The following is a 555,029-nucleotide window of genomic DNA, read 5'->3' on the forward strand; positions in this document are numbered from 1 at the left end:
ATTTTCTGTGTATAACATGCACTCTTGTATAATGGACATCTACAGATTCCCTGTGTCGTAACTGCATTAGTGTTTGACACTTACAAACTCAAATCAGAGCAGACAACACGCTGTGTACACTTTGGCACATCGTCTCCAGCGTCAGTCAGCACGAGTGACAGCAATACACGAAGTACAGCTCTATGTACCATGACACCCTCTTGTTCATGATCTACGTCACGTTTTGTCGGGACACAGCCTTATGGTGTAAAATCAATCAATCAGTCAGAATTAAAGACTCAAAGTCAGTTGCATGCCCTCAGTAACGCTGGTGTCACCACACTGTGTGTTATTCGATGTCACTGGCGGTACTATGCGACAATGTATCCATGTATAGCACTCACTCGTAGATAGCACACACAGCCTATTTGTTCAACTGTTTTTCATGTATGACACACATGCTATACGCAGAAAATTACGGTATTTGTGCATTCGGCATGTACGAAACACACCTACGTCGATCCATTTGATACTGCCACCTGCTAAAGTTGTGAGTAAATCTCAGGGATGTCTTTCACTGTGATTAGCTACGCTTGGGACACTTACTAAACTGGAGCCCTTCACTGCAGGTGGCATGTCTCGACCCAATGTTACGATGTTTGTAAGCGGGAATAGCAAGTCGGCTTCTGGAGCCAGGCTAACCTTTCCGCTCTTTCTTTGCTTTTTTTTTTTTTGCAATAAACCTGTATTTTCCCCCCCCCCTTCCCCCCAATGTTACAGACCTGTGTTTTGAGACCACGCTTGTGCAAGGCATGATCTTTGTGTTTGTAGCATTGCATTTGTAAGATGTAGCATTCTTTCCAAATGAGGCCCTTATGCGACGATTTTGTAAAATTCCCGCAGTTAAAGGGTATACTACACGACAGAACAAGGGGTGATTACAGATGTGAAAGCCATATCTGAGATTAAATGTGAGCTTTACCAGAAAGTCACACCTTATGCGGTTGCGGTATGGAAACATTCTCATATCAGCCAAAATCATTTCTTACATGAAACAAAGTAAGCTGCCACTCCAGTCAATAACCTCAGTTCCACTAATCTACAGGGTTCGCCAAGATAAACTTCAGGGTTTGTAACGAAGATAAAACAAATTAGAACAGTGTCGGAAAGCCAAAGTAGATGTTAGAAGACATATTATGCCCCAAAATTTTATGTCGCCAATGTCGCTTTGTCCGTTTCTCTGTGGATAAATCGTGAAATTAAAAAATTGCCGCTGCCTAAACGGCTATACCTATGTTTCAGCTTCTTTCCGTCAGATGGCGAAACGGTCGAACGCGGCGTTGCAGAGTACGATTCTGCATTCAGTTCCACTTGCTCAGATTTCGATGTCGTCTGCAACGCCGCGTTCGACCTTTTCGCCATCTGACGGAAAGGAGCTGAAACACAGGTGTAGCCGACTAGGCAGCGGCGGTTTTCTAATTTTCATGATTTATCCGCAGAGGAATGGACCAAATGGCAGTATCGTCATTTTGGGTCATAATACATCCTCTAACACCTACTTTTGCTTTCCGACACTGTTCTTATTTGTTTTATCTCCGTTACAAACCCCAAAGGTTATCTTGGCGAACCCTGTATATATCCACAGAAAGCATGTAATCTAATACCGCTGTCAGATAGGCACACTTAAGGGCTTAAAACAGGCTTACAATATCAAAGCCGTACACAAAAACTGAGGTTGAAATCATGCCAGACCTCAGCGATAAGGCAATTGGGGAGAAGCGGAAACACAAAAGGAACGGAGTTACCAAGACTCTGTAACGTCGCAACTGCTTACTCTGGAACATACAAAGACATGGGATAGTCTTGACAGCTGACACAATAGCTATGCACGGTTGTGTTGCTTGTGACCCTGAACTTGATTTGCTTCACTATACTTTGCGATCAGTTAAAAATATGCATAATTGGAGCACTAGAACACTCCTTCTTTGCATTGTTTTCATGTATGCACTTTTCTGCATGTTCATGCTCTCGGTAGTATCCTTTAAGTCGATAAATTGTGTTATCAGAACTCTGCAGATTATTCCTTCAAGGAGATACGATTTGCTGCTCCTACAGAATGTATGTGTCTACTTGTATGATGTTAAAATTAATCATCATAGCCCGGTGCTTTGAAATTTCTCTTGTGCTGCTATGATGTTTTACCTCGTTGCACACCTGCAAACTCTTGTCACACACAGAATAGACACATGTCTCATAGGACTTTCAGTGACAGATGGTACTTGGTTGTACATATCAATGTTTATTAATTTGTTTTGTGACATGCCTTGCAGTGATGAAAGTAGTATATTGCAATTTTATTTTTGTATCTTGAAATGTAGTCCTACATTATAATTTTTTAGTTAATGATACTTACCAGTTTTATTGCTCAAGGTGAAGGGATTTGATTGTTATGCCTTGGTACTGTGATGTGTTTGGCCATGTGGCAAACACGAGGGGCGTTCAAGTCAAACCGGGACTTTCTGTCTCCTGAGTGTACAAACGGCTCCCGCTACTTCTTTTTCATCATTTTCACACGTGACAGGCCTCCGCGTTCACCACGTAATGGTCCAAAGTTTGTGCAAAACAGAAGACACGTGCTGGACAAGACGGCCGGCAAAGAGGTGAGCGCGCACATCGAACAGTGAATTGTCATGAAGTTTCTCGTGAATGAAGGTGTAAAGTCATGTGAAATTCACAGAAGACTTCAGGCTCAGTATGGCCATGATACACATAGCCACAGCAAAGCGTTTGAGTGGTGCAAACAGTTCCGAGATGGCCGTACATCAGTGCAGGACGATCCCGGCCGGGGCGGCTCAGAGCCCAGTGTCAGAGTTCCTGAGAACATCCAACTTGTGAAGCGCCTGATCCTCAAGGACCGATGGATAACGTGTCTCGAACTGGCTCGAAAGACAGATTTTTCTGTGGGAACGTTGAACACTATCATTCATGAACACATCCAGTTTCGGAAAGCCGGGCCTCATCACCAAAGGAGTCCTCCTCCTACAAATGCACGCCCGCATACCGCGTATCTCACGACATGCACCTTACAGGAACTTGGCTGGGAGTTGCTGCCACATCCCCCTTACAGTCAAGACCTCGCCCCCAGCGACTTCCATCTCTTCGGGCCACTGAAGGCATTCCTTGGGGGCCGCCACTTCAGCTGCGACGATGAGGTCAAGAATGCGGTCCGATCATGGCTACTACGCGTCGGTAAGGATTTCTACGCTGCTGGCATCCAAGCCCTCGTGAAATGCTGGGACAAGTGCATTAGTGCAGCTGGAGATTACGTTGAAAAATAAAACTAATTTCTCGCTTGTAAGTTCATTTTACTTTTGCGAAAAATGAAAAGTCCCGGTTTGACTTGAACGCCCCTCGTACTATTTTTGTGCAATCATGTAAATGTGGTTTGAATGATATGAGATCTGCCCAAGAGAACAATGTAAGGCGAGATCCCTGATGAAAAGCCAGGTGGCAATTGGTTGATGCTTATCGGTTACTAGCCACATGGGTACGGCATGCCGTCACTGTTGAGACATTAGGAAAAGTCTCTCTATGTGGCGATGATAAAACAATGTGGAAGGATGCATCTGATGATTCGTATAATACTGTTGAAGCTTTGCTATCAGAGCTATAGTTCACAAAATGGCATGAAACCTAGCTAACATGGAGTAATGTGGGTTCAGGGATTTTCCCTGCATCTCTCTGACACACCTCCAAATGTGTTACAACACATCCCCAAAATACCCCGTATTGTATTCCAACGTCCCCCCAGGATGAAAATCCTGCGCAAATGCCCATGTGGGTTGATTAAGGTTTCCGCTAATAAAAGTATTGATTTTAATTAGCACAAAATGCAACATGAAAATGTATCTGCCATTCTCCTAAAGTAGATGCACGGCTGTTACGCTAGTGAGGGCTATCAACATTTTACCACAGGGTAGCCAGTATCTCAGCTGACATTTTCTGCTTTCAAACGAAGTGTTTGCCACAGTGCATAAGGATGATGCACGATTGTGAACCATACTTAACCTTGTGTGCGTGGTGTCAGCTTCTGACCTGGTCATCAAAGTGCTGACGAGCAAAGCTCCCCTTGTACTTCCATGCACTACAAAATAACAAATTCTATGACTGTACATAAACTAATATGCTGTGTAAATGGACCAGATACTAAAGGCGTGACACGTACAAGCACCAGTGTATAAGGGTATCTCATCATGGTATGGATGCGCAATTTTTATACACATTTTTTTACCACTGAATTGATAGTGATAGGTGCAATAAAATGAAAATTTTAAATGTTGTAACCACTGTCCTAAGTGTACGTTTTTGTAAATGTGTATAAAAATGTTTTGTTTCTTTGTTGTTGTTTTTTGAGCAGTTCTTTGTCTACCGTATTTTCCACCGTATAATGTGCATCAATGCGTAATGCACGTCACTACAAAATTGTTGAATTTAAAACTGTCCGGGTGTACAACACACGCTGATGCATAAAACATGCCATGGAGGTGAAGGTATGTCGCCCAGAGTGTGTCCACATTATCGAAGCATATGCGTCGACTATTAGCAATTTTTATTACATCCATCGTGAACGTGACACTAAGTTGACGCAATCAATTCCGATCCGGCAAGGTGGCTGTAGTAGTAAACTTCAGCCTCATCACCACTCTTCGATTTTCCTTTTCACCTGTTCTATTATTCTATCTCCCATTCCATGTCAATAATGAGCCCTCTCATATGAGCTGAGGATCATTGCCACTTTGGAACTGTGTATTTTCCAGAGTTTGAGGTAACTGGTTACTGTCACTAAGTTCGTTTTTTTGGTAACTTGCAACTTAACTCTGTACTTTTGCGTCGTGGTAACTTTCAGAGGAACTTGTTCCTTTTTTTGGGTAACTGTGCCAGAGTAACTTAAATTAAGTTCCAAGTTACTTTTAACTCGCTTTTCACTCACGTCTGCATATTTTCTTGCTTTCTCTCTGGTTCCTTCATGGTATTTTTTTTGCCATAAAACGTGATATTCAATCAATGACCGTATTTTATTCAGGAAGTAAGAACCGCTGCCACTGAAATGAAGCTGAACCACTGTGCACCCACAGGGAGTATAACATGCAAAGCGTTCGAATACACCTCTACCAGAGAAACATCATCATGACATTGGTAGGCAGACTGAAGCAGAAACAAATCTGAAGGAGAAGGCTGGGTTCCACGAACGAGCACTTGTTTGCTGCCTCCCATTGAAAGAAAAGTAGGATCGAGGGTCGCGTAATCCCCTGATGACCGTGGCTTTCGGGTGCAACCTTGTTCACCTCTAGCTTCGAGCGTAGCTCAATTCTACCAAATTTTGGCGCTGTCGAACACTATGACGTCATTTGTTTACAAACAGGGAGAGGTCTATTGTTGGACATGAACGAAAACAATTTAAGCTTGTTGCACACCTTCGCAGGCAACTCAAGGTCTAACTCAACTGTTCACGCGCGCTGCACCTGCGTAATGCTATTTTGGGTCCAAAGTAACTTGGAAGTAACTTTTTTAAGTAACTCAGTAACTGCGAGTTACATTTTAGGCAGAAGAACTTCGTTATTAACTTAGTTAAATTTTGCACACGGTAACTTGACTTGAAACGAGTTCTTTTTGACGGGTAACTTCTCAATCTACGGTATTTTCCCCTCAGTGCGACACCCTAACTGCAACCGGAATCGGGCTTGTTCACTCGTTCAGAGGGATGGAGGAGTGCGCCGGCAACGCCACCAATTCAAACCATGTTTCGAGCACATTCAAGTGTGATACCGAAACTAGAGCTGTGTGTCGCGCAGCGCACTCACTCGCCCCTCTGATCGACTAAACGAGCCCGTTTCCGCTCGGCGGTAGGGTGTCATATCGAGAAGGAAATACACCGTTCGTGTGTTACATAAACTTTTGTCGGGACCTCTACTCGTGCTCGTCGTCTGTCATCCAGTTTTCCCAATTTTCCAGAACAGGGCACTCAAACGAGTGAATAACTTTAGTGCTAGGTGATGGGGTAGTATGTTGCCCCAGGTGATAGAACTCTCCTATCACAAAATGAAGGACAACGCTAGGACTTACTAGGACAAGGCGGGATGTTAGAGGTATCTTCTTGGGAACTGCTCTTTTGGGAAAAACTTTTGTATAACACTCACTTGTAGAACGTGCTATGTCTACTCCGGACACATTTGAAATTATACACCAGAAAATATGGTACGTAGTTCCAACTGATGTGATAAACGCTATCCTGTGATTATTCTTAGGAATAGTCTTAGAAATGTCGGACACTTACGTGTCACATATTTATATACTGTAACTGCAATTAAATGCTCGCATGCAAGCGAGGATTTTAGGGTTGAACCTGGTACAACCCAATACCACTAACAATTTACAATTCATGATATAGGCAGCACCCACACTACATCTCAAGTACCATCGAAAATACTGGTTAAAAGGACACCAGGATGTACAGTCTTTGCACAGCTAAAAGCATCTCTGGCAAGTAAAACTAAACAGATACAGATGGTGTATTCTTGGCAGAAAACAAAGAAATAACACAAAGTACAGTGAGTGATAATTTAGCAAAAATGATACAGAGCCACAACTGAGCAAAAATATAATGCACTCGTCTCCTTTTTAGTAAATTTTTATTCTGTCACGTTCACAATGTTACTTAGATCTGCAAAATATGAACACAATTTTTCTTTCCGGTTTGTACTACAATATACTAATGTAAGGTATCATTTGCGGAACACATGAAAGCATAAAGAGTCATCCTGCATGAATAGCCAGAAAACCGTAAAACCCTTTAACATCGCGGCTCCAATTTTTTATGAATCGCAACGCACGTGTCCATGATCCGTAAATTCCGCAAATTCTTGGTGCTACAATTTGTTGCTCGACTGGTTTGTTTCATTATATGCCAAACATTGTATATACTTAACACATTTAATAAAAGCAGCATTATGCACACTATAGTAACCTGCACAATCAGCTGTCAAAATAATTTACGATTGCAGAGTAGTTCTAGATATGTGTTCTTTCTTTATGAAAATCTTTGCACATTTGCAAAGTTTGTGGAAATTAGGTGGTCCCAAACATTAAGGGCTTTACAGTAATCAAGAATTGGGTACTTGCGATAAAACTTGGCACATGAACACTACAGAACTTTATTGATGCAAACAAAAAAGTACAAAACAACAAAATACAATCAGCAATGCCCAGCATTGAAAGAGTGACCCACAGTTGAGATCCATTCACAAGCTCATTCATTCATCTTGCTAAAGTACTTGAGCTTCCCCTCAGGATTTGGGATAATCTGCAATTGTAAGTAACACAAGTAAGCACTGTTTCACAGAACTTATGCTACACGATTTTAGCTCAAAACCACCTATAACTGGTTAGCATTTCCACTCTTTTGCAATTCCAAACTTTTAACCTTCAATTTCAATACTGGACGCTGTTAAAGTTGAAATTACGATTCTGAGCCCTGTGGTACATATTCGCACAAAAAGTTTGAGCATAGCGCGTAATTCTGGCACGCGAGGGAGCTTTGAATCTCGCGGCAGAAATGGCCCCTCACTTAACTGCCAGCCACTGACATCATGTGGCCACGCAGTCTTTTTCTTTCTTTTTTGCGATTTCACTGGCATCTCAGCGCCGGCAAGCCAACCGAGCAGGAAGTGTTGTTGTCCATCAGACGCCGCGGAAAGGACAGGTGATGAACTGAACACTCTTTAGGCGACACGTCTGCTCTCATCAAGTTGGAGCCCAAGCTCCGCCAGCTTCGGTTTCACTACACGAATGTACCGGAGGCTGGTAAGTGATGCTGCTAAGTGTGAACGAACATTCAGATTGAAATATAGTGCTTCTTCTTGGTTACAAATGCATACTCATGAAGACGCGGCGTGACCAGTGTTTTTATTTGAAGAGGTCGTCGACCATCATGACTTCTCCTTGTTGTGGTCAACGCTATGGGCTCTGAACCGCATGGACATCGGCATCTCCGAGGCGAAAGAGCGGACCAATGAATGCACAGCTGTGTAACATTGTGCTTACCATATCTTACTGATACCAGGAGCGCAACGTATACACAAGCACAACAACATGGATACCAAAATAAAGTCAGTAGAGTTCATCTGCTAGTGATCTGTGGGAAACCCCAAAACACATGGCCAAATAAGCATTTTCTTTTTTGAATGGTCATACGCAGCATACCAACAATGGCACATGGAATAAATCTCCAACTGACAGGAATGTATTTAGTCGTATCATATATATGCTGCACACACAGGCACAGTACTGTTCACTAATTAATGACACCTCAGCGCAATCGGAACAGAAACCACAACCACGTACGATCCACCTCAACCCGGGCCGTCACGGCAACACAGAGGCCTAGCCACACCTTCTATACTGCCCGCAGTCTTGTTTTATGTAATACGTACGAGACAAATCACGCAAGAACGCAAGTGAATGTCAAGCGCAAATAAATAGCAACAGCGCCTCAGTCGGTAAGTCACCATGATTCCAGAGCTAGCAGACGATTCTGGCGGGGAGCAGACACTTCCGGCAGCCAATGAAGTGCTCGGCCGCCTGACGTCACCACACGCCAGACTCGGCTTGGGGGAGACTGTCGCCGCGGAGCGCATTCTTGCAAACAAAGTTTCTCAGGAAATTCGCGCATTTCGAAGGAAATATTTTGTGTGACAGTTTATGAAGGTAGCATGTGGTGAAAAATATGTGTTCCAAATGATTTCCATGCTCCTTTAAAATGTGCTGCAGTCAGGGTCATATGATGCCACCCAAAGCAGAATGCTTCATGGTAGTAATAGATAATGTTGACATTTGCTTGATGATAAAAATGCTAAAAGAGACGAACGGAGATGATACAACATAGAGCACTCACTTTCAACAATTTAATGGACTGTCAAAACATCTTTATCACTGCAGTAAGAACTCCCTTTCACTCTCCGATAGTGTGACACTCTCTGTATGAACACAACAATCACCATACTAACTGATAAGAATGGCACAATAAGATTTCAGACACTGTAGGGGTGGGAGAGGATCAGTTTATGTGGCTCCTAAGAAAACATTTAAGTGCTAGGTTTGGAGAACTTGAAGAACAAGTATACATCCAAAAAAGAGGTATGTGCATAGGTTCAAAAATGTTTTCCTTAGTAATGTGCGCTTAGCCTGAGTTGATAGAACAATCAAAGATAAAATGAGGGATAAGGAGACTGAAGGTACTGATACCACCAGAGGATTAAAAAAAAAACATTTATGCCTTCATCGTCAAATGTGTCGAAAACTGTAAAAGAAGTGTGATACAGGGTGTGATTAAAGCAGCCATCTTCAGGTTGTGTCAACATGAGGTCAAAGAAGGATTTAACAGGCAGATAAGAAGGCAAAAATATTCCAAAAGCCAGGAGCACATGACTAAGAACGAGAAAAAAATCTAAATACTGGCTTGATACAACAAGGTGCTTTGTTTCCCATATGGGAGACATCCTCAGTGAGAAACAGAATGAGAGGCGAACACAACCAACGGATTATTTAAGCTGGTCAGCGAACACCTCAGGGAGAGGGCCACGATTTGCGTTGCACGATAAGGGGTTGCCTTGGATGTGCCACGATTCGAGGAGTTTTCCAGGACCCCATATTTGTTCCCTCGCCAGGGTCACTGCATTGAGGAAATCGAAAGAATGTCCTGTTGTCCAACAATGATCGGTTAGTTAGTCTTGAACTGTGTCGCGTGTGGAATTGCGTACGTCACGTTCGTGCTCCTTTAGTCTTGTAGTGGGTTTACGACCAGTTTCGCCGATGTAAGACGCTTCGCACTCCTGGCATTGCAGTTTGTACACTACCCCGGTCTGGGACCCTCGGGGGACAGGGTCTTTTGACTTAGAGATGAGCGTTCGGAGCTTCAAGCACGCCTTGAAAGCAGTCTTGATTTTTAGCGGCAAAAGAGCCCAGCGAATGGACTCTGACACACCTTTCACGTAGGGGATGGTGACGACTCCTTGTCTGAAAGTTTTTTTTTTTTTTTTTTTTGGGGCCTGGCTTCTTCCATTTGTTTCCGTGTGTTGGCGATAAACTGCTTTGGATGTCCCCGTTTCGTGAGTGACTTGGTGACCGTTGTTCACCTCTCATTCTGTTTCTCACTGAGGATGTCTCCCATATGAGAAACTAAACGTCTGTAGTAAACTGTTACTCTTTGTTGTGTCAAGCCAGTGTTTAGATTTTTTCTCATTCTTAGTCAGATAACAAGGCTCATGGATGCAGGGTATTTGATAGAACTACTTATTGGTCTACTTATTGGTCTATGTGTTTATTTTCGAAGACAGTTCCATTGAGGTGCAAGAGATAACCAAGAGTTGAAAAATAGGGAAAGAGTTATGGTTATTTCATATGTTCATGGTTTATCTCATAGACGGAAAAGAATGGCACAGGGGTTTAAAGTAAATGGTGTTTGTGGACACAACGGGAAATTATCAGGGTTGCCTGCGATCGTAAATAACGAAAAGAAGGCAGAATGCTCGGTTAAGCATCAACATCCACACGTAAAATGTGCGTCAGGAGTAATCTATAAGGTTCCATTGAGCTGTGGAAGAAGCTACATTGGGCAGATGCCTAAACACACATCTAAGGGAGCATCGCAACAACAAAAATAGTAGACAAGGGAATCTCTTTTTCCATTCCAGAGATTGTGGGTGTGATGGAATGTATAGCAGAACAACGGTAAAGGGGGGTTACAAAATGCAAAGGGAGAGAGAGAGATTTGGGAAGTCCTGCTGATTGGTAAAGATGGCACCACACGTGTTAGTACAGAGTATCACACTATCGGAGAGGGAAAGGGAGTTCTTGCTGCAGTGATAAAGATGTTTTGACAATCCTTAAATTGTTGAAAGTGAGTGCTCTATGTTGAGTAGTGTGTGGTCGTCTCTTTTAGCGCTTTTATCGTCGAGGAATTCTACCAACAGCTGCCCGAATGGATGTTTTAGTGACATTTGCCCATCCTACTTGCTTGACTTGAGTTTGTAAATGCACCACATCGTTATTCTGTTGTGTTACGTTCTGTAAGTTAGCACAATGTAAAACTTCTCTGTGACATAAACCTACCTACATCATACTGCCTCATCCAGGAATTTGTTACGTCCATGCCAGTTTGTTTCATTGCTTGTTCATCATAGAAAGCAAAGATGGAGTTCGCGGCTTTAAACGTATCACTCCGTAAGATGATACAAAGAAGTGATATGCCTGGGACCTTCAAACTTGCCAGAACACACTTTCATTAGGTAGCATATACTCAACCTTCGGGGTGAAGACAAGAACGTAAACGGCAGGACACACAGTGGAGGACAGGAGTGGTCAAGTTACTTTCACCTTACCATTGGGTTACTGATTAAGGGGAAAAAATGTCGAACGAAAAAACCGTCTCCAAAAGAAGATTACCGTATCTCCTCCAGGCTTCCACCCGGCAGGGCACACTTCTCCATGCTTGTCTGTGTACTGGAAGGCTTGCACCAGCCTCAACGTTTCATCCACAGATCGACCAACAGGGAGATCATTCATTGTGATCTGCCTAAGCATGCCCTTGTGGTCAATGATAAAAAGTCCCCTGCAAGAGCAGATGTGTGCAAGAAATGTGATGCTGCATTCTATAAAAGGAATACGTGCATACAAACGGGACAAGGAGGGGAGGCACATACACACGAAGCGCAACTTACAACTATACTTCAATGACAGAAACTTCCCACACAATTATGTGCACAAGCGCAATGCCATCCTAGAGTTCTTCGTTTTCGGATTAAACCCGATTATTCACGATAGTTCCCCCCCGGAACAAGTTTTCAAGGATTCAGGTAAAACCCAATATCTACCCGAAATCCTTGCGGTCCTTCAACTTTTCGATCTCGGAAAACCGTAGGGAAAAGTGAATCGTAATATCAGCAAAGTGAGCTAGTTGTGACAACCTATTTGTCCCTCTTTTATAATCCCCTCGAGCAGGAGTCAAAGACGACTTTTTGTGGAGCTCAGGCAAGTGTTTGAATACTGCAGTAATAATACCCGGTGACATATCAAACAGAGATCATAGCGCCCGATTTCTCCCCAAATTCTCGTGCGTAAATAGCACCCGATTTTTCCCTCCCGAATTTGAAAAATCATAAAACCCAAAAACGAAGAACCCTATCCCATCCCACCAACTCAAAAACAACAGGTATGTTAGATAACAACTGCCTGTCACAATCGTATGTCACATAACAACCCTCAAAATGACACTTTCGTGCACGTGATAACACACACTAATAGAAAAGATAAGTGGTGACACAGGCAGAAAAATTCCTATGACTGGAATAAAAATTCAAGTCGCTTGTCCATCAGAAAAATGGAAGCTTCACTAATACAACTGAAGCCATTTCATGCTTCTTATCTCAGCCGCTTCGACTGTCCCTCTTTCCAGCTGACTTTTTGCTTTTCCTATTGCCAGAGTTCTTTCAAAAGCCAGGTTACACTGACAGCTCCTAGAGTGCATAGGACAATAAGCGCATTGCTTCGTTTTAAGAGCACCATTAGAGCCCTGCATCAGCCAAGGCGCTGTCCCAGCCCGCAGGCCTCCGGTGCGTGCCGACAAAATAGGCCAGCACTGCGGGCCGACATACATCTTTCTGAGAGCCTGGCTCGGCTGGGTCACACAGCTAATTCCACACTAATTCATGTGCTTACGTCATTCCTGTGTACATATTTGCAAAAACAAGCCAGAGGGGTAGGGATTGGAAGGAGGAGTGTGTCAACAACGTCCTCTACCTCCACAAAAATTCATAGCGTAACGATAACATGGTTGCCCACATGCGTTCTGGATTAACTTGGTCTCGTGTCAAACCACCAGTTCTTGTATGTTTGCAGCCTTGTGCTCTCTGCTGGTGAATTTACTTATAAATCTGTTTGACAAGCGCTAGAAAGGCATAAAACACTGCAGCAAACGCTAGGCCGAGACCTATTTGCTGAATCACTGAGCCTGTTTGGGCCACATAGAAACAGGAAGGCTCAGGCCAGGCCAATGATACATGAAGGTGCCATTACCACCTTAATGTGTCTCAACTCAGTGCTGTTGTTAAACAGCAAGACCACCCTAGAGGTTGTATACTACGATTATAGACCACTGCATATCAGTACACTGTCTTTGCTGTGAGCAGACTCCAGCCAGTCAGGTTAAAACTATATTTATTTGCATTAAAGTTCCACTTAGAACCAAAAATTGTGTCTACAGAATCCTACCTAGCCTATGCTACCGGAATATGTGTGTCTCATATTGTATTATATCAAGATATTCTCTCTGCAGGGCGTTTTCTTTTAGCCTGTACAGAATTTTTATTAAAACGCTGTGAGAGCAGCATAGAAGAAAGTTTTGCAGTTGAGTTCTACAGCCAGGCAGACATCCTCTCAAAGAGTGTGTGCAACTACAAAGGTGACTAAGGAATTACCTAAATTTCATTATTTACCTTTTTCATTGGGGGATTTTGAACGAAGGTGTGACAGTAGATTGAGAGACTGTCCTAGTTGCAAACCAGTTCACGTTTTAGAAAATCCTGAAACACGCACATGCATTAAAATATCCACCCCCAAATTTTTATATTCAAATGATCTGAAACAAAAAAAACTGCGTCAACCGGCAACGGTGGGAATACAGCACTCATTTCACATCAGAGGGCCATGTGATTTGGAGCGATGGAGATGATTGGAGTAGATGCTGCTCGGCTGACAGATGAAACTGCTTTCTGGACCAGATAAGCTTCCGTCGACGAGGGAGATGAGTTCCACAGGTGCACATTTTCAGTTCCGGCTCATTTGCATGCCGAAATTCACACATTGATATTTCACAGCACGCGCTCCTTTCTTGATTTTTAATAGATAGAACGGATTCCAACAAGGATTGTATCCGGTTCTGTCATCTCGCTTTTGCCCAAAATTCCTCAATGAAACTGTTAATTAATGCATTTTAGGCAACCAGTCATCTTGTATGGTTACATACTTTCTTCTAGAGGGTGTCAACCTGGCCATAGAACTCAACTGCAAAAACGACATCTACGCTGCTCTTATAGCTTTTTTTGATAAAAATTGTGTAAAGGCTCAAAACAACTATATGTGGTATGGCACTTGCAAAAAATTATTTTCTACTTTCGAAGAATACGACATAAATAGGGTTCCTGGTCTTTGGTATGTACCAAAAAGGCATGGACAAACGTACGCCAGTAAATTTTTTCGTGTGTTCGGTGGAGGTAATTATTCACCCATAGTCGTTAAAATGAAGGCTTCAAATGTATCTGTATCATTTGCTGTCCCCTTGGTGCTGACCTGCTTGGCAATGGACAGGGGCTCATATGCCATGTGCACAGCACGCACATCACATCTTGAATGCTAGCACTCCACTGGCAAAGCAATCTTGTACAACCCCGCCAGGAGAATGCAGTTCCACTCAGCTCAGGGCAAAAATTGCTGTCCCAGTGGAATTTCCCCATAGGTTTGGTGTGAAAACACTCAATGTGGCGAGGGTGCATTACATTGCTCGTATAATTTGCAACACAGATGCAGGCCCTATAAAGCATGGAACAAACTAGGCATCCCCTTTAAATACCGTACCGTAGTGTGTGGCCAAGGTGCTCAAGATGCACCCCGTAGTCCTTCGAGATTTGATGAGTCAGATCTGACAGCAGTGGGATCTTGATAGGACCGAGCCCACCTTGGTTTCTTGGAGTTTTTATCCTGGAGGCACAAAATAATGAGCAATTATAATGGCGTATGCGAATTTGTGGCCGAAGTGGGAAGAAAAAAAAAGGAGAAAAAGAAATGAAGCATACCATGCTAAGTGCGTGAATGGCGAATCCACTGAACATGCCACCACTTCAGTATTGAGTGCCTTGAACTCTTTAACACGATCGCTGAAAGCTATGATTTCCGTGGGACATACAAATGTACTGGAAGACAGACAGACAGTTACGATATAGCTAGTAGATAGTACAGTGTTTGCATTATTTAGATGCATGCCTTGCTTCTCGTGTTCTGCTTTAAAAAAAAATGACGATGGACGAAAATATACTCACAAATCAAGGGGGTAAAAGAAGAATACCAGGTACTTTCCCCTGAAGTCTGACAACTTCAATTCCTTAAACTCTCCGTCAACCACAGCTGTGGCAGTGAAATTCGGTGCTGGCTTTGAAACTATTTAGGGACAAGAAAGAATATCCCATGGCAATATCTTAGCCATGAGTGCGACAACATTGACATCATGAAAGGCTACAAAAATGATAATATATTCTGTAGTTGACCTTTTAGTCTGACTAACTGAATAGCAAAGAAATTCAATAAATATAAAACGACAACACAGATTAACAAGTACGAGCCATTTATAGCCGCTAAACAACGCAATTCTTTTCATAAATTACAGATGATATGAAAGACAGAACAAACGAGGAACTCGCCCATACTTTGAGCTTTACTCCAGTGTAGACTGTGTCCAGAAGCTTTTGTGTATTCTTGCGGGTAGACCTGACCACCTCCGAACGACTGGCATGCCTCTTCAGAGCGAACCAGGAGTACGTGACAAAAGACAGCAGCGTATAGGACCGGCAGGCCAAGTGGAAAACAAAACATCGTCTACAGATTGGTAGCTAGCTTGGTACAGCAGACAGCAGTTCCACGTTGCTTTGCAACGTCGACTCGCGGTATCAGTTCTACCGGCCACGAATAGCGTCGGCCGAATAAATGCAGCTCGCGTTGGCTGAACAGAGCTGGATAGGCTTTCGGCTTAGCACGCGTCGGCCGCCATCTTGCTGTACCCAAAACATTCGTCGCATGCGATCATGCCAGCTTGTAGCAGTTACGGCTGCACCAAGCGTACGGGCAAAGGGCAGGGCCTTACTTTCCACAGGTGAGTCATTCGTTATCAAGGAATACATTCTCGCATTTTGTACATTCATTTGTCCATTTAGATTTTTTTTTTCTTTGAACAGAACAAGCACTTGATGCAAGGTGTTTGATGGCTCTTCCTTCTGAGGAGGGTCACACGAAAGCACTTATCGTATGTTTTGCACGGCGTGAAAATATGCAACAGAGAACATGCTACACAGGCAGCGTTCTCCGGGCGTGGGTCCAGACCCGCACTTTTTTTTCTTTTTTTTTTCTTTTTTTTTTTTTGGGGGGGGGGGGGGGGTTATTGTGGAAGCGCGTAATGAAATGCAGCCATCTCTATTTGAATCAGCCTCGCGAGTCTTCTTTTATTTTGTAGTGCACCACCGTTACTCAGTTCCTTTTCAAAGGTAACGCGTTACGTCGGTCGTTACTATTTCGAAGGTAGGCAATGCACAGGCGCGTATCTAGGGGGGTCCAGGGGTCCTGACCCGCCTCAATTCCAGACTTCAACATAGGGTTCAGTGGACCAATCCCAGCAGCATGCATGTGGCACTTGTCCACAGCGCCCCCCTCCCCCCGCGGGAAAATCCTAGATCGCCCCTGGTAATGCGTTACTAACGCTTTTACTTCTGATAAGTAATGTCATTACTTTTGGATTACTTCACCAGTAGTCCTTATAATGTGTAGAAGTTCCGAAAAAAATTTACTGTACACGAGAGCGCAGGGGCGGATCCCCCCCCCCCCCCCCCCCCCGAGACATACCTCTACCCCCCATTCCGGCAGATTTTCCTGCCGCACGGCGAATTTTCCTGCTACATGGCGACCCCCCCCCTCCGCTTTCTCTTTTTTTTTTAGTGCCCCCCCCCCGAGGATCTTCCCTGGATCCGCCCCTGCGAGAGCGGTATATCTTCTCTATGTGACAACCTACTGGCGAGTGGAAAAGGGCTCATTTGCTCATTCAGAGGTGTGAGCGAATGCGCTGATAGCGACACACTGCAGTAGGTCCGGTATGGCTTGAATGTGTTCGAAAGGTGGTTTGAATTCATGTCGCCGCCAGTGCACTCCTCCACCCCTCAAACGAGTGAGCAAGCTCACTTGCCACTAGGATGTCACACCGAAGAAAAAAAATACACTGCTCACGTGTTCCGTACACTTTTGTTGAGGCGCAGAAGGGCATTCCGCAAATCAATACAAGCAATGTTAGGCACAAACAATTGTCACATGAACACAACTTATGGGTAGGATTTATTACATCAGCTTCTTGTAGTGACTGCCATAATATTAATTGATTGTGTGCAGTGTTATTTCTGACAGTACTTAAGACACAAGTGGTCTCTCGATACAGGTTTCCCCACAGCCGCCCTGGCATACTGAAGAAATGGGTGCAGAACCTGCGCAGAAAATACTGGTTGCCGTCGAAGGCCTCGGTGATCTGCAGCAGACATTTTGAGGAGGGCTGCTTTGACCGGACTGGGCAGACGGTGCGCCTTAAGACCGACGCAGTGCCCACAAAGTTTGATTTTCCGCAGCACCTGCAAAAAGTAAAAGCATATGTGTCACATCAAATTTTTAAAGCTATTCTGTATAGTGTAAAATTCCTCTGCGTTAACTGTCATAGATGTGAGCCATATACTGTAAAAGTCGTTGATTTTGTGCAGAATATTTTTTTGTGGTACCTTTGTTGAGAAACAATCTGTGGGAACTAAAATTTGCGGAAAACGCTGTCTCCGTGACGTCGGAGATCAGCCCATTGAAGCTACATTCGTTCAAGGACCATGCCTTTTGCGATAACAGTGCAATTCTTCGGCGAGAAATTCTCTTGCTTAGTCATCGGCACAACTTAGTACAACTTGTATGTGAGGTACATAATAAAAGTTTCACGTAACATAGTCATCGGCTGGGTCAGTGAAAGTGGCTGCTGTTTGCTAGGGTGTCGCTGGAAGAACCCCACATACTACGTACTTAGTCACGTACGAAAAAGCTTTAGGGACCTCACAGAAGGCTATGAACTCTTAATCTGCTACCTGCAGTAGGTCAAACCTGCCACATCACAATGTCCATCCATCACGTTATTTTAAACGTGTCCAGGATGCATTTGCGTAGTCCCAGCTCACAGTTGGACTGCCTAACACGAAAATGTGCTGTACTTCAACTGAGAGAGATGCGGGCGCAAGTTCAGAATCGGTGAGAATCTGGACTTGCACCCTATGAGTAAAGGCCTGTTGCGTTAGGAGATTTCACATGCTGGTGTTGTTACATCATAGTTATTTATGTTACCCCGTGATTTTCATGTTCGCAGTTAGTCGTCTTTGCGCCATAAAAATCCAACACTCACTCACTCACGCAGTCGGCTGATGTATTGTAAACAGTGCATCTACATAGAGATACCTACATTCGTGAATTTTCAGCGCCCGCAAAAAACGGGAAAGATCATTCTGCACAAAATAAAAAAGAACAACACTTTTACAGTATGTACAGTAGATTCCCAGTAATTCAAACTTTGAGGGGGGGAAAGGAACGAGTGATTATTGTGTGGATTATGAGAGATGTGTATCGAAACCTGTGTGAATTAGGCCATGGGAGCGCACTTGTCTGGCACGAACCGCAGTGTTGTGGGTCACTGACATTGCTTACATCTCCTGTTGATTGCATTAATGCCACCACAAGTTTACTTCTGGGGACTTGGAACTCTCTGTAATCGCTTTAGCAGCAGGAGTGTCCTGTCAGCATCTCACTTGGTTGCAAAAGTGTCGACATATTTAAAAAAGTATGAGACAGTTTGGAAGATTTCACATTCTGGAAGTCTGCAATCGCAGTGACTGCCAGAATGAGACCTACTGAAAGATTCCTTGTACAGAAGTGGATTTGCGGTGTCCGTCTCTGCAGGAATAACAGAATTTATAATGGCACGAAAAGATTGACATTATCAAAAGCATTGTTTGCATTAAGCATTTTTAATGCACTGGACAAATAGCTGGCCAGTGAAACATTTCAAACTTGTTCGAACACTGAGGGTTTGGTCCCCTGTTGCACAAACGAACAAACAAACAAACCAAAAATATGAATTATCGGAGCTTATGAAAGCCCACTGTAAAAAAATCAGCATACATGGAAAAATAAAATGAAGGCATTTGCAACTCATTACTCATTCCAACCTCAAATGGGATTCAGTAGTTTTGCGTAATGCCCCCATACATCGACATTTCGGAAATAAAAGTATTGTCTTGTGACCTCCCTGCACGTTCACTGTTTCTTCGAAATGCATAATGGCAATAAATAAATGCAGAACTTGAAAAACGTATATTCTCTTTATTCTTCCAACATAACATCTCACAACTTGTTTACAAAAGCATATTTCGTTACATCTTTTGTCACACAGAATGCACGACCAAGAAAGCCCCCGGCCACGAGACATAATGTACAGCAGGATACCATGGGCAGCATTTCAAAGCCAGGACCATCTTTGGGCACACCAGGGCCGTCGTCACAACTGTCGCAAGCTCCAAGTGGTCCTACTGCAGACCATACGTACGTTGTGCAAGTGAGTCCTCACACGTTAAAACGCAAGGAGGACGTCACAGTTAGGGCACCGCAGAATGTGAAGAAAAAAACGAAGTGCTCCCAGGAGAAGACATCGAGACCAAAGGAAAAGGTGGTAACTCTGGAAAGCGTCATAGAAGACCTCCAGCAAAAGTCACTGGTTTCGAAGCAGTGCGCCGACATGCTCCGTGGCTGCCTTCCGGATGTACCGTTGGATTTGGTACTACGTAAGATACGTAACAAACATGGGAAGATCAGCAGAGAGCAGTACCCCCCGTCCCTACGCAGCTTTGGTCTCACGCTGCAGTTCTACTCAGCAAAAGCGTACGAGTATGTGAGGAGGACATTCAACCTGGCACTGCCGCACCAGAGAACAATCAGGTTGTGGTACAGCGCAATGCATGGTGAGCCAGGATTTACGCAGGAAGCCTTTGATGCCTTGAAAGCCAGAGTAGAAGAGCAAGGGAAGCTATCTAAACGTGTTGTGTGTTCGCTCATGCTCAACGAAATGAGCATCGAGAAACAGATACAGTTCACGGGACAGTCTTTTAATGGCTTCGTAAATGTAGGCACTGGCATTGATGATGACAGTCAGGAGCCAGCTACACAAGCTCTTGTCTTCCTTGTGGTTGCTTTGGACAGCAACTGGAAAGTGCCGTGTGCGTACTTTCTCATCAACAGCCTAAGTAGAGAGGAAAAGGCAAACCTTGTGAGCCTCTGCCTTCAAAAGCTGCATGACATTGGTATTCTAGTAGCTGCAGTTGTGAGCGACGGCCTGGGCTCTAACCTCACCATGTTTCAAGACCTTGGTGCAAACATGAAAAGCCCTGATGTCAGGCCATGGTTTCAGCACCCTTCCGATTCTTCTTGGAAGGTTCACGTAATCCTGGACGCTTGCCACATGTTGATGCTCGTTCGCAATGCCTTGGCAACAATGGAGACTCTGGAAGACAGCAATGGAGGCACAATAAAGTGGACCTACCTCGAATGCCTCAAAAAGCTGCAGCAGTCGGAAGGGCGTCGTGCTGGAAACAAACCCAAGGCTGCTCACATTGACTTGGGAAGTCAGAAAATGAAGGTGAATTTGGCTGCTCAGACACTCAGCTCAAGTGTTGCAGACGCTCTGGAGTTCTGTGATAGGGACATAAACAATCCAGTGTTTCATGGATGTGAGGCAACAGTGGAATTCATAAGAAAGTTTGATCGTCTTTTCGACATCATGAATTCCCGCAATCCCCTGGCAAAGAATTTCAAAGCACCCATCCGGCATTCAACCCGCCACCTGTGGATTCCGTTCTTCACTGAGATGACTGCATATATTGACAATCTGAAAGATGCATCTGGAAAGCCAGTATTAGAATCCTCACGAAAAACAGGCTTCCTTGGTTTCCTCATCAACATGGCAAGCATTCAGAGCCTATGCAGCCATCTTCTTTCAGGTGATAATGCACTCTTGAAGTATGTACTCACATACAGACTCTCTCAGGAACACGTCGAACTCTTCTTTCGTACACTGAGGGGTAAGGAAGGGTGGTGCAACAACCAGACGGCAGGACACTTCATTTCTGCATACAAGAGGCTCCTCGTTCGCCATGAAATCGAGCCAACGGTACGAGGTAATTGCATGGCTCAAAACTCCACATGTATCACGAGTGTGACAGCAACAGCACATGCTACGTCCCTCGACGACCTTGACATTCATGCATCACGCCATTTTGGTACTGTTCAGAGTGAACGCGTAGAAGACCTCGACTATGCAGATGTACCAGATACGGAGCGGCTGTCAGCCTTTGTTGAAGATGTTGTGGGGCATGTTGCAGGGTATGTTGTCAAGATTGTGACAGGAAAAATCACCTGTGCTGATTGCATTGATGCTCTGACAGACAGAGCCCTACACGGCGCTCTGCTTCGTCGAAAGTCCCACGGTGGTCTGGTTAACGCGTCCCAGAGTGTCATCACCATTTGTAAGACAGCTGAAAAACGAGTTCGTCAAATGCTTCACATTTCGGAAGGGACCTTGCAGTACAGTGCTCAGCTTGGGCAGCTTCTCACAAGGGCCGTCTTGCAGGACATCCTGTGCACGTCTGCCAGTCTGGACATTTTTCCTTCTCTGAACCAGCACATGTTTGATTGCAGTCCGGACGAAAACCACGTCATTCGCCTTGCAAAACGCGTTGCAGACTGCTATGGGAAGATAAGACTTTATCATCTTGCCAAACAGTGCACGGAGAAGGTGACTGCAAGGCCTCGGCTACGTAAGAGGTTGTCGAGAATTATCGTTTTTAACAATCAGTGACCATTCACTTCCTAACTGGTTCTAATTTTCATGTTTCATTTTCTTAACATGATTTTTCTATTGAAGTTTTGTTCTTCTGTACGTGCTTCTGTAATTTTGTACTGGTAATGGAGTCTGAAGTGTACCGGCTGTTTCACTAAGGTCCCCCGGCAGGTGATGCTATCAAAAAGCTTTCTTTGGCATAAAGCAATTTGGCAGCTGCATAGCTGAGCGAAAGAAATCGAAACCAATTAACTAAAAATTATTAAAGGAGCACTGAAATGCAAAAACACCTTGCTCTCAAATGAAAGTCCGTGTTTTAATTAGTTTAATGCACGCAAAATTAGTTCACCTAGCGCTACCGTTTAGAAGAAAAAGAGCAATGAAAACGGAGCTGTCTTTGGCGGCAACGATTAGATCCTCGCGATGCAAAGGTTTGTGGTATCCAATCAGACAGCAGGAAAAGCGCGCGCATGCCTATCGTGCGCGGAACGGGTCCTGTCGCACCGTTGTGTACATGCGCAGCATAATACGCGTTGCTGCATTTTTCAATGGCAATTTACTGAATTATAGCCCACGACAGTAATCCCATATGTTCTAGTGACATTAATTATCTTCACGTCCTACGGACAACGACACCGGCATGTTTCGTAAGTCGTGCAATGTTGTTCGTCGGAATGTCGTGGCAGGCGCGTTCACGCGTAGCATGCACTAAAAGCGGAATCAGTGGTTTGAATTACGACGACAAGTGCGAAATTAACACAACATGAAATGTAATTTGAAGTGAACTTGTGGTGGTACTTTAGTGCCTCTTTAAATGTCGGCAGAGGTTTTTTGTGTGGAACATTTTTCCCTGAAGGTTCCTGTCGGTACAACAGAAGTTCCGAAAGCATCCGCAGGAAAAAGTTTGAAAGTTAGGAGCCTCATTTAATCAATGAGGGTATATGCAAATGACCCCCTCACGGCTCAGTTCGTGGTCGATGTCTCAGGGATGATCACTGAAAAAAAAAAACCTTTTTGATTGCGCCGTTCTGTGTATGAATTATACAGCCGGAAAACCTTCCTGAAGCACCTGGTATACACCTGCCTCGTTTTTGTCTTATACCACGTTACCTTCTTGTTCTAATTGCTTTCAAGAGCGACGAGCGTTAATAAACTACTCTGTGTCAACCCTCGTCAGCACTACCACTTCTTTCTGCAAACTAAATAATGGTCACTTTATGTTTCATATGTGCATGCTTTCCAACACTGCACTTGAAATTTTCTGGCGGAAAGAGAGCTCAGATTATATTGCGGGCCGTCTTCCTGTGTGATATCAAAGGCATAGATTGAGAAGTTACCCGTCAAAAGGAACTCGCTACAAGTTAAGTTACCGTGTGCAAAATGTGACTAAGTTAATAACGAAGTTCTTCAGCCTGAAATGTAACTCGCAGTTACTGAATGACTTATAAAAAAAAAGAGAACGAGTTACTTCCAAGTTACTTCGGACACAAAATGCAGCACAAGTGAGCAGTTGAGTTAGACCTTGAGTTGCCTGCGGAGGAGTGCAACACGCTTAGGTCGTTTTCGTTTATGTCTAACAATAGACCTCTCCCTGTTTGTAAAAAAATGACCTCATAGTGTTGGACAGCGCCAAAATTTGGTTAGATAGAACTACGCTCGAAGCTAGAGGTGAACAAGGTCGCGCCCGAAAGCCATAGTCTTGAGGGGATTACGATATGGTCCCTCAAAGAGACGCGACCCTCGGCCCTACTTTCCTTTCAATGGGAGGCAGCGAACGTGCCCGTTCGTGGAACCCAGCCCTCTCCTTCGATTTGTTTCGATTTCAGTCTGTTTACCAATGTCATGATGACGTTTCTCTGGTAGAGGTCTATTCGAACGCTTTGCATCTTACTCCCTGTGGGTGCACAATGGTTCAGCTTCATTTCGATGGCAGCGGTTCTTACTTCCTAAATAAAATACTGTAATTGATTGAAAATCACGTTTTTGTGGCAAAAAAAGAAAGATGCCGTGAAGGAACCAGATAGAAAGCAACAAAATATATGGACGTGAGTGAAAAGCGAGTTAAAAGTAACTTGGAACTTAACTTAAGTTACTTTGGCAAAGTTACCTGAAAAAAGAACGAGTTCCTGGGAAAGTTACCACGGCGCAAAAGTACCGAGCTAAGTTACAAGTTGCAAAAAAAAAAAAAAGAACTTAGTTACTTGTAACGCGTTACCTCGAACTGTGATCAAAGGTTTGGTATTTGTCCCATGCTTATCGATCACTCTGAATTAAAAGTTATCTACTACATCGTCCTTATAATATATGCTTGCTGTTAACGAACGCTAGAACGTTCTTACAAAGTGTCGTTGCCATTATCGTATGTGGCACTGGGCTGGTGCCCACTACAAAAAGTGTACTATCGTCAGCAACGTGTGAGCAACTCGTACTGTAGGGGTGTAAGGAAAAATAGGGTCATTAAATAGGGGTACCGTATTCCTTTTCCGCGCCGGAGCCGCCGTTCGGCGCCCGAGATTAGGCCAATCGTGTCACGTGGTTTCTCCTTCCAAGGACGTGCCGTCCATGCTGAGTCAGCTTCATGTAAAACCGATTCCCTGGGTTGTGAGCTGACTCAACTGCGCGTTGTTCTCCACAGGGAAAGGAGGAGGTTGGCATCCCATTGCTAAGACGACGCAGCCGCGCCTGACTCAAGGTGGCGTACTCGCTCGCCGGCATTAGAGTCACTGTACCCGGGGGAAGAGTATCGCATTCGCTTTCCCCGTGCCGCCGCCTTGCTCATTCGCCGAGGCGCGTCACGTGGTGCGTTTTCCTCCTCTTTGCTTCCAACCTCCCGCCCAGTGTTGCCAAGTTGGAGGATTTCCCTCCAAATCTGGAGGGTTTGTGCCAGAGCCTAGCGGGAAGAATTTCGATTTGGAGGGAGGAGGGAAATCTGGAGGTTTCGGTTGCACTTCGGAGGGATTTCAGAGGAATTTCAACTTTCGTCATGTACCCATAAAAGTTTTGCTAATACGATCCCAAAACACGATCAACGAATGTCAGATGACAAACTCCAGAAGTTTCAGAACGCCTTGTGTTTTAGAAAGTAGCGTGTTGCACGCCTTACGCGGCTTACTCGGGAGTTTCTTCGTGCTTCGTGTGCTGGCGTCTGCTCCGGCCAAGCGTCCGCTCCTCTCCGTGACGGCGGACGCGTGTTGGTTTTTGCATGCTCTGTGAAGCTCTTTGGATTTTTTGCGAGCCTGTTTGCTTCTGGGGCACAATATCCCTCCTCACAATAATGAGGAAGCCTTCCAATCCAGAGAAGTCTCCATACCGACAGAAGTTCTCGAAGGAGTGACTTAAACTTGATGAATTCAAAGACTGGCTTGAAGAGGTATCCCAAAGCATTGCAAAGCAGTGTATTCTGCCAGACTTCTAGACTCGATCCCCACTCTTTAGTTTTATTTTCTCACTACTCTCACGGTCTCACCTCAACTCGAGTCGGGGCGTTGCTCGGTAAAGGATATATATGCATGCGTATAGAAAACCTATGATATCTTGTTCCACGCAAGTGAATATATCAGCATATCATCAATATCTAATCGTTTCACTGAAAATACACGATATTTTTAGAAGCGGAGGTTTTTGTCCAGATTTTAGAGGGTTTTGGAGTTGACTTGGAGGGAGCGCCGAAAAAATGTTGGCAACACTGCTCCCGCCGGGTCTACGGGGAACGCAATAGCTGGGACGCATGTGCGCTACATTCGTGTGTCGCTCTTGGTTTTTTGTACGTGAAATGGATCTCAGAGAGCTGAGGAACTACGAACAACCATGTCTGGATGTTGTGCTGCAACGGGACAGAGTCAGGCAAAGCATTTTTCTGCATTCCGACGGGCAAAAGTGACGAGACGCGTAGATCGGCACAGAACCTGCCGGAAGAACTTCGCGACTACGAATAACACACGTTTGAGCGAGGTAAATTATGTGGCGTGTTTATTTTTCATTGCAGAACCTTTGCACACAGTATTGAATAACAGTTCAACTGTGCGAAGAACACCCGGGCGTATCAAAGTAGTGCTTGTTGGATCTTCCCGTTGCGTTCCCTGTCCTGCGGTGCTAACAAAACGCCACTATCGGGACCACTTCCACGGTGTAAGATATCTTTATCTTACACCGTGACCACTTCACACGCGACGACTTCGAGGACAAGGAGATTCGAAAGAAGTTGAAGTGGACGGCAGTCCCAAGCAGTTTTGCATACCGGACACCTACGAGGCTGAGGAAGGCTCCTATCCTCCGTTCTTCGCACGCAGAGTTCTCCGAGGAGTCACCAAAAGTCTTGCACACTGAAGTTGATGACAACATAGTGTAAGATCAAGGGGCAGTGGAGGATGGTAATGCGTCGAAGTATATGTAGATATGCACTATGAGAACTATTGAAACTTATGAAAACTATTCCTAAATATTGAGCTGTAATTGTGAGTGAATCAACTTTGCAGAGGAAGACAACACCGTCACAAATTTCTGTGACCAGAGCATCGAGGAATATGCACAGGAAAAACCTGCAGACAAGTAATGTGATGGTCCCCTCGACGAGGTCGCAGTCTTAAAAGAAACGAGCAAAGGCTGAGACGGAATGTAGTGACTTGAAGCTCACGGTCTACTCCTCATGGAAGATCAACTGCTTGCGTTGGAGCGGGAGATTGGAAGAACAATCCACAGCACTTTACGTGCGCATGAAAAAACGTTGGCATTCACATAGCCATTGAACGTGTGAAATAGAAATTTAATTGCGAAGAGATGAGAATAAAACTGGTGGAGGTTATTTATGTCAACCTGAAGCTGCACACACGAGCACTATAGTTTTATGTCCACAAAACAAGTGAACTAAAAGAGAAAAAACACTTATCTATAGAGCGCAAACGAGACTCGACGATGCCTTTTAGAGGCGAACACGCGCCAACATAATTCGTCAGTTAGCTACGGAATACAACAAACTATACTGTAGTGACGCTCGTGTCCTGTTTCATTAAGTATTAGCCGAGCCCCACCACAGGAAGTCACAAAATCTTTGGTGCACAGCCGCGAAATCAACGCGATGTAACACTGACTACAGCTATCCTAACACGCGATCCGCGGCGGCTTGGAAGCAATATGGCTGCCCGAGCAGACGACGCGGAGCGGTTGCGGTACTCTTCCCCCAGTACAGTGACTCTAGCCGGCATGGCTCCGAGTCGCTCCCTATTGAGTGCTCCCTATTTAGTGACTCTAGGGGGAAATAGAGCTGAAAAAAATAGTCCCAGCTTCCATGGGTGGAAAAACTGGTCCCATCACTCCCATGCTTTGGGAACCATTATGGTGCATGCTGTTTAGGGTTAAAATATGGGCGGTTTGAAATCGAAAAAAATGAAGAACAGTGAGAGGACAATAAAAAAAAGAAAAACAGGCACAGGGAGGAGTACTTTTCGTTGTCCTTGCATTGGGGTCTTTATCAGTTTCAAAATTGGCGTTCTGTGGCCTAAGTTGCCTTGCGCCGTAGAACTCCCAAACATTCAATCAATCATAATAATAATAATTGGGCGTTTACGTCGCGAGACAACTGAGATCATGAGCGACGCCACAGCAGTCGGTCTGTGGATTGCCCACCTGAGGGTTCTTTAACGTGCGATGAAAGCTCATCACACAGCACCCCGTATTTAACGTCCCTCGCGGAAGACGGCGTGTCTAAGCAACTTGTACACTGCCACCAAGTTGCTGGCGTCCTCGGACGGGTTCGAACACGCGATCAGAATGCGAACACGCTACCGAGTGAGCCACCGAGGCCGGTCATTCAATCAATCAGTTTCAAAAGTCATCCCCTACGTTTCACGGACAAAAGGCTTTACCCATGAACCTCTTAGGAGTATAGGCCATCTTGTTGCAGGAAATCAGCCGTGTGTCAGGAGTCTCTCATCGATGTTCCAGACTACGAAATCCCCACTGTAATTTATCCGTCTGAAAATCAATAAGTTTCTGGCAAGGTCTGAGGCAGGGTCTTCCACTACCAGCACTGGACCCATGGTAAACTGCGCCAATTGGTGTCGCCTAACCTGACCTAACCCAACTAAACTGACACTATAGTGACCTAACCTACCAAGGGGAAACACAGCGTCGGCAAAATGACGGGCCGATGTATGCTTCCGATCTAAAAGTTGTTGGGCCTTCCTTGAAAAAAAGTTGGGCCAAGCTTGGGGATTGGCATTGGCCTTACACGGATCGACTTAATTATACCGCCGAATTTGGGCCAATGACCGACCTATAAGACATGGGACCAACACAGGACCAGTGTAGGACCAAGTCTGGACAGTAGTTGGCCATTAGTAGGCTGCACAGCGACCCATGGACTAACAGCAACGATTGGCCAACTATGCACCGCATGTAGTACGGGGCAGGGCCCAGCATGGTCCCATTGCAGTACGGTACCACACAGCTTCCGATGCTATTCTGTTCCATTCCATCAGAGTCATTCAGGCATAAAATGGTTACACTAAAATAATAATAATAAAAAAACACGCGTTGGCTCTCACGAAACTGATTCTCTATTGTGAATAACTGGAAGTCCCAATTGAAATTGGCCGGCGGCCGACTCTCGGCAGAAAGTCGGGGACCAGTTGGCAGCCAACTAAGTCGGCCAGCCAGTCATGTTCTAAAGTCTGGGCAACGTTAACTGCCAACTACGTCGGCAAGGACCTGGCCAATGACGTTGGGCCAACAGCCCGTGCCGACGGGACCCCACCGTAGTTTGCCGTCAGTCGGTTACCGAACTCATCTCCACGTAGTACCAAGGTAAGTGGCCAATGATGTCTCTTTAGGACGATTTCAGTCAGTTCTCGGGAGTGCACATATATTACCTAAGATTGAGACTGTCATGTAGACTCTGTTGTAGGCGTTGAAACTGTCACAGAAGAGTCATGTACGCCATATGAGAAAGAGAAAGGTCCTCTAACGTCCTCTATATGTTGCATCGTGATAGGCAGAACGAGGTTTGGCAAGCCCTCGGCCAGGACAGATCTGTAGCAAGAAAGCTCTGTACCGAGCTCGTTGGCCAAGCACTTGCCAAGCACGGTTCGGTTGGCCAGCCAAACTCTTGCCAAGCTTGGTTCAATCTCAGTACGTTGCCTCGCGGAGAGGGAAACGCGGAATGGTGTAGCACTGCAAAAGTTCAAATTTCGATTGGCCAAGTGATTGTCTCAAACCAAAAGCAGTAAGAAACAGAGACATTATCTTCATGGTGAGCTAACCCAAGTGAAAAAACGTGCTTGGGCCAAGATCGGCTGAGAGGAGTTGGCCAACTAAGCCAACCTTGGCCCAAGGTAAGACAACATGGTTGGGCGGAGCTTGGGGATTGACAATGGCCTAAGACTGGCCATCCATTGGCCACCAACATAGGGCCAACCTTTCTGGCCAACCTGGCCAACGCTGACCCATATATGGTCCTATCACGGCCCAGTGAGAAATTTTGCATGACAGCGCTACCTCCCAGCGGCGAAAACAATATTGGCGAAACACTGGGCCGACGTCTGCTTCCAACCTAAAAGTTGTCGGGCCAAGCTTGCAAAAAAAGCTTAGGCCAAGGTTGGGGATTGACAATGTCCTCACTCGGGCCGACTTAGCCGGCACAAGCTCGGGGCACAGTAGAGGGCCGACCTGACAGATGTAGGGCCGATGTTTGGCCAATAAGGAAGCAAGAAAGAACTGATGTTCCGATTGGTATGAAGCAAGATAAGGAAGCAAGCTTGGGTACTGATTGGGTAAACGTGGGCCCTAAAATGGCCCATGGAACAACACCTGTGCCACCACGGGCCAACCACGGCCCGTTGCAAAAGAATGCATGACCCAACTCACTCAATTGTCTCGCGGCGTAGGGTAACGGCGTAGGGAGAGAATCGTAAAAGCTCGCAATATGCCTGAGATCACTAGAATCAAACAGGTCAGTATAAAGAAAAGAAATTGCATTTCTTTCCTGCGGAAGAACAGCAGATACTATACATAGGTTTGTCTCCGCGAGCTTCCACAAATTCGAGAGTCCTGCTCGCGTGTGAGTCAAAATGAAGGGTGAGGTGTGTAAGTTTAATTTGATGCGTACACAAACAATACTGAAATGGGTATTGCTTGTCGTATTAGCTCACCATGAAGATAATGTCTCTGTTTCTTACTGCTTTTGGTTTGAGACGATCACATGGCCAATCGAAAGTTGAACTTATGCAGTGCTACACCATTCCGCGTTTCCCTCTCCGCGAGGCAACGTACTGAGATTGAACCAAGGTTGGCTGGCCAACCGAGCCGTGCTTGGCCAACGAGCTCGGTACATAGCTTTCTTGCTACAGATCTGTCCTGGCCGAGGGCTTGCCAAACCTCGCTCTGCCTATCACAATGCAACATATAGAGGACGTTAGAGGACGTTAGACGTTTCTTATGGCGTATATGACTCTTCTGTGACAGTTTCAACGACTGCAACAGAGTCTACATGACTGTCTCAATCTTAGGTAATATGTGCACTCCCGAGAACTGATTGAAATCGTCATAAAGAGACATATCATTGGCACTTACCTTGGTACTACGTGGAGATGAGTTCGGTAACCGACTGACGGCAAGCTACGGGTGGCGTCCTGTTGGCACGGGCTGTTGGCCCAACGTCATTGGCCAGGTCCTTGCCGACGTCGTTGGCAGTTAACTCCTGACTTTAGAACATGATTGGCTGGCCGACTTAGTTGGCTGCCAACTGGTCCCCGACTTTCTGCCGAGAGTCGGCCGTCGGCCAATTTCAATTGGGTGGATACACAAGTAAGGTGGGTTAGTCGACACTTGTGTAGATACATACGGCACGTGCTGGAGGGTAGGACTGCGGCAACCTGGGATTTTTTAACGTGCAACCGAAACCATAGACACAGGGCGTTCCAAGCAAAGGCTCACATTGCTACCATCCTCAACCTGGATGGAACCCGCGATCTTGAGCTCAGCAAGCCAGCACGCGAACGACTGAGCTACTAAGGGCGATCGGAAGTTAATCGTCACAAAATAATTTTGCAAGCTAAAGAAATTGAAGAAACGTTCAATTCGGAGAACTACAACGACGGCGTCTTTTCTTTCTGTTCGTTTTTCTTCTTCTTCCAGTAGCAGCTGCGATGTTTTCGAGTTTGTTTGCAGTGCAAGGCCGACACCGGCCCGCCTTTATTATGCCGAGCTCTCAATAGCACGCCCGCAACACGTGCGCACAACTTCTCGACCCAACGCCGTTTGCCAGCCAGCACCGTGAGCGACATTAGACCGACGTCGGTCTATGGTGCATTGGCCGACGATGTCGTTTGCCGACCAAAAACCCCCAACTGGCCGATGGTCGGCAATTTCCACTTGGGCTCCTAACCTGACCAAACTGACATACCTATCTGTCATGAACAAGTCAGAATGGCGTAACAAGCTGCTGTACTGGAGAAACAGGTAACATTTGCTTGAGTTTGGAAGAGTCTTGTGTTGCCCTCATTGACTTGTGAGTGTTCCCAATCAAGGAAAGGTTACCTGGTTCTATAACCTAACTTATCTAACCTGACCTAACGGACGTAATCTAACTACGTGATTAATTACTTGTGTTGCTCTGGCGTGGCCACTTTGTGAGATTTTATGTCTAATGCACGACGTTCGTTCCCTAAAACGATTCTTTCCGTGGCGATGATTCATAAATCATGCTAAACGCATACACCTCCCTAAAATAAGGGCACAAGGCTGTGATTCTTGGACCACTTTTTCCTCGCATGCCACACGGTACCATCTTTTCCGGGACTGTTATTTCAGACACCATTATTCCCAGAACCCAGCATGAGGGACTATGCATGAGAAAGGTGGAATGAATGGTGACTACCAAGGCCGCTTAATGTGTCAGTTTGAAGTTTATGTAACAGCTTGGTCCTGCTTGTATGTAGCCAGAACGAATAACGGCAGCCTAGGAAAAAAGACTTGATTCTAGCTCGAAAGGCACTCGGCTCCCAGGGCTGTAGCAACAAAGAGCGTGGTCCCCTCCGAACATATGTCCGGGTTCACTTACAATGCAGAAGCTGGAATACGATATTTATATAGGGGACAGCATACATAGGCCTGCAGTGAACATTTGCGCAAAACCCTTCTTTCGAGCCTTGTTCTTCGCAAGTTGGTTAATCAATGCGTCAAAGTCTAGAGATATGATAATCATGTTTTCGGTTGACTACGAACTCAGAAAGCCTGACATCTCTTATGGTTGAGCGCAGGATATTCTTGATCGGTCAGTTTCATGGTGCTGAGGCTTCTTTCAGCATCAGCGACAGTAGCTGGTGTGGTCAGAAAATAGAATCCTGACGCAAATGCAAGGATTCAGATATATCTCCTGGAGGCTTTCTTGTATGCGTCCGTTAAAAATTGTTTGGCGTCTCTTTGTTTGGCGTCCTCTCTTTTTCTCAACGACACAAAACGATATTCCATTATAAGTTCGCTGGCATCGATGGGTACCATTTTTACTTCAAAATTTTTGCTGCGATTCTCCAGTTCAAGTTCCCATTGACATTGCCCCAAGTTGTTAGCGTTTTACAGAAATCCAAACAATTTTTACCACTCCACGAGTTGGTCGACAAAACAGAAGGTATGGCTGATCAATGAGAGTAAGAAAGAACTGAGATTTGAATTTTCGTTCTGCAGAAAGACGACTCTTACTTTTTTTTTTCTTTTTTCACTTTTAGGAGAAGGTAGCAGACATCGTAGAACTGCTTCCTGATCTTGTCGCGTTGTCTGTACTCCGCAAAATAAAGAGAGGAACAGAAAGAACAGACGCAATTTGTACAATACAAGCGGTCAGGGATGGGCATAAATACATTTTTCGAGTATTTAAATATAAATACAAAATACTTTGTTGACAGGGGTATTTAAATACTCTTCATAAATAGTTTTCAACATGAGTATTTAAATACAAATTATAAATACGGTATTTAAATACCCTAACTACCACCATAAATACTGTGAGGAAGATGTCATCTAGAATTACAGAAATAATAATGATCATAAGGACAAATCAGCAAGGAAGAATAGCATTTATTTGTTAGATTATCATGGCGATTTTAATATTAGAAATTTCTCGAAGACTGCTTCTTTTAGGCATCTTCTGTTCGGCCGTACAATCAGATTCGCAAAGGAGAACAGCATCTCCACAGGTGCCGATGAACAAATGTTTGTATTAAATTTGATGAAGATGCTTTGTAGAACAATGTAATCGGGTAGTCACGACCGTTGTCCGCAACAACAGTGAAAAACTCGCCATCTAAAATGGGTTGTCGCATGCGTATGCTAGCGCAAACCCGGCACAATTGCGCCCCAAACTCGCCCTTTCCCGAAAGGTCAAATGCAGGGCAACTTTAAGATATGAGTCAGTATATTATGTATTTAAGAGTATTTATAAAGTATTTACAAGAATAAATACCCGGAAATTGGTATTTAAATATAATTATAAATACATTTTTCAAGTCTCTATTTAAATACGAATATATAAATACATGTATTTAAATACTGCCCATCTCTGCAAGCGGTGCAGCAAATGGAGCCGCTTTTATGTTCCTCATTAAATGGCGTGCAGCATTTATTGTTCATTAAGATTAATGTTAAATAAAAAAGCATGTCTTCCAATTTCGAACAAATGAGGAGTGCCAATGATAGCACTTGATTGGCTATGATCCGGTTTATCAGATGTCCACAACGACGCTCCTGTATTGTTGGGCGCACGGAACCGCGCGGGACCATTTCTACCGCCACGCAACCAGGTACCAATTTTTCCGGGACGAACTTTTCCGGGACTATTTTTCTCCGGAACTCCATCCAACATGCTCTACACATTCTCGCTCCTATAGTTATTCTCTCTTCGGTCTGGAAGATGACTGGCTTGGTTCTTTGAATGATTGGTTTTCAACTCATTTTTGTTTGCCCACCGTTTTAGGCATTCAAGAACAACATTACTTCCTCTTATAAGTAGAAGTCGGAAATTTATGTGCCAAAACCATGAAAATAGACAGGTATTTAGACCAAAAAAAACACCTAAACAGACAAGAACATGCAAAAACAGACACGTTGTAGCACGTGCCAAAACCACTTCTAATGTACGCTTCACGACGCATACTGTAGCGAACTGTAGGAACTGTAGCGAATGCTACAGAACCATTTGATGACGCCAGTGCCTGACTGCGACGCTGTGCAGCGCCAAGCCTCCTTCCTGCACCGCTAGTTCAAGCTCACTGGTTGTTATCGTTGAACCTCTAACATATATTCAGTTTAATGTTATTTCTTCAGTTTATTTTTACTACTCGTTTTCTCTTATGTTTACTCGTTTATGTAGCTTAAGGCGCTATGGAGTAGACGGCGTTCCATGTTGATATCCGTTCATCGGCCACATTTTCTCTTAGACGTTTTGTCAACCACACTCTACCTCAGGTAGGCGAATTTAATTCACTGTGGTGACGAAGAAAGGTCTCTCCGTTGTTGGCCTCACAGAGGTGGGCAACGTCACGACTGACGGCCTGGGGGAATGTGCATCCTGGTCGACTTCTAAAGGAACTGTGCCGACATATGACTTGGTCGAAAGACATTTCATCGAAGATCGAAACGGCAGCGGTCGTTTGATCGATTTTTTATTGGTTCACTTGGAGTGTTAAAAATGAAAAAAGAAAAAAAAAGCCGGAGTTCTAAATGCCGTTATTCTAAGCAACATTTAACTGTGTGTAACCCGCTTGCTCGTAAACACATTCCACATGCTAACCTACTTTTTCGTGTCCAAGAAGCGGTCCAATGGTCCATGTTGTTCACCCTAGCCCGTTCGACGACCTGATAGGCTTTTCCGCTCTGACACATAGTGACTAAACATGCCATACATGTTAATCCCCCAACCCTTTGTCATATAATAATTGATTTCAAGTATTAAACATTTTTGGCAAATAAATAAAAAATAAATTAATGACATTTTTCGATTATTTATTCCTGTTGAATGTGGATAAATTTTAACAATGTATTATTGTTTGTTATGAACTGACCATTGCATAGGAGAAAGAACAGTTTTAGTTTATTTACTTTTCGCCTATGTGCAAATGAATGTAAATTTAGTTCTTGCAACAGACATGTAACGGAAGAAGTCATTCGAAACCTAGACAAGATAAGCAGGGCAGCAGATCATTGTACTTTCTCTATTTTTTCGGGTAGCGTGCATGTGTAGTGACCCCAGATTGCAGATGCATACACTAAACGAGGTTGAACTAAGGTTTTACATGATGTTAATTTAATATCTTTCGTTGTGCCATGGCGAAATTTCCTTCTTAGCATCCACAGACTTCGAGTGGTTTTCGCGCACATACGGCTATCCCGTTTCAGACCGTTCCCTTTAAATGTGTCACCAGCAATGAGAAGGGTGTTCAGAAGAAGCACAGACTATCTTTTGCTACCAACCTGGGGCAACTTTCTTCAATATGCGTCCTACTAGTTTGTAAATGACAAACGTCTGCAAGTAACCAGTGGTCACCCTGCAAAAAAAAAAAAAAAAGTAATAATAATAAAAATTAAAAAAAAAAAGCAGAGTACACTGATTGCCCGCTCCGTATGCTCAAGTCAAAAGTTACAGAAAGAGGTGCGGATGACACAGTGCATGCAGTTTTGAACTCCCTTCGAACAAACGTCTTTCGAACAAACGGCGTCGATCAAACGGTTTTCGACCAAGCGGCGTTCAAACTGCATTCGATCACATGGGTGGACACTACGGCGGACGTGTTTGTCACGTTCAAACACCCATTGACTCACGCATGCAGTTTTGAACTCCCTTCGAACAAACGGCGTCGATCAACCAGCATTCGACCAAATGGGCGAACACTACGGCGGACGTGTTTGTCACGTTGAAACACCCATTGACTGACGATAGCCCCATTGAAACCCACACATTCAGTCAAATTCGAACTTCATAAACTTCGTTTATAAAGATAAAAATAAACGTCCATAAAAGTTCGTTCTGACTACATACAAGCAGGACCAAAGTGTTACATAAACTTCAAACTGACTGTAGTCTCCATTCATTCCACCTTTCTCACCCTATGACCTTGTTCCAAATGCGGGAGAGGAAGACCCGGCCTTTGTGGTCTCCCGCGGAGGAGGAGGAGGAGTGTCGTTGGGAGGAAACCCGAGAGGTCTGCCTGCCTGATTAGGCGGCATGTTTCTCGGGAAGGGAAAGGTGGTGGAGAGGAGGAGAGGAAAGGGTGAAGTGGAAGACCGAGCGGAATCCGCTCGGGGGGAGGATAGCTGCGTCTATGGGCCGACTTCAGGGGAACTGTGCCGGCATACGCCTATTACACATCTGAGGGAAACCCAGGAAAAACCCCAGACGGCACAGCCGGCCCGCGGATTCGAACCGCGGACCTCCCAATCTCCAAGCGCACGCGTTACCGCTGCGCCACCGGAGCTGGTTGGTCTCCCGCCTTTCGGTGCATATGAGCATTTGGATGTTCTGGACGTTCGGTGCTTATGAGCAGGTTCTCCCCCCCCCCTCCTGCTCATTTCAACCCGTGTCTTCCCATTTCGCCTAATGCTTTTTAGCTGATTATCTCGCAATTCCTTAGCACGTTCACCGACTTCGAACCGCAGGGGGTCCCATTTGGCCTAATGTATGCTGCAGACAGTCCCACTTCGCCTACTGATCCGTGTCACGTGAGGAAAGAAGGCGGTCCCCTGTCATGCTGCCAAAAGTCACTTTCGCATCTTCGCAAAACTTTAAAACCCTGTAGGTTTTATTCAAGCATATATATTTTATCAAGCAAAATATCGCGATCTGCACGCCGGTACCGAAATAGAGTATCGATTACTGTAACGGCGTTACGTGCAACACTGCGACGTACCCTTCTTCTCTTTCAACTGAGCAAAAATCTGCACTCTCCCTTTTTTTCTTTTTTCATTCAAAGTCAAGTCCTCTGAGCCTCACGAGAGACCTGTGAGTAGTAGCTGATCCATTTCCGTGTCCAGCATCCAGGATTAGTGGTATCGCGCACGGATCCAGGACATTTGCTCACAGGACATTTGCTCATAGTGCGAACGCTCAAGGCGGACAAATGCTCACCAAGTTTTATATGTGCCTATTTCTTTTTCTTTCTTTCTTTTTCGTAAGTTACCGTAGGCTTCGTGTTTGGTGGGTGGTGGCACAGTATAACAGAGGGGTAGTTTCTCACAGGAGAACATACCTTGTTGTGGCTTGATGAGGAGGGTTCACTAGTGGGACCCGGGAAATTTCTGCGTCATGTTTTCAACCTCGCGCATTACTGTAGCTCCTTAATAGTAAAATAATTCCTAAATGTGCACCAGCATAAAAGCAATGTAGGACTCAAGTGGTAGCGCGCGACGTCGACAAAGGCGGAGCATGAGTGCTTATCGGGGGGGATATGCTTATTGAAAAGAGAACAGAAGGAAAGGTTAGTCAGTTGTAGGCCGACTTGCTCTTCTTTTTTAAAAAAAGAAAAACAAAAACAAAAGCCCACAGACACAACAGGGACCTTAGAGGCTGGTCGAGAGGCTGGTCGAGAGCTGGAGGCAAAATAAAATTGATGTGAAAAATACAACGCTTATTATAATTCACTGTTTCACACAATGGAAAAGATGATGAGAATGAAGATGAAGATAAATTATGAAACTATCAGGGTGGGCCACCGTCGTAAAATAGGTGAGCAAATGAGCAGTCTCAGCTCTGGATTGGTGAGCAGATGTCCGGCTCTGCATCGCGCACACCTTCATTTGCAAATGTAAAGGGTCCTTGTTTCGGACGACGTAAGGTTGTTGTCGGACGAGCGCATTCATTTCTTGCAGACGTCACCGTCGAGGCGGGGCGTGTAAGTAACGCCCACTTGTCGACAGTCTCGTTTCGCCTATTGACATTGCACGGCAGTCTCATTTCGCCTAACGCCTGTCACCCCTCCTGCCTCTCTAATCCGATAATCCGGATTAGGCGAAGTGGGAATAGGCGAAATGGGATGTAACCTTTCAACCAAACGCTCAAAACCACCAACTTTTTTTTGGTGCATATGGGCGTTTGGAGGTTTTGAGCGTTTGGAGGTTATGAGCATTTGGTGCTTATGAGCTACTACCTGACAGGAAGATGCCATATGGTGTCAGGAAATCGTTTGCAGGGAACAATGGGAAGCACCTTATCCGCACTGCTTCTCTTGAGAAGGCGTAAATTGCGCTTTTCATCGACGGCAGATTCATACTGTTACTTTTGTATTGCTGTTATTTCGCGAAAAGAAATGTTTGCACTTTGTTAATAAAGCACAAGTGCATACATATTTCGCGACTTCTTTTATGCATATTTTTACTAGTTAGTTCTAAGAATAAATACCTGCCCAGGGGCAGGTGTATACATAGGGCCCTGTGATTTAGGGTAAAACCCGAAAACGAACTTTGCAAAGTGCCAATTTGGCCACCCAATATGGGCACTGGAGAACACTAAGCACTGGATATTCAGCACAGCTGTTCCGCATTTTACGTCAATGTACAATGCGAGAAGCGCTTTTATTTTCTACTCAAAAATTTACTTTTCCACCCGATATCACTCAATTTTACGTCTTCTGAGATAAAACCACAGTTTTATACCCAGACTTTCAAAAAACATAAAACCCCAAAACACAGGGACCTATGTATACAGCACCTAAGTTGAAAAAAAAGAAAAAAAAAATGAAAATGGTGTTTGCATCTGTTGGATTTTGCTGAAGCATCTATGCAAACAATTTCTTTCATTTCTAAGGGGCGTTCACACGGGCCGATTTTCAGCACCAACTCAGACCAACTCGAAGCAACGTCTTTGGACCAACTTCAAGACGGTACCGTCCCCACGTTCACACGTACCAACTCGTTAGCTCCGCCCACAACCAGCCTTACGGCAATCGGGGTGTATGGGTTCAAGTACAACCGCTGATGACTTGTTTTGAACTGTCATTCATCAAAGCGAAGTCATTTTATTTCGCCAGAAGATCGCCAGTATCTCCAAAAAATGCCTATTGATATGTTTATATGGCGCTAGTAACAAAAAAAAAAAAAAAAGAAAAACGAAAAATAAAAACATTCTCAAGTACCCCTGTAGGATTTAAACATTTGAACCCATGCCAGGCAGTGCAACAGGAACGAAATCTCTTGACGCCCTCGAGGGTCACGTGGCAATGCTCCTCGCGTTGATTGGTTAGACCACCACCAACTCTCCGAAGTTTTCGCTCGGCGGCCGATTCCCAGCAACTCGGGTTGGTCATGGTTGGTGATGTGAGCCGACTGCCACCAACTCCAAAGTTGGTCAGAGTTGGTGGAAGTTGGCCCGTGTGAATGCCCGCTTATGTGTCTGTATACAGGGTGTCCCAGAAAACGTGTCATTGAATTATACTAAAAAAACTACGTCACCTAGAATCATGCGGTCAACAGCATTTGTTCTTATTAGGTTTTTGCCACTTCCTAATGTGAATGTCATGTACTCCAAGTTTAATTATGTAAATATTTGCGAACTGAACTCGGAAATTTGCCAAGTAAAGGTGCAAAGGTCACTTTTTTACCCCACCAATATGAAGAGCGTGCCGAATTTACTCAAATCCATGATAATTCACAGTGATATTCACGAGCTATCCCATCGGAAAAAATAGCCGAATATCATGCTTTTCGGGGCACCGGACCATAGTGCGCGATGACGTTTTGAGCGCAATCGCTCTCAGTGCGACGAAAGGAGGTTCCGAAGCCAGCCCACAGAGTGATAGTAGAAAAAGTAACTGTTCCTAAAATTGGGAGAGGGAAAGCGTTATCCCAGCGAAAGTCGAACGTGATAAGCCGTGCCTGTTTTATCTCTTTCCGCGACATCGGGGAGGGCTGGGTTTCCAACCTCCTTTTGTCGGACTGACAAAGATTGCGCTGAAAAATTCATCGTGCGCTATTCTGTGCGACCTCCGTAGGGCATGATGTTCGGCTATTTTTTCCGTTGGGATAGCTCCTGAATATCCCTGTCAATTATCATTAATTTCACTAAATTAGACACGCTCTTCACATTGGTGGGGTAAAAAAGTGACCTTTACTAGGCAAATTTCCGACTTAAGCTCGCAAAAATTTACATAATTAAACATACGTTACAGGACATTGACATGAGGAGGTGGCAAAAACCCAGTAAGAACAAATGCCATTGACCGCATGACTCTAGGTGGTGTAGTTTTTTTTTATTATCATTCAATGACACGTTTTCTGGGACACCCTGTATGTGTTTCACATAGCAGAGATACAAATATGGTTTTGATAGTAAGTGAGCTTTGAAGGGTCTTACTCAAGGGTCTCAACTTGGAAGGGTGGAGTTCAAAAGGGATGTTATACTCTGCAGCCTGCAGAAGTGCATTTCGATAGCTTTGTTAATATTTGATGCATAAGATGTTAAAAAAAATGTTAGGAAATGTCATTGACCACCACAGCCTAACCCTGAACACGTTCAATTTAGAGCAAAATTTTCTTGTTACTGATTTTGTTATATCATTTGGCATAATCTGACCAGTGATTTAACCAGACCCCCCCTCCCAAATGTTTTGCAACACCCCCCTAATTTTTCCCTGTGTACTACTGTTACAATGTAACTGTGCCCCCCCCCCCCCCCAAGCTTGCGATTCTGGATAAATCACTGTATCTCGCCAACAGAAAATATCCAACATTTCTCTCCAAATACACACCATATCTCCCTGCACACATACAATATTCAAACTGTTATTCTCAAACTTACTGAGTGTGGCAAATAGCCAGTCCAGGTAAAAAAAGTTGATGCAGTATCAAAGGCACGTTTGTAATAACCCAAAGCATCTGTACAGAAGCATCGGATTCAACAGGAAAGGCCGTGTAATGAGAGTCTCATATTTACGCAATATTTTTAGGAATAAAAAACAAAACAAAAAAAAAACTCAAAACGAGCATCATTTACATCAGCGTAAAATCAAAGGGGTTAAATTCCTCGCGGAACCGCGCTACAACCTCAGATTCTTCGTCTTTTGTCATCTTGCAGTGCCTCCAGTCGACCCTGTCAGGAATGTCCAACAGTTCTTCGCACGCAAGCACTTCCCTCCCGAACTGCAAAGGAAAGCTTTTTCGTATCCGGTGCAGCAGCTTTGTGCCTTCGACCTCGACGTAGAAGTATGGCCTGCCAGCACCAACAATTTGCCGCAGATCTGAATTCTGGGGAATCTCATCGAGATCCAAGCCAAGGGACTGGCCGTAGTCAACGAAGACAGACCTTGCGCGGGGAACGAGAGAAGCCGGCAGTGGAACGACTTGGATCTGAAGGTGCGAACTGCGATAGTTGCGTTCGAAAAACACTGCTTTCTTCTTCTTTGCCCCGTAACACTTTTGCAGCGCCTCTTTAAACTTCCCGAGTTCTTCCAAAGCGTCTTGATCCATTTCTACTGTCGACTGATGATGTCCGATGGGTAGAATCAGAACGTGATCGTGCGTGAGCGCCCCTTTTGCTAATGCGACGTAGAAGGAATCACCGATACTAATCACGAGATGCTTCTCGACCTCGGGGCTCGCTAGGCAGAACCAACACGGCCCTTGTGGTACGGGATGTTTCTTTTTGTTGTGTTGCCTGTCCCCGTCGTTGTGTTTGCGCTTCTTTTCGGGAACCGGTGTGAGGTCGTAGAAGAACTGGGAATTTTTGTCTTGTTCTTCCGCCTTCAAGTCGTCTTGCGTAAAAGTAAAAGGACACTCTGTGACGTCCGGGGGCTGCTTGACCAGCTCGGCATTTGACAGGGCAACCATGGGCACTATTGTGAATGCATACAACCACTTCGACTTGGCAGCATTATTTACGGAGGCAACTGAAATGAAACGTGACGCGTGTCGTGCTGGTTCACGAAGAACCTGGTGATTTCTGTATGGCAACCGGTCGTAGTAACAGCTACTGGACGAGCTGAAGTGATACCTGGGACGAGTGAAATAGGCAAGCATCGCCGTGGCATTTGATGCGTCGTACTGGGATTCTTCGACGCCCTGTCCGTACTTTGTCACCCCCTTCGGCCACTGTGACGTCAGAAGAATGTCCACACCACGAAAACCAGGCTCGTCGATGAAGGGTGATATGAACTGCAGAGCCTCAGTCTTCGAAAATGTGTGAGCTCCAGACTGTCCGTCTGGGTTCTCGACTCCCGAAAAGTAGGCTAACTTCAAGCCAGAGCTCCCTGTGAGAACACCCTTCTTGCCTAAGTACATTACGTTGGGGCAAAGGTCGAATCCGTCACTCGTTTCAAATTCGGCCACAGACGATTCCCGCTTCGGACCCAAAATGTACGTTTGAACAGGAACTTTTCGGATTTCTGATTTGTATTCCTCCCATTCAGAAAGGTCATCTCCAAAAAAGTCACCAACACAGAGGAGCATGTCAAATGGACCGTTCTTTTTGTTTACGTTTGAAACCCTATCGAAAAGTTTGTGAAACTGCCCGTTCACATCGCCGCACACCAATATCTTTAAAGGCGTACCCATGATTGCAGCGACGTAGTTGGTTTCTTCTACGTCTCACCGAATTCACACCAACAACATGATCAGATCGCTTACATAATTGTGATCCTAAACACAACGTTGAGTCGTCGACGTTCGTACACTGCAAGCGCCATTTTCTGAGGTGGATTGTTTTGTTGTCTCGATATCGGATGCAGAGGCAGCTACCGAATTGGATTAGATTGGCTTGGCCAAGCATGTGGCGGGGCAAGATTGTGGCCAGACCAGTTGGACAGCAGCAGACAAGAACGTTACTTTCGTATTAAAAAAAAGAAGAAAAAACGCTCCAAATAAACTTTAATATTGGTGTTGCATTGCAAATGCATGGTTCACAAACACAGTTCGAAAGAAGCATTCTCAGAAATATTCATAGACGAAGCCCCATTTGTCTTGATGTGCCCACCTGTGTCATGCGACTCTTGTGGTTACCATGGAGACAGCATTCTGTTTATTCGTCCGGTATGCTGTCAAGGGTCCATGTGATACAATGGGAGTACCGCTTTGTACGCAGCAACATCGAAAGTATGTGATTTGTGTGACATCTTGGTGGACTATACATGCATGTGCGCCTGTTTTCCACTGACACTTGATCAAAATTGACATATGTATTGTACTTGTTATCGCGGAATGGCACTGAAATGCCTTGTACATTATCACAACACCGAAAACTTTGTGAAGCCACCGTATATGTGACAACCATCACGGGAACATACGTTTTACTTTCTTATGCACGATCAAAAATGGAAATAATAGTATATCTAACAGCGTAAGGTAATGACCACATATACAGGAAGTTCATTGGCAAGCGAAATTCAGTTCCTGCGACTGCTAATAAATTTCGCGTCTCCACGAAAACGTGCGGCAAGTAGTTACGCTGGAAAACAGTCACTCATGCAACACATTTTTAGAGCGTGTGCTTTATATATTTAACATGCAGCGGAGTATATCCATGGTAGATGGTCTATTTGCAACGTGTTCTGCCATCACACCGTAAGTTGAAGCACACAATGAGTAGCTTGACATCGAAGGCGGCGTGCGTGTGATGTTGTAGCCAAGAGCACAGGGTTTGCATTCGCTAACTGTTACATCGAGGTGACAATACAATATACACGAGATAACCACACCGTAGCGAGGAAAACTGCGATACGTAATTGATTTTTTTATCTCGGTGAAACTAATCTACGGCGCTTTTCTTTCTTCTGTCTTAATGAAAGTGAATGAACGGGACACACATTATCTCCAGCCGTGATCTAACCTTTGTGCGTTTTTGAACTTTGCAGCTTTAAAGGGACACTGAATCGCAAACATTGTGGAACGAAAGGTGCCGTTACCTTGACAAGAAAACAAAAGGAAAGGGATATGGGTTGTTTGCAACTGCCTGCTAAAATGACGTAACGGAAGGTGCAGTGTCACGCGAATTTACGCTCCCGGTTCTGCTGAAGTAGCATGGCGTCAGCGTGTTAAAATGGGCGTATGTTCTGCGCTTACCTGCACTAATTCTTGCGGAAAAAGGACATAAAAAATGTACCGCGTACCGTGGGATCCTTCGCCTTTGGAAAAATATCACCAGCGCAAAAGAAAATTGAAGTAAGGGCTGGGTGTTGGCACTGCCGTGCCAAATGTCGTCACCAAATGCCGTGCTGTGTACTTACCATGTTGAATTGTGCGTGGCTGTGATAACATATTATAAACTCATAACGTGAAAATAATTTAATTAAAGTCACAACTTCGTCCAAAACTAGATGGAAACGACTTTTGAAGACTAAACAGCACAGAGCATAAACAACAGAAGTTTAATGGCTGCAAACATGGAAAACAGAATGAGAACTGTGAACGTGAGAAACTGATTCGTCATCCTTCATCGTTCTTATCACACGTGATATATCTAACAACGACTACGTACGCGTATGATCCCCGGAGTGCAGAAGACTGCTGCGTCAAAAAACTGCCTGTATACATCTTTTGTGCCGTATCTGAAATGTTGCTTGTTATCTTTGTTATCTGAAACGTCAAATTGACCGCGTTGTAACGGAATATTTCGCACTGCAAAAGTTCACGATTTCAAACCGCGCGCAAGCGGAACCGAAACATGCACGAAGTGTCACCAAATCTAAAATTTGCCACGAGAAAAGTGCGCGCAAACTATTTGTTAAAGTAACTTACTCGCCTTTTTTTTTTTGGGGGGGGGGGGGCAGGTTTCCCAGGCGAAACCATCTTGGTTGTCGTTTATGCCAGGGTTTGTAACCTTTTGCTTTGTTCCGATCGAGCGAAACTAAAATGTCGGACCGGAAGTTCAAAGTCCCAGTGTGCGTATAGCGCCACCTCTCAACTTGAAAGCCACTTTTCCTCACCTTCTCGGGAAGGTCGACAATGCGGAGAAGCCTCGGATTGGTCCCCTCGAACGATTTGTCCAATCATGGTGGGAGAGCGTTTGAGGAGACCTATCAGGTGGTATCTCGGCACTGTCGCGCTTCTTGAGAAGGGGAGGGAGAGAAAAAAGGCGTAGATTGCGTTTTTTTTTTCTCTCTCTCTATCGATCATAAACTACGAAAGACGTATCCCGTTCCTTCTGTGTTGGTGTAAACGTAAATGAGTTTTGTGTTGTCCTCTTCGTATTGTGTATCCCTCAAACTCAAGTAAATGTTACCTCTTACAACGGCACCCTCTATTCCACGAGAAGATATTTTTTCCCAAAGAAGGTGGGAAGATAATGGTCGAAAGGGGGGGGGGAAGAAACACGTCTTGTACTGTCCGTGTTCAGCATGACATGTATTTATTTATTCTTTTTTAAATTTATTTTTTCAGGGAGATAACACTCTTAATAATCGGACTGGATAATGCAGGGAAGACGACGACAACCAAGCACCTCTTGAGAGGTAAGAGACTGAGCAGGATATTGTCGAAACCAGATATCGTGACTGGTTTTAAACGAATGATTGACACGCTGCATCCAGAATAAGTTCTTTGAAGTAAAATGTTTGATTAATTCGTTTATTAAACTCCGCATGGCTCCGCTAGAGGTCAGCATAATTCTTTGATGCAAGCTACGGACATATCTTAGGAAAGATATAAAGCACGTGTCCTTTCTGTGTGTCTGCGGACAAGAAATGTATTGGCAATTGATGTTCTGAGGCTGGAACACACACGGAAAGGACAGATACATACAAAGCCTCAATTGCATAAGAAATTAATGATGAAAGAAGATGTGGGGTCGAGTCCTACAGCTAACTGACCCTTTCAGTGACTTTCTTCTTTCATCATGAAGAAATGTGTGTGTCTGAGAGAAAGAGAGGGAGTGTGTGTGTGTGTGTGAGAGAGGGAGTGTGTGTGTATGTGTTGGGAGGCGTACGCCATTTTGTGACATTTGGCATTTATGTTTGTTAATGTCACAAAAAGGCGTACGTCGCGCTCTGTCACTCTTACAACAGAACTTTACCGCGTAGCACGCTGAAGGCCATCCACTGCGCAGACTGACACCGTTAATTACAACTCGTGATTTGCGGAAAGTGCGGGGCTTACGCTTTTTGTGACAATTAACATAACTGCATAAGTGTCACAGAAATAAGTACGCCTTCCCCTCTCAACAAATCAGGGGAAAGTGCAATCTTTCCTCTTAGTTTGGAACAATGAAATCATCCTTCATTTAATGGGCTCGTCTTGCTTTCAGAGGACCCGGATGACGTCGTGCCGACTGTAGGGTTCTCCAGAGGGGAGTTTCAGCATTCGTGTTGCAACGTGACTGTGTACGACTTAGGGGGTGGCAGCAGAATACGTTCCATCTGGAAGAACTATTACAGTCAAGTGCACGGTGTTGTGTTTTGTGTGGACGCTTCTGCGCCAGAAAGGGTTCAGGAATGCGGAGACGTTTTAGCTCAAGTGCTACAGGATCCCTACATCAGCGGAAAGCCACTACTCGTGTAAGTCACCTTTCGTACTTTTTTTTATATGTGTGTGTGTGCGCGTGCATGTTTCATGCCTATAGCCTTTCGTAACCGTAATGAGACGTATAGACGTGGAACGACGTCTTAGGAAAAAAAAAAGAAAAAGAGAGAAACTTACGATGAAATAAATAATTATTCAGTCTTGTGTGCTTTGTAGAACTGCACTTTAACATGAGCAAGCTCCCGGTTCGATTCTGCATGGCAGCTAATCCTTCTTTCCTACAAATAGGACAATGAAAATTATATAATAACGCTGCTGGTAACGTTCTTTCGAGGTAAATAACCCACTCCGCCTTTGGGTAGCTTGAAAAACTTCCACGCCACTTTCTGAATTTTACCGCAATGCCAACTTCTCAGTGGTAAGGATCCTCGATAAATGCGATTCACAACCTGCATTAAGTAGGAACGGGAACTCGCGCGTAAAAAGTCGAGTGAAGTAACAATACTAACTGCTTATCATTATTGTGGGTATAATCCAAGTCCCTGGAAGCTATCGAAATAACCATTCGATACTCCCTGTTCCTTTTGTGTGCGTGTGTCACGTGCACAACCAGGTAGAGAAGCTGCACAGGAGCCAAAAGTGTCACGACTCTATATACACTATACGCGTCCAAACCAAAAACGGTTTCACTGAGTGAGAGCGACCGAAACGGAAGTGGATTGACTTCTTTCACGCGTTTTGGCGGCATTCAAGTAACGTGGAGTGCTCGCCGACGTAGAGGAAGACGGGGCTAGTTGCAACACTTTTCACATCTTATTTTTCAAATGGAATATTTGCAGAAACGTACAAAATGAATTTCTTTAGAGCACTTCCAGTGAACTCACATTTTGTAAGATGGTTTGAACAGAACCAAGCTCTCTCCTCGTGTATACACATCCACGCACACTAGGCAGAACGTGTCATCGTCTGAGCTGTCACCTCCACAGGCAATGCCCACAGAGCTTTCCTCGACTGCCGCTGTTCCCCTGGCATTATCTCATCCCTTTCCTTTTCTTCCTCCTCGCTAACGATTCCCGCTCCAACTACTCCAACTATGTACTCCAACTCCAGCAAACCTTTCTTCTTCATCTTCAAACATCTTTTTTGTCCGCTGACTTTGAACTAGATTTTCGGGGTTTTGCTCTGCCTTGGCTGGCCTGGCGTCCTCAAGCGAGAAGCTCATCGCAGTCCCAGTGCCACAGTGTGCCATGTCACTGACGCCACCGCTTAGAGTGCTATCCTTTTTGGAAGGCGACAGCGCGGCAGTCGATGAAGTCGGCTCAGATTCGCCGTATAGGCGACCTGCGGTTCGCTAGAGGCGCCACTAGCTATTGTGGTACAGCGCCCCTCACGGAAAGCGCGCGCATAGTCATGCTGTAGAGCGACCAGTCGAGTGTGTTGTGTTTGTGCTTACGTATGGCTGAAATTTTCTACGCTGATTTTTTATTGACTTGCATGTGTTAACACACTAAATAATAATTGGGAAACGTACACGTAAGGGAGGTCTGCAGTATGGCTAGCCATATGTTGCACGTGCAGCCACGTATAGGACTGCGGACAATTTTGAGCACCTCGGGTGCTCAGCAAAAGCCTACACGCTACTACCTGAGCTACCGAGACCAGCAGTGCACGAAATGGCAATCCATTCATAGTAACAACTCCCAGTCCCTACACTAAGAGACTAAACAAAAACATGGCTTTAGCACAGGGCTAATCAAATTCATCAGCACAGAACATATGTGGAATACGTCGCTCATGTAGGGCACAAGTGTGACCAGAATTCGAGTATATTACGTATATTTACGTGTACTTACTTATTTTTATTTATATACCAATTATTACTTGTGATATATTGTACGGCAGGTCCACTAAATTGATGTCTCCCACTAAGAAGGGTGGCATGACTAACACGGCGTTCATTGACTCCACGTCTGCACGTATCCCCGGAAATCCTTGTCACTGAACCACATCGCCATTTTGCACATGCTTCAGGAAGCCAGCGTTCACAATGATGTAGAAATATGTAGCCCGGCCACTGTACGTTTTCTAAATGAATGGTAACATGCCTCCTGTCCTTCGATGCCTCTTGTCGGCCGCGTTCATATCGTGACGTGCTAGGAGGTATGCATCAGGAAAGGCCGTGGAAATATAAAAAGGGCTCCATAACTAAAAACCCGAGACTAGGGGACAAAAAAAGAAAAACGACAACACAGACGGAGGAGGTTGTTGAATTTTCCAGGTTCTAAAACGAGGTAAAAAAACAGAGCAGAAACGGATTCGTGGAAACTCCTCCCGCGCAGGGTCCAACCGTCCAAGTGACCGTCTCGTGTTACACGAGAGAGAAGCGTCCCCGCACGGGATCATATTACCGAGTGTGTGTGTGTTTCTCCGTGTAACGCACGTTTTTTGGAGAGTCTGTCTTGATCCATGCAACCAGTGTCCCTTGTCTAACAGAATATTCTACACCTTGTCTGTGTTGTCGTTTTTTTTTTGTCCCCTAGTCTCGGGTTTTTAAGTTATGGATCTATACCACCAGCTCGCTTCCTACCTCTCTATCCTCTCGTTAAAAAGGGCTGTTTGCAAAATCGCTTGTTTTGTTACTGACGAAATGTACGACGCACTGCATACGACAGTTCTCTACGTTGGTACCCACTTTTCACTGGGCTGCAACACGCGTTTGAAGGATTGTACTCACCTCACCGTGAAATAAAATGTGCCGCACATTGCCGCGCATTTCTAGCCGTAGATAAACTTCGTCAATTCAGTGAACTCTTCTAATCCAACGTTCTCTCCTATCCTTCCCGTTTGGATTTCCGAGAAACGGTTCACACGAGGCGTGGATATCATCGCGTTGTGCGGCAATAGTTGCCCCTCGACGACCACCGATTTTCGTTTTCCATGGCACAACATACGAAGAATTCGACAAACAGAGAATGTGATAGCTAACGAGCCAGCGAAACAGAAGAGAGCTATCGCCACCGCGACAGTGGATATATGCGCTCCCGCCACAGCGTGGCGCAGGCCTATAGGTGCATCCAGAGCCGTATATTAAAAGGGAGTCTGGCCATTAATGGGCCATGCCTATACTTGAAGCTCCAATCCCTTTTTCAGCTTTCTGACCAATGGAGTGTTGAAATATGGGACGCTATCAATCAACCTATCCTCACTATTTGTCCCCCTATCCAACATGGGCAGCGTTATTTTGGGTGGCAAGTGGGTTGGATGGGATTGAAATGGATACCACTCGCTATCTGCAAGACTAGTGGATTTTTTGTGCAAATTTGATGAACACCACCTAGAGTGCGTGGGGCACGTCGGGAACTGTCGACTGCTTCGTCGGCGGTGTACCGCTGCCGGCAAAACCACCTGCTGGGGTCACATTCTGTCGTGGGTACGATTTTGAAACAAATCTACATGAATAGTTGGAATATAAAAGGCAAGAATGATTATATCCATGAAGTCCAGCAGTTAAATACAAGATTGTACAGTATAGTGCCGTTTTTTGTTATGATTTCGTTGTGATCGGCGCGATCGCCGTGTTCACTAGGCCTAACACCGGCGACAAAACGTATTATTTTCGGTTAGATATCGATGGGTGAGCATCGGTCGAAACTGACTTCCAAGAAACGTATATGAGGATATACATTTGCAGCGTAAAATCGGAGTAGTATGTGAAAAATTTTTGTCACGAAATCCCTGCTTCACTGTGTTTGTTCTCGTCGCCATTTTGGATGGCAGTGAGGTGTCATGGCGACCCCCTTGATAAAGAGCAAACCAATCAGTGGGGCGAAACTGTGATTAACATGTCGAGCCTCTCTTTGTGACTCCTCCCAATGGCCAGACTCCCTTTTAATATACGGCTCTGGGTGCATCCAGAGCCGTTTATGATGTGAGTTTGGCCACTCTGTGATCTTTTGCCGCTCGGAGATGGGGAGCCTCCGTGACGTCAGAGCCATCATCGCTCCACCCACTTGACCGGGATGAAAGGCCATAGGGGCGACACAAACCCGCCATTGTTGTAACTACCCTCAAGCGGGTGCTTTTGGCAAAACTGCCATCTTGTCCTAGTCGCACGTCATAGAAAACGTCATTTTGAGGTCATGTGACTTTGTTTACATGTCGTTTTGCCGCTTACCGACATATTTCCGTCGTCATAACGCCAAGAGATGAACGTATTTTGCCAGCGTAAGCTATGCGGCGCTTCTTCCGCAACGTGGTAGCCCATTTCTCCTTAGTTTGAGTACATCGCATCGGCTCAGTGACTCAACGCGCGGTCGTCATCACATCTTTGGAAGTCGTCAACAGTACGATGCCTTATATGTGCGAAACTGCACGTTCTACTGTGAGATTATCGGATAAAAATAATTACCGCGATCGAAAGACATCCAAAACGTCGCGCAGAAACAACAACCGTATTGTTTACAAACGGTTTGGCCGCCGATCACGGGCGCCGCCATCTTTAAGATCACGTGAGCCTTGACGTTTGCTGTGACGTGCGACCAGGACCTGTCCAGGATGCATTGCGTTCGCCCAGCACGCTTTCGTCTGCAGAGCAATACATTGGATGCCACATAGAGTTAATATAGGAAGAGTCTAGAGAACGTACTTGGCGCGCCGTCAATGGGATTCTCCTATCCCCGAGCGTGACTGCCCGGGCGCAGCCATCCGTTGGTCATGGACAGTGTTAGTGGACGAATTTCAGCTCCCTAACTACAGCGGAGTTGCTCCGTTTGTTGCCAACATTGTGCAGTCACGTGGGATGACAAACTCGGGAACGAGCCGATGGAGGCAACGGCGTCCACCGTAGGAAGCGAGGTCAGCCGTGTAATTGCGTTGAGAACGCATGGATCTTCGGGATACGTGCAGAATTGAGTAGTGCTATCGGAATCACAAGGTAAACGTTGCCATATCAAACGTGAATCATATCTTATCTATGAGATTACCTGCGACACCGCCAACCCTTTGCTTCCCACCGACATGACCTTCCATGACCAACGGATGGCAGCTCCCGTATGGTCACGCTCTTTTGAGCGAGTCCGACCCTCCTGGGATGCCACCCCTGTGTGAAAGGCGAGCCGCGGCGGCATTTCAAGGCGATAGCTCTGATCCAAAATGGCGCGACTGGCCTTGGCGACTCCCATCGTGTGACGTCAAATGGCGCGTTTTGAGACAGGTTCCTCCCAATGGCCAAACTCTCCTAATAAAAGGCTCTGGATGCATCCCAGAGCCTTTTAGAGCCAACTGGGGGTGGTTCGTCAAGTACGGCGGCAAAACGACATTGCATGGGGACAACACTGTGTCTGAAGCAAAAAACGTTGGCTACGGCTTTGCTACGCAGCCATCAGGAGCAGCAAGTTAGTTGGGAACATAAATAAATTTTGCCGTGTATTCTCACGAGCGACATCCTCACGGAATATTCTAGTGGAAGAAAAAAACAAAAACAAAAAAGAATGCTCACGGAGCTCAAGGAGTTCCGTCCAGTATTATGTTGAGCATTCACACGGTGAAAGAACATCGGGAGTGCCGTATTGCGCACTTTGCAGACGACACTTGGCAAATGACACCGTCACGGTCTTTTCCTGTCGTCTGCCACGGAATATATTGGGCTGTGTCGCAGGATATTCCCCATGATTAGCAGTGTACGTGAAGACACGACGTTGAGCGCTCGCGCACACGTGACAGCAGAAAGCTATAACGTTTTTCACATTTTCTGCTGGGGTATTCTAGGGAATGTCGCTCGGGTGAATACACGGTTTCCTGACGAATGGGGCATTATATCGCACAGAGCCGTCGCAGTGCTGTGTATACCAAAGGGAGTCTGGCCATTAGACGGGGCCTAAAAAAGAGCCTGGACCTGTCAATAAAATTGAACGTTTTTCATTGGCTGATGTTTCCTATGCGGGCCGCAATGACACCAAAATTTTCCCGAAAATGGCGGCGTAGCTTGGAACGCCGAAGCGAGTATTTTATGACAATTTTTTTAAAAATAAAAATTACTTAAATTCTATACCGTTAGTGTACATTCTGTTGCAGTTATCTCGCAAATCACCTTTAAATTACGCTCCAGTCGATGTTTACGCGAAAAGAATACGTTTCGTCGTCCTGGTTAGGCCTAGCAAAGACAACGATCGTTAGGCAAATAGCAAGAAAAGCGGAACGAATGACAATAAATTTGCATTTTATGTCAGACTTTTATTCATATACAATTCTTTGCCCGTTCACGATTCAATCTTGAAGGAGCCAGAAGAAGAAATATCGACGGCTCTCGTCCTGAGGCAATTCCCTTCATACTTCCCTACGGGTTCGCTGGATTTCCACCCATCGATGATTCAATCTTGTTACGTTTTATAGTTAAAATGCGTATAAATACGGGCAGTCTGTTCCAACAATCGGTTCTGCCACGGCCAACCACTTCTGCTAGCAAGCACTTCTGCTGTTCTGCGTCTTCCCGACATGTCCCTCTCCATCCAGATCACGCCGATAAAAGTGGACGCAAAATGCATTATATTGGTAGGTCGTCACGGAATATGCTGTTCAATCTAGTTCAATCCAGTTTCCCGAAAATTTCGGCACAAGTGGTACATAGCTTGGATAGCCTCGGATTAATAGCGAACTGTAGCGTGTGATTGGCAAGGTAGTTCAAAAAGTGGGCCAGACTCCGTTTGGCACTCACAGCGCTGTTTTATCGCAGTTTTGCTTGGAAGTAAAAAAATATCAAGTGTCATATGCATATTTCTTGTTGTGCTGTGTCAACATGCAGCAAGCTGTTAATCTACGCCATCAACATAAACTGCCTTACGGTGCGTTTAAGCAGAGGCTCCCTCTGGAGCGCGAAAGGCGCTACTGAGCGCACCCGTTTATAACACAATACGTGTCGGGCGGCGCAGCAACTTCTTTTCCTGGTGTCATTGTGGTGCTCATGACGTCAATCACAATGCTAATCGTCGAGATATCGACAGCGAACGTCCTCCCTTCTTGTATAGCTCTGGATGACCCCAAGGCAAGAACCACGTCTGGAACCTCGATGAGCATATGTTCAGGGTGTTGAATGCGACTGATTTTGTTTTCCTTTCATAATGAATCAGTACTCTTGTCCAATTATGAAAGATATCCTAGCAGGAATATCGCATTCATATATAGTGTTGCGAGTTCAATCTACGTGGCTTTTGACGTGAATACGTCTGATAAATTGGCACATTAAAATTATATACTGTTCAGTGAAACTACTATCTTTATTTGAACTCTCTCCATTCATGCCACGTATTCACGTTAAAAACTTGCGGCTGTGTCCCGACACAGCCTACCCCCATTTTTTATTATCTTTCCTGGAGTGCTTCTTGAAGCGCCGTGAGCGTCATTTGAACGCAATTAATTGATAAGTATATTCGTACTCGTTACAGGGATAAATGAGCGAAGTACCGGTTTCAGTTCATTCGCGCAAGATTTGTACTCTAGATCCTCCACAAAGGAGGGAGACCCATCATCTTCTGGCTCAAACGGAATGCCGCGTTTCAGTGTGGCGTCGATATTGCTAAACGTTCGGAACCGGAACCGGAGAGCCCGGTTGTAGGTAGAACATCTTCAAGTGCCCTCAGCGCCTTGTCGGACGACGGAGGGCCGAACAGTTTCGCCATGTCGAAGGCTCGGGAGTCCACACGAGAGAGGCTCGCCACGAAAACCCTTCGAGCATCAACGTATTTCCGACACCTGAGAAGGATGTGTTGTGCACAAAGTCATCAAAACGAATTTCGGACATTTTCCTGGTCAGACCACTCTCGCTTTAAAAAGTGAACCCGATTCGAAGCTTGCGCCTTTGAAGGTCAGCCAAAGGCATTTCTTCCGCCGTAGCCTTCAGGTTTGCAAATGTGTACGTCCGATGGAGGAGGAGAAGAGGAAGTAATGACGCTGTTTGCGGGCAGTATGGCATTATTCGAGGAAATGCACAGTGATATTTCTACACTTTTTTGTGTGTGTAAATGGGGGGGGGGGGATATATTTATTACGAAAAAAAAGAGGCAGGTAAAAAGGAAAGGTCAGCCAGGCAGAAGCCGACTTGCTATTCTTTGAAAAAAAAAAAAAAAGGAAAAAAACAGAAACAGCCTGCAACGAGTCAAAGATACCTAAATTCCTAACATCCTGCCCTGTCAAATACTGTTTTTAACTCAGGTTATCAGGTTATCGTCTATAATGTAATTACTTGCTGAGCGGAGCTGTGAAACCAGCATATTTTTTCTTTCACAAATTAAAACGCCACTATAACATATATTCCCACTTCAAATGGGGTGTAAAAATCGTGTCTTCCCACTTCGCCTATTGCCATTTCGCCTAATGCTTTTTAGCGGATTATCTCGCCATCCCTTAGGAAGTTCACCAACTTACAACTCAAGGGGGTCCCGTTTGGCCTAATGTATGCTGCAGACAGTCCCACTTCGCCTACTGATCCCTGTCACGTGAGGAAAGAAGGCGGTCCACTGGCGTGCTGCCAAAAGTCACTTTCACATCTTCACATAACTTTACAACCTCGTTGGTTTTATTCAAGCATAGCAATGCGTTAGATGCATTTTTTAATACTTTCTGAAAAGTAAATGCGAGAAATTTGTTCGGGAAGTCAAAGTGAACTACGCATCTCCACGTAACAACTTTATCCCTTTGCTAGTTCTATTCAAACGTGCCGCCAGAAGTCACCTTACCTGTTATATATTTCGTATCTCTGTGCTAAACTAATGAGGTCTGTCACAGGTCACGTGCACAGGGATCACGTCACGACCATCTGGTTGGTCACGGCGTACCCTTCGCCATGCCTTCGTGTTCCCTCCGCTCTTTTCACGAGTGGAGTTTTTTTGTTTTTTTTGAAGTGAGCAAAAATAAAAAAAACTGCCTTTTTTTTCATTCCAAGTCCAATTCCCTGAGCCGCACGAAAGACCTGTGTCCCTGCTAGTGATTTGCAAAGTGGTAGCAGGTAGTGGTATACCCAGAATTTCGTCCTTGCGGGGGTGTTGGGTCGTGCAAGGGAGTGCATTTACATGCTTTTCACTCAATATCGCGCAATCTCACAAGATTTTAGTGGGTCTCCTCCAAGGGGGGGATGTTAGGGGGTGTAGGGGGGGTCTGGATAAATCACAGGTAGCAGGTCCATTTCCGTGTCCAGTCTGTATGGAAACTTATCCCTTTTTTACGTCAAACATTCATCTATCTATCCATTCATGAATCAACGAAAACGTTTTACTCTATAACAATCGATTCATTTTTTTATTAGTGGTATCGCACACACCTTCGTTTGCAAATGTAAAGGTCCTTGTTTCAGACGACGTAAGGTTGTCGTCGGACGAGCGCATTCATTTCTTGCAAACGTCACAATCGGGGCGGGGCATGTAAGTAACGCCCACTTGTCGACAGTCCCGTTTTGCCCTAATGAGATCGCACATCAGTCCCATTTCGCCTAACGCCAGTTACCCCTCCCGCCTCTTTAATCCGATAATCCGGATTAGGCGAGATGGGAATAGGCGAAATGGGATGTAACCGTAAAAATACCAGCTAAATTTCTAACTTCCTGCCCTGTTAAACACTGTGTTTTTAGCTCAGGTTATCGTCTTACTTGCTGAGCGGAGCTATGAAACCAGTATATTTTTTCTTTCACAAATTAAAACACCATTATGACATATATTCCCATTTCAAATGGGGTGTAAAAACGGTGTATTGGACGTAACACTTCTTTCAACACCTCACTTTTAACCCTTGATGATCGACGTTGTATAAAATGTGGTATATGTCGACATCACACATTTAGTAATGCTCTTCTTGCACCCTTTGCTTCAGTCTGCGGGATAGAAATGGGTGTTTTTATAAGAACACTCCTGTTTTAAGCGGATAAGGGTGAAAAATGATTTACTGTGTGTTTACGCCAACAGATCCATAGGTACGGAGCGTGTCGAACTGCTGCTGACAAGAAATTAGTTAGCACGCCAATCTGTGCTTTGTTTCGGGACTATTGAACGACATGACACGGTTTATTCTGTTGTTTGCACGACACTGATGCAGCATAATCCATTGAAAGTAATATTGCGCAGGTGTAATCTGGCAACGATTCCCCCCTCTCTCTCTTTGTGGAGCTCTGCGAAATTAATCACTCCGTTGAGAAGATAACCGCCACCCACCCCTTCCAACACCTCCTATATAGATAGCAGAAGGCCTGCGCAGACGTGACACAACGTCACACAGGAAAGCCTGCTGTGGATGCTGCTATGACGTCAATGAAAGAGCGAACAAGGTGCTCGAAGCAGCTCTCAAAGCCAGGGTGGCCGCCATGTTTAGTTTTGGAATGCGTTCAGTGTCAGAGGGGAAGTGATGCTATAGGCACTATAGGTAGGAACGCCTCTGCCAGGGGGCGTGCAGCACCGGCGAACGAACGCGGTATCAGTAACGCTAGGGCAAAACGATAGGCCCTGGTATCGTTCCTCCAACCTATAGGCGCGCTACTCTATACTACAATAAATAGATACATGCCAAGTAACATATTCTTCTCAACTGGAAACGCTAGAGCTCTCACACACAGAGCTTTGTGTCGTATTTGTTTCGTCGATTTGCGTGGTCGGCTCACATTGTTTCGCTACGTCAAGTCCGCACCAACTAGCCTACATTTCCGTTTAGTCCAAAAGGGCTATCTCAAAAAGCGCAGACTCAACGGCTTGTAGACGAAAGGCGCTCCATCTCCTTGCTTCATTACGTACACGCATAATGTAGGCGTGTCGTCTGCTTCAACCACTTGCCTCAGTAGATTTCTCTCTCTCTCTCTCTGACACACACACACTAAGGGTCGATTCACACGATGCAACTTTAGTTGCGCGCAACCAGGTTGCCCCACCAAGTTGCACCGTGTGAACGCGAAGCTGGTTGCGCAACTCGAGTTGCAGGAGTTGCAGAGCCGATCGCTTCACGAGCGATTTCTCCTGCAACTCTAGCTGCAACCTGTCAATCACACGGCTCCGCCTTGCAAGCGCGACCAATCAGGAAGACTTCCATTTGTCAGTTATTGCAGCGGCAGTACGCGAGACGATGAAATTATCACTAACCAGTGGAAACTATGCAAAATTATCAAACTCGCAACGGATTGAACTCGTAACGAGCAGAAGTCGCAGTGCGATTGGACGAAAATGATGACAATGATGTTACCGCGCCATCTGGCGAGCTCGGTGACAACTACGGCATTCCGAGTTGCTCGCCGTATGAAAGGGACCTTTTTGGGGCAACTTCGGTTGCGTGCAACTATAGCGGAAACAGAGTTGCAGCAAAAAGTTGCATCGTGTGAATCGACCCTAACACTAACACAAGAAAAAGCATACGCTTCCTCTTTCAACGAATCAGGAACGACAACAATATCTTGTTTAACGGCTTGTTCTGAGCGTGTCATGCTGTGAAGTTATGTCCCTGTGCAGCGTTTGGAGAAACCATGTGACGAAGTGTCTGTCGAATCACAATCACGTGGTATCATATACCGGCATGAGTCCACAAGTCCACGTCCTCACCTTGGAATGTTGCCCCTTTATTCGGGAGAGGGACCAATGAGGTGGCTCCACGGGCAATAGGGGCAAGACGGAAATAAGAGAGCTGCGCAGACAGCTGGCCAAATTGCATAGCGTATATTGATGGGAGCGCGCTGAAAGCATGGCATGATTTGAATGCGTCACGTCGAATACCGATCAGACCCTGTTTATTCTCGGTGGCCGATTCCCCTTACTGTTCGTAACGTCACGTGAGGACCGAAGCCACGTAATAGTTCGTCGTCTCACTCGCGTCCTCGCGAAACGCGGCGAACAGTCTACGCCTCTTTAACTCCGACACAACCCAGTTGTTTCTCACTTCTCCTCCGCAGAGCACCTTCACCAGTTTTCAAGTCGGCTCTCGTTTTCCGATAAGCGCGAGCGTAAAACTTGACGAACAAGACGAAAAAGAAGGCCACTTGCGGTAAGGTGAATAATATATGCGACAGAGGATACCCGCAGTCTACGAAAACGGGCACCACAGTGTGAACAAACATCGCCACAAACTGCGCGATCTGAAAACCGGTCAAATAGCGCTTCCACCCTAAGAACTTTTGCATATTGGGTCCCATTAGCGACAAAGTGTAATAAAAATACATGACGACGTGCACGAAGCTATTGACAATGACAAGCAGCAAAGACTGGCCGTCTGCACCGTAAGAGACGCCGAACCACCCGCTCAACACCACCAGGACATGATGTACAACGTGAAGGAAGGAGACGTGGCTATCCTTCTTGCGCAACACAAAAAATATCGTGTCCAAGAGATCCGCAATTCGTACCATAACATACCACCAAACGAGGTTCACGATCTCGAGGCTGTTGCGATCCTCGCTGTAAGAGATGCCCTGGCATATCCAGTTGAAAGTTCCGCCGATGTAAGACCTGCTTGCGAACTGGTACACAAAGTAAGTGTTCAGCAGCACCATTGACCCGTTGTATACAAGGATGAGCGGCTTGAGGTGGTCGTACGGCTTGCGGTCTTTCATGTACCGGGGTCCGGCGATTTTGATGACGTAAATGTAGCTGACAAGAATGGCTGTTATGAAAGTGAAGTTCCCGCACAGCGGCCAGTGCTGAGTCCGTGGGTCGGGCCTGAGAAGCGGTTGACCAGATAAGATGGGGCTAATGAGATGAGACATCTTCCGTTGCGGATGGGAACGGCGACAATGTAAATAGCGCCGAGTTTGTGCTTTTATATATAGGCTGAGAAGGCGGGAAGGACGTGGTTGGTGATGCGTGTGGTCAGGTAGATGTATGGGAAATCACACGCAGTTTGAGGTTCCTTCCTTATGGACGGATTCTTGTTGCTGCTTTGCAGTTTCGCCGTGTATTGTTGATTGATTGCTATTGTTATTCATACTGATAGACATATTTTTGTACGCGTTGGGCAACGTGACTTTTCTACCCATTATCATGGACTAATTAAGGACGTTTGATTGGTGGATGGAATCTTGAGAGAGAGAGAGCGAGAAGAAAACAAAGCATCTGAAAGGCATTAATTCACATTCTAATAGATGTGACCAGAGGTGCGTCAAATGTTTAAACTACAGGTGTTTCCGCCCATTTAAATCCGAGTGTCATCTAAATTATTTCACGTAACATCTGCAATAATCCAGGTGCCATTTCATTTAATGCGGGTGCCATTTGATTAATCTAGCACTCTAAGTGTAATCTATACCTCATACTTAAGTCTACCGACTGATAAGGTGTTGTTGATGAGGATTCATGCAGGTGCTGGGCTCACAAAAATAAAAAAATATGGAAGAAACGCCGTCATAAAAAACGTCTGAGCAAGGCTGGATAGTTTGCAGGGATACTTGATGGATACTTTTACATTAGCGATACCTATCCAATCATTAGTTATTTCTGATAATAACTATCTTACTTATAGTGGTAGTGATTGATAACGGGCGAATTGTGCTGAAGTCCATGTGGATCGGGGTTGACTAGCTGATAGGGATTGACCGGTTGATTATGCCTGTTGATATGGAACTATCGACTGCTAAGGATAGATAATTATTAATTATTAGGGATACCAGTAAGATCATTATGACATGGTTGACCGATAACAATTGACAAGGTTATAAGACAGTCGGGACGCATGGACTGTTGAGGAGTCGCTGATACAAGCTCGTAGCCCAAGACGAACGCACAAAGTGATGATGAAAAAAGAAAAGTCACTGCAAACATTAGCCAGCTGTAGGACTCGAATCCACATCTTCTGGATTACCAATTGGGCTTACCAATTGGGCTAAGCTAACCCGCCTCTCCAGTGACTTCCTTCTTTCATCATTAATTTCTTAGGCACTTGAGGCATTGTATGTATTTGTCCTTTCTATGTGTTCCAGCCTCAGAACATCTATTCCCCTCATGCACAAAGGTGACTTTATAGCACTGCAGCAAAGTTTCGCTGAGTGATAACAACTCATATTGGCGCCGAGAAGTTTGGGAGACGCCCCCTGGTGTTCACTGAACGAACCTTGTCGTGGGGATGTCCCCGGGCAGTATTCTCACATTGCATTGCGTATAAAGGCATTGCACGTGTTAGGGGCTGTCCAGCATTGATATTTCCTGGTGATTCATGAAGAAAACGACATATGTGTTCCAAGTAAATCGCATTTTTATTCCAATATGACAGTTTTTACTGTAAGTAACAGAAACGAAACCGAAACGGGGATCCCCACCAAGAGACGGCACAGTGGCGCCCCTAGTGAGGGTCTCGCCGCCAATAGGCTGGCAGGCTGATAACTTGCTGATAAGAAAATAATGAACAAGGTCTCGTGCTCTCATTTGGAAAAACTACGAAAGCCTCTAATAAGCACCTACCGATAAGGAACTGGGGACTGACGAGGGATATCTAATATGCATAACTGCCGACCTGTGGAAATGAGCTGCTGGGTAAGCTACAGCGATGATTGCTTTTTGTTTGGTGTGATCAGAATATGAGACATTCTTTATCGTTTCCTTATCGGATAGTGACGTTATCGGTCCACCAGCTTTTGATAGTTGCTATCACTATGTGAACCTTTGTGCCCAGTTCGAGTGGACAGCAGCTCATTTTAAACTGTATCAGCTAAGTCTTTGTCTACGAGCGCTTATCAGTAACCCCCTCAGCCGATGCGTTCCCATCGTTTCATCAGTGACACCAACAATCTTGTCAGTCGTTATCTGTCAACACAGCCAGTATTGCCTTTATTGCTTCTCTTTATCGCGCATTATCAATCCTTATCAGTCGATACCTTCTTATCAGTTGAGCCCAGGAGTCAATTCAAAATGCATATTTTTAGAATGCGTCCTAATGAATATCGTAACGTTTCTCCACACATTACCAAACTACGATGAAAGATGAAAGTCACTGAAAAGGTTAGCCAGCTGTAGGACTCGAACCCACATCTTCTGGATTACCGGTCCAGGGCTCTACCAATTGAGCTAAGCTAGCACGCCTTCTCAGCGACTTCCAGGTTGCGTCATCTGAATGGACAAACCAGTCACTCTCTCTCACTCATCCTCCTTTCACTCTTACATTTTTGCACACTCATACACACATTCATACGACAGAGATCGACGCAAGCGGCAAATGTTGAACATGGAGAACTGATGTTCTGAGGCTGGAACAACATAGAAGGGACAATCACATACAAGGCCTCAGGTTCCCTAAGAAATTAACGATGAAAGATGAAAGTCACTGAAAAGGTTAGCCAGCTGTAGGTAGCGGTAATCCAGGAGATGTGGGTTCGAGTCCTACAGCTGGCTAACCTTTTCAGTGACTTTCATCTTTCATCGTTAATTTCTTAGGCAACTTGAGGCCTTGTATGTGATTGTCCCTTCTATGTTGTTCCAGCCTCAGAACATCAGTTCTCCATGTTCAACATTTGCCGCTTGCGTCGATCCCTGTCGTATGAATGTGTGTATGAGTGTGCAAAAATGTAAGAGTGAAAGGAGGATGAGTGAGAGAGAGTGACTGGTTTGTCCCTTCAGATGACGCACCCTGGAAGTCGCTGAGAAGGCGTGTTAGCTTAGCTCAATTGGTAGAGGCCTGGACCGGTAATCCAGAAGATGTGGATTCGAGTCCTACAGCTAGCTAACCTTTTCAGTGACTTTCATCTTTCATCGTTAATTTCTTAGGCAACTTGAGGCCTTGTATGTGATTGTCCCTTCTATGTTGTTCCAGTCTCAGAACCAGGTCTCCATATTACCAATCAAAGCGACACAAATCTATTATGTTTCGTGTGTCATATTTCGGCATATTTATTCGGCATATTAGAGAGTTTTAGCAGACCGTTGATAACGTGGCTTGCGTCGAACCGTATCAACCGGAACCAATCAGTGGATAAGATTCTGAGCCACGCACCACTGCGATTGGTTCCGATAAGCAACGACAACTAAACTATCAACGGTATACTAAAACTCACTAATATATCATATTTCACTATTATTCATATTCGCTATTATTCACTATTATATCATATATCCCTTCAGATGGCGCGTCCTTGGAAGTCGCTGGGGAGGTGTGTTAGCTTAGCTCAATTGGTAGAGCCCTGGATCGGTAATTCAGAAGATGTGGGTTCGAGTCCGACAGCTGGCAACCTTTTCAGTAACTTTCATCTTTCATCGTTTATCAGGCTGTCAGCCTTTGTTAGTTGTGGTCACTTAGCGAACCCTTTTGCCAGTTCACGAGACCGCAGCAGCTGAAGTTACTTTGTCATACAGTTTTTGTCTTTTGTTAAAAGCCCTAATCAGCGACACCTCAACACTCTCAAAACAGAACATCACTGCATAGCACGCCGTGCGCCAACCATTGCGACGGCTGATAGGGTTATAGCTCATGATTCGAACAAAGAGGGGGTGTGCGCTCTTCTGCGGTGATTTAGTTAACATGATAATTATTGGTGTGGATGTGGGGTGGAGGGCACAAACCAGAGGATGCGGGCTTGAAACCCACTGCTGGAGCCTCTTCTGCAACGGGCATCATTGATTTGTAAAAGAAAAAAAATGGAGATGTTAGTCTCGAGCCACTCGGGACTGGCTACTCCAGGATGCGTTATTCAGAAAAGAAAGGGAAACTACACAAACCTACACTACACTACACTTTCAAACGCAATGGATGAAAACATCACCACAAAACTTGGCAAAGCAACAGTGTAGGAGAGTCCACTTGCGAAATCTCAGCACAAAAACAAAGAGCGTCACAAAGTGTCAAAGAGGTCCGTCGAGGAGAAATTGTACAAGGGCGCTCATGGCAGGTATGAACTGATTTGCGGGGCAGCACCCAAGAACCAAGAACTGGCATCATTAAATTGAGACGTTTTGTTTGTCCGTCTATCTGCCTCATCCACCACGACCCCCGGCGAAGTCTGCCCAGGATGTACGCTCACCTCCAAGCCTAAAGGTGCCCGACAGGCAGGCAAACCGTTCCGTAATGGCGGCGTCACCCCCACCACCAGCTGTTGTTCTCTGCGATTGTATTTTGTCGTTCGGTGAACTTTACAAATTGTTCATAATCTATTGTGTGCGCATAAAATGCCTCTTCGACCTTGAGCCATCTAAATAGACGGCAGCGTGTGCTTGTGTACATTACCTTGTGTACGCATGATGGGACGTAATGCATGGCCCCTTTTGTACACCGTGAAGGTTTTCCAGTTGGGTGAGTGATCGCTGACGTCATGATTAAGGGCTTTCCTGGTGCACAGAACGCACATATTCAGCCGTCATTATTCCACACGTTACGTCGTGCGTACAAAATGGTGCTTTGTTTGCTTAGATGGAGACACGAACGCTCAAGCGAGGTTATCCACATAATTTACCTTTTAAGAAGCGGAGAACGGAATCAGGATGTAGGAATCGGTCATGCTTTACAGACTTTACTTTTACAGGTATATTAGGTATTAGATGGATCTGTTGTCATCTTATGTATCTCGTTCACCATGCAGTTAGATCTACGAGATCTATTAGACTTATGCAAATCCAACAACAACGATAAATGAATGAAGGAAAAGTGATGATGATGCTTCTGCGCGGTGGACGCAGGACCCCAGCCCACTTCAGGGATGTTCATATGAGAAGATAAATTCACGGTGAGCGCGAAGGATATGACAGGTCGGAGTTCTGTTTTCAGCTCTTCCAGGGGGCCGGTAGCTTGAACGTAAGTAAAGAGGGAGTGAAGAGCCCGCGCGGCACTGATGCGTAGGGCTGTTCCATGGGTCAAGGACAAGAAGCAAAAATGGTCTGCGGTCCAGGAGTTCAAGTTGGAAGCAAGCGGTCAGGAAGCACCCATCGTTCGCACGTGTATCGGTAGCAGTCGAATCGTATAGTTGGGGTATGGTAAATTGAGCACAGCACCGTGTTACGTGGTGAAGTTCTGTTTTAACAGTGTGAGTCGTAAACGACGCAGAAGCGATGTAAAAATGCGAGGGAAGCCACCTGGCATGTTGAATGATAATGACGGGTTCACGGGTTAATTGGGGAGTGGCTATTGAGTGATGTCATGGCACCACTGCTGGCGGGCCAAGGGTTACACTAACGTAGACAAGTGGGAGAGCCTATCTTCGTTGGAGAGAATGATGGGCACGGCTGTGCGGTTACGGTGGGTCGCACACTCTAAAAACAGATTTTCACTGCATAGCACGCTGGGCGCCAATCATTGTCACGAATGATACGGTTATCACTTTTTCACACCTTTTTGTTTCAATTTCGACATATGATAATTCACACAAAAGGTGTATGCCTCCCTCTCTCTTCGATATGACAACCCTATCATTCGTGGATATATACTCTTAAAAATGAACTTCACCGCATAACACGCTCCTAGCCAACCATCATCTCGAATGATATCGTAATCTGCCTTTATTTGTTGAAAACGGTAGGCGTACGCCCTGTTCTGTGACACTTATGCTATTCATAATTTTCACAAAACAAGTCAGGGCAGATAACGATATCATTCGAGATGATGGTTGGCTAGGAGCGTGCTATGCGGTGAAGTTCATTTTTAAGTGGTGAATAACTATAGACCAGTTTCATTGCTGTGTGCCTTTTCAAAAGTTTTTGAGATCATAGTTCACGATAGATTATACACGCATTTTTGTACACGAATCTGTCCTGAGCAGTGTGGCTTCATGAAAAGCAGATCTGTCGAAACTAACTTATGCTCTTTCTTGAATTACACATCTCCACTTCTTTGTAATCGTTATCAAGTTGACACGGTATATTTTGATTTCAAGAAAGCGTTCGATTGAGTTAACCATAAGCTTTTACTTTCAAAGGTTGTATTGTTGACTGATTAGATGAGTCACAAAAGTTTCAAAGGTTTGTCAGTTTGGATTGTGTAATAGATATTGTCAATGGTTGAAAAATTACTTGTTCGGAAGGAGGAACGTGGTACGAGTTGCCGGAACTTTTTCCGTTCCGTTCGAGACTGTATCTGGAGTACCGCAAGGAAGTAACCTAGGTCCTCTCTTATTTTTGGTCTTTGTAAATGATCTTGCCGGTGTCGTGAAACATTGCCAGTTGTTAATGTTTGCTGATGACGTTAACATTTTTCGTTCCATATCTTGCTACGGCGATCACCTGTCCATTCAGGAAGACATAAATGCAATCAGCGACTGGAGTTACTTAAACGGCATGTCTCTAAATGTGAAAAAAACCAAAGTTGTATCTTATACAAGGAAAAAATCGACATTACTGTTTGATTATGACATTAAAGGCGTCCAAATAGAGAGAGTGGAAACCATTCGTGACCTTGGGGTCATTTTCGATTCGGCACTGAATTTCAACAACCATGTGTCATTCCTGTATTGCTCCGCAATGAGAATGATGGGCTTCATTTGTCGCATATCCAAGAATTTTAGAGACTTTCATACTGTTGTCTGCTTGTTCTATTGTCTAGTACGAAGCAAGTTGGAGTTCGCATCCGTCGTTTGGAACTGTCTCTCTAACACACTCTCAGATCGCATCGAAAATGTGCAAAAGAAGTTTGTGCGAATTATTTACGATAGGTATTCACAAAGAAAATGGTTTTATGAATACAATCACCTCCTTGCGAAGCTTAAGATGACATCACTGAAGCAACGTCGTTATATTCGGGATATGACTTTCTTGTTCAATGTCGTGCATGGTAAAATAGATGCTCCTTTATTGTTAGCCAGTGTCGATTTTCATGCGCCATCTAGACATTGTAGAGTTCATCGTACTTTTTATCCACGTTTTTGTCACCCGTCTTCTCCTTTGGCGCGCATGCAGTGTTGCTTTAATGACATTGAGAACACTAGTGTGGACATTTTTGCTAATTTTACTTTATTTTTATCCTCTTTGTAACTTTTTTATCGTTTTGTAAGTTAATCTTCTTTCCGTGCACCTCTATGTAGGCTCACGCTGTTGGCGGGCACGTGAAACTAATAAATAAAATAAATAAATAAATAAGAGTATATATCCACAAATGATAGGGTTATCATGTCGAAGCCCTCTCACCATCACCACCACCGCCACCATTATTTCTAAGTGTGTACGTTACAAATAAATAAGGTATATAAACATCCGCGCAAAAACAAAGGGAAAAGCGGGCAATGCACCGGAACAAAACTGGTAAGCTCGTAGCAAACCAGTCTTTAGCGACTGCGGAAGGCCTACCTGTTGATTTATAGCGATAAAAGCGCGCATAATCACACGCACAAATACGCTCACTTTTCAGTGGATGGCTAGGCCAGAAAAAAACGCTGATACGGATGATATGAAAGACGCACGGTTTCCTTGAGTTCGAGGAAACACAATATGAGACTGGTAAACATAAACGCAAACGCAGTGGGAAAGATAGATACGCTACAGATCTGATAAGAAGTTTCCTTGATCAGCTTGGGGAGAAGTTATATAAAGAATTGTTCGTACTAATGAACACCAGTTGGAAATTCAGCGTATAGTCCATGCACTGCCTCTTTCTGTCCCACTGTTAAGTTGCGCAGATTATATCATGATCATGTGTACCAGTTACCAACTACCTCGTTTTTCGTCTCACTTCCGTTTATACCGAACTTTCTTCGAGTCCCGTTGATTTCGTTACAGCCAGCGCGTTTTGAGTGCGCGTGTGATCTGGGCAGGGTCTCGCAACGAATAAGTACAGGGTGGGTGCTATAAAATGTCAGTCACATTTCGCGTGACGCTATATCTACTTGAGAGAAAGGCTTCCGCTACCACACAGTAAATAATTTGTGCAGGAGAAACGTAAAAAAAAAAAAAAATCGTGGTTGCCATGCACTGCGTAAAAATATAAGTACGACCGCACAAACTTTCGCCTTCGTGCATTTCCTATACGCTATACCGATGAATTGAGACGAAAGTTTGCGGGATCTATTTATTTTGTTCCACAGTGCTTGGTAACCACAATAGGAACAATCCGGGTTAGTTGGTGTAGGTTCATGATGACGAATAGCAGCAAGAAGACAAGGGCAGTGTAGAAGTAGACAGGGCAACTGCACTTGGTAACCACAATTTTTTCCTAGGTTTCTCTTGCATAAATTCTTCGTTGTGAGGCAGTCAACGAGGTCTCGGTCAGTCAAATATCACGTCATGCACGAAAATGTGACTGGCCTTTTAGAGCACCCACCCTGTACCCTAGGACGATTGTTATCCTTTATGTCCCTCAGGATTTAAAAAAAGTTCGCAAGGAAGTTCGAGAACTTTTCAGAGGGTGGAGAAAAGCTTTTTTTTTTCGCAGCTATTGTCAACTCCCAGACGGTAGGCAGCATCAACAAGTGCAATATCAAGCTTAAAGGGGCACTAAAATGCCACCCCAAGTTGTCTTTAGATTACGTTACCCGCTGTGTTAATTTCGCACTTGTCGTCGTTATTCAATACTTCCATTCCGTTACAAAGCTACAGTCAGAATTATACCGGATTCTTTCTTGCTTCGGCACTATACACACTCTTAAAAATGAGTTTCACCACATGGGACGCTCCAAGCCAGCCATCATCCCGAATGATATCGTTATCTGCCCTGGGGGCTTAATCGCTTCATCGTCGTTACGGTCGTTACAAGCTAACGAGTGGCGGGAAATTTAAAAAGGTGGGCACGTGATAAAACACGTGCACGGCTCTTCGCGCGATCCGTGAAGGCCGTGGTACACGTCACGCGCAATGTGTCACGTGCCCACCTTTTTGAATTTCCCACCACTCGTTAGCTTGTAACGACCGTAACGACGATGAAGCGATTAAGCCCCCTGATTTGTTGAAAACAGGAGGTGCACGCCTTTTTTGTGACACTTATGCTGTTCATAATTGTCACAAAAAGGCGTACGCCTCCCTTTTACAACAAACCAGTGCAGATAACGATGTAATTCGAGATGGTGGTTGATTGGGAACGTGCTATGGTGGTGAAGTTCATTTTTAAGAGTGCACAGTAAACGTCGCTTCAGCCAACGTCACCTATAGATACAGAAAGCCTGCTTATTGCCTCTTCTCCTTTGTTCGCTACGTCGAGATATAAAGTCAGTATTCGTCTGTTACTGCGATTCGCTACTCTACGAAACTCGCATATGATTGCAGCTGATTTAGCAAATTTGAACCTGTAGACTAAAAGTGCGACACGCTTTCCAGAAAAGCAGTCTTAGAAAAGTATGGGACCATGTTGCGCTTTATTTTGTTTTCCCATTTAGTACGGGGGACGTTTACTACTCGAAGACGACAGTTGCTGTCCATGAAGCTGACGGTGGCCGGTCTTCATGGTTACGAGCGCTGAAAGCACGTTCGTGATTGGCTATACAGCCGTTGAAAACACGATCCTAATTGGCTGACTCTTAGTTGTTACGTCACGTCGACGAGTGAGCAGGCTTTCTGTATGTGGGTGGTGTTGCTTCAGCTCGTGCGTCGGGTATACATCTGGCGCTTTTTGTCCATGCTCCGCGTGCACGCGTGTGCCACGGCACGGACCAGTTCCGGCGGAAAACATAATGGGATTTACGAAGCGCACCGATGTCGCTATCCGAAGGACGTGAAGATAATTGTTGTTTTGTGAACATTTGTGGTTACTGTTGTGGGCTACAATTCAGTAGATCGGTACTGAAAAATGCAGCAATGCGCATCATGCCGCGCATGTACACAACTCTGTGACAGGACCCGTTCCAAATCAACACGCACACAATAAGCATGTGGCGGCCCGTGGACGACGATGGCAACGACGTGCCTCTGCTGGAGCGCGCCGCTGCGCCTGCCAGCCAGTTCTACCGGCACCGTCCTAGCTTGAGGCCACGTCCACCTGCCCGCTGGGACATTCCATCATCGCCGGTCAGGACTCATGTAGGGGAACACCACCTCCTCTACATTTGGTGACCCGAACAACGAACACCATGTTCGGCGTAATTCGGCCATGCAACATCCTAAATTTTTCGGCAAACCAGCAGCGAACCACCCTCTAGCAGGCAAGGCGCATCGGGACCATGTTCCACCGGGGACCCGCAGGAAGATCACAGTAAGCTGAGTTTCCGGCCTCCACCTGCTTCACGATGGTCCTCCCCGGCACTTCTCTGGCGGTAACCGGCATTCACGCTGTCGTACCGGTCGCGGTACTGTCGCCCACTCAGCAACGCACTCACCTAGCAACAATCAGCACTCAGCAACTCACTCACTCAGCAACAATCAACGCTCGGCAGCAATCACTCAGCAAGCACTCAGCGCACTCAACAAGGGCTCAACGCACTCAGCAGACACTCAACACAATCAGCAACCACTCAAGCACCCAACCACTCAACCAATCGGCATTCACATCCCATCACTGGAACCCGCCCGGATAGCGGCGCTCTTGTTCCCGCCATCCCGCTGCTGCTGCATCAACAGCCACAAGCACAAGCCGTGTGCCCAGTCGTCTACCATCTACGAGCTGTCATCATTCTCCTCTTCATGGTATCGACGCGAACCTCAACCGCATGCACCGCTCCGCGTCTGAGGGGGGGGGGAGTGATGTGGCGGCCCGTGGACGACGATGGCAACGACGCCACTGCGCCTGCCAGCCAGTTCTACCGGCACCGTCCTAGCTTGAGGCCACGTTCATCTGCCCGCTGGGACATTCCATCATCGCCGGTCAGGACTCATGTAGGGGAACACCATCTCCTCTACAAGCATTTCCGCGCTTCCCCTGCTATCTGATTAGACGCCACCAATCTTTGCTTCCTGAGAATGCCATTCGTTGCCACCAAAGACCGCTATGTTTTCATTGCGTTTTGATTCTGAACAGTAGCGCTGTGTGAACTAATTTTCCTTGCATTACAGTTACTGAAACACGGACTTTCATTTGAGAATAAGTCATGTTTGCATTTTATTGCCCCTTTGGAAACACATTTCTGCAGTAGTAGGTGTGTGCATGAAATTCCGCTGGTATGTGGGAGGTCTTACATTGTTAAAAGTTTCGCCACATACACACTTAAAACTGAACTTCACCGCATAGCACGCTCCTAGCCAACCATAATCTCAGATGATATCGTTATCTGCGCTGATTTGTTAAAAACCGGAGGTGTACGCCTTTTTTGTGACAATTATGAACAGCATAAGTGTCACAGGAAAGAATAGTAATGATGATATGTGGCATCAAACTGCGTAGGAAGCGCAATGGCCGAAATGCCCACATCTGAATGATAATTCATAAAAAAATAACCACCAATTATTTTCAACTACTTTCAGCGCCAATATGCCTTCTAGGGACAAGGCTTTAATATATGTTTGAAAGAAAAAAAATTGGAGAGATCGACCGGACCACCCTGCCTGATCCGGCGTGAAATCACCCTCCATCATCATCTCTCATTACGTACAAGTGGCACTGGGGCAGCGCTAGCCTGCAGGCCGGCATCAGCCCCACCTCATCATCGTATCTTTACGTGTGTGTGTGTGCGTGCGTGTGCGTGCGTTTGAAAACGGAACTTCACCACATAGCACGGTGAAGACCAACCTATGAACAGGGGGGGGGGGAGCGTTATATGTTCATTCTGAAAAAGAATAGAAAAAAGAGGGATACATTAGGCCTGCACTCTAAAAACAGAGGAGGGGGGGGGAGTAATGGCAGGATAGGCTCGCCGTTGTTGGTCACACAGAAGCGGGCGTCGTCACGACTATAGCAAAAAGAAGAAAAAAAAAGAAAAAGAAAGAAAACACAAACACAAAGAAAGGACGGACGGATGGAGGATAGAGGAGGATGAAGGATGGGGATGCGGTGAGGGTCACGAGTTCGTCGAGGAGAGCAAAGTATTAGATGGGTCGTTGAGCAAGGCAAACAGAACAGAGGGGGGGGGGGGTGAGGTAGCTTGCCGTTGTTAAAACAGAACAGAACTTCGCCACATAAAACGGTGAAGGCCAACCACTGCACGGAATGGTACCTTTATCACTTCTCACCTTTATCACCGATTTGTGAAAAACGCGGGGCGTACACCGTTTATAGAACTGCATAAGTGTTCCAAAAAGGCGCACGCCTCCCATTTTAACCAATCAAGGGGCAGAATGATGTCATTCGGGATGCTGATTGGCAAAGGGCGTGCAATGTGGTAAAGTTCTGTGGCGAGCCCTTTCACCGCCACCACCACCATCTGTTTTCAGAGTTCCTCAGAGGCTTCCAGACATATATGTCGGCACAGTTCCCTTAGAAGTCGGCCCAGGACGCACATTCCCCCAGGAGGTTAGTCGTGGCGTTGCCCACCTCTGTGAGGCCGACAACGGTGAGCCCTATCACCGCCACCACCACTATCTGTTCTTTGTGTGTACGCTACGGCGGCTTGCTATTTGTAGTGAAGAAAACCAGTTGGCTACAGGTCAATCAGAAGACCACAGACCCGCAGAAACCGAAGAGCCTTGATCACCTCACTACGGTGTGTGTGTGTGTGTGCGTGTGGGGATATGTTTATTAAGAAAAAAAGAAAGGAAAGGCTAGCCAGGCAAAGAGCTGGCTTGCTATTCCGAAAAAAAAAGGAAAAAGGGGGAAGGGGAAAACGAAAAAGAAAAGGAAGGAGAAAGAAAAAACAAAAAGGGGAATCAAAAAGAAAAGGAAGGAAAAAGAAAAAGGGGGAATCTGTGGGGCCTAGCAGGGTTGCTAGGGAAAAGTCTGAGATCCCGAGGCGAGCGGTGCGCGACCGCAGGAGAAGACGGTGTTGGCGGTAACGAGTGCAGTGGAGCAGCAGTTGTGGAATGTCTCCCTTAACATGACAGGTGAGGCAGATAGGTGAAGGAAGGTGGCCCACCTTAAAGAGCAGTGGTGGAGTCCAGTTCAGACGTTCAGTCGAAGCCTTTCGAGCAAGGACTCCCTCCCAGGGGCAGCGGACTACCAGAGTGTGGGCCATCGTCGGGTCAATCGAGCGAAGAAAATAGTTTCGTCCTGACGGCGCCTTGGAAAAAGGCCCGAGAGCTATTCGTGCAACATCGACGAATGGCTAGCCGAGTAGTAACAGATGGGTGGGCGTAAGCGGGGGTGAGAGTTAGCAACCTGGACCCCTGGGCCCTGCCCTGAGTCCTTCGCGTATTTTTTCCCGCGCGGCGCGTGTGCGGAGGGTTATCCGCGCGCTTATAACTTGCATAGACATGCAAAGAAGGGTCAAACACAAAAAGTACAACTTGAAACCAAGTCAACACACATGGTTGCCAGAATGTAAAATCCATGTTGAATATCGTTGAACAATGTGAAACGTGAATTGAAAACATGAATTTCACGCAGATTTTACGTAAAATTTCAACGTGCGAATTGTAATGCAGGAATTCAACGTTGATTCAACACTCATATACCAGCAGTTGAATGGAGCACGATATGACGGCGTTGATACTTACGCTGGAATTTAACGTAACCGAAAACGTAGAACGAACAATGTTGTTTCTGCACAAGTTTAACTTGAGGATTTCACATGCAAAGTGCACACGTAGAAATCACGTTGGTTTATCATACGTAAAGCAACTGCATTATCCACTCCAATCCCATCCAGGATCCAATTAAAGTCAGTTCCTTTCAAAGCGGAATCGGGGAAGCCGCACCAGACGCCATTCTCCTCAGATCGTAATCGCCATTAACTGATGCTGGCGTTTCAAGTTTATTTCGCTTTTGCGGCTTCTTCTTCTTTGTTTCGTGACTTGTTTTGGTTTCGAACCGGGTTGTGCTGGTGACTGTGATATCGGTAAGCACAGGTTTCACTGCTGGGATATACGAATCGGTTATGACGGTTACAACGGGCTCTCTACTATCAGGAAGCTGGCTCAGAGATTATCGCCGCTGCTAGCAAGTACAGTGTGTGCGGTTTATGAGTGATTCGTAGAAAGCGCAGGTATGTGCACGGATTTGAGATCATTATTGTGTTTACATTTGTAGAGTGTGCAAATAGGGTCACTATTACATGGTGGGCTCCCGAATTGTTTTTCAGCGTTGTTGGCCGTTTCAAATTCGTGTGATAATTATCGTGACTTATATTTCAGCACAGAGAGCGATGCGTGAAAGAAAGGCAGATGTTGAGCAAAGGGCGAGCCTGTACACAGATGTAACGTAAGTTTTCTCTTAGGTGTTCGAATTGATCTTTTGCTCTGTTTGTGTCCACTTTTACGCAGGCGTAGTCGCAAAGAAAGAAGACAGCCTGGATACCGAAACGACGTGGCTTCCCGCGAGGTTCTAGTGCATTTCAACAATTAGAACGGTCAGTTAACTGCCTTTATTGTTCACAAGAGAGAGTATGGAAATGTGTAGCTGTGCTAATCAAATGTAAGGAGAATAAAACCTTACGGCAAGCATATTCTTGTGTCATTATTTACGACTATTATCAGGACGTTACGCCTATTTGTGAAATAAAAGCATCGAGAAATAACATGTATTCAATAATAATTAAAAATGTAGTTACGTGTAAATTGCATTTTCATCGCATGTTAATTATATGTTGTCAGTTTGCTGTTGATTATTCTACTTTTTCAACATTGGTATACGTTGAATTCACGCGTAAACTACGTTTCAGTTACGTGGAATATGCGTTCTGGTCGCTGTTAATTTAACCCGTTTCTGGCTGTGACATAAGCCAGGTTGAATCAACGTTAATTGTTAACGTCGACCCTGCATTCACATGGTTGATTTTGAACGTGTTTTCAGCGTTGAATTTGCAATGTTGTGTTGACTGGGAATATATTTATTAAAGCCAATAGTGCTGGGAATTGTGCCAGTTGTGATGCCAATCAGGTGAAGGAGCAAAACCCAGCCGAAAAACCTTCACCACCTGTAACAGAAGAAATAAAAACGCAAGACAGTACATGTAAAGAATATATATAATTTATTAACTATATCCAGTCCTTAGATTCTGAAAGAAAACATAAAATAAACATTCATCACATTAATTTGTTCACTTACGGAGCCCCGCACCAATGACCTGAAATATGACTTATTATTATATGAAACTACATTCGCATTCAATAATACATACGACACTGCGGCCACACTGGATAATCTGAAAAAGACATTTTAATATCCACAATCATACTTCCATTATAGCAACAATAATCTGAAAGAGAATCTCATTTAATATTCTACTTTCAATAATACATACAATACTGAGGCCACATTGGATAATCTGAAAAAGGTACATTTCAATATCAACAACCATACATGAACCCATGGAAGACCATGGACATGAACGACAAGGACGACACGAGCACAAGAGGAAATAAAATCTATAACACTACACTTAATCAAAGGAGATATTCTTAACCAATATAATAACAATCAAAATTACAAGTTGTATTATAGAAAGTCTGAGACGTGACCACCATCATTGCAATTGCGGGATTTTAATTACAAGTGCCGATAGATGTATGTAATTAAGTGTGAACAGCAGAGACCCTGGAAGACCATGCGACACGAACGACCAGAGGAAATAGAATCTATAACACCACATTTAATCAAAGAAGATATTCTTAATCAAAACAACACAGGAGGAGAATAATCTATCATTTTAACTATCATAAAATCATCGTCGTGACTTAATCTAATCGAACACCATACAATTTTCATTCTAAGAGACACTACAAACCTTACTTTGATTTGTGAACCCAACACAGAAAATAGATATGTTAAAAAATGAACTCCACCGCATAACACGCTCCTAGCCAACAACCAGCTCTAATAATATCTGCCCTGGTTTGTCGAAGACGGGAGGCGTACGCCTGTTTTGTGACAGTTATGAACATTTCGAGCGCAATAGGGAAGATAAGTTGATTATTCCAACATTACACAACTTTTAGTTAATCAATTTCTTATTCAGTGAATAGCATAGACATAAGGAAATAATGAGAAACAACACAATCAACAGCTAGCATTAATAGAGAGCCGAACCTGCACGTAAACAACAGATACATGCAGGAATATAATAGCGAAACAATCTATCAAAACAAGAAACACTACCACCTAATACTGTGAATAGCACAGACCTAACGCTGAAGAACAGAGGAACACTCTAAGCGGAGCCATGCAAACAACAACAGAGGAAAATAATCTATCATTGAGCCATCATAAAATCATATTCGTGACAATCTAATCGAACACAATACAATTTTCATTCTAACGAACGCTACAAACCTTGATGGAGGTATCCAAGACATAGAAAATATGCACTCTTTTCATCTCGGTTTTCACTCTTTTCGCTCAAAGCCGGGGGGACTTTATGTCTCTATTTATTTGACCAAAACGAAGCAACTCCCATGCTCTATCACTCAAAGGGTTGGGGGCTATATTCCTTCATCCAGCAAACAGAGCGCTTTCGAGGTCAGATAAGATAGTTCAAAGGCGATATATTTCATTGTGCAGCGCAGATAGATGACGATATTATTCGCGGGGATCACTATCTTCTCGTATCCGTTCCTTGAAACGGAAGTCTTTCGTCATAGTGGATGACAAGTCGGCTAAGTTTGTACAGATGCGATATTTTTATTGAACATGTAGAGAAAGTCCAAATTATTAAATGATAGCAACAATACTCAATCAAAAACGAGAAACCAATTTAATTACATCAATTTTTGTAATATCTTGCAACAGAAAGTTCTATATAGATGAACCACACAGAAATATCAAATGTGAAATGCAACTCAGAGCTATGAGGCATTCCCATCTTAGAGATTATTTTTACTTATGTCAATCGAGTGAACAATTGAAACAAATACAAGACAATAATTATTTCAGGTAGTAACTTCACAACTCATAGGATATCAGTCGAGTGAATACTGTAACAAAGTCAAAACAATAATTAATTCAGACATATCATTTCTAAGCAAGCAGCGTGAATACAGAATCACTGAAGGCACACGGTTTTTCTTGCTCATCATGTCGTTTGTTTGTGTTGTTTTTCTTGTTTTGATAGATTGTTTCGCTATTATATTTCTGCATGTATCTGTCGTTTACGTGTTGGCTAGGAGCTGCAGGTTTGGCTCTCTATTAATGCTAGCTGCTGATTGTGTTGTTTCTCATTATTTCTTTATGTCTATGCCATTCACTTAATAAGAAATTGATTAACTAAAACTTGTGTAATGTTGGAATAATCAACTTATCTTCCCTATTGCGCAAGAAATGTTCATAACTGTCACAAAACAGCCGTACACCTCCCGTCTTCAACAAATAAGGGCAGATATTATTAGAGCTGCTTGTTGTTGGCTAGGAGCGTGCTATGCGGTGAAGTTGATTTTTTAACATATCTATTTTCTGTGTTGGGTTCATAAAACAAAGTAAGGTTTGTAGTGTCTCTTAGAATGAAAATTGTATGGTGTTCGATTAGATTAAGTCACGACGATGATTTTATGATAGTTAAAATGATAGATTATCCTCCTCCTCTGTTGTTTTGATTAAAAATATTTTCTCTGATTAAATGTGGTGTTATAGATTTTATTTCTTCTTGTGTTCGTGTCGTTCTTGTCGTTCGTGTCCCATAGTCTTCCAGGGTCTCTGCTGTTCACGATTAATTACATACATCTATCGGCACTTGTAATTAAAATCCCGCTATTGCAATGATTGTAGTCACGTCTCAGACTTTCTATAATACAACTTGTAATTTTGATTGTAATTATATTGGTTAAGAATATCTCCTTTGATTAAATGTAGTGTTATAGATGTTATTTCCTCTTGTGTTCGTGTCGTTCTTGTCGTTCATGTCCATGGTCTTCCATGGATTCATGTATGGTTGTTGATATTAAAATGTACCTTTTTCAGATTATCCAATGTGACCTCAGTATTGTATGTATTATTGAAAGTAGAATTTGATAATAAAGAAGATTTTCTTTGTTATTGGGGTCCATCGCCGCTGCCGCTGCCGCATTGTATGTATTATTCAAAGTAGAATATTAAATGAGATTCTCTTTCAGATTATTGTTGCTATAATGGAAGTATGATTGTGGATATTAAAATGTGTCTTTTTCAGATTATCCAGTGTGGCCGCAGTATTGCATGTATTATTGAATGCGAATGTAGTTTCATATAATAATAAGTCATCTTTCAGGTCATTGGTGCGGGGCTCCATAAGTGAACAATTGGTAAGCAATGTGATGAATGTTGATTTTATGTTTCCTTTCAGAATCTAAGGACTGGATATAGTTAATAAATTATGTATATTCTTTACATGTACTGTATTGTGTTTTTATTTCTTCTGTTACAGGAGGTGAAGGTTTTTCAGCTGGGTTTTTCTCTTTCACCTGATTGGCATCACAATTGGTACAATTCCCAGCACTATTGGCTTTAATAAATATATTGCAACTTGATTGGCATTACAATTGGCATTAATAAATATATTTCAACTTATACTTAGAACATAAATGGGACAAACCCATTTGTGGCCCATTTCAAACTTTCCATTTCTGAACTCCTTGTCCGCGTCTATTGCTGCAGTAAGCCGATATGAACTTGTACCATCTACTCCGCTTTGTCTCTCTTGCGTCTCCAAGGCTGACTGAATAGTCCACGCTCTTGATGTGGAAGAAGAGATGTACCGCAGAGCGGTAATATAGCAAAGGCTGCTGCTTCGGTTGATAACAGCTAGGGCAGGGGCTTGAAACCGCGCTTGGATGCCTCCTCAGGAGCACCAAACATGCACATTACACAGAATGATACCGTTACCACTCCTGATGTGTGGAAAGCACGTACGCCTTTTTGTGATAACTAACATGAAAACGTAAGTGTCAGAAGAAGGCGTACGCCACTCGTTTGTGAACGATCAGGGGGCAGAACGATGTGTCGGGATGGTGGTTGTCTATAAAAGCATGCTATGTGGTGAGGTTGTGTTTTAACAGTGTAGTGTTAAGGGGGGGGGGGAGAGAGACGGTATTGTCGGCGCAGGGTGGTACGACATGTGATTTCCAGTCTATTAACGCGTGCATGAGAACCTCTTCAAGGTCTATGAAATATTCTGTGATGCATGGCCTTGTGTGATCGAAGGAAAGACAAGCTTCCCCTAATTGTTCGCGAGCGCTGTCATAAAGTTGGAACACTCTCTGCCCTTCATTCATCAGCGCACTTCCTTCCTTCTATTGGAGACGTCACCAAATACGTCGAGAGGGGCACGTGCCGGGAGATTTCAGCGCACGTTAAAAGTACTCTCTTGTGGGCCATGGCCTCTCCCATGACCACGATTGTCTGCGCGATGTGAATCGTGGAATTATCAATTCCTTCCCGTATGTCTCGCTTAGAATAACCAGTGGGACGACTTCCTTCCCGCATTACCTTATATAAAGACGCCCGCCATACTCAGAGCCGGCGCATTCATTTTCCTCATGGCTGCATCGCTGATACCGCTGGTCGCTCGCGACCCACGGACCCGTGACTGGTGGTTCGTCGGAGGCAACGTGCCATTGTTGGTCGCAATTCTTTCGACGTACGTGTACTTCGTGAAAGTCGTTGGGCCGCGATTTATGCGAGACAGGAAGCCCATGGATCACCTCAAACCGCTCATTGTGTTCTACAATGGGGCCATGACGGTGACCAACATATACTTCTGCTACCACTTCTTCCGACGGTCTTACTTCGGTGGTGGATACAGTTTCCTGTGTCAGGGCATCGATTTCGAAGCTCGCGACGAGACGACGATGGAGTTGTTGGAACTGTGTTGGTGGTACCTGTGGGTTCGCGTTGCAGACTTCTTGGACACGGTGTTCTTTGTTCTTCGCAAGAAAGATGCGCACGTCTCGTTCTTTCACGTCGTCCATCATTGCTTGGTCGTTTTCAACGGGTGGTACGGTGCTGGGTACGGCCCGGACGGACAGGTCATGCTGGTGATTTGCTTGAACAGTTTCGTTCACGTCTTCATGTACTCTTACTATCTGTTGTCGCTTCTGGGACCCTCGGTGAAAAAGTACCTCTGGTGGAAGAGGTACCTGACTCAACTTCAGATAGTGCAGTTCTTGATCCTTTGCCCGCACGGTATTGTCCCGCTCTTTAAAGACTGTGGTTATCCGAAGATGCACGTGTATTTAGCGATTCCTCAGGGAATCTTCTTTCTCGGAAACCTCGTCAACTTTTATAGGGAAGCGTACAACAGAAAGCGAAGCGAGCGGATTTCTCAGAAGGCGGAATAATGAAAGGCAATTGCTTAAATTAAATCGAGTAGAAAATGCTGTAAAACAATTAAAGTTTGCGATCTCCCATTTTCGTGATTTTCGCGATTGAAAGAGTTCGCAAAATTTCAATCAGAAATTGACGCTTCAGTGCTGCGGAGCACAATCTTGTTTTCGTTTCCACTTTCTCTAGCTAGGTGTCATGGTAGAAGTAAGAATTTGAACTACGTTCCGGCACAGTGCCGCTGTCACCGAATGCCGTACGGGCATTCTTGGGGAGGGAAATATATTTATTACAAAAAGAAGAAGAGAAAAAAAAGAGAAAGTAGGAAATGTGATGACCAAACGGAGTGTCGGCTTGCTATTCCACAAATAAGCGATAAACAAAATAAGTGTCAAAATAAAACAAAAAGAGAGGCGAGAGGAGGATGACAGAGAGGAAAAAAGACATTCGAGGTTTTATCGCTAAGTCACAGATTGTCGCATCCCAGAGTTCGTGAAATGTAGTGGCCGCGAATGTGTGTCATGCGTCCCCGTTTCGCCGAACAAAATTGGGGCTGCGAAAATGAAGAGTTTTTTACAGTACCGAAGAAACAAAATAGCACGAGCGATCTCCTGCGTGATTTCTTCATTCATTTCTCAAAAGGTATCTAGTCGCTTTACACGTGCACCCTGTTGTGAACGTTGCTTGTTTTTGTGTTCTTGTTTTGACCTAGAGTCACTAAATAAGCTATGCTTATTTAGTGACTCTATTATGACCCTCCTGCATGACCTATAAATGGGGGTGTAGTGTGGAGTAATAAATAAATATATAAACATGGCAACAGTTTTCTGTCATTAACGTAAGATAAACTACACGAGTACAGAGCCCAATGATAACGCCACGACCGCCCATGCAGCTTGGGCCGAATATGTTTTTTTAATTTTTTGCTGAGCGGCCACGCGGTCCGCATGCGGCCCGCTGGACACCACTTCGGCACCCCTGCGTCTACACATCTCCACTCTTCATCCTCCATCCGTCTTTTGTTTTTCTCTCTTTTTTTTTGCCACTGTCGTGACGACGCCCACTTCTGTGTGGCCAACAACGGCGAGCCGATCCTGCCATTACCCCCCCCCCCCCCCCCCAGGCCTATTTCCGCCGCGGTATTCGCTAAAACTTGCGACAGCAGAGGTTCCGCTACAATTTTGGTCGATAGAGGAAAAAAGTACTCTCGAGAGAAAGGTGATGTTAATCTTCTACGTATGTTCAATATTTCCAGAAATAAGGTAACGTTTCCAGAAATAGGAACTTTTTAAAATGCCGTGTTAGCGCCGCGAACGCCTTAGACGAAGTCCTCACAAGAAGCACAATCATCAGGATAACATTACACTGAGAGAACAGGGTGGTCTAGTATCTGATGCCCGCAGGGTGAGCAATTTATTTGCTGCCCATTTCAGCTCTTGTTTTTCTTCTTCAACTGTATGTGTGTAGCCCTCAGTTATACAGTGTAATGACTTCCTTCCTTTGAAGGCTTCTCCCGCACCTGTTTTTTTTTTTTTTTCTTTCCGTCCAGTTTCTTTACTTTGTGAGTTCTCGAAAGTTTTCGAGATTATTCTCTGTGAACGTTTCTATAACTACTTTTGTAGAAAAATTTGCCCTGAGCAATGTGGATTTATGAGAAATCGATCTGTCGAATCGAATCTGTGTACATTTATGCGCTATACCATAGCCTCTTATAGACTAACTATGTCCGTCAGCTCGCGCCGCGCACAACGAGGAGGAGCCGTCGCGAGACGATGCGGGGAGGCGCCGCCAGGGGCGCCACACAAGCTGGGTGACTCGCGCAGCAGGTACGAGGGGGGTTCAAGTCAAACCGGGACTTTGTGTCTCCTGAGTGTACAAGTGACTCACGCTACTTCTTTTTTCGTCGTTTTCTACACGCGACATGCCTCCGCGTTCACCACGTGGTGGTCCAAAGTTTGTGCAAAACAGAAGACACGTACTAGACAAGATGGCCGACAACGAGGTTAGCGCGCACGTCAAACAGCGAATTGTCATGAAGTTTCCCGCGAATGAATACGTAAAGCCATCTGAAATTCGCAGAAGACTTCAGGCTCAGTATGGCCACGATACACTTAGCCGCAGCAAAGCGTTTGAGTGGTGGAAACGGTTCCAAGACGGCCGTACATCAGTGCAGGATGATCCCGGCCGGGAGGCTCAGAGCCAAGTGTCAGAGTTCCTGAGAACATCCAGCTTGTGGAGCGCCTGATCCTCAAGGACCGGCGGATAACATGTCTCGATATCAATAGTGTCTAGAGTGCGATCAATAGTGCATGTTACTGCCAGGTTCTCAGGGATGTGCATAAGGCGCTGAAGCAAAAGCGGCCGGGCCTCATCACCAAAGGTGTACTCCTCCTACAGGACAATGCACGCCCGCATACCGCGCATCTCACGACACGCACCTTACAGGAACTTGTCTAGGAGTTGCTGCCACATCCCCCTTATAGTCCAGACGTCGCCCCCTGCGATTTCCATATCTTCGGGCCACTGAAGGCGTTCCTTGGAGGCCTCCACTTCAGCTGCACCGACGAGGTCAATAATGCGGTCCGATCATGGCTGCTATGCGCCGGTAAGGATTTCTACGCTGCTTGCATCCAAGCCCTCGTGAAACGCTGGGACAAGTGCATTACTGCAGTTGGAGATTCCGTTGAAAAATAAAACAAATTTCTCGTCTGTAAGTTCATTTTACTTTTGTGAAAAAAGAAAAGCCCCGCTTTGACTTGAACACCCCTCGTATATACGGAAAACGCGCGGTGGAGTCGCGTATGCACAGAATTCCTTGGTCAAAGGTGATTATTTCCTGTGGGCACAAGCAGGGCAGGTCCTTTATGGTGTGTGTGCAGGATGCTGTGTTTGCAATTCCAAGAGCACTGCAGCCCTGTAATAACAGCATGCGCTACCGTGCTATGAAAAAAATGCATAACTTATTCATGTCAGATGAGTAATGTGTCATCTTTGTTCATTTCGTATGTTCCCTGTCTTCACCATGTTTCCTAACGTATCCCACCTTCCACAATCTAAAGTGCTGACAGACTGATATCGTAATGCAGCACAGCTGTGTCCTTTCCATAAAATCACTATATGTTGCAGAGTGAATTACGTGCTTGGTCTACATGCATATCATAGTAACTGAACATTTGTTTTGGTACTGAAACCTTTTCATTTATTGCACACACCCTCCAACGCTTGAACAGCCTTCACCCTATCTTGCCACTGCAGTAGCTTTTTATTATCTGAGTCTGATGGGCAGAACACGGCACATTAATGATGGTAGTATCGTATGACTAGGGATACGGCTTTGGTTTTGTCCGATAAGCTCTGCAAACACCCACCAGTAATTTTTAAAATGAAATTTTGTACAAAATATTGAGACTATTGTGATCCACAAGGCCAAACTTGTCATGCCAAAAGTCATGTATTGGCTTGTTGAAAAGGGCCACAAATGGACCGTGATGAGCATTATGGCTTTCAGCAAATTGTCCTGCCAGGGAGCTTCAGGACATCTAATGAGAGTAGGCCATTGTTGCACGAGCACGCCTGAATATAAAAGGTTGTCCAGTGTCCGATGCTAATATTAGGCATTTACCAAGTTGAGATAATCAATTAGAAGTACAGGTCTTTGATTATCAACACTAACTTCTAACTTGACTAGTATATGCTTCACTTCTGTATAACTGAGTATTTTACATTTTGTGCTGCCAACGCGTAATGTCAATGTGCAAACAAAAAAGTTGCACGCTGCATTACAAAAGTGTGGTGCACATGCTCATCTTGTTGTTTAATATTTGCTTCTGATTTATATGAACTTCAGCAATTGTGACCATTTGCCCCGCTTCCTGGAACCCCTGAACAAGTGGATTTTCTAACGTCAGCCACTGTCATGTCACGAAATTATTGTGTTTTGTGTATCAGGGCACTATAGGTAACATGCAGGCTGTTCGAAACGTATCCGTACACACTTAACTGTTGTGTTTACGTCTCCACGTACACACTTCAGTACATGCACTACGTCTTGCTGTTTTTGCAGCTACGCCATGACCACGTCATAATTGAACGACGGTTTATTTCCTTAATAATTGAATTTTAACGTTCCTCATCAACAGCTCCACAGAGACTGGTCACTATGAATAACTGCAGTAAAGAACGTTACGACGCGATTGACAAGGGTTATTTCTCTTACTGCTACACAGTCCATCGAAGGTACCTAAATTCGTTTTTTCACTGATCGCGTTATGTTTCTCAAAATAATTTGAACGACAATGGGCGTTCGTGCCATCGCAAACCGGAGACACGAAGCAGCAGCACGTCGTCACTTTCACTGAAAACGTTGACTATCCGTGGTCCCACGTTCTCAAAAGCAAGGCACATAAATGTTCGAAGGACTTGTACATTGATTAACCTAATCCAAAGACACAAACACATCTATCATTTACTTCTCACTCATTAGCCGTCCAGTAATACGCTCCGAACCTCCGAACACAAATTTAGCGGCCGCCATGACATTTCAGGGTTTTCTGCCGCCGCCGGAATACGCAGTATACTGCCGCCGGCACGCTAACTGGAGGCGGCGGCAATCTGTTGTACAGGAGCGGGTTTGGAAATACGCTTCCCGGTCGCCGCGGTCTCGCTTTCGGCTCATTTGCATATCAAAATCCGGGGCTGGATATTTGAAGGCACGTGTTGTGGTTCAGGATTTTTTAAACGTGAAGTGGCTTGCATCTGGAATAGTCTCTCAATCTGCTATGTCTCTATTGCACGAAATCCCCTAATTAGAATGTTAATTAATGAATTTTAGGTAATTAGTCATCTTCTAGTTGCATACTTTCTCGAGAGGATGTCTCCTGGCCGTATAACCCAACTGCAAAAACAAAATCTATGCTGCTCTAATAGCTTTTTCATAAAAATTCTGTAAAGCTAAAAAAATAAAAAATAAAAACACCCTGCATAGCTTCCGTCGCACAATCAGTTGCAGAGCTCTATAGTGTAGTTAGTTAGTTAGTTAATAAATTAGTAAAATAAAGTAAACCTGTAGCACATGTCAAACTCTGTTTTGCAACTTCATTGCTCCGAGCAGATAAACAAATCGTCGTGTCTTTTGGAACAGGTATACGAAAATATATCGGAGACGCTGCGAGATACCGCCATAGTTATTGCACCCCAAACGTACCACAGGTGAAGCATAGCGAGCAAGATAGAATTTTCTTAACTTGCACAGGTTGCCGAACGCCATCTAATTTTTTGCTCACATTAACTATGTTACACTGTAGGTATGTGAGCCAAACAAATGAAGAAATAATGTATGTATTTATCTGAGTGTTTCGCTGTAGTTCTTCGCGGCACAGAGTTGATGATGATGATGATGAGTTAGATACCCTGAACTGTACTAATTGTCCTATTCACACTTGTATGCATTGCCACGTTATATTAAATTTTCCTCAAACACATAATAACAATATTCGGGAGTTGGTGTATGCCAACACGGTTTATTAGTGCTCTTTGCCCATTTGCACTTCATCATCAGAATATATCTATTGTTGTTGTTGCGTGGTGGCAGTAAGCAAGCGATTAACAATAAAGTTAATGATTGTTTACCGCGTTTGACATGTTTAGGGAAAAGTCACACAGGATTTTTTTTTTCTGCAAATATACTTCATTACGTGGGTAATTTCACACGGGTAGACTCTTCCTGCGGAACTCATCCCACCGGAAAAAGCGTATTAAACGAAGTTTTTCGTACAATCAAATGCTTTGTAAGAGAAGCCGTCCGATGAGTGAAAAAATGGAAGCAGGGTGTAGGCAACAACAGTAACTCCGAATTCCTGTGAGAGACCTAAGCTTTGGAGCAGAAGGCCAACAGCACTCATTCAGAAGGCTGTCTATTCTTCCTGGAGTCGTTGGCCCTGCGGAGAGACCATGAGCAAACATCATGTCTTCAATTAATAAATGAGAATGTTGGGTACATAATCCTTTGCTTGCGGCGAACAGACTAGGACGAGGACAGTGTGGTCCTCGTGTCGTCCTCTTCCTAGTGTGTTCGCATGGCGCAAGCAAAGAAAAAGAAACATTATGCAATTCGTTTGATCTCTTTAGCACCTGGTAGCTACTTTTTGATTACTCGGTTAGTGGTCGCTTATGATGGCCGTTGCGCCACTTAATTGACCACGGGGAAAACTGATCAATCCACCGACAGTAAGCATATGGAAAAGTTTGAGGTTGGGATGCGCGGATATCTCTATAATATTGTAATTGCAGAAAAACTGTGGAAAAATCGTTGAATGCATATATGCGCTATGTGCATTAAATTATGCTTTAAATGCCTATCACCTGAAGGCAACGATGAATGTGATCTAGGCAGAAAGTAGTGGCACACGCTTATGCTGCATGCTGGCCATGTGAGGGAACATGCATATTTATGATGGTGATAGCAGAGTTCCTGGAGGCATGATGGAATCAAGGATTAATGACAGCTCGTGTTGAACAATCACCGCCAAGTGTCAGATCTGACGTACCGAGTCCTTTATTTTTTTCTAACGCAGAAATAGAGAAGAAATACAATGAGCACACCTGTGAAATGGTATCTGAGCGTGTACAATTAACAGATGGTTGTACAATACTGGCTGGCCTCTCAACACTTAAAGGAGTACAGAGGGCCGTCCAAAATTTTTTTAGATTAAGACGTCTGATGAAAGTTTGTGTGTCATTTTACCGGATGGCGCTAAAGGTTTTGATGTGTGCAATTTGTTTCCCAGAAAAAAAAAGAAAGAAAAGCTCACGTAAACATGGGTCCGCCCCTTCACCCTTAGCTCGCAACTCCGGGTACTACGAGGAGGAGAAGGTATGATGACACGTCTCCGATGATATAAGGAGATCTCGTTCTGGTTCGCCGATCATTGTGGGTCAGCGCCTTGTCACTTTGCCGCCGTAAACCAGTTTTGCCATGAAAGATGGAAGTCACTGAAAAGGTTAGCCAGCTGTAGGACTCGAACCCACATCTTCTGGATTGCCGGTCCAGGGCTCTACCAATTGAGCTAAGCTAACAAACTTCACCAGCGACTTCCAAGGGTGTGTCATCTGAAGTCACAAACCAACCACTCTCTCACTCATCCCCCTTTCACTCTTACATTTTTCTCACTCATACACACAATCATACGACGGGATCGACGCAAGCGGCAACTGTTGAACATGAGAGAACTGATGTTCTGAGGCTGGAACACATAAAAAGGACAAATACATGCCCGTTTTGCCAGTTCTCCCGGAGAATTGGGGATATAATGAGCGGCCGAATCATTACCGAGCGAGGAGAAAGGCTATTTCAAAATTCCGAACAGCCGAGTAGCAGACGACAGAGGAGTAGCAGACAACATTGCTCTAGACCAATCAGCGAGCGTTCTCCTTATAGCGTCAGCGCGAGGTTCCAGGCAGATCACAGGCTGGTTCTGCTGTTCACCACCGTTGAACACGGTCGAACAGTTGGTCGAACGGTTGAACACGGTTTTTGCGGCGTACTTTAAATTCAACTTCTGCGATAATTATGACCCTGTGGTGTGAATGACTTCGCATGGTGCATCCTTCTGGCCTACTTAACAGTTTTATAGGAAGAAAACTGGGTGTTAAAAATGACTTCTGTGCTACTTTAAAAACAACAACAGATGGTTGTTCATAAACTGCTTGATGAATGACAGAAATGTTTCGAGCAATGCTAAATATTCACTTGCGGGTCCGTTTTTAAGGCACGTGTAACGGTTTGCTCTATACTGCCCCTTTGTTTTCTTGTTCACATCACTATCAACATTATTATCATCACACTTGTCCGACATTTCCGGTAACCGATGAATGAGAAAGAAAGCAAAGTGATTTATGTACCCCACGTATAGACTTTCCCGTCTTTTTTGTTTGTCTTCTAATAAATACCCCCTCCCCCCCAACGTATAGCACGTATGTCGCTCATTAACGATGCTACAAAGTTTCCTTCTTGGAACGTTTCAATGCCACGAGCAGTTACGACCTCATTTATCGTGAAGGAAAGTCTAGAATCACACGCTGGAGCTCGATTTTCCGCTAGAGATCGAGCCCTGCTTTCCAAGCAGTTTATTGTCACGTCATTGACGCCTGAATACGAGTACAGACGTATATTACGTGATTTCATCTCAATCACGACGCCTGCCCGAAGGAACCGAGAAACTTATTAATACGCTGTCCACGAAATTTCCTCTCTATCCTCGTCGCCATTAAAATGCTAAGCCCGGAGAATCACAAAATAACGTAGTTGACGTAATCCTGCATTTTAGTTTTTGCAGGAACCACATTGACTCGCCGCTCATGAAGTGGACCTTCATTTTGACTTACAAAGCAGCATTTCCCAGTTTTGTATAAAAATCGCAGTCGAGTCTTCAACTGTCACACAGGTCTTTATTTCGTCTCTCAGATATGTCGGCGTTATACGAGGCGTTACCTTTACTTGCGCTAGATCCGCGAACTAAAGAATGGTTCGCGGCAGGCAACGTTCCGTTGCTCCTTACCCTTCTTGTGAGTTACGTATACTTCGTCAAAATTAGAGGACCACGCATAATGAAGAACAGGAAACCTATGGATCACGTTAAGCCACTTATCATTGTCTACAATGCGGCCATGGTTTTGACTAACGTCTACTTTTGTTATAACTTCCTCCGACGAACTTACTTCGGTGGAGGATACAGTTTCGCCTGTCAGGGCATCGACTACGGAGCAAGGGACCGAGCAACGATGGAACTATTGGAGCTCTGTTGGTGGTACTTCTGGGTTCGAGTTGCTGACTTCCTGGACACGGTGTTCTTTGTGCTTCGCAAGAAAGATGCCCATATATCATTCCTTCATGTTGCTCATCACTGTTTAGTTGTATTCAACGGATGGTATGGGCTTAGCTATGGCCCTGATGGGCAGATCATGATGGTGATTTGCGTCAACAGTTTCGTGCATATCGTTATGTACTCGTACTATTTCTTGTCTCTTCTGGGTCCTGCCATGAAGAGGTATTTGTGGTGGAAGAAATATTTGACCCAACTTCAGATCTTACAGTTCGTCATGCTCCTCCCGCATGGAGTAACTCCGCTGTTTAAAGACTGTGGTTATCCACGGATGCACATTTTTATCGGCATCCCACAAGGCATCTTTTTCATCACCATGTTTGTGAAGTTTTATGTAGGAGCGTATCACAAGAGGCATAGCGTATAGCACAAGGAAAGCTAATCAAGTGAATGAGTGGGTGTTCCGTCTACATAGAGTGCCCGGTTTTTGCTGAAGTTGTCGTCGTAAGAAACGTTGTCATCGACCTCATACGCAACCCTTTGCAACGTGCGACGTGCATCGAATAAACTACCCCTGGAATTTCGGCGGATATGTGAAAGAGGAGGGGGTGGAGCGTTCACACTTGGACCAGCCATAACGTCACTTGTACATTTATTGAAGTGCTAAACAGCAAGACTCACAACATATAAACTTCAGTTCTGCAACTTAGATGGAGAAGATTTGAGCTGGGCTGCGAATGTGTGTGACGGAGTGTCAGCAATTATACTTAGCCCATAACATCGCATGTGTCAGGCTCAGTGGACAGAGCTCAACAGGCACACCTAAACAGGTAAAAGTGAAGCGAAAATATTGAACTTTGAAATATTGAACAGGAAGCTCCTGAAGTTGTCGACGTGGTTGCTACTGGGCGATTCCACGCGAAATGATCCAGCGGCCCTGTTCGATCCTCACAAAAGTATCGCAAATTTTTACGAACTTTTTTTAGCTCTCCCTAATAGCGCAAAACAACATACCACGAAACGTTTCTTCCCAATGTTGCGGGTGCTAGACACGAGCGAAGCTCGCGGCGCTGGCGAAAACCATGCCTGGCATGAACGGCAGCTGCGGCTTATAGAAAGGACCTAGAAGTGTGCGGTTTCCTTTTGCTTATAGAGGAAGCCATGCTATACACAGCGTCGGAAATCGCAGTTGTCACGCTGTAATCGGTGCTGGTACACACAGGCCGGAAGTTTTTTTATGTGGAGAATCAAACCATTAAATTTTAATGAATATTTTTTTCCAAGGTCTCATGGAGTACTTCTACAGGAAAAATCGCAAGACACGTAACTTTCGTAGTCATTGCAGGAAAAATAGGGGAAGTATGCGCTTTTTCCAAAATTCGCTACAATCGAGCGTAAAACACGTAATGAAGAGGTCAGAAGAGACGTGTCTGAAACCAATGCGGTTTTATTGGACGAGCCTTCCTCTACAACACATTAAAAATCTCGAGGGTGTTTTCTGGTATACAAGAGATTTTCTTCTTCTTTTCTTTTTTTTTTTGTAGTAGAGGGCATTAGGGCCACAGTGACCCACAATGCATGTATTTGGTGGGGTGCCCTATATTTGTTTCTTGGGCTCCTGTTTTAATTTTAGTTATTTCCAATTTTTTCTGCTTGGTAGAGAATGGTTTCCTCTATACGTAAAAGAAAACCGCACGCTTCTAGGTGTTTTCTACGAGCCGCAGCTGCCGTACACGCCACGCACGGTTTTCGCCAGCGTGTGGAGCTTCCCTCGTGTCTAACAACCGCCACATTGAGATCTGGGAAGAAACGTTTCGTGGTATGTCATTCGACACTATTAGGGACTGCTAAAAAAAAAAAAAAAATGCGTAAAATTTCGCGATAATTTTGTGAGGGCCGAGCAGGGCCGCTGGATTGTTTCGCGTGGAATCGCCCTACTGTGTTTCTAATCTGCTCCTAATACAGGCATCTCGAGGTATAACAATGCTTTCACGTTCATCAGGGAAAGGGATTATGACTAGATCAGCAATACATTTCTCTCTATACATGTAAGTGCATACTACTGCAGCCCCGTCGTTGCACGTGTAGTTGCATGGTAAATGCACTACGACCGCTCAAGAAGTAATGATGTATAGAGTGATAGGGAAAAGAAAAAAAAGGGAGAAAGGTAGAACGAGATATTATGATGGACTTGAGAGACTATACCATATAGAAAGTGTGGAATATATTTGCCATATATGAGCCATGCTTCCTTCTTTCGTCGACAACAGGCACGTGTTGAATGGGTGCAGCCACGTGTAACAGAGGAAATGTTCTAAACCGGTACTTGATTGGTTTACAGACGCAGTTTCCAAGGCTCGTGTAAAGTAATTAAACGAGGTTGCCACAAGAGAGACTGAAAGCTCCGCGGATGGCTATTAAGGAAATATGTGCTAGCATTAAAATTACAAATTGTAAGGAAGGTCTCCGGAATGATTAAAGTAGGTGTCCTCGAAAAGACATGTTTTGGTGACTTGGTGTGATATTGACTTCGGGAAGTCTTCCATAAAAATAAACCAGCCAAATCTTCGCAAAGTACATTCGTGTTTTGGTCCTAAAAACACGAAAAACGATTGTTCTGAATGCAGACTTCTTCTTCCGGCTTAGACTGAGCGGTTAATGGAACATAGAAATAATACAAAGGGCACAGTAAATGGCTCCTTAGCCCTTCATGTTAGTCGATTTGGATGTAAACCATAGCTAGAACAAACACTGATAAAAGGTAGATTCAGGCGAATAGATGAACGGGAAATTTTTGAAGCATTCTTAATGTGGAAAGGGGGAGAAAAATGTATCAGTGAACCCTCAATCACACTTAGTCAAGGTGAACTGATGTACTTAGATGGTAAGCACGGTAAATAATGGAGGTATGTGATCTGTTCTGTGTTGTTCCCATGCGTGTTTATATGTTCCACTCTGGTCACATGACAAACCTGAATAAAAGCAGAGGCACTGACAAATCTTGTTGTAGTAGAGCAGCCTGTCCCGTGTACTCGTGTTATTTCGGGATCACTCTAAAAAAAAATAAATAACTCCCTTTCCTTGCCACATATATCACTCCCGTTTTTAGAGTAATTGTACTCCAAAAGGGAGTGATATACAGGGTGTGTGCAGAAAAACATGACCCGCATTTTTACATGTAACTCGTTGTCTACTTAGCCGAGGAACTTCCGGTGGCGCACGACGGCGTATTTATGCGTGCGAAAGCTACAAAAAAATCCTGGAAGCCATACTCAATGTAAAAAAATAAACAAAGCGCGAAAACATGGGCTTCCATGCATTAGAATAGGGCGGTCATGACACTGCATGGTAGTGTATTTCGGTCTCATAAGAGTTATGTGCAGGCACCGCTAGGGGCACTGCCGATGAGCATCCATGTGGGACATCGTTTCGATTTATGCACCGATAGCTCCCCTAGCGGTACTTGAACACAACTCTCCTACGTGCACCATGTTGCCCTTTCACATACACCCTGTTGCCCACCATGTTGCCCTATTCTGATGCACGGAAGCCGACGTTTTCGTTGTTCCGTTTATTTTTTAAGCTGGGTATGGTTTCCACAATTTTTCTACAGATTTCGCTCATAAATGCGCCATCGTGCGCCACCGGAAGTTCGTTAGTTAGGTAGGCAACAAGCTATGTGCCTAAATGCGGGTCATGTTTTTCTGCACACACCCTGTATATGTGGCAAGGAGAAGGAGTTAAAGTAGATCCCCTTTTTTCAAGAGTGTGCTCTTGTCCTTACAGTTCCACGTTCTTCGTCTAGCTATGCGCCAACAGGCCCACTCAGACATCCTGATAAACTGCCCTTTCCCTCTTCGCTTTGCTGGTGCCTTCCGTTGAAGTTTACCGGCGTTTCCCCTGAAGTGGGTGTGATTCGCATCGAGCCGTATCCGAAAGCATCTCGAACCATGCCTGTTCGCCTCTCAAACTACCTATAGAGGTACTCGCGTAGCCTTCAAGATGTCGGAGAAAATAATGATTGCCCATGAATAAGCGAACCTGCTTTACGCGTTCTTCCACGAGACACGCTTCAAAAATTGAGCAGACAACACAACCCCCGCATCGTTTCCTGCTGTCTTCGTTGTTTTCGTTCACACCGCTCCCGTGATAATAACTTTTGCCTCTTCCCCTTCTCAACATTAAATATTCGTCTCCGCACTGTGGAAGTGAGCAGGGTTATTGCTGTTTGAGTTCTGTATGCCGGGAAAATCCATCGCACACGAATGGAAGTTGCGACAGTTTCCGGTCAGCGCGAAAGATGCCTGTCGTCTGCTGTTACTATTATTCAGTGAGTGCTTCTGCTGGGGTCCGCTTGGTGGCGAGCAGCCAGTTGGAGAGTTTTCTGCAGGCTACAAGCGTTCGGCAGCTCATTGCGAGCTTGCTTGATTAGAAAATTGCCATATTCGACGGGCAGTCTGATATGACTTTCCGTGCTTTCCGTAACTCCGACTCTCTCGGAGAGCAAAAAATAAATAAATAAATAAATAATAAAAAATCCCGGAGCATCGGATACTTATTTCACTGATGTCCTCTTCCAGTCGTCTGAAGCACAAGTCATGCCACTCATGATGCATATATAAGCCTGGTGGCAACGGATAATACACGATAGCTGCAGGGACACGCTAACGTCGAAAATCAACAGAAAACAAGCGCCGACATTCCTCTGTTGTTCACGATCACGTGACCGAAATCGAAACTCCTGTGACGTTGTTCGGCACATTATTCACTGAATTCGTGATGCTGCACGGAGCGGACAGCGAGGTCCTATTGAATTAAAGGGGTTGCGACAGGTCATTCCAGGTCAACCCAGATAAACGTAAAAGACGGTTCTTTGCACCGATGTGAACCTGCATTAAAAGGCTCACAGCGAGGAAGGCAATAGAAAGGAGAAAATGGGCAGCGCGTATACCGAAACTCATGTGGCGCTGACGTCAGAGCTCTCGCCGCCGCCGGTGAGGCGGTGCAGGAGCAGTCACGTGCCTTCGGCTGCCAATTGGAATGGACGCAGCTCTGAGCTCTGTGACGTATACATGCGCTTCGCTCGGGGGTGTGTTCGGGGGCGTGCACCTCGCTAAGTACGACACGTGGAAGAATATTTTTTCCTTAGTATGCTGGCGTGTAGTACAATGCGTCCATGATGTAGTGAACCACATCTATGGAAATGTCCCAACCTCTTTTAAGTTTCCAAATGCTTTTCAATATTTCCGGAAAAAAAAAACCATTTCAGATATGCAGGGTGTTTCACCTAACGTAAAAAACAACAACAACAAAAACAAAAAAGAAATAGGAAAATATCATATTAAAAATTAAGCATGTGCCAATCGAATCCTCGAATCCTCGAATCCTAGGCAGGGATTCGAGATTCGCGAATCCGAACCCCAGTGCCTAAAACTGCGAATCGAATCTTTCAAATCCACTAACCGCGTTTGTACGTTTCTTTTTAAAGTCGGCGCCTCCAAGCCTGCTTGGCCGGCGGTCCCCGGGGCGCGACAACAACAACAACAACATATATATTGTGATGATGAAGTGGGGAGGTTTTCCACTCTAGGAGTGGAACGCTACCCCATAGCTAGGGGTCTAATATGAGTGGTGCGCGGCGCGGGGCGCGACAAAACCACAACATAAAGCTCCGATATTAGAAGTTTAAAAGTAACACGGTTTTGATTTGATTGTTTCCTTGTCTTATGGAGGGAACTCAGACTCCTGAGTTTGTCTTTCCTGTAATCGATGACCAACATGTTAAATAAGTTACACTTAAGAAGAAGTACGAGTATGCCCAGACAGCACAAGATGTTGCAAATGTGTTACATCGGTGATCAGTGTAACCTCAACGTTGAACTGTCGAAGTGATGTAGTAGCAGTATACGTGCTTCAATGTTCGTGCTATGTCTCAAAGATTGCGTAAAGCTAACATTGAGATGATGTTACTGAAGCAATGTTGAATATGTTACGCTCAAGTAATGTGGCGTTTACATTATTGATGCAGTGTTTTCCAAGCAATGCCAATGCTATGTTGCTCTTGCATTTACAGTCAACCCTCGATTTATGAACACCCTTCGTTTCTCGAAAAATCGTTCATAAGTCGAGGGATTCATAAATCGAGGTGCAAGGTGCGCGGAAGAGAAATGGGCTGAAATGGGACGGGAAGTGCACTAGATTACGTCTATTTGTGAAAATACTCCGTAATTGTGCTCTGCGCCATACATTCGGCTGTATTTGTCTTCTTCGGAAGAGACGATCGAAGTCTGGCACTTGACTCGCCTGGTCCTCGATTCACTGTAACGTACTGTGAATGTGATTCCAAGCTGAGCGAGCTGTCACAGCTTCGGAACGGTCCTGCTACTTCACTGTCACTATGGTCACCCTGGCCACCATCATTTGACAACTACACTAAAGCACCATCATCAAGCAGCTCACATATGTGTTCACCGTCAGCAGAGGTAGTGCACTCCTGTGTTCTCACTCTGTGTTATTCTTTATTTATTTATTTATTTTTTTGCTGCGGGACATTGCCCGGGTGCTTGACCTTTATGCTTTGTTCATCTGTATTGACGCGATCCTAGTACTTCCCTGTGCGTCAACAACCCCGTTCATAAATCAAGGTCAGAACACACATGTTTTTGGGGTTCGTTTCCTGAAAATTTGTTCACAGTTCGGATATCGAGCGTTCATAAACCGTGGGAGAAATACACGGAAAAAAGTTTGGTTGATTGTGACGCCGTTCATAAACCGAGGGAATTCGTAAGTCGAGTGTTCATAAAACGAGGGTTGACTGTATTCTAAAACGCTTAATAAGCAACGTAAATTCAACGTTTGTGCAATAGGTTTATTTCAATGGTTTTGCCGTATTTCAAAAGATGCGTAGAGCTAACAGTGTGAATGTGTTCCCGAAGCAATGTGCGTGTGCTGCACTGAAGAAATCTCGCAGTTACATTGCTGATACATTGCTGGTGTTTGGCAATCGATTTTAACGCAATGTTGCAATAGCATTGCTCACAAAACAGTGCATCAGCGACTTAATCTTAGCGTTGCAGCACTATGATTATATCAATGTGTCTAATGTATTTCGAAGAATGCGTAGCCCTAACAGCGCGATTCTCTTGCGTTAGCAATGTTGCACCTGGTAGATTGAGGAAACGTCGCAGGCTAAGAAATGTGACCTCTAGGCAACGTCTGAAACATTGCAGCAACATCGAAACAAACATATTTCTGCAATGTTGCACGTTTTGCATGCATCATTTCTGAGGCACTTGCTCCGAGTGCGCCAGTAGCACAACGTCTGCATGATCTTGTTCGATCTGTAATTCCCGCCAATAAACAGAGAATGAAATATTCGTAACTTCCCTTGACGTTCACCCGTAATCAGTGGCGTATCTAGAGCTACCTGCGCCCATGGCAACGTGGTTAACATGATGTCCTTGGGGATGCGTTTTCGTGTGGTCCGCACTAGGTTTCACACTACAACCTCCCTAATGGCGGGTGCCTTAGATCATTTATGAATGTGCCAAGTTGAGTGCCCGACCTGACACATTCACACCCGACCACATAATGGCGCCCCTGTTCACCTGGCGCCCATGAAACCTGTCCACACCTACCACACCCTAGATACGCCACTGCCCGTAATTTATCAATTTGTTTTTGACGACGTGTTCAAATGTTGCGGCAATGTTTCATGCACAAATGGAATGTTACCACAATGCCTCTACACTCTCAGGGAAAAGGGTGGAGCAGTTATACCTTTCAGGATGTATTTTGTACGCAATGTTGTGCCTAAAAGGTTGCAAAGTTCAACCTGCTACCTCACTCTCTCCCACTAATGATAGGGTTACTGATTCGGGTTGGGTCACTTTTTTCGGGCCACCCCCTTTTCGTCGCGCCACCGGGTGCGAACAGCACCCCAGCACCCTCCTCCTAGTGACGCGATGGGGTAAATTCGCCTATAATCCTGGTGGGTACGTTCTTAGAAAAAAGGTTGGAGCAGTAACACCTTTTAGGAAGTAATAGTTGTCGCATATGTTGCGCCCAAAAGGTTGCAAAGTTCTACCTGCTACTTCACTCTCTGCCACGAATGATAGAGTTACGACTTCTGACTCGTTGAGCGAGGAGGGCGTACGCCTTTTGTAGCAATTTTGATATATGATAATTGCTTTTACCACCCTTTTACACCCTTTATCAGACGCTATGTTGACATATGTTGTAACTATCGAAGTTACTACCTTTTCACACCCTTTTTTCTGAGAGTAGTGCAATGTTGGTGCAGCATTTTGAGACGATGCATTTTAGAAACATTACGAATATGTTGCTCAGGCAATGTTTCACGTGTTGCAGTGGGGTAATATTACAATTAGTGTGACCATTATGGGGTGAATTGATTCAGACCTTGAGAGAGACATTCTGGGACGACACTGCGGACGCACTATGGGAGATGATTATGGACAAAAGGATCGAGACGAGGACAACATAATCTCAAAGAAAATTAATCCGACCGAGAACTTGAAATTAATTACAATCCATTTTTACGCACATGTGAATGCCCGCTGACCCTCGATATGGCGTTCTTCCATAGCATCAGTGCGACCACAGTCCTTGAGCCCTCGCGTGGCATAGTGGTTAGAATGACCGTCTTCCGCACAAAGACTGAGAGGTAACACGGGTTTGAATCGTGACTGTTCTGTCTGCGGTTTTCCCAATGCTTCCCGGTAGACATTCCAGACGAATGTCGGTACCATTCCCCTGAAGTCTGCCCAAGAGCAATACGATTACTGAAAATGTGAGCATATTGTATTCACTTGCACACCAAGCACCCCCCATTTCAAGCATCTGATCGGCCGCTCTGACTCGATGCTCTGCTCTCGTTGTGCTGTTTTGGCGGACACCAAGCATGTGCTCCTCGACTGCCATCTATACACCTCCCAAAGAGCAGCTCTACAGTGTCTCCTGCAGTCGATCACGGCCGCACCACTCACATTGGCAACCATTCTCGGCCCTGGGTCTAACCAGACTGACCATCGTCAAGTTCTTGAGTATTTCAAGATTTTTCTGCGGGACACTGGTCTCCTGTCTACCCTATGATCTGCCTGCGTACCTGTGTGCTGTGTGTGTAGTATTTTTGTGTGCTGTGGTTTTGCCTACCGTTCTGATGTCATACTGACTCCACTGACTATCCCCATTTTGCATCGTTCATCACCTCATCATCAGGACACATCACATCCTGCCCCATTGTGCCTTGGGGTAGTGGGCCGCACCTCAAGTGGCGAATTTCCCCATTCATTGTCATTAACTTATTTGTTGTTGTTGTTGTTGCACACCAAGACTGTAGTGCTCCTGCGGTGTTGCTTTTGTAACGTTGCTATACTGTAAAATAACTGGTGATTGGCAGTGTTGCATCAACATTGCACATTTTGCACATGCACACAACTTACATTTTTTGCAATGTTGTTTCTGCAATGTTGTTGCAAAATAATGAAGCTGGTCATTAGCAATGTCGCACCAGCACTGCAATGTCACATTTTCCAATGTTGTTTCAATAACATCGTTGCAGCATAACGAAAGCGGCCATTAGAAATATTGCAACAATATTGCGTGGCAATATTGGTGCAATGTCACTGCAACAATTTGTGCTAACTGGGTGGCTACACTCTTAAACCCGTACCTTTTATTGTAACTTTTAGAAACACGTAACTTCTATATAGACGTAGATTTCGAGATTTCTTATAGGTTACACCACTGTAACGTATATTTAGAGGTTAAAAGCGACCAAGGTCATGTCTTTACAACACGAATAGAAGTTACATCTCGGAAAAAACAAAAACAGCTTGTTGTAACTTATAAATGTACCCTCTACTCCGGCACTGTAACTTCTAAGCGAAATCTCCAACGATAATTTCTTTGTTAGTTTCTTATCGTTCATGTTCTTATCGTTTGTTTTCCTTCTATTTTTCAGCATAATGCCGCGTTTCAGCCTCCCATTCGAGACGACAGTTGAGAATCTACGCTGTTATTTTTTATCTGTTTCAGCGTCATCTATACGTCGACTACATGTTATCAGTGCTGTCTGCTGAACACAGATTATAAGCTCGCAGTCTGGAATACTGATAGTATGTTTCTTTCTAAAGGGTGGAAAACCATTGTCAATGCCGCAACCACCAAGATTTCCGATTTCGCTGCGTAGCCGAGCCTGGTCTATGTCTATCCACACCGAGAGCGGTTGCCTTGAAACGCTTAACGCTCGTCGTCCGTCCGTTAACAAGTGTAATCTGTTTTAATCTGTGGTTTTCCTCGCGTTTATCATAGTATCGTCAGGAACAACGGAAATGCTAGATGTCTCTAGCAAACAAGGATATTTTCGGTGTTCTCAGGGGAAAGTGTAGTGAGTGCGAAGATTGCAAAGAATATATAACCGAAAACGAACGTCACCACCGCAGCCCTAATTCACACACTTCATACACTGGGTAAGTGTACGTTTTGTGCTAGGTACGTGCGTTATTTTGATAGCAAGAGCTCTTAGCGCATGTTTGTTGTGATTATGGCAAGCGTTTTGCGGTCCTGCATATGAACGCCACTTACGCTTGCTACTTTTCTGCTCTTACTTGGTCGCCAAGTCAATAAACCGGCGTGCATTTTGCGAGCTGCGGATATATGCATCAAGATATATAATTCGCAGCTTCCTACTCGTTGTATTCTTACGATATTCTATAGACTCAATCGCGGAGTGAACGCCTTCCTGCATTTATGCTGCTTTGTACCGATTTGAATGGTTCCGTAATTGTTACTCTCATTGCCCAAACTTTTGTTCCCAGGATCCCACATGCACGTTCACATATACCGTCACCAGCGCAATGCAGTACCTCACAAACTCGTCCCAGAGCGCCTCCAACGCTGATAACGCAGTAATGTAGTGTCTCCTGTGTTACTGTACACTCATATTCCTCAAGGTTGTGTGCGTTTTATGTAATACTGTATTGCCATTTGCGCTCGCCTCTGCAACACGAATGTGGAATAATTTTTTTTCTGCTGCAATTCTCCATTTCGTTGGGTCTGTTCAGCTTAGCAAACATAGGTCAGTTGTTTTGACTCACTGGCTTCCTCGCACTTTTATGCATTGCTTCTCACTTAGAAGATAGTTCTTTTTTCCACATACCTATGGTAAAGCGATCATGGTTCCTCCTCACATCAGAATCGCACTTGTGCACAATGTGTCACCTCTAGCCATACTTCTGTTTCTGTAATATACATATGTTCAAGATCTCCTTTTCTGCGGGTTCATTTTGGTACCTTGGTGTATTCTGTAAATGTCTGTCCATATCCCACGCACGGGGTGTTTGTTTTTATTCGCATCACACCAGCGCTCATTTGACAGGTGGGTTACGTTAATTTTCGCAAATTAACCCATCCGTAGTTACAAACATTTCCGACATTTCCTGACGCATGTGTCTGTAACTACGGACCGATTAATTAGCAAAAATTCACATAACCCACCTGCCAAATGAGCGCTACTCTGTTGCGAATAAAAATGAACATCCTGTATAAAAAGCCGCACGTTGGCGTAACCTTTACGGGCAGGTGCTGGATTGAAGGCCGTAACCTCTAATTAGTGGGTTTCCTTGTAACTTTTATAAAAGGGGTCGCTCAGAGGGTACCTGGTAGCTTCTGAAATAGAGGGTAAAATATTGCGATTTTTTACCCTTTACTAAAGGGTACGGAGTTAAGAGTGTATGTCTTGTCCCGAAATTTGTTTTTTGTTAAACAAAGATATCAAATTCTGCTTCAAAACACTTTTCAGTCGAAGCAATTTTTTCCCTGGCTTTTTGGACTCTTTTTGAAGAAATGATTCGAAAGATTCGAGATTCGTAAGATTCGTGGATTCGCAGAACCTTCGTTGGATTCGGATTCGAGAAATTCTGGATTCACCCCATCTCTATTAAAAATCTACTTGTCTGAGCACTATGGGATCAACGCAATTTATCTTGTGGGAGATTTTGTCATTACTTCTGGGAACGTTTATAAAAATCTAACTCGCGAGAAATTGAATTTTCCCAATGCTGCACCCATTATATGTCGGTGTCGGCGCGTCCAGCCTCTGTTCCACGTGTGGTGTGCGCGGTGACCTCCATCACGTCATCCTGGTCTGCGGACAGTACGACCGCGAGCGCGCCCTCATGGAAACTGCTCTCTGCCAACGCGTCGACCAACGCCAGTTCGACTTACCCAAAATTCTCGGGTCATGGTCGGACCCCTCACATGTGATGCAAGGTCTACGAGCTGTTGCCGAGTTCCTCTCCAGCACTGGACTAATGGACGAACTCTATAATCGGACAATTTTCCGTCATCATCACTTTCTCATCCCTCCCACAAGCGCAATGGGGAAGTGTACCGCCATAACGGCAGAGAATGACCCACCACATCATCATCTCATTTATGTGTGTGTGACTCATGTCGTGTCTCTCTACGGTAGATGACGCTGATGTGCGTAACGCTGCATCCTGCGTCGCAACTATAGGATAGTCTCCCAATCTGCTATCTCGATTTTGCACGAATTAAAATTTAATTAATCAACTAACGCCTAGGTAATTAGTCACTGTGTAGTCGACGGCCAGTATGGTATGACGTTTCCTGCTTTCCGTAATTCCGGCTCTCTCGGAAAGCAACGCCGAGTGTGTGCTGTCTTGCTGAAATTTTCGTTGTAAGAAACGTTGTCATGATGTTATGGCTGGTCAAGGTGTGAAGGCCCCACCCTCTTCTCTTCCACATATCCGAAGATCGGTTGCCTTATCAGATTTCTGAAAGCGTCTTCCTGAACACGAAATCGTGTACGGGAAGTAGTCAGGCATGGCGATATTCTTCGCGTCGTGCTATTCTGTACAGGCAGATCTGACAAGTCGCTACTAGGACTCCTCTTTCCGCAAGCGATCCATCAGCGATAAACGCAATTATTTAATTTTATCATATTTGCCGGCAACATTTCACTGCGCCATGTGCTTTATACACTGCCTTCCTTGTCCTACACCATTTCTTGTGTCACCTACACCATTTTGTACGTCATCATTGACTGGTAAACGGCCTCTACGCACGAAGAAGGCGACGCCACATAGAATCCAAGAATGCGATATGTAAAGGCCAATACACGGAGTGATTACCATATTCAATATTTGTTCCTGGGGTTACCCCAGTACCCGAGGTCTGAAACAGGAACGGAATCGAAAACCGATTGGAACCCAAATTCCTTCAAGAACCATTACCGGAACGTAACCGCAATTTACCATCGACAATTAACCGAAACCGCAACCTGTACCGAAAATTGTGATTTCGGTTACCGGTTTATATGAATCGCTCAAGCGTGATTGCGAACAACTTTGGATGCTATAATTGCATCGCTTTACAACTCTGATTAGTGGTGTAGCACATACATGTTTTTGTTAATGTAGATCTCTTAGTCATGTGTTTTGATTCAGAAGTTGGTAGACAACATACCATCTTATGCACCTGGACCCATAATCCGATGACATACGCATCGTATGTCATCGGCATGTATTGCGTATGCCCCTTATGAGTTATGACCTGTATTATTGTAATCATTTAAGATAGTTAACATCGTTATGCACTGCACAAGATATGCATCCCAAAGGGCTATATTGAAGGTTGCTCTAGACCGCTTGGACAATAGAACATTCGATATAGTCAAGGTGCTGGGTGTATGGGAACCCGGGAAGAGAGATGCGGCGTTGTCAGCGCTTGTCAACTTCATAGTGAGCAGTGAGATGGTATCTGTATTTTAGGACCGCATTCTAGGCATGTGTCATCGAGTTCCCCGTTCCTGTTAGTTTCTTGCACTTCAGCTCACTTCTAGGGGATGTAGCTACGCATATGCACGTACAGTTCGGTGACTGGGAGGGATGATGTCTTTCTATTTGTACCTTTTCATCTTTTCAGTTTTCTTTCTCCTTTCATTTCCTTTGAGGGAGTAGCAGAATTCGTCAGTGACGAATTGAATATCTTCCGTTTTTTTTCTATAATCAAACTCAACTCAAACTCATTTAAGATACCAAGCGTTGCACGTTGTTTGTTTTCATATCTGTTTGCGTAACCGGTGAGCGAGCGCAGTTACAGCACGAGTGAAATGAATATTCACGAGATAATAGCGACCGCAACAAATTATTTTACGGGAAATGTCGAAAACGTCAAAAGTGCGTCGAAGAAGGACTCTTCACTCTTTCTTCGACCTAGCAGGTGGCACTGCACCACCTTTTCAGAGCGCAACACTAAAATATGTTCATTTTTACCCGTTTGTATACTTCGTAGCTCATTTTGTGACGTCCACGCAGCCTGCAGGTACACCCTATGGAGATATACACCCTACACCCGAAAATACCGGTTCATATGTTTGGTTACCGGTAACCGAAAATATTTAAACGGCGAATCCCGTAACCGTAACCGCTTTCAGAGTCCTGACACTGAACCGTAACCATAAGAGAACCGATATTCGTTTCCGTTGCAGTCCCTGTACTTAGGTTACCTCAGGGCCTCTACTTACCCCGTGGCCAAGGTACCCCAAACGTCCCGTAATACCTTAAGACCTCAGGCTCTGGGGACAACCCCAGAAACAAATTTTCAATGGGGTAGTCGCAGATATAAGTACTTGCTGCACCGTATTATTTGTGCCTTGCTGCAGGGGGAAAGTATAAGGTACATACGGTGCTGCAACTTCCGTACCGGCACACGAGTCTTTCTGCAGGGTGCTGTTAGGACAGCTCTTTGCGACCCATTAACCCTATGATGGTCCATGTCCTACGTGGACGTACATCGCGGAGGGAAGAATCGATGTTCCACCGGCTGCGCTTGAATATTGCGCGAACTCCGCTGCAATGCAGAAGCGGCTTACGCTCCACTTCCTCGTCAACTGCCAGCGCTATGGGAGACACCGCATTCCGGCACCGTCTCGTTCACCTGGGATATCATGTTTGGCGGCTGCTGCGGCCCACACGGTATCTTCAGGGCCGTGCCCATTATCCTCTCCAACGGAGATAGGCGCTTCTACTTGTCTGCGTTGGTGTCACCCTTGGCCCGCCAGCAATGGCTCCCATGACATCACTCAATGTTCGCTCCTCCAGGCAGTGGACCCGCCATTATCATTTAGGATGGCAGGTGGCTTCCCTCGCAGCTTTACGACACTCCTGCGGCGTCTACGACTCAACGTCGCCTTCACCCCTGTGTTCCGTGTTAAGCTGGGTTACAGTAACACGGCGCTGTGCTTAACTTGCCACATCCCAGTTACGATCCTCCATATTATCGAGGCCTGTGACCGGTACACGTGTCAACGCCGGTACTTCGACGTCAATTTGAACTCCTTGACCATAGACCATTCATCTTGTCCAAAGTACTTGGCCCATGGAGCTCCCCTGCGCACCAGTGCCGGGCTCTTCGCTCCCTTTTTGCTTTCATGCAAGTCACTGGACTCCTCGAAGCGCTCTAAACAGAACTCCGACCTGTCATCGCTTCACTTTCACCATAATTCATTCTCTCATATTAACCACTGTGAAGTGGGGTAGGGTCCTGTGGCTACCACGAGGAAACATCCCATGTCATCATCACTACTTCATTTATTGTTGTTGTTGTTGTTGTTGGGATATCATGGACTCACTCTATTGACATTGCTTGGCCGTATCCAACACGGAGACGTGACTGCACCGGTATTCATGTTCCATAATAAAAAAAAAAAAAGCCTTCCTTGTTTTAACCTTGGTCCCTTCTGTTTGCTGCAGTTTTTCATTATGCAATGTTATTATTAACTACACCGCTTCAGCCCACTAGTTACCTATTCATATTCCTCAGCGAAATTGATCTTCCTGGCAGGCTATGATGGATCGATCAACCATGTGAGGAAACAGTGATAATCATGTTTACGCATCAGAATTATTTTTAATGGAACAGGAAGCCGACTCATGTATGGCTAACCTTCATTTCGTTGTTCCGCACAATAGCGACCTTTAGTACAAGTAGTAGTAGAAGGTATACACAATAACAGTTCCGAAAACTTGACAAGCCAAGAGGTCTATTTCTTTGAAGCGGTGACATCACATTACTGCAAGCTTGGATTTCATATCTTCTTTTGTCGTATCGTTTTCGTATATCTCATCCGATGTACTAAGACTCTCTAATAAACATACCTCCCATACGATCCACGTGTCCTTCAATCGAACTGAGTCTGGCCTAAAGGCTGATTCACATTACTACGTTTACGGCTGCCGTACAGCGTCTTACGTGTACTTTCATTCCATCTGGAAGGATGTACATATACCTTTGCAATGGTTTCGCTGTCAGCGAACGTAACACACAAGCGCAACCGCAAACGCAGCACTGTTAATCAACCTTAATGCTACAAAGGAAGAAAAGTTAGGGAAGTTACGGGTATCAGGTTTTGCTTATTAAAAGAACGAATAACCGAGGGACACTGGGCACGTAGACAAACACGAGGAAGATCAGGTTTTGCACTGAGTGACGCCCACATTTACATATTGCTACTACCGTCAGAATGATCAAAACAACCAGGTAGCCTTGGCAGGCATGCAACTTTGATATCTACCTCATTAGTCCGTCATGCACGCGTACAAGTGCAATCGAGTGTAGCTTCATTTTTGAACGGGGTGTCTTGATACTTGTCTCAATCAATGTTCAGCAGGATACCTCCACACAACCATCAAGGAAGAGCTAAGAACGAATTCCGAAATAAATCTCAAAAGCCAATCTCAACATCCGCAGACTACTTAAATTTACTCAAGCCTGACATCGTTTGCATAAATAAGAATGTCTGCCACACAGCTCCTCACAAAAACGAAGCAGCTAGCATAGACAATGTAATGTTGGTTTCCTCGAGATACGCGGACATTATGACCGTAGTTGTCAATGCGCCAAGAAACCCGAATCATCAAGAGAATCAAGAGGTCACGATGGACCTCTGGAACTGTACTGGTGGTACCTCTGGGTTCGTGTCGCTGACTTCTTGGACACGGTGTTTTTTTGTGCTTCGCAAGAAGCATGCTCATATATCATTCCTCCATGTCGCTCGTGACTGGGGGGGAGGGGATATATATTTATTCAAAGGAAAGGTCTGCCAGACCAAGGTCGGCATGCTATTCCATTAAAAACATGCGAAAAATAAATAAAAAGAAAAGAAAAAAAGAGGAAAAAAGGTGAAGCTCCACTAAAAATAAATAAATAAAAATGACTGTTTAATTGTATTCAACGGGTGGTACGAGATTGGCCATGGCCCTGATGGACAGGACTTGATGGCAATCTGCATCAACGGTTTCTTGCACATCATTATGTACTCATACTACTTGTTGTCTCTTTTGGGTCCTCCAGCGAAGAGGTATTTATGGTGAAAGAAACATCTCACCCAAATTCAGATCTCGCAGTTTGTCGTGCTCTTCTTGCATGGAGCGATTCAGTTGATTCATGATACCCTCAGGGCCGTGAGGCATTATAGAGGGGAGAGGCAAAAATATACAGGGTAAAAGTCAACTTAGAGAAAGAAAATGAAGACAAAACGAACTAGAATTTGAATAATACAAGACAGAATGCAAGAAACGCCTACAACAATACTGGAAACATTCTGAGTATTTACAGGTCACTGTGATGGTGAAGCGAGTAGGACATCTTTGTATGTGGACAGATCGGTAAGAGCGATAATGTCGCGAGGAAGACGATTCCAATCACTAGCGGTGCGTGGGAAGCAGGAGTCAGAAAATTAGCTTGTCTTGCCAGGATGTATCTAAACTTTCCAAAGATGATCGATGCGGTGAGAAATGTTGTTAGGTGACGACAAATATGATGCGAGAACTGGCTTGTCGTGATGAGTTATTTTATGGAAAAGAAGAAGCCGATCGACTTTCCGTCGATGTGAGAGTGGAGATAAGTCAGGGTATACTGTCAGGAACACGGTTAGTTATAATCGCCTGTCTGTACTTCGCCGTCCCATATTACCCCTGTTGCGCGTGAAAGTGTTGTGCCAATATTGCTTTTGAAGGTGGACCACGTGCTGCACGTGTTTATTACTCGGAAGAAATAGTCTTGCAACACCTGGGGATTTGAGCTGAGATAAACCACGTAGTGCTTATTTTAGACTACCGTGTCCCCTACAGTACTTTTTCATGTGGCTAACACTGGATATACTGTATAAGTAGTAATTTTCGCGACGACCTATTTTTCGCGAAATTCGCGAACGCCCTTTTTTCGCGAATTTAAAGTCCCGCGAAATATTCGAACCAATGACAGAAAAATACGTGAAAGAAATATGTAAGAAATTTGACCCAGGACGCTGAGGCAACTTATGTATACGGAGTTTCTTACGCTGTTACACGTATACTGCATTGCCTCGCAAAGTGTTCAGTTCGCCGCTGCAACTGGAGACTGTAGTCCTGCCTTCACGTACGAATCCCCCGCGGATGTAAGCCTCCCGTGATTCCGGTTCCTTGTAAGCCTGGATCATCCAGAAAGCGCGTATGCACTCTGTCACGCGTATAGACCTTTGGAAAAGTTGTCGCATCACTACCAAGTGCCAATCGCGCCTGCTCGATGCGATGACAGGAATGACGGGAGACAGGGTAATTGGGCAATGGCACAGATACGAGCCGAGTAGGACCCCCTAATCGCATCCCTTGCAGTCAGAAGTGCTCAAAAGGAAGACAAATTGAACGAGTTACCCAGTTGGGATACCCCTTATTAGCTTTTTCCAAGAAGTTCAAGGTGGATGGCCCCTAAGATGCAGGGTGGACGCAGCGCGGTACCGCGAATTTAAGGTTCCGCGAATAATTGCCTGATCCTGGCTTCTCACAAATTCGCGAATTATTGAGCCCGCGAATTTAAGCACTTATACAGTAACGAATATAATGCTGCGAAGAAAGGAGGTTACATTGACACGCCACGCGAGGGGGGAAAGGGTTACAAGCCTTACCCACGGAACAAACACGCGCGGTGAGTGCCGGAATCAGAGCTATCTTATCAAAAATGAGGTCGCACGACGGCTAGTAACCCTTTCCCCCCTCGTGTGGCGGGTCAATGTAACCTCCTTTCTTCGCAGCATTGCGCTCACACTACGAGCCGTCAAAAAAGAGGCGGAGCCAAGGGCTCATTTCCACGGATTTTCGGCGAATTTATTTCTGCAATTGCCATTGCATTACGTTTGGGATTGTGCTATACTGAGAAAGATGACCACGGGGAACCCATTTCGGCAAAGAAAACGTTCGGTTGCGTTGGGAAATTTCGGAGTTAAATTCAAGAAGTTAACTTTCCATCAATTGAAAGGAAATAAAAATGTTACCAGTATGTGGCAAAAGTTATTGGCTGGAAAAAATCCCTTGACCGCATATTTCTCAGGGGCCTACGTTTTTTTAGTATGAATTTCTATCATGGTTGGTGGACCACCCTGTATACGACTACTACTACCTCCTAAAAGGTGTAACTACTCCACCCTTTTTTCTAGGAGTGCATGTGTCATCCCCCCCCCCGATTGTTAAAGGGACACGTTATGTTGGGGGGGGGGAGGCGCAAAGAGCTCCCGCACTGGGTGACGCGTACAGTAGTGACGCCACTGCGTACACATGATCATCGTACGTACGTACCACAACCGTACGACATGTAGGCTACGTTCTGAACGTATATGAATGACGTTCAGTTCTACGTTGAGTTCAGCAGAGCTGTAACAGGGCAGCACGACGATACCAGAGCTTGTAAAGAGAAATACGCGAGCTGAACCTGCTGTGTTCGTCCACGCGTCAGAAAAACCAGGGTTGGTTACCGAAAATATTTCCGAAAATGTTTTCCGTTCCGTTCCGGTAACTGAAAAACTCAGCTTTTCGCTTCCGTTTCTGGACGATTTTCGGAAGCAGTTTCTGTTTCCGTTTCCTTTTAAGAATTTCGTTTCGGCTTCCGTATCCGAAGTAATTTCGGTACTGGTTTGTGTTTCTCATCCGGAACTCGTACTGTCTGGTTTTTGCTTTTTCATGTCAGGTATTCTAGTTACATAATGGATGCAAAAGGTCAGCCACACCAAACACAAACACTAAAGACTTTAATGCAGAGTTCGTCACGAATCTTATACACCGCAAGTAGATGCCTCTCTAGGTTGCGAAAATACATGCCTCTAAGTTCAAAAAGTCTCCACTCGTGCCCAAAAATTACACGTCATCCAAAACTTTCGCGTCCATCTTGCTGCGCAGTGGGCTCAACACGAAAGAAAGTCCCGAAAACAAACGAATGAAATAATGATGACCTGAAGAATAGTGCGGATATATATATATAAACACTGAGGGAAATTTCCTGCGAATTTGGTTTCTGTTAACGTTGCCACTTTTGAATTTCGTTTCCGGCCGTTTCGGTTTCTGGTAGTGTAAACTAAAACAATTTTGTTTCTGTTTCTCGTTTCCTTTTCAGTAGCCAACCCCCGTAAAAACTCATATTTCTTTCTGTGTGTCTTTATACGCAAAAATTACTTGTTGAAACTGTCGTGTCCTATTTATCGTTTATTTTAAAAATGTCTACGGTAGAGGTCGTGTGCCTGAACAACAACAACAATAAATGCATGAATGGTGATGATGACATGGAATGTCGCAGGACCCTATCCCACTTCAAAGGTGTCAATATAAGAGAATGAACTAGAGAGCAGCACAGAGAGATGACATGTCGGATGTTCAGAGTTCTGAGGGAGGCCGGTAGCTTGAAAGAAGCCGAAGCTGAACCTTGTGTGAGAGGAAAGTATTCGCATGCGGACTGGCACAACTATTCACGTTGTACCGACATGACATGCAAACTTAGCCACTGCCCTGCGACAGTTCTGCCAGAAGAGAAATACGAGCACACTTGTTCCTTTTAATTACACTTTAACGTATAATTCTTTTTCCTCCCTTTTTTGCAAGGGATTTGTTGGGTCTAAAGCTACCGCACCGCGCCCTCCGCTTTCCCATAATTCAAATTCTGCTCTCCTTCTCACCCACTTCAGCTCCTCCCGCTTAAACACATGATACTCTATACGCATATACTTGTTGTATCGCCAAGTGGTGCCGTATAGCCGGGTGATTTAATAATAGATGCCCAGTAGTTGTCAAATTCACGATTCACATTTCTAGATCGTTATACACACATTCCGTTATACTAACAGAATAATATAGTTCGATGAACCTTTTTCACACTCGCGTCGTCTCCTAGCGGCTGTCCTACGAAACACGATCGGGGCGCTCCAAAGCACAGCTGGCCATAGGGTACCTCGATACTTGCGTCCCCTGACTTCTCGCCAATGGACTGCTGACATTCTACCATGGAGGAAGGAAACACAAGGTGCGGCTCTTCGCTCCAGACTAGCGTAGCCACCCTCTAGCGGTCGCTCGAGTCAAAATCGCCATTGCATCCTGTCCACCACGTGATCCCCTCTAAACTTTCGGTTTTGCAAGGCTTTGTTTCTCACGCTGCTCTCCGTGTGATTTAGCTTTTTGAAAGTAATTTATTGTGAAAACGTGAGCACCATCGTAGAAACGACGTATGGTAATGTGTTCCTGTCCAGGCTGCGGCTTTCGTTGAGCTGAAAGCAGCTCTGTCACGGGAATGGGTTTTGTTCGTAAGTAGTCGCCCGTGTGTGTTCGAGTCATCTTGAATTGTTCATTTGGGACCTCAAGCTGTGCCGCAGATTCATTTCATATCTTCTGTTGTTGTACAAATCTGATTAATGGTATTTTGAGTACGGCATTCTTTACCACTTAATCAAAGAACGTACATACGTTGGAAGTAACCGTTGCCACACTTGATGTTTCCGGTCCCGCGTACTTCTTTTGCGTTCTGCACACTGTTGCTGGTCTTCTAATATAGAACAGTAATAATAAGTAATAGAACAGTAAACATTCGAACACACATAAATAAAGTGCAAGTACGCATTAAACGTAATACTGCCATCTGAACTGTGACACAACTACAGCTCGCGTTGTCTGCTCTGCTGGCGCCATGCTGTCTGGAGGGTCACGCGAGCGGTCACGTGGTAGACAGGAGCATCCCAGAATGCAATGCGATGCCGGCTACGCCCGTCCCGAAAACTGTCGGAGGGGCCGCTCCTTGTGTTTCCTTCCTTCATGCATTCTACCCCAGCCATGCTGAGCAGAGCTGATCCAGCGCTCGCTTTCCGCATGCCTCGACATACCTCTCGTCAGGCCCTTATGAAAATAGGTTACGAACATTTTATACATGTGTATAAAAGCCTACTATGTACACTGTATACATTTTGCGTATACAATTGGAACACCTTTTTTGGACATTCTGTATATAAAGTGTATAAGGCGTTTGCTATACAAAGTGTAGAGAAAACATTGCATACAAAAGGCTTTTCACGATGAGTTTATTATGTGAATACGCAGTATAAATAAAGTACAAAGCACAGTAGTTTTGTGCACACTGTTGCCCGGCAGGTCTTACAATCGTTGGAGGAATGTCCGGACGCTGTGCTTGATTTTCGAGAACTCTGCACCGGGACACGCTATACGCAGCACTAATCTGTAATCGCAACAGTAAGGTATGTCTATGCAAAACACAATAGTGAAATTAGTGCTTACCAAGAATTGCTCACATGCGGACCGGGTCTTTCTTTTCTTTTGGAGGCGCATCTTTGTGTGCGTTGCTTGGGTTTCCAGAGACGGGCTTGCCCACAAACTCCTCTTGAGTGAAAAGGAGGCGCAACAAATCTCGAGCTAATCTTGTCCGGTTGCCACCACTCATGGTCTTGTAGTTTGTGAACCGGGTGCACATCCCACATCTGCACCCCACACCACTTGACAAGGATATAACCCGATCACTCTGACGGCCCCCGACATCACCGTGTCCAGTTGAACCATTGAAACTCCGAAACGTCTCATTTCAAGCGCGGCGTCCTTTTCGCTCACAACCGTGACTCACACTGGCCCAACCGCCGGGGCAAAAGTTAAAAAGCGAAAGAGGCGTCCGACTCGCTACTACGTCGTGCAGTTAGAAAGCATGACGTAATCACAATTGAAATTCAAACACAGTATAGGACTTTTATTAATGATATTTTCGAAATTTAAAACACTCAGTCACTCTTGTATTTGCTTGTATTTTGTCTTTGTATGTTTCAAACTCTTTGAAAACTAATCTTATTAGTGCTGCTGTTTCTGCTTTTTATCTTATTTTTATTATCCTGTGGAGTAGCAATCCGACACACGGTTTGGTTGGCCTTTCTTCCCTTTTCCCCTTTCTGCTCTAATAAATATATCCCCCTCCCCTTAGCGGGTATGTGTGGTCTACACTGATTCAGGGGCTGCTCTAGATTGCATGGAAAATACGGGGATTCGTGGGTCGTTAGTGCCAGTCGTCGTAGACATTCTTCGCAAAGTTCAGCGTCTACATGACGAAGGTCACAGTGGCTGCATGGCATGACACCTACTCTCCGCTCCCCGCAGTGAATCCGTCCCAGGCGAAAATTTTTTGAACTGGTACCAGTTGAACTGTGTTATCGAACAGGGACCAGTTCAACCGGTCCCAGATCAACTGGTACCAGTTGGGACAACTGGTCCCTGTTCGATAACACAGTTCACCCAGTCCCAGTTGCAACTAGTCCCAGTTGAGACTGGGACCGGTTAGAAACCAGTTGGGCCAACTGGTACCAGTTCATCGAACTGGTCCCTGTTCGATAACACAGCTCACCCAGTCCCAGTTGAACTGGTCCAGTTGCAACTGGGACTGGGCGAACTGTGTTATCGAACAGGGACTAGTTCGATCAACTGGTACCAGTTGGCCCAACTGGTTTCTAACCGGTCGACTGGAACTGGTTGCAAATCTCATTGTTGGACCTGGGATCGGTTGAAGTGGCTTCACTTAGAGCGGCCTGTTCGGACAGAGGTTAGCTTGTATGTAACCGGTGCCCCTTTGCAGGATCGCTGTTCCCAGCAACGGCAGATCCAAAGAACTGCAATGCAAAATTGTGTTTTATTTGTAGTCAAACATTACACATATTCTAATGTACATGTAGCATAACTATAACGTAATTAAATTATAGCAGTAGATGAACTACAGAGTTACATGGAATAGATAATACTTCATGGTTGATTGGTCCCTTGCTTGACTGCCTTGTGGACATCTTGAATCATTCAACAAAGTATTTGAGATGTTCTTAATGGCACACGATGGATCGATATTTTCCTTTGAGCCCCAGCAGCTTAAGGCTTCTGGAAAGTTGAAAAGGCACAAGTGAATATGCATTCAATTAGAACATGTAATTGTAGTGTGTGCCTGGACAGTCACTCAATTTGAGCAGTCGTGGCCCTGGAAAGTACGCGAATCTCTCAACATTTCTGTTGTGCAGTAATTGGACCTTTCAACTAAGAGATTGGCCGCCTTTGGGGGGCAATGAGTACTACTCTGGCGCGCTACGTAGTTCGACAACGTCCGTGGTGTGAAGGGTCTAAAACACGAGAATGAACGACAAAAAAAAAGCAAAAACAAGAACATGAATGAAAAAGTTGCTGGTAACATTAACATAAACCGGATGTTACTCGTAAAACGGCATGCACTTGCAGATGCCACGAATGTGACGTGGAACAGAGAGAAGAGGTTCTAGTGGAAGTAATATTTCTAAATGGTGCACAAGGGAAAAGCATTTAAGCACAGTACTCACGATAAAGCGGTCTCCACAGTTGTAGTCAAGCTGTAATCCTATAATACCCACCCGCCCGGCCGCTGGCGCTCATTGTACTGTCGCACTGTCGTAACTTGCAGACAACTCCTGTAGATTACAAAATCAACGCCTATGTCACACATCACGCTAAGAACATAACGGGCAAAAATCGCTGTACAAGGACGCTGCTAAGCTGCTAAGCAAGCGTATGGCGGGCATAGCAAGCGACCGTTGTACAGTAAACGCATCGTTCATCGCGGGAGCAGGAACGCACAAAATACAAATATAAGAGTTCCAAAATAACTTCCGTTAACAGGAACTTTACCAAAAATCGAAATATGATTATTACTACTAATAAAGTCACTTTCTGATCGTTTTATAACTTCGTCTTGCAATCTTCATATTAACCAGTCCTGGCACTGAAACCGAAACTTCCCCCCAAATATGTAAACTGGTCCAGTTCGAACTGGCACCACCTCACTTCCAGTTGCTACCAGTCCAGCTTGAACTGGTACCAGTTCACTTTCCAGTTGCCACCAGCCCAGCTTGAACTGGTTGCACACAGTGCCCACTTGCCACCAGACCAGCTTGAACTGGTACCAGTTCACTTTCCAGTTACCTCCAACCCAGCTTGAACTGGTACCTGTTCACTTCCCAGTTGCTGCCAGTCCAGCTCGAACTGGTACCACAAAGTGCTCAGTTCCACCAGCCCAGCTTGAACTGGTACCAGTTTACTTTCCAGTTGCCACCAGTTTGGTACCAGTTGGTTCCAGTTGACCACCAGTTGGTGCGAACTGGGAACGAGCTGGTACCAGTTGACTTCCCAGCTCAAATTTTCGCCTGGAGTCTCTCTCTCTCTCTCGCTTCCTCATCGCCTTCCGCGACACAACGCATCTCTTCTTCACCGTATGCGGCAGGATGTTGCATGTACCCCATTTATGAGGCAGCGCCTTTGCCGTGCGCCACCGGACCTTCGTGCATCATGGAATGTGCGCGCTGACCTGCACCACCTACTTATGGACTGCCCTGACTCCCAGCGGGAGCGCGAGATCTTGCAGCACGGAATGCATGCAATCGACCACCGCCCCCATTACCATAGGCAAGGTACTGGGCCCATGGTCCAGTTTTTTTCCTTTTTTCTTTCACTATTAAACATATCCTCCCCCCCATGGTACAGTAGCGTTCATATATTCATATACACCAAGGTCTCCGTCACCTTTGGAATTCCCTGTCATCAACAGGCCTCTCCACCCTGCTTTGATGACCTGAATCCTCATCTCCATCATCATCTCTCACTATCTACAAATGGCACAGGGGCAGAGCCCAGCTAGCCGGCATCAGCACCATCACATCGTCGTCTCTTTTATGTGTGTGTTTGTCATCATATATCTATGCAGTGAATTCTGGGTCACTGCGGCTTAAAAATGGTTGAGGAGGTCTACAAAGTGACAACGGCTGCCCACGAGTCCCCGACAGCCGTGCCCGTTGCGCTGTCAAGGGGCGACGTGAGGCGCGGTTTCAGTCACTGGTCTTGCAGCGGTGTAGCTGGGACATCACATCACGGCGCGCCCTTTCACCACCAACCAACCTCTCATGTATTCGATGTTTTGTCGTCCTCCTTCACCCCCCCCCCCTTTTTATCGAGGCATTTTACCTTGTGTCGACACTGCCTCAATGTGGCTTTCACCCCAAATTCAAATGTATGATCTGATGATGTGACAAAAGCCTCTGCTTCACTTGCTGTGTCATGGCGAACACTGAGCACATCGTGGAATAAAGAACTCTACGGCACGGAAATGCGCACACTGCGTGATGAGCTGGCTCGTATCAGGAGAGGACCACGGCCTCATTGCCCCCCTCTCGGTATGCCCATGGCTAGGGACTATTCAGGTTAGCTGTACTAATTGGCTCTTATGAGGATCCTGCGGCCCATCATCGGGCTCTTCCCCTGCTCATATTCCTCGATAATTAAACTTACTTATGCGCATTTCCTGACGAATGTCGGCATAGTTCACCTGAAGTCGGGTCAGTCGGCTATCACCCGTCCCTCACTCTTTCCTGCTGTCCTCTCTCCATCTGTCAACGTCTGTACGACGCAATAGCTACAATTGCTTTGTGGCGCTAACAGGACATAGGAAAAAAAAGATACTGATGTGCACATGTTGTGCTTCCCCATGTACAGCTGCGACGCTTTTTGGGCATAACGGTAAATGAATAATAGTACATCGAAGACAAAAACATGATTATGTTACACTTGGAAATGTACACCTTGGTCGCATCAGCGCGACCTACGTTTCCGTTTTTTTCTTTCTATTTCTATTTCGAGGTATACGCCTCGTGCATCGCGATCGTTGCGCCGCTCTCAGCGCGTAGCGACTCCGGGCGGAACCTCTTCCGGGAGTCGCTCTCACGTCTTGGTTTTGACGCTGTGCTGTAGCTGTGTATCGAAAAGGGTTAAAACTGGGCAGTTCCGGAGTTCATATCTTAAAGTAGCACATTTTTAACACCCTGTTTTCTTCCTCTAAAACTGTTAGGTAGGCCAGTAAGATGCACCATACGAAGTAATTCACACCACGGAGTCATAATTATCGAAGAAATTGAATTTAAAGTACGCCGCAAAAAGCGACCGTGCGCAATGGTGGTGGATAGCAGTACCAGCCTGTGATCTGCCTGGGACCTCGCGCTGACGCGACAAGGATCACGCTCGCTGATTGGTCCAGTGAAATGTTGTCTGCTACTCGGCTGTTCGGGGTTCTGAAAGAGTATTGTTATTGGCTCGGTCATGATTCGGCCGCTCCTTCTATCCCCAATTCTCCGGGAGAACTGGCAAAACTGGTTTACGGCGGCAAAGGGACAAGGCGCTGACCCCCACTGACCGTCGAACCAGAACGAGTTCTCCTTATAACGTCATCAGTGACGTGGCATCATACCTTCTCCTCCTCGTTATACCCGGAGTGGCGAGTTAAGGGTGAACGCGCGGACCCATGTTTATGTGAGTCTTTTCTCTGGGAAACCAATAGGAGATATGCGAAATGAAGCGCCCTCTCTTGCCCGTTAGCGGAAACGCGCTCGCGCCATTTTCGTCGAGGCGATGCTTGGAAAGCATGGCCGTTCCGTGTACACGGTTTGCGTTGCCCCTGAGTAAGTTTGACTGAATAGTGGCAGCTGAAAAGGGCTTCTGTTGTCATCCTATGTGTAAGCGCCTAATGTATCACTGCGTTAGTAAAAGTTTGTTGTGCAGCAAGGCAGCAGCCGGCAGCATAGTGTAAACGACACTGCAAGCTTTTCGTTCTGCTTAGTAAAGAATCGTCTGATTACCACAACTTTTTGTCGTGAAAAGGACTGCGTATGTCGAAACTCCGAAGAACAAAACACAATGTTATTTAGTAATGATGAAGGTGTCACCGCACAGCTGCACGAAGCTGTACTAGCAGAGAGGAATAAAACGCCAAAGGGTGCGTATTCATGAATCGCTGTAACTGAGCACTAGGAAGAAAATGACATGAAGAAAAAACCTGAAATAGTATCCTGTAGTTGAGGCTACTATCGGACCAGACTAAAGCTTAACGAGTAAAGCCTAACATTCTCGATCATTCAGAATTAATACGAGTATGCAGTCACTTTAGAATCAGGCATTTGCAGCTCGTTTATGCACCACTGATGCAGAACCTGAGGGGCAGACCCATAATGTGATATGAGTGATCCTAATTTGACTCTTTTTGTAAAATCACTGAACTTATGGTGAATTATATCATAACCCGCAGGTGAATTGTCAAATGTGATAGATTGGAATATTGTTATGCATATGTACCTAGTGCGCTCTCTTGACGTACATCCTAACTCCAAATAAGCATGTGCACAATAATTTGCGGTCTCTACATGTGTTCTCTACTGTGTTCCAGTTTCTCGTGCACAACGGAAAGTAAGAAAAGAAATCAGTCGAACCACTAAATAGGCCAGAACGCGAGAATAGGACGTCATCTATAAATATTTGCTTTTAAATCTTCTTTGTGTGTGTGTGTGCGTTAAGGAAGATCACTTCTTGTAGTTGAACTACGTAGGATAAAACCACTCTTATTACAGGTTCAGAATCATGGCATTTATGTTGATCAAATATTTATTTATTAAATAACAAATAAATGTTGGTCATGAAGTCACATGCTCGACAAACGGGTCAAGTCGTGGCTTAAGGAGAGCAAGCAGCAATGATAGAACCAGATACCTTCCAACATCTAAATCTGAAACTTAGTACTATATCGTCTAATTATATATCACAACTACCAAATGCAGCAGCAGTACAACCGTGGCGTGGTTACCAGAATCTCAAAACATTAAGGAAGAAATTGCTCGGCACAGTGCGGCAACTGGTATGAAAAACTCCTGCATCAAAATATTCCCTTTTATAAGACCAGTATCTCATTTAATCACAACCATCACCATCACCATATCAGCTTTTACCATTATCAGATTTTACCATCACAATATCAGCTAAAACTAAAAAGCGAAGTATTGCAGAAAACAAAGTAAATGCAAATGCCGAACGTCGATGATAAATGCCGTGTGAGATCTCGCTGAAAATGGAATCGATCGCAAAACTGTAGGACTATTTCTGCTGCTGAGACTAGAGTTCTGAACAGTTTGTCATTCGTACATTCCGCCGAAATGTTCTGTACTCCACCGAGAAGTCGTGCTTCAAAAATTGCGGCCGTGGACTTCTCTTTAGCGGAATCCCCTCAAGCCGCGCTGCAGCTCGTGAGAGATCTGCCTTAGCCATGGCGGTCGGGAGCGGCGCACTCGACAGATGGCGTTATTTCGCATATCTCCTATTGCACACATCAAAACCTTTCGCGCTATTCGGTAAAATGACACATGCACTTTCATCAGAGGTCTTAACCTGATTTCTTTTATTTTTTTTTTGATGGCCCTCTGCACTCCTTTAAAAGAGCTAAAATCCGTTTGTTGTAAAGGAAATAAGGTTGGCGCGTTATTATTAGATCATGAAGCGATAGAAATTAAGAAAGCAGGAAAGATTAGATTAGATTAGAAGTACAAAAAAAAAAAAAAAAGAAGCACAGGAAAGAAGTGCATAAGTAGGCCATGAATTCAGTTATGAGATCGGATAGCGGTGTTTCTAGAAGCTAAAGGAAAAACCGGTGCTAAGGATAGCTGGGACGATAAGGCACGGGGACAAAAAAGACAGGCTGGGGAGTGCCAACTTTGAGAAGAAACCGGAACTTCAACATGCCATCAACAGGATATAGAACTTAAGTACAATAAAATTTCTTTGTTCGTCAGTCAGTGCTGTGTGTTGTGTTGTCCTTTTTAGCTCCCCGACAGTGGGGGATACTAGGATTTTAGCTGTGCTTTTTTGAAGTGATTTGGTCGTATTTCCTTCATTATTTGGACAATACCTTGTTGAATAGTGCGTATCCGATACAGACAATGCCCTCGCACTATAAATGTTGCGTTTATGAGTGCTCAAACACGTATACGAGCCTCGTTCTAGATAACTGAATTTTAGCGTAGATGTATCCGTTTATCATGCTACATTTTAGTCAGGAACGAATTTATAGACGAATTAAGCGAATTACGCTTCATAGACGTTTTAGAGAATGCCGTTCTTTGACTTAAGTTCTGGTCTTAGTAGCACGCGCCTCGGACGAACTAGAAGCCGTTTAGTTAACTATATAGTTAACCAATGTCAACTAACCAATAAGATCACACAAAATTAAGAAAGAAAAGAATAGTGGCTACAATTTTCCAGTGCGCCTTTGAAGAGAATACCTATAAAACAAAGTACATTATGTATGTGTGTCTCACACATATAAATTCTACATGCGCGTGTCCACTGCCTCGTATGCAGGGCATTTCACCTAACGTGCAAAAAAAAGAAAAGAAGAAATTGTGTAATCAATATGGGGTCAACGCGGGAGTTTTTTATCCGTGGAGTTTTTGCATTACTTCTGAGCGCTTTTATCAAATTTAATTCGCGCGAAACTAGATTTTCACAATATATCTCGGGAATTTCCAAAGTCATCCAGACGTTTCTTTTGAGAAAAACGGAAAGCCCACGTCGGATTCACACCACCATTGTAAAATACATTCCCACTGCTTTGGGAATAGCTAAAAAGAAAGAAAGCGTGAGAAACGTCGCTTCGAAGGCATTTCCATCGTGTACGCCATGTGCCCTTCCACTGTTTTGTCACGTCGCTCATGTGTTAACTTTTATTAAGGTTGAAGTCCTTTACACTGCTGTTTCTGCAAATAAACTTGCATTTAAATTTGACGCGCGCAATGTCAACGACCGCTACGCTCAGCATGGCAGTGACACATACATAATCGTCTGCTACGATTCCAGGAAGAAATACGCGCCTCTCTCTCTATAGGGGATTCGCTTGTGGCGCCCGTATAAGCGCTGCACGGGGCGTATACACCATCACGCAAGATCAAACAAAGCACTGGGGAGCATCAACGTTTTTCCAGAATCTTTGTTTCAAGTGTTTCCCTTTTGTGTATGTGTGCTTCTTCCATTGGTGTTTTATTTGCCGTCACTGAGTTGGTTCCAAGAGGCAGAGCGGGAGAACCACCAACTCCCGTGGCATAGTGTTTAGGGTGATCGTTTTCCACGCCGAGACTGGGAGGTGACACGGGTTCGAATCCTGTCACCGGCTGTGCTGTCTGAGGTTTTCCCTGGGTTTTCCGAAAACTTTCCGGACGAATGCCTGGAAAGCTTTCGACAGTTCCCCCTGAAGTCGGCCCAGGACGCATACTAACCCCCCCCCCCACTCCTTCATGCTGTCCTCTCTCCATACCTGCCCACGTCTGTACGCCGCTCATAGCCACAGTTGCTTCGCGGCGCTAACACAGAATTAAAAAAAAAAGAGCGGGAGAACCTCGATGGGTGTCACTCATCTCCAATTATTTATTCTGCTAAACGTATTTCCTCCTCCTCCATTCACACGAAGAGAGCTTTCCCTTTGCCTTGCAGCCTCATAACCGGAATCGCAGCGGACACAATTTTCAAATGTCTGATTACTATCTAAGAGCTCGCCAACGCTTTTTTATTTTTTTATCATATCGAACGTCATCGGTATTTAGCAGGGACTATTTAACGACGCGGCTAGGGTCATCAAATTGTCACGCTCACTTCACTAACCACTTAATACGATCAATGCTCACCAACAGTGCAATGCAAACTGTTAAAATTACGTGTAGCAGAAAGGCGCCTCGCTGGTCCCTCGTTGCGTGCGATCGCGCATGCAATCTACGTTTCAATGTGTGCGCGCATGCGCGTGTGCGTTGCTTGGAATTGTTGGAAACGTACCAGAGATTATATCATCAGTCCTGATGAGGTACATTCCACCGATCGCCGCGGAGCTATAAGAGCAACACCTCGTAGATGCATTCATACTTTGGACAGAACGCAGCTGAGACCATGTCGCAACGATTTGACTCGTCACCGCCTTTGTTCATGCGTGACCCGCGGACCAAGGACTGGTTCATCGCTGGAAACGTACCATTGTTGCTAACCCTACTGGTCGGCTACGTCTATTTCGTCAAAGTCAGCGGACCACGCTTCATGAAGAGCAGGAAGCCCATGGAACATCTTAAACCAGTCATCATAGTCTATAACGGGGCCATGGTGTTGGCCAATGTGTACTTCTGCTACAAGTTTCTGCGGAGAACCTACTTCGGTGGGGGATATAATCCGGTTTGTCAGGGCATCGACTTTCAAGCGAAGGACAAGAACACAATCGGCCTGCTGGAGCTGTGCTGGTGGTACCTGTGGGTTCGGGTGGCTGACTTTCTGGACACTGTGTTCTTTGTACTCCGCAAGAAGGACGCCCACATATCGCTCCTGCATGTTGTGCATCATTGTTTGGTGGTGTTTAACGGGTGGTACGGCATTGCTTACGGCGCTGATGGGCAGATTATGTCTGGTGTGTGCCTCAACAGCTTCGTTCACGTTGTCATGTACTCGTACTACTTTTTATCGCTTCTTGGGCCTGCCATGAAGAAGTATTTGTGGTGGAAGCGACACCTGACGCAGTTGCAGATAGCACAGTTTGTCATAATTTTCTGTCATGGTACCATCCCTTTAGCCAAGGACTGTGGGTATCCGCGCACGCATATCTTCATAGGAATTCCACAAGGCGTTTTCTTCCTTACCATGTTCATTAAGTTTTACATGGAGGCTTATGGTAAACAGCGCATGCAGCGGGCTGCTAAGGTTCAATGATAGCAAACGATTCTAAGTGTAGTGTAGGAGCGACAACGCTGTGCACGTAACCACGTGTCGTGGGTTGTGCGATGAACTTTCTCATGCTCACCTACAACGGTACGCAACGGTGTAGTTGCAGACTCGTACAAGGGATCACCCGCGCTGTCAACGCATAGCCGTGTGTGAGGGACGTTTCTGAGTGTGAGTCCCAAACCGTCCGTTTGACTACTTGACCGGTTTCCTATAGAACAACGAACTGCATGCGATCGATCATCGCCCCTTTACCATAGGCAAGGTGCTGGGCCCATGGTCCAGTCCAGCTCATACACGCCAAGGTCTGCGTCACCTCTGGGACTTCTTGTCATCAACAGGCCTCTCCACCCTGCTTTGATTACCGGACCCCTTATCATATCCATCATCATCTCTCATCACGTACAAGTGGCACTGGGGCAGCGCCCAGCCTGCTGGCCGGCATCGGCCCCATCTCATCATCGTATCTCTATTTGTGTGTGTGTGTGTTGCCAAGAGGCCTCAGCCTTGCCGCAATCTTGGGTCCTTGTTCTAACCCTGTGCAGCACCGTCAATGCCTGCACTCATTCTACCTGTTCTTGACGTCTACTAGCCTGCTTGAACTCCTCTGACCTCCGAGCGTTTGCCATGTGAGCTTTAGCACTATACATCTCCGGTGGCCGACCTAATGAACTGCTACCCCCATCAGTTACGACACACCCGCGTGTGTGATATCTCATTTGCGAGTGTGTACGCCTAATCTTTTTCATCGTCATCCCACTCATATAGCAACCCACATGCACTGAGGTATGGTACCGCAATCGTTGCAGTGAACCACCTCATCCCATCGTCATTTATGTAGCTGTGCTGTGACGAATTCAACCTCTGTCTAGTATTTTTTCTTAATCTACATCAACATGAACATCACGTAGCTGTTATTGTTGCCAAGAGGACATGGAATCGTCTTTTGTCACCTATTGGTGTCCGCTTCATAATTAGTTGCACACGTTTTATCAGTGCTGCGATCTCGTTCGTTTGATCGTCTCCTATCGTTTATCGTTTAGACTTGTGGCAGCTCGGAAGCACGTAACGAGAACGGTACCGTACCTGTTAGCTATATCACATGCAGGCTCAAGAATGTGATGTTATCCACACCAAGGGACAAAGGCGCTATTGGCTTATCGCGTTTTCGGAACCTTTATCATGAGCATACCTTCACTAAAATTTCGTGTCACCATAGATAAGCCAGGATAAATATCATTCTGAACGACTCTGATTTAGCAAGTCTCTCCCTCCTCGTCCCCTCATTGTAATTTTACATCTAATGCAGTCCCGTCGGCATTGGGGTAGTGGGTCACAATCGTGGCGAATTTCCCCATTCATCATCATCAGTGTGCTTGTTGTTGTTGTTGCTTTAGCAGTGTGGAGTATATCTCAGAGCATTTGAGCCGGGACAGCATTTTACTTTGTGTAGGGACACTTTCCACACCAACTCAAGAAGTAACTTTGCCCTACATCTGCTGTTTGAACAAAAAAAAAAAAAAAAAAAAAACGTCAGGCGTCGTTCATCCGCCGGCTGAAGTGCACAACACTCACTTTGTGAGTACCTCGCAAAACTACACAACAAGAAATAAATGATGATGACGACATGGCTGTACCTCGTAATGGAATAAACTCTGGCTGGGCGGAAACCCATCGTGAGACACGCTTCCTCTAGAAAATACATTATATTTATATTTGCGAAACGTAAACTTCTTCAAGCTTTGACGTTGACAGACGTACACGTTGCGGCGATGGCGATAACCGTGGTGCAATTATGCTATCTTCTGTTTTCGGAACATCTTTCGTACTTTTCGGCTTGATTCATTATGCACTGGTTGAAACGCCAACTAATAAACGAAACTCTACCGTTAGCAGCCGTCTATTTGAAAGGCGGTTAGGTCTATAGCTTTCGGACGTGCGTAAAAGTTATACCAACGCGGTTAATGATTCGACTACCACAGTTAATTTTCATTTTTTTCTGGGAGTGTCCTGACGACGAGCCTTCGCAAACAACACCGGAAACACGAAAACAGCACCAGGCGAACTCGGGACGTTTTCATGTTTTGTGTGTGTGTATCTGTGTGTGTGTGTTTTGTTTATGTGCTTCATGTTTCTTTCCGTTCAATATGTACGGTAGCCAACAGCTGCCAGTGTCCTCGCAACAGCTTCTGTTGACATTCGTTGTGGGTACAGGATGAAACACATGGATGAGAACACGTTCTCCCCACGTTGTAGCACAGACACTTATTGTTTACATAACTTGTTGTTTACGTTACGCATGAACGATATCGGCGAGACTTGTTCGATTTAATCGTGCACTTGTTTGGACCGGCGCGAGGGCCTCAGGGGATGATCTACCTTGAAACTGGCGATAAGAAACAGCAGAGAGGTGCGGGTTTCGCGGAGACGTCAAGGACACTCTGGCGATGAGGTCATTTACGCGCTTCTGCATTGGAAACAGGGACGTCGTCGGTGTGTGGATTGTTTTCAAGGCCCCTACCCTTCATCCAGGAGGGCACTCGTTGTGCTTGCGGAGGATGGCATTTGATGTATTTTTTTTTTTTGTCTTAATAAACACAGACACCAAGAAGCATAGAGGAAGGAAGAAAAGGATGCGCCCTGAAGCATTTTCGAGCAAGGGGAGGAGCGTAGTGGAAGTGACGTAAAGATAGGGGAGCAGTTTTAACTTTGCAGCTATCACGTGACGTCGAACAACCAATGAGAAGGCTTTACACACGACACTTTGGGGGCCACTTTGGTAATCATAGGTACATGCATCCAAGAATTCCGAAACAACATTGGAAACAACGATGTTCTGCTCCCAGAAGCGTAGATTGTAACAACCTGCACCTATTAGCATGACATCGTTTCGAGGGTGATTTGGAGCCGCGCCTAAATATATACTAACAGTCCGATTAGGATGCAAGTCCTGCAAACAATCCGAAATCGATCGCATAGAAAGAAGGGCAGGGACCCATCGTTTCTGGAAGGTAATCATTCATTAGTGCGCTGCTATCCTGATGGTGCACCACATTGGGTATGTGCCCCTTCAATGTACATAGGTATTGATGTGACACATGGTGACATGTGACACAGAAGCATTACAAAACATAGCTAACGACCTTACCCGGAGAAATGGCCCATGAATGGTTTGCCTCTCTGACCTCTCTGTGAAGAATAGCGCTTCATATATTAGCTGTCATTCAAGAGAAAAGAACACATTTTTCAAACAAATTTTTAGTTCAGATTGGAGAAATTGCACAAATATAAACATAGAGAAGAAATCCAACACGTTCATTAGTCTCCACGTATTGCTCATTCTAATGGATTTTGTTATTTGTACGTTGGATGATATACATATACATACATTGCATATACTCTACTGCGGTATGCGTTGTCCGAGCTCTATGCTGCTAAGCAAATGAGAATAAAACACTTCTTACTGTCCTTTGAACTGGGTGAGCTTTGTAAATTTTTGACGAACTCTGTTGATGTGAAGTTTTTCGTTTATCTCTCAGGATGCGTGGTGCAACCACGTCTTCAAGTACTTGTTTGCAATGGCTTTTACTAGATGAATATAATGATTTTCCAAGGGGCTGTTGTCAAACATGCGATCATTTGCACTTTCGAATAGTCTGTGATGAAGGCATTCATGGAGTATCTCGTTTACCATGCGCTGCAGCACATTCTTCACGGAAAGCCTATTCAAGAAAGATGCTGCACGAAAGACCTTCTCACACTAATGTGCTATTTGTATGACACTTTCTGACCGGTGCAGTAGCCCACCCATGCTTTTCCCGTTGATGAGAGAATAGGTCGGTTGCTGATTTGAAGATGTAGTAAGCTGAGACACGCAGGTTTCACACAGGAGTGATGCCTTCAATGAACGTACGACATAACCTGCAATGTAGGTTACAATTTGTTCTCCGAATTCCGAGATGTGCTGGGGGCCAGGGCAGTAGTCGTGATCCCCACCTGAGGATATTTCCACATCACCAAGTATTCTGCGCCTTTCCGCTATACTATTTATGATTTGTTCAGGATCTGCAACTCTAGCGCTGCATACGTGAAGGATAGCTACAGAGTCTAAAGGTAGGCAGTTTCCAGTGCTCACATCGCGAACTTCATTAAGGGTGATTATAATTATATTATTATAATTATATTATTATATGTATATGGGTTTTTTGTTTTCTAGTTTCTACTAATTTCCTTCCATGTGTGTAATTTACCTTTGCCTCTTTGCTTGTCGAAGGCAGCGACACAGTATCTTGAATTGCACTGGTGACCTGTGCATTAATGCTTGTATCATTAATACCTGTGTTCAAATGCATATTTGTAAGACATTTATAAACTAACTTACGTTTCCACTAACTCCGCTGGACTCCCTATCATTCGAAATAAAGGGCATGACGGTTGTGTGGCACAAGAGTTATGTTATTACAGGAAAAACTACCAATATGACGAAAATTCTCTGAATTCGGTCTCATCCTCAATGGTTGAATTCTGCATTCATCAGTCCAACGCATGACTTTTGGCGTTATTTTTTGTGCACCTTGTTTTCTTCATATGACACTTTAGATTATTTTGCTCTTATGTTGTTATTGGCTATTGTAGGAAGTACATGGTTACCTCCTCCTCATCATCCATGCTCACCAGGGGGTGGTAGGAAAGATCACTATCATCCTGCACAAAAGTAAACATTTTAAAAACTGTTAAAGATATTAGTAATACAAGTATTCAGAAAAAAGCTGATAGCCAGCACAGGTCAATGTGAGCATGACTATCAAAAACCTGCTGTAATAATATCTTTCTGATGAGGTCTGTAAAGATGGGGGCTATGTAAGATGACCGAGAGAGGCCGTTATGAGTAGAGGAATGTTGGTTGGGAAGACATGGCATCTCAGAGAGCTTGTAATGCACGCTCCAAGCTGGAGCATCATGTAGCCGTGTAATGTAAGGTGAACTGGAGCGTAATAAACAGTTTAGCAACTAAACGAAACTTAAAAAAATGCCTGAATGACTCTTTTATATGCATGAAAATGGCACGTCACACCTGATAATGTGAAGTGAGGGATCCAGCACCGGAAACAGGTTCGTCTGCATCGCACATTAACATCTGTACCATATGGTTTAAGAGTCTTGTAAAACACAATTAGTGAAAGAAAAGAAAAAGTCTCACCATGCACGACTCTCCGGGTAAACTACCGTCTTCTGCCAGGTCTTGTGGACCCACAATTGGTTCTGCTTGCTATGGAACAATAAGTTGAGTTAGGCATCTCAGTTGACTCAAGCTCCCACACAATAATAGCGCAGTATACACATACCGTTTCCTGGCCCACGCAAAGCTCTGGAGGCTGCACATACTTGGTACCAGACCCCTGCTGCCATGCCTGCTGCATTACCTGCATTGTCCCAGAAAAAAGCTGAGGCTACTTGGTACTGCTCACTGCTGTACAAAATTTACTTTGAAGGTACAGCAAGGAATTAAAGATGCGGTGATGAAACAATGATCAAAATATCAACAGGAGGATCTTAATATTCAGCTATCCAAAAAAGATACTACTACTTGATGAATGATGTTGGGATGAGGTGTTTCACTGCAATAATTGTGATCCCAGTCCTCAGTGCATGTGGGTTAATACATATGAGCGGACTGGGCAATGAGAAAGATGAGACACACACACGACAACACACATCGCTAATGGGGTACTACACATGCAGAGCCATTGATTGAGTAAAGTGGCTCTGGAGGCGCTGGCCTCTTACTCTGCCGCAGTCATCAGTGACACCTATACCACGATCATCGCCCTGCACTCTGAACTTGTATCACTGGGACACGAAGTGGTGTTCCAATGGATCCCGAGCCATGTCGGAATTTCAGGCAATGATCGTGCTGACGCTCTTGCTCGGCAAGCCCACGACGCTGAGCAACCAACTGTCTTTCCCCTTGCGCACTCTATGTGCCAGCTGAAAATCCGCCGCTTCACTGCCAACCGCACACAGCTCTTTCAGCACCCATCACCTCTTTGCCCAACGTGCAACGTAGAAGCCGATGTGCCACACATTCTCATTGCCTGCCAGCGGTACGAAGCCCACCGATCGAGTCTCCGGCGCCGCCTTGCTCATCTAGGCTACCGAGAGCTTTCCCTCGCGGTGCTACTTGGCCCTACCCAGCACGCTGAAGTCACGTCTGCGCTGACACGATTCCTTCGGGAATCTAAACTCCTGGGCATTCTCTGATGCGCAACGATTAGTGAAGGAGCTGTTACTTCTGTATTTTTTGATAATTTTCTGTACCCCAGCTGTTTTCTTCTGTTTGCTTGAAAGCATTAGGGAATAGCAAGCCCACACCGTGGCTAACCTTTCCCTTTCCTTCTTACTTTGCATTAAACATATCCCCCCCCCCCCATTGATAACTATGCATGACATCAGCAAGTTTGACTAGATCATATGTTGCCCATGATAATAGTTGGGCAAACATGATCAATCAATCGAATTGTATTAGTTTTATGTGGCTGACAGCAAGCGCAAACTATAAAACAAAAAACATACTGCATCCTGGGTATCGTAGACCTCCTCGGGTTGAGATACGCATACTTCTAGTGATGGAAAAGTGAGAATTGGGGTCATGGATGGTTCAGCCACCTGCATGATGAAACGACTATTTGATGCATTCCATTATCTACAATATAAATGCTAACCGGGCCGTCGGTTTAAGTCATTGCCACAAATATTACACATATAATAGACAGTAAACTCCGATAAGGCATAATTGGAAAGTTTCTGTTGCTAACCAGATCGTCATCACATAGGCTTGCTCCGGTTTCTGCTATCACAAGGTCTTCCTGCAAGGAATAATCAGAACTATACTGCGGTGTACAAAATAGCATTCTTAGCAGTAAGGGCGGGCTTGGCAATCTGTGCACCAATGAAATCGCAGGTCGTAGTACCAGACAAAACATCACACAATGTTGTTTTCATTGCTGCTTGGCGATACATTCATAACATGACTATCATGTGTGGTAGTTTGTCAGGGGGGGACGTCCAACAATGCCTTGACCAAATACGTTTTGTCCTGTCTCCACATTCCACACTCACGGTTGTTTCTGTGATAGAAGAGCCTGATTCTTGGATTTGATGCCAGGAATCTTCAGCCCTGAAAGTGTAACCCTGAAATGATCCTGCTGCAATGACGATTGATTATTTCACTGTTTTTACAGCTCTACAAGTTCTAAAACAAACGCTATACCTCCATGTCACCTTCACTTCTCAGCTGTGGTATAGTTGCACATATGCATGCACATCTGGAATATCCACTACAGCAGGGATTTCCTAAAGAACGCACAGGTGGCTACATCGCTACAGATAGCACGTTGCACTTCGTAGCAAACATCTACCGGGTGTTTCAGTTAAATCCCCGGGCTCAATAATTCGCGAACGGGTGCACCAATCCACGAACTTTCTTTTTTACAAGTATCTGTCCGATACCACGTACAAGCTGCACACCGTGTGAATGAGGGGGAGGCACTCATTATTAAAATAAAAATGCAAATGAGTTTCGTAAAAAAAGCGTAACTTCTAAAGCAGGGCGCTGTCGGCATTAAAATGGGTACTACCCCTTTTGGAGCGTTCAGTGGACACCTTTTAGAGAAAAAACTGCCACCGAAGCGAGTCATTTGTTGCAGTAATTGATTGCTTTCGGTTTACGTATTTTTGTCGCGGCTGGTCGCGGCGAAGCGCAAAAGGACGCTCTTTCACTCCCTTGTCCATCAATGAATTACGTCCTTACACCACTGAATTACACAAATGAAATACGCCCTTTTGCGCTTCGCCGCGACCAGCCACGACAAAAATACGTAAACCGAGACCAATTAATTACTGCAACAAATGACCCGCTTCGGTGTCAGATTTTTCTCTAAAGTTGTCCACTGAAGGTCCCAAGACGGGTAGTACCCATTTTAATGCCGACAGCGCCCTGCTTTAGAAGTTACGCTTTTTTACGAAACTCATTTGCATTTTTATTAATGAGCGCCTCCCACTCATTCACACGGTGTGCAGCTTGTAGGTGGTATCGGACAGATACTTGTAAAAAAGGAAGTTCGTGGATTGGTGCACCCGTTCGCGAATTATTTAGCCCGGGGATTTAACTGAAACACCCGGTATAATCCACCAATCTACAAGGAATGCGCATCTTTATACTGTGTTTATCACTTTATATATATATGTGTGTGCATATACAGGGTGTTTCAAAAAACGTGTCATTCAGACTTTATAAAAAAACGGGGCGACGGAAAAATACGGGGTAAACGGCATTTGTGTGGCAACTGAATTTGCCACCTTGAAAAAATATTTTCATTTGATTTTAATTAAAATAAATTGAATTTCTTTAATTGAACTTCAAAATTTCCCAAGTCAATCTCACGTTTTTTTTACAGAATTTGAGAGCCCGTAGCGAACTTAGTTAGATCCACCAAGAAATCCGCTCGATATTGTAAATGGAACTGCCCAAAAAAATTCCCGAAATTGAGGCTTCAAAGTTTCGGGTATTCAACGGCGCAGCAAATCAGTCGGAAAAATGCGCGGAGGGCAGGACATGCTCCTGCCCCCATGAAGCTAGAACAGTTTATCGCCGGACCGGCGTGCAGCACAAGACGCGCAGATAACAAGGCAGGTGACATTCCACCATACGTTGATAAGCGGCAAACAAAAATGATTCCGCCTCTTTTTTCCCTCCCTGTGTTTTTTCGACCTTCTATCTTTCATGGGGGGAGGAGCATGTCCTCCTCTCCACGAATCTTTGCGTCTGATTTGGTGAGCCGTTGAATACCCGAAACTTTGAAGCCTCAATTTCGGGACTTTTTTTGGGCAGTTCCATTTGCAATATCGAGCGGATTTCTTAGTGGATCTGACTAAGTTTGCTACGGGCTCTCTAATTCTGTAAAAAAAACGTTAGGTTCACTTGGGAAATTTTGGAGTTCAATTAAAGAAATGCAATTTATTTCAATTAAAATCAAATGAAAATATTTTTTCAAGGTGGCAAATTCAGTTGCCACACAAATGCCGTTTACCCCGTATTTTTCCGTCGCCCCGTTTTTTCATAAAGTCCGAATGACACGTTTTTTGAAACACCCTGTATATGTCAGTGCTATGTACCTGTATGTTATCTGCCGTGGGCACAGCGTCGAGCTCCAAGCGAGCTTGCTCAGGCAGCTGCCTGATATCCCGCTTGCGAAAGTGTTTGGAACATACACGAGCATCTGTAGACGGGCATGTCCACCGCATGCGCAATAAGTACACATCACACAGACAACGGAAGTTTTGCTGGCATCTTCCTCACCAAAAAAAGTGGACTCCTTCTTCTTTCAGTCGTGATCGGCTCTTGCAGCCTCTGACACTGTAGCTTGGCATCGTTCAACGACAACAAATACCGAAGCCGAAGAAATTCACACTCTCGATCAACTCCCGATACGCAAGCGGACACAGCGGCGAAATTGCAACAGAGGTATCCCCTCCAAACGCTGTCCGACTGAACGACCATCTCCGGTCTATCGACCCGTCGATGGATTTCGTTGCCACACACCACTGCTCGCGTCAAGAAACGTCTATCCTACACCGACTACGCCTTAATGCCGCCAGGACACCTCTACTCATCTGTAAAATGGGTCTTCTCCAGTCGCCCAAATGCCCCACTTGCGCTGTTGTAGCTGATGTGCCACACCTTCTTCTCGACTGTCACAGATTCGACACCCCTCGAGCCACGTTGAGACGACGCCTACTCGAGCTGCGGTGCACGGACTTTTCTCTGGCCACTCTGCTCGGCCCAGTACGAGATCACAGACAGCGGTCTGTGACCAAAGCAGTTCTGACTTTCTTGAGAGATTCAGGTCTGATGAACAGCCTGTGAACTCAGTCGTGACATCTCATTCTTCTTCTGTGATTCATCTCATCATTCCTTCACCGTTTGTTAGTCATCTTTTTTTTTTGTCATCTTTGTCATTAATCTACCTCATCCTTCTTTGATCATCTGTTAGTTTTTCGTTATTTCCAAATTATTTTTCTTTATTTCTTATTTCTTAATTTTCTTCCTTTAATTCTTTCTTATTCCTTCTTATTTCTTTCTTTCTTTAATTCTTATCTTTTCTTTTTATTTATTTATTATTATTTCTTATTTCTGGAATAGCAAGCCGACGTCCCGTTTGGCTGACCTTTCCCCGTTTTTTTTTTTCCTTTTCGTCTAATAAATATATCCCCCCCTCCAAACCGAAACCGGAAGCTTATCGTGACGTCACACGGGTGGCCCCCAGTTTCGGCTTCACTTTTCTGAGCACAGGGCTTCTCCTCTCTTTCCTTCCTCCATGCCAAGAAGTGTTGTCATTTGTTTGTTTTATTGATTACTATGCCATATTGGCAGACATCGAGTATGTATCATAGACTGCGATCTGTATTGTAACGCAAGGGAGGCGGTATGAGACCCGATGGATAATGACCATTTTATTTTTTCTTAAAACCAACCAACCAACATTACCCAGTGCATCGTTCACGCTATGGACGACCCTCTGTCTACAAACATGTGGCGTCACGAGAAGACTGGTTCGAGATTATATTTTGCTGTGGTGGGCAGGAAGTGGGAAAAAGCGTAGTCTGATAGACTGATAAAGCTGCCAACCAGCATGCTTTACGCGGCGGCGTTACGTAATCAATACATCATCGACTACGTTTAGCCGCCGCGCAAAGCATGCTGGTGGGCACCTATCAACCTTATCAGCCTTTTCGGCCTATCAGCAGTTTTTCCCGCTTCTTGCCCACCACAACAAAATATAACCTCGAACCAGTCTTATCGTGACGTCACATGTTTGTAAGCAGAGGGTCGTCTATAGCACCGGCCCCTAGCCCAATATAACGCAGCTGAGTCACGTAGTGACTCTCTTGACCCGGTTTCTCCAACGCTATTTAACAGTGGAAACCGAGATCAACGGTCCATTAACTTGAATTTAACGCTTAACCGTGCTTCAGCAAAGGCAGTTATTAATACTGAAACATTCATCACGCCACCAACTAGCGTTTACAAAAAAGAATTGAGCGTTAACTTCAAGTTTTGGCAACGGCCACCCGGAGCGCGCCAATGGGAGGACGCGTGGGCGGAGTCGGCTGAGTACCATCTGGGGGCAGGGGTTCGAACGTAGGCGGAGACGTGCTTTTCGCGATGCTACATCCACTGGGTCGTTCCATCCACCACGGCCCTGAATTGGCCTAGAGATGGCGCTGCTCGATCTGTGAACCCAGAGCTGAACCTACACTCTTAGAAATGAACTTCACCACATAGCACGCTCCTAGCCAGCCAATGGCAACGTTCTCGCCTTAGATTTGTTGAAAACGGGAGGAGGAGCCTATTTTATGCCGTGCATAATGGCCACAAAATAGGCTCCTCCTCCCGTTTTCAGCAAATCAGGGGGCTTAATCGCTTCATCGTCGTTACGGTCGTTACAAGCTAACGAGTGGCGGGAAATTCAAAAAGGCGGGCGGGAAATTTAAAAAGGTGGGCACGTGATAAAACACGTGCACAGCGCTCTTCGCGCGATACGTGAAGGCCGTGGTACACGTCACGCGCAATGTGTCACGTGGCCACCTTTTTGAATTTCCCGCCACTCGTTAGCTTGTAACGACCGTAACGACGATGAAGCGATTAAGCCCCCAGGGGCGAGAACCTTGTCGTTCGGGGTGATGGTTGGCTAGGAGCGTGCTATATGGTGAAGTTCATTTTTAAGAGTGTAGGGACGCGCGTTCCTTGGGACCGCGAAAATGGTCGGCGATAAGGTATTGAGTCATGATCCCATGTCTGTCTCTCTTTTTTTTTCTATTTTCGTGGAATGAATTGACGGATCTTGACGGCTCGTGTGTTCGCTTGTTTTTGCTTTTAATAAACGTTTTATGATCGGCGTCCTTGAGCGATGCCAGCGTTTATTTGTTTGCTTTTGCTTTTAATGAACGTTTTATGATGGCTTCATTGTCTATTGTTACGCGCGGAGTATGAACATATCCGTGGCGCGTTTTCGGCGTCCTTGAGCGATGACCGCGTTTGTTTGTTTTATTAAACATATGGAACACGCGTTCCCAAGCAGCACAATGTACTGAAAGTCGAGTGCAATAGGGGTGGACGGTATGTGTCTTATCGATGTTCCTTAGTTTCACGAGTCTGTTCAAGGCCTTCCACCTACCCGTCCACCCCTATTGCACCTGACTTTCAGTACATTTTGCTGCTTGGGTTGTCAGAGTAATCTTGATAAGACGTCCGCGGAATCGTTGCGCCCGTCTTTGGGTGATAGTACACTCTTAAAAATGAACTTCACCGCATAGCACGCTCCTAGCCAACCATCCTCTCGAATGATATCGTTGTCTGCCCTGATTTGTTGAAAACGGGGGGCGTACGCCTTTTTTGTGACAATTATGAACAGCATAAGTGTCACAAAAAAGGCGTACGCCTCCCGTTTTCAACAAATCAGGGCAGATAAGGATATCATTCGAGGGGATTGTTGGCTAGGAACGTGCTATGCAGTGAAGTTCATTTTTAACAGTGTAGGGCGTTCTTTGGCGTGTGTGTGTGCCTTCCCTTTTATTGAGCATGTCATGCGATTCGTGTGCGATGCGCTGTGGACTGGGACCCGGGCGGTGAGAGGTATACCCTGTTTTTGTTTCTTTGTCGTTTCGCGGGACAATGCGTCATTATGGACTGTTTCCCTCCGCGTGTTTTCTTTTTTTTCTGTTTCATACCCCCTATTTGTCTTCACTGCGTCATGCGACACGTGTTGTTACGAAATGAATTTGATGAGATGCCATGCCCGTGCCGTTTTTGCGCGTATGTTTTGATGATGCCGACAGAAGACTCTGGTCCTTTTCCCCCTTTTACTGAACATGATGCCACACATGTTGTTACAGAAGTACTTTGACGAGACGCCCAAGCCGTTTTTGTGCGTATGTTTGGTAATGCTGGCTAATGACGAAAGAAGACTACTTTTTTGGTGGTTTCTTTCATTAAACTTTTGGCAGCACCGTACCGCTGTCAATCGACTGTGCGCGCATCATCTTTCTATGTGAAACCAGGAGACGCATGCAACTGACCACAGCAGGCGGCGAAATTAATGCACATGACATTTATTGCAAGGAACTGCATGGGCAGGCTTTTGTTTGCGATGACAACAGTATATGTGGTCAAGCGCGTTCCTCTGAAACCCGTGCCGCAACGCCTCGGTAGAGGAGTCCACGTGCCTGAAAAAAGAAAGGAAGCGAAAAGCAAAGGAAATCCGTACTTCTGCAGCCTAACCACCATGAAAGCGCCTGTTGGTCCGCTGGCAGAATTATTGCCTTTCTTCATGGACGAAGAACTATCGAAAAGCACGACCCCCCCCCCCCCCCCCCCCCCCCTATAGGATAGTTCTTCTCACCTATACGCGCGGCATGATGGGCACTGCAGCATTTTTCATTTGCGATTCACCGAATTGTAGCCCACAACAGTTCTCGAGCATGTTCCACTGACAACATTTATCTTCACGTCCTTCAGACAGCGACACCAGCCCGCTTCTCAACGCGCACTATGTTTTTCACCGGGACTGCTCCATGACGTGGCACGCGCGTGGACGCGCGTATCAGGAATAACTCTTAACTGCTGACTCTAGACAGAGCGTCAACGTTCAACTCAAGCATTAAGTAAATTCCATTACGCGTCACATCACATGTTCATTATTCCTCCACTAAATACATTAGCATTACTCATATGCGTTACTCATTTGCAATGCATTATCATTACTCATTAGCATCACTCATTAATAATAACTCATAATGCATTAGCATTACCCACTACGGAGACAGAGAGAGAGAAATACATGATGACGATGATATGGGGATGACTTCCGCTCATTGAGCAGAATGCTACCCCATTGCTATTGGGGAAAAATTAGATGTAATACATTCCTCCCCCATCTCTGATGTCATCATCCCTTTGTGTTTTCATCATCTCATCATCTGTTTGAACTTTCTGTATTAAGTGTACTGGGGTAGCCAGTATAACTTCCTCGAAACTCCCCATTTTTTTCTTTATTCACATCACATCACATCTGATGTCAAATCATAGCATTTTTAGGGCAGCCAAGGGAGAAAAGAGTCCGAATTCTAAGTGACCTAATCTCTTCCTCTAATCTCTCTCGTTTGCTTATTCCGAATTTCAAACTCGATTACTTTTTGTTTGTTACGCGGAGTGTGGTTACTACGATTTTCCATCACATAAATGACGTTGTCGTGCGCCATCAGAAGTTCATACGATGCGCGGGGAACGCGGTACGTAAGTTATTTGGCGCTATACTTTTTCAGCACCCACGCTGTACATACGCCTTTCAAGAAAAAAATAAAAATAAAAAATAAATAAATAATGAAATAAATAAAAGAAAAAGAAACTAAATGAAAAGTCAAGCTTCCTTCATGGTACTCTCACATTACTTTTTATCTCCTCATTCATCATCATCCCAATTTCGTCCTTCGAAAGTCCAAGTACTGCTTTGTTGTTTCACTTTACTCGGCTATCATGTTACCTTTTATGTCAATCTGTAACACCAATTTCTGTGGCGCGAGTCGAGAACATGATATGCATTGGCAAAAGAGTGACTGCCGAGAAGGTGGTCTTTCTTTCTTTCTTTGCCATGCAAAAGGAAGACGACATTCTGCATTAATGGCAAAATGCTGACGTCAGTCGCTGTACAAAATAGCTGCCGATACGGATCTTCGAGCATCCTGCAAGGTCTCTCCGTGACGCTGCGCGCTGACCGGAGGGGAACCTGTTTACGACTAGGCGAACGGAATGCATGTATTATCTTCTCATTTTGTAATTGCTCAGCCAGTTCTCACTGCGTGCTTTGGTGGCGTGTCCGCTATACCTTATAAACAGATCTTCACCGCATAGCACGCTGTGCGCCAACTATTGCCACGAATGATAGGGTTGCGCTTGTGATTGGAAGACAGATGGGGGCGTACGCCTTTTTGTGGCAATTTAGATATAGGAAAATTGCCACAAAAAGGCGTACGCCCCCCTCTGTCTTCCAATCTCAAGCGATAAGGTCGATAGTTGCGACAAGGTAGAACTAGTTACAATCAGCATCCCTATGCCAGATTAGATAAACTGAAGAAAACTAATAAAAAGAAATATTAGAAGCGGCACGTATTTAATGGAGGCCCTGTATATTCCCGGTTGCGAAGTTACCGATTTCACGGTCTCGCAAGGCAACAAAGAAAATGCTCGACTGCTTGCCGTGTGTAAAAATGCGACATCACTATTTAACCACTGAAATTCAGGGGTCTTCGATGTCTGTCCAAGTCGTTTTGGCGAACGAAAGCCACATTTTAGCAGGCTTAGCAGGGCGGACACGACGGAACAACCCGTTGGTTTTTATTATGAGGTTAGTCTGTGTTCGGTGTTTGCGTTTTTATGTTCAGGTTATAGCCTAAGTTTGCTGTTGGCATTTTCCCGCGCGCGACTGTGCATTTTATAGCCAGATTACATTTCCAGTAGTTCATTTTGCAACGAAGTGCGACCACCTCCGACCTGTATTCGCTTCGCTTTCGCATTTATTCATCCTCTCCTATTAATCTATTTGAAGTTGGGTAGGATCCTATGGCTATCGCGGGGAAACATCACATGCCATTATCACTTTCCATCATTCATTCTTGTTCTTGTTGGGGGGCTTCGATCGCATTATTTCGAAGTACACCCGTGTGTAATGCCCAGCGCTATGGGCATCAAGTTCTGTCTTTGATACACGGAACTTGGCGTTAAGCACAATAGCACTGTCACTTACAATACGATGGAACGTAACACACATACACCGTCTTTAGGGACACTGGGGAGCGAGGCGGCCCAATGACATATGGTAGGGTTCGGAAATAGGACTTGACCACCCGAGAGTCGGAAGAGTTAACTCTAGGTGTTAAAAATGCAGAGGTACGACCATCGTGACGTTACGACCCCGTTCTAAAATTGAAGCGTTCATCGCTGGAGCTGCTCGAGCGTCGATTCTCAGCGACTCTCCCCTTGATGAGGATCGTTGGAGTCTGTGACGTCATATGTCGTCTGCTTCACAACACCGCGCGAAAGCAGACGACAGCTTCCAGCGCTTGCGCTGAAGCAGTATCATTTTTCCGTCATGGAAAATCAAGTATATATGTGTGTATATTGCGACAAGGTGTTTCGTTCGATGACAGATGGGACACTACACGTTACGGAGATACATGTGAAGTTAACGAGGTGCAATAACCGGTATGCGTCGTGAGCAATCCGCGGCCCATTCGATTTCCAACAAAAATGCAAATGTTGCTTTCGTTAGGCGAAAATGAGTCTCGAAAGTTTCTCCGGTCATACGAGGAACACTAACTTCCGAGTACTCCCGGACTCTTGGAATCCGTGTAGGGCTGCACAAAAAGACAAAAACAAAAAGTTAGTCATACGTCTGTTTACAGCTTCACAGTTGGTGACTTTGCGTTCATGCAGTAGACCCGTTAATGTTTACATACATTGTGACCCTTCGCAACATTCGTCATTTCCATGTCGCCGTAATGGTCGTTTCAGATCTCGGCGGCCATTCAGGCGGGAGCCGAATGTCACAAAAGCTGTCTGCCTCCATGACATCCATATTGCGATAGCTGCGCTGCACTAGCCGTACGGTACCGACTCCCGCCGTTCGCGTATTCAAGGGTAGAGTCGAGAATTTTAGGGTTGAACGTCATTGACTCTCCCCCGTCATGATTCCCACCCTCAGGTCGGTCGAGTCGTATTTCTGAAGGTACCCTGAGGTGCGGTAGCAGAAAGGACAAAGTCCCTATTTAGTGACTCTAGGCTCTCCCAGGGGGCAGGGCGAAGAGGGCAAAGGCCGAAAAAAAAAAAACGGTCACGTGCTCGTGGAATTTCCTGTGAAGCGCGTTTTCATTGGCGCAACATCGTTCCTTCCAGTGGCGTCACTTCCTCTCCTCAGACAAAATAACTATTCTTGGCAGAAACCGGCGCATCGTAGCCCACCGGTCGGTCGTCTATTGTTCGCTTAGTAGGTCATCGTTCTTTTAGGTTCCGCTGCTATTCAGTTGGCAAAAGTGCTCCCTGCGGTTGGCCCCTTAGGATTCTATCCGCCATGGGCTTGCCCGAAGTACTTGAAGGTCACCATACCGAAGGTACAGGCGGTTCTCCGGTGACTGGCTCCCTCCTTACCGCCTACGCCCCCAAGGAAACGAAAAAGTATCCACTTCCTTTCTCCACGATAAAACATCACTCCAAAAATGGGCGAGCAGGTAAAGAGTTGAGAGAAACCAAGCAGCGCGTCCCGCACGTGGCCTTCAGAGTGCAATAGCTTCGTAACGCAGAATCACACAACCATCGCGTTTGATGTGCATGCATAGTACAGAAAAATCAATGTTTACAACATTATTTCCTTATTTCCACGAAGCGCTTGTTCGTGGCTCAGTAGCATACAGCCTTCCTGCGTTGCACGGACTATCACAACTAGACGAAAAAGTAGAGAACTCCGACAAAATAACAAAGCTTACGCAGACGTTTCGTCTTTCATGCGACGGACGAAACGTCTGTGTAAACTTTGTTATTTTGTTATGTTAAGTCGGAGTTCTCTACTTTTTTGTCTAGTTATGTCGTCTCCCGGCTTTTGGAGTATTTTTGCACGGCCTATCACGTACGTCCGAACACAAGCTCCGTTGTGTCTTGGCGTGCATCTTGCGGACCTGTCTTGGCGTTCCGCGTTGCGCTGAGACGAGGATGGTGGTTGCCGAAGCCAGGGAACTCCCGATTGACGTCCTCCGTCAGAGAGAAACTTTCCGCCACTATTTGCGATTGCCACCATCGCCGTCACCCACTGGTACAGAAGCTTCGTAAGCGTAAACACAGCAAAACCGCGCTGTGTGCGCAAGACGTAACGGGCCACATACCTGCCGTCACTGTTGTCCCAACCGTTTCTTCAGTAATACCATGTACATTGCCGTAACCATCCATCTCGACTCATGTCCCGGGGGTCAAGGGACCGAAGAGCAAAATCCCTGCTCCAGTCCTCAAGAAGGCTACTCTGGAGTTGATGGACGCTGGAAACGGAAACCAAACCGCCGTATATACGGACGGTCCTTCCACTGCTGGCGGCTGATCTGCTGCCTTTGTAATTCCAGAGGAATCAATTTCACGTGGGTTCCGCCTATCACACCGCACCTTGGCCACCTCTGCGGAGTTGTATGCCAACCTGTTATTCCTCAAATCTATTTTGGATCACCACCCCCGCCTCTGGGTGGTTTACACAGATTCGCGGGCAGCGCTGCAGTGCATAGACAACATGGGCATCCGCGGCTCCTTGGCTCCGTGGTAGTGAACATCTTGACGACGCTCAAGGTTTTAGAAGACAGGGCCTACTGACTGACCCTCCAATGGGTCCATAGCCACATTGGATTAAGAGGCAATGAGGTAGCGGATCGGGCAGCTGCTGAGGCCCACCATAGCCGCTCAGCAGTCTCCATCATACTTTCGAACGGGGATAGACGCTCCCTCTTGTCCGCGTTGACGTCGCCCTGGGCCCATCAGGAATGGTGTCATGACATCACCCGGTGGTCGCTTCTGTATGCTTTTGACACAACTTTATTATCTGAAATGCCATGCGGTTTCCCTCGCCTCTTTACGTCACTTGTGCGTCGTTTAATACTTAGCGTTGCATTCACCCCTGTACTCCGGTATAGGCTGGGCCACAGCAACACGGCGCTGTGTACAACTTGGGGTTTCCCGGCAACAATCCGACGCATTATAGAAGACTATAGCCAGTACGTACGCGAGCGACGTGCCTTTAAATGTTAACTTGAACTGCTGGATCAGAGGCTATTCAACATCTGCAACGTTCTGGGCCCATGGAGTAACCCTGCACATCAGTGTCGTGCACTTCGCGCTTTTCTTTGCTTTCTGAGGGCCACCGGCATCCTTCAAGAACTGTAGGGATCTCTTTTGTTTTCTTTCCCTCTTCATCCTTTCATGTGAACCTTTTTGGAGTGGGGTAGGGTCTTGCACTCAACGCAGGGAAACATCCCACATCATCATCATCATCCATTCATCTATGTTGTTGTTGTCGTTGTTCATTAAAAGTTTGTAAATGTTTTCATAACCCCTTTAAAGGAGCATGGAAGGCACTTGGAGATACTGGATGTCTCAGTTAAATCCCCGCGGGCTAAATAATTCGCGAACGGGTGCACCAATCGAAGAACTTTCTTTTTTACAAGTATCTGTCCGATACCACCTACAAGTCGCGCACCGTGTGAATGAGTGCGAGGGGCTCATTATTTACATAAAAATTCAAATGAGTTTTGTGAAAAACATGACTTCTAAAGCAGGGCGCCGTCGGCATTAAAATGGGTACTACCTCTTTTGGGACTTTCGATGGATACCTTTTAAAGAAAAATCTGCCACCGAAACGGGTCATTTGTTCCAGTAACTAATTGGTTTCGGTTTACAAGTTTTTGTAGTGGCTGGACGCGGTGAAGCGCAAAAGGACGCTCTTCCACTCCCTTATCCACCAATGAATTGCGTGCTCTTGAGCTTACTTCGCTGTGGGGAGTGCTGAATAAAAAATGGAAAGCATGTGATATCAAGGCACTATGTGATTAACTGTGTTTCGTCGGTGCGATCATAACAGAGAAAGGGCTTATATCGGTCAGATAAGCCGGGTGGGGACTGGCGTTGCCTGTCTGACGCTGTTACTTTTTCTTCAGCACTCCCCGTTGCGAAGTAAGCTCAAGAACACGTAATTCATTGGTGGATAAGGGAGTGGAAGAGCGTCCTTTGTGTTTCACCGCTACCAGTCGCGACAAAAATATGTAAATCGAAACGAATTAATTACTGCAACAAATGACCTGCTTCGATGGCAGATTTTTCTCTAAAAGGTGTCCACTGAAGGTCCTAAAAGGGGTAGTACCCATTTTAATGCCGACGGCGCCCTGCTTTAGAAGTTATGTTTTTCACGACACTCATTTGAATTCTTATTTAAATAATGAGCGCCTCCGACACGTTCACACAGTGCGTCGCTTGTAGGTGGTATCGGACAGATTCTTGTAAAAAAGAAAGTTATTCGATGGGTGCACCCGTTCCCGAAGTATTTAGCCCGGGGATTTAACTGAGACACCCTGTATAGTTTTACTGCGTCATGTGAGCGTACTACCTTCAGGAAATGCCACGCAAAATATTTCCTTTGGGTAGTGCGAATTTACTGAGAAAATTTCTTCGCAAGAGTGCGCGCAGCGGCGACGTTCTCGCCCAGCGGCTCCTCGCGTCTCGTGACGTCAGGTGACAGAGCGTTTTTCATTGACCACTGAGAATAGTCTGCTAGCGGGAGCGACCAGTCCAGACACGGGACAAGCGGCACTGCAAAAAGAAAAACAGAAAAAAGAAGGCGCTCGCCTGAGAATTGGCAAGCGAGACTGAGCGAAGAGCCCAGCACTGATGCGCAGGAACTTTGGGCCAAGGGCTTTGGACAAGCTGAATGGTCTGTGGCCCAGGAGGTCAGGTTGGCGTCTAAGCCACTATACCTACTATAGATACACATTACAGTCACAAATTACGTTGCCTTAGGATTATGAAGACATTAATACCACAAAGTGGAGAAGACATCAACAAGGACAAGACGACGCATACGAAGACACTACTGCGGTCCATCAGTCCTCAGTACGTGTAAGAGCTGTCCAACAATGTGGGCAAATGCGATGTCTACAAAGAACTTGCAACGTTTTTATTATAGCAATCGTTCTTTCGCGTCCATAAAGAGAGCAGTTATGGTCATGGCGCGTAGAGGAGGGGGGGAGGGGGTTCAAACTTCCGACATCGAACCCTTGGTAGTAATTTTGGGAGACGGAATCGCGGGTGACATCGTCATTCCCCAAGTGAAGTTTCCACGAAACTCATCCTGAAATATTTTTCTGGCTGCGCCACTGGTTATGGTTCTTCATGACACTGGCACATACAACGATAACCATTAAAGTACTATACCCCAAATACAGTGACGCGGCTGTCAGCATTGAGTCGTTGCATCTTGACACCTTGAGGGGAGGTATACAGGAAAGCTGCACAAACTCACCAACTATAAAATACAGCCAAGACACATTTGCCTAGCCTAGATGTACATCCAGCAACCTTATACGCTTAAAATGACATGCACACCAGTATAATGATGACGTTCCATTGTTTCCAGATGAGACCACCATACAGGTCAGAAGCTAACCATGCAGCACTGCGCGCTCAATCAACCCCAGAAGCAAATACAGCTGATATGTACATTATTATAGCGAAGGGAAAACAACCAAAAACTGTTTTCACACCCCTGTCCGATCTGCTCTTCGCCGTCACGAATAACACGTGGGCCAACTTATTTTCGATCTTTCAGGCCAAGCGTCCGTTTCGGCTCGCACTTCTTCTTGGCGTAAGCCTTACAATAAAAATCCACGAACATACCGGTAAAGAAAACACACTGAGGAAAAGCGATGTAGATATGCATTCGCGGATAACCACATTCTTTAAACAGAGGGATCACTCCATGCACAGAAACAATCACGAACTGAGCAATCTGGATCTGCGTCAGGTGCCGTTTCCACCAGAGGTACCTTCTTGCCGAAGGGCCGAGAAGTGACAAGAAGTAGTAGGAGTACATAATGATGTGAACGAAGCTGTTGACGCAAATTGCCATAACCACCTGTCCGTCAGCACCATAGCCGACCCCGTACCAGCCACTGAACACGACCAAACAATGATGAGCGACATGGAGGAATGATATATGAGCATCCTTCTTGCGAAGCACAAAGAACACTGTGTCCAGGAAGTCCGCAACACGGACCCAGAAGTACCACCAACACAGTTCCAGGAGATCCATCGTCGTGCGGTCCTTTGCTGCATAGTCGATGCCTTGGCAGAAGAAACTGTAACGTCTGCCAAAGTATGTTAGACGAAGAAAAGTATAACAGAAGTGGACGTTAGCAAAAACCATAGCCGCATTGTAGACAATGATCAGTGGCTTGAGGTGCTCCATAGGTTTTCGATTCGTCATGAAACGCGGTCCACTGACTTTGACGAAGTACACGTAACTTACGAGAAGGGTTAGAAGTAACGTAATATTTCCCGAAACAAACCATTCTGCGGTCCGCGGATCACGAACAAGTAACGATGACGTCTGTCCCGGCAGATCCATTGCTGCGAATGACTATGCGCATGCCTTTGTATGTGCTGCTAAGCCTGAGTAGCTTCGTCATTTGCGTGTATTGAGATCAGGTTGTCGATTAGGTTTTCGTGCATCCGTTGCGCGTGCGTGTTTCCTTGATGGTTGTGTGGGAATACCTCTGCGTGAAGAAGGGATACCGGATCAAAAATGAAGGTACGCTAGATTGGACAAGCATTCATGCCAAACGGATTAATAAGGTAGATATATTCATGTTCTCCGTTTGTGTTGCGTGCGTCATGACAGTTATCGTAGAGTGAAACATGTGTTGTGTGTAGGAAAGGAACTTTGGTTAAAATGATGGATAGATGGGTCTCCATATTTTTTAAATTTACTTATCAACTTATCTGTGAGTCCACAATGCTATGCAACGTTTTTCAACGAGTGGGACCGAGCGTACTGTCAAAGCGACGGGCAGCTTGTCCCAAATGATATGCAAAAAGATTTTATGAAAGACCGACCGTATACGCAACTGAAACCAACCGAATTCTGTTAGCAGTTGTGTAATCGAATTCCGAGAGGGTGTTGCAGTAACAAGAATCCTTATGGTGTCTTCGACTGGTTGCTTCCGATCGCTCTCCCCGGAGCGACGTCTCATCTTCGACTGGTCGAAACAGAGCACCCTCACTGCATTCGACTGGTTCATCTGGAGCTCTTTCCTCCAACTCAAAGCGCTCTAGAGTGCTCTCACCTACGCCGTCAGAGCGGTTGCGAAATGTGCTTGGGTTCCGGTCACGTGACTGGGCCAGGTTTCGCTGAGTAGTGTTTCTGTTGCGCCATGCCTGTCATGTTCTGCATTTTGCGTCGTCGTCTTCTTGGCTACCAGGGAATCGACGAAAGTCACGTGAGTGACTTCCGTCTCCACTCTCCACTTCCGTCTCCGTCTCCACTCCTCTGCTCGAACTGCCGCGTTCGGCTTTCGCACGATTCCTCAGGCTCGGAGCACGACCATCTCTATAATACACGACCATAACACTCGCCCGTTCGCCTATGGGACTTCCGTCCGCGCCTCGAGGAGCGGAAGTGCCGTATCTACGAGCGGAGCGCCCGCCAGGGGCGCCACTTGCGGGACCCAGAAGAGCGCCTGTTGTAGCTCAGCTGTGTGCAATATGAGTGGTCCTTGTGGTTAATTATAGGCTGTGCTCTGAAGCGTAGGTGGCATGTAAAACTGTGAAACTCGCGCACTATGTGCCGTACATCGTACACATAAACTTGACAGCAGCACCTTGTGTGTTGGGCCAGTTATCATGCGTTTATGACTGTCAGACGCAAGCGCGTTCAGACTTTATGTTTCACGTGAGAGGCGTTCCGTGTTAACATTCAGGGCAGTTACAGAGAATGGGTGAATGCGACCGTAAGAAGAAACTGTTCCTGGCAAAGAGATGACTGACACCTGTTACGACGTCCAACAGAATTTGTTGTACAAGCAAACATTTCAGTTTTAAATCAGCAGTTACTTGTATTCTTTTCTTTTCTTTGTTGTATTGGTCCCTTTTTATTTTACTTTTACACTTTTTTTCTTCTTCTTTTGCGGTTTGCCATTACAATGCTCTGCTAACCTTTATTATGCTGTTCGGATAGAAGCCACTCTGAGAATTTTTCTTGATGGTGGCTTTTCTGCGACGCTACCTTTTGGTGCCTTTTTTTGTGTTCGTTTTGTACTCCTGGGAGATGCAAGGCTGTGTAAACTTCGTTAAAAAACGATAACGTTAAAACGATTTTAGATGGAGAGTTTTTCGCTGTTGTTGCAGACAATGGTCGCGGCTGATTACTTTGTTGTACGAAGCATCTTCATCAAATTTAATGCAAGCCTTTGCTCATCGGCAGCAGTGAAGATGCTGTTCTCCTTTGCGAATCTGATTGTACGGCTGAACGCAAGAATCCTAAGTGACGCAGTCAAAAATTTCTAATATTAAAATTACCGTGATAATCTAACAAATAAATGCTATTTTTCCTTGCTGACTTGTTGTTACGTTCATCGTTATTTCTGTAATTCCAGATGACATCTTCATCACAGTATTTATGGTACTAGTTAGGGCATTTAAATACTGTATATTTTATATTTAAATACTCCTATCAAAAAGTATTTATGAAAAGTATTTAAACACCCCTTTCAACAAAGTATTTTGTATTTATATTTAAATACTCAAAAAATGCATTTATGTCCACCCCTGGTCGGAGGCCACGGTTCATTATTCGTTTTTTTTTTTTTTTTTTCAGAGAGAGATGCGTAAAAGGTACTTAGCTATATTAGATAAAACTATTTATGGTACACACTGCCATCAAAAAAGTGCACCCTATATGAAATGAAACAATCGCAATGCGCAATGAAGTTACTTGTGTCAAGACGCCGCGATATATTTCGAGCCACTTCTCCCGTAAGACAGCATTTGAGCGCGGAACTCGTGGAATGAAATACTTGTGTTCGACACTGCTTTCTTCGGCTTGCAAAGCGGGACGGTGCAGTACACCATCACGTCTGCACCATGCACAAACCATGCACTGGAGACAAACACTGTCCACCGCGTGAAAAATAGCAAAAACCAAACGCGAATGACGGCAGCAACGGTATCAGCAGAGCATGCGTCGTCTGCCGAGGGTCCCGTATTCAGCGCCACGAACGTGCAGCGGCCGCTTGGCGAAACTACATCAGTGGCGCTGGGGCTAGGTGCGAGTGTGATGGTCGTGTATTATAGAGTTGGTCGTAACTCGAAGCTGGAGTGAGATGCGGTCTGACCCGCTCCAGCTCAGAGTATCGGGACGATCAGTCGAAGACACCATTAATCCCACAGCGTTTGGGCACTTCACCACCCGTGGAATGCGAGCGTTAGGTTTTGGGTTTGTCGGCGGCGGAACCTGACCACCGCATCGATATGGCGTATTCCATTGGGAGAGCAGATTTTGCCCCGCGCTGGGTGGGGTTTGAGTGCATGCTCCCGGCGGGGTCACACGGGTTTGCTTCGTCAATGGAATGCTAACAATCGTTCGAGGTACGAAGCACGCGCTGCGCATAGCACGTGATCCCGTGCTTTCCCGGGTTAGCTTTGGACTCGTGGGTCAAAAACTATTGCTCTTTCGAGCAAACATTTTGCCCTTGCTCCGCCAATGAAACATTCAGCGTCTGACACGATTCTGCCAATGGAACAGTTTTGGCCCCTTCGCTGGGCAAAAATTTGACCCAGCTCCGCCAATGGAATGCGCCATAAAGACAGTTTGTCTCTGCGCATAGGAAAGGGTGAAGTCTTGGAAGATCACGCCACGAAGGGTCTGTCCACTCACAAGGCTGCAATAGGGAAGTATTCGTGTGTGTGTGTGTGGAGGGGGGGGGGGGTGCCGAAATAGCTTGCCGTCGTTGGCCACATAAGAGCAGGCACCGTCACGACAGGAAAAAAAAAAGAAAAAAAGAATCTACCTGACCTACCTGCAGATAGCGTATGGTCATGTCGTTCTCGTTCTCTCGTTTCTACGACCACATGTACACCGCTCGGGGTTCAGTGGTACGCGCTAGAAATTAATATGAGGGCTGTCGCACCCCGACCAAAGCGCTCCATAAGCGCCATATGTTGGTAACGAAAGCGAAGACGCCCCCGGTACATACATCCATATGCCCCCCCCCCCCCCCGACAGGGTCGATACGCTGAGGCGTTGGCGTAACCGTGGTCCGCCGTTCATTCTAAACAGTATAGTCTTTACGAAGGGAGGGGGGGGGGGCGTGACGTTTGGGATTTCGAGCGGTCTGCCTGCCTACATTGGCGGCATGTTGCTCGGGGAAAGGGGATGGGGGAAGTGGGTAGGCGAAGAGGAAGGCTCACCACGTCTGGTTCTACAGTTCCCTGCACTACAACCGACAATGAGGGTCCACTGCCTTCAGAAAGTTCAGCAGGGCTTTCTGTACGGATTTGCGGCGCTAGAGGTTGCCGCGCGGATGGACGATCTCCTCAATTTGGAGCTCTGATGTTCCAGGGTGCTGCACTGCTTTTTGGAGTTCCCGTCTGGCGTCGAAAGTAGCCGGACAAACCATTATAATGTGTTCCTCCGTTTCTGGCTCACCGCATTGGTGACAATTTGGACTGGAAGTGCGGCCGAGTTTGAAAGTGTGGGCGCACGTGTACTGGCACTACGAGATCGGATGCGAAGCAGGAGTGAACCTCAGCCTTGGAGAGACCACTCGCTGCACGGGGTAGGGGTGCAGACCCGTCTCTCGTCCGCGTATCGGGAGGTAGCCTTCATACATGTCTTTTGATAGCTCTGCAGCAGGCGAAACTAGTTGAATGGGCCTTGCCTTTCGGTTCGATTTTTGTAGCTGCTTTGGCCAGCTCATCAGCTTTGTCATTCCCTGAAATTCACTTATGAGAGGGCATCCACTGCAGCGATACCGCAGTACCGCGGGATGTAAGTCTTGTCAGCTGTGCGGGGCCTCTCCTGCGAAACAGCATGTCTCAGAGTGGCGATCGATGCGTGAGATAGCGCCTCGTGAATCCGTGATTACGACGATGTCTGACAACTTCGTGGTCTCTGCAGCCCTAAGCGCTTGAGTTATTGCCATCAGTTCTGCGTTGGTAGATGTTAGCTCTCCTTCCAAGCTTTGTGCCCACACTAGCTTCAATGATGGTATGCAGTACGCCCTGTTGCATTTGCCCATTTTGTCGTCAACGCTGGCGTCAGTGTAAATGTGGGTGGCAGCACCGTACGTCGTCAATACACTCGGCGGCAAGATACTGAACAACGGCGTCAGAGAGCTCATTTTTCTTCCGAAGTCCAGCTAAGTAGAGCTCGCTGTGAATATGGGAAATTGTCCAAGGTGGCTTCTTACGAGGCATTGCAGGTGACGCGGGCACTACCTCGGTGAAAGTGCGGATGGTGGCTGCGAAGCGAGATTCTGTGCGGTTTTCCAGTCTCCCGATGAGGGCCTTGCCAGCGGTGGTTCTGTGTAAGCGCGTAAGTTGCTGGAGGAGTTGCTGAGTGACGAGCAGAAGAAGAGGTAGCGCTGGTGCCTCCGCATACACGGCCTCGTTACGCGCAAAACCAGGAAGGCCGAGGGCGTTTCGTAGGCCTTTCCTATGCATCTGCTCCAGGCTCTGAAGCGCAGGTGGACTTGGGCGAGCTAATGGGAGGCCATATAGGATCTTGGCAACGAAGGTCTCTTTACGAAGGTCAGTCGAAAATCGCCGATCAAATAAACTCACCGCAGCGATAGTCGCTCCAAGAACATTCATGAACTACCTAATCAGTGACTCCAGAATAAACACCGAAACCACCCATACAAGCCCAGTGACTCAGTGAAGTCTACAACGCAGTTTCTTCATAGCACAGTAGTACGCTCTTAAAACGGATGATGAAAGGGCTCACCGTTTCGGCCTCACAGAGGTGGGCAATGTCATGACTGACGCCCTGAGGAATGTGCGTCCTGGGCCGACTTCTGTGGGAACTTCGCCACATAGCACGATGAAGGCCAACCATTGCAGATAATCATACCTCTGTGTCATTCTGTTCACACATCAAACGTCATGGAACAGCTGGTCGTACCAGTGCGACCTACGTTTTAATTTTTTTCTTTCTGCTTCTATTGTATTCTATTGTGTAGAAGGCGCCAGGCGTACGCCGTGCGCCTCTTGTTTTCAACAGATCAGGGGAGGGAACTGGAACAGGGAAGGGAACTCAGACGAGAGCTCAAAGTTTTCTTGTGAGCTCTCGAGTGTGTGTTTAATTTCTACTGATCATGAATATGATCTACCAGCTTGCCTGCGTCTACGCCATCTTGTCTGGAACGATGCCGTTCGAGATGATGTTTGGTTAGTAGCGTGTTAGACTGTGAAGCGCTGTGATTCATTGATTTGAAGGGAAAATAAAATGAAGATTTCGGTTTCACTAGTGTGGTGCTAGCAAGTCAGGTGCAGCGCTGTGTTAAGCATGCGGCGGCTGTCTTCTTAGCGTGACCAATATAACAAGTGACCGAATCATTAATGCCTTTGATGAGTTTTCCTCCTCTTTGCTTTTTTTTTTATTTGTCACCGACACGAACTTGTGGGCGACCTACCTACAGGAAGAATTAGCCACATTTTGAAGAGGCCACACGTGCGTCAAGCGATCGCAGACGAGACATACTAATTTCTTATTGACGTCATTCAGTTGCTGTCGAAAAGCATATACGTATCTGCTTCCGACGTAGGAATATTTAGGTATGCAGTTTATTCGCAATGTATACGCAATGTCTTCAGTGCAGTGCTTCGTGCACTCCATTGTTATGAAGAAAGTGAAGATCCTGCACTCTGAAACAAAAGGGTCTGCAGGAATACGGGAGCTTCACGCTGAATGTCGAGGCTTTGCCAACGTGGATTCTGCGGTATATTAGCAAACCTAAATTCGACTCACGGAAACGCTGGTGTGTTACCATAGTTTTTCAGAGAACGACGTTAGGGAAGCTAAGTCATCACCATTGGTCCAACAAACGAAGTCGTCATGTGATTGATTGACGGACTTGTTTACCTTTCCAGAGGTCAATAAGGACACACGAGTTCCTAGCAATGATCTATCATTGCACACATCTTATGACCGGAACAGCTACTCATTTTAACGTTAATTTATTTATTTATTTTACGTCAGGTGTGTAATCGAGATCCATATTTGTACCTCTCTGCGGGAGTGCAATTCCAATAATCCGAACCATCACTGTGGCCTACGAGACAGTAACGCGTAAGACTAAATGATATTTTTCTTCTTCTATCACATTGCATCACGCCACTAAGTGATGAGGGGGGGGGGGTATGTTTATTAAGGAAACAACAAAGGAAAGTGATAGGGAGCAATATGAGCCTGGTGTTCAGCTGTACAAGCAGATGCAAAGTTGCAACAACAACGACTTTATTTGATGACTATTATTGGGGTGTTTCGTCGTGCAAAGTTACTGTGTACGCGTTGATGATATATTTCAGTCATTTAGTTTAATCGTATTTTTCGCAGCGGGAAAACAGTATGTTGGTTCGTTCGGGATATGAACACAAAGATATATTGGAAACACGACAAAATATCTCCATGGTCATTTCACAGGAAACCAGCGGCTGTATCATATAAAGGTTTCCAATACTATGACAATGTCATCATATTTGAGGCTCCACAGAATGTTATTACGGAGTACGTGTCTTGTGTTGACATACACACACATACACACACACATAAAGAGACGATCATGAGATGGGGCTGATACCGGCTAGCAGGATGTGCGCTGCCCCAATGCCATTTGTAGATAGTGCGAGATGATGATGGAGATGAGGGTTCAAGTGATCAAAGCATGGTGGAGAGGCCTGTTGATGACAGGAAATCCCAAAGGTGACGGAGACCTTGGTGCATATGAACGGTGCCTATGGTAAAAGGGCGGTGGTCGATTGCATGCATTCCGTGCTGCAAGATCTCGCGCTCTCGCTGGTGGTCAGTGCAGTCCATAAGTAGGTAGTGCAGGTCAGCGCGCACATCACACGATGCGTCTTGTGTCCAAATCTACATTCTGTACATTTGGAAATCATTTTGCGCTACTCTTGTATACGATATCATGAAGCTGAAAAAAAATAAAGAAAAACGAACAAACAGTGGCATGGCCGATTGAGTAAAAGTATCCGGTCGTTGGTGGTAGCCAAGGTCGTGCTGAAGACTGGAAGATGGTGGGTTCGAGTCCTTATTGTACCCTATACCAAACTTCTGCCTATTGCTAATGTCGGAAACGGCATCAGTTACCTTGGTTGTAACTTGTGGTTTGTTTTATGCTGCATGTTGGCTAATTGGAATTAATTTAAATGGCCCTCCAGCGCTAGATATATTGGATAACGGTGTGACTGAAAGCCGAGAGTAAGTAGGGGAAACGTATCTGCGTTACTTTTATTTGGTAGCGGTATTCCGTTACATTTTTGGATTTGGACGCTAGTATTGTGCTAAAATTTTGAGTCAAGTAGCGGGTAGCGGTATTCCGTTACTTAGTTTTGCAGTTGCGGTTTCCGTTACTATAGCAGGCACAACACTGCTACAGACTAAGAGATGATATGTATTATGTAAAAATTATAAATGTATGTATTCATTTTTAAGCAAACATTATATGTCAGTGAACATCACAAGGTCCCACTAATTTTGGAAATAATCTGCAAAACTTCATACTTTCGAACACTCCAAGAGCAGGTTACGTCACCGAGAGCTCCGTCGTCTGTATTTGTGAAAAAAAGAATTAATCTGCGTGATGCTCCCGCGTAACGTTAGACAACATATTTTGGGAGAATACCGTGTCAGGCATGTGAAATGCATATTAATAATAAAATTCTATAATTCTGAGGGCACTTTATGCTGGATGAGTATGTTCAGCTGTTGAAAGAGGTGTGTCGGTAGATCCGTACAGATTGCAGCTTCCTTCATCATTCGTCGTGGGTATGCTTCACATGTGTGAACTACATTCAGTATTCAGACTCGTATGTACAGGGGGTTTCGTGACTGACTTTAACTTCATAGTGCGGGAAGCTGAACCAGAAGCTCCCCATTACGTGTAACGTGCGAGACCTGGCTGAAAACCACCGCCGCCCACAACATTACCACAGCACGGGTTTATTTGTGCCATGGGAAATGAAGCCTCGCCATCCTTACAGATAAGTTGCACTATATAGCCAACAGTAGCGTGTTGGGTACGTTGTGACCAGAAAAGTCAGCGCATCATCATCATTTGAGCCTGTACCCCATGGAAGAAGCCTTGTACCCACGTCATCCTGCATATTAACTGACAAGAATACAGGCTGTCGCTCAGCCGAGCGCACTTTCTTTCTGTTCACTTAACGCGCGTGCAAAACGATGGTGATACATTCACAAGTTACATCGAGAGACGTTCCCGTTCTAAAGGCGACACGATATCGTGTCAGAGGGATATGACGCGAAAAAGACCCGTGATTGAGGTTGTCGACAACGATTAATTAGTGAAGCATGAAGCACAGCCCTCTCCACCAGAAAAATTTATTCACGCTTCAACACGATCCTGCTGTTCTGTTTGAGACACCGATATTCGTAATTATTTTACTCAGCAACAAAGGACAATAACATATGTATACACTAAGCAGCAGCAGCTTAGGAAGCTCGCAATAAAAGTGTCGTGAAGTCTTAGGGTCTTCTTGTGGCGCTTTAAAGATATGTATTCTTGAACTGCTTCAAACGTTCTCTTTGTGTTGCTGTTCGCTGAATGTTTTACTAAGTCTCTCAAAACCAAGTGTATTCACTGCACTTTGTTCACTCTGTTCTGGTACGCATGCAAATAGAACCTCGTAAACATTACAATAAAAAAGACACCCTGAGGGAAGGCAATGATGATATGCATAGGTGGATAGCCACAATCTACAAAAAGAGGTATAACCGCATGTAGAATACCGACAATAAACTGTCCAAGCTGGAGTTGCGTCAGTTGTTTCTTCCACCATAAATACTTGCGCACAGAAGGCCCTAGAAGCGATAGGAAATAGTACGAGTACATGACCACGTGAACGAAACTATTCACACATATGCCGAACAAGGACTGTCCATCAGCTCCATACGACAAGCCGTACCAGCACCCGAAGACAACTATGCAGTGATGCGCCACGTGCAAGAGCGAGACGTGAGCGTCTTTCTTGCGAAGCACGAAGAAGACCGTATCCAGGAAGTCCGCAAGCCTCACCCACGTGTAGAACCACACCAGACTCAAAAGCTGCAATGTCGCTTCATCCTTGGCGTTGAAATCGATTCCTTGACAGAATAAGTTGTACCCGCCACCGATGTACGATGCCCTGAGGAATTTGTGGCAGAAGAAGGCGTTGGTGGCAACCATGGTTCCGTTGTAGGCCAGGATGACAGGCTTGAGGAAGTCCAGGGGCTTGCGGTTCTTCATGAACCGAGGTCCAAAGTACTTGACGACGTAGACATAGCTGACTAGGGTGAATAGCAGGAAGGGCAAATTGCCAGCGATCCACCAATCAATAGTCCGTGGATCACGAAAGAACAACGGCTGACCAGGAGGTATACGAGCAAGTTGCCGGAGCATATCTGTTGAAAGGAAAGATCCCGCGGCAACACAGTGCTACGTTGTTCTGCAGGATGGCTGCCAGCTTGTCGTGGATGCTCGTACTATCTTTTCATCACATTACGTAGGTATACAGGAGAATCTATGTGCGTTCAAGACACTCTCCCCCGAAAAAGATGTTTTCCTCATATTCTTCAAATGAATTTACGGGATTCGTGGTTACCCCTCCCCGATGCATGTTTTCCTGGTCGCTTTCGAATCAGTGCATGTACAAGGATACATACTTTCTCTCTAAGGCGTCTTCACCAATGGGAACGCCTCGAACTGACATCTGTCGCATCAATTTTGATGAGTTATAGAGTGAAATTGTTTTATCGTTTATGAGTGTCGACTTCGATTGGGAACTTGGCCATTCCAGCCGAAACAGCCAGAGGTGTAGTTCCAACCTCTTAGATTTTGCTGAAAAAAGTTGTGTGCATTCCCGTAGGAGAGCATATGTAGGATACAAACTTTTTTTCTTAAGATGTTCTTGAATATTGGGGGAGCCTCGAACTTCCCAAAGATGAAACGCGTTGTCCCTTCCGCGCGTACTTCTGACACATAGAGACGGCAATTCTGCGCTTTCTTTGCCTGGTGTTAGAGGGGAAGGGTGGATCTACCTTCCTGAAGTGCATATGGAACGAGAACAAATCTGGTGAAGTGGTGAGAGTTTAAGAACGGAGCGCGTTTTGGGTCAAGTTTACGATTAATCTTCGGCATGTTAGCAGTCTCACACGATCCCGAGATTATGTATGCTCATAAACTACTGCATGGAGGTTAGCTTATGTAAAAACATGAATCTGATCTACAGGGTGTCCCAGAAAACGTGTCATTGAATTATAACAAAAAAAGTACGCCACCTAGAATCATGCGGTCAACAGCATTTGTTCTTATTAGGTTTTTGCCACCTCCTAATGTGAATGTCATGTACTCCAACTTTAATTATGTAAATATTTGCGAACTTAACTCGGAAATTTGCCAAATAAAGGTCACTTTTTTACCCCACCAATATGAAGAGCGTGCCGAATTCACTCAAGTTCATGATAATTCACAGTGACATTCACGAGCTATCCCATTGGAAAAAATAGCCGAATATCATGCTTTTCGGAGCACCGGATCATAGCGCGCGATGACTTTTTGAGCGCAATCGCTCTCAGTGCGACGAAAGGAGGTTCCGAAGCCAGGCCACAGAGTGATAGTAGAAAAAGTAACAGTTCCTAAAATTGGGAGAGGGGAAGCATTATCCCATGGAAAGTCGGACGTGATAAGCCGTGCCTGTTTTATCTCCTTCCGCGATGTCGGGGAGGGCTGGGTTTCCAACCTCCTTTCGTCGGACTCACAAAGATTGCGCTGAAAAATTCATCGTGCGCTATTCTGTGCGACCATGATGTTCGGCTATTTTTTCCGATGGGATAGCCCCTGAATATCCCTGTCAATTATCATTAATTTGACTAAATTAGACACGCTCTTTACATTGGTGGGGTAAAAAAGTGACCTTTACTAGGCTAATTTCCGACTTAAGCTCGCAAAAATTTACATAATTTAACTTACGTTACACGACTTTCACATGAGGAGATGGCAAAAATCCAGTAAGAACAAATGCCATTGACCGCATGACTCTGGGTGGTGTAGTTTTTTTATTATAATTCAGTGACACGTTTTCTGGGACACCCTGTATATTCATTGTTTAATTAAGCGACCAAGAATATCGACAATTCGCAAAAAAAAAAGTGACACTTTTCAGGTAGTATTTTCACATACCTGAAGTCGTGCCCATTTGTAGAAAAGATCCTCTCGTATAACATAATGAAAATCTACAGTTTTTCCCTTAAACGATAAATTTTCTTTCCTCACCATACACCGCTGCAAGTAATTCGTTATTTGATCTGATGCTACATTATGAAATCTTCACTCGGCATTTGGAATATATTTTCAAATAAAGCTGCTGTTTTACAAAGCTCATTACATTGTTTCGGGGACACCATACTTGCAGTCACATGGAGCACTGAAGGGCCAATTTCGAAAGTAAAGGCAATCTGATTTATGTTTTTGCCGACATGACACAGCGTATGCACGAGGTAGCTCCATTTCAGGAGCCTGAGAACAGAGAGAGAGAGAGAGATTATGGGTTTAATGGCACAAATGCAACAAAGGCCATAGAGCGCCGAAACTACGGTGAGTATGTGAGAGATGATGATGATGTGAGAGAGGGAGTGTGTGGTAGTTAAAAGCTATCTACAGGTATGAGCGATGAGATGGAACAAGATAAGAGAGAGAGGAGGATGACGATAACAAGTGAGTATGGCAGTTAAAGCTATCTACAATGTGAGCGATCAGGTGATCCAGGATGAGATATTTACATGAGGGGTTCGGTGATATTGGATAAAAGCGGAGCAATACTTAACATCTATATCTGACTAACTAACCCACACATGGTCAAAAATTTGATGACATTTTTAAACGTCACAAGAGGAGTGTCACCCAGTAGAAGGGCTGGGTGGAGTGGGACATGGTATCTGTAGAATGCGGCGAAATGCTGTTGGCGTTGGTGTTCGAAGTGAGGGCAGGATGCCAGTACGTGCAAGACAGTCAAGCTGTCACCGCAGTGCGCACAAGCTGGCGGATCCTGACCTCTGAGTAGGTGGTGATGCGTGAGCCATGTGTGCCCAATCCTCAGTCTCGCGTAAAGAACTTCGGAGGATCTGTTGATGTGTTCAGTCCGATGCGGGGGCGAAACATGTGGCTGTGTGAGGTGTAGCTTGTTATTTTCTTCCATGAGAACACGCAAAGCAATTAGTGTGCTAGCATTAGATATTGTCTGCAGCATTACATATTTGCTTTTGCTAGGGCAACTAAGAAGGGTGTTTAGAAACACAGAAGGTATCGACGTCACTCAGATTCATTAACACCTGCAAGAGAGCTAAGGCTTTTCCAGATTACTAGAACATGGGTACCTGATTGTAGATAACAAGAACTCATGCACGAGAGGTCAGTGTTACACACACCCTGCTTTCCATCAAAACTGTTAAAAGGCGTGACCCCCTAAACCTGCACAAAATTCCTGGAGTGTCTTCACTGGGCACTGTCGCTGTTCCTCTCATATGGTGCTCTCTATGAACCTGACTCCCAGTTCTGGATGCACTGCCTGAGGTAACTCCAGCATGCTTTCCCAACATGAACAGTCGCAACTTCTATGAGCAGTGTTGTACTTACTGAAAGCAATATGAAATGCTATGCCTTGACAGGTTATGTTGATATCCTTCTTAAGACCGTAGAGAGATGTTCCTTGTTCCCTTTATTCCAAACCGCACTATCAGACACAAGCCCACTTGCCACCAAGCCGATGACTATTGCCTCACAGTCAGGGCAATCAAGGGAATCAATCACTGAGGCTCAGAAAAGCTGTTTTCTATGGGGATCTCATCCAGGACTGAGTCCTGAGTAGCCCCGAGAAAGCACCAGGGTTTCTTTGAATTTAGATGTGTCAGCTTTTAATTTCCTCCTTCCCCCCTTTTTTATGTAGTACCTGATTACTTTGGCCTTGTACAGCTTTGGAGATTGAGGATGTGGAGATGATGTAAGAGGTGGAATTAGGCTTTAGGCACAATGAGGTGTGTGACAACATACCTTCTGAGAATGTTTATATCTCATTCACACAAAGGGAGGATAGGTATTACAATAGATGTTACATCTTTTTCTGATTTTGATATTTATTTATTCATGAATATACCTCAAAGGCCCTTGCGGGCATTACATGAGGGGGGACAACAGCATGGGTCACTTAACAAATACGGAAGTTACAAGGAACATGCATAGTTGAAAGACAGACTCTGCTTTTCATTTGTTCATCAGTCTTGCGAAAGAAATTGTTCAGTGTAGCAACGGTACACAATGGAAACGAAAGGAGTGCTCATCCATCGTTCCGCAAGATTCATTAAAAAGGACTAGTGTTGTGTTTCAACACAACGTATTGAACTCATGGACTATGCATCATCCTGAGAGCTAATGCTAAATACAGATGCCGAATTAGTTTAAATGCGATAGACGAGCTGTGCGAATAGGTGCCTCCAGTTAGGATGTTGGGTACTTGAAGCCTGTGGCAATTTCTGTGTGGAAGGCTCGCCAGATCCTGTTCACTGCACAGGCTGTGATGACCATGTTCTTTTTTTTCCCAAGCTTGTAGTAAAAACACGTTGCAAGCTGGCGATACGCAGTATATCCATATCGTCTACGCAGATGTATACATAAAACATAGTTTAGGCAAATAGGTAGCCGGTCACAGTACAGGGGGTGTGTCGTGGCATTTCCACGTGTACTTGAGAGCGACTGCAATTTATCTGCATACGCCTTGTATATTACTACACATGCTGTATTCTGTTAGAAACCAACATTTTGTTTACTTTTCAGTGAATTGAAAGAACACTAAATATCGCTAAAAGCCTACGCTAAAAACCTTCGCATAGGGCAATACATAAAAAGGTGACTTAAGACACAGCACACTGACAATTACAGAGTTGCCTATATATTGCTTTTCTCCAGTTCACAGTTCTATATTGTGTCGTCTTTTATGTGGTGCGCCCTATACTGGAGTTTTTAGCGACCTTAATGCAGGACCAAACAAAAATGTGACTTACTTGTGAATATGGTCGCTCATATAGGTTCGCGCTGCCCACGGAATTCAATATATGCCACCTTCGGGACAGTCGTATTGAGGCAAAGAAATTGGAAATCTTCGTGGGTTGTAATGCACTCACATTGCTGTCATTCGGCTGCGCTTTCGGTCTCCTTCGGCATTATGACACACCAGCCGCACCGGCACCTTAAACAGCAAGTACGCATTAAATATGAGGACACGAAATTTCAGAGAACGCGTTTACATATTCGATCACAGTTTGCGTTAAAAAAACTCATCGCTTACCTGTCTGTCGAAGACAGGTGACTGATCCTGTTTGCTTCATCTGTGATCGATGTTCGTAGAGCTTTGACTTCGGCTCGCATTTGCGGCATCGGCGACGTTTTGAAATGAGGCTTCGGAACTGTTCAGCACACAGCATTTCCTGCTCGATCGCAGAAAGGACAGAAAAAAGTTCTGGGCTCGAAGTCTCCGCATTTCTTGCTTCGACGTCCATATTGAAGATCGCTTTCCGGATGCCGCCGCTCTCACAAACTCACTAACAGAACTTCCGGTCCGGGCGCCCAATGAAACATGAACCTCATGTTTTCGTCACGCACACGGAAATTGGCGGATATCCACTACAAAGAGGATAGATTTCGGCGCCGATTGCGCGAGTTGAGGGAGAAGAGCCAAGCTGGTTTTCAGCTGCCCGTTTGGCAAACTTTGCCGCCGCGCAGAGCCAAAATATTTCGCGTGTGGCTTGGAGGCATATCATACCTTCGTAATGGATGCAAATGAAAGATCCAGGGGTGCACGAGATCTGTATACTGTTAGCGCATTTCATGTTTCCAGGGTTCTTTAAGTGGTGTTCTTCTTTGGTTGACGATGACATCTTAAATTTTTTATTCAGTTTCGCCGTTAATTGGCATAAACGCAATTTTCCACTGCAAGGCCGCCTTCCTGCAGAGCAGCTGAGCAGAGCAGCGGAGCGCGCCGGCGAATTCTGCGGCCGCGAATTCTGCGAACGATTCTTCAGCGAAAAATATGAGTATAGTGAACCCTCGTTAATATGACTTCCACCGTTCCCGCAGATTTTGCTCATAAAGCGAATTGTCATTCTAACGAGAAACGCACAATCCGCTGACCTCAGAGACCGCTTCGTTCCGGCCATTCGCAGGTGCACAAGAGCAGCAGCACAGTGTGATCTGGTCTCGTGGTCACTGCCATTTTAAGCACTACAGTGCTTTGGCAGTCCGAAAAGCGCTATGAGTAATTCCGATGTCAACAACATCAGGAGTCATCCCAAACCTTGGCGCCCTACTTCGACACGTGTCACTCTCTGCCTGAGGTATGTGTGTAGACTCTCCCTGGGGCTACTCTGCGGGTTATGTGACGTGGTCATAATAACGAGAATATGATACCTGTGTTTGACCTTACTTGTGACAAGAACCTCAGTCATAGTCGGATAAGCGGATTGTCATACTAACGAGACGGATTTAGATGGCGGCGGAACGGTTCCCAAGAAAAACGGTCATAAAGTGAGCATGTCATATTACCGGTGGTCATATTAACGAGGGTTCACTGTACTTTCTTCGTTGCTTTCGCGTCCTCGATGGAGTTGGCAGCGTGTCCACCTACAGACCGACCACTGTGGCGTGGTTTACGACCATGGTTGACTGACGACGTAAAGCCAAGAATTATCAATATCTGTGTTGTTTTTATTGAGCTGTAGATTTCATTTCCTATAGAGCAACGGCAGCAATGAGTTTGTCGTACGTTGCCGTCAGTGATATGAAGTGCCATAGCTCATTGCTGGAGAACCCATTTGTTGCAGATAAGTGGTACATGTTCGCGTCCCTGAATCTCATGCTTATGGTGAGAGAATAGATATAATAGAATAGAAGTAGAAAGAAAAGAAAATGGAAACGTAGGTCGCACTGGTGCGACCAGCTGTTCCATGACGCTTGATGTGTGAAAGAACTGAAAAGATTATTTCAGCACGTATGTCCATGAGGTAGTTCGCCAGTGCACACAGCGCAGGGTGTTGGTGCTGCTTTGGCCAGCTCCTCACTACATTCTTAACACTTAAAGGTCGCTTGTCAGGCTTAGCAAGGGCGTTCTTAGTGTTCGCCAACTAGAGTCGAAGCGTCGGCAGGTGACGAGCTCGTGCTCCATGTTCTCCACGGTTCCGCAACAGTTCGGCGATCCAACAACACCTATTTTATATTTTAGTGTTCGCCAACTAGAGTCGAAGCGTCGGCAGGTGACGAGCTCGTGCTCCATGTTCTCCACGGTTCCGCAACAGTTCGGCGATCCAACAACACCTATTTTATGAAGGAATGCTGCTGCGAACGGGACGTTGCGTCGCAGGCGACGGATGACGGACTCTAATGGCCTTGGCATCTTCGATGGGATGCAGTAAGTGCAGTTGGAGTCGATTCGACAGAGAAACGAGTGATTCATGATGTGGCCTGTCCACATAGTTTTACAGAGGCGATTACGTATGGAGGCGAGCAACACATTTGCGTCAGGTTGCGTGAAGTAGATTTTATGAGCGGTTGTTTTATGGTGAGCAATTCGAGCAGCCGGATCCGTCTTCTCATTTCCACTGATATCACGGAGCTCTGGGATCCACTGGACGATGATGTTTCTTTGTTTGTTTGACTTTTGCTTCTTTGAATCCAGGGCGGCCTTACGTCACGTAGTTGACTTCTTTGAGGCGACAAGCCTAAAGGACTCATTATGACCCCAGCGGCGCCCTCGGACATTCCCACCATCACGATCACGTTCAGCATGGCCATCGCCACTTCGATCATTCCCGTCATCTCTCATCGTCATTACTCATCATTGTCACCACTTATATTAGGCCCCCTGGCTATGGGGTAGCGTTCCACTCCTAGAGTGGAAAACCTCCCCACTTCATCATCACAATATACATATATGTTGTTGTTGTTGTTTATGGTGAGAGGTTGGTCTACTCTACGCCCATTATACTTTCGAGAGCAGACAAAGATCCCTCCTCAGACATTTGTCTGATTCCTAGTCTGCCCTACAGTGATAACGCGACATTCCAACCAGGTCCCCTTTCCGAAGTGTAGACCCAACGCTGTCATACCAGCTGCCCGCAAACCTTCCTCGTCCCCTGAAGTCACTCATCCACAGGCTACGTTTATTCCGTTCTATCGCTACCAGCTGGGCTTTGAGGCAAGCCCTATTTGCAACGAGTGTGGTATCCTTGCCAACGTAGGGCACACACTCCTCCGCCGTCGGACATATATCAACGAGAGGCGTACACTTGCCACCCTTGGCAGCCGCTCCTTCAACTTGTCGTGCATCCTCGGCCCTTGGGACACCGCGGCCCACTCCAGGGAGGCCTTACGTCATGTGGTTGTTTTTTAGGAGATTGGACCAGGGACTAGCCTAAAGGACTCATTGTGACCCCAACAGCGCCCTTGGACATTCCCACCATCACGATCAGGATCGCCATTTCCACTCCGATCATCACCATCATTTCACATCATCGTCATCGCTCATCGTTGTCATGACTCATATTAGACGCCCTCCGCGCCGCGCTTTCTCCGTGCAACCGGTCTCTCGACCAGCCTCTAAGGCCCTTTTGTGTATCTGTCTGTGTGTATGTGTGTGTGTATTCCGTTTTCTTTCCTTTTTTTCGTTTCTTTCTTTTTTTCGTTTCTTTCCTTTTTTTTCCTTTTTTCGTTTTCTTTCCTCTTTTACGTTTCTTTCCCTTTTCTTTCCGTTTCTTTCTTTTTTTTCTTTTCTTTCTTTTTTTCGTTTTCTCTCTATTTTTTCGTTTTCTTTCCTCTATTTCGTTTTCTCCCTTTTTTTTCGCTTTCTTTCTTTCGTTTTTTTTCGTTTTCTTTCTTGCCGCCTTTTTTCCTTTTTTCGCTTTCTTCCTATCTTTTCGTCCCCTTTCCTTTTCCGTTCCTCTTTACGAAAGGAATAGCAAGTCGGCCTTTGCCTGACTAACCTTTCCTTGTTTTTTTTTTCTCAATAAACATATCCCCCCCCCCTAGCTAATAGAGTAGCGTTCCACTCCTAGAGTGGAAAGCCTCCCCACTTCATCGTCAGAATATAATTGTTGTTCTTGTTTGGCCCACACTTGTGCAAATGGGTGACGATAATGCCATGTTCAGGCGACCATGATGTCGGGGGAGTCTTCAGAACGAAGTACCACAGGTGAATCATGTCTAGCTTCAGGCCTATTCGACCTAGTCAGGACCCACTTTATATTCACGACCTTTTGGTAGAATGACCTGGAGGGGGAGGGCAGGTTCGCGCTGGCCAGGACAGTCTTTTTTCTTTTTTTGCGTGTTAGCGCCGCGAAGCAACTGTGGCTATGAGCCACATATGAGCCACAGTATGCGTCCTGGGCCGACTTCAGGGGGAACTGTGCCGACATTCGTCTGGAAAGTCTTCGGAAAACCCAGGGAAAACCTCAGACAGCACAGCCGGCGGTAGGATTCGAACCCACCACCTCCCAGTCTACAGCACGACCTTGGTTACCACGAACGCGCGGACGCCTTAGCCCACTTAGCCCAGGACAATCGCGTGGTAGACTACGTCATGTGTTCAGCAGGTGAACAAGGGCTGCTGCTGTGTCGTTGAGCGGCAGAACATGTTCCAGCGGGACACAGCCAGCTTAGCTGACCTCAGCACTCCGGCAGCGGCCAATGGGGGGGGGGGGGATATGTTTAATGCAAAGTAAGAGGGAAAGGGAAAGGTTAGCCACGGTGTGGGCTTGCTATTCCCTAATGCTTTCAAGCAAACAGAAGAAAACAGCTATGCTCTTCTCCCTCACTAATCTCTCTGTACGTAAATCAAGTAACTTTTTTTTTGTCTCTGTGGGAACGGATAATCAGTGATCACAGCTACCACGCTTGTATCAGCCGATGCCATGTAGCATGCAGCATACATGCACGAGGAGGAGACGCTTTATCTGATAAGCAACCTTCTGGTGTACGATGACGAGTGTAATATATGTTTGTGAAAAAGCCACCGGAAGGTGGCTCACAGCTTATGCTTTTAGTCAGGCCTTTATTATAATAAACGTGTAAAAGCGTCCGGTCGTTGATGGTAGCCAAGGTCGTGCTGAAGACTGGAAAGATGTTTGGCTCGAGTCCTATCGTACCGCATTTCAAACCTGCCTAATGTCAATGTCGGAAACGGCATCAATTATCCTGGTTGTAACTTGTGGTTTGTTTTATGTCATGTTGGCTAATTGGAAGAATATAAATGGCCCTGTATCCCTGTATGGCCCTGTGCACTCCCGTGCAGAAGAAGAAGTAGTCGAACTAGAAGGACGTATTCTCTCTCTGCTCTCTGATTTTCCTTCGTTTTTCACTGACCGAAGGCAAGCTCCTCTCCCAAACTACAGGAGAGAACCCATGACAGGAGGCGGACGGGGTCGCAGGACCCCAGGGGTCCGCGACGCCGAGGAAGCACCTGACCCTGGGCGATCAGACCAGACTAGCGCTGGCGACAGGAGCCGCTCCCCGGTAGGGAGACGCTCCAATGGGGAACTTACGCCAGCATCAGGGACATCACAAACGGAACTCCTGAACGCCTTCGATGATGAGGAGGTGACGCCCCCACTGGCAGACGGAGACGTGCCCACGTCCATGGATGTTCCGCACGACCCTCCTTCCCCCCCTAGCTCACCATTCCAAATAGTCACATACAAGAAAAGCCGCCCAAGTGGAATCCCAGTTGTCTTCAAATGTGTGGGGGAGTTGTATTCTTTCTGGAATGTCAACCCCAACTCAATAGCCCATGATGTACTCACCACGACGCAAGAGAAGGTTCTCCACCACCGAATCAACAAACATGGCACCCTCATAGTTCACGTCTTGTCGGAGCACTCAGCGCAAGGCCTTCTGAGCCTTAGGTCCGTCGCAGGGATCTCAGTCAAAGCCTCTATCCCACAGTCCTACCTGCGCACTACCGGAAGAATCACTGGCGTCCCTCGACGTTACAGCGAGGAACAGCTACTCGAATACTTCTGTTCCAGCGGTGTCACTGAGGTAAAACGGGAACTTGCCTACTCTCGAGAGAATGACGGGTCCGCACACACCATCGTCAAGAGTAGCGTACTCCTGACCTTCAAACCTGGCCAGGCGCTACCAGCGGAGATTCCCCTCGGCTTCACGTACTTCCCCGTGTCGGAATACGTAGACCCGCCAACGCAGTGTTTCAACTGCCAGAAGTTTGGCCACTATGCTCGTGACTGCCGCAGCTCGAAAAGATGCAAAGTGTGTTCTGGCCCACATGATCATAAGCAATGTACCTCACGATGTGAGCCCACATGCGCAAACTGTGGCGGCCACCACGCTGCAACGTACCGTGCCTGTACGGTTGCAAGGGCAGCAACAGCTGCACACCGACGGCGCATGCTCAGTGGAAAGTCGCATGCCCCTCCACCCCGTCGCTCCACTAATCTCCACACTGCTCACTTTCCGCGCCTATCTGGCTGTTCCGCGACACCCGCACACGCTGATCACGGCCCTTCCAAGTCTTTTGCTTCTGCCGTCAAGCAAGTGCCACATATCGCGCGCATCGCGGCCCAGGCCAGTGGACAGCGGACACCAGACCCTAAAATTCCGAAGCCCCGTCTGTTGGAGGGACAAAGCAATACATCTCACACTGTAGTCGCAATGCTCTTCGCCGCCTTACGCGCCATCGTCCAGCAGCTCCCAACGGCGGCAGACTTACCTGCAGTTCAAGCTATACTTGCACTGAACCTCTCCTCCGTACTGGCTCTTTCCTTACGCCCGATAATGAATAATGGTCGGCCTCGCGCCTCAATGGTTCATTATCAATCAACCACGATCTTCCAGTGGAATTCACGCAGCCTGCAATCGAAGTTGTTTGACTTCCGTCAGTTTGTGTGGCGCCACAAATTCCCTGTGTTATGCATCTCAGAAAGCGGCATTAAGAATGACTTTCGTCTCTCGAATTACGTGACCTTTGTTTCGGAGCCCCGTGGACAGACCAGCCGTGCTGCGCTCTTTGTCCGTGCCGACCTCCCGGCGATCCAGCGCGACCTGCGAACAGTTGGGATCGGCGACTACGTCTGCTGCTCTGTTCGTGTGGGCTCACTTGACGTCACTATAGTCTCACTATATATCCCACCATCGGTCAGATACAACGTGGATGAGCTGGGCTCCATTATAGCTGGCCTCCCCTCGCCTTTCGTGCTCTGCGGGGACTTTAATGCCCACAATGAAGTCTGGGGCAGCATGCGTACTGACACCAGAGGCCAGCAACTAGCAGACCTCTTCGCGGACAAGAATCTCTGCGTTTTAAACGATGGCTCTCCAACTTTCGTCTACCCGACTTACCGCTCTTCTTGTCTTGACCTCACCGTCGCGTCAGCGTCCATCGCTCATCGGCTCCTCTGGAGTGTTGATGCGGACACCCTTGGCAGCGACCACCTACCTGTCCTGGTCGGCATCCCGCATGGCCGCCGATCTTCCAGCTCGCACTCCGTCAAGCGGACCGACTGGCCACGATTTGCGCGAGTGCTCGAATCTTCCCTTGCATATGACGGGCTAAGCAATGCGCAAGACTTCTGTCGCGCTGTGGCCACCGCAACCCAGGAAGCAACCACAGTGCACCGCGTCCCGCTTCAGTTTTCCGCTACAGACGCGGAATACGAGCGGCTCCGTGCACTCCGGCGACGCGCAGAACGGCGAGCACGGCGCACCCTCCTACTCCATGACCGGCAGGCTGCGAGACGGATTCAGAAGGCTGTTCAGCGACGCCTCCAGAAACTCACACGGGACCGTTGGCGTAACTTTGCATCGTCCCTATCGCCCCGCACACCTCTGTCTCGTATTTGGGGTGTGCTTAAAGGCCTTTCGACACCTGTAGCGCAACGCCACCCGTTCCGCTCCTTGTCTCTGGCCACATCACGCACCGAAATTGACGTTGCAGAGGACTTTTGTGCCCGCCTCACCGCCCTGCCTGCTTCAACTCAAACTGCTACTACTCCGATGCCATCTACCAGCAACACAGTCCTGGACTTACCTTTTACACTAGAGGAGTTAGACTCTGCCCTATGTGCCTCGCCCCAACATACCTCCCCAGGTGCAGACCAGATCTCATACAAGGCGCTCCAGCACCTTCCGCATATGGGGAAGCAGCACCTCTTACGATTCTTCAATGACAGTTGGCAGCAGGGGCGAATACCCGAGGAATGGAAATTGGCGATGGTTGTCCCCTTGCTCAAACCCGGCCAGTCGCCCCATCACCTCGACTCCTTCCGCCCGATAGCCCTTACAAGCTGCGTGGGTAAAACTCTGGAACGAATGATTTTCACCCGTCTCATCTGGCACCTTGAGAGTGCCCGTTTCTTCCCGGAAACAATGATAGGCTTTCGCTCAGGCCGTTCGTCACTCGATAGTGTCATTGCTCTGGTCAGTGAGACGCAGCAGGCTCGCGCAGACGGCTTCCTGACCGCTGCTGTTTTCCTGGATATCAAGAAAGCCTATGACAGTGTCCAACACAATGCAATCCTTACGGCTCTCCAGGACGCTAACGTAGGGGTATGCCCCCTATCATGGATCCGGGACTTCCTCACAGGCCGCTGCCTGTTTGTCCGCACTGCTGACGGAGATACCACCTTGTATCCCGTTCACCGAGGCGTCCCGCAGGAAAGCGTACTCAGCCCCCTCCTGTTCAACATCATTATGGCCTCCCTCCCTGCACAGCTGCCCAGCCACACCCACATCACAATCTATGCAGATGACATTTGTATTTGGACCTCTGCTCTTCGTCGTGATGTGATTCAACGCCGTCTACAACGCTCCTTGAACACAATCTCCAACTATCTTGCCGACCGCGGCCTAGCCATCTCACCCGCCAAAACTGTCGCCATGGCCTTTTCGCGGAGATCGTTCCACAAATACCCACTCTTCATCGACGGTTCGCCCTTAACCTTTGTGAAAACCTGCCGTTATCTGGGCTTCACAATCGACCAAGGCCTCACATGGTCATCTCACGTGAAGGCGCTTGCCACGAAAGCCTCCAGCCAGGTCAATGTCCTCAAACGTATCGCATGTGCGTCCTGGGGCCCGTGTTGCCAGGACCTCCACCGAGTTCATACGGCTCTTGTTTTGGGAACACTGCGATACAGCCTCCCGATCCTTCATGATCTCAGCTGCACACGAGAGCAGGAGCTCCTGAACCTCCAAGCCCGCAGTCTCCGTGTTTGCCTTGGTGTCCTTCGAACAACGGAGACATATTCCGTACTCGCCGAAGCTCATGAGCACCCTATACCCATTCTGCGGGACTCAGCCACCCTTCGCGTCTACGCCCGCTGCCTGACGCAACCCTCTCATCCTCTTCGCCGCATTGCTGTGAGCTGCCCTGCATCCGCTTTTGCCAAAGCAGTTGCCCGCTTACGAGACTGTCTCCCGTCCTCGACACCTGCCACTACCTTTGCGCCAGCAATGTGGACCTTAAAACGGCCTCCCATTCACGCCACTATACCAGACTTTCCCCGAAAACAGGCAATCAGCCCTGTGGTAGCCCAACAACTCGCTTTGGCCCATCTCACCTCTACCCATCCCCATTGCCGACAAATCTTCACCGATGCTTCCGTAATGTCTGACGCAGCGGGCGTGGCCTTTTACGTTGCCGATACAGACCATGAACAGGTCTACAAACTGCCCTACCCCATGTCGTCCACCGAGGCTGAACTGTTCGCCATTCTTACTGCCCTAGAATATATAACTGACTTGCCACCTGGGAAATGGGTCGTCCTCACAGACAGCAAGGCGTCTCTCCTCCGCTTGATGTCGGCCCGCTCCAACCTCATACAGGGTATACCCAGCTTGATCATTCAGAGGTATAACGGACTCCGTGCCAATGGTCATGCTTTGTCCCTTCAGTGGGTGCCCGGTCATGTGGGCCTGACCGGTAACACACGCGCAGACGCGGCTGCTAGACGAGCCGCCGCAGCTGTTACCCCTGCCACTGCACGTCCACCACTTACACTTTCGGCTTGCCATTTAGCTATTCGCCGCCGGTGTGCAACCCGTGCCCAAGCATTTAGGTCACAAGCCGTCGCCTACAACAGTCACGTGCAGTCCATCGACCCCTCGGTTAGCTTTTTCATTGCGTGTCGCTGCAGTCGTCAGGACGAATCATTGCTGCACCGCCTCCGTCTCAACGTTGCCCGCACCCCATTGCTCCTGTACAAAATGGGCCAATCCAGCTCCCCCTTGTGTTCCAGCTGTGGCGAGGTGGGCGACATTGCTCATTGTCTTCTGCACTGCCAGCAGCACATCCCGCAACGGCAAGCCCTCCATCGCCGTCTAATACAGCTGGGCTACAACACACTGTCCATGGCCACCCTCCTCGGTCCCGTCCCTCGGCCTACTCAGTGGGCCATCACCACAGCCCTGCTCCGCTTCTTAAATGACTCTGGCCTTGCGTCTGCCCTCTGACTGGACGTTCTTCGAACTTTCCTTCGTGCCTGTGCTGCACTGCACTGCGTGCCAGTTTTTCTGTCATCTTTTCCTTTCTTTTATTTCTTTTGTTTCACAGTTCCTTTTTCTTTTCTCTCTCGGAATAGCAAGCTGGCAATAGCCTGGCTGACATTTCCGTTTTCCTTTTCACTATTAAACATATCCCCCCCCCCCCCCTGTATCGCTAGATATGGTTGGTTGGTTTTAAGAAAAAATAAAAAATAAAATGGAGATTTTGGTTTCACTAGTGTGAGGCCCGCAACTCCACATCACCTGCACCAGTTACTTTGGGTGAAACTCCTGTAATGATGATGCCAGTGAAGAGGATGATGATGATGATGATGCGTGAACGCGCAAACACGCAACACGCAAACAGTCGAACAGCAAAACCCATAAAACACACGTGGGGGGGGGATATATTTATTAGATGAAAAGGAAAAAAAAAAGGCGTAGGTTCAAAACTTGTTGTCTGCATCAATGTCCCGGAAAATTTTCACTATACGACGGAGAACACCCTGCGTCTGACACAGTATCGTACATCGTCGTGTATCGTACACAGGAGATCAAAATGAGCTCAACATCTTCCACAATACCGCACATGGAGCGCTATGTATATTGGACAACGATATGACTGAGAGCCGAGAGTAAGTAGGGGAAACTTCTCTGCATTACTTTTATTTGGTAGCGGCATCCCGTTACATTTTCGAATTTGCAGCGACGCAAGTATTGCGCTACTGCACTCGTATATTAAATGATTTTTAAGTTAACAATATATGTCAGTAAACATTGCACGAATTTTTAAAATAATCTAGAAAACTTCATAGTTTCGGATACTACAAGAGCAGGTGACATCTCGGAGAGCTCCGTCGTCCGTGTTCCAGCAACAGCTCTCCGCCCCACTTTGGAAGACTGCCAGTAGCTGTGGTATAAGGTGACGGATGTCGAGGAGCAATGTTGCCAGACGCACGGCGGGTTGCGCACACTATATGACGTGAGACTTCTCAAAACTACAAAAATAATTAATTAATCAGAATTAATTAATATATATGATCCTCCCGAGTCACATTAGAGAACACATTTTGAGAGAATTACTGTGTGAGACACGTGCAATGCATTTGCATAAAATTGGATAATTCTGAAGACACGCGATTCTGCTTGCAATGGCACTTTATGATGGATGAGTATGTTCCGCTGATGAAAACGGTGTGCCGGTGCTTCCGTATAGACTGTTTCGTACAGATAGTTCCGTATCATTCGCCGTGGATATTCTTCACATGTGTGAACTACATTCAGTATCCACACTCGTATGCACAGGTGACTTTTGTGAGTGACTTATAATAACTTCATAGTGTGGGAAGAGGAACCAGAAGTTCCCCATACGTGTTCCGTGCGAGACCTGTTTGCAAACCCACCGTCGCCCACAGGATTACCACCGCACAGGTTCATTTGTTCCATCGGAAATGAAGCCTCACCACCATTTCAGATTAGTTGCATTATATACAGCCAACAGTAACGTGTTGGGTACCTAGTGGTCAGAAAAGTCAGCGCATCATCATCATTTGTGTCTGCACCCCATGGAAGAAACCTTGTACCCATGTCGTCCTGCATGTCATCCTGATAAGAATACAGGCTGTCGCTCTGCCAAGCGCTCTTTCTTTCTGTCCACTTAATGCGAGTGCCCAAACGGTGGTGATAATCAGGTTACATCGAAAGGAGCTTCCGTTCTAAAGCCGACACGATATCGTGTCAGAGGGATATGACGCTACAAAGATCCGTGATTGAGGTTGTCGAGACCCAAGCAGCACAATGTACTGAAAGTCGAGTGCAATAGGGGTGGACGGGTAGGTGGAAGACCTTGAACAGACTCGTGATACTCAAGAACATTGATAAGACATATACCGTCCACCCCTGTTGCACTTGACTTTCAGTACATTTTGCTGCTTGGGGAGCAATTAATTCGTGATTCATGAAGCACAGCCCTCTCCACCGGCACTATTTATTCTCACTTCAACACCCTACCATTACTGTTCTGTTTGAGGCACTGATATTCTTAAATATTTTACAAAATACAACAGTATACAATGTACGCATACAACATATAATATACAACAACAATATACAATAGCAACGCGCGCACACGCACACACACACACACACACATATATATATACAGGGTGTTTGCTCTAACGTGTCCAGCAATTTTATTTAAAGCGAGTGATAAAAGAGAAACGAGTGCGACTTTTCAGCTAGTTGACTAAGAAACAGGTGCTACTAGTGAAGCAGTACTTGTTTCTTACTCAAGCGCCAGAACAGTACCACTTGCTTTTCTTTTATCGCTCGCTCTAAATATAATTTCTGGACACGTTAGCGCAAACACCCTTTATACGAGGAGCGTTCAAGTCAAACCGGGACTTTTCATTTTTCGCAAAAGTAAAATGAACTTACAGGCGAGAAATTAGTTTTATTTTTCTCCAACGTAATCTCCAGCTGCACTAATGCACTTGTCCCAGCGTTTCACGAGGGCTTGGATGACAGCAGCGTAGAAATTCTTACTGGCGCGTAGCAGCCATGATCGGACCGCATTCTTGACCTCGTCGTCGCAGCTGAAGTGGCGGCCACCAAAGAACGCCTTCAGTGGCCCAAAGAGATGGAAATCACTGGGGGCGAGGTCTGCACTGTAAGGGGGATGTGGCAGCAACTCCCAGCCAAGTTCCTGTAAGGGACGTGTCGTGAGATGCGCGGTATGCGGGCGCGCATTGTCCCGTAGGAGGAGGACTCCTTTGGTGATGAGGCCCTTTTGCTTCAGCGCCTTATGCACACCCCTGAGAATCTGGCAGTAATATGCACTATTGATGGTGGTACCACTGGGCAGAAACTCAACATGAACAACGCCAGTCTTCTCCCAGAAAACCGTGGAAAAACGTTGGATGTTCTCAGGAACTCTGACACTGGGCTCTGAGCCGCCCCGGCCGGGATCGTCTTGCACTGATGTACGGCCGTCTCGGAACCGTTTGCAGCACTGAAACGCTTTGCTGCGGCTAAGTGTATCGTGGCCATACTGAGCCTGAACTCTTCTGTGAATTTCAGATGACTTTACGGCTTCATTCACGAGAAACTTCATGACAATTCGCTGTTCGATGTGCGCGAGCACCTCGTTGTGGGCCATCTTGTCCAGCAGTTGTCTTCTGTTTTGCACAAACTTTGGAGCACCACGTGGTGAACGCGGAGGCCTGTCGCGTGTGAAAATGACAAAAAAGAAGTAGCGCGAGCCATTTGTACACTCAGGAGGCAGAAAGTTTGACTTGAACACCCCTCGCACACATATATATATATATATATATATATATATATATATATATAAAATGAAAAAAATAGCAGGAGCTCTTTTCATTTTATACTTCACTGGCTTTGCACTGGGCTTTCAGTTAGTGAGTTATCTCACCCTGACGGGAGGAATCACATGTTACGTGACCTTCTGACGCCATCCACTCAAACGTTGCCTGCCTGCGTCCTGTTGATGAGGCCAAACAAGGCCGAAACAGCTGTCCAGGACTGGCATGGCGACGTTTGAGTTACAAACACACACACACACACACACATATATATATATATATATATCGGCTCGTCAGCTCTGGACGCATCGTTCGGAATTGGCAAACCAGGGGTCGCTCTGCGAGCGATATACACCTGGGAGGGTAACTGAGCACTCCTCAATGCCACAGTGCAAGCCAGTGAATTATAATGAGGAAAAAAAGCCATTAAAGAAACAGGTAAATGATACTAGACGTGTTTGAAATTCAAAATTACAGATTAAGATGGCTTCTATGTCTGCACGCAGAGAAACAGATACTCATGGAACGATGCGACAGCACCAGAGGACACGTGTTTCGCCGTGTTTGCGGCTCGTCAGCTCTGGGTAGCTGCACATCGTTCGGAATTGGCAAACCAGGGGTCGCTCAGCGAGCGATATACACCTGGGAGGGTGACTGAGCACTCCTCAATGCCACAGTGCAAGCCAGTGAATTATAATATAATTATAATTATAATTGAATAATAATCAATCTTAGTTTTAACTTATTCCTATTCGTTTCTGTCTTAAGGCTCGTTGATTTATTCATCTATTCATATATATATATACATTAGGCAGCAAACGCAATTCATAAGGCTCGCAATAAAAGTGTGGTGAAAACTCTTAGGGCCTTCTTGTGGCACTTTAAAGTTATGGATTCTTGAACTGCTTGCGCGCTGTTCACTGAATGTTTTACTCCGTTTCTCAAAACCAAGTATATTCACTGCACTTTGCTCGCTCTGTTCCGGTACGCATGTGAGTAGAACCTCATAAACATCACAATGAAAAAAACACCCTGAGGGAAGGCAATGATGATGTGCATAACTGGATAGCCGCAGTCTATAAAAAGAGGTATAACAGCATGCAGAATACCGACAAAGAACTGTCCAAGCTGGAGTTGCGTCAACTGTTTCTTCCACCACAAATATTTGCGCGCAGAAGGCCCTAGAAGCGACAGGAAATAGTACGAGTACATGACCACATGAACAAAACTATTCAGACAAATGCCGAACAAGGACTGTCCATCAGCTCCGTACGACAAACCGTACCAGCTCCCGAAGACAACCATGCAGTGATGCGCCACGTGCAGCAGCGAGACGTGAGCGTCCTTCTTGCGAAGCACGAAGAAGATCGTATCCAGGAAGTCCGCAACCCTCACCCACGCGTAGAACCACATCAGACTCAAACGCTGCAATGTAGCCTCATCCCTGGCGTTGAAATCAATTCCTTGACAGAATAAGTTGTAACCGCCACCGATGTACGATCCCATGAGGAATTTGTAGCAGAAGAATGCGTTGGTCGTAACCATTGTTCCGTTGTAGGCCAAGATGAGAGGCTTGAGGAAGTCCATGGGCTTGCGGTTCTTCATGAACCGCGGTCCAAAGTACTTGACGACGTAGACATAGCTGACTAGGAGGAATAGCGGGAAGGGCAAATTGCCAGTGATCCACCAATCAATAGTCCGTGGATCACGAAAGAACAACGGCTGACCAGGAGGTATACGAGCAAGTTGCCGGAGCATATCTGTTGAAAGGAGTGGAGAACGATCCCGCGCCAACACAGTGCTACGTTGCTGTGCAGGATGGCTGCAGGACTGTCGTCGATGTTCGTACTATCTTTTCATTACGTACGTATACAGGAGTATCAATGGCCGTTCAGGACACCCTCCCACGAAAAAGGTGTTTTCCTCATATTCTTCGAATGAATTTACGTGATTCGTGGTTACCCCTCCCCGATGCATGTCTTCCTGGTCGCTTTCGAATCAGTGCGTGCACAAAGATGCATAATTTCTCTCTACGGCGTCTTGACCAATGGGAGTGTCTCCTTCTGACCTCTGATGCATGCATTTTGATTAGTTATAGAGTGAAATTGTTTTGTCGCTTATAATGAATAGACTTCGATGAGGAACTGTATTATGCACCGGGCATGCTTCAAGGTCTGAGGCGGCTTGGCTGGATCAGCTGATATAGTGTCCGCCCATTAAACCCAGGAAGGTTGTGGGTTCAAACCCGGCTGAGAGGTGGCCAACAACGTATAGTGGCAGAGTACGAGTTTCTCAGGCACTTCGTCCTGCGCGAGGCGCGTTAAATACTGGAACCCGTAACATCGTTACATTACGTGAAGCGTGCATCACGTTAGTGAATAAGAAAAATAAGGTGTCTTACTTTTGAAAATAATCGTAACTATTTTTTAACGAGACTCCACAACCCAGTTATCAGCTAGAGATCCAGAAATGGCGTCAGAGCGGCGTCGATGGTTCCTGACACGGTGTGACATGCAATGTATTGATCCATACACGAAAGCGTGCCGAGCGAACGCAATGCATTCTGGACAGGCCCTGGTCACACGTCACAGCAAACGTCAACGCACACGTGACCTTAAAGATGGTTGCGCCCGTGTCACTAAGTCATTTGTAAACAAAACATTTTCAGTTTCTGTGCACCGTTTTGGATGTCTTGCGACTCCCGCAATTATTTTTATCCCATAATATCGCACTAAACGCCCAGTTTTATGCATGAGGCCTGGTACTGTTGACCACTTTCAAAGATACGACGATGATACCACGACGACGACGATACTAAATTTTTGGAGACACCCACATATACAGGGTGTACCACCGAAAAAGGGCCAGGGGCTAAAGAAAAACGGAGTGCTCTACACAAATGGAACTAACTGTACGTGCTTCACAGTTGTGTGGTCTATTCAAACATATTTTTTCATCGCCCCTTGTCAATTAATTAGCGCTAATTAATTTTCTAACTTTTTAATTATCGGTTTTAGCTCTCAGATGTCAATGAGGAGTTGTAGTACATGTCGAAAAAGACACAAGTGGAGTGGTTTGAGGTCGGTATGGCTTGTGGTTTCGTTTTTTTCCCGGGGTTAAATGTTGTTTTCAGATGCCGGGCGGACCGCAGATCGCTGTCCACCATCCGGAACCCGCACGTGACGATCCCAGCGTCCTCCGGCGTACATTGATCTTGAGGTTAGCGCTTGGAGACCATCCTTTGGCCACGTCACACAAGAGGAAGATATTTCACGGCACACTTATCAGAGTGCACTGCAATCGTCGCGCGCGGGCACCGAATTATGGGGAGCGCTCTGTGGTGCGCGCGGCTTCTGAAACAAATTTTTAAGTAAGACGTCAGAACAGTAGGCAAAACCACAGCACACGAAAACACACACACAGCACACAGGTACGCAGGCACATCATAGGGTAGACAGGAGACCTATCTCCCGGAGAAAAATCTTACTGAAAAAAGTACTGAAGAGCTTGGCGATGGTCGACCTGGTTAGACCAAGGGCCGAGGATGGTTGCCAATGTGAATGGTGCGGCCGTGATCGATTTCACGCGACACTGCAGAGCTGCTCTATGGGAGGTGTAAAGATGGCAGTCGAGGAGCACATGCTTCGTATCCGCCAAAACGGCACAGCGAGAGCAAAGCATAGAGTCGGAGCGGCCGATGAGATGCTTGAAATTAAGGTTGAATGCAACCCTGTGTGGACTCTTGTTTCCCACACTCGAGGTTCTCCGAGCAACACCAGCATATATGTAGGGCAAACTTCAGGACGATAGTTCACGCCGCCAGTGTTTGGCAGGCCATGAACTTGCTTGTTAGATACAGTGGTAGGTGCTTGAACTGTTGTAAATTTTCTGGGGCTCCTGTTAGCCAGCATGACATTTCTGCGAACGTTCTTGGGCGGTTCCGGGTGTGATTTGGGACGCAAAGCGCCCACACGCCACCATCCTCACCATCCCCAACTTCAGTGGCATCGGACCAATTTTGCAGTGCATTTGGATCCTTCGAAGAAGGCAGGACCGGATCGTCGTCGCGCATAGCGCCCGGAGGCCGCCGATCCATCGATGAACGGCTCCTATCAGTCCGTGCTGGACAGAACCCGTCTGGAGGTCCATCCTGGTTTTCAACGTCTCGGCGGAGGACACTCCGCACAGTGGCCATTAACAAAGAGGGCCCTTGAAGGGTCGAAGTCGACTAGAACAGCAATAGGCCTAGCCAAGCTTCAGAGTAGTGAAAAGTATGCCCGTGCTGGTCACTGCACGCGATTTTTTTTCTTATTTGGCTACATAAGGAGGGATACCCTTTTCGGGTTGTTATTTCAGGAAGGAACACATGGCAAGGGGTCGTTAGTGCCTTTTTATTGAAAGGTCTCAATGAGGTGAAGTTTGGGGACCCTTTTAGAATCACCAACTCCTGCGGTTTGATTGAACAGTTAAGGTGCTTTGAAAATAAGAAGGTTCGGTTTTTCTCTTTGGACGTTGTTGATCTTTTCTATAGCTTGCCTTTGTATATCATTTTTTCGTGTGTACAGGAAGCAATATCTGTTGGGTTAGTGTACTTTCAAAATACTGTGGGTGTATCACATAGTGTTTTCTTAGATATTATAAAATTGTATTTCGATTCTACCGTTGTGCAGGTGTCGGGTGGGGTTTTTTGACAACGGGATGATGTGTGTGTAGGCTCAAAAATTGATACAGAGCTTAGTGATTTGGTTTTGGCAAAGGTAGACAGAGTTGCTTCTGGGAGATTGGGGGGTGGGGGTTTTGGGGTTGAATTTATTACCAAGTATATTGTTGACTTTTTTGGTGTGTGTGGGTTTTGAAGGCGATGAATGGGGTATACAGGGTTTGTTCGTTGGAGAGGGTTTGGGTTTAAAGTTCACTGTGGAAAGGAAAGAGAATGGTCAAATACAGCACTTGGATCTTCGGATTTCTTCTCACGGGAATGGAGTATGTTGAGAACATCGCCAGCGCTGTAAAAAAAAAAAAACGTTTAACGCCTTTTGACTATTTTTAACGATACCACCTACAAGCTGCGCACCGTGTGAATGAGTGGGAGGCGTCCATTATTTAAATTAAAATTGAAATGAGTTTCATAAAAAAACGTAACTTCTAAAGTAGGGCGCTCTCGGCGTTGTCAGATACACTGTTATACCCCTGTAAGGAACTTCAGTGGACACCTTTTAGAGCAAAATCTTCCACCGAAGCGGGTCATTTGTTGCAGTGATTAATCGGTTTCGGTTTCCATATTTTTGTCGCGTATGGGCGCAATAAAGCGCAAAAGGATGCTCTCTCTTATCCACCAATGAATTACATCCTTCTGCGCTTCATCGCGGCCAGCCGCGACAAAATATGTAAACCCAAACCCATTAATTACGGCAACAAATCACACGCTTCGGTGGCAAATTGTTCTGTAAACGGTGTCCACTGAAAGTCCCAAAAGGTGTAGTACCCATTTTAATGCCGACAGCGCGGTGCTTTAGAAGTTGTGTTTTTACGAAACTCATTTGAATTATTATTTAAATAATGAGCGCCTCCCTCTCACTCACACGGTGCGCAGCTTGTAGGTGGCATCGGACAGATACTTGTAACGAACAAAGTTCGTCGATTGGTGCACCCGTTAGCCCCGGAATTGAACTGAAACACCCGGTATACGTGTTCCGTGTGAGACCTGTTTGCAAACCCACCGCCGCCCACAATATTAGCACCGCACAGGTTTATTTGTCCCACCGGAAATGAAGCCTCGCCACCATAACAGATTAGTTGCGTTAAATTTAGCCAACAGTAATGTGTTGGGTACCTAGTGGCCAGAAAAGTTAGCGCATCGATCGTCTTCATTTAAAGCTCAGCTCCGCCGATTTTCGACTGCGACAGAATGGAGCCATGCTTGGGCTGTGCGTTCGTTTCCGCACAGGGAGCATACATGTGAAAAATTTTCACCCATTTGTTTGTAGTTTTTAAGAAAACATTTTTTTAAATTTCCCTGGCACGGCGGTCCTGTGGTCGGCAAACCCTGACCAATCCCGGCTTCGTCCTGGTTTAGCAGCGCTCGTGACTTGGCTAACGCCAAATCGTCGATGCGATGGCGGAGATCTATGGGCGAAGGTGAATGTTTTGGGTGTGTTCCGTGATAATTGCTGTCGTTAATAGCCTCAAAGATAGTTTTGCCAGTCTTCTTTAACAAGCCTTACAGGATGGCCTCGTTGTGCAACGACGGCCGTCGTGAGCGGACATTCTGTGCCCGCACTGTGCTTCATGCTACCAACAAGACCTAACACCTAACGTGTGACGTACACTTACGCATTCTCAATAGCTTTGGCAGCGCACTATGCGCGGACTTGCTGCGCGTGCAGAAAGCACACACCAGCTCCGGTGGCGCAGCGGTAACGCGTGCGCTTGGAGACTGGGAGGTCCGCGGTTCGAATCCGCGGGCCGGCTGTGCCGTCTGGGGTTTTTCCTGGGTTTCCCTCAGATGTGTAATAGGCGTATGCCGGCACAGTTCCCCTGAAGTCGGCCCATGGACGCAGCTATCCTCCCCCCGAGCGGATTCCGCTCGGTCTTCCACTTCACCCTTTCCTCTCCTCCTCTCCACCACCTTTCCCTTCCCGAGAAACATGCCGCCTAATCAGGCAGGCAGACCTCTCGGGTTCCTCCCAACGACACTCCTCCTCCTCCTCCTCCTCCTGCAGAAAGCACCGCCAAAGCTATTGAGAACGAGAACGTGCTCGAAGACGAAGTATTCCTTATAAGAAACATGATAAAACGGTGCGGTGGTCCCCGATAGCTCGTGACAGCTATTTCAGCACGATACAGCGGCCATGACGGAGTGTAAACACAAACTGGTTGCCAGGCAGAGCTGGCTAGGTGTGGCTATCCAATCCGCGCAGTTCCAAGTATGACGTCACAAGTGGAACCGCCGCCCGGTAGTTTTTCTCAAATTTCTCACGAAGGAGTATGGAAATTTGGAAAGCAATGTGCGTTTATGAATGAAGTTGGGACCACGGTTCTGAATATCACAGCGTCTTCATACTTTCGGAACAGCAGCGGAGCTGCACCCTGCACCCCATGGAAGAAGCCTTGTACCCATGTGATCCTGCATGCTAACTGACAAGGATACAGGCTGTCGCTCAGCCGAGCGCACTCTCTTTCTGTCCACTTAACGCGAGGGCAGAACGATGGTGATAGTCAGGGGGCTTAATCGTTTCACACGTTCAACTTAACGGCACGAGACAGCTGAACAAGTCGTTCAGGCTAAAGAAACAGCAACTTTATCGGCGCTTTGCGTGGTCGCAATCTGTGCTCCTCGTGAAGCTTCTTCTTTGTGGTTATTTTGCACGTTGCGAGCGCTCACGTGTTGTGATGTCACCGCCCTGAGCAAAGAGCAGGCTGGCAACGAGGCTGCATCTTCTCTGACCAATAGGGCTGTTTCATTTGTTCCGAGAGCTCGCATTCTCGTGCTCTCATACATGCTCCTTGCGTTCCAATGTTCGTTCCCAGGCTCATTGGTCATCTTCTTTTTCTTCCCGTCTCAATATATGGCTCGCTAGTCGTGTGAAAATAATTAACAAACATGTACATCACTGTAAGGATAATCGTCGAGCTATACGCAAAAAATTGTAAATCATTTTGCTACCCTGACGATGGTGTCGGGTGAGAATGGTCTTAAGTATGATACGAGAACTAGTGTGTGCTGAGTTCTAGTTCACGTGGGAGTCCGAGACCAGAAAGGAAAGACGTAGTGGTATCAGAAGTATCAAAAGAAGAAAGAGGAGGAGGCTGCCCGTTCTCCTCAGTATCAGCGTGAACACTTATAGCGAATTCGGGTGGTCATTTCGTAGCAAAACGGCCGAGCGCTCGGAAATTGCTAGGTCGGCGACCAAGCTGGATCACGTGACCGTTGCCACCCACGTGACCGTTGCCACCCAAACATGATTGCTAGGAATCTAGCGGTTTTACGTACTTGGATCACGCTAGGGGCGTCGCGGTCGCAAGTCTTCGAGTTCTGTCGTCTGCTAAACCACGTGATTTCAACATGCGGGCCAATGAGGGCACTCGCCACCGTTGCAGTGCGGATGTGACGACACCGGATACAGTTGAGCAATCTGCTGCTCGATCGTTTTGAGACCGGGCAAAAAAAGTGCTAGCTAGCAAATTCCGAGCGCTCGGAAAGCGCCACGTGAACATGCGAGATTTGCTTCATTTTGACCAAGCGAACATGACTGCTCGAGATCTGGCAAAAAAAGTTGCTCCGAAATGACCACCCGAATTCGCCATTATTTCATTAACTTTATGTAACTTTTTCTTCAAGCATGGAAGTACAACGCGCAGCCTTACAGTCAGGCTTCATAAGCAGTGCGAACAGCATTTCTTCCCGGACGGAACAACTTTACAAAATCTATCTGGTCCAGTTGAAAGGCATCCTGACGCCAAAAATAAAATAAATTCGCAGTGCAACAGTTTTCTAGTGAGCTTGAACAGAACGTCAGTGAACTGTTTTAATTCCATGTTAGCAGTTAAGAGAATGTTATGAAACAATTCAAGACAATCGACCTCAGAAAATCCACAGAATCCTTTGCTCTTCCTTTCATTGCTACATCAACGCTATGTCCGCAATGTACTATTAAAGAGAACAATTCGAACACTACTACGTATATGCATCCATTTCGCCTTTGTTGTTCATCACAACACCCGTAGCTATCAAGACGCAGTGAAGTACACGGTCACAAGTCCTCACAAACGGTGCGGAGAGCGTTTCTTGGCGGACGGAAGAACTTTACAGAATCTGTCTGGTCCAGTTGAAAGGCATCCTGACGCCATCACGTCCATGGGGCACAGTTCGCTGCTTGTGTGATCGCCCAAGCGAAGAATCACTCCGCCATCTTTCTTGGACAGCTTCAACGTCAGCGTGTCGAACGAAACGAACGAAACGAAGAAACTTATCGACGCCCTGCTGTGGCACAATCCCTGCTCCTCGTTTAGCTTCTTCGTTGAGGCTATCGTGCTCGTAACGAGCCGTTAGGTGTTGTGATGTCACCGCCCTGAACAAACTACAGCTGCCAACGAGGCTGTAATCTTGTCGACCAATTAGGTTGTTTAATTTTGTTTGGATAGCTCACATGGTTTGTCTATGGTTTGTCTATGGCTTGTCGTTGTCACTTCTTCGTCTTCTTTCTCGTCTTCATCTGCATCTTCTCGAGAATATCTCACAGCCCTCATGTAACCACTGGTGTAAATACGATGAAAGGGGGAGCATGTCATTTTGTACACAGTCGTGGGGCAATACATGTTCGTTTCTGCAGAAATTCCGTTTCTGCAAATCTCCAACTGAAGATGTTTCACATTCTAACGAGTGGGTAGACCCACTCGTTAGGCGAACGATCTAATTTGGTCGTAACTGGACCGAGAGATTACGGCCCTGTGACTTTAACGAAAAGAGCGCGTCATATACCACGTACTAGAGCTCCCGAGTGCCTTGCGACTCGTTAGATCGTGAGCCATGTAGGCGATGAGGCCTGTGAGCTCGTGAACACATTCGTTAGGCAGACGACGCCGTCGGTCGTTACGCGAGCAAGAGATTAAGCCTTTGCCCCGTTAACGAAAAAAGCGCGCCACGCGTCACGTGAAACGTGTCACGTGTTCGTGTTAACGATAGCTCCGCCCCTCGTTGGCTCGCGAATGATGGAAGTGATTAAGCTCCGTTACATAGAGAGACGTTCCCGTTCTGAAGACAACACGATATCGTGTCAGAGGGATATGACGCTACAAAGATCCGTGATTGAGGTTGTCGACAACGATTATTTCGTGATGCATGAAGCTCAGCCCTCTCTACCAGCACCATTTATTCACGCTTCAACACTCTACGATATACTGTTCTGTTTGAGACACCGATATTCTTAATTATTTTACTCAGCAACAAAAGACAATAACTTACGTATACATTAAACAGCAGCAGTTTATGAGGGTCGCAATAAAAGTGTCGTGAAGCCTTACTGCCTTCTTGTGGCACTTTAAAGATATGCATTCTTGAACTGCTTCAAACGTTCTCTTTTTGTGCTATTCGTTGAATGTTTTACCAAGTCTCTCAAAACCAAGTGTATTCACTGCACTTTGTTCACTCTGTTCAGGTACGCATGCAAGTAGAACCTCATAAACATTACAATAAAAAAGACACCCTGAGGGAAGGCAATGATGATGTGCATAGCTGGATAACCACAATCTATAAAAAGAGGTATAACTGCATGCAGAACACCGACAATGAACTGTCCGAGCTGGAGTTGCGTCAACTGTTTCTTCCACCATAAATACTTGCGCAGAGAAGGTCCCATGAGCGACAGGAAATAGTACGCGTACATAAGCACGTGAACGAAACTATTCACACATATGCCGAACAAGGACTGTCCATCAGCCCCGTAGGACAAACCGTACCAGCAGCCGAAGACAACTATGCAGTGATGCGCCACGTGCAAGAGCGAGACGTGAGCGTCTTTCTTGCGAAGCACGAAGAAGATCGTATCCAGGAAGTCCGCAAGCCTCACCCACGTGTAGAACCACACCAGACTCAAAAGCTGCAACGTCGCTTCATCCTTCGCGTTGAAATCAATTCCTTGACAGAACAAGTTGTAACCGCCACCGATGTACGATCTCCTGAGGAATTTGTAGCAGAAGAAGGCGTTGGTCGCAACCATGGTTCCATTGTAGGCCAAGATGAGAGGCTTGAGGAAGTCCATGGGTTTGCGGTTCTTCATGAACCGCGGTCCAATGTACTTGACGACGTAGACATAGCTGACTAAGGTGAATAGCAGGAAGGGCAAATTGCCAGCGATCCACCAATCAATAGTCCGTGGATCACGAAAGAACAACGGCTGACCCGGAGGTATACGAGCAAGTTGCCGGAGCATATCTGTTGAAAGGAAAGATCCCGCGGCAACACTATGCTTCTTTGTTCTGCAGGATGGTTGCCTGCCTGCCGTCGATGCTCGTACTATGTTTTCCGTACTTCTACAGTAGAATAAATTTGCGATACCCTCCTCTGAAAAAGATGTTTTCCTCATATCCTTTGAATGAATTGACTTGGTCCGTGGTTACCCCTCTCCGATGCAAGTTTTCCTCGTCGCTTTCGAATCAGCGCGTGCACAAGGATACATAATTTCTCTCCACAGTGTGTTGACCAAGGGGAGTGTCTCCAACTGACCTCTGTTGCATCCATTTTGATGAGTTATAGAGTGAAATTGTTTTACCGTTGGTGAGTGTCGACTTCGATTAGCCGTCGGGCATGCTTCAAGGTCTGGGGCAGCTGATAACGAGTCTGCCTATTAAACCCAGGGAGGTTGCGGGTTCAAGCAGGTCCGAGGTCGCCAACAACCTGGCGGTATACAACTTTCTCACGCACTTCGTCCTGCACGAGGCACGTTAAATACTGGAACCCGTAGCAACGTTACGCTATGTGAAGCGTGCGCCACGTTAGTGAATAGGTAAAATAAAATGGTTTACTTTTGAAAATAACTGTAATCTGAATAACTGAATAATCTGAATTTTTAACGAGATTCACACAACCCGGTTATCAGCTAGAAGTTGAGGAACGGGGTCAGAACGGACAGTTTTGCCGCGTGAGCAGAATTTCGGTACATCCCCTCTGAAACCTGGCTCGGCCTGATAGCAGGTTCAGCAGAGGACTACGCAGAGGATAGCAGAGGACTACGCAAGGAAGCTAAATTTACAGTGTGATGCTACGTTCACACAACATCATCGAAAGCCGTGAACGCAGGGAAGTAATTCACCGCTTTTACGGCATTCGCGACCATCTAGTTTACACTGTGTTCCGAACGCCGGGAATGGCGGTACTACTGGCACCCACTGTACTCCGCTGCAAAAACTGATCCGTTTCATTCTTCGAGCTGTACTCAAGCTCCACACGTGTAATACGTAAAATGTCGTTGTGATAACAATTACCAAATACGTATTTATTGCGTTTTATACAGCAACCTGTAAAGCAATGCCCGCTTTTAGCAGCAGACGACGGGCATCTACAAATGTCTCAACAGAGACGACAAACTTACTTCCTCGTCTTCTTTCAGCAGCTACTGTGATGCGGTCTTCGTGTCTACGTTTCCACTCCTCTTGCGTTTGCTGTCGTACAACATTTAGCTCTACCTGAGAGTCTTGATTAGAATTTCGTAGACCAGGTTACGCATCCGCCATGTTTGTTGTCCACGACGCTGTTCTCCCCTCCCAGCATTCTCGCTCGCGGAGCGCGCTGATTGGTCCAGACTCGCGTCTTTCCCGGCACTCCCGTCAAAAGTAGAAGCAATCTCTACTCTCGGGCTGCAGCTTTCGGCACCTTCGCGGCGTTCGCGAGATTCACGGATTGCTGTGTGAACGTGACAAGTTCACCGGCATCTCCGTCGTTCGCGACATTCGCGGCGTTCACTGACGTAGTGTGCGATGATGCGTGAAACACGTGACGAGGAAAATTTTCGGGCAGGTAGAGGAGGACATATCTGAGGCGAACATTTCCCCTCTGGATAATAACACCGATAACGCGCCCGGTCACTTGCGCGTAAGTGAATGAAGGTGATGTGTAACTGCGGGAACGAGTATGAGACTTTCGAGCTATCGGTATCTATCGGTAGATAGCGGGCTGACATTGGCAGTTTGGCGCCTGTGATTGCCTTCTGGACGACAAATTGGCCAAATTCGACTTCTAATACCCTTGTTACACGGTCATCCTTAACCGTGGTTAGACAAACCGCGGTTACTGATAACCGCCGTTCGACCACAGTTACACGGCCGACCTAACTGCACTTACGCCGCTAACGGCGGTTAGAGCGAACGGAGCTAGGCAACCTCAGTTTAGGCTGCCAAACCGAGAAAATGGCGGCGAGCATGTCGACGGAACCGTGCGGTGAGAAGTCTTCCCAAAAGCGTATTGTTGGTTGGCGATACGCCATGTTGAACCCCCGCGGATATTTGGCTATGTAGTTTAAAAACAAGGTCGATACAGGAAAAGTATGTTAGGAATACATTCAGTCATTTTATATGTACCTGTAATTTTAATTTTATTTCTAAGTGCTCAATTTAGTAAATATTAATCCGCGGGATTGAAACCACGTGACCACACCAAACTGTGATGATACACGCCATGTAACAGCCGCGAACGGTGGTTTAGGATAACGGCGTTTAAGTAGGGTAACGGCAATTATTGAGAACCACGGTTAAGAATGACCCTGTAACAAGGGTGCAGCAAGGGAAGGAGCTATGTTCTGTAGACGATATACCGACTACCTAATTACATGATGATATCGTCATTATCAAGTTGATATCAAGAGTTATTAGGAGCTAAAATAGAGGATTGACAATCTATAGTCAGTGAGTGCCACTTGGGCCACGATTTGACCAAATGTCTGATGTTTGGGCTCCTTAATGTAAATCCATTTCCAAGTGACCAAAGAACAAACACGAGACAACAATACAGTGTGTTGCGTGTGGCCTTGCCTCCTGTTTGTTCTTTGGACAAACGAACTTGCGAACGAACGATTTGACCAAACGCTACTTCTCAGGCTGCAGCAGGGGAACAGCCAGCGGCCGTGGACTCAGCTATAAAATATAGATAAACAGAGTGCGTAATTAAATGATTTCATCTTCGATACCACTTTTATATCAAGGGTCACCACGAGATAAATTGAAGGTAGGGACAGTTTGGCGATGTGAGTGGTTATCTGGGCGATGATTTGATCAAACGCGACTTCGTTGGTGCAGAAACATTGGTGCAGAACTAAATGCGCTCAGAATCGAAGGAATCCGCAGTGGCTACGAATGCAGAAGGTCGTCGACCCACGAGGCGGTGAAGAAGTAGAGAACATTGAGGGGAACTTTATTTTAGTGTATTTACAATACTCATACTTGTGAACAGACAGTAGACCTCTACCAGAGAAACGTCATCACGACGTTGGTAAACACACTGAAGCCGAAACAAATCGGAAATGGAGGGCTGGGTTTCACGAATGGGCACTTTTGTTCGTTGCCTCCTGTTGAAAGAAAAGTAGGACCCAAGGTCCTGTCCCTTTCAGTGGCCATCGTAATCCCCTCAAGACCGTGGCTTTCGTGCGCGACCTTGTTCGACCCTAGCTTTGAGAGTAGTTCAACTCTACCAAATTGGTGGCGCTGTCGAACACTATGACGTCATCTGTTTACAAACAGGGATAGGTCTATTACAACAGGTGTTGCAGTTTCTAACTTAAATGCAAAACCATAGACAGTTTGTTCGTTAGCCATGTTTGCAGGAAGATTATTCCAATCATAGAGTGTGCGAGGAAAGAAAGAGGTTTCCTTGTAAAGTAGGAAAATGCTTATTGCCTGAGCCGCGTGCGTCCCCTATCAGGTGTGACAAATTAAATTCACTTTTTATTAACGGGAACAGATGCTTCAGCCGCTGTGCCTTGAAGTATAGTTCTATTGGTATTAAACTAGCCCAGCGACATAACACAAATGTGAATGTGGTTGTACCGTACAGACTTTCCGAATGGTTCGTTCCACTCGAAATCACACAGACATCTTATCACGCCATGTCCCGTATCTTGTCTTCGAAGCCCATTGGATCTAGTGCAGTGCCAGCCGCAACAACAACGAGAAAGAAGAAATTGCCGTTGCTCTTCGGTGTTGGTACGAGTTGCGCAACGGGCTCAAAGCTGATATCTGCCATTTGAATTCAGCGTGAGAGAGCCGCGACATTATGGCAAGGAAAAAAATTGACAAGATACGAGGCAGAAAAGTGAACTTGCACGACAAATCTCCGACACTGCGAACACTTAAGCGCCAACCGCATGAGAAGTTTTGCGAGCGGTATGGCGTCGCGCTTTTCTCAGCGACAAACGACGCTGGCAAAAAACGCTCGGAGCTCACCGCATGCAGCGTTTCTACAACGGCGGATGGACGGCGTCTCCATGCGAACGTTTCCGTAATCTCTCAGGGAAGGCAGCTCTACGCAACTTGATAAACACTTTATTACAAGTGAAGAATCTCGAACACAGGTTCTTTTGAGTGATAACACGCTGTAACGAACAAGATACTGCAGCAATGCACGCTCACGATGTCATATTTGTTGTGAATCCCGGTCCCGCTATTCACAAGGTACCCGCTTCGTGTATTTAGACGGAGCGAACTCAGCATTCCGGTTGACATCTTCATCAAGATGTTGCACACTTCTCCTTGTGTTTTGTGTGTTGGACACTAACACAAGAATTCTTAACATGGCTACTCTTAACAAGAACAAAGGCTTCTCCAAGGCTGCCTTCTCCCTACGCGAAAATTATTCGTGACTTAACATGACAAACTGTCAGATCTTGTTAGCCTCGAGGAGAGGCTGTGTGCGTGTGCGTGTGTCGTCCTTTCCAGTCCCCTGCACTGGGGTTTTATCGCTTTTAAAGAGGTGGTATCCGACAGATACTTGTCAAAGGAATGTTCGTCGATTGGTGCTTACGTTTGCGAATTATTTAGCCCGAGGCTTTAAGTGAAACACCCGGTATGTGGGGAGCTTCTGGTTCAGCTTCCCGCACTATGAAGTCACCCAGAAACTCACGTGTACATACGGATCTGAATACTGAATGTAGCTCGCGTCTGTGAAGAATATTCTTGACGAATGATGAACAAAGCTGCAAGCTGTACGGATCGGCCGGCACACCGTTTTCAACGGCTCAACATGTACTCATCCAGCATAAAGTGGCATTACAAGCGCAATCTCGAGTATCCAGAATTATCGATTTTATGCGCCACGCATGCATTATGTTTCATATTCTCACAATATGTGTTCTCTAATGTGACGCTGGAGGATCACACAGATTAATTAATTTTTATTCATTAATTATTTTTTAATTTTGAGAAGTCTCACGTCATATAGCGTGCGCAATCCGCCACGTGTCTGACAACGTTGCTCCTCGCAGGTCGACATCGGTCTCCTTGCTGGAACACGGACGACCGAGCTCTTGGTTATATTACCTGCTCTTGTGGAATACGAAGTTTTCCAGATTATTTCCAAAATTCGTGCAATGTTTGCTGACATATAATGTTGACTTAAACATCATGTCCCGCATACGAGTGCATCATTTTTTTCGTCCGTAGCAGTGTTGTGCCTGTTACCGAAACTATGTAACGGAATACCGCTACCCGCTATACTTGAGTCAAAAGTAGCGTAATACTAGTCGCTACAAATTCGAAAATGCAACGGGATGCCACTACCAAATAAAAGTACCGCAGATACGTTTCCCCTACTTAGTCTCGGCTCTCAGTCATATGGCATATCGTTGTCCAATATATCTAGCCTTCCATGTACGGGTTGTCAAAATGTCGTGCATATTTTGACATCGTGCGTACGACACACTGAAGCTCGTCGCCTTCTACAGTCGGAGCTGACAGCAATGGACGGCAGTCCGTTCAGGGCTTCAAAAGTACTTGAGCCCTGGAATCACAATGTCAGACACCGGGCGTTCTCCGCTGTAGTGAAATGTTTCCCGGACATTGTAACCGTCTCGAAACAGTCGTAACAGTTATCAAATAGCAGGCCACAGCGATCCCCATCGCCAAATTTCAGCAGGTACAAAGCTGTCACGTCGGTATGAAACGGCTTTGTGCCTGATGAATAATATGTGTGCCTCCTGAACGGTGTACTGGTGTGCCGGCTGAATATGTGTGCCTTCGCTGGAGCGTACTACGTTGCTCCGCGCTCCGCCGGTGAGGGGTGACATGGCACCGCGTATCCTTCCGCAGTGCATTCCTTCTCGTTTTCTTGCTCGTTGTCTGCACTGCAACCTTGCCTTTGAGGAGGATGACAACCTTGCTTTTTAAGTACAGGTTTAATGTTTGCTTAAGGTAAGTCAACCTAGCTGTGATGCATCGTACGACGCCTGCGTTTTACGCTTGTTTAACCATCGAAGTACATTCTGTTGCAGACAGTGGACGCATTGCAAATGGCGGCACGAGAGGATCAGCTACATCGGTGAAGCGATGATGTACAGCTCGAAGCAGGGTTAACTTGAACGCCACTTCGACCAGCGGAGCAAGGGAGGAGCCACCCTGGCGGCGTCTAGTAAAAATAAAGGGCGAAGAGGTTTTGACATCTCCATACTAGTCTGAGGGGTGTTCGCTGTGGCGTGCCGAAGAGTGCGCAATCCACGACTTGTCGAAAAGTCAACTGCGCATGCGCGATCGTGATACTCTCGACACCAGGGGATGCGGGAGCACTGTGCTTCACTTTGGTTGGGAAACATGGTTCTCGCATGCGAATAGGCTGTGAATAGGTGAACGAGATGCCAGTGCATTGTGTCGCTTTTGGCTGCACGAACTATTATCGGGGAGGCGCAGAAAATACCGTGGGCTTTTTCCGATTCCCATCTGCAAGGTTACATCCCCGGAAACGTCTTTTGTGGGTCCAAGCCGTGAAGAGACAGGAGCCTGATGGCACGCCGTGGCAGCCAAACGCTCACTCGCGGATATGTGGTGCCCATTTCATTACAGGTAATTAATCGCACTTTTCATGTCTGAAGTACTCACGGACAAAAACTTGAGCAATGTTTTCTTCCATAATTATAAGGGAGCCCATCAACGACAGAAGGGCACCCGGATTTCGTGCCGAGCGTTTTCACCTACAGGAAAAGGCCGGCTCAAACACTTCACCGCTACACCCGCTGGAAGAAACGAAGTAGACGCGCATCAGGTAACCACGAAAACAATTTTCATCCCATTTCGTAAGTTGGTTGTGATTGTCCGGTTAATCGCGCGAAAAAATATCAAAACGCGTGATGAATGCGTGATGACGAGATTGAGAATTCATTCAGTGGTCATGTAAGGTCGCCAGATGGACAAGCAAATAAGGCAGGAAGCAGTACAGAGATTACAAAGCATTAAAAGATAATAAAGGTTATAACAAGCACAGGCTATAATCAGTATGACACTGCAACATTTTTGTGGGTACGCACAGCTTACCGGTTCTGAGATGGTTCCATAGAGAAGACAAAAATTGTGATGAAGGAAAAATAAGAGATGGCGTGATCTAGTATTGTTGTTGGAAAAGTCTCGTCAGATTGTGTTTCGATGTTCACGTATTGCCATAGGTACTCCTGGAGCATGGGACATCTCTTGTGTGACGTGCAACAATGAGGAGCATGCTTCAACTGTTGGTTGTAGTCCTAGCCGTGCATGCATGTAGGGCAGTGTAATAGTCACAGGAAGTCAGTGGCAATGATACTCGTTTGTCTTAATTTCATTTACCCAGACAGTGGCGCTGCAACATCGACAGAGGGTCACGGTAGCCGACAGAATATTGACAGGGAAAGTCACCGAAATAATGACTGCTTAAGTAACTCACGGGGTAGCCAGGCCAGTGAGGAAGACAGTGGGAACACAATCAGCGTGCAAGTGACAGGCATCATTGAGGACACAGTTAGGTGTAGCACCCCGGCTACTGATGCCAATGTCCCTAGCCAGTCCGAAAAAAACTCCAGACAGGGCACAGATAACATTAATGCACAGTACCAGGACACTGTTGCCATGTGCGTTTTGGAAGCCCCTTGGGAGCCATTGGTTAATCGACCAGCCATCGACAATGACGTGGTCAACCTCAGTGACCCAAACCCAAGTGAAGGCACAATAAGCGTGGGTGACCGTGGTAAGATGTTGAAATGGTGTAGTGTAGTGAAAACGTCCTCCCTGCTGCATTTCTTTGCTTTTCCTGCTGCACAAACCTCAGACAATATGCTCTCTATTTCAGATCCTCATCAGCCCTGTTCATCATGCACTGCGGTTGTCAACAGAGCTGCTGCGGAGAAGATTGCATCAATGCAAAAAGAGATGGAGGAGTTAAAGGCAAAGATGTTATACATGGAATGCAGCCTGGAGAAAGCCAAGTCACAGCTTTTGAATGTGGACCTTATCAGAGGATCAACAGACAATGCCATGTTCTACACTGGCCTTCCAAGCTTTGAAGCGTTTACAAGTCTGTTTCGGTACCTCCACCGGGACGCCAGCAAGATGACGTACTGGGGACTCTGCAACCGTAAAGAAAATGAGACACGAGGCAAGCTGAAGGAGACCGAGCTTATTGACGAATTTTTTATGGTTCTTGTCCGCCTGAGGACTGGCATGCCTGGTAGGGAAGTTGCACGGAATTTCATGCTATCAGAGGGCCATTTCAGTCGTATATTTGCAACGTGGATCAATTTTCTTGTCCATAAGCTCAAAGCAATAACAACCTTTCCAACAGTGGAGAATATAAAGCCGTATTTGCCCAAGTCCTTTCAAGGTTTTGAGAACACTCGGCTGGTACTGGATGCCACTGAAATTCGTATTCAGAAACCCTCCTCCCTGAATGCGCAGAGACGAACGTTTTCAACATATAAGCACTACAATACCTACAAAGCTGTAATTGGTTGCACACCCGATGGGTATATTGCCTTCGTGTCAAAGCTGTGGGGTGGATCTGTTTCTGATAGTCTTGTGGTGGAGGAGAGTGGCATCTTGGACCAACTCCAACCAGGTGATGGGATCATGGTAGATAAAGGATTCGTGTTCCCTGCAATGCCACCACGCATTACATTGTACAGACCGCCATATCGTCAGAGTCACGAACCCCAGATGAGTTGTGCTGACGTTATAGAAACAAGACGTGTGGCGTGTGCCAGGGTGCATGTTGAGAGGGCCATTCGCAGAGTAAAGGCTTTCCATATCCTTGATAGGCCATTCCCAATATCTATGATTGATATTGCAGAGCAAGTATTTCATGTATGCTGTTTCCTTAGCAATTTTCGCCTGCCGCTTATAGCTGATCACTAACTGGATCTGCTAACTGCATGTTTTGTACATATTGCACAGCAAGTTGTTGTTCACCAAATACAAATTTTGCAACATACTCCTACAATGTCTCCAGTGTTGCTTTTATGGATGTGGGTTTACTCACAGTCATGTTCGTTTAACAAGAGGCATGTAACTGCTAGGTTAGATCAACTGAGGAGCAGAAAACTGCATTGTGATTAGTTACTGGCATTGCGCATAAATTCAATAGACAGATAAGTTGCGTAGGTTAAAGCATTTATTCCATCTTCTTTATTTTAAATTTCAGACCACGACCTTGCTCACACATGTAGTAGCCATTCTTCCATTGTGTGTATGACACATACTGTCCCTTTATGTACAGTTTTCCTAATCTTCTCACACGCTGCGTTAAAAGCTCGGGAACCAAAGCGTGTTTTGCAAAATGCAGTAGTGCAGGGAGCACTTCTGTCTCCCAAAACGTAACGTCAAAAAAGATTCTTTCAATGCTAATTGACCTCCCTGTGCTTCCGGCATTGGTCCATATGACAAAGTCGCACCATGTTGTTCCTGTGACTCCCATCTGACCCTGAACCTGATAGTAATATGCGTGGTCCCTGCGCAGCTGTACCTCTCCATTTACCAGCGTGCAACAAAAGGTTTTGTCTGCACAGGCCTCTATAGCTGTAAGTCCAATCTTGGAAAATGGGCATTTTACCTCTAACAGCCCCACATCTGACTGTTCCCTGACTATACACTCTAAGAAAAAAAGGTGTAATTTTCTACCTTTTGGGATAGAAGTGTGTTGTCACAGATTCTCAACCCTTTTGGGGTAGATGCGTATACGAAGAGGGGAGTCAAGTCCTGTAGATCACATAAACAAAATACAGAAGCCGACACTGAAGATTTTTGTTTAAGTTTAATTTGTACAAGCTTTCGCGTGGAGGTCCACGCTTCCTCAGGTACAAAGTGAAGTGGTGACACACATAAGTATATATAGTATAGACACTGCTGTACAAAGAAAGGGAAGAGGAAAGGAGATATGGAGCCACGTGTCTGTGTACAATGAATAGCTGGGCAGACGGATAAGTGACCTCTAACCGTTTAAGAACAGTAAAAGGTGTTGTTGTGAACAAAAAGGCTCGCCAACCCAGTTTCGCGGAAGGGGGGTCAGGAGTATGGGAAACGAGTGGCCCAGAATGGACAAAAGGGAAGGTTACGGATTATCTAACGGAGTACCAGACGATGACTGAAAGTGGGGATTCAAGAATTATGCACAAATAAATATAGATATATAGCTACTAAATTTACATAAGCGGATATAACGAGCCAGGACTAAGATTCAGACCATTTGGTGTGAGACACTTGAATTGCGAAATTAAGTAGGACTCTCTATTCTTACGTTTAATGTCGGTGCGGAACCCAGATTCTAGCAATACAATTTTCAAATCAGTTTCAAAATCGTGATTAGGTTGATTGAAGTGAATGGCGACAGGAGTTTGGCGGGCATTTAGGATATCAAATTTGTGGCCATAAAATCGTTTTCTCATTGTGTTGGAGGTTTCACCGATGTATTGTGAATTGCACTTGCTGCAGAATATCAAGTAACAAATATTGGGTGAATTACAGTGGAGTGAATGACGAATTTTCAAACAGAAGTCACCCAAAGTGCTACGGGCAATGGTGGACGGCGCGATAAATTTACAGGTCTGGCACCGTGTACTACCACAGGGATAACAACCCGGCGAGCGCTTCATCATGCATGATGACGTGAGGATGTCGCGCAAATTTTTCGATCTACGGAATACTACTAATGGGGGAGTGGGAAAAATTTCCTTTAATTGCTCGTCAGCATGTAATATATTGAGGTGGCGTCTAAGAATGGAATTGGTATTGACAAGTGATTTATGATATGTGGTGGATAAAACTACATTACTTAAGTCCTCTTTACGTTTCGGGGTGAATAAGGACTCCCTGGATAGGCTAGATGATTTGGCAAACGAGTAATGGATGAGTTCAAATGGGTAATTTCTTTTTTCGAAATCAGATACCATTTGCTGAGCATGTTTTACAAAATCAGTCTGATCTGAGCAGATTCGTTTCAGGCGCAAGAACTGACCATATGGAATACTCCTTTTCTGGTGATTGGGATGATAGCTTTCATAGTGGAGATACTGGCGCTTGTCCGTTGGTTTCTTGTATAGTTCAGTGGTCAGCCTACCAGATTTACATGACACTGTCACATCAAGGAAGTTGATGGATGACCTTGAATAGTTACAGGTAAATTTAATTTTGCTATGCAGAGAATTGAAGTGATCAAAAAATGACTGCAGAGATGCCTCATCACCAGACCAGAGGACAAAAATGTCGTCGATGAACCTGAGATATATAAGTGGCTTAAGGGGGAAAGAATTGAGGGCTGAGTTTTCAAAACGACCCATGAATAAATTGGCATAATTAGGTGAAACCCGGGAGCCCATGGCAGCGCCATGAATTTGGACGAAGTGTTGATCGTTGAATACGAAGTTATTACAGCTAAGAACTAGTTCTAAAAGGGGGATGATAGCGGGCATGGGAAGAATATCGGAAGGGTGAGAATTAAGGAAGTGTTCAACAGCAGAGAGACCTTCGTCATTGGGAATGTTAGTGTATAGCGAAACGACATCCATTGTTGCCAACAAAATGTCACCATGGTTACTGAAATGGTCATGGACAGCGTTAATTTTGGAAAGGAAATCGTTTGTGTCTTTGACAAAGGATGGGAGAAGGGGTGGGATGTGTTTGATGCAGTGGTCAGCAACTAAGGATAATTTCTCTGTCGGTGTGTTTATTCCTGAAATAATGGGTCTCCCAGGGTTATTGGGTTTATGAACTTTGATCAAAAGATAAAAATTACCTGGTGTAACGTTCTTAGGACGCAAGAATTTGGAAATATGGGACGGGATAAGTTTACTAGTGACGAGTTCATCAATTTTCTTATTAATAAGAAGACAAAAGGAAGGGGTTGGATCCTGATCGATAGCTCTGTAGAATGAGCGGTCACTTAACTGCCTGTCTGCTTCCGCGATGTAGTCGGATGTATTGAGAACAACTATACCGCCACCCTTGTCCGCCTTTTGGGGTAGAAAGTGGGGGGTAGAAACACTTCTACCCCTTCATTTCTACCACACTGGTGGAACAGTTCTACCCCTGAGTGTGAAGAGAATTCTACCCTGTTAGTGGCAAAATTCTGCCCCTACGTGGTTAACTGTTATTCCTCTGGGGGGTCTATCTTTTCTCTACATATGGAAGACACCTCTACCCCAAGGATGAGAAATATCTGCCCATGACGCTAAATATTCAACCATTCCAGGAAGACAGTTCTACCGTGAGTAGAACTGTTCTCCCTTGTTGAAAGATAATTTTTTTACCCGAAATGGTAAGAATCTCTGCTATTATTCGTGCAGTGCCTACCGGTGGCATATCTCTACCCGTAATGACGGGGCATTTAGACCTTGTAGGGAAATAGTTACTCCGCCTTTCATGAAGGACGTCTGCCCTTTTGAGAAGAACTTGACGTATAGTATTTGTGTGGATGAGATACAATATGTACGTAGACAACTGTTACTGGTCACAGCATTTTATTACTACGTCACAATTGGAATCGTACACTTGCGCTTACCAATGCGAAAGGTACATCCATTTTGAAGAACCCTGAGCACGCAGACACGAAAGAAAACACGACACAACACAGACGACTCCATTGTTGCATCCATCAGACTGCACAGCACTTGCATGGATTGTCTTGCACATAAATTCCACATGCATGCACCATAACAAGGGCATCGGGATAACTTCTGAGGGCTTGACGTTTCACACTACTGTGTCGCTCTAAATACACACGAATCTTCGCTCGGTGTGTAATAATATCTGCCCGGAGGAACACGTGGCAGGAGTGATGATTTGAACTGAAATGTAAATGGCTTTAATAGAGCATTTAAGATAAGCGATAAATAATAACGACGGTAATTGTTTCACTCCTCAGAAACATGTTTACATGTGTGATTCCCTCAGAAATAAGCATGCAAAAAGAAGAAGGCTACCCTGGCAGTGGGCAAAAGCCAAATAAATAAATAAATAAATAAATAACACAGAGCACATCTAAAAAAAAAAACATGACTCGAGCGATGAGTGCCTTCTCCCATCAAGCAGTGGCTCACCGTATGTTATGGCTCCGTTTCTTCATTTTCGAAGTGGACCCTGTAATCACATCCGGTGGGCGCCGATAAGGTGCCGAGCTAAAGTTGTCATGGCGACCTGCGTGTATTACACAAACGCATTTGCTCATATTGCAGTTTCATAGGATGCTGAAAAAGTGTCAGACGACATGCCGATCAACCCGAGCACGCAATGCGCAAAACACATCTGGTCACTGCATATAAGACGCTCGGGAAGAAAAATCTTGAATATCAAAATAACTCACCTGATTCTGTCCCAACTCCACCTTGCTTATGTTCATACCATTGCAGCTGAACCGATAACACCTTCCACCACGGAGATGCGAATACCCGACTCAGCATAGCCATTAGGCCGCACGCATGGCCTTCGGTGCAGCAATGTCCACGTGCAAACCGACGGTCTGTCACTTTCAGCGTTCGTCTCTATACTGACCCCTTTTACACAATCAGCGATTCCGCGCAAGCGCAGACACTCAGTGTTTGGTCGCTCTGGCTAATCTCTTGAACAGTGACCTCGAAGCTGGACCAAACGCCTTTGTGCGCAGGATTAGTAAACCTCAACTATTCTCGTCGCTTGAGTGACTCCATTTACGCTTCCATTAGTGACTCTGCTACGAAACACACAAAAAGAAAAAAGAGTCACATGAACCCTAATAGTGACAAGATTGCCACAGTGGTTCTACCGTCAGGGGGAGAGAGTTGAGCAAAAGGGCAGAAACAGCTCAACTTCAACCTGCAGTCAGTAGAGGGAAAATAGGTCGGGGAGAACTGTTGCGCTTCTACCCGTTTTCAACCTTTTTTCCTTAGAGTGTACGGTCAGGTGAGGCTGCTATGAAAGGGTACAGTGAGTGAACATGCAGACCAGTGCTGTGGACAGAAACATTGCGGTCTTGAGCAGCCATAAGTTCACAATAAGCACGAACAGCGACAGACTCATTCCTTCTCCCATAGGCAATTGCCTCTGAATAAGCAGAGTCCTTGGGGTACAGCAGCTGCTTCAATAGTCCATCGGGGGTGCGGCACTTGACAATTCGTTTGAACAGTGAAGATGTCAGGCGTCCGATTCTCTCCTTGTGCCACTCCTTGTTTTCGGACTGATTCATGGTTTGCAGTGTGATCCGATTCCTCTCCTCGTCTGTCAATGGCCTCAGGAACCGTTGAAACTCCTTGCTGATCAGTACAGCACCTTCCGTGCTGAGGTTGGCATCGTCACTGATGGGCAGAGATGGCTTCTTGGGTACAACGGCATCCTTGTTTGGGGCGGCATGCCGAAACCACAGCATAGACGGGTGGTGGTCTCCCATGTCTTCAAGCAGGTCTTTGTATGCATCAGTTTCGTTATCCCGCTGTTCTTCACATGGGTTGTAAATACGCCTCCTGCATTCCCTTGCTGGCTTGTGTACCAAGTGTTTTTGGAAATGTATTTCCTGCAGTGGTCTTGGAGAAGGGACTTTCTTCCCTGCAAAATGTTTTAATGAATAATGAGATGATGCTCACATGAATAAAACATGTTTGGAAGTATTAGACTTATTTGTATCGTCCCTCCGCTATTGCTGGGCCGCCTGCAGTGGCATACCGTAAAAGTTGTTAATTTCGCGGTCCTAATAACTCGCGAATCTAACTATTGTTAGTGAGTCTACGACAGCTTTTCGTAGAAATCTTCAACGGTGGATTTGCCACAGAATGCTCTATTAAATCACAGTGCGTTTTCAAGGCGAACCTCTTGATGGTTGCCTGCTGTTGGTCGCTATTTCAATGTCTTCCTTTTTTTTATGTCTGTAACAGTATTTTGAGGGACTTTAAATTCGCGAAAAAGTTTCGATCGCGAAATTCACGAAAATTAGGTCCTCCGAAAATTTATACTTTTACAGTATACAGCAAGCGTTCTTTATCACCAGCAAAAGTTGTGTAAGCCAGTGAAGCAACGTGATAAAGACGACGACCCCAGGCTTTTAGTCAATTTTCAACAGCAAGCAAGCGTGTACAAACCTTGTGAGGGCACAATCCAAGCGCACGGGAGATCCGTGCATGTTCTCACTCCAGACTGTGCTGCATCTGCTACGAAAAACAGAACAGCAGCCACGTGATGGCAAGTTTCGCTGAGCCTGCAATAAGCAAATGTCACCATCACGAATTCGCGCACTACTAATGAACGAACGAATGCACAACTTACCCTGCTACGCACTGGCAGTGAGCCCCACCGATTCGTCCATCCTCCTTCTTGTACCATGCAGATACAGTGTAGAAGCCTTTTCTCATCGACGGCGTACAGGTAGCCCTTAGTAGCCCAATACCAGAGTTCTCAGTCTCTTCATTCAGCATCACGTTGCGGACGAAACCTTCTTCTTTGAATGCCCAGCCGCGATGTGCTTGCCGAAGAGAACACGAGGTGCGACCTAAATATCGCCAAATTTCGTCCTCGGTGACTTTTTTGCAGCGTGAAAGGTCCTGTCGCCATCCTAGACTATTGAAGGGAAAAGGGACCCAATCCTCGCAGATCATTGCACATTCAAAGCGACACCGCATGCACTGAACCAACAGAATGTACACAACGCGCAACCCCTTTCAACAGGCTTATTTTCCAACCAATATACCCTCGAACGCAGCAACGTGGCAGCTTTCGCCCACAGTCACAAGGGCGCGCTGCGATTTCAACAAGTCGTGGATCAGGCTAGCATAATCAACGCTGCGCTCGTTTGTTTTGAGCGACCGTGTCTTAGGGATTGCGAAGAATCGATGATATCCCGATGGCACGCGCCAGTTAGCACGTACGAACCAGTCGTCTCTCACCTCTCCTAAACTTCCAAAACTAAAATTACGGTGAAGTTATCCAGATGAGGAAAATTTTCAGAAAAAGGATTGTGGGTAAAAAAAAAAGAAAACAAAAAACTGTGTGTACTAATTGGCTGTTCTTCCGAGAAACGCGAAATGTGACACCATGAAAGCATTGTTTTCTTATTATTTAAAAACTCGTTACGATGGTTTCACGATTACCATCGTTTATTATTTCAAGCCTCTTTGCATCCTCTATTCTGAGCATAGTAAATTTTCCGAAAGAGAGAAGTTGTTATTTATTTAATTCGATCACACAAAGCGTTTCACATGACGCGTGTCCATGCGCCAACCTGTTTTCAGGCGCGTGCCATGACATCGATTCTCCGCATTATCTCAGACACAGTCGCCCAAAACATAAAAGCGTTGATGACGCCAGCTTGATTGGGCACTGTTCGACACACCACAGTGAACACCCCTCCGACTGGAATGGAAATGTCGAAACGCCCTCTGCCTTCATTTCTGCTAAAGGCCGCCAGGGTGGCTCCCATCTTGCTCCGGCAGTCGAAGCGGTATTCCAGTTAACTCTGCTTCAAGCTGTACGTTACAAGCGAGGTTAATTGTATTCTTTCGTTATAGGTGACCGTGGGACTGTATAGATTGCAAGGACGTGAGTTACAAAATGGTGTACTATTCCAGCATTCACGTTGGAACAATACCAGCGTGGTATTCACTCCGGTTTCTTTACAGGTTTCCTGTCTCAACGGTCACACATACGTGTGCAAAATTGCAACTGCTTCTCACATCGAAGCGTGTCTGGTGCCACTTGATTGGACAATTGTTCGTCGGCCATTTCGTTTGAGGAACTGTCGTGTTCGTCACTAAGGATGATCTTCATTGAGCTTTGCAGTGCCAGCCTGTTCGAAGTTTCGAGGATTGTGTGTTCGACGTTTGGAGGACTGCCTGGTGCATCGGATGGGTTGTGTGTCCGTGCAACGTGTGCTCCATATGTGTGTGTCGGGAGTAGTGAACCGTGTATGCTTTCCATTCGGCAAACGATGATGTATTGGATGCAATTTAAATGTATGTGCAAGCCAATAAAATTTTGTGTTTCATGTTCGATGCCCTTGGAGCATTTTCTTCCTTTCTTTTTCTTTTTTTGCGAAGTCTGGAGGTCATCTTTCTGTTAGGGAACTCGAGAGGCACAATGTGTCTCGCGTATTAGTGGGTACAAGTAACCCTTCAATAGGTCGGATACATTGTGGCTCCTGGTGCTAGCAGGGATACCAGTTGTTTCAGGGGGCACAGGGCGCCTGCAGCATTCGCAGGCACCGCGTGCCTCTTGAAGTCATCTGGTCAGTTGATCAGACGGCACCTATCCGTCACTCGGTTTAGAGTGTACGTGTGTTTTATGGGTTTTGCTGTTTGACAGTTTGCGTGTTGCGTGTTTGCGCGTTCTGGGACATCTCAGTGTGTATGCAGTTGTTTTCTGTGGAATCACCACCACCACTAAGCATCATCATCCTCTTCATTGGCATCATCATTACAGGAGTTTTCACCCAAAGTAACTGGTGGAGGTGGTGTGGAGTTGCGGGCCTCACATTAGTGAAACCAAAATTGCCATTTTTTTGTGACCAACCAACGATACCTAGCCCTGGAGGGCCATTTATATTCTTCCAATTAGTCCACATGGAGCATAAAACAAACCACAAGCTACAACCAAGATAATTGATACCATTCCCGACATTAGCATTAGGCAGGTGTGAAATAGGGTATGATAGGACTCGAACCCACAACCTTCGAGTCTTCAGCACGACCTTCGCTTCCATCAACGACCGGATTCTTTTAACGGTTTATTATAATAAAGGCCTGAGCAGAAACATAAGCTGTACCCTTCCCGTTGATGAGCTTTTTCACAAACCGATTTATCCCAAGCAGCAAAATGCACTGAAAGTCGAGTGCAATAGGGGTGGACGGGTAGATGAAAGGCCTTGAACAGATTCATGAAACTAGAGAACATTGATAAGACACATACCGTCCACCCCTAATGCACTCGACTTCCAGTACATTGTGCTGCTTACACTCGTTATCGTACACCAGAAGGTTTGTAATCAGATAAGGGGTCTCCTCCTATCACAGGCGTGCTTCATGCATCGGCTGATACAAGCACAGACACAAATACACACGTAAATGGGATGATGATGTGGTGGGTCATTCTCCGCCGTTATGGGAGTACACTGCCCCATTGCGCTTGTGAAGGGGATAAGAAAGTGATGATGATGGAAAGGTGGCCTATTAGAGTTCGTCCGTTAGTTCAGTGCCGGAGAGCAATTCAGCAACAACTCGTAGGCCTTGCATCAAATGTGAGGGGTCCGACATGGTCCGAGAATTGTGGCTAAATCGAACAGCATTGATACAAGCATTGCTGAGCAGTTTCCATGAGGCCGCGCTCGCGATCGTGCTGTCCGCAGACCAGGAGGAGGTCACCGCGCACACCACACGTGCAACACAGGCTGGACGCGCCGACATCGAGGAGGTGTTTGAAAGCCGGCGTAAAAGCCACATTAAGTCTCATGGTAGACTGTGGTGAAGGAACGCGGTATTCGGCATGGGGGGGGGGGGGGGGTACGGGACAATGTGGGGTCAAGGGAGTAAAGCAGAGAGTGGGTGGTAATGCCAGGTTGCCATTCAGAGTGCATCTTGGGGCCAGTGAAGCTCGAGACGAGGTAACGGCGGTCCCCCCCCCCCCCGAGATAAGATGATGGGGACACCTGCGGCTGTTCGATCTCCGTCCTCGTTTCCGCGGATGCCCACATGACCGGGATCCACTGGAAGACGGTAGAGTGAGCCTGTGCGCTTGCTTTCTTATATACCTGCAGAATCTCAGTGACCACAGGGCTGAGGGACAGGCGGCGTCCCATAGTTGCCACACACTGCCCAAGCAGCACAGAGGACCGGGAAAAGGTTGGGAAGGCAATGGGGCTACTGGTTCTGCAAAGGCCGGCATTGAATGCAGGAACCCGAGGATATGCCGATAGTATCCCACTACCAAGAGAATGGAGAAACGCGAGAGGGAAAAATTGTGAGGTCGCTCCCCGAAAAATCCCCGATAGTTACCCGATTCGTGATCACGTGGTAGATGTTTAAAAAAAAAGGAAGAAGCAAAATATTATGATTTCAACCCGTTCATTCCCCGACACCTTGCCGATTGCATATCACGTGGCCGTGCCTCTTACGGCGCAGGAAAGCGCACTTTTAGGGCATCCATGCAGCGGCTGATGTAATGCATAACCATCAAGTTGCCACGGCGGCTACAAATTCAAACGGCGAGACGCGAGATCAGAGAGGGTGAGAGGCGACAGTGACAGGTGACAGTTGAGAGTTGGACGCGTTGCGGTGAGTTCGTTTTGTTGATTTTTGTCTTCGGTTGCCGTAGCAAGGATCGTGTAACTTCTGTGCAGTATTTGCGTGTATTTTAGTGCGCTTTCTAAGACAATGTGGTGACAGTGGTCCCTGCGCAACGCATTGTCGATTTCCAGGAAGAGTTTTCACAAGAACCGGACGGTGAAACGGCAACCGTACTGCACATGGTGGTGCTTCTGATGTTCGAAGGTATGAGTGATGACCGTGATGTTTTGCTTACTGTTAACTAGATGTTTCATTTTAAAAACTTAGGAAGAACTCAAAGAGATACAGATTCCGAACGTATCGTGAAGAGGAAGGGGCATATGTCGCGACCTGCATGGAAAACAGGAGTGTCATGTGCTATCTTCTCTTAGAAAATAGAAGATGTGAGGAGGCCAACAAAACGTAAAGCTCCCTGCAGTCCGTGAGTGCATCGCACAGTCAGGCATATGCTTTGTCTAGACACAGTGAGTGATCAGACTTATACTACGTAGTACGCATATATGGAGATGCACTTATTATTTCTTTCTGCTTAGTGTATGCTTTGAGCAGAATAAACAGTATATTTACTTGAGCAATATGTGCATTTCCACGTAGTATTGTCGATTATGCATTCAGTGGTCCCAGCTGCCAAGTGGCCGGATCCCGGACCACTTGCAGAGGGGACCAATGGATCAATTCCACTAGTTGCACTTCAGGTGAAACTGGTTCCACTTTCAACTGGTCCTACTCACTAAGTGGTCCCACATTCAAAGTGGGACCTGTCCAATAAACCACTTCGAAGTGGTCCCACTCCAGGTTTTTGACTCAGCCACCGATATTACGCTACACAATGATGATTCCTTATTCCCGAACGCTACCATTTGCAAGTTTCACGTGTTTTTGAAAATGTTGGTTCGCAGATAAAAGTTGTATTTTCTCAAAGTGCTGATTAAGTTTGAGTTTTCATGAGTGCTATTGCAGATGAGGTAATTGGGATGGCTGTTCGTGATGCAAACTTGCTGTATACATTACCAGGAAAAGATCCACAAATTCCACAAACTATACCAAACCTTACACATAGACGAGCATCCCGAGAAAAAACTGGTTTGAGAGCAGATGATCAGTTGAACATCATGAACCCAGACATACGATGTACTCTCAATAACCTTACCACCACAACATCTTCTAGTTTTACTTTGTGTGACAGCGTTGGCCTCTGTTAAATGCTGTTCTGATATTTTCTCCATGTCTGAACTGTCCCAACTGCATTTAACTTGTACACGGTTGTCGTCGCGTGTCTTTTTACCTCTTTTACTGTGACTTTTTACTTTTGGCTATATTGCTACAGTGAGTCTTCTTGGACCCTGCAAGGGTGCTTCATTGTACTTCCCTTTTGACAAGCAAGTGCCAGTTTCATTTTAAATCGAACAACGTATGAAAGTCGTATTTTTTAATTCGCCCAGAAAAAATATATGTTAGAGGACAGTCCAAACGACGCAAATCGCGCCACGTGCGATGCTCGTGCGTGTAGTAGTTTCCGCGTAGGAGAGGAGGAAAGCCGGAGGCTGCTTGGGCGCGCTTTCTTCTGGACCGACTTTGACGGGATCTAGCACCGCTGATTTTATGCCTAGGAACTGGAGGATTTTTGTGATTATAGGCTGCACCATAGGCACTGTCGACAGCCACCCACAGAACTCTGAGAGCCACAGATGTTCTATTAAAAAATGCCAAACTTGGCGTAAACGTTCAAAAAGGCCAAACTTTGTTACCAATTCTCTTCATGACGGAACGTCTGAGAACATCGAGCATAGTCCCATTCGATAGGACGTTGAAAGAGCTTTCGTGCTGTATAAAATTCATTTTTCTCAGCCCAGTTGTTTCTGTGTTATTAGCTTGAGAATCACACATGGTAGGCAAAAATTGCCATTGTTGCATCTCAATTTTCTCAAAAATGCTATCTTCGATTTCCTTGATTTTTTTTCAAAAGGTGGCGTCATGTCTCTACTTTAGACGCCAAGTGAGACAATCTTTTATTTTTGCCGGAGAGACGCGCAGCGATTTTTTTTTTTTTGTCAGGCAGGGTGCACGAGGCTGCGGCCTTGCGCGCCCCACCCACGGGAACGCGACTTTCAACCTCTTCTTTGCTACATGTGTCCCGTTGACGGAGAAATCAATGACCACACTGCGTGAGCTTGTTCTAGTGTCCCCGGAGCATCACTTTACGTTTACCCAATGGTCTCTCAGTTCCGTCAGGCTCATTCAAACCGTGGGAGAGTACATGAGTTGCCTGTGCGCCCTTGACGAGAAGCCCCAGTTCGACGAACATACCGACAAAGCAGTGAGAAGAAAGGAAGCGCTTCGTAGAGATCTTTATCCACTGGTAACATCTTAGCTTTTGTTTCAGGTTGCCGCCAGTCCCTCAGGCAGTGTGAAAGGCACATCCTTTTCATCGATAAAAGAACGAAAACCGAAAGTTTCGAAAAACGTAAAATGTGCCCATTGTGAGACCCCTGCAGGTGGTGGCTGCCAGCATTGGATTAGCATCATCCGATAGCTTTAGACATGACCTTTCACATGATATAAAGTGACCGGGTTCAAGCGCATTCTTTGTCCGCCTAGTATCGCAAAATCACGAGTGGTATGCGAAAATTTTGCATGTTTGATCTTAATTATTTCTAAAAAGCCGGAATATTTTTCACGATTTATTCCACAGGGGCAGAATTATGCCGGTACTTTGCGCTGCTGGTAAAGTACCTTTTCTCTTTTTGATTGAGACGTAGGTCTACCTTTCCGCGGAGCGATTTTTCCACACAAAGGCGCTCTTCGTATGTTTACGAGCGCGTTTTGCTTCGTAGTCTTTGCTTTGTAATTAAATGACCAGATGTTGCATTATGTACTTATTTTGCACTTATGGTAAGTATGTTTATTTTTTTCCTTTGGAGACGCAGGGCAATACTTTCGTGGGCGACTTGAACTTGCTATTACGCACTTTCATGGGAGTCGCACGCACGACGTGTGCGTATACGCACGTGCGCATATTCACTATTCTCCCGCACATGTGCTTGAGGCAATACACATACGCACGCTATGAGGCTGTCGTGCGAGTTAATATTAAGAAGGCAGAACTACGGCCACAGGGGACAGAAAGTTACAACATCTGAGAATACAAACTTGTGGTCGCGTGGTTGCAGTCGCCTCTTAGCTTGGGCGCAATAAGTGATGGTTCCGAAGGTGTGCATGCTCTCTTTAATTAGTTTTATGCTCCGTAGCGTTATTTCGGAACCACGACGAGTGGTACAAAACCCGTAAGACCGCTGTGATGACAGTTGCTGCTCTCAAGTATAACACTTTCGCCCTCACCGAGATGTGTCAGTGTCACCGTGGGAATCAAAATTTCCGACAGAACAACGCACAACTAAAATCCCTCGTTTCCGGTAGCCGTAGGTACCTTAAACCCTCGGTGTGGTCTTCAGTAGTCCTTCTGGCATCCATGCGCTTGAACCCATTCACTTTATATCATGTGAAAGGACATGTGTAAAGCTATCGGATGATGCTAATCCAATGGTGGCAGCCACCACCTGCAGGGGTCTCGCAATGGGCACATTTTACGATTTTCGAAACTTCCGTTTTTCGTTATTTTACCAATGAAAAGGATGTGACTTACACACTTCCTGGGGGACTGGCGGCAACCTGAAACAAAAGCTAAGATGTTACCAGTGGATAAAGATCTCTACGAAGCGCTTCGTTTCTTCTCACTGCTTTGTCGGCATGTTCGTCGAACTGGGGCTTCTCGTCAAGGGCGCACAGGCAACTCATGTACTCTCCCACGGTTTGAATGAGCCTGACGGAACTGGGAGGCCATTGGGTAAACGTAAAGTGATGCTCCGGGGACACTACAACAAGCTCACGCAGTGTGATCATTGATTTCTCCGTCAGCGGGACACTTGTAGCAAAGAAGAGGTTGAAGGTCTCGTGCTCGTGGGTGGGGCGCGCAAGGCCGCAGCCTCGTGCACCTTGCCTGACAAAAAAAAAATCGCTGCGCGTCTCTCATGCAAAAATAAAAGGTTGTCTCACTTGGCGTCTAAAGTAGAGACATGACGCCACCTTTTGAAAAATAATCAAGGAAATCGAAGACGGCATTTTTGAGAAAACTGAGATGCAACATTGGCGATTTTCGCCTACCATGTGTGATTCTCAAGCTAATAACACAGAAACAACTGGGCTGAGAAAAATGGGCTCTATACAGCACGAAAGGCCTTTCAATGTCCTATCGAATGGCACTAAGCTCGATGTTCTCAGAGGTTCCGTCATGAAGCAAATTGGTAACAAAGTTTGGCCTTTTTGAACGTTTACGCCATGTTTGGCATTTTTTAACAGAAAATCTGTGGCTCTCAGAGTTCTGTTGGTGGTTGTCGACAGTGTCTATTGTGCAGCCTATAATCACAAAAAACCTCCAGTTCGTAGACATAAAATTAGCAGTGCTAGATCTCGTCAAAGTCGGTCCAGAAGAAAGCGCGCCCAAGCAGCCTCCGGCGTTCCCCCTCTTCTACGCGGAAACTACTACACGCACGAGCATTGCACGTGGCGCGATTTGCGTCGTTTGAACTGTCCTCTAACATATATTTTTTCTGGGCGAATTAAAAAATACGACTTTCACACGTTGTTCGATTTAAAATGAAACTACCCCACTGAGACCAGACGAATGCTGCTTTGTAGCGGTTTTGGTAGGCTGGAAAATATGTGGTCACTTATAGTCAATCTGCTTCTGTTGTTTACCTAATAATAAATGAGAGCGTCAAGTGAGCGTCATGTTCTTTTTGGATGCAGAACGCCTTCCGAACAGCTGTAGGAGGAAAGCTTTCTTTTCTGTGGTACGTTAAAAACTGTCGGTACTAAAATTGCGGCGATTTTCAATCCAGCAAATACTGAAGAAATAGTCAGTTTTCATTTTATCGCTCGGTTCGGAAAGTGTACTCCGTTTGAAAAAATCTAGTCATAAAAGCGAAAAATGAAAAATAAAAGCGGGCAAGGAGGAAGGTGAGGGTATAGGCTACTACTCAGTACCGGGGACCAGTCGGGTTCGCACCGGGCTCCTGTACCAAGACCCAATTTTGCTCCGATGTGTTCCCGGTGTTGCAAAACCGGTACCGGTCTGATGTTGGGCCGCGGTACTATCGTATCTCATACCGCCGTCGGACCGAAGTTTTCCCGACGCGCTGTGCTGCTTGGGTGCAGCGAAGATCTGGAATCCGTAAAAACGACCCAGGAGCGAATGGGGCTGTCAGAAATTTTACGCGGGGCAAAACTAATAGCATAAAGCTCATCGTACGTTGATGATGCTTCATGCGAGAGGTGATGGCCATCTGAAATTGGCTCGGAGAGAATGACAAAGGCAGACGATGAACTTTCTTTCGTGGTTGAGCCGTCCGTCAAATACTACTGTGGAAATCTAATAACGTGAGCTCATCATATCTAGAGTGAGCTGCTTCGTCACGCATGCAGCAACGTTGCCTTTCTTCCCTGTTAACTCAGGCGCCGACAGGGAGATGCCGGGTGTCGGAAATATCCAAGGAGGAGTGCTGGGAGCAGTAGATGTGACCACAAAGTTAGGTATGCTGGTCTTCAGTTGAAAGACACATGGGTGTACGCTGCTGTGCTCCCGTCTCTGGAGCTTCATAACTAGTGGGTGCCGCCGATGGTAAGCTAGAAGGCGGAGGTACTGCCGACACGTCTCCCCGTAGCGAAGAACTTCAGGCGGGGCTTCCTTAGCCTCAGCAGTGATCATATGGGTCTCTGCCGCCCGAGGGACTCCCAAGCAGTGATTTATCCAGACCCCCTCTACACGCTCCAAATGTTCAGTGACACTCCCTAATTTTTTCACGTGTGCACCCCCTACAGGTGGTGCCCTTGCAATTTCAACTTTAGACATAAGTCGGTAATGATGTATTAAGCTGTAATGATGTAACTACAATAATACCCACCTCCAATTTTTTTCAACGGCCCTCCATGCTTGGGATTTCTGTTTTAAAGGGCTCTGCTGGCGCCTTTTCTAAATTTTGTGGTCGCCACTGTTACCATCCTAGTACAAGCGACTAGTAGAGAGGGCCTAGCCCCGACAGAACTAAAACGTGAACTGGATTTGCCTGTGTTGATACAACGGCGCGAGCTCTCAGCCTTGAATCTCTTCCATCAGATATACAAAAATAAATTTTTAAACAAATGTTTTCAAATAAAAGTTTAAATAAACATCGAAGCCGCTCAGGTGGTGCCGCCCACGCAGCGCGCCTCAGCGCGCGAACGTGCCGAATAAATCCTTCGTTATCTGGCTTGCTGGTCGGACCCGTCTCTCTTTACCTCTAGCTCGAATAACTTCCCACACTGGCGATCCGAACAATGGAACCTGCTGGGCCACCGACAAGGACCAGCAACGGTACGGGAGACCGCAACGACCCTGCCTTTCGCCCCAGCGCTGGGCACATAGCAGCACGGCTTTCGTCCTTCTCGAACGCCTACCCCAACGTTTGGTTTTCACAAGTGAAATCCAAATTACATATGGCGGGTATTACTTCCCAAGCTACGAGGTACTCTCATGTCGTCTCCGTGCTTCCCCCAAACATCCCTACAGAAGTCGCTTGTCGCGTCCCTAAGAAGTCGTTGATTTCTGGGCTTTGAGGCCTACATGTTTGTGTCGTCCCTAAGTGTGGTCTGCCTCGGCCAAATCTCGTTGTTTAGAAGTCGCTGACATCCTCTATGGGACAACCCCTTCTACGTCGTACGATACGCTGAAGGCGGCACTCATCGAACGAACTACCGCCTCAAAACGCAAGCGTCTTCAGCAACTGTTGTCGCAGAGGACCTTGGGGATCAGCAGCCATCGCAATTCTTGCGTCACATGCAGCATCTTCTCGGCGAGCGTGCCGCTAGCTTCGATGAGCCATTAGATGCTCAAGGAGCTCCTCTTGCAGAGACTCCCACCACCTGCGAAGATGGTACTCGCCACAGCCACCATCCTTCCCATCGCACAACTTGCTGGGCATGCCGATAAGGCCATGGAGGTGGCAGTTCCGACTATTTCGACCGTCCAGCACTCCGAAGCTCACACACCGTCTGCCGGTCGTGCCCCATGTCCAGTTCCCTCTGCGTCAGCCGAAAATCACCAAGCGGGCCGTCGTACTGCCCTTGAGGAGCTGCAGGACGACGTGAGGAACATAACATCCCTTCTGGCGTCCGTTTTGACACGTGTGCAGCCCAACGCTGATGGCCGCAGCCTCACGCGTCGCCGACGCCGGTGCCTGAAGAGAACAAGCGTGTGAAGGCTGGTATGAAGGCACTGGCAGTTCGTCGCAAGAGGTCGAAGATGTCGATCACCTTGCGCCTGGCCGGGAAACAGTCCCAGGGGTCGCTAACGGCGGCGTGCGCATCCCCATCAACCCTCAGCAGCGCCAGTCGCCTTCTCTACGTCTCCAGTAGGACATCCCGACGTCGTTTCTTGGTCGACACAAGAGCAGGAGTCAGTTTAATCCCTGCTATTCGAACGGAACGACACCCCATCTACAACATCGCAGGTGCATACGGCACCGGCACTTCTGTTTACGGTGAACGTTCTGTAAATTTTTCTCTTGAACTTTGACTCGTTTCCGTGGGTGTTCAAAACTCCTGCAATTGAACACAACATACTGGGCGCGGATTTTCTGCAACACTTCAGTTTGATCCTCGATCTCGGTTGCAAAGCCATCGTGGACTCGAAGACGAACTTGCGTACTCCTGGGCACCCCTCCATTGTTCGGCAGCCTCCACCAGCCGTCACCATCTCCACGCACCAGTCGCCTTTTTTTGCTGTCCTCATCGAATTGACGAATTGCGAATGGAACCTCCGGATTGGACCCTTCCAGTACGCCACGATGTGGTTCTTCACATTCAAACAACTAGGCCTCTCGTATACACTTTCGACCCCGTCGGCTTGCGCCCAAAAAATTTAAGGTCGCTCAAGCTGGCTTCCAACCAACACATGCTTGCATTGGTATTGCGAGACCGTCTCAAAGTGACTGGGCCTCGCCTTTACACATGGTCCCTAAGAAAACGGGTGATTGGAGACTTTGTGAGGACTACAGGGCACTCAATGTGGTCACCAAGCCAGATCGATGTCCATTACCCAATATTCAGGACTTCACCATGAATTTGGCCGGTGCTCGTCTATTCAGTAAGATAGACGTGGTGGAAGCGTACCATCAGATTCAGATGGCTGCCAAAGACGTTCCCAAGATTGCCATCACGGCGTCTTTCGGACTGTTTGAATTTCTAAGGATGCCCTCCGGCTTGAAGAATGCTGCGTAGAGGTTCCAAAGATTCGTCGAGAGCAGCACGCGCAGCACCTCCGCCATGTTTCCGCACCATTGCAACAGCACAACATCGCGATGAACGCTCAGAAGTGCAAATTCAGCAAGCTTTCCCTGGAGTTCCTCGGGCATCAGATCTCAGCCGACGGAATCTTGTTCCCTCTTCCAAAAAAGTTCGGGCGATCAAAGAGTTTCCTCTGCCAACCTCAGTCCGCCAGCTGCGTCGTTTACTTGGGCTCGTCAACTTTTATAGACGTTTCGTTCCGTCATGCGCGGTATACTTATTCGACCCCTCAAAGAATTGCTCAAGACCAAACCAGCTCCCTGGCCCGCGGAACCTTTACCCTGGATCGACGACAGGCGAGCCGCCTTCGACTCCGTCAAAGACGCCTTGGCTTTGGCTACAATGCTTAGTCACCCCCGTCACGAGGCTCCCATGTCCCTCGTTGCTGACGCCACGGATAATGCTGTTGGCGCGGCTGTACAACAAGAGTTCGACGGCTCCCGTCTCTCTTTACCTCTACCTGGGATAACTTCCCACACATTAATGACCGATCCTCCATATTATTTATCCCAGCGTATGATCATGCTTTCAAAGTTAAGCCACTACGTTGCGCAACAAATTACTTCTTCCAATCCTTCATTCCTCGAAGAACTAGACTCTGGAATGACTTTCCTCGTGAAGCCGCGCTTATCACTGATAACGTATTGTTCAAGCGTTCTATTCACGATCATTTTTGCTGCCCGTAGTTTGGTTGCTGTAGAATGCCAGACAGCTCTCCTCCCCATAGACACAGTTCCTTTGTTTGCTGAGCACTTAATATTTCGCGATGTTAATAATTCGGGGCTTTAGGTCACGAGACAACTGTGATCATGAGCGACGAGACAGTGGTCGGATCTGTGAATTAATTTTGCCCGCCTGACGGCTCTTCAACGTGCGCCGAACTCTCGGAACACGGCACACCACAGTTAACGTCCCTAGCATAAGACGGCGTGTCTGAGCAATGTGTACCCTTCCACCAAGTTGCCACAGTCCTCGGCCGGGTTTGAACCCGCGATCTTGGGATCAGCAGGCGAATGATTTTCGGTGTATCTTGCTATTATCAGTTTCCCTTCCGCATCTTCAAGTGCTTTAATTGTAGCAGTAGCAGACACTTACCGTCCACCCCCCATTGCACTCGACTTTCAGTACATTGTGCTGCCTGGGTTAGTATGTGAAGTTAGAAGTAACTGCTGGTGGAATAAGGTTATCGCCATTATCGAACCGTCACGTATAAACAAGAACAAGAAATAATGCGCGGCTTCGAGAAACATACGAGGGCTCTCGCGCGCAATACGAATGATCTGTATGAAGAGTACCAACTTTAGGAAGCGGCTGCTGTGGGTGTAAACCAACGCATAGCGGCAAGTAATTTTAGTCCGTAGCCTTTCGTTTCGAGCGCAAGCATAACATAATATCCGCAGGAGCTTTGATCATCGAAGTGCGAGGGTTCCTCAAAAGGTAATGCTCCATATGTTTTTTTCTCGTCCCAGAATAATAATAGGAAAATTAGAAGTCAGGTGTTTGCAGCGTTGTTATTTCTCGCGTGCACGTGTGCAATTTCACTATTTTCACCGCCGTGCGACACATACCACTACGGTGGTGGTCCGTTGGTTGGTTTGCTGCCTGCGTGTTATTACCAAATCATCTGCCTACCGGACATCATGCAGAATCATCGACCTTCTCTTACTACGAAAGATCTTCCCCGTGTTATGCAGACAATGCTCCATCAGTTACGCACGAGATCTGCGTTCATGAACTCTCAACTATTCAAGATCGGCTCCAGGGAGGACTCCAGTTGCGGTCACTGTAATCATCCGGAGACTATCGCACATATCCTGAAAGAATGCCGTGCATACCATACTATGCGGGAAACTCACCTTCCCCACGCCAGGCCTGGCATACTGACAGACGTCCTCTTCCCCGAAGGTTCTTATGCAGAACGACTTTCAAAAACTCTCGGCCTCGTGCGCTTTCTTCAAGAAACGGGCCTCGCGGAAAGACCACTCTAGCGCACCTCTAATCTACAGTGTGCCTCCGTCCCATCAGTATCGGTCATCCTGCCTATGCATCACTTTGAGATCGTCCATTCCCCTCTCCCCCTCTTTTTTCTTTTTTTTTTTTTTTGCTATAGTCGTGACGGTGCCCACTTAAGTGCGGCCAACAACGGCAAGCTACTTCGACCCCCCCCCCCCCCCTCTGCCTACCGGAGTGGCGGTATGTTGCTCAGGTGAACCGTGTGTCCTGTGCCGACTTCACAGGGAACTGTGCCTATATTTCCCTTACGGCGTCACGCACTCAGTACTCAGAGAGCACCGCCGGTGCCGGAATTTCGAACCCGAGTCGCTTCCCAGTCTCGGCGATTACCTACCCAGTAAGCCACAGGGGTTGATTAGTAGCTCGTGAAAATGGCGATTGCGTGCGACACGCGTTTCCAACGATCAGACGCGTTTAAGTTCTTGGTGGTAGAGAACCAAATTATGGAAAACATCCGGGAGAGACATGGATCTGTGTGGGTGTACAGGGGTAGCCAGCCCAACTCTGTCGCAACTAACGCCCCAGACGTGGGAGTTCTCATCAGACGTGAAAGAGCCGGAGCTGGCAGGAGCTGCCACCCGCTACGCGATGACGTAAGGCCGCACAAGGGGTTGATATTTTGTCGAAAATTAAGATGTGTAAAGGACACTGACTGATGAAACAGCATGGAAGCAGGCAAGCTGGTGGACGAAGTTTATTGAAGATGTAATCAGAGCTTGGGCGAACACGTACGGTGGGACAAGAGACAAACACCAAGCAGCTTAATCTTCAATGGATGTGTAAAGTTATAACGTACATAAAGTTCACAAAAAACAGCTTCTAAAAAAAAGCTCTGACCATTATGGTCTGAGGATTCCCATTCATTGCCTCTTCGAAACCTGTTGTCGCGCTATTGCCCTACTCTTGGCCGCAACCGCCCCACACCCATGAACTAAAAGCGCTCTTCCTGCCCGAAGACCGAAGCACTAAATCCTCTGCACTGCCCACTTTCCATCTACTCATTGCGCTTTGCTTGCTTCATCCTGTAGGCTTGAATGTAGAAATTGGCGAACATCACTATGAAGAAAACACCTTGAGGAAACGCTATAACAACGTGCATAACCGGGTACCCACAGTTCTTGAACAGCGGAACAGAGGCGTGGGCCAAGACAGCGAAGAACTGCACTATCTGGAGTTCCGTCAACTGTTTCTTCCACCATAAATACTTGCGCACAGAGGGCCCCAGGAGCGACAAGAAATAGTACGCGTACATGAGAACGTGAACGAAACTATTCAGACATATGCCGAACAAGGACTGTCCATCAGCCCCGTAGGACAAACCGTACCAGCACCCGAAGACAACTATGCAGTGATGCGCGACGTGCAACAGCGACACGTGAGCGTCTTTCTTGCGAAGCACAAAGAAGATCGTATCCAGAAAGTCCGCAACTCTCACCCAGGTGTAGAACCACACGAGATTCAGAAGCTGCAACGTCGTATGATCTTTGGTGTTGAAATCAATTCCTTGACAGAACAAGTTGTAACCGCCACCGATGTACGACCTGCTGAGGAATTTGTAGCAGAAGAAGGCGTTGGTCGCCACCATGGTTCCGTTGTAGGCCAAGATGACAGGCTTGAGGAAGTCCATGGGCTTGCGGTTCTTCATGAACCGCGGTCCAGAGTACTTGACAACGTAAACATAGCTGACTAAGAGGAATATTAGAAAGGGCAAATTGCCAGCGATCCACCAATTTACCGTCCGTGGATCGCGCAAGAACAGCGGTTGATCAGGAGGTAAACGAACAAGCTGCCGCAGCATGGCGAAAGGCATCGCAAAGTGGGGTTCTTGTTCCGCGTCGATAATACATTTTAACATCATGTGCATCTATATTACTTATTGGCGTCACGGTATACGCGGTGCCGCACAATACGCTACGTTTTCCTATATAGCTGTTGCACACGAGGCTACAAATATTTTCGGCCTTGGCTGGGTATTTCCTTCACACATGGTCTGATCCTCCGGAAATACGCCGCGGAAAGATCGATGTGTTTATTAGCCAGATGCAAAACATTCTGCGGAGAGCTCAACCTGAAACTTTATGACAAGATGAAGGTCAGTAAGATATGACGATCCACAGAAAGAGTAAGGTGTGCGTTCTTCTTTCTCTTCTGTTTTGCTTTTATTGCTGGGAATAGCTAGCCGCCGTAGCGCATGCTATCCTTTCCCTCCTTCTTTTAATAATTAACATACCCCCCCCCCCCCGACGAGCGCTCCGGAAAAAAACAGAACATCAGTAGAGTATATAACATTTTGAAGGCTAAGAGAATCCAGGTTGATGTCGCTCTATCTCTTGATATGCTGAGAGTGAAGACTGTGCACACACTGCACATGTGCTTTTGTTTTTTTCGTGTTAGCGCCGCGAAGCAACTGTGGCTGTGATCGGTGCAGAGATATGGACAGATGGAGAGAGGACAGGTTGGTTAATGTGCTTCCTGGGCCGACTTCAGGGGGAACTGTACCAACATTCGTCTGTAAAGTGCTCGGAAAACTCAGGGAAAACCTGAGACAGCATAGAGGGTGGTAAGATTCCAACCTACCAGCTTCCAGTCTTCAGCACGACCTTGGCTACCACCCAAAAATTGCAGGCCATTCTAAATTATCGCAAAGGTTTGCATAAACTAGTCTTTCGTCGGACCTAATTTTATGAACCAGGCCGTATTTACCTAACAGAAGGGTAGTTTCATTTTAAATCGAACAACGTGTGAAACTCGTATTTTTTAATTCGCCCAGAAAAAAATATATGTTAGAGAACAGCTGAAACGACGCAAATCGCGCCACGTGCGATGCTCGTGCGTGTAGTAGTTTCCGCGTGGGAGAGGGGGAAAGTCTGAGGCTGCTTGAGCACGCTTTCTTCTGGACCGACTTTGACGGGATCTAGCACCGCTAATTTTATGTCTAGGAACTGGAGTTTTTTTTTTTTTTTTTTTGTGATTATAGGCTACACCATAGACACTGTCGGCAATCACCCACAGAATTCTGAGAGCCACAGATTTTCTGTTAAAAAATGCCAAACTTGGCGTAAACGTTCAAAAAGGCCAAATTTTGTTACCAATTTGCTTCATGACGGAACCTCTGAGAACATCGAGCTTAGTGCCATTCGATAGGACATTGAAAGAGCTTTCGTGCTGTATAGAGCTCATTTTTCTCAGCCCAGTTATTTCTGTGTTATTAGCTTGAGAATCACACATAGTAGGCGAAAATTGCCAATGTTGCATCTCAGTTTTCTCAAAAATGCCATCTTCGATTTCCTTGATTATTTTTGAAAAGGTGGCGTCATGTCTCTACTTTACACTCTAAATCGTTTCACACTTTTAAAGGTGTAAAATAGGTGTATTCACAAAGATCACACCCCTTTCACACCCTACAACTTTGTTTTGGAAGTTCCTGAGGGTGTAACAATGGCGTACTACACCCTCAGGTGAAATATGGTGATAAGTGTGTCGCCTGGGTGTAGAAAGGGAGTATGTTTATTTTCGTTCACATGAACAAAAGTAAATATATACAACAACAGGGAACGGGAAGTTACATTACAAAAGTGCATGGCGTGGATTTACAACACGTCTACCATCTGGTAAGGTATGCAGATTTAGAAGATCTGTTGAGATAGTGCTTAAATTTTTTAAAACACGTTGCTCCTCATTGCAAGACAGAACAAATGCATGATAGTGCTCATCATACTCAACTGTAGTTAATGTTTGTATGAGAAAAATGGTACCCGAGTCAATAACATATATGCCTGCTATCTCAACGAACACTGATAAGTCCTCCTCGGAAGATTCTTTGGAAACAACACAGCCAACAGCAAATGTGTTATCATTATCAACTGCACTTTTGACATGGACTATAGATTCTGCGTGAACATCACGGTCATGAATGTAACTCTGAATTGCTTCTGGGGCATGTTGAAGTAGAATCTCCTTGGAACCATCAGTAGATGTGGTATTTCTGATGAAGGGCTGCGACCACACATACATTTGATAAAATTGATGTCTTCTTGCTAATGAAAGGGTTATGTTCTTCAAATGTCGAGTTTTTCTAGCAACATCTTTAAAATGCTGGTGTTTCCCTTCGAAGCGCATACACCATACAGCTAGGAGAGGACGGAACATCCTGATGAGTCGCGGATAATGAACAACGTAATGCATTTTACAGGGGTTAGATATTTGTGGGTACCACACTGCAAATCCTTGAAGAAACGAATAAATGCAACGTTCTAAGTAATTAACATGCACATAGGGGGAGGTGCCTGCTCATGAGAAGGTCTACAATTTCACGAAATGCTATATACAGCTGCCATGCCATACATGATTGTCTGTTTGTCGGTTGTGCATGTTAACATACATTTAATCACCTTGATGTGCATACATATATGGACCTCAATGTGATGATTATATGCAATATGCTGGTAATTGTGAATACACAGTTACCAGCATATTGCCACGAACCCAGCAGTTTTATTCAGCGTTACACCCTTTACACCCCAATTACCATGAGGGTGTTAAAATACACCTTAAAAGGTGTGCGCCATGAACATTTTGATTTACACCCTTTAAGGTGTAAAACGATTTAGAGTGTAGACGCCAAGTGAGACAATCTTTTATTTTTGCCTGAGAGACGCGCAGCGATTTTTTTTGTCAGGCAGGGTGCACGAGGCTGCGGCCTTGTGCGCCCCACCCACGAGCACGCGACTTTCAACCTCTTCTTTGCTACATGCATCCCGCTGACGGAGAAATCAATGACCACACTGCGTGAGCTTGTTGTAGTGTCCCCAGAGCATCACTTTACGTTTACCCAATGGCCTCTCAGTTCCGTCAGGCTCATTCAAACCGTGGTAGAGTACATCAGTTTCCTGTGCGCCCTTGACGAGAAACCCCAGTTCGACGAACATACCGACAAAGCAGTGAGAAGAAACGAAGCGCTTCGTAGAGATCTTTATCCACTGGTAACATCTTAGCTTTTGTTTCAGGTTGCCACCAGTCCCACAGGAAGTGTGAAAGTCACATCCTTTTCATTTGTAAAAGAACGAAAAACGGAAGTTTCGAGCAACGTAAAATGTGCCCATTTGCACGTGGTGGCTGCATAGGTGGGCATTTTCCTGCGGCCTCACTCATCCTCACCTCACGAAGCACGGACTTTATCAGCCTCACTCACCCTCACCAAATTTTCCTCACCAGTAACTTAACCTCAGTCGCCCTCACCCTCATATTCCATTTCAAATTTTTCCCTCACGAACCTTACTTCAGGGCATCGGGGTCCCGAAAGGCCTCACCATCCTCATCCTCGCTTGTCCTCACCTCATGAGGGCTCTCATGGCCTCAGGAGTCCTCATCCTCACGTGCCCTCACCTCATGAGGGCCCTCATGTCCTCACGGCGCCTCACGTACATTCGCCTAATGAGGACCCACATGGCCTCACGTGTCCTCACCCTCACGTGCCCTCACCTCACGAGGGCCCTCATGGCCTCACGTACCTTCACCTCATGAGGATCCACATGGCCTCATGTGTCTTCAAGTCACTAGGAGACACGTACGTGAGCCTCAAAAGAACTTTCCGTCATGTTCACATGAGACGTCGGCGTTCATCTACTGTGTCGGTAGTTGGTACTAATGATACTGCGCGACATTAAACTGTTTACAGGGTTTCGTGCTGTGCTTGGATAAATGTGCTGACAGTTGTTACTGTCACAGTGAGGTTTAACGTTAGTGTTTGGCATCAGTAAAGTGGAGCCCGAAATACTACAGTGCAGATGTACCGTTACGGAAATGATCCGGTGGTGGCGGGGAATAGTGCTTGAAGAGATCCTGTACTCGATTCTCAGAACCGTATGACGCTGCTGCCAGAATCGGAGGGTACGCTCAGAGCTGAAGTGTTTGGGCACAACGATGGTACTTAATCGCACCTGCAATCAGGTCGTGCCTTTTTATTGTTGTTTTTTCTTCTCTTCTTTTACATTTCAAAGGCGCGCTACAGTCACGGGGATTCCAGTTTTCCTGGATTCGTTTTGAGGAGACAAAGAACGATTTTGAAAATTCTTACAACTCCATGATGAAAAACCAGAGACTGGGGAAAAGACGAAAAACAGACGACGCACACAAACTCTCAATTTCAACGTCTGTTTTTCGTCTCTTCCCCAGTCTCGGGTTTTTCATCATAGATCTTTTTAATTGTTATTTATTTGTTCTGCTTTGTTAGTTCCTTCCTTAGTACTTCCTCCATTATTGCTGTCGCACAGACTTTGGGGAGCCCGGTAAAGGCTGCTTTATATTCAGCTTTATGCTGTTAAGAACAAGAGATATCAAAATAAAAAGAAAGCCTCGTTACATTCCCAGCAGCGGTAACATTTGTTTAAAAAGAAAATACAAAAACACCGCACACGGCACCTTTGGCACAACACAGCACGCGTGTGTCCAGTTGCAATCATTCGAAATTAGCGGGGGAAAGCAGCTGCACGCGCTTTCGAAAACGCGGTACAGGGCCTCTCCAAACGAGGCTGCTATTCCAGTAAACAGGCAGAAAAACGAATCCACAAGAGGTAGTGTGGCGCTCAAAACACGACTTCGAAATCGTGTTCCCTATTCTCGGGATTTTATCTTATGCAACAACATAACGTGACCGCCTAAGAGAGTCATGACTTATCTGTAAGGTCACTAATGAAAAGTCGCATGCCCCTTCGAAGTGAGATTCTTCATGGTAGCCTTCATACAGAGTGGTCCACCAACCCTGATAGAAATTCATAGTAAAAAACGTAGGCCCTGGAGAGGCATGCGGTGAAGGGATTTTTTTCTGCCAGTAACTTATGTCACATATTTGTAATATTTTTATTTCATTTCAATTGACGGAAAGTTAATTTCTTGAATTGAACTCCCAAATTTCCCAAGGCAATCTAACGTATTCTTTGCGGAAATGGGTTCCCCGTCGTCATTTTACTCAGTATAGCGCATAACCCCACTCGTAATGCAATGGCAATTGCCGAAATAAATTCGCCGAAAATCGTGGAAATGAGAGCCCTTGGCACCGCCCCTTTTTTGACGGCGCGTTTGAGCGCAAAGCTGCGAAGAAAGGAGGTTACATTGACACGCCACACGAGGGGAAAAGGGTTACAAGCCCAACCCACAGAAGAGTTCCGCTGCCAGGTATCAGCCTTGCCCACGTCAGTTTCAGGGTCACGCTCTTTTTCCTTTATTCGTGTTTTGCTTAGTGTGTTTGTTTGCTTTGGGTGCCTACGCGGCTGTTTTCACTATGGCCGCTGATAGCGGTCTCGTAGTTTTTCTGCACCACCCTATTGTCATGAACCTGTGTATGTGTGTGTGTGAGAGAGAGAGACAGTTGTACGCGCCCGAACGCCTGTCAGCTCTCTTCTTTTTTCAATTCGTTTCTTTCAACATGCTACAGATTTCTTCACATTCAGCACACTTCCTGTGTACTTTGATTAGGTTATCATTAGCGTAAAAGCGTTCGAAGCGTTCGCCATCTGCTGCAATGCACAGGTGGGCTTTCCGAGTTGTATCTTCCACGGTCGTTTTTATTTCGGATCTGGAAAGCGACGAGCAGAAAGCAGTAATTTTCCCCTGCTGGTCAGCCGGCGATCGTGGTTCGCTTTTGTATACTTCGTCTTTGATGCGACCCCACAGGTAAAAGTCCATCGGCATTAAGTCAGGAGACCTGGCGGGCTATGACACTGGACCAAATCGGCCAGCCCACTTCTCCCGGAACATGTGACGGAGCAGCTGTACTGCACGCCGCGCGTTGTGAGGTGGAGCCCCATCGTGCTGAAACCACACGCGGGTCTGTCCAGCAAGAGGCAGGTCATCAATAAAGCTGAACACGGCATCAAAAATTTCGCTACAGTAGCGGTTGGCATTTAGGGGTCCCGTGAAACAGATTGGCCCAATAATGGCTCCGTTATAAATCCAGGCCCATACATTCAATCCCCACTCGTACTGATGCTTGCAGTCCCGTAGCCAGTGTGGGTTTGTTCGGCTCCAATAATGCGCGTTGTGTCGATTCACTTGAGCGCTATGGCAGAAGTGGGCCTCATCAGCCCAAATGACCCTGTTCACAAAGTTTCTGCTTTCCTGGGTCCGACATCGGATCCAGTTACAGAAATCCAGCCGTTTCTGGTTGTCGCCAGGCTGGAAATGTTGATGAAGGCTCACGTGGTATGGGTGGAGTGTGCTTGTGCTTGTGTAGTATCCTCAGCACACTTGACTTTGATGTCTGTACTCACTTTGCCAGGGTGCGCAGACTTTACGTGGAACCACCTCCCGTGGCATAGTGGTTAGAGTGATCGCTTTCCACGCCGAGACTGGGAGGTGACACGGGTTCGAATCCTGTCACCGGCTGTGCTGTCTGAGGTTTTCCCTGGGTTTTCCGAAGACTTTCCAAACGAATGTCGGCACAGTTCCCCTTGAAGTCGGCCCAGGACGCATACTAACCCCCCTGTCCCCCACTCCTTCCTGCTGTCCTCTCTTCATCTGTCCGCGTCTATACGCCGCTCATAGCCACAGTTGCTTCGCGGTGCTAACACGGAATTTAAAAAAACTTTACGTGGAGATCATCTCCTACCTCTTTCAGGGCCTGGTCTGTTTGTGTCGACTCACTAGCAGAGATTGGGTGGGGCCGGCTCTGGGTACCGGAATGGAAACTTCCTGTTGTGGACAGTCTCACAAATGCACGCCTTATGGTACAAGAGCTCACCACCCTAGTTCCTGGAAGCATTTCAATGTATTTGAGGACTGCTCTGTCATAATCCATACCTGCAGCCCCCAGAGCAATGATCATCCTTGTTTTTTCTTGGTTGGAATACACGGTGCTTGCCATCGCTGCCGTTTACTTGTTCACTGCATTCACTGAGACCGGAGTGCAAAACGGTCCAAAAATGTATTTCCTTCCCTACCTGTCAACACGTCGGGTGACATCATTTTTGATCAGATAGCTCTGATTCCCGCACTCATCGCGGGTGTTTGTTCCGTGGGTAAGGCTTGTAACCCTTTCCCCCCTCGTGTGGCGCGACAATGTAACCTCCTTTCTTCGCAGCTTTGCGCTCAAACTTAGAGCCGTCAAAAATGAGGCGGAGCCAAGGGCTCATCTCCACGAATTTTCGACGAATTTATTTCGGCAATTGCCATTGCATTACGAGTGGGATTATGTGCTATACTGAGAAAAATGACCACGGGGAACCCATTTCCGCAAAGAAAACGTCAGGTTGCCTCCGAAAATTTCGGAGTCCAATTCAAGAAATTAACTTTCCATCAATTAAAAGAAATAAAAATGTTACCAATATGTGGCAAAAGTTATTGGCAGAAAAAAAATCCCTTGACCGCATGTCAGTCCGGGGCCAACGTCTTTTACTATGAATTTCTATCATGGTTGGTGGACCACCCTGTATATGGAGGAATGAAACCTAAGAACGGAACATGGCGATCCTCGAAGATCTTCGAATTTCCATTGGCCCTTCGCGCAGAGTGATGTCATCTGACGCACACCTTCTCCAAGCGAGGGGATACAGTGGCTTCCCCTTCATCCGTGAGGTCCTTCACGAATGGACCCATGACCTCATCCGTGAGGTTCCTCACGAAAGGCCTCACCGCCTCATCCGTGAGGTTCCTCACAAAGGGCCTCACGGCCTCAACCGTGAGGTTCCTCACAAAGGGCCTCAAGGCCTCATCGGTCAGGTTCCTCACAAAAGGCCTCACGGCCTCATCGGTGAGGCTCCTCACAAAGAGCCTCACGGCCTCATCTGTGAAGCTCCTCACGGAATACGTTGTACCCTCACGTATTGGTGGCCTCACGACGACTGACCTCATGAGGGCCCTCACGGTGGGCCTCATGAGGGACAATGCCTCACGACTGCCCTCATGAGGAACTTTCAGCGTGGTCTGGCTTTACTCACCCTCACCTCATCGTCGTGAGGTGAGGGTGAGGCGTCCTCATGAGGGTCCTCATGAGTGAGGCCGCCCAGCTATGGGTGGCTGCCACCATTGGATTAGCATCATCCGATAGCTTTACACATGTCCTTTCACATGATATAAAGTGAATGGGTTCAAGCGCATGGATGCCAGAAGGACTACTGAAGACCACACCGAGGGTTTAAGGCACCTACCGTTACCGGAAACGAGGGATTTTAGTTGTGCCACGGTCACTCAATACTCTTTGAAAGAGTATTGAAGGACCGTGGTTGTGCGTTGTTCTGTCGGAAATTTTGATTCCCACGGTGACACTGACACATCTCGGTGAGGGCGAACGTGTTATACTTGAGAGCAGCAACTGTCATCACAGCGGTTTTACGGGTTTTGTACCACTCGTCGTGGTTCCGAAATAACGCTACGGAGCATAAAACTAATTAAAGAGAGCATACACACCTTCGGGACTATCACTTATTGCGCCCAAGTTAAGAGGCGACTGCAACCACGCGACCACAAATATGTATTCTCAGGTGTTGTAACTTTCTGTCCCATGTGGCCGTAGTTCTGCCTTCTTAATATTAACTCGCATGGCAGCCTCATAGCGTGCGTATGTGCATTGCCTCAAGCACATGTGCGGGAGAATAGTGAATATGCGCACGTGCGTATACGCACACGTCGTGCGTCCTACTCCCATGAAAGTGCGTAATAGCAAGTTCAAGTCGCCCACGAAAGTATTGCCCTGCGTCTCCAAAGGAAAAAATAAACATACGTACCATAAGTGCAAAATAAGTACATAACGCAACATCTGGGCATTAAATTACAAAGCAAAGACTACGAAGCAAAACGCGCTCGTAAACATACGAAGAGCGCCTTTTTGTGGAAAAATCGCCCCGCGGAAAGGTAGCCCTACGTCTCAATCAAAAAGAGAAAAGGTACTTTACCAGTAGCGCAAAGTACCGGCATAATTCTGCCCCTGTGGAATAAATCGTGAAAAATATTCCGGCTTTTTAGAAATAATTAAGATCGAACATGCAAAATTTTCGCATACCACTCGTGATTTTGCGATACTAGGCGGACAAAGAATGCGCTTGAACACAGTCACTTTATATCATGTGAAAGGTCATGTCTAAAGCTATCGGATGATGCTAATCCAATGCTGGCAGCCACCACCTGCAGGGGTCTCACAATGGGCACATTTTACGTTTTTCGAAACTTTCGGTTTTCGTTCTTTTATCGATGAAAAGGATGTGCCTTTCACACTGCCTGAGGGACTGGCGGCAACCTGAAACAAAAGCTAAGATGTTACCAGTGGATAAAGATCTCTACGAAGCGCTTCCTTTCTTCTCACTGCTTTGTCGGTATGTTCGTCGAACTGGGGCTTCTCGTCAAGAGCGCACAGGCAACTCATGTACTCTCCCACGGTTTGAATGAGCCTGACGGAACTGAGAGACCATTGGGTAAACGTAAAGTGATGCTCCGGGGACACTAGAACAAGCTCACGCAGTGTGGTCATTGATTTCTCCGTCAACGGGACACATGTAGCAAAGAAGAGGTTGAAAGTCGCGTTCTCGTGGGTGGGGCGCGCAAGGCCGCAGCCTCGTGCACCCTGCCTGACAAAAAAAAAAAAAAAATCGCTGCGCGTCTCTCCGGCAAAAATAAAAGATTGTCTCACTTGGCGTCTAAAGTAGAGACATGACGCCACCTTTTGAAAAAAAAATCAAGGAAATCGAAGATAGCATTTTTGAGAAAATTGAGATGCAACAATGGCAATTTTTGCCTACCATGTGTGATTCTCAAGCTAATAACACAGAAACAACTGGGCTGAGAAAAATGAATTTTATACAGCACGAAAGCTCTTTCAACGTCCTATCGAATGGGACTACGCTCGATGTTCTCAGACGTTCCGTCATGAAGAGAATTGGTAACAAAGTTTGGCCTTTTTGAACGTTTACGCCAAGTTTGGCATTTTTTAATAGAACATCTGTGGCTCTCAGAGTTCTGTGGGTGGCTGTAGACGGTGCCTATGGTGCAGCCTATAATCACAAAAATCCTCCAGTTCCTAGACATAAAGTCAACGGTGCTAGATCCCGTCAAAGTTGGTCCAGAAGAAAGCGCGCACAAGCAGCCTCCGACTTTCCCCCTTTCCTACGCGGAAACTACTCCACGCACGAGCGTCGCACGTGGCGCGATTTGCGTCGTTTGAACTGTCCTCTAACATATATTTTTTTCTGGGCGAATTAAAAAATACGACTTTCACACGTTGTTCGATTTAAAATGACAGAAAACAGTTTGTGAATATAGGGGATTCTGCTTCTAACGCCCTTGGGCTCGGTTCTAGGGCTGTTACTGTTTCTGTTTTGTTTTTTTGTCTGCATCGGCGATATGTCATACCGGAAGCTTGAGAGAACTGATGTTCTGAGGCTGGAACAACATAGAAGGGACAAATACATACAAAGCCTCAAATTGCCTAAGAAAGTAACGAAGAAACGAATTAACAGCGTTGTTCCCTGTCGTACGAATGTGTGTATGAGTGAGCAAAAATGTAAGAGTGAAAGGAGGATGAGTGAGAGAGAGAGTGACGGGCTTCTCCCTTCAGATGACGCACCCTAGAAGTCGCTGAGAAGGCGTGTTAGCTTAGCTCAATTGGTAGAGCCACGGTCCCTTGATAGCTTCCTGGTCACGCAGCTTCTCCGTAACTCTATGGGGAAGCTTTGCCCAGGGACCGGAGCGCCCGCGTGGTGGCGCTGCCATCGGAACGCGGGAGAGAGACGCCTGCGTCTCCCATTGCAGTACACGTCTTTCGGCTGTTATCGCGTTGTAACCGTGTGCTAGCAGCATGCCAGAGACATGCTGTGTTACCAAATGTCGCTCTGGGTATTCGGGGGGTGGCAAGGGGGTGTACATGTTCGCTTTTCCTGCGAATTCTGACAAGCGTGAGAAGTGGAAAAGTGCCATCCATCGCATTGAAGGTGGGCAGTTCAGTTTAGACTCTCCACACACACGTGTCTGCGAGGAGCACTTTGACCACTGCGATGTCGTATGGCACGACGAACTCGTCATCAACGGCGATAAAGTACTGCACAAGCGTGGAAAGTCAAAGCTTGCGTGCAAAGTCAATGCAGTGCCGCGCATATTCGACGGCTGCCGTCGTATCTGAGCACGCCGAAAGTGCGAAACCGTTCCGTCAGACAACGATGCCCGGGAAACAACCCCGTAAAAAGAAGGCGTCTGCCGTAGACACCAACAACGAACTCAGTGCTTTTATGGACAGAATCTGAAAGAAAATTGCTCATGGAACTGGGGCTTTTGAGCTGATTTGGCTCCCAGGGATGTCAACATTTGTAATAATCGTGTAATCGCGGACGAGCGATCGCGTCAAATACTAAGGCAGCGTTCCCACGGAGCAGCTTTTCCCACCAACTCTGAACAACTTTGGAGTTATTGACAGTCGTCCGACACTGGCAACCTCCAGCAACTCAAGTTGCTCGTAATCGCTCCTCGAACGAAAACTTAAAAAGTTGCTCGCGCGCTGGCCAATCAGCGAGAGGAGTACTGTCACGTTGCTCCCGAGGGCGTGGATTCACGGGTTCAATTCCTGCACCTGCAGCTCAGAAATACTCGTTTTTTTTGTTTTTTTTACGAACGTCACGAAAATATGTCAATTGCCATTCTAGAAGGTAATAATGATCTATTCGCGCAAAAAAAAGACTAATTTGACAAACGGTTGATAAGGAAAAGACTCCACCAGTTGGATTCCAACCCATGCTCTCCGGTTGCCGTAAGATTGCTTGTGGGTGGAGCTGCCGAGTTGCTACATGTGAACGCGCCCTCTAAGCGGTCATGTAACTGTCTGCGATTAACTGTAGTAAGTCCTTTACACGCTAAATAATGTACGCATCATTAAAGTGTTTTAGCATGGCAGGATAAAAAGGCCGCTCGAGATTGATTCACGGAAGCATGTCGGATACATGGCGGTTCTTTTCAGTCTCGTAAAAGAAATTAGGTCCAGACGATAGATGACTAAAACAAGAGATGAACGGGACAGGGGCACAGCGGTTAAATTTCGTGACATGTCCGTCAGTCGGAATCTTTTTAGACGCTATACTTTTGTCTTCATCAGCTTCGTGGCAACAATTGAGAGTAACTCATCTGGTACCTCGTGAAAGGACTGGTGTGATTGCGATCGGCCGATCGCGTCAATTAGTACGCTGTCATGGGCGCAGCAACTGCCCGCAATTAACTGTAAAATGTACTGTGCCCGCTATGTAAAGTACAGATCACCTTACCACCGTGCCCTATGCACATAAACTGCGCTAGAATCTCCGGTTGAGGGTTTGAAGATAGGAGACACGCGACAATACATCCGTGCCACTCGAAGTGGTCGGCAGCAGCTTTACGCATAAAATAATGCCGAACAGAAAACGATTATTCGATTATAGTTGCTGCAACGTAGCAGAAAACCATTGCAACAAATAATTTTCTCGTAGGATGTCTGGAAAAGCGCAAAAACAACACTGCATCTGCCGTTCCCATGACTGGCCCGAGCGGGAGATTCTACCGCGTTCCGATCGCGGCGCCACCACGCGGCTCCCGTTGTCCCTAGGCCAACTTTTTGACGGAGCTGTATGACCAGAAAGCTATCAAGGGACCGTGGTAGAGCCCTGGATGGGCAATCAGGAAGATGTGGGTTCGAGTCCTACAGCTGGCTATCCTTTTCAGTGACTTTCATCTTTCTTCGTTAATACCGGAAGCATTAACCCGGATTTAGGTATCAAATTTCTCGCAGATGACTGCAAGACATATTTCGGCGTATACTCGGCGAATGACCAGGAAAGACTACATGATGGACTGTTTCAGATCGGTTCATTGTGTGAGGCTTGGGAAATGACGCTCAATTGCGACAGAACAGTTTGCATGACTATCAGTCGCAGCAAATCACCAGAATGTTGTAGCTACATAGTACACACTGAACGGCAGCCCAATCAGACGAGTGGTTGAGTTTCAGTATTTAGGTCTCGCAACAGCAAGAAACCTTAGACTAAACAAGTGGAAAATACAGGGTGTTTCACTTTGCGTGAAAAAAAGAAAAAAGAATCGTATGAAAAAGTCACGGAATCACAGGGCGGTTGTGTATCGTGAATTCCAGCGACAACTGTTGTGGGTGAATGTTAACAGTGGTGATGTATGCACTACTACTTTTGGGTGACGAGTACCTTCTTGTGATCTGTGGAGTGAGGTGGTGATGTGATCAGTATCCTTGACGAGGTCTCGGTCCTGGAACACTAAATCAATTCATGTCTTTCTCGAGTTTGGTACTGCGCCTGTTCTGCTGGCCGGTTCCAACGTCAACACTTCTTGTAGACCGGTACATCAAGTGTGTATCAAGAACCTGATTTGCATGAATGGAATGCTAGGGGAAGTCTCCCGCTCCCGCAACGGCGGGAGGTCGGGCGCTTTCACTGGGTACCTGTATCCGTTGGACGTAGACAAGTCAGGCACTTGCCGTCTGCAGACAGATACTGGACACACGACGCATGCAAGCGGAATGTGGTGTCGGCAGCTGGAAATCCTAGTCGAAGCAGTGCATGGCAAGTCATCGGCAGCGCTGTGAGATCACTCTTGAACCACAAGCGATCGTAGACCGAGCAACTGTACCCAAATGGGTTCTCCCTGAATTGTCTAGTGAAGTCCTTCGTGACTCCTTCGTCTTTCGCTTGCCTCAGATGCGTCTTTGCCTCCGCTTCGGGCAGCACGTAGTGCAAGGTATTGCCGCTGATTCCACTTTACCTCTATTTCGGCGGCACGCACTGCAGGGTCTTCACCTCTATGTTGTTGTTGTTGATTGTTAAGTGTTGAGAGAGGTCAGCCAACACTTGGCTTGCTACTCTTAAAAAAAACTATGTTGTTTTTCCTCAACTTCGGCGGTGCGCACGTTGGGATGCGGTCGTCACACTCTCTTCTTTGCGACTTCGACTGCACGACGAGCTGGGTCTTCGCGAGCTCTGTGCTTCCGTTCGCGTTCTCGTGCGCGCCACAAAGCTTTACAGCTTTACAGCTCCTTTACAGCTCAGTGGCGTTACCGCTTGAGACAAATTGATTCTCCCACCTGCTGCCACTGTGGTGCTCTTGAGGATCTGGAGCACATTCTTCTTTATTGCCCTCACTACGAACCTTCCCGAACCACACTCTCCGAGTCTCTTCGTCAGCTGGACTCTCGCCCTTTCTCCCTACCGAAATTGCTTGGTCCCTGGCCCAATCCAGCCCAGCAACGCTCTGCGCTCAAAGCTCTTCTGACATTTCTGGACACCATCGGACTTCGATCGTTATTGTAAAGGGGCTCGTTATTTAATTCCCCCCATTCCACCAAGCACTGGGGTAGAGTATCGCCTGTTGCGATGAAACTCCCCACTCTCCAAGGCCGAAAATAACGTTGTTGTTGTTGTTGTGTGTCAGCAGTCCACGATATCTCCGTGGCCTCTGAAGCAGAATCACTAAGGGTGTTTTTTTACTCGAGCGCCACTTTCTTCCTTCCCCTCGGCACAGAAGGTGTTCTTTCCCTATTTCCACTCACCTCCTATAACAGCCTAACGTAAACGAAGAGAATCGAACTTCTTCGTTCACGTTTTCTTGTTTACATGCCGGGACGTCGGCGACGATGCGATCTTGGGAAACGAGGCAATAGCAGCTGTCGCTGTATAAATCTACTTGCCCGAACACCATGAGGTCGACGCTCTCTACCTCGGATGATATTTTGTTATGACTTCTGAGCACTTTTATCGAACTCAATTTGCGAGAAATTGAATTTTCCTAACTGAACTCCGAAATTTGCAAATTCAACTTGACGTTTTCTTTTTTTTTGACAGAATCAGAAAGCGCATACCGAATTTGCCCAATTCTATTGCAAAGTAATATAATATAATAGTTCCAATGATAATAGCTGAAAGAATAGCGAAAACCGTTGTTTAGAGGACGCAAATTGTCGGTCGCGCTCAGATCTCTGAAAGAACCAATGCGAGGAAGCCATGAACCTGCCCTGTCACTTTCCCTTTTCCAAGCTTCTGCTGATAACGGGCGTGGTTTTTATTTAACTCGAGGAACTCGCAAGTTGGGTATGACGTAGCGTCACGTGACACCAGGGTAGCCGCCTTCAACATTATTTCTCGAGCGGTTGGAGTTACCCTGCGCTGCAAGACGGCGGGCGTTGAGGTTTCGAGCGCTGCTTTGCGCAAAATTGTAATGGGCATTCAGGGACAACTATCGTCTAAAGGGAGACTCCGGGACAATTCGAAATTCTTATAGTGACTGTGTAAATAAGTTCGGTACATTCTTCAGAAATAAGAAACAAAGTTGGTTTGTTTTTAGTTTGTTTGTTTAGCAGCTACATACTGAGTATGTATATATCAATGCAATAAAAATACTAAGAAGGGGATAAGTCGATTTATCCCCTTATTGCATACAGGGGTTCAATAACTACACCAGATTATTTCAGGTTTCAGAGGAGTACCTCGAAATAAAGTGATCGAAATCCTCGTTGCAAAATAAAGTGATAGAAAAAAGTGTTTAAAAATGCACAGTCATGCACGGGAAATTACCAACAGTTAACTTGGACTAACCTGTACAAAAATACAAACATCCAACTTGAACTAACTTGATAATAAACTAACCAACATGCTGTGGCCGCGTGGCCGCCCTGCTAACCACGTCGCTTTCGTTCACTAAAACGACTGTGACAGACATTGAGGACTCCTTAAGCTAAGAGGTTAATTAGTGATATCGGATTTTTAAAGACAGAATATCATCTTTTGGAGCAATAATCATACTTCATGAATAAGAAACATGAGCTCTGTATCATGGCCTGCAGTATTGCAAAATGCTTACTTTCTCGACAACAACAACAACAATAAACGAAGAAGTGATGATGACATGGGATGTTTCCCACAGGACCCACAGGACCCTACCCCACTTCACAGTGGTTAATATGAGAGGATGAATTATGGTGAGATTGAAGCGACGACAGGTCGGAGTTCTGTTTAGAGCTCTTCGAGGAGTCCAGTGGCTTGCATGGAAGCAAAAAGGGAGCGAAGAGCCCGGCACTGATGCGCAGGGGAGCTCCATATGGGCCAAGTACTTTGGACAAGCTGAATGGTCTATGGTCAAGGAGTTCAAGTTGGCGTCGAAGCACTTGTTGAATAGAAAACACTCCCAATGCAAACGCTGGCACACCGTGTATGTTTTGCAAGTGCTCTATAGTTCTGATCCAATTTTATATCTAGGTAGTAATCTTCTAGTACGCAACACAAAACTCGGTTTGTTGTTTCAAAACTTGGTCAGGAGCAAGCAGAAGAGGGCCAAGTGTCGTGTTCAGCAGACGACAAAGCCGCACGCGCAGGTTTGTGTCGTCATTGTCCCAGCCTACCCTGCTTTGGTGCAGAGTAGAGATGTTTTACCAGGCCATAGCCTCAGTATATAGAAGGCTATGCCAGGGTTACCTCGGGCTATATTTCCCAGCAGAGTTATGACCTCATTTCCGCTATTCTGGCCTACTCCGGCTATTTTTCCCGCGTTTGGAGCAACTCAGAGTTGCAAAAGTTGAATAAGAAAATGCGCCCCGCTCATTTTGTTTCAGCTATTACCAACGTAGCAGGGAATGTATTTCACAATGCGATGGGGTAATTCGGGCGTGCGCTTTCTTTTTCTAAAAAAAAAAAGAAACAAAAAGAGAACAAAAAACAAAAGTGAGGTTGACTTGGCAAATTTTCTAGATCGATTGGAAACATTCAGTTACTCTCAAATTAAATTAAATAAAAGGGGCTCGGAATATAATGACAAAATCTCTTGCGAGATAAGTAGCGTTGACCGCATAATGTTCAGACACGTAGATTTCTTAGTGTATATACGAGTGTGTACATATATATTACTTTATGTGAAACACCCTATGTATATGTTCCAAGGCTCTTACGAAACTTTGCCTTATTCCAAGAAAAATGCTAACGGTGGCAGTTGTGAAGTTAAACGCGTACAAAACACTATAGTTAGACTTTATATTAGCGTACGCATCTGTCGTCTGGGACCCATACAGCTAAGCTATCGCGCAGAGGGTGCGAATACGATGCGATAATTTCATGTACTTCTAGTTTCTTCATGTACATATCTGGGTACAACCGCTAATGGCAGAGTTCGGGACACGCTGCTTGCGATTGGATGCAACAGCACGCCTGTGCGGACCCTTAGACATCACATTAGCATCTTGTCTGTTGGGGTGGTGCTACTCCGCTTGCGGGTTCCGTAGAGTAGAGGAGAGGAGAGAAACTGGGCTCATTGATCTGGGTGACACACAGAAGGGGTCTGCAGCTCAATTTATTTTAGTACAGGCTCGAAACCTTTTTTTTCTCTTAGTTGAGTACGCAAGGAAAGTAGGGGAGAAAACGTGGTAGGCTGCGGCTTGACCAGAAGGGAAGCGGAAAGGGAGATGAAGAGGAGAAAAAGTGGTCGTCACTCTAGTAGAGTGTTCTCCGGTTAGAGGTATATAGTGTGTGTAAAGTGGAAACTTCCTCTGCGACCGAATGGCTCATTATTTTTGTGTTTACTTCTTCCCGCACTTCGCGGAAAGCGACTGGCCACCGCGAGGTTTTACCGTCGTTCCTCCCACACACGCGGTCTGGAGGCAGTCACCAGATTCTGGTTCCAAGACACGCAGGATCGGGTTTCTGTGAGCCGCGCCTCGCACATGTCCGTGGCCGACGACAAGAGGTAATAAATTTTGAGTTCGAAGACGTTGGGTCAGTCGAGCTAACGGTTGTGCGAGGGGTGTTGTCTTGTTATATTTTTGCTGAGCGTTTCGTTTGAATAGCGCGAAAGGAGGACAACTGGGGGACGAAAAACAACCCAGAGAGCGGAGAAGTTAGGGAAATGAGGGGGACTTGGCCTGCGGGCTCCGTAGCAAACGGACCTTTTCGGAGGCTCGGAGTGACTTTGCCATATGATGTAAATTTTGTCCACGTAAAATCTATTGCTGTAAACAAACCTGTTGCCAACTATTGAAGATCGTCTGATGTCGAGTACCTGCAACTCAACCGTCATCATCACCGACAACAGGCCAGCCACGGGGATTCAAGAGAGAGGAGAAAAGAACCACCTTTACTGGCGCAGCCAACTGGGGGACTTGGCCTGCGGACTCCGTAGCAAACGGACCTGCTCGGAGGCTCGGAGTGACTTTGCCATATGATGTAAATTTTGTCCACGTAAAATCTATTGATGTAAATAAACCTGTTACCAACTATTGAAGATCGTCTGATGTCGAGTACCTCCAACTCAACCGTCATCATCACTGACAACTTGCCTTCCACGGGGATTCAAGAGAGAGGAGAAAAGAACCATCTTTACTGGCGCAGTCGATAGGGATCCCCATCTTGGCCAGAGGAGATGCAGCGATTATCAACATGAAACAGACAGGCAAGTCACTCATAGCCGCAGCCAGGGACAGCAGTATTGGCTGCTGGTGACGATGAGCCGTGACAGCTGAGTCGGAAGAAGCGCCGCGACGGACAGCGGAATCGGAAGCACATCGGTGCGGACTGCAGTAAGTGCGATTCACCCGACAACGTCCAGCAGAACGGCGACGTCCCAAATCACCGCGATGGACAGCGGAATCGGAAGCACATCTGAGACGGACTGCAGTACTGCTATTCATCCGATAACGTTCAGCAATACGGCGGGATCCCGAACCACCGCGACGGACAGCGGGATCAGAAGCACAGCTGCGACGGACTGCAGTAAGTGAGATTTCTCCGCGACAGCCAGCGTAGACCATAGCTGGGCGGCCTCACTCATGAGGACCCTCATGAGGACGCCTCACCCTCACCTCACGACGATGAGGTGAGGGTGAGTGAGGCCAGAACACGCTGAAAGTTCCTCATGAGGACAGTCGTGAGGCATTGTCCCTCATGAGGCCCACCATGAGGGCCCTCATGAGGCCAGTCGTCGTGAGGCCATCAATACGTGAGGGTACAACGTATTCCGTGAGGAGCCTCACAGATGAGGCCGTGAGGCCCTTTGTGAGGAGCCTCACCGATGAGGCCGTGAGGCCCTTTGTGAGGAGCCTCACCGATGAGGCCGTGAGGCCCTTTGTGAGGAACCTCACGGTTGAGACCGTGAGGCCCTTTGTGAGGAACCTCACGGATGAGGCCGTGAGGCCTTTCGTGAGGAACCTCACGGTTGAGGCCGTGAGGCCCTTTGTGAGGAACCTCACGGATGAGGCCGTGAGGCCTTTCGTGAGGAACCTCACGGATGAGGTCATGGGTCCATTCGTGAAGAGCCTCACAGATGAAGGGGAATTAAGCCACTGTATCCCCTCGCTTGGGGAAGGTGTGCGGCAGATGACATCACTCTGCGCGAAGGGCCAATGGAAATTCGAAGATCTTCGAGGATCGCCATGTTCCGTTCTTAGGTTTCATTCCTCCATATACAGGCTGGTCCACCAACCATGATAGAAATTTATAGTAAAAGACGTTGGCCCCGGAGAGACATGCGGTCAATGGATTTTTTTGCTGCCAATAACTTTTGCCACATATTGGCAACATTTCTATTTCATTTTAATTGACGGAAAGTTAATTTCTTGAATTGAACTCCGAAATTTTTCAAGGCAACCTGACGTTTTCTTTGCGGTAATGGGTTCCCCGTGGTCATTTTTCTCAGTATAGCACATAATCCCACTCGTAATGCAATGGCAATTGCCGAAATAAATTCGTCGAAAATTCGTGGAGATGAGCCCTTGGCTCCGCCTATTTTTTGATGGCTCTAAGTTTGAGCGCAAAGCTGCGAAGAAAGGAGGTTACATTGACACGCCACACGAGGGGGGAAAGGGTTACTAGCCTTACCCATGGAATAAACACCCGCGGTGAATGCGGGAATCAGAGCTAATCAGAGCTGCAAGCATCAGTACGAGTGGGGATTGAATGTATGGGCCGGGATTTATAACGGAGCCATTATTGGGCCAATCTTTTTCACGGGACCCCTAAATGCTAACCGCTACTGTAACGAAATTTTAGATGCCGTGTTCAGCTTTATTGATGACCTGCCTCTTGCTGAACAGACCCGCGTGTGGCTTCAGCACGATGGGGCTCCACCTCACAGCGCGCGGCGTGCAGTACAGCTGCTCCGTCACATGTTCCGTGAGAAGTGGGCTGGCCAATTTGGTCCAGTGTCATGGCCCGCCAGGTCTCCTGACTTAACGCCGATGGACTTTTACCTCTGGGGTCGCATCAAAGAAGTATACAAAAAGCGAACCACGATCGGCGGCTGACCAGCAGGGGAAAATCACTGCTTTCTGCTCGTCGCTTTACAGATCCGAAATAAAAAGGGCCGTTGAAGATACAATTCGGAGAGTCCACCTGTGCATTGCAGCAGATGGCGAACGCTTCGAACGCTTTTACGCTTATGATAACCTAATCAAAGTACACAGGAAGTGCGTTGAATGTAAAGAAATCCGTAGCATGTTGAAACAAACGAATTGAAAAAAGAAGAGAGCGTACAGGCGTTCGCGCATACAACTCTCTCTCTCTCACACACATACACAGGTTCATGACAATAAGGTGGTGCAGAAAAACTACGAGACCGCTATCAGCGGTCATAGTGAAAACAGCCGAGTACGCACCCAAAAGCAAACAAACACACTGAGCAAAACACTAAAGGAAAAAGAGCGCGACCCTGAAACTGACGTGGGCAAAGCTGATACCTGGCAGCGGAACTCTTCTGTGGGTTGGGTTTGTAACCCTTTCCCCCTCGTGTGGCGTGTCAATGTAACCTCCTTTCTTCGCAGCTTTGCGCTCAAACTTAGAGCCGTCAAAAAAGAGGCGGTGCCAAGGACTCTCATTTCCACGATTTTAGGCGAATTTATTTCGGCAATTGCCATTGCATTACGAGTGGGGTTATGCGCCATACTGAGTAAAATGACGTCGGGGAACTCATTTCCGCAAAGAATACGTTAGATTGCCTTGGGAAATTTCGGAGTTCAATTCAATAAATTAACTTTCCGTCAATTGAAATGAAATAAAAGTATTACAAATATGTGACAAAAGTTACTGGTAGAAAAAATCCCTTCACTGAATGTCTCTCCAGGGCCTACGTTTTTTACTATGAATTTCTATCAGGGTTGGTGGACCACCCTGTATGAAGGCTACCATGAAGAATCGCACTTCAATGGGGCATGCGACTTTTTCATAAGTGACCTTACAGAAAAGTCATTACTCTTCTTATTAGTCTACCTCTTGTCGATTCGTTTTTCTGCCTGTTTACTGGAATAACAGCCTCGTTTGGAGAGGCCCTGTACCGCGTTTTCGAAAGCGCGTGCAGCTGCTTTCCTCCGCTAATTCCGAATGATTGCAACTGGACACACGCGTGCTGTGTCGTGCAAAAGGTGCCGTGTGCGGTGTTTTTCTATTTTCTTTTTAAACAAATGTTACCGCTGCTGGGAATGTAACGAGGCTTTCTTTTTATTTTGACATCTCTTGTTCGTAACAGCATAAAGCAGCCATTATCGGGCTCCCTAAAGTCTCTGCGACAGCAATACTGAAGGAAGTACTAAGGAAGGAACTAAGAAAGCAGAACAAACAAATAACAATCAAAAAGATCTATGATGAAAAACCCGAGACTGGGGAAGAGACGAAAAACAGACGTTGAAATTGAGAGTTTGTGTGCGTCGTCTCTTTTTCGTCTTTCCCCCATTTTCCCCATTTTCAAAATCTTTCTTTGTCTCCTCAAAACGAAGCCAGGAAAACTGGAATCCCCGTGACTGTAGCGCGCCTTTGAAATGTAAAAGAAGGAGAAGAAAAAACAACAACAAAAAGGCACGACCTGATTGCAGGTGCGATTAAGTACCATCTTTGTGCCCAAACACTTCAGCTGTGAGGGTATCCTCCGATTCTGGCAGCAGCGTCATACGGTTCTGAGAATCGAGTACAGGATCTCTTCAAGCACTATTCCCCGCCACCACCCGATCATTTCCGTAACGGTACATCTGCACTGTAGTATTTCGGGCTCCACTTTACTGATGCCAAAGACTAACGTTAAACCTCACTGTGACAGTAACAACTGTCAGCACATTTATCCAAGCACAGCACGAAACCCTGTAAACAGTTTAATGCCGCGCAGTATCATTAGCACCAACTACCTACACAGTAGATAAACGCCGACGTCTCATGTGAACATGACCGGAAGTTCTTTTGAGGCTCACGTGCGTGTCTCCTAGTGACTTGAAGACACATGAGGCCATGTGGGTCCTCATGAGGTGAAGGTACGTGAGGATGAGGACATGTGAGGCCATGTGGGTCCTCATTAGGCGAAAGTACGTGAGGCGTCCTGAGGACATGAGGGCCCTCATGAGGTGAGGGCACGTGAGGATGAGGACTCCTGAGGCCATGAAAGCCCTCATGAGGTGAGGACAAGTGAGGATGAGGACCCTCATGAGATGAAGAGACGTGAGGCCATGAGGGTCGGGAATAGCCTCATGAGGTGAAGCCATGTGAGGATGAGGATAGTGAGGCCTTTCGGGATCCCGATGCCCTGAAGTGAGGTTCGTGAGGGAAAAAATTGAAATGGAATGTGAGGGTGAGGGTGACTGAGGTTAAGTTACTGGTGAGGAAAATTTGGTGAGGGTGAGTGAGGCTGATAAAGTCCGTGCTTCGTGAGGTGAGGATGAGTGAGGCCGCAGGAAAATGCCCACCTATGGCGTAGACAACGACGCACGGGACCGCCGCAACGGACAGCGGCATCCAAAACAACTGCGACGGACTGCAGTGAGCAAGACGCTACCGGCAACGGTCAGCGCCGAAGACGAGGTACGGCATCATCGCGACGGACAGCGACACTCAAGGCACAACTGCGACGGACTGCAGCGAGAGTCGCCGTACAAGCAACGGGCAGCAACAGGAACTTCGGACAGCCAACTGGGAGTGGACAGCGTTGGAGCGCAGTTAACAGGTAGGAGATTACTTGCACTCCTCAGGGTCCAGTGTGGTCAGTGACAAGGATAGAGTTGGCTGGCGCATGCCCACGCGCAGTGGTACGGTTTACACTGTTAACGACGGGGGGTTGGTAGCGGCCAACATGGCATCGGGTCAGGGTGACACACCAACAGAGAGTCAGGATGGTATCACGCCGGCGGGGAGTGATCTTTCGGACGTATCACTCGAGCGGCTGAGACTTGAAATTGAACTTGAAAAGCAACGTGCGCGGCGCATTGAGTTACGAATATCACGTGCGAACAGCGAAATGTCGTCGAGAAGCTCGTCACCCCCACCAGTATCGCGAGAGGATACACTTGAGCGCTACGCTAAAAAACTAAAAAGCGTGCTTCTGCCGTTGCCATCCGACCTAGAAGTGCCGGTGTGGTTTGATGAGATAGAAGGGATTTTTCGATCCTATAAAGTACCGGACGAAATCCAGAGCATCTAGTGCTTCCTTTGGTCACTAAGCGAGTAAAGCACCTCTATTCCAAGCTTTCTACTGCGAGCTAGACAGCTACAAGGCGGTAAAGGACGCCGTACTAAAAGAACTGAGGTTAGCACCGGCAGAGTACCGGAAACAGTTTCTAACGTCGACGAAATTGAGGGATGAGGGGTGGACACACTTCGCGTCGAGGCTCATGAGTTATCTCATGTACTACGCTAAATCGCGTGACGTCGACAGCTACGATGACCTAATCGAGCTGGTAGTAGCCGATCAGTTGAAAGCCGTGATATCTCCAGCGGCGTACGAATACGTCAAGATTCAGGAGGGGAGCGAATGGGTCAACGCGGCAGAAATTGCAGAAATGGTGGACGCCTTCGAAGAGGCGAGGGGTATTGGAACGGCGAGTAGGGACCGTACGTTACAGGCGGCGGGACGACCACCGCAACGCGCAGAGAAAACGGATGGCAATCGAGGCCAAAATGCCGTACGATGCCTGCCCTCAGAGACAGTCAGAGGACAGGCACGTACAAGCTGCCGTGAATGTGGCTACCGTGTCGGCCGCGCCGGATTACACTGGAGTTAACGTAGCTGGCGATACGTTGAACCATGGAATGAATGAATACAGGACTAACTACGCAACTGCGAAAGGGGCGGCACAGGTATTTGCATTGCAGACTGTCGAACTGCGTAGTGGGAGCACAATAGTACAAGCTGTGGTGGATACAGGTACCGAGCTAACAGTAATGAGGTCCAGTTTGTTTCCAAATGAAAGCGTGGAAGCCATGGAAACTGTAACGCTTGTGTAGGCATTCGGTCAAAAGGTCAAAGCGAAATCAGGAACATTGTCGCTTAGCATACCAAGAAAGGAAAGCAGCCACCGCGGCGCCGAAAGATCAGGATCCATACTCTGCGCTTTTACAGATGAACTAGCCGCAGGTACGGACTGCCTTCTTTCGGGAGGAGCATGGGAACTCCTGATCTCGGGTATGATGACTAACGCAGGAACCAACGCGACAATAGACGGTAAAACCGCTAACGTCCAAGGGGACAAAACATGCTTCCAAGGTGGGCTAAAGGTCCCAGAGTCGGATGTGGCCACCCAGGAGATGACGGAAGCAAAACCGCGCACAGCCAAAAATTGGTTGTTCGGTCAAACAAAGGGAAACGACTCGAAAACCACAGCTATGAGGGGGGGGGGGGGGGGGGCGCGAGACACGAAAGTCACAACTCGGAAGTGACAGACAATGCGTTGTGCAGGGAGAATAGGCGTGGGCTCGTACTGCCGCAGGCCCTCATAAAAGGGCGAGAGGAGAAACAAAGCACCGATGCCTGGGCAGCGGATGCCCTATTCGGACAGTCCAACATGAGAATGTTGAGAGTGCAGCGAAGCCCACACTGTAGTACCGAAGTACTGTCGAGGTCCCAACACCGCCGTAGGAAACGGTGGAAAACAAAAAGTGACAACCCTACCGTCATGAACCGGAGGGGAGACAAACACGCGAATGCAAACGCGCTCTCTGGGTCAGTGTGAGGCGGTCTTTTATATTGTGCATATTTGTTGGACCCCGAATTTCTGCAAGTGGTCTTCTCTGCATATGCTGATTCTCTTTGCGTGTTTCGTGTACTATGTATTTCGTCGTTGTAACTAGAGAGAGTCGCACACGAAGTAGTTTTGATTGTGTCAGAACAAAAATGCCCTGTCACACTCTTGTGGTGGAAGGTGTTAAGTGGAAACTTCCTCTGCGACCGAATGGCTCATTATTTTTGTGTTTACTTCTTCCCGCACTTCGCGGAAAGCGACTGGCCACCGTGAGGTTTTACCGTCGTTCCTCCCACACACGCGGTCTGGAGGCAGTCACCAGATTCTGGTTCCAAGACACGCAGGATCGGGTTTCTGTGAGCCGCTCCTCGCACATGTCCGTGGCCGACAACAAGAGGTAATAAATTTTGAGTTCGAAGACGTTGGGTCAGTCGAGCTAACGGTTGTGCGAGGGGTGTTGTCTTGTTATATTTTGCTGAGTGTTTCGTTTGAATAGCGCGAAAGGAGGACAACTGGGGTACGAAAAACAACCCAGAGAGCAGGGAAGTTTGGGAAATGAGGGGGACTTGGCCTGCGGACTCCGTAGCAAACGGACCTGCTCGGAGGTTCGGAGTGACTTTGCCATATGATGTAAATTTTGTCCACATAAAATCTATTGCTGTAAATAAACCTGTTACCAACTATTGAAGATCGTCTGATGTCGAGTACCTGCAACTCAACCGTCATCATCACCGACAACTGGCCTTCCACCGGGATTCAAGAGAGAGGAGAAAAGAACCACCTTTACTGTGTGGACATTGGATTTACATGTTGAGGAGTAGTACCGGTCGCGGGTGGCTGTAGTGGAGGTCGAGGAGGTAGAGGAATAGTAGATGTCGTGGTTTGTCGATTAGTGCATAGGTTCAGTATTTCTATGCAATCCTGGTGTCGTTGATGAAGACACAGAGTGCTTGGAATGCTTCTTTTTGCTGTGTGGTTGTGTTCCAGTTGCCCATAATTTTGGCAAAGGAAAATCTTCTGTGGTTGAGACGGTCTAATATTTTCCTTAGTGTTTCTCGCTGTCTGTAGAAGTTCTTGCATTGGATGATGACATGGTGGGTGGTATCTGTGAGCTTGCAGGTGGGGCGATATTGCTCTGTGCTGTTTGAACAGGACAGAATTGGTGGTGAGGGCACCAAGACGTATCCTATGAATTATTGTGCTGTATTTCCTATGCATGGCGCCAGGTACACTGTAGGTCAGTGTCGACGTGGGCTATGTAATCCCTGGTTCGGTGTGTTTTAAGCCAGCGTTTGTTTGTATAAGCTTGCGTCTTTGAGTCAAGCAGTCTTGCAGCGTTGCTTTTGGTGAATGGGATTGGTGAACTCTTAGGATGCCATCTCTTGATAGCATCTCTGCCTGCTCATTGCCTCTAATACCACAGTGAGATGGCATCCACTGTAACTTGACTTCATGTCCTCGATTTATGACGTTGGAGTGGAGGGTGTGGTTCTTGTAATGAAGTAGGTAGGTCATGTCCGCTTGGGACAATCACTGGAGGGCTGCCTTGGAGACAGAGCAGATCTTGCGCCCAGGCGCCCATCTTGTTTGCCTTGTTTGTTTGTTTTTGTGAAAGGGACTATGAAAATTCCCGAACCCCCATATATATGTGTATATATATACTTTTTTTTTTGCTGGAAACAGTTTTTTCTTCCGGGAAACTAATATGCACGAAATTTTCCCGGGCCAAATCGCTCCACTCTACAGAGAGGTGCCCGCTTCAAGTTTCTCTTCCACATTCATTCTCTCCCACGCGCATTCTCTTGTGGATAGAACAATGCCGGCTGTGCCGATGGCCCCTGTTACGTCACCGGTGGTGCGCAATGCCAAGCAATGCTCGCCATGGCGAGTTGTGAGCGCGGTGGCGGGTGGCCGTGGCGCCTACCAGTCTGCCAGTCACACCCACAGTCTCACAAGTTGTATGATGGCGTTGGTCGTGTCTGAGGACTGAAGCATTACATTTCTCTTCGTTGCAGACCTTCGGGTAACACGCAATAATGAACAGCTTTTTGTGTGTGAATCGTTTGCTACACTTGCGCTGGCAGGTATGACATGTGAGCTGTGCTTTGTGGTCGAATGTAATCATCTTTGACGCGGCGGTCGTTCACGACAAGGAACGCAAGCACCCACCTCCGTGGCTATCAGGTTTTTGCTGACGAGAAACGTGGGCCTCTAGCGATTCACCGCAACGTTGTATTGGTTGTTCGCCGTCACCAATGGAAAGTGGCTTGTGGTTGCCTCGCGTTGCAATAGTATTTACGTGTTTGCAACCTGACAACGAAGCAAGTGCGTTGTGAAGCGCAGCTGTGATATTTGGAAACGCATGTGGAATCAAAGGGAACCAAAAAAGAAACACAACCGTCAGTGATCTGCCATACTATGCAAGTGCTAATTGTGCAGTATTTAATGAAAGTAGATATATTCAGCAATGGCAGACACATGTAGGATAGGATTTTTTAGCACTACCACTAGCTAATAATAATAATTGGGTGTTTACGTCGCGAGACAACTGAGATCATGAGCGACACTACCACTAGCTGTACATCTACATATACGTATTATATGCTACACATGCATAATTTTTATGCATCTCACAATAAAGCTTTTTGTGTGTGTGTGTGTGTGTGCATATGGAAGCGAAGGATTGCACTCCCGTAGCTAGTGTGGGTTTGTTTGGCTCCAATAATGCGCGTTGTGGCGATTCACTTGAGCGCTAACTTTGTGAACAGTGTCATTTGGGCTGATGAGGCCCACTTCTGCCATGGCAGAAGTGGGCCTCATCAGCCCAAATGACACTGTTCACAAAGTTTCTGCTTTCCTAGGTCTGACATTGAATCCAGTTACGGAAATCCAGTCATTTCTCGTTGTCGCCCGGCTGGAAATGTTGATGAAGGCTCACGTGGAACGTGGTACGTGGGTAGAGCTTGTGTAGTATCCTCACCACACTTGACTTTGATGTCTGTACTCACTTTACCAGGGTGCGCAGATTTTACGTGGAGATCATCTCCTACTTCTTTCAGGGACTTGTCCGTTTGTCTCGACTCACTGGAAGTGATTGGGTGTGACCGCCTCTGGGTATGCAATAGAACTTTACTCTCGCGGACAGTCTCAAAAATGCATGCCTTATGGTACAAAAGCTCACCACCCTAGTTCCTGGAAGCATTTCACTGTATTTGAGGACTGCTCTGTCATAGTCCATACCTGCAGCCCCGAGAGGAATGATCATCCTTGTTTTTTCTTAGTTGGAATACACGGTCCTTGCCATCGCTGCCGTTTACTTGTTCACTGCATTCACTGAGACCAGAGTGCCAAACCGCTACAAAGATGCACTGGATGCACTTCCTTCCCTACCTGTCAACACGTCGGGTGACCTCATTTTTGATAGGATAGCTCTGATTCCCGCCCTCACCGCGCGTGTTTGTTTCGTGGGTAAGGCTTGTACCCCTTTCCCCCTCGTGTGGCGTGTCAATGTAACCTCCTTTCTTCGCAGCTTTGCGCTCAAACTTAGAGCCGTCAAAAAAGAGGCTGAGCCAAGGGCTCATCTCCACGGATTTTCGACGAATTTATTTCGGCAATTGCCATTGCACTACCAGTGGAATTACTATGTGCTATACTGAGTAAATGACCACGGGGAACCCATTTCCGCAAAGAAAACGTCAGGTTGCCTTGGAAAATTTCAGAGTTCAATTCAAGAAATTAACTTTCCATCAATTGAAATGAAATATAAATGTTACCAATATGTGGCAGAAGTGATTGGCAGAAAAAAAATCCCTTGACCGCATATCTCTCCGGGGCCAACGTTTTTTACTACGAATTTCTATCATGGTTGGTGGACCACCCTGTATATCGAGGAATTTAACCTAAGAACAGAACATGGTGATCCTCGAAGATCTTCGAATTTTCATTGGCCCTTCGCGCAGAGAGATGTCATCTGCCGCACACCTTCTACAAGCGAGGGGATACTGTGGCTCCCCCTTCATCCGTGAGGCTCTTCACGCCTCACGGCCCAACGCCTCACGGCCTCATGCCCAAGGGCCTCACGGCCTCATCCGTGAGGCTCCTCACGGAATACGTTGTACCCTCACGTATTGATGGCCTCACGACGACTGGCCTCATGAGGCCCACTCGAGGGTCCCACATGAGGGACATTCAGCGTGGTCTGGCCTCACTCACCCTCACCTCATCGTCGTGAGGTGAGGGCGAGGCGGCCTGATGAGGGACCTCATGAGTGAGGCTGCCAAGCTATGGTAGGGGCCCACGGGCTTTACTTTGTCTGCTTGGATTGCAAAAACTAATTTTGTATAGTTTATTACAACGGCATGCCTCATCTTGCCTGACGCGGTGTCTCATCATGCCCGGAAGGTTGGGGCAAGATGAGACAAACTGCATTTTTTTAATTTCTTGTTCTGTGCTTATTTTAGACCGGCTACGTCCGTTCCGCATTTACAGGTTAGGAGCTCTTGACCCCCTGGGAATGTGTCTACCGCTAGTTATTGTTTAAAAACGCACGAAAAAAAAAAAAAAAAAATTCACATTCAATTGCAAATTTCTGTCTCAACTTGCCCCACTTTACCCTATCTACGATGTCCGAACTTCACGACGACGAAAAAAAAAAGAGAAGAAGTTGGAGCACTGAGATATCATCGGCGATCATGCCGTTCTGAGTCCCTACACCTGGTGACTGTGGATATTTCGTCCAGATTGCCTTTCTTGCGTAGAAAGCCATCCAACTTCAACTCGATTGTGTTTTCACCATCTCGTGACAAATGCGGGCACCCCTTTCTGCCGCCTCATGCGAGCTTAACCTGCAAGAAATATCATTTCAAAAACTTTGCTGCAGCATGTCACTCCGAAGAACGCATCGAAGTATATGCATACCTTTCCATAGAGCGCCGATAGTAGCTCTGTCGGACTTGCGCATCTTGCATTCTCCCAATCAACGATCATATTGCCTGCGACGAGGGATAAAAGCATGGGTAACCGCGTAGTAGCAACGTGATGTCTCACACATTGACTACATACCTTAAAAACGGGTAAAATCGTTAAAATGTCGCCCGAATGCGGCCGTTTGTTTGAGAACCATGAACCACATGCAACCGCTTAGACGTTCCGTAACAGACTGATTTATCGGTTGGCGGCTGGCGAAAACGCTTCCATCTATGTGCACTGCAGTGTCATACGGAATGCAAAACCAATAGCTTAAAGTAAGATGAGCAATATGAAATCGCCACGGCTCCTGTACTTTTGAGGTATGATTCATAAGCATTTGAAATCACACGAACTATTTTGCAACGGGGACGAAGCAGCGATGCGCTGCGGAAAATTTGTACCAACGTTGGTGCGCAGTGCACGAAGGCTGCTTGGCTTTGCTTTGGTGCGCACCATTTGCACACCATAAAAGAACTACTCACAAAATCTACTTCACGCAATTCGATGGGAAGTACTTGCTGGCCTCGTTACGTGATCGCCTCTCTAAAATCATGTGGACAGGCGACGTCATGAATCACTCGTTCCTAGCGCGAATCGACCCCAACTGCACCTAGTGCCTCCTATCGAAGATGCCAAGACCGTTAGGTCCGTGATCCATCGGCTGCGACTCAACGTCCCGTTCGGAGCAGCATTCCTTCATAAGATAGGTGTCGTTGAATCGCCGAACTGTTCAACTTGCGAAACTGTGGAGAACACGGAGCACGTGCTGGTCACCTGCCGACGCTTCGACTCTAGTCGGCGAATACTAAAGAACGCCCTCGCGAAACTTGACAACCGACCATTTAGTGTTGAGAAGGTACTGGGGAGCTGGCCGAGGCAGCACCAGCAACCTGCGCTGTGTGCACTCATGACCTACCTCAAGGACATACGTGCTGACATAATCTTTTAATTCATTCAGTGCTTCCACACGTCGAGCGTCCTGGAACAGCTGGTCGCACCAGTGCGACCTACGTTTCCATTTTTTTCTTTCTATTTCTATTCTATTCCCTTTTGTTTCGCGCAGAGGTGGGATATGTTTACTTAAAAAAAAGAATAAAAAGGCAGAGGATATCACTTAACTAGTCTGGAAAAGCATGGAAAAGTCCGGGGATTTGAATATTACAAAATGGTAGATACCCTGATGTATTGTCGCTGGTTGATTTTTTGTAACAATTTCTAACAATTTTTTTTAAATTGAATAAATTTCAACACATTGCTTATTACAGATTATCATTTGTTCCAATTTTATCGACTCCTCGAACTCGTTCTCTGCGAGGACGTGCAACCGTCTTCCCACGCTATGTTGCATATCTTCACACTACTGCAGTTGTAAATGATTTGTCTCGTTGGCTTCTTTTCTCGTCTTCAGTTGGCTTCTCATTTCTTGCATTGGTGGCCACGCAACATATTCGATCTCTTTTGGATATTTTCTTTCTGGTTGATAGCTTCCCTCCAAAACACATGATTCCGTCAATGAGAATATTGTGCTTGATGTGTACACAATGAACGAATTGGCTTTCTGATTTCTCATTGGATCTTGTTGGAATTGTGGAAATAATCCAATGATATTATGTCTTCTAGTTCCGGCAGGGAAGTAGATGTGACATGTGGTTTTGCGTGTTCTGCCCTACATGGAGATATTGCAGGAGATATGTAAGAGCCTACAAACTTTGCCTTGCTGTTTAGTATCTTGCTGTATGCTGTTGAACGTTGTCATAAGGCCGAAAAAATATAATTAGCATCGAAAATATGCCTGTATTGTACTTTTAAATCAATACCCGATCGGGACACAATTTCGAAGTCTCAGTGATATCATGACCAGACATGCTGATTAGACAACGCAATGACGTTTCCAATGACATCTTTATTTACATCAGCGGGATATTTCTTAGGGACGAGGACTTCGGGATCATTTCAGGACGTCCTTAAGAGGGGATACCACCTCCGGCGGCCCCATGTATTTTCTATGGGACAAACTTTGCAGTCTCTTTCGGTAAATAATGAACCGATTTTCACGAAACTGGTCTTGTTGGATAGCATTCGGGAATGCGCTTTGTCGCTTCAGGAAAAAAATATTGCTTTTCTCAAGACATTTTTCTAAACGAGTTATTGAAGTACAAAAAATTACCAAAATTGGATACTCAAGCTTTGACACGCTCTGATAAAAAAACTAAGAGACCTATGCGGAAAGTTTCCTGGAGCGGCAAAGGAAAGATCTTTCTAGAGCATTTTAACACGAGGATCATCCACATCCGATTATCTGTTCTCTCGATATATGATAAAATGTGAAGGTTGGTAACGCGCTGCATTTTGCGCCTCCCTGTGGCGCCATATCGCGAGCTAAAGGGGTACAAAGAATCCCTCCGCCACACAGCAGCGTAAATCCAACACCCTATCCTAGATTCCCTTTCCTGAAAGGTTCCATTCCCTCTGATGAAGGCTTTGAAACAGCTCTTTTTGCGAGATTAGGTAAGGGAATGACAAAAGCGTCTGCTGTTTGGGATTGTTGGAGATAGTATGTGTGTCGCAATCTCCCAGTCTGTTCCCTGCCTAGGGTTTTCCGACCTGATCGGTATGGCAATGCAAGTTTTCCGGCAGGCAAGTCTGCAGCTATGTCGATCACCCTTGTTTGTTTTCTGTGCACAGTGGCCGCCAATTTTTCGGTGAAAGGACCATGTATCCTACTTTTATATGGTGCTGTCTTTGAAAGCATACAAGTTTTTAATTGCACTGAGTATGAAAATCGGCACTGCTTTTGTTATTAGTTGCACCGGTGCAGGGGTTTAGGAAAAAATGCCCCCCAAAAAATCAAAATGCCACCGAAAAAATTATCAGCTGGAAGAAATGTGCACAAAAAAATGTCCCCTGAGGGACATCCAATATTGATGCGCGTGGGCTTGTTCACTTTGGACGTCGGCTTTTTGCTACAGTGTGAATAAACACCGGGGGGGGGGGGGATATGAAGATGAATTAAAGAAAAGGGAAAAAAGGAAAGGTCAACCGAAGTGAGTAGTCGTATATTCTGTTTGAATTCCGAATCAAACATGCAATTCGACGCTCGAATTCCTAATCGCATCGATGTTTCGTCTAAACCGAACACATTTCAATAATTGATTGATTGATTATTTAAAAGAAAACCAGGGAGAAACATTTCAATAATGTCGAAGCTGCGCACGTTAGACTAGAGGGCATAAAATAATGTGAGCGCTGCTCCAGCATGGAAAGCAACGGAGGACACGAAACGTCTAGGTAAATTGTAGCAAGATAAGCTAAGTTGATAAGGAAATTTAAAGATTAACGTCCTTTTCGTGCTGAACAATGATTTCGCATGTGGTGGATACCATGCGTACGGGTGTAGGAAAAAATGGTCGACAAAAAATGGCCCCTCAAGCAGTCTTGTGCCCGTTACTCGACAAAAGTAATTGATTACCGTTACCGTTACTTCTACGCAAAAGCTAATTGATTACCGTTACCAATTACTGGACTCCAAATGTGATCGAGTAACGAGTAGAAAAGTAACGCGTTACTCCGGTCGTTACTCTACATTCACGCAAATTATACCCGTTCTTATGTGCCTCAAGAAAAAAAAAGAAGAAAAGTCGACTACTCGATTACTCGACCCCAAATGTGATTGAGTAACGAGTAGAAAAGTAACGCGTTAGTCCGGTCGTTACTCTACATTCACGCAAATTATACCCGTCCTTGTGTGCCTCAAGAAAACAAAAGAAGAAAAGAAAGAAAGAAAAGGAAAAGAAGAAGCCGTTCAACAGCGGAACAGCTGAAGAACAGCAAAAAACACAAACGCGTAGAAGAGGTAGATCTGTACGGCTACTGTATTTATGGCCCCAGAAGCCATTGACCCGATTGTGGGAGAACATTGCGTGGAACTTCCCCATGACTCACTAAACCCCAAAAGCTTCATGTACCACACCTCTGGTGTAGGAAGGGATTAGGGAGAGAGACCCTGAGATTCCAGAACGTTATTACAATGACCTCCGCTTGCTATAGTAGAACTAGAGTCACTAAAAAAGAAGAACGGCCCAACTAAGGCTGACGGGCTTGACTTGGTGCAGAACATCAGAAAGACAAGTTAATCTCTGCCAGAAAAGTAACCAATTACTGGGTAATCGATTACTCGGAACACACACAAAATATAGAAATGTATTTTATAAGAATGGAGATATGAACTCGTTCCTGGACATTTCATGGAGCACCGTTTCATCGAACGCCATTTCGTCGAATGAACGTTTCTTCAAACGCAGATTCACCGAAACCGAAAATCGAAAAAAACTGCAGATGCATACTATAAACAACGTTGAACTAAGGTTTTATATGGCTGTTAATTCAATATTTTTCGTTGTACCATGGCGAAATTATCTTCGTAGCACCCGCAGATTTCGGGTAGCTTACGCGCACATATCGCTATCCCATTTCAGATCTTTCCCTACCAATGAAAAAGGTGCCCAGAAAATGTAGAGGTTGCTCCCAGCTTGGGGTATTTTTTTTTTTTTTTCAATATGTGTCCTACTGGTATGCGTGATTGTTCCGCACTGTTCTATTCCGCTGTGCTGTTCGTGAATGACAAAGATATGAAAATAACCAGTGGTCTCCCCTCTTCAGCTGAAAAACCAAACAAAAAAAAAGAAGAAAAATTTCGCATATTCGTTTCGAATACAGCTATTTACAATTCGTTTCGCATGTAGTGCCACTGCGAATTAATTTCTATCGGAATGAAGTTCACCAGGGCGCCGACAATCGCTCATCGGACAAGAGCTCACCCAACGATATCGCTCACATTTTTACCGACTGCGACTCTTTTACTGCCATGGCCTTTTCTTTTTCTTCTGTGGGTTCATATTCTAGGACCATTTATTCCGTCACCCATAAGTCAGACATCGAATAGGACGAAGGTATGACATTGTAGTAGAAGTTCTAAACAAAAGTGTTTTGTCGCCTATTTGTGTCCCCCTGCCCGATTGTGACCGTTTCCAATAAAGGAGAAATAAAAAATGGTATGAGACTCGTAAACATCAAGCATAGACATGAAAGAACTAAGATGTGGGTTCGAGTCCTACAGCTGGCTAACCTTTTCAGTGACTTTCTTCTTTCATCGTTAATCAAGCATAGGTTCGCTTGCGTGTGTTTTTTGCAGATTGGAGAAATTCTATATGGTAATGTAATCAATCAATCAATGCACCACACTTTTTCTGTGAATACACAGCACTTGGCTTTACGAAAGCCTAGCTTCTATCTGCGAAATGTTTTGCAACTCCCAGCCAAAGAAACATCAGCAGGTCAATATAATTTTAAAGAAATGAGCGCGGCGAACGAAACGTAACACTTCGACTTTGCGTGCTGGTGTCGAAGAACTCAGACATGGAAAGCTTAGGAAAGCAAAGATAACGTCAGTCCCAGAAGTCAGGAGATGCAGTCCACAAAGAGACAATGAAGAAGAATTCGCCTTGGTCGGACCTGTCTTTTTTCCTTTAGCTCAGTTGACCTTGGCAGCCCACACATGACGGGAGATCCCGGCACCTCAATAGTCAAGGAGGTCACACGTGTTTATGGAACTACACAATCCCGCGGAGGAGAAACTCGTAACAGGGGTATTGATTAGAGCTTTCACCTTGATGAGACCCGGATGTTTGTGTGGCGCCATCTACATGCGACAAAGTCGTGAATCGGAGATGGCTCCTCGGTGATATCCCCTCTTAAGACATCGGTGGTTTACTGAGGCCCGTCTCGTCACTGGGAAGCATATGACATTAGATGCCCTCCAAATACTGATGTGAATTAGGGCAGCCAACCATCCAACATCGTCTCGGCATGTCAGCGAAAACCACAGGATGCGACTGCGAGCATCGCGCGGAAGCTGTCGTCATGAAGATTTCCGTTCCCGATGAACGCATACGCAGGATCCTACGGCCCATGCTCCTGGCGCGACCACGACACGTCACGATGAAATTTTGGTTCTAGACTCAGAATAATGTTTTCCTTCTGATGAAAACGAAAAAAAAAAAAAGAACAACAACTTTATTTCAGGATGATGGGTGGGGAGTTTCATCGACGGCGGCGATACTCTACCCCATTGCTGGAGGTGAAGCGGAAGTGAACGAAAAAAAAAAATTTCATAGTTCCTTTTGCTTTTATGATGCCATGAGGCTCAGCTGTTGTGGAGGATACCAGATGAGATAACGTAAGACCTCTTGAGACGTCATCTCTGTATACTGCACTAGCTGAGCCAGAGGGCGCAGTAGAGCCATCTGTGAAGATCTCCGTAGTCGAAGGGTACGACCCTTCCAGGTGGCTTGATGCTAATTTCTTGAACACGGGAACTTAACTCCGTTCCTACAAGTGGGTCCTTGCACGAACGTAGTTAAGGCTCATTCACACATGCGTTTCGAAAAGCGGTGCCGCCTCAGCGCTCGCGGCGCAGCCGAGAGGGGCCTGTCACACATAGCCGAGCCGCCAGCCTGCAAACGCGCTTCGTTGTTGATGATGCTACGGACACCCCCAGCTCTCTTCCTCCAAATTTACATTGTGAAGCATATTATCTATTTTACCGTTATTGCGAAGCATTTCTGCTGGAATCATCAATCGTTGGAACGACAAACGTGGCACAATCTAGCACTGATGCAGAGAAGGAACGGCAGAAGAATCGAGACACATGTTCACCTATCGACGACCAACACACGGTCACACACAAGTCGTATTTATTTTCGTCGATTCTGTGGTTTGCGCAAATTCCCAGCTCATAGTTGACAGCTCAGACCACCAACAAGTATTGGTGACAAATAATTTACTCACTCACACGGTATAGCTCCAAACACACACACACAAAGGCAAAAATATCCCAGCGCGGTATCGGGAGGCCCGCCGGCGCCAAAGGAAGCTGCTTCCACCCCTCCGAGCTCTCCGATTGGCTGGATGAAAAAGCGTTTGTGGAGCAGCGCTGCGAAGATGCAGCAGGAAGCGGTTCGCGAAAACTGTCTGGAAACGCCGCGCGACTGCTGCCTCGCGGTCTCAGAGCGCGAGGCGCCGCCTCAAGAAACGCATGTCTGAATGAGCCATTAAGGGAGTTCCTAACGTTTTTCCTTACTGAAGTTCATCCTCAAGTGGCTTGCGCGAAGCATTTTGAGTGGCCTTGTGAGGAACGCTACTAAGGAACACAATGAGGTAGCTATGAACTACCTAAGCGACACTGCTCGCGCAGTTTTCACTCCCGTGTCAGCCATGGGCAACGTTATACAGCAGCGATTGTTCGCGATTGGGATATCCCTGTCGCGTCAATACGTCTTCCGATACTGAGAGAACCGTATCGACTACATGAGGGATGACGAGCTGCACACGAGATTCCGGTTCACGAGGGCCGGGATATTCTACGTGACGAATCTTGCCGCCACTGCCACCGAGCCACGGACTCTTCGTAGTATATCCCTACCTGCTAGCAAGTAGCCCTTTCCGTACAGTTTTTGGCTACTGAAAACGTCCTCGTGACTGCTGCGGACTGCACCAACGTGCACGAATCAACAGCGTGTCGCGTGGTTCGACGATTATGACCTTTGTTGTCGATGCGCAAAAAAAAAAAAAAAAAGAAACTTGAATCATCATCACCATCATCAACTTAATGTCACAGAAAGACGTCATACGCGACTCAGGCAAACCCTTATCGCGGTATGTTTCACGACCTTTGTTTTGTTTTTCTTTTTTGCTTGCAAGGAGCTTTGCAAATAACCATTACATGTCAGCGCTTATCGTACCGGTGAAGGCAGCGTCCAGCAGGATGGAAGGACCCAAGCAGCACAATGTACTGAAAGTCGAGTGCAATAGGGGTGGACGGTATGTGTCTTATCAGTGTTCTTTAGCTTCATGGGTGCGTTCAAGGCCTTCCACCTACCCGTCCCCCCTATTGCACTCTACTTTCAGTACAGTTTGCTGCCTGGGGAGTGATACGGCGAGCTACAGCGAACACAATAAGCAAGAAAAGCAAAAAAAGAAATACAAAACAGAGATCGTGAAACATACCACGATAAGTGTTTGCCTGAATCACGTGCGACGTTCTTCTGTGGCGTTAAGTGAGGGCGGGGATATCGATGAAATTGTCGCTGTTGCAGATCACTTGCGGTTTGCAGCAGACGGCGGAGGTGAAATAGTTAGGTCTGTTACGCGGCGCTGCGATTACTTTTGTGCTTCATTAGTAGTTCGAGCGGATCACGTGTAGGTCAGGCTTTAATATCACAACTGCAATGTACTCCCTAATTAAAAAAATTATGAAAATATCTCCGTTAATTAGTCTCCTTAATGAGAAAAAAATGCGGTCTCTAGCAGCCCCGTCGAGTAACCCAATGGCAAAAGTAAAAGCGTCCTTTGGCAACTTCCCTTTTTATGAAAATTTGTTGCTGCTATAAAGATGCGCATTGTACACGTATATGAATATGCTGTGTGCATGGATTACACACACTGATAACATAGTTAATGAATAAGTGTTGTTTTCATTACTTACAAGGAGTTGCAAAATGATCTGAAGGTATAAATAAGCCACAAACTGATCTGGTGGCGGCCGGAAACATCGCAAGTGCCTGCAGTGCAAAGGAGGTTCTACGAACTTGCCCCACTCTCCCGGAGTCATTGGCGCAGTTGACGGCACCCGCGTACGCATCCAGGCTCCTTCTGCATACGAACACGTGTATAGCAACAGAAAAGGAGTGCATTCCATCAACGTCCAGCTGATTTCGGATGCAGAAGGGAGAATACTGGACTATGTGGTAAGATGGCCTGCCAGCGTCCACGATTCAAGAATTGTACGCCTGAGTATGATTGGGAAGGACCACCAAGGCACCAAGGCATACATTGTGAACTTTTCGTTGGAGACAGCGGTTATCCTTGCCGACGTTGGCTGATGACCCCATTCTTGCAACCTCGCAACCGCTACAATACTGAGCATGTATCAACAAGGGGTGTTGTGGAGCTGTATGTACGACGAATGCGTACTCCCTACAGACGTAACCAAAATCACATGTACAGCACACCCAATAATATATTCAGCTACATATGCATAGGTGCTGGAATGGTGTCGAAAGTCCGGTTCGGAGCTCCCGCGGAGCTCCAATGAAATCATCTTCCGCGAGGCTTGACTCCAGTGCTCGACTGGTTGGTGCACTATTGGAAAAAAAAAAATTAATCAGTGGGACTCATATTGTGGGATTTTTTTTACCTTCTTGCCTTTACGTCACTAGGCAGTCGTGATCATGACTGGTGCCACAGTGGTTCGTCTGTGAATAAATTTTGGCAACCTGAGGGTTCGTTAATGTTTGCCAAAATTTTGGCATAACGCACTTAATCGAATGATGGATGATGGCAGTTGAAGCAAAGGCACCAGCAATGCTAAACGAACCCACACACTCCGAATGCCATGTGATGAGGCTTGTACTGTGTTTGTATTTCTGTGTTTAATTTCTTCATCCACAACAACATTAGTGTAATTTAGCGCATGTTTGAATGAATTTATGGTAATTCAAACTTTCATAACACGAGGCAACTGTGTTCATGCCTCATGCCACAGTGGTTTGTCTGTGGATAAATTTTGGTCAAATCAAGGTCCATGAATGTGTGCCAAAATATCAGCATATTGTATTTAATATCCCTCGTGGAAGTTGTGTGTCGATTGAGATAGGTTTCTTTTCAGTACCTTTGCATTTGTATGCTGTAGACTCCATACACTTTGTAACATACTTTTGCCAATGTTTTATTTATGTGCCTGCTTTAATGAGGCGTACATAGAGTAAATATTAAAGAATGTGCTCAAATGTGCTACAACCAGAGTTGTACACGTTACTCAAAAAAGGTAATTGATTACAATTACTGTTACTACTGCGCGAAAATTAATTCTTTACCGTTACAAATTACTTCATCAAAAATGTAATACGTTACCGATTAAAAAATGTAACGCATTACTTTTCCCTTTACTTTTAAATTGTGGGCCATAGCAAAGCCAACAAGCCTGCAGTGTGCAAACATGCAGCTCTTGTTGCAAATTCTAGTGAGACACCAACATACATGATAAGTGAAATTCACAAATACATTTGAAAGCAACATACAAAACACATACACAGATTTATATACACATTTAAAATAACATCGAAACATCCGCTTCGTTTTGTTACTATTGTTATGTTCAGCCCGCACAATTTATCAATACAGTCACTTATTTTACTGTTGCTCCAGTAGGTCGCGGTTTTGAGGGATTATCATATTACTGTGGCGTGCATGGAACACGTGTGGACTAGAGACGGCCGACTTCTGCGTCATTGCTTCAGTCAAACTCGTGGTGGAACAGAAGAACAGATTGGCTTGCTGAAAATGGTTGCCATTGTTGACAGAAGCTTAAAAAAGTAATCGATTACTCAGTAATTGATTACCGAAAATTGTAATCAGATTACTTGGAAAATTATTTGCTCACAAAATTAATTGATTACGTTAAAAATTACTGAAAAAGTAATTGATTACTAGTGACGCAATTACTAGTAACGCGTTACGTACAACTCTTGCTACAACGCTCCGCGAGAGTACGTACGTACTCTGACAACTTCTCTTTAAGTGTTGTACATTTTGCAAATATTACCAGTAGCAATATTTGAATAGGTGAATTGCGTAGTACCTGCGGACCTCACCACCATCATCAAGGCCTTCAACGTTTCATTTCATGCTTCGTTCATTGTCCTTTTGCTTAAAGAGTGAACAACTTGTCATACCCCTGACCCTCAGGCGGGCACCTAATCAGAACTAAAATTATTGTTATACCCCAATGTTCACAGGTGCTTCCAGGGACATGTGAGTGCCCAAACCTTGACATGTGTGCAGCGACACATTGCTAAATTGCATTGCATTGTAGTGTGAATAAAAAGTGCTTACCCGTTTGGTTCCTCCGCTGCACGTGTTCTGTCTGAGAACATGGGACCGTGGCGTGTTTTTAAATTGCCCCATTGCTTTCTGAGCTGTGACAGTGTCCCCGCGCGCTCTGGGTCACGGCTGTTTAACACTGCCGCGATTTGATTCCATGCTTCCTTTATCCTGTGCCTCGTGACGACAGAGCTAAGCTTTCCTCGAATGACACATGTTTCCTTAGATTCGCTTCATGCGAAAATTCCAAGTTTTTCCCTATCGCTAAGCAGGTTGGCTCTTCGCTTCTTCGGTTTCGCCATGGCGGGCCATTAACAAGACGATCGTCTGCTAATAAAGAGTAACGGCGATTTATCATTTATTATTATGATTAAGATATGACGTCCCAACATCCTTAAAAACATGAAAGAACATACAACTTGATACCTCTTTGCATTTATTCGAAGACAATATGTTACAGATCGTTGCATGGCGTCTGCTACAGCACCGGAGCAGACGACAGCATACAGGAAGCTCACTCGGTGCCATCTCCGATTGGACAAGACGAGGAATTTCCGGGGCGGAGATTCGTGATTTTTGTTTGCCAATCAAATCGATGAGGTTAGCTTGAAAGGGCTCCTAGTTTGTTTGTTTTTTCCTCATTTCAGGAACGTCCTCACCGCGTTCGTGCAAGCCACTTTTGGTTTGCTTCGAAAATTTCCTCTCGTGAGGAACACTGCTGCTGAGGAGAGGACCGATTTGCGTTCGTTTTCGTGCAAGCAGACATGTACAAGATACTCAAAAATGTATTTAAGATAAGATAATAAATACTAACGTTAGAATGTAATTAAGATAGAGTATAAATACATGAAAATAAAAGTAATTAGGATAGAGTACAAAATACTTGAAAAACTATTTGAAATACAATAAAGATACTATTTATCCTTGAACGCAAAAAGTCACCGGTCACTGGTCAATGCGGTAAGTCGCCGCTATGTGACATGAATCACCTAAACCCCGCGCACTACGCAGGCCGCCGCTGTGTGATAGGAGTCACCTAAACACAAGTCCCAAAAAGATGACAAAGAGATACCACATAATTCCACTAAGTATATGTGACCCAGAACAAAGCAAACTTCTAGCAGGTCCCTGCTCGGCGAGGTCAGAATTCGGCGTCACCGCGTCAGGGCACACATAATAGAACCCTCACTCGCCAAGGATTAGTACACACGGGGCAAGATCTCTAAATGGAGATCTCCATGAAGGGCCAATGTCCGGGTCAAGTCCGAGGGACTCAAGAAATTTCCACTGAACAAGCAAAATAATGGAAAGAGGAGACACAAAGTTTGAGAGGGAGATCCAAAATATGTAATTAGAGTATTGAGTAGAAAATACCATAAAATGTATTTCAAATAGAGTACAAATACACAAAACAAAAAGTATTGAGTAGAGTACCAAAATACTGCAAATTGTATTTAAAATACAGTATTTTAAATCGGACCTTCAGTTCGGCAGCGAGTATTTCGCTATATAATTTCGCAGTATTTCGCTGTATAAGTTCGCTCCGAGCTGGGGGACACCTCCCTTGACCTATCGGCGTTCCCAGAAGTTTTTTCGGGGGCGAGGGGGGGGGGGAAGTGCTTCTAGCAGGTGGGACCAACGTGCACCCCCCCCCCCCCACACACACACCACCACCACCACATCTTTTTCTGGAGGGCGGACGTGTTTTATACCCCTGTCACACGGACACTTTCGATCCGCATTGAGCCAATGCTCATCGAGCTCATTGCGGATCCGGCGCTGCTACACGGACACTTTCGAGCAGGATCGAACCCCTGCTTAACCCGATCCAGCTCGTTAAACGGGGTCGAGATTCTCAAGACAGCTTGAATACCGCCATTGGCATCCTCGAAGTCAGAGAATTTGTAGTAGTAAACAAAACATTAAATTAATTTACAAATATTCCTATACAAGCCCATGGAATTTCACGGTTACTGTTTTAGTCTAGGTATGAGGGGCGACTGCGGTTGCTGATTTGTTCAATCTCCACCACTCTCGACACCGCGCTCCCCATAAAGCTAGTAAGCAGCACAATGCGGAAGAGGACGCGGTTATTCTCGTCTTTTTAGGAACATATTTGTCAATCACAGCGTACTGTCTCGGAGCTGTTAGCGTCGCCTGTCGACAAGCCAACCTGTCGATCTGCCGCCTTCGGCCCCGAAACAATACTGCCTGTCCATGTTGGAGAACAACCATCCAAGAATTGTTATGTTCACTGATGGCTCCACGACGAAATCCGGATCTGCAGCGGCATACGTGGTACCGCAGCACTCCAAGGAGGGCATAGTGCGTTTATCCCATAGGACCTCTTCCACGACAGCGGAACTGGTAGCTATACACCTTGCCGTGAGCCACGCACGCGCGACCTGCGCACTGGATTGTCTACAGCGACTCAAAAGCTGGACTGGAGGCCAAGTTGGCTTTCTTGGGAAACAGTTGGACAGCTTCAACGGTGAAGGAGATCCTAACGGAATACAAGAGATGTACGGACCTGGGACATGACGTTATTCCAATTATCCAATGGATTCCGGGGCACATTGGCATCCGCGGTAACGGAACTGCAGACGAGCTAGCTGGAATTGCACACCTGGCTTCCACCAAATACGTCGTGATGTATACAGGGTCGGACATCAAACTTCTACTAAGGTCCATGACAGACGACATGTGCAAACGGAAATGGCTACAAGGTGATAGTGGGTCATCTCTTCCCAGAAGAATAGACCCGGAACTAAAATTCAGCATCCCTCCCTCGACTGCCAGAAGTATCGCAACATTTCTACATCGTGCACGCCTGAACGTCCCGTATGGCCGGCATTTCCTGCATATGGTGGGCAAGGCGGATTCCCCGGATTGCCCAGTGCGTGGGATGGAAGAAAATACTGAACATATTTTTATGGAGTGCAGAAGACATCAGTCCCAACGCGAGACATTGCGGGCCGCACTAACTCGTCTGGACAACAGAGCTTTCTCCATAGAGAAGGTCTTGGGGACGTGGGACGCCAACCAGAGAGACGTCGCATTCAAGGCTCTCGTAGGCTTCATCTCAAGTTGTTCTCTTGATGCTCAGTACTAGATCATCTGTACGTGACGCCCTGGTTCCTGTGTGGCGCGATCCTCTGACGGTCATGTGCCCGCGAACACTGTGCCGTACAGCCTAGCCTAGTCTTTTTTTTTTTTTTTTTTCCTCGGAGTAGCAGAACTTGTCAGGTGACAAGTTCAACCTCTCCGTATTATTTTTAGTACGTCCAACTCCAACGGTGTTGTAAACCATTTAGTGTTTCGTTTCTTTCCATTCCTTCTTTTTCTTTTCCTTTTTTGTTGCTGTTATTTATTCAAGTGGAAAGTTACACCGTTTGAGGAAATTATAAAGTATTATATCCTGTTACTTCAAGTGTAGCGGGATTCGCCTTCTTTTCACGTGCACAATGAAATGCAAAAAAAAAAAAAAGGAATGGCATTATCATAGCAGAAAAAAAGTAACCATTTCGCCGTCACTATTATACCAATGTGGTTGCGAATTTTTGAGTGCTTTCCTTCAGGAAAAGATAGAATTGACAAAGCGCACATGAACTGCGCACAACACGTCAATATAGTCATTTGAGGTAAATGGGCCTGGACGTAGAGTCCTGCACGGCCCGCAGGTTGGGCACCCGCACGTTGATGTGGCTGGTGGGTCTAGGTTTTCGGAGTCGCGCGGGTAACTGGTCGGGTGCGGGCGTCATTGTTGACGGCACAGCGGGCAGCGGGTCGTGTGCGGTCGACCCATTTTACCAAAACACTATTAGAAAGTACACCGAGTTGCTCAATTTCTTACGCGTCTGTACTGCAGTGTCTCGAAATATGATGTGAAACGTCGATCACACACAAGTCACAAACCAACACGCATTTGCCCCTTTTTGCCCTCTGCGCTGATGATGTACAAGAAACCATGTACGCAGACATATCTAATCCTCAGGCGTGGACCAGGGAATACTCTCAACGTTCATCGCGTTGCGCGGGTAGGGGGTCGGGTGCGGGTGAGCTTTTCGAAAAAATGTGGGTGCTGCGGGCGGATGTGAGTCTCAAGTTGTAACAGAACGCGGGTTGCTACCGGGTGCGGATTTGCACCTGCGGACACGGGTCGGATGCGGATCAGATAATTCTGAACCGCGAAGCACTACGCTTGGAAGCACCAGCTGAACTCTCACAATCCCGAAATCCCGGATCCCGTGATTTTCAGCAAAAAATCCTAAAATCCCGGGACTGCAAATATGGCTCGGGATCGATAACCCTATAGTTGGGGAGCACGTGGTCACGGCCGTAAACAAGACGTCACGTTTGGTCACGTGACTCTGGAAAACATATTGCCGCACCGGAGTTACTGCAGGAGGGCATGCCGTGAATTGTTGCAGTGTGCATGCAATTACGAGCATATATTGTAAAAACACACACTGTTGGTTCATTCCAGCCGCAGTATGACGCCTGTGACGCATCCCCGATGTTTTCGCGACTCACGTGGCTCAAAGCCGTTCAAAGGCTGCGCGTGACGTCATCTGCACGAGCCTCATTGAGGCGTGCTTTTGCGCTGTCTCGCCCAGCGCGCCAAGCCTGAAGGCACATTTCTGTGTAGCTCACGAACGCTCATTTCTGTTTCGAGCCAACCAAGCGTTTTTTTATCGGCAGCCCAGATTCGCACCGCGCCGGCAGGAAAGTTTAACATTGTATTTGTGCAACCCATCTGCGCCAACAGTCGCGAGCGCTCGCGCGAGAGCTTCTCTGTGGTTGCTTACCAGGTGGTTTGTCTGGGGCGTTCAACGATTGCTGCGAAAGACATTCTGCGACATCAAAAGCATTAAAACAAAGATTCATTTACCGCCGTAACAACATCGTGAAACGTGAAGTTTCTGAGAATGTCGAATACAGGTTGGCTACCATTGCATGTACGAATAGACATGTATTCATAAACATAACTGCATTTCCGCGAACATGTCACGGCAGTTACATGCTCAGCACTGCGGGTTCTCGGTCTTTTATCCTATACATACAAAATGGTTGAACCTCCACTTACCTTTGTTTCACTTTCTAAATCTTGTGTTCTTCCTACACTGGAGTATACGTCAGTTGTGTGGAACTCTCTTTGCGTGACTGATGTCAATCGCCTTGAAGGTATTCAGAAGAGACCTCTTCACAGCATTCATTCTTTCTTTTTACGGTACATTCCGTAGCCTTTAAGTTGTATGATTATAATGGTTTGCTAAATCATTTCATTTTGACCTCATTGAATTCATGACGTAATATTGCTGACGCTTTATTCATGTACAAATGTGTACATTCAGTTGTTGACTATTCTTTCTGATTAAGACGTCTATGCTTTTGTCCTCCTCCAGCTGCGTTTCGCAACTCACCATCATTTTATGTAGATAGATTCTGCTCATTTGATCCTATTATACGGTGCGAAGTGTTGCTGAACTCGATTTCCAAGACCTGTGACCTCTTTTATCCTTCGTATACGTCCTTCAAAACAGATATAAGCAAGTGACTGTCATGATTATGTCAAATCTGCTTATTTTTATTTGTTTTTGCCTATTGTACATTTCTGTTTTTATATTTTATTTTCTGCGCTAGCCGCTGGACTGTAGAGGGCGTGATTCCCCCGGTGTAGCGCAACAGTGCACCGCGCGGACGCGCAGCACAGTTACGTCGAACTATATCTGCGCCTTAGAGCGCCAGCTACTGGGAAAAATCAACGAAAGTGTCTAGGCCCGGCTTCACCAACGCGGATTAAAATTTGAACCGAGATGAACGGTCCCTTAACATGAAATTAAAGCTTAACTCGCTCCACTAAAGGGATTTATTGTCACTGAAACATTCATTGCGTCACCAACTAACGTTTGTAAAAAAGTGTTGAGATTTAACTTTAAGTTTGAGCAATCATTGATCTCGGTTCAGAGCAGGGCTCGAAACCGTTATTTTTTGGGGTTCGGTTCAAGTTCCGGTCCAAGGTTATCGGTTCGGGTTCAACGCAACCAAAATAACGGTTTGAACCGATATTAATTGGTTCGAACCGATTTACGTGTGCTATGCTAATCAGTGTACTACGTGTCAGGTTCCGACGATCGCTTGCTCCTCCTTCCTTCCTTGTACATCCTCGCCTCTACACTTCATGGCTACAAATAACTATGCATTTCACAGCAGATCATCCTTTACTGTACCGAAAAGTGCTGGGAAATAGCGTACAGCATACCATTGAACCCAGGTGCAAAAAGCTATCGCCAATTTCTAAAGAAAAAAAGAGAGGTCGCGTCTCTTGGTTCGGCTGTCGGCGTCTAGCTGTTGCCAGAGATCGGCGCTTTGCACCATGCTCTGGACCACACGCCAACACGCGTTTCCCGTGGTCGCTGGTTGTCCGCGATGCTTGTGGATGTCACTGTGAACTATTGAAATTGAAAGATTGATATTAAACGGTAGGTTAGAGGTAGGTAAGGTAAAATTTACGTCGTCTACACACTGCGACGCTGAGTGAAAGGAAGCCGCCGAGGCAACAATGCAAAGTGTAGCCGTCGTGTAGCACATCTTTCTTTTCATTTTCTTTTTTTCTTTTACACCTTGATTCACAAAAATGTACAGGGATGTCGTAAACCTTTTGGAGGTGAGGCTGTAGGAGGTGCATGGACTCACCACTTCTTGGTTTGTGAATTTGTGATATCCGGTCTATGAATTCGGCAAGATTCCGAGCGATGCAGGGAGCTGGTGGGCGGCAGTCGAGTGGGAAGGAATAGGCGTTTTTACCGTCTGCCGAACCGGTTACCGCATCGTATTTTTTCGGTTCAGTTCCGGTTCGTTCGAAGGGAGAGAAAAAGTGTTTACGGTTCGGTTCGGGTTCGGTTTGACAAAAAAATAAAGTTTTTTTGCGGTTTTTGGTTACGGTTCAGTTCCGGTTTCGACCCCTGGTTCCGAGTTAACAAGTGCTGATGAAACCGGGCCTAAGCCGCGTAATAAACATTCAGTTTTTTTGGTGCAAAACTGTCTTCTCCCAATTTGCTGTTGCGCAAACTGAGTACCCACGTAAGATCAAGAGGGTAAAATAATACACAGCCCAGCTTGTTGAAACGTTGTCAAGAAAAATATTAACGAAAGAATGAAGCACGAAGTCAGAGTAACTATTTAATACGTGAGCTTTCGGGCAGAGCCTGCCCTTCTTCAGGGCAGCCTCTGCTTCAGGGCAGGCTCCGCGCGAAAGCTCATGTATTAAATAGTTACTCTGACTTCGTGCTTCATTCTTTCGTTATTATTTTTCTTACCCACGTAAGCGAGATTTAGATTTTGCAGGTTTCACAGAACTTCTTCGTAATTTGAGCAAAAGTATCGGGTATGAAGTACCGAGTTACTTCTGTTGGAGTAACGGAAATTGTACGCAATTACATTAAAAACTGAACTATCGATATCGGTATTTCGCTACTTTTTACCCAAGAAACCAGTATTGGTAACGCTATACATTTAGTAACGGGTACACCACTGATCTACTGTCATGTCGTGGCCGGTAGTTTATCCCGAACCGCAAGCTCGTTGGGTGGGGGTTACACTGTAATAGTTGTACACAGGAAAAATGTTCGCGGGTGCCGCCAAACATCTGGGGGGAGGTGTCGGGGGCGGGGTGTTGGGGGTGCATAATGTGTGCCACCAGTTTCAACGACTTATAGTTCAACTAAGATTGAAATTACTCATCATGCAGCTAACATGTTAATTGCAACCACTCACTGGAAAGTACTTAGAGGCGCGATGTCAGATCATTTTTCGGTCTTCATAAACCTTGTTTCGCAAGCGCAGCATAACCCTTCAAAGGTTCCTCGACTTTAAATCACCACTCACCACTCTCCCAATCACCACTCTCCCACAGGCTGGTTAATGTTGAGGAGTTCATGTTACATCACCAACTGACACGGATAAAAAGATCTCACCTTTAAATCACGTTTAAGGCAACTTTTATCTTCGTTGAAAATTAATCGGTGTTGATAACACCGGGCAGAAGCTAGCTATTGCAGGTTAACTATAAAGGCCTATAAAGCAGATTATTGCGTTGCGTTGTGATTAAACGTCACACGCAGCGGTCAATAGCGACCGTCGCCGCGGTCGTAAAGAAGCTCTCTACCAAGGAGTTCCCTCTTCTTCTTCGTATAACTGGATGATTTCTGCAGCTATGCGGTCTCCCTTGTGGGCACCTGCAGCTCTACACTCTTAAACCCGTACCTTTTATTGTAACTTTTAGAAACATGTAACTTCTATATAGACGTAGATTTCGAGATTTCTTATAGGTTACACCACTGTAACGTATATTTAGAGGTTAAAAGCGACCAAAGTCATGTCTTTACAACACGGATAGAAGTTACATCTCGGAAAAAACAAAAACAGCTTGTTGTAACTTATAAATGTACCCTCTACTCCGACACTGTAACTTCTAAGCGAAATCTCCAACGATAATTTCTTTGTTAGTTTCTTATCGTTTGTTTTCCTTCTGTTTTTCAGCATAATGCCGCGTTTCAGCCTCCCATTCGAGACGACAGTTGCGAATCTACGCTGTTATTTTTTATCTGTTTCAGCGTCATCTATACGTCGACTACATGTTATCAGTGCTGTATGAACACAGATTATAAGGTCGCAGTCTGGAATAGTGATAGTATGTTTCCTTCTAAAGGGTGGAAAACCATTGTCAATGCCGCAACCACCAAGATTTCGGATTTCGCTGCGTAGCCGAGCCTGGTCTAGGTCTATCCACACTGAGAACGGTTTCCTTGAAACGCTTAACGCTCGTCGTCCGTCCGTTAACAAGTGTAATCAGTGGTTTTCCTCGCGTCTATCATAGTATCGTCAGGAACAACGGAAAAGCTAGATGTCGCTAGCAAACAAGGATATTTTCGGTGTTCTCAGGGGAAAGTGTAGTGAGTGCGAAGATTGCAAAGAATATATAACCGAAAACGAACGTCACCACCGCAGCCCTAATTCACACACTTCATACACTGGGTAAGTGTACATTTTGTGCTAGGTACGTGCGTTATTTTGATAGCAAGAGCTCTTAGCGCATGTTTGTTGTGATTATGGCAAGCGTTTTGCGGTCCTGCATATGAACGCCACTTACGCTTGCTACTTTTCTGCTCTTACTTGGTCGCCAAGTCAATACACCGGCGTGCATTTTGCGAGCTGCGGATATATGCATCGAGATATATAATTCGCAGCTTCCTACTTGTTGTATTCTTACGATATTCTAAGACTGAATCGCGGAGTGAACGCCTTCCCGCATTTATGCTGCTTTGTACCTTGTGCTTTGTACGGATTTGAATGGTTCCGTAAATGTTACTCTCATTGCCCAAACTTTTGTTCCCAGGATCCCACATGCAGGCTCACATACTGTCACCAGCGCAATGCAGTACCTCACAAACTCGTCCCAGAGCGCCTCCAACGCTGATAACGCAGTAATGTAGTGTCTCCTGCGTTACTGTACACTCATATTCCTCAAGGTTGTGTGCGTTTTATGTAATACTGTATTGCCATTTGCGCTCGCCTCTGCAACACGAATGTGGAATAAATTTTTTTCTGCTGCAATTCTCCATTTCGTTGGGTCTGTTCCGCTTAGCAAGCATAGGTCAGTTGTTCTGACTCGCTGGCTTCCTCACAGTTTTATGCATTGCTTCTCACTTAGAAGATAGTTCTTTTTTCCACATACATGGTAAAGCGACCATGGTTTCTCCTCACATCAGAATCGCACTTGTGCACAATGTGTCACCTCCCGACAGACTTCTGTTTTTGTAATATACCTATGTTCAAGATCTCCTTTTCTGCTGGTTCATTTTGGTACCTTGGTGTGTTCTGTAAATGTCCGTCCATATATCCCACGCACAGGGTGTTTGTTTTTATTCGCATCACACCAGCGCTCATTTGACAGGTGGGTTATGTTAATTTTCGCAAATTAACCCATCCGTAGTTACAAACATTTCCGACATTTCCTGACGCATGTGTTTGTAACTACGGATCGATTAATTAGCAAAAATTCACATAACCCACCTGCCAAATGAACGCTACTCAGTATAAGAAGCCCCACGTTGGCGTAACCTTTACGGGCAGGTGTTGGATTGAAGGCCGTAACCTCTAATTAGTGGGTTTCCTTGTAACATTCCTTGTAACTTTTATAAAAGGTACTGCTCAGAGGGTACCTGGTAGCTTCTGAAATAGAGGGTAAAATATTGCGGTTTTTTACCCTTTACTAAAGGGTATCGAGTTAAGAGTGTAAGCTTCAAGCAGCTCTCCTGATTATGCTAAAACAATATTCAAACTTTTCAATGTGGTTATGGTGGACCTTCCACAGCACCTGCACAAAAATATACACATCGGTATGTATGCCGATGACATCTGCCTATGGACATCGGGCGTACAGTTACCAGCGCTGCAACGGCGGCTTCAAGATGCCTTCGGCTGTACGCTAGCATTCTTGACACAGAGGGGAATGGACATATCTCCCGAAAAGACGGTCTTCTTACCCTTCACACGGAAAAAGATGAACAACTTCCAATTGCAGCTCTCGACACAGCCAGTCCAACGGGTTTCACATCATCGCTTTCTGGGAGTTATAATCGACGCACAACTAACATGGGGCGCCCATACCAAGTATCTGAAGGGCAGAGCCGACGCTCGGATTAACATACTACGGCATCTCACGGGGCCCCGGTGGGGAATGTCAACGTCGTCACTACTCACTGTGCACAGAGCCCTCATCCAGCAAATGGCAGAGTATCACCTTCCAGTTCTGAACAACATTTGCGCTACGTCGGAGAACACGCTGCAAGGCGTCTTAGCAAGGAGTTTGAAGGTCTGCCTTGGGGTACCCAGTGCCACCTCTAACACACTGACCGTAGCAGAGGCCAAAGAACCTCCATTCGAGGCACTAAGGGTGCGTGAAACGGTTCGGCACTGCGGTTCGGTTGTGCACTCAGCATGATCACCATCCCCTGGTGCGGAGGCTGCTTCGCCGAAACTCTTCTTTCGTAAAAGCACTCTCTCCATATCGACGTACATTGCCAACAGCACGGCCGCAACAAGCGGACCCACACCCTCCATGGACGCTACAGACGCCTCCTATCTGTACCACCGTGCCCGGGATCAACCAGAGAAAGTCAAGCCTCCCGCTTTTGGCCATGAGACAGCACTGCCTCGAATTGATAGAAAGGCACAAAGGTCGTGTAGCCATCTTCCCCGACGGGTCCACGACTCTATCCGGGTCTGCCTCTGCATTTGTAACACCAGCGCACAAGAGGGAAGGCATAGCACGATTGTCTCACAGGACCTCATCGACGACAGCGGAGCTGGTAGCCGTACAGCTAGCCATGACTTACCTTGCCAAGCTCGAGCTGCCTGCGCAATGGATAGTGTACTGCGACTCCAAAGCCGGCCTTGAAGCTATCTCATCGTTCTTGGAAAAAGGCCCTACGGCGTCAACAGTACGAGACCTCCTGTTAGGGTATCGCAAGTGCACAGACATCGGTCACGACGTTATTCTTCAGTGGATACCTGGCCATATTGGGATAAGTGGTAACGAGAAGGCGGACGAAATGGCGAACATCGCACACCTGTCATCGACAGAACATCTAGTCACGTTTTCTAAGCAGGACATCAAATCTCTACTAAAATCTATGACTGATGACATCCGCAGGACAAAATGGCACCAAGCCGACAGTGGTCCGTCACTGCTGCGCACGCTAGACCCGGAACTAAATTTTACAATACCTTCAAAAACGCCCAGACACATAGAAACTCTCCTGCATCGTCTACGCCTGAATGTGCCCTATGGTCGCCAGTTTCTTCATAAAGTGGGCAAGGTGGACTCGCCCAACTGTTTATTGTGCGGGACAGTGGAAAACACTGAACATATCATCATGCATTGTCCAAAACATGCTGCACAAAGAGGCACCTTGAGGCAGACCCTTGGCCATCTCGACAGCAGGGACTTCAGCATAGAGAAAGTCTTAGGCGTATGGGACGCTAAGCACAGGGACGCGGCCTTCAATGCTCTTGTCAATTTCATTGGGAAATCTGGACTAGAAGCCCTATACTAGACGGTGCGTGGACATTACTATGGTCCTTGATGTGAACGGCGCGCTCGGTCCTGCGTGGTCGCGGTCGAGACGCTCGCCCCGGTGAACTTTTGCGGTGCGCTCGCATCCTCTGTGGTGCAATCGTACCGTTTCCTTTTTTTTTTTTTGAGGGGGGGGGGTAGCAGAATTTGCTTGCGCGAATTCAACCTCCCTTTGTTGTTGGTGGTGGTGGTGGTGATGTTGAAAGGGCTTGCCGTTGTCGGCCTCACGTATGTGGGCAACGTCACGACTGACGCCCTGGGGAAATGTGCGTCCTGGGCCGACTTCTAGGGGAACTGAACCTCCCTTTGTTATTTTACCAACCACTAACCAACCAACCAATATTCCGAAGCAGTTCGATAACCCGTGTTTCTGCACGCACCTTCATATCTCTGTGAACGTGAGGTCGGGACATAATGCTTGTCATTCTTCTTCATCACACTCAATCCCCCGGGAAAATCCGTACCAATCGCGCCGTTTTGTGACAGCTTTACACGAACCATCTCCTTTTGGTACGCTCTGAGACGTTGTACTGCATGACATATATTGCGTTGTTCAGTAGTTTGGCAGCTCGTGTTGGCCTCGGCGCCTGCGAAGATGCTCCACCAAAATTGTGTTTGAAACAGGGCAATATGCTTCACGACTTTTTATTTGATGTACACACCCTTGCATCAGCTGCAAAATGCAGACAGCCCATCACAGTGCACATGGGTACTGACATGGGTGACTTGATACGCAGCATCGTTTCTTAGGTATGCAAAGCCGAGAAGTTTCTATTTGTGCGCTTCAACAGTATAGTGCAAATGATGTTCGCATGTTACCGGTTTTGTTTATGTTCGCCGCATACTTATTGAAGGAAACATGATAAAGCTAGCTCCTTTGCGAGTGCATGCGCGTCCGGAGTCAGCACGGGCAGACTTCGGTTTCATTTAGTTTCTATTTAGGGCAGATTTCTTCGATTTTTCTCGTGTGCTGTACTCTGTAGCGCACTGAGATGCTATTCACGTACCGTATCACGTGACGGAGAGGGCGCTGGAAGCGGCAGCGCAAGCAGCCCGTTGTAGCAACCTGTCGGTGGGCCCGTCGTTCCGACCCGATTTCATCCTTCGCTCTGCATACCATCCCATTCTAGGTTTTGGGGGGTAGTAGTGCTGAAAGAGCTCGCCGTTGTCGGCCTCACAGAGGTGGGCAACGTCACTACTAACGCTCTGGGGGGGAATGTGCGTCCTGGGTCGACTTCTAAGGGAATTGTGTCGACATATGTCTGACAGCGTCTGAAGAAAACCCAGGAAAACCATAATACTATGCTATGCCACCACCAACAGAAATACAGGGTGTGTGCAGAAAAACGTGACCCGCATTTTTACATGTAACTCCTTGTCTACTTACCCCAGGAACTTGCGGTGGCGTACGATGGCGTATTTATGCGTGCGAAAGCTACAAAAAATCCTGGTAGCCATACTCAGAGTAAAAAAATTATCAGAGCGCGAAAACATCGGCTTCCATGCATTAGAATAGGGCGATCATAACAGTGCATGGTAGTGCATGGCGGTCTCAGGAGAGTTATCTGCAGCGCCGCTAGGGGTGCTACCGATGAGCATCCATGTGGGACATCGTTTCGTTTTCTGCATCGATAGTTCCCCTAGCGGTACTTGAACACAACTCTCCTGCGTCCGCCATGTTGCCCTGCACGGAGGCCGAAGTTTTCGTTGCTCTATCTATTTTTTAAGCTGAGTATGGCTTCCACGTTTTTCTGCAGATTTCGCACGCATAAATGTGCCATCATGCGCCACCGGCAGTTCGTTAGTTAGGTAGACAACAAGCTATGTGCCTAAATGCGGGTCACGTTTTTCTACAGATACGAAGAAATAGAAGATGAAGAAGAAGTAGGTTTCTATACTCTAGCATTTGGAGTATGGCGGGCTAGAGTAGTATGGAGTATGGCGGGCTATGGAGTAGGCCCGCCATAATTTGGAGCTTTCATAGGGAGGGAATTGGTGAGATCTGCGGGGTGGCTTAAATGTGAAGCACAACCAACGGTGCTCACAGCTCTCGAGAGTATTCGATGGGATGCTGCACTTTGGTGCGATAGCAACGTGGCAAAGTTTTAGAACTCGTCTCATTTTTTGACGCCGAATAGCAATAGGCAAGATACGGCGATGAGAGGGCTAAACGATTAGGAAAAGTTTGGGAAGATGAGTACACAATCTTCTGCGGCTCATCCCATAGAGTCTACAATACAAGATGAATTGAGCCTGCAATTGCGGAAAGACACCACCAACATAAAAACGCGACATGGATTGTGCTTGCAAACGATAAATGGAAATCCGTGCACGTCATACGAATAGCCAACCATTTCAGTGACCCATAATTGCCTCTTCATCACATTTTAATGCCAGAACTAGGGTGTCGAACAGAACCCAAACGGAAATTTTCATGACACTGTTGAACCCGAACCGGAGCAGAACCGGAAAAAATAATAGCGGTAACCAGTTCACAACGGATTGGTTCGGACATAAAAGAAGTCAGCATAAGAGTTCAAGTGCCTCTCAATCCCCGAACGAGGACACGCTGGTCTCCGCATCATGGATTTCGCAAATTTTCACCTAGCAGTCTAACGAGGACACATAGTATGTATGATTCCAGCGTCGTTCTCAACACGTTGAAGCGCAGTTGTCCTTGTGAGCGCCGCGGCTAGCGCGCCGCGGTGTCCGCGCATCAGAGAGGAGGCGCCGTGCGCAGTGGAGTGCAGCTGTAGCTTCCACAGTTTCACCACGAAAACCACCGCCCCCCTTGACCACGTGATCATCCGTAACGAATCACGACAAAGTAGCCGGAAAACGGCGCCAAAAAGCGCGCGCTGGCTGATCGAACTGCGCATGTGCGCTGCGTGCTCTCCCCACACCCTCTGACTCGAATTCTCTGCCCCCCCCCCCCCCGTTCCGCGCTTCGCCAGGCCATCTGCTAATATTATTGAGAAGAATAAAATGAAAATCCAGAAGACGAAGGAATTCACATGTACAAATTTATTGACACGGTAAACATATAAACAAGAAGCAACATTTGAATGCAAGTAAATCTACACGATTATTACAGAATACTGCAGAATAAATAGGGCCGAGCAACAGAAAGCGTGACTATCATATTATGCAATTCTTAAGGGAACCTATTCGGTTTGGAGAGTAGATAGTATTATTATACACATATATAGCACGTGATGAGTCGCAGAAGCCATCCGTTTCATCCCAGCAGAACTGTCGAATTTTCTGGTGACAGAGGCCACATGCTCGCGGATCGCAGGGCCACGAACAGCTGTCAGTGTCTGAATGAAAAAAAAAAAGGAACCTGTTAATGATATGGTAAACACGAGCACAGGCAACGTTAATTGACAGAATACGCTCTGTAAGACATGCTGTCGTTACGCGCCTGATGCCGACTAATGACAAAATTCGAGGAGCCCTGCGTACGCGATGCACGCTGTTTTTCTTTTCATGCACACCAGTGTATTAAACATCAGACACATTCAAATAGCGGAACAAAGCGCAACAAGTAACGCCACGCAGAATCATCAACCAGATCATGACTGATAACCGGCAGAAAGTGATGTAATACGGGACAAGGCGTACCTCCATGCACACATGCATCATGCATTTGTCTGCACTCTTAAAAATGAACTTCACCGCATAGCACGCCCCTAGCCAACCATAATATCGAATGATATCGTTATCTGCCCTGATTTGTTGAAAACGGGAGGCGTACGCCTTTTTTGTGACACTTATGCTCATAATTGTCACAAAAAAGGCGTACGCCTCCCGTTTTCAACAAATCAGGGCAGATAACGATATCATTCGATATTATGGTTGGCTAGGAGCGTGCTATGCGGTGAAGTTCATTTTTAAGAGTGCGCTTACCTTTCATTCAGGCGTTCGTCCATGGCTCGAACATCTTCAAAATCCACGAAACGAAATCACGGTCTGCTCACATACGTAGACGCCAGCTACACAACGGTCAGACGGGTCGGCGCCTCGGAGAAACGAACGCGGGAGAATCTACCGGTTAAATGAGCCTCAGCCAATCATGATCGAGAAAGGTCACGTAGGGGAACGGAGCCAATGGAAAGTAAATAGCCGGAATCTGGCGGGAAATGCCAGCGGCGACACTATTTTCGCGGCGGCGAAACCCGCTGTGCCTCCTCTGCCGTGCGGACGCTTGTCAAACCCTGGGTTTCCAAGCAAACGACGCGGCTGCCCTCGGCTAGCAACTGCTGTATTTTCTGAAAGGTGAGTGGCCTGCGGCGGCCTGCCATCTTCCACGGAATGAAGCAGGAATCGAGTAGGCCAGTTGTACAGCTCTATTGGATACGTGATTAATTAAGCTCCCAACATTTCGCTTTACACGTGAGCAGTAAAAATTAAATAAGTGAGAAACATGAGAAGTGGAGAGGGAGCATACGCAGAACAGTGCCTGTATGATTGGTCGTGGTTTGAAAAATAAATGTAGTCCTGCTAACTCGTAGTGCAGTTGTGTTGTGACACATTGCCTCTCTGTTGTGGATTAGCTGGTACGCTGCTGTGAGCTCGGACAGAGCAAGGACTTATTTTCGACAAGCTTCAGTACGGTTTGAGATCGAGTCACATTGTGTACTGAGTGTACCGGCTCAGTACCGTCGTCTATGTAAAGTATTTGGCTCCCTTGAGGTGGATATTGAGGTCACTGTTGGTATGAAAAAAGCGGTTCTGGGAACAGACAGTAGCAGTACTATACCGCTTCATCAGCGTGGACGCTATTTGCAAGTGTTCATCAATTTCTCCTTCTGTTATTTTTTTTTAATTCGTGTTAGCGCCGCGAAGCAGCTGGTGCTATGAGCGGCGTACAGATGGAGAGAGGACAGCAGGAAGGAGTGGGGGGTTAGTATGCATCCTGGGCCGACTTCAGGGGGAACGGTACCGACATTCGTCTCGAAAGTCTTCGGGAAACCCAGGGCAAACCTCCGATAGCACAGCCGGTGGTAGGATTCGAACCCACCACCTCCCAGTCAACACGACACCAACGAGCGAGACGCCTTGGCCCACTCGGCCATGCAGATGGTAATTTCCCCTTTCTCGCGCTAAAGGCTACTAAAGACGTCTACTAAAGGCACCTGGCTACTAAAGACGTCACTAAAAGCAGTTTTATGGGAGATATAAAAATATAAATTTATGACGTGCCTCAAGGTATGTGCTCCTCCTACGGCCAAACTATCCCGGTTCCATAAGCGGTTCTGCATGCAGGCGAATCAACAACTTAGACCAAACGTTCCTGTCGTCCGTTGTAGCGATTCTGTCTTTTTCAAGCGGCGCGTGCGTGCATACAGCCTTGAGTGCCGCACGGGGTTAAGGAGAAATACGTTTCCGTGTCCACTCCCAACTCCGCAAATGACAATTACAGATGATAGTCATTTACGCAAGCCATTCCGTCATTATGCAACACTTCCTTTAAAAAAAGTAATTGCGGGCGCACCTACATGACGGGGCCACTTGACCAAGGTCATACACGGGCCTCAGTTATAGGGAAATTCGACATACAAGGCGCCTTTAAACTGCGTCATATACTTACAGGAAAACAAACATCCAATCAAATGATTGTATTCGAGAGTGTGCGCGAGGAAGTTCGATCCAGCATTATAAAATGTACGACGACGGCTCAAAATCTCTATTGAATCCATCCACATGGAGTCGGCGGTACTGACAAAGGTGTCTGCAGAACGACCCTTGTTCCTTCGTGATCCACGAATACAAGGATGGTGGTTATCAGGAAACGTTCCTTTTCTGTGCACCCTCCTTCTAAGCTATGTGTACTTCGTCAAAAGCGCGGGGCCACGCTACATGAAGAACCGGAAGCCATTGGACTCTATCAAGCCTTTCATCCTAGTCTACAATCTGGCAATGGTGCTGTCCAATGTTTACTTCCTGATCAACTTCTTGAAGAGGACATACGTGGGAGGTGGTTACAGTTGGTTTTGTCAAGGCATTGACTACTCTGCGAAGGACGACACGACGGTAGAAGTCTTGAATCTCTGTTGGTGGTACCTCTGGGTGAGAGTGGCTGATTTCTTGGACACAGTCTTCTTTGTGCTTCGCAAGAAAGATTCACACGTGTCATTCCTTCACGTGGCCCATCATTGTATAGTCGTTTTCGATGGGTGGTTCGGACTGGCATGCGGTCCGGACGGACAAGTGATCTTGAGCTTGTGTATCAACAGTTTCATTCATGTTGTCATGTACTCCTATTACTTTCTGTCACTTCTGGGTCCCGCGGTACAGAAGCATCTATGGTGGAAGAAGTACCTAACCCAGATGCAAATTACGCAGTTTTTCGTGGTTATGGTTCACACCGCGATCCCACTGTTCAAAGACTGTGGGTATCCACGCGTTCACGTTTATCTTCTGGTGTCGCAAGGCGCATTCTTTATAGTGATGTTCATGAACTTTTATTTGAAGTCCTACAAAAAGAGAGACGAGCGGCTGAAGAAAGCCCAGTAAAATTGTACTAGGGATCAGACAGCGCGGAAAGAAGGTATTTTATTGCACTTCGACGTTACAGGAATCGACTCCGACCAACACCACATTGAGAGAGAAATCCTGCTCACTCGTCGACGTGACATAACAACTGAGAGTCAGCCAATCGGGATAGTATTTTCAACAGCGCTAGCCAATCACGAACGCGCTTTCAGTGGCCGTAGGCATGGAGGCGAACCACCGTCGTCTGCTAGTAATGATTGAAAGTCTCCGCGTACTAAATGGAAAAAACTTTAAAACAAAGCGCAAAACGGTCCCGTACCTTTCTCCAGAATGATTTTCTAGAAAGCGTGTTTCACTTTTTGTCTACACATTCAAGTCTACATGTTCTAAGTTAGGTGCAATTATTTGCGCGTTCTTGATTTCTCAAAACGGCGATTCGCGGCAGTAGCTGCGGAATTAGACTGTGTATGTCCACGTTGCGAAGGAGGGAGAGAAGGTAATAAGCAGGCCTTCTGTATCGAGGTGGCGTTGCTCCGACTTAGACCGCTTGCATGAACATGACGTATTTTGTTTGTGTTGGCACGCTGCTGTTTTTAGATGGAGTCACGGCTCCCCCGCGCGACAATGCTGTGAGAACTGGAATTGGTCTACTCAAATGCTCAACTCAAAATCCTGTGAGTATTGGACGAATCGCTTGAAGAGACCAACTAGAGCCTTGCGCCTGTCGGCATCCTTAGGAAGCAGAAATAAAGCTTCCATTACGGCTTTTCTTTTCTTTTTTTATCGATCAAAAATCACGAACGACACAACCGACACAGCCCGTTCCTTTTGTGCTAGCATCAAGATAACGGCACATTTAGTTCCGCAACCAGAAACTTTAGTGACAAGGAGTAGTTTAGGGTGTTGTTTAGGGTGCCATTGTTTTCGATGTAATCCTACTCCATCTCATCCATGCAGGCACTGTTGTATACATCCATCCATGGCAAACACCGTCTTGCTTTTATCTGTACCGTGCATTGCGTTTATCGTACATTCTGTCCCCAATTGCGTTCGCAACAATGCTGGCTGATGGTGTTGACGATTGCCATAGATCACCATAGGATGATCTCATAGGCTGTTTTGTAACCAGCTTAATTGCAGCTTGTGTGTGTGTATCTGTGTGTGTGTGTGTGTGAGAGAGAGAGAGATTCACTAGTTATACATTATTGTACAAATATGTTTCTTTGAGCCCTCCAGGTGTACATAGTTGTTGAGTGAACACAGGTAATAAATGTTTCCTCAACCCTAACAACATACCATCGTCGTGCATAGATCTCTAGTACAATGACTCCCTGCATGCGTTGAACAACAATAACAATGTACTATTTAGTACAATGAGTGGAGTGTTCGATCTATCGCGGTAATCTGGTGAAGATATATATGGTCTTCATAGTGAGGACTAAAGTTCTACAATAGTTATCAAATACTACAGTGGCCAGGAAGGTGAAGAGTATACTTTTAGGGTAGGGCGTTAGCGAGTTGGATGTGGCCATGGGCCAACCAACCTCGTCCCGACCAACCAATCGAGTGCTGACAGGGCGAAAACTTTGTTGATCTAAAAACGCTGTTATATAGTGTAGTTCTGGAAGGCTCGTAGCACATGCCATGCAGAAGGATGCGTTCCGAATTTCCCAAGCCGACACGGTGACAGCAGCTCGGAAAGTCCACCTGTAGTAACGATAACGCACCTGAGGAGGAGAAGCGAAAAGCCGCATCTGATGAATCAGCGCAACATCCTGACAAGATATATTTTCTGGCATCCGGAGAAAAAGCGTTGGTCTTGCAAGCTGAGATGGAATGTCAGCTGTGAAATATCGCGAGGCCTGGGGTTTCGTTAGACGTCATATGCTATGTTCACATTATACGACGTTGCAAGTCGCAAACGCGGGGAATTCATTCACGGCTTTTACGGCATTCGGGGATCCGTTTGATTACGCTACCCTCCTCCACTTCAAAAACTGATCAGTTTAATTTTTCGACCTATACTTATGCTACGCACGTGTAATATACGTAAAATGTCGTTGTGATAAATCAAGATAACAGTTGCAAACCATGCAGGGTCTTACCCTATAAAAGTCTACCCGCGCCGGCCTGCCAAGCTTGCCTATAGTACTCAATGCAGGTGGCACATTGTGTTGTGTACATATAACGCGAAAGGTGCGATTCCCATAGTATAAGTGACCAAAATGGCGGTGCTGCGAAGGGCAGTGGAGGCGCTGCTCCCCAGAGGACTACGTGTCGCGTGTCACTTATGCAGAGACGTCTACGCGTTATGTTATTTCACTGTCGTAGTCGGGGACGGATGTAGGATTTCTCCGAGGGGAGGGTGGGGTCCGCTATGGACAAGTTCCAGGTGCATGCTGGGATTGGTCCATTGAACCCTATGTTCAAGTATGTAATTAGGGGGGTCCGGACCCCTGGACCCCCCCCCCCCCCCCCGTAGATCCGCGCCTGGTCGTAGTTATGTCGTTATGTTATTTCACTGTGTTTGTACGTAGTAAGCAGACGATACGATACCCCCTTTTCGTTGTCGTCTGCTAATAACGTCGACAATTTCGTTGCTCATTTCGAGAGCAAAATACGCGGAATGAAAGCCGCAGTTACATCCCGCTGGCAGCATATGCGATACGTACGTCGCCGCCTGGGGAGCAGCGTCTCCACTGCTCTTCGCAACACCGCCATCTTGATTGTACGGGAACCGTACGTTTCGCGTTACAACATTGCGCTGCGGTGCACAATAACTTCGAAATTTACCGTGATTCAATGTCCTTATGAGCTTTATATGTAGACAACACAATGTGCTACCTGCATGCGTCTAGTAATTGCTGAGCACGGCATGCCGGAGAGGTAGACTTTTATAGGGTAAGTCGGCTGTGTATTTATTGTATTTTATACATCGACGTGAAAGGCAATGCTCGCTGCGAGCAGCAGACGACATGAATCCACATATGTCTTCACCACGTCCTATACTAGCTTATACCGACCATGTAAAGGTACCCCTTCCCAGCGCCGCGTTTGGAGGCTAGCAGTGGCGCTACTCGTCGGCCCGGTTATTGCTTCCTCAATTTCTACAATACTTTGTACTTCTGCTTACCTTAGTATTTTTCTACAAGCGCTGGATGTCCCAGGCAAGAGGCTTCTTTGTAAAATTGATTACTCTACGCGTTTTCATGAGAGCTGTTGTTGTCGTCTGCTACGGTAGTCTGCTTCTGCGCGTTCAAAATCCAAACTTCCGTTGTCCAATCATGATATACATCTCACGAGCCGTTGTGTAGCGCTCCTAAAGGATCGTGCGGACGGGCTTCTCATAAGGTTGCCGATTATGACATGGTTGTTATAATCTAGTAGGTCGTTCACGCCGTCGTAGGTTCACACAGTCGACACACTTTCTTCATCCTCTTCTCTCAACAGCTGCAATGAGCCGGTCTTCATATTTACGTTTCTCTTCACCTTGCGTTTCATGCACGTGGTTTCGTGTCATACAACATTTAGCGCTGCTTTAGGGCGGCCTTGATTATAATTTAATTTCGTAGGCCAGGTTACGCATCCACCATGTTTGTTGTCCACGCCGCTGCTCTTCCTGCCCAGCATTCTCGCTCGTGGAGCGCGCTGACTGGTCCACACTCGCGACTTTCCCGGTGCTCCCTGCAAAAGTCCCCCTTTCCCCTTTCTTATTGGTTATAGTCGTGACGATAACCACTCGTGTGGCCAACAACGGCAAGCTATCCCCCCCCCCCCCCCCGCAGCAAAACTAGAAGCAATCTGAACTCTCGCGTGGCGGCTTTTGAGACCTTCGCGGCCTCCGCAGGTTTCACGGATTGCTATGTGAACGAGACAAGTTGACCGGCGTCTCCGTCGTTCAGGACTTTCGCGGCGTTGACTGATTTAGTGTGAACGTAACGCAATGCCGACAGAAGCTTCGATAGCCGCAGTGGTCTAGGAGGTCCTCCAAACCACGTGATCTCCAGGAGCCATTCACAGTGTTTCTCGGATCCCAGCGCGGGAGTGGAGTGCGCATACGCAGACCGATCTCCTCTCCTATCCTCCTCACCGTTCTCTCCTCGGTTCGTCGTCTGCTCTCGTTTCTAAACGAATCGTTTACTGTTTCTGTACACCTTTTCCTGCGTCTTTTGACCTCGGTAATTATTTTCATCCGATAATCCTCAGTTTTGTACATGAGGTCTCGTAGTGTTGTCGTAAAACTCTCCAAGGTCGAAAATAATGTTGTTGTTGTTGAGCACTTCGAAAGATGCGACGACGACCCGGCATTATGACACACTGAGCCGATGCTATGTACATAAACTAAAGAGCAATGGGCTACCACATCGCGGAGGAAGCACCGTAGAGTTTACGCTGGCAAAATACGTTCTTTATGATGGACAATATGGGAATTGATATTCTGAGGCAGGAACACACAGAAAGGACAAATACAAACAAAGCCTCAAGTACTCAAGAAATTAATGATGAAAGAAGGAAGTCACTGAAAATGTTAGCCAGCTGTAGGACTCAAACCCACACACAGAAGATGTGGGTTCGAGTGCTACAGCTGGCTAACCTTTTCCCATCCTTAGCCCGTCCGTCGAGGTCCTTCGATTTTGCTATCTACTTTTTTTGTGCGTGAAAGCCACATACTCGTGATGAACATTGGCACAAGTCTCGAACTTCAAATCGGAACAGATGCCGAGAAAAAAATTTAAGTGCACACGACGGTGCCTTATCGGAGCCCACGATGGAGCACTCGCGCCGAAGTTTGAGACAACCCTATGCGCCCTACGTACAAGTGACGGGGACGAAATTTTTTCTACCAGTTCTCTACGTACTGGACTGTAACTGTGTGGCATACGCTGATATCTACTACCGCCCTTTCGCGTGATAAAAAATCGCAAAAGCACCGTAGAGCGCGTTTTTGCGTGAATTTTGTCGCCTTCCTGTCGGTGTCATTTACTCGTTTCTTTAATGTCTTTTTTTCCTCTCGTTATAATTCACTGGCTTGCACTGTGGCATTGAGGAGTGCTCAGTCATCCTCCCAGGTGCATATCGCTCGCTGAGCGACCCCTGGTTTGCAAATTCCGAACAATGCGCAGCTACCCAGAGCTGACGAGTCGCAAACACGGCGAAACACGTGTCCTCTGGTGCTGTCAGATCGTTCCATGAGTATCTGTTTCTCTCCGTGCAGCCATAGAAGCCATCTTAATCTGTAATTTTGAATTTCAATCACGTCTAGTGTCATTTACTTGTTTCTTTAATGGCTTTTCTTCCCTCATTATAACACACTGGCTTGCACTGTGGCATTGAGGAGTGCTCAGTCACCCTCCCAGGTGTATATCGCTCGCTGAGCGACCCCTGGTTTGCAAATTCCGAACGATGCGCAGCTACCCGGGGGCTTAATCGCTTCATCGTCGTTACGGTCGTTACAAGCTAACAGCGCAACAGCGTGTGTTATGAGTGGGCGTTGAAAAAAAGCAGTCCAGTGCAAAATGGAGCAAATAACCAATTTACCGTTGTGCTTGAAACTTGGGGAAATCTGAGAAAGAAACTTATGCTACGGTGAAGCAAGTGTGCAGGGATGATGCCGTGCCCTTGAAGTTAGTGTATGAATGGTTTAAACGTTTTCGAGAAGGGCGAGACTGCGTCGTCGACGTCCTCAGTACGTCAGGAGTTGTTCCTCCTCCACGACACGGTTCCCACTCCATACAGCCATAGTTGTGCATCAGGTGCTGTCCTCGGCTATCCTCGGTAGCTCAATCGGTAGCGTGCGCGCTTGCTGAGCTCAAGATCGCGCGTTCGATCCCGGCCGTGGGCGGTAGCAATGTGGGGGAAATAAACATTGCTTCCAGAACCGTGTATAGGAGATTTTCGGCGCACGTTGTCACGACTGTGTCGCTACCGTCGGCCCCCGACTACTGCAAATCGGCACCGTCATCGTCGGGCACGGGCAAATGTCATCCGGCTTGTACCCGGAAGCCAACAAATCCGGGGAGCACGAGAGCTTGTGGTCCTCTTGTCTGTTCTGGGTCCTCTTCATGTCTGCCAGAGTTTACGCCTTTCATCAAAATCAAGATTCTGGACCTCTTTGTGTCAGGTCCCCCAAGGTCGCCATTTTCCCATGTATTTGTTCGTATCCCGATGCGTGCAATGCCGGAGGCCGCCCTTAGATACCCCATTGTTACCAGACGTTGGCTTGCGTGGATTGTAGCGCGCTAAAGATCCAGTTGAAGCACAATCCAAGCCAGGCCAAGTCACCGAAGGAGAAGTGGACGACTGCAGCGCCTGCGGCGCCTGGTACGACAGGTACGCTATGTGGTGCACGCAGCCGTGCACTAGATCCTTCCGATCGCTCAACACGTTTAAAAACGGGACCAAAAAGTGAAACACGACAGAGAAAGTTGTTATACGCGTTTTATTTGGACATATAAAGACTAGATTCATTCGCAGAAACAACAAAAACATTTTGCCGCTAAACTTAGCGCGCTGAAGTGATCCGGAACGCCAACAGTGGGGTATCTAGTGGCGGCCTTCTTCGTTGCACGCTTTTCCGAGGTGAGTTTGGGGGACCTGCTTTGTGTGTCTTCAATTTGGGGGAAGGAACGCATCAACGTGAAAAGAACCCCAGGTGGTCCAAATTATCCGCAGTCCTACCCTGCGGCACGCGCAACATGTCGCCACACTGTGCAGACAAACCTTACTTGTAACATCACGGTACCACTATTTTGGCCGAAGAGGGGTTTTGTCAGATCCGCAGCTCCAATACTCACCTGATTTGGCTGCACCAGATTTCTTTGTTCCCACGACTGAAATCGCCCTAGAAGGCAACAGATTTGCCGACGCATCTGCCATTCAGCTCCGTTTGACGAGGATGCTGAACACCGTCAGGAAAGACGACTTGCCCTCTGTTTCCAGGACCGCTCTCAACAGTACATTGCCATGGACGGGGACTAGACCGAATGCAGTAAGGCGACTGCCCTGAATAATGCACACGCCTTTTTCTTCTGAAATCATTCACCGGAGGGGTGTGGGTATAGGTATTAAAGCAAAAGAAGAAAAAAACTGGGAGGAAAAGTCAGACAAACGGGTCGTCGGCTTGCTATTCCGCAAAGAAAAAATATAACTAAATACAGGAATAAAATCAATAAAGAAAAAGTTAAATAAACAAAAGAAGAATAAAATAAATTAAAAGAAGAGAAAAGAATTAGGAAATAAAGGATAGACTAACAAACGGTGAAAGAGGGTGATGTAGATTAGAGACAAATATGACTTTAAAAAAAGACTACTAACAAGCGGTGAACGAAGGATGAGATGGATTAGAGAAAACGATGACTTAAAAAAAAAGATGAGGTTAATGCGTTGAGGGTGAGAGTGGGGCACTGAAGAATTCGATGGCACGACTTGGGTTCGCAGGCTGTTCATGAGACCTGCATCGCTCAAGAAAGTAAAAACTGGTTTGATCACAGACCGCTGTGTGGGATGTCGTACTGGGCCGAGCAGAGTGGCCAGAGAAAAGTCTGTGCACCGCAGCTCGAGTAGGCGTCGTCTGAGTGTGGCTCGAGGGTGTTGAATCTGTGACAGCCGAGGAGAAGATGTTGAATATCAGCTTCAACAGCGCAAGTGGGGCATTTGGGCGAGTGGAGAAGGCCCATTTTACAGGCAAGCAGAGATGTCCTGGCAACATTAAGTCGTAGTCGGTGTAGAATGGACGTTTTTCTACGCGAGCAGTGGTGTGTAGCAATGAAATCCATCGCCGGGTCGATAGACCGGAGATGATCGTTCAGTCGAACAGCGTCCTCTTGAAACTGCTGAGTGCCGCTGTGACAGAGTCGGCGCATCTGTAACTGACATGCTGAGGCTGAAAGTGATAGTAAACAGTTATTGAAGGTGACGTCCCCATGTGCCCGACGTGCTAAGGCGTCTCCGCGGGTGTTTCCGTGCAGGCCGATGTGACTGGGTACCCATTGGGAACACAGGCTATGACCCGAAGATAGAAGTCACGTGTATGTTGCGACTATCATGGTGTTTAGGCCGCCGATTGTTCTGGTAGAATAATTTGCCAGAACTTTTAGCGCCGCCTTACTGTTCGCGAACACAGTCCAAGCGCCAGGCGTGGATGCAGCAATGTGGTTCAACGCGGTGAGTATGCCGAAGGGCTTGGACTCAGTAAACGACGTTTCGTAGGGGAGTTTGTGCGGCACTTCAAGGTTTTAATGTGGGATAAAAAAGGCTGCTGTTGATCCGCCTTGAGGCACTGATCCATCAGTGTACACAGGGAGTCGTTGAGAGTAAGCTGAGGTGAGGTGCTCCAGCGTAAGTTGATGGGCAACAACAGGAGGTAGAGTTTTTCTCCAGAAGACCTGGAATGTGGTCCCATACAGGAGGCCTGCGAAGAGTCCATATTGGCGGGGCATTTTAGGAACGCAGTGATGGTGTGGAGGAGAGGCACACTTTCAGGCGGTCAACAGCAACACCATTCAGTAGCAACAGCATTCACCGGCTTTATTGCAAAAGGTTGTATTCTTGAAGCATACGGCCGAAAAAAAAAAACATGTGTGTGAAACCGGCCTTAGTCAGAGGTATGCTCTTGAAAGGATCGAGTATCGTTATTTGATAGTATCGTACCTCAAGTTCAACATACCACATGAAATGCAAAACTCGTTTGTAGAGTCCTGATCATTCCAAATAACGCGTACCTTAAACATTTTACACCCTTTCATTGTACCTAAATCCGTGATGGATTTAACTACAAAGAAAAGCAAACGTTTCTAAAAGGGCTATGGACTCTACCAAACTAGCCCGCCGGTTGTGTCGGCACCGAACGGCCAACAAATTCGATCACGGCTCCCTCGGCTCAGTTCCGCGGTCGGTCGGTTTGTCACTGGTTTTCAACGTGAGCACGCATTTCTTCTTATCTTCACATTTTAGGCTTTATCGCAGAAAGGAAGAAAGGTGCCCGCGTGCTTTGTTGTTGTTGCTCCTCGAGCTGGATGGCGCTTATATGGCGGGCTAGAAGGACTGGTGTGCCAAGCGCCTAATCTAATGCATGGGGAGCGCGTGGTCACGGCCGTGGACAAGATGGCGGCGAAGTGCACGAGCTTTTGCGCTGTCGCTCGCAGCGCGCCACGCGGAAAGGCACATTTTTGTGGGGATCACAAACGCTCTTCTGTTGCGAGCCGACCACGTGCTGTTCCTGCAACACAGATTTGCGCCGGCTGAAAAGTTGTACAGCCCATCTGTGCCAAAAGTCGCGAGCGCTCGCGCAAGGTCTTCTCTCTGGTTGTTTATTTAGTTTTCATGTGCAAATATAGGTCATCCCGGACGTTGAACGATTGCTGCGTAAGGCATTCTGTGAGATAAGACGCACTAAAGCAAATATTCCCTTGCCGCAGTAACAACACTGTGAAACATAAAATTTTTGGGAATGCCCAATATGGGTCGGCATAGCGCTTATCCGCAAGGGAGATTGGATATGGTGAGCTATAGATTGGATAGGAGTGCTTTGTGTGCCTACGCTGTGCGCGTTCGTCGTCATCGTCGTCGTCACAGGCAGAAATAAACTGAATTGCACCACATTGTAGAAAACAAGGCGGTCAAACGAATGATGCCCAGAAGTATATTGCCCGGTCCCACATTGCCTGTCAAGCATTTAGGCAATATTACCAACACGCGCAAGTTAGTCACTTTTTCTCGCTGCTTCTAGACTGCTCTCCGTACCTCCGCATGTACCTCCGCGTTGGCGTCTGATTGGGTGCTACAGTTCTTCAAATGGCGTAAGAATGAATAGATGGCGGTACGTCTACTCGCCCATATCCGAAAAAAGTGCGTTTTTGTATTCACGCCGCACCCGTTATCGAGGAGAAGCATTGAACAAGATCTTGTAAATATAATTACGAAGCGTAGAAGAACAATAACTCACCTATTACACCCGTACCTAAATAGCTGCAGATAGGAGTTCTTACCTCTTTTTTTGGTAAAAGACTGGTGTGTTCAAATACTACAGCTGCTTTCAATGTTCTCACTGAGTGGGTAAGCTATCTGACAAGCGAACACAACAAGTGAACCTCTCCTTAAATGACTTGCAGAATGTGCAATGTAGAATGCGTATACCTGCTCCTGTGATATGCGCAATTGATGCTGAAGTATGTACAAATAAATAAATAAACTTTCAATTGGAGCTAAAATGTGGTTGAAAGCAGGACGTCCAACTGCAATCAATTTGATTTGATGCACTGCGCATGTTTCAATGGTTCCTGTCAGCATCAAATTAACTCGCAACATATTTTACAGGTTGTTCAATAAGCAAGACAAGGAAGGCGCTGTGGACGAGGGTGATCTCTGCGCCATGCTCAACCTGGAGTCCATAGTGAATACTCACAAGTGTCCAACAAAAGTGGTGAGCTTTAAATGGCACTGAGAGGTAGAGTTCTAACGGGTCAGCAACTCAGTACAAATGAGGGAGGAAAGGTGCAAGAAAACTTGTTTCTGGCACTTAGCTTATGTCCCTTACTTCTTCAGGGTGTCCAAGTAAACCACGTGATCGGGCTCTCGTCTAAGCATGGAGAAATATCTACCTTATCTTGAAGGACCGTGTGCTGAGAACTGCACTAATAAGATACCTGCTAGCTGAGCTATCCACATTCACACGAGCTTACGCTAAGCGAATAAATGGACATGAGCACCGTCTTCAAAAGGCAATATGCATAGCAGAAGCAGAGTGAAAGCTCAATCATTTGCGTTTCGTTTGTCGAGGCAGTTCTGATGACTTATTATTCACTTAATTTGGGAGCACTCAATATGTTCTCTCTTGTAAGCAAGGTTCCAATCAGACGGTTACACGATGTACTGCTTCCGACACACTTGTCTGTAATCTTCAACGCGTGGCGGAATGATCCCCTGTCGGTGGTGGTGCGCACGACAAATCTCCACCATGTCCCAAATCGATTCTGAGGGGAGGCCATCTGACAGTACAGACAGTACGGGCACTACAGGCAGGCAACGCCCGCGATTACATCTCCCGACTGGAGGCCTTGTAGGAGGAGTGGGACTGCAGCGCCTCTCGCAGGGAAACGATTTGGGCATAGCTCCTTGATACCACGGGTGATCGCGTGGTACCACCGACAGGGAACTGTTTAGTGACGAACTGGAGAGTACAGACAAGTGTGTCGCAAGTAGTACATTGTGAACATTGCCTTTCAGTGGGAACGTAACGAAGTCAGTGCATGAAACAAGTCCGTGTTTCATGAACTAGTGCGTAGGTTTTCATCTCTAGCTTCATGGTAGATGTGCACACAGCTACCTGTGAAGTCCGCGCCAGGACGCGCGACCTCGACAGCTTTATGTCGACAGGCAACGAGCTCGGTGAATGAACACACTACAACACCACCCTCTTGTGCATGGAATGCTGTGCGGACGGCAATTGCGCTGATCACATCAGAACCGCCATTAAGCACACGGAATCACATTTCGACATAGTTACATCATGCGGATATGCACACTTCATTGTTATGACAGGACCTGGAGAGGATTTACAGCGACCTCGCAGTCCCCTGGAGTGTTCAGTAGGGGAAAACAGTTGTGTACAGTACACACAGCAGTAGTACAGTTGTGTAAAGTAGTGCAGAAAAAGACAAAAAAAATGAGATGGTGCTTCACCACAAATGGTGTGTGTCGTTATTTAGAAAATTACCTATACCAACACACATAAACGACGTACTTGCTCCAACTAATTGTCGTAGTATTTGGTTTTCCGTATAGAGCAAGGAACGCATGGCTTTTAGTCCTCCGTATCTTTGTAACTGGATTCCACTCAGGATGACCAAACACACAATGACCAGAAACTTGGCTGACTCCGATTACTATTTGTGCGGGTACTCTGAGAGGAGGTTGATTTCGATATGCTCAAGGCGAGCGCTTCACTGGCCTATCCCTTGCACTAATGGAAGAACGTTCGCATGCTTGGTCTTCGCAGTCTAGTTCCACGGACCGTCGCTTTTTCTGTAAGCATGGCATCGTTGGTTACAGCTCCTCTAGCTCTCACACCATTCAACCATGTCAGCAGTGCCTTCTCCGAGGATGCGTAGTCTGGTGCCTTGCACGAACAGTACTCGGTTCGTCAAGAGGAACACCTATAGCCGCTTATCCTAATTTTTAAGCACTGTTGCAGATCTTCCTCTCTCTGAAGAAAAGACCTACCTGTACTACTCGGCGAGATTTTGATTTGTAGAAGGATTCTTTTTGAATCGGTACACTGGCACAAATGATTCGAGCCCTGTTCGCGCGAAGCCTTCGGGTATGTCTCGGGGTCCCGCGAGGCGCTGAAACCCGCCTAGTAGTGGCTGAGGCCAGGGACATCCCCATTGAGGTTCTCCGTACTCGGGAAACTGCACGCCACTATCTGCGTCTACGTGCCCATCATAACCGTCGCTCTCTGATTCGCAAGCTTCACGCTAGACGGAACGCGACGGTTCATGCTGCTATGACATCATTCAGACCTCATATCCCCAAATTCATAGTCGACCCGACGGCACCCAAAGTGCCTCCATGGACGTTGCCATTGCCGCTTGTCACTGTCTCCATCCCCGGCCTCAAGAACAACAAAAAGAGCTATCCTGATGTTCTCCTTAGGCAACTTACCCTTGACTTCATAGAGGCTCAATATTGCAACGGTACCGCTGTATACACGGATGGATCGTTCTCCAGGGACACTTCATTTTCAGCCTTTGTCATTCCATCAGAGTCCGTTACACGTGGGTGTCGTCTGTCTCACCGTAGCTCATCGATATCCGATGAACTTTATGCTATCTTGTTGTTCTTGACATATGCGGAAGACTGTGAACCGCGGAACTGGGTAATCTATACCGACTCCAATGCAGCTTTCCTGTGTATTAAAAACATGGGCATCCGCGGTTCCCTTTCCTCAGTGGTGACAGATATCCTGTGCGCCCTGAAGTCCCTTCAAGATCGCTCCCACTCCGTTGCCTTTCAGTGGGTTCCTAGGCATTGCGGAATAAATGGGAACCACGAGGCCGACGCTGCCGCTGCCGCTGCACATCAACAACGGCCTTCTGTGCCCATTATACTCTCGAGAGGAGACAAAAGATCCCTCCCCTTCCGATTCCTGGCCTTCCCTACTGTGGCAACACGACATTCCAACTAGGTCATCTTTGGGAAGTGTAGACCCAACGCTGTCATACCGGCTGCCTGCAAAGCTTCCCCGTCCCCCGAAGTCGCTCATCCACAGGCTACGTCTGAATGTGGCCTTCACTCCGTTCTATCGCTACCAGCTAGGATGTGAGGCTAGCCCTATGTGCAACGAGTGTGGTGTACTTGCCAACGTAGAACACATACTCCTCCGCTGTCGGAGCTATATCAACGAGAGGCGTACAGTGCAGTCACAGCTTGCCACCCTTGGCTGCTGCCCCTTCAACTTGTCGAGCATCCTCCTTGGGACACCGCGGCCCACTCCAGGGCGGCTTTACGTCGTGTAGTTGGCTTTTTTGAGGCGGCAGGCCTAAAGGGCTCATTGTGACCCCAACAGTGCTCTTGGACATTCCCACAATCACGATTACGATCGCCATCGCCGCTCCGATAATTCCCGTCATTCCCGTCATCTCTCGTCGTCATCGCTCATCATCGTCATCACTCATCATTGTCACCACTGATATCAGACCCCCTAGCTACGGGCGTTCCACCCCTAGAGTGGAAAACCTCCCCACTTCATCATTAGAATATATCTGTTGTTGTTGTTTTGAATCGTACCCATATATCCGCTTCTTGATTACTACGTTCAGCTCCGCCCGCTTGCACTTCGCTCCATGCATGGTCCTGTCCTGTACGACCGCATGCAGGTCAGTATGACCAGGCGATCAAGGGCACTGCTCCTTTAAGCGTACTTGCCAGTGCCATAGGACCACATGCGTCATCCTGGAACTGGGAATGCAGCTTTGATATGCGCCACCCGAAATCACAGATCACTTGTATAGGCAGGGATCAGAACCGTTTCTTCTTCTTCAGTTCTCGGTTCTCTTCAGTTCGATTCCTTTTCACCTTCAGGCATATTAGTTAGGTTCGGGTTCACTTTTGCAGCAGCCCAACATATCAGGAAACATATCAGGCGGTTCAGGAAAGTGAATTTTGAGCTGATTGCCATGGGTTAAAATCAAGCACATCCTTACGACTCTAAAATAACACAAAAGTGCATTTGTTGTTGTTGCCGACACAGCAGTGATTCATAGGAACACTCGGCAATTCGGTAGCAACGTTTCGGTAACATACTGTACTCTCCATGTTCACTCATCGTATACACCCTGTTACATTCTGCTCAGGGACTGGCCGTTATCTTCACAGCCCACAATGAAAACTTGGGGTTGCTGGGCGACAAAAACGCGTACAAGGAAGCCTACAACTGCCAAAAGGAAGAAGAAACAATAAAACACGACTAGTGGCGTTTCTTGTCCTTTCTGACCACATATGTATATTCATATCGTTCAGGAAGGCGCCGTTTGGTCCAACGGGGCTGAGTCAATCCAACACTGAGCGTGCGCGCTGTTTAATGTTAGATGGCATAATTATACATTTAGCATCCGAAGTACCGGATGAACCATCGGTGTTACTTCAGCTGGTGAAATCAAGCACCGCCGTACCTCAAACCCAACACAACTGAGTGAAGCAACGAGGAGGAAGGACATTCGCGACTCCAGCGAAGCCGTAGCCACCTAGTGGTGGAAGTGGCAACCCTCGAGTCCAGGTTCGGCGTGCGCCACCTATAGTTCGCTGGAGTCGCGAATACGAAATACCTGTTCAATTTTGCTGTGTTGCTCAGTTTCGCTTTCGAATTTGTTTGGCTACGCGGCTCAGTCCGATGTGTAATGGCGAATTCACGAAATGGTCATTTCGTGGCAACTTAATTTTTGCCAGATCCCGAGCAGTCATGTTCGCTTGGTCAAATCGAAGCAATCTCGCATGTTCGCGTGGCGCTTTCCGAGCGCCTAAATTTGCAGGCTGGTACATTTCTCGCCCGGTCTCAAAATGGCCGAGCAGCGGGTTTCCTAAGTACGACGGGTGTCCAAGTCAAACCGTGACTTTTTATTTTTCGCAAAAGTAAAATGAAGTTACAGGCGAGAAATTAGTTTTATTTTTCAACGTAATCTCCAGCTGCACTAATGCACTTGTCCCAGCGTTTCACGAGGGCTTGGATGCCAGCAGCGTAGAAATCCTTACCGGCGCGTAGCAGCCATGATCGGACCGCATTCTTAACCTCGTCGTCACAGCTGAAGTGGCGGCTCCCAAGGAACGCCTTCAGTGGACCGAAGAGATGGAAATCTCTGGGGGCGAGGTCTGGACTGTAAGGATGATGTGGCAGCACCTCCCAGTCAAGTTCCTGTAATGTGCGCGTCGTGAGATGCGCTGTATGAGGGCGTCCATTGTCCTGTAGGAGGAGGACTCCTTTGGTGATGAGGCCCGGCCGCTTTTGCTTCAGCGCCTTATGCACATCCCTGAGAACCTGGCAGTAATATTCACTATTGGTGGTGGTACCACTGGGCAGAAAATCAACATGAACAATGCCAGCCTTGTCCTAGAAAAACCGTGGCCATGACCTTACCCGCAGACGGGGTGCTTCGGAACTTCTTGGAAGCTGGCGAGCCCGGATGCTTCCACTGTTTTGATGCGCGTTTAGACTCAGGAGTGAAATGGTGCACCCACGTTCCATCGCGCGTGATGATCCGATCGAGGAACGGCTGTCCTTCACTGTCGAAACGGTACCTTAGCTCTTCGGAGATTTCCAGACTGCCGGTCAAACACGGAGAGCTGCCTCGGGACCCGACGGGCACTAACTTTCCGAAACTGGAGAAATCATGAATGATAGTGTTCAACGTTCCCACAGAAACGTCCGTCTTTCGAGCAAGTTCGAGATATGTTATCCGTCGGTCATTGAGGATCAGGCGCACCACAAGTTGGATGTTCTCAGGAACTCTGACACTGGGCTCTAAGCCGCCCCGGCCGGGATCGTCCTGCACTGATGTACGGCAGTCTCGGAACCATTTGTACACCCAGAGCAAAATCTATACCTTTAGAGGTATAGATCGCCTGCTCAATAACTTAGCCCTTCTTAGGTATTATTTTATACCCCGCTTGCAGGTATAAAAAATTGTCCTCAACAAAGGGCTATATGCCAAAACTTTTAGGGGAACAGCTCTATACCCCTATGAGAGTCTGCATGAGTGCCATCATTGTTTTAAATCACACCTAGGCATTTGTAGAGGAGGAAACTAGAAAAATCACATTTGGAGGGAAGAAAAGTTTTTCACATACACACACACACGTACTACAAACACACGCAAACGCATACGGCTGTGAAGTAGAAAGCAAAGCTCGTGCACATTATTCCCCATGTAAATATATACAGGGTGTTTCAAAAAACGTGTCATTCGGACTTTATAAAAAAACGGGGCGACGGAAAAATACGGGGTAAACGGCACTTGTGTGGCAACTCAATTTGCCATCTTGCAAAAATATTGTCATTTGATTTTAAATAAAATAAATTGAATTTCTGTAATTGAACTTCAAAATTTCCCAAGTCAACCTCACGTTTTTTTTACAGAATTAGAGAGCCCGTAGCGAACTTAGTCAGATCCACCAAGAAAACCGCTCGATATTTCAAAGGGAACTGCCCTAAAAAAGTCCCGAAGTTGAGGCTTCAAAGTTTCGGGTATTCAACGGCGCGCGAAATCAGACGCAAAGATTCGTAAAGAGGAGGACTTTCTCCTGCCCCCACGAAAGATAGAAGGCCGAAAAAAAAAAAAAACAGGGCGGGAAAAAAGAGGCGGAATCATTTTCGTTTGCCGCTTATCAACGTATGGTGGAATGTCACCCGCCTTGTTATCAGCGCGTCTTGTGCTGCACGCCGGTCCGGCGATAAACTGTTCCAGCTTCATGGGGGCAGGAACATGTCCTGCCCTTCGCGCATCTTTGCGACTGATTTGTTGCGCTGTTGAATACCCGAAACTCTGAAGCCTCGACTTCGGGACTTTTTTTGGGCAGTTCCCTTTGAAATATCGAGCGGATTTCTTGGTGGTTCTGACTATGTTCGCTACGGGCTCTCTAATTCTGTAAAAAAAACGTGAGGTTTACTTGGGAAATTTTGAAGTTCAATTAAAGAAATTCAATTTATTTTAATTAAAATCAAATGAAAATATTTTTGCAAGATGGCAAATTGAGTTGCCACACAAGTGCCGTTTACCCCGTATTTTTCCGTCGCCCCGTTTTTTTATAAAGTCCGAATGACACGTTTTTTGAAACACCCTGTATATATAATGAGGGAAGAAAAGCCATTAAAGAAACAAGTAAATGATACTTGACGTGTTTGAAATTCAAAATTACAGATTAAGATGGCTTCTATGGTTGCACGCAGAGAAACAGACACTCATGGAACGATGCGACAGCACCACAGGACACGTGTTTCGCCGTGTTTGCGGCTCGTCAGCTCTGGGTAGCTCCGCATCGTTCGGAAATGGGAAATCAGGGGTCGCTCAGCGAGCGATATACACCTGGGAGGGTGACTGAGCACTCCTCAATGCCACAGTACAAGCCGGTGAATTATAATGAGGGAAGAAAAGCCATTAAAGAAACAAGTAAATGACACTAGACGTGTCATTTAAAATTCAAAATTACAGATTAAGATGGCTTCTATGGCTGCACGCAGAGAAACAGATACTCATGGAACGATGCGACAGCACCAGAGTTCCTTTGGGTGCAGCCATAGAAGCCATGTGCAGCCCTCCTCCGCTTGATGTCGGCCCGCACCAACCTCATACAGGATATACCCGGCATGATCATTCAGATGTATAACAGACTCCGTGCCAATGGTCATGCTTTGTCCCTTCAGTGGGTACCCGGTCATGTGGGCGTGACCGGTAACACACGTGCAGACGCGGCTGCAAGACGAGCCGCCGCAGCTGCTACTCCTGCCAATGCATGTCCACCACTTACACTTTCGGCTTGCCATTTAGCTATTCGCCGCCGGTGTGCAGCCCGTGCCCAAGCATTTAGATCTCAGGCCGTTGCCTACAACAGTCACGTGCAGTCCATCGACCCCTCGGTTACCTTTTTCGTTGCGTGTCGCTGCAGTCGTCGGGAGGAATCATTCCTGCACCGCCTCCGTCTTGTCTCCGCCTCCTCCATCTTGTCCAGCACCTGTCTTCTGTTTTGCAGAAACTTTGGACCACCACGTGGTGAACACGGAGACCTGTGGCGTGTGAAAATGACGAAAAAGAAGTAGCGCGAGCCATTTGTACACTCAGGAGACAGAAAGTCCCGGTTTGTCTTGAACACCCCTCCTATATCCGGTATATCAGGTGTATACCCGGCCAAGGTATCCATAAATCCAGCTTGTGAAGGAGCCATACGTAGTGAATCGGAGGCGCCTGTGTGAAACAATAATAAAGAAGGAAAGTACAGTCAACCCCCGATTTATGAACACCCATCGTTTCTCCAAAAATCGTTCATAAATCGAGCGATTCATAAATCGATGTGCAAGGCGCGCTGAAGAGAAATGAGCTGAAACATGACAGGAAATGCACTAGATTACGTGTATTTTTTTTTTTTATTACGTGTATTCTGTATTACGTGTATTTTGTATTTTTTTACGTGTATTTTACGTGTACGTGAATAATGCGCAATTGCGCTCTGCGTAATACATTCGGCTGTATTTATCCTGTTCAAAAGAGACGATATTAGTCTCGTCTCACATGACTCGTCCGCCTGGTCCTCGAAGTACAGTATCGCACTGTGGCTGTGATTCCACACTTAGCGAGCTGTCATAGCTTTGGAACAGTTCTGTTAGTTATCTTCACTACCAGTATGATCACCTTCGGCACCATCATTTGACAACTGCACTAAGCCACCATCATCAAGCTGCTCACATAGTATGTCTTCACAGTCAGGACAATTAATGCACTCCTCTTTTCACACTCTCTATTCTTGTGACTGTTAGACAGTGCAGGGGTACTTCACCTTCATTCTTTGTGCTTTCCCAGTACTTTCCTGTGCGTCCACCTCTGGACGGCTCTTTCGTCCCCTTTCATAAATCGAGGGTAGATCACATGCGTTTTTGCGGTTTGTTCCATGAAGATCCGTTCACAGTTCGGATATCGAGGGTTCATAAACCGAGGGAGAAATACATGGAAAGAGCCTGGTTCCTTGTAACGCTGTTCATAAACCGAGGGAATTCGTAAATCGAGGGTTCATAAAACCAGGGTGTCGAACCGCAAAAAATACGGGTTCGGTTCGGGTTCGGGTTCACGTTGTTTTGATTTCGTTCCGGTTCGGTTCCGGTTCGGCCACGCCAAGAATCGAACCGGTTCGCGAACCGGTTCAACGCTTCCGTTTTATATGTTCCATAAAACAGCTTTTATCAGGAAATGCGTGGCTAATAGCTTACTGTTGTTGTCTGCATTGACGTCTCTAGCGGTGAGGTAGCCCTTTAGCGAGAGAAATGAGGAATGGATGAACACTTATTGCAAATAGAGTCCACGCTGTTGAAGCGGTGTAGTCCTGCTACTTTCTGTTCCCAAAATCGCTTTTTTCACACGCACAGTGCCAGCAAGATACACTTAAAGGAAGCCTAATAAGATGGACAGCGTAACATAGACGACAGTACTAGCCGGCACACTGCCTTCGCAACGTGAATCGTTCTGAAACCGTAACTGAAGCATGTCGAAAATAAGCCTGCCAGCATTACTCTGTCAGAGCTCACAGCAGTGTACTAGTTAATCCACAACACAAAGGCAATATGTCACGACACAACTGCACTACCAATAAGCAGAACCACATTTACTTTTCAAGCCACGACCAATCAAACAGGCACCGTTCTGCGTACGCTCCTTCTCCACTTCTCATGTTTCTGACTTGTTTAATTTGTACTGCTCACGTGTAACGGGAAATCTTGGGCGCTTATTTGATCGCATATTCGGCTTGTAGAGCTACATAACTGGCCTACTCCATTCCTGTTTCATTCGTCCGCGTGGCACCTGGTCTCTGAAGAGTAGATGCCGCACCGCGTGCGTGGGGCGCTAGCGGCGGCGCTCACAAGGACAACTGCGCTTCAACATGTTAAAAAGACGCTGAAAGTATACTTACTATACGTCGTCGTCTCACTGTTAGGTGAAAATTTCTGAAATCCATGATATAGGCGCGTGATGATGATACCAATGTGTCTTCGTTCGGGGATAGAGAGGAACTCTTATGCTGACTTGTTTTATGTCCGAACCGTTTTGTTGCGAACCGGTTACCGCTATTATTTTTTACGGTTCTGCTCCGGTTCGGGTTCAACAGTGTCATGAAAATTTCGGATCGGGTTCGGGTTCGGTTCCGGCAAAAATAACGGTTCGGGTACGGTTTTCGGTTCGGGTTCGGGTTCGGTTCGACACCCTGCATAAAACGACAGTTCACTCTAGTAATTTGTTTGACTAAGAGCAGCAAACTTTTAGTAAAGCGTTATCTATGTGCTCGAAATGAAATCGGAATGAAATCACTTTATGAAATGTTTTTTGACATTGTACCTATTGTCAAGTGGCTCGAGAATACGCATTCGGCGGCCATCACGACAAAAGATGGGTATGTAAACCAGCGACCTCCCTCCACAGACGAACTTCATTGAAGAGCGGGTGATCGGCGATACAACTGTCCCTGCACTTTCAGAGACAACCGACACCGGGTGTTCGTCAGATTCCACTGGAGTACAGTGAGTGCAGGGGCATCTGTCATTTCCAAGTCGATAAATGTCAAAATGCCTGACAGTGCACAACGATCATGAGCGATCGGATATGGTTGGCTTACCTGGAAGTGTCGTCGCCATCTGACGGTTCGTTTTCACTGCCTACACGTTCACCTGCGCCAGGGTCAAGTGGCAGAGGTTTGTGGAGTTAGGGTCGTCATCTAGCACAATTTCTTCAACGCTGTAATCCCCCAGAATCGCTTGGAAGCGACGCGACGTCACTTTCGTATTACGAAGATTCCAACATGACGCTGGCTGTCTGCTCGCCGCCTCGCATTTCAGATGCTCGGCGACCCCACCGATCAGCTGTGCGGGAAAACGCGCTCTCATTGGCCCTGGGCATAACGTTTTGAAGACTTTGTGGAGAGCTGGTGGAGAGGGACTCCCTCGTCCGTCGTCTGCTCTCTCGATGTATGTCCTTAGATTGGTCAGCATGTACGCAACCTATTCACTTTGGGGTTTCCGCTACTCTGGTCAGTGATCACCGATAAATATTGTTGTAGTGAAGTTTCGGAATCGACCAGGATGGATGCGATAGCCCCTTTAAAGGTAATGAATGTAAAATATATGTAATTAAGATAAATATTAACCAGAATTAAAGATTAACGCTGGTAACCGGAACCGAATGTAATTAAATGTAATTAAAGGTGATTAACGTCAATTAAAGGGAAATTGATAGCAATTAAAGAAGTACATGCAATTAAAGGGAATTAAATGAAACTCACGATTACCTCAGGTAACCTTGCGGTAATTAAAGGGTAATTGAAAGCAACCGCGAGGCAAATTTAGGTTAGTTAAATGTATACTTACATATAATAATTGAAAATGTGGAACGGGAAGTCAGGTATAGCCCTGAGGTGGACACTGGTAGTTCAGCGAAAAATATGAGCTTTTAGCGGTTCTCGGTTCAAGTTCAGTTTCGGTTCCGATCCCTGCTTGTAGGTCAATAGCTTCAAACGCCACGGGTCATCTTATTGTGGCGCTGAAACAAAGCTGAGCGTCGACGTCAGTTTCGCTGTATCTCTCTCTCTCTCTCTCTGTTGTCATGTTCTAATTAATTAATTCTTTCACTCTTTTATACCCGGAATAAACTCCTGCTTTCTCCCGTTTCACATCCGGTGGAAATGTCGAGCAGAATAAGTAGCGAAAGGTGGTCTATGTTGAAGACGGTTGAGCTGTTTTGTTAATAGCAGTCAGAATAATCGCCTAAATTTTACCATAATTCGTTAACTGAATCCCCAAACCTTCGAGAAATGATCCACAAATTACTGTGGTGCTAAACATATATTTATTTCGTACGAGCCAAATATGACAGGCTACATATTTTCATCAACTTACCCCACCCTATGGGTAAGTTGAGGACATCAAAAAATTAATGTCGGGTTTAAATTTTGTCTTGTTTGGGCCAGCCAAAACGGTCAGCCACGAGTAGTGTACATGGAAGCACAGGCCAGAGACAGAGCATCATAACGGTGAGGTCATATTTTATTAGCCGAGGTGCAGAAATGAGCAAAGGAAGTCCAAAGAGCATTGGAAGTCAAAGCTCGCGAAAGTTACAGATGGGACAAAAAAAGGCCCCTCTTACCTCGACCATATCTGCAAACCAGCGTCTCACGTCTTTCTGAGAAGCCACGTGTAGAACGTCAACACGTGACTTCAAAGCCCAGACCACGACCTACTAGATTATAACGACCATGTCACAATCAGAAACCCCTATGAGGAGCCTGTCCGCACGATCCACCAGGGGCGCTACTGGTCGGCACAACACGATTGGACGATGGAAATTTGAATTCTGAACGCGCAGAAGCGTGTGTACGACCACCGTAGCAGACGACAGCGACAGCCCCTATGAAAACGCGTAGAATGATGATGATAATCAACCTCAGAATGAAACATCGGTGGAACGTCCACCGCTTGTACAGAAATACTAAGGTAAGCTGAAGTACAAAGTATTGTAGAAGTTGAGGAAGCAATAACTGGGACGATTAGAAGCGCCACCGCTACCTTCCAAAAATGCGGCGCATAGAAGGGGTGCGCCTGACATGGTCGTTATAATCTAGTAGGTCGTGGCCCAGACAACGACTGGGCTTATCCTGGTGTCACGGACGAGAAAAAAATGTTGCTAAGAAAATGGCACGCGAACAACCCAAACTGTCGTCAACTTGCCCCCGTCTTCAAGTAGCCCCACTTTACCCTACATGTATTTGTCCCCCTATATTTCTGCACAAAATATCTGTCATTGTCGGATAAGCGAGTTTTCATATTAACGAGGAAGATTTAAATGCGGAGGGAATGGTTCCCGAGAAAGTGGTCATAAAGCAAGGATGTTATATTAACACGACAACAACTTCGGTGATATGGTTGCCGAAGACGCAGACGAAGTATCCGCAGAACTGCTTCACGAGCATCTGATGAAAAGAAGAAACGATCACAGAGGTTTTTGCCCTGATACTGATGTCCTCCATCTGTGCTCAGAACCATGAATGCTCCGAAAAAGCGGATATCCTTAGCCAGAGGCATCAAGCGATGCTCCCAGATATTGAATCACGCTGTCTACTGGATCGTCGTTGGTGCGCTGGTCGTATCCATCGCGGGGGCGTTAATCTTCGTCGTTTACCCCTTCTACCCGAACCTTCCGGACTACTTTCCCTTCAACTTCAGCGCAGAGGTCACCGACGACTCACCGGGCGTATCAGCGACGCCGACTACTCCGCAGCGTTCAGCCTCCGGTTGTAGAACGAATGCGTGCAACCGAGAGGCATGGGCAATCCTTAGAGCCACCAACACAAGCTTCCATCCTTGCGACGACTTCTACCTATACGTGTGCTCAAACTGGATGTCTCAAAAGAGACACTCGCCACACGGAGCCAAGACATCCGTCGATGATACTCTGCTGTTCCTTTACAGTGAACTTATGGCGAAGCTCCTACGCGTAGAACACCAATCGGTTCCAACAGTGAAGCTCTTTTTTGAAAATTGCGTCCGTCCTCCGTCTGCACTTTTCCGCCATGTCTTAAACACATTCTTTTACCTGATCGGCTTCCAGGACTGGCCTTACTACCGTACTACTGCGTCGAAGCTATCGTCGAAGGAAGTTTCGGCGAAGATTGGTGCTGTGTACCGCCATCTTGGGTTAGACAGTCTGTTTCATTTCTCAACGCTGGAGGTCCCGTCAGGCAACAAATTTTACCCTGTGGTCGGAGAACCGTACCTCCTGATTGGAGAATTTCAGGGACCACTGAGGACGTACGAGTTCCTCACGGATGCGTTCCGCATGTTGATGGGGTGGCTGGACAAGTTCGCAGACACCGATGTCGCTTCGTTGGAAGTAGGCTTAGCGCAGAGGAAGGTCCTATTTAGCAAGTGGTACGAATGCACCATTCTGCTGAAGCATTGTGAGGCAATCCAGATAACGAATCTTCCTTCGAACAAGCTGTTTTCCTGGGACATTGTTCTCGAACGCGCATTCGGTGAACGGCTACTTGACGAAGCAAAAGGCGAAATCAAAATGCCTAGTCAGAACTATCTGCTCACTTTCGGTGATTTGGCCACTCTACCGAAGAAGTCGGACATCTTGAATTATCTCGTCTTCAGAGTGGCGATGGCTTTGTCGCCTTTTCTGCCAAACAGTACCGTTAGGAATCACTTAGCATCAATCGCGTACGCGACACATCCAGAGTTCGCAACGTTTTTGCCTTTTACCCATTACTGCGTCAGGCTTCTGGACAAGTTCGAGCCGTACATCCCGATGTTGCTTGCGTACGATAAAGGCGTGAACAGAGTTGGGTACAGCACTCTACAAGAACTCCTGCTGTCTGATCTGAAACAATTCTTCCAACATTATATCGCGAGCGACACACGGTTTTACGGTGCTTTCAAGGATAGCCTGCTAAAGAGGCTGTCCCGAATAAGCTGGGAACCTCTTGTACCACAGAAGCTATTCGACAAGGAATTTCGCGCCAGGTACTTGGCCAAGATGTACACCGGTAATCCCGTCAAGCCACTAAGTGCTTTTTACTATTATTGGTTCAAGAGCGCAGTCAAACGCAAATACTGGACAATGAGCGACAAGTACGAACACCTTAAAACTGGTTGGAAAGGAGGTTTCCTTCGAACGTATCCATCTCTGTATCCTCCTTTCACTCACTTGGAAGTTCCGCTTCCGGTCTTCGACTTCCGAATTTCCAGTGATCCATCAGTGCGCCTGTTACATGTGCCGCGCGTAGCCGCTCGCATCTACCGAAGTCTCTACCAGTACGTCTACTCCTGGGCGTACAATTTCTATTTTCGGACCAGCGCCACGGATCCTGTCTCTGTTCTGGAGAACGCTAGAGGGTGTCTGCAGTGGGACTTGGCGTCTATGCCATCGCCCTTTACAAACACTTCGCTGAACGCGGAGGCGTCTTCGCTGTCCAATGTCTTCGATGCACTCGCGATTCGGCCAGCGTTTATGGCCTTCATGGAACAGGCAGTCAAGAATGGTTCTCAGTTTTGGATGGAACGAGCACCACAGTTCACTGCAGCTCAATTGTTTTTTATCTACTACGCTCGGGGATACTGCGAGTGCAACAATCCGACGTTCCTGGAGAAAATGATGAAGCAAGGCGAAGAGAGTCCTGCCTGGTACAGGGTCAATGCACCTTTGAGGCATTTCGGTGAATTTGCGAACGCTTTTGGCTGCCGCAAGGGAAGTTTTATGAACCCTTCTCAACAATGCTTATAGTGTTTCTGTGTCACGACCCTGAATATCAGTGTTATACGCTGTATAGTTCACTTGTGCCAGTTCGTCATGTATGGTATAAGGCTTCGTGTAAACTTGGGGATAATTCTGAATGGTCGTCTTTTATGCGAAATAAAAGTCGTCGTTTGTAGTGATTGGGCTGTAGCTATGGTGTTTTTAATTTTCACATTAGTCGGAGCCAGCACTTTTCTATTGCCATTTCTCATGCAGTTGCTGAAACGAGCTTGTGGCTGGGAATATTCGATCCTTTTTTTCTGAGGGGGGGGGGGGTAGAGTATGACCTCTGGTTATGAAATCCCCCATTCATCATCTTCAAATGAAGTCGTCGTTCGTTTGTTTTCACGTAAGTTTGGGTTTCGGAACTCGCGAACTACAGGAAGGCTCCACTAGCGTTTTCTAACATTAACGGGTACTACTTTTGCTAACTACTTAGTGTGGCGCACTCAAAGCCCACGGGCCACGGTCAAATGTCACGGATCAATGGGTGTGTAAAGGGAAGATAAAGGGGGGGGCATGAAGGGCACCGTTGCAGCCATAGTTGCAGACACATTTGTATGCTTCACTCACACTAAGCTTCTTTTTCATTTCCCCTGCTATAGCCTGTGCTTTGCAGAGCCTAATGCTGTCGTGATGGAGGCAACCTCATTCTGAAGGGGAACCTTTTTATTAGCAGCTCATGATAACCATCACGAACACCATTCATCATCGCTACATAAAGAATGATATGTGATGTTGTGCGAGTGAGGCTCCCCATGATGTGCTGTTGAATGAATTTTTAGTAAAGTGCTGAACCGTGGCCTACACTGAAAAAGGTAAAGGAAAGAACAATTCAATTCAACATTTTATTTTTCTTGTACTGTGCATTGCGTAACCATCAGACCTTCTCGGGACAAAATGCACGGAAGTTTTTGCAAAGTTCGGGGATTATCTGCAGTGCTGACAAGCAAGTTAGTTTAGGGAGGGGACTACAATGGGGAGTAATGACAGCTCAGGGGGGGGGGGGGCTAGAAGCTGTAATTATTTCGAAATTTAACAGTGTCTTTCCGTGAGGGTGTAACACCAAACGAAGCAAGTTGAAGCAATTGGAGATCTTATAGAGAATAAGTTCTGAAATGCAGGGCTAACGATGTGAATCCGGGTTGGAGCATCGTAATATTCAGAATTGTTATCTACTTTGGGAGCAGATTTTGCCGCCAGGAGTCTACAATGCTTCTGGGTACTTTTGGTGCCTCGTGTCCTTCCTTCGCTGTACGTAGCCACCTAAAGTATCATCTGACCTGGGTCAATCAGTGCTGACGATTTCAAACGCTGAAAGCTTGTAACTACGAGAGCATTTTCATGCTGCTGATAGCAGGTTGTCTCCCTGACTACGACCACCGGACGTGTGGCTGGTGAACTGGGCGGCGTTGGCTGTGTTGTACGTGTAATGTCAACGAGCGTTGAGTAGAGTAACGCGCGATATTAATATGCTAGTATTAGAGTCCTTGCTGCGAAAGAATCGCGGCGTGGGTGCAGCTGTATAGCTTCCAGAGTTTCGCCACGAAAACCACCGCCCCCCCTCGTCCCCTCGGTGATCATCCGTAGCGAATCGCAAAGGCGGAACCTGGAGCCAAAAACCGCGCGCGGACTTTATCGAATAGCGCACGTGCGATGCCTGTCCTTTCCTGTACCCTCTCCCTCGTATTCGCATCCTCCCTCGGTTCCTGGCACTACGCCGATGGGGGAATTGTATCTGCGCAAAATGTCATTGGGCGCGTTAGGTTCGTGCTCCGGGAACATTCCCTCTTTCAGAGGATCACTTAACACCTCCAAAGTCACTTCCGGAGCGCGTTCCTGGGTGCACCCTGCGCACCCCTTCTTCGGAGCTGGGGAGCCGGGGAACGCTGGGGAGAGCGGGCCAATTCCGGAGCGTGACGCATGTTCCGGTGTCCTACCTTTCGAAATGGCGCAACCGTTGCGACACGTTGCAACCGCCCATGCTCTTTGTGTTTCCGGAATCATTGGATGCCGGCGGTAAATAGTTATAATATTATAGAGGTCTGCTATGGTCTACTGCTAGGCTTACTTAGAAACAGACGACAGAAGAAAGCTCGATAGGTGGCGCGCGCTCAGCGGCTCTGGCGCTCGGCTCCCGGATAGCCCCACAAACACCATTAAGTGGAGACACAAAGGGTACGTTCCCCTGAGAACTCGGGATATGGCGCTCGGGAGCCTGCCTGACGCGCCCATTGCAGTCTGCATGAGCACGCGCTCGGGTCATGCATCTGCGCAAAATGCCACCATGGATCTGCGCAAAAAGGAAGAGGCTTTATTTGGGCGAGAGTTCTCAAATTAGGAATGAGCTATGCGATTCAGTGGACGTAATGCATTAGCGCAAAATGCGCGTGCCCTGTTGCTCGTGCACTTGGACGCATTCGCGCTGGTTTCACTTATTATCCCCATGGATTTGGTCAAGTGCTGTAGCGACAAATCCAAGGATATAACTGTTCTAGGTAGTGGATTTAAGTTTCGCCGTGGCTACACAAGGAAAGATAAATCTGTAAGATGGCGATGGGCACTGTGAAAACTTGCAGTGCTGGCTTTTCCACCACCGGTCAAGAAGCCATGGTACAAGATCACCTACAGCGTCTCTCCCACAACCACGAGGCATCGCGCTGCACAGGCAAGTGGTACGAGCTGCAGCGAAACAAAAAACTGCGGCTAACTGCATAGAAAAACCGTCGCGACTAATCTGTGCGGAGATACGAAAGGCAGAAACACATGAAGCAACTCTCGATCACACTGACATGAAATTACTTCGAGAAGCGGCATACCGTGCGCGGCGACGTATACTCCCTCGTCTGCCAAAGTCCAGAGAAGACGTACACAAAATTTTGGCATCGTCTGCATCTTTAACAACAACAAACAGGGGAGAAAGCTTCGTACTGGCGAACGACAGCAGCATGGGAGTGGTTGTCCTTTCATGCGCATCAAATGTTTCGTTTCTTTGCACCCTGGATAAGATTTTCATGGACGGAACATTCAGATCGTGCACGAAGTACTTCAAACAACTCTTCGCAATCCATGGCCTCCGGAATGGTATTTACGTCCAGCTTGTGTCCAGCTTGCTGCCATCGAAAGAAAAAAAAACATGCTACTTGAAGGTGATGCAGTTGGTCAAGCAGGCGGCAGCGGAGGCGGGCAAAACTTTTGAACCAACAACAGTTGTTGTCGACTTTGAGACAGCCATTCACAATGCCGTAAGACTCTCCTGGCCAAATGCTAACATTGTAGGATGCCGATTTCACCTAGGCCAGGTATGGTGGCGCAAAAGACAGAAACTGGGTCTGTCACCGCCTTTCAAGCGTGAGAATTCCGAAGTGGGTTTATGGCTTAAACAGGTGTATGGTTTGCCATACCTTCCATCATCAGAAGTTGCAGTCTGTTTTGTGTTTGATATGTGCTCGGAAGCTCCGCGGGAAGAAAAGCTCCGGCTATTTATGGACTATCTTGTCGATGAGTATATCAAAGATGGCTCTCGCTTTCCTCCGGAAATGTGGGCTGAGATGACTCACAACATGCAGAATACCACCGACGCCTGTGAGTCGTTCCACAGTCGCTTCGATTGGTGCTTCTACAGTCCACATCCAGATGTCTTTCGATTCTTGAGCTTGTTGGACTTTCAGGTGGAGACATACCTGAAGATACGTAGTTCGGAAAGTGGCACCTGTATCCGGAACGCTGACACAGCGAACACACAATGAATTTTGAGCTCAAAGATAAAAGACTATCGTCAGGGATCCATCAGTCGAATCGAGTTCGTCCGCAGCGTAGCAAGCTACGCTCTACCAAGAGACATATGATACTACAGTCTTTCGTGTTTCGCCGCTTTCGCTTTAATAAAGTTTAGTCAACCTTCAGTGTACTGCAATTCTCATCAGTGTCGTATCATTCAGAACATATATTAGAAAGGATCTGCACGTCATAAGGAAACATATATTAAAGGTGTTCGCTTATTTGCTTAACACGCGGTTATCTTATCAAAGGGACCGTTATACAGGCGACAGTATACATCAAATTATTAAACAAGAAAGCACTGCAAGACTACAGTTTCAAACCCAGCATAGCTTCTTAGAAGTATTTTCCGGCAAGCGTGTTTCACACGATATACATGGAAGATGTATCTCTAAGAAGAACTCTTGGAAATGTGTACTCTAGCTCTGTATCCCGAACGGCTTTCGGATTACTTGTGCACGTGGCATACGCGGGCAAACTTTAACAATGAATTTAAGTAAGTAAAATTTCGGTTTAACTTCTTCACGCCTGTGTGCGAGAGGTGTTCTGACATTTTGTACCAAGTAACTGAGGCTTTCGCACCTCTCGAGTGGAGCGTGATGCGGAAGTTTATTCCGAAATAATTCTAACACACCTAATTCTAACACAGGCTAATTTAGTGCCACATGGACGTGAAGTGCACTCCCAAGCGAATGTCACATTCACTACGTTGTTGCTACATGGCTTAAGTGTCACGAGTAGCAGTATGATGGCAATTACGATAGGCAAGAGTAGTGTGCCAAGTGCAAGTGTAACTCGTCAAAAATTACACAAATTAGTTCGTGTGCGACGGTTGTATAAATCACAGACTACGACATTACAATTCTTTTTTCCTCAATACTGTGACATGTAGTACATCGTGTGCATGTGTAATCAATCATGTCTATCAGAATGTCACAATCCCTTTAAATACGTGGACCATAACAGCAGCAAGTATTAGATGTCAGTATGACAGTGTCAGTGTAGTCATATGTACCACTTATTGGACACAGTATTTTTCCCTCCATTAATATGAACGAAGGTTGCGCAGATGCAAATCGCGAGCTTTATACGCCCCGTTACTATGATGGGCTACTGTTACCCTTTCCGGAACGTGTTTCCATTTCTCGTTCTCTAGAAATTTGCGCATATGCAACTCACATTTCAGGGAAAGACGAAGTTTATAGCGAATAACAAAACAATTTTGCGCACATCCATTACTCCCCCGCCGATATTATGGGGCCATATTATCGGGAAGCAGAAAATGAAAATCCAGAAGACGATGGAATGCACATGTGCAAATTTATTGACACGGTAAACATACAGGATGTCCCAGCTAAGTGTATACAGATTTTTAAATATATATATATACACTTTTTCCAAGATTCAATTGCAATATAGCATATGCTGAGGGGCACTCCCTAGGAGGGCATTAACAAAGTCCAAAGGCAATGTCTTAATTAACTTGTTAATTATAAAAGCTACAAAGTTGTCCCAATGAGAACATCGGTTCTTTTCGGTCACCTGATATCGTAGCCGTTTTCAGAAGAAAAAATTGCCGCGAAGAATTCTGCGACCGGTGTAGCACGTTCGGTCACCCAACGTTGTCCTGCCAGCGACCCTGTCAAAGGTGTGGAGCCAACCATGCTACCGCTGACTGCACAGAGAGGCGACCGTATTCTGAAGTATTGGTCTCGCCAGCGGTTGCTTTTCCGCCGCTACACGATGCCCCCGCCGATCCCCGGAAGCAGGAGGCTGAAGATTTGCCCGGTGAAGCACAAGAGGTGCTGACAGAAACTCAAGTAGCTCATCTGCCATCCAGCGCAGTACAAAAGGTGTCGCCGTGTGCGGAGAGGAATGATTCAATGGAAGTTTCATCTGAAGACTCTAACACGGTTTGCTACGAATCAGAGGATGCATCGCTGGATCAGAAAATGGATTCCGAATGTGAGCCTCCCTTGACTTCTAGCCCTCCAGTTGACAACGTACCTGCCGACGAGAACTTCGTGTCTCCTCCGCCATGCGCTGGTCCGCCAGCTGCTGCATCCTCAACGAATGGGTCACCTGTGGATACTGTTCAGGCGGACTGTAGTCGGCCAGATTCCAAGAGAATAATGCGCTCAACGAGTAGCCCCAAGGAAGTGAAAAAGAAGAAGAAGCGAGTTGACAGCGACCACGTAATGGAGCTTAGTACGGACGGACTCCGGATCTTCCCAGGAATGATGATGAGCCTTTTATTCTTCATGCGACTAAGCCTTCTCACTCTGAATGCCCAGGGATTTAAATGCCCGGATAAGCAGCGTGAGATACTGCACCTTGCTCGGGTGTCCTCTTGTGACCTATTGCTCCTCCAGGAAACGAACTTTAGTTCGCCCAAAGACGTATGTGATTTTCGTAGGCGGTTTTCTGTTAACTGTTTCTTCTCGTTGGGGTCTGCGCGGTCGGAGGGAGTCGGTGTAGTTGTCTTCCGACCGTCGCTGCTTCGTGATTGTATTTGTTGTTATGACGCTGCGGGCCGCGTAGTGTGTCTTGATATTTACATTGCAAACTGTAAAGTTCGTGTTCTTAACGTGTACGGGCCCGCTCGTCCCGGGTTATCTAACGCTTTTTTTCAAAACTTGCATTCGTTCATGCTTGAACCGCATACACTTATATTAATAGGGGATTTTAACTGTGTTTTAGAATCTCGCAGGGATGTATCTGGTCCAGGTTTTGGCCGGCCTACGTGGAACGCGCGTGAACTGAGGCGAATAGTGCAGCAGTATTCCTTAACTGACGCCTGGGTCCATTTGTATGGCAACCAGTTCAATTACACTTGGTCCCGTGGGAACTCGTTTAGTCGTCTGGACAGAGCATATGTGCCTAATGAATACGCTGACTGCATTGTTCAATGCCGAACGTCACCGTTTCCTGTCTCAGTGGGATATATTTCAGATCATGTACCTTTTTTCGTCGCGCTGGATCTCTCGACTTTTGAAACTCGAGGGCCGCCCGGCTGGTGGAGGCTAGATAGCGCAATATTACACGATCCCGAAGTTACTTCTGAAGTAGAGGTGGCAATCCGTGACTCTTTGCGTGAGACAGACTTCGACCCGGTCGTCTGGGACACCCTTAAGCGGCACTGGTCAGAGCTTTTGATCGCAGCTGGTAGACGCAGGAAGGTTGCTCTCACTGAACATTTAAATGAACTTCGTCGTCGAATGCTCATAGTGAAACGTGGAGGGCCCCTTACGTTGTTCATGCAAGAGTATCTGGACATCCTGAAAGAGCGCTATTACCGAGCTTTGCGCTTTTCGTCCCGGACTGCGGCAGTTATGTTCAACCGCAACCGTCCTATTTTGGACCCCGACGTGTTGCGCTACATGCGTAACTCCGACATTAGGCAACCTCGACAGAGTCACGTCGAACAAGTACGCTTGGCGGATGGGTCTGTCTCCTCTGCCCCATCAGACATCGTTCAAGTATTTCGCACTTTCTTTGCACAATTGTTCTCTTCTGAAAGCCAGGAAAGCGAGGTTAGCGAAGAGATGTTACGTTTCCTGGCTTCGTTGCCAGAACTGCCAGATGATTTGGGATCGGCGTTGTGTTGTTCTGTGACCTTATCAGAAGTTAAAGCCGTCCTTGCTGAACAAAAAGTCTCTTCTGCTCCGGGCCCAGACGGGCTGCCTGTGCCGTTCTACAAATGCTTTTGGACAGCCCTGGGGCCGTCTATGGTCGCATTGTTCACTAGATTCCTACAAGAGCACCGTCTTCCGCCTTCTTTCAAGCATGGTCGCATTGTCCTTATTCCGAAGGGTGGCGATAGCAACTCACCACAATCCTGGCGTCCTATTACGTTGCTGAATAGTGATTACAAGATCCTTGCTTCACTTATCGCAACACGTTTGAGGAATGCACTTCCCTACCTCGTATCTCCATTTCAAACCTGCTCAGTTTTGGGCAGAACTATCTTCTCGTCCTTGCTATTGACACGAGATGCCATTGAATATGCCCACAGCTCTCACCAGCCTGGTTCAGTCGTCTCGTTTGATCAAGCCAAGGCCTTTGACCGCGTGGAGCATTTTTATCTTTTTGGTGTTCTGCGTATGTTTGGCTTTCCCGTAGCCTTCATCTCGCTGCTTCGGTCGTTGTACTCAGGCTTGACAAGCGACCTCGTCGTTAACAGCAACATAGCGCAGCCGTTTCCAATAACACGTGGGGTTCGTCAGGGGTGCCCGTTATCCCCAATGCTGTTCGTGTTGTGCATAGACCCGCTGTTACGTAGGCTTGCTGCTTGCCCTCGTATTCGTGGGTTTCCGCTCCCCTGCGGCGGTTCGGTGGTGGTATCTGCGTATGCAGATGACATTACACTCTTTCTCAGGGACAGTGATAGCCTGTGCGAAGCACTTCAGATTTTTGGCGAGTATTCGCGTGTTTCCGGTGCTCGGCTTAACAATACAAAAAGTAAGGCATTGCCAGTTGCTGGTTTTAGTGGCAACTTCTTAGGCGGTATAGAACAGTGCTTATCCCTTCGAATCCTGGGGGTAGTGTTTGACCAACGGGGCGTGGCACGAGAAAACTGGGATTCCCTGCTTCAGGACGTTGAACGCAAGGTTTCGATAGCCAGTAGGTTTGACCTACCTTTTCAGGACCGGGCGTATCTAATCAAGAATGTGCTGTGTAGTAAGCTGTGGTTCGTTTCCCGGGTTGCTATACCGCCCCGTGCTGTATGCACTAGGGTTTCTTCGGTGATATTCTCCTTCTTTTGGGGAGGAAGAACAGCTCTTGTTAGACGCGCGGTCCTACAACAGCCGCGATCCCAGGGAGGCTGGAGCCTCCCGTGCATTTCTACTTTTTGTACACTGCTTGCCCTTCGGGCTGTCCTTCGTGTTCTTGACGATACTGAGCATTCAGCGCGTGCGCTTGCGTTGTACTGGATGGGCCACTTTCGCAGAGCATTAGTTCCTCGCAGACTAGGGAATAGGCACCCTGAAGCCACTTCCCCGTCCCTGTTTTATCGACGTATCGCAGAGCGTTTTTGCGACATACAGGCTGAGGACCCTCAGGTCGATCCTCGATCGGTCCCTGCATCACGTATCTGCGAACTGCTATGTCTCTTGGATGAACCCCGGTCGGATAACTTGAGAAACCTGGGTCTATCGTGGGGTGATATCCGGCCCGACAATTTCCCACGCGAAGTCTGTGACTTTTTGTGGAAGGCGGCCTGGGGAGTTCTACCTACGCGTGATCGCTTAAACCGGTGGGGTGTTACCAATACCTCCCTTTGTCCGAATTGGACATTGGAATCCGTTTTGGACTCTCGTTTGCCGGGTTTTCCCGTTCCGCTACCGTTTAGGGCACCGGATCAGGGACAGGTTTGTTCTTCTGCTCGTTGCAGTGGCAAGGTACGTCTTGTGGAAGAACAGATGCAGAGCGGTAGCTCAAAGCAGGCGCCTTCGCGTTCAGTACCCTCTCCTCATGTCGCTCCACAAGCAGGTAGTCATTTTCTTGGAGACCCAGTTTGTTACACTTGGAGAGACAGAGTTCCTCCGAAGGTGGTCGACACGGTACAATAGTGTCCGCCGCCGTGTCTCCTTGAATTGCCACTGGCTCCCTTAGTGGCGTCCTTTTGTGGGATTCTTTGGGAATATTACACTTGTTTTAGCTTGTCTTAGAGTGTGACTTCTCTTGTGTAAGTCAGTCTAGACGATGATTACAGAATACTGCAGAATAAACAAATAAAGAATAAATGCTGCAGAACAACGGAAGGCGTGACTACATACTATACAACCTTTATAAAGGAACCTATTCGGTTGGGAGAAAGTAATGGCTTCATCCTAGCACAACTGCAGAATTTTCAGGTGACAGAGGCTACATGCTTGGGGATCGCAGGGCCACGAACAGCTGCCGATGTCTGAATGAAAAAAAAAGAGAAAGAAATAGAAAACTGTAATGATTTGGAAAAGCAGAGCATAAGCAACGTTAATTGGCTGACTACGCTATGTAAGACATGTTATCGGACCTAGGCCCGTTGCGCATCGACGTGTCGACTCATGACAAAAATTCGGTGAGGGAGGCGTACGCGATACATGCTGTTTTCCTTTTCATGCACACCAGTGTATTACACATCAGATACATTCAAATAGCAGAACAAAACGCAACTAGTAACGCGATACAGCACATCAAGCAGGTCATGACTGATGACCGACAGGAAGTGATGTTATACGGGACTAGGCGCACTTCAGTAATGCACACTGTGTTTGCGGCAGTATTAAACGTCTGATCACTGATATGCATAATAGGTTTGTCTGCTTACCTTTCATTCCGGTGTTCGTCTATGGCTCGATCCACGAAATGAAATCACCATCACCGTCTGCCCACATGGCCGCCAGCTGCACAACGGTCAGACGGGTGGGCGCCTCGGAGGAAACGAACGCGAGCGAATCCACCGGTTAAATGAGACTGAGCCAACCACGATCGAGAAAGATCACGTGGGGGACCTGAGCCAATCAAAAGCATAGAGCCGGAGATGCCACCGGCGACAATATCTTCGCAGCGGCGGGACCCGCTCACAGTGCTTCCCCTGGCGCGGTCTGTCCCTGTAGCCACGGCAGGGGCGCGAAGCTGTAGTGGAAATCTATTGTAGCTGAAAACTCACGTGACCTCCGGAGCTGGACCAATGACTGAGGACTAGACACATTATTTTTTTTATTATGTCGCGAATGACGTAAATGACGTGTTATCCGTTTCTCCCTCACTACTTTCCTCCTCTCTGCTCTGCTTCCCGTCTTCTTTTGTTGTTCTTTTTTTTTTTTTTTCATTCACTGTTTTTGTGGTTCGCGTTTGTCGGAATGCAGTGGGAGTTACAGAAATACGACGGAGCCTTGGTTGTTTTTGTCAGTGAAGTATGGTATTGTGCGACATACGGTTATGCAAGCAAGACGTACACAGCATGACTGCGGTAACGAAAACAGCATGACATTAATATTGCTCCGGAATCTGCTTGAAGAAGCCTGATAATGTCGGACTGCCTCTGGAGACTGGTGCTGGCTGCAAAATAAAAAAATTAGTATTAGATATACAGCTATGCATGTGAAAGTTGCAATGTAAATAGAAAGAATAAAGGTGCTATTGAACGCGAAAAATAAGAACGGTGGTAGGGTTGGGAGAAGCTCGCAGCCATGGGGTGTGATGAGCGACCTTAGTAGAAAAAATACCTTTTATTGCGCTACTTCACAATGATATATTCAGGCCGAATAGCCTGATAAACTTGGCTTTGGCGCTACGTACAGAACAGCTACTAAGCCAACGTCGGATGAAACGAGCGAAATCACCGAGAATCAGACTTACAGTAGCGTCATACCTTTATACAGTACGACGTGACCGGGTATTTAATCATAACATTTAGATTATATTGTTTTACGAAAAGAAATATAGTCTACCATCGTATATGCAAAGCTACGCTGTCGGTCTCGGTCACATCGTATTCCGGTCCCGATTTACGGTAACTGTTAAGCAACTTATTCACAATACACGAAGCGCATGCGGTGTTGTAAGGCATCAAGCAATGACAAATGACTTACCTGTCGGCAGTCGTTGACCGGGTATCGGGTACGAGGCGTTCGGACGCTCGAATAGTTTCTACACCAAGAAGCAGAGCAGAAATGTTGCGCAGGCATCTTCCCTGGCAGCTGTGACTGTTCGAGGACACTGACATGATACAGCTTGCGTTTTTAAACAGGAAAAATCAGAACTCACAGTCCTACCCAACCGCTACACAACACGAGCCGTCCGAAACGGACGCCGGCGACTCCGTGGACGCCGGTTCAAGCCGACGCGCTTTCGCCTGTTTGAGCGCTCGCGAACAAACGTGAAAACGGCCAATCATTATCTCTCAGAAAACGAATTCATCCTCATAGGGACCAATCAGTAATAACCAGCCACCGGATGTCTCCATGACGTTCAATTTATGAAGTTTTCTGACGTCCGATGACGTGAAACGCATGAAGCGCCTCACTTTATCCGGCAAAGGAACTGGCTAGTTTCGGGCCCATGGCCACGGCGCGGCGCGCATACGAAGTGAGTAGAGAGGGAAGGAGGGCGCGTGGAGAGCGCGACGCCAAGGGCCCGAAACGCGCGAGTTCCTTTACGGGATCAAGTGAGGCGCTTCATGCGTTTCACGTTATCGGACATCAGAAAACATCATAAATTTAACGTCATGGCGACGTCCGGTGGCTAGCACCTATTGATTGGTTCCCATGAGGATGAATTCGATTTCTGAGCAATGACTGGCCGTTTTCAAATTTGTTCGCGAGCGCCCAAACAGGCGATAGCGCAGCGGCTGTGCCAGCTGAAACCGGCGTCCGTCTCGGATGACCCATGTTGTGTATAGGGGTTTGGTTGCTCTATGAGTTTCGATTTTTCCTGTTTAAAACGCTGGCTAGATCATGTCAGTGTCTTCGGACAGTCACACTGCCAGGGAATATGCCTGCGCAGCATTTCTGCTCTGCTTCTTGGTGTAGAAACGATCCGAGAGCCCGAATGCCTCGTTCTTCCGATACCCGCTCAGACTGTCGCCAGGTAAGTCATTTGTTACTGCTTGTTGCCTTGCAACAACGCATTCTCTTCGTGTTTTGTGGATAAGTAGCTCAACAGTCACTGTAAATCCGGGCCGGAATACACTGTGGCCGACCGCTTTGCAGTTGCGATGGTTGATTATATTTCTTTTCGTGAAACAATATCATTTCATGTTACGATGATATGCGCTCACGTCGCACTGTCTAAAGTCATGGCACTACTGTGAGTATGTGATTCTCGGTGATTTCGCTCGACAAGTTTCATCCGGCGTTGACTTAGTAGCTGTTCTATACGTATAGCTCCAAAGTCAAGTTTGTCGATCGAAAAATCCATCAAGACTCCATCAGAAATTCTAATGGTCCATTAGAATATTTTGATGGACCATCAAAGCAGCTTGTCGGCACATTAGCAACTCCTAGTGGTCCGACAAGGCTGTTAGCGGTCTGACAAATGCTGTCCCACAGCCCGACAGGTGAGCCAAATGGCCCCACAAAAAGGCCTGATGGTACCACAGGGCCACTGACGGCCTAATAAGGGGTGTCTAACTGCCTATCAGGTGTGTGACCCCCTTAAAACATCCCTAAAACTGATCAGCTCTCAGAGACTCAAGCTGCGAACGCCCCATCGCGTAAAGAAGATTGAGCATCGCGCGACGCTCGCAGCCTATAAAAGGTATTGAAAGCGATAAAAGCCCGTGCCGGGAAAACAAACAAAAGGAGACACAACACACATCACAGACAGAAGAACAAGATTTTTATTGACAGACCTGCTTCTTAACCCAAGCGGCACAATGTACTGAAAATCGAGTGCAATAGAGGTGGACGGTATGTGTCTTATCAATGATCTTTATTTTTACGAGTTTGTTCAAGGCCTTCCACCTACCCGTCCACCCCTATTGAACTCGACTTTCAGTACATTGTGCTGCTTGGGAAATAACCTGGCCCAGCAACGCCCTTTTCTGCAAGGTTACCCCTTTTACACCCTCAAGCCTGCCCAGTAACTTTACCTTTTCGAAAGCACAATACTTATCAAAAGCCCCTCCTGTTTTCAACTCCTAGGTCCTGTACTTTCGAAAAGATAAGGGCACTACCCAAGCAGCACAATGTACTGGAAGTCGAGTGCAATAGGGGTGGGGCGGTATATGTCTTATCAATGTTCTTTAGTTTCAAGAGTCTGTTCAAGGCCTTCCACCTACCCGTCCACCCCTATTGCCCTCGACTTTCAGTACATTGTGCTGCTTGGGTAGGCAGGCTTGAGGGTGTAAAAGAGTAACCTTGCAGAAGAGGGCGTTGCTGGCTGCAGAGGCAGGTCTGTCAACAAAAGTCTTGTTCGCCAGTCTGTACTGTGTGTTAAGTCGTACTTTTGTTTGTTTCCAGGCACGGGTTTTTTGATCGCTTTCAAGGTGTGAAATACCGAACAGCACAATTTTTAAGCATTTTCTATAAAAGGCCACGTGCCATGCGCGACTACCATGAGCATCCATAAAACGACTGGGAGCTTCATAGGTGGACATCGCTTTTCGTATGTCGCGTGTCGGCAGTTTCAAAAATTTTCGTAGTCTTGACGGAATTCTCTGATGGAATGGACTGCTGCAAGAGAGAAAAAAAAAACGCACGATTGAACTGCAGAAGATTGATTCTTGATGGATCTACAGAATGTCTAAACCAAAACGAGTAAGAAACTCAGACGTTGTGGTAATCTTTAGTTAGCACCGCAAGCCATTCCTCACTTCAATGTTGCGTGTGTGAATAAATTAAATAGATTTAGACACCTCACCCCTTCTGTTTAACCGCGGCTACAAGCAGGGCTATCGGATTCGCCAAATCACGGAAGACAGACAAGCTGTAAGTATAGTATATGTGCTGTCTGCGCCCACTTCTGCTTTCATGCCAATGTATCAAAGGAAATGGACACTGCCATCCTAAGTAAGGTTTGGGTCCTTCACTTCTGGAGTGCGTTTGTTTTATTTTACTTACTTTAAATTCTTGAAATGCTGCACGCATTATATATTTTGACAAGTCTTGGAAACAAAAGAAAGACTTAAAGCAAGAGAAATTAAATTCTGTCATGACAGGGGTCGGAAAAAAGAAAGGAACAAATTGTACTTTTCTACTTTTTTTTTACTTTCGTGGAGCTCCCATTACACCCTCAGGTCTTAATAGTCCCATCAAACCGTTAAACCGTTAGTCTTATTGGAGATGTCCGAAATTACGATAGGCCTACTGGCCTAATGGTTCCATTAGGATTGGCTCTGATGGAGTTTTCGATCGGGAATATTCAGCAAGAATATATCATTGTGAAGTAGCGCAATAAAATATATTTTTTGTCCTTAGGTCGCTCATCACACACCATAGCTGCGAGCTTCTCACAGCCCTACCATAATGGTTCTTGTTTTTCGTATTCAATAGCACCTTTATTCTTTCTGTTTACATTGCAACTTTGACATGCATAGCTATATATCTCATACTAATTTTCTTCTTGCAGCCACCAAGCTCCAGTCGCCCGTAGCAGTCCTTGCCCGAGGCAGTCCGACATCGTCAGGCTTCTTCAAGCAAATTCCGGAGCAATATTAATGCCGTGTTTTTTTTCTTTACCGCAGACATGCTGTGTACGTCTTGCTTGCATAAACGTGTACCGCACAATAAAATACTTAATGTGACAAAAACATCCGAAGCTCCGTCGTTTTTCTGTAACTCGCACTGCATTCCGACAAACGCGAAACAAAAACAGCGAAAGGGAGAAACAGGGAACAACAACAGAGGACAGGAAGCAGAGCAGAAAGAAGGAAAGTAGTGAGAGAGAAACGCCCGCCACGTCATTCTACGTCATTGGCGACATAATCAAAAAAGAAAATAGGGTGGCTAGTCCTCAGTCATTGGTCCAGCTCCGGAAGTCACGTGAGTTTTCCGCTAGAATAGGTTTCTCTTGCAGCTTCGCACCCCAGGTGACGCGGCGTGTTGGCAGTGTGGCTGTTGTGGTCGACAGGTTCAGACGTGTCCGCGTGGGCGCGCCATGGGTTATGAAAGATGTCTGGGGGAGTGGCGGTGAAAAAAGCATGGAAGGAAACACAGGAGCGGCTGTTTCGAATAAATTTCCGTGGGACCCCTCTGGCGGTCGCTCCTGTCAAAACTGCCATTACTTCCTGTCCACTCCGTGATCCTCTCTAAAGTTTCGGTTTAGCAACGCTGTGTTGCTCGCGCAGCTTTCCGTGCTTCTATGCCCTTCCAAAGTCATTTACTCATAAAATGTGAGCACCATTGCGGAAACAACGTTTTGTTAGCATGTTCTTACCGCGGTTGCGGCTGTCGTTTAACAAAAAGCAGCTCTGTCACTGGAATAACGTTTCATTCGTAAGTACGTACTTGATCGGTTGTTCCGTACCCCCGTCTGTGAGAGAGTCATCTCGAATCGTTCGTTTGGAAGCCGGCGCTGTGCTACAGCTCCAGATTAATTTGATTTCCTCCATTGTTGTACAAGTTTGATTACTGGCATGCTTTACGAACACAGGGAGGACAGCCTGTCCGACTCTATCAGTGCCCTGCTTTCCCCAAGTGTAGCTTAGGTGTCACGCGTACACGCTACACAAGCAATTTTACGTCGTTGGGATGCGCACATGTTGCAAGATAAAAAAAATATATATATGTAGGAACATGTTTTCAGTCTTCAATCACTCGGAGTCCAGCAGCTCAAGACGGGCTTAACTTTCATCCAATGTCGCGTTCATAAGCGGACGCTCTGAATAGTAAATAATATTGCCATGGTCACAGTGAAAAGAAAAAAAGTACAAGAAAAGTAACTAAAAATCATAGGCTGGCATCCTCACGCTATGAAGGAGTATAGTCATGTGTTGATGTCATGGAGTGGTAAGTGAGGGATGCACCCTCGAGATCGAATTTGCGCTTTCTTTCCATGCTCTCGAGTAGTATTTAGAGCATTACAGGGAATGGAGTCATCGAAATACAAAAGCAAAAAAATGAAAAGTCACTCAAATGTCATCGCATAACAGGAATAGCCATTACCCGAATTCAATACCGGACGATAAATTCGTTTCCGTTTCTGTTCCCGGTAATGGAGGACCGTGGTATGCGTTTCCGTTTCCGTTATCGTTACCATCTCCAATTTCGGTAATATACCGTTTCTGTTCCCGTTATCGTTACCGTTACCCTTCCCTGATCAAAGACACCATAATACACGGATAAGACGGTAAACGGCGCACGCACTTGCCTCCCAACGAAAGACACCGCCGACACGGCGTCCGCAGTTCAAATTTCAAATGAAACCGCCGAGGGAGTTACGCATACGCAGCACGCAGGCGAGGAAGCGCGAAGTGCCGTTTTCAAATACCGCCAACCAATCCGTATACGCTTGTGGCGTCAGACCAATAGAGAGGCACGGATTGCTCCGTGCGCAGTAACACGCACGCATTTTGATACAGATTTTGCGAGAGCTGTGGGGCACTGGCGCGGCTTTCATCACAATGCACATATCTGAACTGCAAGACAACCATTACTCCCGTCATCTGCTTTAGTGCGCATGCTCTTGGGGTCGCGTGAGCGGTCACATGGTAGACAAGAGCATCCCAGAATGCAATGCGAAGGCTGGCACGCCCGCCCCAATGGCAGAAAGTTTGAAGGGTCGCTTTTCTGTTTCCTTCCTCCATGGAAAAAAAGGCTGAGGCTGCGAGACGGCGTCGCCAGGCTGAATCAAAGGAAGCCCGAAAGGCTCGTTTGGCTGGGACGCTGTCTTGTGTTAGCGCTGTGTACGGTCGTGTGAATGGTTGTGTAGCGCTTGTGCAAGGGCGTTCCCATAGGGTTTTCAAGTTTTAATGCCAATGCGTTTGCGTCGGATCCACCAATGGATCGACCCTGATTTTTATTTTTATTTTTACGGAATGCAGGAAACATGCTGTGCGAAGCATTTTGCCAATGGTCGAAAGAGGCGAGATCCGGGCATCGAGCGTGGGTTCCACTGGTTGCTGGAACACATCACGACGCATTACGTGCAGCTGGGAGAGCGAGTTCGTGGTGAGAGGGAAAGGCAAGCTGCTCTAGACGAAGAGGACAGGCAACAACGCTTACAACGAGTACAGAAGGCTCGAGAGGAAAGGTAACAAACATGGCTACCTTGTGCTTGTGAGACGATGCTCGTCATTAAAGCTCAGCTACGCCGATTTTCGAGTGTTACAGAATGGAATGGTGCTCACACGATGTGTTCATAAGGGAACACTGATTATGTATGCAAAACAGTTATCCCAAACTCCTCGCGGTTTTCCGAAAAAGTGAATTTTTAGTTTCACTGACATCCCGTCTTGTGGCCCGCAAACCCTGTGTCGACGACACATTCGTGGTCTGCCCGCGCTCCGGCTTGGCATGACTTTTGGCTCGGTTTCTTCCGCCAAGCCGGCCAGTTTCTCCTGCCGAGCCAGTACAGACTTCCTGGTGTGATTCGTGTTCTGTGCTGCGTGCCGAGAATGCGTGAGCGTTTTGCTCCCGTGTGCAAGAACACTGCAGCATGCAGTTCCAATGTTTCAAACCACAATTTTCCGAAAGGTGAAAGAGAAATCTATTGACTGCAACAATCGGTTACAACTCCGACTGGGTGCCACCTTCGAAAGCAGTGATCTGTTCATCTGGCTCATACGAATGTTACGGAAGCAATGCGCAACTTGTTTCACAAGAAGCCGAAGATGTCTCGTCCGGGATGCCGGGCCAACCTTATCTGCAGCAGGAGTTTGCAGGGGCAGGACTAGGCAGCAGATAAAGGTAAGACGCGTAATGTTAGACAAGTCAGTCATGCGGTGCAAATTACATCACGTAGAAGAGAAAGATACGCTATCTGTCAGTTACTGCTTCATCCTTTGAGATTACGCCCCAGCGGGTGTATTCTCAGTACAGATTTGGAATTGCCTTATTTGTTAAATGATTTCGCAGGCATTCTGGCACCACCGAAAAGCTTGCACTCCACGTGTCAACTATCACCGTCTGGGTTTCAATCTGAAGGCTGTCACCAGTGCCAACCAGATGCCCCTTCAAAGTTCATCTGTTTTTGTTGACGGAACAGTGACACCTGGTACTGAGACATTTCATTTTCTGATTAATCAAGTGCATTCCACCACTTGTGCTCGACTTCTCGTGTTCGTATACCCTTGCTGTTGCTCGCTAGCTTAGAGCAACCATGCCTGAGGTGCCAGCGCTTTCAGAGTACATTTAAGCAGTATCATCGTATCATATGCACGGCAGCACATCTTGTGTATTTTGAGTAAGGTATAAATTCAATGTTCGCTCAGCTGTTGTATTTTGGTCACAAATAAGGTGTTCTTCCAGAGCGCTCAAGGGCAGTTTAAGCAGTTTCATGTGTGCAACAGCACATACTTTTTCTCAGTTTTGACTAAGGTAAATCGAAATCTTCCAGTTGATGTCTTTCGGTCATAAATTATGTTTTTCGAGACATTCAAACATCATCATGTGTGCAACAGTACATACTTTTTCTCAGGTGCAGCAGAAGCTTGTCTTGCATTCAAGTGGTATCATGTATACAAAAACTAGTTTTATGCCTTTCTGTAGCTGCTGTACTAATATTGTGAGTACAGAGACATTCCTGCATAGCATATCGGAGCATCTTGTGTGCTATTGTTGGTATGATCTGCAGCAGTATATTGATAATGTTAATTATTCAATGACTTTAGCTAACATTTACATTCTTACTTCCAGGTAAACCTGTCACGCAGATGCCCTACCCCTTGGTATGCATAGTTCAAGATTGTACCGAAACAATCCACCTGGAGCATTATTCTTCAATTGGCAGTGGCATTACTATCACAACACACCACATACTTCATGTGTATGGTGCGTGTACAATGCATCAAACCTATTCTCATGTACAGTCCAGCTGGTACGCAACTACAACATGAAACAACTGACACAGAGACCGTAAAGTCATGCCTTTTCCTCCACGCCTCGGGTTTCATGTTATTATCCTCACATGCAGCTCAATTCGCCTGTGCTGTGCAGCATGAGCAAAAGCATATATTGTTTGTGGTCACATGACACGGAACATAAATACAGTGAAACCTTCCTATGTTGGACACCCGCAGTGCAGCCGAAGCGTCTCCTACGTATAGAGGTGTCCGAGTTACAGAATATGACGGCAACAAAAAATGGAAGAGATCACAGCTGTGAGAAATGTCCCCCTTCTTCAATTTAAGGTCCTTAGTGGTACCTGGTGGTGGTGCCTGGTAGTGGTACCTCTATACCCACTCTTCACTGATAATTATTACTGATTTTACTATATTCAATTCCGTTCAGATTCTACTCAATGGCATTACATCCGGAGCTTTTCGAGCAGCAAGGACTTTTCTCTGAAGCGTCAGCCTACTTCTCATAGCTTTGGTGCAGTGCTCGTTCAAAGGCTCTAGACAAACTGAAGACAAGTGCTCACGTAAAGAATTACAATGTAGACTGACAGCACTTGTTTTTGGACTTGAAAAACTAAAACAACAAAATGCTGAGACCAGAATAGGGGAAAAAAGGGGCAAAAGTCAAGGCCACTGGCTCATTTTGGGCCTTTTTGGTGCAAAGATGGGCCGACATTGAGGTAATTTGGCCAGGGTTTTGTCTGACTTTGCAGGGAAAACCCTATCCTACTTCCAAGATAGGGAGGTGTCCGACATAGAGAATTTCGTCCCCATGTAGTTTCAATGGGAGCCTGCCCGTGAAATGAAATCATGGGGAGTTGTCCGAGGTAGGGAGGTGTCCGACTTTGGAGGTTTTACTGTACTACAGAGCATTCTACATCATGTAATCTAACAGTTGTTCACGTTTGGATATTTTAACCATGGAATTTACCCTGCATGCACGATACGATGTCCAAACACTAACAACTGCTAGAGAGCAGCATGTACTGTTTCCGTATAGCACTTATGGCGTGCGTCCTGTGATCGGAAACAGTGGTGTGTTTTTTCTGCTACAACCAGTAAACTACAGTAAAGATTTAGAAATACTGTGTCATACCATAAAGCACTATGGGAAATGTCAGTTTGAAAAACTGGAGAAGACTGTCATTAGAATGGGGGACATGTTCTACAGTGAAATTTCTTACAGTATGTGCTGTACCACGTAATGCACTGCAGGCCTACCACAGTATGGTAACGCGCTGAATACTGATTTGCTCAAAAAAGGAATGTGTACGTTTCTTGTACTAACTTCCCATTATGCAAAGTAGTAGAAAAATGTTCTCAGCCAATGGGGAGGGAGAGGACATCATTCTGGAGTCTCGTTGACCTACAGTGTGTCGTGTGTGAATGTCATTTTGAAGAGTGTAGGTGGTACAAGACTGTGTTCCCACATTCTTGGCAGTGTTGACTAATAACCATAATAAAGTAGAGGGTACATTTGTTGCTTCATATATTTGTGTCATGGCAAAGCATGTAGAGATACATCTTCCTCAATATGCAGGTGACAAAACTGCTTTTTATGCCTAAACTATGACAAATAGTTGTGTGTTCAGCACCACTAATCATGTGCCGGCCTCCATGACATGTCTGTGACATTCCAAAGTGATTAACATGTCCCATATATGTGTGCAATGCTGAAGATGACTGTGTACCTTCCATGGATTCTTGATTCAAGAAAAGTACTGTGTGATTTGCTAACAGTGCCTGGCTGTACCTTCACAATTCTACATAAAAATATGTAAAGTTTGCCGAAGGAAACATCATGAAGGTCCATAGCGAAAAACCCTGAGACGAGGGATAGGAAGGGACATACACAATGTCTCAACATAGCGTGTTTATGTCCCTTCTTGTATCTCCTCTTCAGGTCTCGCCATTATGGACGCTATCACCAGCTCGCTTGCTGTTGAACCGTTCTTTCAACGATAAGGGTCACTTTCATGGACTGGATGGCAGCCAACATGCTGTCAATAAAAAGAATAATGGAAGGAGCTCAATATGATCCTTAGGCTGTGTGTGGTCATTGCTTTCTGACAAATGGTGACTTAGAATTTCAGGACAGTGCTTGCAGTGGTAGTATTCTTGTGTTCTCACCCTTGACGCCCATTGTGTGTCATGGGTCACCCGTAATCTGCTAATATGCACATAGCTCAAACAAAGTATATTTGTATTTCTTTGAATACAGTTGGTACAGCACATTGTTTTTTACATGTTCTTTGGAAAATATAAATAAATTCTCTACTCTGCAAGTCTCCTGTCAGCTCTACAGAGCAGCTTCGAATTTCACTAGAAGCCACGTGTGAAGCCTAGACCAAACTAGTGGTGAAGGTCCATATAGGTCATAGATAGATACTATTATTATTATTAGATCATATGTCAGGCTTAGGTCCAGGTTGGTAGCAACGCATTTGAATCTTATTAAAAATTGGTGCAGGAGGCGACCAACATAACTAAATACACCAACTGCCTCTCACAAATTTTGTGGTGTTATACTTTTGAAACAACATTAATATTCCGCAGTGGTCTTTTCTCTTTTGTTCCTTTTAACCTAGAAATATTAGGTCTTCGGCATCACCAGCCTTAGTTGCTGAGCATGGAGTTATTTACGTTGAGCACTGCAGTTTCATATTTGTTTCTCTGGACAAGCAAGCCCGCTTCCCCATTCTGATAAGAGTCTTTCAGCTTTGACAGGGCATTTGTGGACAAGGAAAACATTTGGACTATTGTGTATTTTGCTATGAAGTGCACCGTACCAGGCAGAGGACACCATCCACCATTTCCACTAAGGTTATTAAATTTGTGATAAAGTACATGTACCTTTTGTCACTGACTAATTTGGTGGCAAAGTTACTTGAGTGGCAGTTGTGCAATTTTAAGCACATGTTTAAAAAAATAGGATATGGGAAGTGCTGACTTGGTGAACATGTGGAGTACCCAATATAATAATTGGGGGTTTACGTCGCGAGACAACTGAGTGTGGAATACACAGCACAGTGTAATGTTCCTTATTCTGGCAATGTTAGCATGGTTCAAGAAGTGGGAAATGTTGCACTACCCTTAATAACATCTGTTGGGCCCAGCAAACAGGATACACATACCCTGATTTGAAGACACTATGCCTAACTCAAAAGCAATATGAGATCGACCCGTACGTGTTTATTTGCGAAACTATTATGAATGAAATATGGCCTGTGTGGTATAGAACAATGCGCACACTCAAGTAAACATGCAAAAAATATGTATAAGGGCTCTCGACCTACATGCCGCGATGCGCTCTACGAGATAAACAACACACTACAAAACTACATCCAACAGTTTTTGTGCGGGGCAACTCTAATGAGCACTTTTATATAACCGACGAATGGTTCAACGAATGCAGTTCGAGTGGTCACGATACATTCCTACGTCGTTCATTGCAGTCGCGCTATGATGCTGCACAATATATGTATCTCGTGTAACAAGCCAGGCAATCGCACGATGTGCATGGGCAGAAATACGGCCTTCTTTCTTTGAAGACCAGTCCTCTGCAGGTGTGTGCTCAAACGATCACAAAGTCTCACGTTGTTGCTCAATCGCTCCCATTCCTGCACTTGTAGTAAAAGCAGCAAACGGGTTGATGTGAATGGCAGCTGAACGGTTGAACTGCGAAGTTCTCGAGCACATAATCACAATTTCACGCTGAAAATGATGTTGAGGTGAGTTCACGGTTGTTGTTTCCATCGTTCAATAGTTCTCGGGATTACCTCGGACGAAACGCTCATCGTAGCCGGCGGCCATAACTGGATTTCCTCGCAAACGGGAGAAGACGCCAGGGAAGTCAGAGAAAGCCTCAGCCCTCAGCTTTCATCCAATCCATCCAATCAGACGCACGATTATCTATCTACGTAGATGGAGCAGGTTTATCCCATCTACGTCACAAAAATGGCTGCGCGCATGGCTTGTTTTGGTTTCTTTGATGAATTAATTTTCGTAATAGGAAGACAAAATTGAGAAACGAAGGTGTGTATCGGGGGCAGTTGGATGTGCTCGTTCTGAATATCACAGCCGTTTCAACACAACGGGAAATCGGCGTAGCTGACCTTTCAGGTGAACTATGCCGACATTCGTCAGGAAATGCGCATAAGTAAGTTTAATTATCGAGGAATAGTGTCAGTACCGTATTAAGGATGTATTATATAAAGAGAAACGGATACAAACATGTTGGAAACACACACACACACATACATTGGATGGTAATGGGGTGGGCGATTCACCGCCGCTGAGGCGGTACACTGCCCTATTTCGCGTTGGGGGAGGATGAAGGGATGATGATGGGGCTTTCAAAGAGCCGTCGCCAGACCGTTAAAACTAAAGAGAGTTAAAAACTAAAGAAAATTTTCAAGGAGCAAGATCGCTCTGCTCAGTCATCAAGTGTGTATCACGATGTATCGCGAGATAGACATTTACAGAGCAACAAATACGGATATACCGGTGGCGACTTGACAACCTGTGGAGCAGCTTTCGTCTGGTACGCAACCCTAAGGGTGAGGACATCTAGATTCAACATTTCAGCAATACAGATATTATACAGCCATAAACTAACCATGTGGATTCAGATAGTACTGTACTGATGTCTGTGTTTCTTAATTAAATATCCGTTTAACTAAGATGATACCGTCTCAAGAAAAAATAATAATGATATGATGCAGCACGTTGCGGAAGTATAGGTATAAAAAACCATAAAGGTATAAAGAAACAGAAGGTATAGCAGCCTCATCTATACCGTGAAAGGCATAGCGTGGTGATCTATATATTCCTGGTACCGGATATAAACGCGTGGTGATGAGGTATAAATATGGTACGTTAGCCCTCCTTTATACCTCTTCTATACCCTCCAAAGGTATATATCTGAAGCAGAAGGTATAAAAGAGGTATAAGAGCACATTATTATACCTTATTTATACCTTTTTTTTCTAACAGTGATATATACATCCACAAAAACTTGTTAGTGTAACGATAATCCAGTATGCACGCTTGGCCGTGTGCTGTTGTGGTGGTAAACCTACAGTTCTTGTATGTTTGTGGCCGTGTCTTCTCTTCAGATCAATTTACTTATAAATTTGTGTGATAAGAGCTCGAAACGCGTACGTCACAGCTCGAAATACTAGAATACTAAGCCGGGCTCTATTCTCTGAGTCACCGGCCTGGCCGGGCCGCATAAAAACATGAAGGTCCGGGCCATGAAGGTCCATTTTTCAATGCGCCCGGGCCCGGTCGGCCCGGAAAAGTCTGGCCGAGCAGGGCTCTATATGCAAGGCACTACTCGTATGTATGTCCTAAACGATCCTTGATGATCTGCTCCTGAGACTGGTACAGGTCCCGACAAAAGTTTACGGAACACGCAAGCGGTGTATTTTCTCCTCGGTACGACACCCTAGCGGCAAGCGGAAGCTGGCGAAATCAAGCCAGTTCACTGCCTCAGAGGGGTGGACGACTGCGCTCTTAGCGACACACAGCGGTAGTTTCGGCAGGCTCCAACAGCTCCCCATAGAGCCCATAGTTGGAGATAATTCACACAACACTGGGCACACGACCAATGAAATTGCGACGTGGTGGATATTATGCACAACCAGTCGGCCAATCAGGAGCCTCCATGTCTGGCTGGCTTTTCGGTCGGTCCTGGCTACCATCGACTTCTACTGGATTTCAGGCCTGCCGCCGTTGCTCGGTATTCAAAATAACTAAAGCGATTTTGGGGTAAAATAAAGATTTATTTGATACAAAGCACTAATTCAAAGATATCTGATACATGGGTGCACTGTGCGTACAAAGCCCACCGCGTTGCTGACACACTGGGACAAAGTTCGAACATGAAGCAGAACGAACACACCGTTCAACTCCTAATACCGAGCCAGTCTCATGAGTGCTTACCATTTCATGATGAGCATCTTCTTTCGCTGCCTGCGGTGTATCCATTGTAGCGAAGCGAAAAGCGCTTGTGTGGCACGTAATCCTGTCTTTGTTGTCAGTCCTCGAAGTCCAACGGCGCTCGAACTTGTTCTTCACGCTCCAACTCATGAAGCATTCCGGTACCGCAGTTGACAAATTGTTCGTGGGATAACAGTTGTGTCCAGAAACAGCACAACACGCGTAGACTCACAAGGACGAACCAATAAACCCGCGAACATATTTCTGCAAACTGTTCTGTCGATTGACACCACCGAACACAGGAGGACGACATGCCGGCCATGCTATTTCGAAACTATGCTGAAACGGCCGAGACGCTGTACGCACATGCGCGCTACAAAATGCGATTTCAAAACGTTCTCGACCAATCGGAGCGCACGCACAGTCTAGGCCAATGGGCTTGCAACATGGTGTATGGGCGCAGTGGTACATACTCTACAGCCCCGTCCTCGGGTACCTGAGGAGGACTGGTTTCGGTATGATTACTGTTGTATGTGCCGCGAAGTGAGTTGGACTTAACTGTAGTGCTCGTCAACAACTCGTGACTCACGTCAGTTGTTTATCAATCAATCAATTATCAATGTCAGCGTCAATTGTTTATCAGCTCGTCACGCGTCGTCCATAATAAAGCAACTGTTTACCAGATACCTTTCTTTCTCTTGTCTACATATCATGGCTTTCCAATAAAAGCAATACACCGTAAAGTGTTGACACTATGATTCATCCTTGTTATCACCATGATAGCGGCGAGCTCCCTGTCTCAACAATCGGTGAATCACGTGTTGTTGGCAAGCACAACAGTAAAATACAACTCACTTTGCGGGGACATACAACAGTAGTCATACCGAAACTACCGCTGTGTGTCGCTAAGAGCGCAGTCGTCCACCCCTCTGAGGCAGTGAACTGGCCTGATTTCGCCAGCTTCCGCTTGCCGCTAGGGTGTCGTACCGAGGAGAAAATACACCGCTCACGTGTTCCGTAACCTTTTGTCGGGACCTGTACCCTTTTTACTTTCGCGTATCAGTGAGCTACTGAAACAGAAACAGCCGTCGAATCCAGCTGGCAGAGTAAATGCCAGGGAAAGATGAAGAAAAACGAAGTAGATATAAGCCTGGGGGAGCAACCCAACTACTGCGCAGCACAATGTACAATGTAATGTAGGTGGAAGGCCTTGAACAGACCCGTGAAACTAAAGAATATTGATAAGACATACCGTCCACCCCCAAGCAGCACAATGTACTGAAAGTCGAGTGCAATAGGGGTGGATGGGTAGGTGGAAGGCCTTGAACAGACGCCTGAAACTAAAGAACATTGGTAAGACACATATCGTCTACCCCTATTGCACTCGGCTTTCAGTACATCGTGCTGCTTGGGAAGGCTACTCTCACTCTGTCGTTATCTACAGTTGTTACCAGAGGGAGGCAGATATAATCCTGCCATACAGGGTGTTTATTTTCATACTTTTCTATGGCAATGAGTTAGATACTGCCAGGCCAGAGAGCATGTAACTACAAAGTGAATAAAATCCATTAACTGGCTCTTTAATTAGGGAATTTGGGGCAAGAGCGAGATAGCAGAACGGAAGGCAATCCTCAATGAAAGCTATTCGATCTTTTAAAAATCCAGGAAATAGTGCGCGCCGTGAGTATCCATAGCTGAATTTTGGTATGCAAATGAGCCGAAACCAAAAAAGCGCGTCTCAAGAGCGCATCGTCTACGCCGTCGGAGGCTTATCTGTGCCGGAAAGCGGTTTACCTATCCAGCCGATCGGCACCTACTTAAAGGGGCCGTAAACAGGCCACCAACTATTTCAGAAATAATGATACCCCATGAAAGAACGCAGATGATAATACCCAAGTATACATTTCGTTCGGCTCGTGCCAGCTCAGTGACCCATATAACTGCTCTACAAGATTAGTAACCATCGAGCCTCTCTCCGCCACGCATACGTCACATGGCTACGTAGCGTTTTGATGTCCAATCGGGGGGCCACTTGACGTTTCAAATTACCAGCCAATAAACATACCTCATTATCAGCTGTGAGTCGGAGCGCTCAGTTTGTTTGTGTGAAACTACATTTTGCGCTCCGTGGTTCCGAAATTCAACGTCATGACATCTTCAACATCTCCGGCTGGCGCGAATGTCAACAGTTAGACTGCTATCACATGACGCGATTTGAACCCGGGTTCCTCGCAGTCACGACGTGATATGGCCAGAACGTTATCCACTCTACCACGCGAGCAGGTGACGCGATGCCACATGCCACGCGATGGTCACGCGATCTTTGGAGTTAGAAGTTATCACACCCGTTGAAACACAAGATAGATCATCTCAGTGTGGAAGCAATGGATCACTAAATCGGTAGAAGACGTACGTACGTCATCGTGACATTGCCTGGCTTCTCTTCTGTTTTGCTCAACTTTTGCTGTGATTTATCATGCGGCGAATGTAAGAGGTTTCCTGAAGATGAGGTTTGCTAAACTTCCAAGTCTCCGCGCAGACCGCCATAACGCCGAAACATGTGGGGATCACGTGACTGGGCAACTAGATGGGCGTGGTATTGCCAGGAGCGACAGCTAGAGGGGTCCCTCGGCCCTCCGATCTTATAGCCCTCTCCTTAGTTTCTTACCTCCATGGTCGACTGCCTAGCTGTCTAACCGGAAGTGCCGCCATGTTAAGTCTCGTTCCAAATCTCGCCAAGTCCGCTATTCAGTCGGCTACCGCCTAGTGCGCATCGATGTAGTCTAGTTATACGTCTGACCATCTGACAGCCGGGATGGAGACTCGCGTTGACGGTACCAGCGTGCCCGCTGTTTCTGCTGGCTTTAAATGTAAAGTTGCACATAGTGGTATGTTTTTTAAAACTGCGTAGAGAGTTGCAACTCATGTTTAGTTGTGAAGGTGACAGTTTATGCACGATGTCCTACAAACTTAGCGCATTAGAGTCCTGCTGCGCTTGCGCCGTACGCATCTCTTGCGTGAGCAACGAGATGGCGCCACAGGCGCCTCGGCTAGGCAAGCCTGTTCCAATAGTGACAAGCAAAGGGATCTACTCAGCTGCCTAGTCAGGCGGCTTCGCGGGCGCGAGGTATTGGAACGCACCCTAAGATTCCGGAACTGTAGTCCCGGATATTCATTCGCGCTCGTGGTGTGCTGAGTGATACTGCCCAGAAAACGTAGTGCGCGTATCATACCTAAATTAAACGCTTTTTTTTTTCAGTTTGAGACTGTAACTGTTTAGATTTTGAATAGAAGAGGATTCACGTTCATCTAGTCCAATTCTGCATGGAACACTTGGTCGTAATTGGTGAGGAAAGCGCTACGTTAAAATGGGACGTAAAGTTAGATCTATCGGGCGGAGATAAATGCGAAAGAGTGCAGCGAATATTTCATCCGTATGCAAGCGCCATTTGTTTTTGAGCGTTAGTGATTGCAAGGAGTTTTCACTGCCTAAGTTGCAGTAATATAACACAAAGAAATGCGCACCTTGTGTACCTTTTTACGGCCCCTTTAAATCATGTTCATCGAGCCAAATCACGTGGCCCCCTGACGTCAAAATGAGCGATGTGCTCCCTGCGTTCCTGGTCGCCGCGGTTTCGGTTTCGGCTGATTTGCGTATCAAAATTTGGGGATGGATATTTTAACGCACGTGCGTGTTTAAGAATTTGTTAGACGTGGGATGACTGTCAACGAGGATAGTCTTTCATTCCGCTATCTCGCTTTTGTTCGAAATCACACAATTAAAGAGTTACTTAATGAATATTTATGTAATTAGTTATCTTGTTGTTGCATCCTTTCCTCGAGAGGATATCCGCCTGGCTGTATAACTCAATTGCAAAGACGACATCCGTGCTGCACTCATAGCTTTTTTTATAAAAAAAATCCATAAATGATAAAAATAAACACACTGTGTAATCCTGTAATATGATAAATATGACGTAAACAACCAGAATTAGACGTGGCCGATTACAAACATGGACGACTGGAGGTCCAATTTCGTGTCCTGTTTCATTTCATAATAAATATGTCCTGGTGGCCACACATTGCTGCAAGTAACTACTTTGCAACCATCCTAAGGTAGTTCCAGTAGAACTTCAACTATACTACCAATCACTGGATAAATCATTATTCAGTCCCAGTTCCATTCCAGTTACGCCTGAAGTGTGATGACTGCAACGTAACAATCCTTTCATTTGTTTGAAGGCCTCCTCCCCAAGGCTTATGATTGTCCCGGTACACTGAATGTTGATATTCAACTTACATTCACATGCTTTGTTACAGGGAACGAGCGAAGGGCATAATAAACAAAGACACCATCGAACACAGGGATGACAGCAATGGCAACGTCATTGAAAAGGAAGTCTTGGGCAGTGTACCACAGGAGATACGTGACCACGAGGCCATTACGGACGAGGTACGGCGCACTTGTGTGGCAGCGTCCACGAACAGGTCTTCCGAATTACACGAAGTACACGTCAGGAATACTGCTCTAAGAATCTTACCTACTGCTCTCGCATCTGGCAGAACATATTCGTGCGATTTTCGCATTAGATCAATGGCTATTCAGAGTACAAGTTTGGAGTCTACGTAGGCAAGAGCACATGCATAATCGAGCGGCATACGTTGCACGGTATAGCACACTGTTATATCCCTGCTATGTTCCTTTAATAACCCTGGGCAATTTCCCTATTGTTCAAGTTACTTGAATTTGGTGTGACAAAAAGGCCGCAGCTATGAACCTCCTCCCACACTCGAGGAAGCCGATTGTCCTCTAGCCCTCCTCCCGTGCCCTGCATGTTTCATTTCATTTATTTTTTATTTCCAAAGGAAATGTGGGCCAGGTACAAAAGTGACTAAGATCCCTGACGAGGAACCTGGTCCTCAACAAGCAGTCGCAGCGATTTTAACAACATAGCAATAGACTACAAAACAACATACATTTTGGACAGTTTAAACAGCACTGGTGATTAATACCAACAACTTTTAACATCAACAGAACAATTGTACTAGTAATAGTTCCAGTCATTCTTTTAATGAATTACTCTACAGGGGTCAGTATATCTGCATTCAATAACTCTTCCATCAGTGTTCTTTTGTATACAGGTAATGTTAGAAAAGACGTAAATAAGTGGCTCATAGTATTGCAACAGTTTGGTAGCAAATAGTCAGTCGCCTGCATGCCATAGTTCGTACGACTATAAAGGTAGACAGATAAATTCAGCTTTCGTAGTGGGTAGCGTTCAAGGTAGCGTTCATAATTTTATACTTTATTCCAAATAAAGCAACTTCTGTTAATTTCCCTTTCTGAAATCCGAATTGAGATTCCGTGATTATGTTATGCTGATGCAAGAAAGATACCAGCCTCTTTACTAATATGGGGAGAATAAAGATTGGTCGATAATGATTTTTGTCTCCTCCTTTACTTAGTATAATTACTTTTGCTCTTTTTAGTTCATCAGCGAAGACACTGGTCGATAGCACAGAGTTAATAAGACAACACAGAGGTTTGCTTAACACAGGTGCTATATGTTTAACTGGTTGAACCTTGAAACCATCAGCACCTGTGGATCTCGAATTTTTCAGTGCTAACATAGTTCAGTTCAACCTCAGTAGGAGTTGTTAGAAATAGAAAAAGTGATCCGCTTTGTGATGAATTTCAATATTGTTCAATCGACTTCGCATGTTGCATGCCCTTTTTCTCTTGCAATGCCACAGCAGTATCACATAAGTTTGCTATATTTTAATGCGTTAGCGTTATAGTTCTTGCTCCGCAAAAATGGCTGCGTGGATTGTCTGTAGCCGTGGCTCGGCGCACATGCGCGGTAACGGAAGGAAAGGGCGCGTAGAGAGTGCGATGCGGCCACAAGGCCGCAGCGCCGGGACTCAGCACGGCAGTGTATCTGCGGTAGGTGACAGGCTCACACGAGCCTGCGTGGGCGCGCCATGGGTTATGAAAGCTGTGCGAAGAAGCGGTGGCGAAAGAAGGCTGCGAGACGGCGCCGCCAAGCTGAATCGGAGTAAGCCCGACAGCCTCATTTGACTGCCAACGCTGTCCTGCGTTAGCGTTGCGTAGGGTCGTGTGAAGGGTTGTGTAGCGTTTGTGCAGGGCCGTTGAAGGGTTGTGTAGCCTTGTGATGGGGAGTTGCAAAGTTCGCAAAGGGTTTTCAAGTCTTAGTGCTAACGCATTTCCGTCGGATCCACCAATGAATCGACCATGATTCTTTTTTTTTCCTTCACTTACTTGCAGGGATCGGTTGAAGACACAAACGCCGTCAGTACTTGCAGAAAAACAAATACACCGGACGGAGCGCGAGTAATCCTTGTTAGCCCAGCGGGAACATCGAAGGACGAAAAACGAGACAACAGAGAAGCATCTGCATCCTCCAGAAGAAGCTGCGGCATTGCCGACAGTATGGGGGAACACAGTGGCCCACGGATGCCTCAAGTCGACCTCTGAGGATTACAGCTGTCTCGTGTGTCTGGTATCATAGTGTCTGTGCGTGGACCTTACGGTTCGTGTTCTGGGGCTTGGGGCTCGAGGTTGTGCATAGAAGCACAACAGAAGTTCGCCGCTGTCGGCTTTGGAATTTTAGGACGCTTGATGGCAAGAACAGAAGACGACGATGGTTCACGACGTTATCGTCAGACGTTATGTTGTGAACCCTCAAAATAGCTCTTCCTTCCTTCTTTTTTTTTCTTAATAAATATATCCCCCCCCCCTCAAAATAGTGAGAATATCTGGTGATCCGGTGAAGGAAACTTGGGAGTGGTGAGTAAACTAGGTGTCTTGGACAAGAAGCAAGGAAAGGGAAAAACAGCGTGCCAAAGCAACTGTTGACCGCCACACGTGATGGACATCAAGATCTCCAGGTCACCAGTTTAAGCAAGCATAACCCCTACTGCTTTACCTCCAGTATGACCGGTATGCAGTCGATGGTCCCGGTTAAACGAGCTATGTCGACCAGCTTTGCAGCCGCTGTCGTTTCACTGACGTCTTCTTCGCCTCTGTCGTTTCTTTAGCGCAGGAAATAAAGCTTTTTCATCATCATCTTTCGTTAACCTGGGCCTGGAATTGTGCACTTGTTTTTCTCTTCGTTCAGACACAAGTTAAGCACCTGAGAAATGGGAAATAACTTTCACTATTGACTCCACGCAGCGCCACTAGCACAGACGTTTCGTTTCGGCCATCTTATGGAAGTAGGTCGAGGACTCGATCGTGCATCCCTGTGGCCTTTATTCTTTCTCTATTGAACACAACGCCCTCGTCGATTATGTTTCAAGTAACGGGAGAACGGGAATAAGTATAACCGATGTTCTTTGTCGCATTTCCAATTTCCAGATGGTCTAAGCATCTTCGACGAAAGGAGACTATCCCAATGAAGCAACAACAGTTTCTTTAGCAAGGTATCCCATCATGTTACTTCTTCCGTTCACCTTCTCTCGTATATGCAGAGACATACTGTGAGCGCTAACAAGACTTGTCGACTTACAATACGGCTTCTCAACTGCGTTACAGCTTTAAAAGCGTCTAGTTCGCGATATTGTACCAAACGATCGGTCCAGGGGGGGAACAGCATTTCGTCGCTCGCACATTTCCGAGCACGGACGTTGCTGTGCACGAATATTTCGCTGAAACATACCTGGACATGCAAAACTTCGCAGAGAAAGAAAAATAAAGCTACGAAAGTCACAACGCCAATCAAGTCACAGCACACTCTAAGAAAAAGAGAGCTGCATTGCAACCGCATTTCTACTCCAACCAGTTTTACATTTTCGGTATAACTGCAGAGTAGAATCTGTCGTTCTACCAGCTTGGGTAGGAAATTCTACCATTTTCTCTTAGACCAAACGTGAGAGAGAGAGGAGCAAGGGAAAGGGACGCCGCCGTTTATACCCGCCGGGGGGAAGTCGCGTGTGCATTGGCACAAAACAGTAGAAGTACTGTCCTGCTGCAACTTTGGGTAGGAAATTCTACCTTTTTTTCTTAGAGTGATAGACCTAAAAATAAGGGACTGTCGCATCCGTCCCGGTCGGCTCCGAAACTATACCGCCGTTTGACTCCTTGTTCATCACAGACAACAACGCTGAAATCTTACGCGAATTGCCGGAGTACACACGGCAAACTCAATGCATTGAACGGAATGGCGGTAACTTCACCTCCTAACCAACCGTCCTTTCTGGTTGACCTTTCCCGTGGAAATAAATAGATCCCCCCCCCCACCCCCAACCATGACATCGATCTCTCCCTTGATTTGTTGAACAGAAGACGTTTGCCTTTTTCGCGACAATTATTCGGGGCATATTTTAAGTACACCTCCTGTTTTCAACATACCAGAGGAGACAACGATGTCATTCGAGATGATGGTTGGCTGGGGTATGAGTCTAGGGTTCTTCATTTTCGGGTTAAACCCGATTTTTCACGATAGTCCCCCCCCCCTCCGAACAAGTTTTCAATAATTCGGGTAAAACCCTATATCTACCCGAAATCCTTATGGTCCTTCAACTTGTCGTTTTAGCTAAACTGTTGGAAAAGTGAATCATAATACCAACAAAGAGAGGTATTTGAGACAACCTATTTGTCCTTGTTTTATCATCCCCCTCTGCAGGAGCTAAAGACGAGCTTTTGTGGAGCTTCGGCAAGTGTTTGAATACCGCGATCATTCACTGACCCAGTTGCGAGCGGAAATATAAAGATTCTTGTTTCTCGTCCCAGTGTCACAGCAATTGCTTGTTTCATAAGTCTTTCGTTTCACCCGAAAATTGTCGGATGACATATCAAACAGAGATCGTAGCGCCCGAATTCTACCCCCGACGCCCGATTTTTACCCCTCGAAGTTGAAAAATCATAAAACCCGAAAACGAAGAACCCTATAGGTATGACTTCACCTCCTAACTAACCGTCACCTCGAATGACATTGTTCTCTCCCTTGATTTGTTGAAAACAGCCCAGACAGAACACTATCTCTCACGGACGTCCAAAATAGATCCCAACGTTCATGTCCTGAACTGGATGTCAAGTGGACATCCCTGGGAGCGACACGGATGGATGTCCCTAGCCGTATACATCCGCAGGATGTGTCGTAACGGGCGTTTGAACAATTGTCCGACTAAGGTCCCTGACGGGATGTTAAATGGAGCATTATCGCAGGAGAGAGAGAAACATGGCAAGGTGTGTCGCGGCGTGAGTTCGACTTTTGATGAACCAACTGAATGGCTCACACCAAAAGCAGTAAGAAACACAGATGTTACGTCATAGTGAGTTAATACGCCAAGCAATTCTTCAGTCCACTGTTACAAGTATACGCAATCGCATTAAACTTCAGCACCTCACCATTTAGTTTGACTCGCAGGCAGACTGGACTCTCAAATTTGTGAAAGCTCGCAAGACAAGCAATATATAGTATCTGTTTTCGCTTTGAAAGGTATGCCACTGCCTTTCTAAGTGATCTTCATGGTTCTAAGAGCTTGTATATGTACGTCTTTATTTTTGTTTGTTTTTTAAACTTTCTGCGTTGTCCGTAACAGAAATATCAGAAACAAAACAAAAACGAGCAACAGAGATAGAAAGATGTAATGGCCGAGCCTGAAACGAAATGGGGAAAACAAACGCCTATACATGCCTAGTAAGAATCTGTCCACTTACACAGCAACTCAATAAAAGAGTATCAATAATAATGAGAAAATGCAAGGCCCTGAGAACGTACGCAAACGTCCGTGCAACGTCCGGGCATCTCCGTATAACTTCCTGGGAGGACAAACGACGGATGTTTGTGGGAAGTCCAAACCGTGGCCACTCGGAGATGTGTGGGACGTCCGTCGGAAAAATATCTGTCTCCCAGGGAGATCCGTATTTCCGGGGAAGGGTATCCCCAGGAACACCACGGGAAGTTTTGTTCCGTTTTGGAGGAGGCTTATGCCTTTTTGGTGACAATTATGCAGGACGTTGTTTTTAAAAAATCAGGGGAGAGAACGATGTCATTCGAGATGGTGGTTGGTTAGGACGTGAAGTCATACCCCAGCCAGTCATCATATCGAATGACATCGTTCTCTCCCCTGGTATGTTGAAAACAGGAAGCGTAATTAAAATTTTGTCCTGAATAATTGTCACGAAAAAGGCGCGTACGCCTCTTGTTTTCAACAAATTAGGGGAGGGAACGATGTCATTCGAGATGATGGTTCGTTAAGAGGTGAAGTTACCGCCATTGCACAAAAAGGGGCCGTATAAACAGGCCGCCAAACATTTTACATACACTGATACCCCTTGAAAGAACGCAGGTCACAATACCCAAATATATATTTCGTTCCGCTCGTGCCAACTCAGTAACCCATATAACTGCTTTCAAGGATGAGTAGCCAGCGCGCCTCTCTCCACTTCGCATACGTCACATGGCTACGTAGACTTTAGCCGTCCATCGTCGGGGGGCCGAGCTCCGAACATGGCGTTTCAAATTATCAGCCAATAAGAGGCGTGAGCGGGTGGAGCCTCAGGTATAGGCAGGTCCCATTAATGGCCAGACTCCCTTTGGCATACACACTCTTAAAAACGAACTTCACCGCATAGCACGCTCCTAGCCAACCATTATCTCGAATGATATCGTTATCTGCCCTGATTTGTTGAAAACACGGGGCGTACGCCTTTTCTGTGACAATTATGAACAGCATAAGAGTCACAGAAATGGCGTACGCCCCCCGTTTTCAACAAATCAGGGCAGATAACGATATCATTCGAGATAATGGTTGGCTAGGAGCGTGCTATGAGGTGAAGTTCATTTTTAAGAGTGCACGGCACTGGTCTGGGACCAATGCAGGTGCCAGTTGGCGGCAGCAAAGGGTACTATTGCTGATGCTATTCCGGCCTGCGTACTCAGTGCAACCAAGTACTTCTCATGCAAATGAAGTGGCCCTTCTCCTGACCTCAAGTTTCTTAACTTGGTCGCCGCAAGCCGCGGGGCATAACGCCGGTTAAGAAATCTGGCACTCGCACCGATCTCGTTCAGCATAGGCGTATATCAGCCATCGCCAGCTGTAACGGGCCGTAACAGGCTGTAATGGGCAACACTGCACAATGACAGGAAAAGAGAAGGAAGCCCTACTCTTTCCAACCCCAGCAGCGCGACTTGGATTGTCGTTGGATGATACAGCTGAAGCTATGGCCGACTCCCTCACCACTACAGCCGCACCCGACCCGGTACCAGACCCAGTGAATCCTACTACTGCATGCGCCGATGACCCACACATCCTAGCCCTTCACTACTGCGGAACTCAGGCGGGCACTGCAATCGCGCCGTCGACGTAGCGCACCCGGAATAGACGGGATCTCTTACCAGGCTCTGAAAAACATGGGTGAAGAAGCTACACTCTTAAAAATGAACTTCACCGCATAGCACGCTCCTAGCCAACCATCATCTCGAATGACATCGTTATCTGCCCTGATTTGTTGAAAAGGGGGGCGTACGCCTTTTTTGTGACACTTATGCTGTTCATAATTGTCACAAAAAAGGCGTACGCCCCCCGTTTTCAACAAATCAGGGCAGATAACGATATCATTCGAGACGATGGTTGGCTAGGAGCGTGCTATGCGGTGAAGTTCATTTTTAAGAGTGTAGGACCCGGCTACCACAGGGCAGTGCGTTGAGTCTCATGCTGTTCAACGTCGTACTGGCTGCTCTGCTGAGGTCCCTCCCAGAGGCCCGTCCACGGATGTTTCTATCAATGTATGCTGATGATATAGCCCTCTGGTGCATTGGCTGTAAAATGGGACAAATGAAACCTCAAATGGACGCTGCTCCAGAGGCGACACCGGACTACCTCCAAACCGCTGGCCTGTCCATCTCGACCGAGAAATCCAAAGCCATCAACAGAAGACGCCGCAGGAAAATCGAGATCAAACTTTGCGACCACGCCATCTCTCATGTCAAGACCCATCGCTTCTTGGCCGTCAACACTGACGAGAAGCTCAGTTGGATCCGCAGGTCACGGCTCTCAGGTCGACCATCGGAGCCTTCCAAAATGTTCTGAAACAACTCCGTCGTACCGACTGGGGATGCTCCTCCAAGGCGTTGTGCACGCTACACAATACTCTTCTCCTTTCCCGCATAGTGTACGCTCTTCCATACGCCCTGCCGCCACCAACAAGGCTAGTTCAGCTCGAGGCAGATCACCGTATGGGCCAAAGAAACGCTCTGATTATGCCGCAGCAATCATCCAGCGAACTTGTTTACGGTGAAGCGGGATCAATGCCCGTTCGTCTTTTTGCTACTGAACGTTTGTTGCGATAATATGACAGATTACACAGGTCACACGATGGGAAGAAGATATCCGCAGAACGCCCCCACCGCGGATCTCGCTTCAGGAAACTGAGGAGCTATACACCTGCAAGATGCTTGTTGGCCCCAGGTCGAGCTCCAGAGCGGAAGAGCCACCGTTTCTTCGACAGGGACCGCAGTGCTCTTACTCTCTTCGGGGGGAGGGGGGAATATGTTTATTAAGAAAGGAAAGGTTAGCCAGGCAAAGAGCCGACTTGCTATTCCGAAAAAAAGGAAAAAAGGGGAAGGGGAAAATGAAAAGGGGGTCTCAGAAAGAAGTCACATGTACCAAGCATTGGTCTAGAAGCATCGGTCTAGGAGCATTTACAAGAATCCATCCAGGAAAAGGACGAGGGTGCACTGGAAATCTACACCGACGGGTCCACCAATCCCGTTATTGGAAGTAGTACGGCAGCGTTCTGGTGTCCTGCACTTGGGCACTCGTGGGGCGGTCGCATCGACACTCAAGTGTCTACCTTAGCCGAGCTCGTAGCCATCACGCAGGCCTTGGAATTTTTACTGAACGTCGCAGAGGAGAGTGCTATTGTGCTTACAGACGCCAAGTTCTCTCTTCAGCGGATATGTAAACCCACATTGACGGCCCCATAGCACATACCACATTGGAAATATGGAAAGACCTCAAGAACAACAGTATTCCCGTGTTTTTTCAGTGGGTTCCTTCCTATGCAGGAATATCCGGCAATGAAACAGCTGACGGGATCGCCAACAGCTACACAAGCTTCCGCCTGAGGTCCCTGCACCTCTGGACCCACGACATAATAGGAATCAGTTCTCTGCGTACCTCCGAGAAATCTGTCTTACTGCTTATCCGGAAGCGCGGCAATTCTCCCAACCATACCCCGTGAAGGACCTCAACCGGAAGCGATCTACCCTTCTCCACAGGCTCCAATGCAAGTACGTTATGGCACCCGCCTTTTGTTACTAACCAGGCTTCGCATCATCGCCACGCTTTGAGACCTGTTTCTTTTTTTAGGTGACCTGGCGTACATCATCATGGAGTGTGCAGAGTCTCAAGCAGCCAGAGACACCTTGGTCTCGAGTTTCAGTGTCTTATCACTTCCCTGTGGCTCTCTAGACGAGATTTTGTACCCGCAGGGTCTGTGTGTACCCGCTGTGTGTGTACCCGCAGGGTCCCACACACATCTTAGAAAAGCGCGAGATGCGCTCCTAGCTTTCGTTTCGTCGTGGGACTATCGTGAACGCTTTCCTTCATTCTACCCTTCTTACTAATTTCTTTATCTCTATCTTTCTAATTTTTCATTTCTTTTAATTCCTGACCCTCTATACTTTCTGTTTTACTCCCTCCTCCCTTTTCACAAAGGCGCCGCCTTGTCTGAGCAGGCAGGCCTCACTCCTCTTCCTTAGAACATACTACCACGGCCGCCATGACACGGCCGCCATGATATCTCCAACATATTCGTCTGGCGTAAAGGTGAACAATTAGGCTGCTATCATATGACGCGATTCGAGCCCGTGTACTCCCAGTCACGACATGACATGGCCAGCACGCTAGCCACTGTGCCACGCGAGCTGGTGACGTGGGGCTACGCGGCTCAAACCAAAGTAGGGCAGCGTGGGAACCATTCGAAGATGACGAAGATAACCCATCGCTCACCTACCTAAGATTCCGCACCTGTAGCGTTGGATAGTCATTCGCCCTCGCGGTGTGCTGCGTGCTACTGCACGGAAAACGTGGTGCGCGTGTGATCCCTAAATTCAACGCATTTCTTTTGCAGTTTGAGGTTCTAACTGTTCAGATTTTGAATAGAAGAAGACTGAAATTCATCTAGTTCATTTCCGCAAGTGTAATAATAATATCATACGTGGAACCCTTCACCGCAATTAGTGAGGAAAGTGCTACGTCAAGATGGAGGGGGGGGGGACATAAAGTTAGAGCGCAGGGCGGAGCTAAAAATCGAAAGAGTGCAGTGAATATTTCATCCGTATGCATGCGGCTTTTTGTTTTAAGCGCTCGTAATTGCAAGAAGCTTTCACTGCTTAAGTTGTAATAATATAACGCAGAGAAATGTGCACCTTGTATACCCCTTAAGTTTGCCGTGTGATTAGAGTACTCAGCCACTACCCCGAATGATATCGTTCGGCCCCGTGATTCGTTAAAAACAGGAAACGTGCGCTACTTTTTTGTGACGCTTGTGCAGTTATGTAAATATTGGTATGGCGGGCTAGAAGGACTGGTATGCCGCGCGCCTAACCTAATGCATCGAGAGCGTGTGGTCACGGTCGTGGACAAGATGGCGGCGAATTGCTTGAGCTATGGTGAGCTAGAAAGACCGCTGTGTTTAACGGCCTATTCAATGTATGGGGAGCGCGTGGTCACGGCCGTGGCACCCGACTACACTGTTAAAAAATGTATTATTACGAGCGGTGCATAACGTCCCTTTCCACTGGAACCGTGTGAAAAGCAGTTTTTTGACGGTGTAATCATTTGTACCTTTATTCACGTTCGTCCGCATGCTTCAGAAACGGGTAGAACGTCCGTATTCGCCCAGCACTCTTTGCGTTACATTGAGGGGTATTATCTTCGAAACCCTCGCACTAGAGGACACCGCTGCTATGCCGTTGATCGTTGACCTGTTTTCATTTTGAAATTTCCAACGGCGGTGACAGCGGCAGACGCGTTTTTTTCTGCCAGGCCCTGGTACTTGGGCCCTTGAGCTTCTTCAGTGCTTGCGCCACCGAAGGTAAGTAACTAACCCTGTACATTGTTACTTAAATAGCACAGTGCTCACGAGATATGCCGCAAAACCATGCCGACTAAAATCAACATAAGCACAGACTTCTTTTTCCCCAGGCTGTGGTTCGTCCTCTGGAACGTGGGAGATCAGCGGCCGTGCCAGCAGCTGAGGAGCAAAACGGGTGATGAGTCGCAAGGCTGAAGTGAAGTCCTGGGGTACACGAATGGCAGGTTGCTGGCGGGCAGCCGCAACTCGAAGTGCGTCTCGCGTCTCGCTGGGCGTGTGCCTGACGTGCGCGTTCCGTGTGCAGAGCGTGTGCACGGCGGGTTCTGGAATGGACCACCAGACCACCAAAGTTCCCGCAGGTCTGGCACAGTCGTGACTGCTCTTTCATGGTCATGGTTGGTGGCGGCCATAGACGAATCCTGGTTGGCAGGTAGGGGAGGGGTCCGCTAAGCATGGCAGCGGCGGTCACCACCACGTTGGCCACGCGCAGGTGGCCAATGGCTCCGAGCGAAACGGTCCCCAGGCATCTGCGGAAAAGTAAAAAGAAACATCAGCTTGGAGGTTTACGACGGCGAAGGTTATAAAGAGGAGACCCTGTTAAAGGAGCATGGAAATCACTTGGAACATATATTTTTCACCGCTTAATATGAACATACTACCTTCATAAGCTGTCACGCAAAATATTTCCTTCGAAAAGCGCGAATTTCCCGATAAAATTAGTTTGCAAGAATGCGCTCCGCGGCGACAGTCAGCCGTGTCTGGCGTGTGGTGACGTCAGGCGGCCGGGCACTTCATTGGCTGCCGGAAGCGTCCGCTCCCCGCCAGAATCGTCTGCTAGCTCCGGAATCGTGGCGACTTACCGACTGAGACGCTGTTGCTATTTATTTGCGTTTGACATTCACGTGCGTTCTTACGTGATTTGTCTCGTACATTTTGCATAAAACAAGGCTGCGGGCAGTGTACAAGGTGTGGCTAGGCCTCTCTCTTGCCGTGACGTCCCGGGTTGAGGTGGATCGTACGCGGTTGTGGTTTCTTTTCCGATTGTGCTGAGGTGTCGTCAATTAGTGAATAGTATTGTGCCTGTGTGTGCAGCATATATATCCCAGGCAGCACAGCGCGACGACTCAACGTCGGTGCGCCGGCGGCGACCGACCCGACCTGGTCGGCTCCCGACCATGGTCCGGCATACGATTTGCAACACGGGGATGTTAAAGGAGCATGGAAATCATTTGGAACATATATTTTTTCGCCGCTTGATATGAACATACTACCTTCATAAACTGTCACGCAAAATATTTCCTTCGAAAAGCGCGAATTTCTTGAGAAAATTAGTTTGCAAGAATGCGCTCCGCGGCGACAATCTCCCCCAAGCCGAGTCTGGCGTGTGGTGACGTCAGGTGGCAGACCACTTCATTGGCTGCCGGAAGCGTCCGCTCCCCGCCAGAATCGTCTGCTAGCTCCGGAATCGTGGCGACTTACCGACTGAGACGCTGTTGCTATTTATTTGCGTTTGACATTCACTTGCGTTCTTACACGATTTGCCTCGTACGTTTTGCATAAAACAAGACCGCGGGCAGTGTAAAAGGTGTGGCTACACTCTTAAAAATGAACTTCACCGCAGAGCACGCTCCTAGCCAACCATCATCTCAAATGATATCGCTATCTGCCCCGATTTGTTGAAAACGGGAGGCGTACGCCTTTTTTTTGTGACAATTATGAACAGCATAAGTGTCACAAAAAAGGCGTACCCTCCCGCTTTCAATAACTCGGGGCAGATAACGAACCATGGACCTCCTGAATTTTCATGATTTTTTATATATATATATTTAGACGCTCATCGCAGATGATGATCAACATTGGTAAAATTAATCATTCGAATACTTTCCGTGCAAAAAATCGAAAAATCCATCCCTGAATTCGATTGTTGCAATTTTGCCGTGTTTGCACGTGTATACATCCTGAGTTTTAAAAGATATCGTAGTGCATTTTTTTTGTGCTTTAGTATACCTACCTGCCAGCACTCCGAGCGCAAATTTAGGCGCACAGGTGCAACACTGTATCGTATAAACAGCAGCGAACATGCTCTGTCGCGCAGTTTTGTTCAAACTCCGACGCTTCTTTCTCTGGCTGTAGATATCTCCGACACGCTAATCCGCAGTCTACGCCTTTGGAGAAGAAGTTTTTACGTTAGATGAAAGGCCTAACATCGGGCCATGTCCTGGCAAAATATATACGAAATCAAGTGGGACCTTTTTGAGAAATACACGCGCAAAAAACATGTTTATTTCGAAATATGCCTAAACATTTGCCTATTTCAGCACATGCCGCTAGGAAGTATATGCAGGATAGATATATCAGATAAAAGAGCATTAAAAGCCGAGTGAGCTGATACCAAGTATTGCGATCAGGGACATCTATAGCCAGAGATATCAGGCGTCGAAATTAGGACAAAAGTGCGCGAGAGGGCACAGCGTTGCACCTGCGCGCTAAAATTTGCTCTCTGACAGCTGGCCTGTAGGCATAATAAAGCAGCATCAAAAAATTTCACAACAATATCTCTTAACACTCGGGAGGTATACGCGTACAAACACGCCAAAACTGAAACATCCGAATTCAGGGCCGGATTTTCTCGATTTTTTTGCACGAAAGCTATTCGGAAAAAATGTTGATCATAATGTACGATGAGCTTATAAATATAAAAAATACTGAAGACCCAGGAGGTCGATGGGACCTCCCTGCCTGAACTGACGTGAAACCGGCCCGTAACTAAACTTCAAACGCAGTTACACGTAATAAAGCGTAATGAAAATTGACGTGAAGTTCCTAAGCTTTAGATATGTAACAGGTTACCTTCAAGTTATTTTCTACTCAATATATATACTTTTCAGCTCTTGACCAGTCTATATGGTTAATTCAGACCTTGCTGTCACAATGGGCGATTCAAGACATTTCAAAAGAGTCTTGATATGATAAAAAATATCAATGATATCAATAAATAAATAAATGATATCATAAAAATGATATCAATATCTGCTACGACAAATGAAGCCTATATTTATAGGCTTCTTTAGGGAGGGATTTGATGATTTTGATCTCGTAATAAGGCACGTGAAAAAGGAGCACAAAGCAAGTTTATGCTTTACGAGTTGTCAGTAGTAATAGATGGGTGAGAAACTACGGCATAGCTAAACTACGGCACCCCTGCCTCTGAGCCCTGCGCGTATTTTTCCCCGCGCGGCGTGCGTGCGGAGGGTTGTCCGCGTGCTTATCGGCGGGGGGAGGGCTGCATGCGCGCTTACCCTGTCACATTTTTTAACCTGGGCCGACTTCTTTCGACATTTTTGAGCCTTGGCCGACTTCGTTCGCGTAATTTTTCCCCCGCCCGGAGGCTCTTACCGGTGGGCGGAGCGTGGCCGGAGGGATGCATGCGCGCTTACCAGCTCACATTTTTCATCCTGGGCCGACTTCTTTAGTCATTTTTCTATCTGTGCCGAATTCAATCGCAATTTTTTTCCAGCTACAACAGGTGTGCAGTAGACTGTTTACATGCAAAGGATAGCCATACACAAAAGTACAAGTGAAAATATATTTATTAAAGTCATTAGTACCAGGAATTATGTTATGACTCTATGTGAAGGAGAAAAACCCAGCCAAAAACCTGAAGCAGAAGAAACACAATACAATACATGTAACAAAGATTATACTTATTACAGGTATGATGCAATAGCATTGAAGCGGTATCACACATCATACACAATATGTTTTATTAGTGGTAATCACACATTTTCAATTAAGCAGAAGGGATAGCACATTTAATCGCAGAAGATATTTTTAATCAATATGATTACAATCAAAATTACAAGTTTTATTATAAAAAGCCTCACATTCTTCAACCTGGGCATACTTCTTTCGTCATTTTTCCGCCTGGGGCGATTTCATTCGTATTTTTACCCGATACAACAGGTGCGCAGTAGGCGGTTTACATGCAAGTATAGACATGGAAAGAGGAGTCATACACAAAAAGTACAAGTGAAAATATATTTATTAAGGCCAATAGTGCTGGGAATTGTAATGCCAATTGTGATGCCAATCAGGTGAAGGAGAAAAACCGAGCCGAAAACTTTCACGACCTGAAACAGAAGAAACAAAATTCAAGACAGTACATGTAAGGAATATACATATTTTATTCACTATACCTAGCCATCTGATTCTGAAAGAAAACATAAAATCAACATTCATCACATTGTTTACTAGTTTAATATTCCAACATGACACAAATTTAGTTAATCAGTTTCTTATGAAGTGAATAGCGCAGATATAAGCAAATAATTAGAATCAACACGATCAACACATAGCATTAATACAGAACCAATCCTCCAACATGTATGGTAATAATAGCTACACAACACCATATCAAAACGAGAAACAGTCACCACATTTAATCAAAGAAGATATTCTTAATCAATATGATTACAATCAAAATTACAAGTTTTATTATAAAAATTCTGAGATGTGAGAACCTGATAGATGTAAGTAATTTCGAGCACAATAGCTAAGTTTAATATGCCAACATGACACAATTAATCAGTTTCTTATGAAGTGAATAGCGCAGACATAAGGAAATAATTCGAATCAACACATATAGCATTAATATAGAACCTAACCGACATATCATCCAACATGTAGGGAAATAATAGCTACACAGTACCATATCAAAACAAGTAACCGCCACCACATTTAATCAAAGAACATATTCTTAATCAATATGATTAGAGACAAAATTACAAGTTGTATTATAAAAAGTCTAATATTCCTATACGTGAGAACCATCAGTGCTATAGCGGGAAGTTCTGATACATGTATGTAATTAACTGTGAACAGCGGAGACCCTGGAAGACCATGGGACACGAACACAACAGGAAATAAAATCTATACCACTCCAAAGAAGTTATTCTTAATCAAAACAACAGAGGAGAATAATCTATCACTTTAACTATCATAAAATCATCATCCTGACATAATTAATCCAACACTATACAATTTTCATTCTAAGAGACACTACAAACATTACTTTGCATTATGAATCCAGTACAGAAAATGGATATGTTAAACTTCACCACATAGCACGCTTCTAGCCAACAACCAGCTCTGATGATATCTGCTATGATTTATTGAAGATGGGTTCCGATAGATGTATGGAAGACCACGGAACGCGAACGACGCGAACACAAGAAGAAATAAAATCTATACCATTAGAAAGAAGATATTCTTAATCAATATGATTACAACAAGATGTATTATAAAAAAGTCTAATATTCCTATACCTGAGAACCATCATTGCAATAGTGTGAATATCTGTCATAACAGTTCGCGCGCAATAGGGAACCTAAGTTTCATATTCCAACATTACATAACTTTTAATTAATGAATTTCTTATTAAGTGAACAGCATAGACGTAAGGAAATACCATCCAACACATCACATCCAACACACTGAGAAATAATAGCTAATCAATCTATCAAAAGGAGAAATATTACAATATAGCACAGACTTGACGCTGAAGAACAGAGGAACACTCTAAGCGGCGACATGTAAACAACAACAGAGGAAAATAATCTATCATCGAGCCATCATAAAATCGAACAACTTTCATTCTAACAAACGCTACGAACCCTGATGGAGGTATCCAAGACAGAAAATATGCACTGTTTTCATCTCTTTTTGTTCAAATCCGGGATACTTTATGTCTCTATCTATATGACCAAGCTCCCATGCTTTATCACTCAAAGGGTTGGGGGCTATACCTATTCCTTCGTCCAGCAAACAGGACATTCTAGAGGTCAGATAAAATAGTTCAAAGGCGATATATTTTATTGTGCAGCGCAAATAGATGTCGATATCACTCGCGGGGATCACTATCTTTTCGCATCCTTTCCTTGAAACGGAAATCTTCTGTCAAAGTGGTTGTCAAGTCGACTAAGTTTGTAGAGATGCGATATTGTTATTGAACATGTAGAGAAAGTCCAAATTATTAAATGGTAGCAACAATACTCAATCAAAAACGAGAAACAAATTCAATTATATCAATTTTTGTAATATCTTGCAGTAGAAAGTTCTAATGAACAAGCGTAAAGAGCACGACAGTGGCCCCGGTGCTGGCAGCAGACCACTAGCCTGCGCCTGCACCAGACTTGTACGTATTGAGAGTATTGTATTTAAGATCCTGTATTTTAAATACTGTTTGTGGTATCTTGGTATCTTACTCAATACTTTTTCGGGGAAGTATTTGTACTCTATTTCAAATACATTTTGTGGTACCTTCTTGGTACTTTTTGGATCGCCTCTCAGTTTTCCATTTTCTCCCTCTTTTCTTTTCATTAGCATGCTCGCGCACTGCGGGAATTTCCATTCCGACCCCGTACGTTGACCTGAATGTTTTCTTTTTTTCTGGAAGATAAGAATTCAAGAGCAAGGGTTTTATAATGAGTGCCCTGTAGCTGACTGTATTACGTACAAGGCCCTCCAAAATCTACCCCTCCATGGCCGACACGCACTCCTTAAGCTCTACAATAATTGTTGGCGGGATGGTGTTTTCCCAGCAGAATGGAAGAATGCAATGATAGTGCCGCTCCTGAAGCCAGGCAAGTCTCCACACGCCATTGATGCCTTCTGCCCAATTGCCCTCACCAGCTGTGTCGGGAAGGTTATGGAACGGATGGTATCCGCACGATTGAACTGGTATTTTGAGAGCACCCGATTCTTTCCTGAAGCTATGGCTGGTTTCCGGCAAGCGCGGTCCGCGATTGACAATGTCATCGATCTCGTCTCCTCCATCCAGCAAGCAAAGTCTGATGGGCTCCTAACGGCCGCTGTCTTCCTGGATGTAGCGAAAGCATACGACAGTGTTCTCCATAATGTTGTAGTCGCGTCGCTTCAAGAAGCTGGTGTGGGTGGCTGTACCCTTACCTGGTTGCAAAGGGGAGCGTCCTCAGCCCGCTCCTGTTTAATGTCATCCTGGCACATCTCCCTTCTCTTCTGCCCAAGCATACCAATATCACGATCTATGCCGATGACATTTGCATATGGACCTCTGCAGCGCGCCGTGATGCCATTCAGCGTCGTCTGCAACGTGCCTTAGACCTTCTTGTGGCGCATCTTGCTGACCGGGGGTTGTCGGTCTCGCCGGCTAAGACAGTAGCTATGGCATTCACGCGGCGCTCCTTCACCAATACCCCCTACTGCTAGCTGGCTCTAGACTGAACTACGTCTCGCATTATCGGTATCTAGGCATCATCATTGATAGGGGACTGACATGGTCGCGGCAGATCAACTCCCTTTCTGCTAGCGCCCGCATCTACTGTAATGTGCTCCGGCACCTCTGTGGATCCACATGGGGCCCGTCCTGTGCTGACCTCCATCGTGTGCACTGCTCCCTGTTGCTTGGCGTTATGCGCTATAGCCTGCCTGTCCTTTATGGGCTCTCCAACACTCACGAGCGGGAGCTGCTCAATATTCAAGCCAGAAGTCTCCGTCTCTGTTTGGGAGTGCCAAAGACAACCGAAACCTTCTCCGTTTTGGCGGAGGCACGCGAGCCATCGGTGCTTATTATTCGCGATAGTGTCGCCTTACACGCGTACACACGTTATCTTGTCCGCCATCCAGCCCATTACCTCTGTGACATTGCGCAACGTTATCCCGCATCTGCATTCGGTCAAGCTATTTGCCGTTTACGAAGCAACATCCCCTCAACTTCCGCCCGGACCTCCTTTGCGCCACCCATGTGGACACTTCACTACCCCACTGTACAAACGTCAATTCCGGGTCTTAGGAAAAAGAAGGTTGTGCCAACAGTTGTGGCCTGCCAACTGACCTTGTTCCACATCTACAGTCACCACCGGCATCGAACCCAAATATACACCGATGCTTCAGTCTCTCTAGTTGGGTCGTCTACTGCCTTCTGCATCCCAGAGGATGGAGCTGAGCACGGCTTCAAGCTCCCTCTTATGTCATCTGCTGAGGCCGAGGCATTCGCACTACTGGCCGCTTTGAGACATGTCTCCTCGTGCGCGCCCAGGGCCTGGTTGGTCCTCACCGACAGTAAAGTTGCTCTGGAGGCGCTGGCCTCTTACTCTGCCGCAGTCATCAGTGACACCTACACCACGATCATCGCCCTGCACTCTGAACTTGTATCACTGGGACACGAAGTGGTGTTCCAATGGATTCCGAGCCATGTCGGAATTTCAGGCATTCTGGATTCCTTTGAAGACCGCATCGACTGCACTCTGCTGCTGCCCAAGTAAGGGCAGCCTCAAACAGGGAAGCTTCACTCACATTGAGAGTTTCTCTGGAAAGGATAGCCTCCAAAGTGGGTCGATCCACATCTGAAAATCCCTCAGATGTAAGTGCCTGCTGGGCCTGTGCATCAATTATCTCCCAGCAGCGCTGAGCAAGCTCAGGTTCTTCAAAGAGACGACTCGTGCTGACGCTCTTGCTCGGCAAGCCCACGACGCTGAGCAACCAACTGTCTTTCCCCTTGCGCACTCTATGTGCCAGCTGAAAATCCGCCGCTTCACTGCCAACCGCACACAGCTCTTTCAGCAAGAAGCTATACGAACCAATGCCTTTCTTAAATCCACTGACCCTTTAATGACATATGCTGTGCCTGGCCGCATCCCGCGCATCGAGGAATCGCTGCTTCATCGGCTGCGGCTGAATGTGGCTCGAACTCCTCTCCTCCTATTTAAGATGAATCAGCACCCATCACCTCTTTGCCCAACGTGCAACGTAGAAGCCGATGTGCCACACATTCTCATTGCCTGCCAGCGGTACGAAGACCACCGATCGAGTCTCCGGCGCCGCCTTGCTCATCTAGGCTACCGAGAGCTTTCCCTCGCGGTGCTACTTGGCCCTACCCAGCACGCTGAAGTCACGTCTGCGCTGACACGATTCCTTCGGGAATCTAAACTCCTGGGCATTCTCTGATGCGCAACGATTAGTGAAGGAGCTGTTTCTTCTGTATTTTTTGATAATTTTCTGTATCCCAGCTGTTTTCTTCTGTTTGCTTGAAAGCATTAGGGAATAGCAAGCCCACACCGTGGCTAACCTTTCCCTTTCCTTTTTCTTACTTTGCATTAAACATATCCCCCCCCCCCCTGTAGCTGCAGCAGAGTTCGGACCTAAATATCCCCTCTGACTCTGTTCTAGCCTTCTAGGACACCACTGCTTGACAATTAAGCTTCTACTTTTTCAATTTGTAAAGTATATAATGTAATGTTTGTATGTAGTACTTTTTTGGCGTCTAAGACGCTAGAAGTATAAATAAATAAATAAAATAATAAATAGTAGGTTGTGTGTATGACAGATCGGTTAATGACCACCGCAAGCCTTGTTGGGGCTTTTGTATTTATGGGCATAAAAAAGTCATTCTGCGTTGTCAGTTCGCAGAATGAAGCCAACGAAAAAGGCGCGTTCACTCCCATAGCCAAACCTTCGGACAATTTTCGAATATGTTTCGGAGACCGATAATAATATTTCAGTCAAATGCAAGCTTTGCCTACAACAAGAACATGCTTTCGACCAGGAAGACATCAAACTCACGTGTTTCAAACTCAAACGTGTCTTATACTCACGTTCACGTACTTTTCTACGACGCCTACCGAAGTATCTTAAAGGGACTATGAAATTTCCCGAACCCCCATACTTTTTTTCGATGGAAACTGTTCTTCCGAAATCAGCCACTGCCGAAATCTGCCGATCGCGCGAAAGCTGCTGTCATGGAGATTTCCACTCCCGAGGAGGGGGGAGGAGGAGGAGTGTCGTTGGGAGGAACCCAAGAGGTCTGCCTGCCTGATTAGGCGGCATGTTTCTCGGGAAGGGAAAGGTGGTGGAGAGGAGTAGAGGAAGGGGTGAAGTGGAAGAAGGAAGGGGGGAGGATAGCTGCGTCCATGGGCCGACTTCAGGGGAACTGTGCCGGCATACGCCTGTTACACATCTGAGGGAAACCCAGGAAAAACCCCAGGATTCGAACCGCGGACCTCCCAGTCTCCAAGCGCACGCGTTACCGCTGCGCCACCGGAGCTGGTATTCCACTCCCGATGAACGCATACGCGGGATCCTACGGCGCATGCTCCTGGCGGGATTCCTCGGCTCGGCAACACGTCACGATGACGTGTTGCTGAGCCGGCCGTGGTCGCGTCAAGTTACCCGTTGTGGCTCCGCTCGGCAGCTCGTCACTGCGCGGCGCCAGCTGTCCTCCCTTCGCCGCTCCGTTTAAATTCGCTCCCGAGAAATCCGCTCGCGCGACGAAAGTAAAATTTCGGTTCTAGACTCAGAAAAATGTCTTCTTTCGAACGAAACGAAGAAAAAAATCGTTTCATAGTCCCTTTAAGTGTATCTTAAAGGGACTATGAAATTTCCCAAACCCCCATACTTTTTTTCGATGGAAACTGTTCTTCCCGCAGAGAAACTAATATGCCACAAATTTTTCCGGACGAAATCGCTACACTCTGCGAGGAGCGCGCGCTGGAAATGTCTCTTCCGCGTTCCTCCTCTCCCGCGCGTACTTCCCTGCCGATGGTGTAACTGTACGGACCGCACTTCGGTTCCCCGTTACGTCACCGGTGTTGCACAATGGCAAGTAATGCCGCGAGCTCGCGCTGTGGCTGCCGCCAATGCCGAAATCTGCCGATCACGCGAGAGCTGCTGGAGATTTCCACTCTCGATGAACGCATACGCGAGATCCTACGGCGCATGCTCCTGGCGGGATTCCTCGGCTCGGCAACACGTCCCGATGACGTGTTGCTGAGCCGGCCGTGGTCGCGTCAAGTTGCCCGTTGTGTCTTCGCTCGGCAGCTCGCCACGGCGCGGCGCTAGCTGTCCTCCCTTCGCCGCTCCGTTTAAATTCGCTCCCGAGAAATCCGCTCGCGCGACGAAAGTAAAATTTCGGTTCTAGACTCACAAAAATGTCTTCTTTCGAACGAAACGGAGAAAAAAATCGTTTCATAGTCCCTTTAAATACTTCGGAAGTATTTGCTACTTTAACTTAATTACTTTCATTTTGAAGTATTTATGCTCTATCTTAATTACAATTTTTTGCCAGTACTTACTATCTTATTTTCAATACTTTTTGAGGTATCTTGTACATGTCTGGCTTGCACTCGCTCGTTCGCTTTGGAAGCGCTAGTGTTGACCATACACTTGCACTGTCTCAGTCGGCGGCGCACGCTCTTGGCACCACATCGGTACTCCCCTGAACTAGTGTCAGAGGTGCAGGCCAAATCGAAGATACGTCATGGGCCACATGCGCTTGGTGCAATTTCGAACTTTGTTGCCCCCTCCGGATGTTCTCAAAATAAGCGTTCTTCCACTTCTTTATTTTCCTTCTTTTTTTTTTGGGGGGGGGGATGATTATCTTGATGGTGGCGTGAAGAGACCGTAACAGGCAAAATATGGAATTGAGCTTTGGAATGTACTAATGATGATGCCAAAAACAAACTGAAGTAAATGATACGATGAAAACGGAGTCACAATTGCGAGTGCCGTTGACCAAATTCGTTTTCCTAGCTTACAGGGTATAGCTAGGGTTCCGCGCTGCCGGTTTTAATCGAAAAACACCGAAAAACATACGCCGAGTAAATTTTCCCTCATTCGGTTTTAATCGCAAAACACCGAATACAGAGGGACATCCCAGGACACGACAGAGATAAATTGCTGCACATGTCGAGCAAGTGCAGATAAGAAAACCATAGAGAAGTACGATGATTGTGAAAAATGTCAGTTTACTTTTTCGTTAGCCGTAAAACGCCACCGCGGCGAAGAACGCCAAGTTGAATGAGCGTCGTGCGAAAATTACATTGTGATTTCTATTTGCTGATAACTGTTGGGTAACCCGTGTACACGCAAGGAAAAACATCGAAGAACTCCGATTTCGTGAAAATCAATAAACATAAAAAAACTTACGCCGAATCCGTCCAAAAACAAAAACAAAAAACCTGCCCTGCACCAAGCTGGCCCTGTACCAATGGGAATCCATGTAGCCTCAGACTATTATCGCGATTGCTCTTCTTTTCCATTTCCTCTTGTTTTTTGCAGTATTCTGTCTATCACCTGGGCATCATCGCATCTTTGCGGCTGATTTCGTGCGCTGTTGAAATACGCGCTTCAGAAAAAGCCGATTTTCACTTTTTTTTTTTTTTGCACTCGTTGTACCATTAGAGATTTCGGCTTCCGGTGTATTTGATTAAGTTCGCCATGGGTTTCCTGATTCTGTAAAAAAAAAGAAAAAAGAAACTAGCTTGACTAGGCAAATTTCAAAGTTCAATTCAGAAATTTCAATATATTGCAATTAAATTCGACAGAACTATTTTTGATGGCAAACTTAATTGCCGCACGGGAGCCGTTGACCCCATATTTTTCAGTTCTACCGTTTTCTTATAAACCCAAAATGACATGTTTCGTGAATTACCCTGTATGTAGTTTCGTGTTGTAACGGCAACATATATGTTTACTTACTGAAGCTGGGGGCGAAAGGCACCGCCCCCCCCCCTCCCCACGCAACCCGCGTGACAGCACCGGTGATAAGCAGAATGTGACATTTTCACTGACTGATAAACTTTTCCAGAATTCGGAAGTATGTAATTTTCGTTGTCGCCGGATGAAATCGAACCGAAACTGAAGAAGAAATGCGCACGCGAAGCCCGGAAAGCAGAAAAAGAAAAAAACATCGAAGCAGCGCCGTTGTTTAGCTCTTCTTCGAAGCTCACGATTTCATACTCGTGTGTGTGTGTGTGCACAAAGAAATATTAGCGCGTTGCATTTTTACACGAAACCGATATTTGGTGCTGGACACCATGCAACGATCTAACATGTTGGCAACCATCGGAAATCTCTGGATTGAATTGGATTGGATAGCCGCATAGATCAATGTGCGTAGTGGCGAATTTGCAAAACAGAACGAAACCTTTGCATATCGCTCCCGCGTTGGTGTTCTACCGATTGGGGACGAGTACTCGAAGGTCTCAAAATTGTCGACAGCGAGCACATGGCTCTTTTTCGTTCTATTCATAGGTCGTTGTCACCTGCCAGACGTACCCTGATCGCGACAAGCTCTGCTGGATATCACGAAAAGGTAGCAGTTCGGTAACCTTTTAGAATGTGCGTAGTTACTACAGCGTCATTAGATCGTGTACCGAAAAAATATACTGTACCACGCCAATTTTTTAGAGATAGCTCGACGTAAAAATCTGAACCTTTCTCCGTGTTATAACAGATTACGCACAATTTACGTATTTTCTTTCGACATGGACATCTACGGACGGTATCGACCAAAACCACCGGCGATCTGCTGCATAACGCTTTTCTTTTACGTTCTAGGTAATCGATCATTACGAAAATCCTCGCAATGTTGGTTCACTGAACAAGGACGCCAAAAACGTTGGAACTGGCTTAGTCGGCGCCCCGGCTTGTGGTGATGTGATGAAGTTGCAGGTAGGATAGATATATACGTACTTTTCATATACTATATACTATATATATATATATTTGTCTAGCTTGTTTCTGGTTTTATATACCGCAAATGTCTGGACGTTACTGTTCTCGTTATTTGAGATGTCTTTACGTGGATAAAGCGTTATGTCTAATATGTTCTTAACGTGCGACACTGCCGTATTGGTGTCAAGGTCTGACACGTGCTCTAGTTTACGGCGGTTTCTGTAACGCGTCTTGTGGGATCTGACTGACTTTTCAGATCATGGTTGACGATAATGGCAAGATAACGGACGCAAGGTTCAAGACATTTGGCTGCGGCAGTGCCATTGCTTCCAGTTCCCTGGCAACAGAATGGATTAAGGGCAAATCTGTAAGGACCTTTATACATTTACTCTCCATAACCACCACCTGGGTAACATGGATGAGCCGCGACAGTTAACCACGTTTTCCCGCCGTCGACTCAGCCTTGTGTGTTTCAGAAATAAAAGAGTGACACTCCATTTAAGTGCGACGAAGTACAGTCAAATACAGCAGGTACTTAACATCGTATCGCTTAGCAGAACAGAAAACACATGGAATGTATGGCACACTCCCTACTGTCATTTTACACCCTCTCCTGCTGTGCGGAAACCTGTTTGCTTGCCTGTGCATTTCTGTTTCCACTTGTCAAGTACATTGACTGTTGCAGGTCTTCCAATTTATGTATTGCCTACTGTACATCGCCGCCTTTTGTATTTTATTTTTTGTGCCCTCAGTCCTCTGTAATAAGAATTTGTATTTCCTCCTCACCACCTTCTTTGTCCCCTTTCTCTGATCTACATTAGTATAAATATCTCTACCAAGTGTTCAGTGCATCACACTTGATGAAGGAAGGACTCCGTCTGAAAGCTTGTTTTTCAGTAAAATAAATGTTTCAATCTCTTTAAATACCTAGCTTATGTATTTCAGGAAAATGTACCTGTGCTATGCATGCCAGCAGTGAGTACAGTTATCAGTTATTCCTTCGTGGTTTGCTGCAGGTAAATGATGCCATGAAGATAAAGAACACTGAAATCGCCAAGGAGCTGAGCTTGCCTCCGGTGAAGCTGCACTGTTCTAGTGAGTAACTTATGCCCAGTTTCCTGAATACATAAATTGTAAGCTCTGGGGTCAGGGTTACTGACCAGGGGCCGGATTCACAAACATATTAGTATCGTACGATAAAGTGGCTCTAAGATGTTGCAGCCCGCAATGCCAGTACGATGTCTTGTAAACCTGATTCACAGAGCTGTCTTAGTGGAGAGAGCATGTCCCGGAGTCGAGGAAAGTGAAGTTGCGCACCTCCAGTTACGTGCAGCCCCATCAGAAAGAGTGAACGAGTACAGGAGTATGTTTTCACCACGGCAACAACGACAGATATTTGCAATTGCACCAATAAGAGCCGTCCCCCTCCGCGTGGTTTTGTAGTACAACAGACGTATGCGTTTCAGAAGAACAATCCTGTCATAGTCTGTGCGGAAATGCCAGCCAAGCGTGTGTGACAGCCAAATTTTACTGAGCGCGAGGTGGAGGCGCTTGTCGGAAGGCTACTAATCGCAGAAATCTGTCATAGATGACACTGACGATGGGCCATAACACTCCTTGTCTAAAAGTAAAGTTTGGGCCTCCCTTACAGAGAGCCTGCTTGCAGTCTCTGGCATAAAACGCACACCTGCTGACGTGAAGAAGAGATGGACTGATTACAGTAGTTCACTATAAAACTATAGGCAGGAATTTTAGCTACAACACACTGTGCCACCTGTGGGCACGGTCAGTGTGGGCTCCGCGAGAGAAGCTGGCAGAATGCTGGAGCGGTATTGGTTTGTAGGAGCGTCGTACAGTCTGAATCGCTCTTATTGACAACACACATTTATCTAGACGGCACTGCACTGCAGCGGACTCTACAGACGATCGACGCGAGCAAAATATCCAGTATGGATGAGATTTGTAACGCGAATGAACGCAAACGGGCAACTTGCAATTACTTTCCGCATTCATTTGTCATTATTCAAATGTCACGCAAATTTTAACTCTGGATTCACAGCTAAGTACCCGGCGTCCTTCACAAATGGCAAAATTTCTAGCGTGCGCAGGATGAACAAGTTTGAGTACGCAATATAAAAAATAATAAAATTATGAAACCAGCTACCACAGGTTAGCAAGCATTTGAAATTCCATATCACAGATCAGCATAGTAGCGAGCCTTTTTCCTTGGTCCCACTGAGCGCTTTGGTTGGCGTGACTTTGCCCTTTGAAGAGCATTATAAAAAATCAAGGTGTGGGTCTTATATGCAAACAGCCGGTATGAACTAATAAGAATAACCAGATTTTATGATGTTGCTAGACCGTGAGATCCTCGCTTAAAGACCTAAACACATGGAGTGTTTTTCTGACGTTTTCGGGACGCGCTTGGCGTGCGTGTGACCTCTGAAAAAAACTGTCTTTCAACGTGCACGGAGGGTGTACGCCAGAATTTGTCAGCTACAGATATTCACGCGCATTTTCCAAGAAGTAGACAGAAGGATGGGCGCCGTGCGGGAGACAAGGCTGTGTATGAGTAGCTCGCGTAAATTTTTGGGACATTATCCATCACACTCAATTTACTTGTACATTTTAATGATATCTGGAAAGAACAAACGCAGGAAAGAAGGGCATCGGCACTTTCTAACAGACATTTGTGGTTGACGAATATAGCAAGAGTGGCGCGCGTCACTCGCTCCGTACGCATCCCATGTGTTTTGGGTGGTCCCGCGGGCATTTCTTTGCTGCGTGTGCGAGGCTATGGCGTACGGGCAACATTTTGACGCTGGGAAAACGTCCCATGCATTTTGGCCTTAACAAATGTTTATACTAGTTACTTAATCCTGTAAAGCAATCATTGTTTTGTTCACTGCAACATAATTACCAATTCTTCCTGCAAGACAAATTCATATGCTAGCAAGTGTGGAACATTTAACAGGAATACTGTGGTATTGAAGAACAGTGACACTTGGAATTGGAAATGAGAATAGTGAATATGAGGAACAACGAGCTTGACAAGTGAAGGAATATGCAAAGACAGAAACGTATCATAACAGAAGCAATCTGTTGAGTACTAGAAGTGTTGCAGTCCCTTGCGCCACACTGCAAAAACCTTCCACTGCAAAAACCTAACGAGCAATGGTAATTATGTTCAATATATGATTCAACAAACTAGAAACCACGTATAGCACCTGCGGTATGGCACAAGCTTAATAGGCAGCACGGGCTTTGCCGGCATTGGTTTTTGGCCTGTTTTATTCCTAAGCTTTATGAAACACAGTCATATAGAAAAACATACACATCTTTGAAGCCAACTGTGCACCTGAAAAAAGAGGTGTATACCCTAAGCACACTACATCGTGAATGGACTGAGCCAGGATGCCCACGGTCTCCATAGGAAATGCCCCCCTCGTGGCGCCACAGTTGCTACAAAATGGCCACACAGTGGACACTGTAATTCTGGTTTATGAAAGTGACTCTCAGGGATGTTCACTAGTGACGCTCTTTTCTTAAAAACTCGATCATGCCGCAAAGATCTCGGTGATTCAGATTCCAGCACAGCTAAGTACGCTGCAGTAAACTTTCTGCCTTGGGTTCCACCGTTGATGAATCGAAGATGCCCGAACAGAAGTTGCGAAGGAATGCTGGTGGCTGCACGACGCGAGTCCGTCACGGAGCGAGCAGAAACCAGTTTAGGGTACTAGCAACAATAACTGACAGGGTGTCCCACCGAAAAAAAGGGCCAGGTGCTAAAGAAAAAACTAAGTGCTTTACACAAATGGAACCAACTGTACGTGCTTGGCAGTTGTGTGGTATAACCAAAAATATTTTTTCCATCGCCCCTCGTCAATTAATTAGCGGTAATTCATTTTCTAACTTTATAATTATCGGTTTTAGCTGTCAGATGTCAATGAGGAAGTTGTAGTACATGTCGAAAAACACACAGCTGAAGTGGTTCGAGGTCGCTATGGCTTGTGGTTTCGTTTTTTCCCAGGTTTAAAAGTTGGTTTCAGATGCCGGGCGGACCGCAGATTGCTGCCCACAATCTGGCACCCGCGCGCGACGACGACTCCAGAGCCCTTCGGCGTACATTGACCTCGAGATTAGTGCTTGGAGACCATCCTTGGGCCACGTCACACAAGAGGAAGATATTTCACCTGTTTCACGGCACCCCTATCAAAGTGCACTGCAATCGTTGCGCGTGGGCACTGGGCTATGGGGAGCGCATTGTGGTGCGCGGTAGAGCCCTGCGCGGATGAGGGTTTTGGCATCTGACCCGCATCCGCAGCACAACAGTTTACAACAGTTTACATCCGCATCCGATCCGCTGACCAAAACGCACCACCTGCATCCGATCCGCAAAATCCAACCTCGCGCAATCCACATCCGATCCGCACACCGCAGAATGTTCTGAATTTTCATCCAAATCCGCAAGTATCTTGCGGATATCCGCGGATGTCCGCTTCCATCCGCGGATGGTGCAGGGCTCTAGTGCGCGGGGCTTCTGAAACCAATTTTTAAACCCTGGAAAAAACGAAACCACAAGCCATAGCAACCTCGAACCAGTTCAGTTGCGTCTTTTTCGACATGTACTACAACTTCCTCATTGACATCTGAGAGCTAAAACTGATAATTAAAAACGGGTGACAAGGGGCGATGAAAAAAATGCTTTTGGATAGACCACACAACCGCCAAGCACGTACTGTTGGTTCCATTTGTGTAGAGCACTCTGTTTTTTCTTTAGCCCCTTGCCCTTTTTCAGTGGAACACCCCGTATACATGGTGGACGTTATCTCGGGTCGAGACTGGCCGTCTCTCCCAAAACTCGGATGCAGCCCTCTCCCGTATGAGTTTGTCATCCTTTTTCTTCCATTGTCTATCTGGGCCTTTTATTTACAAACATCAACGTACCACCCACAGGTTCTCAACGAATCAGAGTGATAATTCACACTTTCCCACTACCCCGATTGGGCACTTCGAAATCCGTGCAGTCAATAAAGTCCACCCTGGAAAGCCTTACTCAGAAATACACTAAGCCGTCAACACAGTTGTCACACTACAAAGCAAGTTCATAAGTGAACATCACATAGACTAAACGGAATCAGTGGATTAGCCTGTTAGTAGACACTCTTTCTAGTGTATAAAAGTAGGTATAAAAAAAGTTAGTATAAAACTCTACCCCATTAGCGTATCATCCCAAGTGTGGTTTTGTCAACAGTGGGCAAGGTGAAGACCCTCGTGAGAAAAAATGAAAAATTATGCACTTGATACTGCAGACAGACTCAGACCACATAGAGAAAAATCACATATCCTGATGACAATAATATTAAGAAACAGAGAACTTAACCGCCACCACGATGGCCGTAAAGGCGATTTGCAGTGTTGTACAGTGCTGGACAAAAGTTTACGGAACGCGCGAGTGGCGTATTTTCTCTGGGCAGAGACACCCTAGCGGCGAGCGGAAGCGGGCGAGTCCACGCGTTTAGAGGGATGAAAGAGTGCGCTTGTGGCGACCCACCGTGGTAGTAGTGGTAACTTTGCTTTTGAGTGTAACGAACGCCAAAATGGCTTCGTTTTCGGTCTCCTGCGCCGAGCACGAGTGGAAGTCCCTCCGCTATCGGAGAGATAACAGGGCGCTAAGATGAATTGAGGTGACAACGGGCTGCAGTGCCTCGCTTTTTTCTTTTTTTACGCCTTTTTTTACGCAGCGCCCAGACTTAAACGTCATCGAAAACGTCTGGGGCAGCCTGAAGAATAGGATGAGCAAGAGACGGACGCCTAGAAGGAGCAAGGACGCACTCTGGGAATTTATAGAAGCAGAGTGGTCCTTGCTACGTGAAGACGTGGACCTTGTCCGTCGGCTATACGCTTCCCTTCCTGTGCGTATGGCACCAGTTATTGCTGCGAAAGGGGGCCGACAAAGTACTGAGACAGTATCGTCTCCCCCTGCCTCTTCTTTTTTGTGTGTGTGTGTGTGTTCAAGGGTATACGCTCTTTTCTTCTGCTTTTGTCTAATAAAAAAAGAAAAAAGGCACTGCGAGCCTGTTGTCACCTCAATTCATCTTAGCGCCCTGTTATCTCTCCGATAGCGGGGAGACTTCATTCCCGCGATAGCCACCCGCGCTCGGTGCAGTAGACTGACAACGAAACCATTTTGGCGCTCGTTACACTCAAAAGCAAAGTTACTACTACTACCACGGTGGGTCGCCACAAGCGCACTCTTCCATCCCTCTGAACGGGTGGACTCGCCCACTTCCGCTCACCGCTAGGGTGTCTCTGCCCAGAGAAAATACGCCGCTCGCGCGTTCCGTAAACTTTTGTCCAGCACTGTACTACGCCTCGACAGCTCGCATTGCACTCTCGTAAATTACAAGAATCTTTCGGCGTGCATGCTTTGTGAAACCACATTTTCTCGTATGACGGAGTCACGAAGTTTTGTCGTACTAGCCTTTGGTGAATCTAACCCCGGTACATTTATGATGTTCCAATACGAAGGCTTAGTGTTGCATGTAATGTGTGCTTCTATATGATTCCGGAAGACAAAAGACATACATGCGTTTTCTCATGATCTCTAGCTTAGTGCCTTGTGGCCTCATTTAAATGAATAATCGAAACAAAGAAAATATTGCTTACTGTTATTGGCACACATGGTTTTTACTATAACCGTTTTACGTAAAATGAGGTAGCTCCATGTATAAAACAATGAACCAGTGAAATATACAGCAAAAGGAAAACAATTTATCTTCTGACCATTGTAGGGTCACAATTCTTGTTTACATTACTCTTCATACAGGGTGTTTCACATGACATGTCACAAAGTTCTATTCAAAAATCTACTTGCCTGAATATTATGGGGTGAACAGTATTTACCTACAAGGACTTTTTGCAGTGCACTACAAGTGATGTCATCAAATTTTAAGGAAAGAAATTTAATTTCTTGAATTCAACTGGGAACTTTGCCAAGTTCAAGTGATGTTTTCTTGACAGAATCAGGAAGCACATTGCAGATTTACCCAAATCCACAAAAAAATATGCTCCATAGTGCAATATTAACAGCTGGCAAAAATATGCAGGAATGGTCGCTTAAAAAGTGCCATTGCTGGGCCACGGCCAAATTCTCTGTAAAGTTAATGCCAAAAGTGGTGGAAGAGAACTGTGGCCTGCCTTTTCCAGTTTCCTTCTCACTGCTATTACAGATAACTGTGGTCTTGTAAATTAGCTGCCGTGATCAGCACTAGAAGGGAAACTGAAGGGGCAGATCTCCTCCTCACATTGGCTTCTTAACGGATAAGTGAGCACGGCTTGCACTTCTTGGAGTGCTCTTTTTTTTGTGTGTGTGTGGGTGAATTTTTCCAGCAGTTACCATTACACTTGGTAGCATATTTATGTAAATACACAGTGTGGCTTCCTGATCCTGGCAAGAGGACATTATGTTAGCTTGGCACATTCCAGATTAATTCCAATAAAATTTAATGCACTGTATTGGAATTAAAGGAGTACAGAGGGCCATCCAAAAAAAAAACAAAAAACAGATTAAGACATCTGATGAAAGTGTGTGTGTCATTTTGCCGAATAGCGCAAAAGGTTTTCGTGTACGCAATTTGTTTCCCAGAAAAAGCTCACATAAACATGGCTCCGCGCGTTCACCCTTCACTCGCGACTCTGGGAAAAACGAGGAGGAGGAGGTATGATGCCACATCACTGATGACGTTACAGGGGGAACTCGTTCTGATTCACTGAACTGTGGGTGTCTGCGCCCTGTTCCTTTGTCGCCGTAAACCAGTCTTGTCAGTTCCCCCGGAGAATTAGGGATAGAAGGGGCGGCCGAATCATTACCGAGCCAGGAGCAGTGCTTTTTCGGAACCTTGAGCAGCTGAGTAGCAGACAGGATTCCTCTGGACCAATCAGTGAGCGTGGCCCCTGTAGTGTCAGTGCGAGGTCCCAGGCAGATCAGAGGCTGGTACTGCTCTCCACAAGCTAAAGATGCATAGAAGATGCGACCTGAGCGTTGGTTGCAGTTGTGTCACCAGGGCCGGCGAGAGAAATTACGGGTTCCGGGGATCCCCCTCCTCAAGTCTCAATAACACAGTGTTTCTTCTTTATATGACTACGATAGGCATTGGGTTGCGCGGGGCCCACCTGCCCCACCCTCTCGTCGCCCGTTTGTTTCGCCTTTGAGCCTTGGTAGAGCATCTCCCTGGCACCTTACAGAGGGTCTTCTGCCAGAAACGATTTACTAGAAGTTTCAGTATTTTCATATTTAATTGCTTTCTCTGTAAATGTTGTCTTTTTTTTTCTGTATGTCTTTTAATGCATTTCTACAACTTGTAACGTTTCTTGCAGTGCTGGCAGAAGATGCAATAAAAGCAGCCCTCAGTGACTACAAGCGCAAGCAGGAAGGAGACAAGGCCACAGAGAAAAGTGCAAACAAAGGATAGCTTGTTGAGTGCAGTAGGGGTCTTGGGTGAAGTGTAGAAAAACGGAGGTAAATTAATAAAAATGGTATGTAGCGCCACGTTGTAACATAGACCATTGTGGCATGTGTTTAGAAAGGTTATTGTTTGCTTGTACTGGTGTGCCAAGGGTGTGTCAGGCACAATGCTTGTATGATACCTTTGAGTAAAACATGAAAATAAAAGATTTCACCTCTCAAGTTTCGTGTGAAAAGCAAATAGCACTGCTAGCCCACTTTGCCTTCTGTTTGTCTGGAACACGTAAAAGCTGTGAGTGATGATCCCAAGATCAAACAAGGAGCAGCAGACGAATGAGGTGGTGTAGGAGTGTGGCGGGAAACATAACCTAGAGGCAGGCAGTACGAGGCTCAAAACAAGAACATCGGATAAACAAATCGTTCGCAAACATAAGTACCGATCACCAGAAGTACAGAACAGCATATGCACCACGAAAACTATGTGCCAGTAAAATCTTTTGGTAATGCATTTGGGACAGAAAATGAGGCTGAAATCCTCTCCCGTTGATAGTTTCCGCAGAACCCCGAACTATTTTCTGGTTACGCTGCGCTACCTGCTACTGCTACTGCTACACTGCAACCGTGAAGGTGAACGGAAACAAACTCCAAATCGGTGGCCTCCAGCCAAAGACTTTTGATTCCATACTCTGTAGAGAAATAATTTTACATACCTTTATTGACGTTTTTTGAAGTCTCTCTAAGCTATATTTATGCTTGTGCTGAAAAAAATTGACAACACAAGTGACAACATTCGTCAACTCACGTGACTTCCGCGCTCCTTTTTGTCCGCCATCGACGTTGCGATTTTGCGGTGCTGTTCGGGTTAGGGAGCTAGGACAGAGCTCTTCATATTCTCCCGTGTACCGTTCCCAATTTTTTTTCTAAAGTAAACATGCAGAACTTCTATCAGCTTTTAGACACGGCTAAGCGGAGCCCATTTATTCGGCCGTTCACGGCGAAATGCGAAACGCCGACCGACTCGCTAGTGGCAACTGCTGCACCGGCAGCGAGGACCTTCAGCGCGGCTGCAACACCCGGTAGGTCTGCTCATTAGTGAGAGGTTCGGCACCAGCAAATGCAATTACTGCCTTGCGGAGAGGACTATAGAATGAGAGTGGGGAATCTCAACTTTTGTTCTGTCAATGAACAATGTAGGTGTGAAACAATAGTGACCTTGGGGAAATTTTGTAGAGGACGGGCACTAGGTCAAGAGATTCGGGCTTCGCGTTGTGGTCTCTTTCGGCGATGTTTCTGTTGCATGGCGTTTTAGGGGATCACGTTATTCTGCCAAAAAAACAAGCTCGCTGCAAGCTTTACGGGAGCGTAATTCTATGCACGTTACGTGTTGTTCTATGTGGAATGTTGCGCAATGTAGCTAAATTCTCAAATTATTCCGAAGCGTTAGCGGCGAAATGTTTAATGATGTTACGCGAGCGTGAATCCTGAAATTAGTTCCTATGGATTAGACAGTCGGCGTTGTTCATGTCTTTACGAAAAGCGTAGGTGTTACCTCAACTTCTATCTCATATGCACATGATTGGTTGCGCAGATCCTGTAGAGTACGGTTCAATGAAATACTTTGCACTGTGCGGTTTCGGAGGCATTCTCAGCTGCGGTATCACGCACACGGGTGTTGTACCCCTCGACCTGGTGAAATGCAGGATTCAGGTGAGATTCAGTATGCGTAATAGAGGCAGTATCGTTGTAACCACAGCGTGTTGTTCCGCATCTCCTCTTCAGACAAACCCGGGCAAATACAAGAGCATCTTCAACGGCTTCTCTGTCACCGTCAAGGAGGAGGGCATGCGAGGCCTGGGGCGAGGATGGGCTCCCACCTGCATCGGCTACTCAATGCAGGGGCTCGGCAAGTTTGGCTTCTATGAAGTCTTCAAAATCCTCTACAGTAACATCCTTGGAGAGGTGAGGAATTACGGGAAGCCCTCATATCTATGACACGTGGATATCAACGGCCAACTACATGTCACTAGGGGTCTAAAACATGCCATCAAGGAGAACACTTTGTGGTTCCGAAATGCGGGCTGGAGAATGTATGGGGTTCTTCATTTTCGGGTTAAACCCGGTTTTTCACGATTGTTTCCCCTGAACAAGTTTTCAAGAATTGCGGGCAAAACCCAATATCTACCCGAAATCCTTGTGGTCCTTCAACTTGTCGTTCTAGGTCAAATGTCCGAAAAGTAAATCATAATATTAGCAAAAAGAGTTATTTGTGACAACCTATTTGTCCTCCTTTTATAATCCCCTCCTGCAGGAGACAAAAGACGAGCATTATGTTGAGCTAGGACAAGTGTTTGAATACCACGGCCATTCACTGCCCCAGTTCCGAGCGGAAATGTAAAGATTCTTGTTTCTCGCCCCGGCATCGCAGCAGAGGCTCGTTTCATATGCCTTTCGTTTCACCCGAAAATTCCCCGATGGCATATCATATCAAACAGCGGTCATAGCGCTCGAGTTCTCATGTTTAAGTAGCACGCAATCCCCCCCCCCCCCCCCCCCCGAATTAGGAAAATCATAAAACCCCAAAACGAAGAACCCTAAGAATGTGCATGTACAATATTGCTGAAAGACATTTGGTGTTGTCCCTAGGAACTGTCCTACGTGTGGCGTACTTCCCTCTACTTGGCGGCAAGTGCTTCGGCCGAGTTCTTTGCAGACATTGCCCTGTGCCCCATGGAAGCTGTCAAAGTCCGTATCCAGACTCAGCCTGGGTGCTCTCCATACCTTCACAGAGTTGCACCTCAGATATTGAGAGAGGAAGGCCTCAATGGGTATGCTCTCACATCACTCGATATCTGCGAACAACAAACTTTTGTACAACAACGTCGAACAACAAGCTTTGCTTGCGGAGTCTGAGAAAACTGCAGTCTAAGCCAGAAATGCGTAGGCAGCAGCGAAACTTGGTTCTTACCACAGGAAAGGTTATGTAAGATGATATAAATAATGGGGGTGTGCGAATATTGGAATTCTCGAATTCGAATCGAATATCAAACGCTCGAACTATTCGATTCGCGAATCTCGATTCCTCTTCGATTCGCGAATCGAATATCCAATATTCGATTTTTCGAATATTCGACTATTCCACGAATATGAACGACATAACCCGAAAGTGGGCTTCACCTGATGCTTCTGTGCATGAGGTGAAGCCTGCTTTACAAAATTGCCCTTGCTGCAGGACCAACACAGGCGGGACGGTGTTTCATTTCAGATAACGTTATCCAAAGTTAGTTTTGTAAACATCGTCTGTGGAAGGGGTGGCGTCCCTCCAACATGCAGTTTAGCGGTGCCTTGCATGCGGTGAGGTTGCATTTAAAAAGTTAGGACTTTCGAATAATGACTACAGCCCATGAACAAGAAGGTTGTCTTAAAGATGTCCTTTACGTCTAAAATTTTAGTGCAACTTCTTAGGGCGAGTACAAAGAAACTAAAGGGTGTTCATGGCAAAGCTGAGGCAGGATGCCAATTCGTTTGTTTCACAAATGGCCTGTGGTTGTTTGAAACAATTACAGCCTCATCCGTATAACGTGCTACTGCCTGAGATAAAATTTTGAAATGAAGGTAACCACTCCAGTAAGTGTAGGCTCACCTGAAAAGCAGGAAGCACTCTCATGTAAAATTAAAAAGTAGGGGCTTTAAACAGAATTGCATGTCTCTCTTGTGACAGTCAATGCCAGAAAAATTACACTAAAGCCATGGGCTACAAAATGGAAACGTTTAGTGCGAAGGTCACACATTGTAAATTTTGCACGAATATTCGGTATTCGGAATTTTCTCCCTCATTCGATTCGATTCGACTTAAAATATTCGGATTCGCACACCCCTAATAAATAACATTCTGAGCGGTTAACTTGTTAGGAGTCAGACAGTAGCTTTGTTCTCGAGTGTAGTTGAGTTGTCTAGTTGAGACTGTGTTAGTTCAAACCCCGATATTAATTCAAACATTTTGAATTTTTGTTTAGCCTGCTTTTTTTTTTTCTTTTTCAATTTAATGATAAGCTCCTTAATTGAAAACACCACCCTTGCTTAATTCAAACCTTCAGTTTTCTCGTAAAGGGTTTCTGCCCGCACGAAGCAGTGACACGAAAAGAATCCTGTCTTCGATTGGTCACACCTTTTGTTGGGGCACTGTCGACTATCTGCCGAACGCACGAGTGCAAAGCATGTGCACGAAATGGAACTTGCCCATACACAGACATTGTCCATCGTTGCACACTACCTGGATGTGAGTTACCTGATTGTGCCACACACAAGGTCTTCGCGGGGGACTGCAGTTGCCGACTGACAGTTGGGACAAAACCATTGGTACTATCAAACACTCCATAGAACCAATGTATTTCTCGACTCGTTGCAAGAGCTAATCTTTCAGTACGCAAGTTTTCGAAGGCCTCTTTGAAAATCGGAAATACTGAAATGTGGTCCCGAACTTTAAGTGAGGTTGTCGATGATACTGTGATAGACGTGTTTAGTAGAGGAAACACTAAAAATGTGCTTTGTACATGCAGATACAAAAGTCAGGAACCATAATTTTGTCGTTCAGCATATATGTAGGCAAAATGTTGTTAATTCCAACTTTCGATAATTCAAACAAAAATGTGTGGTCCATCGGAGTTAATGTTAATGAGAGTGTATTGCACTTTTGTTGATGATGGACAGAATGACAAATTTACCAAAGGCTCATTGTATTTCATTTACCCACATTTCTCAGCATGTCTGAATAAAGCGGGGCCCACGCATGTGCTGCAGAAACCTGGAAGCTGGAATAACGCGGCAAAGACAGCGAGAGATGCGGAACACCTTTCAGTGTCGCTCTGTCCCCCTGTCAATGTACAATAGAACTTTTGGCTTTAACAGCTTCAAACGCAGGAACGGTTTAACACGTGTCTGCGCGTGACTGTCGTCCTAAATTTTTGTTGAGGAGATTTCGAGACATCCAAACCTTGTCTCAAACTTTTCGAGATAATCGCTGACAAATGCGTAAAAAAGTGTACGAGATAATTCTGCGACACAAGAAACCTTAGACTTAACCAACATTTGGAGATACTATTCAGGTTCGAGCCAACCAAGTTCTGCTGTACTCATCGAATTTTCTTTCCTGCTTGTCCACCGTTGTCGCCTCGTGTGTGTGTGCATGCGTTATTTTTAGCGTTACCTCCAAACCCTGGATCTTTGTTACACTATTGCAGGTTCTACAAAGGCATTGGCCCACTGTGGATGAGGCAGATTCCTTACACGATGATGAAGTTCGCTTGCTTTGAGCGTACCGTAGAGCTCCTCTACAAGCACGTCGTGCCCAAGCCACGGGACAAGTGCTCCAAACCCGAACAGCTGGTGGTCACCTTTATTGCTGGATACATCGGTGAGCATTCAGCACTTGCTTTCCTTGGGACACGTGGTTTATTGAAGTTTAAAGAGACAGCCACATTCAGCGATTTCGGAACTGTGACTTCACTTTATTCCTAGTTGAGCACAGTACAGTAGCTGACCGGTTATTCGGACTCCCTTCACCGTAGGATTAACACATTTTGCTACTGTTTTCCCGGACACCTCGAAGTTCGAATGTCTGATTTTTCCTGACCAAAACGCTTGCAGAGGCACACCGACACCACTATTTTCAGAACTTCAGCGGCAACTGCTGTTTTGCATTGTGCATTTGATAGGATTGGTATTTGGAATCCAACGCGAGACTGCTCTAAAACTTCCGAGCTGTACCTCTAGGTGACACTTCGGTGGCGGTGTGGCTTTTCGCGCAGGCATTTTCGGGAGTCGGGGCGCTCTCCTGTGTTACTGTGTGTGCATGCTGTCGTTGGCATGTCTGTTTGGTAAATTGTGCAGCCAGAAAGTGAGTCAGGCTCTGCAGACCATCATCTTGACCATCCACAACTGTCGGCCGCAGGCATGGCGAACGTGTTGTCTCTATTGCCAAATATGTGCAATGAACCCATGACTCTTGCGCAAATGCAAGTGGACATCATGATTAGAGCCTGAAGTTTTCGGGAAATATTTTTTTCGAAATTCGAGGGATAAAAATCGGGTAAATAAACGTGTGCACTAGATTCATGCGAATTCGGGTGGAAAAACTTCCAGTATGCCAAAATCGGGAAGAAATCTGGCTCAGCTACTCGAACTAACTGTAGCGGATAGGTACAAATGGTGATGAGCTGCATTTGCTGCCAAACAATTAAGTTAGTCCTACAGATGTCCCAGTGAGGGCAGTTTGCCGGGTAAAAAACGGGTTTCACCCTAAATAGGAAACCTTCAATTCGGGGTGCAAATTCGAGGAAGAATCGGGTAAAACCCTAAAACTTCAGGCTCTAATCATGATTAAGGCCCTCAATTATCTGCTGTCGCGAATTCCACGGCGCTGCCTCGTAAATTCCGTGATTTTCCACGGCGAGGAGTCAGTGGCTGCTTGAAGCGGGAAAGTCTATTTTCTTGGATGACGTAGGAACAAAAAAATATCTTATAAACTTCAGCATTACATGATACCTTGTGTTCTTCTCTGACAGCGAACGCCGTCTGGAACCTACAATCATTATGTACCTGCCGAAAGATCTTTCAGCATCTGCAAAATTTATAGGAATCGACAAATACTCGACCGCAATAGTCTAAATTCGGAGCTTTGGGTCCAAAACCCATTCCATTCTAAAACCCAATTACTGTATTTACTCGCATAATTTGTGCATTTTCTCTCCCTAAAAAAGTCGAAACGTTGGGAACAAATTGCGTGGGAACGTTTACGTGGGTTGCGGGTGATTATTTTCATTTCAAAATTTTGTCAGGCAGTGGCACATTACACAGATGAGTCTAATTCTTTCTGAACATCCGCACGGGACTTGTGAAACAAACAAATTGGCATCATGCCTCAGCTTTGCCACAAGCACCCTTTAACATCTTGGGTGGAGTGTGTACATCTGGCACAGGGAAGTTGCATTGCTGAAATTTTGAACTTACCTAAGTGGTCTTTAAGCACCCTTTTTGTTTGTGGGCTGCAGTCATTATTCGAGAGTCCTAACTCTTTGAAGGGTAACCTTACAGACATCATCCCCATCGGAACCGCTAAAGTGGACGTTGGAAGGATGCCACCCCTTCCTCAGCCGATGTATACACAAGTAACTTCGGATAACATTATCTTAAACTAAACACCATCACGCCTATGTTGGTCCTGCGGGACTGGCAATTTCGTAAGGCAGGCTTCAGCTCATGCGTGGAAGCATCAGGTGAAGCCCACTTTCGGAGTGGCGTCGTTCATATTCGGGATGGAGTCGAATATTCGCCTAACTGAATATTGGATATTCGCTTCACGAATCGAATAGTTTGAGCGTGTGACATTCGATTCGACTTCAAGAACTTGAACATTCGCACACCCCTAGAGAACGGTCCTTCACTTTTTGTTTTCGCTTACCTTAACACCTCGTGCACAATCTGCCTAGACAGGAGGAACCGAAACAGTCTGGAGACCTCCTCCTCTCTGATAAACGAGTTGCGAGAGTTCAGAGTGGCGTAAAGCTGTCTGGGATTTCTGGAGTTGTCTATTTTGCTTGGATATGATTTGGTATTGATATGATTGATGATTGATATATATTTGGTATGATAAAGGTATTTTCGTTAAAAAGGATGTCTATTATTGGACCTACAGGCTCCAGCGGGACCGCAAAACAAATTTGTGTAGTGGTATATTCGTTAAAAAGGTGTTCGCTATAAAGGAGTTTGACTGTACCAGTAAGCTTGTATCTGCGTGGTAAGCTTTGTGCTACGTTATCATGGGAGAGTTGCATAGAACACACACTGCGGCTGCCTGAAATTGCGTGCAACTGGTTCATTAATTTTATTTTCTCTCAATTTTCAGCTGGAGTGTTCTGTGCCATCGTATCCCACCCTGCAGACACTGTTGTATCCAAGCTGAACCAGGAGAAGGGAAGCACAGCTCTGGAAGCTGCGAAGAAGTTAGGATGGGGAGGTTAGTAAAGAACTAGTTTTTCATCACCGTGACAGTCCAGTCCACGTTGTAAAGGGTCGCACACTTATGGAAACCCATAGGGATACAGTGCAGCCCTGTTAATTTGAGCTGCAAGGGGGCCGGAGATTTGTTTGAGTAGAGCACAGCTCAAACTGAAGGAGGTTCGTCTGGATGAGGTCATAGCTGCTTGCAGCATATACTGGCTGCATCAGAGGCACATCATGGCTCTCTAGGCCTTGCAGCACATTTGCAGATGCTGAAAACGTGAGAATCTCACTGATATTCCAAAATATCTATTTACAGAGAGGCATCAAAACGTCTCACGGCCGAAAGTAATCTGTTACAAACATACTTGCATTTGTTGTGTAGCGAACCAGCAGACTAGTGAAAGAAGGATCCGACCACCGTGAATGTCTGGACGAAACTGGTTTAATTCCGAAGCGCTAGGGCGCACTAGAGTTCTACCGGCACGGTCCTAGCATGAGGCCATGCACATCTGCCTGCTGGGACATTCCATCACTGCCGGTCAGGCCTTGTTTAGAGGAACGCCACCTTCTCCACGGTTGATTCAGTCCCCACTCAATCAACATCGTTAGTGTTGTTGAGTAGTGCTGTGCGAATAGTGGTTTTTCGGTTCGAATAGTGCCTACATCGAATCGAATCGATTTCGAATACTTTCCGAATACTTTTTGAATAGTCCTAGGAAACGAACTGTAACATCCTTCCTACTTCTGTATGTGGTTCCAGTGTAGAAAAAGACTTCTCGTGCCAGCATGACAGTATCATTTCAATTACATGAACAGCATGAAGTAGGTACAGTTTTGAGCACCAAGCAACACAGTCATGGTATGCGTAACAATTACGAAAGTCTTAAAAAAGAAGAGTTCTTGTTAGTACAAATCGCTGCTTACTTCATGTTATCATGAAGGAAAACTGGGCAGAAAGAGCTTCCCGCCTTGCAGAAACAGTGAGGCCACAGACAGAAAAGAGTCTTTCGCTTGACACTTGTGTCGCAGGGATTGATAAGTACGACTGAGCAGCTTTCGCCAGTGCAGGGTACTGTCCTTTGCTATGGCACTGCCACCAAACCAGCGGATCTTCTGAACGGGGTAAGACGGGGGTGCAAAGGTATTCCTCAACCTGTAGCCTTGGCAGTTTCAGTACGTTCTGGGAGGTGACACCAGATGCTGATGCTAATTCACTAAGCAATTCCAGACAGCGGATGAGGTAGTAGGGGCTTCCTCAAATGACACTGTGGGCTTCACTCTCTTCTGCTGAAGCATAGCTCTCTATGGTCCTTTCCAGCAAGCCCTTTGCCCACAGTTTTTCAGAGTGACCTGTGTGACAGACACGCTTAAATCTGGGTCCAACATGGTGGCAAGTGCAAACGTGTCCTTCATTGTGATATCCACAAACCTAGACATGACGCTATGGAGTAGGTTTGAAGCAAAGTCTGATCCCATGATACCTTCCTTGGGTTTCCTTGAAAGCAGAGTCTGTATGCAGTGAACTGAATGAACTGTATGCAGCTGCGGTTCTCTACTGTACTGCTTTCTGAGAGTTCCAAAGAAATTGCAGAGCACAGTCATTTTGTACTCACTGTTCCACCTTGTTGGAACATCCTGCATCACCTCCAGTGGCTTAGTGCCCATAGTTTCTTGGATTTATTGCAAGCGGTGTCGGGCCTGTGCACTACGCTCGTAATGGCCAGTCAGAGATCCGGCCTTGCTGCACATATCGTTGAAGCTAGCCGTTTGTTTTTTTCACGTCTTCGATGCTGAGTTGCAGAGTGTGGGCAAAACAAGGTATGCTGGTCCACGATCCACATTGTGCGACGACGGCAACAAAGTTTCGCGCGTTGTCGGTCAGCACGAAAACAGGCACACACTCTACGCAAGTCCCACTACACAACGACGTCCTTTAGGAAGTTCTGTATGTTGTCAGCACTGTGACCGAGGGGCATGCACCTGCACGCCAAGGTGTAGCTGTGAATTGTGAAGTTACCGTCCAGGATATGACATGTCAGTGACAGGTAACTGTCCCCACTGCGGGACGTCCAGCCGTCTGTGGTGATTGAATAACATTCGGTCCCATCGTTGAAATCACTCTTCAGTTCATATTTTACTCGTCGCACTTCGTCTTCGTACAAGCTCGGAATTATGGATCGGGAAAATGTTGTTCTGCTTGGGACGGCGTACTCGGGAGCTGCAGCCGCGATGAGATCCAGAAATCCGTTTTTTTTTTTTTTTTTTTTTTTTTTACGATAGAGTACGAATTAAGATTTTTCGCAGTAAACTGCGCGACCTTTTTTGTGAACAGCTTAGCGCGCTCTTCAGTTTTGGTTTCAGGTAGGCGGCCATCGACTCCTGCTTAGTTTTTTCACATTTCTTTTTAGGTCTCTCGGCCTCGGTAGCCGGCACCTTCTCCTCATAGCACTTGTAAACGCTGGGGTGACGTTTTACATGATTGAGGAGAGGGGGGTTGTTGTTCCCGTCGGTGTTTTTAGCACAGTCCCACGTGCCGCACACTTAGCATCTCCTGACGCTGTACGCTCGAAGTCCCATAAAGCACTCCGCCGTTTGTGCGGGTTCGTTCCAGGGCTCAGATCAACCAAGTCGTGCTTGTTGGCGTCCATGGCACAAAAGGTAAATCAGTCAGTGTACAACCGCACAACTTCGAAACTGATCGACCGGCGCACTGTGATAGCGCTTCACCGCGTTCGTGCCTGGCTGGCGGCATGTGACTTAGTACCAATGTTGCCACAACAAGCGTTTAAATGCCGCTATATCGCGCCTCTTTTTTTTTTTTTTTCCATTCTTGTGCAGCGATATTCGAAACAAATATTCGCACAGCAATATCGTTGAGCGAAACCCTATCATGAACCCCACGAATGCAAATATCGCGAACCCGATTTGAGAGTATATTGCATGGGACTGCAGGCTTCATGCATATCTTCACTGCATGCAGGTTCACTGTACAGGGTGCTTTCTTAGCTGCACGAGATCATTTCAACAACAACAAAAGAAAGAGTAAAAATAAAGGTGGAGGACACCCTCTTGAAGAGAATACATAACCACTAGGTAACTAATTGGCTACAATCCGTTAACTATTTAATTACGGGCTTTCAGGCAAAAGTGAGATAGCAGAATGAGATACCGTCCTCATTGAAAACTATTTTGATTTTTAAAAAATACTGACATTTGCGCTGAAATATCCATTGCAAAATATTGCTACGCAAATGAGCCAAAAACAATGCCGCAAGCATGAGGAGCGTATGGCCTTCACTGTCGGCTTGTGCCGCGGTTTGCTAGGAAGGGTTTACGTATATTTGATTGAAAGATTTGTCCTTTTAAGATCTTTCAGGGTGGAGAACTAAAAGTAGCATTCAATATCACGCGGTTCTAGGCAGCCTCAGCATTTGTGTACAAGAAGTCAAAGCTTGTACAGTACCGTAGCCTTTTTTTTTTTTTTTTTTCTGGATGGAGTATTTTGAAGCACCAACAAAGCCAAAGGTGTACCAGATTAACGCGCCTATTTTTGTATTTTATTGCCCGTTTTGCTGTTTTTGAGGGCCTAATTGCCTGCCTATTTCTATCATTTTTAGTGCCTAAATATCCTTGCCCTACCTATTACTTATAGGTCCATTTCTCGTAAAAGTTCTACTTTTGCCAACAGGAAGAGGAACAAGGAACGAATTACCATAATGGTGTGCACAAACGCGACTGGCACGATATGATGCCGCTTGCTCATCGTTACCAAAACAAGCAAGCATTGCGGTTCTAAGGGGATCAAGGCCCTTCCTGTTGAATACACAGCCGACAAAAAGGCAGAGATTCAAGATTTTCCCAAATTGGACTGGCAATATTCGCGGGGTTCAGGATTAGGTTGGGCTTAGCATCGTAAGTGATATTTATAGAGTTGTGGCTGAAGAAACGAAAGCAAGTGCATATGTAACAGATTATTTTCTGCCCTGAGATGCTTTAATACTTGCCTGTATATAATTATTGCAGAAATAATGAGGGAACATACAGCAAAGCCTTGCGAGCAATGATGCGCCTTTGACGCAGCTAGTACGTGCTGCCAACTTATCAAGCATTCACTGGGTGCCTTATTTGGCGCACCCACACCCTTTCGCATACCAGGAGTATGCGACACCCTGAGCGACCACTTAACAGCGAAATACAGCTTTGGAGCACGACACTGCTCTCTCCGTGATACTTAGAGCCTGAAGTTTTCGGGAAATATTTTTTTCTAAATTCGGGGGGTAAAAATCTGGTAAACAAACATGTGCACTAAAGATGAAAGTCACTGAAAAGGTTAGCCAGCTGTAGGGATCGAACCCACATCTTCTGGATTACCGGTCCAGGGCTCTACCAATTGAGCTAAGCTAACACGCCTCTCCAGCGACTTTCGGAGTGCGTCATCTGAAGGGACGACAAACCAGCCACTCACTCTCACTCACCCTCCTTTCACTCTTACATTTTTTGCTCACTCATACACACATTCATACGACGGAAATCGACGCAAGCGGCACCTGTTGAACAAGAGAGAAACTGATGTTCTGAGGCTGGAACAACATAGAAGGGACAGATACAAACAAAGCCTCAGTTGCCTAAGAAATCAACGATGAAAGATGAAAGTTACTGAAAAGGTTAGCCAGCTGTAGGGATCGAACCCACGGTAATCAAGAAGATGTGGGTTCGATCCTTACAGCTGGCTAACCTTTTCAGTGACTTTCATCTTTCATCGTTTATTTCTTAGGCAATTGAGGCTTTGTTTGTATCTGTCCCTTCTATGTTGTTCCAGCCTCAGAACATCAGTTTCTCTCATGTGCACTAAATTCATGCGAATTCGGGTGAAAAAACTCCCGGTATGCTAAATTCGGGGAGAAATCGGGCTCAGTTGCTCAAACTAACTGTAATGGTTTGGTACAAACGGTGATGTAACTGTCTTTACTGCCAAACAAGTAAGTTAATGCATTCCTACAGACATACCCGTGAGGGGAATTTGTCGGGTAAAAATCGGGTTTCACCCTAAAGGGTGAACCTTCAATTCGTGGTGCAAATTTGGGGAAGAATCGGGTAAAACCTTAAAACTTCAGGCTCTAGTGACGCTACTTCCTGTTGTTTCCTCATGCAATGCACAGACTGAGGACACGGTGGCTTTGTTTTTGAGCGACAGCGATTTTGACAACGGTTTCCCGCATTAGCAAATGTGACGTAAACAGAGCCTGAAGTTTTGGAAAATTTTTTCTTCTAAATTCGGGGGGTAATAATCGGGTAAATAAACATGCGCACTAAATTCAATTTGGGTGAAAAAACCTCCAGTATGCAAAATTCAGGGAGAAATCTGGCTCAGTTACTCAAACTAGCTGTAGCGGTTTGGTACAAACGGTGATGTAACTGCATTTGCTGCCAAACAAGTATACTAGTGCATTCCTAACAGACGTCCCAGTGAGGGCAGTTTGCTAGCCAAAAATCGGGTTTCACCCGAAAAAGGCAATGTTCAATCCGGGGAACAATCGGCTTAAACCCTGAAACTTCAGGGTTTAGACGTGAATGGTAGAAGTTTGTAGTAGATGCCAGAGGAGCAAATTTCAATTAAGGTGACGTGGACACGACCCACATATATAACGTCTCATCGGTTGCGTGATTTACGAGGAAACCACAATTTTGCGCTTTCGCTCTCTCCTTCTCAAGGTCGACATTGTGGAGCAGGCTCTAGTTCGTCTCCTCAAAAGATTTTGTCCAGTGCCAATTGAGGATACTTGATCCCATGCTTCTCCACATTGTTGCCAGTCTTGAGTGGGAAAACTTAAAATTGTGGTTTCTTTCATTCAAAAATCACAAACTTCGAATGACACAACGGATTCAGTTTCCTTTTGTGTTGGTGCCAAGGTAACATCATCCTCCATTTCGGGACCTCCAATCTCTTTCCGTGGTTCCCCGTGCATTGAACGTCATCTCTTTGCCTTGTAGGTCTCTGGAAGGGCTTAACCCCCCGTATCATCATGATTGGTACCCTGACCGCTCTACAGTGGTTCATCTATGATGCCGTAAAGGTGTGGCTGCGCCTGCCACGTCCACCACCCCCCGAGATGCCCCAGTCTCTGAAGGACAAGCTGGCTAAGGCTCAACAGTGAGCTGTGACTTAAGGACAACGGTTCTGCTCTTGGGGGAAAAGGAGGGGGGGTTAGAGGACAGTTGGGGCGGGAAGGGAAGACTCTCTTTAGGCTGTTGTACAAATTGCGCATACAATAAAATGGAAGAGCACAAAAGTGTCCACATGCTTCAATTGTGTTTTCTGAATGTGTGTCATTACATACCCCTTCACAAATGGAGCTGACAAGGATGTGGTGGTTTTCTTCATTCAACTTTTTAATATTAGCTTTAAGTCACATCAGTACAAGCTGAGAAACTCGAAACATTGCCCCTCTGTAGAAGGGTAGGAAGTCCAGCGAACCAGTAAGGAAGTATGAACGGAAGTGCCTCAGGAGCACTGCCATATTTCTGCCGATGTTTCAAGCAGACTGGTGTTGTTCTGGGCCCCAATCTCTGTTCGAAATATCGGCGGCTCTCATCCTGAGGCACTTCCTGTCATATTGCCCCTCTGTGTTATACAAGTTTTTTCTTTTTTTTTTGTAATAGGGGGAGGTCTTTTTTTAGTTCAGAGAATATGGAGCTTTTCACCATTCGTTTTGACTGACTTTTCAAACAGCAAAAAGAAAGGCGTAAAACTTTTCCCCTTAGAATTTACGTTTGAGTGCTTCTTTCCAGCACACAGGATCCTGGATTTTTTTATTTATCTGAGAAACCCCTCTTAGTGCTCAACAACAAAAGTGCTGGCCTGTTGACTGATCTTTTTTCTTTTTTTGTCAAGATTGCATCACAAGTTACCAGTCCCTAAAGGAACCTTCACCCTATTGAGTAATTGTACGGTGTGTCACATTTTGGAATCGTTTCTGCCATTTTCCAGCTCTGCCTGAAGTGCTCTGTATCTGGGGTTTGGTGTTTTCTTTTTGTGATTTGTGCTCTGCCCCACTTCTCAAAGTGGAAAAAAAGGGAGCACAAATAGCAGCATCAATTGTTGCAATGCAGGCAGTAAGATAGGGAATATCCGGAATATAAAAAACCCCAGGTGGTCGAAATTATCCACAGTCCTACCCTGTGGCACGTGCAGCATGTAACCACACAAATGTGGGTGGGCTGACCTTACGTGTTAATCTACACCAATTATTATTATTATTAGGAATATCCGGATTTTGAGTTGAACACACCACCAGAGAGAGACAAATGTAGTCTGCAATGCAGCTTCATTCTTTTTGGTTGCGTTTGTTACTCTAGCAGCTCGAGAGTGTCTCCCAGCGACTCCCCTCTCAATGCAGGTCGCTGGAGTCTGTGATGCAGGATGACATTCTCGTAAGTTGTGACTAAACGGACACAACCTTTATGTGTCGTTTCACAGCTGTTGCGTTTTCTTAAAATTTTCTATATTCACTCGCTTGCAAAAAAAATAAATAAATAAACCACAAAAACTCAAAATTACAGTAAAATAATCATAAATAACAAAGACGGTTAGGAGCATCAACTGTTTACTATATACATAAAAACAAGACTTTCGTGCAGTAGGCTGCACTTCTGCAGGTTTGAGGGCCTGTTACAAGTGGTGAAGCATATATCAAAAACCAAGTCACATGGTACAAGAGAAAAGGGTAAGGGTGAAGAGAACTACAAACGCAATACAAATATCAACAAAAATGAAAAACAAAACGCAATCAATAGGAGGTGGCTGGACAAGGTCCTATTGATTGCATTTTGGTTTTCATTTTTGTTGATATTTGTATTGCGTTTGTAGTTCTCTTCACCCTTACCCTTTTCTCTTGTACCATGTGACTTGGTTTTTGATATATGCTTCACCACTTGTAACAGGCCCTCAAACCTGAAGAAGTGCAGCCTACTGCACGAAAGTCTTGTTTTAGTAAACAGTTGATGCTCTTAACCGTCTTTGTTATTTTTGATTCTGCATCGCCGGAAACTTGTACATTATTTTTTCTTCACGTTCTAAAATAATCATATCGGGAAAACCCTGAATCCTAGTATAGTGAACGATAGCCGATGAAATCCTCAGTGCAGGGACAAAAGACGAACACGCACAAGATGATGCAGTGTAGACTGAACCGACCATGAACCACGACCACTGGTGGGCGAATAAAATGGAATCCTGATTTTTCTGATTTCGTACGCCTGCCTCTGGGAGAAGACTGCCCTGTTTATTACATCAGAACATAATCTTTGTTTCATTAACTTTTGCCCCAGTGTGCTAGTTTATGTTGGAAGTAGTACTGGACGCCAGGTATTAATGCCCCTTGAAGGCTGCCCAATATATACCTCGCCACACTTCAAGGTGTCGAAGTGGGTGCGAGCCCACAAAGGCTTTATTCTATTAGCGTATGTTTCCATAATTTTTGTGGATTAATCCATAAACTCTGGAGCCTGGCCACATATATAACAATGCCACTTAAGTAACTCAGGTGAAATCTTCCAGTCACAAGCTTTTGTGCACCAATACCAGCGGAACCAGATCCAAAGAATAATTAGTTTTTGTGCACAGATTGCACTTCATCGGGTTAAATATGACCATTAGAACATCAGTATACAGTTGGAGAACGCTAGCAGGTCTTCCTGCTCTACTTAGGTACATCATCGTGACCTATATTACTGGATTTAATTGAAGCTTTATGTGCATGTGGTGTAGAGCATGGTTTCCACACACTTTTGGAACAAAAATTCAAGGGTCTCTCAATGACCTTTTTTTAAGGCTCATTTGCTATTTTGCCTGGGATGTAAAATACAGTTGGTGGTGATGACTTCAATATTTCAATAAATATTTATAAGCTACAAGTATCACACAACAGTGTGAGTATAAATGAGGTTGATGATCACAGTACTGGCTGATAAATAGTAAATACAACAGAAGGAGTCTTTCATTTCTTGCACTTCTGGTTTCCACTTCTGTTTACCGTTTGAGTGAGTGCTAGCTCCTGTGGTTTTGAAGTGATAGTTATGGTTCCAGATAAGTGGAGTTTGCATACTGAGGTCTTACAAGAAAAAGACACAAAACCACAGGTTTTCAAATTCCAGGGTTTTCTCAACCTTGAAAACAGTGTTTTCAATTTCCATGGTATTCAAACATTTGAAGGACCATGGCAGCAGCTCTCTCTACCATTTTGTGGCCTGAATGAATTGTAACAATTTGGCCTCGCTTGCAGCGCATGTTTATGCGTCTGACGTGCCAGACAAACATGTTGGAAAGAAATGGATTTTATGAAAGCTAAGTTTCTGTTTCTCCATAGATAACAATCTATTCTCTCATTGGTAGTTGGTTTCAATTCACAAATGTAGACTGGAGAATTCAGTTCCATTTCAATACCCATATTACACGAAATTACATTACAGCTTGCTTGCCATGATGACAGTGTCAACAGAATTTTGCCTTTCCCAAAGTAGCTTTTCTTTAATTGGCCTGTTCCGATGTCCTGCATCCCAGTAATGTAGCCAGAAAAACAAACATTTTGCGAGGGGCTCTATAGGAACTTAACATGGGGTGTACGATTTCACCCTCATATTCTTTTTCCCAAATGCACTACCAAAGGCGAGTTCTGGGGGTGGGGAGAACCGGTTATGCCACTGCCACATCCTGTTGTTTACAGATGCAACTACTTTTTGTGCCCCCAACACCATGAAAGTTTTGCCCGGTTACAATGTCCTAAAATGGTTTTAAAAAATTGTCAACATGTGCTAGCATATGTGCATGGAGATAATCATCCAAATTAGGGCTAACCATTCCACTTAATGGAACCTTCTGGCGCTTGAGTTATTCAAAATTTGTGCCATGTTCAGCATGAGTGTTCAGAGAAGGGTAAAGGAGGGCTGTGCCTGTAGCTGTGAATTTTTCTGCTCACTGCCTTGTTGGAACAACTACTCCATACTCAGTATGGGAGTTTCCACGTCAGTTTAGCTGGATGCCAGAATACCTTTTGGTTCTCATGTTCTGTTGTACAACTCCCTCTGAATAATAGACTAGGACCTGTTTAAAAAAAGCTCTGGTCTCTGGATTTGTGTAAGTGGAGTCGATATTAATTTATATACCGGGATTTAAGTAATTTATATACCGGGATCTCGGTTCTTGAGTAGTTCTTATACTTCTTGCTGGTGCAGCTCCAGCCACCACTAACAGCTTGCAAACTTGTATGTACCACATGCAAGGTGGTCGGGTGGGGTCTGGTAAGGTGATGTATCTAGATTGAGTATACAGACAGAAACTGCGACTTCTTGGCCGCGATAGAGTATATATATGGACTATATGAGCTCCGCCAAGTGGATTTGGAGGAGCAATCCATAATGCAATGAACCTGTTATCTTGAGTGTGTCCTTGAACACCTAACCCGCCTTTGCTACACAGAGCCCTATGGCTCCATACTCTTCACAGTAGTCACATATAGTGGTTCTTGATGCTATTTAGTGACTCTAGTACATAAGCGCCGAAGAGGTACCAACATGTAACATGTCACATATCACCTCGTATTGTTTAATCAGTAGCTTGTGCACTGCCACAGCCACAACTCGTACATAACAGCTACTCACTTACGTTCCAGTTCGGCCGTAAATTTGGCTGAGATATTCTACAAAATGACTCCTTATTAACGAGAACAGAGTGACTTCATACTTCATTCATCTACACTGAAAGGGCGTTCCAAATCTTGCACGTACTTTATTCCAGCGCGTGATGTCTTGGAACGTGCAAAATGTTCATCCGCCACACGAAAATGATCGTCGCGACGTCTGGTGACAGGTTTTCACCACGATACGTACTTTGTGGTGTTCCTTTTTACGACTTTTCGCTAACTGCCTCACAAAAGAACCCTAAATGACCTTGAAATGATGTAGAACTTTCTTTAGAAGAGATTAGACATTACACTTCACCTGGCAGCACCGCAAGTATCGGTTTGGACGTTCCTGTTTCAATGTGCTAGCGCCGAACGTAGTTTGGAAAAGGTGTGTAAGGACGTCATGATTTTTTTCTGTGTTCGTTCACCGCAGCGTTTAGTCGTGATTATTGGCGCTAAAGGGGTAACAGCACCACACATGTCATATGTAACTATTTGCTCGTTGTAGTAATGAGTGCATGTGTGAGTGAATGACACCCCAATTTCTAGAATAAAAATTGGACGTTGGCGTGGTTCGTCACAGCAGCATGACGTTGAGCTCCATTTTAATGCGCCAATGCAAATTGCAGGAGGGTGTTGGTACCTAGCCACAGGTGACCTAGGTGAGGGTGCTTCCTCACAAAGGAGATATTCATAAAAAAATTGTCCAATGATTGGAAATGCATGCACATGAGTTCTAGATTGTTACATATTAAAATACTGGCAGGGCCTTACTGAATGGTGTCACCCATGTGCTCTGACAGGTGGTGCTTTTCGTTGCAGCAGTTTCATGCACAGGCATAGAAGACGAACAACGTGATGTAGTTGCTCAGTAATCATTCCTGATAACTGCTTCGACTCAAAAGGTATGCTCTCCCATGTTGTGCTTACTAACATAATGTATCCTGTTTTACTTCTCAGATGCGCTTTTGTGACAGTAACCATGTGGCCAGTGGAATGTTATGTGTCTAGAGGCGCCACAGGTTCAGTGCTGGGTCTCCGTGACTCATGAGGTCACCTTGCATGGTGGCGGAACTAGCTGGCTTAAACACACTGCAACCGTGGGTCTCATAAAGGATGAGCCTGCAGAAATCAGAGGAGACGAGCAAGCCCTCTCGGTCATAATCTGGCTCAACTGTGCTCTGTTCGCATCATATATCCATGAACACAATGTCAAGATCCCTAATACAGATTTATACATCTACACCATTTAGTCATATGCTGAAGTGAACATGTTCTTGTCAAAAACCTGCTTGTCTGAACACTCGGGGTTAACGGTATTTATCTCCAGGAGGGTAGGGGGTAGATTTTACCATGACTGCTAAGCACTTTTATCAAATCTAATTTCTGAGAATGTTTAGTTTTCCCTTTTGATATCCAAAATTTGCCTAGTCAACCACACGTTTTTTTTTTGTTTTACAGAAACATGCATATTAGATTTACCGTATAGAATTCTCTAGTGATTTGGTAATAGCTGAAAAAAATTGCGAAAATCATCGTTCCGAGGCGCACAAATTGTCGGCCGAGTTCACATCTCCGTCAAATTAGTGCAAGATGTGGCAGAAGAAACAAACGGTCACATGCCCCTTCCTGTTTCTTTCTCGCTCTTCTTTCAGATAACTTTGCATTGTAGCCATGTTGCCGTTATCAACAGAAGCTGGGAAAAGGGGAAGTACATGGCCTCCTTGCATTGCTTCTTTCGGAGATCTGAATGCAACCGGCAATTTGTGCACCTCAAAATGACTGTTCTCGCATTAAATTTTTTTTTTCTGGCCATTACCATTGTAGTAGTAAATACATTTTACAATGGAATGGAGAAAATCCGGAATGCGCTTTCCATTTCCGTAAAAAAAGAAGTGAGGTTCACTCTGCAAATTTCGAAGTTCAATTGTGGAAATTGAATTTCTTGCAAATTAAATTCACTAAAGGTGCTCACAAATCATGGCAAGCCTGCTGAGACGAATAGCGCTGACCCTGTAGTGTTTGGATAAGTAGATTTTTTAACGTGATTTCTTTCGTTAGGCCAAATACCATGTATGTTGTGAGTGCAGAAGAAAATTGCAATCCACTCTGGTGCAGAACTTGGAGATCTGTGTCCTTAATCATAATCGAGCATTTGAAACTATTGCTTCACTTTTTGCCTTTATGGCATTAAACTTCATAGTCAATTCAAAAATTCTATGGGATTACCCTAGAATTAGAACGCATTTTGATTGTGTCATAAAAATAGAAGGCTGAGTTTATATCCTGCCCGAAACTTTGCAGACTGATAGCCGTGTGACTCAAGTTAAAAAAAGTGCATGGAATTAAATTGAGCAAAACCTCACTGCATGCATTTTCGATGGCCTGTCTCGCTCAAAAGGTGCCACTTTTCCCCCTGTGCCTGTTACACGTTCACATCTCCTCATACAGGTGGCGCAGCCTACTACAATGTGACATGCGTCTGTTATGCACTAATCCCCCTCTTCTGCATATTGCATCACCTGTGTGTGGTGATACGAAGACGAAGGAGACTGAATGAAATGGCAGTTACTGAGTGAGATGAACCATTGAAAATGCATGCAGTGAGATCTTTCTTGATTTTAATTTGGTTTTAATCATCACGATAAAATAAAGTTGTTGTTCTGTCATGTCAGTTAATGCAAAGGTCTTGTTAGACCATAAAAAATGCATAGGACGGCATTTTGCTTTCTTTTTTTCTACAGGACCGCAATGCTTGTAAAAAATTCAAATGGAACTTCAGACAAACTGCTGTCACTCTACTAAGTTTGGGCCGGGAAAAACCCTGTTCTTTTATTTTTACAATGATATCGAAATGTGTAATGATTGCTAGACTAACCCTGTAGCTTTGCATTTTTGAAGAAGCTATTGCCAAAATAATGTTTAAATTAGCTTCCTCAAAAAGCATGGTGGAAGCATGGCTTCCTCTTTCAAGCTTCCAAAGCTTCCCGCTCGTGAATATGGATGAAACGCAGAAACAGAACGGAGCAGCTTCACAAACACAGTTGCTCTCGGGCAATGTGCGGTAATAGCTGTCTACTGTTGATTCGTTAGCAAGACGAACAACATTTTCAAAATGCACCCAGTACAAGTCCAGTAAAGCATCACAAAACGTCTGCCATTAGAGCGCATGTTTTCATTCTGCATGTGAAACAGGAGTCAATGTGAAATCAAAACACCGTAAATATTTTTATTTGCAGCAATCCCACACCGGCAAGCACAACTTAAAAACGAGGCTAAAATTGACGTTTTGAGACCCATACGGGTTTGCTGGTGTGGGATTCCTGCAAGTAAAGTGCTTATTCCCGGCACTTAGAATGTGTTTAACGTAGATATTGCAGAAAAACGACGGTGTGCGGCTACTGGTGTGCCCTCGGTGATAAATAAAGTTATAATGAGAAAATATTAACAATTGAATTATGTGTTAAAATGTGAAATACTTCTAAATTTATGGCTTTGTAACCATTGGGGTTAGTCCCCCTTAAAAGCCACACACTTCACTGAGCTCTGTTTCCACTGTCCAGAGTATTGGTTAAAGTCTTCTTTCTAAACAGCAAGGAGCTGTCAGGTTTGTTTAAACCTCACAAACAGCTTGAAATATTTTTTCTTTCAGATACATTTTGATTTTGTAAAATTTTGTGAGTGTTTTACTGTTTCACTTAAGATGCTTGAGATCTGGTTAAGAAAACAGGTAAATTTATGTGTAAAAAGAAGGGTCATAATACAGGTCTTATAAAAGTCTACCCGTGCCGCCATGCCGTATTCGCCAATTACTCAATGCAGGTGGCACATTGTACGATCTTTATATAAAGCTCATAAGGACATTTAATCTTGGTAAATTTCAAAGTGATTGAGTGCTGAAGCACGAAGTTATGACTCAAAACGTGCAATTCCCATAGTCAAAACAATCAAGATGGTGGCGTTGAGAAGAGCAGTTGACATGCTACTCCCCAGACGACGACGTGTCGCATATCCTGCCAGCCGGATGGAACTGCAGTTTTCATTTCGCTTTCGTGTAACTGTCGTATTTTGCTCAGAAGTAAGCAACGTGAGGAACGAAAAATGCCGACGTATACTCAGCAGACGACACCCAAAACGGATGTCGTCTGGTAACTGAGAGGTGCCATCTTGGCTGTTTTGACTACGGGAACCTTACGTTTTGCGCTATAACTTTGCGTTACGGTGCTCAGTCACTTCGATGTTTACCATGATGGAATGTCCGTATGAGTTTTATACGTAGGCAACACATTGTACTGCCTGCATTGAGTAATTGGCGAGCACGGCATGCCGGCGCGGGTAAGCTTTTATAGGGTAACACCCTGTATGTCAAGTGCAGAACACATAATTTTGTGTTTCTAAATGCTGTAAATATGTACATTGTATTGTTGCCCTTTTCAGGAGGCACAATGAGCAACGATGACCATCTTCATTATAAAGGTACCATCCCATTCTCTGTGTCATATTTCAGTCTTTGTTATGGGGTCAGAAGTTTGAGTGAGAAGTATGAGCAGCGTCATTTAGGATTTGGTCGTCCAGGCAAATTTTTGGAAATGCTCACAGTTGAAACAAATGATGTTCGTAAAGCAGCTAAAAGTCACTCATTGGTCACAGCATTGCCTAGGATGGACACTTCTATCCAGAAGCTGCACTCTCTTGATATGCTTTCCAGCAATTTATTTATAGATCTGTTTTTTTTTCTGTGAATGCATCAAAGAATCGCAAATCCTTCATGGTAGGTTCAGGACTAGACAAGAATGTATTTTGTTGTGGAGTGGTGTATGTGGCATGTGCTTTCTGTTTCCGTCAAAAAATAAAAAATAAGAGGAGTTGACTTGGCAAATGTTGGAGTTCAGTTCTGAAAATTCAATTTCTTGCAACTTCAACTTGCGTCTACCCAACTGCATATTGGTCATAACTAAGGCCCAGGGTTTTCTGCGGTTCCGCGAAATATCGCGGAGTCCGGAATTCATCACGGAATCCTTCATTTTGCACGGAATTTTACAGAATGCCTTATTGTAGGACTGTGCGGATATTCGAGTTCTCGAATTGGAACCAAATATCAATCGCTCGAAGTATTTCATTCGCGAATCGAATACCCAATATTTCGATTCCTGCATATCGGACGGTTCACCTGATACGAACGACACCTCAGGAAAGTGGGCTTCACCTGGAGCTTCCCTGCAGGCTGGGTGAAGGCTGCTTTACAAAATGGCCCATGCTGCAGGTCTATAGATCTTTCAGCAGCTATAAAATGATTGGAGGTGACAGACCTTTGTCATTGTCAGAGGAGAACCCAAGGTATCATGTATGTATTGCTGCCCCACAACAGTGCTTTCAATCCGTTATTTTATAAAATATTTTTGTTCCTACATTATCCAAGAAAATAAAGTGTTTCCCATTACAAGCAGCCGTTGACTGCTTGCAACGGAAAATCACAGAATTTACATGTCGGTGCCGCAGAATTTTGAATTTTCCACACCAGAAAACCAGGGGCCTTAGTCATAACATTGCTGTTCGTGTTGGGAACCGGGATATCCCGGGATACCAGCTATTTTTTACGTCCTGAAATCTGGGATTTTGGGACTTGCGGTGAACACTTCAAACCTGTTGTTGATAGACACAGCACGGCGTAACAATCACAAGTTGTTAAGTCTCCAGCACACAGTTTGAATGACACACAGTTATTTGTCCAAAAGCTGCCTCTCATGCAGTGTAAGAGCGTACACATCTTATTTCATTCCTTACGGGGTGTTGGTAAGCAGGCTTCCATTGTTGACACCTGTGGCACACACCTGTGATTTCATCCTTCGAGGGGTACCGACGCCGTCGAACCGCCTTTTTTCGGACACGCAATGGAACAGTGCATAGAAGGAGTAAACCTGCGACATGGCCGGGTAGATTAAGGCAACACCACCCAGATACGGAAAGTCTCAGCAACTCACGGTCTCAGGACCGTGTTTTCAACGGAGCCAGTCAGTTTGAGTCAGTATTCAATTTGATTTTTCTTGCTATGGCAACCAATTCTGAAAGCCATATTGGTGCAGCATAATTCTGGATAGCAGAGTAAGTAAACAAAATTATCTAACCTCAGCATTATGTGTCTCTGTACAACCTTGCTGAATATTGGAGGAACTACTCTCTCCTCATAATTTTTTATTGTTGTTGGTTACTCCTCTTTTTGTGTACAGGTGTAATTTTTCAGCTGGCTGGGGAAGACTCTTTTGAAAAGAACCATCAGCTATATTGCCAAGCAGTCTAGACACCAGTGATGTGATAATTAGTTCAAGTCATTGTTGTTGAGATGCACAAAAATATGTATATATATGATACACATTGTTTTTTTTTACCTGAACAGTTTCAGCAGGATAGGATGTTGTTCAGAATGAGGCATAAAAATTCCTTGCAGCACATGCGTAAAGTTCCCTTTAGATAAATGTCTTTTGTTGAAAATTTTTCGTAGCATACCTTTTGTTGTAATTTTACTTTACTACTAATTACTTGTGTAAAGACCACCATGTCAACACACATTTATGATGACCAACAAGGAGAGGGTTGTGTGCTGTGTGGAGCAGGTAATGAACAAACAGAAAATCGAAGTGACAGATGCACAAACACAAAATACAAAAAATGGCAACATAAAAGTGGTAAAGAGGTATGCATCACTTGCCTTGCATAAAAGTTTGGATCTGTGAAGAATGTGTACCTTTTCCCCTGATGAAACTGTTCTTAGGTATTATTGGTACAAAGTACAAAAAAAGTTGGCGCAAATTCGTTATGAGTTCTGCAGGCACTCATTCATGTCACCAGTGCAGTCCCAGCAGATTTTTATCATGAACTAACCTGTCACACTAATGAAAAAAAAAAAGCCTTCTTTTGTGAAATCCCACTACAGAAAAGAAGACTATGCTAGTTGATGCAGAAAGGAATGTAGGAAATGGATGTAGGAATCAAAGCAATTATTTGAGCATCCTGATGTCCCTCATTTTATTGTGTGGAGAAGTCTGTCTGCTTCCATAAGCGATTGCAGGCCTATGGCCGCATAATGCCGACATTCGGGCGGAGACTGTTTGGAATATCTGTGGCATCTGACCTGCTTCAATCCACACTCACCTGACTGTTAGGTTTTCTACTGTCAACATGTCAACGTGTTGGAAGAGCGCAGCTTTTGCATCACTGGCCTGTGGTACTGTAATGAAACTGGCAGCCCACTTCGCAAGCTAGATATGACTGATGATGTTGTCTCGGCTTAAGATCACAAAGGCGTAGTAGCAATATCTTCCCATACCAGAGAGCGGGTTTTTAGGCACTAAAAAACTGTGATTTAGGTGCCTAAAAAGGCAGTAAAGAAGGCCAAAAAAAGGGATACTTTTGTATAGTAAGTAGTGTGACAGAGCTTCCGTGACGAAGTTCGTTAGTTCGTAAGTTAGACATTTCGTTATTCAAGTAGAATGCTCTAGGTCGTTTCCCAGGAGTCGTATCCAAATCTTCTGTGATAACAGCTGACGCAAAATATGGTGCTCAACCTTAATTGGTAAACTAAGCTTTGACGTTGGTTCGTACAACGAAAATTTCGAGAAACAAAGTCTGTACTTTCCAATAGAAGTAACTACAGGCATCATGGTAATCCATCCCCAAACTTCAGTTACGACAACAGACATAGAAGATGTTAGGAGCCACAGCAACTCGTAGGGGTCTTGGAAGTTGTCAGCTGTCTCCCTCCTCGTTAAATGCATAAAAGCAGGAATAACCAGCATCATTTATAAGTGTTCCAACGTAAAGTTCTGCTTGCTGTCGCTGAGAAGCATTTCGTACGCAGAAAATGGTCTAGGCGATCGAAGCTGTTGGTGTGTGCTTGTACGAACAAACGTATCTGCGAGGCACATCGTCCGGGACAGTCGGATTGAAGCTCCACCAGTAAACAAATGGTTTATGGCGCATTATGATCTTTGTTGTCAATGCGCCATTAAACTCCCAATCATCATCATCACCATTAAAGGCGTACAGAGGGCCATCAAAAAAAAATTCAGATTAAGACATCTGATGAAAGTGTGTGTGTCATTATACCGAAGCGCGAAAGGTTTTGATGTATGCAACTTGTTTCCCAGAAAAAAACTCACATAAACATAGCTTCGCGCCTTCACCCTTAACTCGCCACTCCAGCTATAATGAGGATGAGGAGGTATGATGGCACGTCACCGATGACGGCATAAGGAGACTCGTTCTGGTTTGCCGGTCAGTGGGAGTCAGCGCATTGTCCCTTTGTCGCCGTAAACCTGTTTTGCCAGTTCCCCCGGGGAATTGGGGATAGAAGGAGCGGCCTAAGCATTACCGAGCAAGGAGAAAGGCTTTATCAGAACTCCGAACAGCCGAGTAGCAGACAACATTTCTCTAGGCCAATCAGCAAGCGTTCTCCTTATAGCGTCAGCGCGAGGTTCCAGGCAGATCACAGGCTGGTACTGCTCTTCACCACAGTTGCGAACGGTCGCTTTTTGCGGCGTATCTTAAATTCAATTTCTGCGATAATTGACTCTGTGGTGTAAATTACTTCGTATGGTGCATCTTACTGGCAAACTTAACAGTTTTATAGGAAGAAAACTGGGTGATCGTAAGTGTACTTTGCATCTAGTGTCACTAAAAGATGCCGTGTGACTCGTAAAGAATGACACTTATTGCAAGTGTACTCGCTGAAAGTGACACTAAATTAGTACGTCTGACAGGGGCATTAAAAATGACTTCTGTGCTACTTTAAACAAATGCAAGGACGGCCGTGTCTGAAAACCAGGATCTCTTTCCCGGGCATGGTTTACTAGTTGCACACTTTCTGCACCGCGTATAGTTTGTGGTACAGCCTCAAGTACTTGACGTGTACAATTTCCACCATTTTGAAAGAGACTAGGGTAGCGTTGTCTAGTCGCTCCACCTCCTTTATGCTATCCAAGAGCGTACTCAGTGAAGTGTGTACTAAGAAAGCAGATATCAGGTTCAGCTGTCTTTCTGGAGCCGCCTGCACAGTTCTAACGAAGGCAGCTTCGTCCAATGGTAAACTACTTAACTTTGGACGGCGAAGCAAAGTACCGTACTGCTTCCAGCCAGCCATCTATATATCCCTTTGGGTAATAATGGACTGGAGGGGTACTGCTACACCTGCCCATCGGCCTTTAAGGGACACTTGAGGAAGACCACCTTCTGTGCAGATAGAAACTGGCTTACGGTAGTGTAATTATTTCTGATCCCGTCGTACAGTGCTGGGCAGAAGGTTACGGAACACACTGCGCCGCACTCCTTTCTCAGAGTGACATGCTAGCAGCGAATGCGACCGTACGGACTTTCAGACACGTGCCTAGGTAACCCAGTCACCTGTTTGTAAGTCAGTACAGTACCATTCACTGCTAGCGTATCACTCTGAGGAAGGAGTGCGGCGCAGTGTGTTCCGTAACCTTCTGCCCAGCACTGTACACTCGGTAAAGCCCGTGTGCAAAGCCCGTGATGTAAGCTGTTTTGGGATAGGTGCTATCCAGCAAACATGCGAGACGCTTTCATGAGGATCAGAACCAGTTCTCTCCACTGTTGATTTCATGGACAGCAGGGACGCATCAATGAAACGTGCCATAGGTGCCTGGGCTATGCATTTTTTTTTTTTTTTTACAGGGGCAATAAACAGGCATATGAGTCACACTTTTTTTAAACGCATTGTGATACGTTGCCGACGGTGATCGTTTTAGAAAAATAGTCGTTGCAAAAAAGTAAATAATGGCTGCAAACCGACTGAATACTCCCCAGTACTCTCTTTCTCTCTCATGCCCGCCCTGCGACAATAGCGACACGTCATTTTGACATGACGCATCGTCAGCCATTTAGAATGTGGGACGCTTATACATTAATTTTGTCGTAATATCGAAAAGTGAAGTCAATTCTAAACATATTCCCGCTCGTTAAATTCAAGATAGCCAGTTCAAATTGTGCAAAAAAACACTAAATATTATATTTCACGTGCGCACTATGTTTTCAGTGCTGTATTGCTCCGCGAGGTCACCGCGATGTTCCCGAAACTGGTTCCGTCACAAGCTGCAGCTTGTCTCAGTGTGGTCTGTCTTTGGCTAGGAGAGCGAAATCTCCCCCACCTCCAGCGCTTAGAATTCGGTGTTGCTGTATGTTGGAACATGGTGACGTGACAGGGTTCCAAGGATAAGGAGAGATTGAATCGCATCATTTCGTGTTAAGGACGCTGGCTAGAACCAAAATTTTCATATTTGGATATCGTGAGCTATGTTCTTTCATTGAGCATAATAATTGCAGAATGTTTGTCCACCCGTTTTGTGCCCCTTTAATTTTGGTTTTGAAATGGATAAAAATATGTGTTTGCCTGAAAATCTGCTCTCTGGTAACAGCTGGTAACTGTTCAGGGGCACTGTCCCTCTGTGCACATACGTTGCAATGGTGACAAACAAATTGCATCGTGTGGCCTACTTGAAAGTTGTCCGAAACACTTTTTAAACTGCCAGAAATCACGATACAGGGAATAGAACGCATGCTTTCACCCTGATTTACTATAACAGTCTGGTTTTTTGTTCGTCGAACATTTTAGCTATATTACAGCAGCAGGCTCTACATTACATCATAATGGTTCTATAAAAAAATTGTTACGAAGCGCAGATGTCAAATTAACGAGGGTCATGTTATGGTCTTAGTTTCAAAGCTACTTGTTGACCAAAAGCAAGATTATTTCATCAGACTCAGTATGTGGCAGTCTCCTGCACTTTTTATTGTCAAAACTAGACTGTTCCACAGGCTGTACTTGTCACTGCATTTTGTAGTGAGAAATCTGCAACTGCCCTATATTCTCCCTTTCGCACCCCCCAAATCTATTGTATCCGATATCCTCTTGCAATTGCCACAAGAAACAAGGACTGGAAAATGTAAGCGCACGCAAAAATAAATGCACACATGCTTGCTAGAGGTGAACATGGACGGCGTTAACAGTGTCCACATCTGCCGGTACCTGCATCCCCAACAATTCCTGTTGAAATAGGTCTATACCTGCATCTGTACAGATATTGAGCGTACTTGCGCAACCGTGGTCATTGCATTTGCAGGAATGATCTGCATAACGAAAATGTTTGTCATAAGTGTCATGTCATCCGCAGTTGTTCAAGGATAGAAATTAAAGGGACAGTTGCATCCAGAAACCCATGTATGAAACCGATGCCACTATGTTCTGCATCGGCCGACAGTCTACCTGGCTAATTTTTTTTTTTTTTTTGTCAGAAGGCTGCTTCAATATTAAATAAAAAAAATTGTAAAGATCAGCGCTGCTTCATGTGGCTGCAGAAGCTCCGGCAGCGTGACGTCACTCTCTATGCAGAAGAGTGAGAGTGAGGTGCTCAGAGGAGGAGAGGCCTCGTAGCTCTGAGATGCCTGCATGGCTGCAGTGTTCCTTTTCTCAAGGTCGCGCCCTCATTGGTTCTTAAGGATATGTTTTCACATTTTTCCAGAGAGAGAATTGTGGCATGCTCTCAACATGTGTCGTCTGCTCTTTGTCATTTGTTCCATCAAATAACAATGAAACTACGCCACTATTTCGCGTGGGATTTTCTATACCGTAGTCAGTGGTTCAAGAAGCATAATATGACACTGTGGTTTCAAAATGGGCTGGAGCAGATGCGACCGTCCCTGTGAAGCCACAGCATTGCAAATGGACGGCACACTCAAGTGCCATTTTGTATTTATTATGGCTCCCTAGGGACGTCGGCAGAGACATCACCTCTTATTCACTGAATAACATGCGGATATTTGTGCACGCTACAGAGGCGCACAGTTTTGTCCACGTGGATTTCAAAACTTTACATTCCTGTCCACAAACCAGGATGTCGCTGGAATATCGATGTTGATCCGTGGTCATAACTGCACCCGTGCGCACTTCTACTCACACTTTAGGCCTGCACTGTAGTTGATATAATGTAAAAGTAGAAATTTTCGTGAATTTCGCGAAATTAAGGTTCCGCGGATGAAAATGTATGGGCACTGGAATTGATGACGATATAAGCGTCACAAAGAAACATTGACTTACTTGATGACCCTTATTCTCACAAATTTGTTCTTGTCAAACATTTCTATAATTGAAATGCCACTTCAACATCAGTAGTTTATTTGCATAGTGTATCACCTGGCATTGCATGTACATGCTTTCATAAAAGCAGCACGTGTGTCATTGTTACGGGATTGGAGTTCACGGCAAGCCTCTATAACCCAGCCAGCACGTAGAGCCCGGCTAATTCTCGTGATTTTCTGTCGGCAGTGTCACAAACCCCCAATCCCGCGATTTCCACTACATGGTCCAAATAACTTCTCTTCCGCACGAATTTGGAAAATTAGGTCCCGCCGAACATTCCCGAAAAATGCGCTCCCACCTGAATTCGCAGATTATTAAGACAGCGAAGTGAACCACTTTTACAGTATGTGAATTGAGTCGAGAGTTTAACTCTGAGGCCTGGTAACATTTCAAACACGACAGCCACAGACGACCGAAAGGTACGGAACGCACTCTCCCTTGAGAGGAAGTTGGAACTGCTGGCAGCCGTAGAACGAGAGCCGGACAGGGCGAGGGTTGACATCGCCAAAGAATTTGGCTTGCCGGCCTCAACGTTAAACAGCATTGTGGCCAGGAGGAACGAGGTTGAGAGCAATGTCCAACGCTTCGACGCGGCCACCAAGTCAGCTAAGACTGCCAGATACTCAGCCGTTGAAACCGCTCTGGTCGATTGGTTGCGGCAAGTCAATGCATCCGGAACCTACGTGGACAGCGTCGCTATTCGTAAGAAGGCTCGTGAAATTGCCAAGTCCTTGGGTTTCGCAGAATTCACGGCGTCAAACGGTTGGATTTGCCGCTTCAAGGCTCGTCACGGAGTCATTGGGTGCACTGTGGGCCTTCTCTGTCCCGAGGATGCACGTGAGTACTCACGTGTGTATGGTTAACGTTTCCGTTTCTGTCTTTTTGCTGGTGAGTATTTCCGAAGCTGATTGCAGCTGAGTTGTATTGGATTGTGAGTATTTTCAAAGCTGAGTTGCATTGGAGTTGTGGCAGTAGGTATAATTTTGAGAGAAAAAAGAAACGGAGGGAAAAAAACTTCTGACCTCATATATTCGATTCCATGTGTTTTTTTATATTTTCCAAGCTCGCTTTCTCGGCAAATATGAGTACATCTATTTTTTATTTTTTAAAGGTGTTTGTATTCATTTTTTCTTAGGTAAACGAAAACCAGTGCAATCTGCCAATGGACCGGATTCAAAAAGAACAAAGTGCATTAAGGTCAGGTTTTTCTTTTTCGCATTTTCTCTGCTCGTGGGATATGAGATAAAAACAGCTGTATTGATTTCGGAGCCTTTGCTCTTGTCCATTTTCAGCTATGTAACCATGCTCTGTCATGTAACATTGCAGTTGAAACTGCTTGTGGTCATGTAGTTATGGTATCCCACCTGAACCCCAAGGAGGCAGGGGGTAGGTGCTGTTGCTCCATGGACCTACTTCCTGTGCCGTTATTTCCTGTATTTTTTCTTTGCATTGTCCATAGCACCTAGTAAGAAATAAAAGGTAGAAAGATCCAGGATGTCCTGAAATCGTGGGATCCCAGCTTATCTTTCATCCCCCAAAGTCCTGGGATTTCCTCCAAATAAATCTGGAATTTTGGTACTTATGGAGAATACTACAAACCTACTGTTGATGCAGTTGTGGAGTTGTGGAAATTTGTGAAAGAACACCATTCTTTTCTTTATTTTCATTGCGCATCTTCGGAGACATGTCTTTCCTTCACCCCCAGTGTGAGAGGGTGAAAGAGCGCACTATCGCCTCTTGTGCCCTGGAAAAAGATGAAAAGGAAACAGAAAATGCAACCCAAAATAGGGCAGTTCCGATAGCCTCACATGATACATTTGTTTTTGTTTTGTTTCTGCAAGATAAAGCTCATCTTCGACACATGAGGCTGCACTGTGCTCCTTCACCCTCTCACACTGGGGTGAAGGAAAGACGCGAAGATGCGCAATGAACAAAATCAAGAGAAAAAAAAGGTGTTGCTTCACAACTTTTCTGCGGACGATCTATCGAACAGATTTTTGTTCTGGAAATGGCTACCATATGAGGTGACCGAAGGGAACAGATGTTCTTATTGGATCGACTTCATAGCGTTTATAATTAAAAAGTTAGTTAACGATTTTTAGGTATTTAGTCATTCGACAGTTGAGTAACAGATGGCCAAGAACGTCCGTCGGCCCAGAGATGATGGAAATGAAAACGGGATGTCTATAGCCCTTCGTTTTTTAATGAAAAATCTGTATAAAAAAAAAAAGACATCCTGCATAATAACGTGCACATATTTGCTTCCTTGTGTGGCTTCGCTCGTGAGTGTGTGTGACATGCACGCCGGAGCTCTGTGCATTGCTTTGCTAATTTTAGGGATATCGGCGGCAGTGAATGGGCGATGAAACTCCCCTGTCATCATCAAATAAAGTTGCTGTTGTTATTTAAACTGCTTTGTAGGGGTGTGCATGTAAAGTACAGCACAAAAAAATCAAGGAGCAGACAATCAAAGCATGTGGCGACCTCCCACACATTTTAGGTGATCAAAGTGGGGTATTGTTTTACGCTTTGAATGTCGAAGATCGACTGGACATTAAGTTACGGAGGCACGACAAGTTTATGAACTGCTTGGGGCCTCTACGAAAGGTCTTCACAAACAACTCCTTTAAAACAACGTGAACAACTTGCTTGGCAAATGAACCCCCTGGAGTTTCGAAAGTCCGTTTATCTTCAACACTAAGTAGTCGGGTGCATTCTTCTCTTGTTTAGTGGGTTTTGATGCTTCGGTCATTCAGTCTTGGAAGTCAGAGGTTGGTTTGGTCTTTGCTGCCAGCCTGAAATAAGTCCTGAGCACTGTGTGTAGAGACTGTGAATAAAATTAGTCCAGTTATTTGAAGTCCAAAAGAGTCACATATTAAAGTAGAATGGAAAACATTAAGTTGTGAGGAATGTTCTGATTGACATGTAGAGGCAGAGCACCGAGGGAGAGAGACACAAGACACACGCAGGAATGATAAGTTCTACTCAAAGGCCGCGCATGGGTACTGTCTTGGTTTTATATCAATCCCGGAATCCCATCCCGGGATCTCGGGACTCGTCAGGAAAAATTTCTAAATCCTGGGTCTGCGAAAATGGCCTGGGATTCCCAACATTATATAAGGTGTAGTATGTAAAATGGACAGACTAGAATATGTTTGTCTGCATTTGTATAGATGTGAAGGGAAACTATCACGTTGAACTCCCATTTCGCCGTGATTGTCGGTGATGTGATAATTGGGTGGGATACCTTATCTGCAGATAGTGATAGCAAACAGGTAGGACACTTCTGAAGGAGGAATATAATGAGGATACATTGCCTTCTGAACACATACAGCAGAGGCAGTAGGCAGTTGTCATGCGCTGTATTATTCGAGACACACTGCTTTTCTCCTTTCCCACTGCCTTGGCCCTCAGTAATCATATAGGGACAAAACTGGTTCCTTTGCAGTTGTTTCTGTTCTGTATTATTTTTCAGCGTCTGTCGTGTCCATGCCCGCGGGACATATTGTAAACTCCATACTATATACTTGTATAAGAGGACTTCTTACCCTATACCTGATGACCCCCAAACTTAGGAAGCTTCAGTGTTGTTTTTTTTACTGTGTTACTACAGGACCTTCCAAAAAAAGATCGTTTTTGTTGGATATGCCACCGGGAGCCGGCAACACTGACATGCCATACGTGTCCTCGTAGCTTTCATCCCTCCTGTGTTAACCTCAAGGTGAGTAGCACTGCACCGAAATCTCGGAGCCTCAGGCAATACTCTCACATTGTTTGTCCAGGTGTACAAGTGCACCTTATCTGCAACATAACTTTCTTTTCGTGATACGTACAATGTTGCATGTGAATAGGTACAGCTGTGATTGAGGCTGGCAGCAATCTGAAAACAGGTACATGTGCAATGTGAATGTGCAGCTGAGTCATAAGGAAGCTTAAAGCAGTATCTCAACCTCCCTCAAAGGATCAATTGTTAAGGGATCTGAATCAGGGTGTCGAACCGCAAAAAATACGGGTTCAGTTCGGGTTCACGTTGCTTTGATTTAGTTCCGGTTCGGCCACGCCAAAAATCAAACCGCTTCAACGCTTCCATTTTATATGTCGCATAAAACTGCTTTTATCAGGAAATGAGTTCATAATAGCTTACTCCTGTTGTCTGCATATATGTTTTTAGCGGTCAGGTACTCCCTTTTGCAAGAGAAAGGAGAAATGGATGAACACTTATTGCAAATAGAGTCCACGCTGATGAGGCGGTGTAGTCCTGCTCCTTTCTGTTCCCAAAATACCTTTTTCACACGCACAGTACCAGTAAGATACACTTAAGGCGGTGCATCACCACCGACGCTCTATGGGAATCCCCATACATTTTTCAACTTCCGTAGCGCCGCGAAAATTTGGTTGATCTCCGTGCAACTGCTTTTAAATGGGAGACTATGCTTAGATCTAGTGCGTGATCGAAGCAGATTTTGCGTTTTAGACTCAGAAAATTTTATATCGTCGAAAGGTTTGGGAAAAGCTATATTTCGAGATTCCGCTATCTTGCAAAATAGAGCCGCCCAAAATCGAAAATCTGGCTCGATCACGCACTAGAAAAACATATCAAGAACCAATACCAACAAAAAGATTTCGTCTATGTTAAGCCGTTGACTCGGCGCACGAGTTTTTGTCGGGTATGGTCATCCGTGGAGTACGCCGCTTCAGAATGGGCAGCGCACTGCTGCCATCTCCCATCGAGTGTGTCGTCACAAGCAACAATTTGACCGCTGGAAATGCAATACCGCTGCACGTGGCCGGAAGACGACGAGGCCGACGTTTACCATGACACGGGAGCACGAGCACGGGCAGCGTAGCCCAGCCCCAAATTTTGTTTGTTTGTTCAACGATGCTCATTTTCTCGTGGGAATAGTAGATGAAACTTATTTGTCTTGGAATTCCCAGTCACAGCCACAGAAATGTGGAAGGATCATGCTTGTAATTGTAATCATGCTGGGAATACCCTCGTCCCATGACGTGGTTAGGAGCGCGGATCAAGTGCGGTCCCCTAGACTCTAAGCATTTGGAATTTCGGGCGGCGGATGGAGCTGGTTGGAGCTTTTCGTCTTCTCTTTTGCCTTTCTCCTCCTCCTCCTCCTCCACTGATGTCCAAGGATGTGGGAAACACTAAGCAAGCCTCTTTGCAGTCTTATTTCATTTCCGTTGACTGTGGAAGTAAATGAAGCTTTTTGCACCACCACAACGTGGTCTGAAATTTGTAAGCCCAGGGTGAGAGAAAATAAAGAAAACAGGTTGCGGTTTCGTTTTGCAATTTCCGCGTAATGTCGGTAGGCTATAACATGCCAACACCAGCTTGTTTCAACGGCGTCGTGTCCAACCTAGGTTTTTTTGTGCTACGAGAGATTTCGTTTATTATATGCGCAAGCATTGCAGAAACCACACGAAACGACTGGTGCCTAACCCTTCGCCCGACAACAACACAGCATGGAACAGCAACAGATCGACGAAGAAGTTCAGGAGACAGCTGGACAGCCTGTGCGCATTCAAAAGCCGCGCCACTAATTGTTCCGTCTGGCTGAGCGCGATATGCGTGTTTACGGTATTGGACTTGGGTGAGCACGAGCGGTCATATGTTTGCACAAGATTTCGCTTGACTCGTCGCGCGCCAAGAGAAAACAAAAATAATACAAAAAGAAGACGTTACATCAGCGGTACTGCATTTCCAAGCAAGCGCCAAAATGTTCTGAAGCGGTGACTGCGCAAACCATTTCGCTCGCTGCGCCATCCCTCGACTGTAGACGACGAAGTGCCGGCTATGATGCACCGCCTTAAAGGAAGCCTAATAAGATGGACAGAGTTACATAGATGACGGTACCTGCCGGCACACTGCATTCGCAGCGTGAATCGATCTGAAACCGTACTGAAGCATGTCGAAAATAAGCCTGCCAGCCTTACTCTGTCCAGGCTCACAGCAGTGTACTAGTTTACCCACAACACAAAGGCACTGTGTCACGACACAATTGCACTACCAATAAGCAGAACTGCATTTACTTTTCAAACCACGACCAATCGAACAGGAACTGTTCGGGGTACACTCCTCCTCCACTTTTCATGTTTCTGACTTGTTTAATTTTCACTCCTCACGTGTAAAGCGAAGTGTTGGGTGCTTACTTAATCACATATTCGTCCTAGAAAGCTACGTAGCAGACGCCGCAGCGTGTGTGTGGGGCACTAGCCGCGGCACTCACAAGGACAACATCGCTTTAACGTGTTAAAAAGACTCTGAAAGTATACTTACTATACGTCCTTGTTTGTCTGCTAGGTGAAAATTTCCGGAATCCATGATATGGACGTGTGATAATGATACCAATGTGTCTTCGTTCGGGGATTGAGAAGAACTATTATGCTGACTTCGTTTATGTCCGAACTGTTTTGTTGCGAACCAGTTACCGCCATTATTTTTTACGGTTCTGCTCCGGTTCGGGTTCAAAAGTGTCATGAAAATTTTGGTTCAGGTTTGATACCGGCAAAAATAACGGTTCGGGTACTGTTTTCAGTTCAAGTTCGGGTTTGGTTCGACACCCTGGTTTGAATATTCTGATACTATGAATGATAACCAGAATTTTATATCTTTCCTGCTGTTTCTGAATAGGGAATATCCTCCTGTAGGAGGCTTGCCAGTGGTAGATAAAGAATCAAAACACGTTAGATATTTGGACTCTGTTTTTATTGCAGTTTGTCTTGTGTGTTCGACAAGACGTGTCGTGAACCATGCTGTGCAACATTTGACGGGCACCTGCATTGGTAATAGCCGATGTTTCCTCTTTGACAGGTAAAGACTCTGAGTGAGTGGGTCTGTCCAGAGTGTGTACGCGTCATGGCAGCCGAGAACATGGACACTCGCTCCTCAGGTCTGGCCCCACTCGGTGCTGAGGAGTTCTGCTCCTTGCTCCAATTTGCCCTGCAGAGATTGAAGCAGCACACGGTGAGATGCATGCAGTGTGAGAAGTCACACGTTGCTCTCTACAAGGCTGGGAGTTGAAGCTCCTTTGACCATATTTGCATGACTCTAATACGCCCCTGATTGTAACGCGCAAGTGAATTTAGCAAGAAAAATCACAAAAAAAATTTGATGCCAATTCTACCGTGCGAGTATGAAACAGGAGGCCAAACACTTTTTTAAGAACAGAGTATTTTATGACTAGAAACATACAACACACTCTTCATTCGACTTCACTGTCCGAAAGTTCCTTGTGGCTATCAACTGAAATTCCACACTGTTTGAATGAACAGACCACCATCGACTGTGGGAGAGCCTTCCGGTCCCCCTGCACCCAGTCAATACCAATGTGATCGGCCACCTCATACTGAGTTTTCATGTTTTTCTCACAACATGCCTCCGATTGTAATGCGCATGCAATTTTGAGCACCCCGGAAAAAAAGTGTGTGTTGGAATCATGCAAATACGGTACTTTGCATAAGTGTGCACTTGATGTGTGTGTGCAGGGTTGTTAAAGAACTGAGAAAAGTATCTGGGTTATATGTATTTAATACATATTTATGTACTTTTTTTGTATCTTGAGTGAAGTATAATACATTTTCATGGACATACTTTTATCTGTATACTAGTTACTTTTTGCAGCAACTTTTACTCTTTTTCTAAATACCTTTAATTCTTTAAAAAACATGCGTGACAACCATCATCAACAGATGGTGCAGTTCAGTTAGACAATTTGAACTGAGTGATTTGCAATCATTCCCAGTATTGAGTCAGCATTTCTCTTATATGTAGCACTGTGTTACGAAACAGTGCTGCGGTGGAGCTGTTATTTAGCTTGTGAAGTCTTGACGGCAAATATCTTCTGGGCCGCGTGACGGAGAATAATATTTAAATGGCTCTGCTCCTCCTAGCAAACGGGGTATTGCAAGTGAAGAGAAATGTTAAAATGAAAAACAAACAGCTGAGATAAGTTGCTGGCTATTGATGTGTGCTATCTGGTCAGTGTCCAGTCTCTTTACTTGGGATCAAGATATTTAATGCTTCATATCTGGGGGTGTGCAGAATCCATAAAGAAAAGAAAGAACAAAGAGTATTTTGCGTTATTATCACGTCACATGACACTAGGTTCCTGACCCTGGCTTTATTAACCGTAATGCAACTAATAACAGCTCGCTCGATCAACTCAATCAGTTTAATGGAAAAAGTAACAGTACGGTAAGTAAGTAAAGTAACTGTAAAGTAAGCAAAAGTGGACGTCTCCTCTTGCTGTTGTCATTTGCCGGGACGCTGTTGCTGTATGTGTGAACTAGGCCTAAAGATCAAGGTCCTGGTTATCACTGCTGTCTCGCCGCCAAGATCTAAAAGGGAATTTCCATTACCCAAGTAAATTTCATTATGAGAAAAATATTTTTTCAAGTCATATCAGCTGTTGCACCTCTTTAGACATGGTCCACAATTATACGTATGATTTAATGAAACAAAATATACGTCTGTTTCAAGGTTACTGTCCTGCATTATTAAAGATGATTTTCCACACAGCATGAAGCCTTCTTGCGGCCAGTTTGTACAAAGACTTACCCCACCTACACGGATTACGTCAGTCATCCCTTTGACCTCAGTATTCTTGAAAAGGTGTGTCAAATGATGTCGTATAATTGCCTGCATAGCAAAAGCAATGTTGTGTAATCTGTACACTTACGGCTCTCTTCGGTTCTTGTTATGTCTTGCAGAATGTGCGGTGGAAGCACTACGGTTGTACAGAATCATTTTTGAATGACGCACGGTGGATCTACCATAATTGCATCATCTTCAACGGCTGTACGTTGTTTGTATTTCATACAAAATAGTTGCCCCAACGTATTGTGAACATATCTCTTCAGCAAAAGAGAGATGGGTGATCAAACACGTCGCAAAAGACAGAGTGCAATTGCTTTAATGATTTATACGTGTTTCTTTGAGTCTCATTGGCTTGCAGAGGAGAGGGTGTGTCTCAACATGAATTCTGATGTACTCTCTACAATCCCTTACGAAATCCCAGGCGAAACTTGCTACAAATACATGAACCAGACCAACGTTGATTTGGCCCGGGAGTTAGGATCCTGACTGCTGATTTAAGTTCGGAATTGTGGATTTTCTTTCTGTCATTTCATAAGGGAATATCTTTAAAGGGAAAACTGTACCCTCTACTTCATGATTTACCTGACCAGTGTCATTTTTTTCTTTCCAAGCCCTCTGGTATAATTTATTGTCAGTTATTACGGAGTTCAGCTGGTTATTGTGGAGCTCAAAGGTCTTGTGCCAGAGAAATGCATCGCATTGCCATACAACAACATGGAGCCTCAATAGCAGCATAAAGATGTGCAGTTCCAAGCTTCTCTTTGCTGCAGGGGGCTCCAGTATGTTATTCTTTCTGCTGAGCTTCTGCAAAACATTTGACCTTTTCATGACATGACCTTTTCTGCAAAACGTTGGAGGATCTTTGAAGGTCTGCACTTCATGGCACAGAGCTCATTACTGTTTGTGACTAATGAAATAAAATATACTAATTTTAAGTAAAATATTTCATAAAGTAGTACTTGTGGGCCAGTGGGACATTTGACACAGTTATTTCATCTAGTACAGGGGCGAGTCTTTACTTTCAGGTAGTCACCAGCTTGCCTCATAATGTGTCTGTTGTTGTCACCCCCTTCTCTGTAGATAACCACAAGCTGTCTATGAGTGCCAAAGTACTGATGAAAGTGTGCAAGCAGGAAATGGAGGAAATCGAGGTCTGCCCTGACTGCTACAAGAATGCCAATACTCACGAGTCATGGTTTACAGAACCCTGTGTAGGTGTGCAGTTCCTTGCTTTCACCCACTGCCTATTGATCCACTCCTGGGCATTAAGGAGCAGCATTCGAGAGTTTGGGGGAATCTGTTGATCACACTCTGTGTGATCAGAATATAGTTTTGTATCGTTATGTAAGACGTAATGTTATATAAAACTGATGATAATTACTACAGTCGCCGACCGATTTTTCGGACGTGCTCGATTATTCGGACTCGTTCGCGGAAAGGCCGCGGGTCCCATAGAGGTCATGTATAAGAACGTCCAAAATTTCGGACGCCGTGCAGCTACGTCGCTCGATATTTCGGACTCAGTTTGCCCAACCCTCGAATTTCTCTCTTGGGGTGACGGAAAATATTGGTATCATCTGAAATTCGTATCAAAAGAGATCAACCAACTATAATATTGAAGCAAAAAATAGGCAGTGATGATTGTTCATTCTCCATTCCTCTGAGTAGAAGAGGTCTGTAGTAGCGTCTGTAGAGGTCTGTAGAGGTCTGTAGTAGTGTTGTTGCGTCTTCGTTTTTGGCCAACTGCCTAGCACGTGAGTCGCGCGACAGCGCTGTAAAGCGAGCTTCACCTAAAGCACGCATGCGTTAGGTGAAGCCGACATGCGGATTTGATGACGGCAGTGCCTCTGACAGTGTACATTGACGAAATGTCGCTTCGGGAAATAGAAGCTGATATTATCAGGCAGAGCTGGAAGCGCGTTAGGAAAGCATCGACAATTTTTTCCAGCCGACTAGGGCTTAGTAAAGTTTATTTAAGCGAAATTCGTTTTTCGGACTGCTCGATTATTGGGACTTTTGCGCGATCCCCGCCGAGTCCGAAAAATTGGATGGCGACTGTATTAACATAATTTTAATTTGTGATCCAGATCAGTGATCACAAAATGTGCCTAAAAACATAGACCCAGCGCTGGATTTCACTGGAATGAAATTCTGAATTTTGATGTGTTCAAACAGAATCCGAGGCTTGCAACAACTGCAACCATTGAAGGAGCACTGAGGTTACCCCACCCGCCCCAAATATCTAATTTTTTTTAAATTTCGTTTTGCCCGCTGCAACAAATAATATGATCTCCAGCGAAAGAACGACAGGCACAGGTTACCCGCAGCATGCACGTGGCCTGTGTTCCGCACACCTTTAAGAAATTCTCATCTCTTGGAAAGAGCTCATTGGAGAATGAGAGGACGTCATAACGCGGTGTGTTCCCCTGGCATGTTACTGGTGACACAAACTGGCACAGCTCTGGCTGGTATAAGCAGCTGGTGAGCTGAGAAGGAAGGCGGGAACTAAGAACGAAAAGCACAAGGTTGTTTTGATGTTACGGGAGGATCATGTCAGTCGTCTGCGACTGCCTTCTTAGACTGTTTTTGTGAATTTGAGTGTGCAGTGACAGCATACCGCACAGCGAAAATACTTGCTCGTTTAATGTCACCTCATTGCTCCTTTAAATGAATATGGAAGGGTTTAAAAAAAAAAAAAACAACAGAAAATGGTGTTAGGAGGAGAAGAAATTGGGATTACAAGCCCTGGGAGAGAGATTCGCACAAAAAGTGCAAGTTCGGCGTGCAGTGGAGCACTGCACGGGATCAGGCTTCCCTGAAAACCCGAACGGGGCCCAGCTGAGTACAGTCTTCGTTTTGTAGGCTTCGGCTGGGATTGGGTTTGGAATTATGGACCTGGGCCCATACACTGCCTAGCCTAGGTCGGGCTCGAACACATGTTACCCCACTGTCAGTTAGCCGCAGTCAACTTTTACAGCCTGCTACACTGGTCCGGGCTAGGTGACCTATAAATATCTCGGGCTCAGACCGGGCGTGGACCGGGAAATCTAGAAACGTATCAGGCTTGGGCCGGGCCATGTACGGAGCCATTGGGCCTGCCCCGGGTGGGTAAATCAAACGAAAGCGGGACTTGGGGACGGACCCAAGAATGTGGCAGTGCAGTGCTCTAGCCTGCAGTCTTGTTGTGCAAGGACACTGTCTTTTGGGTCAGGACAGCAGCTTCCCTATGCTGCCAGTCTAAAGTGTCTCGTCTTTCACCCAGTAGCGCCCAATGTTTTGTGGTTGTAGTACTTGGCGCCACCCATCCCTCATTTGAAACGGAGCAGTCGACCAATCACCTTGCTGGAAGCCAATAAAAGTGATATGATGATCCAACATCACAACACGTTAGAGGGGAACGGAGACAGATCGCTGCTGCTGCATGCATTCTTGTAGACTAATCTTTGCAGTAATTACACGCTTCCCAATGGAAATATTTTGCGTGATACTGCAAACTATTTTGTGGATCAAAGAAATGAAAAAATGACGCAAGCAAGCTGGTGAAGATGATGCATAATGTAAAACCCGGAGATGAGGGAACACGAAGGGTGTTGTGTCTGTCCCTTCGTGTTCCCTAATCTCGGGGGTTTTACATTATGCATTATTTTGTGGATACCTTTCATGCTCTTTTTAAAATGTGGTGTCATGGTGCCAATTTGCGCACGGAGGATGTCCTCTTAAGTATTGCTAAAAGCAAACACTGAACCTCACATTTGAGCGTGTTTCAGTTGTTGTAGCCCTGGTTTGCTTGTTCTCGTACTGCATACTCAGAGTGTATGTATTACTACATACAACAAATTTATGCTTCATTGATATGATTTTCTGTTTTCCTTTAGCGAAGGCCACATCTCCTAGTCTGGGCAAAACTAAAAGGATTTCCTTATTGGCCTGCAAAGGTATGTCCTAATATCCTTGATCAGCATAGCAGACGCTACAAAAATTTAAACCTCTTGTGCAGCATGTCACATGCAATGCAACGTTCCAGAGTATACAGTGCATTGCTTTATTCCCTGTTAAGGAGAGATGTTGCTTCCAAAGTGAGGGATAATTACACTTGGTTTAGTAGCAGAGCTTGGTTGCTTACTTTACTTTTCTTCTGTAAACCTGACTGAATCTGAGAAGTATGTGAACTGAGTGCAGGTGAACCTCTATATTCTGAATTTAATGTAAATGCTGGCTCTTTGTTTCGTTAAATGGAACACTCCAAGTGAAATAAAGGTGGCCGCAGCCACCACCTGTGTCGCGCATACCGCAAAACGCCATTTGTCGTAAAAGGGGTATCAAGCTGTGAAGGGCATGAAATATCGAGCTTTATTCATCACATAACACTATTTAATATGTAATTTACGCACAATATCGCTTGGAGCATAGATCTTTCATAACTCCGGATGGCCTTTGCTGCTTTTTCCTGGTTCTCCTGCGCGCTCGCGTATTGACATTTCTTGGTTGGTTCACTTGCACTCATGGCACACATGATGCACAATTCTGGAAAGAATGAGAGCACACCGCCACTGAATAAAAAAAAAGAACGAGAAATGGCCGCATATCACGTAGATGTTTGCGCCGATGGACTTTGACCGGCAGCGATGTCATGCCCATTTTACATTTGCTAACGTCAGGGGCGCGAGCAAAAACAAGTAAAAAAAACAGCACAAAACCACAACCTGCTGTCATTGGCATCAGCAAAAGCAAGTCGTGAAAGGCGGGCAATGCGTGTTTTCATGTCTGAAAGACTTTTTTAGAAAGGGCCAATCAACCAGTGTGTTTCGTTGAGTCAAGCCCAAAAATAATACATTGGCGTCTATGGGGACGCGTACTAGCGACAGAAATTCTTCGTTAAACAGAGGATTTCTTTAAATCGATGTACGTTATTGAGAGGTTCAACTGTATTGTTTTTTTTTGCGTGCTGCACGGAAGTTCCTCTGAACCTTTCGAGGGATAAATTTTCTGCGTGTGATGACATTCTGTCGTTTTGTAGATCCCAACTGTGAACTCGGGGTGTTACTCTGCTGTCTTCACTGTGGCTCCTGTACCTCTTTCATTGACTACGTATCATTTTGTGGCAAATTGCGGAAATTTGCTTTTTGAGTCCTCGCTTTGTGTTTGAATCGTGAAATGCTGCTGCTGTAAGGTAGACAGAACGGGAAAAGCTCTGAGACGTGCGTGGATTGGTAATCCCCTTAAAGGGATAGTTTGCTCCCTAACGAAAGTAGAATAAAACCTGCGGGACGTGCGCATGCGCAATAGACAGTGAACAACCCCGTGTCATAAATCATATCACTCAAGCTGCTGGAAACTAATGCACAAATCTGATAAAGTTCCAAATACATTACCGTGTGCAACAGAAATGTACTAGAGAAACCTAAATATTTTGCAGTCAGTACTGCCACTCAGCACCTCGTGTACCTGTGAAATGTGTGAAGCACGTTTTTGTTCCTCCTGAAAAACTTGCCACATGATACTGCCTGATATCATGTTGTTTTACAGCTTCTAAAATGACACCCAGTTTTACCTTCCAACAAAAAAAAAAAAAGAAAAAAAGCAGAACAACGGAAGGGTCTAGATTAGAGGTGTGCAAATATTAGAAATTGAGTACGAATAAAATATTTTCAATGTTCGATTCATATCCGTAAATTGACACTCGCACTTTTTCAAATGGTATAATTTTTTCGAATAACATACCAGTGTATTACAAAGCCATTGCTGATTGTGTGCTCGAATTTGCATGTTTGATCACAGCGACAAACATGTCTAGTACCGTAAAAACCAGACTATAGGTCGACCTCGCGTATAAGTCGACCCCCTATCTTAAGAGCCAAGTGAATAAGACAAAGCAAAAGGCTGTGATTCGAAACCAAAAAAAGAAAATCAGGACTAGTTTAATCACAATAGCACGATAACTGTTACTCCCCTTCACAAATTACTCCGAAAAATGAAACCTAAGGGCCGTCTGGTTTCACTGAAAGATGATGACAGATGAAAGTCACTGAAAAGGTTAACCAGCTCTAGGACTCAAACCCACATCTTCTGGATTGCCGGTCCAGGGCTCTACCAATTGAGCCAAGCTGACACGCCTTCTCAGTGACTTCCAGGGTGCTTCATCTGAAGGGACAAACCAGCCACTCTCTCTCACTCATCCTCCTTTCACTCTCACATTTTTGCTCACTGTCACTCAACGTCCGATTCATCGGGTGACTCTGGTTCGTTCAAGTTTGACGACGCCTGCTCATCACTACTTGCCCAAAGCACATCGCCCTCAGTTCCATCCAATGTGTTGATTACGTTGCATTTCTTAAAGCTCTTTGCGACCATCTCTTCGGGAAGTTCTCTCCATGCTGCTGCGACCCGCTCGCACACAGTTGAGAGGGATGGCCGCCATAGTCAACCACTCTGCGTCTTCGGGTTACCCTGCAGTAGCCACTCGATATACGGTTCGTGGACATGATCCTTGAATGGTTTATTCAGCACGACATCGAGCGGCTGCAGCACTGATGTCATGCCTCCCGGAATCACGACAAGGTCGCTTTTGGACTCCCTCAGAGATTCCTCCCCTGAACGAGTCCAACACACGCGTGTTGTGTTGCTGCAGCAGGACACCTGGCCGCCTATTCTAGACAACCTGAATCCACTCAAGCATTAGGCTTTCGTCCATACATCCCTTACTGTGAACGCGCACAATCACATCGTGCAGAAACTTTTCCTTGAGCAGAGTCTTCCATTTGAAAATGACAAACGGAGGCAGCTTTCGACCATCTGCCGTACATGCGAGCATCACAGCGAACCGTGAGTGTTCGTGCCTGGTCGATAGCACCTTGACTTCTTTGGCCCCTTTATCCGTCACGGTCGAGTGACATGGCATGTCAAACCACACTGGCGTCTCGTCCGCGTTGCTGATTTGGCCCAGCATGTACCCATGTGTCCTCCGGAGCTGAATCACGTGCCGCTGGAAGTTAACGAGTTTGTCCTCGTACTCCTCGGGAGGTTTCTGGCAAACAGATGTCCTGCGTCGGAGACTCGGACCCTTCCGCTTCATGAATCGCCGCACCCACGATGCGCTGCCCTTAAACTGTGTCCTCTCAAGGCCGGCAGCAAGGGCGAGCTGGACAGCTTTAATCCGGATCACTTCGCTGGAGGCAGGAAGTGATCTTTGCTGCAGGTCGTGCACAAACACGGCAAGATCCTCTTCAATCTGTGGGTGCAAAAGCCCGTTGCCACGAAACGCTTTCTGCTTTGAGTTGCACATGCCAATGCAACTTTCTGCCCTCACCAGTAGCGGACGCATTTTTCGGACACACCGAACCGACGCTGTGCGCTTATGTTGCCATGTTCCTCGGCAAAGCCAATCACCTCCAACTTGAAGCGCGCAGTAAATTGGCGTCGCATTTTACTGCATGGTATGCGAGGACAGGCTACAACAGAAACACGTGGACTGCGTACTGCACTCCCTCCTCAAACCTCCAATCGACTGCTCGTACCAATCACGTGGCAGGGCGCATGTTGACAGACTGCAGCCCTTATTTTCGCCCACTGACCGCTTTATAAGACGAAGGCCGTTTTCGGTGCCTCCTTTTTTTGAAAAGAACTTCTACCTATAGTCCGGTTTTTACGGTACCACCGCTACAAAGCGATATATGGAACTTTTGAGGTTGTCACACTCATCTGCGAATGCGTCGCTACACGTTCGCTAACCAAAACCGAAACCAGTACACATTTGTGTACGGCCTCCATGAAGGCCCACCCCTGTGAAACGATAAACTGCAGTACACTTCACGCATCGTCAGTACAGTCGCGACTTCAGTAGATTGCCAACAAACTCTGAACATTCACGTGAGGCCTAGCGTCCAGTTAAATATAGAAATTTTGTTGGTGTTGAGCTGAACAGTGCTGTTCACTGTGCCGCTAGACCAATTTCACACCTATGGCATTTGATCCCTTTAACTCGTGCCATTTTACGTATGCTAACTACTTTGTTTAAATCTGTACGGCATTAATTCTGGAACAGCTGAGAAAATAAAAAAACATTCAAACTTGAACTTGAACTCACTGCGTGCGCAGCCAGAACTATTTGAGTTTTGGTTTGTGGTAGTGACTATTTGTGTTGCCATACTTCGAAGCTTGAACCTAGTCATTAACAGTATACAGGGTTGTCAACCTAATGTGAAAAAAAAGTATGTATATATATATATATATACGTATGGCTTGCACTGGCTTGCACTGTGGCATTGAGAAGTGCTCAGTCACCCTCTCAGGTGCATATCGCTCGCTGAGCGACCCCTGGTTTGCCAATTCCGAACGATGTGCAGCTACCCAGAGCTGACGAGCAGCAAACACGGCGAAACACGTGTCCTCTGGTGCTGTCCCATCATTCCATGAGTATATATACAGGGTGTCCCAGCTAAGTGTACCGTATTTTCACGCGTATTAGCCGCTGCTTATGCGCGATTTTTTTTTTTTTTTTTTTTTTGCGGACGCTCTGTGGCTTACCTGGTGACTATTTTTCCCTGGTACTTTCCCCATACCCCGGATTAAACGAAAGGGCCAACAGTGCCTCATGTTTTTCCGAACAGGACCGCCCTGCCAGTCACGAACAATACCGAACAGGGGCGGGACCACATTCAAGTGGACTGACCTTCCGAATACATTCCCCGCTTTAACAAAAGGGGTGACAGTGATTCATGTCTCCTGGAACACCACTAACCCGTCAATCCACGAAAAACACGCAACAAGGGCACAATCCGATCTTAGTAGAACACTAGAACTGACCTCCTTTGTTATACATCATTCCGACACCGGAATGTGGACAGGGTTTATGGTCTTCCCTACGGTCTCCTCTGTCAGCAGACCCACAGGAAGGGTTCAATGCACCTGACATCGGGATAAAACATGGTCAGCTAAGCATCAGTTCTCATTTGACCAGAGCAGCAGCATTCGTGGACACGGGCACGGCAGTTAGAAGTGAGGCATGGCTCTAACGCGAAGGCACAGCTACGACAGCGGCTTCAAACTAAAAGTCGTCGACTTCGCGGACCAGTACGGGAACAGGGCAGCTGGCAGGGAGTACGGCGTCGACGAGCGTTGAGCGTCTCTATTGATTTTATATGTGCATCACTGGTTTAGCGCACAAAGCAGTTGCATCATATTACCCGCGGCTTATCTGCGAGTGCGGCTTATCTGTAAAAAAATTTTCAAAATGTATCTAAAAACGAGTCCTGCGGCTTATCTGCTGTGCGGTTAATACGCGTGAAAATACGGTATACAGATTTTTTAAAAATATATATAACACTTTTTCCAAGATGAAATCAATTGCAATGTAGCATATGCTGAAGGGCACTCCCTAGGAGGGCATTAGCAAAGTCCAAAGGCAGTGTCTTAATTAAGTTTCATTAATTAACTTGTTAATTATAAAAGCTACAAAGTTGTCCCAATGAGAACATCTGTTCCTTTCGGTCACCTGATATCGTAGCCGTTCACAGAACAAAAATCCGTTCGATAGATCGCCCGCAAAAAATTCGTGAAGGAACGCCTTTTTTTTTTTCTTTATTTTGTTCATTGCGCTTCTTAGAAGACTCGTCTTTCCTTCATCCCCAATGTGAGAGGGAGAAAGAGCACACTATCGCCTCTCGCGTCCTGGAAAAAGATTAAAAGGAAACAGAACATGCAACCCAAGATAAGGCCAGTTCCGATAGAATCACCCGATACATTTGTTTTTGTTTTGTTTCCGCAAGTTAAAGCTCATCTTCGACGCGTGAGGCGGCACTGTGCTCCTTCCCCCTCTGACGTTGGAGATGAAGGAAATACGTGTAATATATATATATATATATATACGCTACAAAATTTAGGTTCGAACGACCAGGATGTTGAATATAGATAGGGGAGAAAAGACACCAGAGACTGAAGTAGGGAGTAGGGGAAGTTATTTATTAAGCTGGCATTTAAACTAAGGGTCTGGGGAAGTCTACGTTTCGGCGGAAGCTCCGCCTTCTTCGGGACATCCGAAGAAGGCGGAGCTTCCGCCGAAACGTAGACTTCCCCAGACCCTTAGTTTAAATGCCAGCTTAATAAATAACTTCCCCTACTCCCTACTTCAGTCTCTGGTGTCTTTTCTCCCCTATCTATCTATATATATATATATATATAAAACACAGAAAAAAAAGCCATTAAAGAAACAAGTAAATGACACTCGATGTGTTTGAAATTCAAAATTACACACATATATATATATGTGTGTGTGAAAAAAATAGCTGGAGTTCTTTGGCTGCACGTGTAGTGCACGTGACCTTCTGAAGCCTGCCTGCCTGCGTACTGCTGATGAGGCCCAAGAAGGCCGAAACACTGTCCAGTACTGGCATGGCGACGTTTGACTTACCAATATATATATATATATATATATATATAAGCTTCCTATTCCTATTCCTATTCCTATAGCTATTCCTAAGCTTCTAATCTATATATATATATATATATATATATATATATACAGGGTGTTTCAGTTAAATCCCCGGGCTAAATAATTCGCGAACCGGTGCACCAATCGAATAACTTTCTTTTTTACAAGTATCTGTCCAATACCGCCTACAAGATGCGCACCGCGTGAATGAGCGGGAGGCGCTCATTATTTAAATAAAAATGCAAATGAGTTTCGTAAAAAAGCGCAACTTCGAAAGCAGGGCGCTGTCGGTATTAAAATGGGTACTACCCCTTTTGGGACCTTCAGTGGACACCTTTCAGAGAAAAATCTGCCACCGAAGCAGGTCATTTGTTGCAGTAATTAATTGGTTTCGGTTTACGTATTTTTGTCGCGGCTGGTCGCGGCGAAGCGCAAAAAGACGCCCTTTCACTCCCTTATCCATCAATGAATTACGTCCTTACACCAATGAATTACACCAATGAATTGCGTCCTTTTGCGCTTTGCCGCGACCAGCCGCGACAAAAATACGTAAACCGAAACCAATTAATTACTGCAACAAATGACCCGCTTCGGTGGCAGATTTTTCTCTGAAAGGTGTCCACTGAAGGTCCCAAAAGGGGTAGTACCCATTTTAATACCGACAGCGCCCTGATTTAGAAGTTACGCTTTTTTACGAAACTCATTTGCATTTTTATTTAAATAATGAGCGCCTCCCGCTCATTCACGCGGTGCGCATCTTGTAGGCGGTATTGGACAGATACTTGTAAAAAAGAAAGTTATTCGATTGGTGCACCGGTTCGCGAATTATTTAGCCCGGGGATTTAACTGAAACACCCTGTATATCTTGAAAAGTTAGAGTTGGATCGGACGGCTACGTAATTATAGTTGAAATAAATGGAAGAGAAAAGTAGGAGAAGTAACAAAAAAGGGGTTTATTAAAACTTAAAAATTATAAAAGTTGGGGAGGATGTCTACGTTACGGCGGAAGCTCCGCCTTCTTCGGGACGAAAGAGCTCTTTCTATGCTATGGTGAGCAAGGTGACGCAAGACAATTGCAAAGAATGAGAGGGGAATATGTACAAGGGGAGAGGGCAGCACACGTGCTTTGTCAAACAAAGGTAGTTTGCGAGTCACCAAGAATTGCAACAACGGGGGCATAAAAAGGGTACTTCCTGATGGGCATCTTGGGTCCGCTTCTGTCGGTGGTCATCGTAGAGGTACAAGTTGAAATAAACGAATGCGGTTGACCACGAAAAATAAAGGTATTCACTAAAGATCAGAAGTGGAGACGGTGCTTCTACAGGACAAGGAATAAAAGGGGAACTTTATTAAAAAGTAAGAGGGAGTATTCGACGTTTCGACAGCAGCGCTCTCTTCAACAGGAATGGGATATTATGGTGACGCAAGACAATTGCAAAGAATGAGAGGGGAATATGTACAAGAAGAGAGGGCAGCACACGTGCTTTGTCAAACAAAGGTAGTTTGCGAGTCACCAAGAATTGCAACAACGGGGGCATAAAAAGGTGATACGGGGTGATGACGGGGGCATACTTTCTGATGGGCATCTTGGGTCCGCTTGTATCGGTGGTCATCGTAGAGGTACAAGTTGAAATAAACGAATGCGGTTGACCACGAAAAATAAAGGGGAAAAGATGATAGCAAGAAATGTATGGCTTTAGATGAAATGAAAGCAGTGTTGGACATGAACGTTGTGGAAACAATTGCATGTGCCACTAAAAGATGTTGTGTGAAGCAGAGGTTGGGCAGTTACTTTTATTTTGTAGTGTAGTGCACTACTCACTCACTACTTACTCACTGCTTTTTCAAAACGTAACGCGTTATGTTATTCGTTACTGTTGCGGCAGCAGGTAATGCGTTACGAACGCTTTTACTTCTGATAAGTAATGCATTACACTCGCACCAGGACTTTTTTCACTTCACCAGGAATCCTTATAATGTGTACCAAATTTTGGTTGAGTCTCATAAGGGCATTCCGCAAATCGATACAAGCAATATTAGGCGCACATAACGGTCACATGAACACAACTTACAGGTAGGATTTACTACAACGCCAAAGTAGTTGGTGTTGAAAATTTTTATTTGTGTGCTTTGCCCGTTTGGCTGAGAGGACGTCCTTTGCCGTGACGTTTTATATCACGTTACAAATCCAAACAGCCAATCCCTTGGTACTTTGCCACTTGTTCAAGAGGTAGAGGCACTTCTTCAGTTGCTTTTGCCCCATTCGTCTAAAAAGTACCAGAGGGAGGGAAAAATAAAGGTGGTGAACAAAGGTGACAGCTCAACAAGTGTAGGTCAATAATCCTTCTTTTGCGTTCTTCATGGGTGCCGGTGTGACCTTCTTGTCATTGTTAAAGACAGGATAGAAAAATTCTGGGATTTTCCCGGATTCTGCAGGGACGGTCCTTGGCTCAGGCTTTCAAGTTTAGACAGTGAAGCAATGTTCCCGAATACGCAGTAACGCACAACGCCACTACATGTTAGTTAGTAAAAATATAATGACATTACTTAATTAACTTAATTAATTACTTTTTCTCCCAAATGTAGTGCGTTACCATATTTCGCTACTCGAATGTAACGCGTTACCGGTAACGCACTACTTTGTAACGCATTACTCCCCACCTCTGGTGTGATGCCACACGAATGTCACCAAGTGCGAGTGTCACTCTCCGAAAGTGACTTTAAATTAGCCTGGACACATATTAGATTTGCCACCGGCCTCGGTGGCTCAGTCGGTAGCGTGTTCGCCTTCTGATCCCGAGATCGTGGGTTCGAACCTGGCCGAGGACACCAGCAACTTGGTGGCAGGGTACAAGTTGCTTAGACACGCCGTCTTCCGCGAGAGACGTTAAATACGGGGTGCCGTGTGATGAGCTTTCATCGCACGTTAAAGAACCCTCAGGTGGGCAAAAGCAATCCACAGACTGACCGCTGTGGCATCGCTCATGATCTGAGTTGTCTCGCGACGTAAGCACCCAATTATTATTATTATTATATTAGACTTGCTACTGATGACACACAGCAACTGGGACTCATCACATGAAAGATGGGGCAGCCAGTGAGTTTACTGACATTATCCCCCACTTTTTTTAAATGTACCCTTGCTTTTCTTTCAGGCCATGCGTTTGCGAGAGGGAAATGTGGACGCCAGGTTCTTTGGTGCCCATGACAGGTAATTTTTTGAGGTGTGCTTCTTTTTTTGAACATTTAGGTGCTGTGACAGATGGGAAGAATCATTTTCTTGTAGCTATTAGCTAACAAAGAGTTTACACGTGTTACCACAGCTGGAGAGAAATTTTGTCCTGATTTTGTGTGCTACACGTGACACATGGATGATGTATGCACGTATGATGTTCTATTGCCGATTTTATCAACTTCACAGCGCATCAAGAATCGTTGAGAGATGCACGAAAATGTGTATGGAATCGAAGAATGAAAGTCTGCAGCATCTGTTGTAGTGGGCTTTATTGTATGTATGGTAGTGTAGTATGTTTGGGGCAGTATAGTGTATTGTATTGTAAGCATTAGGTCTGTGAACTCGACGGGGTTGCTTTTACCCAACAGAAAAAGGTGCACCCATTGACTTTTTAACGAGTGATTTGAATCAGTCAGCAACAACATTTAGGCAGTAGTTAAGCTCACCTCCAAAGTACATTTCACATTTCCAGGTAGTACATTTATGCTACAACGCTAAAGCATTAATTGCTTTTAAGTGGTGATTAGCTGCGAAGTGTGTCGTTAAGGCTGAGTTCGCATGGGCCAACTTTCTCTACACCAACTACGATGAACTTGGAGTTGACTAAGGTAGAGATACAGGGTTGTCGGTAAGTCATACTTGAAGTTTAACGCAGCAGAGACTGGAGTGTGGTGCTTGTACAAGCGCCACACTCCAGTCTCTATACATTTCAATCTGCTGGATCATAATATGGATAGGAATTTAAAGATAATAATACGTATTAGAATCTAGCTTCCCTACACATTTGAGACGCAAGAACTGCGAATCTTATTTCCAAGTTCAAATTGCTGGATCCATTAGGGCTCAACATTAGCCCAGGTTCACTCTATCATCATATTCCTCCATATACTACAAGTAGTATTCCTCCATACTATATGTCGTTTCTTAGTCTCACGATTCTGGGTGCACCCTTTTTTCACGCCAGCGACGGATTTGAGTTCAGGTGTTTATATCTCTGTTACTCCCTCAGTTTCTTCCTTTTACCATGTGACGGGTTTGTCGTACATACGTATTGCCGTGTTGAGTACTTCTTGTACCTGAAGAAGCTAAGACTCTACGTGAAAGCTTGTACCTTGTTAAATTTTGGGAAGTCTCCAGTGTTTTTCTTTTTGTTTGCGATATCCCTTTATCATGCAACAAAATCTGTATAGCCCGAACGTGCAGATGTACAAACACGGGGTTGAGAGAACGTGCTACTTCCCAAAAATGTAACACCCCCGTCTGGTCATCTACCCAGTTCACTGCAAAAATTGTGGATGTGAACCACTATTTCAAAAAACCACAACAGCACACACTTTTCAAAGCCAAGTGATAGGGAGATCCTTGAAGCCTACTTGATACACACCTCCAGGTGATAAATGTGATAAATGTTGCAGGTGCTAAATGTTGTCGCCAATACGACAAGCTGAGAGGCTCAAAAACGAGCGGCACGGCTGAGCAGGTTTAGCCAAGGTTGTGCTGAAGACTGGGAGTTTGTGCATTCCAATTTCACCACTGTCTGAGGTTTCCCTTGAGTTTTTCAAAGACTTTCCAGATGTGTCCCCCTGTCCTTCCTGCTGTCCTCTTTCCATCTGTCCACGTCTGTACGCCCCTCATAGCCACATTTGCTTTGCGGTGCTAGCGCAGAATTAAAAATTAAAAAAAAAGTGAGGCAGAAAAGTAGGGCAGCTCCATTAATACTTAGGGCCCCGTGTCTTAGGGTAAAACCCGTTTTACCCCCCGATTTGCATCCTTGTCGTTTAGGGTATAGCCCAAAAACTGATTTGGAAAAGTGCAAATTCAGCCACCAGTAACTGCACTAGAGGACGCTATGTTCTGCGTCTCTTGTTCGTGTAAAAAATTGAGAAGCACTTCTCATTTTTTTATTTCCACTGAATATCTGCTTTTCCAACCCATATTGCCCGATTTTGCCCTGTTTTACGGCCACTGAAATAGCACCACACTTTTTTTACCCCCCCCCCCCCCCCCTGATTCTCGAAAAACGTAAAACCCGAAAGCACATGGCCCTATTAATACTCAATAGTATATGATCTGTTTATGGGGGATCTGTATCAAAACATGGCAGCAGGCACCAGGTGTTCCCATGAGCGAACTGATGTTCAACAGTTGCCGCTTGCGTCGTTCCCGTCGTATGAATGTGTGTACGAGTGAGAAAAAAATGTAAGCGTGAAAGGAGGATGAGTGAGAGAGAGTGGCTGGTTTGTCCCTTCAGATGACGCGCCCTTGGAAGTCGCTGCGGAGGTGTATTAGCTTAGCTCAATTGGTAGAGCCCTGGACCGGCAATCCAGAAGATGTGTGTTCGAGTCCTACAGCTGGCTAACCTTTTCAGTGACTTTCATCTTTCACAGTTAACCAGGTTCCCTTTTGATTTAGTCAGGGAACTCCCTTGAAATAGTCAGTGAAAACCTGGAAAAAGTCGAGGAATGTGAAGGCTGCAATTTGGTAAACACCCTGATACTCGCCGATCCTGACAATATTGGTCAGACATGGGATAGCGAAGTAGGAAACACGTAAGCAGTGTTCTGGCGAGTGGTCACGCGTGACATCTTTTCTCGATAAATCATCTGCAAAGTGTTCGCATCCAGTTCACATCTGCCAATCATCTGCAATTGTAACTGTTCTCGTAGGGAAAAGGAAAAATCCTGCATCATGTTATTCGCGGGGTTGCCGTAGCTTTTCTCCCGTAGGGCAGCGGAATATGTCACTTTGCAATATATGCGTCCAAACACGGTAGATGTGCCGTGTGCCACAGTAGAAGTAATATTTCCGATAGTTTGCGCACTAAACACACCAGAGAAGTAAGAGCTGCGTGCGAGTTGAAATGCATAGAACGGGTTATAAATAGAGCGTGAAGTTTATGGGAAATATTTTTTTCTAAAAATTCAGGGAATAAAACTTGGGTAAATAAACGCGTGCTCGAAATTCATGCAAATTCTGGTGGAAAAACTTCCAGTATGCTAAATTCGGCGAGAAATCAGGCTCGCTTACTCTAACGAGCTGTACAGGTTACAAGTGATGTAACTGTGTTTGCTGCCAAACAAGTTAGTGTGCATTCCTAAAGACATCTCAGTGAGGGCAATTTGCCGGGTAAAATTCTGGTTTCACCCTTAAAGAGGTAGCCTGCTATTCGGGGTGCAAATAGACCGTATGTAAAACTTGGCGCCATATCGTTGCACTCCCCGGAACCTAACGGCGTTCCGCCATGTATGAGGCGTACTATCCGGCAATGCAAACGACTGTCATACAACAGTTCTTTCGCGCGTCATGCTTCTCACATATGCTGTTTCACTATCTTATTTGTGTGATTGATGAGACGTGGGTTTCAGAAGGGAATGTAAACCGGGTAAGACAGCCTCAAATATTGGGCAAGAAAATTACGTTAACCTAGTGCAACGATGCTTTGTTATCCCATGGGTATAACAAAGGTCTGGTATAAAATGTGGTCTTTCTCAGCTCAGTGAATTTGAGTTTTTCGTTATCTGAGCATCTCCCACATAATTGTCTCGTTTGGTTGCACTGCATTTCATGTGACTGTTTACCAGACAGATACCGTATTTGCACGATTGCAAGACGAGTTTTTTACCAAAAAATGGTGCCGCGAAAATGGGGGTCGTCTTGCAATCGAAACCGTACGCTCCCGCCAAAAAAAAGACGGGAGAGGGAAACGGCAAACAGAAGAGGAGAGTGAGGGGCGACCCCACGTGATGCTTGGCAGCCTTCCAGCTTTCTCCTACCTTAGTTGCTGGTTGTTTCACGTGTTCTCCGGTGCTAGTTACATTTTGAATTTCCACGTGCGTTTCGTGATGGCCCCCAAGCGCGTCTTCTACTCCGCCTCTTTCAAGAGAAAGGTGATCGAAGCTGCTGAAGCCACGAAGAACAACGTTCAAGTTGGAGAGCGTTTCGGAGTTTCCGAGGCGAATGTTCGAAGGTGGCTTGGCCAACGGACTGAAATATTCGACTGTGGCAGCACGAGGAAAACCTTTGGTGGGCCAAAGACCGGGCGTCATGTCGACGTAGAAAAGGAAGTCTCCGAGTACGTCAGAGTGCTGCGAGGCAGATGTGTCGTGGTCACTGCGGAGATGATTCAAGCAAAGGCACGCCAGATCGCACGCGAAAAAGGCCTACCGCACTCGACATTCAAGGCAAGCAGGTCATGGGTGCAAAAGTTCATGAAGCGAGCGGGATTCTCGTTACGAAGAAGAACGTCAGTCTGTCAGCGGTTGCCTTCACACTTTGAGGAGAAACTCCGTGAATTTCAACGATTCGTGATACGACTGCGCAAGCAGCACTCCTACCCTTTGGGCCAGATCGGCTATGCCGATCAAACACCCGTATGGTTTGACATGCCGTCGAACACAACGGTCGAGGACAGAGGCGCGAAGCAAGTGAAGATTCTCACTTCGGGGTGTGAGAAGCAAAGGGTGACCGTCATGCTGTCCTGCACAGCTGACGGTCACAAACTGCCACCCTACATCATCTTCGCCAGAAAGACGCTTCCGAAGAAGGAACAGTTTCCACCGGGTGCCATCATCAGGTGCAACGACAAGGGGTGGATGACGTCCGAACTGTTCGATGAATGGCTGAAGTTGGTGTGGTTTCGCCGACCGGGGAGCCTGTTGTGTCGTCGCTCGATGCTTGTGGTGGACTCCTTTAAGGGTCACACAGGTGATCACAGCAAAGAAATGCTTCGAGCAAATGGCAGCGACTTGGTAGTCATTCCGGGCGGCATGACGTCGCAAATTCAGCCCCTGGACGTGGCGATCAACAAACCTTTCAAGGATCGCCTTCGAAAGCTCTACAGCGACTGGATGGAACAAGGAGACCATCAGCTCACTCCAACCGGGCGTTTGAAGCGTGCTTCTCTGAGCCAAGTGGTTACATGGATTCTGGATGCATGGCGGGCGATCCCCGAGAACATCGTTGTGCGGGCATTCAAGAAATGCAGCATCTCCAACGCGATGGACGGAAGCGAAGACGACCTGCTATGGGAGGATTCGGACAAGGAGAACAGTGGTGACTCTGACATGTCATGCTTTGAAATAGATGAAAGCTGAGAGTTCTGTATAAAGTGAGTTGGGTACCGATTTCTTGTCTGCTTTTCTCTTCTTTTTTTTTTTTTTTTTTCTTTCGAATTTTACGAGTGAATATGTGGGGGTCGTCTTGCAATCGGCGTCGTCTTGCATACGTGCAAATACGGTAGTCCTCCTTAAATGTGCTCCTCAGACGGTGCACACTGACAATTTCAATCATTTTGTGCGAGGACATTTCATGATCGCCTTACAGTCACCTTCAACAGCTTCCCTGAGACAGAAATGACTGCTTGCCATCAAGTGAAAAGATAAGTTCAATGCTGACACAGCAAAAGTGTGTTCACGGCACTTCAAAGAGACTGATTTTGTCCCAAACGTGCCATATGGAAGTCGAGGCCTCTATGAATTTGATGTGCCATCAGTCTTCTCATTCAAGCGGAAGCCAGAGCGAAAACTACCAAAAGAACGCAACATGCAAAACTGTCGATAAGTCATCATTAGTATCCAGAAACATCGATGGTACAGTGGACTCTCGTTAATTCGAACTCGAGGGGGCCGCGGTATTTGTTCGAATAAACCGGAGTTCGAACTAACGGGAGACGTTCTCCTGGAAGGGGGCTTGGGCGCAGGGAGCGCATGCAGATGTGTCGCGACGCACTTCGAGTCGTATTTTACGTTCGCGGTTCCGGTGTCACTTCAAGACGCATTTATATTGGCGTAATTCAAATCGTTACTGCTGCCGAACTCCGCCGCTACCGTCGTTACGTTCCCGATACGGCGGAGAAAACTCCCAGAGCGTCACGGCCGCGCGTTACGACTTTGAAGGAAATACAGGACTTATATGTTCACAAGAATTCACTTACAGAAATTATGAAGCGACTTAAGGTTGAAAGCAGTCAGTATTTCGCTCTTGCAACTGTTTCTTTTAGCGGGACTGTTAGCATCGCTTTGGCTCGGACACAAGTTCAAGAGTGGCATCCGCATTTTTCTCGGAAGAAAAATGGCGCACTGTCATATCCAGCGCCGATGCTACATCAGATGCACTTGGTAAAGGCACTGGATCGCGAGACAGGTTCGTGACTTGAGTCGCCTGAACCCGCCGGCGTACGTGGCATCGATGATGTCCACGTCAGTTAAGAGCCCAGTCTCCACGCCGTCGTCTCTGCTGACATGGTGCACGTTAGGGAAATAAACGATGTCAGTGAACGGGTTGTAGAACGATATTGACAGTCGCGAAGTCATAAAAATGAGTGACGGCACGCGCACACACCTCCTCCACCCTCACGAGGGTCTCAAGAGGAAGAGAGAGAAAGAGAAGGACAATGCAAGCGTTCGCGTAAACTCCTTGCTGTCGTGAAGAGGGGTGAGCGTCCTTGAACAGCGCAAAATGCGGAAAGAGGACGGGAAGCGTACGGAAGGTCAATAATCAGGGAGATATGGGGCGCTGTGACCCGTTCCTGTCTGACGCGCGAGCGCTGTTTGTTGGAATTATGCGGTGTATACGCTCGTCTGTTTGAATTACCGGGAGTGTCTCCCCATTGAAATACATGTGCTTTAGACGGGACTCGGACGAGAGTGCGAATTATCCGGAGGTTCGAATTAAGCGATTTCGAATTAACGAGATTCTACTGTATTACGGTAATTGATCATCGATACTTGCCCCAATTTTTGCCCCAAGCTTTTCTTTTGTACCCAATATAAATGTTTATGCGTATACGGTGCACTAAATAGTTCTTAAATGGACTGTACTGAACTGTCTAAATATGTCATAGGATGGCGTTAAGGAGCAGCTTTGCACTAGGTTAACGTAATCCTCTACCCCATAATCGAAATGACCACGCTCTAATGCAACAAGTAATCCAGAATTACTCCTACCTTCCTTGCATTCCCTTTTGAACCCCTCATCTCACCATGTGAATAACATAGTGAAACTGCACATGTCTGAGGCAAGACACGTGATAGAACAGCTGGAGGTGAGTAATGTGTATGGCTCGGGTCAGGAAGGGAGCCTCAGACATGGCGGAATTCCGGAGGTTTTCGTGCGCGCTACAAGAGGGCGCTGTGTTTTGCATATCGTCTATTCAGGGAAGAATCGGGTTAAACCCTGAAACTTCAGGCTGTAGTTGTAAACAAGGTAGAGTTGCAATGTATAAAGTTAGAGGTTATACAGAAATACAGTATGTCGATGTGCTGCCTCTCGTTCTTAGGGCGTGGGTACCCCTGAGTCAGTGCTACAGGCTTTCCAAGGAGTACCCGACAGATGCAAAAAATAGGAAAAAGGGTCTTCAAAATGCCATGGAAGAGCTTGAGATCTACATACAGAAATACAAGGAAAAGTTTACGGACTTTGAGTACAGTGGCCCGAAGGTGCCCGTCACACAAGAGGACATTGAAAGGTTATTGGCAGCATCAAATGTGAGTTGGTGATTGCTCTTGTCTGACAGTATTCCAATGCAGCACATGTCACTGTTGGGTGATTTCATTCTGATTCAGGCAAGGCAGTCCCCTTAGTCATCACTTGCCTCTGACTTCCGATAACATTGATTATCGAGAACAAAAGCAATAAAAAGCGAGTGTCAGTGATTAGTCGAGCAGCCCTGCCCTAGCACTTTGAGGGCGCCTCATACACACTATGTAGACGTAAGAGGTGCAAAACATTTCTTTGTGCATTCTGCACATACAGGACTTGAAGATTATCACTAAAATGAGTGTGTTCTGCTCCATGCTATTTATTTAAAAAATGGCGCAAATGGCCAAGAGCGCAATTTTGCTCAAACTTCCTAGCCTCGTTTCGAGAATGATATACACCTGACATCAATTAGTTTTACATAGAACGAAAGCACATTGGTAGCGCTTTCAAATGATACATTTTGTGAGGTCATAGATAATTCACTTGGGTAGATATATTAGAATCATGCACTGTAGGAGAAAATGCGCAAGCTTTTTAAGCCAGTTCCAAAAAAACACCGCATCAGATATTAATGAGAAAATTTGTATTTGTCCACTGCTATACTACCTTTCCAATGATATGCATTTTATACATCCTACAAGTACAGCACCCATACTACAGAGCACAAAAAGCAACGCTAGTTTCGCAGTGTCCTTCATCACTCGACTGCCACAGCAAGGAGGCACATGAGAAACCACTCTTGGTGGGGTACTGTTAGAGGCCATTGCAAGCCTCCCAGTGGGAGTTGAACATAGCCTGCCCCGACACAAAAGGGATAGAACGAGACTACTACTACAAAGTACATATCGGAGTGATCATTGCGTTCGCTGATCTTTGCATGATACAAAATGGGCATGGGTATTTTTTCACCAGGAGCACTAGTTTTGTTTTATGTACTCACAAGTTAACTGTCACACAGCTGTCACAGCTGACTCTCGTTGTTTGATATGTTCCTCTGTGTCAGCCCCTGATCTGATCATTTGTCTTATCTTTTTTTTTTGTCTCTCCTCTCTCTCTCTCTCTCTCACTTAACTTGCAGTGCACTGGTGTCCAGACCTGAAACACTCATGAAGTCAGGTTGCTTGTGTATCTCTTTGTTTGTTTGAGTACTGTAGACATTTCGGGCCATATCACAACTATGGACAAACATAGGGTTCTTTGTCTTTGGGTATATTGTTTTTGAAATTTGGAGTGAAAATCGGGTGATTTTTTCAAAAGCAAATTTTGGGCAGAATTGGGCATGTTCTGTTGCGTGCTTTATTTTTATCGGAAGTATCCAGGTGAAACTGAAATCATGTGAACCAAGCTTCCATGCTGATTGCACTTCAGAAACAAACCTATTTTATTGTATCTCGATTGCAACGCACTGACCTTGACAGAATACAGAAGATAAGATGCCACACATTGACGACTGTTTCACCTCGACTTGTTTACATACATAATCGCTTGCATGCGAAGCAATTCACAATTCATTCAACACCTCTCTGACCTCTGGTGGTCTCTGGCCTCTCCTTGTGTGTGTGTGTTCCGTTTAGTAACTTATCAGTGTGTTAGTTGTCGGGTAACTCCCCATATACTTTTACCTTAGTTTTTTTAAATCGTATATCGATTTAACAATATCTTAATCGCAACTAAACTCTATTTTAGCTGTTAATTCTTCAACTGTGTTGGGACTGTACTACAGGGCTTGCCCTCACAGTCCCGCTTTGTGTACATGTTTCAACATAGTCTAAATAAAGATTACGCCACTTACTTACTCTGAACGTAGCGCAGCTGAGGGAATGTTCTTTCAGCGTTTTCAGCTGTTGCAAGGCAAGTGTAACAAACTTTGCGGAACGGGCTAAAGCAAGAAAATGTGATCCGCAGCATCATTCCAAAAATGAAGATTTATGATGTGATTCCTCCATTTCGTGCTTTGCTGTGACGGTACCTTAACTTGAAAGACCTTGTGTTATGTGGGGGGAAATCGGATTACGCCCTGAATTTCGGAAAGTTTGTTCGGGGTGCAAATATCATGAAAAAGCTTATTTAACCTAAAAACGAAGTACCCTGGACACTCGCATCTCACATAAACAATGTTGCGTGTGCATGCAGTGGCCAAGAAATAGCCTCATTCTTCACTTGGCGAAACAACGAAAACTTGCGTGAAAATTCACTCGCTCGGCTTTCCAGGTTACTATTGACCACAAACCCTGAAAAGTGAGAGATCCGACGGGTCAGCAAGGTTGTTTTTCGCTTGGACGTCTGCGTATCTAACGAGAAAGGATGTGCCTCATTATAGAACACGGTGGCGTCGCAGTATGCGCTAGCAAGAATGACCTTTCTCAATATGGCTTCCACAATGTGACGTTCCATCCAGAAATCCAGTAATACGCACAAATAAATGACACCTAAACTGCAGGGAATATCATTCAGGTCAGCCCATCAGTGCACATTAGTATACCCTTCCATCGTAGGATACAGGAAACAGGAAGAATGGAATGCATACCTGCCGATTTATTTGTATTTTCTTGTACAGTGAATGGTTCTAAGTAACATATCCCCTCTTGTGAACTATCTACAGCCTCTATCTAAAATGTGTCATTTGAAAGCATTATTAATGTATTTTCATTCTATGTAAAATGTATAGCATTCGTGTGGGTTCGAGTCTTACAGCTGGCTAACCTTTTAGTGACTTCCTTCTTTCAACATTTTGTTTGTTTATTTATTTATTTATTTTTTCACCTATGGCCTTTTCCACCGTCACTTTTACAAGGGGCGTTCAAGTCATGCCGGGACTTTTCATTTTTTGCAAAAGTAAAATGAACTTACGGGTGAGAAATTAGTTTTATTTTTCAACGTAATCTCCAGCTGGGCACTAATGCACTTGTCCCACGTTTCACGAGGGCTTGGAGGCCAGCAGCGTAGAAATCCTTACCGGCGTGTAGCAGCCATGATTGGACCGCATTTTTTACCTCGTCGTCGCAGCTGAAGTGGCAGCTCCCATGGAACGCCTTCAGTGGCCTGAAGAGATGGAAATCGCTGGGGGTGAGGTCTGGGACTGTAGGGGGGATGTGGCAGCAACTCCCAGCCAAGTTCCTGTATGGTGCGTGTCGTGAGATGCGCGGTATGCGGGCGTGCATTGTCCTGTAGGAGGAGGACTCCTTTGGTGATGAGGCCCGGCAGCTTTTGCTTCAGCACATTATGCACACCCCTGAGAACCTGGCAGTAATATGCACTATTGATCGCACTTCATGCACTATTGATATAGAGACATGTTATCCGTCGGTCCTTGAGGATCAGACGCTCCACAAGTTGGATGACACTGACACTGGGCTCTGAGCCGCCCCGGCCGGGATCGCCCAACACTGATGTACCGTACCCAGCACTGATGTCTCTGAACCATTTGCACCACTTAAACGCTTTGCTGCGGCTAAATGTAGCAGGAGTAAGTTTTCTGTGAATTTCATACGACTTTATGCCTTCATTCATGGGAAACTTCATGACAATTCGCTGTTCGATGTGCGCGCTCACCTCATTGTCGGCCATCTTGTCTAGTACGTGTCTTCTGTTTTTCACAAACTTTGGACCACCACGTGGTGAACGCGGAGGCCTGTCGCGTGTGAAAGTGACGAAAATGAAGTAGCGCAAGCCATTTGTACACTCAGGAGACCGAAAGTCTCGGTTTGACTTGAACACCCCTCGTAGTTTGTATGAGATGAGTAGTATGAGTTCGCTTGGTATGGTTTGTTTCTGTAGTATGCGATGCCTTGCTATGAGTTGTCTTGGTATGATTTGTCCTGGTATCAGATGAGTGTGGTATCTGTTGTCCTGGTATTAGTTGTGTTGGTATGAGCAGGATGGTCACCATCATAAGCAGTGATGTTTTGAAGTGGTATTCAAGGGCAATTCTTGTTCTAGGGTGCTACATCATTTGATGGTGCCCCATCTACCACTAGCACTCCAAAGAAAACATCACCATTTGCTTTCAGACGTAAGTATCTTAACAGGACCTTTTCTAGCATCCTAACATTGTCATTCGTCATCGGTATTCTTGTAACACTACTCTCGTAAGATGTAAGTGAACGCCATGAGCACAACCTTATTGCAAACTCTGCTCTCTGCTTTGGCGTCAGCATAGGTTGAATGCCTCTGGAGCGTGGTTTGATTTTGTTGTGCACTATGACGCTATCATATTATATGAATACATATAAAGAACATGTCAATCCCATAATTCCACTTGGAGTAGTCTGTGTTTGTGGTTGGTAAAGATTGCCAAATGATCCAGTTCTTTGCGAATAAATTGCGAAAATTAAAAGCTGATGCCAACATTTGTAGCGGCCTGTACCGCTTGCTCAGGCTAGCGTGTATACATGTCTGCATAATTTCGTAGGTGCGCTGATTTTAAACAGCTGCGAGGCGTGAAATGTGTTCTTTATTTTTTTCCCTCATAATGCAAAAATATACGCTGTCAAAGGGGGGCACAGTAACAAAGGTAGAGTTGGGGCAACCCTTCCAGAGACAACTTATAACTACAGCTTTTTCCGGCGTTAGTAATCCTCTTGTCGTACATTTTAATCCTTATGCCATGACATTTAATCCTTTTGCCATCAGAATTAATCCTCCTTTCATTATTTTTAATCCTCATTTTACATAATTTAATCCGTTTCTCATGCAATTTAGTCCAAGTGACTATGTGCGGGCTACATGACTTTTTTTGTGTATTTTGGGACAATTCCCATGTGTACACATATTGCACATGCTTTTCACTAATATTGTGGGTTTCTGCACCATAATGGGATACTACGGAACTGTCAATCTGGATTACGGTGTTGTGGGACTATAACCATGTCTACGAGTATTACCCATCGTTTTCATTAAAAACGTGGGTTTCTGCATCGTAATGGGATACTGCGGGACTCTGTATATGGATTATGATATTGTGGGACTATTCCCATGTGTAAGGATATTACGCATGCTTTTCATTAGATATGCGGGTTTCTGCACTGTAATGGGATAATGTGAGACCGTCGATCTTCATTATGATATCCTGGGACTATGAGCAAGTCTACGGTTATTCCCAGTGCTTTCCATTCGAAACGCGTTTTTTGCACTTTAATGGGATACCGTTTGACCGTCAATCTTAATTACGATATTGTGGGACAATTTCTATGACTATGGGTATTACCCATGCTTTTCATTCAAATGCAGGTTCCTAGAGTATAACGGGACAGTGTGGGAATGTCTCTCTGGTTTAGGATATTGTGGAACTATTCCCATGTGTGCGGGTATTACCCAGGCTTTTCGTTAAATATGTGGGTTTCTGCACTGTCATTGGATACTGTGGGACTATTCCCAAGTACCGGGTATTAGCCATGCTTTTTGTTAAATATGTGGGATTCTGCACTGTGATGGGATACTGTGGGACTATTCCCATGTGTGCGGGTATTACCCATGCTTTTTGTGAAATATGTGGGATTCCGCACTGTGATGGGATACTGTGGGACTATTCCCATGTGTGTGGGTATTACCCATGCTTTTTGTGAAATATGTGGGATTCTGCACTGTGATGGGATACTGTGGGACTATTCCCATGTGTGCGGGTATTACCCTTGCTTTTTGTTAAATATGTGGGATTCTGCGCTGTGATGGGATACTGTGGGACTATTCCCATGTGTGCGGGTATTACCAATGCTTTTTGTTAAATATGTGGGATTCTGCACTGCAACGGGACACTGTGAGACTATTTCCATGTGTGCGGGTATTACCCATGCTTTTCGTTAAATATGTGGGATTCTGCACAGTTATGGGATACTGTGGGACTGGCAATCTTGATTGTGATATCCTGGGACTGTAAGTGTGTCTATGGGTATTCCCCTGCTTTTCATTAAGAACGCGTGTTTTGGCACTAATGGGATACTGCGGGGCTGTCAATCTTGATCACGGTATTTTGAAACAACTCCCATCTCTACGGGTATTGCACATGCTTTTCATTAATAATGTGGGCTTCCTCACCATAATGAGATACTGAGGGACGGTCAACCTAGATTGCGGTATGGTGGGACTATTCCCATGTCTACGTATTTTACCCATGGGTTTGATTAAAAATTCGGGTTTCTGTACCGTAATAGGTTAGTGGGACCGTCAACCTTGCTTACGATATAGTGGGACTATTCACATGTGTGCGGGTATTACCCATGCTTTTTATTAGATATGCGGGTTTCTGCACCTTAATGGGATACTGTGGGACTGTCGATCTTCATTACGATATGCTGGGGCTATATGCATGTCTATGGGTATTCCACCTGCTTTCAATTAAAAACGTGGTTATTTGCACTGTAATGGGATACTGTGGGTCTGTCAATCTGGAATATGATTTCGTTGGACTATTTCAGCGTCTATGGGTATTACCCATGCTTTTCATTCAAAATGCGGGTTTCTGCAGTATAAAGGGATACTGTGGGACTGTCTATCTGATTTAGGATATTGTGAGATTACTCCCATGTGTGAGGGTATTACCCATGCTTTTCATTAATTATGCGAATTTCTGCAGTGTAATGGGATACTGTGATCCAGATAGACAGTCCCATAGTATCCCATTACAGTCCAGAAACCCTCATTTTGAGTTAAAAGCGTGAGTGATACCCGTAGACATGGAAATAGTCCCACAATATTGTGATCCAAATTGACAGACCCACAGAGTCCTATCACAGCGCAAAAACCCGCGTTTGTAATTAAAAGCACAGGGAATACCCGTAGACGTGGGAATAGCCCCACAGTATCGTAATCAGGATTGACAGTCCCAGATTATCACATTACAGTGCAGAAACCCACATTTTTAATTCGTAGACATGGGAATGGTCCCACAATACCGCTACCTAGATTGACAGTCCCACAGTATCCCATAAGTGCAAAAACCTGCATTTTTAATGAAAAGCAAGGGGAATATCCATAGACATGCTTATAGTCCCAGGATATCGTAATCAATATTGCCAGTCCCACAGTATCCCATTACGGTGTAGACACGCACGTATTTGATGAAAAGCATGGGTAACACCCACGCACATGGGAACAGTCCCACAATATCCCATTAGAATGCAGAATCCCACATATTTAACAAAAAGCATGGGTAATAGACGCAGACATGGAAATAGTCACACAGTATACCATTACAGTGCAGAATCCCACGTATTTAACAAAAAGCATGGGTAATACCCGCACACATGGGAATAGTCCCACAGTATCCCATTACAGTGCAGAATCCCACACAAAAAGCATGGGTAATTCCCGCACACATGGGAATAGTCCCACAGTGCCCCATTGCAGTGCAGAATCCCACATATTTGATAAAAAGCATGGGTAATACCCACACACATGAGAATAGTCCCACAGTGTCCAATTACAGTGCAGAATCCCACATATTTAACAGAAAGCATGGGTAATACCCGCACACATGGGAATTGTCCCACAGTATCCCATTACAGTGCAGAATCCCACATATTTAACAAAAAGCATGGGTAATACCCGCACACATGGGAATAGTCCCACAGTATCCCATCACAGAGCAGAATCCCACATATTTAACAGAAATTATGGGTAATACCCGCACACATGGGAATGGTCCCACAGTATCCCAATACAGTGCAGAATCCCACATATTTAACAAAAAGAATGGGTAATACCCGCACACGTGGGAATAGTCCCACAGTATCCCATTACAGTGCAGAATCCCACATATTTAACAAAAAGCATGGGTAATAGACGCAGACATGGAAATAGTCCCACAGTATACCATTACAGTGCAGAATCCCACATATTTACAGAAAAGCGTGGGTAATAACCACACATATGCGAATAGTTCCACAATATCCTAAACCAGAGAGACATTCCCACACTGTCCCGTTATACTCCAGGAACCTGCATTTGAATGAAAAGCATGGGTAATACCCGTAGACATGGAAATTGTCCCACAATATCGTAATTAAGATTGACGGTCAAACAGTATCCCATTACAGTGCAAAAACGCGTTTCTAATGGAAAGCACTGAGAATAACCGTAGACTTGCTTATAGTCCCAGGATATTGTAATGACGATCGACAGTCTCACATTTTCCCATTACAGTGCAGAAACCCGAATATCTAATGAAAAGCATGGGTAATATCCGTACACATGGAAATAGCCCCACAATATCATAATCCATATACAGAGTCCCAGAGTATCCCATTACAATGCACAAATCCACGTTTTTAATGAAAACGATGGGTAATACTCGTAGACATGGTTATAGTCCCACAACACCGTAATCCAGATTGACAGTCCCGCAGTATCCCATTATGGTGCAGAAACCCACAATATTAGTGAAAACCATGTGCAATATGCGTACACATAGGAATTGTCCCAAAATAGACACAAAAAAAGTCATGTAGCCTACACATAGTCACTTGGATTAAATTGCATGAAATATGGATTAAATTATCTGAAATGAGGATTAAAAATAATGAAAGGAGGATTAATTTTGATGGCAAAAGGATTAAATGCCATGGCATAAGGATTAAAATGTACGACAAGAGGATTAATAATGCCGGAAAAAGCTGTAGAGCTGGGCGAATAGCAAAATTTCCATTGCGAATAGTTTATGAATATTTCACTCACATTTCGAGTGGAATCCAAATAATTTCTTCAGATGGTGAATCGAATTCGAGCAATCTGAAACTGCCCAATTGGAATAATTTTGAATACCTTGTGGTGAAATAATTTGTGGTGTGATGCTCTGCTGCAAACACATGTTTCAACCAGCATAACATTTCGCGAGAGAAGGGTTCCTCTGTGTTGTGTATGATAGACACTGTTCGTGTCATGAACTGCATTGAGAGTTAGTCAACATTTTCCATGCATCCTGCTTTGTGTGCATTTCCTCATTTCTAGGTTTCCATAGTGAATTTTCTGTACTCTTTTTAGAAGCTACACATATTTCGATCTGTTACTGAACATAAGTCTCAAAGTTGGGGGTACACTCATTGGAACTTACGATGCCCAGAGTATAGTGTTGACCATGAGCTCACAAAATTTGTAGAATTTGGTGACAGAATAGTATTGTAAACAGTGCAAAGCGGGCTTCACCTAACGCTTGATAGTAATGAGGTGAAGCTGACTTGCAGAATGGAGCTGCACACCGAAAGCGCGATGGCAGTAACGTGAAGTGGGCTTCACCTAAGTCTTGGATGTATTGAGGCGAGGGCCACATGCAGACTGGCGATAAGGATACCTAGCTTCAGTACTATTTGAAAAATATTCGAAAATTTGGCTACCGAAAATAGGTTGCGAATAGCATTAGAATAGCATCAGATGTTCTTTTCATATCCGAAATTTCGAATATTTGCACAGCTCCATAATGCTAGATAGCAATAAGTGGTGTAACATATAAACCATGCACTTTTGTTGTGCCTCTCTTAGTGAACTTGCCTCGGGTAAAACCCCGATGTCTACCTGAAATCCTTGGGGTCCTTCAACTTGTCGTTCTGGGTAAACCACCGGAAAAGTGAATCGTAGTATCAGCAAAGAGAGCTATGTGTGACAACCTATTTGTCCTCCTTTTATAATCCCCTCCTGGAGGTGACAAAAGACGAGCTTTTGTGGAGCTCGGACAAGTGTTTGAATACCACGGTCATTCGTTGCCCCAGTTCCAAGCAGAAATATAAAGATTCTTGTTTCACATGCCTTTCGTTTCACCCGAAAATTCCCCGATGACATATCAAACGGGGACCGTAGTGCCCGATTTCTCCCGGAGTTCTCGCGCATAAATAGTGCCAGATTTTTACCCCCACGTATTTGAAAAATTAGAACACCCGAAAGCTGAGGACCCTATGAATACACCCCTACCTCTGGTTGGTACAAGGTGTGGTTTCGTAATGTGGGATGGGCCACATGTTCTTATATATATTTTGTATTTGTTTGTTAACATTCGCGCTAGCATGCATACGATTTGCACGTCTGGGTACTTTGTGCGCGACATCGTGTTGATGTTGCGCCTTGTAGTTCGGGACATGACAGGCCACCTCGGCGCGGTTAGTACAAGTGTTGTTGTGCGTGGCCATCACTCTCAAAAACGGCTCCATGTGGTTTAGCCTTAAGTGACGATGATCCAAATTGGGAGGTACATGGGCTATACCTGCGTTAGCCCTAAAAGACGGGGCCCCATGAATACATCCATGGAAAATGCTGTCTGCCGTGCCAGTGTTTTTACAGAACATAGGGAATACGGTAATTTATCTTGGACAACCCTGTGCTTAGAGGGTCACGGAAATCTCACTCTTCACTGTGCCTTTAACTCCCAGCGACCGTGGTGAACTTGTCGAGCGCTGCCGTCACTTCGCCCAATGACAAAGCTCCCACCGAAGAGCTTCAAACAGGGCCTTCAGCTCAGGACAAGACAGAGCCCTGTGTAGAGACCGCAGAGGAACGAAGAATGGAATCTCAATCAGATGAAAGCACACAAAACACTCCGACGACAAGGAAAGCACCGGATTCAGTGACTTCAGACAGCCTGCAGGACCAGCTGTCTTTTGGAACAGATTCTTCGCAGAACTCGAAGCCCCATGGCATATTTGAAGGGAGCTCGGAGTTGCCGGGAGAGTTGAAGATACGTGTTTCGGAAAAGGACATGGTGGACCTTCCAAAGAAAGTCAATCGCAATGTGGAGAGCCTTGTGAGTGCGCTGCGGAAGATTCAGCGATCCATCAGCACGGACAGCGAGCTTCAAAGTGGCGCTCCCGTGAGTCAACTGCTTGCGTTTCTTTCTCGATCACTAGCCTCGTGGTAGGCTGAACTAAATTTTTTTAGACTTAGCTTTGTATGCAATGCAACAAAAGTGAAAGATCTGAATATGACAGTCGGAGGAGGAGCCAGGCAGCTTCGGGAATCAAACCCACACCTCTTTATTGCCACCTAGGTAACCATTACAGTTAAGCAAACGTTACCAGTTAACTGATCACACCCCAGTGGCACAACTTGCCTTCAGCATGCCAGGGACATTCAATGAACAGTACATGTACACACACTTTTCATTTTCTCTCCTACATGTTTTCTCATGCGCACACACAGTATTCGGAATCTGAAGCTGCTTTTACGAGTCCGGGAGTTTTTTTGGGGATCAGGGAACAAGATTTTGGGGGCAACTGTACCCAAGAAGTTGTGTTGGGACAGTATGAACTTGCCCATCTATCAGGGTGCCGCAGCCCATGCTGACAGCACCATAGCACTAAAGTGTAGGACTGAATAGCACCATAGGACTGAACGTATGAACATGTGATTCATTTTATTTTGATCTCCAAGACTACAAGGTTATTTCGCTTTGTTTTTTTTGTTTTTTGCAAAATTTTTGTAGGTGGCATGTTATAACTCACACTGAGATATGATTGTAATCTCAAAAGTAAGGGTGTGCGAATATTCTAGTTCTCAAATTTGAATCGAATATCCAATATTGCGTTTGGCGAATACTCGACTCACTCCCGATTAACGATGGTCAAATATGTATGATGCCTCCCCAGGGTCTCTGTTTTGCCAGTCTGTATGAGCATATTTATGCATTTACAACACAGTTTCCAAAGTTCTGTGTTAGTTGTGATCACTTCAGATCCTCCTTGTACGGCAGTTTTCGGGGAAATGTCAAGTTAAACCTTATTTTTGCTGGTCAGAATCGGGGGTGGATAATTATCGGGCGTAACCCGGTATATCCACAAAAAGTCTTGCCCTGCCTATAAATGACAGAATGTAAGGGAATCCTCCACTCTGTAGCACACGCAACTACAGCACATGTTTCATGTTTTCTTTCAGGAAGCTGCAACTGAAAGCACAAAGGAAAATCATGCAGCTGGTACCCCACCTTCATCCCCAAAAGCAAAGGTTGCAACTCCGAAAAATGAAGAGAACCACAAAGAACCTGCAGAGGATGGCGACACCGTGCCGTCCACACCTAAGCAGGTCGCTGATGACTACAGAGAGAAGTTGAAGAAGACTATTCTCATCTGCAAAGAGAAGATCGGGGGCATTTCAGGAGCAGATGCAGAAGAGGCGGCTGTGGATGAGGAAGAAGCTGATGATGAAGAAGAGCTAGATGAGGAAGTGGAAGATGAACAGCAGAGTAAAGACGAGAAGGAAACAGACGTAGTGAAGGAGAAAGAACTAAGTAGAATTGAAGAAAAAATTGATGTCGAGGAGGAGAAGGAGGTCAAGGTGGAGGGCCCATCTGAGGGTTCATCCAGACGGGACTCTTCAAATTCTGAGGGTGAGACTGCGGACTTCGTGTTCTCTTGTTATGTAATTCATTGTTGTGTTCTGTTGATTACAATAACATTTGGGGTGTGAAAGGCTCCCGTATCCTTGGGAGAACGGTGTGTTTTAACCAGGGTTCCTCATTTTCCCGCTGCCAAAATATCCAGATTCCGTGCTAAGATATTGAAAATTCGGCGTTGCTCTGTGTGAAATGTTAGACATATAATGCGGGCAAGCCCTTTTAGTAAGCACACTTTGTTGCAAATCTCTGCACAAGCTGTAACACTGAAGCACTATGTGGATATGTCCTGCAGTAACATACATTTTATCTTGCCTTCTTCTTGACTAGCTTACCTTCACATTCTTCCACTTGCTTTGGTGCCATCACTTGGCACGCATTGTACATGCAGGACAAAGATATTGAGCTACCATGCTCCCATAGTGCTAAGAAAAACTCGGTAACAAATAGCAAAAATAGACTGACATTACTATTGCCTCTTGCATCCTGGAAAAAGATGAAAAGAACACATAAAATGCAACCCAAGATAAGCGCAGTTCTGCTAGAGTCACCCAATACATTTGTTTTTGTTTTGCTTCCAAAAGTTAAAGCAAAATCTTCAATGCATGAGGCGGCACCATGCTCCTTCACCCTCACACATTGGGGGTGAAGGAATGACGTATCTCCGAAGATGCGCAATGAACAGACTGAAGAAAAAATAGTGTTCCTTCACGAATTTTTTACGGATGATCTATGGAACGAATATTTGTTCTGAAAATGGCTCTGGTATCAGGTGACCGAAGGGACCAGATATTCTGATTTGAACAACTTCGTAGCTTTTATACAGTCGCCGTCCGATTTTTCGGACTCGGCGGGGATCGTGCAAAAGTCCGAATAATCGATCAGTCCGAAAAAACGAATTTCGCTTCAAAATAAACTTTACTAAGCCCTAGTAGGCTGGAAAAATTTGTCGATGCTTTCCTAACGTGTTTCCAGCTCTGCCTGATAACATCAGCTTCTATTTCCGGAAGCGACATTTCGTCAATGTACACTATCAGAGGCACAGTCGTCATCAAGTCCGCAAGTGGGCTTCACCTAACGCATGCGTGCTTTAGGTGAAGCTCGCTTTACAGAGCTGTCGCGCGACTCGCGGGCAGACAGCACGTGCTGGGCTGTTGGCCAAAACCCAAGACGCAAAGGCGCTACGACAGACCTCTTCTACTCAGAGGAAGGGAAAGTCGACAATCATCACTGCCAATTTTTTTGCCTCATTAGTTGCCAATTTTAGTTGGTTGATTTCTTCTGATACGAATTTCAGATGATACCAATATTTTCCGTCACCCCAAGAGAGAAATTCGAGGGTTGGGCAAACAGAGTCCGAAATATCGAACGACGGAGCTGCACGGCATCCGAAATTTTGGACGTTCTTATACATCACCTCTATGGGACCCGCGGCCGTTCCGCAAAGGAGTCCGAATAATCGAGCATGTTCGAAAAATCGGTCGGCAACTGTAATTAAAAAGTTAATTATTGAAAGTTAATTAAGACATTGCCCTAGGAGTACGCTAATGCCCTCCTAAGGAGTGCACTTCAGCATATGCTATATTGCAATTGATTTCATCTCAGAAAAAGTGCTATACATTTAGTATACAGGGTGTCCCAGAAAACGTGTCATTGAATTATAATAAAAAAACTACACCACCTAGAGTCATGCGGTCAATGGCATTTGTTCTTACTGGGTTTTTGCCACTTCCTCATATGAATGTCGTGTAACGTAAGTTTAATTATGTAAATTTTTGCGAGCTTAAGTCGGAAATTTGCCAAGTAAAGGTCACTTTTTTACCCCACCAATGTGAAGAGCGTGTCTAATTTACTCAAATTAATGATAATTGACAGGGACATTCAGGAGCTATCCCATCGGAAAAAATAGCCGAACATCATGCTCTACGGAGGTCGCACAGAATAGCGCACGATGAATTTTTCAGCGCAATCTTTGTCAGTCCGACGAAAGAAGGTTGGAAACCCAGCCCTCCCCGACATCGCAGAAAGAGATAAAACAGGCACGGCTTATCACGTTCGACTTTCGCTGGGCTAATGCTTTCCCTCTCCCAATTTTAGGAACTGTTACTTTTTCTACTATCACTCTGTGGGCTGGCTTCGGAACCTCCTTTTTGTCGCACTGAGAGCGATTGCGCTCAAAAAGTCATCACGCGCTATTGTCCGGTGCTCCGAAAAGCATGATGTTCGGCTATTTTTTCCGATGGGATAGCTCCTGAATGTCCCTGTCAATTATCATTAATTTGAGTAAATTAGACACGCTCTTCACATTGGTGGGGCAAAAAAGTGACCTTTACTAGGCAAATTTCCGACTTGAGCTCGCAAATATTTACATAATTAAACTTGGAGTACATGACATTCACACGAGGAGATGGCAAAAACCCAGTAAGAACAAATGCAATTGACCGCATGACTCTAGGTGGTGTAGTTTTTTTATTATAATTCAATGACACGTTTTCTGGGACACCCTGTATACATACGTGCTATACATGTATATATTTTTTAAGTATGTTTGCATTTAGCTGGGACACCCTGTACATATGTACATATATATACATAAGCAGGAAAAATCAGAAGACGACAAAGAGCTTACAGGAAAACAGAAAGGGGAGTTTATTAACACATATAGGGTAGGGGTCGACGTTTCGGCAGTCAGCGCTGCCTTCGACGGGACTGAAGTCGACAGTGAATGTCATGTTTACAGAGAGGGAATTCCGGAATGGCTCTCAACATCCGTCTTCTGCTCTTGCAATGCATTACATCCGATTGCATGGAAACAATTCTACTAATCTGCATTATTGTCGGTCATGAGCGAGGAGTAAAGTGGCACTGTAGTTTCAGAATCGATGGCAACAGATGCAATAGTCCCTTTAGATTCTGTTCTTTCAGAGCCTGATTTGAGCATTTGTGTCTGGTTGAGTTTGTTGTGTCTTTGACCACCTCCTTCTTTCTTCTTCTCCATAAACACAGGCAAAGTGCCAGGACGAGCCAAGATGAAATACACCTGCAAACGAAATTCCACAACAAAAGGTCTCACCAATGGATCTTTGGAGCTATCAGACAGTGCTAGCTCAGACGTAAGTTCCCTTCCCTTGTTTTTGTTATACGGGAGACTTCCGTTAATACAACTCCCGATAATTCGTTTTTCCGTTTAATTCGATCGAATTCGAAGGTCCCGTCAAATGCCCATATGTCTCTACTGATAAAAAAGTTTTATTTCGAACGTAAAAGTAGTGCACATCGTATAATTCGATCGATGCGTCCGCAAGCCATAGTGTTTGTGGTTCTGCACACACACAAAACATAGAGCTTCGTGCATTGTGCAGAACCATCACGGATTCCGATGCACAATGTGTGCTTGGCGAGTTTCGATGACTTCGTGGAAGTGGACAACATTGTTGCCGGACATGTCCTGCCCGGGCAAGATAGTGGAAGCGCAACTGAAGACGATTTCACCAAAAGCATTCAGTGTGTGGGTGCATGTGCACGCACGCACACCACGAGCCCTCCGCGAAAGCGTCTTGAGTTTCGCTTCCGCCATCTTGCACGTGCAGGACACATCCGACAATGATGTTGTAGGGCGTGCGCGTGAGCTCTATGTGCAATGTTTCCAGATGCGCGTTTCAAGCGTGAGCGACAGCAGAGGAATGCACAAAGGTGACATTGAGCTCTATAGTTTTTCCGCCTATTCTTTAATTCAACCTTCGGATACAGTCGAGCCCATTTATAACTATGGTGCCGATGACGTGTAAATTCAATTGTTATATCGGAGTATTGTCATATGCGAGCTTCACGAAATTGTAACGTGATATCCTGTGAAAACCGAATATGAACGCGAAAAACAATAGTTCAGATGAACATACCTGTTTTATTTAAAAAACGAAAGTAATGAAGCTTGCTTTCGCTTGGGACTGCTGTTCGTGACAGCTTTCTCGAATTTGTCTAGAGACAAAAAGAAGTCTTCGTCGAGACCACAGGAAGCCACCAACTTTCGCAGGTCACAGATCGCTTCCATCGCGCGCTGCTCTGTGACGGGGTGACTGTCCTCACATTCGTCGTCACTCTCACTTGGGTCACTCAGTTCGGTTGGACCGTGGGTCGAACACACTTCCCGGACAAGGGAGGCGTCTGTCACTTCTTCGCGGGTCGGTTCAGAGCTGTCTGCGTCCAGGAAGTCCTGAACACCTGCGTTGTCCACTGGCGCAAGCCACTCCCACGCTGCTTCGACTTCTGCTCGGGAAGAAGCAATTGCGGTATCGTCTGCCAACAGTCTCGCGTTCTCATAAGGGACGAATACTCCGGCTTTTACAAAGCAGTTCCGTATTGTCTGACGGGTCACTTCGTACTACGCCGCGTACATCATCTGCACGGCCATGCGGAGGCCAATCTTCGTCAGTGGCGCGCTCGATGCTGACGGGTGGGGACTGAGGTCGCGAAGAACTCTTTCAATCACTCGGCGCTTGTAGCACACCTTGAAGTTGGCGATTATTTCCATGTCCAGGGGCTGAGTCTTACAGGTGCTGTTTGGGGGCAAAAAAAGCAGCTCCACGTTCGTCAGCCACGGATTGATGCGGTGCCCGCTGCAATTGTCCAGCAGTAGGAGGATCTTCCGTCCTTTCGCTGCCATTTGCTGGTCCAGTTCCACTAGCCACTCCGCATACAACACTTTCGTCATCCATGCTTTAGCATTCCCCCGGTACCGCACGGGTATGCTGTGCATGTTTCGGAAATCTCGTGGATTCGGCGCCTTGCCAATCACAAACAGCGTCACACGGTCACAACACAGTTGGTCATCATTACCGTCCATGTTGCAGCACAGCAAGACGGTCACCTGTGCTTTGCTCGTCTTGCTGCCGGCACACGCTTCGTTGTTCAGCGCATGAGTGTGTGACGGCAGGAGCTGGAAAAACAGAGCAGTTTCATCTGCGTTGAAGACATCATGTTCGTCATACAACGCGATTTTTGCACAATGCAAGTCCAGCATCTATCTGATCTATCTAAAAACTCGATCTTCGAGATTTTAGCGGATGCCGCCTCTTCCATGACTTTCTTGAACTTGATGCCGTGTCTTTCCTTGAAGCGATGCAGGCAGCCATTGCCAGGACTGAACTCCTCATGTCCCAACAAAAACGCCAGCTGCTTCGCCTTTGCGGTAAGAACGGCGCCACTTACGGGAATATTTCGTCCACGAACCTCCACAAACCATTTGTACAGAGCGTCCTCGACGTCCGGCAGTGCCGCTCCCCGCATTCGCTTTCGTTTTCCGGACGCACAATCTATTTTCGCGGAAGAATGAATCTTTTCCTCGTTTCTGATGATGGTTGCCTGTGCTAGACCATATTTTGCAACTAACGTCTTGACAGGAACCCCGGAACGATAGTCATCGAGGATGCTGAACTTTGTCTCGAGGCTGATTGCTTTCCTCTTCAGTGCATTCCTGGAAGAGTCGGACGCCATTGCTGCTGCGAAAGTGTGCTCACGATGGGCGATGTTGACCAACTGTCTCGAACTGTCGAAGTGGAGGGGGAAAAGGGGAGGAGAAAACAGCCTCTCCCGTCCCAGAGCATACGGCTATGTCCCGTGCTTCTTCGCTGCGCAGCCGCGTCCCGTGACTCACTAATCCTTCCGCTCTGCGTGACCTCGATCCAACGACCTTTGAAGAATTCTAAGGAAGCACACATGCGTTATTGGGTGAAAATAGGAGCCTTGTTCCAAAACGTTTTACATCTTTTGACTGCGCCACGGATAAAATCCCATTGTTGTACGTGAGCAATCCATTCCACTGACGATTGTAGAAACGAAGTTTTCTTTACACGTGTTTTAATGGGAGCGTTGACGGGAGCTGACAGTTCGATTGTACTATCAGAGTTTGTTATATTGAAGATTGTAATAAACGGGCTCGACTGTAATTCGATCAGATTTCGCGTTCCCGTCAGGGTCGAATTAACGGAAGTTTACTGTAGTCATGTTCAACTTAAGAAGGAAAAGAAATCTAGTTTGTTGGCTCTCAAAATATTACTGTATCTCAGATAGGATGACAGGAGGTCGTGCTCCCTCATGTGTCAGATAATGTAATCCATCGTACTCACTTTGCTTCTGTGTTGGCTGTTAAGACTGGTTGCATGACAGTACGCTGCGGAAGAAAGCCTGCACCCCTACTGATGGCGCATGCTGGCACTGCAGTATTTTTCCTGGTGCGCTGTTGTGTCTCCTCATCTCCAACGGCATGTGTAATTGACAGACTAGATTGTCACTGATGAGGAGATGGTTTCCATCCGCCGAGCAAGCGAGGAGGTTGAAGGTGGCTAGTTCCTGCATCCTCTCTCTCCCCCTTTTACTTTCATGGCTCATGGACCTACAGCATTGCCGTGGAGGCCAGTACAAAAGGTTGCTTAGCAGCTTGTAAAGGGATTATCCTTTGAGCATGCACAGTCATGGCCCATGTAATGTAAAGAGAAAGCACCCTGATTCCAACGACCCTCTTCTTTTCTCTCTCTCTCTGTCTCTACGCACGGTGCGCGTCAAGAGAAGTGAAGTGAATTTGTGAGCTTGCCAGTTATGCCAGTTTGAGTTTGCACCGACTTGATCAACGATTTGAAATGTCTCATAAGGAGAAAGAGAATCTCTCGTATTTCCTGTTAGTGCAAGCTGAGCTTTACAGCCATTCCAGTTTACATGTTCGTAATGCTGAAACAATGCTTAGAAATTCTACCTTCGCCTCCCATAATAATAATTCGCCGTTCTGCACGCCTCACGCGTTTTTGCTGCACGCCTCAGTCAGTTCCGAGCTTATGAAGTTTTCAGGAGGACCTCGATATTCCCGGTTACGGAATCCCCTATCTCAAAATTCACGGGGTGTAGGAAAAAATGGTCCCTGCTTGTGTGGGCGGAAAAAAATGGTCCAGCAAACTCCTGTGCTGCCAAAAATACAGGTGCGTAGTTGCAGAGAGCCGATGAAGCACATCACAGCTGACCGATTGTTATTGATTTGAAATTCGATTCAGTTGAGTCTCTTCCCAGTGATATGCTCCTTTCTCTGAAAGCACACTTCAGCTCCTGCACTTATTGCCAACTAGACTGGCAAATGGTTGAAATGATTCTCATTGCCCTCTCCCAGAGTAATTGAGTTGCTATCTGTAATCCTATACCCTACAGGTACTGCCTTTGTGGTAAGGGACTTGCCAATTTAGTTGTTGCTGCTTTGTTCTAGTAAACACAGTTGCTGGTGTGACGCTCCCCATGTGTGTTCTTTGTCCATATCTCTGTCCATATTTCTGTCACGTGGCCTCAGCATGTTAAAATGTTGTTCTTCTGGCTGCTTCAGATTCATACCAACAACTGAGCTTTCATTGTAACTTCCCCAATGACCACTGTAAAAAATATATTTATATACAGGGTGTCCACGCTAAGTGTGAACAGATTTTTTAAAAATATATCAATCACTTTTTCCGAGATGAAATCAATTGCGATATAGCATATGCTGAAGGGCACTCCCTAGGGTGGCATTAACAGACTCCTAAGGCAATGTCTTAATTAACTTTCAATAATTAACTTTTTAATTATAAAAGCTACGAAGTTGCTCCAATGAGAACATCTGATCTCTTCGGTCACCAGATACCAAAACTGTTTTCAGAACAAAAATCCGTTCGGTAGATCGTCCGCAAAAAGTTCGTGAAGGAACACCATTTTTTTTTTCTTTATTTGGTTTATTGCGCATCTTCAAAGAAGCGGCTTTCCTTTACCCCCAGTGTGAGAGAGTGAAAGAGCACAGTGCCGCCTCATGCGTCGAAGATTAGCTTTAACTTGCGGAAACAAAACAAAAACACAAATCTATCGGGTGACTATCGCGACTGCCCTTATCTTGGGCTGTATTTTCTGTTTTCTTTTAATCTTTTTTCCAGGACGCAAGAGGCAATAGTGTGCTCTTTCATCCTCTCGTATTGGGGGCGAAGGAAAGACGCGACTCTAGAGATGTGCAATGAATAAAATAAAGAAAAAAAAAGGCGTTCCTTCACAAATTTTTTTGCGGACGATCTGTGGAACGCATTTTTGTTCTGCAAACGGCTTTGGTATCTGGTAACCAAAGAGATCAGATGTTCTCATTGGAGCAACTTCGTAGCTTTTATAATTAAAATGTTAATTATTGAAAGTTAATTAAGACATTGCCTTAGGAGTCTGTTAATGCCCCCCTAGGGAGTGCCCTTCAGCATATGCTATATTGCAATTGATTTCATCTCGGAAAAAGTGATTGATATATTTTTAAAAAATCTGTTCACACTTAGCGTGGACACCCTGTATATATATTGCCAATATGGTCGGCTGTGTAATTGCTTTTTATAGTGTAACAAATTGCTCATTACCAGTTTTCTGAAACGGTATCTTTTTTCGATGCAGCACTATTCGGATGACAAGCCGCTGAGCTCCTTGCTGCCGCAGAAAGATCGTGACGAGTTGGTGAAGCAGAAGTTCAGAGACGAGATGGCGGAAACGTGCCACAATTTTGGTAGCTATGGAGCTGCAATGAGATGAGTTCAAACTTAACCTGATAACAATTTCTGTCATTCTCAGTATTGGCTCTAAAAGAGACTCGCATCTGCTGGGCTCTAGAGCTGAAGCAGATCATGGCTGACACCGAAGAAAAGAATGCTGCCGAGCTGTCGAGGGCTGTAGCAGAAACTAAAAGGAAGCAATGGGTATGATAAGAAGTTGCTTTCATGCATAAGTGCAAGAACGTGGCAATGTCAGGGGTACTTCGTCTACGTCGGTGTTGTTTGTGTATGTTAACAGAACAATGGTCCACATCATTTGGCAACCGCCAGCTCTGCATTAGAAGTGCTGATGTTGATGCAGTACACCACAGCCAGCTTTACAACACTTTATCCAGAGCTGTGCTTGAACAGTAGGCTCACTTAGCTTATTGTGTCCGGCATTTTCTTCTCTTTCTTCCATCGCCCTGGTTCCTACATATTTCCCTCGCAAATGCTTAGACGTTTCCGAATGTCTCTTCAGAAAAGCTTTGTCGCTTTTTCACTTTTGCACTGTGTTATGGTTTGTTAGTTCACTGTATTTGTACTTTGGTATAGCAGGTCACTTTATTACAAATTCCTTTATGGTTTTGAATTATTATTCTTTCGGGTAGTCAAACATGCGTATAGCCTGCCGAGTTGCGGAGTTATGAGTGCTTCGTGAAATAGCATCATTTTGCATCCCGCAGTCACACTTCCCATTTCAGCACCAAGGTGTTAGTATCATGTGTACAACTATGGACTGTCAAGTGATATTGTTGCCGTGTGCCTCTGACCATTGTGGCAGTACCAGTAAACATGTGAAGTCTATCCTTCATTTCATTAGGGTTCCTTTCCGGAAACGACCCTCCTTGACCTAACGACGTGTTAACTGGTGCAGAAGCAGAACTGTGGTTTTGAAACCATAACAGTTAACACTCATCGTAATAGAAAGCAGGAGTGGACACCAGAAAGTGTCAAAGATGAAGAGTGCCCTCCATTGTATTCGTTGGCCTTCCTTTCTATCCTATCATCTTTAACATTCAGGGGGCCCTATTCTCGTCGAAGTAATCGACCTCGATTATTCTGTGTCTCGCCTGTCATTGGTTGTTTCGTGAAGAAGGCGTGAAGAACTGAGGTGAATGTCACTCACCCTCAAACAATAGTCGAGCATTTGATCCTGCATTCTTCGTGCTTTATCTGCTTTATCACAAAGATTACAAGATCAAGAGCTCGACTATCAGTTCAGGGCGTTTGGCATTCATTTCTGCTCTTCACGCCTTCTTCACGTAACGACCAATGACAGGCGAGACACAAAGTAATCCAAGTCGATTACTTTGACGACAATAGGGCCCCAGGAGTCCTGAATCATATTCGTGAACCGATCAGTATTGTACAGTCCCTTTGTATTCTGCTGTGTGATACTTGTAGCCAATAATTGTGGAATAATGAAGTCCTCTCCATAAACTGGGTTTTATATCTGAGGTAAAATGGCGGCTGAGAATTGCGAGGCCCTTGAAAGACTCTCGAATTTTTGTAGCAAAATTGATTGGGAACCATGTACATGAAAAGTATCTTCCCTTTCAGTGTGCCAACTGCTGGAAAGAGGCAGTGTTCTACTGTTGCTGGAACACAAGTTACTGTGACTACCCGTGTCAGCAGGCACACTGGCCGAAGCACATGGCCACGTGCACTCAGGCTGCGGCACAGGCACAGCCAGCGACGGGGGTTGCAGCTGTCGTCAGCAACACTTCACTGACGGAACTGTCACTGGCTCCAGCAGGCGAAAAAGCAACAACTGTTATCTTACCACACACCTACCAGGCCTCGTCTACAACACCCGTAAGTCACCGAGTAACCGCCGTGTTCTAGTTCTTCCACCTTCAGCGATCCCTAGGGCCCAGTGACTGTCTACGGTTCCCCTTCTTTCCACCATATTCTCACTCTGCCCCAGGGGAACCCCTGCACTCTCTTTGATTCTCGAAGCACTCTCTGTCGCAGCACTTTGCCTTGCTGTAAGGCAAGCAAGCAAGGTGTAAGGCAAAGAGTAATCTGAAAAGAGGCTGCACAGCATTCGTCTTCTCTGGGTGCGTTGCAGCATAGTGGGTTGCAGTGATCATGCTGCCTCACCTCAGGGGTTTCAGGCTCTGCTGAGGAAGTTACCTGTAAACATGAAAGAAGATGAGTGAAGAGAAATGAACGTGTTCCCCTCACTTTGAGAAGTGATGGATCACCTTCTAGAGCTCTCGAGTGTCCCAAGTGAGCTTGGAAGAAGGTGAACAACTGAGGTGACGTTGTCATTGAGTGTATGGCACCCTCACTTTGCAGGGAGGGGGTTCTTTCCCAGTGTACGTAATGAGAAGAGGGAAAAGGGGGAACCTAATGGCTTCACGTCCCCCTCTAGGTCTGCAGGTTGAGAGGAGGCAGTCAGTTTGCAGGTCGGAGACACTAGCATGCTTGAAGCAGTAACGGAGGGCCCCTTGAAGCGGAATGAGGATATGGTGATAAAGCTGCTTCTGTCAACCGTGTTCATCGCAACGCTTAACGAAACACGATATTGTTGCTTCATACTTTCTTGAGTGAAAGATGACCCTGAACGTGAGACAAGGACCCAGTGCTCTGCTGCAGATTTGGACAAGGAACATGCGTGGTATCTGGCTTTTTCAGGTACTACCTAATCCCGTCAGATGTCCACCCCAAATTGCATTTTGGCTTTACGAGTCGCAACAAATTCTACTTTGTCTTGTTTCCTGTTGTTGTATACTTGATAACGATGCATTATGTACACCGTACATAATGCATTCATTCACGCGTATGTATTGTACAAATGGCGTTCAAGGTTGACCGAAATTTTTGTTTGAGAAAAATTCGTGAGTAAATGTAATTGAATAAAACTTCCGGAGGATGAGGTGCGATCCTTCTCAGGTCAGTGCAGCTGCTACAGCTACCATGGCGGTGGGCAGTGTGTGTCTAGCTGTGGAACCGTGATGCACAATGAAGTTCCTTGTGAAGGAAGACAGCAAACCAGCTGAGATTTTGCAGAAGTTACAGGCACTGGAGGGGGAACAAACAAAGTCAGGGTGAAGCGTGTACGAATAGTGCAGACAGTTTGGCGAAGGACCGGATATGGCGACAAATTAACCACATGTACACGTTCGTCCGACTGCACAACTGCCGACTACGTCAGCGAACGTCGCGGAAGTTGAGCAAGTGATCCTTGAGGACCATTGAGCAACAGTTTGTGGCATTGCAAACCCACGTAATATTAGTGTCCGCAGTATGGAGACGATCATTCACGAGCACTTACTGTTTTGCAAAGTTTGTGTAAATGGGTTCCCTGACACCACGGTTGTGGCCAAAAGGGGGAGCGCACATGGCAGTCTCGGAGCAGCTGCAGAACCGGTTTCGATCTGACGGCTGGTCCATTCCATGCCAAGGGATCACAATATACTGTTTAACCATCGCCGATATTTTTTTTTAAATACTGTTCATGGCTTTGAGGAAAGGATAGTTTTAAAGGTCTCTGTTCATAGTGCATTTTCTTCAATGTTTTGAAGGTACTCAAAACGTCCTTACCGTACATGTCTGTGATTAATTCGTTCGTGCTTATTTCTATCATCCTTCAAATGTGATTTTTATGTCATTGGAAGATGCAGCGCTGTACCCTGTACGCCTCATACAAAATAGGTGTCCCTCTTACTCTCTGATATGATACGTAAAGGATATGATTTTCACTGTTCATAATTTTTTCACCGCCTTTATTTTAGGATTTAGTGGTAAAATAAGCACAATCTCATGTTGTATGGTGTTCCAGTTGTACACAAAAAAATTAAAAAGTTTCCCTCTGAGCAGTACTTCTCGCGGTAGTGATGCTTGAAAACGAAAGTTTCCAAAATTTAGCAATTTTCAAAACCGGGTTTTCGGAATGTGGTGGTCCATATAAAAATACCACCACTGTACATGTGGCGGCCCGTTGATGACGATGAAGACGTGCCTCTGCTGCCGCGTGCCACTGCACCAGCCAGCCAATTCTACCGGCACTGTCCCCATGTGAGGCCGCGCACATCTGCCCGCTGAGACATTCCATCACCACCGGTCAGGACTCGCGGGGAGGAAGACCATCTCCTCCACATATGGTTTGATTGTAGAATGCTTCCACTATGTGATCCTAAGAAACTAGAAAACTAGTATTTAACATGCGCGAGAAAATATGTTTTTCTCCAAGGTGCATTTCTTGACAGACTGGTGTGTTGCCCAGTACAAAAGTAGGAAAAGCTTCCATGATTTGTGCCAGCACAAGGATGACTTAGGTATTGACGCCTGTTGAAACATTCTTGCAACATCTCATGGCAAAGGACCGCGTGGGGAACCAGCGGGACGGTTGAACAGCTCGCAGCAAAGACAAGCGTACAGTGGATCGTGGAGGGCCAAAATCCAGACACCAAGAATCCTCTATATGTGGTCGAGAGAAAGCCTTAAAGTAGCACAGAACTCATTTTTAACACCCTGTTTTCTTCCTATAAAACTGTTAAGTAGGCCAGTAAGATGCACCACGCGAAGTAATTCACACCACAGAGTCATAATTATCGCAGAAATTGAATTTGAAATATGCCGCAAAAAGCGGCCATGCGCAACGGTGGTGAAGAGCAGTACCAGCCTGTGATCTTCCTGGAACCTCGTGCTCACGCTATAAGGAGAACGCTCGCTGATTGGTCTAGAGAAATGTGTGCAATTAAGGTATTAAGGTATTAATGTGGAATTAAGGTATTCTTTACGTGTCAACATGGGTCCCTAAAAAAAATATCTTGCGCAAGTTGAGTAGTACTTTCTAATTTCTTGGGAGCACAGAGTGGAAGCATTCTGCAGTCGAATCTCACAATGGTACTATTTTGAAATGGACCACCACTTTCCGAAAATGCAGTTCGAAAATTGCCAAATTTGCAAGGCGTTCATTTTCAAGTGTCGCCACGAGAGCTACTGCTCAGAGACAAAGGAAACTTTTCTGTGAACACCTGGAACCCCACACAGCACGATACTGTGTTTATTATACCGGTGAATTCTAAAATGAAGGCAGTAAAATATTGCAAACATGGTGCAAATCACATCCTTTTCGAGTCCTATTAGAGAGTGAGGGGTTAACCTATTTTGCATGAGGTGTGGAAGGTAGAGTGTCGCATCTTCTAGTGACATAAAATTTGCAATTGGGAGGTTATACAACTAAACACGAACCAATTACTTGCAAACATGCAAGGTACATGAGACAATTGATGTTCTTAGGCTGGAACATATATAGAAAGGACAATTACATACAAAGCCTCAAACCTGAGAAATTAATGATGAAAGATGGAAGTCACTGAAAAGGTTAGCCAGCTGTAGGACCTACCAATTGAGCTAAGCTAACACACCTCCCCAGCGACTTCCAAGGGCGCGTCATCTGAAGGGACAAACCAGCCACTCTCTCTCACTCATCCCCCTTTCACTCTTACATTTTTGCTCACTCATACACACATTCATACGACAGGATCGACGTAAGCCGCGTAGTTGAACATGAGACAATTGATGTTTTGAGGCTGGAACACATATAGAAAGGACAATTACATACAAAACTTCAAACTACCAATTGAGCTAAGCTAACACACCTCTCCACATACAGTGACTTCCTCTCCAGTGACTTCCAAGGGTGGTAAGCCCTGGACCAATAACCCAGAAGCTGTGGGTTTGAGTCCTACAGCTGGCTAACCTTTTCAGTGACTTCTATCTTTCATCATGTAAGGTGCACTCTTCTCCCTCGGCGCAACGAGCACTTTCAAACATTGAAGAAAAGATATTTTGAACAGAGACCTTCGAAACTACTCTTCCCTCGGAATCCTCTACCTGCACAATTTTAAAAGAATATATTGGTGATGGTTGAGGGGAATGTTTGGATCCATATGGTGTGGAGTGGCCCGGGTATGAATTCTTGCAATGAGTCATCGCATGCAATGAAACCTGAACGCATCATTTCACCCCAAGGACAAAAGAAGCAGTCGCCATCTGGAAATTGCATGGGAACTGCCTTATGGGACATGCAGGGTGTCATGCATGCGAACTTCTTGGTGCAATGGGTCACAATGGACCATTTGTGTGAGACGTGGCGCCCTCTCGAATGTTGTCTGCTACTGGCTGAAAACAAATGCACATGAGTGGGCGCCGCGGTTTCGTTTCCGTGTCTTTCGTTCCAGCGCGTGTTCACTCTTTGAGTATCCATTTTAGGTTTCGGGCCTTGTTTCTGCTGCTTCTCTCTGTACGAAGTTTGAGTGTCCGTTTGATGTACGTGACACGACCCTGGAGCCCACTGTGCCATTCCATGCGAATTTTCCATTGTAGTATTTAAAGAAATAAAAGTCTCGGTCAACTTTGATTGAGCCTTGTAGATACGTGTGCAGTCAAACAGGGACGATCCTTTAAAGGGACGATCCCATCCCGAGAACTCATCTATGAACCTCATAACACTATGTTCTGCATCGGCCAACAATCTACAGGACTTTTTGTGTTTTTTGTCGTCTGAAAAGTGCTTAGATATTAAATACATGAATCTGAAAGACCAGAAGATTTTTCCGTAGACGTGTGAGAGCGCTGCACTCAGAGAAGGAAATGTTAGCATGTCCAGATGCCCCATAATTCTATGAGATGCCTGCACGACTGCGGCATTCCTTTTCTCAGGGTCACGCCCTCATTTGTGCTTAGTAAGTGGTGAGAGTTCTTAGAGAGTGTTGCAAGAAATGGAGGGGAGGGACATTAACGTATCTCTACCGACGTGTGTGTAAAGTTAAAGAGCAAGGATTCTCTCTGTAGAGGTGCACAGGTAAAAAAGTTAGGGGGTGTCACCAAATATTTGGGGCTGGTGGGAGGGGGTGCCAAACATGTGGCTGCTCAACAAAAGTGGAGAGTAACTAGCAACTAGTTGTCGTACGTGGGAGAGGATCTTCGCTTTCAGCTGCAATATGTGAGCGATCCGTATGGAAGACCAGGTTCATGTGGTTCATTCAGGCCAGGTCTATGTGGTTTGAAAGCATCGTGCATTCCTGAGGAAGGAATGAACGTGCTAGAGTTTTCTTTTGGGGATTGTTGTTCGAGAACGTCAACATTATCATTGTGGATGCTCTTCTGCAAATGTGGTTGCAGGTGGCCCTTTTCCAAGATACCTTACACAACGGTACCATAACTCATCAGCATAGTCATAATTGAATGGCTCTCTACAATAATTATGTAAGTGAAAATTTGTACTTTGGAGAAATAGGGAAAACGGGAAGTAATGAAAACTTTTTGAACCTGGAAGTCACCCATTTTTAAATGCAGCAGAGCATGTGTCTCTGAACACACGTAATGTGTAAGCTTCTCTTGAAAGAGATGCAAATTAGTGTACACTGTTATTGCAGAGAGGCTTTCAATTGGTCTTGAACTAATTAAGGAGCCATTACAGGTTATAAATTAATGAAGGTTTGTTGAGCAAATTACTGTGAAAACATTGATTTTTCTTTACGATATTGCAGCTCGAAACACAGATTTCGAAGTCTCCCCAGCAGCCTTCAATCCTGCGGACAACGCTCTCCACTAAAACTGTGCAAGCAAACAAAACACAGTTGACAGCAGCTTTGCCACCTGGATTGACCCTGACACCACTCAATCCGTCACACTCGTAGCGACGTCATATTGGATCACAGCCAGGTTGTGGTGAAATCAGTGATACAATGAATAGTGCTCATAAAGGATACATGTGACATGATCATCGTGAAACACTTGGGGGGTACGTGTACAAACTTTGTGAACTAATGTTTTAGGGAGGATTGGTACCACACTATTGTGCATTTGTATATGACCATTTGTGATGGAATAACTATTGTTTTCTTGGAGTGTACTGTATTCGCTGCAGAAATGATTTTAGTCTACCCCTGTGTGCATACAATGCATGTAAATGTAAATAGTGTACATGTCAATTTGTTAAGGTAAGTCCTAATGTTTCTGTGCATTCTTTCGGTTCGATGTTACTAGTTCTATATCAGTGCAGGAACGAACCTGCAGAATTATGAATTGTGACTGAGTTGTGACGTATGAAAGAATGCTGAAAATGAAGCTCAATGGAGTTCAGGAATATGCCAGACTTTGTGTCTCCAGGTGGACGAGAAAGGCATTTTAGGGTGTGTTGAACTGTCTTTGCGTCCTGAATGTGTACAGAGAAAATAAAATGAGGAAATGTAGGAGTTCTGTCCTGTGTACAAATATGCTTGCAGACGGACAGCATGCACCCAAACCACGTTTGTGACCTATCAGGCTTTGTCTGCAGAAGGGGATTCAAACAGGCTCTTGTCTGACAAATGGTTCTAAGTGGGTTATACAGGGTGCCTTTTTTTGCTTTTTTTACACAGATTTTTCATTAAAAAACTAAGGGCGTTAATTAACTTTTTAATTATAAAAGCTACGAAGTTGTCCCAGTGAGAACATCTGGGTAATTTCATTTATAATCGACCAAGGGGCGCCGGTGACATTTTTATTTTCTTAAAGAAAAAATATATGTTATGCCTAATCCAAAAAGAAACAAAACAAGCCTAGTCGCAGGTCTCTGCGATATTTCGTTCTCGGTCGGCGAGGCTCCAAGTAAATGAGCGTGATTTGGGCAGTTCCAGCTTTTCCAAATTTAGCGCGCTGGATCCTCCGAACGGAACTCAGGAAAATTCGATACCGCCCTGGAAGCGACTTCTATCGAGTAGCGCAGAGGACACGCCAGACTCTCACTGGCTTCATAACTAAGGACACTATACCGCCGGAAGCCCCCTGGTCTCTCCCGGTACCGCCCACGTTTGTACGCCTCCCAAACCTTCTGCAAAGAAGAGATCAGGTCCCCCCTCAAGTCCTCCGAGCCCATTTTCATGCTCTGGTAGACGAGAAGTTTTCTACGTTTACGGCAGCATATACTGATGGCGCATCCCGAAACAACAAGTCCGCCTCAGCCTTCGTCATTCCATCCGAAGGCGTCGTGCACGGAAGACGCCTTTCACATCCAACCTCCTCCACAGCTGCGGAACTCTATGCCATCCTTTTCTTTCTACAACACATCGCTGATTTTCCACCCCGGGAATGGGCAGTCTTTACAGACTCCAAATCTGCACTTCAAGCAATTGAAACTTCCGGCATACGAGGCCCATCCGCACCCCTAGTCACCGACGTGTTAATGGCTTACCACACTATCTACGCCGCAGGCCACAGGCTCGTTCTCCAGTGGGTTCCAGCCCATTGTGGTGTCGTGGGGAACGAGCAGGCCGACAGCGCCGCAGAAGCAGCACTCTCGTCTCGGAACCGGACCCGTATTGTTCTGCTCAGAGGAGACCGCCGTTCAATTCTGCGACGTCTAGTGACACCCCTGGCTTCCCGCCAACGGACAACCGACATTCTTCCCCCCTCTATGTTGAACAGAGTTGATCCCATGCTCGCTTTCCGCATGCCACGAAACACATCTCGTCAGGATGCTGCATTAATCCACCGCATGCGCCTCGATGTGGCCTTTACAGCTCAGTGGCGTTACCGCTTGAGACAAATTGATTCTCCCACCTGTTGCCACTGTGGTGCTCTTGAGGATCTGGAGCACATTCTTCTTCATTGCCCTCACTACGAACCTTCCCGAATCACACTCTCCGAGTCTCTTCGTCAGCTGGACTCTCGCCCTTTCTCCCTACCGAAATTGCTTGGTCCCTGGCCCAATCCAGCCCAGCAACGCTCTGCGCTCAAAGCTCTTCTGACATTTCTGGACACCATCGGACTTCGATCGTTATTGTAAAGGGGCTCGTTATTTTATTCCCCCCATTCCACCAAGCACTGGGGTAGAGTATCGCCTGTTGCGATGAAACTCCCCACTCTCCAAGGCCGAAAATAAAGTTGTTGTTGTTGTCCTCCGAACGGCTGCTTTCTTCTGAAAGCAATTTTTTTCACTGGCAGAATGGGTGGTGAGGATTTGCTTAAGACAATTAAATTCGGTGGCAAATCCTGAAAACATTTCGAAAAAAAATCGCGAAAACGCCTCCGAGGACGTCCGTAGCGCAACTTTGCCAATTTCTTACGTGATCCCGTAATTTCCGAATATGACGAAACTTATATGAGATGAAAGGGCTTTTTTTACTCTTTCGTTTAGTATATAGCGTGTTATCATACCTTCAGACATCCGTCCACAGTGACGCAGTAATCGCGAAAGGGTGCCAGAAAATAGCTGTTTTCAGGACCGTTTTTCTCAAAAAGGCCATCTTCAATCTTATTTATATTTTGTGGAGACATGCCTTGGACATCGCTCTTTGATATTATAAAATAAAATTTCTGCTTATTTTATTTCTTCAGGGCGCGCAAATTATTTTCCCGCGCCTTGGTCGCGTATAGATTCTGAGTCAGAGAATGGCGTTTTTTACCCCTTTACCTTCTGGTGAAGGCTACGTCATTAGAGGCTCACAAAACCAAGACGAACCTCGACTATTATGACTGTAACTGAAGCAAAGGTACACTTTGTAGCCCACCCACCTCTCCCCATAGGGTTAATCCTTTGGAGATAAGCCACTTCAAGGTGAAGCTGTACGTGAGAACAGGAAGTCTCGCATGGAAGTCTCTTCACAAGTGCTTCGCGGCGTCCATTTGTTTCCGAGCTCGGTGCTTTGTGTAAGCAAGTCTGGAAAGCCTTATCGGCTACTTTGCTTTCTGGTTCGAAATAAGCGCAGTGTTGAAGCATTCAAAAGTAAGAATACCAAGGGCACGGCTTTTGCAGACACACAAAAGCACCTAATTCCGTTTGGTCTTCACGGGTTGTGGGTGCACGGCAGATTATTTATTTCTCAACTGTCCATTTCGTAACGATGTCCTTCACCGAAGAAACCACAGTCTTTTCGTGGGAACAGCGAGTCAAACGGTTTTGGTGACTTCAGCTGTCCACACTCATTGCTCTCCACACTCGGTGTTTTGCACGCTTGTATCGCAGTTACGTGTTTAGTTCCTTCGGCTGCCGGCATATAGCATGCTCTTCTAGCACGTCAAGGGCAACGAGTCTCTTCAGCAAGAAGCGGTTGTTCTGCCCGGATTACAGTGTGCGACACACGAAGAAGATACTGTGGAATAAGAACTTCAGGGCTGTGTCACTGATCGGTGCGACTTTGTTAAAGACTGTTTTGCCTGCGTCTCAAGCCGACCGTGTTGATGATACGGATGAAATATGTGTGAACTGCTATAACGCATTCCGATTGCAGCTCGGTGAGTCTGGACCCTCAAGCCAACAAGATCCTTCACCTCCTAGCTCCGAAGATTCAGAATTTTGTGATCCGACTGAAATCGTGCAAAATGTGAACAAGATAATTCGTGAAGACGACACTGGGGCCAGCCCATTAAAGCCGCCGACGGAAGTTAGACACGCCGTGCCGTACGTAAAACGAAAGCAGAAAGAAATTGCAAGTGCCGTGTCAAAGTCATCTCGTCGCCAGCTGAGTAGCGCTTACGGTGTGGACATCCCTGTGGAGGAAGAAAGTGTGGAAAAGAGGCAGCGCGACGAATTGCTTGAAAACTTGCGGAAGGCGTATGTTGCAAGCAACACCATGCAGGAAAGATGTCGACTCTTGACTGTACTCCCCTTGTCATTCACCCAGGCTGAAATACATCAAGCTATTCCCGAAGCTACAACCTACATGATCAAGAAGAGCCAAAGGCTCCGGGAAAACGGCGGAGTATGGGCAACGCCTGATCAATACTCTGGCAGAATGTTATCGACCCCGAGATTGTGAAGTTGGCCCTCGAGTATTACCTGAACGATGAATTGGACTCTACAATTCAGAGCCCAAGGCCTCGAGATGTTGTGAAAATTCGGGGAGCAGATGCCGATAACTTAGTGGCAAAGCGCTATATGTCACGAACAATTCGGGAGACATACCACAAGTTTCGGGAGGCGCATCCCGAAGTCAAAATGAGCCTGACTAAGTTCTATTCCCTTCGTCCGTCACATGTCTCTATGAGCCCCTATAGGGAAGAGTGCGTTTGCACTTACTGTGCCAACTACGACTTATGTCTGAATGCACTGAATCTTGTCTCGGACAAGTGTTTTACGCTTGAGGACCTCAAATCATTGTGCTTGTGCCCAACGCAAACAAGAGAGTGCAAACTGGGTAGGTGCACATCGTGTCCAGGTGAGAGTGCATTGACGGCGGAATCTTTGGAGATGTGCGCCGATGCCGAGGAGGTCGAGGTCGTCATATGGGAATCAAGCACACTTCAGAAGTTAGTCCTCAACACTGATCAATTTATCCATCTTCTGAGAAAGTGTCTAGCCCGCTACGTAACTCATGACTACGTGCGCAACATTCAACGGAATGCGATACGTAGTGAGAAGACATTCTCAGATACTAAAAGGGCTGTCCTCCACTTTGACTATGCGGAAAATTGGACGGTCGTTCTTCCTTCTGCAATACAGGGTTACCATTGGAAGAAAGACCAAATAACAGTATTCACTTGCGTGGTGAACCATTTGTCCGGTTCCCGATGCTACGCCGTTGTGTCGGACGACATGCGTCATGACACGGCGCTAACGCTTCTGGCCATCAGAACTATTGATGAACACATGGATGAAGTCGGTCCTTTGTACGGTGTATGTACGTATGTGTCAGATGGGGCTGCAGCACACTTTAAAAACAGATACCAGTTTCACGAGCTGCAGAGAAGCCCCCATGTCATCAAATGGCTGTTCAGCGCGCCTGGCCACGGGAAGAATGCCTGCGACGGGGTCGGCGGAGTGGTCAAGCATCATGCTTCTCTGCACAATCTCCGTTCGCCCCCAGGAGAAGCCATTCAGACTGCAGAAGATCTTGTGCGAAAACTAACGCCCAGGTTACCGAACGTTAAGCTGCTGCATGTGCCACGTGAGGATGCCGAAGCGTTCAGAGAAGCGAAAAAGGAGAGCGAGTGCTCCGCTGTGCGTCCTGTTCCCAGACTGCGATCTTCATACACCTGGGCAAGAGTTGGTGGTGTCGTGCATTGCGAACAGCTCTAATTGCGGCAGTCTTTTGGGACAGATTCAATAAAAAAAAAACATTCAGTGCCGCCTAGGACTGGTGTTTATTGTAAGCGGTTGGTGCTGGGGCTTCCACTGTAAGAGTGCAACAATAAATATATGTTTCCAGTTACTATCCTTGATCGATCCTTGGGTGCACGTTAACCAATCTTATCAGCCCGTAATGTCATACCATTCAGCAAGAAGAAGAAGAAAAGAGCACCATTGTGAATACCATTCTCCGGCACTTAGAATTAAAAGCGACCAGGGTGCGGAAAAATAATTTGCGCGCCCTGAAGAAATAAAATAAGCAGAAATTTTATATTATAATATCAAAGAGCGATGTCCAAGGCATGTCTCCACAAAATATAAATAAAATTGAAGATGGCCTTTTTGAGAAAAACGGTCCTGAAAACAGCTATTTTCTGGCACCCTTTCGCGATTACTGCGTCACTGTGGACGCATGTCTGAAGGTATGATAACGCGCTATATACTAAACGAAAGAGTGAAAAAAGCCCTTTCTTCTCATATAAGTTTCGTCATATTCGGAAATTACGGGATCACGTAAGAAATTGGCAAAGTTGCGCTACGGACGTCCTCGGAGGCGTTTTCGCGAGTTTTTTTCGAAATGTTTTCAGGGTTTGCCACCGAATTTAACTGTCTTAAGCAAATCTTCACCACCCATTCTGCCAGTGAAAAAAATTGCTTTCAGAAGAAAGCAGCCGTTCGGAGGATCCAGCGCGCTAAATTTGGAAAAGCTGGAACTGCCCAAATCGCGCTGATTTACTTGGAGCCTCGCCGACCGAGAACGAAATATCGCATAGACCTGCGACTAGGCTTGTTTTGTTTCTTTTTGGATTAGGCATAACATATATTTTTTCTTTAAGAAAATAAAAATGTCACCGGCGCCCCTTGGTCGATTATAAATGAAACTACCCATCTGTTCCTTTCGGTCACCAGATGTCGTAGCCGTTTTCAGAACAAAAATCCGTTCGGTAGAAAATTCGTGAAGAAACACTTTTTTTTTCTTCTTCTTCATTGCGCTTCTTCCGGACACGCGTCTTTCCTGCACCCCCAATGTGAGAGTTGCGTTTTTTATGTGGGCCCGGGCCGGGTCTGGGCTTGACAACGACAGCCATGGTGGGGTGTAAGTACTGTAAAGCTGTAGACAAGCATGATATGCCGGTGATGTGACTAGAGACTTTGTTGCTTCTAAATACCATGTGCGGAACCGTACGACCGAAAACGCGCTATAAATATTGCCATGAAAGATGCGGCGTAGCAGAGCCGTTTCGGCGTAGTGGAGCGGTGCGACGCCTGGTGTCAAACAACCCCCTGTACAGCGTGCAACACTGAAAATTGGTATTACACACTATTACACCGGAACTTCGTTATTTTAGTAACCATATTATTAGTTTTCCTGTTTACCTATGCATTCCGAAACCCTTGTTAGCAGTGTTTTTTGCGAAGTAACCCAGCGCTCGCCGTTGTTCGATGGAGGCTCTCCCTACTTCTGTGCTGCGCCTGCGCGCTCCTTCTGTTCGCGGCCTCTTTCGAACGAACAAACTCTCTCTGTGAAACTCTGTGAACTAACAACTCCCGACGCTCTCTGGCTCCTTGAACGTCTGACACATTTTTTTTCAACGGCTCAGCATTTCATTTCAGTTCGCTTATCCGTTTATCCTGAGGAGATGTGGATCGTTGTGTGGATTACGGGGCGGATTTTATGGTGGATTGTGGTGGATTGTTATGTCGGGCGCAGTGTTATACGCATGCAATGTGGTTGCCGCCGTATGTGTCAGGAGTACGTTTTCATTTCGAATACCTAGTACAGTGTTGCCCGTAATCTTTAATTGTAATTTTCTAATTAATTGCACCGTCGATTGGAATGAAACTTGCTCAGTTTTTGTCCTGGTGGCTTGGACCATAGAATAGCCACACTAAATGACATTTGATCGGTGCTGCTTTACAGTACCTTTCACGAGACTGGATAGTTGAATTTTCATGTCGCTTGTCTCTTTCTTTTCTTTTTTTTTTTCTATAGGGTATGTTGGGTTCCGAGTTTTCGGAGTTTTCATTTTGGAAAATTCGGAGAGTGTTTATCGGAGTTCTCAGCTTTTCCGAAAATCGGAGTTTCTCGAAGGATGAAAAAGTCTGAAAAATGAACGGTGCCGGTTTCGGAGCAGTCATCGCAGAGGCAATGAAAGGAAAGAAGTGCAAAAGTAACTGAGACCACACGATGTAGCGCACTGATGTTTTACTACGAAAAGCTATTGAAGTACCACAAACGTATTTGCACAACTTGCGAATGGCGCCCAGGCTCAAAATGATACCAGTTGTGACGAACACAGAACTGTTCTGTTCCAAACTAGCCCAGTGCCCGGGGTCAAGTAGGGGGGGATGCATAGAACAGATGGGACAAGTATGTGTACTGTCCTCCTTTTGGGACATTCACGTGTCCAGCGACCCTGAAGGAAGCTATCACTTGTGATCTATTTATTCTTTTTTTTTTGTTGTTGTTGTTGCAGAAGATCAGTTCGAAGTCAAAAAGCAGGCGTGGAAGAGGGGGACAAGGAAAGAAAGAAACGGGAAAAACCGTAACGCCGCCAGGTGGGCGTTGGAAAAATCGGAGTTCATCGGATAAATTCGATTTTTTTTTCACAAAACATCGGAGGGAGTTTATTGGATGAATCTGACAAGCCGGAAGCCTGTAGTGATATCATGGGATATCATGGTATACTCACCTGAGAACTATCACTTTTTTATATGTGGTCATGCTTATTTGGTGTAATGGGTCTGGATTTCACGCGTGCACTGACACACACTTTTGGGGACGATTGTGGGGTGGGCGCGCTAAGAGTCCGGCACGAGGATCACTTAGGTGTTGGGATTTCGTTCCCGTGAGAGTCCGGCACAAGGGTCAGTTAGGTTAAGTGTTCTGACATATTTCGTTCGCGTGAGAGTTCGAGAAAGGGGAACTAACACCGGTGCATGTGCAATAGACCGGAGATGAGTCTCTTGAACCGCAAGGTACATACATATCGCCCACGCACCGCTACGCGCTGCCTTTCCAAGCAAGCAGGCACCGAGCACAGAGCGGTTTGACAACAGAGAAACACAGCCGCCCCGTTGGAGCGTTTTCCGCCGTTCCGTTCCGCGGTTCCGTTTCCGTTTGGAGCCTTTTCGTTGCTGCGCTGTTCTCTTTAGTAAATCTAAGTACGCCTCCGTGCCTCGAGAACACATAGAGCAGAGGCGGGCTGGGACCGGGCCTGAACATGGAAACAGACGGGTACGGACGGGGCGCGGCCCGGATTTTTGTTCTGAAAACGGCTACGTTATGAAGTGACCGAACGGAACAGATGTTCTCATTGGTACAACTTCGTAGCTTTTATAATTAAAGAGTTAATTAACGATTTTTAGGTAATTAGTAATTCGACGGTTGAGCAACAGATGGCCAAGACATCCGCCGGCCAAGGATGATAAAAGTGAAAACAATGTCTATAGCCCTAATAGTTTTTTAATGAAAAATCTATGTAAAAAAATAAGACACCGTGTATATAAGGCCCATGGTTTTCTGTTTCGGTAAATTCAATATTCCGCGGCACTGACTTGTAAATACCGCGGTTTTCCGCGGCAAGGGGTCAACAGCTGCTTGAAATGGGAAACACTGTATTTTCTTGGATAATGTGGGAACAGAAAATGTTTTATGATCTTACAGATTCAAAGCACCGTTGTGACTCAGCATTACATGATATTTTGTGTTCTCCTCTGACAGCAAGTGCAGTCGGTTGTCTACGATAATTTTATAACTGTTGAAAGATATTTCAGCATCTACAGAATTTTTAGGAACTGACACATACTTGATCGCAATGAGCGCAAAATTGGGAGCCAGCCCCGTCGTTACATTCCAACACCCAGTTACCGTATTTACTCGCATAATTCGCGCACTTTTTCTCCCAAGGAAAGTCTGAAAAGTTTGTGGTGCGCAAATTGCGCGGGAACGTTCGTTACCATATTCAAACGGTGCAAAATGTCAACATTTTAGTATGCCGGTCATATAGACTCTCGGTAGAGCCGATATTGACGTTATTACCGGACTGCTCAAGCGGGAAAGAAGTACCGATATACCGCACAACCGCCGACGGTCGGGAGTCAAAATGGCGATCCACTAGCGCTCCTTTCCTGAGTAGTATGGGATGGACTCGCATAGTGCACAACGCTCAACTGTCCTGAACACGATTTAATTAGCAATTAGAGCTAATTGGGCCCCCACATTAAGAGGGCATACCAGCTCTCCGTCCCAATGTATTTCCTATGGAACAGTCTTTATGCTTTTTCTCGGTAACCACAGCGCACATTTTGACGCGGGTGGTTTCATCATAAACAGGAAGACGAGATGAAGATATTTACGCTACAGGATTTCTCATACATGTCGTATGTATTTTACGGTGACGTCACGAATGCGAAAAAAATACACAATTTTTCTCCTCCCTCTTTGAACAGGTTTTATTAAACTTCTATAGACATTTCGAAAAAAAAAACTTTCCATTTACTTTCTCTGGAAATATTTCAGGAATCGATAGACGTCAAATTTATATGTCTACCACTTTCCGTTTTTATAAAAAAGCATGAAACGTGAGTATGGATAAATACCGTCTCAAAGCCCCGTAAGCCGCGTCATTCTGTGTCGCCCTCTAGCCATAACACAGGAAAAATCGCGCGGAACATTTTGACCGTATCCATCCGCCGACCATGCGGCGTGCACATGCACTGTAGTGTTCCCTCTCTCCTCTTTACTTTCATGGACAGCGGACTTAGGGTATGGCCTTGGCGACCAGAACAAAAGCTTACTTAGCTGCTCGTAAAGGGATTATCGTCAGTCAGCATTGTCGGGGGGGAGGGGGGGAAGGGGGAACGCTGGGTAGACGAGCAAGCATTGTCGCAGCCCGTGTAAGAGACCACCGAGACCAATAAACCTCTTCTTTTTTCGGTGTGCTTATAGAGAACTGAGATGAGTTTATTACCTTGACATGAAACGTCAATTTCCTCGATTTTGCCATTTCGGGTTTTTTCTTACTCAGTCAACTGTCTCATAAGGCTAACGAGAATCTCTCGTATTTACGTTAGTGCAAGGCTGACTTCACAAACATTCCAGTAACGTTCAACAGGACTGCCCTGTAATGTCCGTAATGTTGAAACAGCCAGCAAGCGGATTACACACAGATAAATGTTTCTTAGGATAACGGTACTTAGAACTGCAGCTTTATTTGTTGTTTCTCTTTCTTTCTTTTATTGATCGATTTATTTTTATTTTTATCTTTATTATTTTCTTTATTTTGTTCTTCATGAACGCTCCACGTGAACCAATAAGAAAAATCGATCAAGCGGCCGCTGCACAATTATTTCTGCCCGCGCAATGAGCAACAGTCTTTTCCGGAACCCAAATTCACGTTCGCGAAGCAACGATAACCAACTACAGCGATGGGGGAGGGGGGATATATTTATTAGACAAAAAAAAACAGGCTAAAAGTCAGCCAAACGGGACGTCGACTTGCTATTCCGGACGGTTCGGTTCGGCCGGTACGGTCTCCTTGGAAGTCGGCCTAGGACGCGCGCTGTTGCGTTGGTCGTTGCGTTGGTCGTAGGTCGCAAGCAGAATATGACACACGCGACCAGCAGCTTTTTTACCTAATGCGCTTTTACCTTTTTACCTAATACTATATTATTTCGTGAATGTTTTGAGATTTGGGGATTTCAACTTGTGGACCAACGTCGTAATTTAGAGCCTGACCTAATTTATTCTCTCACGACAGCAACTCTGTCTGTAACTTGTGAACATATGAAATCATAAAACATCGTAATTTGACGGACTCTCAGGAAAACAAAAATCATCATCTCTATTTTTCATCATCTCGTCATGTGTTTGTGTAAGAGTACTGGGGTAGCCAGTTCGACGTCGTTGAAACTCACATCCCCATTTTTTTTCTTTATCACATCACATCACATCATGAAAATGAACAAACAAAAACATTCCGAGGATATGCCGCGAAATATGTGTTATGGAGTGGCTGATTCCAAAACTACATCAATGCCATATTAGTTCACGACCGACATATCTTGAAGCCGCTTATCCATCGAGCATTTACATCCAAAAGATCACCAAGTCCAGCATGCGGTTACATCCAACGTGTCGGTACATCCATACCGTGCCGTTATAGCCAATGAGCCGTTGCATCCAATGCGCCGTTACGTCCACCGATGGATGTAACGTCTCGTTGGACGTAGCGTCCCCAGACCGGTTAGAGCCGGGTCCTAGGTTAGTTTCCAGGGTAGGTTAGTTTAGGCTTGTTTTTGACAGTTCACCGTCCACAGTCCATCTCATCTTCCTCATCACGTTATAACTGGATATTCTGAAATCCTAAGCTGTTTGGAGAACTATTGAAGACCGCTTGGTCGAAAGCCGTTCGATCGAAAGCCGGTTGATCGACGCCGTTTATTCGAAAGACGTTTTTTCGAAGGGAGTTCGAAGGTCACAGCGTGTCCTTAGCACCTCTTTTTCTGTAATTTTTGACTCGAGCATATGGAGCATGAGGCAATCAGTGTGCTGTCCTTTTTTGTTTGTTTGTTGCTTTTTTCTTTTTTTCAGCTAAAGAGGGGAGACCACTGGTTATTTACAGACCTTTGCCATTCACGAACATCACAGCCGTTTCGGGTTTGTGCTTACTCAGTCAACTGTATCATAAGGCTAACGAGAATCTCTCGTATTTACGGTTAGTGGAAGGCCGACTTCACAAACATTCCAGTAACATTCAACAGGACTGCCCTTGTTCGTAATGTTGAAACAGCCAGCAAGCGGATTACACATAGATAAATGTTTCTTAGGATAACGGCACCTAGAACTGCAGCTTTATTTGTTGTTTCTCTTTCTTTCTTTTATTGATCGATTTATTTTTATTTTTATCTTTATTATTTTATTTATTTATTTTCATGAACGCTCCACGTGAACCAATAAGAAAAACCGCTCAAGCGACCGCTGCTAATTATTTCCGCCCACGCAATGAGCAACAGTCTTTTCGGGAACCCAAATTCACATTCGCGTAGCAAGGAAAACCAACGACAACCAACGACAGCGACAGGGGAGGGGGATATATTTATTAGACGAAAAAAAAAAAACGGGCTATAGGTCAGCCAAACGGGTCGTCGGCTTGCTACTTCAAAAATACATAAATAAATAAGATTAAGAAATAGGAGATAAATGAAACGGACGCGACGGAACAGCACGTTAGCTGGTTGATTATTAGGTTAGTAAAAGTTCGGTGTTTGCATCTTCATGTTCAGGTTAGTCTAAGTGGGCTTTAGCAGTTTCCGCACAGAAACAGCCAGATAACATTTATTTACAGTAGTTTATTTTTCAACGGGGACTTCCATCACGTTATTTTGAGATACGGCCAATTTTTCGAGACCGGTTCCCTGGATTTTCCATCTCTCGACAATCCTTGCTAGTTGCACGTTGGATGACCCAAAACCTGTACCCATCTGTCTTTGCACGGCGAACAAAGGGAGGCCTTCTGAGGAAGATCAGGAAAAGCTCCGGGTCACTGGGGATTCTCCACTGAACTAGTGTCTACGCTGAAGGAAAAGACTGGTGTAATGTGAAGTACCCTGTGAAAACCAAGGAGTGTCTAAAAATATAGTACTGAAGTTTCCGGGTAATAATCAGAACGTTATGAGACGGAAATCGTGCTCCGAGACCTCGTCACGCGTCAAGTTCCTTTCATTTTATCTTGTCCATTTATATATAAAGATTGAGTTCAAGGAGTTATTCTGAAATCCTAAGCTGTTTGGAGGAGGCGTTTGATCGAAGACCGCTTCGTCGCAAGCCGTTCGATCGAAAGCCGGTTGATCGACGCCGTTCGTTCGAAAGACGTTTTTTCGAAGGGAGTCCAAAGCTCGCAGCCTGTCCTTAGCACCTCTTTTTCTGTAACTTTTGATTTGAACATATAGAGCATGAGGCAATCAGTGTCCTGTCCATTTTGTTTGTTTCTTGCTTTTTTTTTTTCAGTTAAAGAGGGGAGACCACTGGTCATTTGCAGAAAGGTTTTATTGGTCATTCTCGAACAGCACAGCCTTCTGGCTTTTTACTCTGTCCCATCCGAAAGGAAATAAAATTGAATAAAACTGAATTGAATTGAATAGAACAATGCGGAAGCATCCCCCGTTGCTGTAGGACACATACCGAAGAAAATGTCTTCAAGTTGGGAGCAGCCAATAGTCTGTGCTTCTTCTGGGCACCCTTTTCATTGCTGGGATCCGAAATGGGATGGTGATATGTGCACGAAAGGCACTCGAAGTCTGAATGCTAAGAAGGAAATTTTGCCATAGTATAAAATACAGATATTGTATTAACAGCCATATAAAACTTTAGTTCATTCTTGTTTATAGTATGCATCTGCTCCAAACGAAGTAATAAAAAACTCAATCAAACGACCACTGCGGTTTCGATCAAACGGTGTTTGATCAAATGACTTTCGACCAAATGTCCCGCGTTCGATCAAACGGCTTTCGTTCTTGCGTAGACGATTTCTCCGGGGTCATTTTTCCCTGGGGACGGTTCTTCCTGGGGACATTTTTTCCGGGGAAGAAAATCTGGCATCTCGGGCGAGCTTTGATTATATGAAACGACTTCTCCGTGATCATCCCTTCATTTGGCAACTAGCGCTCATATTCATCTCTGGAAACCCCAATTTTGTAATTGCATCTGTGTTGCCCTTCAAGAATAGTGATTTTCCTAAAATACGCATAAATTTGGCTCACATGGTGTCCAGTTCTTCAGCTTTTCCACGACCGAATTTCACGTTTTCAAGTTTAGATTGAATTAACTGAGACCTTAGCATCCAACACAACGAAATCTGGAGTAAAAATTTACGCTTCAGAAATTCTTCTAAAAAGAGACAAGAAGGCATATATTATCCTGTCCCACATAATATGGAGGCCGAACTGTACTTTTTTGCCACACTCAAATAAGAACCTGTTATGTTGTCAGGTGACCATAGTTATTATTTTTCAACAGTGTGTCCTTTTATTTTTTGTCGAATCGTTCCTCTTGGCGTTCAGGAAAAAAAAAAGAGACTGTGTTGGGCATATCGCGACTCCCGCTGCAAGGCCTTGCCGCTCGACCTTCCCATATCTTTTTTGGTTGATTTCCGTGTGTCGACCCGAAGCCTTTATCGCCCTTCACCTCCTTTGTACGGTTTTGCAAACTCGTACACCAGAAGAAAGGGAGTCCCCTGTCACTGGGGCTGTCGACTGACATCATTTTTCTGAGCGGGTGTAAGGTGAAAGAAAAAGAAGGGAGAACATGGAGGAAAGGAGCCTTTCAAATATGTTACTGAAGTTTTCGGGTAATAATAAGAAGTCTGTTCTACGACGGAAATTTTGAAAAGTCTTTTGCACAAACGCCTTGTAAATGAATTCAGATATTTGATAATGCTTACTTACCAGAAATCAGGGATGGGCAGTATTTAAATGCATTGTATTTAAAATAGTATTTAAAATATGAATGCATGTATTTAAAATACATATTTAAATACAGGCAAGAAAAATGTATTTATATTTATATTTAAAATCCGTGTTAGGCGTATTTATATGAAAAATACACTGAAATACACATATCTCATCCTCCCGTGTTTGTGGGCTTCTCTCGAGTTCTACATTGTTCGCCTCCAGTAATGAAGGGTATCTTCGTTAGTTGGCCCGCTGTACGTATTTGGGACGCCCTCAGGAGTGAGGACGCGGTGAGTGAGTGAATGGCGAGTGAGGGCATGGCCCAGTACGTAATGTCCGTGGGGGAGGCTATAGGTCACTCATCCCGTGTGTTCGGGAATTTCTGTCCTTCTAGAAAACAGCACAATGTGCGAATGAGGGCATCACCACCCCCGTTACTTCAGTCTTGGAAGCCAAGAGAGAAATGAGAACACAAATTTGGAAAAAAATGTGATTTGTGACCCTTCTGCGTCACTTGACAAAGCCTGGTGTCTAAAGGGAACCCTTAAAATGCACCTTTAGCGGCAATTCTACTCAGTCATTCATTGGGAACTCAGGACAATGACTGCAGCGCACAAGACAGTTTTTAACGCGGAGTTTTTCACTGTCGTCGCTGAAGATGGAAAGTCGCTGCATCACGGAAAAATAAAGTATTTAATTACTTTCATCATAAAGTATTTATAGGCAGTATTTAAATACATGAAAACATGTAGTATTTTGTATTTATATTTAAATACCCGAAAAGTGTATTTATGCCGATCTCTGCCAGAAATATACATATCAAAATGTCATTTTTGCATGAATAATAGAGTTATTATCAAGGTAACTTGCATGTTGTAAAAACATTTTTGGGACCCCTCATATAGGACCCCGGTTAGCGAATGCTGCCCTGTTGTGCATTTCTCACACACAAAATATGGACTTTGTCGCAGGCAATGCTATGTACCTCTTATCTTTAATGAGGTCCCCTTCGACAGTTTTTCTTTGGAATCGAAGTACAAACAAAAAAGCGCTGTGGCAACCTTACCATAGAATGTAGTACCTTTATATTTTCATAGATGGGTAGAAATCCAGCGACCCGGTAGAATGTAGGAAGGGAGTTGCCTCAGGACAGAAGCCGCCGATATTTCGAACAGAGACTGTTCTTCTTCTGGGCCAGAAGAAGAACAGTCTCTGTTCGAAATATCGGCGGCTTCTGTCCTGAGGCAACTCCCTCCCTCCTTCCTTTATATGTTCATGTACTGTCAAACTGTATGCCGCTGACTGCTTCAGGCCCAGTGCCACAAGCCTTTCGGCTTAGACGGGCCTGTTTTATTATATTTGTAGTTTGCTTTCTTGAGTAAAATTATTATTATTATTATTGTTATTATTATTATTATAACAATCGCCCCGGCGATTCCGAAACTTAGCCAAAACTAGTTTCACGAGTCCTGTACACATACAACCGTCAAAGTTTCATTCGGAATAACCAAGTCGTTTTCGAGGAATTTGTCGAAACGTGCCGTAAGAGCAAACAACGAAAGCTGCGCTTCTCTCATGCATACGTCACGTATGACGTCGGCCAGCGGGTGCGTCGTCGTTGTCATGGTACTTGTGACTTGCAGAAGCACCTTGGGTTGAGTAATCCTCTTTGACCTCGAAATGGGGACACTCAGACATATACCTCCGCGAGCGGAGAATGTAGTCCGAGCATTGTCTGTGGGGTCTCCGATAATGTGGCGCATAATAGGATACGTGGAAGCTAGGTCACGTGTTTTCTTTCCGCGAGTATTTAATGCGGTTTTTAAATAAACACGCACTTCTTCTCCATGTACATCGTCAGCGACACTTCATTTCGAAGCATGATCTCTGTACAAGGGGGAGTGTAATGAAAACGCGCGTAATATATTTTTGCTCGGAGCTGTAATGCGACCGCGCGCGCCGATGGCCAGCGACTTCGGATTTGTGATTGCGGATGGGGTTGTCCTGCGGCTTTTGGTAGCAGCTCCTATCCTCAAAACGCCAATTTCCACCGACGTCCCAAATCAACCAAAAGCTCATTTCCTCCGAAAAAATATTCGGAGCTTCTGGGCTTTCGGTTGATCTGGGCACGCGGATGGCAGTGACCCATATCCCCCAAATGCTCTTTTCATCCGAACGCCCAGAACCTACCAAAGCGTGATACTTGAAAGGACACGCTTCCCCCGTTTGACAGAGAAAGGAGGAAGGGCGAGCGGATCCTAAGTGTGGGGGTATCCGATGTACAGCCCGAAGCAGAGTTAACTGGAACGCCACTTCGACTGGCGGAGGTAATGTCTGGGAGAGAGCAATCCTAGCGGCTCATACGAGAAATAAAGGCAAACAGTGTTTCGACTGTCCCACTGTTGCTGCTGGAGCGTCCGCCTTGCTATGAGCTGATGACTCAGCATTACCCTCAGCTGCGGTTATCATCGCGATGTTTGTTTGTGTTTGCGGCGATTATGTGAAGTTGTATGTCGGCTGATATCGCACGGATGCGCTGACTTTCTCATTGATACACAGGAAGGTGGTCGCGTTCGCTCAGTTGAGCATTTTCAGATTTGTGATGAGACAAATGAAGATGCACGGAGTCTAGTGGCAAATTCAATGCGGGAACGAGGGAATTTGAATTTGATGTCCACCTTTGTGTGTTAATGAGATAACAGCGTCGCATCCGCGTGATATCGGTCAGCATGCACCTTTACATAATCGCCTCAAACAGAAACAAACGTCGCGATGAAAACCACAGTTGAGGGTAATCCCGAGTCCACACATCATGCCAAGGCGGACACCCTCGCAGCATAATGGCGAATTCGGGTGATCATTTCATGGCAACTTTTTTTCCAGATCCCGAACAGTCATGTTCGTTTGGTCGAAGCAAAGCAATCTCGCTTGTTCGCGTGGCGCTTTCCGAGCGCCGAGAATTTGCCAGCTAGCACTTTTTTCGCACGATCTCGAAACTGTCGAGCAGTGGGTTGCCCAACTATTTCCAGTGTCGTCAAATCCGCACTACAACGGTGACGAGTGCCCTCATTGGCCCGCAAGTCGAAGTTCACGTAATTTAGCAGACGACGGAACCCGAAGACGGGCGACCGCGATGCCCCTAACTTGATCCAAGTGTACGAACTCTGCCCTGCTTCAAAAGGGATGACGCGATCCTGATCCTGATCCTAAAATCGCTAGATCCCTGGCACTCATGTTCGGGTGGCAACTGTCACGTGATCCAGCTCGAGAGCCGACCTAGCAATTTCCGAGTGCTAGGCCATGTTGCAATAAAATGACCACCCGAATTTGCCGTAAGTAGGACAGTCGAAACCCTTATTTCCCTGTGTTTCTCCTAAGCGCCTCTAGGTGGCGGTCTTCGCGATTCGGCAGTCGAAGTCGCGTTCCAGAGTCTGCCTCGAGCTGCTTTCTGGAGAGGGTGACGTGACTCTAGCCATCACGTGGGTCCCTGGGTGCTGCTCATCCGGTGCTGGAAGTGTTCTGTAACGTGATGTACGCGGTCCGCTGACTTCTACAGCTTCTTTTGTTTCCGTGCTTAATAATTATCCTTAGAAGTCTAGCATCTAGATCTCCGCGAGATGTAACAGATATGACTGATATAAAAATGAGAGCTGATGCACGGAATCTATATCAAAGAAGCCTGAGCTTGGGTGGGTAGAAATGACACGACACTCTGTGTGTACAAATGAGATCGCGTTCAAGAAGTCATCTGAACGGAGAGATATTTCGAAAATGAATTTTATTCGTATGCACGTTGCTCACGGGAGAATCTCTATCTTCGGAAGCTCATGGAGGTCGGCGTCGGCACGGAAAAAGAACATGATGGGAATGGTATGTCCTGGGGCTGGAACATATAGCGGGACGGCGGAAAACACACAAACCTCAAGCGCCTTCTGAGGAGATTTACAGTTCAGACGATATGTTGGTTTCATGCATTCATACTGCTTGCAAGCTTTTTCTTGGGGTTGTTTCAGCCGGTTAACAGAGTGTTTTCTGAACGTCTGAACTGTATTAACAGAAATCATTAAATAAAAGTAAAGGGGGAGGTCCTTTTTGTAACCTTTTTCGGGACCTGTGCCGTAGGCGCTTTGTTGCTATTTGTTTTCCACAATGGACTCCAGTCACTCATATGGAAAATACCTCTATTGGGATCGGATACTTCTTGAACGCGACCTTTCCTGTGCAAACTTCACTTCTGAGTCAGTTGCAAGAAGTACATTGGATTCCCGCACACCCAAGAACTGCTCACCCTTCCTCCTCTCCCTGACAAACGGGGGAAGGTGTTATTTCAAGTATCCCGCTTTCGGTGGTTCTGGGCGCTTGGATGAAATGAGCATTTGGGGGATATGGGTCACTGCAACCCCCGTGCCCAGATCAACCGAGAGCCCGGAACCTCCAAACATTTCTTCGGATGAAATGAGCTTTTGGTTGATTTGGGACGTCGGTGGAAATGGGCATTTGGAGGATATGAGTGCTAACCCGGCTTTTAACTTGTCTCTGAGGATTAACGTAGTTGTTCTAAACCACCATGCTTGCCATGGTAGCAGATCATATCCTCCAAATGCCCATTTCCACGGACGTCCCAATTCAACCAAAAGCTCTTTTCTTCCAAAATAATATTCGGAGGTTCTGGGCTTTCGGTTGATCTGGGCATGCGGGTGGCAGTGACCCATATCCCCGAAATGATCTTTTCATCCAAGCGCCCAGAACCACCGAAAGCGGGATACTTCAAAGGACACGCTTCCACCGTTTAACAGGGAGAGGAGGAAGGGTGAGCGCTTCCCAAGTATGCGGGAATCTGATGTACAGCTCGAGGCAGAGTTAACTGGAACGCCACTTCGACTGGCGGAGCTAAACTCGGGGAGGGAGCAACCCTAGCGGCTCTTACGAGAAATAAAGGCAAATAGTGTCCCGACTGTCCCACTGTTGGTGTGTTGCTGTGGAGGTGTAAGCCTTGCCATGAGCTATTGACTCGGCATTGCCCTTAGCTGCGGTTATAGTCGCGATGTTTGTTTGTGTTTGTGGCGATTATGTGAGGTGTATGCCGGCTGATATCGCACGGATACGATGCCTTTATCTCATTGATACACGCGAAAGTGGTCGCGTTCGCTCAGTGAGGCATTTTCAGATTTGTGATAAAACAAACGAGGATGCACGGGGTCTAGTGGAAAATTTATTGGAGTTGCTGTCCGCCTTTGCGCGTACCAATGAGATAACAGCATCGTATCCCCGTGATATCGGCCAGCATACACCTTTACATAATCGTCTCAAACCCAAACAAACATCGCGATGATAACCACCGTTGAGAGTAATGCCGAGTCAACAACTCAAGCCAAGGCGGACACCCTCGCAGCATCATGGCGAGTGGTGGTCATTTGGTGGCAACTTTTTTTCTTTTTTTGCCAGATCCCGAGCAGTCAAGCAATCTTGCATGTTTGCGTGACATTTTCCGTGCGCCCGGAATTTCCCAGCTATTACATTTTTTTTTGTCCGGTCTCGAAACGATCGAGCAGCGGGTTGCCCAACTATATCCGGTGTCGTCAAATCCGCACTGCAGCGGTGGCGAGTGCTCTCATTGGACCGCACGTCGGAGTTCACGTGATTTAGCAGACGACGGAACCCGAAGACATGCAACCGCGATGGCCCTAGCGTGATCCTGCCCTAATTCCTGCACTGATTCAAAATGAACGAATGAATTGAAAGCGAAATGCCCTGAGGCGAGCCTGATCCTGATCCTAAAACCACCAGATCCCTGGCTCTCATGTTCGGGAGGTAACTGTCACATGATGCAGCTCCGGAGCCGACCTAGCAATTTCCGAGCGCCTTGCAGTGTTGTAATTAAATGACCACCCCAATTCGCCATAAGTAGGACAGTGGAAACATTATTTCCCTTTATTTCTCCTAAGCGCCGCTAGGGTGATGCTCTTCCCGATTCAGCGTTCGAAGTGGCGTTCCAGTTAACTCTGCTTCGAGCTGTACTTCCTTCAACTCGCCAGAGTGGGTCACTTGGGTTCCTGACTGCTGCTCATCCGGTGCTCGAAATGTTCTGTAGCGTGAGGTGTGCGGTCCGTTGATTTGCACAGCTTCCTTTGTTCCCGCCTGCTTACTAATAATTCTCCTTAGAGATGTAACATATATGACTAATATAAATATGAGAGCTGATGGACGAGATCTACAGGGTGTGTGCAGAAAAACATGACCCGCATTTAGGCACATAGCTTGTTGCCTACCTAACTAACGAACTTCCGGTGGCGCACGATGGCGCATTTATGCGTGCGAAATCTGCAGAAAAATTGTGGAAGCCATACTCAGCTTAAAAAATAAACGGAACAACGAAAACATCGGCTTCCGTGCATCAGAATAAGGCAACATGGTGGACAACAGGGTGTATGTGAAAGGGCAACACGGTGGACGTAGGAGAGTTGTGTTCAAGTACCGCTAGGGGAGCTATCGGTGCATAAATCGAAACGGCGAAACGATGTCCCACATGGATGCTCATCGGCAGTACCCCTAGCGGTGCCTGCACATAACTCTCCTGAGACCGAAATGCATTACCATGCACTGTCATGACCGCCCTATTCTAATGCATGGAAGCCCATGTTTTCGCGCTCTGTTTATTTTTTTACACTGAGTATGGCTTCCAGGATTTTTTTGTAGCTTTCGCACGCATAAATACGCCGTCGTGCGCCACCGGAAGTTCCTCGGCTAAGTAGACAACGAGTTACATGTAAAAATGCGGGTCATGTTTTTCTGCACACACCCTGTATATTAAAGAAGCTTGAGCGTAGTTGGATAGAAATGACACGACACCCGGTGTGTACAAATGAGATCGCGTTCAAGAAGTCATCTGAACGGAGAGATATTTCGAAAATGAATTTTATTCGTATGCACGTTGCTCACGGGAGAATCTCTATCTTCGGAAGCTCATGGAGGTCGGCGTCGGCACGGAAAAAGAACATGATGGGAATGGTATGTCCTGGGGCTGGAACATATAGCGGGACGGCGGAAAACACACAAACCTCAAGCGCCTTCAGAGGAGATGGACAGTTCAGACGATATGTTGGTTTCACGCATTCACACTGTTTGCAAGCTTTTTCTAGGGGTTGTTTCAGCCGGTTAATAGCGTGTTTTCTGAACGTCTGAACTGTATTAACAGAACGCATAAAAGAAAAGTAAAGGAGGAGGTCCTCTTTGTAACTTTCTTCGAGACCTGTGAAGTGAGCGCTTTGTTACTATTTGCATTCCACTATGATGACCTACACAGTGCCTGGAGCCCGGTCACTCACATGGAAAATATCTCTCTGTTCGGATGGGATCATTTCTTGAACGCGATCCACATCAATAATACATTTCCTTTGCAAACTTCACTTCTGACTCAGTTGCAGGATTGGATTCCCGCACACCCAAAAACCGCTCTGCCTTCCTCCTCTCCCTGATAAACAGAGAAATCGTGTCCTTTCAAGTATCCCGCTTTCGGTGGTTCTGGGCACTCGGATGAAAAGAGCTTTTGGGGGATATGGGTCACTGCCACCCGTGTGCCCAGATCAACCGAAAGACCAGAACCTCCGAACATTTTTTCGGATGAAATGAGCTTTTGGTTGATTTGGGACGTCGGTGGAAATAGGCATTTGGAGGATATGAGGCCTAACCGCTTGCCATTTCTTAGAATGTGCGCTTTTCACCTGAGAACTGAAATAAAATGTACGAGAGTTGCCGCGGTGCCCAGTAACTTCTGACAGTCGTCTGCTCACGCCGATGCACTAGCGCGCGCAAAAGCAGACGATTTCTGTATCCTATCAGGGACGTACCCGAAGGGCGACGTGGCCACTCTTATTGTTGCCAACACAGATCGCGGCATGCTCTGCAATCTTTATCAATTTAATTCGGTTATTTAATAACTGTGGCGTGTTTTGTCGGGTAAATTAGCAGTATTCCATTTTCAACAAAAGGCAATCGAATGGTACACTTTCTGAAAGAGGCAGGGGGTACGAGACCGTCCCTTTAAGGCCGATCACAGCCCAACGTAGTCTTCGCCCATCGCCGCCCGCGCCGATAGCCAGCCTCCTCACCACGCCACGCCACGCTTCCTCGTCCTACCGGGATCATAGTCGGACGGGATTCGGCACAGCGCGACCAGAGACATCCTCCGGAGGTTTTCACATTTCATAGTGGGAAAGCAGAGAGGGAACTGTACCCGCGTGCTGGAATCCGACTGAAGACAATCCGTGTTCCCAGCGTATGTTTGTACAATACTGTAACACGGTTGGTACCCCTAAACATGAACACGCAATTGAAGAAGAATTGGAATTGGAAATGAAAGAAAAATATGGAGATGTTAGTCCCAACCCAGTCAGGACTGGCTACTCCAAAACGCGTTTGCGGATGGAAAAGTAGAGCAAGAAAAAAGAGAAAAACAAACAGGAAAGAGGTGGAGTGAAGAAGAAAGTCACGGGGGGTCTTCCCAGCTGTTCTCCATATTTTTTTTTTTTTTTTCATTATAGTTCATCCGTCGTGGATTATATATGCACGATGTTCCTTAGCAGCTTCGATCAAAAGCGTCGCCATGTTGGGAAATTCGAGTCCACCGGAGCCCACGCCGTGCACAGCTCGCTGGCCACCGCCACATGTAGAGCATTGCTATATTCCCCCGACGGCGGCTGAAGTATCGCGCGCGTTGCCGCCAAGCCGCGCTTCGACGAGTGTCGTCGGACTATGAACTCACCTGCGGCGGCTTGCGATGCGCGGCGGTGCGCTGCGCGTCGTCACGCCGAGCTCCTTCAGACTCTAAACCAGACTTAAACTAGGGAGCCTCCATGCGGAGAAGCCGCAGCAACCCATGGAGGCTCCCTAACTTAAACCAGCTTTTAGACTCTCCGACCTGCAATCTGGAGCGGGAGAATCAGAGCCGCTGCGGAAAAGGAGTGACACAGTTCAGTAAAAAGGATCGCGCTCACTACGCTCTGGGGCCGCTACTTAACGCGCCCAATGTTTTTTTTTTTTTTTTTCAAATAAAGCCGACCTCAAGCACTCAGTGCTAGGCGAATATCAGCGGCTGATACATGTGGTTGTAAACATCCACAAGGTGAAATCGCCAATCTTGCTCGACTAAACCAGAAGAACAATTCTATTTGATGGTGCTGATTGCGGAGTTTCATTGCCAGGGGCATTGCTGGAGCTGGGTTGTCTTCTTGTGTTCTCCAAGTCCTTTGCAGATTATTTGCTTGTTGTAAGACACTTAAAAGTGCTCTTTGTGTTTTCTCCCTGGCTTTTTTGCACTCAAGTTTTTATTCAAGCATTAGGAATACATCTTCAAGTTTTCTTTTCTCTGCATGTACCCGTATTTAGGCTCGAGCCTCTTCGCGAACCATCTCCATCGAGCAACATGATCGCTGTATTTTTGTCGACACATCGTCATCTGAATGTTTGAAGGCAAGAATCAGTGCTGTCTCTGGAGATTTCGCCCAGCAAGCCAACACAAACGTCCAATTTTAAAGGTAAACATCACTAAAGATTCGCGAAAACAGAGTGTTTTCAAAATGCACACCACGTTTCTATGATCGAACCAAACATTCCGCCAGTGTATGCGCGAAAATATTTTCTTTTTGGAGTCGAACGCCTCGAAGAATGGACCTGCCATTCAAAACAAACTTTGCTCGGCTTTCTTGCGCATGCGCTAGCATACGTTGCCATTACATTACTACCCTCAAATTGCAATAGTAGGGGACTATCTGAGGAGTATGCCTGCGCTTAGTGGCGTAGCCAAAAGGTATCTTTGGGAGTGGTTTTGGCGAGGTTTCGCTCTCTTCTCCCAAATACACTACTGAAGGTACGATTTGGGATGTTTTATGTTTATGTTTTATGTTTTATGTTTATGTTTATGTTTCAACCAGACTTGTGCACGTTACTCCAAAAAAGTAATTAATAATTGATTACCGTTGCCGTTACTCTTGTAGCAAAAGTAATTGATTACCGTTACAAATTACTCGATTCAAATTGTAATTATGTGTCGATTATAAAATTAACGCGTTACTCGTGCCGTTACTTTCAATTCATGCAAAAATAACCGCCCCTGTGTGCTTCGAAGGCAAAAAAAAAAAGAAAAACTCCCAAGTGATTGGGACAGCTGAAATAGCGCGAAAGACTCGCGCGTGAGAAGTGGAATATTTTCTCCGCTTACTACAGTAGAATAGCCCAACAAAGACACAGGAAATTTGTCACAGATCATTGTTATTTTGAGTCAGACTCTACTTCAAAAGTAATTGATTGTTCTGTAATTGATTACTCAAAATTGTAATCGAATTACCTCAACAATTACTTATTCAAAAATGTAATTGATTACTCGAAAAAAATTACTCAAGAACTAACTGATTACAATTAACGCAATTACTTGTAACGCGTTACGTACAAGTCTGGTTTCAACCAGGGAGTGAGTCTTGTTCGTCTCGTTTGTCCATTGTTTGTCCTTCTTGTTCGTCTTGTTGTCAAATAAAACGTTGGCAACACCTCTTACAAGATACACTGTCATTAATATCTCAAACAATGCTGGTACGTTGCTGCTCACCCTCTATTGTAGCCCGCCTCATATTTCCCGTTGTTTACCCTCTCTTTAAGTCGGCTTTACCTGCGTCCTCGCTGTCCTCCATTGAAGCAATGCATCCACCTGGTTTTGCTAGAACCGCATGTGCACATTTTTCAATGAGTGGCTACGTAAGTGCTGTGTGTGTGTAAGAGTTCATGCACTTTTTTGAATAAACAGGAAGCACGTTCACATCTCGAAGCTGTAGACCAAGATTAACACGTGTGAACAGATGAGTACTATTCATCCCGTGTTGCTGCCCCCGAGAAAAAAGGAAAAAAAAAAGATTTCGTCATGGCAAGACCGGCCATGATTGCCTGAGTGTTTTAAGCAACTATACCATGTTTTCTACAACGGACTCATTATGGCCACTCATTGAAGACACACAAGCAACTAATCACTACGTGTACGTTTAAGTCTAGTTTAGGAATGCACATTAAGTGAAACTTTCTGTTTATTTGTGGTTAACACGCACCCTTCGTCAAAACCTGCAGGTTTTGACGAAGTTTATATGTGATAACTCTATGTATTTCAAACTGATCTGTCAATTGTCTCTGACGTAGACAGAGACTTCTACGTGACAGAAGCACAACGGGACGCCTTCTTTGAGAAGAAACATCACGTTGCCGATGTCCCCGAAGCTAGTTTCAGCAACATCTCACGAGTGTGCATTGACCAAGTACGAAAAGGAATCTGCATACAGTTTCAAGGCCGAGATCATAGAGTACCCTTGGAAGCCATTATAGATTTAGGTACCTTTGCAGATTTGCTGAGCACAGCAACATTCCTGAAACTATGCGAATCGAAACTGATCGAAATTGGGTCGTCGGTTCCTAAACTGGAACGGTACGTTAGTGCTTGCTATATGGACCGAAGACTGGACAGGAAGGTTGAAGTCGACGTCGCCAGGATTAGTTTAGATTCTGAAGACGAGGCCTTCGCCATTTTTTAAATGTTCTCGAGCTACGGTTTCCACTTTTGTTGCAAGGGGTGTAAAAGTGTACGACATGAAGGATTTGAATGGCTTTGAAAAGTTCGTGGTTCTTGAAAACAGGGACGCTTACGAAATCCTCACAAACAGAATGCATTTTCGTGGGAAAACCGTTCACCTGTTAAAACATGATAGGCTTCGAAATTCTTTCGTGTGGATCTGTTCAAATGGCTCTTTAAGTCACCTTCCGTGGGTGGGAGCAGAGAGCTACCGTGAGGATTACCTGTTGGAGTCACAAGAGAAGGTCCCGTCATTAGAAGAGTAAAAGAAGAGAAGCCCCCGTAAGAGAAGGTAGTCGTCATTTGTGGTGAACCCGGAATCGGAAAGAGTGCATTGGCCTGCCACATTCTGAGAGCCATAGAGAAAGAGGAAAAGAACAGCTGGGTGTTCTATATCGACCTTGCTCAGAGCATCCTATGCGTTGAATCAAAAAGCAATGTAGAAGATGTCTAGCAGTTGGCCCTCCTGTTCGGCGTAAGAGCTGAAGGACTGGAGTTCGCTTTTTTTCAGCACAGTCTGCACCATGGAAGACCCTTTGAGGTAGTCGTCATTTTCGACGGTTTCGACGAGATCGACGAAGACGATCGCCAGTACGTACTCCAGCCTGTACAGCACCTACGTTCTATGCGAATCGCACAAATATTTCTTCTGAGCCGCAATGTGTTTAGGACCTCGATTGAAGACTCCGTTCGGACAGTGTCGTTAGAGCTGCTTCCATTTTTACCCAATGAGCTTCCGGAGTTTTTAAAAAAATTCTGGAAGGAAAACGGCGCAAATAACATCGGCGACGAAAGATCAGACACGATCGCTACGCAGACGATCAATAAATATGGGGCGATGATGGGGAAGAGTATGAAGCCTTTGGGCAATCCACTTCTAATTCGGATAGTCGGTGAATTAGAGACAGATCACCTCCTCGGTCGGGAGCCGACAGGAGGGATGCAGAGTTCTGAAGAAAACAGAATCAAATTCGATATTTACAAGACGTTCGTGGACTACAAGCAAGATATACAGGCAAAGGAGAAAATGAACTTGGACCCTAGAGCCAGTACGCGAGATTTAGTACATAGACTAAAGCAGGCAAAGAAAGAATCCCAGCGGAAGTTGAGCCTCCTAGCGGCAGGTGTCATTTTTAGAACTAAGTGGCAAGATAAGATTGTAACACCGGACGAGCAAGAGGACATGAAGCCAGATGGGGAGCTCATGAAGGAAGCGGCTGAGAGCCTCCTCGGGGACGGTCTGTTTGATGGAGTTCGAAACGATGTTCCTGTTTTCACCCACACGACCTTCGCCGAATTTTTCGCAGCACAGTTTCTGTTCAACAAGGTAAAGCGAGCTAAGAGTCTTTCCCTAAGAGCCACAGTTTTAGAGATGTATATAGCGACCGAGCTTCGAGGAGTTATGTTTTTCCTCGACAGTTTCGCAGCATCCTCCTCACCCTCCCATGCTTCCCTTATCGGTGCAAGTATATCCTCAAACCCCACCCACTTCACAGAACAGGACATGCACCACTTGGACGAATTTAGTCGAACACCACTGCACTTGCTGCGTTATACGTAGAGCCAGATGTACTGAAGGCCCTACCAGTGAATTGTGCGGTGAGAGCCAAAGACATTTTTGGTATGGCACCCTTGATGTACGCGGATAAGCTCCAAGCGTGGGACAGACTGGATGTATTCTGCTGTCGGTCCTCAGATGACAACGTTGTATGGGCTGCAGAAATTCCCACTGCAGTGATAAATCTTACGGGAGAAACGGTCCTTCGTAAGTCTGCACTGTTTAAAGCGCTGCAGGGTAACCTTTGCTCCCTGATGGGTGTGCTCCTACGGAACGTTTGCAGGAATCGCGGAGAAAGTGGTGACAGAACAGGTCTCGTAGACCTGGATACTATCAGAGATAACTCCGGCGGGACCCTCCTATTCCATGCAAACTCGTCTGGCACCCTGCAGGTTCTCCTCTCTTATTGCGACCCTAGAGCTTTTGATGTGTTCGGCAAACCAGCACTGCATCACGTACTTTCAGATGCACTTTTTGCAGAAAGTACAATAGCGTGCGAGAGGGGGACGTCTGCCTTCGAGGCAGTCGAGCTTCCTTTTCTTCACCTGCCAGTGGACGTCTATGACGATGTGGGGAGGACACCCCTGTTCTTGAGTATATGCAGACAACCGAAAATCGATCTAGTAAGGCTGCTACTTCTCAGATTACGGACGAATATTAAAGATAAAGCTTGTCGTACGCCACTGGAACTAGCGCTCGAATACGGTGAGACTGAGGCCATCAGAATGCTTCTTCCCCATTCGTGCCTGCACAACCTCAAAATTGGCGCCGATACGCCTCCGCCTCGGCACCATTGGTGGATCTACGAGGAGGTGTTGATGTTATCGCGCTGTGGCAGACATTTTAGTGACATATATGCCAGCTTCTATTATTCGCCAGAAAACGTACGCAGAGTAGTCTACGACGCAAAGAAAAAGGACAACGCGGCTTTTCAAGCGCTCTTTTCGTATTTAAGCATCAGTGATGGAAGCAAATATATTGAGCAACCCAGCTATCCGGATCAGCATAGTGAGATAAAACGCATAGAAAGCGGCCTAGCGCGCATTGCACGCGTTATCCTTGGGTCGAATTACATTGCGCCCCTTTCGGAGCCTCCGGCTGTGATGAAACAGTTAGTACTGCTCTTCGACGTGCCACCTACTAGTTGTTCTGGACGCACTTCCCTACACTAGAGTGCTTGGGGGGATTCCTAGGAGGAAGAATTTGTTGCTTCCAAAGGTCGATGCTAAAGAGGAAGGAGATAAGACAGCTCTTCCGGTGGCTAGGGAACGTCTTGCGGAGCTGCATCGAGTGACATGGTTGCTTGGTCGGACGATCAATAATGAACGAAGCAAAAAAGAAACATACAATTCACAATTGTTACTGTTTTATGGACGGGGTGCCAAGAAATAAACACTTTCACATAGTTTACGTGCTTGTTGGTGCCTGTCGATGTTTTGATTGGAGGTAAGCGCGGGTTGAAGAACACCCGCGGTTCCCCGCGGATGCAGCTTTGTGACTGACGGGAATGAGTGAGTGTCGTTGCTAGCAAAATGCGGGTGGGGCAGGCAGGGATGGCGCCTCGGGGCCCGATACACTTCAGGGCCCCGCGGGACCAAAGCCCTATCGTAATCATACAGACAAGATTACTTGGACTGTTTCAGCGAGATGTGAGAAGGGGTTCCGAGCATGATCAGCCTCGGGGCCCGTAGTTTCTCTCTCCGGCCCTGCCCATATGCGACTGTCATACACAGTAAGTCGTGGGAATACTATCATTGTAGCACCGCGAGCGGCACCGCGGATGACCAAAGTCTGAGGTTTTCTGAGGTCTGAAAATTTTCAAAACGTTTTTGAGGTGAGGTGAGGTGAGGAAATTTTTTAAAAAACTTTTTGAGGTGAAGTGAGGTGAGAAAAATCTTTTTAAAATTTTTTGAGGTGAGGTGAGGAAAACTATGGGAAAATTTTTGAGGTGAGGCGAGGAAACATTTATGAACGCGCACTTTATGAAAACTTTTCCCGCGCCTACTCGGGATATCTTTCTTTCCGCAGCTTCTGTCTCTGTGTCATCTGGGCGGAGACTGGCCTCCCCTCTCGCCGCTGATCTGACGACCAACTTTGCGCGTCATTCGCACACCCGCAAGTGAACCTCAATTTCTGCGCAACTGTTACGGGTATAACGATCGTTCCACGAAGCATTTTCTGTGACTGGCTAGGCCAAATCCTCCAGCAAGGAAAAAAAAAAACGATTAACGTTACATTGACTAAGCAATTTCATGAGTTCAATTTCGAAAATGTATTTTAATGGCAAATTGATGAAACTATTTGTATTTGGTGACAAACTAAATGCCCAGAAGGAAGTTGTTTACCCCATATTTTTTCGTTAAGCCGTTTTCTTATAATGGTCAAATGACACGTTTCGTGCCACACCCTGTTGCATTCACGCTTGAGGTATATGCATTTACGTTGGCAGTCACTCAAAGCCAACGCGCATCGAATACACATTCTTCACATCGAATGCACAAATGGCTTTAAAAAGTTGAGGTGAGGTGATGTGAGGAAAATTTCGAAAACAAATTTGAGGTGAGGTGAGGTGAGGTGAGGAAAATTTCGACAAAAATGTTTTGGGGGGAGGTGAGGTGAGGAAAAGTAAAAAATTCCTTTGAGGTGAGGTGAGGAAAATTTTTTCAATAAAAAATTGAGGAGAGGTGAGGTCAAGAAACATTTTCAAAAAATTTTGAGGTGAGGTGAGGTGAGGAAAATTTTTCAAAAAATTTTTGAGGTGACGAAAAATTTTCAAAACAAAATTAAGGTAAAATGAGGAAACATTTTCAAAAAAAATTGAGGTGAGGTGAGGTGAGAAAATTTTTTCTCCCAGAAAAGTGAGGTGAGGGCGAGGCTAGTGAGGACAAACGCCCACCTCTGGTCATAAGACACTCTGAAAGCCCAGCGCAAAGCCAGTTAAGTGTATAAAGGGCGAAAATTAGCAGGAGCTATTTGGCTGCACGTATAGCATATGTTTGTAAGTCAAACTTCTTCTAGCATAAGGTCCTCAGCTCTGCATATGGTACCCCCCCCCCAAAAAAAAAAAAACTGACTACTGCGCACCTAACCTGGTAACTCTCCCTGATCATTACCCGCTGCCTCGGCTACAAGATTTCACTGTTAACTTACACGGCGCCACCCTCTCCGCGAGATAGACCTCATGGAAGCATATCACCCAACCCCCCTTCGCTCGAGAAGACGTCAAGAACACAGCTATAACGACGCTGTTTGGATTGTTTGAGTTCCAGCGAATGCCTTCTGGACTCCGGAACGCGGCTCACATTCCAGCGGTTTATTGATTGTGTCATGCGAGGTCTTCCTTTCGTGTTCGCCTACATTGACAACTTGCTCGTGGCCCGCTCTAGTCCCGAAGAGCACGTTCAACACCTCCGTCTCCTCTTCACACAACTGGCTCAACATGGCATCGTTGTCAATATGCAAAAATGCGAATTCGGCGTGGATTCAACAGAATTCTTGGGCCACCAACTCAACAGCTTCGGCATTGCCCCCCTCGCCAGCAAAGTTGAGGCTGTCACTAATTGCCCACAGCCTCAATCTCTCCAGCAGCTCCGGCGTTTCCTCGGACTAATCAACTGCTACCAACGTTTTTATCCCTCGCTGCGCCTTCACGTTTCGACCTCTGGAAGCTTTACTTAGGCGGGATACACCACGTTCACAGAGTTTGCGATGGAATGCCGAGGCTGTCTTCGTCTGCCAAGATCAAAGCGGACCTCGCAGCTCAAATGCTTCTCTACCATCTGAAACACGGAGCTCCTACCATTCTTACGGTCGACGCCTCAAACGCGTTCGACCGGACGTGGCATCCCATTGCATTTTTCTCCACAGCACTCAAGCCCGCCGAAACAAAGTATAGAACTTTCGGCCGCGAACTATTGGTAGCCTACCTATGCGGTTCGGCTCTTTCGCCATTTTCAAAAAGGTCGGGCCTTAACTATCCTCACGGATCACAAGCCGCTCACTTACGCCTTCCGTTCCGCCAGCAGGTCTGCTATTCACACCGGGAAATACGACAGCTGTCCTACCTGGCCGGGTTTTCCACGGACGTTCAGCACGTCAACGGAACTGAAAGCGGTCCTGCTGACGCCTTAATTCGCGTCACGGCATTGTCTGCCCTTATCCCGTCCGTTTCCCATGTGATGCTCGTCCCTGTGACGACGACCACAAGCGCTTTCGTGAGCGCCCGCCATCCTGACTCCGCTTGGAGGATCTCCCCGTTCCTGTCTAAAGACCTCTCTCACGATCATGATCTCTCACGATCTGTTGCGACATGTCTACCGGGCACCCCAGACGCTTCGTCCCGTTGGTGTGTCGACGCAACGTTTTCTCTGCCCTGCACAACCTGGCCCGTCCTGTCCTGGCATCTGGGCTGCACAGAAGCTGGTTGCGGACCGTTATGTTTGGCCTTCACTGAACACCGATGCCCGCAAATGGGCGAAGAACTGCATAGCTGAGAGCGTTCAAAAATTCATCGCCACACTATAATCCCGCTCGGCAAGTGCAACACACCCGATGCTCATTTCGATGTCGTCCATCTGGACATTGTCGGACCTCTTCCTCCCTCGTCCCGCTACTGCTATGTCCTAACGGCTGTTGATAGGTGCACCCGCTGGCCTGAGGCTGCCCTCGTGATGGATTCTACCCCAGATACGGTCGCTGCCACGTCCCTTGCGCTGTGGGTCGTTCACTTCGGCGTGCCGTCGCAGATCTCCACAGACCGGGGCCCGCAGTTCGAGAGCCGCCTTATCCACGCGGTTGCAGCCATCCTTGGAGCTTCTCGGATAAGAACGACGTCGTACCTTCCTGCGTCCAATGGCCTCATTAAGCGACTGCATCGTCATCTCAAAGCCGCCCTAACTGCCCCCCAGAACCGCAACCACTGGACAGATCGTCTTGCTGTTGTCCTCCTCTACTGAAGGGAAGCTACTGAACCATCTGCACCGTTCCTTCGAGAGCCTTCGACCGGTCCCCACCCGCGCCACGTCTTCCCGCAAGCCGGATCTCAGCACGGCAACTCATGTATTCCTGCGAACAGACAGCGTCAAAAAGGCCCTCTGTCCACCTTACTCCGGTCCGCACCCGGTGCTGCAGCAGTCCGACAAGACCTTCCGCGTCGTGATCAACGATAAAGAGGACACAGTAAGCGCTGATCGTCTTAACCCAGCTTTCATCGAAAACCCCTTCATTGAACGCTATATCGACACGGAGCTTCATAACGTGGGCTCACCATCCATTGTTACTCTCCCCCCAAACCAAGCACCAGCGGCCTAGCACCGGAAAGCACGTCACCTGGTCGGACAGCTCTCAACTGTCCCTAGCGTGGAGGAGGCTGTAGCAGCATGCCACAGAAGACGAAGGGTGCGTTTTCTTAATCAACTCTGGCAACTCCGACTTACTCTCAGCCGGCGAAAAATAGCCAGAGTAGCCAGATTAGCGAAATGACGTCATAACTCTGAGGCGAAAATTAGCCAGAGTAGCCAGGGAGTGACAACTCTACTCTACTCTGCTCTGAAGAAGGGTAGCCGTCATTCTGACGTCACACACAAGCTAGCAGACGACGATGCGTCGTCTGCTACCAACCGTCCTGTTGACAGACAATATGGGTGGTGTTCATTTTCGAAATGTAGGACTGGTTAAAAACTGTCGAGCATTTTCAAAATCTGCTGAAGTGCACGCATCTGCGTTAAGTTGTTAAACAGAGTGTCTGCCAGCACTTCCACATCGTCTCGCCCGTCAGGCCAGTCCGCCATTTTGAGCGCAGAGTAACTCTAGCCGTTCGAAAATTACGGTCAAAGGTGGCTATTTTGGAGTCACGTGATGATAAAGGCTCTGACGTCGTTACCCAACTCCTGGCTACTCGGGTTGAATAAGAAAACGCACCCGAAGAGGTTCCGCTCCGCCGTGCGTCACATGGCGCGAGCCAGTACGCCTGGGCCCGCTTGCACGAACAATAGGTTTAGGGTTGCAGTATAGTTGCAGTTAAGGCGGTGCATCATAGCCGGCACTTCGTCGTCTACAGTCGAGGGATGGCGCAGCGAGCGAAATGGTTCGCGCAGTCACCGCTTCACAACATTTTGGCGCTTGTTTGGAAATGCAGTACCGCTGATGAAACGTCTTCTTTTTGTGTTCTTTTTTTTTCTTGGCGCGCGACGGGTCAAGCGAAATCTTGTGCAAACATATGACCGCTCGTGCTCACCCATGCCAAGTCCAATACTCTAAACACGCATATCGCGCTCAGCCAGACGGAACAATTAGTGGCGCGGCTTTTGAATGCGCACAGGCTGTCCAGTTGTCTCCTGAACTTCTTCGTTGATCTGTTGCTGTTCCGTGCTGTGTTGTTGTCGGGCGAAGGGTTAGTCACCAGTCGTTTCGTGTGGTTTCTGCAATGCGTGCGCATATAATAAACGAAATCTCTCGTAACACAAAAAACCTAGGTTGGACACGACGCGGTTGAAACAAGCTGGTGTCGACATGTTATAGCCTACCGACATTACGCGGAAATTGCGAAACGAAACCGCAACCTGTTTTCTTTATTTCCTGTCACCCTGGGCTTACAAATTTCAGACCACGTTGTGGTGGTGCAAAACACTTCATTTACTTGCACAGTCAATGGAAATGAAATAAAACTGCAAAGAGGCTGCATAGCGTTTCCCATATCATTGGACATCAGTGGAGGAGGAGGAAAAAGGCAAAAGAGAAGAAGAAAAGGGAAGAAAAGCAGAGTAGAGGAGAAAAATGTGTGTGCGTGGACCATACAGCTGCTTGGAACGTAAAGTGCGAATGGAGGTTTCCAGTTTGGTCGAGTATATAATTCGGGTCTGTTGTGCTTATCCTGGTCGTCACTAACCACGGTCCCAGACTTCGCCCAAGTACAGATCAGCATGCCGTGAACTGGGTCTCTGATGTCCTATTCGTCTGGAGTTGACCTTCAGCTCGTGGATCTCGAAGTGAGAGCATTTTATAACAAATTGTCATGGTGAGTGTCATCTTGCCTATCGGCGCAAGAACTTTCTCGTCCTCGTCGAGGCTGCCGACACCACATGACCTTGCCTCGATTAGCAAAACGCACACGGCACACTGATTACAATTCTTCTGGCTTAGCGTACTTCCTTCTGTAATCTGGAACTCTAATTCCATTGCTTCGAGGATAGCGAGGGTCAACAGGCTCTAGCAGGAGCTAGTCGTTATAAATTCGCGCAAGGTACACCATCCTTTTCTCGTTCCGAAAGGCGTCGTCCAGTATCTACAACGAAGAGGCAGCACTGCCGGTTGGTTATACGTGGAGTTGGCCGTGGATCTGGTACCAGTAGACATGCGCGCACTTCCACAGACCGCACTTCCTCAGTTCCGGTATGTGACTCTGTCCTGTACGCTTGCTACCGTCCGCCAGTTGGTCCTGATATTTCGCGAATGTTCCAGTCACCATACACGGCATATTTAGTGCGGCACATAACTGAGCATCGGCTCAATATGCCGTTCCACTAGAGAGGACTTCCAAAACTACAGCGGTGTTCACGTCCATATGATCTTGTCCGATGCTTGGTGGAACCTCAGTATCAGTCACACACTTTAGTGTGCACATTTTGCACTGCAGTGTTAGTTCACTGGGCAGTCCTTTTCTGCGATCAGAAACGACTTCCATGTCCGCAAGTGCACAACTGAATGGGTGATAGATTCCGAGCGCCTTGAAGCTACTGAACAGATGCATTGGTGAAGACAGACTGAACTAAAGCCCACAATACTGACATGTAACTAAAGGCCAAAACGTTGACATGTGAGCATCCAGGTGTTGTAATATTTGCTTCATCGTGCGAGCAACTACACATGTATAACTTTCTGAGGCACCACTAAGGTATTACTGTCATCATATGCTCACGTTCATCAGTGTCCGTCCTGACGCCCTCATTGTGTAACGGTGTGAGGAAGACGGCACGGTGGGTTTGCCGTGCCGCCGGTTTTTGACGCTTCCGCCATCCCAGTGCTCGCTCATGACGTCGTAACGATGAGATTCATTTCCCAATCTGACTGAGCCAACATTTCTTTCTATCCATTTATATACCGTACTTCGACCTGGGTCCCAAGTGCTCCGATTCCATTTCAGCTTCCATTCTGATTCAACTTCGACCCTGAATAACTTTTCTCAGCCGAAGCATATCTGCACACTTGCCCGTCAAATTGTCCGCTGTACCTTATTGTACACTAAACGATATGGATGTGTCTGAAATCTGCCTCAACCAGCTCCATCCGCCGCCCGAAATTCCAAATACTTAGAGTCTAGGGGACCGCACTGGATCCGCGCTCCTAACCACGTTCATGGGGACGAGGGGATACCCAGTGCGGTTCAAATAACTATTGTAAAGTTGTCCCATGAAACAACAGACCCCCTTTGCCGTTGACATCCTACTGAATGAGTGCTAAAAGCGCTGCCAGGTTTCCGGCATCCAGTGTAAAAGAAAAGATTTCACTGTATAACGTATCCAGTGCCACTATTTTTTTCACAAGCATGATGCTTCCACATTTCTGTGGCTGCAACTGGGAATTCCAAGACAAATAAGTTTCATCTACTGTTCCCCCGAGAAAATGAGCATCGTTGAACAAACAATAAACAAAAATTGGGGCTGGGCTACGCTGCCCGTGCTCGTGCTCCCGCATCATGGTCAACGTCGGCCTCGTCGTCTTCCGGCCACGTGCAGTGGTATATCATTGCCAGCGGTCAAATTGTTGTTGCTTGTGAGACACACTCGATGACAGATGGCAGCACTGCGCTGCCATTTCTGAAGCGGCGTACTCCACGGATGACCATACCTGACAAAAAGTCGAGTACCGAGTCAACGGCTTAACGTAGATGAAATCTTTTTGTTGGTATTAGTTCTGATATGTTTTTCTAGTGCGTGATCGAGCCAGATTTTCGATTTTGGGCGGCTCTATTTTGTAAGCGAGTGGAATCTCGAAATATAGCTTTTCCCAAACCTTTCGACGACGATATAAAAGTTTCTGAGTCTAAAACCCAAAATTTGCTTCGATCAGGCACTAGATCTAAGCATCCTCTTCCATTTAAAAGCAGTTGCACGGAGATCAACCAAATTTTCGCGGCGCTATGGGAGTTGAAGTGCGCTAAGTCAAGTGCTCTACAGTGGATCATGGCTACGAGCAGTAGCAGTTTTCGGAGGGCTCTCATTGGTAGAAAGAGAACTTCCGGAATTGATCCCAGGAAGTCGTGCGTCACTCCGTGTTTGGACCAACCACGGATTGTGGGAAGTCGTATGCTTCTGCCATCGTACATAAACAGTTTGTAGAACCCAAATAAAGAATTGTAATACCACTGTAGCTGCAGCAACGCATCAGATCACTTGTTGCGGACTTTCGTGAAATAAAATAAAGCCGGTGGCCCAAAGTATGTGTCGTCTGTTGTCACTGCGGAGGGAATCGCTGGGTTCCTGCTCCTCTCAACAGTGAGAAATCTAGGGCAAATTAGTCCACTGTTGTCAATGCTGAGGGAATCTCTGGGTTCCTGCTCCTCTCAACAGTGGGAAGTCTAGGGCAAATTAGTCCACTGTTGTCACTGCGGAGGGAATCTCTGGGTTCCTGCTCCTCTCAACAGTGGGAAATCTAGGGCAAATTAGTCCACTGTTGTCACTGCAGAGGGAATCTCTGGGTTCCTGCTCCTCTCAACAGTGGGAAATTTAGGGCAATTACTGTAGTCCACTGTTGTCACTATGGAGGGAATCTCTGGGTTCCTGCTCCTCTCAACAGTGGGAAATTTAGGGCAAATTAGTCCACTGTTGTCACTGCGGAGGGAATCTCTGGGTTTCTGCTCCTCTCAACAGTGGGACATTCAGCGCAAATTAGTCCACTGTTGTCACTGCGGAGGGAATCTCTGGGTTTCTGCTCCTCTCAACAGTGGGACATTTAGGGCAAGTTAGTCCACTGTTGTCACTGCAGAGGGAGTCTCTGGGTTCCTGCTCCTCTCAACAGTAAAAAATCTAGGGCAAATTAGTCCACTGTTCTCACTGCAGAGGGAATATCTGGGTTCCTGCTCCTCTCAACAGTGGGAAATCTAGGGCAAATTAGGCCACAGTTGTCACTGCGGAGGGAATCTCTGGGTTCCTGCTCCTCTCAACAGTGGGAAATTTAGTGCAATTAGTCCACTATTGTCACTGCGGAGGGAATCTCTGGGTTCCTACTCCTCTCAACAGTGGGAAATCTAGGGCAAATTGGTCCACTGTTGACACTGCGGAAGGAATCTCTGTGTTCCTGCTCCTCTCAACAGTGGGAAATTTAGGGCAATTAGTCCACTGTTGTCACTGCGGAGGGAATCTCTGGGTTCCTGCTCCTCTCAACACTTGGAAATTTAGGGCAAATTAGTCCACTGTTGTCACTGCGGAGGGAATATCTGGGTTCCTGCTCCTCTCAACAGTGGGAAATCTTGGGCAAATTAGTCCACTGTTGTCACTGCAGAGGGAATCTCTGGGCTCCTGCTCCTCTCAACAGTGGGAAATCTAGGGCAAATTAGTCCACTGTTGTCACTGCGGAGGGAATCTCTGGGTTCCTGCTCCTCTCAACACTTGGAAATTTAGGGCAAATTAGTCCACTGTTGTCACTGCGGAGGGAATATCTGGGTTCCTGCTCCTCTCAACAGTGGGAAATCTAGGGCAAATTATTCAACTGTTGTCACTGCTGAGGGAATGTCTGGGTTCCTGCTCCTCTCAACAGTGGGAAACCTAGGGCAAATTAGTCCACTGCTGTCACTGCGGAGGGAATCTCTGGGTTCCTGCTCCTCTCAACAGTGGGAAATCTAGGGCAAATTAGTTAGGGAGATGTTAGTGGCAGACTGGCATAGTAATGACGCAGAGGATTACAGTAAGGACATGGAGACTTACAAAGAGGACGTGGGGACTTACGATAAGGACATGCCGACTTACAATAAGGACATGGAGACTTACTGCCTTAAGAAAGGTCTTACAGCTACAGCCTCACAGCGGCATGCCTTACTGCCACACGTCTCACACCTACATGCCTTACTGTATATGCCTTACCAGCTGCATGCCATACCGCTATGCTACTGCGCTCTTGCGACTGCGGAGGGAATCTCTGGGTTCCTGCTCCTCTCAACAGTGGGAAATTTAGGGCAATTAGTCCACTGTTGTCACTGCGGAGGGAATCTCTGGGTTCCTGCTCCTCTCAACAGTGGGAAATTTAGGGCAGTTAGTCCACTATTGGCGCTGCGGAGGGAATCTCTGGGTTCCTGCTCCTCTCAACAGTGGGAAATTTAGGGCAATTAGTCCACTGATGTCACTGCGGAGGGGATCTCTGGGTTCCTGCTCCTCTCAACAGTGGGAAATTTGGGGCAATTAGTCCACTATTGTCGCTGCGGAGGGAATCTCTGGGTTCCTGCTCCTCTCAACAGTGGGAAATTTAGGGCAATTAGTCCACTATTGTCGCTGCGGAGGGAATCTCTGGGTCCCTGCTCCTCTCAACAGTGGGAAATTTAGGGCAATTAGTCCACTGTTGTCACTGCGGAGGGAATCTCTGGGTTCCTGCTCCTCTCAACAGTGGGAAATCTAGGGCAAACTAGTCCACTGTTGTCACTGTGGAGGGAATCTCTGGGTTCCTGCTCATCTCAACAGTGGGAAATTTTGGGCAATTAGTCCACTGTTGTCACTGTGGAGGGAATCTCTGGGTTCCTGCTCCTCTCAACAGTGGGAAATCTAGGGCAAATTAGTTCACTGTTGTCACTGCGGAGGGAATCTCTGCGTTCCTGCTCCTCTCAACAGTGGGAAATCTAGGCCAAATTAGTTAGGGAGATGTTAGTGGCAGACTGGCATAGTAAGGACATAGAGGATTACAGCAAGGACATGGAGACTTACGCTAAGGACATGCCGACTTACAATGAGGACATGGAGACTTACTGCCTTAAGAAAGGTCTTACAGCTACATGCCTCACAGCGGCATGATTTACTGCCACGTCTCACAGTTACATGCCTTACTGTATATGCCTTACCAGCTGCATGCCATACCGCTATGCTACTGCGCTCTTGCGACTGCGGAGGGAATCTCTGGGTTCCTGCTCCTCTCAACAACGGGAAATTTAGAGCAATTAGTCCACTGTTGTCACTGCGGAGGGAATCTCTGGGTTCCTGCTCCTCTCAACAGTGGAAAATCTAGAGAAAATTAGTCCACTGGCTGTCACTGTGGAGGGAATCTCCGGGTTCTCGCTCCTCTCAACAGTGGGAAATTTAGGGCAATTAGTCCACTGATGTCACTGCGGAGGGGATCTCTGGGTTCCTGCTCCTCTCAACAGTGGGAAATTTGGGGCAATTAGTCCACTGTTGTCACTGGGGAGGGAATCTCTGGGTTCCTGCTCCTCTCAACAGTGGGAAATCTAGAGCAAATTAGTTCACTGTTGTCACTGGGGAGGGAATCTCTGGGTCCCTGCTCCTCTCAACACTGGGAAATTTAGGGCAAATTAGTCCACTGTTGTCACTGCAGAGGGAGTCTCTGGGTTCCTGCTCCTCTCAACAGCGGGAAACCTAGGGTAACTTAGTTGACTGTTGCCACCGCGGAGGGAATCTCTGAGTTCCTGCTCCTCTCAACAGTGGGAAATCTAGGGCAAATTAGTCCACTGCTGTCACTGCGGAGGGAATCTCTGGGTTCCTGCTCCTCTCAACAGTGAAAAATCTACAGAAAATTACTCCACTGCTGTCACTGCGGAGGAATCTCTGGGTTGCTGCTCCTCTCAACAGTGGGAAATTTAGGGCAATTAGTCCACTGTTGTCACTGTGGAGGGAATCTCTGGGTGCCTGCTCCTCTCAACAGTGGGAAATTTAGGGCAATTAGTCCACTGTTGTCACTGCGGAGGGAATCTCTGGGTTCCTGCTCCTCTCAACAGTGGGAAATCTAGGCCAAATTAGTTAGGGAGATGTTAGTGGCAGACTGGCATAGTAAGGACATAGAGGATTACAGCAAGGACATGGAGACTTACAATGAGGACGTGGGGACTTACGATAAGGACATGCCGACTTACAATGAGGACATGGAGACTTACTGCCTTAAGAAAGGGCTTACAGCTACATGCCTCACAGCGGCATGATTTACTGCCACACGTCTCACAGTTACATGCCTTACTGTATATGCCTTACCAGCTGCATGCCATACCGCTATGCTACTGCGCTCTTGCGACTGTGGAGGGAATCTCTGGGTTCCTGCTCCTCTCAACAACGGGAAATTTAGAGCAATTAGTCCACTGTTGTCACTGCGGAGGGAATCTCTGGGTTCCTGCTCCTCTCAACAGTGGAAAATCTACAGAAAATTAGTCCACTGGCTGTCACTGTGGAGGGAATCTCTGGGTTCCTGCTCCTCTCAACAGTGGGAAATTTAGGGCAATTAGTCCACTGATGTCACTGCGGAGGGGATCTCTGGGTTCCTGCTCCTCTCAACAGTGGGAAATTTGGGGCAATTAGTCCACTATTGTCGCTGCGGAGGGAATCTCTGGGTCCCTGCTCCTCTCAACAGTGGGAAATTTAGGGCAATTAGTCCACTGTTGTCACTGCGGAGGGAATCTCTGGGTTCCTGCTCCTCTCAACAGTGGGAAATCTAGGGCAAATTAGTCCACTGTTGTCACTGTGGAGGGAATCTCTGGGTTCCTGCTCATCTCAACAGTGGGAAATTTTGGGCAATTAGTCCACTGTTGTCACTGTGGAGGGAATCTCTGGGTTCCTGCTCCTCTCAACAGTGGGAAATCTAGGGCAAATTAGTTCACTGTTGTCACTGCGGAGGGAATCTTTGGGTTCCTGCTCCTCTCAACAGTGGGAAATGTAGGCCAAATTAGTTAGGGAGATGTTAGTGGCAGACTGGCATAGTAAGGACATAGAGGATTACAGCAAGGACATGGAGACTTACAATGAGGACGTGGGGACTTACGATAAGGACATGCCGAGTTACAATGAGGACATGGAGACTTACTGCCTTAAGAAAGGTCTTACAGCTACATGCCTCACAGCGGCATGATTTACTGCCACGTCTCACAGTTACATGCCTTACTGTATATGCCTTACCAGCTGCATGCCATACCGCTATGCTACTGCGCTCTTGCGACTGCGGAGGGAATCTCTGGGTTCCTGCTCCTCTCAACAACGGCAAATTTAGAGCAATTAGTCCACTGTTGTCACTGCGGAGGGAATCTCTGGGTTCCTGCTCCTCTCAACAGTGGGAAATTTAGGGCAATTAGTCCACTGATGTCACTGCGGGGGGATCTCTGGGTTCCTGCTCCTCTCAACAGTGGGAAATTTAGGGCAATTAGTCCACTGTTGTCACTGCGGAGGGAATCTCTGGGTTCCTGCTCCTCTCAACAGTGGGAAATTTAGGGCAGTTAGTCCACTATTGGCGCTGCGGAGGGAATCTCTGGGTTCCTGCTCCTCTCAACAGTGGGAAATTTAGGGCAATTAGTCCACTGATGTCACTGCGGAGGGGATCTCTGGGTTCCTGCTCCTCTCAACAGTGGGAAATTTGGGGCAATTAGTCCACTATTGTCGCTGCGCAGGGAATCTCTGGGTTCCTGCTCCTCTCAACAGTGGGAAATTTAGGGCAATTAGTCCACTATTGTCGCTGCGGAGGGAATTTCTGGGTCCCTGCTCCTCTCAACAGTGGGAAATTTAGGGCAATTAGTCCACTGTTGTCACTGCGGAGGGAATCTCTGGGTTCCTGCTCCTCTCAACAGTGGGAAATCTAGGGCAAACTAGTCCACTGTTGTCACTGTGGAGGGAATCTCTGGGTTCCTGCTCATCTCAACAGTGGGAAATTTTGGGCAATTAGTCCACTGTTGTCACTGTGGAGGGAATCTCTGGGTTCCTGCTCCTCTCAACAGTGGGAAATCTAGGGCAAATTAGTTCACTGTTGTCACTGCGGAGGGAATCTCTGCGTTCCTGCTCCTCTCAACAGTGGGAAATCTAGGCCAAATTACTTAGGGAGATGTTAGTGGCAGACTGGCATAGTAAGGACATAGAGGATTACAGCAAGGACATGGAGACTTACGCTAAGGACATGCCGACTTACAATGAGGACATGGAGACTTACTGCCTTAAGAAAGGTCTTACAGCTACATGCCTCACAGCGGCATGATTTACTGCCACGTCTCACAGTTACATGCCTTACTGTATATGCCTTACCAGCTGCATGCCATACCGCTATGCTACTGCGCTCTTGCGACTGCGGAGGGAATCTCTGGGTTCCTGCTCCTCTCAACAACGGGAAATTTAGAGCAATTAGTCCACTGTTGTCACTGCGGAGGGAATCTCTGGGTTCCTGCTCCTCTCAACAGTGGAAAATCTAGAGAAAATTAGTCCACTGGCTGTCACTGTGGAGGGAATCTCCGGGTTCTCGCTCCTCTCAACAGTGGGAAATTTAGGGCAATTAGTCCACTGATGTCACTGCGGAGGGGATCTCTGGGTTCCTGCTCCTCTCAACAGTGGGAAATTTGGGGCAATTAGTCCACTGTTGTCACTGGGGAGGGAATCTCTGGGTTCCTGCTCCTCTCAACAGTGGGAAATCTAGAGCAAATTAGTTCACTGTTGTCACTGGGGAGGGAATCTCTGGGTCCCTGCTCCTCTCAACACTGGGAAATTTAGGGCAAATTAGTCCACTGTTGTCACTGCAGAGGGAGTCTCTGGGTTCCTGCTCCTCTCAACAGCGGGAAACCTAGGGTAACTTAGTTGACTGTTGCCACCGCGGAGGGAATCTCTGAGTTCCTGCTCCTCTCAACAGTGGGAAATCTAGGGCAAATTAGTCCACTGCTGTCACTGCGGAGGGAATCTCTGGGTTCCTGCTCCTCTCAACAGTGAAAAATCTACAGAAAATTACTCCACTGCTGTCACTGCGGAGGAATCTCTGGGTTGCTGCTCCTCTCAACAGTGGGAAATTTAGGGCAATTAGTCCACTGTTGTCACTGCGGAGGGAATCTCTGGGTGCCTGCTCCTCTCAACAGTGGGAAATTTAGGGCAATTAGTCCACTGTTGTCACTGCGGAGGGAATCTCTGGGTTCCTGCTCCTCTCAACAGTGGGAAATCTAGGCCAAATTAGTTAGGGAGATGTTAGTGGCAGACTGGCATAGTAAGGACATAGAGGATTACAGCAAGGACATGGAGACTTACAATGAGGACGTGGGGACTTACGATAAGGACATGCCGACTTACAATGAGGACATGGAGACTTACTGCCTTAAGAAAGGGCTTACAGCTACATGCCTCACAGCGGCATGATTTACTGCCACACGTCTCACAGTTACATGCCTTACTGTATATGCCTTACCAGCTGCATGCCATACCGCTATGCTACTGCGCTCTTGCGACTGCGGAGGGAATCTCTGGGTTCCTGCTCCTCTCAACAACGGGAAATTTAGAGCAATTAGTCCACTGTTGTCACTGCGGAGGGAATCTCTGGGTTCCTGCTCCTCTCAACAGTGGAAAATCTACAGAAAATTAGTCCACTGGCTGTCACTGTGGAGGGAATCTCTGGGTTCCTGCTCCTCTCAACAGTGGGAAATTTAGGGCAATTAGTCCACTGATGTCACTGCGGAGGGGATCTCTGGGTTCCTGCTCCTCTCAACAGTGGGAAATTTGGGGCAATTAGTCCACTATTGTCGCTGCGGAGGGAATCTCTGGGTCCCTGCTCCTCTCAACAGTGGGAAATTTAGGGCAATTAGTCCACTGTTGTCACTGCGGAGGGAATCTCTGGGTTCCTGCTCCTCTCAACAGTGGGAAATCTAGGGCAAATTAGTCCACTGTTGTCACTGTGGAGGGAATCTCTGGGTTCCTGCTCATCTCAACAGTGGGAAATTTTGGGCAATTAGTCCACTGTTGTCACTGTGGAGGGAATCTCTGGGTTCCTGCTCCTCTCAACAGTGGGAAATCTAGGGCAAATTAGTTCACTGTTGTCACTGCGGAGGGAATCTCTGGGTTCCTGCTCCTCTCAACAGTGGGAAATGTAGGCCAAATTAGTTAGGGAGATGTTAGTGGCAGACTGGCATAGTAAGGACATAGAGGATTACAGCAAGGACATGGAGACTTACAATGAGGACGTGGGGACTTACGATAAGGACATGCCGAGTTACAATGAGGACATGGAGACTTACTGCCTTAAGAAAGGTCTTACAGCTACATGCCTCACAGCGGCATGATTTACTGCCACGTCTCACAGTTACATGCCTTACTGTATATGCCTTACCAGCTGCATGCCATACCGCTATGCTACTGCGCTCTTGCGACTGCGGAGGGAATCTCTGGGTTCCTGCTCCTCTCAACAACGGCAAATTTAGAGCAATTAGTCCACTGTTGTCACTGCGGAGGGAATCTCTGGGTTCCTGCTCCTCTCAACAGTGGGAAATTTAGGGCAATTAGTCCACTGATGTCACTGCGGAGGGGATCTCTGGGTTCCTGCTCCTCTCAACAGTGGGAAATTTGGGGCAATTAGTCCACTGTTGTCACTGGGGAGGGAATCTCTGGGTTCCTGCTCCTCTCAACAGTGGGAAATCTAGAGCAAATTAGTTCACTGTTGTCACTGGGGAGGGAATCTCTGGGTCCCTGCTCCTCTCAACACTGGGAAATTTAGGGCAAATTAGTCCACTGTTGTCACTGCAGAGGGAGTCTCTGGGTTCCTGCTCCTCTCAACAGCGGGAAACCTAGGGCAACTTAGTTGACTGTTGCCACCGCGGAGGGAATCTCTGAGTTCCTGCTCCTCTCAACAGTGGGAAATCTAGGGCAAATTAGTCCACTGCTGTCACTGCGGAGGGAATCTCTGGGCTCCTGCTCCTCTCAACAGTGGGAAATTTAGGGCAATTAGTCCACTGATGTCACTGCGGAGGGGATCTCTGGGTTCCTGCTCCTCTCAACAGTGGGAAATTTGGGGCAATTAGTCCACTATTGTCGCTGCGGAGGGAATCTCTGGGTTCCTGCTCCTCTCAACAGTGGGAAATTTAGGGCAATTAGTCCACTATTGTCGCTGCGGAGGGAATCTCTGGGTCCCTGCTCCTCTCAACAGTGGGAAATTTAGGGCAATTAGTCCACTGTTGTCACTGCGGAGGGAATCTCTGGGTTCCTGCTCCTCTCAACAGTGGGAAATCTAGGGCAAACTAGTCCACTGTTGTCACTGTGGAGGGAATCTCTGGGTTCCTGCTCATCTCAACAGTGGGAAATTTTGGGCAATTAGTCCACTGTTGTCACTGTGGAGGGAATCTCTGGGTTCCTGCTCCTCTCAACAGTGGGAAATCTAGGGCAAATTAGTTCACTGTTGTCACTGCGGAGGGAATCTCTGCGTTCCTGCTCCTCTCAACAGTGGGAAATCTAGGCCAAATTAGTTAGGGAGATGTTAGTGGCAGACTGGCATAGTAAGGACATAGAGGATTACAGCAAGGACATGGAGACTTACGCTAAGGACATGCCGACTTACAATGAGGACATGGAGACTTACTGCCTTAAGAAAGGTCTTACAGCTACATGCCTCACAGCGGCATGATTTACTGCCACGTCTCACAGTTACATGCCTTACTGTATATGCCTTACCAGCTGCATGCCATACCGCTATGCTACTGCGCTCTTGCGACTGCGGAGGGAATCTCTGGGTTCCTGCTCCTCTCAACAACGGGAAATTTAGAGCAATTAGTCCACTGTTGTCACTGCGGAGGGAATCTCTGGGTTCCTGCTCCTCTCAACAGTGGAAAATCTAGAGAAAATTAGTCCACTGGCTGTCACTGTGGAGGGAATCTCCGGGTTCTCGCTCCTCTCAACAGTGGGAAATTTAGGGCAATTAGTCCACTGATGTCACTGCGGAGGGGATCTCTGGGTTCCTGCTCCTCTCAACAGTGGGAAATTTGGGGCAATTAGTCCACTGTTGTCACTGGGGAGGGAATCTCTGGGTTCCTGCTCCTCTCAACAGTGGGAAATCTAGAGCAAATTAGTTCACTGTTGTCACTGGGGAGGGAATCTCTGGGTCCCTGCTCCTCTCAACACTGGGAAATTTAGGGCAAATTAGTCCACTGTTGTCACTGCAGAGGGAGTCTCTGGGTTCCTGCTCCTCTCAACAGCGGGAAATCTAGGGTAACTTAGTTGACTGTTGCCACCGCGGAGGGAATCTCTGAGTTCCTGCTCCTCTCAACAGTGGGAAATCTAGGGCAAATTAGTCCACTGCTGTCACTGCGGAGGGAATCTCTGGGTTCCTGCTCCTCTCAACAGTGAAAAATCTACAGAAAATTACTCCACTGCTGTCACTGCGGAGGAATCTCTGGGTTGCTGCTCCTCTCAACAGTGGGAAATTTAGGGCAATTAGTCCACTGTTGTCACTGCGGAGGGAATCTCTGGGTGCCTGCTCCTCTCAACAGTGGGAAATTTAGGGCAATTAGTCCACTGTTGTCACTGCGGAGGGAATCTCTGGGTTTCTGCTCCTCTCAACAGTGGGAAATTTAGGGCAATTAGTCCACTGTTGTCACTGTGGAGGGAACCTCTGGGTTCCTGCTCCTCTCAACAGTGGGAAATCTAGGGCAAATTAGTTCACTGTTGTCACTGCGGAGGGAATCCCTGGGTTCCTGCTCCTCTCAACAGTGGGAAATTTAGGGCAGTTAGTCCACTATTGGCGCTGCGGAGGGAATCTCTGGGTTCCTGCTCCTCTCAACAGTGGGAAATTTAGGGCAATTAGTCCACTGTTGTCACTGCGGAGGGAATCTCTGGGTTCCTGCTCCTCTCAACAGTGGGAAATTTAGGGCAGTTAGTCCACTATTGGCGCTGCGGAGGGAATCTCTGGGTTCCTGCTCCTCTCAACAGTGGGAAATTTAGGGCAATTAGTCCACTGTTGTCACTGCGGAGGGAATCTCTGGGTTCCTGCTCCTCTCAACAGTGGGAAATCTAGGCCAAATTAGTTAGGGAGATGTTAGTGGCAGACTGGCATAGTAAGGACATAGAGGATTACAGCAAGGACATGGAGACTTACAATGAGGACGTGGGGACTTACGATAAGGACATGCCGACTTACAATGAGGACATGGAGACTTACTGCCTTAAGAAAGGGCTTACAGCTACATGCCTCACAGCGGCATGATTTACTGCCACACGTCTCACAGTTACATGCCTTACTGTATATGCCTTACCAGCTGCATGCCATACCGCTATGCTACTGCGCTCTTGCGACTGCGGAGGGAATCTCTGGGTTCCTGCTCCTCTCAACAACGGGAAATTTAGAGCAATTAGTCCACTGTTGTCACTGCGGAGGGAATCTCTGGGTTCCTGCTCCTCTCAACAGTGGAAAATCTACAGAAAATTAGTCCACTGGCTGTCACTGTGGAGGGAATCTCTGGGTTCCTGCTCCTCTCAACAGTGGGAAATTTAGGGCAATTAGTCCACTGATGTCACTGCGGAGGGGATCTCTGGGTTCCTGCTCCTCTCAACAGTGGGAAATTTGGGGCAATTAGTCCACTATTGTCGCTGCGGAGGGAATCTCTGGGTTCCTGCTCCTCTCAACAGTGGGAAATTTAGGGCAATTAGTCCACTGTTGTCACTGCGGAGGGAATCTCTGGGTTCCTGCTCCTCTCAACAGTGGGAAATCTAGGCCAAATTAGTTAGGGAGATGTTAGTGGCAGACTGGCATAGTAAGGACATAGAGGATTACAGCAAGGACATGGAGACTTACAATGAGGACGTGGGGACTTACGATAAGGACATGCCGACTTACAATGAGGACATGGAGACTTACTGCCTTAAGAAAGGGCTTACAGCTACATGCCTCACAGCGGCATGATTTACTGCCACACGTCTCACAGTTACATGCCTTACTGTATATGCCTTACCAGCTGCATGCCATACCGCTATGCTACTGCGCTCTTGCGACTGCGGAGGGAATCTCTGGGTTCCTGCTCCTCTCAACAACGGGAAATTTAGAGCAATTAGTCCACTGTTGTCACTGCGGAGGGAATCTCTGGGTTCCTGCTCCTCTCAACAGTGGAAAATCTACAGAAAATTAGTCCACTGGCTGTCACTGTGGAGGGAATCTCTGGGTTCCTGCTCCTCTCAACAGTGGGAAATTTAGGGCAATTAGTCCACTGATGTCACTGCGGAGGGGATCTCTGGGTTCCTGCTCCTCTCAACAGTGGGAAATTTGGGGCAATTAGTCCACTATTGTCGCTGCGGAGGGAATCTCTGGGTCCCTGCTCCTCTCAACAGTGGGAAATTTAGGGCAATTAGTCCACTGTTGTCACTGGGGAGGGAATCTCTGGGTCCCTGCTCCTCTCAACACTGGGAAATTTAGGGCAAATTAGTCCACTGTTGTCACTGCAGAGGGAGTCTCTGGGTTCCTGCTCCTCTCAACAGCAGGAAACCTAGGGCAAATTAGTTGACTGTTGCCACCGCGGAGGGAATCTCTGAGTTCCTGCTCCTCTCAACAGTGGGAAATCTAGGGCAAATTAGTCCACTGCTGTCACTGCGGAGGGAATATCTGGGTTCCTGCTCCTCTCAAGAGTGGGAAAGTTAGGGCAATTAGTCCACTATTGTCGCTGCGGAGGGAATCTCTGGGTTCCTGCTCCTCTCAACAGTGGGAAATCTAGGGCAAATTAGTTCACTGTTGTTACTACGGAGAGAAGCTCTAGGTTCCTGCTCCTCTCAACAGTGGGAAATTTAGGGCAATTAGTCCACTGTTGTCACTGTGGAGGGAATCTCTGGGTTCCTGCTCCTCTCAACAGTGGGAAATCTAGGGCAAATTAGTTCACTATTGTCGCTGCGGAGGGAATCTCTGGGTTCCTGCTCCTCTCAACAGTGGGAAATCTAGGGCAAATTAGTTAGGGAGATGTTAGTGGCAGGCTGGCATAGTAAGGACATAGAGGATTACAGTAAGGACATGGAGACTTACAATGAGGACGTGGGGACTTACGATAAGGACATGCCGACTTACAATGAGGACATGGAGACTTACTGCCTTAAGGAAGGTCTTACAGCTACATGCCTCACAGCGGCATGCCTTACTGCCACACATCTCACAGCTACATGCCTTGCTGTATATGCCTTACCAGCTGCATGCCATACCGCTATGCTACTGCGCTCTTGCGACTGCGGAGGGAATCTCTGGGTTCCTGCTCCTCTCAACAACGGGAAATTTAGGGCAATTAGTCCACTGTTGTCACTGCGGAGGGAATCTCTGGGTTCCTGCTCCTCTCAACAGTGGGAAATCTAGAGAAAATTATTCCACTGGTTGTCACTGCGGAGGGAATCTCTGGGTTCCTGCTCCTCTCAACAGTGGGAAATTTAGGGCAATTAGTCCACTGTTGTCACTGCGGAGGGAATCTCTGGGTTCCTGCTCCTCTCAACAGTGGGAAATTTAGGGCAATTAGTCCACTGTTGTCACTGTGGAGGGAATCTCTGGGTTCCTGCTCCTCTCAACAGTGGGAAATCTAGGGCAAATTAGTTCACTGTTGTCACTGCGGAGGGAATCTCTGGGTTCCTGCTCCTCTCAACAGTGGGAAATTTAGGGCAGTTAGTCCACTATTGGCGCTGCGGAGGGAATCTCTGGGTTCCTGCTCCTCTCAACAGTGGGAAATTTAGGGCAATTAGTCCACTGTTGTCACTGCGCAGAGAATCTCTGGGTTCCTGCTCCTCTCAACAGTGGGAAATCTAGGGCAAATTAGTTAGGGAGATGTTAGTGGCAGGCTGGCATAGTAAGGACATAGAGGATTACAGTAAGGACATGGAGACTTACAATGAGGACGTGGGGACTTACGATAAGGACATGCCGACTTACAATGAGGACATGGAGACTTACTGCCTTAAGAAAGGTCTTACAGCTACATGCCTCACAGCGGCATGCCTTACTGCCACACGTCTCACAGCTACATGCCTTACTGTATATGCCTTACCAGCTGCATGCCATACCGCTATGCGACTGCACTCTTGCGACTGCGGAGGGAATCTCTGGGTTCCTGCTCCTCTCAACAGTGGGAAATCTAGGGCAAATTAGTTCACTGTTGTCACTGCGGAGGGAATCTCTGGGTTCCTGCTCCTCTCAACAGTGGGTAATCTAGGCCAAATTAGTCCACTGTTGTCACTGCGGAGGGAATCTCTGGGTGCCTGCTCCTCTCAACAGTGAGAAATTTAGGGCAATTAGTCCACTATTGTCGCTGCGGAGGGAATCTCTGGGTTCCTGCTCCTCTCAACAGTGGGAAATTTAGGGCAATTAGTCCACTGTTGTCACTGCGGAGGGAATCTCTGGGTTCCTGCTCCTCTCAACAGTGGGAAATTTGGGGCAATTAGTCCACTGTTGTCACTGTGGAGGGAATCTCTGGGTTCCTGCTCCTCTCAACAGTGGGAAATCTAGGGCAAATTAGTTCACTGTTGTCACTGCGGAGGGAATCTCTGGGTTCCTGCTCCTCTAAACAGTGGGAAATTTAGGGCAGTTAGTCCACTATTGGCGCTGCGGAGGGAATCTCTGGGTTCCTGCTCCTCTCAACAGTGGGAAATTTAGGGCAATTAGTCCACTGTTGTCACTGCGGAGGGAATCTCTGGGTTCCTGCTCCTTTCAACAGTGGGAAATCTAGGGCAAATTAGTTAGGGAGATGTGGCAGGCTGGCATAGTAAGGACATAGAGGATTACAGTAAGGACATGGAGACTTACAATGAGGACGTGGGGACTTACGATAAGGACATGCCGACTTACAATGAGGACATGGAGACTTACTGCCTTAAGAAAGGTCTTACAGCTACATGCCTCACAGCGGCATGATTTACTGCCACACGTCTCACAGTTACATGCCTTACTGTATATGCCTTACCAGCTGCATGCCATACCGCTATGCTACTGCGCTCTTGCGACTGCGGAGGGAATCTCTGGGTTCCTGCTCCTCTCAACAACGGGAAATCTAGAGCAAATTAGTTCACTGTTGTCACTGGGGAGGGAATCTCTGGGTCCCTGCTCCTCTCAACACTGGAAATTTAGGGCAAATTAGTCCACTGTTGTCACTGCGGAGGGAATCTCTGGGTGCCTGCTCCTCTCAACAGTGGGAAATTTAGGGCAATTAGTCCACTATTGTCGCTGCGGAGGGAATCTCTGGGTTCCTGCTCCTCTCAACAGTGGGAAATTTAGGGCAATTAGTCCACTATTGTCGCTGCGGAGGGAATCTCTGGGTCCCTGCTCCTCTCAACAGTGGGAAATTTAGGGCAATTAGTCCACTGTTGTCACTGTGGAGGGAATCTCTGGGTTCCTGCTCCTCTCAACAGTGGGAAATTTAGGGCAATTAGTCCACTGTTGTCACTGCGGAGGGAATCTCTGGGTTCCTGCTCCTCTCAACAGTGGGAAATCTAGGGCAAATTAGTTAGGGAGATGTTAGTGGCAGGCTGGCATAGTAAGGACATAGAGGATTACAGTAAGGACATGGAGACTTACAATGAGGACGTGGGGACTTACGATAAGGACATGCCGACTTACAATGAGGACATGGAGACTTACTGCCTTAAGAAAGGTCTTACAGCTACATGCCTCACAGCGGCATGCCTTACTGCCACCCGTCTCACAGCTACATGCCTTACTGTATATGCCTTACCAGCTGCATGCCATACCGCTATGCGACTGCACTCTTGCGACTGCGGAGGGAATTTCTGGGTTCCTGCTCCTCTCAACAGTGGGAAATCTAGGGCAAATTAGTTCACTGTTGTCACTGCGGAGGGAATCTCTGGGTTCCTGCTCCTCTCAACAGTGGGAAATCTAGGCCAAATTAGTCCACTGTTGTCACTGCGGAGGGAATCTCTGGGTGCCTGCTCCTCTCAACAGTGAGAAATTTAGGGCAATTAGTCCACTATTGTCGCTGCGGAGGGAATCTCTGGGTTCCTGCTCCTCTCAACAGTGGGAAATTTAGGGCAATTAGTCCACTGTTGTCACTGCGGAGGGAATCTCTGGGTTCCTGCTCCTCTCAACAGTGGGAAATTTGGGGCAATTAGTCCACTGTTGTCACTGTGGAGGGAATCTCTGGGTTCCTGCTCCTCTCAACAGTGGGAAATCTAGGGCAAATTAGTTCACTGTTGTCACTGCGGAGGGAATCTCTGGGTTCCTGCTCCTCTCAACAGTGGGAAATTTAGGGCAGTTAGTCCACTATTGGCGCTGCGGAGGAATCTCTGGGTTCCTGCTCCTCTCAACAGTGGGAAATTTAGGGCAATTAGTCCACTGTTGTCACTGCGGAGGGAATCTCTGGGTTCCTGCTCCTCTCAACAGTGGGAAATCTAGGGCAAATTAGTTAGGGAGATGTGGCAGGCTGGCATAGTAAGGACATAGAGGATTACAGTAAGGACATGGAGACTTACAATGAGGACGTGGGGACTTACGATAAGGACATGCCGACTTACAATGAGGACATGGAGACTTACTGCCTTAAGAAAGGTCTTACAGCTACATGCCTCACAGCGGCATGATTTACTGCCACACGTCTCACAGTTACATGCCTTACTGTATATGCCTTACCAGCTGCATGCCATACCGCTATGCTACTGCGCTCTTGCGACTGCGGAGGGAATCTCTGGGTTCCTGCTCCTCTCAACAGCGGGAAACCTAGGGCAAATTAGTTGACTGTTGCCACTGGGGAGGGAATCTCTGGGTCCCTGCTCCTCTCAACACTGGAAATTTAGGGCAAATTAGTCCACTGTTGTCACTGCGTAGGGAATCTCTGGGTGCCTGCTCCTCTCAACAGTGGGAAATTTAGGGCAATTAGTCCACTATTGTCGCTGCGGAGGGAATCTCTGGGTTCCTGCTCCTCTCAACAGTGGGAAATTTAGGGCAATTAGTCCACTATTGTCGCTGCGGAGGGAATCTCTGGGTCCCTGCTCCTCTCAACAGTGGGACATTTAGGGCAATTAGTCCATTGTTGTCACTGCGGAGGGAATCTCTGGGTTCCTGCTCCTCTCAACAGTGGGAAATCTAGGGCAAATTAGTCCACTGTTGTCACTGCGGAGGGAATCTCTGGGTTCCTGCTCCTCTCAAATGTGGGAAATTTAGGGCAATTAGTCCACTGTTGTCACTGTGGAGGGAATCTCTGGGTTTCTGCTCCTCTCAACAGTGGGAAATCTAGGGCAAATTAGTTCACTGTTGTCACTGCGGAGGGAATCTCTGGGTTCCTGCTCCTTTCAACAGTGGGAAATCTAGGCCAAATTAGTTAGGGAGATGTTAGTGGCAGACTGGCATAGTAAGGACATAGAGGATTACAGTAAGGACATGGAGACTTACAATGAGGACGTGGGGACTTACGATAAGGACATGCCGACTTACAATGAGGACATGGAGACTTACTGCCTTAAGAAAGGTCTTACAGCTACATGCCTCACAGCGGCATGATTTACTGCCACACGTCTCACAGTTACATGCCTTACTGTATATGCCTTACCAGCTGCATGCCATACCGCTATGCTACTGCGCTCTTGCGACTGCGGAGGGAATCTCTGGGTTCCTGCTCCTCTCAACAACGGGAAATTTAGAGCAATTAGTCCACTGTTGTCACTGCGGAGGGAATCTCTGGGTTCCTGCTCCTCTCAACAGTGGGAAATTTAGGGCAATTAGTCCACTGTTGTCACTGCGGAGGGGACCTCTGGGTTCCTGCTCCTCTCAACAGTAGGAAATTTAGGGCAATTAGTCCACTGTTGTCACTGTGGAGGGAATCTCTGGGTTCCTGCTCCTCTCAACAGTGGGAAATCTAGAGCAAATTAGTTCACTGTTGTCACTGGGGAGGGAAACTCTGGGTCCCTGTTCCTCTCAACACTGGGAAATTTAGGGCAAATTAGTCCACTGTTGTCACTGCAGAGGGAGTCTCTGGGTTCCTGCTCCTCTCAACAGCGGGAAACCTAGGGCAAATTTGTTGACTGTTGCCACCGCGGAGGGAATCTCTGAGTTCCTGCTCCTCTCAACAGTGGGAAATCTAGGGCAAATTAGTCCACTGCTGTCACTGCGGAGGGAATCTCTGGGTTCCTGCTCCTCTCAACACTTGGAAATTTAGGGCAAATTAGTCCACTGTTCTCACTGCGGAGGGAATATCTGGGTTCCTGCTCCTCTCAAGAGTGGGAAAGTTAGGGCAATTAGTCCACTATTGTCGCTGCGGAGGGAATCTCTGGGTTCCTGCTCCTCTCAACAGTGGGAAATTTAGAGCAATTAGTCCACTGTTGTCACTGCGGAGGGAATCTCTGGGTTCCTGCTCCTCTCAACAGTGGAAAATCTAGAGAAAATTAGTCCACTGGCTGTCACTGTGGAGGGAATCTCCGGGTTCTCGCTCCTCTCAACAGTGGGAAATTTAGGGCAATTAGTCCACTGATGTCACTGCGGAGGGGATCTCTGGGTTCCTGCTCCTCTCAACAGTGGGAAATTTGGGGCAATTAGTCCACTGTTGTCACTGGGGAGGGAATCTCTGGGTTCCTGCTCCTCTCAACAGTGGGAAATCTAGAGCAAATTAGTTCACTGTTGTCACTGGGGAGGGAATCTCTGGGTCCCTGCTCCTCTCAACACTGGGAAATTTAGGGCAAATTAGTCCACTGTTGTCACTGCAGAGGGAGTCTCTGGGTTCCTGCTCCTCTCAACAGCGGGAAACCTAGGGTAACTTAGTTGACTGTTGCCACCGCGGAGGGAATCTCTGAGTTCCTGCTCCTCTCAACAGTGGGAAATCTAGGGCAAATTAGTCCACTGCTGTCACTGCGGAGGGAATCTCTGGGTTCCTGCTCCTCTCAACAGTGAAAAATCTACAGAAAATTACTCCACTGCTGTCACTGCGGAGGAATCTCTGGGTTGCTGCTCCTCTCAACAGTGGGAAATTTAGGGCAATTAGTCCACTGTTGTCACTGCGGAGGGAATCTCTGGGTGCCTGCTCCTCTCAACAGTGGGAAATTTAGGGCAATTAGTCCACTGTTGTCACTGCGGAGGGAATCTCTGGGTTCCTGCTCCTCTCAACAGTGGGAAATCTAGGCCAAATTAGTTAGGGAGATGTTAGTGGCAGACTGGCATAGTAAAGACATAGAGGATTACAGCAAGGACATGGAGACTTACAATGAGGACGTGGGGACTTACGATAAGGACATGCCGACTTACAATGAGGACATGGAGACTTACTGCCTTAAGAAAGGGCTTACAGCTACATGCCTCACAGCGGCATGATTTACTGCCACACGTCTCACAGTTACATGCCTTACTGTATATGCCTTACCAGCTGCATGCCATACCGCTATGCTACTGCGCTCTTGCGACTGCGGAGGGAATCTCTGGGTTCCTGCTCCTCTCAACAACGGGAAATTTAGAGCAATTAGTCCACTGTTGTCACTGCGGAGGGAATCTCTGGGTTCCTGCTCCTCTCAACAGTGGAAAATCTACAGAAAATTAGTCCACTGGCTGTCACTGTGGAGGGAATCTCTGGGTTCCTGCTCCTCTCAACAGTGGGAAATTTAGGGCAATTAGTCCACTGATGTCACTGCGGAGGGGATCTCTGGGTTCCTGCTCCTCTCAACAGTGGGAAATTTGGGGCAATTAGTCCACTATTGTCGCTGCGGAGGGAATCTCTGGGTCCCTGCTCCTCTCAACAGTGGGAAATTTAGGGCAATTAGTCCACTGTTGTCACTGCGGAGGGAATCTCTGGGTTCCTGCTCCTCTCAACAGTGGGAAATCTAGGGCAAATTAGTCCACTGTTGTCACTGTGGAGGGAATCTCTGGGTTCCTGCTCATCTCAACAGTGGGAAATTTTGGGCAATTAGTCCACTGTTGTCACTGTGGAGGGAATCTCTGGGTTCCTGCTCCTCTCAACAGTGGGAAATCTAGGGCAAATTAGTTCACTGTTGTCACTGCGGAGGGAATCTCTGGGTTCCTGCTCCTCTCAACAGTGGAAAATCTACAGAAAATTAGTCCACTGGCTGTCACTGTGGAGGGAATCTCTGGGTTCCTGCTCCTCTCAACAGTGGGAAATTTAGGGCAATTAGTCCACTGATGTCACTGCGGAGGGGATCTCTGGGTTCCTGCTCCTCTCAACAGTGGGAAATTTGGGGCAATTAGTCCACTATTGTCGCTGCGGAGGGAATCTCTGGGTCCCTGCTCCTCTCAACAGTGGGAAATTTAGGGCAATTAGTCCACTGTTGTCACTGCGGAGGGAATCTCTGGGTTCCTGCTCCTCTCAACAGTGGGAAATCTAGGGCAAATTAGTCCACTGTTGTCACTGTGGAGGGAATCTCTGGGTTCCTGCTCATCTCAACAGTGGGAAATTTTGGGCAATTAGTCCACTGTTGTCACTGTGGAGGGAATCTCTGGGTTCCTGCTCCTCTCAACAGTGGGAAATCTAGGGCAAATTAGTTCACTGTTGTCACTGCGGAGGGAATCTCTGGGTTCCTGCTCCTCTCAACAGTGGGAAATGTAGGCCAAATTAGTTAGGGAGATGTTAGTGGCAGACTTGCATAGTAAGGACATAGAGGATTACAGCAAGGACATGGAGACTTACAATGAGGACGTGGGGACTTACGATAAGGACATGCCGACTTACAATGAGGACATGGAGACTTACTGCCTTAAGAAAGGTCTTACAGCTACATGCCTCACAGCGGCATGATTTACTGCCACGTCTCACAGTTACATGCCTTACTGTATATGCCTTACCAGCTGCATGCCATACCGCTATGCTACTGCGCTCTTGCGACTGCGGAGGGAATCTCTGGGTTCCTGCTCCTCTCAACAACGGCAAATTTAGAGCAATTAGTCCACTGTTGTCACTGCGGAGGGAATCTCTGGGTTCCTGCTCCTCTCAACAGTGGGAAATTTAGGGCAATTAGTCCACTGATGTCACTGCGGAGGGGATCTCTGGGTTCCTGCTCCTCTCAACAGTGGGAAATTTGGGGCAATTAGTCCACTGTTGTCACTGCGGAGGGAATCTCTGGGTTCCTGCTCCTCTCAACAGTGGGAAATTTAGGGCAGTTAGTCCACTATTGGCGCTGCGGAGGAAATCTCTGGGTTCCTGCTCCTCTCAACAGTGGGAAATTTAGGGCAATTAGTCCACTGTTGTCACTGCGGAGGGAATCTCTGGGTTCCTGCTCCTCTCAACAGTGGGAAATCTAGGCCAAATTAGTTAGGGAGATGTTAGTGGCAGACTGGCATAGTAAGGACATAGAGGATTACAGCAAGGACATGGAGACTTACAATGAGGACGTGGGGACTTACGATAAGGACATGCCGACTTACAATGAGGACATGGAGACTTACTGCCTTAAGAAAGGGCTTACAGCTACATGCCTCACAGCGGCATGATTTACTGCCACACGTCTCACAGTTACATGCCTTACTGTATATGCCTTACCAGCTGCATGCCATACCGCTATGCTACTGCGCTCTTGCGACTGCGGAGGGAATCTCTGGGTTCCTGCTCCTCTCAACAACGGGAAATTTAGAGCAATTAGTCCACTGTTGTCACTGCGGAGGGAATCTCTGGGTTCCTGCTCCTCTCAACAGTGGAAAATCTACAGAAAATTAGTCCACTGGCTGTCACTGTGGAGGGAATCTCTGGGTTCCTGCTCCTCTCAACAGTGGGAAATTTAGGGCAATTAGTCCACTGATGTCACTGCGGAGGGGATCTCTGGGTTCCTGCTCCTCTCAACAGTGGGAAATTTGGGGCAATTAGTCCACTATTGTCGCTGCGGAGGGAATCTCTGGGTCCCTGCTCCTCTCAACAGTGGGAAATTTAGGGCAATTAGTCCACTGTTGTCACTGGGGAGGGAATCTCTGGGTCCCTGCTCCTCTCAACACTGGGAAATTTAGGGCAAATTAGTCCACTGTTGTCACTGCAGAGGGAGTCTCTGGGTTCCTGCTCCTCTCAACAGCAGGAAACCTAGGGCAAATTAGTTGACTGTTGCCACCGCGGAGGGAATCTCTGAGTTCCTGCTCCTCTCAACAGTGGGAAATTTAGGGCAATTAGTCCACTGTTGTCACTGCGGAGGGAATCTCTGGGTTCCTGCTCCTCTCAACAGTGGGAAATCTAGGGCAAATTAGTTAGGGAGATGTTAGTGGCAGGCTGGCATAGTAAGGACATAGAGGATTACAGTAAGGACATGGAGACTTACAATGAGGACGTGGGGACTTACGATAAGGACATGCCGACTTACAATGAGGACATGGAGACTTACTGCCTTAAGAAAGGTCTTACAGCTACATGCCTCACAGCGGCATGCCTTACTGCCACACGTCTCACAGCTACATGCCTTACTGTATATGCCTTACCAGCTGCATGCCATACCGCTATGCGACTGCACTCTTGCGACTGCGGAGGGAATCTCTGGGTTCCTGCTCCTCTCAACAGTGGGAAATCTAGGGCAAATTAGTTCACTGTTGTCACTGCGGAGGGAATCTCTGGGTTCCTGCTCCTCTCAACAGTGGGTAATCTAGGCCAAATTAGTCCACTGTTGTCACTGCGGAGGGAATCTCTGGGTGCCTGCTCCTCTCAACAGTGAGAAATTTAGGGCAATTAGTCCACTATTGTCGCTGCGGAGGGAATCTCTGGGTTCCTGCTCCTCTCAACAGTGGGAAATTTAGGGCAATTAGTCCACTGTTGTCACTGCGGAGGGAATCTCTGGGTTCCTGCTCCTCTCAACAGTGGGAAATTTGGGGCAATTAGTCCACTGTTGTCACTGTGGAGGGAATCTCTGGGTTCCTGCTCCTCTCAACAGTGGGAAATCTAGGGCAAATTAGTTCACTGTTGTCACTGCGGAGGGAATCTCTGGGTTCCTGCTCCTCTCAACAGTGGGAAATTTAGGGCAGTTAGTCCACTATTGGCGCTGCGGAGGGAATCTCTGGGTTCCTGCTCCTCTCAACAGTGGGAAATTTAGGGCAATTAGTCCACTGTTGTCACTGCGGAGGGAATCTCTGGGTTCCTGCTCCTTTCAACAGTGGGAAATCTAGGGCAAATTAGTTAGGGAGATGTGGCAGGCTGGCATAGTAAGGACATAGAGGATTACAGTAAGGACATGGAGACTTACAATGAGGACGTGGGGACTTACGATAAGGACATGCCGACTTACAATGAGGACATGGAGACTTACTGCCTTAAGAAAGGTCTTACAGCTACATGCCTCACAGCGGCATGATTTACTGCCACACGTCTCACAGTTACATGCCTTACTGTATATGCCTTACCAGCTGCATGCCATACCGCTATGCTACTGCGCTCTTGCGACTGCGGAGGGAATCTCTGGGTTCCTGCTCCTCTCAACAACGGGAAATCTAGAGCAAATTAGTTCACTGTTGTCACTGGGGAGGGAATCTCTGGGTCCCTGCTCCTCTCAACCATGGGAAATTTAGGGCAAATTAGTCCACTGTTGTCACTGCGGAGGGAATCTCTGGGTGCCTGCTCCTCTCAACAGTGGGAAATTTAGGGCAATTAGTCCACTATTGTCGCTGCGGAGGGAATCTCTGGGTTCCTGCTCCTCTCAACAGTGGGAAATTTAGGGCAATTAGTCCACTATTGTCGCTGCGGAGGGAATCTCTGGGTCCCTGCTCCTCTCAACAGTGGGAAATTTAGGGCAATTAGTCCACTGTTGTCACTGTGGAGGGAATCTCTGGGTTCCTGCTCCTCTCAACAGTGGGAAATTTAGGGCAATTAGTCCACTGTTGTCACTGCGGAGGGAATCTCTGGGTTCCTGCTCCTCTCAACAGTGGGAAATCTAGGGCAAATTAGTTAGGGAGATGTTAGTGGCAGGCTGGCATAGTAAGGACATAGAGGATTACAGTAAGGACATGGAGACTTACAATGAGGACGTGGGGACTTACGATAAGGACATGCCGACTTACAATGAGGACATGGAGACTTACTGCCTTAAGAAAGGTCTTACAGCTACATGCCTCACAGCGGCATGCCTTACTGCCACACGTCTCACAGCTACATGCCTTACTGTATATGCCTTACCAGCTGCATGCCATACCGCTATGCGACTGCACTCTTGCGACTGCGGAGGGAATTTCTGGGTTCCTGCTCCTCTCAACAGTGGGAAATCTAGGGCAAATTAGTTCACTGTTGTCACTGCGGAGGGAATCTCTGGGTTCCTGCTCCTCTCAACAGTGGGAAATCTAGGCCAAATTAGTCCACTGTTGTCACTGCGGAGGGAATCTCTGGGTGCCTGCTCCTCTCAACAGTGAGAAATTTAGGGCAATTAGTCCACTATTGTCGCTGCGGAGGGAATCTCTGGGTTCCTGCTCCTCTCAACAGTGGGAAATTTAGGGCAATTAGTCCACTGTTGTCACTGCGGAGGGAATCTCTGGGTTCCTGCTCCTCTCAACAGTGGGAAATTTGGGGCAATTAGTCCACTGTTGTCACTGTGGAGGGAATCTCTGGGTTCCTGCTCCTCTCAACAGTGGGAAATCTAGGGCAAATTAGTTCACTGTTGTCACTGCGGAGGGAATCTCTGGGTTCCTGCTCCTCTCAACAGTGGGAAATTTAGGGCAGTTAGTCCACTATTGGCGCTGCGGAGGGAATCTCTGGGTTCCTGCTCCTCTCAACAGTGGGAAATTTAGGGCAATTAGTCCACTGTTGTCACTGCGGAGGGAATCTCTGGGTTCCTGCTCCTCTCAACAGTGGGAAATCTAGGGCAAATTAGTTAGGGAGATGTGGCAGGCTGGCATAGTAAGGACATAGAGGATTACAGTAAGGACATGGAGACTTACAATGAGGACGTGGGGACTTACGATAAGGACATGCCGACTTACAATGAGGACATGGAGACTTACTGCCTTAAGAAAGGTCTTACAGCTACATGCCTCACAGCGGCATGATTTACTGCCACACGTCTCACAGTTACATGCCTTACTGTATATGCCTTACCAGCTGCATGCCATACCGCTATGCTACTGCGCTCTTGCGACTGCGGAGGGAATCTCTGGGTTCCTGCTCCTCTCAACAGCGGGAAACCTAGGGCAAATTAGTTGACTGTTGCCACTGGGGAGGGAATCTCTGGGTCCCTGCTCCTCTCAACACTGGAAATTTAGGGCAAATTAGTCCACTGTTGTCACTGCGTAGGGAATCTCTGGGTGCCTGCTCCTCTCAACAGTGGGAAATTTAGGGCAATTAGTCCACTATTGTCGCTGCGGAGGGAATCTCTGGGTTCCTGCTCCTCTCAACAGTGGGAAATTTAGGGCAATTAGTCCACTATTGTCGCTGCGGAGGGAATCTCTGGGTCCCTGCTCCTCTCAACAGTGGGACATTTAGGGCAATTAGTCCATTGTTGTCACTGCGGAGGGAATCTCTGGGTTCCTGCTCCTCTCAACAGTGGGAAATCTAGGGCAAATTAGTCCACTGTTGTCACTGCGGAGGGAATCTCTGGGTTCCTGCTCCTCTCAAATGTGGGAAATTTAGGGCAATTAGTCCACTGTTGTCACTGTGGAGGGAATCTCTGGGTTTCTGCTCCTCTCAACAGTGGGAAATCTAGGGCAAATTAGTTCACTGTTGTCACTGCGGAGGGAATCTCTGGGTTCCTGCTCCTTTCAACAGTGGGAAATCTAGGCCAAATTAGTTAGGGAGATGTTAGTGGCAGACTGGCATAGTAAGGACATAGAGGATTACAGTAAGGACATGGAGACATACAATGAGGACGTGGGGACTTACGATAAGGACATGCCGACTTACAATGAGGACATGGAGACTTACTGCCTTAAGAAAGGTCTTACAGCTACATGCCTCACAGCGGCATGATTTACTGCCACACGTCTCACAGTTACATGCCTTACTGTATATGCCTTACCAGCTGCATGCCATACCGCTATGCTACTGCGCTCTTGCGACTGCGGAGGGAATCTCTGGGTTCCTGCTCCTCTCAACAACGGGAAATTTAGAGCAATTAGTCCACTGTTGTCACTGCGGAGGGAATCTCTGGGTTCCTGCTCCTCTCAACAGTGGGAAATTTAGGGCAATTAGTCCACTGTTGTCACTGCGGAGGGGATCTCTGGGTTCCTGCTCCTCTCAACAGTAGGAAATTTAGGGCAATTAGTCCACTGTTGTCACTGTGGAGGGAATCTCTGGGTTCCTGCTCCTCTCAACAGTGGGAAATCTAGAGCAAATTAGTTCACTGTTGTCACTGGGGAGGGAAACTCTGGGTCCCTGTTCCTCTCAACACTGGGAAATTTAGGGCAAATTAGTCCACTGTTGTCACTGCAGAGGGAGTCTCTGGGTTCCTGCTCCTCTCAACAGCGGGAAACCTAGGGCAAATTTGCTGACTGTTGCCACCGCGGAGGGAATCTCTGAGTTCCTGCTCCTCTCAACAGTGGGAAATCTAGGGCAAATTAGTCCACTGCTGTCACTGCGGAGGGAATCTCTGGGTTCCTGCTCCTCTCAACACTTGGAAATTTAGGGCAAATTAGTCCACTGTTCTCACTGCGGAGGGAATATCTGGGTTCCTGCTCCTCTCAAGAGTGGGAAAGTTAGGGCAATTAGTCCACTATTGTCGCTGCGGAGGGAATCTCTGGGTTCCTGCTCCTCTCAACAGTGGGAAATTTAGAGCAATTAGTCCACTGTTGTCACTGCGGAGGGAATCTCTGGGTTCCTGCTCCTCTCAACAGTGGAAAATCTAGAGAAAATTAGTCCACTGGCTGTCACTGTGGAGGGAATCTCCGGGTTCTCGCTCCTCTCAGCAGTGGGAAATTTAGGGCAATTAGTCCACTGATGTCACTGCGGAGGGGATCTCTGGGTTCCTGCTCCTCTCAACAGTGGGAAATTTGGGGCAATTAGTCCACTGTTGTCACTGGGGAGGGAATCTCTGGGTTCCTGCTCCTCTCAACAGTGGGAAATCTAGAGCAAATTAGTTCACTGTTGTCACTGGGGAGGGAATCTCTGGGTCCCTGCTCCTCTCAACACTGGGAAATTTAGGGCAAATTAGTCCACTGTTGTCACTGCAGAGGGAGTCTCTGGGTTCCTGCTCCTCTCAACAGCGGGAAACCTAGGGTAACTTAGTTGACTGTTGCCACCGCGGAGGGAATCTCTGAGTTCCTGCTCCTCTCAACAGTGGGAAATCTAGGGCAAATTAGTCCACTGCTGTCACTGCGGAGGGAATCTCTGGGTTCCTGCTCCTCTCAACAGTGAAAAATCTACAGAAAATTACTCCACTGCTGTCACTGCGGAGGAATCTCTGGGTTGCTGCTCCTCTCAACAGTGGGAAATTTAGGGCAATTAGTCCACTGTTGTCACTGCGGAGGGAATCTCTGGGTGCCTGCTCCTCTCAACAGTGGGAAATTTAGGGCAATTAGTCCACTGTTGTCACTGCGGAGGGAATCTCTGGGTTCCTGCTCCTCTCAACAGTGGGAAATCTAGGCCAAATTAGTTAGGGAGATGTTAGTGGCAGACTGGCATAGTAAGGACATAGAGGATTACAGCAAGGACATGGAGACTTACAATGAGGACGTGGGGACTTACGATAAGGACATGCCGACTTACAATGAGGACATGGAGACTTACTGCCTTAAGAAAGGGCTTACAGCTACATGCCTCACAGCGGCATGATTTACTGCCACACGTCTCACAGTTACATGCCTTACTGTATATGCCTTACCAGCTGCATGCCATACCGCTATGCTACTGCGCTCTTGCGACTGCGGAGGGAATCTCTGGGTTCCTGCTCCTCTCAACAACGGGAAATTTAGAGCAATTAGTCCACTGTTGTCACTGCGGAGGGAATCTCTGGGTTCCTGCTCCTTTCAACAGTGGAAAATCTACAGATAATTAGTCCACTGGCTGTCACTGTGGAGGGAATCTCTGGGTTCCTGCTCCTCTCAACAGTGGGAAATTTAGGGCAATTAGTCCACTGATGTCACTGCGGAGGGGATCTCTGGGTTCCTGCTCCTCTCAACAGTGGGAAATTTGGGGCAATTAGTCCACTATTGTCGCTGCGGAGGGAATCTCTGGGTCCCTGCTCCTCTCAACAGTGGGAAATTTAGGGCAATTAGTCCACTGTTGTCACTGCGGAGGGAATCTCTGGGTTCCTGCTCCTCTCAACAGTGGGAAATCTAGGGCAAATTAGTCCACTGTTGTCACTGTGGAGGGAATCTCTGGGTTCCTGCTCATCTCAACAGTGGGAAATTTTGGGCAATTAGTCCACTGTTGTCACTGTGGAGGGAATCTCTGGGTTCCTGCTCCTCTCAACAGTGGGAAATCTAGGGCAAATTAGTTCACTGTTGTCACTGCGGAGGGAATCTCTGGGTTCCTGCTCCTCTCAACAGTTGGGAATGTAGGCCAAATTAGTTAGGGAGATGTTAGTGGCAGACTGGCATAGTAAGGACATAGAGGATTACAGCAAGGACATGGAGACTTACAATGAGGACGTGGGGACTTACGATAAGGACATGCCGACTTACAATGAGGACATGGAGACTTACTGCCTTAAGAAAGGTCTTACAGCTACATGCCTCACAGCGGCATGATTTACTGCCACGTCTCACAGTTACATGCCTTACTGTATATGCCTTACCAGCTGCATGCCATACCGCTATGCTACTGCGCTCTTGCGACTGCGGAGGGAATCTCTGGGTTCCTGCTCCTCTCAACAACGGCAAATTTAGAGCAATTAGTCCACTGTTGTCACTGCGGAGGGAATCTCTGGGTTCCTGCTCCTCTCAACAGTGGGAAATTTAGGGCAATTAGTCCACTGATGTCACTGCGGAGGGGATCTCTGGGTTCCTGCTCCTCTCAACAGTGGGCAATTTGGGGCAATTAGTCCACTGTTGTCACTGGGGAGGGAATCTCTGGGTTCCTGCTCCTCTCAACAGTGGGAAATCTAGAGCAAATTAGTTCACTGTTGTCACTGGGGAGGGAATCTCTGGGTCCCTGCTCCTCTCAACACTGGGAAATTTAGGGCAAATTAGTCCACTGTTGTCACTGCAGAGGGAGTCTCTGGGTTCCTGCTCCTCTCAACAGCGGGAAACCTAGGGCAACTTAGTTGACTGTTGCCACCGCGGAGGGAATCTCTGAGTTCCTGCTCCTCTCAACAGTGGGAAATCTAGGGCAAATTAGTCCACTGCTGTCACTGCGGAGGGAATCTCTGGGCTCCTGCTCCTCTCAACAGTGGGAAATTTAGGGCAATTAGTCCACTGATGTCACTGCGGAGGGGATCTCTGGGTTCCTGCTCCTCTCAACAGTGGGAAATTTGGGGCAATTAGTCCACTATTGTCGCTGCGGAGGGAATCTCTGGGTTCCTGCTCCTCTCAACAGTGGGAAATTTAGGGCAATTAGTCCACTATTGTCGCTGCGGAGGGAATCTCTGGGTCCCTGCTCCTCTCAACAGTGGGAAATTTAGGGCAATTAGTCCACTGTTGTCACTGCGGAGGGAATCTCTGGGTTCCTGCTCCTCTCAACAGTGGGAAATCTAGGGCAAACTAGTCCACTGTTGTCACTGTGGAGGGAATCTCTGGGTTCCTGCTCATCTCAACAGTGGGAAATTTTGGGCAATTAGTCCACTGTTGTCACTGTGGAGGGAATCTCTGGGTTCCTGCTCCTCACAACAGTGGGAAATCTAGGGCAAATTAGTTCACTGTTGTCACTGCGGAGGGAATCTCTGCGTTCCTGCTCCTCTCAACAGTGGGAAATCTAGGCCAAATTAGTTAGGGAGATGTTAGTGGCAGACTGGCATAGTAAGGACATAGAGGATTACAGCAAGGACATGGAGACTTACGCTAAGGACATGCCGACTTACAATGAGGACATGGAGACTTACTGCCTTAAGAAAGGTCTTACAGCTACATGCCTCACAGCGGCATGATTTACTGCCACGTCTCACAGTTACATGCCTTACTGTATATGCCTTACCAGCTGCATGCCATACCGCTATGCTACTGCGCTCTTGCGACTGCGGAGGGAATCTCTGGGTTCCTGCTCCTCTCAACAACGGGAAATTTAGAGCAATTAGTCCACTGTTGTCACTGCGGAGGGAATCTCTGGGTTCCTGCTCCTCTCAACAGTGGAAAATCTAGAGAAAATTAGTCCACTGGCTGTCACTGTGGAGGGAATCTCCGGGTTCTCGCTCCTCTCAACAGTGGGAAATTTAGGGCAATTAGTCCACTGATGTCACTGCGGAGGGGATCTCTGGGTTCCTGCTCCTCTCAACAGTGGGAAATTTGGGGCAATTAGTCCACTGTTGTCACTGGGGAGGGAATCTCTGGGTTCCTGCTCCTCTCAACAGTGGGAAATCTAGAGCAAATTAGTTCACTGTTGTCACTGGGGAGGGAATCTCTGGGTCCCTGCTCCTCTCAACACTGGGAAATTTAGGGCAAATTAGTCCACTGTTGTCACTGCAGAGGGAGTCTCTGGGTTCCTGCTCCTCTCAACAGCGGGAAACCTAGGGTAACTTAGTTGACTGTTGCCACCGCGGAGGGAATCTCTGAGTTCCTGCTCCTCTCAACAGTGGGAAATCTAGGGCAAATTAGTCCACTGCTGTCACTGCGGAGGGAATCTCTGGGTTCCTGCTCCTCTCAACAGTGGGAAATCTAGAGCAAATTAGTTCACTGTTGTCACTGGGGAGGGAATCTCTGGGTCCCTGCTCCTCTCAACACTGGGAAATTTAGGGCAAATTAGTCCACTGTTGTCACTGCAGAGGGAGTCTCTGGGTTCCTGCTCCTCTCAACAGCGGGAAACCTAGGGTAACTTAGTTGACTGTTGCCACCGCGGAGGGAATCTCTGAGTTCCTGCTCCTCTCAACAGTGGGAAATCTAGGGCAAATTAGTCCACTGCTGTCACTGCGGAGGGAATCTCTGGGTTCCTGCTCCTCTCAACAGTGAAAAATCTACAGAAAATTACTCCACTGCTGTCACTGCGGAGGAATCTCTGGGTTGCTGCTCCTCTCAACAGTGGGAAATTTAGGGCAATTAGTCCACTGTTGTCACTGCGGAGGGAACCTCTGGGTTCCTGCTCCTCTCAACAGTGGGAAATCTAGGGCAAATTAGTTCACTGTTGTCACTGCGGAGGGAATCCCTGGGTTCCTGCTCCTCTCAACAGTGGGAAATTTAGGGCAGTTAGTCCACTATTGGCGCTGCGGAGGGAATCTCTGGGTTCCTGCTCCTCTCAACAGTGGGAAATTTAGGGCAATTAGTCCACTGTTGTCACTGCGGAGGGAATCTCTGGGTTCCTGCTCCTCTCAACAGTGGGAAATTTAGGGCAGTTAGTCCACTATTGGCGCTGCGGAGGGAATCTCTGGGTTCCTGCTCCTCTCAACAGTGGGAAATTTAGGGCAATTAGTCCACTGTTGTCACTGCGGAGGGAATCTCTGGGTTCCTGCTCCTCTCAACAGTGGGAAATCTAGGCCAAATTAGTTAGGGAGATGTTAGTGGCAGACTGGCATAGTAAGGACATAGAGGATTACAGCAAGGACATGGAGACTTACAATGAGGACGTGGGGACTTACGATAAGGACATGCCGACTTACAATGAGGACATGGAGACTTACTGCCTTAAGAAAGGGCTTACAGCTACATGCCTCACAGCGGCATGATTTACTGCCACACGTCTCACAGTTACATGCCTTACTGTATATGCCTTACCAGCTGCATGCCATACCGCTATGCTACTGCGCTCTTGCGACTGCGGAGGGAATCTCTGGGTTCCTGCTCCTCTCAACAACGGGAAATTTAGAGCAATTAGTCCACTGTTGTCACTGCGGAGGGAATCTCTGGGTTCCTGCTCCTCTCAACAGTGGAAAATCTACAGAAAATTAGTCCACTGGCTGTCACTGTGGAGGGAATCTCTGGGTTCCTGCTCCTCTCAACAGTGGGAAATTTAGGGCAATTAGTCCACTGATGTCACTGCGGAGGGGATCTCTGGGTTCCTGCTCCTCTCAACAGTGGGAAATTTGGGGCAATTAGTCCACTATTGTCGCTGCGGAGGGAATCTCTGGGTCCCTGCTCCTCTCAACAGTGGGAAATTTAGGGCAATTAGTCCACTGTTGTCACTGCGGAGGGAATCTCTGGGTTCCTGCTCCTCTCAACAGTGGGAAATCTAGGGCAAATTAGTCCACTGTTGTCACTGTGGAGGGAATCTCTGGGTTCCTGCTCATCTCAACAGTGGGAAATTTTGGGCAATTAGTCCACTGTTGTCACTGTGGAGGGAATCTCTGGGTTCCTGCTCCTCTCAACAGTGGGAAATCTAGGGCAAATTAGTTCACTGTTGTCACTGCGGAGGGAATCTCTGGGTTCCTGCTCCTCTCAACAGTGGGAAATGTAGGCCAAATTAGTTAGGGAGATGTTAGTGGCAGACTGGCATAGTAAGGACATAGAGGATTACAGCAAGGACATGGAGACTTACAATGAGGACGTGGGGACTTACGATAAGGACATGCCGAGTTACAATGAGGACATGGAGACTTACTGCCTTAAGAAAGGTCTTACAGCTACATGCCTCACAGCGGCATGATTTACTGCCACGTCTCACAGTTACATGCCTTACTGTATATGCCTTACCAGCTGCATGCCATACCGCTATGCTACTGCGCTCTTGCGACTGCGGAGGGAATCTCTGGGTTCCTGCTCCTCTCAACAACGGCAAATTTAGAGCAATTAGTCCACTGTTGTCACTGCGGAGGGAATCTCTGGGTTCCTGCTCCTCTCAACAGTGGGAAATTTAGGGCAATTAGTCCACTGATGTCACTGCGGAGGGGATCTCTGGGTTCCTGCTCCTCTCAACAGTGGGAAATTTGGGGCAATTAGTCCACTGTTGTCACTGGGGAGGGAATCTCTGGGTTCCTGCTCCTCTCAACAGTGGGAAATCTAGAGCAAATTAGTTCACTGTTGTCACTGGGGAGGGAATCTCTGGGTCCCTGCTCCTCTCAACACTGGGAAATTTAGGGCAAATTAGTCCACTGTTGTCACTGCAGAGGGAGTCTCTGGGTTCCTGCTCCTCTCAACAGCGGGAAACCTAGGGCAACTTAGTTGACTGTTGCCACCGCGGAGGGAATCTCTGAGTTCCTGCTCCTCTCAACAGTGGGAAATCTAGGGCAAATTAGTCCACTGCTGTCACTGCGGAGGGAATCTCTGGGCTCCTGCTCCTCTCAACAGTGGGAAATTTAGGGCAATTAGTCCACTGATGTCACTGCGGAGGGGATCTCTGGGTTCCTGCTCCTCTCAACAGTGGGAAATTTGGGGCAATTAGTCCACTATTGTCGCTGCGGAGGGAATCTCTGGGTTCCTGCTCCTCTCAACAGTGGGAAATTTAGGGCAATTAGTCCACTATTGTCGCTGCGGAGGGAATCTCTGGGTCCCTGCTCCTCTCAACAGTGGGAAATTTAGGGCAATTAGTCCACTGTTGTCACTGCGGAGGGAATCTCTGGGTTCCTGCTCCTCTCAACAGTGGGAAATCTAGGGCAAACTAGTCCACTGTTGTCACTGTGGAGGGAATCTCTGGGTTCCTGCTCATCTCAACAGTGGGAAATTTTGGGCAATTAGTCCACTGTTGTCACTGTGGAGGGAATCTCTGGGTTCCTGCTCCTCTCAACAGTGGGAAATCTAGGGCAAATTAGTTCACTGTTGTCACTGCGGAGGGAATCTCTGCGTTCCTGCTCCTCTCAACAGTGGGAAATCTAGGCCAAATTAGTTAGGGAGATGTTAGTGGCAGACTGGCATAGTAAGGACATAGAGGATTACAGCAAGGACATGGAGACTTACGCTAAGGACATGCCGACTTACAATGAGGACATGGAGACTTACTGCCTTAAGAAAGGTCTTACAGCTACATGCCTCACAGCGGCATGATTTACTGCCACGTCTCACAGTTACATGCCTTACTGTATATGCCTTACCAGCTGCATGCCATACCGCTATGCTACTGCGCTCTTGCGACTGCGGAGGGAATCTCTGGGTTCCTGCTCCTCTCAACAACGGGAAATTTAGAGCAATTAGTCCACTGTTGTCACTGCGGAGGGAATCTCTGGGTTCCTGCTCCTCTCAACAGTGGAAAATCTAGAGAAAATTAGTCCACTGGCTGTCACTGTGGAGGGAATCTCCGGGTTCTCGCTCCTCTCAACAGTGGGAAATTTAGGGCAATTAGTCCACTGATGTCACTGCGGAGGGGATCTCTGGGTTCCTGCTCCTCTCAACAGTGGGAAATTTGGGGCAATTAGTCCACTGTTGTCACTGGGGAGGGAATCTCTGGGTTCCTGCTCCTCTCAACAGTGGGAAATCTAGAGCAAATTAGTTCACTGTTGTCACTGGGGAGGGAATCTCTGGGTCCCTGCTCCTCTCAACACTGGGAAATTTAGGGCAAATTAGTCCACTGTTGTCACTGCAGAGGGAGTCTCTGGGTTCCTGCTCCTCTCAACAGCGGGAAACCTAGGGTAACTTAGTTGACTGTTGCCACCGCGGAGGGAATCTCTGAGTTCCTGCTCCTCTCAACAGTGGGAAATCTAGGGCAAATTAGTCCACTGCTGTCACTGCGGAGGGAATCTCTGGGTTCCTGCTCCTCTCAACAGTGAAAAATCTACAGAAAATTACTCCACTGCTGTCACTGCGGAGGAATCTCTGGGTTGCTGCTCCTCTCAACAGTGGGAAATTTAGGGCAATTAGTCCACTGTTGTCACTGCGGAGGGAATCTCTGGGTGCCTGCTCCTCTCAACAGTGGGAAATTTAGGGCAATTAGTCCACTGTTGTCACTGCGGAGGGAATCTCTGGGTTTCTGCTCCTCTCAACAGTGGGAAATTTAGGGCAATTAGTCCACTGTTGTCACTGTGGAGGGAACCTCTGGGTTCCTGCTCCTCTCAACAGTGGGAAATCTAGGGCAAATTAGTTCACTGTTGTCACTGCGGAGGGAATCCCTGGGTTCCTGCTCCTCTCAACAGTGGGAAATTTAGGGCAGTTAGTCCACTATTGGCGCTGCGGAGGGAATCTCTGGGTTCCTGCTCCTCTCAACAGTGGGAAATTTAGGGCAATTAGTCCACTGTTGTCACTGCGGAGGGAATCTCTGGGTTCCTGCTCCTCTCAACAGTGGGAAATTTAGGGCAGTTAGTCCACTATTGGCGCTGGGGAGGGAATCTCTGGGTTCCTGCTCCTCTCAACAGTGGGAAATTTAGGGCAATTAGTCCACTGTTGTCACTGCGGAGGGAATCTCTGGGTTCCTGCTCCTCTCAACAGTGGGAAATCTAGGCCAAATTAGTTAGGGAGATGTTAGTGGCAGACTGGCATAGTAAGGACATAGAGGATTACAGCAAGGACATGGAGACTTACAATGAGGACGTGGGGACTTACGATAAGGACATGCCGACTTACAATGAGGACATGGAGACTTACTGCCTTAAGAAAGGGCTTACAGCTACATGCCTCACAGCGGCATGATTTACTGCCACACGTCTCACAGTTACATGCCTTACTGTATATGCCTTACCAGCTGCATGCCATACCGCTATGCTACTGCGCTCTTGCGACTGCGGAGGGAATCTCTGGGTTCCTGCTCCTCTCAACAACGGGAAATTTAGAGCAATTAGTCCACTGTTGTCACTGCGGAGGGAATCTCTGGGTTCCTGCTCCTCTCAACAGTGGAAAATCTACAGAAAATTAGTCCACTGGCTGTCACTGTGGAGGGAATCTCTGGGTTCCTGCTCCTCTCAACAGTGGGAAATTTAGGGCAATTAGTCCACTGATGTCACTGCGGAGGGGATCTCTGGGTTCCTGCTCCTCTCAACAGTGGGAAATTTGGGGCAATTAGTCCACTATTGTCGCTGCGGAGGGAATCTCTGGGTCCCTGCTCCTCTCAACAGTGGGAAATTTAGGGCAATTAGTCCACTGTTGTCACTGCGGAGGGAATCTCTGGGTTCCTGCTCCTCTCAACAGTGGGAAATCTAGGGCAAATTAGTCCACTGTTGTCACTGTGGAGGGAATCTCTGGGTTCCTGCTCATCTCAACAGTGGGAAATTTTGGGCAATTAGTCCACTGTTGTCACTGTGGAGGGAATCTCTGGGTTCCTGCTCCTCTCAACAGTGGGAAATCTAGGGCAAATTAGTTCACTGTTGTCACTGCGGAGGGAATCTCTGGGTTCCTGCTCCTCTCAACAGTGGAAAATCTACAGAAAATTAGTCCACTGGCTGTCACTGTGGAGGGAATCTCTGGGTTCCTGCTCCTCTCAACAGTGGGAAATTTAGGGCAATTAGTCCACTGATGTCACTGCGGAGGGGATCTCTGGGTTCCTGCTCCTCTCAACAGTGGGAAATTTGGGGCAATTAGTCCACTATTGTCGCTGCGGAGGGAATCTCTGGGTCCCTGCTCCTCTCAACAGTGGGAAATTTAGGGCAATTAGTCCACTGTTGTCACTGCGGAGGGAATCTCTGGGTTCCTGCTCCTCTCAACAGTGGGAAATCTAGGGCAAATTAGTCCACTGTTGTCACTGTGGAGGGAATCTCTGGGTTCCTGCTCATCTCAACAGTGGGAAATTTTGGGCAATTAGTCCACTGTTGTCACTGTGGAGGGAATCTCTGGGTTCCTGCTCCTCTCAACAGTGGGAAATCTAGGGCAAATTAGTTCACTGTTGTCACTGCGGAGGGAATCTCTGGGTTCCTGCTCCTCTCAACAGTGGGAAATGTAGGCCAAATTAGTTAGGGAGATGTTAGTGGCAGACTGGCATAGTAAGGACATAGAGGATTACAGCAAGGACATGGAGACTTACAATGAGGACGTGGGGACTTACGATAAGGACATGCCGAGTTACAATGAGGACATGGAGACTTACTGCCTTAAGAAAGGTCTTACAGCTACATGCCTCACAGCGGCATGATTTACTGCCACGTCTCACAGTTACATGCCTTACTGTATATGCCTTACCAGCTGCATGCCATACCGCTATGCTACTGCGCTCTTGCGACTGCGGAGGGAATCTCTGGGTTCCTGCTCCTCTCAACAACGGCAAATTTAGAGCAATTAGTCCACTGTTGTCACTGCGGAGGGAATCTCTGGGTTCCTGCTCCTCTCAACAGTGGGAAATTTAGGGCAATTAGTCCACTGATGTCACTGCGGAGGGGATCTCTGGGTTCCTGCTCCTCTCAACAGTGGGAAATTTGGGGCAATTAGTCCACTGTTGTCACTGGGGAGGGAATCTCTGGGTTCCTGCTCCTCTCAACAGTGGGAAATCTAGAGCAAATTAGTTCACTGTTGTCACTGGGGAGGGAATCTCTGGGTCCCTGCTCCTCTCAACACTGGGAAATTTAGGGCAAATTAGTCCACTGTTGTCACTGCAGAGGGAGTCTCTGGGTTCCTGCTCCTCTCAACAGCGGGAAACCTAGGGCAACTTAGTTGACTGTTGCCACCGCGGAGGGAATCTCTGAGTTCCTGCTCCTCTCAACAGTGGGAAATCTAGGGCAAATTAGTCCACTGCTGTCACTGCGGAGGGAATCTCTGGGCTCCTGCTCCTCTCAACAGTGGGAAATTTAGGGCAATTAGTCCACTGATGTCACTGCGGAGGGGATCTCTGGGTTCCTGCTCCTCTCAACAGTGGGAAATTTGGGGCAATTAGTCCACTATTGTCGCTGCGGAGGGAATCTCTGGGTTCCTGCTCCTCTCAACAGTGGGAAATTTAGGGCAATTAGTCCACTATTGTCGCTGCGGAGGGAATCTCTGGGTCCCTGCTCCTCTCAACAGTGGGAAATTTAGGGCAATTAGTCCACTGTTGTCACTGCGGAGGGAATCTCTGGGTTCCTGCTCCTCTCAACAGTGGGAAATCTAGGGCAAACTAGTCCACTGTTGTCACTGTGGAGGGAATCTCTGGGTTCCTGCTCATCTCAACAGTGGGAAATTTTGGGCAATTAGTCCACTGTTGTCACTGTGGAGGGAATCTCTGGGTTCCTGCTCCTCTCAACAGTGGGAAATCTAGGGCAAATTAGTTCACTGTTGTCACTGCGGAGGGAATCTCTGCGTTCCTGCTCCTCTCAACAGTGGGAAATCTAGGCCAAATTAGTTAGGGAGATGTTAGTGGCAGACTGGCATAGTAAGGACATAGAGGATTACAGCAAGGACATGGAGACTTACGCTAAGGACATGCCGACTTACAATGAGGACATGGAGACTTACTGCCTTAAGAAAGGTCTTACAGCTACATGCCTCACAGCGGCATGATTTACTGCCACGTCTCACAGTTACATGCCTTACTGTATATGCCTTACCAGCTGCATGCCATACCGCTATGCTACTGCGCTCTTGCGACTGCGGAGGGAATCTCTGGGTTCCTGCTCCTCTCAACAACGGGAAATTTAGAGCAATTAGTCCACTGTTGTCACTGCGGAGGGAATCTCTGGGTTCCTGCTCCTCTCAACAGTGGAAAATCTAGAGAAAATTAGTCCACTGGCTGTCACTGTGGAGGGAATCTCCGGGTTCTCGCTCCTCTCAACAGTGGGAAATTTAGGGCAATTAGTCCACTGATGTCACTGCGGAGGGGATCTCTGGGTTCCTGCTCCTCTCAACAGTGGGAAATTTGGGGCAATTAGTCCACTGTTGTCACTGGGGAGGGAATCTCTGGGTTCCTGCTCCTCTCAACAGTGGGAAATCTAGAGCAAATTAGTTCACTGTTGTCACTGGGGAGGGAATCTCTGGGTCCCTGCTCCTCTCAACACTGGGAAATTTAGGGCAAATTAGTCCACTGTTGTCACTGCAGAGGGAGTCTCTGGGTTCCTGCTCCTCTCAACAGCGGGAAACCTAGGGTAACTTAGTTGACTGTTGCCACCGCGGAGGGAATCTCTGAGTTCCTGCTCCTCTCAACAGTGGGAAATCTAGGGCAAATTAGTCCACTGCTGTCACTGCGGAGGGAATCTCTGGGTTCCTGCTCCTCTCAACAGTGAAAAATCTACAGAAAATTACTCCACTGCTGTCACTGCGGAGGAATCTCTGGGTTGCTGCTCCTCTCAACAGTGGGAAATTTAGGGCAATTAGTCCACTGTTGTCACTGCGGAGGGAATCTCTGGGTGCCTGCTCCTCTCAACAGTGGGAAATTCAGGCAATTAGTCCACTGTTGTCACTGCGGAGGGAATCTCTGGGTTTCTGCTCCTCTCAACAGTGGGAAATTTAGGGCAATTAGTCCACTGTTGTCACTGTGGAGGGAACCTCTGGGTTCCTGCTCCTCTCAACAGTGGGAAATCTAGGGCAAATTAGTTCACTGTTGTCACTGCGGAGGGAATCCCTGGGTTCCTGCTCCTCTCAACAGTGGGAAATTTAGGGCAGTTAGTCCACTATTGGCGCTGCGGAGGGAATCTCTGGGTTCCTGCTCCTCTCAACAGTGGGAAATTTAGGGCAATTAGTCCACTGTTGTCACTGCGGAGGGAATCTCTGGGTTCCTGCTCCTCTCAACAGTGGGAAATTTAGGGCAGTTAGTCCACTATTGGCGCTGGGGAGGGAATCTCTGGGTTCCTGCTCCTCTCAACAGTGGGAAATTTAGGGCAATTAGTCCACTGTTGTCACTGCGGAGGGAATCTCTGGGTTCCTGCTCCTCTCAACAGTGGGAAATCTAGGCCAAATTAGTTAGGGAGATGTTAGTGGCAGACTGGCATAGTAAGGACATAGAGGATTACAGCAAGGACATGGAGACTTACAATGAGGACGTGGGGACTTACGATAAGGACATGCCGACTTACAATGAGGACATGGAGACTTACTGCCTTAAGAAAGGGCTTACAGCTACATGCCTCACAGCGGCATGATTTACTGCCACACGTCTCACAGTTACATGCCTTACTGTATATGCCTTACCAGCTGCATGCCATACCGCTATGCTACTGCGCTCTTGCGACTGCGGAGGGAATCTCTGGGTTCCTGCTCCTCTCAACAACGGGAAATTTAGAGCAATTAGTCCACTGTTGTCACTGCGGAGGGAATCTCTGGGTTCCTGCTCCTCTCAACAGTGGAAAATCTAGAGAAAATTAGTCCACTGGCTGTCACTGTGGAGGGAATCTCCGGGTTCTCGCTCCTCTCAACAGTGGGAAATTTAGGGCAATTAGTCCACTGATGTCACTGCGGAGGGGATCTCTGGGTTCCTGCTCCTCTCAACAGTGGGAAATTTGGGGCAATTAGTCCACTGTTGTCACTGGGGAGGGAATCTCTGGGTTCCTGCTCCTCTCAACAGTGGGAAATCTAGAGCAAATTAGTTCACTGTTGTCACTGGGGAGGGAATCTCTGGGTCCCTGCTCCTCTCAACACTGGGAAATTTAGGGCAAATTAGTCCACTGTTGTCACTGCAGAGGGAGTCTCTGGGTTCCTGCTCCTCTCAACAGCGGGAAACCTAGGGTAACTTAGTTGACTGTTGCCACCGCGGAGGGAATCTCTGAGTTCCTGCTCCTCTCAACAGTGGGAAATCTAGGGCAAATTAGTCCACTGCTGTCACTGCGGAGGGAATCTCTGGGTTCCTGGTCCTCTCAACAGTGAAAAATCTACAGAAAATTACTCCACTGCTGTCACTGCGGAGGAATCTCTGGGTTGCTGCTCCTCTCAACAGTGGGAAATTTAGGGCAATTAGTCCACTGTTGTCACTGCGGAGGGAATCTCTGGGTGCCTGCTCCTCTCAACAGTGGGAAATTTAGGGCAATTAGTCCACTGTTGTCACTGCGGAGGGAATCTCTGGGTTTCTGCTCCTCTCAACAGTGGGAAATTTAGGGCAATTAGTCCACTGTTGTCACTGTGGAGGGAACCTCTGGGTTCCTGCTCCTCTCAACAGTGGGAAATCTAGGGCAAATTAGTTCACTGTTGTCACTGCGGAGGGAATCCCTGGGTTCCTGCTCCTCTCAACAGTGGGAAATTTAGGGCAGTTAGTCCACTATTGGCGCTGCGGAGGGAATCTCTGGGTTCCTGCTCCTCTCAACAGTGGGAAATTTAGGGCAATTAGTCCACTGTTGTCACTGCGGAGGGAATCTCTGGGTTCCTGCTCCTCTCAACAGTGGGAAATTTAGGGCAGTTAGTCCACTATTGGCGCTGGGGAGGGAATCTCTGGGTTCCTGCTCCTCTCAACAGTGGGAAATTTAGGGCAATTAGTCCACTGTTGTCACTGCGGAGGGAATCTCTGGGTTCCTGCTCCTCTCAACAGTGGGAAATCTAGGCCAAATTAGTTAGGGAGATGTTAGTGGCAGACTGGCATAGTAAGGACATAGAGGATTACAGCAAGGACATGGAGACTTACAATGAGGACGTGGGGACTTACGATAAGGACATGCCGACTTACAATGAGGACATGGAGACTTACTGCCTTAAGAAAGGGCTTACAGCTACATGCCTCACAGCGGCATGATTTACTGCCACACGTCTCACAGTTACATGCCTTACTGTATATGCCTTACCAGCTGCATGCCATACCGCTATGCTACTGCGCTCTTGCGACTGCGGAGGGAATCTCTGGGTTCCTGCTCCTCTCAATAACGGGAAATTTAGAGCAATTAGTCCACTGTTGTCACTGCGGAGGGAATCTCTGGGTTCCTGCTCCTCTCAACAGTGGAAAATCTACAGAAAATTAGTCCACTGGCTGTCACTGTGGAGGGAATCTCTGGGTTCCTGCTCCTCTCAACAGTGGGAAATTTAGGGCAATTAGTCCACTGATGTCACTGCGGAGGGGATCTCTGGGTTCCTGCTCCTCTCAACAGTGGGAAATTTGGGGCAATTAGTCCACTATTGTCGCTGCGGAGGGAATCTCTGGGTCCCTGCTCCTCTCAACAGTGGGAAATTTAGGGCAATTAGTCCACTGTTGTCACTGCGGAGGGAATCTCTGGGTTCCTGCTCCTCTCAACAGTGGGAAATCTAGGGCAAATTAGTCCACTGTTGTCACTGTGGAGGGAATCTCTGGGTTCCTGCTCATCTCAACAGTGGGAAATTTTGGGCAATTAGTCCACTGTTGTCACTGTGGAGGGAATCTCTGGGTTCCTGCTCCTCTCAACAGTGGGAAATCTAGGGCAAATTAGTTCACTGTTGTCACTGCGGAGGGAATCTCTGGGTTCCTGCTCCTCTCAACAGTGGGAAATGTAGGCCAAATTAGTTAGGGAGATGTTAGTGGCAGACTGGCATAGTAAGGACATAGAGGATTACAGCAAGGACATGGAGACTTACAATGAGGACGTGGGGACTTACGATAAGGACATGCCGACTTACAATGAGGACATGGAGACTTACTGCCTTAAGAAAGGTCTTACAGCTACATGCCTCACAGCGGCATGATTTACTGCCACGTCTCACAGTTACATGCCTTACTGTATATGCCTTACCAGCTGCATGCCATACCGCTATGCTACTGCGCTCTTGCGACTGCGGAGGGAATCTCTGGGTTCCTGCTCCTCTCAACAACGGGAAATTTAGAGCAATTAGTCCACTGTTGTCACTGCGGAGGGAATCTCTGGGTTCCTGCTCCTCTCAACAGTGGGAAATTTAGGGCAATTAGTCCACTGATGTCACTGCGGAGGGGATCTCTGGGTTCCTGCTCCTCTCAACAGTGGGAAATTTGGGGCAATTAGTCCACTGTTGTCACTGGGGAGGGAATCTCTGGGTTCCTGCTCCTCTCAACAGTGGGAAATCTAGAGCAAATTAGTCCACTGTTGTCACTGGGGAGGGAATCTCTGGGTCCCTGCTCCTCTCAACACTGGGAAATTTAGGGCAAATTAGTCCACTGTTGTCACTGCAGAGGGAGTCTCTGGGTTCCTGCTCCTCTCAACAGCGGGAAACCTAGGGCAACTTAGTTGACTGTTGCCACCGCGGAGGGAATCTCTGAGTTCCTGCTCCTCTCAACAGTGGGAAATCTAGGGCAAATTAGTCCACTGCTGTCACTGCGGAGGGAATCTCTGGGCTCCTGCTCCTCTCAACAACGGGAAATCTAGAGCAAATTAGTTCACTGTTGTCACTGGGGAGGGAATCTCTGGGTCCCTGCTCCTCTCAACACTGGGAAATTTAGGGCAAATTAGTCCACTGTTGTCACTGCGGAGGGAATCTCTGGGTGCCTGCTCCTCTCAACAGTGGGAAATTTAGGGCAATTAGTCCACTATTGTCGCTGCGGAGGGAATCTCTGGGTTCCTGCTCCTCTCAACAGTGGGAAATTTAGGGCAATTAGTCCACTATTGTCGCTGCGGAGGGAATCTCTGGGTCCCTGCTCCTCTCAACAGTGGGAAATTTAGGGCAATTAGTCCACTGTTGTCACTGTGGAGGGAATCTCTGGGTTCCTGCTCCTCTCAACAGTGGGAAATTTAGGGCAATTAGTCCACTGTTGTCACTGCGGAGGGAATCTCTGGGTTCCTGCTCCTCTCAACAGTGGGAAATCTAGGCCAAATTAGTTAGGGAGATGTTAGTGGCAGACTGGCATAGTAAGGACATAGAGGATTACAGTAAGGACATGGAGACTTACAATGAGGACGTGGGGACTTACGATAAGGACATGCCGACTTACAATGAGGACATGGAGACTTACTGCCTTAAGAAAGGTCTTACAGCTACATGCCTCACAGCGGCATGATTTACTGCCACACGTCTCACAGTTACATGCCTTACTGTATATGCCTTACCAGCTGCATGCCATACCGCTATGCTACTGCGCTCTTGCGACTGCGGAGGGAATCTCTGGGTTCCTGCTCCTCAAAACAGTGGGAAATCTAGGGCAAATTAGTCCACTGTTGTCACTGCAGAGGGAATATCTGGGTTCCTGCTCCTCTCAACAGTGGGAAATCTAGGGCAAATTAGTTAGGGAGATGTTAGTGGCAGACTGGCATAGTAAGGAGATAGATGACAACAGTAAGGACATGGAGACTTACAATGAGGACGTGGGGACTTACGATAAGGATATGCCGACTTACAATGAGGACATGGAGACTTACTGCCTTAAGAAAGGTCTTACAGCTACATGCCTCACAGCGGCATGCCTTACTGACACACGTCTCACAGCTACATGCCTTACTGTATATGCCTTACCAGCTGCATGCCATACCGCTATGCTACTGCGCTCTTGCGACTGCGGAGGGAATCTCTGGGTTCCTGCTCCTCTCAACAACGGGAAATTTAGGGCAATTAGTCCACTGTTGTCAAAGCGGAGGGAATCTCTGGGTTCCTGCTCCTCTCAACAGTGGGAAATCTAGAGAAAATTAGTCCACTGGTTGTCACTGCGGGGGGAATCTCTGGGTTCCTGCTCCTCTCAACAGTGGGAAATTTAGGGCAATTAGTCCACTGTTGTCACTGCGGAGGGAATCTCTGTGTTCCTGCTCCTCTCAACAGTGGGAAATTTAGGGCAATTAGTCCACTGTTATCACTGTGGAGGGAATCTCTGGGTTCCTGCTCCTCTCAACAGTGGAAAATCTACAGAAAATTACTCCACTGCTGTCACTGCGGAGGGAATCTCTGGGTTCCTGCTCCTCTCAACAGTGGAAAATCTACAGAAAATTACTCCACTGCTGTCACTGCGGAGGGAATCTCTGGGTTCCTGCTCCTCTCAACAGTGGAAAATCTACAGAAAATTACTCCACTGCTGTCACTGCGGAGGGAATCTCTGGGTTCCTGCTCCTCTCAACAGTGGGAAATCTAGGGCAAATTAGTTAGGGAGATGTTAGTGGCAGACTGGCATAGTAATGACGCAGAGGATTACAGTAAGGACATGGAGACTTACAAAGAGGACGTGGGGACTTACGATAAGGACATGCCGACTTACAATAAGGACATGGAGACTTACTGCCTTAAGAAAGGTCTTACAGCTACAGCCTCACAGCGGCATGCCTTACTGCCACACGTCTCACACCTACATGCCTTACTGTATATGCCTTACCAGCTGCATGCCATACCGCTATGCTACTGCGCTCTTGCGACTGCGGAGGGAATCTCTGGGTTCCTGCTCCTCTCAACAGTGGGAAATATAGGCCAATTAGTCCACTGTTGTCACTGCGGAGGGAATCTCTGGGTTCCTGCTCCTCTCAACAGTGGGAAATTTAGGGCAGTTAGTCCACTATTGGCGCTGCGGAGGGAATCTCTGGGTTCCTGCTCCTCTCAACAGTGGGAAATTTAGGGCAATTAGTCCACTGTTGTCACTGCGGAGGGAATCTCTGGGTTCCTGCTCCTCTCAACAGTGGGAAATCTAGGCCAAATTAGTTAGGGAGATGTTAGTGGCAGACTGGCATAGTAAGGACATAGAGGATTACAGCAAGGACATGGAGACTTACAATGAGGACGTGGGGACTTACGATAAGGACATGCCGACTTACAATTAGGACATGGAGACTTACTGCCTTAAGAAAGGGCTTACAGCTACATGCCTCACAGCGGCATGATTTACTGCCACACGTCTCACAGTTACATGCCTTACTGTATATGCCTTACCAGCTGCATGCCATACCGCTATGCTACTGCGCTCTTGCGACTGCGGAGGGAATCTCTGGGTTCCTGCTCCTCTCAACAACGGGAAATTTAGAGCAATTAGTCCACTGTTGTCACTGCGGAGGGAATCTCTGGGTTCCTGCTCCTCTCAACAGTGGAAAATCTACAGAAAATTAGTCCACTGGCTGTCACTGTGGAGGGAATCTCTGGGTTCCTGCTCCTCTCAACAGTGGGAAATTTAGGGCAATTAGTCCACTGATGTCACTGCGGAGGGGATCTCTGGGTTCCTGCTCCTCTCAACAGTGGGAAATTTGGGGCAATTAGTCCACTATTGTCGCTGCGGAGGGAATCTCTGGGTCCCTGCTCCTCTCAACAGTGGGAAATTTAGGGCAATTAGTCCACTGTTGTCACTGGGGAGGGAATCTCTGGGTCCCTGCTCCTCTCAACACTGGGAAATTTAGGGCAAATTAGTCCACTGTTGTCACTGCAGAGGGAGTCTCTGGGTTCCTGCTCCTCTCAACAGCAGGAAACCTAGGGCAAATTAGTTGACTGTTGCCACCGCGGAGGGAATCTCTGAGTTCCTGCTCCTCTCAACAGTGGGAAATCTAGGGCAAATTAGTCCACTGCTGTCACTGCGGAGGGAATATCTGGGTTCCTGCTCCTCTCAAGAGTGGGAAAGTTAGGGCAATTAGTCCACTATTGTCGCTGCGGAGGGAATCTCTGGGTTCCTGCTCCTCTCAACAGTGGGAAATCTAGGGCAAATTAGTTCACTGTTGTTACTACGGAGAGAAGCTCTAGGTTCCTGCTCCTCTCAACAGTGGGAAATTTAGGGCAAATTAGTTCACTATTGTCGCTGCGGAGGGAATCTCTGGGTTCCTGCTCCTCTCAACAGTGGGAAATCTAGGGCAAATTAGTTCACTATTGTCACTGCGGAGGGAATCTCTGGGTTCCTGCTCCTCTCAACAGTGGGAAATCTAGGGCAAATTAGTTAGGGAGATGTTAGTGGCAGGCTGGCATAGTAAGGACATAGAGGATTACAGTAAGGACATGGAGACTTACAATGAGGACGTGGGGACTTACGATAAGGACATGCCGACTTACAATGAGGACATGGAGACTTACTGCCTTAAGAAAGGTCTTACAGCTACATGCCTCACAGCGGCATGCCTTACTGCCACACATCTCACAGCTACATGCCTTGCTGTATATGCCTTACCAGCTGCATGCCATACCGCTATGCTACTGCGCTCTTGCGACTGCGGAGGGAATCTCTGGGTTCCTGCTCCTCTCAACAACGGGAAATTTAGGGCAATTAGTCCACTGTTGTCACTGCGGAGGGAATCTCTGGGTTCCTGCTCCTCTCAACAGTGGGAAATTTAGGGCAATTAGTCCACTATTGTCGCTGCGGAGGGAATCTCTGGGTTCCTGCTCCTCTCAACAGTGGGAAATTTAGGGCAATTAGTCCACTATTGTCGCTGCGGAGGGAATCTCTGGGTCCCTGCTCCTCTCAACAGTGGGAAATTTAGGGCAATTAGTCCACTGTTGTCACTGTGGAGGGAATCTCTGGGTTCCTGCTCCTCTCAACAGTGGGAAATTTAGGGCAATTAGTCCACTGTTGTCACTGCGGAGGGAATCTCTGGGTTCCTGCTCCTCTCAACAGTGGGAAATCTAGGGCAAATTAGTTAGGGAGATGTTAGTGGCAGGCTGGCATAGTAAGGACATAGAGGATTACAGTAAGGACATGGAGACTTACAATGAGGACGTGGGGACTTACGATAAGGACATGCCGACTTACAATGAGGACATGGAGACTTACTGCCTTAAGAAAGGTCTTACAGCTACATGCCTCACAGCGGCATGCCTTACTGCCACACGTCTCACAGCTACATGCCTTACTGTATATGCCTTACCAGCTGCATGCCATACCGCTATGCGACTGCACTCTTGCGACTGCGGAGGGAATCTCTGGGTTCCTGCTCCTCTCAACAGTGGGAAATCTAGGGCAAATTAGTTCACTGTTGTCACTGCGGAGGGAATCTCTGGGTTCCTGCTCCTCTCAACAGTGGGAAATCTAGGCCAAATTAGTCCACTGTTGTCACTGCGGAGGGAATCTCTGGGTGCCTGCTCCTCTCAACAGTGAGAAATTTAGGGCAATTAGTCCACTATTGTCGCTGCGGAGGGAATCTCTGGGTTCCTGCTCCTCTCAACAGTGGGAAATTTAGGACAATTAGTCCACTGTTGTCACTGCGGAGGGAATCTCTGGGTTCCTGCTCCTCTCAACAGTGGGAAATTTGGGGCAATTAGTCCACTGTTGTCACTGTGGAGGGAATCTCTGGGTTCCTGCTCCTCTCAACAGTGGGAAATCTAGGGCAAATTAGTTCACTGTTGTCACTGCGGAGGGAATCTCTGGGTTCCTGCTCCTCTCAACAGTGGGAAATCTAGGGCAAATTAGTTAGGGAGATGTTAGTGGCAGGCTGGCATAGTAAGGACATAGAGGATTACAGTAAGGACATGGAGACTTACAATGAGGACGTGGGGACTTAAGATAAGGACATGCCGACTTACAATGAGGACATGGAGACTTACTGCCTTAAGAAAGGTCTTACAGCTACATGCCTCACAGCGGCATGCCTTACTGCCACACATCTCACAGCTACATGCCATACCGCTATGCTACTGCGCTCTTGCGACTGCGGAGGGAATCTCTGGGTTCCTGCTCCTCTCAACAACGGGAAATTTAGGGCAATTAGTCCACTGTTGTCACTGCGGAGGGAATCTCTGGGTTCCTGCTCCTCTCAACAGTGGGAAATCTAGAGAAAATTATTCCACTGGTTGTCACTGCGGAGGGAATCTCTGGGTTCCTGCTCCTCTCAACAGTGGGAAATTTAGGGCAATTAGTCCACTGTTGTCACTGCGGAGGGAATCTCTGGGTTCCTGCTCCTCTCAACAGTGGGAAATTTAGGGCAATTAGTCCACTGTTGTCACTGTGGAGGGAATCTCTGGGTTCCTGCTCCTCTCAACAGTGGGAAATCTAGGGCAAATTAGTTCACTGTTGTCACTGCGGAGGGAATCTCTGGGTTCCTGCTCCTCTCAACAGTGGGAAATTTAGGGCAGTTAGTCCACTATTGGCGCTGCGGAGGGAATCTCTGGGTTCCTGCTCCTCTCAACAGTGGGAAATTTAGGGCAATTAGTCCACTGTTGTCACTGCGGAGGGAATCTCTGGGTTCCTGCTCCTCTCAACAGTGGGAAATCTAGGGCAAATTAGTTAGGGAGATGTTAGTGGCAGGCTGGCATAGTAAGGACATAGAGGATTACAGTAAGGACATGGAGACTTACAATGAGGACGTGGGGACTTACGATAAGGACATGCCGACTTACAATGAGGACATGGAGACTTACTGCCTTAAGAAAGGTCTTACAGCTACATGCCTCACAGCGGCATGCCTTACTGCCACACGTCTCACAGCTACATGCCTTACTGTATATGCCTTACCAGCTGCATGCCACACCGCTATGCGACTGCACTCTTGCGACTGCGGAGGGAATCTCTGGGTTCCTGCTCCTCTCAACAGTGGGAAATCTAGGGCAAATTAGTTCACTGTTGTCACTGCGGAGGGAATCTCTGGGTTCCTGCTCCTCTCAACAGTGGGTAATCTAGGCCAAATTAGTCCACTGTTGTCACTGCGGAGGGAATCTCTGGGTGCCTGCTCCTCTCAACAGTGAGAAATTTAGGGGAATTAGTCCACTATTGTCGCTGCGGAGGGAATCTCTGGGTTCCTGCTCCTCTCAACAGTGGGAAATTTAGGGCAATTAGTCCACTGTTGTCACTGCGGAGGGAATCTCTGGGTTCCTGCTCCTCTCAACAGTGGGAAATTTGGGGCAATTAGTCCACTGTTGTCACTGTGGAGGGAATCTCTGGGTTCCTGCTCCTCTCAACAGTGGGAAATCTAGGGCAAATTAGTTCACTGTTGTCACTGCGGAGGGAATCTCTGGGTTCCTGCTCCTCTCAACAGTGGGAAATTTAGGGCAGTTAGTCCACTATTGGCGCTGCGGAGGGAATCTCTGGGTTCCTGCTCCTCTCAACAGTGGGAAATTTAGGGCAATTAGTCCACTGTTGTCACTGCGGAGGGAATCTCTGGGTTCCTGCTCCTCTCAACAGTGGGAAATCTAGGGCAAATTAGTTAGGGAGATGTGGCAGGCTGGCATAGTAAGGACATAGAGGATTACAGTAAGGACATGGAGACTTACAATGAGGACGTGGGGACTTACGATAAGGACATGCCGACTTACAATGAGGACATGGAGACTTACTGCCTTAAGAAAGGTCTTACAGCTACATGCCTCACAGCGGCATGATTTACTGCCACACGTCTCACAGTTACATGCCTTACTGTATATGCCTTACCAGCTGCATGCCATACCGCTATGCTACTGCGCTCTTGCGACTGCGGAGGGAATCTCTGGGTTCCTGCTCCTCTCAACAACGGGAAATCTAGAGCAAATTAGTTCACTGTTGTCACTGGGGAGGGAATCTCTGGGTCCCTGCTCCTCTCAACACTGGGAAATTTAGGGCAAATTAGTCCACTGTTGTCACTGCGGAGGGAATCTCTGGGTGCCTGCTCCTCTCAACAGTGGGAAATTTAGGGCAATTAGTCCACTATTGTCGCTGCGGAGGGAATCTCTGGGTTCCTGCTCCTCTCAACAGTGGGAAATTTAGGGCAATTAGTCCACTATTGTCGCTGCGGAGGGAATCTCTGGGTCCCTGCTCCTCTCAACAGTGGGAAATTTAGGGCAATTAGTCCACTGTTGTCACTGTGGAGGGAATCTCTGGGTTCCTGCTCCTCTCAACAGTGGGAAATTTAGGGCAATTAGTCCACTGTTGTCACTGCGGAGGGAATCTCTGGGTTCCTGCTCCTCTCAACAGTGGGAAATCTAGGGCAAATTAGTTAGGGAGATGTTAGTGGCAGGCTGGCATAGTAAGGACATAGAGGATTACAGTAAGGACATGGAGACTTACAATGAGGACGTGGGGACTTACGATAAGGACATGCCGACTTACAATGAGGACATGGAGACTTACTGCCTTAAGAAAGGTCTTACAGCTACATGCCTCACAGCGGCATGCCTTACTGCCACACGTCTCACAGCTACATGCCTTACTGTATATGCCTTACCAGCTGCATGCCATACCGCTATGCGACTGCACTCTTGCGACTGCGGAGGGAATTTCTGGGTTCCTGCTCCTCTCAACAGTGGGAAATCTAGGGCAAATTAGTTCACTGTTGTCACTGCGGAGGGAATCTCTGGGTTCCTGCTCCTCTCAACAGTGGGAAATCTAGGCCAAATTAGTCCACTGTTGTCACTGCGGAGGGAATCTCTGGGTGCCTGCTCCTCTCAACAGTGAGAAATTTAGGGCAATTAGTCCACTATTGTCGCTGCGGAGGGAATCTCTGGGTTCCTGCTCCTCTCAACAGTGGGAAATTTAGGGCAATTAGTCCACTGTTGTCACTGCGGAGGGAATCTCTGGGTTCCTGCTCCTCTCAACAGTGGGAAATTTGGGGCAATTAGTCCACTGTTGTCACTGTGGAGGGAATCTCTGGGTTCCTGCTCCTCTCAGCAGTGGGAAATCTAGGGCAAATTAGTTCACTGTTGTCACTGCGGAGGGAATCTCTGGGTTCCTGCTCCTCTCAACAGTGGGAAATCTAGGGCAAATTAGTTAGGGAGATGTTAGTGGCAGGCTGGCATAGTAAGGACATAGAGGATTACAGTAAGGACATGGAGACTTACAATGAGGACGTGGGGACTTAAGATAAGGACATGCCGACTTACAATGAGGACATGGAGACTTACTGCCTTAAGAAAGGTCTTACAGCTACATGCCTCACAGCGGCATGCCTTACTGCCACAAATCTCACAGCTACATGCCATACCGCTATGCTACTGCGCTCTTGCGACTGCGGAGGGAATCTCTGGGTTCCTGCTCCTCTCAACAACGGGAAATTTAGGGCAATTAGTCCACTGTTGTCACTGCGGAGGGAATCTCTGGGTTCCTGCTCCTCTCAACAGTGGGAAATCTAGAGAAAATTATTCCACTGGTTGTCACTGCGGAGGGAATCTCTGGGTTCCTGCTCCTCTCAACAGTGGGAAATTTAGGGCAATTAGTCCACTGTTGTCACTGCGGAGGGAATCTCTGGGTTCCTGCTCCTCTCAACAGTGGGAAATTTAGGGCAATTAGTCCACTGTTGTCACTGTGGAGGGAATCTCTGGGTTCCTGCTCCTCTCAACAGTGGGAAATCTAGGGCAAATTAGTTCACTGTTGTCACTGCGGAGGGAATCTCTGGGTTCCTGCTCCTCTCAACAGTGGGAAATTTAGGGCAGTTAGTCCACTATTGGCGCTGCGGAGGGAATCTCTGGGTTCCTGCTCCTCTCAACAGTGGGAAATTTAGGGCAATTAGTCCACTGTTGTCACTGCGGAGGGAATCTCTGGGTTCCTGCTCCTCTCAACAGTGGGAAATCTAGGGCAAATTAGTTAGGGAGATGTTAGTGGCAGGCTGGCATAGTAAGGACATAGAGGATTACAGTAAGGACATGGAGACTTACAATGAGGACGTGGGGACTTACGATAAGGACATGCCGACTTACAATGAGGACATGGAGACTTACTGCCTTAAGAAAGGTCTTACAGCTACATGCCTCACAGCGGCATGCCTTACTGCCACACGTCTCACAGCTACATGCCTTACTGTATATGCCTTACCAGCTGCATGCCATACCGCTATGCGACTGCACTCTTGCGACTGCGGAGGGAATCTCTGGGTTCCTGCTCCTCTCAACAGTGGGAAATCTAGGGCAAATTAGTTCACTGTTGTCACTGCGGAGGGAATCTCTGGGTTCCTGCTCCTCTCAACAGTGGGTAATCTAGGCCAAATTAGTCCACTGTTGTCACTGCGGAGGGAATCTCTGGGTGCCTGCTCCTCTCAACAGTGAGAAATTTAGGGCAATTAGTCCACTATTGTCGCTGCGGAGGGAATCTCTGGGTTCCTGCTCCTCTCAACAGTGGGAAATTTAGGGCAATTAGTCCACTGTTGTCACTGCGGAGGGAATCTCTGGGTTCCTGCTCCTCTCAACAGTGGGAAATTTGGGGCAATTAGTCCACTGTTGTCACTGTGGAGGGAATCTCTGGGTTCCTGCTCCTCTCAACAGTGGGAAATCTAGGGCAAATTAGTTCACTGTTGTCACTGCGGAGGGAATCTCTGGGTTCCTGCTCCTCTCAACAGTGGGAAATTTAGGGCAGTTAGTCCACTATTGGCGCTGCGGAGGGAATCTCTGGGTTCCTGCTCCTCTCAACAGTGGGAAATTTAGGGCAATTAGTCCACTGTTGTCACTGCGGAGGGAATCTCTGGGTTCCTGCTCCTCTCAACAGTGGGAAATCTAGGGCAAATTAGTTAGGGAGATGTGGCAGGCTGGCATAGTAAGGACATAGAGGATTACAGTAAGGACATGGAGACTTACAATGAGGACGTGGGGACTTACGATAAGGACATGCCGACTTACAATGAGGACATGGAGACTTACTGCCTTAAGAAAGGTCTTACAGCTACATGCCTCACAGCGGCATGATTTACTGCCACACGTCTCACAGTTACATGCCTTACTGTATATGCCTTACCAGCTGCATGCCATACCGCTATGCTACTGCGCTCTTGCGACTGCGGAGGGAATCTCTGGGTTCCTGCTCCTCTCAACAACGGGAAATCTAGAGCAAATTAGTTCACTGTTGTCACTGGGGAGGGAATCTCTGGGTCCCTGCTCCTCTCAACACTGGGAAATTTAGGGCAAATTAGTCCACTGTTGTCACTGCGGAGGGAATCTCTGGGTGCCTGCTCCTCTAAACAGTGGGAAATTTAGGGCAATTAGTCCACTATTGTCGCTGCGGAGGGAATCTCTGGGTTCCTGCTCCTCTCAACAGTGGGAAATTTAGGGCAATTAGTCCACTATTGTCGCTGCGGAGGGAATCTCTGGGTCCCTGCTCCTCTCAACAGTGGGAAATTTAGGGCAATTAGTCCACTGTTGTCACTGTGGAGGGAATCTCTGGGTTCCTGCTCCTCTCAACAGTGGGAAATTTAGGGCAATTAGTCCACTGTTGTCACTGCGGAGGGAATCTCTGGGTTCCTGCTCCTCTCAACAGTGGGAAATCTAGGGCAAATTAGTTAGGGAGATGTTAGTGGCAGGCTGGCATAGTAAGGACATAGAGGATTACAGTAAGGACATGGAGACTTACAATGAGGACGTGGGGACTTACGATAAGGACATGCCGACTTACAATGAGGACATGGAGACTTACTGCCTTAAGAAAGGTCTTACAGCTACATGCCTCACAGCGGCATGCCTTACTGCCACACGTCTCACAGCTACATGCCTTACTGTATATGCCTTACCAGCTGCATGCCATACCGCTATGCGACTGCACTCTTGCGACTGCGGAGGGAATTTCTGGGTTCCTGCTCCTCTCAACAGTGGGAAATCTAGGGCAAATTAGTTCACTGTTGTCACTGCGGAGGGAATCTCTGGGTTCCTGCTCCTCTCAACAGTCGGAAATCTAGGGCAAATTAGTTAGGGAGATGTTAGTGGCAGGCTGGCATAGTAAGGACATAGAGGATTACAGTAAGGACATGGAGACTTACAATGAGGACGTGGGGACTTACGATAAGGACATGCCGACTTACAATGAGGACATGGAGACTTACTGCCTTAAGAAAGGTCTTACAGCTACATGCCTCACAGCGGCATGCCTTACTGCCACACGTCTCACAGCTACATGCCTTACCAGCTGCATGCCATACCGCTATGCTACTGCGCTCTTGCGACTGCGGAGGGAATCTCTGGGTTCCTGCTCCTCTCAACAGTGGGAAATTTAGGGCAATTAGTCCACTGTTGTCATGCGGAGGGAGTCTCTGGGTTGTGTTCCTGTCAAGACTGGGAAATGCAGATGGAATGAGTTAAGACCTTCTGCTCCTCCATCTCCTGCAACAGTAGAACATTGAAGATGATGTTACATTAACAACGTACAGAAGTTAAAGGACAAAGGCAGAACAACAAATTTTTCAACAAATCAGCGCAGCTCATCCAAGCAACTTACATCTAATAAAAATATAGGAACATGGCAGTCGTAAAAAACCAACAGTCTAAGACTGGTGAACGTTAGAAACGCAAAGAGCATAAATATCGACATCAAATTGGATATCAAGTCACACAGAGCGAATTTCTGGAACAGAAATGCACAAAGCTGCAAACGGGATAAGCAGACAACTTTGGATGGCATGGCATGGCATGGCATGGCATATATAAGCCAGTACCTGTCGAAAAAAGGCAAGTAGGATACCAGGCTGCATAGGCATCGAGGCGGCACCAAGCTCCAAGTGTACAATCCAAGGCTGCGCGCTGCAAGAACAAACAGAGGTATATTGGATCGCAATCGCTTATAAGCTCCTTTTTGTCTTTGGTGAAACGCTAGTTCTGCAATTCACCATAACGGAATGCGCTACTCGTCGAAACAAGTTGCACCATTGGATAGAGGCGGGACGTATTTTTAATTTTTATTAGCCTCGATCGTGATATGAACATAATACTTCCATAAATTATATGAGTAGGAGAGTGGATACAGGTTAGGCGATCCCTCTAATAGCGAATATCATTGGGAGATAAATTTTGCCTAACGCTGGGTGGCGTTTACTTCGTCAATGGATAGCTCCCGTGGCTCAGTGCGTAGCGTGCTGGCCATGTCAGATCCAGACTGGGAGGTACCTGAGTTCGAATCTCGCTGCGCTGTCTGGGATTTTGCTTAGATGCTTTCAGAGATACGTCACTACAGTTCCTTTAGGGGTCAGCCCAGGACGCACATTCTCGTGGGGCGTGAGTCGCGACGATACCCACCTTTGTGAGGCCGACAACGGTGACCACCCTTTCACCACCACCAATTGATAGGTTCAAGGTGTGGCATGTGCTCGCGCGTAACCCGCGTGCTCTCTTATGTTTGTTTTGGCAACGTAGGATTATCACTGATCCATATCGCATCGTTGTGGACATACACTTTAAAGTTCAGCCATCATTAGTGCAGCGACTTCTGTATTGATATATAGCAACCCTCAAACATAAGGTAAGCCCTTAGCTGAACAAGAACTGATAATACGCAAATGTCAGCTGTACAACGACAAATGTCGACAATTTGACCTATGTACTCCATGGGAGAATAAGTAAAAAATTGATAACACATTTGGTAAGGCAGAAATCGCCCTGCCTCGTGTGTGAATCAGAGAGTGAGAAGGAAAGATATAGGAGAGAAAGGGAATGGCGCTGTTGGTTGTGCATGGGCTGTCCATCCCACCTGTACCGGCAGAACCTGTTTTCCCTGAGTTGTTGTGTTTAGTAACGCCAATAAAATATCTGGAATACATATTAGTACAATACTACTGTACCCTACAATACAATATATCCATGCTGTTAAGAGGGCAGACCAGCTCTCCGTCCCAATGTATTTCCAATGGAACAGTTTTCATGCTTTTTCTTGGTAACCACCACGCAGATTTGACGCAGGTGGTTTCATCATAAAGAGGAAGACGAGATGAAGAGAATTATGCTTCTAGATTTCTCATACATGTCGTATGTATTTTACAGCGACGTCACGAATGCGAAAATAATACACAATTTTTCTCCTCCCTCTATGAACAGGTTTCTATTAAACTTCTATAGCCATTTCGAAAAAAACTTTCCATTTACTTTCTCTGGAAATATTTCAGAATTGATAGACGTCAAATTTATATGTCTACCACTTTCCATTTTTATAAGAAAGTATGAAATGTGAGTACGGATAAATACCGTCTCAAAGCCCCGTGAACCGCGTCATTCTGTGTCGCCCTCTAGCCGTAGCACAGGAAAAACCTCGCGGAACATTTTGACCGTATCCATCCGCCGACCATGCGGCGTGCACGCGCACCGTAGTGCTCCCTCTCACCTCTTTACTTTCATGAACAGCTGACTTAGGGCATGGCCTTGTAGACCAGAACAAAACCTTACTTAGCTGCTCGTAAAGGGAATATCGTCAGCCAGCATTGTCGCGGCCCCTGTAGGAGACCACCGAGACCAATAAACCTCTTCTTTTTGCGGTGCGCTTATAGAGAACTGAGATGAGTTTATTAGCTTGACATGAAACGTCAATTTACTCAGTCAACTGCCTCATAAGGCTAACTAGAATCTCTCGTATTTACGGTTAGTGGAAGGCCGGCTTCACAAACATTCCAGTAACGTTCAACAGGATTGCCCTTTAATGTTCGTAATGTTGAAACAGCCGGCAAGCGGATTACACACAGATAAATGTTTCTGAGGATAACGGCACTTAGAACTGCAGCTTTATTTTTGTTTCTCTTTCTTTCTTTTATTGGTCGATTTATTTTTATTTTTATCTTCATTATTATTTTTTTTTCATGAACGCTCCACGTGAACCAATAAGGAAAATCGATCAAGCGGCCGCTGCACAATTGTTTCCGCCCACGGAATGAGTAACAGTATTTTCCGGAACCCAAATTCACGTTCGCAAAGCAAGGAAAACCAACGACAGCGACGGGGGAGGGGGATATATTTATTAGACGAAAAGAAAAAAAACGGGCTAAAGGTCAGCCAAACGGGACGCCGGCTTGCTATTCCGGAAATACATAAATAAAATTATGAAATAATAGATAAATGAAACGGACGCGACGGAACAGCACGTTAGTTAGTTGATTATTATGTTAGTAAAAGTTCGGCGTTTGCATTTTCATGTTCAGGTTAGTCTGGGCTTTGGGAGTTTCCGCGCAGAAATAGCCAGATAACATTTATTTACAGTAGTTTATTTTTCAACGGGGACTTCGATCACGTTATTTTGAGATACGGCCAATTTTTCGATAGCGGTTCCCTGGATTTTCCATCTTTCGACAATCCTTGCTAGTTGCACGTTGGATGACCCAAAACCTGTACCCGTCTGTCTTTGCACGGCGAACAAAGAGAGGCCTTCTGAGGAAGATAAGGAGAAGCTCCGGATCACTGGGGATTCTCCGCCGAACTAGCGTCTACGCTGAACGAAAAGTCTGGTGGAATGTGAAGTACCCTGTGAAAACCAAGGAGCGTTTAAAAATATAGTACTGAAGTTTCCGGGTAATAATCAGCGCAATGAAGTAAAATAGGGAAGTCGGCGATTATACGCTATGTAACCGAAACGAATGTAAACGAAAGGCGGGAACACTTCCCCTCTCCCCTCAAATACCGCGGGCTTTTCTTTGTGACAATCAAGCAGGCGGGGCTAAAGCCGAGTTTGTACTAATTTTGGGGGGTCCTGTCGTTATCCCCTGGAGAACTTCATATTTCTGTGAAAAAGTGAGGTTCACTTGGCAATTTTCAAAGTTTATTTGAAAAAATAAAAATAGATTAATTAATAGATAATTAATAGACAAAATTTTGGTAACGTGTTCGATGCTGCTACCGCTACTTTCCGGCTACTTTAGTGGGCAAGACAAAAGATGTAACTCGTATTCCACGCCATTTCACTTCGACAAGGCAGTATCCGTGTCACAATCCGGCATGACTAAAGTGATATTTTCTAATTTCTGTACGCTCTTATTCTGCCTATAATAAAGTTCAGAGCTGGTATCGACATTTTTCATGCTTATTGTTCCTGCATAAAACAATATCTTATTGCCTAAGCGTTGTGTGGGCTCTACTCATCATGGTTACATGTTCGTCAAAAAAAAAAAATCTTACGAGGCAGCTTGGCAGTAGCGCCGGTACATATTTCCTTCCGGTAGCGGTACCGCCCTATGTTTCGGAATGAGTAGCGGCGTTTCAGAGGAGTAGCGAATAGCGGTACTCCGCTACCTAACTGCCGACCGAAGGGACAGGTTGCAGGGCACACCCAACGGAGAATAATGCAACTCCTCAGCACGAAATTCAGCCAAACGGACACAATATAACCGTACGATCAACAAAAATACACGCGGCAGGAACTTGCGTATACGGAATCACGCACGGGGCCAACTTTTCGTAAGTCAGGGAGGTCAGAGAACCGCGACGTGATCACGTGATCAGCACATAGGAACCCGTGTCATCTCTCGGCAACCTCTTGCAACGCGAAGCTGCCACTGGTTTCAAACGCGTACGGCAGGTGGCGCTGGTCACCACATTTTCTGCGTTTCTGTGTATTTAGGTGTGCGATTTTGAACCACACTAGTTTATTTATTATTTTTTCATTTGCGGTAAAACGTTGGACATCACTCCTGCTGATAATTACCCGCCCGCTGATCATATTTTCAGCCGAGAATAAGTAGAGAATAGCCTTTTATGGCAAGTGTAAAAGTAGCGTTTTTTCTTAAATTTGATAGGCAATAATCAGTTAATGACGCTTTACGCGAGTAAAAACGTTCTTGACTTTCCTTTGCATACTGTGCAACGTCACTTTCAAAAAAGATTGACAGCGCTATCTCTTTTCGTGTTCGCATCATCTTTGACTGAAAAACACCTAAAATGGAAGATATGGTCGTCCTTCTCGCTTTATAACGCCACAGCTGATCATCACATAAAAAAACGAGCTCTTGGCTTAGCTTGCCCAAAGAACAAGCTTTCCAACGGTACCAACACGTTTCACGTAGTTGCCGAGAAGCCGTGTAACCTTTGAGTGAAAATGACACTTTTCGGGTGATGAGTGGGACCGTAGCCTTAAACTCGCGAGGTCAGCCATGCACAATGGGGATTATTTCGGTAGTCGGATGCGAACGGCGTGATAAGGACGGCGAGTGTGGCTCCATCTAGAATCTGGAAAATCGTGAATCGGAGTTGCTCCCCGACTGGTATGGCCTCTTAAGAGCTGTGATGGACGACGATCCCCCAGCTCCTCAGCAGATAGAAGCTGCTGGATGCGGGATCGGTCGGAAGGCGTGGTTCGCTGGAGCAGCGCTTTCTTGAGCTGGTCATAAGGAGTTGTGGGTGAAGGGGCCGCAAAAATGTCATACACCTCTTCTGCAGCAGCGGGTGTAAGAGCTGATATGACATAGTAGCACTTGGTTTGCTGTGAGCTCACGCCGGCGAGGTTGAACTGGGCCTCCGCTTGAAGAAACCAGACTGCCGGGTTACGGTCGAAGTAAGGCGGAAGTTTGACGGCGACGCCTGCCAGAGATGGTGGTTGGGGCTGAGCCGGGCCCGTGGATCGCCGTGGGACATGACGAAGCGACCGTACCACGTAACTGACGACGTGCTTTCCGACATCCGTGACAAAATAAAGGACGGCATAGCGTTAAAGTAACGACCCGTACATGCTATGCGATGTACGGTTTCGCGGAGGTACATGCATTCTAGCTTACAAAAAGAAAATAATTGCGCTATTTGGCTGCTGAATTTTGTTTATGTGGCCGTTCCAAAACCCAGTCGGGTGCAATATACTTGTGCTTATGGTTCGTCCCTTTTTATAAAGGCACGTTGCACTTCAAGAAACCTGCTAGGGCTGTCAGTCTGGCAAGCACTTGTGAGTCATGTGGGTAAGCTTGGACAAAGTGACATATTGAGCGTGGAGATGGTATCCAGGGCAAAAACGGACTCAAGACCGAGTTGTAATTGTGGGTAGCAGATCATATCCTCCAAACGCCCGTTTCAACCGACGTCCCAAATCAACCAAAAGCTCATTACCTCCGAAAAAATATTCGGAGGTTCTGGGCTTTCGGTTGATCTGGGCACGCGGGTGGCAGTGACCCATACCCCAAAATGCTCTTTTCATCCAAGCGCCCAGAACCACCGAAAGCGGGATACTTCAAAGGACACGCTTCCACCGTTTAACAGGGAGAGGAGGAAGGGTGAGCGGTTCTCAAGTATGCGGGAATCCGATGTACAGCTCGAAGCAGAGTTAGCTGGAACGCCACTTCGGCTGGCGGAGCTAAACTCGGAGATAGAGCAAGCCTAGCGGCTCATACGAGAAATAAAGGCAAATAGTGTTTCGACTGTCCCATGCACTGTAGCTGTGGGGGTGTACGCCTTGCCATGAGCTCTTGTATCGGCATTGCCCTTAGCTGTGGTTATCATCGCGATGTTTGTTTGTGTTTGCGGCGATTATGTGAAGTTGTATGCCGGCTGATATCGCACGGATACTCATTGATTTATCTCATTGATACACGCGAAGGTGGTCGCGTTCGCTCAGTGGGGCATTTTCAGATTTGTGATAAAACAAATGAGGATGCACGGAGTCTACTGGAAACTTTATTGGAGTTGCTGTCCACCTTTGCGTGTACCAGTGAGATAACAGCATCACATCCGCGTGATATATCGGCCAGCATCCACCTTTACATAATCATCTCAAACCCAAACAAACGTCGCGATGATAACCACCGTTGAGAGTAATGCCTAGTCAACAACTCATGCCAGGGCGGACACCCTCGCAGCATATGGCGAATTCGGGTGGTCATTTGGTGGCAACCTTTTTTTTTTGTGTGTGTGTATTATTATTCTTTTTTCTTTTTCCTTTTCAGATCCCGAGCAGTCAAGCAATCTTGCATGTTCGCGTGTCACTTACCGTACGCCCGGAATTTGCCAGCTAGCACTTTTTTCGTCCGCTCTCGAAACGGTCGCGCAGCGGGTTGCCCAACTATATCCGGTGTCGTGCAATCCGCACTGCAACGGTGGCGAGTCCCCTCATTGGCTCGCACGTCGAAGTTCACGTGATTTAGCAGACGACGGAACCCGAAGACAGGCGATCGCGATGTCCCTAGCGTGATCCAAGCGCACGAACTCTGCCCTGATTCAAAAGGGATGAGGCGCGAGCATGATCCTGATCCTAAAGCTGTCAGATCCCTGGCACTCATGTTCGTGTGGCAACTGTCACGTGATCGAGCTCCGGAGCCGACCTAGCAATTTCCGAGCGCTAGGCCGTGTTGTCATAAAATGACCACCCGAATCAGCAATAAGTAGGACAGTGGAAACATTATTTCCCTTTATTTCTCCTAAGCGCCGCTGTAGGGTGATTCTCTTCCCGATTCGGTGGTCGAAGTGGCGTTCCACTTAACTCTGCTTCGAGCTGTACTTCCTGCAAGTCACCAGAGAGGGTCGCGTGGCTGCTGCTTATCCGGTGCTTGAAATGTTCTGTAGCGTGATGTATGCGGTCCGTTGACTTGCACAGCTTTCTTTATGTTCCCCTGCTTACTAATAATTATCCTTAGAGATGTAACATACAGTGAACCCTCGTTAATATGACCACTGCCGTTCCCGCGGATTTTGGTCATAGAGCGAATTGTTATATTAACGAGAAACGCACCTTCCGCAGACCGGACACACATCGCTACGTACAACAAAAGCCGACGTAATTATGATTTATTTTCTGAAAAATCTGTTAACCATGACTAGGTCAAACAATTTTCGGTCATAAATTTTTCTAAATGGACAATAGCACCATCAACTGCGGACACGTTATCTACCTTTATCTGCTCAAAAAATAACGAGGCAACCCTTGACTTTAACACGTGTTGCCCTCTGAGCGAGGTACGAGATAGCCTCTCCCGGGGCTGCTCTGAGGGTCACGTGACGTGCTCATAATAGCGGGAATATAATGCCTGTGTTTGACCCTACTTGTGACAAAAATATTGGTCATTGTCCGATAAACGGATTGTCATATTAACCAGGGGGATTTACATCCCGGCGAAACGGTTCCAGAGAAAAACGGTCATAAAGCGAGTAAGTCAGATTAACGGGGGTCATATTAACGAGGGTTCACTGTATATGACTAATATAAAAATGAGAGCTGATGCACGAGATCTATATTAAAGAAGCTTGAGCGTGGTTGGATAGAAATGACACGACACTCGGTGTGTACAAATGAGATCTCGTTCAAGAAGTGATCTGAACGAAGAGGTATTCCGAAAATGAATTTTATTGGTATGCACGTTGCTGACGGAAGACGCACTATATTCGGAAGGTCATGGAGGTCCGCGTCGTGAGTCACGGAAAAAGAGCATGGTGGGAATGGTACGTTTTGTGGCTGGAACATATAGCGGGACGGTGGAAGACACGCACCTCAAGCGCCTTCTGAGGAGATTGACAGTTCAGACAATATGTTCGTTCCATGCATTCGTACTGTTTGCAAGCTTTTTCTAGGGGTTGTTTCAGCCGATTAATGGCGTGTTTTCTGAACGTCTGAACTGTATTAACAGAAAGCATACAAGACCTGTGAAGTGGGCGCTTTGTTACTATTCGCTTTCCACTATGATGATGTACACAGTGCCTGGACCCCAGTCACTCACATGGAAAATCTCTCTGTTCGAATGGGATCATTTCTTCTTCTTCTTCTTCAGCCACAAAGGAAATGGCCCTTAGCCACACAGGGCGATTGGCCAGGAGTATGAGAGGGGAGTATAGTCCAGGGGGACGGGGGGCGTTGTAGGTGGTCAGGCTATTCAGGCCGGGCGATTCAAAAGCGGCCGCAGGTAGCTAAGAAGGCAACGACCCTGGACGTCACTTCGGGGATCCATTTCTCCGTGTGTGAGGCTCCGAAGGAGAGTAAGGACGATAAGGATAGAGGGATGCCTTGTCTGGCAAAGGGCAGGGTGAAATGGTTGCGACGAGGCCTGTCGTACAGGTGACAGTGCAGCAGCAGATGCTCAGTGGTCTCGTCCTGCCCGCAATGAGGGCACGCCGGCGATGGATGGGTACCCGCGCGGTGAAGGTAAAAGTTTAGAGGCAAGGCGTGGCATCGAAGGCGCGCCATCAGGACTTCAACACGGCGCGAAGGACAGCGGTCAGTGTACCACGCAAAGGAAAGGTGATCGTAACGGGGGTCAGGCAAGCGGCGTCCAGACAGCTCCAGCAGCCTCCTATATCTGGCCCGAGTTACTGCGGGCAATGGAGGTAACACGTCGATGAATGGCCCAGCGAGGGATGCCTTGGCCAGGTTATCAGCCAACTCGTTGATAGAGAGGCCACGGTGTCCTGGAATCCACGTCAAGACGACTTCTGTGATATGACGCGGAGTAAGGGACAGGAAGGTCTTCCAGGCGTCGGCAGAGGGGTCCGACAGAGCTGCGATGACAGACAGTGAGTCTGATAGGAGCAGAACCTTGCAGAATTGAGGAGGGACCATGCGGAGAGCCAGTATCATGGCGAGGAGCTCGCTCTCAAATACTGGAGTGAAGTCCGGGAGGCGAATCGGGAAGTGCGCATCCAGCTGCGGGAAGACAATTCCACATCCGCCAGCCCGGCGGACACGGAAGCATCAGTGGCAACAACCAGGTGAGACTGGAACCGGCTGACGTGGTCCGTGAGGAGCGCCTCGAGCCTGGCCGGAGGAGCTAGGACACGTCCAGGGAGGAAGGCTTCGGCGATCAGCAGAGACAGGTCCCTCAGCGGGTAGGTGGGTGGGGCCAGATCAGACAACGATATCTTCAGGGGTGCCAAAAGGCAGTCGACGAATACAAGTTGGGGTGTGTTGGAGCTGCGCCACCGCCGAGAGACCCACCGAGTCACGTTCCTGACGCGATTTCTTGAACGCGATCGACATCAATAATACCTTTCCTTTGCAAACTTCACTTCTGAGTCAGTTGCAGGATTGGATTCCCGCACACCCAAGAAACCGCTCACCCTTCCTCCTCTCCCTGACAAACAGGGGAATCGTGTCCTTTCAAGTGTCGCGCTTTTGGTGGTTCTGGGTGCTCGGATGAAAACAGTATTTGGGGGATATGGGTCACTGCCACCCACGTGCCCAGATCAACCGAAAGCCCAGAACGTCCGAACATTTTTTCGGATGAAATGAGCTTTTGGTTGATTTGGGACGTCGGTGGAAATGGGCATTTGGAGGATATGGAACCTAACCGTAATTGTGCGAATTGTGGAATTCCAAGCGTCGTTCTTTGACGCTCTAAAGCACGTATACCCTATTGCAGAGTTTCCCAAACTTTTGGCGGTGACGGACCCCCGGAAGCGATGAGAACCAATTCACGGACCCCCCCCCCCCCCCCACACACACACACACACACACACACAAATATACCGGAATACGCGCTGTGTACACTGCATTGCAGACCGCGTTTAATATGCGCGACAGGGTATAACACGGAACGAAATAACATTTGTGCAAGCATAAAGGTGGTCAAGTGACTGTCTAGACAGAAGCGAAGTTGACTTCCAACGCCGCGTTCAGTGCGAGGTATCATCTGTAGTGCCACCATCGCTGCAAGAGGTCCGCAGGCTGCCAAATATAAAATGCGCTAAACACAGGAACACTCTTCAGTCAGTTCGAACTCGAAGCAAAACGATATGACGCACTGTATTTCCCATGCTAGCTAGTGCATAACCAGCAACCTCGTCAGCTGCTGCGTGCTTTTGATACAGCTTCAGAAAGGATTCCGGACTGGTTTCTTCTTCTTGTTTGTATGTGTATGACGCGGACAAACGTGCATTGCAGGACTTTTCTATCAGAAATTAGAAGCTAGCCGTTGAAGCATGCTTGTAGCAATTTTGGAAATTCTGGGTGTTTGGAAATCGGGCAGCATGTACGAGCGCGTGTTTGTTGGGACGAAAATCCTGACTGAAATGTGAAAGACGGTCGCGGACCCCCAGGGGTCCGCGGACCACACTTTGGGAAACACTGCCCTATTGTACATAGCGACCGAGAAGGCGCAAAGTTCCGCTCGCATTTCATTCTCCTTATGATGCTTGTGCGGTTGGAAACAACGGCATACGTATTCTTCCTCTCTCTCTCTCTCTCTGGTTTTCCTTCTGAACCAGCGATTGTCCTCGTGCCAGAGGGTGAAGACATTGCTTCGGGGCAAATAAGAGTAAAACCTGCTTTGCCTGTATGTTTGTGCGTGTGCTGCCGAATGTGTAACTCTCCTTGCTAGAGGGTCATTGTCAGTTAATAAGATTCTGAAAATCTTCGATAAATATTTCGGCTTTTGATACGTCTTGTGCATTGGTTGTATAGGGTTTATTCACTGACGTCACCTCGTCGCCATACTGTAGGTCCCTCGAAGTTATGTTCCCGCATTAGTTCGCTGCTATATGCTTTTTGGGTGACTATTAACGTCGAAAACATCGAAATTGCTTGGATATGCTACAAATCACACTTTGCAATAACTTTGAAACACCAAATATACGGTGGGTGCGATATCGGTAGCGGCTTGGATGGGACCTACAATATGGCGGCCGATGCAGCAAATCTGCGCGCAAGCGCCAGTGGCGGTCTCCTGCGGTTGACGTCATGTGAATAAACCCTATATTTCATGCACGATAACCGTGGTTAGTGCCGATCCCCACCTTCCAGTGAGGTCTTTTTTTAGCTCTCTCTCTCTTGTTGTTGTCACTTTGTTGGCGGGAATTCCCGTGTAAGGTTGGTAACAGGTCAATGGTAGACGGCCACCGACCCTTTTCACGTTCGAAGCATTCCTACCTGGATTTGTGGACGCGACCTCTGTACGTATAAGATATCGCATTCTGGCACAGAAAACAACGTTGGTACGGTTCAGGCCCGCCCACACACACACACAAAAAAAAAGGGGGGGAGGAAAGTAAAATAAAGGCGTAGCAAAGAGCATTGACCATTGATATGCCCTGCTCGTTTGCGAATATGATTCGCATTGTGCTCCTGCAATATATTGTTTAGTTTTCAACAATGTCATCTTATCTCAGCAATGAAAACAAAGGAAAACTAAATTTTGTGGCAGAGTTTTAGTATATAATAGCACATACGTCACATACTGAATCGTTTGCTATAGTATACGTACAGCGCGGTTCTGTTGAGTACCCAAAATGTTTTTATGGACATTGAATGATTCTGACAAAACTACTTGATTAATTAATTAAGTATTATTTACCGGTTTAAGGGCTGAGTTGTCAATGAGACAGTCTTTCTTTCCGCTGCTTATGGGGCATGCACGAGCAACACCGAGCACCCTTTTCCATTGCTGGTCGTTATTGTTTAGCTTTATTTATTACAAGTACCATTCTCTTCGTATTTTTATTTGCTAGCATTCAGATTATTTGCTAAACGTTCGTTCTGGTATTACTTCAAGACGTGCACGCGCAACAGGGAACGGTTGCATCCCGGCGTCCGTGCATAACGTATAAGATCATAACGTAATATCATATATAATAACGGCGCCCCTAGCGCCACCTCGTTAAAGCCTGGTGGCTGGGTAGACCCCGGCGCCATCTCGTGCCCAAAAACGACGAAACGGCGCGGGGTACATCCCCTGTATTAAAACATCCGTGCGTTACATCGTGTGGTCCCAGTCACTTTTGCACATATTTCATTGCATTGTCTCTGCGATGACTGCTCCGCAATACTCCGAAATCGGCGCCGTTCATTTTGCAGACTTTTTAATCCTCCGAAAAACTCAGAATTTCCGCAGAACAGATGCAACTAAATTCATCTCATGGTCATGCATTGTGTTTACCAGGAAGTCACATTCTTAAGGCTTGTCATTTTTTGTGTAGATGAAGATTTATATTAGCCTTGTATGAAATAATGGACACATATTAACATGTATGCAGCTTGTGCACATTAAAACCAGCCATGTAGAGTCAAATGCCTGTTTTTTGAATATTCTAGCCTATTCACGGTTGCTCTTTGCTTCTTGCAGGGGGGGGGGGGGGGGATATGTTTAATAGTGAAAAGGAAAACGGAAATGTCAGCCAGGCTATTGCCAGCTTGCTATTCCGAGAGAGAAAAGAAAAAGGAACTGTGAAACAAAAGAAATAAAAGAAAGGAAAAGATGACAGAAAAACTGGCACGCAGTGCAGTGCAGCACAGGCACGAAGGAAAGTTCGAAGAACGTCCAGTCAGAGGGCAGACGCAAGGCCAGAGTCTTCTTGCAGGTCTACTCATTCCAGAAACAAGGATTGTACCATTGTAAGGCGAATGGAAATAAACTGACGTCGACTGCGACAGGTGTTC

The 555,029-nt window shown here is 46.4% G+C and overlaps 19 protein-coding genes, 4 long non-coding RNA genes and 1 other non-coding gene across 28 annotated transcripts; 11 read left to right on the forward strand and 13 right to left on the reverse strand.

The window, feature by feature from the left end:
• Window positions 1-7,176: 7,176 nt before the first annotated feature.
• On the reverse strand, window positions 7,177-15,800 carry LOC135388346 (peroxiredoxin-4-like). Its single transcript, XM_064617848.1, has 6 exons — window positions 15,510-15,800; window positions 15,126-15,243; window positions 14,883-14,999; window positions 14,665-14,787; window positions 11,479-11,644; window positions 7,177-7,339 (listed from the first exon to the last, which is right to left on the reverse strand). Exons 1-6 carry the CDS (start codon window positions 15,673-15,675, stop codon window positions 7,286-7,288), a joined length of 744 nt encoding a protein of 247 aa, XP_064473918.1. The 5' UTR covers window positions 15,676-15,800; the 3' UTR covers window positions 7,177-7,285.
• Window positions 15,801-17,155: 1,355 nt separating this feature from the next.
• Window positions 17,156-24,537, reverse strand: LOC135388348 (uncharacterized). Its single transcript, XR_010421331.1, has 2 exons — window positions 24,223-24,537; window positions 17,156-17,465 (listed from the first exon to the last, which is right to left on the reverse strand). It is a non-coding gene; the product is annotated as an uncharacterized LOC135388348 (long non-coding RNA).
• A 16,025-nt stretch (window positions 24,538-40,562) lies between these two features.
• On the reverse strand, window positions 40,563-42,429 carry LOC135390132 (CWF19-like protein 1). The gene has a single exon (XM_064620125.1). It carries the CDS (start codon window positions 42,272-42,274, stop codon window positions 40,715-40,717), a length of 1,560 nt encoding a protein of 519 aa, XP_064476195.1. The 5' UTR covers window positions 42,275-42,429; the 3' UTR covers window positions 40,563-40,714.
• Window positions 42,430-42,774: 345 nt separating this feature from the next.
• On the forward strand, window positions 42,775-331,752 carry LOC135390142 (ADP-ribosylation factor-like protein 13B). Its single transcript, XM_064620132.1, has 7 exons — window positions 42,775-42,811; window positions 45,095-45,165; window positions 45,957-46,206; window positions 284,217-284,322; window positions 316,689-316,897; window positions 328,968-329,100; window positions 330,934-331,752. The coding sequence occupies exons 1-7, from the start codon at window positions 42,777-42,779 to the stop codon at window positions 331,141-331,143; spliced, it is 1,014 nt and encodes a 337-aa protein (XP_064476202.1). The 5' UTR covers window positions 42,775-42,776; the 3' UTR covers window positions 331,144-331,752.
• LOC135390133 (very long chain fatty acid elongase AAEL008004-like) lies at window positions 57,408-58,895 on the reverse strand. Its single transcript, XM_064620126.1, has one exon. It carries the CDS (start codon window positions 58,887-58,889, stop codon window positions 58,026-58,028), a length of 864 nt encoding a protein of 287 aa, XP_064476196.1. The 5' UTR covers window positions 58,890-58,895; the 3' UTR covers window positions 57,408-58,025.
• On the reverse strand, window positions 61,117-61,189 carry Trnat-ggu (transfer RNA threonine (anticodon GGU)). The gene has a single exon. It is a non-coding gene; the product is annotated as a tRNA-Thr (tRNA).
• Window positions 78,478-80,090, forward strand: LOC135387650 (very long chain fatty acid elongase AAEL008004-like). Its single transcript, XM_064616758.1, has one exon. It carries the CDS (start codon window positions 78,478-78,480, stop codon window positions 79,276-79,278), a length of 801 nt encoding a protein of 266 aa, XP_064472828.1. The 3' UTR covers window positions 79,279-80,090.
• On the forward strand, window positions 87,725-88,507 carry LOC135387651 (very long chain fatty acid elongase AAEL008004-like). The gene has a single exon (XM_064616759.1). It carries the CDS (start codon window positions 87,725-87,727, stop codon window positions 88,505-88,507), a length of 783 nt encoding a protein of 260 aa, XP_064472829.1.
• On the reverse strand, window positions 111,930-113,006 carry LOC135390134 (uncharacterized). The gene is made up of 3 exons (XR_010421727.1): window positions 112,784-113,006; window positions 112,205-112,334; window positions 111,930-112,075 (listed from the first exon to the last, which is right to left on the reverse strand). It is a non-coding gene; the product is annotated as an uncharacterized LOC135390134 (long non-coding RNA).
• Window positions 120,149-122,714, forward strand: LOC135388349 (very long chain fatty acid elongase AAEL008004-like). Its single transcript, XM_064617849.1, has one exon. It carries the CDS (start codon window positions 120,183-120,185, stop codon window positions 121,020-121,022), a length of 840 nt encoding a protein of 279 aa, XP_064473919.1. The 5' UTR covers window positions 120,149-120,182; the 3' UTR covers window positions 121,023-122,714.
• On the reverse strand, window positions 142,478-143,293 carry LOC135387652 (very long chain fatty acid elongase 7-like). The gene has a single exon (XM_064616760.1). It carries the CDS (start codon window positions 143,291-143,293, stop codon window positions 142,478-142,480), a length of 816 nt encoding a protein of 271 aa, XP_064472830.1.
• On the reverse strand, window positions 152,556-153,356 carry LOC135387653 (very long chain fatty acid elongase AAEL008004-like). The gene has a single exon (XM_064616761.1). It carries the CDS (start codon window positions 153,354-153,356, stop codon window positions 152,556-152,558), a length of 801 nt encoding a protein of 266 aa, XP_064472831.1.
• Window positions 172,573-173,614, reverse strand: LOC135390136 (very long chain fatty acid elongase AAEL008004-like). The gene has a single exon (XM_064620127.1). It carries the CDS (start codon window positions 173,567-173,569, stop codon window positions 172,769-172,771), a length of 801 nt encoding a protein of 266 aa, XP_064476197.1. The 5' UTR covers window positions 173,570-173,614; the 3' UTR covers window positions 172,573-172,768.
• On the reverse strand, window positions 181,733-182,799 carry LOC135390137 (very long chain fatty acid elongase AAEL008004-like). Its single transcript, XM_064620128.1, has one exon. The coding sequence runs from the start codon at window positions 182,740-182,742 to the stop codon at window positions 181,942-181,944; it is 801 nt and encodes a 266-aa protein (XP_064476198.1). The 5' UTR covers window positions 182,743-182,799; the 3' UTR covers window positions 181,733-181,941.
• LOC135390138 (uncharacterized) lies at window positions 190,973-192,251 on the forward strand. Its single transcript, XM_064620129.1, has one exon. It carries the CDS (start codon window positions 190,973-190,975, stop codon window positions 191,660-191,662), a length of 690 nt encoding a protein of 229 aa, XP_064476199.1. The 3' UTR covers window positions 191,663-192,251.
• On the reverse strand, window positions 196,659-198,393 carry LOC135387654 (uncharacterized). The gene is made up of 3 exons (XM_064616762.1): window positions 198,029-198,393; window positions 197,845-197,960; window positions 196,659-197,314 (listed from the first exon to the last, which is right to left on the reverse strand). The coding sequence occupies exons 1-3, from the start codon at window positions 198,379-198,381 to the stop codon at window positions 196,659-196,661; spliced, it is 1,125 nt and encodes a 374-aa protein (XP_064472832.1). The 5' UTR covers window positions 198,382-198,393.
• LOC135390139 (very long chain fatty acid elongase AAEL008004-like) lies at window positions 213,126-214,398 on the reverse strand. Its single transcript, XM_064620131.1, has one exon. It carries the CDS (start codon window positions 214,289-214,291, stop codon window positions 213,422-213,424), a length of 870 nt encoding a protein of 289 aa, XP_064476201.1. The 5' UTR covers window positions 214,292-214,398; the 3' UTR covers window positions 213,126-213,421.
• LOC135390140 (uncharacterized) lies at window positions 253,386-255,368 on the reverse strand. The gene is made up of 2 exons (XR_010421728.1): window positions 255,278-255,368; window positions 253,386-253,525 (listed from the first exon to the last, which is right to left on the reverse strand). It is a non-coding gene; the product is annotated as an uncharacterized LOC135390140 (long non-coding RNA).
• LOC135387655 (very long chain fatty acid elongase 7-like) lies at window positions 273,111-275,195 on the forward strand. The gene has a single exon (XM_064616763.1). It carries the CDS (start codon window positions 273,111-273,113, stop codon window positions 273,921-273,923), a length of 813 nt encoding a protein of 270 aa, XP_064472833.1. The 3' UTR covers window positions 273,924-275,195.
• On the forward strand, window positions 317,245-320,984 carry LOC135390141 (uncharacterized). The gene is made up of 3 exons (XR_010421729.1): window positions 317,245-317,553; window positions 317,722-317,860; window positions 318,502-320,984. It is a non-coding gene; the product is annotated as an uncharacterized LOC135390141 (long non-coding RNA).
• A 20,865-nt stretch (window positions 331,753-352,617) lies between the features above and the next one.
• LOC135388352 (iron-sulfur cluster assembly scaffold protein IscU-like) lies at window positions 352,618-361,891 on the forward strand. The gene is made up of 5 exons (XM_064617854.1): window positions 352,618-352,840; window positions 353,086-353,199; window positions 353,459-353,569; window positions 354,219-354,297; window positions 361,582-361,891. The coding sequence occupies exons 1-5, from the start codon at window positions 352,754-352,756 to the stop codon at window positions 361,674-361,676; spliced, it is 486 nt and encodes a 161-aa protein (XP_064473924.1). The 5' UTR covers window positions 352,618-352,753; the 3' UTR covers window positions 361,677-361,891.
• Window positions 361,892-362,474: 583 nt separating this feature from the next.
• On the forward strand, window positions 362,475-375,962 carry LOC135388351 (phosphate carrier protein, mitochondrial-like). Its single transcript, XM_064617853.1, has 7 exons — window positions 362,475-362,745; window positions 363,258-363,376; window positions 363,449-363,628; window positions 364,313-364,494; window positions 366,907-367,079; window positions 369,570-369,680; window positions 375,659-375,962. Exons 1-7 carry the CDS (start codon window positions 362,601-362,603, stop codon window positions 375,820-375,822), a joined length of 1,074 nt encoding a protein of 357 aa, XP_064473923.1. The 5' UTR covers window positions 362,475-362,600; the 3' UTR covers window positions 375,823-375,962.
• A 4,538-nt stretch (window positions 375,963-380,500) lies between these two features.
• Window positions 380,501-451,326, forward strand: LOC135388355 (MYND-type zinc finger-containing chromatin reader ZMYND8-like). 5 transcript variants are annotated; one of them, XM_064617858.1, is made up of 22 exons: window positions 380,501-380,734; window positions 381,169-381,251; window positions 384,784-384,822; window positions 392,897-393,331; window positions 393,630-393,691; window positions 396,108-396,215; window positions 399,318-399,470; window positions 401,025-401,117; window positions 401,216-401,303; window positions 402,183-402,313; window positions 404,978-405,037; window positions 414,684-414,739; window positions 422,040-422,247; window positions 426,182-426,254; window positions 432,595-433,031; window positions 434,093-434,543; window positions 437,556-437,662; window positions 442,980-443,088; window positions 443,154-443,278; window positions 444,677-444,931; window positions 450,254-450,337; window positions 450,622-450,711. In XM_064617858.1, the coding sequence occupies exons 3-21, from the start codon at window positions 384,792-384,794 to the stop codon at window positions 450,314-450,316; spliced, it is 3,045 nt and encodes a 1,014-aa protein (XP_064473928.1). In that variant the 5' UTR covers window positions 380,501-380,734; window positions 381,169-381,251; window positions 384,784-384,791; the 3' UTR covers window positions 450,317-450,337; window positions 450,622-450,711. The 5 variants fall into 5 exon arrangements, with proteins under 5 accessions (XP_064473928.1, XP_064473927.1, XP_064473925.1 ...); XM_064617857.1 differs by lacking the exon at window positions 450,254-450,337 and having other exon boundaries at window positions 381,150-381,251; window positions 450,622-451,326; XM_064617855.1 differs by lacking the exon at window positions 450,254-450,337 and having other exon boundaries at window positions 450,622-451,326.
• A 31,185-nt stretch (window positions 451,327-482,511) lies between these two features.
• Window positions 482,512-484,108, forward strand: LOC135389248 (uncharacterized). The gene is made up of 2 exons (XM_064619313.1): window positions 482,512-482,687; window positions 483,706-484,108. The coding sequence occupies exons 1-2, from the start codon at window positions 482,512-482,514 to the stop codon at window positions 484,106-484,108; spliced, it is 579 nt and encodes a 192-aa protein (XP_064475383.1).
• Window positions 484,109-555,029: the final 70,921 nt, after the last annotated feature.

This window comes from Ornithodoros turicata, chromosome 3 (assembly GCF_037126465.1).
Source record: "Ornithodoros turicata isolate Travis chromosome 3, ASM3712646v1, whole genome shotgun sequence".
Classification (NCBI taxonomy): Eukaryota; Metazoa; Arthropoda; class Arachnida; order Ixodida; family Argasidae; genus Ornithodoros; species Ornithodoros turicata.

Excerpts from the sequence above, each read along its gene's own strand:
- LOC135390136 (XM_064620127.1), bottom strand. The coding sequence starts at position 173,569 with ATGCTCCGGCAACTTGCTCGTATACCTCCTGGTCAGCCGTTGTTCTTT.
- LOC135387653 (XM_064616761.1), bottom strand. The coding sequence starts at position 153,356 with ATGCTCCGGCAACTTGCTCGTATACCTCCTGGTCAGCCGTTGTTCTTT.
- LOC135388349 (XM_064617849.1), top strand. The coding sequence starts at position 120,183 with ATGCATTCATACTTTGGACAGAACGCAGCTGAGACCATGTCGCAACGA.
- LOC135387650 (XM_064616758.1), top strand. The coding sequence starts at position 78,478 with ATGGCTGCATCGCTGATACCGCTGGTCGCTCGCGACCCACGGACCCGT.
- LOC135390133 (XM_064620126.1), bottom strand. The coding sequence starts at position 58,889 with ATGTCTCATCTCATTAGCCCCATCTTATCTGGTCAACCGCTTCTCAGG.
- LOC135389248 (XM_064619313.1), top strand. The coding sequence starts at position 482,512 with ATGCCGAGGCTGTCTTCGTCTGCCAAGATCAAAGCGGACCTCGCAGCT. Across the intron at positions 482,688-483,705 it reads CTCAAGCCCGCCGAAACAAA|AACCGCAACCACTGGACAGA; the intron begins GTATAGAACTTT and ends ACTGCCCCCCAG.
- LOC135387652 (XM_064616760.1), bottom strand. The coding sequence starts at position 143,293 with ATGGATCTGCCGGGACAGACGTCATCGTTACTTGTTCGTGATCCGCGG.
- LOC135390132 (XM_064620125.1), bottom strand. The coding sequence starts at position 42,274 with ATGGGTACGCCTTTAAAGATATTGGTGTGCGGCGATGTGAACGGGCAG.
- LOC135387651 (XM_064616759.1), top strand. The coding sequence starts at position 87,725 with ATGTCGGCGTTATACGAGGCGTTACCTTTACTTGCGCTAGATCCGCGA.
- LOC135390138 (XM_064620129.1), top strand. The coding sequence starts at position 190,973 with ATGCCTGGTAGGGAAGTTGCACGGAATTTCATGCTATCAGAGGGCCAT.
- LOC135388346 (XM_064617848.1), bottom strand. The coding sequence starts at position 15,675 with ATGTTTTGTTTTCCACTTGGCCTGCCGGTCCTATACGCTGCTGTCTTT. Across the intron at positions 15,000-15,125 it reads TTCTTTTACCCCCTTGATTT|TACATTTGTATGTCCCACGG; the intron begins GTGAGTATATTT and ends TCTGTCTTCCAG. Across the intron at positions 7,340-11,478 it reads GGAAGCCTGGAGGAGATACG|ATTATCCCAAATCCTGAGGG; the intron begins GTAATCTTCTTT and ends TTACAATTGCAG.
- LOC135390142 (XM_064620132.1), top strand. The coding sequence starts at position 42,777 with ATGGGAGTACCGCTTTGTACGCAGCAACATCGAAA. Across the intron at positions 42,812-45,094 it reads TGTACGCAGCAACATCGAAA|GGAGATAACACTCTTAATAA; the intron begins GTATGTGATTTG and ends TTATTTTTTCAG. Across the intron at positions 316,898-328,967 it reads CAGAAGGCTCGAGAGGAAAG|GGAACGAGCGAAGGGCATAA; the intron begins GTAACAAACATG and ends GCTTTGTTACAG.
- LOC135387654 (XM_064616762.1), bottom strand. The coding sequence starts at position 198,381 with ATGCGGTGTCGCTTTGAATGTGCAATGATCTGCGAGGATTGGGTCCCT. Across the intron at positions 197,961-198,028 it reads CACTGCCAGTGCGTAGCAGG|GCTCAGCGAAACTTGCCATC; the intron begins GTAAGTTGTGCA and ends TGCTTATTGCAG. Across the intron at positions 197,315-197,844 it reads TTGGATTGTGCCCTCACAAG|GGAAGAAAGTCCCTTCTCCA; the intron begins GTTTGTACACGC and ends AACATTTTGCAG.
- LOC135390139 (XM_064620131.1), bottom strand. The coding sequence starts at position 214,291 with ATGCACATGATGTTAAAATGTATTATCGACGCGGAACAAGAACCCCAC.
- LOC135387655 (XM_064616763.1), top strand. The coding sequence starts at position 273,111 with ATGGAGTCGGCGGTACTGACAAAGGTGTCTGCAGAACGACCCTTGTTC.
- LOC135388355 (XM_064617857.1), top strand. The coding sequence starts at position 384,792 with ATGAGCAACGATGACCATCTTCATTATAAAG. Across the intron at positions 414,740-422,039 it reads TTCTTTGGTGCCCATGACAG|GGCGTGGGTACCCCTGAGTC; the intron begins GTAATTTTTTGA and ends TCTCGTTCTTAG. Across the intron at positions 443,279-444,676 it reads AAACTAAAAGGAAGCAATGG|TGTGCCAACTGCTGGAAAGA; the intron begins GTATGATAAGAA and ends CTTCCCTTTCAG.
- LOC135390137 (XM_064620128.1), bottom strand. The coding sequence starts at position 182,742 with ATGCTCCGGCAACTTGCTCGTATACCTCCGGGTCAGCCGTTGTTCTTT.
- LOC135388352 (XM_064617854.1), top strand. The coding sequence starts at position 352,754 with ATGGCTCTTTTTCGTTCTATTCATAGGTCGTTGTCACCTGCCAGACGT. Across the intron at positions 353,200-353,458 it reads GTGATGTGATGAAGTTGCAG|ATCATGGTTGACGATAATGG; the intron begins GTAGGATAGATA and ends CTGACTTTTCAG. Across the intron at positions 354,298-361,581 it reads GGTGAAGCTGCACTGTTCTA|TGCTGGCAGAAGATGCAATA; the intron begins GTGAGTAACTTA and ends CGTTTCTTGCAG.
- LOC135388351 (XM_064617853.1), top strand. The coding sequence starts at position 362,601 with ATGCAGAACTTCTATCAGCTTTTAGACACGGCTAAGCGGAGCCCATTT. Across the intron at positions 362,746-363,257 it reads CAGCGCGGCTGCAACACCCG|ATCCTGTAGAGTACGGTTCA; the intron begins GTAGGTCTGCTC and ends TTGGTTGCGCAG. Across the intron at positions 367,080-369,569 it reads CTTTATTGCTGGATACATCG|CTGGAGTGTTCTGTGCCATC; the intron begins GTGAGCATTCAG and ends CTCAATTTTCAG.